The sequence below is a fragment of the Peromyscus maniculatus genome, chromosome 13 (genome assembly GCF_049852395.1).
Source record: "Peromyscus maniculatus bairdii isolate BWxNUB_F1_BW_parent chromosome 13, HU_Pman_BW_mat_3.1, whole genome shotgun sequence".
Lineage (NCBI taxonomy): Eukaryota > Metazoa > Chordata > Mammalia > Rodentia > Cricetidae > Peromyscus > Peromyscus maniculatus.
In genome coordinates, this window is record NC_134864.1 from 47,955,555 (window position 1) to 48,532,270 (window position 576,716).

At 38.7% G+C, this 576,716-nt stretch overlaps 2 protein-coding genes across 35 annotated transcripts; both read right to left on the minus strand.

Moving 5' to 3' along the window:
• Positions 1-24,514: 24,514 nt before the first annotated feature.
• On the minus strand, positions 24,515-305,364 carry Map2 (microtubule associated protein 2). 34 transcript variants are annotated; one of them, XM_076550209.1, is made up of 19 exons: positions 305,135-305,349; positions 230,349-230,399; positions 161,840-161,904; positions 145,243-145,303; positions 121,394-121,466; positions 94,750-95,034; positions 73,869-73,982; positions 71,782-71,859; positions 62,771-62,986; positions 57,436-61,143; positions 57,039-57,245; positions 56,726-56,860; positions 53,242-53,303; positions 47,848-47,992; positions 44,817-45,157; positions 35,775-35,867; positions 33,471-33,552; positions 28,831-28,943; positions 24,577-28,408 (listed from the first exon to the last, which is right to left on the minus strand). In XM_076550209.1, the coding sequence occupies exons 6-19, from the start codon at positions 95,009-95,011 to the stop codon at positions 28,193-28,195; spliced, it is 5,772 nt and encodes a 1,923-aa protein (XP_076406324.1). In that variant the 5' UTR covers positions 95,012-95,034; positions 121,394-121,466; positions 145,243-145,303; positions 161,840-161,904; positions 230,349-230,399; positions 305,135-305,349; the 3' UTR covers positions 24,577-28,192. The 34 variants fall into 34 exon arrangements, with proteins under 34 accessions (XP_076406334.1, XP_076406324.1, XP_076406319.1 ...); XM_076550204.1 differs by lacking the exon at positions 145,243-145,303 and having other exon boundaries at positions 305,135-305,358; XM_076550214.1 differs by lacking the exons at positions 62,771-62,986; positions 145,243-145,303 and having other exon boundaries at positions 305,135-305,358.
• Positions 305,365-524,344: 218,980 nt separating this feature from the next.
• LOC102903171 (gamma-crystallin E-like) lies at positions 524,345-526,209 on the minus strand. Its single transcript, XM_006974975.3, has 3 exons — positions 526,078-526,209; positions 525,743-525,985; positions 524,345-524,680 (listed from the first exon to the last, which is right to left on the minus strand). Exons 1-3 carry the CDS (start codon positions 526,084-526,086, stop codon positions 524,408-524,410), a joined length of 525 nt encoding a protein of 174 aa, XP_006975037.1. The 5' UTR covers positions 526,087-526,209; the 3' UTR covers positions 524,345-524,407.
• Positions 526,210-576,716: the final 50,507 nt, after the last annotated feature.

Here is a 576,716-nt window from a genome sequence, read left to right on the forward strand (position 1 = left end):
TTTAGATAGTGTCTTGCCAGGGAGCCCAAGCAGCCCTCAAATTCTCAGCTATCCCCCTGCCTCATCCTTTGAAGTGCTGGGATTATAGAAATGCATACCCAGGAAAACATAGATCTTAAAACAGACTAAGATAGAGACTAGATAAAATGTATTCAATGAATATTTATTAAGTATATTTATATACCAGGAACTGTTTTTATGTTGACTCCTGTTCACAAAAGGCTCCCAGTGTTGAAGAGAAGACAGCCACATGCAGAGAAGAGTTTTATAGCAAACATAAGCACAGGTTCAGTTATGAACAGAAGGACAAGGAAGAAAATACAGACAGGTATTTGTTGTTGAAAAGAAACTTCCTGACGGTGAAGTAAAAATGTCCTTTGTGTGTGGCTGATGTGAACAGAGAGAGTTAGGGAGGGGAGCGAGAAAAGTATTTTATGAAAGCCCAAGTCAATGTCATGATACTAAAGTCACAAGACAGACAGAATAGGACTCGATGGTCAGGTGGGCAGGAGGAAAGAAAAACAGCAGTGGCAGAGACTGAAGGCTTTAACTAGATGAGTTTGGCTCTCACCCACTATCTGCTAGGTATATACCCCACAAAAGCAGAAACTATGCCAAGGTCTCCAGGGATGACAAGATGTTAATAATGTCTTGTCTGTGCTCACAACAGAAAGTACCAGTCAAATATTGAAATTTTGGACAACTGAATATACGGTGACTTCATTTAAAAAAAATGGCAAGGAGGAGCATGTTTCTGTTTGCACGTGTGTGTAGGAGCATTCGTGAGTTATTCTCAATTCTTCATTGGAAATTCCAATGATGGCCACCATGAGAGAGCTAGACAAGCACATACAGACTTCAGAAGAGGTAACACGGTAGAAAGACCAATTTTGTGGTTAGTTTTATATAGCAATTCACTGAAACCATGACAGAAGATGAGATCGGGGTTAATATACAGGAAATGAAAGAGGGGCTTGACCTGAAACTACAGGAGACATCAACTTTAGTATATGGTTAGAAAGGGTGCTGACAAAATGAGACAACACACAGACTAAAATAGTGTCCATTAGCAGAATTTGAAAGTAACCCTAAGATTCCCACACTTTGCTGTCCATATACACTTTCTTCTAGAAATTCAATGAACTCTACTTTGAGCATGGCTATAAAGAGATTTATGTAAACCTTCTGGATTTATCAATATTAATAGGCTTTATATTTTAGAGACGTTTCAAGCTAATAAACAAAAATGAACAGATACTGCTGAGTTCCCTTATACTCCTTTGTCCCTCAACCACAGTTCTTTCTATTATTAACATTGTATATTATTGTGGTAAAGTCTTTATTATTTATTAACCAATATTGGTACATTATTATTAACTAAATCCATAGTTTATAGTAGTGCTGACTTTTTTTACAGCTCAGTTTATATATACATATATAAACTGTGTGTGTGTGTGTGTGTGTCCCAATAATGCCACACACCCATCATTAGAGTAGCATGTATTACAGTTTCATTTGCTCACATTCTCCTATGCTCAGCCTATTCATTTCTCTTTCCTCCCCTCTTCCCACCCCTGGCAACCATTGATCTTTTTACTGCCTGAAGAGTTTTTGCTGTGCCCAGAATATCACACAATATGGGGCATTTCCAGACAGGCTGTTTCACATTTGTGTGTGTGTTTAAATTTTCTCCCATTTTTTAGTGTCTTGATAGCTCATTATTGAACATGATTCCATTGTGTCCACTGAAGGACTTGAGGGTCTCTGCAATCACCAAAACCAGCAGAGCATTGACCCATGAGAAATAAGAAGGCAGTTTGGTTTAACACAACTCTGTAGCTGCAGTGGGTTCAAATGTTGAGAGTTTGACCTCAAGTAGTGTATCTTAGGCATATTTAAATGCAGCACAATTTGGAAAAAGTTTCCCTGAGATAACTAACTCAATCCCATGTGCATAAGAAGACACGGCTACATTGAAACTCTTGTAAAGTACAAGTGACATCCTCCATAAAGAAGGGTTCTATAGATTAACTGAGAAAGTGGAATGAAGATAAACAAGTTCATGATAAGGGTCCTGGGAAAGATATCAGTATAGATTGACAGAAAAGATCAAGATAAGGATTTGGGGGGGCAGGTGCAGCCTGTCCACATAGAGGTCACCAGGCTATTAATCACATCCGTTCCCGCCTTCTGGGTAAAAAACAGGTTATTCATGTCTCCCTTTGAAGAGATAACCCTGTGTGTTTAACATTCCTGGTTTCTCTAGTGCTTTTCTGTGAGCATAAGGACCAATGTGCCTCTTACAGAAGGGCATTTCAGTTGCTTTTACTTTCTGACAACTGTGAATTTAGTTGCTACAAATACTTCCATATAAGTTGTTTGCAGACATGGGGTTTTCAACATGTTTGGTTCTAAGTTCGAAGAGCCTAAGTTTCTGTATTCTATAATAAAACTGATCAATTTTATAGGGAACTTTGTAGGTTGTGGTGGCACATGCCCAGAATTCTGTCACTCGGGAGTAGAGGCAGGAGGATTGCCACAAGTTTAAGACCAGTTTGTTCTCCATATGAAGCTTACAGCCAGCCACAGAGGTGTGATACACTGGTAACACTGTGACACAAAATAAAGAGGAGGGGGAAGGAAGGAGGCAAAATGTCTTTTTTTTATTTAATATTTTGTTTTCATTTTACATACTGTGGAGGCCCACAAAGGCTTCCTAGTGAGATCTGAGCTTGCGTTTACCCAGAAGGGTTGCATTAGAGGATTGCTTGACCACATGCGTGTAGCATGAATCTTAAAAGTTCTTATTAATAAAATCAAACCCGAGGCCAGTTATTGGGGTGAATACTGGAAGGTCAGAGAGACAGAACAAGCCACAGCTATCTCACCTTGCCAATTCCTCAGCTGGTCCTGTTTCTTCAGGTTGGAAGCCTCTGAGTCCTCATCCAGAATGAATCTCAGCTGAACTGTATTGCTCCATAGCCTGAAAGCTTAACCAGTCAAATGCTGAACCAGCCAAAATGCTTCTAGTTTCTGGTCCTCATGCCTTATATACTTTTCTGCTTTCTACCATCACTCCCTAGGATTAAAGGCTTGCTTCCTGGGATTAAAGGCATGAGTCACCAATGTGGCCTTGAACTCACAGAGATCCCAGATGGATTTCTGCCTCTGGAATGCTAGGATTAAAGGCTTGTGCTATCACTGCCTAACTAGTGGCTTTTCTGTTTTCTGACCCCAGATAAGTTTATTATGGTACACAATATTTTGGGGAACACAATACCACCACACATGCGTGGTTACCAGGCAATTGGAAGGGTCTGCACTTGGCTGTGCTAGGGGGAGATCTTTTGCTCCACCCCTTGGCATTCCTATACAAGACCCTTTAAAAGATACAGAAGGGGCTGGTGGATATTGATCCAGGTCCTTCTGAGGCCATCCTGGTTTCTACCTGATTCTCTCCCCATCTGACTTTCTACCTAATATCTCTTATCCCTCTCTTCTCAAGAGTACCCTGGGGGAAAAGTGAGGGCGGGCCCCCCCACAACATACTAGGGAAAGGGCAAACTGTCTTTTAAACTTGCTGTACTGACAGTATTTTAGCACGACATACTTATGGGCAAGAAAGTTATAAAACAAGGCAATGTTGAGGTTATTTGAGGAAAGAATAATTAATAAACAAATCCTGAAGGAGCCAACACCTGGTATATTGTTCATCCTTGAAAGAGAAACAATTCTTGTAATTGGAAATGATAAAGTAAGACTAGCAGAGGTGGAATTTTCAGGAAAAGGCCCATGTCCGTTATGAACAGATTGATAGTCATTTTCTAGCCATGAGTTTGATGGTGAGGGTATAGAAGTTTTCAAACGTATGTTATATATCCAGGGTTATATTAGGTGCAACAATGCATTAAGATGAAAAAAAATTAAACATTCAAGGAAGGGAAAACTGAGCCACAGAAAGATGAGGTAACTCAGTTGATGTTACTAAGTAAGTGGTGAAATAAAAGCTGTGCAGTCCAGCTTCAAAGCTCCGATCTAACTTTCTAGCATAATATTGAGGGTTTTATAGTTGGGGTATTTGAAGAAATGCTGTGAGTCAAATTCATGAGACCATCTCAAAGACAGAAAGAAATTGCACTGTTGACGGTAGAAGTTGAAAAAGAGCTAATAAAACTTTCCATTCCTGAATACCCTTGAGGTAGTGAGTCAGGTGCAGGGTAGGAGAAATCTATAACAAGCACTGTCAAAGTCAGTTTCCAAACAGTATCTTACTGGGGAACTAATATTGCCAATAAAGTTTACTCTTCAGACACTCACTGAAACCATGCCCCAACTATTTTACCTTTTGGGAAGCAGCATGCTCTCTCCAAATGTATTATCTCTGCTGTATTCTTTCACACATTATTTTTCAATTTAGGTGAGCATTATTAACAGGAAGTCAAGAACCAGTCCATCTGATTGATGGAAATCACCTAGTAAATGACTGAGCTCTGCATCTATGAGTTTTTAATATCTCACTATGGGAGGTGTTGTATTTAATGTATCACTTTTCCAAAGGTGGTCTCAAGTGAGGGACAGCCTTCAGTCCAAAGAGTCAAGAGGTTACTGGATTTCAGAAACATGTGAGAGTAAATTGAAAGACCTATTTCAATATATATCAGCCCTGAAGCCTAGACTCTCTATTGGAAGAGAGTGTGTTTTGACAGTAGCCAGATGCTAAGTTGCTATTTGTGTACAAAAATAAACATTCTTGGCAGATAAGCTGAACAGAGGAGAACCCTTGGCTGAGTTTTCAGAAAAGATTGTTGCAGTAAACCCAGTTTGGAATACTTTAATGTAAGTGTATGAGAGCTGATAATAATAACTTAAAAGGTGTCCATAGTAATTCATTGGAACAGTTCAGGGAAAGAATCCCCATTAACTCAATGACAATATCTTCAAAGTTGGAGGTGAAACATGGTAGCTGTATCATGTGCCTAAGTGTCAGAAGTGTGTGAATAATTACACTGATATTGCATTCCTACAGAAGTAGGTTAAAATCTATTCCCAAGAGGTAGAAGTGGACATACCTTATGTGTCTTGAATCTAGGATCCATCCTTATGTTGGCTCCTTACTCTAGTCTGTAGGGTTCTCCATGATCTGGTTTCATTCTTTTCATCTTCTCCTGCCCGCTTTACTCTATATACACTGACCCTTCAGGATGGGTGTGCTGCTGATCTTTTTGTTCTCAGCATCCTCATGTGCCTGGGTACCAGCCCAAATACAACCTTCTTTTGTAAAATTGCTCATCAACATGCCTAAAATATTCCTTTCTATTCTGTGCTAAAAAAAATCCTTTATTACATTTATCTGTTTTGTATTTTATAAAGTTCATCACTATCTGAATATATAATATTTTAAGCTTTAAGTTGTTACCCATCTAGAACTATGAAAAAAGTCTATAAGGCATCAGGGAATATGTCTAATCAAAAGTATTATCTATCTATCTATCTATCTATCTATCTATCTATCTATCTATCTATCTATCATTTGTGAAAAATAAAATGAATTATCTATAGGTTTAAAATTTTTAAATTACCATGTTCCTGGGTAGAAAAACTCATTTTAATACAGATGCTTCTAACACATTTCCCAAATGAAATATTGATCATTTAAGTGAAAAAGACCAGATGACAATCATTTTGTCTCTGTAGAATACACACACACACACACACACACACACACACACACACACACACACACACACACATTCACATACATATGAACATATTTGTACTTATTTACAGACAGACCTATCTGTATGTATACTATGACATCAAAGTAGGAGGACTATGGGGGGGGCAAAAGTGAACAAAGAAGCTTAAGAAAGGGTGATGGGAGGCTGAATGGGCACAAAATATGGTGATATGTTTATCTGAAATCATAATGAAGCCTAGTTTTTGGCAAGCTAAAAAATTTAGTGCAAAGAATAAGAAGAGCATCCATTCTGTAAAAGCTGTCCTGAGGATGAAATGAATTAGTATGTTTTCTAATGTTGCATAAAAAATGACTAGGGCACATCTTAGCAGCAAAAATCAACCAGTTTTTACTGTGCTCAGGATCTGTGAGTCAGGAGTCCGGGAGGGCTCAACACGACAGGTCTCATTCAGAATCTCTCATTTAGTGAGATGTGGTTGGGACTGTCCTGTTTTGAAGATATGAAGATATGATTTGAAGATATGAATGGGATGTACAGACAAGACAGTTCACATGGGTGGCTGGCAGCTGGGGGCTTGCACTTTCCATCAGAAGGAGCATATGCACATGCCTTTCCTAAGTGTGATCTCAGGCAGTCAGACTTTTTACTGCGCACTTCACTCAGATTGAGTATCACAGGACAAGGCTGGTAGAAGCTCCGGATCTTTTTCCACCTAGCTTCAATGTCACAAAGCAACATTTCACCTTCAGCCTAATGGTTTTGAGCAACATGGCTCCAGAGTCAAGAGGAAACAAAATAGACCCCAATGTCCAACAAGGAGAAGTGTCAAAAAATTGTCATGTAGTTACATAACCACAAAAACTGTCTGTTCTATGAAATCATTATTGCTATGTTTCTGACCTGATGGCATAGCCTTGGGCCTTTCCAACAAACTCTCCTATACCTTAGTCTTCATTGTCATTTTGAACTAAATGTTATCATCTACAATATTTTGCTGAGTGACTCGGGAAAGCGAATAAGTACTGGGCCAGTGACTGTCAGAGACCATGTTATATAAATCACATAGTTAGTGGAGAAGAGGCCACAGCGCTCACATTACACTCTGTTTCCTGCTCACATCTCTTGGGGCTTATTAGTCAATACATCCTCCCCGAGGCACAGGCTTATGTGATTCAGCAGCACAAACTGGGACCTGCAGAGCACACAGTGGATGCTAGCTCTGGACACCACTTAGAAATCATTTATTTGAAACCATTAAACATGAGTAATCAGACCCAGACTAGGACAGATCTCTGTTCTGGCTTTAATTTTAATGATTTCACTAGAGGAATTACTACAGGCCTCTGATTTCTATCAGTTATCATACAGTTCTTTTTCAAGAGTAGAAAAATCTCTTTCCTCTACAGAGATTTAAGAATGCAAAAGAAATATGCATTTTGTAATCAAGATAAAATTATTTTTTAAGTCATACTTAAATTGTTGTGATTATAAGTAAATATAAAGAATAGTTTCAGAGCAATTTTACTTTACTTTTAGCATAATCCCTCTTTCTGATTAAAATCAAGGTAGTACTAACTTTCCCAAGCCCTCTGTGAATGTCCACTTCCCACTGTATCAAGATTCTTGCATCCTGGTCCTGAGTGTGGGGCACCTAGGTCAATATCCCTTTATCTGTCATGACATAAACCACACCCTTAGTGATGTGATTAACTGGGTCTCTATAACATAGTGGATAATTGTTTTAAAACTAGTGGTGCTCAATCCTGAACTCATACTTTGAGGAAGAACCTTAAAGGACATTAATAGAGAAGGATCATCCTTGAGCATCTGGACTCTTCAGTGGGAGGGGTAAGATTCTAGATGCTTCTATAAAACTTTGCAGGTGGTTTAATGTGCAAGTAGGATGCAAAGCCATTATTCAACTGACTCGAAAATAAATTCTCAGGACAAAGCTGAATGTATTAAACACATAAAACAATTATCCAACTTTCATTATTTTAGTATGAAAATACAGCTATGGATTATAACAAAATAGATAATACTGATTATTGCAAGAAGAAAGATAAGCCAAGAAAACAGAACTTTGTCAACCACAAGAGCATAAAAAAAGATGCCCCCAACAAAGACCCATAATTTATTCATTTTTTATCTTCAAGCTTTTGATCAACATTTGATCATGAAAGAATAGAAATTTCATGATCTTTTGGGCAAATATTAGATTCTATTACATGTTAGAAGGAATGTAGGAGGAATGTGAAAATAAGTTTAATATTATCAAATATATGAACTTCTTGAAGAATTAATAAAAATATTATTCCAAACAAAACAAAACCTAGTTCATCTGCCTTACTCATGTCTTTAAAATACTGCTCAATACTTACATACATACCTAGTTATGGAATGTAAGTGCTGTTTTTTAATTTCTCACTATCTTATATGTGAATATATTTATTTTCATTTCCCTAGCCCCAGATTCCATGGGCCTGCATAGGCCTTCATATATTGTACAGGGAAAATAATGCTTAAAGGGTCAATCAGGGTGTGTTATTTGGAGCTTATTTTATGGGAAGGAGGGGGTGCTCATTTAGATAAGCCTAAATTCACAGTAGTATTGAGAGAAGACAAAGTCTCTGGCTAGCAAAGCTGTGCCCTCATCCCACAGATAAAACTCCTGGTGAGAAACATGTACAACAAGGACCTCAAGATTAGTTCTAATCCTATTCTATAGGTCAGTTGCATTCTGCGGGTCTTCATTGTTGCCAGCTGGTCTTCGTGATGCCTGTTCTGCAGATGACTGCTGTTGGCCCACAGGGTCTTTAGCAACACTGGCTGTGAAGGAGTTGAGAGAACAAAAAGCCATGGTGTATGCCGCGATTATCAACAATAGAAAGAGCTATGCTGTGGGGGAAGATTCATTCTCAACCACCAGGAGATCCAGCACTCAATGGCAGCCCTAGGACAGGGGGCATCAGAGAAGGCAGCTGTTTAGTCTTTTCAAATATGATGCCATCCATCTGGCTATAGACAAAGGAAGCCCGGATTTGCAGGTAGAAATCTGTGTTCCACTTTAGGGCTTTTCTCTTCACATGCCATATTTTATATAATGTTGGGAAACCAGGTCCTACCACTCTTCTGAGTCAAATACAGCAAGACTATATACCTCATAGGATTTTATTAATGACTAAATAAATAAGATGTTGAAGATGTTTACTCACACTAAAAGCACTAGGCACACATAAAGGAATAATTACATCAAGGTACCAGTGTCAGATTAATTGCAAGGAAAGAGCCGAAATACCACTTACTAGGAAACATCTGCTCATCTGTGCATTTTCATCCATGTGTCCAGTATTTGATATGTGAATAAGCAAAGAATATTGACTGTTAGTTGCTTCGTGTGAATTAGAGGTACTGTCTGAATGATTCCAGCAGCTTCATTACAGACAAGCAAAAGCTGAAATCCAAAAAAGCTAATTAATTTAAATCTATTCAGTTATCAAGCTGAAGAGTAGGGGTTGAAGCCATTTTGGACTGCAAAAGGTGGAACTTATTCAGGCCGAGGGCCGAGAGTGGCTCATCTCTCACCTATGTTCCTCCTCTTCCTTTGCCCCTGAGAGATATGGGAGCAGGGACCAATAAAATACCTATCCAAATCAGAACCAGCCTACCAGAGCCAGGGGAAAATCAGATCCTTTGTTTCTTTAGGAAAAGTTTTCTTAAAAGAATAAAAATTTGAAGTGTAAATATTATATGAGCTTTAGACTTTAGTTCCCACGAGTAAGCTGACACTGGGACATAGCCGTACTCATTTATGTATGTGTTGTCTGTTTCTACTTTATATGTGTGAAATGAGTAGACAGAGAGGCGGTGTGTGGAAGAACATACAGCCTAGAGTACAGTACAGTTACAGTATATATACCCTTTGGCTTCTTAGAAAATAATCGTGTAGACCTGTAATTGAATCTTTGTGTCATAGATAGTTTCGGGGTAGAAAGAAGGCAATTGAGAAATTGCCTCCATAAGACTGGCCTGTGGGATTGGTTGTGGGCATTTTCTTAATTGCTAATGTATGAAAGGAACCCAATCTACTTATGGGCTGTGCCATTCTGGGCAGGTGGCCCTGGGTGGTATAGGAAAGCAAGCTGAGTAAGCCATGGGGAGCAAGCCAGTAAGCAGTGCTTTCCTGTGGTTTCTGCCTAGAACTCCTACCTTGGTTTCATGCTGAGCTATAGCTAGTAGGCCAATGAACCCTTTCCTCTCCTATTTGTTTTTGGGGTGGGGGGTGGGGGTCATGATATTTATCACAGAAACAGTAAAGTAATTAGGACACATTCTTTGCCTCAATTCTTTTTTTTAATCCCTTAAAATTTAATAAAAAATACTATTTCATCAATTGTTGCAAGATCTATGTAAATTGAAATGTAAAAGGTTGATAAAAACAAATATAAAAGTTGATTAGAAAATCCATGTGGGGCAGTATATTTTTTATTGTGGGTATACAATCTAGCACTTATTTTTCAGAAATGATATGGCTATAGGTTTAAGAGATCCTCATAAGTATGAATATCTTCAATAACTTCTAGGAATTCTTATTAGGTACTATGTTTAAGACAGGGTCTCATTTCGAGGCCCAGGTTATTCTGGAATTTACTATTTAGTCCAAGCTGGCTTGAACCTGCGGTGATCTTCATATTTCAGCTGCCCTAGTGCTGAGATTACAGGTGTGAGCTACTATTCTTGGTGCTTGATTTTTGTTTTAATATTAGTGGAACATTTCCTTCCGAAGTGAAAGTAAGTTGTCCGTCTCCAGCTGGACTTTTCCTGCTTTTCATAAACTGTGTGGTTGTATTTCTTAAATCCAGTGCTATTGCCGTAGCACCCAAGAAATGTTTAAGTAAGAATATCAAGTTCTATGCAAGAGATAAGAGCTAATCTTCAAGCTCAGCCCCTCCACCTTCATAACCGAACTGACAGAAGCATTTCACTAACCAATAAAATGAAAATTAACTTAATTTTAGAATGTGTGTACCATGAAAAGTAGATTATTTGTAGTATGTGGTCACACATCCATATGTAAACATAGGAGTCAAAATAGAAAATAATTTTAAGGCAATTAAATACAAATGATTCTATGATTGTATAATTCACTGAAGTCTATCTAGAGAAGATATCCCCATAAATTATAAAACCAAAATTAATTTACTGTAGTTTTCCAGACTGGCTCTGAGGCAGGGCATCTGAAATCTATCACCTCATCTTGTTCTACACTTACAATGTATAAATGAGAAAATTCAATAATTTTCATCTGAGAATCACAAATTATTCTGAAAATCTAATCTAGAACACGAGGAGATAAGCAAGAATTATTATAACCATTTCTGTGGCCAGAGAACTAACTCGAGCTGGGCATGCAAATCAATAGTGCAGCAGATATGACACTTTTCCTTTACCCCTCCTCCCCCAGAATTTCATTGAGCCGATGTGGCTTCATTATTTACTAAGGCCAGCTCAGACTTTTGGAAAATTGCATTTGCGCTTGTTATTATACAAGCAAATAAATCTACTTATATTCACTTAGAAGCTAGTGTCTGAGACGGCAGTCACATGTCAGTCAGCCAATAGTGGATGTGCTTACGAGGCCGTGCAGGGAGAAGCTGGCTTCCACCAATAGTGATTGGCAGGACAGGGTGAGAGGTGAAGGCATAGGGAAGCTCTAGCATTTTTTTACCATTGGTGGTGCTGACAAATGCCATATCCCCTGCATGAGAGGCTTTGCAAGAGGAAAGCATTTACATCAAGGTTCCCAGGTATGTGGGAAACATCTCAGTCTGCCCTTTCAGAGGTGCAGAAAACATTCTGTCGTAAAGGACTCTGCGATATGATTTGCCCCAGTTACAGATAAACGAAATGAAGAGTGCAGCCCAGTCACCTTGTTCTGTCTTCACCACTGACTCTTCTGCAAAGTCATTGTGTACTCTGTCCTACAGCTCACCCAGCATCTCATTTCTCACATCCTGCTCACTGCAGACTGGGCGGCATCTACCCTCTGTGCCTTCACTCTCAAGGTTTTTTTTCTTTCTTTTGTGAACACAGCTTACATAAACTCATCCTTTCCTTAGGACTGTCATCATTTATATGTTAGGAATTTTCCAAAGTTCTGTGAGAGATTATTAATCTTGTTAAATAAAAAAATGATAGATAAAAAATTAAGACCTATGATACTGCAAAATTAATAACCTTGTTCTGGATTATTACCGGATGTTTCACCTACATCCAAAAGGAAATGGGACCAAGACATCTTATTAATAATGAGTTAATATGAAGAGAAAATAGGGAAATTAGAAATAAAAAGACCCTCTCCCAACCTTAGATCTAACAGGCTCAGAAACAGGGCATTGTGACACATGCCTCTAATAACACCCTTTCATGAAAGGCAAAGGCAGGATGATTAGCTTAAGTTTGAACTTAGCCTGGGCTACTCTGTCTCAACTCACCCAACCAGAGTCAAATCAAAACAAAACAAAAAATGAATCCCAATCACAGTTGTCCAATGAAGATCAGCTGTGAGAGGCCTTAAAATTCAGTGTCTGTTTCTCCCAAGCCAAATCTACAGAGACCCAGAGCAGACAATTCATGGGGTCACCAACACATTTACTGTCAACTGGACCCATCAGGAAGAGATCGTGTCTAAACTTGGAGGAAACAATAGCTTAGGATGAACTGTGAGGGATGGTACTGTTGCTGTCATTTCTAACTTTGCATCATTCTCCATCCAAGAAGTTTCTTCCTACTTTAAAGGCTAGTTCTACCGGTGGCCATTATTAATAATATGCTCAGGTTAGAGATGACTGAGCCAAGCTGGCCCTTCCTTGAACATTGTCTCTCTGCATGGGACCACACAGATGGTGCTGGTATCATGGGCCCGCCTGTGGTTATCATTCCACCTCTGACAAAGATGAGAGTAACTGTTTTCTGGTGCATTCTCTGTGAATGCTTTGTCAACACAGTTCACTTGAGTTAACACTTGTTACCTGTTTGTTACGCAAGTTTAAGCCTCATTCGTTCTTCTTCCCTGTTAACCAGCCCATAGCCTAGGTTCTGTCATTTTTATTTCAGAAGCATCCTCATCTTGTTCTTTTCACCTGAACTTCACTGTCACTCATCTTCCTAGCCCAAGCTTTAGTCACCTCAGCACTTTTTAACTTGAATCTTGATCCATTGGTGTGAAAATTGCTATTCTAAAATTATGATCTAATGCTATTGCTAATCCTCAGAAACCGTTAATAACTGCTCTTTAGCTTGTACAGTAGGATATCAACTCTGGAACACGTCACAATACTGAATATGGTCTCCAGGCTCTGTTTTCCTGAACGTTGCTATAAGACGATACATGCACTGTCCAGGAGCCAAGCAAGAGGCTGTCATCTCTTACATTCTGTGTAATCCACATGCTGCATGGTCGCGTAATTTGTGTGCAGTGTGATCCTGTAATCTATGTGCTTGCATGACGTAGCTATGTAAGCTCATGTGTGCATGTGCGGGGGAATCCATAAAAAGTGGGTCACAGACCCTCTTCTTCTTCTTCTTCTTCTTCTTCTTCTTCTTCTTCTTCTTCTTCTTCTTCTTCTTCTTCTTCTTCTTCTTCTTCTTCTTCTTCTTCTTCGTCTTCTTCTCCTTCTCCTCCTCCTCCTTCTTCTCCTTCTCCTTCTCCTCCTCCCCCTCTTCCCCCTCCTCCTCCTCCCTCCTCCTCCTCCTCCTCCTTTCTTCTTCCTCTTCTTCCTCCCTTTTCTGCACATGTCTTCCAAGTAGGCCTAAGCACATTCTCTTCTGTCTCCTTCCCCTAGTAAACTATCATAGTGGGTTTTGTCTTACCTCCTGGCTTTTCTTGCACAGTAAATGGCACTGCTTAATGAATAACATTGTGCCACATAAAACTAACACTGAACTCACGTAAATTTCTGGAGACTTTATGTTCAGAGTGTGTCCTTTTATTCACAACTGTCTGCCTTTGCTTCAGATGTCCCCTTCTGTCCCACTGTCCATCCTTTCCTTTTCCTGCTGGGTCTTTGTGTGAATGTGAACTTCAGTTTATCCAGAGCTCTGATTAGTCCTGGAGAATGTTTCTTTCACTTGTCCCTGAATGCCTATAGGACTCTAGAAGACAGTGCAATGGCTTTCAGTGTTTATGACCTTCATCCACTTTCTATTCTATACTTCAAGAGACTAGCCAAAAGTACAAAAAAGGCAGAATGATAGGATGGTATTCTTTTGGCTTGAGAAACTAAAAAGTGGCTAAGTTGATTGATATCAGGTTACAAAAAGTAAATAGGTGTGGTGGTTTGAATAAGAATCCTCCCGCCCCCAGGCTCATGTATTTGAATCCTTAGTCATCAGGGAGTGGCATTATTTGAGAAGGATTAAGAAATGTTGCCTTAGCCAAACTAGTGGAAACTCATGAACTGTGGACCAGTAGCTGAGCAGCCCCCATGGGACTGGACTAGACCCTCTGGATAGGCGAGGCAGTTGTTTATTTTGAACTGTTTAGAGGGCCTCCAGGCAGTGGGATCAGGATCCATCCCTGATGCATGATCAGGCTTTTGGGAGCCCAGTGCCTATGGTGAGACACCTTGCGCAGCCTTGGTACAGGAGGGAGGGGCTTGGACCTGCCTCAGCTGAATGTACCAGGCTCTGCTGACTCCCCATGGCAGACCTTGCCTTGGAGGAGGTGGAAATGGGGGCTGTGTTGGTGGGGAAGGATGGGATGCAGGAGGAGGGAGGAGAAGGGGGATCTGTGGTTGGTATGTAAAATGAACAGAGCATTTCTTAATAATAAAACTTTAAAAAGGAAAGAAAACAAAAAACAAACAAAAAAAGAAATGTGGCCTTGTTGGAGGGAGTGTGTCACTGGGCTGGGCTTTGAGGTTTAAAAAGACCCTGCCAGGCCCAACTTGCACCCCACTACTCCTTTTCCTTTCTCTCTTGGCCGAAAGATCAGGATGTAGCTCTCAGTTACTTCTCCAGCACTGTGTCTGCATGCTGCCATGTTCCCTACCCTCATAATAATGGACTAAACCTCTGAAACTGTAAGCCAGTCACAGTTAAATGCTGTCTTTCATGAGAGTTGCCTTGGTCATGAGGTCTCTTCACAGCAATAGAGCAGCACTAAGACAATGTGAAAATTGTCCTCTCCTGTGGTACATAAATTAACAATGGAAGTAACATGAAGAATTTGTCTCATCAGTCAATGGGCACACATTGAAGGCCAGGAGTGTAGCTTGATGTGGGAAGATTGATAAGGGGTTTGGGGCCTGAGTCTCAGTGTTGTTTGTGGGCCACATTTTCTGTTTAGGTGGGCAGGTACTAGCTGCTTAGCCACAGGCTAATGAAGACATCCAAGGGGATGATTAAAGAGCCTTCAAATGAGATCTATTAGGTTTCAAGACAAAGACACTGGAAGACATTAGATTAGTACAGAAATCCAGTACTCAGGAGAAAGTTGGTGGCTTGAGATTTAGGGCTAAGGCATGCTGCTGAGAGAGGAGCTTCTCCAGGTTTAGAGTTGTTAGGATAAGAAGTCCATGAAGGCCAGGGGAGAACCACATGGAAGAGTTCCTTTGTAACTCAGCAGAATGCAGGTGAGGTAAGCTATTGGGTGCCCAGTGGGAAAGAGAAACAATCCATTTAAGCTGTAGTGGTCACAGAATGACAGTCTCTAAATGTATCCTGCCATTACTCTAAGTTGATTCATCACTTGTGAAAACAGCACCTGCCAGGGTAAACAAATTGAATCCACAGAGAAGAATACTCCAAAGTAAAGCAAACTGTCAAGTCCACCACGGTGTCTATTTTACACCAGCAGGCTCCAAGTTTTGACTACTTTACCACTGGATTTTAATATCCAGGACTCTTTGTAAGACTCTCTACAAGTAGCACAGTTTTATTGTCTGAACATGATTTGAAAGTCAGGAGTCCGCCCAAGTCTTCAGCTTGAGTTAGCAGAGAGATTCTTGATAGGATAATGTTTACAGATCTGGAACCAAAAGCAAGTTTGTGTTTTGATCTCAATTTGCATATCAGTCACAATTACTCACTGTAGTGGCTATACAGAGGAAGACAGTACACTGGTCTTGTACAAAGGTGTCTACATAATGAGTGCTTTTTGCTCTTTTTACCTTTCCGGCAGAAAAATTGCTGAGAAACCTTGTGGTATGTACTTGTGTCTTCATATCCTGATGTTAATATAATCAGCAAACTTTTGTTTAGGAACATTCAAAAATCAAAAAGACTCTCTGAAATATATTTCACACATTTTTATATTTCATGCTGTGAGCTGTGGATCCTTATTTTCTTAATAAGAATTAAACTGACATGATAGACTTGTAATAAATTCCAAGAAATTAAATGTAACGGTGTGATATCAGGAAAAAAAAAACTATAGCTTCTAAGAAAGCTATAAAATACTGAAGGTAAGTATGATGTTGAATACTTGGCCAGTAGTACATTGTTGTAGGTTAATTTTATGGAAATAGAAAAAATGAGGGAGAGGGAAAGATATAAATAAATCAATAAATAATGTGTAAATAAATAATAAAATATTAGGGAGAGGGAGGGATATAAATACAAAAGAAGGGAAGAAACAAAGTAACAGTAAGGAGGTCTGAAAAGTCTGAGATGGGCTCATGATACTATCCACCCCAGATACCTTTAACACACATAAACTTATGTAAAAATAAATATATACATATAGTAGCACATATACCTTGAGAGTAACCAACAGCTTTCTAATTTACTTAAGACCTGCTCAACAAAAAGAAAATCATGCCTGCTCCTGTAAACCTAGACAACTACCCAGGCTAGTAAAGTCATGGATCTTGGAGGAGAATCTACAATTGTCACTTTGCTGAACTAAGTAATCCCTAAGTACATTCTAAATACTTCTTCTTATGCCAACAGATAAGTGTAGCACTCCTCCGTTATTAAGGACACTTCTCTTTGCAACAGATAGAGACCTTTACAGAAAACCACAACCAATCAAAATGCAGAATTGTCGAGTCTAGTCTTAACTGATACAAATACAATACAACCCCTGTACCAAAGGCTCAGTGATCACTGAGGAAGTGGGGGCAGAAAAAATGTAAAAACCAGACGAGCAGTGAATTTTCTATGAGATTGTGTCTCCTAGAAATGCCAGAAGCTGCACACAGACCCCAACATGGCTGATCAAACATGACTGGAACAAGATGACACCAGGAGACATGCTAGCCTGGACGGGGCAAGCTCATGAGACCAGAACTACAGGTAAGTAAGAAATGCTGAGAGTGGGAGAAATACTCTTCCCCAGGGAAGAGTGTAGCAATTAGTTACACAACACCAAATTGTCAGCCCTGAAACAAACCTGCAAGTAACATTATTCTGACTGAGCAGGTTGTACTTATGTATTTAGGATCGCGTGTGCGCGCGCGCACACACACACGTATACATGTGGTATATTTATTTATATGTATGAATATATATCAAAGAGAAAAGAGGCTGCAAATTTGAAAGAGAGAAAGGAGGAGGTTTTGAAAGGAGAAATGATATAATTATATTATAATCTCAAAAAATACATATTTTTAAGAGTTAGAAATTTAAAAAAGGAAAACTCCCCACTACTTTCAAATCTATGAGTTAAAAATTTTATTTGTCAGATGATATAGGTTGCCATACAATACGTCACCCAGTTTTCCAAATAACTTGCAGATTAAGTTTTTAAGCTTTAGTAAGGACTGATCTTTGTTTGATAAAATGCTACTTACTAAATGATGTCTCTACTGAGCCAGACTTCCACAGAGAATCATCTAGACTTCTACAGCGTCTCAACTCACTGTCACTAGATGAATGGTATTTATTTCAGCAAAATGATTTTGTCTTTATGTAACTGACAGAGAGCTTTCATAATCCTATTTCATCATATGCTGAAGTAACAGCAGACATGGAGTTTCTTTAGCGATAGTAACGCCAAGGTCTTTGCAGAATGTCTGCTTGACATCTTTATAATTGATTGTTATAAAATGGTGGTTACAATATATGATTAGATCAAACCATTCATCAGTTTAGACTTCTATTTTAGACTGCTGGATTCAATCCTTAGCCATTCTACTAAATTTTAAATAGCCTCCCTTTTTCCTCAGTTTCCTCATCCATAAAATGAGGTTGCTGAGAATTACAGAACTCGTAGGTATTGAAATATGTTTAAAGGATGCCTGGCATCATCACTAAATAAGTATAAAATCAATATTGTTAATGGCTATGACAGTTGGAATTTGGTGGGGCTTAAAATGAGGACAATTTCAATGAGGACCATAAAAGCTTTTACATTATGCATTTATTAACCCAAAGTCACCCCAAGAGACACAGCTATTGTACAGCACTTCTGTCACTAGCCCTAGGAGCCCCACTATCCCTCGGTTCGTGTTTCCCATCACTCATACTGATGAACCCAAGACTTGTGGTTACTGTAGTTTCCGTAAGACCACGTGGGGGAAATTCTGGGGAAATGAATTCTGGTAACAGGTTGAGCAAGGCATAGTTTGATGAGTACCATCCATTTGCCTGTGAGGATGTCTTCTCTTGTGTGCTTCCAGTATTCTCACCAGGAGCTAGAACAGGGCAAGGCAGGCACAAGGATGGTTGGTAGGAGTTGTGCAGGCCAGCTGATCTTGTCATTGGTGTCATAGACCCCCTACAGTGTCCCTGTGATTGCTACAAGAACTGCTAAGAAAGAGGTTCACCACCTAGGTCCTCTTGGGGGGTAGCAGATGACACTGGGAAATGAGGACTGTCAGAGGCATGGAGCACGATTGTGGAGGCTCTGTGCTGTGACTGTTACTGACCTTAAAGGTGCTAGGATTGGAGAGTGACAGTGTAACACAGGGTAGTACTTCTAAGCAGCCAAAGGCAGTCACTAGTAAGGGAGAAGAGGGTTCTTGTTGCCTGAAGGCCATCCTGAGTTAAACACAGCTCTCCTCAACCTGTCTATGGCATTTTCCCAGAATGCTTTGCTTTTCTTCCTACAAGGACTTTTTTTTTTTGACAATTGCGCAAATGTGAAGCATCTGACAATAATTTCTGTCATGTCTTGCTTGACAATGAGCTTTCAGTTATTGTAGGATAGAAAAGTGGAGAATAGATTCCATTGTAGTTCCCTTTTTTTGAGACAGGGTTTCTCTGTGTGGTTTGTGTTCTGGATCTCGCTCTGTAGACCAGGCTGGCCTCAAACCCACAGAGATCCGCCTGGCTCTGCCTCCCCAGTGCTGGGATTAAACACGTGCTCCACCACCTGTAGTCTCCTTTTTATCATAATTTGGCAATAAATATTGGTGTCAGGAAGACTCTTAGGTATTTTATCATAGATATGAATATTATCAGTTGCTATAGTCAAATTAATATGCTATACTACTTTAAGTTTTGTTTTTTGCCCTTAAAACAGGGAATAAAATCTATTGAATATTGTTTTCTTAGGATATGTATTACTCTGATAATTCTAGTGTCAGTTAACCAACACGTCTCTAGGATTATGGTACGGTTCTTTTGGGTTTTGGTTTCTCTGAATGAGGGGAAATTTGTAGCAAAAGATAAGGGACCTATGCCGGGGTTACAAACTAGGTATTTGCAGCATAATACCTACAATAATATAAAAGTAAAAAAAAAAGCCCCCAGTCAATAATTATATGTGGCTTTTATTCTATATAAGTAAGATTCTGTATAAATTCATTAGTAAATAATAAGTAAATAAGGCAATGTTTGAAGTATATTAGGTGTAGCAGAATTTTGTGATAGCTTCCTTCAACCATTGTATAACGCTTAATGTGGAATGAAAGAAGTATTCATGAACTGGCATTTTACAGAAGTAGATGCCAGAGACAGAGAAAGAGAGAGAGAAGAGGGAAGAAGAGAAAAGAGTGAGAGAGAGGGGGGGAACTTTAAAAACGTACTATGGTAATACATTCAAATACAAATTTGTCACTTCTGCACTGAAATGAAAGGCACATTCTGTTCCAGAACAGCGTAATGGTGCTCGCTGAGCTGCTGCATGGCCTGTTAGCTGCACTTGAGATTTTCTAGCCATTGCATAACGAGAACTATTAAAAGTTGCTGTATCACTTTCTGAAAAACAAACGGCCAAATATTTACTGTGGAAATGCCTATACTAAACAATATATTTTGGATTCTCTCTCTTTATTTGTAGATTAAGTGGGTAATACTTAATTTTGACATTTGAATCCTAACACGTGTCCTAGCTACCTTGGGAGTTGTCTTAGAATGTTTTCCTAATAATTTTAACTTGTTCTATTTTTTTCTGACCCCTCCTTGGTAATAAAATGGCATTTATCAACCAAGAAGTTTTCTTCCTGGTTAATTCCTATCCTGTTTTAGTCTACAGCATCCTATTAAAAGTATATAAATGCCATTACATTTTAGTCTGTAAAGAATAACAAAGTGTGCCAAGAAGGATGATAGGAACAGCTGGGTACTAAATATCAGAAGATCACCACAGCAGCTAGTCCCCAAAGAAGCCCACACAAACTTCAACAAGATTCATTTTCTTCCTTCAATAAGGAAAACCCCAATGACATGATTGGGCATCATGGTGAGAAAAAAGAGGGTTTGCTAGAAACATTACAATATATAGAGAACCTAAACATAATGGGACCCTAAAACAAAGGAGGAGGAAATTCCCTTTAAAGCCTGGAGAGGAGAGAGAGAGAGGGGGGGAGAGAGAGAGAGAGAGAGAGAGAGAGAGAGAGAGAGAGAGAGAGAGAGAGAGAGAGAGAGAGAGAATCAGAGACAATGAGACAGCCACCTTGAGGAGGATGGCAGGCAGGGCAGTAGGAGACCAGCAGAGCCTCTCCAGACAGCGGCCTTCATCTCTAGATCAAATTCCCAGCATCCCTGAGGAGTCTTGGATCTGAATAGAAGTCTGACTTTTTAGAAAGTAGTGGAAGGTCTCGCATTACACGATTTAATTTAGCCTAGCATACATGACAGGGAGCATGGTGGAGGCAGTTACCATAAATTGTGAGTCTTTTAGTAATAATACAGACAGCTTCTTAATTCTCTAATCAATAGAAAGCTTCAGGGATATGTGGCCTGATTCAGGCTACACAATCGGACTAAAGGTGCAGGTTTGAGTTCTAAAACTTACAGGTGGTCAAATGGACAAGCCCCGTGTGTGCGTGCGTGTGTGTGTGTGTGTGTGTGTGTGTGTGTGTGTGTGTGTGTTCCTTGGGTTTGAAAACATTGTGGAGACAAAAAAATGAAAAAAATAAAACAAAACAACAACAAAATAAAAGCACACCAGCAAGCCATGAGTCGATTCTTCAGCTTGAGGGAGTGGGTAGCATGCTTTCAAAAAGTGTGTCTCTGATCCTTCAGCATGTTTAAGAGAAACTGGCAAAGTACTCAGCAGTTTGAAACAATTTTAGGTAATTCGATTGTGAAGTGTTGACAGTTATCTCCATATGAATGATTTGGGTCACTGTTCTCAAACTGCCAGTTGATAGATGAAAAGAGGTGCCTTTTGCTGTAAGCTGCACAGAATCTTATCCTGTCATCCTACATTACATTTTTGCTGTCTCTTCTCAAGATAAGTAAAATCATCTTTGCCTTGTCAATAAAAAGGGACTCAGAATTTCATTATGATTTATGCTACTGGACAAATGTCTTAATCTCCTTCATTTTAAAAGATTCTGAAGGACAGCATGGATGTAAGCTAAAGTAATATGTATATATATATATATATATATATATATGTATGTGTGTGTGTATGAAGTAAAAATATATAAAATAATATATATCAGTAATATATTATGTAATAATATATATGTAATTACTGGATGTGAGAGCACTCCAGAGGCAAGAGGATTAACAGTTCAAAGTGCAGTGAGATCTCTCTCAGAGATCCAAGGGGTGAAAATGTAACACAGTGGTAGAACACTTGCTTATCACATGTAAGCACTTGGGTTTTATTCCTAGAACTGAGAAAAAAAAAAAAAACATTAAAGAGCACCCTAATGATTTGGGCCAGACTGCACTAAATATCTACACTGAGTGGTTGGAAACTATGAAATGACTGTAAGTTGATTTAGACAAGGTAGAGCTCTAAATCTCTAATGCGAAGATATCTCTTTGACCAGCACCACCACCCTATCACATAGTTCTAAACTGACATCGGATGTAGCAGCGCTGTCTCTGCGTACATCAGGGTCTTCTTGATGCGAGAGAACTCAATAGATTCTTGTCTTTAAGCATGGTAGCAGGAATTGGACATATGTGACAGGGAGGAGTCAGGCACCATAAACTATGACCTGGTAAGTCATAGCATGAACTGCTTCTAAACTCTGTTCCAGAGAAAGCTTCAGGGATGTGTGGCCCTATCCTATGGCCTGAATCAGGCCTAAAGGTGTGTAGGTCTCTGTTTTAATAGTAAATAACTAGATACTAAATAGCAACTAAATACAGCAGCTTGGTGAAGTCGATGATGTGGGTATGTTTTGTGGCCTAAAGTGATTAGTTCCTCTTCTGATAGGATCCACTTGGATTAACTATGGTGGTGCATTGTACCTCAACAATAAACTCATGGAGCCTCAGATGAAGGTATTCTTGTACTCCCCATGCTCCTCGTATGCCAGGGGCCTGTGATGGGGTTGGTTTTGTGCCCAAAGTTTATGAGATATCTGGGCAGGAGATCCAAATATGTTCCATGGTTTCTTGAGTATGAATTGTGGGCAGTACTAGCAGGAATGAGGTTTTTCACTGACAGGTTATGGAGTCTGGATGTTCTGGTGTCTGTTATGAGAGGGTGTTCCTGATTGAAGTGAAAAGCAACACCAAGTAAGCTGAACTAAAAATTGAAATTGAAAATTTCCTAGTAATGTCTTTGAATGACTGGATTCAGAGCTGGGAAAAGAGAGGTTCTGGACCAGCCTTTTGGGTGTCTGGATCCAACCATGCCTGAAACAGTATTGTATGGTTCATTGTCCTCCCTTCATAACTAGATGCCTTTCCAGGACTTTGACCCTTAGCCATATCAATGAGAGCAGAATACTAATCAATGGTAGCCAGATCTATGGTAACGGACATGTTGACTCTTACCAAGGAGAGTCAGCAGAGCCTTTCTATTACTCCCTCCTCCAGATACAAGTGTTCTTAGAAGATGCTAGAGTATACTAAACATAAAAAGTTAAAAATGAGACTTTATGGTGTAGTTTCTATGAGGTCAGCATCCATGATGGGGTCGGTTTTTGTGCAATCACCCATGCTCCTGGATGTAACCCCTGACCTATGCTCAGTAAGAAAGCTCAATAAACTTCTTGGTCTCACCAAGTTGGACTTTGGTGAAATCATGCTTTGATCTGTCATTGGCGCAAACCTGGGGTGACTAGATGTTCTCTTGTGTCCCCCAGGAAACGGGAACACAGCAGGCAGATGACCTGTCTAAATATTTAATTGAGTCAAGAAATTGAACCTATGCTTAAGCTATTTTAAATTTCTAGTACCGGCAACAGACAGCATCCTGCTAATAATGTCGGCGGATATTGGAGTTTAGTGTTCCATCATGAGTTTCAGGTTCTTATATCCTGGAACAAAGAATTATAGTTAGTGACAAGCACAATGAGAGGATTTATTACAGATGTAGGAGACGGTTGATCAGCCCATGGGCACCACTGAACCAAGCTGGGGCACAAATTACCTTAGCATAGGGGTTTTGGCTCATTTACATAACATGGGTGTTGTGGGATAATCTTTTTGTACACTGTGAAGCTGTGTCTCTACTTTACCCTGCCTGGGGCACCTTCTAATTGGATTAATAAATAGCTGAATGGCCAATAGCTAGGCAGGAGAGAAAAGGCAGGCTTTCCAGAGAGAGAGAGGGGGCGGGTGAACTGGAGAAGAATATGAGGTGTGTGGATTCAGCCAGGGAGGCGTGGAGCCAGTTGGATGCACAGTGCTGAGAAGAGGTAAAGAGCCACATGGGAAAAACACAGATGAATGGAAACTGGTTAATTTATGTTATAAAAGCTAATGGGATAAGCCTACACTAAGGCCAAGCTTTCATAATTGATAATTAGTCTCTGTGTCATTATGTAGGGGCTGACAGTCTAAAGAAAGTCTGACAAGGAAGTCCAACTCTACATGAGCTTTTCTGTTCATGCTCTGTCTTGTCACATGTAGTTCTACATAGAAGCTAATAGACTGAGTGTTTCATTATCTTAACTCTCCATCCAGGGGTGTGCATTTTAGTATTATAATGAGCTGTATTTACTCAGGAACATCTTGCAGTACCACTGAAAGGGAGCCAATAGAGTGAGTTGGGTTTGGGGTGGGGAATCTGTTTTTTTCTTTGTCAACTTACTTTTTCAGATGCTAATTTTGAAAGACTTTTCACAAGACCTGGCTGTCACTCATACTATTTTCTTAGAATAGAAAACTGCATTTCCACTGGAGAGCTAGCTCAGTGCTAGAACGTTTCCCAGATATGAACACTGCCCTGGAATTGATGCCCAGCACTAAAAAACAATAAACCATTTGTTTATCCACTAGGTTAGGTAACATAAAATTGCCTTTTATAGGGACTGAACGCACAGTAGGAATCTGAAAGGTAATTGTGGCTTTAAAAAAAAATCTGTTTTTCTTTGATTGAATCAAATGATGTGTGTGTACATATACATATCACAACACACACACACACACACACACACACACACACACACACACACACACACTTACTTTCCCCCCCAGAGATGAAGAAACAATTTTTTAAAAATTTTCTGAAATTTGTAGTTAGGTGACAAGCAATTTTATTTTGCAAAACAATCACTATACAGCAACAAATACATTTGCAAATTGATTGAAAAACATGAACTAACTACAACCAGCCATTGAAGAAATGCCTTTCTATGGTAACAGGCTCTAGAATTATCAGAAGAAAGAACCCCCCAACAGATTTGTAGTGATGTGTTGGAACCTTGGGATCCCAGCATACAGAGTACACTTTTTGTTGAATTTTTTTTTTTCCTTTTTGCTAAAGTTGAAGTGGACTTTCATGATTGGCATTCTTTTGGGGTTTGAAAAAATCTTTTTCCTACACAGGGATTTGGCCTCAACCTACATGGCCAAGCTGAATATCTAGGTGTAAAAACACAACATCAGTGTTGATGTTAGCACATCAGTCTTTGAAGAAACGTCTGGACTTGCCTCCCCAACAAGTTAATCTATTTTTTCTTTTCTACTTCTACCACAAATCATTTCCTCTCCTTCCTGTGGCATGAAAAATAAGAGAAAAACTGTAAACACAGCTAGGTCAGAATATCCACATTGAGATTATTTCTTTACTACTACTGATAAGATGCTGCATATGACTGCTGCCGATCTCTCTTCTACACCACTTCTCTCTCTCTCTCTCTCTCTCTCTCTCTCTCTCTCTCTCTCTCTCTCTCTCTCTCTCTCTCTGTGTGTGTGTGTGTGTGTGTGCGTGTGCGTGTGTAGAAGGCCAACTATAGTCTACTCTTCAGTGTGCTGACCTCTTCCTTCAGCTACCTTCAGCCAAACTGAGCTGGAATTACACAGGCGTCTTTCCTATGGGTGAGATTTCAGCCCACCATCCTGCTGGAACCCAGCAGGCAGATCCAGAAAGAGTCTGTTCCTAAGTGAACACGGCCTTTGAAACTCATCATGAACTCGGATCCTTCCTGCATTGTTGAAAGGTACCCAATTTTCAGTTGCAGGAGACCCAGAGTGTGTGAGTTCATTGCAAAAGTTGGCCTTTGAACTCTTCAGAACTCTGGATACTTACGTATTCTTAAACAGGTTCTCCGAGGCTAAAGCCAGAGAGAAACTGGCATGAGTCGATCTGGAAATGGAACTGTGAAGCTTTCATTTCTAGATCAGCGTATGTGTATCCCCACAAAAGTGGTGTCCAAAAAGCTTAATTTGAGTCATTATCTTAAGAGAGTAGGTAAGGTGGGATCCATCCCAAATTCCCATAAGAAAATGTTTTTAGCCTGTGCATTTCTCTGCCTCTGTCTGGATTCAAAAAGTCAGTCCCTTTATGTTAACTTTTGTAGGATCAACATTTTCATATAAAAAAGGATTTGTATTTGTTATAATTGTATTAACATTAGAAATAAATGATTATTTTGGTGCCAAATCTATTCACATTGGGGCTTACATAATTTTATTTTGAACACACATTGCTAGAAACTGAATTTTAACACCTAGAACATGTTTGCTTAGCCTTAATTTTTATAATAAACAAAGTTGAAATTATTTTCCTTATAGTTTAAAATTACCCTAACCATCTGCTAATTTCTTTTTTTTCCTAGGTAACTTGAATCCCTGTCTAGCACTATCAAAACATGTAAGAAAAGAATGTACTTCTCCACATACCAATATCTCATCTTCCATTTCTTGTGCATTTCAAGAGAAGTTAATGAATGAATTGTCCAGAGTGAAAACAGACATTAAAGTTATTTCAAAAATAAGTTATTTACAAACAAATACATCCTTTTTGGGTGTGTCAACCTCCTAGCTGAGAAGACTGCCTTGGTTTGATGTTGAGCTTTCTGTTTGACTGTTACAATGGCAATCATACTCAATGGGTCACCAAAATGCCACCAGTGTCTCTCTGCTTTGCATCCTCTTGACTTCTCTCTTTAATACTCCTACACTTGTCCTGTTCTTGTTCATCTTCTCCCTTATATGTAGGGCTTGGCTTGCTTCATAGACATAAAAAACGTAGTCAACTTTTTGTATTTAATTTTTCAGATTCAGTCTACCAATCCCAAGCAAGAAAAAGAAGGAATAAAATATAAAAAAAAAGTCCATCCAATTTGATAATGCTTTGTCCTATTTGGGCCACTGACTATTGCTTATTCATCAAATATGATTTGTAAATGAATTAACTGAATCGTGATATCTACACTTATATAAAATAAAAAATAGTATTTACTGATAAATAAGTCATATCATATTCTTGTACAGACTGTGATGTTGAATCCTGGAAAGATGGATTTAGATATCTGTGTCTCAAAGGTTTTACATATGTAGCTTCTCCATATGTTGTATTTTCTTTTTTGATCAAGGGATCTTAGGGGTAAGGAAGCCAAATATCTTCTATCAGAGAATTTAATGAACAAATACTATTTGGAGGACAGGAAAACATATCCAAAATTCATAGTTTCAACTTTAGCAAATGGAAAAAAAAAGAAAGAGAAGAAAGAGAGGAAACAAATAATAAGGAATCAGTTTCATGAATGATTGTAAGATTAAAACCCAAACTGTTCGGTGATTGAACATGTGATAAATCCATAATCTTTGAAGCAACAATCTGTAAACCCTTTTATGTATAACTGGACCCATTCCACAAACTCCATGTTGGTGAAAGCAAAGAAAAATAAACTTTTCTAGCATCACAGGAGAGACTTGATTCTGGCACTGAAACAGGGTTACAGCTTTGAGTTGTTACAGAAAGCAACTTCATGCTAAAACGTTTTGTCTTTTTAAAATGTATTTTTAAATAGGGAGAGGACCCTGCTAACATCTACTTTCACATACCTAAAATTGCAACACCAAAGGGTGTAGGAGACACAGATACTGTGAATAAAGAAGTATCATATTCAAGTATATGAGGAAGTATCACAAATGGCCACAGAGAAATATATATATATTTATATCTATAATACTGTATCAAACAGATGGAATGGGGGTGTGAAACTGATTGTGTGGACACAAATCTAGCCAATCAACTGACATTCTAATCAGACACAAGCCCATCCTAATGAAAGTGCATCAACCCTAAGAAATGCACTCTGACACAACTTCTTCGACCACAGCTCAAATGCTTTATATCTAGTTTTTAGTTAAATAATTTATTGGAATGGCATACTCTGATATCATCATCCAGGTCCCAAATGTTAATAACTTAGTTCCATCTTTCTTCCCATTTATACAAAATAACACTTTAAAACATGTGTTTCTTACATGCTCTTTCTTTCCCCCAATCAGATAGATGCCTTCAGACTCCTTGATTTCACTCAACCTGTATTAAGGGACAATGGGCGGTTTTTTTAATCTTTTCAACCATAAACAGAATAGTGAAATGAGCAGCTTGGAATTTTTAACAAGGCCTTTCAGAATGAGTTGGATAGCCTTCAGGCACATGAAAGGTAAAAATGCAATTTTAAAAATAATAATAATACTCCATGCAAAACAGCAGAGCGAAAATAATTGTCCAATTGTATCCATATAAAGCCATGTGTTCCTGTTGCGGATGGAAATCAGGTCATTTTCTGCATATACTATTCATTTTTTATATAAAATTGTAACAATTACTACAGTTTGGGGGTGAGATTATTTATCTATGGTTTGTAAAGAATGAATATGACACCTGCTCAGAGCCCACTCCTGCCAAGAGCTCATGCCTAAATATTACTCCAGAGCTAAAGGAGAAGTATTCACAAGCCCTGCTTAGCAAGCGCGGCAGTGACATCCTCAGCCAAAGTGGCAAGCTGAGGGGACTCAAGCAGGTTGATGCTTCCAGAAGAGGAGACGTTGCTGAGTCGTCGGGGTGATGCCACACTCGACCTACTTGGGGACTGTGTGATGATCTCAGCCCCATGGTCTACACGGGCCTTTGCGTGCTCTCTGAAGTTCAACTTTTGGCTGTCAATCTGTGTAAGGGAAGCATTAGTTTTCATTAGTCCAAGCATCTTCTCCAGTCCCTGGGTCTTTCCCTGCATCCCAAAGCTGATAAGAATATGATGTCTATTCAGCTCAGCATCCCTCTTTCCTGTTGGACAAGTTCTTTAACCAGAGACCCATTTTGATCAAGCTATTTCAGAATACAGTTAGGGAATATGTTCTTCCACTTAGGGACATCTATGTAGATAAACATGCATATATGTATGTAACAACAATAAATTTAAAAACATTGACCATGAATTTGAAAGAGAATGAAGGATTCAGAGAGAGGAAAGGGAAAGGAAAAATGATGTAATTGTATTATAATTTCAAAAATAAAGGAAATATTTAAAAATTTCATAAGAAATAAGTTTGCACAAACACATGACTGGTTCATGGCCTCATCTCTTACCTTCACATTACCACCCCCAGGGACGTGGTGAGCATTGTCAAGGGAACCGACTTTAGCTTGGGCCTTTTCCTTGAAATCCAGTTTTACACTCTCAATTTTCACACGTCCACCACCTTTAAGAGGAGAAAGCCTTCTAAATTCCTTGCTGAAATAAAATCTCTTATTTATGAAAACCATCCTCACACAAGGATGAACCATATAGGACGCCAGAGGTGCTATATTCTACCATCCTAACCAGACATGAGAGGAATCTGCTCGAATCTTCAGTCCACATCATTTCCCCTTATGAGGCAACAGAATGACATTCTTTTTATACCATTGTATAGATTGCCTCACACATTATACATTACTTCTCTAGCCATGTCTGCTTTAGAAACCAGAGAGGTTTTCCTAATTGTTATAATACCTCTAAAAATAACACAGTCATGAAAATATCCTATTGCATTCTTCTAAAACTTCAGACATGTAATCTTTTATTTTTACCAGAACAAATTAAATGGAAATGAAACTATTGTTTATTGATCTTCATGATAAAAATCCATTTATCTAAAAAAGTTTTAGGCTATAATGGTGTATGTCTTAGACAGCTGTGAACTTGACTCATCTAGAGTTATCTGAGGGGATCTCAGTTGAGGGCTTGTCCAGATCAGAATGCCTGTGGCCCTGTCTGTTAGAGACTGTCTCTGTTGATTGATATGGCAAGGCCCAGCCTACTGTGGGTGGCACCATCCCTGAGCAGGTGGGCCTGGGCTGTGAGAAAGCTAGGTGAATAGGAGCCAATAAGCAAGTCAGAAAACAACCCAGCAAAGCAGGATTTCTTCATGGCGTCTGCTTCAGTTTCTGTTTACATTCCTGCCCTTGTTGTCCTCCACGATAGACTGTGACCAAGGAGTGTGAGCTGAAATGAACTCTTTTCTCCCCTAAATTGCTTTTAGTTATGGTACTCAACAGCAGCAGAAAGCAAACTGGGAGAGTGGGTATGTGGACAATATCCAGCTAGCTCTCTGTATCTGCAGAGTCTACCTCCTTGGACAAAAAAATACTTGAAAAAAAAATACATCTGTATTGAACATCTGTGGGACCTTTTCCTTATCATTATTTCCCAAATATTATATAATCAAGTTTATATAACATTTAGATTGTGTTAGATGCTATAAATAATAATGAAATGATTTAAAACATATAGAAAGGGAAATCCATGCCATTTTATGTCAGAGACCTGAGGATCTGGGTATCCACATGGAGTCTTGGAACCAATCCTCTACATATGAGAGAGAAGACTGCCCTCACTTGTACGTTTTCAATATCAACAACTTTGTTGATGAAATGAGTCAAGCATTGCATTTTTATAACTAGTTTTAAGGCCTCCATTTAATTAGCATACAGACTTTGAATAGATTCCTACACAGATGCTGACAAGGCCACTCTTCTGATAACACGGAGACAGGCTTTTGATCACGCTACTTCCTATATCGTTAACAGTCTGAGTGTGAGAATCTGCTGATGATTATGGTGCCATGACCACCCTTTAGAGTTGTTTTGTCCTTCCCTGCAGACTTCTTGCAGACTTTTGAATGTAGGGGTTCCTTCTACACTTAGTAGTTATTCAGTGTCTCTCAGACTGTTAACCATGGCTGAATGTCTGCTGGTATCTTTGACTTAGAAAGATAGACTACATGTTTCCCCATCATGATCTTGATGCCTTTGCTCATAGAATCCCTCTTCTCTCCCATTGACTGCACTCCTGGAGCTCGGTCTGGTGCTTGGCTGTGGATCTCTGCATCTGCTTCCATCAGTTACTGGAGAAAGGCTCTATGATGACAGTTAGGGTATTTTGGAGCCCACTACCTATGATGAGACACCTCGCACAGCCTTGAGGCAGGGGGAGGGGCTTGGACCTGCCTCTACTAATGTACCTCCCCATGGGTATACAAGAAGGCCTTACCTTCTTGTAGGAGGGAATGGGGGGTAGGTTGGGAGGGGATGTTGGAGGGGTGGGAGGAGGGAAAAGGGGGAATCTTTGATTGGTATGTAAAAATGAATAAAAAATTTTTAATAAAAAAGAAAGGTAGACTACAATCTTTTTAATATATCTGCACCTAAGAGATTTTCAAGGGATGCTTGGTTTCAGCTATATGCATTTGTCTGGAAGAAGCACATCCTAAAATCTGATACTTCCACTGGATTTTGATTTAGAAAAATGGTTGAAAGGATCTATAAAAAATATGGAAAACACTTTTCAATTTAGAATTCTTGATGTTTAGGGATCTCTGTAACTTTTTAGGGGTCAGTTAAGTTTCCACATTTGGGGGGAATTGCAAGTGTCCACACATCCCAAGGGCAATAGGGGAGGCTCGCCTTGAGAAAACCTTCCTGATCAAAGTATCCGACCAGATAAAGAAAGAGGTCTCATTAAGGTTCAATCACATGTTTCTTGAGCTTGTGACATCTTTCTTGTTCTAACTCTAGACACTGATGTTAATACCCAAGTGCCTGGCCAAAGACCTCTTGTAATTGTAAGGTACTGAAGTACATTTTCAAAAGCATTCATTTTCTCCCAGAATTTAGGGTGTATAAACTACTATATAATTCTCATTTATGGGAGATACCTCAGAATATGCATCATTTCATGGAGCATTGTTCTTCCTATGTTTTACCTAGCCTGTGGGTCTCACTTATTGATTGTGATGAGATTAGCTTTATTCATAATGATTCACACAAATGTAATCACCTTGAGTAGCTGGAGAATGTTGGACCTTTTAACTAAGGATATTAATTGCTTTGGAATCTTATTTTTGCATTTTTCTTTTTTGGTAGCTTCTGGTAGAAATTCCTCTCCAAAGATCCTTTTCTTTGACTGTATGCTGTGTTAACATAGTTCATTTAAAATGTTATTGAACTTTTTTTTAAAAGATAGAAAAATAATATATTGACACAAACTACATCCAACAAAGGCTAGCTCTGTTGGTTTCTCACTAGAGTCTTATGTAACATTTAGACAAGCCCATTTGAATTGAAAGATATATGCCTCTGGTTTTAAAATACTTTGGCAGTCACCCTGAGCAGTAATCATGAAAAACTATAATCTTCATCAGGCTTTAAAGTGAAGTGTAGATATTTTTATTTGTGCCCTTGGGCGTTGAACTTTTCTTTCAGTGTGGATGCTTACATTCCACAGCAACTTTGTGAAAAGATTGCTATTGTTAAGGATCACCAGGTTGACACTTCCTTTATGAATTTAGTCATCCAACTTAGTTATAATAGAAGACAGATTTAGAAACAAGTAGGAGTCTGTGACAATAGTCTTTTATGTCCAGTAAATTAGACACAGAATATTGCCTTTATTTCTATGATGGTTTTTGTGTATCCAAACTCCAGGTGAATTTGACTAATTCCATCTGCCTAGAATCAAAGAAGCCAGCATTTTTTTTTTTTTTGTATTCTGTAAGAAAATTGGCAATGTAGCAAAATACCCAAGTTATGTTATAAACTGAACTAATAGTAGTAGTCAGTTCCTCAGTGGTAGTGACCAGCTATGGACAGGGGTTTTGAAGATCTGAACTAAGATAAGGGCCCTGGCTGGTAAGGCAAGGAGAAAGGATGGGTCTATTGGTGCAGTTCTGTAACCAGCAATGCAGAGTCCATATACAAAGATTCAATCTCCTTGATTTGCCATGAACACCCTTTGGCACAGTGAAGACTCATTTCTAGCTATTTCTAATGTAGCTGTCCACTCTGAGACTTGTTCTACCCATCTTTGTATCCAACCAAAAGGGTCTTAATAATTTCCTGTCTAGAAGTCTCAGCTCAATTATTGTTATAACTTACTTTTGACAATATTTGAGATGATAGTCTACTAGTCTACATTTGGCTTGTATGTTAAGATGCCAAACAGATGGATAAAGCCAATGATTTTGCCATCCTGTAATCCAATGGTATGTTACAAATTGTACAGTGTCAAAATATCCTCAAGAACATTAGACATTTGACAGTTACCCATTATTATATATGTCTGGAGGTAAAATTTAGCACAAATAAACTGTTTGTAATACTCAGAGCAAAAACATGACTCGTGTCACATTCATACATTTGAAATGAAGATCTTCCACCACACCAAGTGGGAATTTAAGTTCTACTTTAAAGTACCAGCCTATGAGATAACCCTTAAAAGACAAAAGAGTCTAGGGCCAAGTAAGATGCCATATTGCCTTCTGCTGAGGATTCCCAGTGATTACTCACTCAAGAAAGAGTTGGAGAAGTGAATCAGATAAATGACTTTCTTAAGCTGTGAGACCCAATCCTTTTTCACATATTGTAGAAAAAAAATTTTCGGAAAAATATTTGGAGATACTATCTTCGGTCACTGTTCTTACATATAAGACTTGATGTATTTTGTAGTCTACATATTCTAAAAGAACTCCAGTGTTCTATATACATGGTCACCTCCAGGTAATTAGGTTCACTGATCTCAGAGGAAGTTGCTCTGACAGTTTGAACTTAAATTTCAATTAACAAATCATGAAGTATCAAGAGTTCGAAACAGTTTTTCACTCATGTTTTCTACAAAAGCATCAAGAATTCTGCTTGTCTATTTCTTCAATCCAATTAAGTATTCTTCAACTGTTACAAATATTTTTTACCTGGCCTGTGACGGATGTTCTTCAGAGAGCCGCATTTGGATGTCACATGGCTTAAGTCTATCTTCTTAGTAACGATTTGTACCTGTGTGAATCACAGAAAATGAACTTTAGATAGCTTAGACATGCAGGGCTCCCAAGCCGGGCACAAATCGGGACATGCACCCACACTTGTAACATGTAACATCACATTCAGAAACACACACACACACACACACACACACACACACACACAGAAACACACACAGAGACACACACAGTCATGCATAAACACACACACAGACACATACACACACACAAGACACAGACACACCCAGACACGCATAAACACACACACACACACACACACACACACACACACACACACACACACACACAAATTTCCCATCTGTTTCCCCTACTTCAAACTGGAAAGGAGAACCCAAGTAAGTGAATACCCTGGAAGAGAAGTTTTATTAGTAGAAAATAGGTAATGCTGTAAGAGCATGGAGAAATTTGTATTAATAAGGCAAGCATCCCCGGAGAAAAGTCCCACCATGTTAAACTCTTCCACAGCAAAGAACCAAGAGAAGGATGGGCTATTATGTACAAGGTGACTTGTATATAAAAGTGACTAATGCTGCCTACAGTAACAAGACCAGCATGGAGACAGAAGAGAGCTCTAAGTGGGCTTTCCTAAACTGTTCCCTTAGCTTGGCTAAATGGAATTTTTCTTGCACACTGAGTTATAAAATGATACTGTTTTTCTTGTTTTTTTTTTATGGTTCATTGAAATGTTTCATCTGTCAATATTTGAAGCATAGTTTTCTACCACCTGTTGGAATGAATGGTCCAGTGTCCATCAGCATCAGAAGAATCTAAGAATCCCTCAGACACAGAGAATATGCACAATAAAACAGGTAATTCCTCTCTTAAGGGAAGTTTAATACCACCGTTTTGCAGGTTGGAAGCGCCAGCCTAAGCTTAGTGTAAGATCTTACGTTATCTGAACTTATTCTTTACTGCTGTATTTGGACCAAAGGCATTTGCCATGTAGGGCAGCATGGTTCATCTTCTGCTACCCTCAAGGGAATAAACTGGACCAGAGCTTCTTTCGTGAAGTATCACATGATGTTATGCACACTTATACTCAGGAGAGCAACCAAGTCAGTGTGGATTCCTATCCTGAGGCATAGACCAGCATCCATGAAGGAGCCCAGCAAACACTACTGTGGCATTTCCATAGCAGAGGTTTCATGCTCAGTCTGCTTTGATCATCAGGTGACCGTTCTTTATAGAATGGACTAATATTTTCTTTTTAGTGCTTAAATCCATTTCTGCTTAGCCAATGAGTGAGAAGTTAGAGGAATCTTAGATTACTGAAGGTTCAGTGTCTGACGCCCTGTACATTACTTAAGTCACAGATTATCAGAGTTTCATGCTTAGATGGCAGAAAAAAAAGTAGACTCAGCATGATTTACCCTTTGAAATTACTCTTGTTTTCTGGGGGACCATGATTTCTTGAGCTTGAGCGTAACTGACTGCTTCCACTCTGCCTCCACCAACAGGTAAGAAGTGTGGATTCAGTATTCGTTTCTTTTCATAGGATATTATTTACACAAAATGAAAGAGACAGGAAAAAGCCCATCAGGATAGAATGTATGCTGGAACCACCGTCTTTTTACTTTGAATTATAGATGAGCCATGCTTTGCCAATGTTGTACTATTCCAGGAGATACCCTAACTTTCATGAATAATGAACCATGGAGGAATGACAAGACATACTCTGGGTGCTTTCATGTATACCAGTCTTTGCCTCAAGAGTAAATGAAATGGAGTTAGGAAAATGTGAGCCTGGCTCACTTTTTCAGAGGAAAAGATAAAGCAACAGAAGCACCCTGCTGCCTGAAAAGGCCAAGACACAGTTAGCAGGTGAGGAGGGTTGGCCATCCCCTGGGGAAACCACAGTACATCTAGCCAGCTCTTCTTTCTCAACCGATCTGACAGGAAGGGACGAGGAGCCCATCACCAAGAAAGCAAGCCAGCACACTAGATGACAAGTGTTGAAAAAAAGAAGTGTGTGATGAGGAATGTGAAGAAAGAGAAGAAGAAGAAGAAGAAGGAGAAGGAGGAGGAGGAGGAGGAGGAGGAGGAGGAGGAGGAGGAGGAGGAGGAGGAGGAGGAGAAGAAGAAGAAGAAGAAGAAGAAGAAGAAGAAGAAGAAGAAGAAGAAGAAGAAGAAGAAGAAGAGGAAGAGGAAGAGGGAACTGGCTGTGCAGGAGGCTCCACACACTTTCAAGACAGCTTTCTCAGAGGAGCGTCTACTTACATTTCCGCCCCCAGCAGAATGTTTGATGTTATCCTTGGAACCACATCTTGACTGAACTTTGCTAAAATCGATCTTCTTGTTTAAAATCCTAACCTAAAAGGAATTGGAGGCAACATTTTTCTTTCCAGGTCCTGAGAGGAAGGAACTAGCATGCTGCGGAGTACTACAGAGACCCTCTACTTCCTTCCACCCACGGTCATGAAGGAGAAGAAACTAAGCTGCCTCCAAACTGTAGCGATGTCCTGGAGTATGGGTCCTCATTCTCCTGGAACCCCAAAGGCCAAGTATCCTAGCTCTATAGATAGAATCTGGAAACAGGGAGAATGGAAAAATAGTACTCGGATCATCTGTGATGGGGAGGCTGGAACACTGGGGCTCTGGTTTACTCAGTAGCTCAGTAGTGTAGTACAGTGTAGGTTAGCCCAAGATCTTGGAGGATATGCCAGTGCTACTCTCAGCCTCCCCACCCCCCACCTGCAGTCATCAGTTATTAACCACCTCCTACACTTAACTGTTCTGTTACCCTACACTGAGTAAGCGCGGGGGTGGGGGTGGGGTGGTGGGGTGGGGGTGGGGCTCACGCTTGGTCTGGTTGACAGTCCCAAGTCAGGATTCCCATTCATGCAAGAATTCCTGGTTCCCTCGGAAGGTCAACAAAGAACCCCTGGGTCTGTGGTGAGGGTGGCTGCATCTTTTAAAGGCCCCCTGCTCGCAACAGCTCCGGAGCAACCTTGACCCATTAGTGGACATTCGGAAGCATTGCTTTCACATGCCAAGGTAAGAAAACCAAAGTCCATCGGTCAGCTGACTTAAGTTAGGCCACCTAGGATTTGGTCGCAGCCTCAAGACCTGAGGCAAAACGTTTTATTTAGTTATTCAGGAAGTCAAGCATTCTTCCTGAAAGCCACAGCAAATCAGGACCTGGAAAGACTTTACTGTGCTCTAACATACTGTAAGAGTCATCACTGCCATAATTTCTTTCATCTGTCTTTTGAAGCTGGCATGTTTTGAAGGACAAACAAAATAAATATAAAAAGAAGGATTTGCTTTTGTTATGCTCATTGGTATACTTTGTTTTCTTTCTTTTGGATACATCTCCCCGATGGCTTAAAAACAATCACATTGTTACATCTTTAAGGCACAGTTTATCTTCTGCACATAATCTTAACAACTTTAGTTTAAATGTAAGTTTTCTTGAGAGTATTAACAAGTCTATCGGTGTTTGCAGAAAAGAATCTAAGACTCAAAATGGCACAGAATCCTATTTTTAGATAGGCAAGGCTTAAATCACAGTGTCTGTCTAACATGAACAAGACAGCTTGTCCCTTGCAGAGAAATATCATTGGCAGCTCTCATCAGGAGCCCAAGGCAAGGACCTCTTGTCAACATTTAAATTCAGAAGACATGATGCTAGGCTGCTCTCTAGGGCATAACAAAACTTTCAATGTAAGAACTGTGGGGATAGCACAGAATCTACAGCTACCATTAAATGTACCACATTCTTCGAGTCTTACATAAGTGGCAGAAGTAGTTGTTTTTAAAACCGTGAAGACCATTACATTTAAAACCTCAATCATAAATTATCTTCTCAATTTATTATGCCTAGTGGTAATATTTTAAATAATTATGGAAATGAAATAGAATTTATATGAGCCATTTTACTAATCTATGAGGATGAAAGGTATTTCTAATTTTATTTCATAAATTTCAATTTTATCATTAAAGTCTCAAGTGACTCACCATTAAATCATCGGAACCCAGACATTGATTCTGATTCACTTATTGCAAGAACAGAAACACACGTTCAGCTTCATAGATCTGTTTGACCCTAACATTTATTTGACAGTTTTAATGATTTCCAAAATATGTGATTTAAAAAGACTCACTTTGCCAACATCACTTAGAATGTTCTAGAATCTAAAAATCCTATAATTTAAAAAGCTTGCTTTTGTTAATTTTTCCCAGAGTCATTCATTTCCCAGGGAAAAACTTAACTGGTCTTTTAAAATGTTACATCTCTACTCAATTTGTAATGTGAAACAGGCTTTGAGCATGAATAATGACATATTCTTTACAAATATATGTATTGCAATAGCTTTGTAACATTTTTATTTAAAATGAGGAAAAGCATGACAAATAAAAATACATAGTCCTCCATGTTGCATAATGGCTCAATTTAAATGCTTAAAGGTGATTCTAGTCTCCTGCATTTTACTCTGACATTGGTGATTCAGTAGCTTAGCTGAATTTTTGTTCAGATAACAGTAACATAATTTTGATGCAGTATATAATGTAGCACGAATCTTAAAAGGGTCTTATTAATAAAAACAAACCTGGAGCCAGGTACTAGGGTCAATGCTGGAAGATCAGAGAAGCAGAACAAGCCACAGCCACCTCACCTTGCCAGTTCCTCAGCTGATCCTGTTTCCTCAGACTGGAAGCCTCTGAGTCCTTATCCAGAATGAATCTCAGCTGAACTGCTGCTCAAAAGCCCAAAAGCTTAACCAAGCTTAGTTCCTCATTCTCACGTCTTAAATACCTTTCTGCTTCCTGCCATCACTTCCTGGGATTAAAGGCTCTTGTTACCACGCCTGGCTGTTTCCATTGTGGCTTTGAACTCACAGAGATCCAGATGGATCTCTGCCTCTGGAATGCTAGGATTAAAGGTATGTGTGCCACCATTTTCTGGCCTCTGTATCTAGTGGCTGTTCTGTTCTCTGACCCCAGATAAGTTTATTAGGGTGCACAATATTTTGGGTAACACAATATCATCACAACATAAGTATAGGTCAATATATCACTAGACATTTAATCAGAAGTTTGAAATTACTGTGAATTCTGTCTGTTCTTCTACTTTGATTGAGAAGTACATAGTTAATTTCTGGATATTATTTACATAACTCTAATGGGACTTCAGCATGGTGTTTTAACTGTGACAACTTATCACCATATCCTGTACATACAATAGACTGTTCCTTTAGAGAGATTAACATTTCTCCCACAAAAATGGGATTATTTTAGGAAAAGGCCAGTAAAGAGCCAATCTGAGTAGTTACTTGGACATTCTGGAACCTGTAAAATGAAAGAAGATAAATCTCTGGAGGTCTGTTTTTAGCAAACCAATATAAGTGAGAGACATTCATCGCGGGGGATCAACTTGAATTTCTTGCACAAGGAGATATTTACTTATTCATTTTATCACACACTGAGGAGGTCTGTCTTTATCTAAACAACTACACGTCAGCCCCATTGCTAAGATACAGGTAATGCCAGTGTGTGATATCATACAAACGCAGCACTCTGTAATCTTCCAACACCCTGGAGGGATGGACCTCAACTGCAATATTGTTGCTATCTTCTCCCTGGTGAATTTGTCTCCTAAGAATCTTGTGAAAAGGTGGTGGGCAGTGAGTTCCCTGCAACCTCTCGGAAAAACGACCATTTCCTTTGGTGTTACTCCTCAGCACATCTTAGAATTTTTTTAAAATCCTTTGATTACAAAATCACCTGCCTCTCTCAAATGGAACTCCCATTCCACTGGAATGGAAACTATTGATCTGGTTGCTGAAAACCATCAGATTAAAGCAAAAGCAAGAATATGTCAGATATCCTGAAGATGAAAAGTCACCACGCCAATGATGCACTCATCCGAAAAGTTTATGTTCTCATGAACACACGTTTGGGTTTAGGACTGCTACAGTTAATTCAGAAATTTAATTAACCCTGCCTATAATGTCCTCAAAATTGATGTAAATAATAGATAATCTTAAATAGACATGTAAGTTGAAATAAACTTATATTCCATGTAGAATTAACATGAAACTCTAGAGGGAGAGTATAAGTCGAAGAAGGGGCAGACTCTTTCCTAGAGACTGTTTATCCAGAGCAGTTTATCACATCGCACAGAAAGTGGGACCACACTGAAACCCCCACGCTGAGCAGGCAATGCTGAGACCTTGGAAAAGTTTTTCCACTTGATACACGTCAAGACTTCAAAGCAGCACCCCAACAGGGCATGGAAGGGGCAGGCACTATAAACTCAGCCGCCAGCGTGATTTTAGAAAATCAGCAAGCGACAAGCAAGGAGTCCCTTCAAAGTCATGCTGGGCGATTTCTTCATGTTGATGTTTTCCTGTCATTAAAAGGTTTAGAAAATTCTAAGGACTAGAAGACCAGGTCACTGAAGTAAATTAACTTCTAAACCCCCTTGCTCAGCTCCCCACTGCACCCTGAGGTCTAGGCTGCTCATGCCCTTGTTTGGCTGTACAAATAGCAAACCAAACAGGGCAGTACAGATCTCAGTTTTGTGAACTCCAAGTAATGATTTTCTCAGGGGTTTGAATAATTAATATTTACAAATATAGCTCTAGAAATTTTGTCACCTTACAAAAGACTTTTGAATTATCGTTTCACAATCTCTGTTGAATATAGACAGGCCCACTGATCTAAGGACCTTTTGTTTTGAGATAGCAATGAATTTAATAACAAAAAGAGATCAATACGATCAGCAAATAAGTCTTTTCAGCATAATGCATTGGACTTCAGTGAATAGTTCCTCCCTTCATACTAAGGTGACTGACACTATTTTCAACTTCGTTATTTTATTATTTGCCCATTTATCACTTACCATAGCCTTAATTAAGGCAGCAGAAGAAGGCAAGAGAAGTCAAAACAGAGCCTGTCCAGTCTCTCAGGATTTAGAGACCACGCTTTGCTCTCTCTTGCACATCTGTCATAGACCAGTCGGCAACCTCATTGACCTTTATATGGGAATGAGAAAACAGTCTTATCTACTCTCTATGCCCTAGTCTTTCGTGGAAATTCCACTATCTTTGGCCCAGCTAATCTGAGAAAGACAGACTGAGGCAATAAATGAGACTTCACAAGGCAAGCAATCAAATCCCCACGCATATCCCCACGCCCGAGCCTTCTCTAGCCATATGACAATGAACAATGTGAGAAAACAGGTTGTATTGACTGGTCCCATTCGTAACCTGCAACTATTATAGGGGCACAGATCTTGTGGGGCTTTTGTTGTCAGGGTCTCACTATGTAGCCCAGGCCGGCCTTGAACTCGCAATCTTCCAGTTGCTGTTTCCCTAGTGCTGGAATGACACTCTGAAAAACGTGTGTTTTTTAAAATGATCTCGATACAGTTGATGGGGGGAAAAAAAGTAAATGTCTCAATGCATATAGGATGATTCCCTATAAGCTTGATTCACAGAAAAGGTAATACACAAGTTGCCTAAATTTTCTTAAGCTACGTGTTTGTTTCATCTACTTCTTAAAAGGAAATATTAATTTAAAATTTATATTAAATTGAGATTGAGAACTTTGCTACAGATAGTTTTAATTTAAAATATTTCATAAGATAGTTGCTGCTATGGATACTGCTCTGTATAAATAAACACTGATTGGCCAGTAGCCAGACAGGAAATATAGGTGGGACTAACAGAGAGGAGAATTGAGGGAACAGGAAGGCAGAGGGGGAGACTGCTGGAGCCGCTGTCAGGACAAGGAAGATGTAAGGTACTGGTAAGCCACGAGCCATGTGGCAAAGTATAGATTAATACAAATGGGCTAAATGTAAGAGTTAGAGAATGATAGGCCTGAGCTAATGGCCAAGCAGTTTAAATAATATAAGTGTCTACATGTTTACTGTAAAAGTGGGCTAAGGGACTGCTGGGGATTGGCGGGACCCAGAGAGAAAACTCTCCAGCTACAACTTGCAGCTATACCTTGAGTGAACTGAGCCAACTTTGCTCTCTCCAGTGAATCCATCATGATTGTGTATTTGTTTTCCTCAGTAGAATGAGCCCGTGTTTGGGCTGAGAGGATTAACTACATTACTTTCTGCAAAGCTCATCACATTTTCTACTAACTCATCTGTTCCATCAGACACTGGCTTGCCTTGCCTTATCTGACTGTGTTGAGCTTCTCTGGTGACAGAAACTAGACCTTAAGGTAAGAGATAAGAAACAGGCGAAAAAGCTACAAATACAGAAATCAACAAATATTCCAATCAGTGATAAATAACAAAGTTGCCAGATTTCTGCACACCACAATTATAAAACCTAGTTTCTGCACAAACTTCAGGATTGCTCTGTCTTTGATAATTCTGAGCTGGCTGCTGCCTGCTCAAAAATTCTATTATAATGAACTTGTAATTGAAAGTAGCATGTCAGTGGTTTCAATTTTTTCAGTGCCACCAGATAATAAAGGTCTTTAACACATTGCCCTGATAATTTCTATGACACCCTAACGTAACATATTTCCCATTCATTCTATAAAGTAGGAATTGTAAAACACTGTAGTTAAGCCCTCCAGTAGACATCAACACACAAAAAGATTTCTTCACTCCCAGTATTTGAGAAGATACACTCACTGTTAGGGGGCTTTTAGGAGGAAAATGCTACAGTGTTCAGACATAAATATTTCCTCTACAGACAGCTCAATTGCAAGTATCAATTTTCCCTTTGTAAATTTAATTAATTTACAGCATTCACTAAAAGTTGCGGGAGCGGGGGGGGGGGGGGCGGCATATTTTCTCTCTGCCTCTCATCTTGGTGAAGCAGGACCTCCTGCTTCTGCAACAAGAGTCATGGCATCATTTCTCGGTTGTAGATTTCTTTCTGAGTTGTCTGGTGCTGGGACAGGGTGATTTTGAGTCAGTTTAACCCCCTTCCCAGTGAAAGAAGATTTTTAATAAATAATGCCATGATTTTCAAGCTATTTTTGTTCACGATATAAATTTGGGTTAATATGCCTTAACTAGTCCTTAAGCACACTCTCTGGGGATTTTTTTTTAAATTTCAGATCAAAATTATATACCAACTTTATGAATTGGCACCTTGGTGGAGGTCCATTTGAAGTGGGCCTGGCAACATCAACAAACAAAAAGAGAAGAAAATGGGCATCCTCCTGTGTTTGAATCAGTTTAAAGGGTCTTGCAAATCTATGGATAAAACTAAAGCAGAAAGGTTAGGGCAACCTACAAGAACCCTCAAAGAATATCACACATTATAAAATTTCTATGAAATGGTATCAATGCTTTTTTATATTTATTAAATTTACCTTTCAGGTTCTCTATGACATCCTAGAAATTACATTTTTTTTTTCTGAATCTAAGAGATGATGGCTTTAAAATCAACATTCTCCAGGAGACAAAAAAAGTCACTTTGAGTGAAGAAGAATTGGCAGACATGGGAGTTTTCATAACACCTGTCCAGTGTTGCTTGCCTGTAATCTCAGCACCTGGGGAGCTGAGGCAGGGGCATGGATTAAAAGCCACCCTGAGATTTGTAGCACAACCTTGTTTCAAAACAGGTTACTCCATTTTCAGACAGCTCCTATCAAAAGCTATGGTGAAGAACATTCCATTTAAGTTTTTTTTTTTTTTTTTGGTTTTTCGAGACAGGGTTTCTCTGTGTAGCTTTGCGCCTTTCCTGGAGCTCACTTGGTAGCCCAGGCTGGCCTCGAACTCACAGAGATCCGCCTGGCTCTGCCTCCCGAGTGCTGGGATTAAAGGCGTGCGCCACCACCGCCCGGCCCCATTTAAGTTTAATGGTATGCTAAATGGATTTTATTCAAGTTACTCTTCTGAATGATTTACATATGATAGTTAAAAATGCCAAAAGATGGCTATTTCTGAATGACTCAAAGATTTCCTTCTCTTATATGGGTAAAACTGATGAATTTAAGAAATATGAGATGATTCTTGTTCTTTTTATTTTTTATTGTAAATCAAATTGGTTAGAATTTGGGTTATATTTTTGGCTCTAAAAGTTTCTTACACCTCATATTTTCACAGCATCTTCTGTGAAATGTTATCTGTCTGTGACCACACTATTACAGCCGTTCTTAAAGGGGCCTGTCACCCTCCCCATCCCTGGCTCATCAGCTGATCTTTCTTAAGCCCTTGGGCCTTCCTAGAACAGAATCATAATGTTAAAACTAATGATGGATCAGCAAAGAATTGGGGTACCGATGGTAGGCAGGAGTGCTTGAAGACTTCATATTTCAGCAAGAACTTTCTCTGAAACCTCCTAAGATAGCATTTTCTTGGCAGACAGGAAGGATGTCAGAAGTCAGAGGCAGAAATTATAGGACACAAGTGGTGGAGTGACAGAAAAACAGTAGGATGCAGAGAGATCTGAGATCTAATGGAGCGTTGTGTTTTGTTCACAGACAGAGGTAGACATTGGCTTTTGCCTTGTATTTTGAGAATAATAAAAAAAAAAACCCTTTTGAAGTTGAACCATCCAATACTATAGTAATAGTCTGAGCTATATTAAACAGTATTTGTATCATTTTCTTCCATGATTTGTCCAAGCAAGAGCCAGGTCAGAAGAGAACTCAGAGCCCTCTGCTTAGAAAGCAAATAAGTGTTTGTTCTAGACCTGCTGCTGGGGGGAAAGAGAGCTTTTTTCATAACAGTACCATTCTTAAATAGAACTTTCATGGCTACAGTTCTGTTCACTAGAATTGTATAGAGTTGTCTGTTTAGTATCAACCGAAATCCCCACCCTTTTCAATATGTAGGCAATAACAGGCAGGCAGCCACCTGGTGAACCACATTGTGATTCTGGACTAAATATTAGGAAATGGTAAAACATATCACAAGTTATCATCAGTCATAAATGAAGGAGTTAAAATAGAAATCACTAATGTTTAGAGTCAGGTGAGCTCATGGTCTAAATCCAAAAGAGAAAGCTCAAATCTGTAATACCAGTTAATTTTATTATACCGAAACCTACAGAGACCTGTTCAGAAATCAACTACCGGATTCTTGCCTATGGTTAAGCCCACTGGTATCCATTAGTGATCAGAAGGGAATGCCATACTGACTGGTTTTCAATGTATTTCCTAAGCTTGGTTCTCCAGACGAGAGATGCAGACTGAGGAGTGAATGGTGGCCAGTGGCCTTGTAACATCCCCATCTCCTGTGCACAAAACTGTCAGATTATAACACACAAGAAGCCACTTAACGGTGAAGGGGACTGGATTTCTGATAGCAGGCATGTGATGCCACGGAGTGCTTACCTGACCCCCTTTAGGCTGGTATTTGATGTTGTCCGTTGATCCGATTTTGGATTTGACGTTCTTCAGGTCTGGCAGTGGTTGGTTAATGAGCCGTAGCTGCTTGGGAGTAGCTGGTGACTTGGGAGGGGTGCGGATGATGGCGACTTTCTTCTCACTGGGCACCAAGATGGCAGACTTGGGGGTTCCTGGAGTATGAGGGGTCCTGGGATAGCTGGGGGTGCCAGGAGTGCCTGGGGTACGTGAAGAGTAGCTTGGGGGAGTGCCAGGCGTGATCGCGGTGGATCCAGGGGTGGTAGGAGTTGAGGTGCCACTCTTCCCTGCTCTGCGAATTGGTTCTGACCCTATGTTAACAACCGGGTAACATACACACACACACACACACACACACACACACACACACACACACACACACGAGGAAGAGGAAAAACACAACACAGCGTTAGAAAACTCTTCAATTCATCCTTCTTCCCATGCATGGTAGTCATAAAGTCAAATGTGTTCAGGACTCTATGAAAGACCACAATAATGCTCAGAGGTGAGATCCTCCTTTTTTTATGTTCATAAGCTGGTGATATTTTTGGATATATGTTAATATACAAATTTAAAACTTGCACTTTTTCCGATTTAGTTTCATAGTTCTTACTGGGAATCCTTGGAAACTTTTCTTCTGTTATTGGGCCACATGGATGACCTGCAGCTAGAAACAGCATTCGTTTATTGAGGTATGTGGATCCCTGCTTGTGGGAAGACTCCTGAATGGTGCATGGATCATTCATTCTTCTCTTCAAGCACATCCATTCTGAGACTCAGATGTATACATCATACACAACTGTGTAATTGTTTCCCATAGTTTTAGCCTGTGTGGGTTTCAATGTTCATGTCTCAGTTTATATTGAGAGCACAGATAATTCCAAACTAACACATTTAGTAAGAGGCTTTCATTATACCTTGAGTTAAGTGAACTACTGAATGAATCCAGCATTACACATGTTCCCTTCTCCCAGAGTTCATGAGATTCCTGCATAGAATTGTTTCCTTCACACCTTTTCAGAGGTTGCATACATGCCAGGACATTCCTGTATGTAGTTAAGGAGATGGCAGACAGACAGAGGAGGGCGAAATGCTTGCCTTTCTAATTGCCTATGTATGCTTTTGCTATTGCTGTACAGAGCTAAAAGAGGCCCAATATTTGTAGATGTCAACACGTCAGTTTTAATCACTATCAAGTGACACAGTTCAGCAGACGTGTGAACAAAGAAGTCACAAAGCACTGGATCAGAACATTTTTTAAAAAGCAGTCTATATACAGACACCTCTTAAAGGGAAGAGCAGGGTGGCTCGAAGAAGTGGATTTATGTAGAAAGTGCCATTTTGTTTCCATAGCAACACACAGGCATAATTTAAGACGTTCCTTCAGGCAGCACTTGATGTTTTTGTCTTGGGGTTCTTGTTTGCATCCAATTCCAACCCTAGATATTTGGAGTTAAAGTTGCTCCCCTGGAGATTACGAACTTTTATATGTCCTTCCTGCTAGTTCTTTTCCCAACAGTTTATTTTTCTCTATTGTAAAAGAGTTTTAAGGTTTTCAAAGTGTTCTTAGCATAGACTTCAAAGGATGCTAATATTCCATGAAATTAAATAGTGTTGGGCACAAGTGTTCTAACGGCAATAACATTTTCACTGTGAAAAAAACAGCGAAGTATCATGTGTGAGAGTGAAGTTTGCATAGGGCGATTAATTAAAATTTTTGAAAGCAAATGTTGAGTTAAAATGAGCTACAATGTGACAGCAGTGACAGTTTCCATCCTTACATACTAGTTCCCAAATTACAGAGATCTGGGTCTCCATATAGTTTGATAGAACATCTCTCTAACAAGATTTCTTCCAAATCAATGTTAAGGTGTTATGGCAAATTGTGAAGTTATCAATGGACTGAAGACCAAATCCATCCAGGTAATCGCTGTGCAGCATGCAATACGTTATCCTCTCTGTTAGGTTGGTTTCTTTGTCAGTGAATTGGGGCTGCTAACAAATAACCATCAGAATTGTTAACGCAAGTGTTAACAGTTTTGTATCTGATATGTGCTTAAAAAAATGGTAGCTATTTTCATTGAGTGGGAAAGTGGGACACCATTCTAATACAGGATTTACGAGATAGCCTCAGCAGCAATGTAAACCACAGTGTAATGACCGGAACATTATACACACCACACAGGTTGCTATAATGGCTGATCAGTCCATTATGGGCCAGGAGTAAAAAAGAATTGAAGATACTGTACAGAACACATCATGTTTTAAAGGTCATTTGACATAAAAAATACTTAAGAAACTGAGCAGAATTCCCATTTTTCTCTTTGGTGTCTGCTTGGGAATGTGTGGTGCGTGCAGAAGTCCAAGGTTGACATCAGGTGCCTTTGTCGTTTACCAATTATGTTTTGAATCGGGGTCTCTTGCTGAACTCAGGGCTCAGAGATTTGTTAAGGTTCATGGCCACTGAGCTCAGGGACCCTCCTGCTCCACTCAGGGCGGGGGTTACAGATGCCCAACACTGTACGTAGTTTTACACCAGTGCTGGGGAGTTAGATTCAGGGCCTCGGGCTTTTGAAGAAGGACTCTGCCTAATAAATATCTCTCTAACCTGGGATGGTAGGTTGGTTTTGACTGCTTTTCCATTTCAAATTTAAGATGTGGAATTCTGGTAAGAGTTAAGCTTGTATAGATGTATAAAGCAACTCACCGTGTGATTTTATCTATTGATTTCTTTGTTTTTAACTTTGAAACAAGAGAGAAAATAGTCTTTTAAAAATGACCATCTCAAATTCAGTAGACACTGAGACAATCTGTTCCAATGTCTTCCATCATTTGTTTTGACTCAAAGTTATTTTGGAACAATCTACAATCTAGAATTTTTCTAATTCTTATCTATGAAAGATCATATCTTTTTAATACAGGCTCGTTTTCTTTAAGGAAACTCTTCTTTCAATGGATGGATTAGACAATGATTCAAGGGAAGCCAACAAGGACAGCTTACTGGTGGTCCGTCGTGCTGAAGAGATGGAGCTGTTCAGAGAGAATGAGTTCTCTTCCCTGTCTCCCGATACACCTCGGCGAGGAGGCAGGATGGAGGAAGGTCTAGGGAGGGAAGAACGCTTTTCTGGACTCTTGGTGACTCCATCCTGATGAGGGAAAACAAAGAAATTAGGTTCATTTTAATTATGCAGTGATTACACTGTTCTGCCCATTTTTCCTGGTAGAGAAATTCTTTTATTATAAACCACCAACTTTCATATACTAATAAAGCTTTCTCTTTCATTAGAATTCGCATTTTCCAGTTCTATCAGAGTCTATTATCCTGGAGTGACACAATGGGACATGAATAATGAATTTCAGTTTTTAAACCTAAATGTAGATGGAATGAACTTATGAATGTTAACTTTATAAATTGCTAATTGGGCCAAAAGCTCCATCAGCCTAACTTTTTTTTTTTTTTTTTAAGTCAGAATGGACTGGAAGGAGGTTTTTGCAGTATAACATTCCACCCATGAACATAACCACCTAGATATCTGACAGGAACTCTTAAGTGTACCATATCAAGTTAGAATTTCATTCTCACTGCAAAGTATTATGCACATTTAAAGCTGAGGAAATGAGCTTAATAACGTTTCTTTTTTTTTTCTTTTTTCTTTCTTTTTTTTTTTTTTTTTAAATTCCCAGAGTTTGCCTGTGGCAGAGATAGTAGTGGACCCTGATGTGTCTGATGGGGAGTCTATGTGTCATACTGAAGGCAGTTTACTGTTATTAGACTACATATTATCTATTGCGTATGTTGTATATAGATTATGTCACAGTGGAATGCATTTTATTTTGTTGGTTTTTAGTTGATATTTCATAAAATAATAAATAGGAAATAATGAATAGGCTCTAGAAAATGGAAACTTTCGTGTTTCTTTTCTAACATGGAAGTGGTCCATCGAAATTTTTCAGTTGTATTTGTTATTAATATGATCTACTGCTAAGACTGTCAAAGATTTCCTAATTTTACATCTTTTCCTTTCATAGGTTTTTCTGCATCACGGCATATAACGTTCTCCTTGATTTTATTCCTTTCTTCACCATTTATTGACCTTCTCCCTTACTTTGTTCCCTGATTCTGAGCAAGGCAAGTGGTGTGTGGAGCCTGCGGAGGCAGGCTGTATTAAAAAGCTGTCAGAACATGCAACGGGTTTAGTCATGCTAGGGTAGGCTGGGCTGTCTCGTGGGGAGTTTGTACTAGCCTGTCAAGTGGGAATCTTTGACATAGTAAAATTCTAGCCATAAAAGAAAACAAAAATAAGTACCCAATTAATGAAACTGGAAAGCAAATGGAAAATTATAAATACATAAACACCTAAGAACTTAAGCATTTGCTTTTAATAAAACACATGATAAATGACTGTAACTAATAACAGATGAATATGTGAGACAAAGTATGCTCACTGAATAGCATAATTTCAGATGGAATTCAGTCAAGAATACTCATTTAAGAAATGTCAGCTGTATGTCAATGCACGAAGAGTGCTAATAAGCATTAGATCCTGTGTGTATCTGATCTAGAACAGGCATCTATGTTATTTGCTCCTTTCCTTTCAAATGCTCACACTGTCTATGCTCCACACACAGGAGGCACATGAATGATAGTTGTTAAACAGTGAGTCAGCCGAAGGATGGATAGGCAGAAGAATGGGGGAACAAATAGTATTGTTTAGACACAGAGGGACTGGATTTGTGTAATTCTGAGACCAAAGCATTGTACGTGGTCACATGGTTACAAAATTACATGACAAAGGAGTAGAACTTGAACTAAAGAGGTGAATGATAGGACTCAAGGTGGAAACACCTTCATCAACTGTGCAAAACAGCAACATGTAAGATTATTATTATTATTATTATTATTATTATTATTATTAATTTATTTATTTTAGGATGATGCGGATTGGCGTCAAAATCTCTCATGGCTGAAGGCCAACCTAGACTTTGGTTCTGAAATGTGGATTATAAAAAGAGACATGACAATCCTCGAAAAGACATGACAGTCCATTCTCTTCTGAAGTGTATTGTTCAGAAAAAAGAGACGGGTTACTCCGAGGAGTCAGCTATACAGGGTTTGTTAAAGCAACTTTCACTATACATGCCGTGCATATGATATACATTCATAATTTACATTATTTTCAGTGAATTCACTTTGAAAAGAAGTTAGTTATTTCTTTATCTGTGGCTTCATGAAGACAGGAAAAAAATATGCTGTTTGAGTGGTTCCTTATGGGAAATGACAGAATCAGTGCACTAGCCAATACTGGGAAATTACAAACTGCTAGTATTTTTGTGAGTAAAATCACCCTACTCTTAAGATTACAATAAGTCTCTAATATCATGAAGTGTGAATCATCAGGGATGTGTTGCCAACTTAGAAAATTGAGCAGAGAATCAGTATTAAGATAGGAATAATATAATGGCGATAAGCAAAGCTTTCTATGAGCTGGATTAAAAGATGAGGGGAAACAGTAGATTCTGGATCACCTCAAGGTTATATGTATGTATTTAACAAGGACACAGATAAAATATTCTTTGTGGATTTTATGTTTGAGGTTCCCAAACAATCTGTAGGTTCTCCAGTTATGGTGTCATTAGAAAGTGTCATGGGCACCTTGCTCCTTTAGTAAGTGTAGCCTTTATGATGGTAATACCATCCATAACTTGAACATGTTTTAAGAATCTTGGAACAATGTTTATTGTTCCAAGTCATGGAAAAATATTACCTTGAAGATTAAGAAAATTTATTATTATTTTTGATTATCTGCATGACTTACTCAGCAAAATGTTAAGAATTATTGTATGAGGTCACCTTAGAAAACACAAACTGGCCAAGCTATTTTGTTGACTTAAATGACTTTTATGGATACAGAACAATCATATATAATATGTCATGCATGCTACAAGGCAATCAGTACTGAAGAGATTATCAATAAAAAATGCACAGGACCTAATTTACAGGTAAGGATAAATCCAGGGGAGACAACACACAAGGAAGAGTGTATAGATTGGTACCTCTGACAGAGGCCGTGCTGTGTGCCACGTGTCTCCTGGAAGACACTGCTAGAAATGTAGACAGGCATGACAAAGCCAAACCGATTACTTCAAATCATCTCTTTGACTTGGCTGTTATAAAAATAGAGGATGAAACCGAGATTTTCATCCCAAGCTTTGACTCCACAGACACTTCTGCGGAGGCATAAGCTTACACAGATGCACATTTTTTCTCCTTCCTCTGTGGTACCAGCACCTTGAGTGGGAAGTGTAATTGGGTTAGCACAAGCCATTATTTCTTGATTGATTTTTACTGGAGAAGCATGAATTTCAAAAATATAACCAGGAAAGAAGAATGAAGTGGCGACATTGTTTCTAAGACAAGAACAAGACAAGCAATGATATGAAGCAAACGGCCACCCAAACCTTAACCAAAATAAGGAAGGGGTTGGTGAGCTTGCTAGTGAAGAACAATGAAAATCTTAGAGTTGAACTACGTTATCAGCAGTAAATCAAGTATGAGGGAATTTGGGGATTTAGGAAATTATAAAGAAGTACATTAGGTGTTAGGAGGGGGAACAAATGATAAATCAAAAGCAGAAACAATAGAGTAAATCTTTCTTTAGACACATGAAATGTATGACATTTGGAAGGGCAAATGTTAGCTTCATGGCAATAATGTACATAGCATCTGTTCAAAGTATTAAATGCCAGTCCCATGAGTTTCTTGGACCTGAAGCAACTTGAAAATTTCCTGAAGTTTTTCCTGATAATGTCCACTTGAAACTTTTCCTAAATAGGAAATTCTCAGATTTATTTTTTGTATCTGTGACTGAAATTTTCTATATTTTTAAAAATAATATAATATCAACTAATAATTAATCCTATTTAATAAATACTAAATGACTATTGTATCTAGGTAGTATACTGTTTTATAAAACTACTATACTTAATTTTCCCAACTGAATTATTGCACAGGAAATTTAGAAAATTAAGATATAGGGATAAAAGATCATATAGCTAAAAATGTTCAGGATTCAGACATGATAACACACTAGTTTTTTAAAAAATCAGAAATAGACAATAGAGATCCAAATATCACTATCACATTGCACTCAAAATACAGCTCCATATTTACTGAGGCAATAAATGGATTCTATTACTTACCATTTATTAAGGCATATGTTTAATTTATATATGTGTTCATATAAAGAATGAATTTCTTCTGTTATCAAATAAAGACCGTAAGTTCTTTTGTTAGGCAAGCGCTCTACCACTGAGCTAAATCCTCAACCCAAGACCCTAAGTTTAAGCTAAGAACTGTGATTTAAATATCATGTATGATTGTGGGGCCCCCCAAATTATCTCATAATCTACATATTGAAATCCTTCAAATTGTTCATTATAAATTTAGGATTTCATTAGTATACCTTTAATTGTTTTTCTTCCAATCATAAAAAGAGCAAAATATTTCATGTTGGTTTCTGTCTTTTTAAAACACAGTTGATGTTATAAAAATTGAAAAAGAAAAAGGTAGGAAGGATTGACACACATATGAAATAGTTAATTATTAATAGATCCACATTTAAACAATACTTATTATCATAATTTAGCAAATAGAGAACAATATGACTGACAATATGAAGCACTGATTTTAAAATACAATACTGTCTTTAACCAATAATTTCAGTGAGAGAAAACTGTTTTAAGGAAACTGGCACAAAAGACCTCAATAGCAATATTATTATAATTCAGTGGAAAGTATAATTTGAAAGCCAGATAACAGGAAACTGATTATGTTGTGATGAATTAATAAAATGGAATGTCATGTTGCCATTAAAATGGTTGTAATAATGCTTCTACTTAATTAAAAATCAATACACAGTGTTTTGTTTTTGATTACTAAACCTATAAAACTGGAGAAAAAAATAGACTTTTTAAAAATTTAAATGGTAACTGTAGCCATCTTCAGAGAAACGAATTATACTTAATTTTACTTCCTGCTCCTCTCCATAGTTCCATTTAGACTTATTTTGTAACGAAAATGTAAAACATTATGTTAATTATAAAGGCTAACAGTGAACTGTTCTTCCCCATTGCAGGCACCCGACTCACTGTGCAATTTTCTGTATTTTACCTTGCTAACAGAGAGCAAGCCTGGCTGCAGCCTCACCAACCACCATGATTGGTCATTCTAGATGATGTCAGTTTTGGGTCTGGATGCTCCAGAGATAATGCTGGGTGGCAAGCAGTCTAAAATGGACCTTTAAAATAAATATACTTGTCTACTTGATACCTACATTGTGCAAGACATTGAATAAATACTAAAAGTAAAGGACAAGAGAAGACTTGGTTTACTCACAGTGGCTTTGTCCTTCGCCTGTTTAAAAGCACTGGGAGCCTGAGCTGATTCACCACTTGCTGCTGGGGAAAAGAAACAAGTAAGTTAGCGGCTAAAACTTACACGAACGTGTTTTCCAATACCTGGGTGTCCTGCTATGGTACGAGACTAGTGCAACGTACAACTTCTTGCTTTTGAGGCTCAAATTCAATAACCAAAGAAACTTGGGTAGCAGTAATGCATTATGTGGCTCCAGCTACAGTGTGCGTGAATGAACATAGACCAGCCTCTACCAAAGCACAAGGGAGGGCAGCACACATCTCGTTTTCTGTGGGACGTCAAGGTACTTTTGAGTATCTACTGTGTACACATAGAATCTTTAGATCAACCGTCACAGAACATCAAGGTAAAGGCTGCCTAGTATAAAGGAAAGGAAACTGACTCTCTCTCTCTTCTCCCTCCCTCCCTCCCTCCCTCCCTCCCTCTCTCTCTCTCTCTCTCTCCCTCTCTCTCCCTCTGTCTCTCCTCTGTCTCTGTCTCTGTCTCTCTCTCAGTTGTCACAATACAGACATGCCCATCCCTCCTGTCCTAGAAGTAAGCCACTGGCTTTCTTGCGGGTCCTTCTGCATTTTATCTCCCAGGCTGTCATGATCAGCAAACCCCTTTGCCTGTGCACCTCTTCACTTTGCAGTATGATCGACATACTTGCCTGGTGTGAAAATTACTACAAGGAGGGAAGGAAAACAGCTTCTCAGGGACAGAGCATGAGAGAAACTTCCAGTCCAGTAAATACAAAATGAGCTCTACACATGCACTTCCTATATGACACCGTTACCACATCTGTTACTGCTGTTTCTCTTGATGCTGCTGTTTGCTTCTGGTCTCACTTTTAAATTCCACCACCTCCGGCACATTCTGTGTGGATGACTTACCTGACTGGACTTTAATATCTTACAGTATAAGATCATCCTTTGTGTCTTGAAAAATAACAGTATTTGACAAGTATCATCAGACGTAAAATACTCTAGTTTGAATGTTTACTCTCTCCTTAATTTTCTTTGGTAAAGAAATTTTCAGGGGAAAAATATCCTCATAAGCCTTATATTAGTTCTGAAAAGGAGTCCTATGCTATGAGGGTTCTTATATCAAGACAATGGCTACCTACAGTGTGCTCTATTCATTGTGGGACTGCCTAGGAGGACTTTTCAGATCCTAGCACTGTTTATTTTTTTCTTTCAAGAAGCAGTGAAAATGATGTCATCCACTACAATGATATATTTAAAATTCCTCTAGCATATCTGTATAGTTTGCTTTAATTCAATAATCCCTACATTGTGTATAGGCTTCCTGCTGGGGTCTTTTGGTATTTGACTTCAACAAGGGGAGGCCCTAGTTAGTCTCCAAATTTAAATTTCCTTTAAAGAATAAATATAAGGAGGGAGGTGGAGGGAGGGCCACTGACATGCAGGCATGTCACACAAACTATTTACTAACTATTTTATAGTTCCTCTTAATTCCCGCAATTCTGACAGCAGTTTTAGCTGTCAGAATACAGGATTTCTTAAAGAGATTTTTAATTTGTCTGAGTAAATACAATTTCTAAAAATTTGATAGAATCAGCGAATCAAGATACAAGATATGGAGATGATATGCTAACTCCTAACTTCTAATTCGGAAGTGCTCCGTACCCTGATCCTTTCTCAATATTTGTGTACAAAAGAGCCTTCCAAATTCAAATCCTGGCGTGGGTATTGTTCTTACACAAATCACACCATATGGTTCCTATATGTAGAACAGAAACACACATTACTTGGAACTTTGGCCAGGTATGGTGTTACACGCTAGCAATCCAAACAGGGAGACTAACACATGAGGATCATGAATTTGAGGCTGATCTGGGCTACATGCAATTACCTTATCTCAAAACCCCAGAACCCCAAAACCCAAGCCCTAAATCTAACAAACAAAAATACTAGTGACTTTTGGTGGTCGTTCTAGAAGATCAATGACTCTCATCTTTTTTTCAGTTAGATGAACTCCTCATCATGAAAATGACCCATTACATTAATGCTGTCACTCTAATCTTTAAGTGACCTATTATATTAAACTACTTGTAATGTATAATGGAAAAGAGAACATTTCTTCCTGATATTTTGTAGACTGCAAGCATATCCACATAGATACTAAGAAAATAAATACAAAATTAAGATTATCAGAGCATAATTAGGCACACAAAATGAATACCCTGCTACTCTATAGTGAATTTTCAAAATAAAATTGCATTGTAGAGAGCTGTATAGATTTTTATTATGTTTTTTTTAATAAAAAGGGATTTTTATTTTATGTGCATGGGTGTATTGTCTACATGTAAGTGTAGAACATGTGTGCAGTGCCCACAGAGGCCAGAAGATGGGGTTGAATCCTCTGGAATTGGAGTTATAGACGGTTGTGAACTGCCATATGGGTGCTGGGAACAGTCTTCTGTAAGAGCAGTGAGTGTTTGTAACAATAAGCCATCTCGAAAGACCCCTTTATGATGATCTCTACCATGCTTCATTCTTTTGTTCTACTGGACTTTCAAGCTCATAGATGTGTATATTTGGGAGAGACAGGGATAAGTAGGTGACAAAACAGAGATCTCTCTCCCCTCTCTCTTATATTAAGGTGTCTCGATGTAGCGCAGGCTGGTCTCACATTGGAAGTCTAGAGCCATCTACCTCTGTCTCCCCAGTGCTGAGATTGTAGGAAACGTGTTTATTTCTAATTTAATTAACTTTCAAGGGACTGGAGTTTTAACTAAGAATTCTGCACATTGAATTATATTAGAACATTTGACAGTTTGGATCAATAACTTTAAGAAAATCCCAAAGATGAAGTACAGGAGGTTGAAAAGGTATTCATTTTGGACTTGAAGAATACAATCTGATGGGATAGACATAATTTCCCTTCTTCCTTCCTTCCTTTCTTTCTTTCTTTGTCTCTTTTTTTCATCTAAAGCAAAATAATCTTGAAAATTAGTATTACTCCAGGAGGTTTTTTCATTTCCAGTATCTTAAGTCATTATACATTGTCTTAGTAAAGTCAACACCAGTAACAGATTTGGCAGTAACAATAGAGAAAATAGGACAAATATACATGGATTTAAGCATGGAGGAGATAAATAAGCAAAATAATGAGAATGCATACCACGGTTAAATTCATCGCCATCGTCTAACCAAACACACAGAATGAAAATAGGGATCCCCAGAACGTGACACTAGAGTACAATGCCAAGATACAATCACGCACTGTTATGTCTGAGCATGACAAAGAAACAGATGGTCATGACCTCTTCTGCAGGGAGGGAAAAAAAAAAGAATAATGATACAAGACACTTAATAGCGAAATTGTTCATGATTGCTGAGATTTGGAAGTAAAACAAAATGAAGAAGCTTCTACAGTAATGAGATTAAAATAAAATACACATCTATGTTTGCCAGCCACATTGCAGAATCAAACAAGTCACCTGTGGTTTTCCGCTTAACACAGGAGAGATGAGTTGGTCTAGTGTATTTGATAGCAGGTTTTAAAATGAATTTCCTGGAAGGAGAGTGGGCCTGAACTTCTGTTTTTTTAGCAAGTTCAGCCTTCTTATAAACTGCTATGAATAAGAAAACACAAAACAGCATACCATCAGGAAAGAAAATACACTTGGAACAAAAAAATGAACAATTTTTTTTTAATAAGTAACCAGTAAGGCAGTTGCGTTTTCAGTAGAGTATTAAGAAATTAATTTAAAAAAAAAAACACATTTGAAAAGAAGCGATTGTGAAATGAACCTTTTTTCCTTCTCACTTCATCCCTGGAGACCGTGCTAGGTTCCTTTTTAGCTACTTTTCTTTCAGGGGTGGAAATTCTGCCTCTCCCGGTTTTAAAGGGTTTTTCTTTTCTATGTTTCTCGAGAGATGGTCTCCGAGCTTCCTTCTCAGCTTTCTCCTCTTTAGGAATAGTTTCTAACTGTTCTGTCATGATGCTTCTATCATCATCTGTGGATCAAAGCAAACCACAGCAACAAGAACAGTGAGAACATTAGTGACAGATGCACAAAAGCCTTCACATACTTAACACAATGTATTATAAATAGAGACCTGTTTTTAATGTTTAAGGAGAAAAAAACAAATTCCCCACTAGGCTACTGGGTTTTATTTTGGGAGAAGATTGAAAAAAGAAGCACACCTTGAGTGTCCACCCACAGGCTGTCAGCATCCATGATGGAGTCATCAATGGTGGTCTCGTCTTTGTAATCGTCGTAGGTTTCTGTTTTATATTCTGAGAATGCAACCTCTTCTCTCTCAGGGGTAGCTGGGGCATCTGGAGAGCCATCCCTGGGTTCTGCCTGGGCTTCTGCTGCCATCTCTACTTCAAGCTCTTCCTCGTGGGGGCACGGTCTCCTTTCCTCCTCAGGCTGAGCCAGAGCTGCAAAGCGTACACTGTGGGACCCCGACTCCCCTTCATCGGTTGTGGTTTGCACTACAGTGATGAAATCATCCTCGATGGTCACCACGGACTCAATTACACCTTTGTGCTCACCCGGGCAGGTTTCCACAAATTCCTCCCTACTTCCTGGGGCAACCAGGTCAGTAATCTGAAGGGTGTCTGAGCGGAAGAGCAGTTTGTCATATTCTCCTCCGGCTTCTATCTCTTCCTCACTTGGGACCTCTGCTGGTTCAGACACAATTGCCTCAGGCTGTGGCTGGGTGACATCAGAAGGTATGGCGGGTATGTCTGGAGTCTCTGTGCTTTCTTCCTTGGGCAGCTGAATAAATTCCATTTGGACCTCAGCTTTCTCATCAGTGGACAAGTCAGCCTCTGAAACAGGAGGTGGGCAAGGGATTTCCACAGACAGTTTGAGGGCAACTTCATCTTGAATCAGAGATGACTCTGGAGATGTTTCCTTCTTGCCCTCATCAGGCTTCAGGGACTCCATCGTGAGGCTCTCGTGCTCACCGCTCGACTCATAGGACTCTTCTTTGTCCACAGCCTCCTGATGCACCAGGTCGGGCTTTGCCACCTTCTCTTTCACTTCTATTTCATTGACCTTTACACCTTCTTTCATGTGGCCAGACTCAACACCCATGAAGGAATCCTCTTCTTGAGGTCCTTTGGATGAGAGGGTCAGCTCCTGAGAAACCTCAAACTTGAGCTCTGTGGCTTTCCCAGCATCTACATTCATCCCTGAAGCCATCTGTCCAAAGTCACTGACTTTGATTTCTAGCTGACTAGGCTCAGCTTTCTTCACAGCAAAATCTAGCCCTTGATCGGCCTTTGTGGTTGGTTCTACCTCAGCTACCTCGGGCACTGAACTGAGACCTTTTGCTGCTTTCTCAGGTGATGTATCTTCAGCTGTTGTCAGTTCTTTGGTGGAGACTGGCTCATAGGTTACACCTAATCCAAAGAGCTCCACTTTCTCACCAGCCTCTTCCGTCTCCTTGGCATGTTCTTTTGATTCAACATGCTCTTCACTCTTTTCTAGGACAGTATCCAGTTTGTCATTAGCTTTCCTGTCATGGTCGAGCTCCCTACTCAGTCCTGATTTGTCAGCAGAAGTGGGTGGAGATGCCTCTTTCTCAGCAGTGAACTCATCCTTCACTCTTCCAGCGGCAGCAAGCTTTACTTCAATCAGTGAAAGGTCTGTTGCCAGATCTCTGCGGACTTTGTCATCGGTTCCTTCATAAAACGAACCACTCTCTCCCGACAAATTCTCACTGTCTTGAACTGGAGATGGGAGAGGGACTGTGTATTTATTGAACACACAGTATCCCATGTCTTCCAGTTGACTGTCTGGTTTTGCAGTGACTTGGTTTTCATCAGTGACAGGTGGCAAACCGGTACTACTCTCTGCAACCACAGCCTCTGATGGGACCGATTTCCTCCTGGCAACCTCAGCATCTGCACTCACAGAAGCTAATCTGGACCTGGTTCCTGCCAGATCAAGCATCTCGGGCAGGTCAGGGGCCATGACGGTACCATTTTTGTAATACTCTTTGGCTGGGAAGGGTGTCTCAGAGGATGTCTCAATTGGAATAGTTTGCTCTCCAGTCACTTTTGCTTCCTCTGCTTTCTCTTCCTCCTCTTTGCTTTCTATCGGAAAGCAAGGGGCTTTCTCTACGGCAGGTGTGGTGGGGGGAAGATAATCATCTCCTTCATCCATGCTTCCACTAGTGTTAGTTAGAATATCGGAAGCCAGAGGGGAAAGATCATGGCCCCGGCCGAAGTTAAACCCAAGGGCAATGGAATCGAGGCAAGACATAGGCAAGTTGATGGACATGCTTCTTTGTTCTATTGCAGACCTACCACCAAGCCCTAAACTTCGGCTAAGTGTCAAATCATCTTTATTCTTACTGTGAAGGTCCCTTTTCTCCCCGTAAACTTTTGGGTCAATAGTGAACATTCTTTCTTGAGGAGAACTTGGTTCTTCAGGTAACTCAGATGGATAACGCTGGGCAAGTGTGCTATACCCTGCTTCTTGTGCTGGAGCACTGGGCTGGGATTCTTTTTCCTTTTCACCATGCTTGGGAGATACAGTATCAAGGGACTCCTGGGCACTGCCTCTTGAATCACTCAGTTCATAGTAATCACTGCCCAGCTGTTGGCTTTTTGTCACATCTTCTTTCAATGCAGATGTTTCAAAGTACTTGGACATTCCTGATTTATCTTCATAAAATGGCATGCCAACCTCAGCTACTGTTGCGGCCCCAACTCCTTCAAACTTATCTTTGCCAGCTACGGTCTCCTCAAAAAGCCCCCGGCTTTCTCTCATCTCACTTACTGCCTCTGGCTCAGATGTAATTTTCCCCAAGGTCTCAGAGGTCATGGCTGGATCTAAAAATGCTTGTTCGAGACTTATAGGGAAGGAGCCCTGTTTTAACTCATCGGTCACGTGCTCTTGGCCTTTCTGTTCTTCTTTGGAGAAAGAACGCTCGGCGGAGGGCTGAATGACAGCTGTTTCATCATCTCTCAGTTTGGAGGGTCCGTGATCTTTTGCCACAGCTTCTTCGATGGAGACCAATAATTTCTCCTCAAGCTTTGTCTGCGGTTCATTTTCAGTGATTGTAGGTTCTTGTCTGCTGGGTGTCCAAGTTTCTTTTTTCTCTTGATTTGTGGCACCCTTTTCTTCCCCTGAAACACTTTCTGTGACATAGCCTTCCACAACTGGACCATGAGCATCTTTGGGTATGGTGGCAGCTTCTGAGACTGGGACGTCTACCACACTGTCTGCTTTATCTTTCTGTGGCTTCTCATCTCCAGAACTATCTTTGGCAGTAGCTAGGCCACTGGTGTCCTGCAGAGATGTTTTGTCAGCTGCTTGGAAGAAGAAAGGAGCCAAGGGCTGTGGTTCTTCTGTGACTCTTTCATTCTTTATAGTATCTAAAGGAAGAGTGAAGCTTCCACCATGAAAGGGACTTGGCATGGGAGAATCAAACTGCTTCCCTTCCCATCTCGGGATATCCTCCAGCACATCTTTTTCCCTCATGGGTGTCAAGGGACCAGGAGATATTGGGGCAGCTAAACCCCATTCATCCTTCTTTGATTCCATTGGCATTTCAATGAACCAGTCTTTCTGCTCTTTTGGAGTCAGAGGCTCTGCAGAGAGGCCAATGCTAGGTACTGCTATGCTTGGTTCTGTGTTCTGTTTTATGTCTTCCAGGTTGGTACCAAAAGTGTGCGCAAAAGGCGACTTTTCTCCTTCCGTGCCTTGGAGATCCTTTTTATCTTGGGGAGTGACAGTTGGCTCTGGCTGAGGAACTAAGGCAGCATGTTCAAAGTCTTCACCAGGCTTACTTTGCATCTCCAACTCCTTTTCTCCCTTGTCTAAAGGCTCAGCGAAAGGGGAAGTCAATTTCTGCTGCTCTGGGAATTCCATCTTCGAGGCTGTAAGTAAATCTGAAGTAACCGGGTTGATTTTTAAACAAACAATAGGCAACAGCTTTCGAGCAGTAAGCTTAAAAATCATACTTACAAATAGGAAATGAATGGAAGGGGCAAAAGGGAAGCTATGGACCATGCAAGCATGCTGCCCACTGAAAAATGAGCATGGAATGTCAGGACTGGATTCTGTACATACTAGTACTGAGTAAAGTCCTGTTCCTAATGAATTTTGTACATATTATAAGAGGAGTTTGCCTCAGACTACGTATTCTTTTTGTTTATTTGGTCTCTTCCACACACTATATGGTGTGTATTAGAATGAAAAAGAAAAGTCGTCTTTTTTTCTATTGATAAAAGTTGAAATTAATCCACATCAAGGAACTAGTTAAGAGGGTACAAGAACATATATATGAAGGATGTTTACTGAGTATTTTGAGTTTTCTCACTTGAAAATAAGCTGGCAGGCCATGGGGGCAGATGCCAAGAAATACATAATGATTCTTCAAGTATTAGCAGTTCCAGGTAACTTGATAAAAAATTGTGAGGACCCATATGGGGATACTAAAAGTTACTGGCATAAAGTTTGAGAAGACAGCTGAGATTAAAGTCAACATCTGCTGCCAATTTTATATACATGACCTAAGAGTTGATGAGCCAGTTTGTACTTAATCTAAAATTTTAATTTGCAGTCACGGCTTCTGAATTATAACAATGGGAAGTCGCAAGAGCAAGGCATTTTCCAAATGAGTCAACTATTACAATATCTTTCGCCCCAGGGTCCTGATTTTATTCCCTGGACCTGGCCAGCTGGTAAAACGTTGTCCAGTATTGGCCTCAGACATACTTGACATCAGATAAATGACAGAGTCTTGGTTTTATTTGCATGCCAACCCAAGTGTCTCTTTTAAACGACTTCCTGTGGTCACTAGAGCTAAGCGTAGTCATCGGAAAAGGATTTGGCAGTGACTCATAAAAATTCAGCCATCTCTTGAAGATGGGTTACCATGACCTGATAGAATTGTGTGTCCTGTTGTAATGAGAGCAATGGAGTCGTTAAGCTCACAATGAAAGCTGGATGGATGAAAACTCAAGCGATACAGGCATGATGAAGGGGTTGGCTGCCCTGGAGAGACAACAAGAGAAGCACCCACAGGGTCTCTGAAGGAAACCAAACCAGCGTTTGTTGAAGCATTAAACAACACGTAGCGCTCTGCGGCTGCAGACAAAAGCGATCCTATCATTGAAGCCTGTATGTGCTAAAACCCAGCTCTCGGGTTTGAAAAGAAAAAAGCATATGGATTGCTGTCCCAAAACATAAAAACAAAAATATACATGTATCAGCAATGTGACTGGCAAACACTGGCGATGAGGAGGGAGGGGGTAAAACCAAGAGAGTTCACACAGCGTCATTAGCCTGCGGCAAAGCGTATTGTATCATGGCAAAGGACAACCAGCTGCAGCCAGGGACGACCAAGCTTCTCACAGCATCTGCACAAGCCACGGTCTCTGCTCGCGAAGCCTGAAATGGTGTCTTAGGACCACGAGGAGACCCAGCGTTGGACCAGCGTTGGAAAGGCATTCGCTTAGTGAAATCCATGGCAGCACATTTGCGGCACACATGCAAATCCTGACAGACACACACCTTCCTTGAGAGAGGAAGGGATTTTTACATCTGGAGCCACCTCCGGGACCTCTTTTACACTGTCTTCTGGAACTATCTGCGCCTCTGCACTAGATTCCACTTGGCCCTCACTGAGGCCCTGGAGGTGGTCTGAGGACTTAGCAGCCCCGTGCTCTTTTCCAGGAAGGACAGCAGGTTTCTTTCCCTCAGCCATCGCACCCTCTAGCGTTTCTTCTTCTTGGGGATGAAAAAGATGTTGACATCATGACCACAGAACAATACACCACGGAAGGACAGAAATATTATTCGTGGAACACTTTCAGCTCTGTTTGAATAACCTCTCCAGGGCATCAGGTATATTTTCCTTTTCCATCTGGATGAGCGAATTAATAACTGAATGACAGACACATTATGTACTCACTGGAAAATTATGATGTATAATATACTGATAGAAATGCCTTTGAAAACTCTAATTGAAAGACTTGCTATTCATTTTAAAAATTGAGAGCTGAAAGGGTTTTATGGATTGATCACTCTTAGTGGGAACGGCAGTAAAGATGAGCACGTGGGAAGGATTGTTGGAAATTAGAGATGGTGCTGCCCCAGCAGATGGTGAGAAGACAGATGTACTGGTGTGCTGAAAAAAAGCCTTCCAATTGGTTAGACATGTGTTTTCTCCAATGCAGGAAGTCCCTATACAAGAATGCCTGATTGCTTTATTTAAAATGTGCAATCTTTGCAAGACAATTTTAGGATTAAAATAGGCTTGGCCTCAAAGCATTACCTACTCAATTGCTTAAGAGTTTTATCAGAAAGTCCATCAGAGCACTCTAAATACAGTGTTTCTGAAAAAGGGCTAAAGGTCAATTTATGTTGCCTCCATTGAATTATGTAATACACAAGGAAAAGAAAGATTGAACGTAAAATACTTTTTAACGTTAAAACTTTATCATTTATAAAAGTGTTTTTCCCTTGAATACAATTGTTTTATTGCTACTTAATCAGCAACACTTCATGTATAGTTCTTTTTGACACCAAGAAAAAGAAAAAAAAAAGATTATATTAGCAATATAATCTTACTATGCAATTCAAAATAAAATCACTAAGGAAAGATGACTGAGTGGCATTCAGACTCCTCAAAATATCCCTCCCAAAGGTATAAATGGAAACAATGTCAGCCTTTAAATGCAATCATCAAGCTTCTGAAGGCCATGAATTATTTTGTTCATTTTTTCTTCTCCTTTACACTTCAAATGTCCACAAAATAAATGAATCCATTCTAACCTTTATTAAGTTAAGGGAAACTACATTAGCTGTTTTAGAAGTCTACAGTGGAAAGATTCTTTTGATATTTCCATGAAACAACTGGACATTGTGCAAAAGGCCCTGTGGGAAAGATTACAGGTGGAAAGGGAAGAAATTTTCTTTTTTAGGAAATACTAATACCCTGGAGGGTGGCAGAACTCCCTCATCTATCTTTCCATATTTACCATGCAGACGTTTTTGTGCCTGTAATTTAATTTTGGAAGGGATATTTTAAAAATTTCAATTCTTCCTTATCATTCAGAATTTTTTTTATAATGCATGCATTTTGATTCTAAAGTTAAAAAAACTTTAAATGTATCTAACTTCACCAAGGCCTGCTTATTAGATGAAGTCTAACCAAGTTAATTTACAAATTTTCAGATCCACGTAATATTTTGACCTTTAATTTTTAAATTTTGAATTAAGTATTCTTGTGTCCTCTGTACCTACCTCTTTTTTTTTTTTTTTCTTTTCAAGACAGGGCTTCTCTGTGTAGCTTTGGAGCCTTTCCTGGAACTCACTCTGTAGCCCAGGCTGGCCTCAAACTCACAGAGATCCACCTGGCTCTGCCTCCCGAGTGCTGGGATTAAAGGCGTGTGCCACCACCGCCCGGCCTGTACCTACATCTTAATTAAAAATCTCTCATATATTTTAATCGCTTGAAGTTCACACTGTTTTAAAAGTACTTCGTCTTTTTTAATGCTGAGCATAGTTCTCGGGGCTTCAGCTGTTGGAGGTCTTTGGTTTTCAAAATGACTTTGGGAGAACCTTACTGTCCTGGTTGTGGCTGGCAGTCTGTGGGCTGACTCCTGGCTGCCTTGGAAATGTCCGTCCTTGTGTCTTTCCCATGACATAGTGTCTTACAGGAAAAGGAGCTCTTCTGCACACAGCAAGTCACCATCCTCACCAGAAAATACTCCTGTCTAAGCAGAATAGTTTAGCTACACATTCTTCTTCACAAAAATCCCTAGTTAAAATCTGAGGTTAATAGCAGCCCATGAATTTCACTCTCATGATAGTCAACATGGCACATAGGTGACTCAGCTTTATGGGATGGAGGCTCCGACTCTCAGTCTTCATTTCCCCCCAGCTCTGCTGAGGTGAGCTGAGAACAGCCCCCTAAGAACTCCCCACCATTTCACATTTCTTGATGTGGAGTCATAAATTCATCCCATAACATCTATTCGCTTCTAAGTGGGTTCTTTTTTTTTTTTTTAAGAACACGCATATGAATACAGTTGTAAAAAGGTGACTTCCATTTAAGGCTGGCCCTAAGAATAGTCCACATCTAAGGAGGAAAACAATTATGAGGCTCATCTTCTTCAGTTTAGGTAAATAGTATGTTCTCACTGAATCATTTATTGACAAAGAACAAAAAGGTGCCATACTTCAATTGAATTATTTCTTGTCCCTTTTTCTTCTCCTTTCCCACCCCATAGGAAATAATATATATATAAAAAAGTATAAAAAGGAATGGTCATTTGTTTGCTGTAACAAATTTCATATAAATTTTGAGGCATTTCAGTGGGAAACTCCTTACGTAGGGACTTCGCTGTCATGTGGACAAAACAAGCTCGTGCCCATCCCCCGCCCACACGAAAGCACACGGAACGTGATGCATGGTGGACAGAGCTGCAGGTGGGGAGGAGGAGCAGAAGAAGGCACGATGCTCCTGTTCACCTTTCTGCTGGCCCACGTGGGCCTCTGCGCTCTGGGCTGGGACACTGGGGAGCACACCAGTCCACTCTGAGCGGAACAAAGGATGCTCATAGTACTCCTCATCCGAACTGTAAGGCTCATCATCAGGCACAGACACCGAGATGGAGGGGGCCAGAAGCCTGCGCCTCTCCCTGCCGGTGGCAGGTTCATGGCTGGGGAACCTGTGGAGGGGACCCACTTGGTCCTCAGCCCCTGCATCTACAGACAGACACACAGGAAGAAACTGCAGGGAGAACTGGACAAGACCGACGTGAGATCAGACAGACGAGACAGACGGCTGCAGGAGGACATGAAGGGTCACCAAAGCAGCACAGCAGGATGGGAGGGGCTGAGACGAACGGGGGCTGATGGAGGATGGAGGCAGAGGATGGTGCATGCTTTTCTGGGTACTTAATTTAAACTACTCTTTAGGAAATTTTGCTATTGATCTAAAAGAATAAAAAAAAATCGACACCCATGCTGCGAAATGGAAATTATCTGTGCATTCTTCTCCAGGAATTCAGAATAACCAAAGAAATATTGGAACAGAAACAAAACGTCACAAAACAAATGCATTCTTTCAAAGAAATTCCAATTAGAAATTAAGAAAGAGAAACGTTGTCAGGGTACCATGTCTGTTCAATGACTGGGAAAAAAAAGGCTCCTGTTTGAAACTGTGATTATCCAATCATGTACAAATACTTAACATTTTGGTTAATTTAAGTTTTAGATAATGATTTCAACCAGCAAGTAATACAGTTCCTTAGTTCCCATGGTAGATTAGTCTGCTTAGGACCGCCTGGACTCTCCTATGAGTCAATGAGCTTTAGGAACCTTTAGGATGTGCCCTATTTGAATTTTGATGTGGTCACTGTCTCTCAGAATTCTGTTCAGGTTACCCAAGTAATCACTAATCACAATTACTTATATCTAGACCTCAGTTAAAGTTTGTCACCCTCAACGACAGAAACAACACCTGTAATATCTCTCTGTGCAGTATTAACCTTTCAGCTTTCAGACGTTAAACAACCAGTATTCTAGCCTTATTTTTCAAACACACTGTAATGTAAAGACCGTAACTTTTTTTTTCAAGTACTGCCAACTGGAAATAAATTTGCAAACATGATTAAAAATAACACTCGGTGGAGAGAATGCTTTTAACCCTTCAGCATATTAGTTATTAGTCAGCACACTGGTTATTGATAGTCCCATGGAGGTTATTCCTGGTTGGGTACACAGAAATTTCTCATAATAATGGTAGTTATTATACTCTGGGAAATAATCCCCAAATGATGTCTGTTGTTCTTAGTAGTAGCTGAGGAGACAAGCTGTTCAGGATCTGTTCTGCAGCAGAGACTAGATGCAGGGGCTGAGGACCAAGTGGGTCCCCTCCACAGGTTTTTGGTTTGTCCTCGTCAGTCACATGTTCCCCAGTGACTCTCCGACTTCTCATGCATGCAAATGACGAATAAAATGTCTAACTTGCTCAGCCGATTTCACAGACTGTCAAGTAAGTAAAAATGCTTTTTGGTTACCACCCACTAGGGGTGGGTAAGTAATTAAAAATAAATATATAAACATAAATAAATAAGGAATGGAGTATGTATTTGGGAGAAGTTTTATAAAAATCCATATAAGAATAGTAGCTTGTAAAAGAACTCCTGTCTGAAGGTAATTGACTTTCACAGTCCTAGATTAAAAACCCTGAGGACATAGCTTTAGGGAAGTATGGAATTCTGTGTTAGAAGACTCATATTTAGATATAAATTCTACCTGACTCATTTATCCAATTGTAAACAATGATATCCCTGACAAAAACATGTAAATATCTTTGCGGGTTGCTGGATGAAGTTAATGATAAGACATTTATAAAACTGCCAAGCATAATGTGTGACCATACAAAATAGCCTGTTTAAGTGTGTGTGTGTGTGTGTGTGTGTGTGTGTGTGTGTGTGTGTGTGTGTGTGTGCGCTGCCTACAGGTGCGATGCACGCTATCATATGCATGTGATATGATATTCAGAGGACCACTTGGCTCTTTCCTTCTACAGTTTTGTTCCTGGGGATCAGACTCAGGTTGTCAGGCTTGGGGGCAAGTGCCCTTTACCAGATTAACCATTGTATTGACCCAGTGTATGACTACATGTATGTTTGCATGTGGTATTCCATATATATGCTCAGTTTCAAGTTTTCTTCTTTACCTTAATTTGACATTTGAATTTGGAGTTGAGAAACTTAGGGAAAATGTGAATTCATTTTATGAATTCATGGCTTAAGGTAACAATTGAATGCATTTATCCACTACTATAAGTAAACATGCTTTGGGAACTATTTTTGTCACAAAATAATCTGCTTCATTTAACAATGTGACATATAAAAGGATATGATGACTTTGTGAATCTTGGCCTTTTTACATAGCCCTTTTGCATAACTACAGACTTCAGGAATGAAATTTAGCTGGTTTTGACTGAGGAATATTTTTCTTTTAGTTTGCTTTTATTTAAACTTCCTATTAATATATTTAAAATTTCATATTGGGCAAAAGGAAGACTTGTCATTCCAAACTCAGCCTTGGTTGGTCAGACCTTTTTGGAACAAATTTGCAGTCACATTTATGAGAATCTAGCTCTCATGGGATATCAAGGACTAATTATTGTGAATCATGACACACAGCAGAAGGCAGCTGACCCCACTTCCAGTATTCCCCATTATCTTTCTTCACTATGCAAGCTTTGATCAAAGATTCCTCAGTTTCCAGGTGGTTACTGCCACCCCCAAATGACATGGAGATGAACTACTTTCAGAGAACAATAACTATGTGGCTGTCTCTCTGACACTGGAAAAATAACACCCGGAATTCTGGATGAATCTAACAAGACAGGAGAAACCCTGGTTCAGAGTATTCTACTGTTCTTGCACGGACTTCCATGTTCTAACTGCTCAGTCCAAATGACAAGTGTTATGGCTAGACCAAGGAAGAATCAGAGGTAGTGCGGAAACATTCTAATAGAGCCCTCGATAACAGTGCCGTGGTTTTCTTCCTAGGTGAGCTACTTATAATTTTTGTTAACTTTTTCCCAATAAAACCTCTTCTAGATATTTCCCCATTTAAGGACACATTCTGGGATATGCTAATATTAGTTTAATTAAAATAAATGGACTTTTTTTTTATTTTTCAAGACATGGTTTCTCCATATAGTTTTGGTGCCTGTCCTGGATCTTGCTCTGTAGACCAGGCTGGCCTCGAACTCAGAGATCTGCCTGGCTGTGCCTCCTGAGTGCTGGGACTAAAGGCATGCGCCACCACAGCCTGGCTATATATGGATGTTTTTAAAGTGATGACTGTCAAATTATTTTCAATGGAAACTTTCCCTTTAGGAAAGAACACTTTTAAAAAATGTCTCAAGAAGTAAGAGTCCGCAGAATCGCCCATTTACACAACTTGAAATCAAGCGTTCTCTTCTATTTGTATATTTGTATGTTGTGGTTGTCACTGTGCCCTCAAAGCTGCTGGGAGAGTTTGTGTCCTGGGGGAAAAAGAATCTCCCAGACAAAGCAATGGAGCCCACCTGTTCCCTCTCCCAGCTGACCTGCTGTCAGTAATACTCCAGGCTGGGTCTTTAGTAACTCATTGAAAATTTGATTAAGAAACTGAATACATCTTTTTTTTTTCTTGTAGCTCTCAGTGGCTTTTTTATTTTAAATATTTTTTTAAAAGTCTGTTATTTGTTGAACATTAATTTTATTGGGGTTTTAGATATAACTAATACAACTTTGATTTGATCACATCTTTCATGCATTAAAGATGAGATTATCATGTGCCATTTAAATGAATAATGTAGCATTTATAAAATATACACATATATCTTTTCATATAACTAAAATATGGTGGTCTATTGTTAGATCTTTATGTACCTTAATATCTCTTTTGAAAAAAAAAAGGAAAACACAAAGTAAGGTTTGAAAATAACTATGAATTGTTTGCAATGAGAAGTGAGCTAGTGTCTTCCCTGAATATACTGGACCAATGTGGGGAAGGTGATTCTTTACAGGATAGTGAATCCATGTCTTATTTATTCATATTTTCACTGTGTGCATTGTGTTTTCTGTAAGGAAGAGACCAGCTGGGTCTCCAGATAGATGAGAGGAATCTAATTCCTTTTCTGCTACAATTTCCATTGAGTAAGAGGAGTCAATAACCGGACGTCAAGCAGACTTTTGGAGTGGGCCAGCTCTGTCAACATCATAGCCCTTTCTGGGTTAATAGGGTTCTGGGGCACTCTAATGGTTTTAAGTGGGAGCTCAGAAACACTTTCAATGACCTGAGAGCAGTACAATTGTCGTACACAGCTTCCTACTGCATCCAGCAGGAAATGAATGACATCTAGGCCCTTGGCTCCTGCTAGTTCCTACACTCTATTTCCTTAATCTTTTCCCTCTTCCTCCCTACCTGGCAGCCATGGTTCCTTGCCTTAGAATACAGCATTTTTTCATCTATCTGTATGCGTTTATGCATCTTGTTTCCTCTGCCTCACATTTTCCATCTGTGATCTATCAATATTTCCCTTTTATTTTGGAACTAGCAATACAATGAAAGAAGGATCCCCTTGCTGTTCTGTCTGGAGGCTTTGGTCTTTATCCTTCCCGGAGGTAACACACTTAAATTATTTGTAAGCCTATTTATGCCATTCTTGTTCACTAAGCAGTTTGCCCTTTGAAAGCATGGATAATGTTTTGTTCTCAAGCATTTGCTCAGAATTTGAAGTTTGTGGGGCCCTGTAGGTGCTCAGTAAATATGGTACAGATGACTGGAAAAGCGTAAGGCAAAAAAGAGAATCTTTCAGATGTATAAATGATATTGTACACCACATTTAAGAAGATTAACCAACAGACAATCGCTGTTGCACATTAATTACAGTTGCAAATTTTTTTCATTGAATAATTTTGCTTGTTTAATGTTATTTCAGGTATCAGATTAGGAGGGGGATAGTTTAATTAACAAACAGCTTGTTGCGAAGAAAAGGCACTGCTTATAAATCTGTGACTAAAAAAATTGCCTCAGAGCTAACAGTATGCAGTTGAGTAGTTTAGCTTTCTATATTTAGGAAATATTGAAATGAATCAGATTATGAATTATCACATGATAAATATTTAATGATGATGTTATTTATCTTTGACATAGCAAATGAACTCTGAAGTGACAATAAAAGGAAATGGAGGAGAAAAGGAACACAATGGCCTTTGTGTGTTGAAACTGAAAACAAACTGCTGCTGTTCCTCTTACACAGATCAGCTAGCCTTTATGTATATGCTGAGTCCTGGGACTGAGTCTCTGCTGAAGCAGTGTAATCAAGTGTCTCTCATCTCACATTCTGAATGAATGTTCTTCAAAGCATCCCTCTGTTTTGTCAATGAGAACTGAAATGCTGATGTGGTGTTCTGTGTGGAGCTAGTGCATAAAAGTATTCATGGATACATAGCAGTAGGTCTCAGCGGGGAAGTAGCCATGGTCTTCCAGTTCACTGCTCTCAGTCTGTTCATTCATTAGCTTCCTGGTCTATTCATTAATATTTTTTTTGAGATTTTGCTTTGGGGCAGACTCTGGGGAAGTTCTTGGCAATATAACCATGAGTAAAATATATCATTTCTGGCACTTCCATGAGAAAGTTCTGACTACTACTGTCATGGGGATTATATTTGTTATTTCTTTTCAGTCATAAGAAGACCATATCATTTCTGTCCAACATCTCCACATTAAGTTAACTGTTTATAGTTATTCTAGCATCTTGAACACACAGTTTTCTTCACATAGTCATATTTTCCATTTTTGTAATACTTACCATATCCTTATACTTCTGATTGTACATAGAAACTGATTCTATTTTCATTCATGGGCTTATTTTCTTCTTGACTATCTGAAATAACACCATCCCTGATCTACATTACCTGGCACTGGTGTTCCTGGCTGTGGACTGGAGTTTATTATTTACCCTTTTGGATGGGCCCAACCCGATAAGGTCAAGACCTTACCTTCCTCCACAGCAACTGTTTGTTCTGAGCCTGGCGATGGTGGTGGGGAAGGTGGCAGATGAGCTGTTTCTTCAGCTGCTACAGGTCAAAAATGAAGACACGAGACAGAACAGTTAATTCTATCAGCCCAGTGGCTCTCCCATCGGCAAACAGACTCCTATCAAACTCTTATCTTTCACCTGATTTACCTGTTGACAACTTAGAAGATTAACATTTCATATTTTTCAAAATCATTTTCTCCATTAAAAACAAGTGAGAAACCAATGAAACAATTCTGTTGCGTTTGTTTAAAAAAAAAAAACAAAACCCAAGTTGAACTTGTAAAGTTAATAATGTGTTTAATTTAGCCCTGAGATACTACATTAAAACATAACTAGACCAGCATTTTGGTTGGGATTAGAACTGTTTAATTAAAAACAACAAAAATTTGAATGTTCTGCTGGGTCTAGAAACAAAAATTATCTGGATCATTCATAGTCATATTGTTTGGCAAACATCTGAAATGAAACTTCACCTCCAGTTTAAGGTTAAGTCTTCTGTATCTTTCCCTTTCAGGAAGGAAAAGTAAAGGCAGCACAGCCTATAGTGGCCACCAGGCAAGCTCTAGCCACCTAGTGGGAGCTGGGCCACCTTCTGGCTTTGGCATCACAGTGAGGGAGTATGTTGGGAAAGGCTCTGAGCCTTTTCTGAAGTCCTCCTGGACACTTACCTTCCTTATGACCTTCCCACACAGGGAAGGAACTTCAAAGGAAACAGTTCCCACTTGATGCCAGTGGCTAAACAGATTTCATAGATTCTATGAACTGAAGCTTCCTAACACAATGGCACCTTCGAGGTGGCTTTGTGACAACAGATGTTTAGTTCCCTGACTCTTTGGGATTTGTGGCACATATGATTTCAAATTTTATTTTTATTTCAGAGAAAATTAAGAATGGGAATGAATGATAGATTAAAGGTTAATGTCTTAAATTAGGGTTCCCCCCATTTCTGTTTATGAGAAAGATAGTCCTTGATAATCAAAACACTCAGAATGACACATATTGACTGTACTCTAAACTCTTAATCTGGGAAAGGAAAATATTCTTATTCTTTATTTTTAGGAGACATGTCAAGGACCCTTAATCAAGAAAACAAATCTTAAGGATACACTGAGCTATAAAATAGGGAAATGTTTTTAGGATTTAGAAGCCATGCCTTTTGGCAGGTTGTGCATATGTATGTATGAAATAGAAAAACTGAATCCTAGAAAGCCTCCTTCCATTTATACATATATATCTATCTATCTACTTATCCAACTCTCTATGATCTGCCCATTCTCCATTTATCTAGCTATAATTTGTATATATATATATATATATATATATATATATATATATATATATGTATCAGTCTATCCACTCATCTATGTACCTATCATTTAGCTATGTATATCACTTATCTATGTATCTGTAATTTATCTTTGTATCTATTACCTGTATCTATGTATTTGTATATCAAAATATATATCTATATTGAAGTGCTGGATCAACCTTTCTCTCTGTGCTGGGCAGCAAGCCTTTGGCTGAGTGCCTTCCTCAGTAATTATGTGTTGCAGTCTTCTGTGGCACCGAAGGGCGTTTATGACCATGGGAAAAGGCAAGGCTATTGAAGTGCTCTTAGATGGATGAGCTATGTGGTCAATTCTCAAATCACAAGGTCAGTCTTTTCTATGTGATTCAAGCCACTGATGATTCTAACAAAGCTCTGGTTACTGGTTTTGTGTACTTGAACCCATAAGGAGAGAGAGTCATCTATAACTGAAGTGTCAGTTCACTTTCTTCATGGGCATGGAGTCATAAATCCTGATTTAATAAACAAAATGGGTCACCATGTCTAACAAAAAGCATATTACCCTAAAGCCTATCAAAACAACCCAGTGAACTCACCGAGGGGTGCAAAATAGGTCCTCCTGCTTCTAACAGAGGTGATAAGTGAATGCCACATGCACAAAGTATGTACAAAGTAGAATGAATCTGTTGAACATGTAGACTTTATGCTGTGACAAGGGGCAGCAAATGCTTGCCCTGACCTAGGCTCTTCTTATTTACCTAAAGGCAGAGCTGCAGGCTGGTCTTTGTGCTGGGTTTCCTTCTCTTGTTCACCTTTCAGGACTGCTACAGCTTCAGCCGTGACTACTTGAACTATTCTTGCAGACACCTCCTCTGCAAATAAACAATAACAGAAGAACACATAATGACCAGAAGTCAACCAAATAGCTTCAAGAATTGTCAACAGCATTTAAAAAGAATAATTTCAGGATTTGGGATTTCTCAGATACATTAATTGTTCAGTGCAAGTCTAACATTTACAAGTCGTTCATTGAGAATGCTTCTTCTAGTATTCCAGTGTGGTACAAAAAAATTGGGAGTGGCCGGGCGGTGGTGGCGCACGCCTTTAATCCCAGCACTCGGGAGGCAGAGGCAGGCGGGTCTTTGTGAGTTCGAGGCCAGCCTGGGCTACCAAGTGAGCTCTAGGAAAGGCAAAAAGCTACACAGAGAAACCCTGTCTCGAAAAACCAAAAAAAAAAAAAATAAAAAAAAAAATTGGGAGTAAAAAAGAGGTAGACAGAGTAGACATTGGGACAGCATGAACCTTGTCTTATAGATCATTCCTGAATCTTCTTTTTAGCACTGATGTAATATTTAGTATCCTCCAGCAGCATTTAGAACACCCCACAGGGAACTGTACTGAGACACATGTGACTATCTACTTGGTAAACCATCACAGTCCTGGGTGTTTTTTTTTTGACACGCACACAATTCTTGAAGCCTTCCTCACCGACTTTTTTTCTAGACTGGATACTTAATACGATTTGATTTTTTTTGGCGAAAGGGTAGAAAATGAACATAAAAGTTTTTGTTCCTATTATTTGTATAAATTAGAAACAATCCATACTTCACACTATCATTGCCAACTTTAAAAATGCACAATTACTTCATATACTTTGTAAGAATTTGACATGTTTCAGAAGAGTATCATTTAAATTGGAGTCATAAGTACTTGAGCATTAATTAACTTTCTATAGTTTACAACTTTTTATATGAGGTAAAGCTCTTTTTATTTGGAAAACAATATTTAAAAAGCACAATTATCATTAGCTTATGGGACAAAATTATAACTGAGCTTTGCTATAATATTTCAGTCTTTTGTGTAGGACTGCATGTTGGTATCAACTGAGAATTAGTTTAACTGTTTATAACAAAATAGAACTTGATAATACAGAATGGATTCATACATAATAGCTAAAATAACATTGTAGGCATTTTATAAAGGGGTTTTAAAACAGTCTCAGTAGAGACAAGTGAGGAGAAAACTGAAGGCATGCCTCTGGTCCATGCAGTCACATTCATCCCACACAAAACGCACTGTATACACATTATCATGTTTCATTGGTGAGCAGTAATTTAGTTTCTGTTTATTTTGGAAGAGAAATCATAAGAAATTTGAATTTCTTTTGTTTTTGTTTGAGGCAAAACTCATTTAGAAATGTGCTTTTGGTTTCCATTTGAATGTAATCTATGAACGAGGTGACTTGTTTTATGTACATTTTAAGCATAATTGTCAGAAAATAATTTTAACATGATCTTGGAAGTCTCAGTAAACTTCTATTTTTTTTAAAGAATTTATCAGGAGCTGGAGAAGTAGTTCAGTGATACCGTGTTTGTTTCGCATGCATAAGACCTTGGGTTCAACTCCCAGCACCCATTTTTGATTTTAAAAATTCTATTTTAAAGATACTCTGATAGTATATTAGGAAGTTAAGTTCATATTGGTTTACCTAATGTCTTCTAGTTGTTTGGAATAATAACATTATTAAATCTTTTCAAATAGAAAATAATATACCTTCTATTCAAAATTTCAGTGTACTTGGAAATACATGGCCATGAACAGGAGCTCTGGGGGCTTCATTTGGCCCAGTGAACTTGCAGTCTTCCTTGAAAGCAGCAAAGGAATTTATCAACAGGATATCAACAGTAGTGTTCCCTACAGAGTAAGAGATGGCTTATTTCCCCAGGAGAAATGTAATCAGAGCTCTCCTGGGTGGATTCTGCATCTCCTCTGACTGACTCATGGGATAGGAGCAAATTCACTCAGGGTTTGGGTAAGTTCACAGATAATTAAGAATAAATGTACCAAAGAAACACAAATGACCAAGTATGAGTTATAAAAAAATCAAACTAATAAAAATAAAATTATAAAAACTATGACTCTTGTCATATATATACACCTATTATTTTCATATATTTAATCATGTATGATAGTTTTCATTCATTCTTAAATATATATCTATTGCTTCCATCCATCTATCCTGCCCATCTATCCACTTACCCACCCATCCACCCATCATATTTTTACCTATTTAGGGGGTAACTATCCTTTAGGGTAAGTTATTAAGGAATTATTAAGGTCTTTAGTTCAGAGAAATATGGGTTTGTACTGAAGAATTTTGACCTTCTAGTTATTTTATCCTAACAAATTCATTCAAACTCACTGTGCTTTTAAGTTTCACTCACAAAATGGAACAAGTAATAGCACTTGGGATCTCAGCTAGGTAATTACATTATTATATAAGAGCACACCAAGAATTTGAAGGGAAAGGAGGATGTCCAGACAGTTCTAACCACCTCCATATCTAACTAACGACCATGATAGTGGTTTCTGAGGGACCAGCCCCTCTAGGCTATCTCTTGATATCATAACTCATTGTTGTTAATATTTGTGAGTATAATGATGATCAGAAGAAGTATTTTTCAAAGACAAAATTCTGAAGGAAGAAAACACTGTCTTTTTTTTTCTTTTTAAATTTTCTGGTCTCAAACCTGACTGCATAAATATTGGGTCCTATCTACTCGGGATTCCTATCATCAAGTCCCAACTCTGGACTGCCATCTAGATGGAGCTCCAAAGAGCTTGGTAGCTTTAAAGCTCCCTAGGACAATTAACAGCAGGAAATCTCCTCCTATAGGTAAGAGAGTAAAAGATATTTAATTTTTTCTTTGCTTATTTTCTCCACTTTCTCTTTTTCTTTTTCAATACATATGCAAATTTACGACTAGAAATTGGCTGTTGAGATGATTAAAAATAATGTATTATACATAAATTGCATAGTTATCACACACAATTAAAAGGTAATATTGACATCTATAGTTGAAAGGATAATACTGCTTATTGCAAGTAGCTATTTGGAAATATTATTTATCTTGTGAACTTCAAAACTTGGAGAAGCAAAGGTTTTTTTAGCTTATGGCATAAGTTGCATTAGTCAGGGAGCATACATGGTATTTCTTTTTTCTCTTTTGTGAATGTTAGGACTTCAGCCGATTAACATCAGCTTAGCATTGGAGAAGTTGCTAGTAGTTGACTAGTGTCTGAATGTTAAACTTGTGATAGTCTTTATTTTATCACTAATGTCAATATAACAATGAATTTCTACAATTAATGAAAATAGCTTGGCTGTAAAGTCAGGTCACAGGTAAGAAAGGTTTATAAGGAAAACTTGCATAACAAAACGATAACTCAGAAATAACTCAAGTAGATCTGATTACAAACTATTTAGAAGGAAACATGAAAGGTAACTTCTCTGAATCTAATTTATCTCATTACTTCTTACAAAGATGTAAAGCTGTTGATTATTGGATAGTATAAGAGTACATGACATGGGGGCTGGAGAGATGGCTCAGTGGTTAAGAGTACCGACTGCTCTTCCAGAGGTCCTGAGTTCAATTCCCAGCAACCACATGGTGGCTCACAACCATCTGTAATGAGATCTGGCGCCCTCTTCTGTATACATAATAAATAAATAAATTAAAAAAAAAAAAGAATACGTGACATAAAGATACAGTACAAAGAACACAGAGATGGGTAATGTATCACCACTTAGGAAAACATTTGGAATACCTCCTAGCTTCAATGCTGGGCACTGTTTGCCAGACACTTTTTCAGGCTTTTGTCCCTTACAAAAGGTGTCTAAGTTAGCCTTGCACCGCTGTTCTACAGTACAGCTCAGAATTTATAGCTGCTCCAGCCCCTTGCTTTCCTCCAGCAGATCATTCACACTACACCTTCCCTAGGACCTTTTTGTTCTCAGTCTTCATCATGGCAGAATTTTAAAGGCAGGTCCAGGATCCATACACAGTACCTCTTCAGACTGTGGTTTCTGTGATATTAACTTACTAAATCCCAGTTGATTAGCAAAATTGATGGACTTGACAGTCTTTCAAGAGCTCTGAAAATTCTAAGCTGCTTCTTGAGCAAAGATGTAACATTGATGGTAGCCCCAATAATTGCTGAATGTGCAGCCTGTGGATTTGGATCAGGACCAGCTGTGCCTCCTTAAACCTGCAATGGTTCACCAGTTGGACGGTGAGCACAAAATGCAAGCAAATCGGCATATGCCAGGGCACATATTTTTGTTGATTTTTTGCAGCTTGTTAAAAGTGAACCAAGACGCAATGACAGTAAATTCAACCATATGGCTGTAAAAACCACTAAATGTTTCTGCTTTGAAGCATCGTGGGTACAATAATGGTGTGTTAAAAGAAATGACAAATCAGTCTACCGTACACTTGGTGAAAAAAGGAAAACAAAACAATTTAAGACAGAATGCTCCTGTCAAGAAGGTTCTTCTCAGTAGGGTACAAAATGGTTGCCTAGGAAACCAATGTTAATTGCTGCTGCTGCTGGAATCCAGTCAACAAGGAAAGCACTGTGTAGTTCGAAGTGCTCTGCTGAACAAACACCCTCCATAAATTCATGAAGAAGGGGTGGGGGGAAGGAAAATTCCTTGCTTCTTGCTTAATTTGGAGAGTAAATGGCTCCTATGAAAGTATTTCCTTGAATCAGCTGGTGATGAAAGCATTTAAAGAGCAGATTGTCGGAGGGTTTTGTTTGTTTGTCCCCCTGGCATCTTTGCATTAATTAAGGAGGCCAGCATTGGCATACCCCACCCTTCAGACTTCTACTGACACACAGCATCACAATAGGCAATGTTGCAATTACACATCTTTGCTCAGCAGCCCTTTCTCCTGAACATTTCTTCTGAAGATATACTGATTGAAACAAGGCTCCACCTTATTTAAGGGGGCAAATACATTGTAAGTAGAGTCAATTGATGAAGACAAAGACATTTAAGAGAAGAAATCACAGTTGTATAGAGCTCAGTTTTGTTTGTTGTTTGTTTGTTTTCTGGAAGGGAGTTTATTTTGTGTCTGTTTCAGACAATGTAGGAATGCTTAGCCATTACTGGGAAATACAAAGATAAGATGTGGCAACCCTGCACACATTGTTTTTGAAGTCCGAGTAATCTTATGGAAGGACACGTTTTGTTTTTCTTCTTTCTTCTTTTCCATTAGTGGCCACGGATTTTTGACTGATTCTTCTATAAACCTCCCTTTGAAACAATTTCATGTATGTGTGTATTTCTAAGTGTGGGTATGTGCAAGTGATGGCCGGTGTGGGTGGAGGCCAGAGGTTTGGATCTCGTGGAGCTGGAATTAGAGTCAGTTGTGAGCCATCTGATTAGATGCTGGGAACTGAGCTCAGGTCTTCTGTAAGAACAGGAACATCACACTCTTAATTACTACGCCATTGCTCTATCCCTCTCCACTCTCTTTTCTTTCTAACTCAAATGTGTTCAAATCCATAGTCTTACCCAGATTATACCTTGGCCTACTCAAACAAATTCTTTAGAGATTTAATTGGACTGCCCTTATTTTCAAATTTGGTTAAGGAGAAAGGTGTAGCAAGCTAAGGTAAGTATCAGTGAGATAAGACTACAATGTAAGGATGATCAAGTATTGAGACAAAAGTAATTAGACAAGCATAGATCAGAAACAAACTACTGGGAAATTCTATTTCTAAATTTAGTATCCCAGATGGACATAGAGGGGGAAAATATTTAAGCAAAAGACACATAGTTAAGTGAATATGTTCCCAATCTAGCTTTATACTTACAATTTCTGGTTTAAGGTTTGGGAGTGATTTCTGGTATTGCTATATGTATACACACACTTGCTGCTACTTGTAGCTCATATAACAGAAGGGTGATAAAACAGAAAAGTCAAGTATAATATTTCACTTATCTAAATTAATTGGGTAAACATAAATTTAATGAAAAACTTGCTTCCTGAAAATTTTAAACTGTTCCAATCTTAACACATTAAATATAATCATTTTGGCATAAGGGGATTGATAATGCCAAACGAGAGATTTAAACATTCTATGTTACATCTTATTAAAAGTGCACTATTTTTTGCAGACTTTTGAAAACTTGTAGTGTCTTCTCTGCTAGGACTTGAAACACATTACACTATCAAATGATTAGAATATAAAACAATGTGAATATAAATTATTGGTAAAACAATGAGAGCTCGAACAACTCTACTCTTAAAAAGAATAACTGTGGAATACACAAAACATACACACGTGTGCCTGTGCATGCCTGTCTGTGTGTGTCCGCACTGAAATATACATGAGTTTCTCCCTGCTTTTAAGGTTTAATCTCTGTTTGGATTTCATGAGAGACTTGGGCATCAGGAGTGAATGTAAGGTTTCACATGATGAAAGTATTGTTTCTGCCGCAACAAAAAGTAGAAATGCCTGAGGGCAATGACATGATAAGAAAATGGGAACATAATACAGATATTTCAAAAGGAGCCATTGGGATGAGATTTTTGAAATATAAATTCCTTTAACATCAGAAATAGTCTTCACTACTTACCTAAACATAGCTTTTTCTATTGTAACCAGTGTCATAATATGATTTAAACTATTAAACAAGTCAGTGAACACTTGTTTCCTTTTTCTTGCTTGTCTTCAGCATAACTTGATCAAGTTTCGGGAGATCTTACATAATTTAAGAATCCCTTCACAGTTAAATTACTTTGTTCACATATATCATAGAGTACACTCAGTCACCATACAGGAAAGACAACATGATTTCTGCATAAGGACAGTTTGATTAAATGTTCAGTCCTAACACATTTCTGAGAATGAATTTGCAATTCTCAGCAGCAATCAGCTTTGCCTCATAAACTACAAACTAAGTAATTGATTGTCCATATTCTAACCACATATTTTATTTTAGACCCAGTAATTGTATAAAATGCTGTTCACATGTATTTTCTTTGTACCAGCACTGAAAGGGACTTGATTATATGCTACTTATAGTAGTAATTCTTTATATTTTCCAAATTATAATGGCACGTATACATAGAATCGTTGTTCACAATCTTGGAAAGTACAGTGAAATTATGAGAATTGAAACACCTATAGTAAAAGAAACACGAGAAGAGAAGTATACATGTAAGCAAACCCCCTATTATTAATAATATAGTTAAATAAAAGTTCAGCCACAGCACAGCATAGGTGGATGTCTTCATTGGAAACTTCCAAACAAGCACAACTGTTGAACATTAAACAGATTCCGCTGGGACCAACCAATTAGTAGCAAAAATGGAACGACTTTCCAAGAGCATAATTTTAAGTAGAAAAAGAAATGCAAAGCGCAATATTGCCTTTGCAACTGATATAATCATGAAAATAAAAGAAAAGCATTTGATGATTTCTAAAAATTTTTATGTCCAAAAAATCTAAAGTAATGATTAATTTTGTTCTGGACTCATGCAAGCAAGTATTCCTTCACGTGTAAGATACAAAAGGTTCATTATGAAAGATATGTAAGACACAAGCAGTAGAAAATAAGAAAAAAATCTGTACAAACTTACAAATGACATTAAATATATCCAGGGCACCTATCCAAATTAAAATTTTACATAGATGACTTTGCTTCAATATTGTTTACTTTTCTCAATCTCTATTAATATTCAGGTATTTCCATCTCTAATACTACATTTATCTCTTAAATTGGAGTCCAGCAGAAAGAGAATGGTGCATGCCCTTTGATGGCGTGGTAGAGTGAAATATACAAGATAGGATGCCATGTGGGAGGGGGTGCTGTGGGGAAAGGTGAGCAGGCTTTGCAAGAGGGAAGTGGGTGAGTAGCCTATGTATGGGCTTGTGACCACAGACAACTTGAGGACACTAAGGAAACAGAATTGAGAATGCTATCAGAAGAGTGCTCAACGCATGCTTGATTTATTTCTGAACTTTGCTTTGGGCAGTGGGAAGATGAGGCTATAGCTTACATTACACTCTATAACCACAGATAGCGCTTGATTTAGTAAGGCAATCAGAAGTCTGAGAAGTCTGTGAAAGAGGTTTATGGAGCTTCCTGAGGATATGGAAACTCAGATTTCCTATGATATCCCACAACCTTCATAGGAAAATATCATTGAACCGATTTCTGTTTCTAAGAGCATATCTAAGATTGCCCGGCTTCTCTTACTTGTTTTCATCCCACTTGCACTGAAGAACCACTGATCCGCAGTATCTACAGCCACCTCTCACCCCTCAAGAGTGTTTGATGTGAATTGGTAGTGTGGGTTCCCTTTCCTAAGGAAGAAAAGGTAAAGCAAAACACTCCCAAGAACCCAAGAGCCTCAAGAATCCACTTCTGCTCCTTTATTTTTCTTCAGTTTTTTTCATATATAATTGGGAAACGTAACATGAAACGAGGCAGAATGACTTGGCTCAACAAAAGTCATGGAAAGAGAGGTTTTTAATATAGTACTATACTAACTAGTGTCTTATCTGAAAATCTGTAGACCATAATGGAAGGATTATCTTGATGTAATTAAGAATATCTCAGTGTTATAATAAAATAGAAATTCTAAGATATTTCATCATAATTGTTTTATCATAATTATTTTCCATCAGATCTGGTGAAGAGGGCGACCCTGTGCTTCTGTGGGGCTTCTACTTGCCCTTCTGTTACACCAGAGAGCAGAGGCCTCAGAACGTTTTCTCCCAGTGAAGAAATGGTCAACATTTTCTCATTGTAATATACAATGGAGCATACATTTTCACATCAAAATACCAAATTCATATTTGTGAACTGATCCTGGTTACAAAATGTGAATTCACAATTAACAACAAGACAGGAAATCTATGACACAACAGCTAAGATCTTGAGCATAATCCCAAATGTACTCGGATCAGATGTACAAGTTAAATGAGAATTGTAAGTACTGAATATTCTCTTACAATCCGCTGACATGTCATTGAATGAAGGCAACGGGTAACTGATATCTCAACTAAAAATGACCTCACCTTCCTAAACTATGCTTTCCATAGTGGCTACATTTGGGGTTGCAAACATAATCATTTATTTCCTATTGAAATAAGGACTTAGAAAAGTTAGGCAAGAAATGAAGAAATGGCCTGACGACAATATCTAACATGCTTTATAATCCTGAGTCAACATAGTGCTTTGCTTTTTTAGGAAAAGGTCAATTTTCACAACTCATTGGTGTGTATCTACAGTCCTCATGTCAAACAAACAAAAAAGGGATTGGGGAGAAAGAAAAGATAAGCCAGTTTTTACATATTACCATGTGTGCTGTCTTTTAGAAAAGCACCACAAACAGCAACTGCAGTCTAGTGGGATTATTTTTCAGCCCTGGGGATGAAACCCAGGGTCTCACACATCCAGGCAGTGAGACTACACTGAGCTACATTCCAACCCCTATTTCACTCTTTGCAATGTTTCAAATCTTTGCTTTTCAAGTTCGTAATAACCAATAACCTTTTGTTAAAGGGAGATGACAAGTTCAGGCATTCAAATGAAACATGATCCAAGGAGAAAACACATTCAATTATTTGACCTTCTGTGCTGCTTATAAAGGAAACAGGTATTATTTACAGCTCAACCTATTATCTAAAAAGAAAAGAATGCATCACAGGAAGCCCACCTTTAAACAACAAGACAAAATAAATACATCCAATTGAAAACACACACACACACACACACACACACACACACACACACACACGCATTTTCCTAGGACAAGGATGTAGCTCACAGTAGAGGGCTTGCTTATAAGAACAAGGCCCTAGGCTCAATGCTCATCTCTGTCTACAGCAAAATTTCTTTTTCCTATAGTCAGTGTATAATTTTCACATTTCAATATACAAGTACTGATTACTATCTAAACCCTTACCATTTGAAAAGTCATTTCATGGACTCAGAGATGAAACAGAGGAAATGAGACATCAATCATAGTCTACTCAGATGATTTTCAAAATTAGGGTATTATCTTTCCAAGCTAGTATTACTGTACTCCTCTAAATGAGTACAATTAAGCCTATGATGGAGAACATACAATATGCTTCAAGGCTCATGCTGTCCTTTAATCAAGATTGAGATTTGCAGTGTTCTTGACACAGAAGGGCAAATCAATCTTTACCTTACAACCGGAGGATCAAATAGAACATACATGTCTGTGTTCCCATCTCAAGCTATTTTGGGGACATTTTCCAATCGGCTAAGGTTACATTGGGCTCAGTTTTGTAAGAATGAAAAGAGAGAATTACTGGGCATCTGTATGATTCTTATCTGTTAGATTTTTTATGTCTCTCAGAAGTTTAGTGCTATGGATATCGCTCTATATAAATAAAGCACTGATTGGCCAGTGACCAGGCAGGAACTACAGGCAGGACAAGGGGAGAGGAGAATGGAGGAAGGAGGAAGGAAAGAGAAAACCGCCTGGAGCCGCTGCCGCCAGGACAAGGAAGATGTAAAGTATCAGTAAGCCACGAGCCACGTGTCAAAGTAAAGATTAATAGAAATGGGCTAAATATAAGAGTAAGAGCTAGACAATGATAGGCCTGAGCTAATGGCCAAGCAGTTTGAATAATGTAAGCGTCTGTGTGTTTATTTTATAAGTGGGCTCCAGGACTGGTGGTACTTGGCAGTGGGAGCTGGAGAGAAATTCTCCAGCAACAAATGGCACCCAACATGGGGCATAAACCCACGACCCTGAGATTAAGAGTCTCATGCTCTACCAAGATGCCCCAACTTTACGAGAGAACTTTGGATGACTGTCCAGGCTGTCAGCTGTCTCTGTCTACCCTGCAAGACTTCTGAAAGTTGCTTGCATCCTTCTCCCATTTCTCAGGTAGTATTATATCCTTCTGAGGTCTTTGATGTGGTTAAAGACTAGATACTTACAATTTTCCTTAGTTATGATAAAAGATAAGTTAGATATAAAACCTTAAACTCACAAATATAAGATAGATAAGATATCTTCTTTAATATTGTAACTGTAATTCTTACTCAATAATTGTTTTGTTATATGTAATTTTACTATGTTTAAGTTAAAACCTTCCTTTTTGAAAAAGAAAAAAAGGGGAAGTGCTGTGGATATCGCTCTATATAAATAAAGCACTGATTGGCCAGTGACCAGGCAGGAAGTATAGGCAGGACAAGGGGAGAGGAGAATTGAGGAAGGAGGAAGGAAAGAGAAAAACGCCTGGAGCCACCGCCACCAGGACAAGGAAGATGTAAAGTACCAGTAAGCCACAAGCCACATGACAAAGTACAGATTAATAGAAATGGGCTAAATATAAGAGTAAGAGCTAGACAATGATAGGCCTGAGCTAATGGCCAAGCAGTTTAAATAATGTAAGCATCTGCATGTTTATTTTATAATTGGGCTCCAGGACTGGCGGGACTTGGCTGCGGGAGCTGGAGAGAAATTCTCCAGCAACAGTTTGTTGATCTTAACTTTTCATATTATTTCCGATTCGGCAGTTATCAAGCAAATGTCTCTGATTAGATGTGCTATGTGCTTTTGTTATCCCCAACCATCCAACTCTCACCCCTACTTTTACAGAAAGTCACTTCTGGCAACATTTTCCCCACTGAAATGGGGAAATTACTTTCTATGGCAACCAGCTCTCTCACCTTGACAATGACTCCAGCTTCATCTCATTGATTCTCAATTTATTCTTTCATTCCCAATATATTGTTCTGATTCAGTCTTTCTCACAAATGCATTACTAACACTGCAGTATCCTTTTTGTAGCACAATTTTGTCTATGTGATTTCCATTCTTAACTCCATACATGGGTTCTCAATCTCTTTCTGTGTTAATTAAAATATTTACTAGAATCTACACCAGGAAATAAATAGAGTAATGTATGCCAAAGGAAGAAAGAAAAGCAGAGTACAAGTTCAAAGCATTTACAGTCTTGGTATAAAAACTAGTTTAATAAATAACCTCAGTAGATGGACACCTGAATGGATGCTCTTAGAAACATATAACCATAGTCCCTGCAGGTGTTTAGGAAAGCTAAACCAGAGATTGAGATCACAGCAGCTCTCTGCCTTTGCTGGTAGAATTCTGAGAACCCTTCCCAAATGATTTCCCAATTATGTCACACAATACTGCTCTTAAAGAAACCATCACAGATTGGCTTGGTACCATAAAACTGTGATACGAAAATAGGTTTTTATTTCATTCAGAGGACTGATCATTCGGACTGCAGAAGCCCATAAAGAAAGGCGTTACTCATTTGCCAGTACAGTCCTGATCCATGCTTCCAATTTAGACTCAAGTCTAGTGTTCAGGATGCTGTAGTATAGATGATTTGTCCTGGAATTGTTTCTTCCTCTTTATCTACCTAAGTATAATGCTTATTGAAATTCTGAATATTCTTGCAATAAATTTTGAACACAGACATTTTAGTTTCATATTCTGGTAGATACCTAGCATTTACATAGCTGTTAAAAGATGAAGGAGAGCCCAAGGCCTACCCCTTTTTCTCTCTGCTCAGCAGCTTGGCTAGGTTAGAACTGTATTTTTTATGAGTGTAGCTGAACGGTGTGACTCATTTTCTGAGAGCTGCTGCATGGTGAGCTGGTAGCATGTGGTTTGGCCTTTTCTCCCGGGATTCACAATGCCTGGTCAGAGAAGACTGAAAGTACCAGGGCTGCTCATCTGCTCTTGACGTGAATTTCCATACTCCTCTGCGAGCAGGTGCAGATGCTCTCTGTAACCTGCTAAGGAGCAGTGAAGCATGAAGGTACCGGGAGGAAGGGAGGAGGGCTCGACACACCAAAGCAGAAAATCAGTGTATCTGAGTAGCTTGTGGGAAAAAAGAGGCGTGTTGACTGCAAAGTATTCCCCATCTACTCAGTAACCTTCCGACGGCCACAGAAGCAAACTGAAAGCCCAGATACTTGTCATCCAGTGCCAAATACATCTGATAAAAGCCAGTAATATTGTCAAAGTATCTATATACTTATGGATGCATGGATATATAAATATATATTACTATACAACTCAAATAACACATTATTGCTCGATGATTCATAAATTCTCAGGATATCTGGAAAAATTGTTAAAAATTACCGCCACATTTCTTCCTCTCCCAATCCCTCCCTCCCTCTCTTTCTTTCTCCTTTTTTGTTTTGTGAGGAGAGAATAGAATACTTACAAACACAGGGGACATCAAAAGTTCCTTCATAATATTAATCAATTCAAAGGCTTACTACAGTCTAGGAATGAATCTCCAAAGAGTCACTTCCATTACTTATTATTTTCCCGTATTCATTTTAAATGAAAAAGATCTTATGAACTGCTGAGAATTTTTTTCTAAATCGAGATTTTTTTTTTTTAGCCCTCAGGTTGAAAAGCAATGAACGAAATCACAATGATTAAATACAACAGCAAGTTAGAAAGGAGAAACCATGGCAAGATTCTAGAAAATACAGACTAGGAGAAAGTTTGAAAAACAAAATATAATTAAGTTATACTTACATTTAATTCATTCAATGTGTGTGTGTGTGTGTGTGTGTGTGTGTGTGTGTGTGTGTGTGTGTGTATGTGTGTGTGAATGTGTGTGTATGTGTGTGGTGTTTGTGTGTATATAGAGATTTGCTCATCACAACTCAAAAGTCTGTAGGCATTTAAAATTCCAAGAAAGAAAATAACACTTCAATTTGCTGAGTCATTGGGTTTAATCGAAGCGGTCTTGAGAAATTGATTTTTCCTAATATTTTGACTCAGAATCACTGGCCTAAGACAATGTCATCTCACTCTCACTTTGACTGAGAAGCAACAATGATGTGACAACCACCATCCAACCGGATATTTAAATGACAAACTTTATCCAGCGCTCAGCCTTTCCTCTATTTTGTAAGGCATAGAAAGCTCTAGCTGGGATTACCTGGTACACAGAAGCCCATTCCTTCCCAAGAGCAAGAGTCACATTCTTTATGACACTGTCCATGTAAGCTGGACCTGATAGGTTCAGACCTAGTAGGCACCAACACCACAAGCCACATAGTATGACAGAAATGAACACCCACACCCACTTCATCTGCTAGAGACCACACAGGACAAAGCAAACAACAGATACAAACCTCGTGGAACTGCCTTAATTTAAAAAAATCCATCTCTCTCTCTCTCATTCTTTCTAGCCCAAATGCCTAACCTTCATGAGGAAAACACTGAAAAGATCCCCATTTTCTGGTTTTGTCCACCGGTGCCGCCAGGCCCGACGCTTTGCAGTGAGGCTGTGTGTTTTCCTGCAGATCCACCCTTGAATGCTAAGTAACTGCTCTGCACACGCCTCTCTCTGCGGAGCTCAGGGAAATGGCAGCCAGAGCAATGAGTGGTTGGCATGGCAACAAGAAGAAGAAGAAAATCTGCAACCTTTTGTATTGTTAGGCCTGCTTGTTTATTTGCCTCAGGGGCTGATGCGGAGAGCTTTAGTCATTTTGCTGGAGAAAGGGCCCTGCACTATTTTGCTCTGCATACATTAATAAAGTATGCGCAATAGATCGTATTTTAAGGAGGGTCTCAATTTAGAAATGGAGGCATGGAAGACAGAAGGATAACAAAAAGCAGTTTTCATTTTTCTAAGGTTGAAAAGGACGAACAGAGAGAAGGTTCAAGCTATCTGCTGTTTTCATATGAGTGATGACAACCTCGCCCTCATAGCCCCATCCTGTGCTTTCCAGCTCCACTATGTGATCTTTGCAACAATAAATGTATGTGTCTGGGTCCGGGTCTGTGTGTCACGGGGCTGCTTGAGCTATGGGGATGTTAAAGTGTAGAGAAGGCTCTACTGTCTCCTGGGTGGTGGTGGTGGGGGGGCAGATCTAGAAATATAGACATGCTAGGGAGAAAAAAGGCATTGTAGGGAATGGTTAGGAGTAAGGTAAAGAAATGCCCTTTAGTTTTTATATTTACCCCAAGTGATATCCAAAAAAGAACCACTTCATATCAGGACTTGTTTTGTCCAACCATCATGCCTGAGGCCTGTTGAAGTCACCAAAGGCTGCTTGTGAACACTTGCATATTCTGACATCTATAAATATCTTTTTTCCCCCCTCTGCCTCCCTTCTTTCTCCACCCAGGAGGAAACTGAGAATCACGCTATGATTTTATGCCATGCTCCAGGAGTGTGAATGTGAGTTCTGTAACAGAAATGTGCACTTTGCCTGCCATGGATGGGGCCTGATGCAGAGGGGCAGTAGAGGAGTTGTCTTCTACTAGACAAGAAGCCTGGACCAGGTAGCAAATACTTTCAGGGGTTGACTACACCCGAGGAGTGTTAGATAGGAAAGCTCATCTTCTAGATTCCTTCCAAATAACTGTTGTATTATTTGAAAGTATGGCAAGGGAATGGCCAAATTCCATTAATGTTTTCCAATAAAAGACAAATGGTGAAATTTACAAGATTAATTCTGAGACCCCCCCCCCCAAATTAACTCTATTCTAAAGAAATCTTAAAAGCTTTGACAGTCAGTAGCCTGCTTAGAAAGTAAATAAATGATAAAGCAGACACACAAAATTTACACAGTCTTTTCTTGGGGAATGGACAACTCAGAATGAAAGCAAGTTGCCCAAGGCTCCTGGTCATTGGGTTCTCAGTTCAACACCCTCATCTTCTAAATGAGCATCTCTGAATAACTCTTTTAATCAGACTGTGTCCTGATTTCCTCATTTGTAAATGGACACACTAATGATAGATATCTTTGTGGACATCCCAAAATGATAGAATGTGATCAAAGCCATGATGGTATGCAAACTGAAGAGTCATGTTGAAACCTGTGATGCAAGGCTGTGGAAATATACAATTTTCCAAGCTGTGGTTCTAAGTACACAGTTGTCCTTTGGTGTCTTTGAGTGGGGTGATGGCTGAAGGACCCCTCTAACATCAAGTTCTGTTCTTCAAGTCCTTACATAAAATGCCATGTTTGCATAAAGCCTCTGCAATCCTCCTATATGCCATCTCTAGACTGTGAATATTACTGGTTACCGTGTATAAATTCTACGTTAATAATTGATATTCCGCATTGTGTAAGGAACAATGACTTGCAGGAAAACACACTGTTATCCTGTCCTAACACCATTTCTTTCTGATTCATTTAATTCACAGTTGGCTCTGTCCATGGATGTCAATAAGGATAAGGAGAGCAGGCTCCAGTTTTTCAAACTACCCTTGGGGAATGAAAAGGAGCCAGAGTCTTTTCTATCCCTGGATAGATAATGGTATTCAGAGCAAGGTGAGGAATGCAGAATTAATACTTTGTGGATATGGCTGTTACAACCAGAAAACATTATATCAAAATGATTTCATAAATAGACTCAGTAAGGGTAAGATTCAATACCATAGATAACAAGACATCAAATGAAGTGACAATCAGTTATATTGCCAAATCATGAGCACACTAACTATGGAAACTGTCTCCACATCCTTAAAGCATCACTTGAAAGGTAGCTTTTAAAACTTCCACTTCCTACAATGATGTCCTGATGAAATTTTATAGACTTTTAGATACAAAGATTTATAGATTTTATAGATACAAATCAACTCTTTTCTGTATTTTTGCAAGTAACCTCATGCAGTTTTAATATAGATTCTAATGTAACTTTGAGCCTTGCTCCTGGATAAGAAATTTATAGGTGAGGTGTCTAGTTGTCACTCAGATTTGGAACTCTATGGGGACCAAGATGTATTTCTCTTGCTTTCTTCAACAAAGTGTTAAAGAAAGGAATGGATTATTATACACCATTTTTTCTTCTCAATTATACTTTGGAAAACAATTTAAAAAGAAAAAAATACTACCCTTTGGTTAGGTGGCTTGATTCTGAATAGCTTCACATGTTTTTATATGTGCCTATGTGTCCTTTAAAAAGAACAAAGAAATAAAGCATCAATTAGAGTTAAGAAAATAGTTCCACCCATCTTTCCATGGGCATGCATTTACATTGTATGGCAGGAGTCAACATCTAGACAAGGGTAAAGCAGTAAAATTAAAATATTATTCCCTTCTAACATATCCTGATTTCCAATACTGGTCTCAGTGCACAAGAACAAAGATAAGTTGGTGATGGATGCTCATCTTTAAAACGTCTCAAAGCCCATAAATGCAAATGAACATTCAAATGGTGCGTGAGAGAGAAGAAGGTAGGACAGGAGGAGGCCCAGTGTTAGGAAGACATGATGCTTCCATTCTGTAATCCTGTTTATAGAGATGATTACAAACAAGCTCAGGGGAAAAAACTTCTGGAAATGAAGAGGCAACCATAGCCAAGAAGAAAGCAGAAAAAAACAGTTTTGAGTCAACTTGAGGAATTTCCTGGCTACTACAAGCATAGCTGAGGACCTCCTTCCCCTGAGGAGTGCTTTATGTGAACAGTTTTGCTTTTGAAGATTATTTTTTATGGGGGAAATGCAATATACTTTTGCACTGCAGGTAAGTGAAAAGAAGAATGAACTCTTTGGTCCTTGAAATGTTCACCTCCAAATATAACACCAGTTCCCATAAGGTCACCATCCTCAAAGCATAGCATTTTAAAAATTCCATATTGAGATTTAAGAGGATTTGCTTATACAGGTGATGATTTACACCACATTTTTAAGGAAGGTACCTATAAAACATCCACAAGAACAGTTATTTTATTAAACTTGTTTGGAAAGAAGCTGACTGTGTACTAACTTATCATTGGAGTATTCTTTGTAAGCATGAGGGAACCAACTTTTACATTCCTGCTCTCCCTACAGCTTTCCACACTTGCACATCTTAGGGATTCAATAATTGGTCTGTTATTTTTAGAAGGAATTAGTTTAAAAATCACACCATAGTTTAGACTGAAAACATCACTATGGCAACCCACAGATGATGCTGTACCACCTCTGTCACTGTGAGCATACCTATGAACATTGAGAAATCAAATTCTGCAGGATAACATAAGACTCATTTAATACGTGTTGAGATGAGTCCACCATAAACACTGGATGTTCCTGACACCATCACTCAAAAGAAATACCAATGAGTTGAATTTAATTTATATTATTTTCTCAAGGACGCTGGCAAGTACACATTGACCTGACAAATAGATTTTTTCTGATGCTGTTAAATACTTCATTAAGACCACTGAATAAATAGAATATTAAATGATACTAGTTGTCCATGGCTTGAACACGCATACTATACACAGTGATTTTTTTTTCTATATTGCATTGTATTACTCCATGGTAGTCAATAAGGGTCATGTGTTGAGTATTGAAGAGACCAAGCTAGACTGGCATGGTGGTGCATATGTATCTGTAATCCAGCCACTTGGGAAGCTGAGATCAGGGGATAACCTTGACTTTAAGTTGAGTCTGGAGTTCAAGGCCAGCTTGGGTTACAGAGTGCTACCCTGCTCAAAAACAAAAAACAAACACCAAAAACAAACTAACAGCAATGCAAAGGTCTCTAAACTCAGAGGACAAAAGTATAGTCTTCAAATTAACTGTCTTTGCTTTTGCCTGATCATGCAATCACTGGCCCAACACACATTTATTGAATGCTGCAGCTGTAAAGCCAGGGGCTGCAGGATGGATGATAAGGAAACTCTTGGTCTGCACTACTATCTCTTTCCTTCCTTCTAACCATGATGCTGTAGCTGGTGTTCATCCCCTTTTGCCTCAAACCTATCAGGGTCCTTTCAGTGGGGAGTCCCACCCTCATCAAGTTCCACTGTACTCAGCCAGAGATCAAAAGTCCTTGTTCAAGGCTGTCACCACCACTGTCACCCACAATGATGGTAACTAATAGACACTATGTCTTGGAGCACTGGCTTTATACACTTTATACTATTTTATAATCTTCACTGCAACCATGAAAGGCAAGAATATCTTCATTCCATTTCAATCACAATGTCTTATTAAGATGTCTGTCTCCTTAGAGCACTACACAGCTTCTCAATTTCCTGGTTCAATCAAGAGATACTGCCATCCTCTTTTCCCATGCACATGGAATTCTGCAGAGCCTTTATGGAATTCTCAGAGGCCTTGTATCAGAGCAACTGGAGAAGATTGAACTTAGTGAAGAAGACACACAGTCTTTAAGAGGGAGACAGAGTGTGCTAATGGTGAAACAGAACCACCACAAGCTAATGGCTTCTGCAGTGTTTGGCAGACCAAGTTACCCTGTACTTCACTGAATAGATATACTATCTTGCTATATCCCTGGGAATTTATTTGGCACTTCAGGACACATTTGGGAAAAATTGTCCTAAGTAAAAACAATCCCTTTTAAATGTTGCCTTTCCATACTTCTCATTTGGCACTTAACACCCCATGATTTGTATGCAAATTAATTTACATAGAGGTCATAATGTCATGAGACCCTTGGATCTATGGAGTGTGGGCATAGGATTTTGTATGGAAGCTAATACAACACTTACTATATAGAAAACATCCCACTAAACTTGTGTTTAAAAATTTATACTGTGTATTATAAATTTTCTTCTGTCACTTACAATGTCTTCACTATTTCCTCATTAAAATCAGACATGCATATATATGTATATACATGTTTACACACGTGTATACACACATACACACACACACACACAATTTGTACCAAGAACCTTGTGCATGCTAAGTATGTAATCTAACACTGAGTATACCCCCACACCTTATATGTAAGGTTTTGACCACAGTGTATAGTGGATAAACATCACAGTTTAATTGATGTGGCACAGAAATCGATCTTCAAATAAGTAAGGGATTGAAGGAGACAGTGCAGCTGCCTCTTTATTCAACTACTTGCAGCTTGTTCAGGTTTTTGAAGGAGCGATCCGCTGTCTGTAAGTTCTAATAGATAAACTTCTGAATATCAGAAAAAGGGGAAATGGTTGATGAAGAATGCTATATTGTAAGGTAATGTTTCTTTTTATTTGTACTTTATACTTATGGGGCCATTTAGGATAGTATCAATGAGAGTACTTTAGAAAGAAGTACGCAAGAGTTAGTTATATTGGGGGCTGGAGAGATTGCTCAGTAGAGCACTGATTGCTCACCCAGAGGACCCAAGTTCTATTCCCAGAACCACATGGTGGTTCACAACCATCTGTAATTCCAGTACCAGGGCATCCAATGCACTCTTCTGGCCTCTGTGGGCACAGCCTGCATGTGGTACAGACATATATGCAGGTAGAATACTCATATACACAAAACAAAAAAAAGATTAAAAGTAAAAATTATCAGTGATATATTGTTCTTTAAGCCTCAGGGTATTGATTTTTAGAAAGCTGAGAAACAGTGAAAGGCCTCTATATTTGAACATGCATGCTCATCTCCCTTCTCCTCTCTCCTGCTTCTTTGGAAGGCTGATGAGATGGCTCCCAGTTCTTTCTACACTAAAAAGAAATATGCTACTAATCAATCCATTGGACTTAGGCCCAATGTGACTCAAGGTAATAAGAACAAAGCATTGTTATTTTTTTTTCTCCAATGGGTTAAAACACTGACAGTTCATGGCAAAATGTACATATGCTGAGAATTTGCCTAAAAAGATTAGGGTAGTAAAAATTAAAGTGAGAAACAAGATCAAGACCACAACCAAGTTGGGGGAAGTCAGGCTAACTGCCACGGGGTTTGATGCTTGACTTGCTAGGGCACCGACTTCTCCTGACCAGACTCCAGTCCTCGCAGAGTGAAAGGACCAGCTGCTGCAAATTAATTCACTTTCGGAGTCACCGGACTACAAAGCACAAAGAAATCCTGGCGGCCCTCAGTTACCTGCTGTTTCTCTGTCAGCCGAGGTCAGCTCTCCATTGATGCCGTTCTCTTTGGTATCTGAATAGGTGCCCTGTGACCCGTGCTCCCCAAAGGCGCCCTCCTCCTCCTCTCGGTATGGAAATCCATTGGCGCTGCGGCTCAGCCCTTCCCCTGCCCCGCCTTGGTCCTTCATCTCTGGAGGGTGAGGGTGTGCAGCTGCCTCGGTCAGTGAGGCTGACGTCCAGTGTGGCGCCTTTCCATCGTCTTTCCGCTCATCAGCCATCCTTCAGAGCTTTGTACTGTCTCCTGAAGACAGAATGTGTGTGTGTTAGTTATCACTTTGGGCAATCTCCTGATCTAAAAACGCATCAGTAGTAAAGTAGAGGAAAATTTGAGGTCAAATCAGTGGCTTACTTTATCGATAACCATTCTTTTTTTAAAAAATTAACATGTTACCAAAACAATTTTTACCTTTACATTGCTTTTGCAAAGAATTTTTGGAATGTTCCATGAAATCATATATATTTTTAATGCCCCCTCCCAAACAACAATAACAACAACAACCATACCTCAGGACCCATCTTAACCAATGTCTTTGACATACAGTCTAAATATTGATGCATTAGTCAAAGAATTTGTGCATTGGGGAAATTTGCAGCATGAGAAAAATTTAAAAAAAGGCAGGAAAGGGAATGTCTAGAGGATATTAGATTATCAGATAAACTCAACTACCCTTTAAAAATACAACTCCCAAAAGAACCTGAAGAGAAAATGGCCAGTACTTTCATTTCAAAAGTATTCATGTCAAACCACTTAGATATAAATTTCTGAGTACTCTGATGTAATGAATGAAGGTTATTCACTAAATTTTTCAATAAACATTTCTTAACTCTACCTATAATATAAGAGGGTCTGATATTTTTCTACAAGCCCAAATCTTACAGATTAAAAAAAATGAAAACAATAGTGTTAGAGTTACGTTGTGCTTAATGATCTCATTTCACTACTAAGTCAAGTAGGATCTGAAAATGCTACGGTGCTGTCGTGAGCGAGGAAGCTGTGAATTACAGCAGAGGATGGATTCACTGTGGAGGAGGCATTTTCTTAACCTTAAGTGAATGGAAGATACTGTATGACCTTCTCTTCCATGCGGATGCTACTAAGTTTAGAGATGTAACTGACAGGGTGATTCACCCCTCCATTTGGAAAGCTCTTGCCGGTGATGTAGTCTTATTGATGGCTTATCGTTCCCACACAATGGATGACAACATACGTAATAACTCTCTCTAATGGAAACCAAGAGCACTACTTTTTTTTTTTTTAAAGAGTAACCAAAGTGAAGACTTCCAAACAAACCAAGGCAGTGTTTGGGAGTACCTACTTCTTACTATTAGCTGTTTAGAGATCCCGCATATAAACTAAACTGTTGTGGATCAAGCTTTCCTACCAGATTTCCAAGAACCCCTTGTTTGTTTCTCAATTTATATTTACTTATTATTTGTGTGTGTGTGTGTGTGTGTGTGTACATGCATGCGTCAGCGTGTTCTTGTATATGTCAGAGCACAACTTTATGGAGTTGGCCGGCCCTCTCCTTTCACCTTTATCTGGGTTCTGGGGACTGAACACAAGTTGTCAGGCTGTCTCTGTTGGCTAACAAGCACTTTCACTTGCTGAGTTATCTTGCTGGACCTGCTTCTGAATCCAATGCTATTCTTTGCTTCCTATGCTTTTTACTCATATCGAAAAGAAGGAGACCAGTCCATTCATCTCAACTAATTATAACACCGGAGAGCCTCCCAAATTGTTTCCAAAAGTATTCTGTTTATCTTCCATAAAACCATATTTAAACAGCATATACAGAGCTTAGCTTTAAAAACATGGATTGAAGGACTCATGTACCAACTAGGAGTATCTACATCACCTACAACGTGCAAAGAACTTCATGGTCCAAAGAGTTTTTTCCAACTATTCCTAGTGTGACTGATTACAAAATTAAAGCAAATAATGCAAAGGAAAAGTTAATAGTTACATTTGTTATGGTTATAATTAGCCCACCCCTTACTGTACCACCAGTCATTACATGTAATCATTTTAAGTCGTTTTTCTACGATTTCTGCTGAAATAACAGGAACTTGGAAACTTGGTCAAGTACATGAATTAGAGTTACTTGTAAATCTGTCCTGAGTTATCAGCAAGGACTGAATAAGCATGCCCAGAGGTGGCAAACAGCCCAGAATGGAACCTGATGGGAAAATGTACCCTCAGGACTAACATCCCTCTGTGTACATATGAGAAACTAAATGTGCCCATTTTATAAAGGTGATCCAGCAACATTCTACCCCCCATTCCATTCTGCACCACGTACCAGTCAAATATCAAATTACCTGATAGAAGGATATAAACACTGTGCTTTTTAAATTGTTATGGTATCTTCACACATCTTAGAGATGAAGTAAATTATCCAGATTCAAATAGTCACCTTCTAGATAAAGAGCTGTTTTCCATAGCATCTGAATTTCTGTGTGCCTCAATGTCCTTTACTATTCCTGATCAAAATTTCCATACTCTTCTTTGGCCCAATCTCTTTGTGTGTGTGTGTGTGTGTGTGTGTGTGTGTGTGTGTGTGTGTGTGTGTGTGCAGAACAAATAGTAAATACAGGAAAAAAACTTACATAAAGAAGTCCAGGCTTTGCTAATGTATCTTTCTGAAAAATGAATAGGCTTTGTTTTTTTATAACACTTTGAGATGTGTAAAAAAATGGACAGGAAGCATAGAGTTTCCACAAACTCATCATTTACAATTTTTTCAATTCTGAATGTCTTTCACTAATATGACACATTATAGTTAATAAACAATATTTATACATTATTAGCTGGAATCTTTTTGCTTGTCTTTTTCAGGGTTCTAGTTGAGATACTATACTATATTTAATTTTCATCTCTAGATTTTTCGAAGATTTGACCTCCTGGGTTGAGGAGTCCTATTCAAATAAACCATACAATTGGATTCTACTGAAAATGTCTGATGTTTTTAAATGATTAATTTTGGTTTATATGTGTATGAAGGAAATAACAGGTTAAGCACTCACCGAAGTGGAAGAGGTGCTATTCCACACAAGTGTGCACACTTTGAATCTTCTCAGAGTTGCTTCCTATGCTACTTGGTATTTCCATTTCAGGTTGATATGATGATGCAAAGTTTCCCAAAATAACTGGCCAGTACCTGTTTCCTAATATCCTATATATTAGCATATCTAAGAGGATCTGGGAAATATTTAAGTCTGTAGTGTACTTTCAACTCTAAGAGTTAAACTTTTATTTTATTTATTTTTTTAGAAATGAAGTTTATCTAGAAACCAAAGGACACTGATGTGTGGTTATGCATTTGTTTCTGTATGAGTGTGCATATGTAAGTGCAGTGACTACAGAGTCAAGAAGAGGGCATCAGAACCCTTACAAATGGAATTACAGTGGTTGTGAGCTACACAGTGTGGGTGCTGACAACCAAACTTGGGTTGTCTGTAAAAGCACTATATACTTTTGCTCTTTAAAACAAAACAAAACAAAACAAACAAACAAAAACCACTCATCAATAGTTCTTACACATCTGGGAGTTCTTGATAGTCAAAACAACAGCATGATAATTACTTACAGCTCTCATCTAAATTTGACTATCTGTCATCTCTCATTCCCAGGACTATCTGGAACAAATTTCTCAGTGAACAAAAACTCTTCACATTTAACTAACAGACCAGTATCTAAGTAGACAGCATGCTTTTCAGTGGTCATCTACTTCAAAGACTCACATAATTTGTTTTTAAGAGACTAAACATTTTACAGTGTAAATTTCTGAGTGTTTAATCTTTTAAAATTTGGATCTTTTAGAAATTAATAAAAAACTAATTTTGGAAGAAGGACTACCTCAGCACACTAATTTCACTCAATACCATCATTGCAAATAAATCAAAGTCCTTGCCTACAAAGCATTACCCAACTATATGACAAATGGTGGGTTCCTCAGACATTTCCTAAGTTTGAAATGTGTGTAGTCTGTCTATTAAGTGTCAGTCCTCATATACTGACAAAGCTACTGTGAGTAGGATTGAAAAAGTGTGCTGCTGCTTTGGGAGATGGAGCTTCTTGCATCAAAGAAGACACTATTGGATCATGCTAATTTATGTTCACAACTGATTATTGAAATGGGATGATGCATTTGACTTAAATTCTAATGGAAGTTCTGGAGTCACACTTTTCTTGTGTTTCAAGTTGCCAAGAGGTGGACTTGTGCTGGCTAACCTTGACTGTTCACTTGACACAGTAGTAAAGATGGGACTTCAGTTGAGGAATTGCCTCCATAAAACTGACCTGTGGGCATGATTGTGGGGCATCTTCTTGATTGTTAATTGATGGGGGGTCAAGTTCACTGTGGGCAATGCTACCCTAAGGCAGAAGGACCTACACTGTGTGAGAAATGTAGCGGGGCAACAAAGGTGAAGCAAGCCAGTAAGAGGCATTCTACCATGGCTTCTGCTTCCGTTTGTCCCCACTTCCAGGTTCCTGCCTCTGCTTTTCTTGATGACGTTCTGTCAACTGTAAGGAGAAATAAACACTTTCCTCCCCAAGTTGTTTTTGCTCAGAATTTTATCACAGCAAGAAAAATCCAACTAGGGTAGCAAGGAAACAGTTGGATGAAAAACTCAAGAAAAACTCAATTCATGACTTTAAAGCAAATGTATTCCAATTTTCAATTACTTAGACTTTTTTGTTTGTTTTTCAGACAGGGTTTCTCTGTGTAGCTTTGAGCCTTTCCTGGATCTCACTCTGTAGACCATGTTGGCCTCGAACTTACAAAGATCCACCTGCCTCTGCCTCCTGAGTGCTGGGATTAAAGGCGTGTGCCACCACTGCCCGGCCTACTTAGACTCTTTTTAACATGTTAATTAATATATGCCCCTGCAGAGTAGTTTTGTGGCTTATGGGTAGGTCTTCCCATTATCAGTGCTGTTCGTTTAATTTTTTTTTTTTACAGTATTGAGATTATCTTATATTTAAATACCTATTTTAACATTTTTCTAGGCTTAAGATTACACTCTGTGCTTCCAAACTTGACCAGTTTGCTCAAGCATCTGTGTGGGTGTGGTAAAAGGATTCATGTTTTTGTGTTTGTGAGAAAAAAAATTAGACCTGACCACAGACAGCCCAAATATCTGTCTCTAAATATGATAAATTAATATTTAAATATTGTTTTATTGTATTATTGACTCTTGCAGTAAGGATCTATACAGTAAGAAAACTTTCATTGAAATTTAGAAATAAAATAATATATTTTACTTATTTCTGATAATTCTTAGTTTACCAGACTATCTATATCCCACATTCTCTTTGTCAAGAGTTTAATGTTTCCCTCCTGCATTCTCCCATTTTTAAGTTGTTGCTATTGGTTCTTTATGATGACTAATTGGTAACATTTATCAAATCTTTTCTGAAACCAAGTAGGAGCTATATAGTAAGAGAATAATAATTGTCACATTAACTTTCAACACTTTAAGTCATGATTTTTATGAGAAAGTCACGTGTTACTCACCCTACAATAAATTTCTATTCATGTACAAAAAGTGTATTAGACACAAAACAGAATCAATTAGTCTTTTCTATAGAAAAGCTTGTGTAAAACTTTAATAATTTAGATTGTTCAGATAGATTATAGGTGAGCATACTCTATCAGAAAAAGGTGATTTCTAGAAAAATTTTTAGTTTTAAAGTATAGTTTTGTTCATCTTTCTTGGAATATTCAACCATTTTCCACACAAATATTGCTGATGACTTTAGATGACAATTTTTGACAAATGACCATTGATTTATGTTGGTGATGGCAGATTAACAGGTTTTCATTATTTATGAAACTAGATGTGCACATTAAGACACACTGCACTTACCACCTGGTGTAAAATACAGAGTGTTTTTCTGTCCCTGCATCTATTATCAAAATGGCTGGATCCTGCGCATGAAAAAGTTTGTGTGTACGCTTTGACGATTCCTTCATTATCTGTTCCTTAGAAAAAGTAACATATATACATAAAATGTATGAAAAAGTGGTTCCTTAGTTTGTATGTCTTTTGACTGTGTAGAAATGAGAAAACAGAATACAGCTGTCACATTGCCTCCATTGTTTAAGGAGAAACAGGAAAGTAGAAACGACAGAAGACAATCCTCCAAACAGTTCTGACACCTTTCTGGGTTACCAAGGACTGTTTTCTCCAAGAAAAATCTAGGGGTAAGATTCAAATCATGACAATTTATGCAAAAAGAAGCCACTTTCTTGTTTTTCTACCTACTTGCTTAATGATTTGGTGTTTTCCCTTACCCTCCTTTCCAAGTGTCAAAGAGGTTAGTCAAAGACATACGTAACTGATAACTTACAGGAAAGTAAAAGCCAGCAGGTATCATAACGTGTGTTTCAAATAGTTGTTTACTGTTGCCTGAGTTAGTCTTCAACTACCAACCATGAGGCAAACACGAGGAGAAAGTTTCCATTAGAGATGGATGTTTTGCCACCATTAGCTGAAGAGAAAAGAACTTCATTTTGGAGCTGTGGACGATGGTGGAGGAGAAGCAACTGAAGTTCTAACTCCATCTAAAGCACGTGTAGTAGAACAAATGAAGAGACCCAAGCAAGACTGAGTGCATATAGCAGAGCATGAAGTAAGAGTTTAGAAATATCCCCACAATAAAGTACTATCACCCATCTCAGGAAAAAGTCTCAAAATTATGGAAATGAAATGCTCTTAGATTACCAACCATTTCAATGAATCCTCAAATATTTTCAACACCCCCCCCCCAAAAACAGATGTAGTACTTCAGTTCCCTGGGGGCGGGGCTTGCAAATTAGTCTTTTTTACTGGTGACTATGACAAAGCTTTGAGGACTAGTGTTTTCAGACAAGCCAGTCATGTCAGGAGAGAGCGGCAAAGTTTCAGAGAAGAAATATCGCTACAGAGTGACCAAAGTAAAGGGTGGAGTCAAGTATGTTGAGAGGACACATGACCATTCTTACAAATAGATGTGCTTTTCATGTCCATTGCCCAGAACTTTTATGATGAGTTGATAGAGTCTAATCATGAGATAGATTGTTTGTATTCTACCTTACAGGGAATAAGGTAATTTTTAACTTGTACATAGATATACTTGAAAGAGGTAGAAATACCTTGAAGGAATTTTCTTTTTAAATTTGTCCCTCTTCTATGGCAAGACAACTAGCCCATGTTGTAAAACAATGGACAGACTAGGGAACATATTCAAATTGCTATTAGAGTGTTTATTTTTGCCTAATACTTGGCATTTACTATTGGCTTATTAAAGTATACTTGCTTAATTTTCTTTACTGATTGATGGCTTTGTATATGAATGAGGTGATTCTCGATGCGAATGTGTGGTAGATGATTCTGAATGTGCTGAATAATTCAGATGTATGTGCTAAAAGGGATGAAGTGGACTAGAACTTTTCTCTTAGGATTCCTGTACAAACATGTACTTCATTGTTTGTCTTTGGATTAAATATTGGAAAGAGTACAAAATATTTAGTCATCAATTATAGTTATTAGCAGGCATCATTAAATACTGTCAGGAACTGGCAAAAGGGGAAACTGGGAAAGTCTAAAGGAAAACTGTATTATGTGTCAGATTGAGACAGACAAGTCTCAGTTTTTATAGTACCTTGGCACAGGGACTTTAGGACATTTTCTTTGAGACGTTCTGCCCTATCAGTCATGAAGCGTGCAGTTCAATCCAAACAGAGGGCATATAATTTTGTTCTGCTACTTTTCTAGAGAGGAACAAAACAATCAAACAAGCAGTTTCATAACAGAATCAAGCAAATGAATATTGCTTCTCTTTTCATGGAGGCTCAATAATGCTTTGTACAGTTACTACCCAATCCCAGTACCACACAAGAGAAACTTGGTTTGATCTCTAAAGGTATCACAATTTCATGTAGCACATATTCGAAGGGTGTTTCTAACTTTAAGCATTTGCTAATAAATGGCTTAAAACCCAAAATTGCTGCCCTTTGTCTTCCATGTAATATCAAAGTTAATGTTCATAATGACATGAAAAAAATGAAGCTGAAAACCTGGGTATTTGTTTTGGATCCTTTCTGCTTTTCTCGGGCTGAATATAGAATACCTACAATTTTATCAGATGACTCATTCTTCATCACACACCACGCTAATTAAAAATTAGTATAAAGAAAGTTAGTGGGCACAGAAGACATTAACTCTGATGATGATAGACATGGAATATAAAAACTCCCAGTGTTAGGTTATTGTTAAACCTGGATAATACAAATGAGTCATAATTCTAAGCAGGCTGGAAATGCTCACTAAATGCTGCCATACCATCCAATGTAACTCATCATCCCAAACTGAATAATGAGTTTTCTACTGTGACTTTGGCATGCAACATATATTTCACAAATGTGTAATATGTCTAGGCCCTTCTATATATTATGCATACAGAAGATCAAATACCTCTCAGAAATAAAGTCTAAATGCTATAGTCTAGAACTCTAGCTCTACTAATGGTTTTTAATTAAGGGTTTGCACTTAGATGCTAGTTCTCTGCACTGAGATAAGTAATAGGTCTCCAACAAGAAAACTAAGATGGAATCACGGCTCTACAAATTACTAAATAGGTCAACTTACACATGGCATCAAACTTGAAGGGTATAATGAACTACTGAAGCAATGAATAGATAAGATTTGATCTCCATATCACTACTGTTAATGTTGAAGTTCGATCATCATGACTTTAATAATGTTTTAAACTAGTATAAGTCAGGATATAAAGCTTAAGAAGGAAATTATAAACTGGACTTTTGAAAGTGGATGATTTCATTTCAAAGATACCCAGCATCAACTGTGATCCAAGGACTGTCAGACTCTGTTGAGTATCACATAAAAAAACACAGTAAAAATCAAATCTTCTTTGGGTACAAATGTGATGAAAATCATATAGAATTACAGATACTCCAAAGGAGATTTATAGGCCATGGGTGTTACATCACCATGAGATGAGGAGCTTTTAACTCCTCAAGAGGGGAAGTCATTGGCTGGTTCATAAGGTTGCTACTATCAAAAAGAATGGTCAGTCCCTAAGGATAAAATACCCTGGGCATTTCTTTCCTGGAGGTTATGGCATCTGTAATCTTAGAGGCCATGTTATTTATGACAAAATGAGGCACTCAGCTTAAAAACAAGATTCTAAAAGGTGAAGAAGGAAATGACAGTTCTTAAAAACACAGGAAAAAATAATAAGGGGATGTAAACTTCTAATAAAAATGTTTTAGAACATAAATTCCAAATCTGGAAACTCTGATTTTCATGAATTGGATCTGCTTTTGGAAGACAAAGTCTTGGTCAATGATGAGAAAGAGCACTTTCTCTCAGCCTCGCTATTATCATTCCATCTTAGCTTGTCTCTTTAAAAAGTTGCTTCTTTGACAATTTCATACACACATATAATGGATTTTTTTATTACTCTCTCTCCCACCTAATCTTACTTTTCTCCTATGCCTTCATGCCTTGCTCCTGCCTACCAGTCCCTTTCTTAGATTCGTGACTTTTGGGTTGTGTTTGAGCCCCGTTTAGTTTAATCAGGGTGATCTCTAGGACCCTTGGATTAGAACTACATTTTGGAGCCTGGGGGGGGGGGGCGGGGATCATTGATGACTAAACAACAAGGCAGTGACTCCACCTGTCCCTGTAAAATAGTTAAAATACTCTACCTCTATCAGATAAGTTCAGCAGTGATGTTCCCTGGGCCCTTCCTCTACCCATGCCTAGTTGTGGACAGGCTTGCCCACTCACGTGCAGAGCCAGGTATCTGCAGCTGCTGTGAGCTCCTGACTGTAATTATTGTGTTTTGCCCAGAAAATGGCATTTTTGCACTTCTTCTTCCTGTCTCTCTCCTCCTACATTCTTTCAGTTCCATCTTCTGCAATGTCCACTGAGCCTGAGAGGGGACAGCATAAATGTTTTGTTTAGGGCTGAGGACCCAGCCATTGTTTATGTTTAGCATCTTGTGAAACTATGAGTTACTTCATTTATTGACAATCACAGGAAAGCAAGGCTTCTTTGATTAAGGTTGAGTAGAATTTTTCTAAACATAAACATAAATATTTCAAAAGCAGTTTGAAGCTGTTCTAATTTAGCTAGCCACCATATTAAGTTCCCTACTAAGGCCTATGGCTCCACCTACCATTGGTTTCTGATCAGGCTCACAGTACTAGGCATGCATTCCTGTCTGTAGAGTGGGCTTCAAATCCCAAACAGAGAATGATTGGTTACCCCTATAACATTATTGACACTAGTTGACACGTGGGCACATCTTGACTGGAAGGTTGGTATTGTAGTTCACAGGTAGGTAAGACTGTCGACACCTTTTCCTTCTTTCCCAGTAACCTTTATAGAACCTTCTAGATCCATGAACTCTAGCCATCAGGAAGGAAGTTTCCACCTCAGTTCTAGTTTGATTTATTTATATCATGTAACTAAGGTGTATAGTATCTTCAGCAATGGGGTCTTATCATCTAGTTCTGGTGGGCAGCCGAAAGGACTGGCAAGAGCCTCTCTTGTTTGGGAAACCTCTGGGGCTCCTATAATCAATTCAAAAGGTGATATCCCACATCTGGTATTTTGTTTAATAATCCATTAGGAACAGATTTTCCCAGTCATTCTGAGTCTCTCCCTTCAAACTCTTTTTAAAATATAAATTGTATTTTTAATTTTAAATTTAATATGGCAGTCTTTTGATGAATAATTCTCCCTCTAAGATAGAGCCAGGTGAATGAAGTGTTGCTTCTAACATGTTAAGATTAAAATCTTACGTCACATCTAGTGGGTATAACCAGATGCAGACCACCATTAGTCAGAGCATTTGTTGTTTGTGTGTTTTGAAATTCATTTACTCTTTGTCGGTGCTTGTGATTAAGCAAAAGTCAAATGGCCATTCTGTCATGAACATGGCAAAAATCAATTATTGTTTAGTATGATGGAAGGCTGAACTGATGATGTTAAGATATCCACTCTAAGATTACAACTCTAATTCATCAAACAATTAATTAGTTTACTCTCTAAAACATTAAAAGAAAAGGCTTAGTGCATCTGGGAGTTGAAAAGATGTTTGAAACAATGCTGTTGTAGGAGGTTGCAGAAAACAACAACAACAACATACATCTTGATATGTGCTGTAAGGGAGATGGGGAGAGTTTTAGGCATGCATAGAAAACTTTTATTACAGCACCTCCCATGACAGGCAGCATCTGAGTATAAAGCATGAATAGGACTTAGCAGAAGATAGGTCAGGAAACTTAAAGGGAGAATGTTGATACCCAAATACGTTTTCCTCCACGTTTCTTTGTCTTTTAAAACTTAGGCTGGGGAATAATTTTTGGAAAGACACTTTAATGGGCACTTTCCCAGTATTCTCATTACATGATTCTTCACTCCAGGTTAGAAGTTCTTCACTGTCCCATCTGTCCCCCTCACTAGGCTGTGAGCTCCTGGTGGCAGGCTGCATTTAATTCATCTCTGTACTTACAGCACCTTGTCCACTGGCACAAAGGAGGCTAAAGAACACATGTCTACTAATGAATGAAGACAGGACAGATGTAAAGCATCAATTGTTCTCTGTAGCCCAGAAGTAAAGGAAGACATAGGAAAAATGAGGCAAAGACAGAATCATAAGAGATGCACTAAGTCACACCCAGCCTCTGTCCTGGAGGGCTTCAGCATCCGTGAAAGATGAGGAAGAAGGGTGTGGCTTATTCAGGTTTATTATTTAGAATGATTGTTGCAATAATGGACCAATGAAATGTGAACTGGAGGAAGACATGACTAAGCATGGAGATGCTCTTAGAGACAGTTGCTTTAGAAAAAGGGCACATGGACCTGAACTATGACTGTGTTTGGGATGCAACTGGGCTGGATTCTATGTGAGGAGCTAAACTGATAATGATTAATTAACAAAGCCTAACCTCACATTGCTATAATGTTAAATAGATTTGTTTTTACAAAACTGCCTTGTCAACTAATGTCTTCATGTTGAATTGTCTATTATCTATCTAACTATATAACTTATTGATCTACTTTCACGAGAATAAAACATTATCTTTCATATTATATTGAAAGGTGTTTTCATTATTAATATTTTAAGTCCTATGCCAATGTTCTGAAGAGTTCTGCTTCACTGAAATTTATTATTGACTGTCTTAGTTTTCAACGAGCTATAGAGTTTTTTTAAAAATTGTTGTTCAGTCTAAGTCTGATGAGGTTATTTCGAATGTCATTTGTTTTCAGATGTGAGACCAGGCTAAACTTGTGCGTGTGGACAGACATGGTCAGAACTACATTCAAATGGTAAGGTGCTAGAGCAAGGAAATAAAGGTTGTGAGAAAAGTAGGAGACAGCTCAGTGGCTGTGGAACTGGATCTTTCTCTGAAAGGCACCAATTTTCAAATTGCTTTAATGAGATTCTCTTGAAGTGTTCATTTAATTTTAAGATTGTTATTAATGTGGTTATTGTGCTTTTTCGAATTCATTCAATAAACATTTATTGCTTAGCAGTTTTATACCAGAAATTCTGTTATGCCTCATGAATAAAATGCTGATTAACATATGGACTCTCTCTATAGACAGCTCACACTCAATTGTGGAAGACAGAGGAGTCTGAAGTCTTCAATCATAGTAAACACAGTAATGGAGAATGAACAAAGAAATATCAATCTTCCAAGTCATTATTATAAAAAAAACTATAGGCATAAACTAGTGAGTTTATATAAATTTATATAAGTTATACACACATATATTAGAAAGTATACATTTTAATAGATGCTACCCTATGACATGGATAGAGGGTTAAACCCAGCTAGTGATAGCAGACACTGACTTCTAGAAATTTCTTTTATATGACTCTATAAGCCATATAAAAGTGAAGTTTGAATGATACGAAACAGCAAATTCTTTTATTTCTTATTTGTTATGGATTTGGGGCAGACTATGTGCTGTGGTGTGCTTGCTGCTGGCTGTAATTGTGACTCATAGGAATTCTGAGGTAAGTTGAAAGTTGCCTTACTTACTACATCAGTGAGTCTAGCCTGAAAGGATGTCCATAAAACCCTTATCATTTGGAATTCCCTCACAACTCAGGTTGGATCCAAATGGGTCAGCCTTCACATACAGTTTGACTTCTCTCTTTGAACAGACGTCTTTGTACCCTGGAGTGAATTCTAGAAACAAGGTCAATTTTTATGGCTGGCTACTTGCATTCGGTCAAACTTGTGCAGCGACAGAATGTGACATAAAATATTGAAAACCCCCAGGCCTGAAATGTATATAATTAGTCCAAGGTTATGAGATGGTAAAATATTTTCAAGTAAATGAAAAAAAACCAGTGCAATGAATTTCTCTACAAACAACTGTTTAACTGTTTCTATCTTATATGTAATGGTTAATTTAATAGTAGGCACCTATGTAGCAAAATTAAAAAAAAACATATCTGACCAAGTTTAGGGTGTTATTCAGTGGTATAGTGAGTGCCTACTCATGCTCAATGCCCTGGGTTCAGCACCCAACACCACAAAACACCCCCCCAAAAAACAGAACAAAGAAATATAAAATTAAAATAATACACACTTCTAGACAGTAACAAATACTACAGAGACATATATTATTCTTTTAAAAGACAACATGCTTCATTTACTTTTTATAAAGCACAGCAATGTTAACATTTCATCTGGGACCTAACTATGAGAAAGAAAAGGAGCTGGGTGGTGGTGGCGTGCATCTTTAATCCTAGCACTCGGGAGGTAGAGGCAGGAGGATCTCTGTGGGTTTGAGGCCAGCCTGGTCTACAGACTGAGACCCAGGAAAGGCACAAAGCTACGCAGAGAAACCCTGTCTTGGAAAAAGAAAGAAAGAAAGAAAGAAAGAAAGAAAGAAAGAAAGAAAGAAAGAAAGAAAGGAAGGAAGGAAGGAAGGAAGGAAGGAAGGAAGGAAGGAAGGAAGGAAGGAAGGAAGAAAGAAAGAAAGAAGAGGAGATTTAGGCTTTTGATGGCAAGAGAACATGGCAGCTGAAGATGGTGAGACTCCTTCGGCAGGTTAAAGATATGATTGGTGACAGAATTGTTGGACAGGAAAGTCAGAAAAGGCCTAGTTTTTTCATGGATGTTGAGTGTCTGAATTTAGGTCCTCATGTTTGTGTGACAACCGTTCTCTCCAGTTGCCTAAATAATCTTCAGTTTCAAGGATGGATTGAGGTGGTGACCTCAGAGGAGAAACGGACGTGATGTTACTATCTATGCAAAGTATGAAAGGATGCCCCATTAAGGAGGAGAGTGTTGTGTGGGGCAAGGATGCTCCTGAAGGACCAGAGTCTGTTGTGGGCACAGAAGCCACGGGGCAAGAATGAGCTTCCTGGTGTGAGGCTGGCTTTAGACAAAGGCAGAGTGCCATGAGAACTGTTTCATAGACAATTTGGTCAAGCGTTTAGATTTATCTCAAAATATAATAGTTTCTTACAGGGTAGTGTTGACCTTTAAAAGAATCACGTGGCTACTATGTGGAAAAGAGAGGGGGTCGTAGTGGAGCAATAACAGACACCTAGAGTTCAGTTTGGAGCCTCTCACAGTTATCCCAGGAGACAGGATGGTGACTGATGACAGGATGCTGAGGAAACCTGGGAGAAGGTGGTGGATTCTCGATGCCAGGCTCACTAGCTAGAGAACAGACTTCTTGAAATCAAAAAAATTACAGTGGAGCGCATAAGGCTGAATATGTTTTTATCCAAGCACAAATATTTCAGTTTATGTTTTTGTTTGCAGGACTGGGGATTGAACATAGGGCCTCGTGCATGTGAGGCAAGTACTTTATCACCGACTGTAGCCCCAGCCATTAGCAGATATTTTATATTATATAATAAAGTTACTCCACTCTACCATAAGAACATTATATTTATAAATACCTATGAGTTTGCTACTTTCCTGCAGAGCTTCACTGAAAAACGTGCCTGCCTCTGTGCTCTGTTCCAATAGTATTTTCTCAGTGTATACAAAAGTCCATTATGTAGGCATGTGTGACAATTTAGATATCCACGGTTTGTATAGGGCACTGTAATTTGAAAATTCCTCTTGGTTTGTCAACAACGTTTCCTTGAACATTCTTATTTCCCCCAAACAAGGCTCACTATAATTTTAAATATATGCCCCCAGTCAAAACTCATAGTGACTTAACTAAACATTGCTCTCTGGTAACAAGAACTCACAGAGCCACAATGCTGTGCTGCTGAAAAGGTCTTTTGTGTTTTTCTGCCCTTGGCTCTCCATTCAGGATGGATGACTACTGGATCTTGCCTCATGCTTTGCTCACAGTGAGTTTAAATGACTCAGGCTCTGGCACCCTCTCACTGAAGTATTTGCTTTAGCGAATTCTCAATTTCTCTTCCAGAGATTACAGCTGCCTCTGAATCAAACTGCCGCCTGTAGTAATTACTGAGCACAACTGGAATCCTTGACATTCATTAAAAAAATCAGTGCAGGTGGGAGCGAAATGAGTAGGAAAAAAAATTACAAGACATTATCACGGTTAGACACATCATCACACTTCTTAGGAGGAAAGATTTGACAGACACACCCAGAAAACATCAGCCTCCAACTTCAACCATGTGGTTTTTACTCACTGCTTCTCAAACTTCTCACAGTTGGAAGCACCAATCTGTCTTTCCTCATCTACTTTAGCAAATAGCCGGTTCTCTTGGGATTTCTCCATTTTAAATGTTCTCCAGTTCCATGGGTATGTGATTAAAGTGTCACCAACTCTCAAAGGGAGAAGAAATTTTAACCGTTCCGGAATAAATAGTGATCACACACTGACTGTGAAGGACTTACTCACAAACCCCCTAGAATTCCATAGTCAGAGGAAAGCAACACTCTGTGGCAGAATTCATTAGCAAATAAGCTTATTTGATGGAATGCCGAGGCGACAGAATTACTTTTGTACAACACTGAAACAATACTGTGCTGGATAGCATTACGCCAACTTGACACTAGCTAGACTTCTCTGAAAGGAGGGAACCTCAATTGATAAAAAATGCCTCCATAAGATCTGGATATAGGGCATTTTTTAAACTAGTGATAGATAAGGGAGGGCCCTGCCCATTGTGGGTAGCACCATCCCTGGGCTGGTGGTCCTGGGTTCTATAAAAAGCAGGCTGGGTAAGCCATTGGGAACAAGCCAGTGAGCAACAGCCATCCAGGGCCTCTGCATCAGCTCCTGCCTCCAGGGTCCTGCTCTCACTGCTTCTGATAATGAATTGTTATATGGAACTGTGAGTGAAATAGACCCTTTCCTCCCTAAGTTGCTTTTGGTCATGGCGTTTCATCATAGAAAAAGTAACCCTAAGACAAATATTAATTTCTTAAAAATAATTGGATACAATGGTACTTGCCACGTGTTCATTACCATCCAAATACATAATACTGATGAAACAATTGTAAAATATGACAGGGGACTTTGTGATTACTTGGGAGGTCATCAAAATGTAAAAAAAAAACTTCACATTTTTAAAAAAGTGCTAAATAGTGTGGGTATTTTCCTCATTAGTTTACCTTTACTCTACTTTTCCTTAAAAGCACACATTCCTCTTAAATTCAGAGTGCTTTTATTTGATACTCCAATTCATGGTTCTAATAATGAATTTAACTATCGAAGTATAAATATTTATTCATCCTACAATGAAGCTTTGAAAATTATTAATAAGTTAATTCTCTTAACAAAAAGTTATTGTAGTAAGTGAACAGCAATACCAGACATCAGAGTTTGTTAGCTGTTATCTTTGGAAACACTATTTCTATAAAGAATGTCTTTAAAGAAACATATCTGTGTACTGTTGTAGGAATTAACTTTGATAGACTGATTTGCCTATTACATTTACTATTTTAACATGATATAGGAATTATGATTTACGATTGCGTCTGCATAGTGTGACTGACGTCTGGCTTTGCCAGCACTTAAGCTATGTGACCCATGTATATAAAGGTCCTGCTTCATAGACTGCTACTAAAACTCAGACGTTTTACTAGCAGTTTACGGAACTGCTTTCTTCTTATTCTGAGCATTTAGGTAAAGTGCCCCCTTCTCTACCCAGATGAATGAGAAAAAAAGCATGTGAGTGGAAATGCAGCCCTGGTCTGTATGTACCTGCCATGTACTTCTTGGTTTCTTCTCTTCCATCAGTTGACTATAGATGATGACGAAGCAAAATCACAAACGTCAGGAGCCTGGGTCCTTGGTTGTCTACAAAGATTACCTCCCACCCCAAGCAGTACTGTTGAATGAGGCCAAAACAAAGCTATGACAAAAAGTTCCAGAACTCCTTCTTAAAGCATTTAGATAACCTGAATAGCATACTTGGTCTGAAAAAAAAAACTATAATGCAATTTTTCTGTTCACTTTAAAAATAATGTGTGTGTGTGTGTGTGTGTGTGTGTGCGCGCGTGTGTGTGTGTGTGTGTGTGTGTGTGTGTGTGTGTGTGTGTGTGCGTTCAAATACACACTCTTGCATGCATGTACATACATGCTGGTACCCTCAGAGACCAGAAGAGAGCGTTAGATCCCCCAAATGACATAGACCTTGCTATGTAGGCAAAGATGACCTTGACCGTTTGATCTTCCTGCCTCTACCTCCTAACTGCTGGGATTTCAGGAGTGTACCACCATGTCTGGAAAATGCAACCTTTAAAGAAGTTGTTTCTTCTATTTTTCGAGATTATAATAAAATGCAACATTTACAGAGGAGAAGACCAAGAGCAGTGACAGTATTAAACAAAACACTTCAAGTCACCCTCCCCAGGTTGCTGCCTGCACAGCCAATCCTCACAGGCACGAGAAGAGCGGTGGGTGTTGGTGTGGGAGAAGTGAGAGCAAACTGGGAGAAAGGGTATTTCTCTGATTTGTGCTCCTCTGCTCTCGGGTGTAGCTGGAGTGCAGATGGTCCATGCTTTAGGTGGGTTCTTCTGGAATATGGGCCACAGGGAGGACAGAATTTGCAGTCACTTTCCTAGGAGCACAGGTTTTTTTATTTTTATTTTTATTTTATTTTTTTACATTTTCCCAAGGACATGGTGAAAGCATCCAGTTTTCTAAAGTGAAGCAAAGACAGAACCTTTACACATGCCTGTCACTGTGACCCTTCTATCTGCCCTCCTTATTGCTTTAGGAGGCTCTCTGCTTTGTTAATCTGCCCGAATGTAACAATGTAACATTTTCCTGCATTTTACAATACCCTGTTCCAATAATAACAATAATAATGTTGATGATGATAACAACAATAATAATAATAGTATCCTGCAATCTCAAATGCCAAAATGTCATCCTATTTTTTCTCTTTCTTACAGAGGACTATAAATATACCCTTTCTCCTATCTAAAACAACAACAACAACAACAACAACAACACACACACACACACACACACACACACACACACACACACACACACACGGGAGCATGGGCACCCACACATGCACCCACTTAACAAACACAGACCCCGAGAAGAATGTCAATAAACCAACATCCATAAAATCTGTAGTCACTTCTCTATCACTTCTTTATTGATTACTTGGACTCTTTTCAATCTTTGGTTACTCAGTAACAAATATCAACAATGTTTTAAATATTATCTGCTACTATTGTTGGGAAGGCACAATTATAGGAAAGGTGAAATCTTTGTCTTTGAGAACATAACCAAGCCATGGAGACAGAGATGGAAATGGTAAGGTATCATATGTGATTTTTCTTTAGTCTAAGACTGTTAAAAGACTATGCATGTGTCTTATTAACCAGAGACACAATACAAATTATTATTAATACAAGTTATTTTTAGGACTATTCACAGTTTGTATAAACTTTGAAGTGATAGATAATATACAGAGGGGAAATGGGGGCCTTCAAATAGAAGGAGCATAATGAATAAAGACAATGATAACAATGGAAGGTGTACATTTAACTAGGAATCAACAAGTATTCTACTGTGGTTGGAAGGGGAAGAAACAATGGTATTAGTGAGGGTGTGTGTGTGTAGAAATTGTTCAGAGATATCTGCCATGAGCTCTGTTTGGGTTTGTTTAGGAAATTTTTATATGGGAAAAAGAAACAAGGTGATGTACCCTCAGCATTCCATGGTCATAGCACAGAGAGTGCCATCTATTTATAAGGATCAGGAAAGTGGCAAGAATCAAAGTCATTTGATTCAGACAAACATATTGGAAGCCTGGCCTGAAGGGATAAAATCTGGGAGATTTCTGAGATCACAGAGCCCAGTTAAATGAGAGAACTGAAGGAGAGGACGGTTGATATCAAATTACAACTCATCACTTGAATATAGGCTAATTTAAAAATAAATTCTTTGACTTCTATCATGGTGTCTCAGTAGGTAACAATGGAGATGTTTAAGGTGCTGATAGGCAGAAAAAGTTCAGGAAAGTACAGCTAGAGTGGGAGCTGGGCAGTTACTGATGTTTTCATGCCCCTTGATGCTCACTAATAATTCATTGTATTTAATGCTGTAAATTCTCCATTCTCCTCGACTCAATGCAGGCCTCTGTAAGAGCACTCTTGGTTCACCTTAGGCATGAGACCTCCTTTTACACTATGCTAAACTCTTCTGTTTCTCTTCTTCCCTCACCCACAATGTGAATGGTCCTCAGTGTTCTTTGCTTTTTTCCTATGGCACCATCTTCTCCATACCTCTGTAGTCCCAGCATTTCATATATTCGCTAAGTATATACATCCTCAGTCCACAAATCCATTCTTACCTCACCACTATCTACAGATTGCATTTCCTACAAAGTTTTTGTCACCATTACATGAGGTGCATGTCAATGGTGGAAATCTCAAATTTTCTTCTTCAGAGTTGACCCCTTAATCCATTCTGCATCTTTGCCATCCAGTGAAGCTTCACAGGGCAAATTATCCTGCTCAGAAACCTTTGCGTTCTAAGATAAAATGTCACCCTGTAGTCATAGCCTAGGCTAGCCACAAATTCACCACAATCCTCCTGCCTCAGCCTCCGAATGATGACAAAATTGCTCCAGTGAGCAATGAGGCATAAATGTTTTGTTTTGATTTTGTTTTTTGGTTTTTTTTTGTTTTGTTTTTCGAGACAGGGTTTCTCTGCATAGCTTTGCGCCTTTCCTGGGACTCACTTGGTAGCCCAGGCTGGCCTCGAACTCACAGAGATCCGCCTGCCTCTGCCTCCCGAGTGCTGGGATTAAAGGCGTGCGCCACCACCGCCCGGCTTTGTTTTGATTTTGAAATAAGGCAGCCAGGATGGCCTTGAATTCCTGAACATCCTCCTACCTCAGCCTCCCAAGCACTGGGACTCTAGGCAGGACACTCCACAGCTTTCTCCAGGTTTTTTATTTGGTTTGTTGCAGGCAATAGAAGCCTGAGGTGCAAAAGGGACACAAGCCAATCACACAACTCCAGAAAATGGCAGTACACTTTGTAAGGACATAGCCAGATCTCTGGGATAGTGGCTGAAGGCTGGCTTGAAAAGTTCCTCATAACATAAACTGTCCCTGATTAGAATTAGTTTGAATTATCACAGGACTTTGAGTTTAACATGCCTTAATCTCAGTCACATGCGTGCAAAGTGTTTTGTAGAAATATGGGTTTTTGCAACTATGTGTATTGAATTAGGTGTGCATGTGAACACACATACACACATAAATATGTGCATACCTCTTGCTAAGTATATCTAGTTCATCCTTCATCAGGAGGGCCAAGTGAATGCATCTTATTTTTGCAGTTATGTGTAGAGCTAAAGATGGAATGCTAATTGCATCTGGAGCACTCCCTCCAGCCACTTGCCTATTTCCCACTATCTCTGGGGATTTCATTTCTTTCTTCACCTGGCTTCTTGATGCTTTAGTCTCAAAAAGTTCTAACTTCCCTTCCAGGTGGCAAACAGAGGGCAGACAAAACCCTTAATTTTATAATACAGGAGCCTGCATGTCCTTACACAGCTTCAGAAAAACTGTCAAGTTATGGATCCCTCTGAATACAGTAATGGGACATGCCAGTTATCAATGAATAGTGCAGAGTAAGAGAAAGGTAGCAAATAGACTTAGATATTTTAGTTGCTTTGGAGGTGTTAGTTCATCACCATGCATTTCTTGCAGTTAGCTCTCTTCTTTTCCCCACCTAAGGATGTAGAAGCCTGACAACCATGCATGTACTTTCTAATCTATTTTAGTGGTCACAGCTTATTGGGTTAAAGTTGAGGTGATTAAAAATTGATAAGCAAATACTACATAAACCTGGCACTGATGGAGAAGCAAGGTGATGAGCCATGGCTGGGTGAGAAGCAATAAGAAAATCTTGTCTTTATGTAAAAGAAGTTATTATCATGTGGAATCAAAGTGAGCAAAGAGAGATGAAGCTGAGGGGTCCCAGAGAAAACTGTATGCTACCGGTTAGATACAGATTTCGTCTCTCAGGAGTTCATATACTGAAATTTTATCCCATTGTGAGGTTTAAAGAGAAGGAACTCAAATCTCTCAGAAGTTTTAGCAGTGGGGTTAGTTAAACTAGACAAGGCCATGTGGGTAGAGACCCCTTAACTGAATTACTAGTTGTTTTGTGTGAAATGGAGTTAAATTAGATAAGGTCATATGGGTAGAGACCCCTTAACTGAATTACTAGTTGTTTTATGTGAAATGGAAGAGAGACCAGATGATACATACATGTATCTTCTCTCCCATGTAATGACAACATTGTCTTGTGACCCTGCCAGATGATGGCCTAGACCTTAGACCAGAAGGATGAACCAAAATAAACTCTTTTCTTTACAAGGTACTTTGCTTCTGTAACAACAATGTTCTACTAAAAGGCTGCTCAGTAACACATAACAATCTTTCTGCTTAAGTAAAACTATATTCCTATTCAATACAACCTACTATCTATATTGGCTGAGACAAGGTTATCACTATCAGACAGCAAATGTCTTCTGAGTACAGCAGGACTGAACTGTGAAACCTACAACCAGCTTCCCTTTTTAAATGACTTATTCTCAAAGCCTATAAAATAATTAATTGGATAATAAGCATGACTACACCACTATTGCATTTATTTATTTATTTATTTATTTATTTATTTATTTATTTATTTATTTATTTATTTATTTATTACTTGTTTATTCATTTATTTGTGTGTGTGTGTGTGTGTGTGTGTGTGTGTGCACATGAGTGTGTGCACACTCACGCAGTGCTCCATTTCATGTGTAGAAGTCAGTAGACAACTTGTAAGAGTTGGTTTTCTGCCTCCACCCTGTTGGTTCTGGGAATGGAACTCAAGTTTTCAGGTATGGTGGTGAGAACATATACTCAACTGAACCTTCTCAGCTCTCCCTGACCACTATTCACTTATTCAAACATTAGGCTATGTGCTTATCAGTACCAAATGTTTTCTTTTTCTATTTCTATTTGGCCAAACTGTTAAAAGACAATCCTTAATCGCAGCAGTCTTTTTTACAGCAGGTGGTGGCCACCTCTGCCTCCAAAACTCCAGCCCAAACAATCTGCTTAGGACTGCTGAGGAAGCAACAGAATGTGCTTGTGACTCAGCCTGCTAAGTAGGAGGACTGTCATTGTTATTTTAACTCCTGCCAGAGGATGTGGGCAACTCTCCTTTTCCCTGTCCCCAGATAACTAAGTAGAGATCCCTCTTTCAAACCTCACCCAGGCTTAGTCAATAAGAACCGGGAGACCTGGGTGGCAGGTGTGGTTTAGCAGCTCACAGCAGAGTACAAAAGGTTTCTGTAAAAGCATGATCAGACATCCCAAAATCATCAATCAAATTTATTTTTAGAATGCATAATCTACTTCGAAAACAGTCGCCATAGAATCCATGAACAATCTTTGTGAGGTAGTGATCAGTGTAAGCCAAGGTCCTTATTTTTAGAGAAGATGGCAAAAATACCAGGTTTTCATTCTCTTTTTGTTAGTTGTTGGCGCATGGTGGCCCTACTGTTTGTCTTTCTGTTGCCAAGTGTTCCCAACAATATAAATAGTCATCAAGTGCAGCTCCTAGTTATAAAACTAAAGACATCTTCTTACACAAAACAATTCTCAAAAGATAAGCTCCTTTCAGCTATGAATGAAGAAAAAATATAAATATTCCGAAGGAACATACAACCTAAGTTATGTTGAATTGTAGTAGATTACAATATTTAGGTGAAAGACTTAGAGAACAATACATATTTTTTAATTCTTCAAATATCTTCCTCATGCCCATCTACCTAGCTTATTCCTAACTTATATGTAGTTTGGGACTTTTGTATTATAAATGAAGATTAGAGACGATAAAATCAGCAACCAAGTTTTTCACAATACTATAAAACCATAAAAATTATGACTTGAGTCCAGGAAAAAGTGTTTGAGCATTGAAAAAGCAATGGGTTCTGCTAAGACACATAAAGGAATGCTTTAAGAGCTACCAATCATCGTTGATGTGCATTGTGGGTAATCTATGGGCAAAGCATCTACCTGTTATGTTTCCCAGGAACCATGTATATCCACTCATCCCTTCATCAAGTGAGAACTCACCAGGGAGGTGCTGGCCTTGGTAATAGTGACACAGCTCAAAACATGATATAATTTCTGCCATCGGAGGGAGGAGACAATATTGAGGTGATGTGGGCTGCAGAGGATGGTAATCCTGTACCATCTTGTTGGCTACGATAAGAGTGTGGGATTCATTCTATACAAGTGACCATTCATGTATTTGGAACATGGGAGTCATATCAATTAAGGACTTTTGTAGTGACTTCTTCTATGTAGACAACAGATTATGGGAGTGTGAGACTGATGACTTTTAAATGTATAGGTAGAGATGATGAGACTTGGTAAGTCTCATCAAGTACTGTGATGCTCTCCCATGGGGCTTAAAGAGGTCAAGTCATATGATTCTAACAGGTGGTGGAAGCGAGAGGCAAACTGATTTTCATAGCGATTAACAGTGCACTGTAATACCCAGTGAGCTTTGTGTGAAAAGAGATGTTGATTTCACAGGCATCAATAAGATAAACTTCAGGGACAAAGACTTAGATTTGGCATTGCATGTGTTAGGTTGGAAATATTCAACTTCAAATTTTATACAATATAGTAATTAGCAACATTAGTAAATAATTTAAAGGATGCTCTTTACCAAACATTTTCACTGTGATTATCCCTTCTGTATAATCCACTTGGTGAAGTCAGTGGTATCAGAGGTGATCACATGGTATTAAAGAACATATCTAAATAGAAATACTTGCATAAAATTGTGCAGAAACACTGCATGAATCTTCATGTTTTCATAGATACTATTTTCTCAGGATGGATAAATATCGTCTCTTTTTTTGTTTGTTCGTTTTGTTTGTTTGTTTGTTTGTTTGTTTGTTTTTCGAGCCAGGGTTTCTCTGTGTAGTTTTGATACCTGTCTTGGAGCTTACTCTGTAGACCAGGCTGGCCTCGAACTCACAGAAATCCTCCCGGCTCTGCCTCCCGAGTGCTGGGATTAAAGATATGTGCCACTGCCACCCGGCTCTTCTTGGTATTTTAGCATTAGCCCCCAATATACACAAAAGATCCTAATAAATGATGGTGGGATAAATTAAACTTTCATGTACATGTTTGCAAGTTCTAGAATTAACTGTATTGTTAGACAATAATTTGAAAAGGGTCTTTATTAAAACCCCTCCCTTGATTTTTAAGGGATGTAAGCAATTAACATGGACCTCCCAAAATGTATTTTTCTTTTTAAGTATCTTAAATTTCATATGTAGTATTTATACTAGGTTTGGGACTAGTTAGAATTTCATCTATGGTGAAATAAAACCTATGGGGATTATTATATTATGGCAGAACAGTGAAAACCGTGGGTCCCAGTAGATTAGCAAAATCCTTACATGCCAATTAAAGATGTGTTTCCAGCTGGGAAAAAAAATGAAACATAAAAAGACTTGGCATGGTATCATATTCAGAGAATGTCAGCTCTCTTGGACACAAATTCCAAATAAGTTTTATAAGACATGAGGAAGCCATGGTAGCACTGAATCTTTAAAGTGCTGTGAGAGATTTAGATGCAATAATAAGCACCTTAATATGTAAGGCAGTAACCATGGTAACAGCTGGGATGAGCCAAACCAATCTTGTCTGCCAACGTGGATGCATCTAAATACAACAGTGAGTGAAAGTGACCTATGAAGGAACACCTGCAGGGTGACACCAGCTCTGTACACTTGGAAGATGTAACTGTGCTGCATCTGTTTGTCTCATAGCAGAACACACAAAGGACACTATGTACCTTTAGAATTCTGATACTCCCTGGCACGAAAGCAGGAGCATGAGAAGAAAGCGAAGTGTCTTTTCCTCCTGTGGTGGTCTATTCAGAAAAGAGCTTAAGATAGCCATAAGTGAGGCTGTTTGATCTGTATGGTAGATGCTTAGGTATTTACAATCATGTTGAGTCTTTTTGCAATGAAAACATGATTACAGTTTTTTTTTCACTCAAAAATAAAGAATTTATGAGAGCCATAAAATAAACACTCCGTGGCCAATTATCAATAATATATTCAACACCTTTAATAAAAAACAAGTTAAAATTAAAATGCATTTTCTGGAATGAGAGGTCACTCCTTGGCAATCTCTGAATAGTTTTATTCTGCTTTTATTATGAAGTTTCTAGTTACAAGGTGCCAAGTAAAAGAAAACATAGTTTCTATTTGCAAACTGAGCTAAAGTGCTCATTTATTCATTCATGCGATTGTTGGATATGGGACAGGTGCACATATACAGTAAGAGTGTGCCTGCTGTGCATTGACTGCGTTTTCAGTAAATGTTACTTGTTTTCTTATATAAATCCAGATGGAATTTATGCAAACATAGGAGAATCTAATTCTTGGGTATTTCTTTCTCAAGCAGCTATCCCCAGGTTACTACTGTGGCTGGGGTTATCTTTCTCCCATGTGCACAGCTTTGGGGTTCCTTTTCCCATGTGCATGGTTTGGGTGAGCTTTGTCTCAGGCCCCTAATCTGTAAAGTGGACATCATCTGTTAGCTACCTCACAGAGCCGACGGAAGGGAATAAGTGCATTACTTTACATAAAGGCACACGCAAAACAGCAGGAAAGAGGGGCTTGGTTCAACACTCATTTCAAAGCAAGATCTTTTCATTTAGTCAGTCTAAAACCTATGAAGTGATCTTCTAACAATATTTTTATTGATTATTTGGAAAGTTCATATAATGCACCCCGATCCCTCTCAGTCCTCCCAGGTCCATTCTCCACCCTTGTGTCTTCACTGGAGCATGGTCAGACTCCCGGTGGCCAGCCCTGAAAGAAGACTACTTCCCAACCTCCACCCTGCCAAAAGCCATCAACTGTGAAGAGCTTCATGTGAGGTGATAATTTATAGTTCCAAGCCTATTAGCTGTAAAATTCAAAATGCTTTTTCCTTAAAAAATAAACTGGCATTCAATTAAAACTTAAAAAAACAAAACTATGGTTAGCAAAGAAGTGAAGCGTTTTTCATGAGAGTGGGTCACTCTTTCGTGGTAGAGAGGACGCGATCTTACCTCTTCAAGGAAGTTGTGAAGTAGTGATATTTGTTGTGTTCTCAAAGGACTGATAGTATGTTCTGGCTTCTTTCTGTCAGAAAAAAAGAAAAAGAAGAATGCAGAGAAAAATGTATGAATTAATTTCTGACCCACACATGGCAACCATGTCAACGTGAAACAACTCAAAGCTTTCTCTTTTGAATTTGGGTAACAGTGAGACTGCAGGATGGATTTCCTAAGGTCTGCTCCTCATTTGCTTAGCATTGGTGACCTGCTGAATGCTTTCCCTACCTTTTTACATCTTAATGCTTCTTAAGAGTAACATCCAAGGACGAGTAGAATTTTTAAATTGTTCTCAGCTAATAAATAGCAGATTATATAATCTCCCCCAAATAATATAGTCATAATTGTTAATTATATCCAGCAAGCTTTAAAAAAGACTGGGCCTCTAGCCCAGTCTGCATTGATTTTATGAAGCACAGGATGGAGAGAGATTTTTTTTTAACAATTAATTAAATATTCTCCATAGAGTACTAAATTTGCTTTGACATTCCAAAACCTGAAAGTCACTCTGGATTAGCAATTCTGCTGAAAAATGCCACTGAGCATCATATGGAATACTTCCCATTGAAGTGGTTCCTGGAAATAAACAGTTACTGGAAGGCACCAGGCTTGTTTTCTGTCTTACAAGCTGTCCAGGTGCAGCCACCCTCATCTGTGGCAAGACTACAAAAACCCACAGTGTGTAAATCCCTGGTCAAATCCAGCTTTTCCAGACTGGGTTTCTAAAGCCACATGTTTATGCATTTCCACCAGGACTGATGTATGTTCATCCCAATAGATACACCCCATCCAATTGTCAAGAACGATGATATGTTATTGTTAAAAAATTCGGGACCTTAATGGATAGCCTCTACATGTCTTTAGAATCCAGAAGGAAATTCAAACAGAAAATATGGATGGACTGGTTCTTCTTTTGTCTAGTCGGGAATTTTTTGTTTAAAATATGATGCTAGAGATCAGAGATAGGGACTTAGGCATGTTAGATGAATGTTCTACCTTTGACATATGAACCCAGCCATTTTCTGGATCTTTAAACAATAAATTCACATAAATAGCGGAGGAGATAAGACTTTGACTCAAAGCAACAAATACTGATTGCATTTGTTGTTTCTTTTATATTTGCTCATTTGATCTGTGAACACTCACAGTGAGTAACTTCAAGTATGATGGATACTTAACATCTAAATAACCATAACGAAAGTTTCACAGCCAAAAAGACATATGGCAGAATTTCCCATTCCTTGTAATAATTTAGTAATTATTTTAGCAAGAATGATTGCTGAAATTTTGCACGTAGTTTTTTATTCCTTTCAAGAAATATCCTGATTGATGAAAGCTGTGTGCAAAGATTTTAGCAAACATTCTTGCACATCTATCTATCTATCTATCTATCTATCTATCTATCTATCTATCTATCTATCTATCCATCTTTCATCTACCATTCCATCTATGACAGACTCTCTGGAAGGAGAAATTCATGCAGAGAAGTATGTATAATAACTTAAGATCACTTAAAAATTGAATTATAAGCAAATGAAAATTTCTAATTGGTTTAAGTTCTGTTTGTTTTAGTTTGTTTTTCTTTTTTAAATAGGCTCCCTCTATATAGCCCTGGCTGCCTGGCTTTCCTAGAATTCACTATGTAGGGGCTGGTCTCAAATCAGATGTGCCTACTTCTGCCTCCAGAGTGCTGGGATTAAAGGAGTACAGCACCATTCCCAGCCTCTTGATTGGTTTTAGAACAACAAAAACATCATCATCATCATCATCAACAACAACAACAACAACAACAAAAAGGTAGCACAAAGCTCAGGACACTGTTCAGATAAGAGGGCCTTCTAGTCTTTACCATATGAGTGTTAAACAAAATATCATACTTTTTATCTTTAAATTCAAGATTTTTTAATGTCTGAAAGTGCTATTTTTGTATGTTGCCCTTACTTTCTAATAAGAACACATACATGTGTGTAAATGTTAAAGTACATAATATGAGTGAGTGTGTGTGTGTGCACGCGCATGCCTGTCTTTTACTCTTGTAACAAGGAGACAAAAAGAAATCTCCAGAGCAAAGTTCAGCACATTGCAGTTCAGGGGACAGCTGCATCCTCCTGCTATCTCTTGTCCCAAGCGCAGTGTTGCTGGTACCTAGCCATTCCCATTCATTTCCAGGTGGACAAGGGCTGCTTTCATGCTGCAATGCCAGAGCTAAGCAGGTCCGAGGGACACAAGCTCACATTGTTTACCATTTGGGCCCCTGCGTTGTTGCAACAGCAAACAGAAAACGGCACATTCACAATATCAGCAACATTAGCCTCGGCAAAGGCTATCCTCCTAGTCCTTCCAAAACTGAACTCAGCAGTTACACATGAAAATAAAATTTCAGTTCTAAACATATAAAGGGACAACTTTATCCCAAAAGAAATGGGTAATTATTGGTCAAAGGGTGAAGAAGGGATGATTGGGAAACTCAGTGCCCCCAGTCATGAAAATAATACTCTGTATTTATAATTTTCACTTGTGTTGGCGTTTTATTACACAAAAGAAAATGACTGCCCCCTCTTTTTTTATAGACTTCATTTCCTGTGAGGTATGTAAATGCCACTGGGATTTATTTTTAAAAAGCAACTTATGAACTATTCCATAAGGGACATCAAATTGAATGGCCAATTTTCAGTTAGTCTCCTACAGATACAACTGTCAGCTTTTATACCACAGTCAAAGGATAAAATTAACACAACTTTTGTCATGGATATTTGTCAGTTTTAACATCAGATACATCCATAGGGTGGAATGTACACCAATACTAGCAGGCACTTGTCGACTCTCATTTGCCAGTGTTTGGAGGGCTTCATACATATGAATTAATTCATTCTTCACCATCTCCCTTTGGTTATTATATCCCCAGTTTATAGATGGGAAAACAGGCCAAGATAGCTGAAGTGTCCATTCCAGGAATGCACTTAGAAAGTGGCTAAGCCTTCACGGCAAACCAGGTCTTAACAGGCACAGGAGAGTGACTTTAGGACTTCATCTCCAGCTTGTGGTTCTTCCAAGACGTGCAATTCCACCGACGGCAGCTTTCGGACTAGAAATACTGAGAGCATCGACTGTTCGGGATATTCAGCTTCTCGGACAGACTGAAATCGACTCTGCCGCAGCTCTGCCTCTTTTGTGCACCGTTGTTTCTGCTGTATTTGCTTCTGTTACTTTGCATGTCACAGACACGAGAGCATGCATGTCTGGAGGGTTCATATACATACACATGAGTCTGTCCATGTGTACACAAGAGCATGGTGGCTAGTGGTCCACATGCCTTTCTGCATTGCTCTGGAGTACATTTTTTTTTTTTTTTTTTTTTTTTTTTTTTTTTTTTTTTGGTTTGGTTTTTCGAGACAGGGTTTCTCTGTGTAGCTTTGCGCCTTTCCTGGAACTCACTTGGTAGCCCAGGCTGGCCTTGAACTCACAGAGATCCGCCTGGCTCTGCCTCCCGAGTGCTGGGATTAAAGGCGTGCGCCACCACCGCCCAGCACATTTTTGTTTTTAAAACAGGGTCTTTCACTAAATCTGGTGCTCACTGATTGAGCAAGACTTGCTGACAGAAAGCCCTAAGGATCCTCTTGTATTGACACACCTAGTGGTGTAGTTTGGATGATAAATGCCCCTATACAAATTTGAACACTTAGATCCCAGCTGATAGTACTGTTTGTGGAGATTATGGAAACTTTAGGAAGCCTTGCTGGAGGAAGGGCCCTGGGGTAGGCAATGAGCGTTTATAGACTAATCCCGCTTCTCTTTCTTCTTCTTCTTTTCTTCTTCTTGTTCTTCTTCTCCTCCTCCTCCTTCTCTCTTCATATATATGGAGACTATAATATGTATTTGTATATATATTTGCTTCCTGTGAGTAGATGAAAATGTTGGGATCATTCAGCTTCAGGCCGCTGATACTATGCCTTCTTTACTTGTTGCTAAACCTTCCTTGCCATAATGGATTTAATTTTTCCATCAGAAAAAAAAATAAACCCCTTTCTTCATTACGTTGCCTATTTTATCCCATCAAAAGAAGAGTGACTCATATGCCTGTCTTCTTACATGGTGCTTGGGATTGAACTCAGCTCCACAAGCTTTTGGGATAAACACTGACCCAGTTCAGCCACGTCTTCAGGCTTATTAATGTTTGAATGTATGTCATGTATAACATTGAAATCAGAATGAGAAATTAGATTATTGTGAAACAGTAATGCCAAGGTGAGATTTTCCTCAAAGATGTGTCTCATAATAAAATCTTCCCTGTTGAACTAGGTTGTTCTCCTCATTTACCTTCAAAACACATTCTGCTGTAAGTGTCATTTAGTTATTTAATTTTCTGTTTTGATGAACTTTCTCAAAAAAGCAAAACAGAGGTGGTTGAAGTTGCTGGAGAATGAAGTGTGGGTGCTGAAAACTTGTTGTAATTACAATCGCTGGCATTAGACTATTCTGTCAGCTCCAAATGAACAACAGCACTGTTTCCCACCCATTTATCAATCTTCTTTCTTATGTGGTTTTCAACAGTTCATGAAACTCAATGTACCTGTCAAAAATCTAAAGATTTTAGCTACTGAGGACTGGACTGCTGATCTACTAGGGGAAAACTCTAGTATATCGAGTAGTTTTTAAATAGACAAGCAGCTGTCAACGTTGTCATGCAGTTTAACAAGCTAGTAAACCATTATACTCCCTAATATGCTTAAAATCACTTATTATCTATATATTTGTAAATACAAGAAAGTATGCTGAACCAAAGTCATCGACGGTTGAGAATATCTCTCTTGGGGTTACTGTGAAAGTTGTTTTTCAAAGATTATGTTTATTTCAAACAGAATATATATCAAATATATACTTGGAAGAAATAAGAACTGTTAACAAAATCCTATTCACAAAGCATCCGGTCCTCATCTGAGCAGAGAATCAGGACACAGTGGCTAATAAGCACTGTGTCATTTTATCCTCAAACCTGACTCTGGAGGCTACATCTAAAGCTGTGTTAAGCTGCCTTAGGAGAGGTGCTTTACATTTGTTCAAAGTATCTCGACATAATATTGTACAAGGTAAAGTATCAAGGATTGGATTAGTGGGGAAAGCTCATCTTGACTCTCTGAGGGTTTATAGAATTAAGGTTTATATTCAGTTCACACAAACTCTGATGGATAGAGAAATCTTCCAGTTACTCCTTTTTCATGCACTGACCAAGATATCTGGCTACACTTTTTTTTCTTGTGACCCACAGGCTTTTGAAAGTACGCAAGAAGGTCAAGAAGGTATCTGGGGAGTGGAGCACAGGTTCCAGTATTTCAGTGAGGAAAAGAATATACACGTCACCACCTTCTCACAATTGAGTGGGCAGAACATGGCTCTCCTTATAAGCGAGCAGTTGAGGATACTTTGAGCAGTAGACATCTCATTTCCCAGAGCTAATGAAGCATCATGATGGTCCAGTAGTTACTGTCAGTGCCCTCTATTCCTGTAAAGGGTTGGTATGCAATGATAACACTCCATAAAGTAAACTTAAAAACCTATAAATTCCCTAAATGGCTAACAGAATCAGAGTTGGACTGTGTGTGTGTGTGTGTGTGTGTGTGTGTGTGTGTGTGTGTGTGTGTACAATATAATGCGAATTGATATTGTGATATAAAGTACCTTGAGCAGAAATGAGGCACACATGTAAGTAATTTGCTTATTTCTATACTTCATTGCAATTTTCTGCCTAGCATTAGGAATATATCTGAAGAAATATAACACTTCTTTACTTGAAAGAAAGCCATCTGTTCATTTGTTTCTAATTTTCATATGGGTATCAGATATTTTATTTTATTTATTGTTTTTAAAGATAAATTATGATATATAAATATATATATATATATATATATATATATATATAACAAATAACTGAAATATATATTGTTAAGCGGCTAAATGAAGCATCTACTCAGGGTTTTTTCTTTTTTGGCATATAATACATTATTGTTAACTAAACTTAGCATGTTGCTCAATAAATCCTTGAACTCTTCTCTCCTATCTAACTAAAATTTTGTGGTCATTTTTTCAAGGTCTCAGTACCTTCCCTGCTATCACCCTAGTCCCTTGTAATCACATCTTGTAACATGAATGTTAAAAGGTCTTATTAATTAAAAAAAAAAAAAACTGGAGCAAGATACTGGGGTGAAAGCTGAAAAATTAGAGAAACAGAACAAGCCAGCCACATTCTTACCTCTATGAAATCCTGAGCCTCAAGAGAGCGAGTTCCTGTTTCCTCACACTTATATACCTTTCTGTGTCCTGCCATATTACTTCCTGGGATTAAGAGCATGTGTCACTACTACCTGGATCTGTTTCTCTCGTGTAGCCTGGTGTGGCCTTGAACTCACAGAGATCCAGATGGACCTCTCCCTACTGGGTGATAAGATTAAAGGTGTGTGCCACCACTGCCTGACCTCTATGTCTAATTTAGTAGTTGGCTCTGTCCTCTGATCCCCAGAGAAGCTTTATTGGAGTACACAATATATCACCACAACAGCTCTCTACAATGCTTCCATGAGATCTACAGTTTTAGATTCTGAGTAAGATCATTTTTTTTTCAATCTGGCTTCATTTTCTTTAACATAACATTCCTCAGGTTTATCCATGTTGTCAAAAAGAATGGAATCTCATTTTTATGCGTAGAGAGAATTCCATTGTGTATGTATATTTTAGTTCCTTTATTCATCCTCTGATGGACATAGGTGGATTTTATATCTTGACTGTTGCATACAGTCCTGCAATAGACACATCAGTGAGACTCTTCAGTGGACTGCTTTCATCTCCTTTTGTTATATATTTGGTAGTGCTAGAGTTGGGCCATAGGACAGTTTCTATTTTTTTTTTTTTAAGAATCCTCTACATTGTTTTCCATAATGGCTGCACTAGTTTATATCCCTACCAACAGTGCTAAAGAATCCCCCCCCCCTTTTTTTTCACATCCTCAATAATACTTGACACCTTTATCCTTTTGGTAATAGACAATACCCCTAACCTTTTAAAAAACATAAAATTAAGGAAAATAGACAGCATTCTGTGTTATAAGGAGAAATTGGGAAGAGGCTTAAAGAAGTGAAGCAGATCACATGTAACCATAAGACTTACCAGGTCAGGTTCCTATCTGAAGATTTTGCTCTCATCATGACAGCTCCTCTTTCAAAGGATACAACCTAGGTGAGCTTCAGAGGCTTCTGTACATAATCACATCTGCCTTCTTCAACTTTATTGCAAGTATCTACTGTCAAATTCATCACATCTCAGGCTAGCTCTTTTGTAGATCTACTAATTGCCCCCTTCCTTCCATCTTTATACATCTGTCATCTTCAGTAAAGTCCCTCTTCTTCCTTATTTTCAGTTAAGTGTTTTTCCTGTCTCTGCTACTCATTTTCTCACTCCCCTTTCTCTCTCCCTTCTCTTTTCCCCCCTTCCTTTTCTAGGTTTTCCAACTGAAGCTGATTTCTCTAAGAATATTCTCCAATAATCTCCAGGATAAATAGAATGTATCTATTCATTATGGTTTGGTTATAGAAACTCCTATTACACTTATTTTTTATTTCATTAGTACCAGCTGTTGTATATGAATATCCTCCAAATCAAAACATCCCATCCTTCATTGAAATGCCCTCATATAAATAGACTAGATACTGTTACTGTAATTCTTGTTTGATAACTGTTCCATTATATCTAATTTTACTATGTTAAAGTTAAAACCTTCCTTTTTGATTAGACAGAAAAGGAGGAGTGCTATGGTATATCTTTCTGTATGCTGTGAATATGTGTTGCTCTGATTGGTTGATGAATAAAGCTGCATTAGCCTATGGCAAGGCAGCTTAGAGGCAGGTGGAAATTCAAGCAGATAGACAGGAAAAGAAAGAAGAAGGCAGAGTGATGCTATCCTACCATCAAGGGGGCAACATGTAATGGCACACAGGTAAAGCCACAGAACACATTGCAACATATAGATTAATAGAAATGGGCTGAGTTTAGTTATAAGGGCTAGTTAGCAAAATGCTTGAGCCATAGGCCATATGTTTGTAAATAATATAAGCCTCTGTGTGTTTATTTGGGGCCAAGTGGCTGCAGGATGCGAGTGGGAGAGATTTGTTCTGACCCCAGGCTGGGCAGGACACAGGAAAACTTCTGACTACACACTAAGAGTCATGATGTTCTAAAATGAGGGCCATTAAGACTCACAAAGTAGAGCTGAACAGCTCTTGAATGGGACTTAAGTTCATTGTCTAGCACCCAAGTTGAGTGACTAACAACCATCTACAACTGTTGCTTGTGGTATTGTATTCCCTCAAATATTATGCATGCTGATAAACTTATCTGGGGTCAGAGACAGAGCAGCCACAATATTAAACATAAAGGATAGGCAGTGGTAGCACACGCCTTTAATCCTAGCATTTCAGAGGCAGAAATCCATGTGTTCAAGTATACAGACAGGCATGGTGACTCATCACGCCTTTAATCCCAGGGAGTGGTGGTAGAAAGCAGAAAGGTATATAAGGCATGAGGACCAGAAACTAGAAGCATTTGGCCTGGTTAGGTATTTGGCTGGTTAGGCATTTGGCTGGTTAAGCAATTGGCTGGTTAAGCTTTCAGGGTTCTAGCAGCACAGTTCAGCTGAGAGCCATTCGGATATGAGGACACAGAAGCTTCCAGTCTGAGGAAACAAGACCAGCTGAGAAGTTGGCCAGGGGAGGTTAGCTGTGGCTTGTTCTGTCTCTCTGACCATCCAGCATTTCACCCCAATACCTGGCTCAGATTTGATTTTATTAATCAGAACTTTTAAGATTCATGCTACAGTAGCTTCATGATATTGAACACCATCTTCTGGTCTTCATAAGCCCTTCACTCACATATGATACCCCCTCCCCAACACACATATGCACATAAACAAACAAACAACTGAGGAAATAACTCACAGGTTTCAGGAAGTCCATGAAATTTAAAAGATTTACAAAGCCCCCCTCTCTCTCCAGGGCGATATAAGCAGTAAAGACAGCTAAGGAGAAGATACCTCTTGCCCTGTTGAGTTTTTTGCAAGTCATTCAGTTAAGTTCAGGGTTCCACTTCTTCATGGGTCATCACCCTTTACCCATAGTGGGATGGACTGTTGGTGATGAAGTTCCCTTAGGGTGTCCATGTTCCTGTAAGTCACCCACACTTCTCTAAGTAATCCTAATAAACTTTTTGGTTTAACAAGTTAACTTTGGCAAGTCTTTGGTTCTCTATTTGAAGTGAGTAGATGTTTGTCCATGCTTTTTCAGGAATAGTGTTGTACAATAAGATACATTGTTAATTAAAGCTCCTTGAACCCAAAAGAAGCCTCTGCCCCATATGTTTTCCCCATTTGATTTCATTCTTAGAGACCACTAGTATCTGAAGTATATGCATTAGTTTTCATAGAAATTGAATTAAAAAGAAATACATATGAAGGTTCAAAATATTAAGCCGTATGCACACACAGTGCACTTCAAATAATGCAGACATATCATCATTTTGTCTCTCATGATGTATTACTTTGTATCTTGGACTGAATCACATCCAGGTCAGTATTTTTACATTGAAATCCTCACCTCCAATGTGAACTGGAGATGCAGCCTTTCAGGGAGGTAATTAAAGCTACCTGAGATGGTAGGGTGGAGTTTCATCTAGACAAGAACACCAGGACACCATAGTTCATTCTTTTCATCCACAAGAACATGGAAACATATACTGTCATATTGACTAAACTTTAGGGTTTTCTCTGAGCCCCTTCTGAGCCAGTCCTTGATGTTAACTCTGTCCTTATAAACTGAGCATCAGTCACTTTAGAGAGAATTCCCCAATCTTGCATATCTGACTGTCACCCATGCTGCATCCACTCCTCCTGTCCCACATCTGATGTTTACTCAACTCAATTAAGAAAACTTAATAAGAATCTCTTGCTCTTGGTGTATCCTCGAGATTCACTTCTTCATTTTTGCCTGTAAAGCTCCAACTGCCTTTGTCCATTTGGTAGTTGAGCCTATCTTTCTTTTTCTAGTATTTCTTTCATTTTTTGAGATTATTATATAATTACACCATTTTTCCTCTTCCCTTTACTCCCTCCAAACCTTCTCATAAACCCTCCTTGCTCTCTTTTAAATTTATGGCCTCTTTTTACATTAATTGCTGAATGCATATATGTACATGTATGTACATGCATAGTCCCAAATACCACCCTGATTAGTTTGTGTAATGTTACCTGTATGGATGTTTTCAGGGATGACCATTTGGTATTGGATAACCAATTGTTGTGATCTTCCCTGGGAAAGACTATTTGAGACCACTTCTATCTGTGAAATATATATATTAGTTTTCATGGTAATTAAATTGAAAATGAATACATATATAGGATTAAAATATTAAGCCATACAAGCATATGATGCATTTTAGTTTTTCATATATATATATGTATGTATGTAAAATAGTTTTGTTTTCATTTTACATACCAATCCAATTTCCCCCTCCCTCCTCCTTTCCTGCCTAACATGATGCATTTTAAATAATGCTGACATTTTATCAATTTGTTTCTGATGATGCATTACTTTTGCTCTCAGATTTCCTGAGTTGCCTGTTGTTCTTTGTGTAGGTTTGAGGCCTCAGTCTTTTCTTCATCCACTTTAGCATGATTATTGGTGTTGTCTTTGTTTAGGTCATGTTTAGGCAGCCATGTTGCACAGGCTTTATGGGTGAACCATTTAACATCACTAGAAGACATAATCTCACAGCAAAGTCCCTGGTCCTCTGGATCTTACAATCTTTCTGCCCACTCTTCCACAATGTTCCCTGAGCCTTAAGTGCTGGAGTTGTTATGTAGACATATCCATTGTCACTAGGCACCACACCTCTGCATTTTGATTGGCTGTGGTTTTCTTAACTAACTCTGTTCTTTGTAAAGGGGGGAGGTCCTAATTGGGGAGAGAAAGGGTGATAAATAAATAAGAAGGAAAGAGGAGGGTAAAATAATAGTAAGAACGTCTGAAAAAGTCATAAGGAATCATATTATTAACTATGCCTAAAAAACCCTATAAAACATGTAAGTCTGTATATAATTATACATATTTAGTTTAAAAGAAAAATTCTCATTTGGGCTGACAGCACTCTCTTCAAGAGCTAAAGACCATTTAACAAAAACCTCCAACACCAGGCATCAGAAGTCTTCTTTTGAGTTGTTGGTCAGGATTATTCCAGAGACTTCCAAAACACTAAAGGCTATTGCTAAATGCCCTGGTTGACTCCAGAGGTAGAAGATAAGTACCTATTGACATGCACTTCAGATGTAGGGTCCAAAGGACCCTGAGTTGGAACCGACCTGAATACCTTCCCCTGAGTATTAGATTTCATGATGCTAGTAGTGCCGTGCACTCTTCCAAGGGAGCAAAGTAAGCAACAGTACTAACCAGCTATGATACCTACAAACAACAGTAATGAACAACATGGCATAATAACCCAAGGATGCAATAATGGCATGCAATACCTTGGTAGTAACCAAAAGCTCTCTAATTGGACTTAAGACCCACCCAAAAAGAAGAAAATCATACCTGGCTCCAGACACTAGCCAACTACACAAGGTAGTAAAGTCAAGGATCTTGGAGGAGAACTTGTAACTACCACCTTTGTCTTCATACTAACCTTCTTTTGATGAGAATAGGAGATAATAATTATCTCTGTAGTTTATGACAGAGGACCCCAAGAGTGAACAGTTTCTCTTTTCCTTGACTGAAAGTTGCCTATGTCATTGGTTCCTTTCTGCAGCTTTACCTTGCCATTGTCAAAAAAAAAAAAATACCAAAAGTATTTAAGCTAAAATGTCTCTGATTGTATGTGGGCCAGAGGCCAGGGATGCCAGAAACAGGTGCCCTTCACACAATCTCTTTACCCCTAAATGATCATCACTTACCTGGGAGCCATACATGAGGACATGACTGAAATTAAGAGGCACCTGGACACCTTGTGAATGGGTACTGGACTGAACAGTTCACTGTACCCTGCCTCCAATCCAGTAAAGCCTTATTAAGTTCAAGGCAGTGACCCTTCCATGATATACCATTCCCAGGGAACCCATATCTGCTATATGAGAACTCTGCCTTTTGTCTTGTTTGAAAACTCTATCATAAAATATTTATGTCTAAAACTCATCCTTTGTAGCACACGATTTTCATTCTTTGAATTAACAAGACAAATATCTGAAAAATACTAGCTCTGTGGAAGTTTTGTGTGATCATTTTGCATCTAAACTCTCGAGTTAATCTCACTAACACCAAAGGACCTACTATTCTCAATAATACACCAGACCAAGCTCTGGTCCAATGGGACCTGTGCCCAAAGAGCATGGTATATTCAGCAATAGGAAATTACTCTCTACCTCCAGGGAGCAACCAAAGGTAATAACAATAGCCTATAATATTTGGGGATTTTCTTAGACAACCCTACAAATAACACACAAGAGGCCTTTTTGTAACTGGTGTTGGGGAATTTGTCAGATAGTCTACTGCCCTTGAGGGGAGAATTGTTAGCTCAGATGGGAAACTTCTATTAAACTATGTATGTGTATTTCATAAACCAACTTATGTATGTTATAGGTATTTTAGGTAGATAGTTAATAGTATGATTTATGACTTTTTCCACACATCTTTATAGTTACTTTACCAACCTCCTTCTTTCCATATTTATCTTCTTCTGAGTTAACCCTAGATAAAGAACTATAGACAACTAAGAAATACTGAGATTGGAAAAAAAAGTCTTCCCCAGGGAAAAGCACACCAATTGGATACTACTAGTAAATGGACAGCTCTGAAAGCATACATATAAGTAACATTATACACACTGAACAAGTTGAATTTATATGCTTATGAATATATTATATATACATACACACATATATGTAACAACAATTAAAGAAAAAGGAATTTGAAGGAAAACAAAATGGAGTGTCCATGGGAGAGTCTGGAGGAAGGAAAGGGAAGGGGAAAATAATTATATTATAATCTCAAAAGAATAATATATAAAAAGACCCCCTGAAAATTTCCAGTATTAGCTCCTCTATAGCAAACCTAAATATCAGGAGAGTCTCCACAACAAATGAATCCCTGATTCTAAACTTTAGAGCAATGGTAAAATACTTTTCTACAGATTCAGTTGCCTATTCTGTGATAGTCATTCATGAGAGCCAGGGAAGAGGAATCCACATAGTAGATCATCACCATGAATGTATATGATTTATTTGTTCAATGTCTACCCCACTTTATTCCAGCTAATCTTTACACTGTAGGAAGGCAGATGCCAATATCTTTTGTATTTACTTTACTACACCCTATGTGGTAGAAAATGCTTGTTCAGTAACTGTTCAACAAATGAACAGTTAAAGTCTGTACCAAAAGATGTGCTTGGTGCAGGTTATCTTTGAATAAATGTATTCCTGTGTTATAAGCAATAGAATCTTTTTATGTGTGGCTTAATTCCCTGATTAATAAAGATCTAAGAATGGTAGTTTAATTTTCTTAATGGTTCTGAGTAGAAATTAAATTCAGTCTTTGAAATAAAAAGGCTTCAAACTGTGTTGAAACTTCAGCTTATCATGTGTACTAATTCAGGGTAGGTCTTCTAAATGTATAGATCCCCAGTGGTGTTGTAGTGACTAATGAGACTTCCCATTGAGCTATTGCAATGATGAAGCAAACACATGTAGTCAGAGGACTATTTTGAGAATTGTTGAACATTGTGAAGTATCAGCATCAGTCTTCAAGTGTTACATCATCACGGTTCAGCACTACTCTGCTCTCTGATAAAAAAACTGGCATTACTTTGAACAGAATCTAGGATACCTAGTATCCTCTGTTCAGGTGTGTCAGTGTTCTCTAAGTTTCAATGAAGCTTCTAGTTTTGCTTAGCACCCCAATGCCTTCTTAGATCTTTAAGACACAGAATGTCTTTTAGAAGGGTTTTTTTTTTTGCCAAAGAAAGGAGTCATTTCATTTACTGATAGCTCAGAGTTCACCTGCTGGGAGCCATCTGTCAATCTGTAGCAGCATAAGGGGATTTGATAGAGCAGACATTTGGCTAGACCAGAGCATCAGACAATTTTGAGGTCAATGTGAACAATCGAATTCCAGCTGTAGTATAAAGAAACTAGAATACAGTTGGCCAGCTGCTTCATGCTCTTCCTTTACAGAGTACTACATCTTTGACTGCATATCCTTTAGAAAGGCATGCTTAAAAATGGGAGGGGGAAGGGAGAGACTGTGCCTCACACCAAAGAGAAGATGGTACTGTAGTCATCCAACCAGAAAATTGAAATTCTGATAAATCAATTTTCATCCTGAAGAGCTTAAACCTCTAAGAGTGAATGGTACCATCAAGTCACTGAAGTCTGGAGGAAGAGTTTACAGTTTAGGCTTAGGTCAGGCTGTTTCAGGTACTTATATTACATGTTATTCAAGAGGCAGTGTGTGATAACTTAATTAAAACAGTGGAAAGGAAGTTGGCATTCCCCTTCCTTCTGTAACTCTAATCTGAAATATCTTCTTGCTTTCCCATGTTATTTTCTTAACAGTGGCAGCCAATATTTTTATTACTACAGAAATGGCCTGTGATACTCATTAGAAAAAAGGAGGACCTCTAGAGTGAAAATATTACTTACTGACTAAGACACTAAATCAACATAAAACCTAGTCATGAAACACATCTGACTCCCAAGTGTTCTGGAAATACTACAACAATATTCCCATATGCATTATATAATAATGCTCACAGCAGTAACCTTAGAAATATTAAAATGCACAAGGATGTATCAAGGTTCCTCCTTGAAGAAGGTGGGGATATGGATGAGGGGTGGAGACTTGGCATAGAGATGTTAGAAACAAACAAACAAAGACTGTGCCTCCCCATAAATAGAAGGCGGAGTAGGAGGTAGATTGTCTGCTGGGGAGCTCTTTTAGAATGTTTTTCACTCTCATTATTCTGTTCCGAGCGCTACAGTTCCCCTCCTTTGTGCTCTTTTCACAAGGGTGTTCTATTATTATGCTTTGTTTAATTGGCTTAGATTTAAGTAAATAGATGTCACTGAGATGAAGGGCAATGGGAGTACAGCAAGGGGGAGTATAGGCATTAACACAAGAGGCACAGAGGCAAAGGAGAGATAGGGACCACAGGGGGTATGGGCAGCCCTGGCTACCCAGGCAGCTTGTGTTCACAAAAGGCTTTAATCTAAAGCTCCTAGTAGCCACTTAATGTCTATAATCAAGCCACATGTGTCTCCAAAAATGTATGAAAATAAGATTAAAGTCTCAACTAAAAAGCAACAGCCAGTGAGCCAATGAGACTATAAAGATGCCAGCTGCTCTAATGACTGTTGTTCCCAAGGAGTACTGCTAGCACTGATGACTCCTTGCTTGGGTGCCCCTGGGACCACACCAACCACCTTTGGTTATTTGTAGGCCTAGGAGTCTAATTCAGTAATAGGTTTTTAACCTCACACTCTTTGAATGGTTTTTAGAGCCTCCTCTAAACCAGTGGTTAGGCAAAAACTTTGAAATGTATTGTCTTTTTAAAACTGTAGGCCTGAAGAGCTTACATTACAGTTTTGTAAAGCTCCATTTTGAGTGTGAGTGGCTTATCTGGTCTCCACCACCCACGCTTGACATCTCCCATCTTATCTAGAGGCCTTGAAGGTCAGAAGCCTTCTTCACTCAGTGGGTGTCCCATGTAATTCATGGCTTGCACCATTTCATCTTTAGCAGAGGAGTCTGCCTCAAGGGAAAATGTAGTGCTGTTTCTGAAGCGTATTGTTTAGGTTTAATGATGATTTTGCTTTTGTCATTTCATGTACATTTTATATTTTGGATATATGTCTTAGTAGAAAGTCATCCAGTTTAAAGAAAACTCATGAAGCTAAAGATAAGGAAAAGAGAAATGGGAAGTCATTTGTGACACCCCTCTTGATTCAGGCATTGGTCTCCCATATGGCAGCTGTATCTAGTTAGCCTGAACTGAGTGCTTGCTCTATCCTCTTAAAGTGCTCTTACAGTACTCTCCTTGGTTCTTTGGAGACCTATGGTAACCACAGGTGATGTGAAACACTCATGGAAGAGAAGGACCCTAACCAAAGGAACACTGTCACCCTCATTTAGGAAGGTGGTTCCCACTTCAACTAATCTAGATAATCCATCATCACAGGGATACCCAGAGGCTTGTTTCTTCAGTGTTCTTGTCATATTGAAAATCAATATAAACTATCACACACACACACACACACACACACACACACACACACACACACACACACCGTGGCATAAGTTAAGATCTGTGCTTCACTCAAGTTTGCAATCCCAAATGATAGAATTCCTCAGCTTTAGTTGGTAACATGGGACTCAGAGTTCACTAAAAAGAGATATGAAGGGCCCAAGAATCACTAGCTCCTAATGTAACTTAAAAGTAAAAAAACACAACCTGGATTACAGCTTTCTATTAACATTTTTGTAGCAAAACATACACAATGTGACAGCTCCCCCAAAGGATGCCAATCCTTATCTGTCACATTTGTTACAAAATATAATTCTTTTGAAACTTGTTCTGACATTTTTATTCCTCAAAGAACCCAGGTTTAAGAAAATAGATATTTATCATTCATGGCTCATCATGTACTGGCCATTATATCACCATATAGAATTTTCTAAAAATTTAATGTCAATATAAATGAGTGTTTCATTTGATTTAACAAATTACTTTCAACAGCTACCTGGTGAATGGCAGAGTACTTATCAATTGGAAATACAGGGAATAGTTTTTATGCAATTATATGACAATTGGTAAACTCAGGTTCAGTAGATCCAGGGAAATATTTTGGTTCTCAATTTCATAGAGAAATGTGCAAATGGAAAGTTATTTCTTATTGTAGAATATTATTTTAAGGTGTGTTACTTTTGTTTATGTTGCATTTGTTTAGCTCTGTGAAGCTGTGTTACTTTGCCTATGACCCTAAAACACCCATGACCCTAAAATTGGTGCCAAAATGTTGTTGCTTTTTACTCTTTTGGGGGGTCTACCACTCAGCTCCCAAATAAATCACACACGGAGGCTTATTCTTACTTATAAATGCTTGGCCTTAGCTTGGCTTGTTTCTGTCAGCTTTTGTTAACTTAAATTATTCCATCTACCTTTTGCCTCTGGGCTTTTCCCTTTTTATTCCTGTATACCTTTCTTTGTTTCTTACTCCATAACTTGCTGTGCAACTGGGTGACTGGCCCATGGAGTCCTCCTCCTACCCTAGCTTCTTCTTTTTTCCTCCTATTTATTCTCTCTGCCTGCCAGCCCCACCCATTCTTTCTTCTGCTTTGGTATTGGCCATTCATCTGTTGATTAGACTATCAGTGTTTTGGACAGACAAAGTAACACAGATTTACAGAGTTAAACAAATGCAGCATAAACAAAGGTAACATACCTTAAAATAATATTCTACAACAATTTCTCTCAAGAAATTTGAGTTAAAATTATTTTCCTCTCCAAAGAAATATTCAGTAAGCTATTTTAAGGTGTTTTTGTAATAAGCTACATTAAAAATCATTAAAGACTTTGATCTTCATGACTGAAATGAAAACCTATATTGAAATAAAAGCTAGAGCAATAACTAGAAAATGTTCAGTTTTGTCTCTCTCAAAATAGTTGACTTGATCATGTGATCATGGTACAAGAGAGAGTAAGGAAAGATAAATAACATCAAAAGACACTGCACATATGTATGAAAATGTTATAGTGAAATACATTGTGTAATAAGTAACATAGGGTAATAAAAATGAATCTTTTCCTCATTAGCATCCAATAGAGTCTTTCACGAAATGAAACTCAATCTATGAACATATGTCCACCACAAAGCCACCTCTATTTGGCAACCATCACATAAGAGCTCATATTTTCAAATAACTCAACTGTCTTCATTCCTCAGTCAAGTCCCACAGAATGTTTCTTCTTCCTGTGATGTGAGCTGGTAGGCTCTGAGGCTACCTTACATACTGTAATCTTTGTTTTTCCTTCATATTTTCTCCTTCTTAAAGTGGAGCATCTTGGAGCAATTTTCTCACATTCACACCATTCTTGCCAATGATGTGTTACCTCTGGAAGCTTCTTTTAGAAGTGACAGACAGTTATACTCACAAGAGACTCATGTTATACTTTGCCCATCTTAGGACTATAACTTTGCTGATGACCATGAGTTTCAGTGGTGCTTAATGTAGCAGTTACAGGCTCAGAAACAATTCCATCACCTTTCTGGATACTCACTGGGTGGGGAACTAGCATAGTCATTACAAGAGGTTGTAAAGCAGAGTGTAGACAAATCTTTGCCTCCACCTAGACCCTTATATAGCAAGCAAGATCATGTCTCATTATTTTTGTACCAATAAAGAGTGAATCACAATAATTATCTTCTTGTAAAGTGACTTAAAAGGTCAAGGAGAGGTTAAGTAATGTATTTTGCACATGGTTTGATTACCTTTCTATCTATCAGTTGTGGTGATATTGTGTTCCCCAAAATATTGTATACCCAAATAAACTTATCTGGGGTCAGAGAACAGAACAGCCACTAGATATAGAGGCCAGAAAATGGTGCACACACACCTTTAATCCTAGCATTCCAGAGGCGGAGATCTGTCCGGATCTCTGTGAGTTCAAAGCCACACTGGAAACAGCCAGGCATGGTGTCACACGCCTTTAATCCCAGGAAGTGATGGCAGGAAGCAGAAAGGTATATAAGGCATGAGGACCTGGAACTAGAGCCTGGCTGAGCTTTTAGGCTTTTGAGCAGCAGTTCAGCTGAGATGCATTTGGATGAGGACTCAGAAGCTTCCAGTCTGAGGAAACAGGTCCAGCTGAGGAATTGGTGAGGCTGGCTGGCTTGTTCTGTTTCTCTGATCATTCAGCATTCACCCTAATACCTGACTCAGGTTTGATTTTATTTTAAGATCTTTTAAGATTCCTGTTACAATCAGTTCCCTCTCATCTACCTATCCATGCATTCAATGATGTTATCACAATGGACTAGTACTATCACACCACCCAGTGAATTGTATGAAATTGGTTTGTTCAAATACTGAACAAAGAGTTCTGCATTTACTATTGCTGCACAACCCTTTCCAATCCTGGGGAGGCACCCTAAGCACTTAGAATCGTGGTTAAAATAATCAATATTTTGAGTTCTAGTCAAGAGATGAATGAGTACAGAAATCTAGACCTCTCATAAGTACTCAGTATGGCACTAAAAATATGATCCATGGAACACACTTTGAAAAATTACAGCTATATAGCTTTTGATTAATTATTTTGGCATAATCTTGATCGTCTTGACTACCACTGCATCTGTTTACAAAAGAAGATACTGTCGCCAAGATGATAGTGAAGTGACAGTTGTTAGTTTCAAGGTTTACTTTTTGTTTTTAAATCTCTAGGTCTAAAATCAATAACTGTTTTTTAAAGCCCAAATACTTTTTCTTCCTAGTGACGTATGAAGTTTTCTTTTCTTTTCTAAAAATATTGTTTTTAATTTTTATGTTGTGATGGCTTTTTTGGCATAATTTAATGAAACCTTTGAATTCATGTCCACCCAGGCATAGCCTTTATTTGTATAAAAGCTTCCTGGGTCCCATTCATACACTGCCTAAGAGCAATGAACCTCAAGTTAAACGCACTTGTGCTAAAGAATTAGGTATGAACCACTTGCAATTTAGAAAACAAATGTGCCTGCACTCATTAGATTTCACAGGTCTAAAATACAGCCATTGTACAATGGGAAATATGACCTTTATAGCTATTTTTTTTCTTCTCGAGCAGCTTTGATTGCTTATTCTGTAGGAGGGCTGAAAAGAGTAGTTCTCAAAATTGAGTTGGAAAATTATACTAAGTAGGGTTTTTATTGTGTCAAAATAACAAAAGGCTCTTGCTTGGAAAAAATGGCTCTAGTAAACACATAAAATAAAACTTTATTTTACTTATGTGTGTGTGTGTGTGTGTGTGTGCGTGTGTGTGCGTGTGTGTGTGTGTGTGAGCCTGAACACACGCGAACACGCACACACACATGCCTGCATGTATGCATGTGTGTGTGTGTGTGTGTGTGTGTGTGTGTGTGTGTTAGAGTGCGCATGCCACAGTATGTGTGTGTGAAGATCAGAGGACAATCTGTTAGAACTGAGTTCTTGTCTTTCACCCTGTAAGTTCTAAGGATCAAATTCAGGTTGTCAAAATTGGGAGCAAACACCTTGTTATACTAAGCCTTCTCTCCAGTCCCCAAACAAGAAGTTCAGATGCTGCAGATTCTACTACAAGGTTGGGTTTAACAGTTATGAACTATCCAGCAAGTTCTGTCTTTCATAATTAATTCATCTAAGCCCTGATAGAAATGTGTAAGGGACTATACATTTTCATTTTGCTTTTAGGGTCCATTGTTCTTAGGAAAAAGACTAAAGCTCTTTCTCCTTTAGAGCTTGCCTCATCTAGCTTTGTTAGCTCTCCGACCTCATCATACTCTATGCCCCTCAGACCCCTTGTTCTCCCTTTAGCCTTCTGACATTCATCCTGATGGGCTTTGTTCTTTTAGCCAAAGGGCTTTTGAGTGCCCTCCTTCTTGGTCTGGTTTATTCTTTTTTACTGTCTCTGGCTATTTATTACTTATCCATCAACTGTCCATGCTGACAAGGTTAGTTTCTGAATCTCCTCTTTATCACCCTTGTCAGGGTTCTAACTTTGTAGTTGTTTGTGTGATTTTTCATTGAAGACAATGACCATAATTATCTATGTTTAACTAGATCCTCAGGACTTGGTTCTCTGTTTAGTATTTTGAACATATAGAAGAATAAATAGAAGAGTACATGGATGAATGCATCACGTGACATTAGCCTAGTATCTAAAATAAAAATCTCAACAACTGAATAAATGAAAGTTTAAATATAACTCTGAGCATAAAAACAAGCTTGTTAGACTAAATAATCATGGGGAATTTTTTTAGCAGTTTAAAAATTTGTGTTTTTTTTTTTGTTTTGTTTTGTTTTGTTGTTGTTTTATTTTTTGAGATAGGGTTTCTCTGTGTAGCTTTGGAGCCTTTCCTGGAACTCACTCTGTAGCCCAGGCTGGCCTTGAACTCACAGAGATCTGCCTGCCTCTGCCTCCTGAGTGCTGGGATTAAAGGTATGTGCCACCACTGCCCAGCTTGCAGTTTTTTTTTTTAAATCAATAAATGACTCACAAGCACAAATATCCAACTGATGAATGGATTAACAGGATGTTCTATGTCCACTCAATGAGCTATTATTTAGTCTTTATGAAAAAAAAATCAAAGTACTACTAGCCACGATGTGAATGAACCCTGAAAGCATTGGTCATTTGTTTAGTGTTTGTGAAATGTCTGAAAGAATAAAACAGTTCATAGAGACAGCCCCTTGGGCATTTTCTAAGATAGCAGTGAGGCAGAAATTGAATGGCTGTTATGGTTATGAGTTTCTCTGGGGGTTCATAAAAATGTTCCAAAATTAGACAGGGAACATAGCTGTGTAACTGTGAATATAGTGAAAAGCCAATGTAGTGAATATTTAAAAGAAATGAATTTTTATATGTGAATTAAATTTCAGTACAGTTGAGGTTGGAGAGGTAAAGGGCACTGTCACTTTTTCCAGAGGACCCTGGTCTAACTCCCAGGACCCACATGGCACATTTCATAACCACATGTGACTCCAATTCTAGGGGATGTGATGCCTTTTTCTGAGCCCCTGGAAACTGTATTTATGTGGTGTGCAGATATTTGTTCAGGTAAAATACCAGTAGCAAAAATAAACATGAAATTAAAAAGTTAAACATTTTAAATAGTTGTTTCTAAAGAACAAAACAACATTCCAGTGGACAGTACTAATTTATGCTGTTAGTATCCAACTCTAAACCTAATTGAATAGATAATTATTTACTCTTGGACATTTAAGCTATTTAAAGGACATACAAGCCTGAGCAATGGGAAAATATTCTTATAATGAAACAATAATCAGAACACTCATTTAGAATTTCTTCATTGGTTACCATGTGTCAGACACTGAATTATACCCTGTCCAGCTGGATCCTGCTACAAATGCTACCACAGCCTCCCTGATTTCAAGAAGCTTATATAACCATGTCTGGAGTAGTAATTAACTATAACACAAAGCACAGGCTGAGAGTACATAAGGAAAATATAGTTCAGCGCTTTGATGAATCTAAGGGCAGATTATGCTCTATATCAATTATTATGGAGAGTACAATATTTAAGGTAAGCTTTGTAAAACTACATGTAATTTGGACAAGGGGGCATGGGCAATAGAAAAAAAGAAACTAGGCAACAGCAGAAGGAAAATCATAAATGGAGAGTGTGAGGTAGAGAAATCTTCAAAAACGAAGTCTGAATTGAAATGGATGACCACATTAAATATATGTGGGACAAGACTAAAATCACCATAGAATTTAATCAACAAGTGATTTCAGGTAAAAACAAGGGGCCACTAATATCCTTTAATATATGTGGTTGGTAATTGACCTTTTTAAAAGACGTTTGATGCTTCCTTATTTTCTCAGGATCTCAAAGGGCCATAGAATTAGGAATGAATCTTTGCTGTGTTGAAGACAGGTGAAGAATAGTGGCTAGCCATTCTAGTTTTAGCAAGATTATGTAAGTGAACCCTCAAGAAAACATTGTAAGCCACTAGTAGAGTGGAGATATGGTTTCAATTTTAATCCCCACCCTCAGAATAGCATGTTATAGGATTGGTGATGACAAGCCAGTGAGTGGCTCCTCCCAGAGGTGAAGAAACCTCCGTGGGGTGGAGTCTAGGAGAAGGAATGCATGACATTGTAGAAATGCCTTTGAGATGCTACCGAGTCCTTGGCTCCTGGGCAACCTTTCTCCATGAGACCAATGTACTGTGTCTCAGCACATGTACTCCCAAACTGAGACGACTGACATGGGCAGAAACAGTTTATACCATAAGCCCAAATACACCTCTTTTTTTAAAAGTTGTATGTCTCAGGTATGTGTCATAGGGCTGGAGAAATGACTACCACAATTGGGAAAAAGAAGCATCTACTGAAGTGCTAAGAAGAGAGAGAGTTTGACAGGTGAAAAGCTGAAGCCACGTATGCTAGGAGAGGGTGAATAAGAAAAGGAATAAGAAGATGGTAGCTAGAAATATGAATTCATAGTTTAAGCAATCAGCTTCTCATGTTGAAAAGGGAGATTCAGGGATAACTGAGTACCAGAAAGTTCAGAGTCTAGCAAACAGCAGAGACATTGTGTGCTGCTAAGTCAAAGACTCTGAGTAAAGACTCTGGGAGGGACATTTTAGCTTAAAAATTTTCAAAATGTGTTCTAGGTTTATCCTTAAATTTATTTCTTCTCTCTGTCTGTTTCTCTATCTCTGTCTGTCTGTCTGTCTCTGTCTTTGTCTCTCTCTCTCTCTCTGTGCGTTTTAAAAGAAATCAAGCCCAGGGCTTTGAGCATGCTAGGCAAGCACTTTACTGGTGAGATATATCTCTAGCCCTTGACATTTTTTGAGACATGGTCTCACTACGCATCTCAGGCTGTCCTTGAATTCACGATGTAGCCTAATTTTGCATCAAACACATAATTACCCCATCTCTTCTTCCCAAGTGCTGGATTTATAAGTTTCATTGTTCCCAGTGGAACAGTTCTTTTTTTTTTCAAAAATTATCTCTTTAATCACCTTGGTCTGCACTTGATGGAACAGCTAGTTCTCTTTGTGTTTAATTATGTATCTCAAGGCACTGTAAGAAAAAATTAAATATTCAGAACATTAAAACTTTTGAAAATGTTTTAAATGATAAATAATTATACAGTTTCCCAACATATTTGAAAGTAGAATGTCATTTATATAGGAATATACTTTTGACATGTATATTGTGCAATGAAGATGCATTGTTGAGTAGGCATGCTTTGTGCTTATTATCTTGTACAAACTGGTAGATGCTATACTGATCATTAAAATACAACAACTTCAAAGTATATTTAAATTTAATAAATACTCCTTGTAGAGATTAGTAGGAATGCATCATCAAATGATAAATTTCATATCATGCATGCTATCAATTTATTGCAGAGGATCCTTAAAATACAAATATCAGAAATTTGCCATATGACACTGGGGTTAGCATTTGACATTTTGCTGTTATTGTTGCTTTAAACGACAACTTAATTATGCAGTTACTCACCTCCACAAAGGGAAGACATTCACAGATGCAGACACCAATGACTCATAGACATGATCTCAACCATGAAATGTCATTATTATTATTTTTACATTCAAAATGATGTCACCAAGCAAAGGAAGGGATTTGCACAATTATTTTCTAGTTCTTCCATGTGCCCACGTTAAAAAGGATAGATGCTAACTGATTTCTTATGATATTTTCATTCACAGTGACAAGACTACAGTTTTAACTTCAACTTCTTTCTTTTGTTATATCTTTCCTTCCTTCCTCTCTCCCGCCTTCCTCTCTCTACAACCATATAACGGCTGCACAAACTAAACACAGTGGGAATTTCTCAACAGGGCTTAACAGTCTTCATCCTCCAATTATACCATAACCACCAAGCCTTTTCAACAGCTCCTGGAATTTGTAGCATTTGTTTGGAAAGGCCATTAGCCATGGGAGTTTATTCCAGTCTGCAGAAGCATTTTGTTCTGGAGTTTGCTAACACGAGTACTTTGTCTTTCCTGTCTATTTCTACAACATGCTTGGCAAACTATAATTATCAGTATTTTCTTTTATAGCGAGATAATTATTTGTTATTTTAGCTTAAGTAATAAAAGAACCTCACAGTTTTCTCTCCACAGACAAAAGGCATGTGCAGAGTGTTAGGCTTGTCTGTGTGCAGAGGATGGGAAGTTGGACCCACTCTCCACCAGACAGACCACCATTATAGGTTACTCCATTGAAGCTTGTGAAATCCTTTATACCTTCCATAATGACACAAGTTCATCACAAGCAAAAGGACCTCTCGTCTATGAGTTATTATTATGTCATACCTGCTGGAATTCGTACCAGATAACAAATGTATCACCAGAATAGATGCCAATGGTTTTCTGAAGACCAGAAACAAATTTTCCTGCAATCTATGATTGTATACACAGTACACTGAACTCCTATAACAGTCTCATTAGTTAACTCAAGAGCCAAAAGCCTAAATCAGCTTAGCTGGATTAACAGGGATTAAGATTAAGATTTATACAGTATTTTTGTTTCAAGGGTACTTGGCACAGAACGTGTGAATACTGTAGTCTCACCTTGGGACAATAAGTATGATTTTTTAAAACAAAAATTTAATTAAATCTGGGGGTGTGGAGCCTGTTGCTACATACATGTGGAAGTCAGAAGACAACCCATGGGAGTCAATTCTCTTCTATCATGCTGGTCCTGGGGCTCAAACTCGGGTAGTCAGGATTGACAACAAACATCTTTACACGATGAGTCATCTCACCAGCATGAGTATTATTTTTAAAAGTGCAAATGTCTGCTTCTCTTTTGGTCCTTTCTGTGATCTCTTGTTCTCTCATTGATACCTCTCCTCCCAGGTGGGCAGACTTAAGTGTTTCTCTAGCTGCTTGCTACCAAAGGTACCAAAGGAGGCAAAACAAAACACCCAGGGGACCACATGATCTGCAATTCCACAAGACAGAACCCTTGTCTAACAGGAATTTATCAGGACCTCTCACCAAAACTACACAGTCCTCTCTTCACCCAGAGCACAACATCTGTGCCTTTATCTTGGCATTATGTGAACTTTTCCTAATCTCTTTCTTTCTGCTTGCACATATGGCCTTTAGATCTCAGATGAACTCTGAGACTACTATGAACAGTCGTGCATTTTCTTACAAACACTGAGAGAGTTTTAAGACTCTCATTACATCATACCTAAACACGGAGACTCTGGCAAACACATCCAAAGCCATTTACTCTGTCACGTGGTTGAAAAAAGAAGATACAGGTATGAAATGATGTTTTCTGTGGAAATAAGAGATTGGGAAGAAGCTCCTGCTGGTTGTTAATAGTTGCTGTGTGGATCAATGGTTTGGAGTATTTGTTGCTCTTACAAAGCACGTGGGTTTGGTTCCAAGCATCCACATGGCCACTCATGACTATTCTAATTCCAGTTTCAGGGAGCTGATGCCCTCTTCTGACCTCCACAGGGAGCAGGCACACACATAGTGAACATACTCACATGCAGGTGAAACACTCATAAAAAAGTAAAGAAATGAAAAGAGCTGCCTTAACCATGCAGTCAACTTCGAAAGGGCTGATCTCTGTGTTTACTTGTTACTTGCTTCCCCTCTCTCCATAAAAAAAAGATAAAGAGAACACCATTCTGTGTGCATGTATATTCTGCTGACTCTTTGTAATAAGTTCTGTTATCACCATCAGATGACACAGTGACTATATGAAGGAGCGATGTATGTAGGCATGCTGTGTTTGATAATGATAGTGCCCCTGATTCTTAGGCACTGTGGGTAAAATGCAAGGTCAGAAAAGAATAATGTTGATATCTACTTATTTTAGAATCTACATTATGCTTTTGTTTTCAATAAAACAAGACCTGGCTCCAGGTCTGTCTTACTTAACCAGCTATTACTTTCTCCATGTGTGCAGTTTGGCCCTAAATTGGAGTCTCATGAAAGATGGGCTATGCACAGCGAGCTCCTTTCTTCATAAGGTCTAATAATCTTTGATATTTACGGGTCATGGTTTTTACCCCCAATGGCTTCATACCAAGTAGTATTTGACGAACTACAGACAGCTGTCCACGAGTCATCAGCCCCCTTTCCAGGATTGCCAGAGACCTGCCATCACCAGGAATCACTTATGAGTCTAGCACCTATTTCTAGAGAGCAGAGCAAGCTGGGGATTCATTTCAAGATTCATTAAAGTAGCAGCATTGAGCCAAGAAGCAGCAGTTCACATGTATGCAAACCACATTGGAAGTCAGTCCAGTTCTGCCATAGTTAGATTCCACTAAGGATCTTAGGAGATCCTGGGTCTTTAAAGAGGTGAGTTTGAGCTAGGGATTGTTTGTGTGTTTCACACACAAAATGTGTGTGAAAAGAGAGATTTATTACAACAAGTCCTTATGCTGTGAAGAGCTCATACACACCACAAACAACCTCATTTCCGAAAAGGTTGTCAGTCAGAGAGTCTGTTTTACATTTTAATGTATTTGTAGGTACATTTTAAAATTAGAACTTTTAAGAAAAATGTAAGTGGTCATCCTTATGATTTAAAAGGATATGATGAAGATGCTAAGCAAGTTTTATTGCATGTCTCACACAGCAGAGAAAAACACACTGCCAATCAAGTGGTTTGCCTTCCTCAGAACTAATCTACAATTGATTTAAGTCATTATCCACAGAACTCAGAACAAATCAACTGTTATTTCATTAGCACACTGCCCACATCACTACTAGCACAAGCGAAACCATTAAAGATACAATGCCCCCAGGAGCACAGCTTACTAGAGTATGCATTATGCTTCAGTCATCCAAGTTTTCATTATAAACCATATGCAATTATTTTTAAAAGCATTTCTTTAGATGTTAAATGTTATTAAATGTCTTTTAGAAAGAAATAGCATTTCTACTTTGATGCAAAAGTCACAGGCTCACAGTATGAAACGTGACTGAAGAATTCTTTTCCCCGAAAGAAGTAGAAAAAATAAAATACTCCATGAAACTGTTCAAAGAGGTAAAACCCTGAATTTTTATGATAAAAGAGAGCAGTGGAAAACTAATTGGCTACCTATAACTACAGCTAGTGGTTGCTTGAAAATAAAAAAATAGGCTATTTGCTACATTTATTGCTCATGTTTGAGAGTCTGGCAACTTTCTTATGCAGTTATTTCTCGTGAATCCTCGAGGAAACTATTATTGAAATTTACTGGGGAGAAATACGACTCCACAGACTAACCCACCTAAGAGCACACAACTGTCATTAGCAGGAGAAATCCTAAACCAAGCTGAGCTATTGCCTTCTCAACAAGTCATGCTTAGTTATACATTTGCATATATAGGTGCACGTGGCACATAGACACATATGCAACTTAATAAACACATATACCAAACACCAAGTAAGAGTCTTTCCATGTGAAGGAAGGGAAACTTTAACCAGCACTCAAAGCTACATTAGCACAAGCCTGACTCAAATGATGCCAACCACACTTAAACTGCGGAGGGAACCAGCATGTCTGAAGTGAGGTAGTCTGGCTGCTCCATGGTTACTCACAGAGTCCTGGCTGCTACCTCTGTGTTCACCCGAGGTGTCCTGACCTCAAAAGGAACTATGTCACTTTTTAGAGACAAAGGTCAGCAAAAGACTTCCTTGGTCATTTACCTTCCTTGGAGGCAATTGATTAGGTTGGGTATTGGGGATGCCTCTAACACTGACTAGTCAGGAGGGAAAGCTACCTGCAATGCATTCTAGCAGCCGACCATTGGAAACAGACTAAAGTGAAGACAGATCCTGTCAAGCCAGTTGGGAGGGTTGAGAGCAGCTGGTCATCTGGAGGCTGAAAGAGCCAGAGGCGGCTCAGCAGAATCTACACTGCAGATAAGCCTCACAGGGACAGCTGAACTCTTAACACCCTGTTCAGACTCCCTCCCGACACTCAGATGGCCTCAGGTGGTGTAATTTAGCATGCATGTAATTTCCAGGCCCTTCTGCTGACCTTGGATCATATGTAACCCATCTTTCCTCTTGTGGCTTTCCATTCGTCAGTTTTATTTTTAATCCAGAAGAAGAGTGGGCAGAAAAGAGGAGCGCACCCAGTTAAACTGCTCAGGGCCTCAAAGCTCCTGTTACAGATCTTACCTTTGGTTCAGGGAAGCTTTGAAACTTTACCATTCAGCTTACAAACAGCATAGATAACAATAACAACAAATTATAATAAGTCAAATAAGCTATGCATCTGCCCTATTTGCTAAAGAGAGGATGGCAAAATATAAACTCAGAACACAATAATCATGACTAATGTGATTATTATCTTTATGCACTCTCTCAATATTTTAATCCGGTTGACAACATTATTCTTGTTTTACACAATGGAGGCTTGATAAGGTCCCAGCATTTCCCAGATGATAACAGGAAGACCCTGGATCTGAACCCAAGGGGATCTAACTCTACAGTACTACATACCAGCATTTGTTAAAGTCTTTTTAAGGCCTGGTATTATGCTTATGAAAAAAGTATAGTTTACCAACCACAGATTGTAGAGATACCTATTCTGGCAAGATGAAGGTGATTATATGAAATAACTTTAAATGTATGAAGTTATTACAATAAAACTCTTTTCTAAGATTTTTGCACTTTCTAGCATGTATCCTTAATGGTGATTTAGAATACTGTCAACACATAACTGAAGTCTCTCAGAAGATTACAAGTGTCTAATTAGAAGGTAAGAACACATGCATGGATCCCACAGAATGGAAGGTAGCTGGGGTTTTGAGAAGTAGAACTTTGGTTGAGATGTTAAAGGTGCCTTTGAGGGGAAGAAAAAAGATATTGGATCAGTTAGTAAGTCTTGTACCTCAGCAGTGTTTTCTGAAAAACCGACTCTGGACAAGTCCCTATTGGTAGTGTTGGGGATCTAGGTAGGAGTAAGATTAACCACCATGGAGATCCCATTCTTGTGGAGAAGATATGTGTTAATCTGATAATGGGACAAGTTCAGCTATGAGAGTGCCCCAAGGTGCTAACATAACTTAGACCAGAAGATGTCAAAGGCTCATTCATGAACTCTGAGATATGGCCAGAGAGCAGGGTTTGAGTTAAGTTAAGAAGGAGAGTAGGGAAGGTAAGGAAGTGATGCAGAAAGAACACAGAGGAATAAAAGGAAAGAAATGTGTATCAGCTCCAGGATTACCAATATTGGATGGACCTGTCATCTGGCAGAGGCTGATCACAGATGGTCTGCAACAGTGTACAGACTCGGGACCTTAGGGTGAATGTCATGGGCTGGGAGGAACTATAAAAATGTTTATAGCCTTAAAATATCAAGAATTAGACTGTGTTTTGAAAAGACTGGTCCATCTACTATTCAGATAATGGTTTGTATTGGGGGAGATTGATGGGGAAATGTTGTCAGGACTTGGATCAAACATGATGGAAGTCAAAACCATCAACATCCTTGTGGGAAGAGAGAAGCAGGTGAATTTGAAGCGAGCTTGAGATGTAGAAGCGATAGGACACAGTAAGTGTTTACATTTGTATAGCTTACAAATCGGACTTGACTTTTGTTTTGTTTGGTGTATTTGGTTTTAAAATAGTGTCTCTTGATACAGTCGGTCTGACCTGGTACTTAAGAGCCTCCTGCATCTGCCTTGCAAAAGGTGGGATTTTAGGCAAATGCTTATGACATCCAGCATAGAAACAATTTTAGTATGGAAGTTATTTAGGTAGGTAACGATAATACTTGAAAGTCTTAGAAAGTAAAAAGAAGGTTCAAAGCATTTAAATAAAAATGAAAATTTAGGTGGTAAGTAATGAGAAAACTCAAAATTTGTTTGCAAGATTATCTCTCATTGAAATTGGCTGTTGGGGTTCCAGCCATTAAGTCTGTGTTTGCACTAGCAGAAGGACGAAATAATGATGAATGTTGTACTCTTTCTTTTTACGCACCTGGTGTAAATTCCACATCTAACTTCAGTTTATAACTTGCTGGCCAGAAACTAGTCTTATGGCTACACATCCTTTTCAAGAAGGTTGGAACTCTATTTTGAATGGTCATATATTCTGGAAACCTACCAAAGAGAGGGTCTGTTGTTATGGAAGAGGAAAGAGAAGGTATTCTGAGTGAAAGTAATGGGAACTATGCTTATTACAGGCTAGGACTAAATCAAGTGTACCAGCCCCTTGCAACAACAGCAAATTAAGACACTAGATGAGCAGGAATGCTTAAATTTACTCCAGTGTTTTGAGTACAGTTGTTTATGATCTCATTCCCTTTTCTTTTCATAGTGTTACAAGCCAAACCAGGGGCTGAAAAGATAGATGGCTTAATGGTTAAGAGTCCTTGCTCCTCTTCTAGAGGACTCAAGTTTGGTTCCCAGGTTATTTCTATCTTTCTTTTTTCTTTTTGAAATCCAGATACATTACTCCAAAAATGTATAAGCTGGGGTTTCATGGGCATAGCATAGAGAGAAGAATGGAAAACATGTATGCATTGACCCTGATGTTACATTTCCTGGTTATCTCTTATCTTTTCAGCTATCCACTGTCCTGGAAATGAAAAGTACAACACTCTGAGCAGTTATATGACTAACATGGAGTCATGAATTCTTCCTGAATCTCTTCTCCCCCCGCTACATTTTTGATTGTTACTTCCCATATTTCCAAAGTACCACCAACATAATCATGTCAATTACATGAGATTTCTGCAGCCACGCTTTGAGACTAGGCAGCCTACTTAGGCTTTTACTTTTAAGAGTCTGGAATATCTCAAATTCACCTTTAAGTACACTAAAATTTATGCTAACCCAAAGCAGTGTGGGAAGAACCATTAACGTCTACATGTCATATTTTTTTCCTTGTATTGAGTCACAAATGCTTACCACTAGCAAGAAATTTCTAAAACTGACAATAAATAGGAAAAAATATATCTATTGTTCATCTTGGATACAGAACAGGATCTTTCCAAAAAGAACCACTATTTCTCCAACTCCTACATATTATGAAAACTGTATTTTGGTTATGAGGTGTTAAATGGACTAGTTTTGTTTTAACTAATGCCAGATGGAGATTAATATACATCCGGCTTCTTTAATGGTCATAATCCAGAGTCATTAACACGGGAAGGGAATTTTAAGAAAGGTTAATGAAAACCATATGAATCAGACTTAAACAGAATCCATGGAAAAAGATGATTGCTTCATACTTTATTTAGAGGGAAAGAGGGATGAAGAGAGGGAAGGGAGAAAGACCTGTGTGTGTGCACACATGTGCATCTGTGTGTGTGTTCGGGGAGTTAGAAAGAGAAGGGGGGATGGAGGAAGAGAGGGAGAGAGGGAGAGATGGAGGAAGGGAGAGAGGGAGGGGCCAGAGATGATACTCTGTCACTTTGAAATGCTCAACCATTCAACCCTTGAAGGAATGTGAAGGAATGCCAAAATGATGAAGGCATGGCATTCAGATTCTGAAAAAAAAATTTCCAGTTTCAGCTTCATTATACAAAAACCACCAGCATTGTCCATATTGAAAGATGAACACACACACACACACACACACACACACACACACACACACACACACTTCACACACTTTTCTCATTTCCTTTGCTTCTCCTTGGTGTATTTTGTGTAGACAGAATAGGTCCAAGGTGCCTGAGACTGCACTTTTCAAGGATCTTTCTTAAACATTCTTGGGAAAAAAGTGATCGGCTTGTTCACTTTTCTTTATTTGAATTTAACTTGATATTTCTCTGTAATTTTTTAAATTCAAGTTTCTAGGATATTCTTTGTTTCCATTAGGCTGCTGAAGTATTTATCAAATTGCAAAATGAAAGTGCTTAGTCTAGAGACCTTGTCATGGCATGCTTAGAAATAAATTTAGTTATGTGGAAACAAATGTTAAATGATAATAAAAAGTACCACTGATGTTCAAAACACACTTAAGATATTTTTCCTTTATAGGCAAGTAAGCCTTATTTGTCCAATGGCTTATTTTTCCAGATATTTTAAAATTATCATACATGGTGTGAAAAGACTCAAATAAGTCAATTTTCCTGGATTTCTGATGCTAAAGGGGAAATCTCAATTATAACCCAGCAATGGCAGTGGAAAGCCAATATTCCTTCTGAGTGTACCAAGATTTCTTTAAAAAGAGTTCCATAGTTTGTGTGTTACCCATTTTGCCAGCATCAATTTACATGCATTGTGTGTGCAGGAGCCCAGAGGGGCCAGAGGAGGGAGCCCTTCACCTGGAACTGGAGTTACAGGTGATTGTGAGTTGCCATGTGGGTGCTGGGGCAAAAGTGGGTCATCACCAAGAAAGAGCACTAGGTGCTTTTAACTGCTGAGCCATCTCTCCAGCCCCATGCACCAAGGTTTCCTGAGAATACTAGCCACTCAAGACACTCAGCTGTTTACACATGTGTCTCCCTGCAACAGTCTGAAGAACTCTTCAAAGCAATACAATTCAACCAACAAAATGGTCCACTAGAGAGAAATTATTTTGACAGAGTGTGAGTTGGAGGCTCTTTCCTTAAATTGGAGACTAATCTTAACAGTTCGATGTGGTCCTAGAAGACTCACCCAAAGCTTGCATTAAGATGTGGGTAGAAAAGGATATGATGCAAACTCTGGGAGTTTTGCATAAAGAGGATGATATATGGCAAGGACTAAGTAGATACTGGGTTGATCCTATAAATCAGTGGTTCTCAACCTTCTTAATGCTGTGATCCTTTAATATAGTTTTTCGTGTTGAGGCGACCCAAAATCATAAAATTATTCCATTGCTACTTCATAACTCTAATTTTGCTACTGTTACAAATCATAATGTAAATATCTGATATGCAGGATACTGCTATGTGACCCCATGAAAGGGTCGTTCGACACCTTTCCCTCCACAGTGGAGTCATGATCCACAGGCTGGGAACCTCTGCTCTAGTCAGAGAAGAGGTTCGAGTAAATTAGGGTTCAAGAATAGAGAACTGGAGCTCAGACACTGGCCCAGGGTTATATAGATTCACATTCCCAAACTTGAACCACAAGAATTCATTATGTTGTAATAAGCAGAGACCATGGACAGAGGGAATGAAATGCCAACAGCTCATTATGGCTGGTTTAATGGATCGTTTGCAAAAATAACTGGCTGTAATGACAGAATCTCAGGAGTAAAGAGAGGCAATTCTCCCTTACCTCAGAGAGGCTGGGGAGGGTGCAGTCTTACTGCACAAAAACAAGGGCTCACACTGGATTTGCTCTTAACAGTGGCTCTAATCATTTCTGTGGTTGGGGGCCATTTGCCTTCTAGCTTCTCCCTAATGAAAGTGTAGTTCCAGCAATGCTGTTACGTGGTGCTTGTCCAAATACAGAACCTCGGACCTCCTTCTAGCCTTAACGTTCAGAATCTGAATTTCAACAGACTCCCTTCTCTTCATCTCTGCTTTAAGGTTGCAGAGGTAAATCTCCTAGCATCTCCTCTATCCTGCTTAGGACCTATTCTCTGCACAGTGGCCATGGCAACAATGTACGGATTTTACTTTTAACCCACTGGTTATTTCCTCCTCTAGAAGGAAATTGCCAAAGGCCAGGAAAAGAACCTGGAGTCTAGAGTGCACAAAGTATTCATTGGCTGAATGGGTGAATTTGCCTCCAGGTTAGGATAAAGTCTAGACATCATTTTCTTACCACAAGAACGCCCCACTTTTTTTTTTCTTTTGCTCTAGTCTGTAGAATCTTGCTACTCAGCCCTAAACCCTTGTCTCTATTCATTTCCATACTTTATTAGGACCTTGTTCTATAAATGCATTCTTTTTCTGCTTATATATGTAGCCATCCCCCATCCCTCTCTGTCTGCCTAACCCTTTTCTTGAGGCTTCTTATGTTAACAAGTGTCAAAAGCCCACTGAGTTCCATCATTGGTTTCTTGCCTTCCTCCGACTTTAACTCGCTTTCCTCTGAGTCTTTAGCTTGTTAAGCATATTTTTACATTACTTACTTCATAAGATTTTGTGGCTGTGCCATAATTTGACTGGCGTGTAGACTGTCTTAGATTAAAAACTAAGAAGCACAACCATTGGGGTCTCTGTCCCTTCATTCATAAAGTGAGTGATGTACACCACAGTTACAATGAAAGTATCCGCCACAAGCTAGCACATTCCTGACATTGACAGATTCTCAGATACTGACACTGTGTTCCAGAGCAAACCACAGACACATTTTGAACCCAGTATATTTTATCTGGCCAAGGATTTAACAATATAGAATGTGATTTTGGTTTTGGGTAACATCCATTGGAAGACATCTGTGCTGTAGGGGTGAGGTATGAATGATTCCATTGCAACCTTATGATGATTCCACTACAACCTTATGATGACCATGGCAAACTGGAAAGCACGGTGAAAAAGAAAATCAATGTCTGTGTGTCAGAAAATTATGCAAGTGAGAAAAATGTAAGATTCTTAAGATCATGATGAGTGGGAAAAGGACAAAACCCAATTATGTATTCCCTGGTCCTGATTATATAAATTTAAACACAACAGAATGAGATAAAAGGAGATAAAGTGTTCGTAAAGTATTAGCCACTACCTATACATTATAAAATTCTCGGTGAGCATCACTTCTTTTCTTATATAAAATGTAGACTTATAAAGTTTCATAAAACGTAGATTGATTGAATTATTTTTATTCTTTAATTTTCTGAAGAGTCCAAATATTAGTTTTGTTTTCTAACACATTCACTACACACTTCTATTGTTTGTCTTCTTATTCCTCCTTCTATGTTGCTAATTTCTGCCTCATCCCATGTCTATAATGAGGGTGCTGTGACACATCTTCTTTTAGGTTCTCCTCTCACCCTTTTGCTTGGTAGCATCACCCACATCCTTCAGACCTTTCTCTACCTTGTGTCTACGTGCTCCTCAATTTCTCACCCCAATCTCTTCACATGTCCGTATCACCCAGAGTCTAACCTTCATGCTCTACACACATATCATTGTCTTTTAACACACCCTCTACCACTCACATAGCAATAATTGGCTTTGTGTCTTCTATACATTCAAGGATCAATAAAAAAAAGGACTCCTTCCTTCAGGTAGCTCTTAGACACCTTTCTCTAAGTCACTTTTCTATCAGTTTCAAACTTTGAAGTCACCTGTGAATTATTCTTCCGCCTTTTATTTCTCCCATCAGTCAATCAGCTGCTGTATCTGAGTGTAATTTTGGGCTCAGAAGCATCTTTCACTTTCATGACCTTTTATTGTTCATATTAACAAGCAATGCTCATTGGTCCTTTCATTCCTCTATGACAGCATCTAAAATGATGCTTAGTGCAACATGCTTACTTTAACAGTCTTACACAGAGCTGTAAGATAAATAATCTGAAAATGGCTTCGGTCATAGTTATCTTCTGCTTAAAAATATATTCCTATTGAATAGGAAAAAAAAACCCACACAAATACGAAGCAAAAAAATTTAAAACTCAATGTACTCTTTAAAAACTTCTTCAACTGTATGACATTTTTATTTTGCTATTCAAAGAGGGGAACAGTCATTTCATATGGTATAGCCTTGTAGTATTCATGTACTCATCCACCCTTTGTTTCCAAGAGTCCCCTTGATCTGACCTATGTTCTGGGACATCTGAGATCCATCTGTGCTTCCCAGGCTTGGCCAGTTCCTTCACTGCTTATGTTAATCTTTGCTTTTCTTGAAGCTCCTCCAATGCAGTATACTCCTTGACACTTCTGGCCATCCCTGAATCTCACCACAAATGCCTCATGCATAAACGCCATACAATGAAGTCCCTGAGGAAATTATATGGCTGGTATGGTACAATCAATGCTCTTTGGACCTTTTTTTCTCTATGAGAGCATCTAAAATGATGCTTTATGCTTCCCTGTCCTGCTCCTACTGCACCACCTAACCTCAGGAACTATTCTGTTGAAGTCACTCTTTCACAAGAAGAGGGTCTTAATACATACTCTATATCTCTTATTTCCCTGGTGATTTTTATGGGTAGCTTGTCCTTGAGTTTGAATATTTTTTAACAGTTTTCATGGCATAACTTTCCCCTTTATTTATTTCAGACACTCAAAGCTCTTGTGACTATTTCAATTGTAAAAGACCTTACAAACATAATATGAGTTGTGGTATTTTGCTCTTGAATTCTCCAACTAATGTTCACATACAGACTATACAATTAATGATAAAACCCCATGAAAATGACAAGGAAATGTATCATTAATTTATTTAAAAACTTATGAGTTTATCTGACAGCCTTATTTGAAAAAAGTGCTTGTAATTAAATATATTATATAAGATGTATGAAAATATGAGTATTACATATATGTTTAACATATAAGAACTTGAAGGGTGTAACTATTTGAAGACATACTTTTATTACATGTGAGAATCTGCAACGTATACTCTTGATCACACTGCAGCCTTGTATTACCCACATAAACATAGTATTAAGAAAATAACTATGTATAAAAAAATCTGCTGGAAAAATTTAATATTTATGAATCTCTATGAGGGCTTTGGACCAGACATGGAAATTGCACAATTGGAGCCTCAGTTCACGCATATATAAAATGGAGACTGAACCTAATTCTGAGGATTACAGAGAGAGTTAAATGGGGCATCACATGCTACGAGCTTAGGATAATGCCAGGCACATAGCTAGCAATAACAAATTATAGTTCTAATTAACAAAAGCACATGATAGGAACAAATGGCATTCTCCAAAATTATTATGATTCTAGAAGTTTCCTTACAGAGTCTTTATGTATATAAAATGAAAATCTATGTACTTTTTGTTTTTCTTTTAGAGACAGCTTCTAACGATGTAGCTCACTGTAACCTAGAACTGGTGATCTTCCTGCCTCAGTCTCCTGAATGCTGAGATTTCAGGGGTGCCACCATTCCTGCTTACATCATCTACTCCCCACTGTTCTCTTGCTCATCTCTTATCATTTCTAGCATGGTGTGTGTAGAGAAATCAAGCGATGAGGTCCTCTGCTCCTCTGCTACTGCAGAAGCTTGGCAGGAGACCTGGAGTGGAGCCTGGGAGGACTGTGTAGGAGGTGCCAATAGCAAAGCCCAGGCTGCAGTTCACCTTTTTTTTTCTTCTTCTAATGAAATTGAATTTTTTTCCACTTTAACCCAAATCCAGAAAAATCATTTCCCACATAATCTGAAAAAACTTTGACACATAGCTTTCCTTTTCTACCAAAACAACTGATCTAATAATTAATAGCTATGAACTGGGGTTGTAACTCAATGGTAGAGCCAATGCCTGGAATTTATGGAGTTTTGGGTTCAAACCTCAGCACCACAAAACATTAATAATTAATAACAGGACACACACACACACAAATTTTAGGTAACTAAACACCGAAAATATCAAATTTTTATTCTTCATGCATCATCATATGAAAAGCAAAATAAAAAAATAATGAGAAATAACAAATTCATTTGCAAATTAAGTAATTAAATAAATAAATATTAACTGAACTGTTGTGGTCTGGCCACTATTTTGTGTATTAAAAATAATATTATGGAGAGAAAATTCAGTGAAGAAGTTAACAACTGTGCAGACAATATTGATTAGTCACCATGGCACTGAGATCTGCCTTAGAACCCCAGAGCTGGGTCTGCTTGGATTTGACTCACTGACAGCTATTTTAACAAGCTTGTTCTTATTACCGAGTCCATCATCATCCCCACTAGATGATTTCAAAGTGGCCCTGGAAAGGGAGGCAATAGGAGGCTCCTGGTGGTCATGTGCTGCCTTTCCAAAGCCTAGGCAAATTGGAATGGAGTGGAGCAGTTCGTATTGACAATGTATTGCAGACTTCTTGTCGAATAGGACAATGATAATTCCATCTTTTCCAATTAGCACAGACACCCCAAAGCTTAAAATAAATACAAGTTTCTGATACATCTGAAAGCTAAGAATCAGACCACATGGGAGGGGTGTGTGTGTGTGTGTGTGTGTGTGTGTGTGTGTGTGTGTGTGTGTGTATTCTACATAGATTGGTCAGGTAAGAAAATAACAGATAATTTTCACCAAACATGAAATATTTTCATTTACTCTAAGTAAAACATCAAAAAAGCAATGATATTAAGAGTTTTACAACATCCAGGGGGGATGATGAGTTTTGTTTCAGGCTTACATACACAATCCTGGATGAATAATTTCTGAGACCAAAAAACGCATAATCATTTCATCTGTCTTTAAGACCAGTCCACTGGAATGTATGCAATACCTGAAATAACATAGCATCGTTTTGGAGAGCACATTAATTTATTAAAAAAAAAACAAAAAACATTCTCCTGTTCAAAAATCCTGTGTGGCTGAGCCTACGCTCTGGGAGCCTGCGGACCATGTCATCTGTTTCTCCCCTCTCTTGCACTGGAACTACCCACAGAAGCCAGGCTCTTCAGCAATGTTTAAGGAATGAATAAATTAAGTCATTCGTGATTGCACATTGCAGAGAAAATTGACCGAGGACAATGCACAAGTCTCCCTCAGCTGCTGCAAAGACTCACATTCATGGTGTACACTTACGATATTTCACTCCTAGGCTAGCTATCTCAACCATTTTTAAGTTACCGTTTTTAAAATGCTAAACCTTCTGTGTGAAATATTTCAAACTGGCAGTCTTGAAGAAGAAATGCTATAAAGATGCCAAGAGAAGGTTTAGGGGGGTGGTATTGGTCTCTTCTCAGGAAGGCAGAAAATGTCTTCCATTTTTTTTAAAAGGCAAGTGACTACTATATAGGATTTATGGGCAAGAACGTATGTTTAAAGTCAAAGACAATATTAAAAAAATTAAAGGGTGGACAGTATCCATAATTGCCCTTTCAAATCAATATACATCCCTGATGCTAAATTTAAAAACTGATATTTTTCATGTAAGGCATAAGGCCTAGATCAATGGGCTCAGCTGCTTTCCTAGTAAGAGAGAGGAATTCCTTTTTATGCTATTAATTCTGAATAAAGCATATGATACTAAATTCTTTTAAGGATTAACCATTTTTTTTTTACTTTAAAAATATCCCCTGTTGTAAACTAAGCTATTAGTAAAGAAATTACAATATTTTATTCACAAAACCTAACAACACTGAGTCATGCCTGGGCTTCGATCTCCAGTGCTGGTCCCATCTACAAAAAGTGAACCATTTTATTTAGAATGTTTTTTTAAAAAAAATCCATGGATCCATAGGAAACCTTCAGTTAAAGTCATTTTTAACATATTTCTTTTAAATTCAAAAGAATGTATTTTCTTTGTGATACAGAATTTCAGACATTTTGTTAACTGTCACAATTACAAAATTCAAACATTACAAACCAGCTAGGCATGCTGATATTCCTTACAACATAGACAAAAGACATATTTTTTTAAGATACTTTCTATTCAAAATAGCCTCGGTTGGTGGTACAATCTGCATAAGAAACCCTACATCTTATAGACAATGATCAGCATGGTCTCCGGGATAAAGACCAACTACAAAGAGACAAACCTAAATAAAAAACATTCCAGTTCTTTCTAAATATCCCCTCATTTAAACATCCAAGTAAAACATGCAGTACCTTTTAATTTTCTGATTGAGTGGCTCCTAATCAGTACGTCCTCTGCCAGAGTCAAGCTGAAGAATCTAGAGAAACAACAAAAGAAAACGCGTACATACATATAGGTTTGTCAACTAAATATCAAAAATCGTAACTCACCACTAAGTCCATTTATCCCTTATAGCCAGATAATACATTTACCACTTGCAGCCTGTAGTACAGCAAATGCAGCGCTTGAATTTTAAGCTCCAATAACGTATTTAAAACACGGTAATCCGAGACCACATAAAGCAGATCCTTCGAAATGGTGGATTAAAAATAAAGTGAAATAGAATGCAAAAGCCCTAAAGCATTACCAGTGCATAGGCAGCAATGGCCCCTGAATCCAGTCCGTTGGAACTGCTGCTGCAGAACCCTTCTCCAAGAACACTCCCTCTGCTGTGTCTCTCTAGCTCCAGACAGACGCAGTCTGAAAGCCACCAGCTCCTGTCTGTGTGTGCCGGGGAAAGGGAAGCTGCAAATTAAAAAAAGTCCCCGCAGTGGCGGAAAGGAAAATAAGGCGAATAGGAGAGGGAGAGAGAGCTCACTCGCCCCGGAATTTTCGAGAATGATGACAAGCCACTCAGCTCCGCCATCATTCACTGACAATAGGATGGTGCCCTGGCTTAGGATTTAGCGGTTTGCCACGGGGACTTCTGGTACCAAATGCCTGACAGGCATTTTAATTGCCTCCATCCAAGTGTGTCCCCAGGAGTCCAGTCTATAAGCCTATGCATGTCATCATCTGGTCTCCTTTGTGTTTTACACACACACACACACACACACACACACACACACACACACACACAGAGAGAGAGAGAGAGAGAGACAGAGACAGAGACAGAGACAGAGACAGAGACAGAGACAGAGACAGAGAATGTTTAGAGACCTTTTTTCAGGCATATAGGATTACAAGAAAGTTAAGCTATACAAGATGGACATAAGTAAATGATCATTTATGGGAATTTTTATTATCTATATGAGGGATACTAAAGATTGTTTGAGGCTTTGTCATTGTAAGATGAATCCAATATTTTTAAGTTATTGCACATTGTTTATTTATATTCCAAAATAAAAGATTCATTAAGGGAATGTATATACTGGCATATATTTTTCTACAGAAAATTCAATGGCTTTGTAGCTGTGATAATTACTCACTTGGCAATGTTTCTCTTACAAGGATTGCCATGTGATATCTCTATGCAATCATTTATTCTGGTTCCATACAAAAGGAGGTGGCAACCAGTTTGAGTGGGGACCTTTGCAGTCCCTGAGGTGAGGGCCATTACAGGGAAATCAGTGTTTGGCATAATCAGCCTCCCCTCCAATGTTGGCTACTGAAATTAACAATTGAATATCCCTGTTATACAGTGCCCCTTATGTAGGGGTCTTCACTGTAGAATAATTCTCCCCATGTGTTATCCTGGAGAACATGTTAATAAATGAATTGTTAAAGCATTGTTAGAACCCTGCACCAGTAAATGGAGTAAATTTGCTATGTACCAAAAGGGCCAGCTGCAAGGAAGGTTGCTGAGAGGAAGCATCACCATGGTTACCGGAAACAAAAAGTAGGGAGGGAGAGAGAGAGAGAGAGGAAAAAAAAAGGTGATGCTGGGGAAGAGAGAACAAGACCACAGTGGAGAAAATCTGGAGACAAAGGACACAGTCCCTTCTCCTCCTTCTGAAAAGCTTGGTTTCTGACAGTTCTGTGTTGTATTTTGAATTCAGTAAGATGGATTTTCATTTCCTTCTGCCACGCTCTTCCCCGGTTTTTTGATCACTCGCTAATTTTGCTTTCATAAATATTCAAATTTTTGTTCTTTTCTATGAGATCGATCCAATCCATATCTGCATCCGCAGAAACCATCCAGCCCCACCCCAATACCCTTTGTTTTATAGATGCGAAAGTGGAGGCCTGAGGCCTGCCACCAAACCAAATTCCCATGCAGAAGCAGCAGGCTGGCTTCCTGACTAGCCCACTGTCCCCTCTCATCAAGGGGCTTTCTTTCGCTTCTTTTCTCTTATGCTGTTTGCAGGAAAAATAGAATCCGCTAAAAATCCATTGTATTTGATTTTCTAAACCTTTGATTTGCCAAAGCAACAATCTTCTCTTTTCAGACACACTGCAATCATCCTGAGAACCGGCCTCACCTAATGTCTGTGCTGGACTATGTGAGGCCACAAAATCTTGGGTGATTATCTTAACAGCATTTCTTTCTTTTCTAGTCTGGTAATCAGATGGATCAACTACTCTTCGCAGATCTGTCTTGTTGAACCAGCTTAATCATTCAGTCCTGGGACTTCTGATATTACCGGTATCACTCTTTTTGCAAAGATGAAAATGAATAATCAAAATGAGCCAGAATCCCCCTAGATATGACAATATAAATCTTCCTGGGGTCATCTAAAACAAAGAAGCTGGGAAACTGAGTGTTCTGATGGTGTGTGTGTGTGTGTGTGTGTGTGTGTGTGTGTGTGTGTGTGTGAATAAGTGGAAGTGTCACTCATAATTAGCCACTGGAGGATGTAATGTTTACTAAAATCTAATTTTTAAACTACTTAGTAAAAAATGTAGCTTGGCGTTGTTTCTGTTTATATACTACACATTCTTTCATTCTTTTTTCCTTTCAGGACTGGAGGTTTAGCTTAGTTATAGAACATGTGTTTAGCATGCAAAAGGCCATGAGCAATACAAACACACACACACACACACACACACACACATTATAGAGAGATAGTCATGCTGATTTTCTAAGTATCTACAATAAGCAGATCACCACCACCACCATCCTCTTTTCACTGTACCTCAGTTCAACTACAAAATGAATAAATCACATTAAATATATATGATTGTCATAGATACTATAAAAGAGTTCATGTTTTAGAGAATCCTATCCACTAGCTAGTATTCTCCCCACTACCATCTCCTGTGCCTTTTTAAATATGATCTCTTCAAAATGTCTATTTTTCTTTTTCACCAGAGGTTTCGGAAGTGATTTTCGGGTGATTATCCACAGCCTATGAATCACAAAAATGACTGGTCTGGCAAGTCATCCTCAATGGTGTGTTAACAGTTTTATTTTGGGGGTAACCAAGAGCTGTCTATTTGGACTTGAGGACTGCTCCATAGGAAGGAATCCATACCTGGTACTGTATGCAACCCAAGCCAGCTACCCATGGCAGGAGAGTCACAGACCCTAGAGCAGGATCTACTATTGCCGTTTTCCTAAACTAACCTAATTTCTATCTGCAGTTCTCACCACTTATCAAAGGCCCCTTCACCCCAGCAGACAGCAGCATTATAGAGATCTAGAGCTGATGAAAACACAGAGAATAAATGACTATGGGGATGCCCAGTCATAGTTGGTAATCTACATTGCAACCTTCTACCCCAGGCTCAGGGAGCACTGTAGAAGAGGGGCTGGGAGGACCGTCAGTGCTGGTGGGGCTGCTGAGTGATGGTGTCCCCACTTCCCTCCTCCTAGACACCACAAAGGGGCGGGACTCATGTGGTCATAACAGTATGGCTTCCTAAACAAGATGTGCATAATGATGGCACCAGCTCACACGCCAATGTGGCTGGGGATAAATTTCACTGGGCCCTAGATGAAGAGCTACAGTCAGTTAATGATGGCCGAGAGAGTGAGAACGATGTTTCTCCAACAACAGCCCTTGGTTGGATATTCAGTCTAAAAAGGTTATCCCTAAATACATGAGCAACACTGGATGGACTAGGTCAATTCTCTCTCTCTCTCTCTGAATATGTGTGTGTGCCTGTGTGGTGTGTGTGTGCGTGTGTGTGTGTGTGTGTGTGTGTGTGTGTGTGTGTGTGTGTGTGCCTGTGTGCATGTGTGTGTGCGTGTGTGTACTGATACAATAGTAAAGAAGAGATCCTGAATTTGAGTGGAAGTGGTGGGGACTCATGGAGGTAGTCAGGGTTGGAGTGGGGAGGCAATGGCCAGAATGGTGTATACACAACTCTTATGCATGAAAAGTATCTTTTAAAACGCAAATGTGAAAATTACACTAGTGGATAAATTAGACTCTTCAAACACGCGGAAAGCCATCCTTTGGGCCCATACTGCTTTCCCTCCTCTTTATATTAAGCATTCTATGTGAATATCATATTTTACTTACATTTCCATAAGATCAGTATTATGATTTCTATTGTAAGCTTTAAATCTATTGAAAATAGAGATTTCTCTCCTACTTTCTTTGAATTCTGTGAAGTACCTAAAAGAGGCTACATGCTCTTAAATGACCAGAAAGAGCTTGTTTGTCTACTGTTAGTGTTAAAATACACTATATTTTAATATTTTGATTAAAAATATTATAATAGTTAATGAAGGTGATCTCAGGGACAAAAATATAGTGACATTTTTTAACTTGACTATAGCTGAGCACAGTGTTACATGCCTATGTTCCCTAGAATTCAGAAATAAAAGAAAGGCAGAGATGAAAGTTCAAGGCCGGACTGGATTACACTGTGAGACCTTGTTTCAACACAAATAAGGCCATAAATAATGTTATTTTTAATTTTAAAATGAATGGAAATAATACACTCTCACCTAACCCTCTTGAGTTTGTTATTCTAGCTAATAAGCAGATGTGTATGTATTTTGCAAAGCATCATAAAACCAAAGTCTGCTAAATATTGTCTTACCCTATTTGTCACAAACTTTTTTCCTTCAGCCAAGTTGGTCCGCATAAAATTATACTGTGGTTAAACAGGCAAGAAAAAGAAGATGGATAGAAGGAAAGGAGGGAGGGAGGGAGGGAGGGAGGGAGGGAGGGAGGGAGGGAGGAAAGAAGGAAGGAAGGAAGGGAGGGAGGGAGGGAGGGAGGGAGGGGAGGACAAGAAGGAGACAAATTGTCAGAATCATCACAGCCTGAACTATACAGAGAAATGAAATTCAATTACTTTTACTCATAAGATGGAAATGTCAGATGGGTCAGTCTAATACCAGGAGATACTATGAAAGTATACAGAACTGAGTAGAAATGGTTCTCATCTTTATTAAAACACTATTCAGAAAATCCAAGATACAGGACCAACCCAAGTGTCAGATGCCAAGTGAACAGACAAAAAAAAATGTGTATGCTGCAAATGCTTCTGAACAAAAATATGTGTAGACATTATTAATCCTAAAATAAAACAAACACAAGATATTATTATTTGCCACAATGAGCCTGAGGCTGGAGCTGAAATGAAATGAGCCAGACACAGAATGAAAAATATTGTTGTAATCTCATCGATATGTGGATTTCAAAATATCAGACATACAAAAATGAAGAGGTACCAAGATAGGACATCAAACAATATGTGGGACAGAGGTAAAAAATGACAAATGGCAGCAATGTAAGCTTGACAGGTATGAGGACCCCATGAGCAGTTTGAAGATAATAGGAAATAAAATGGTGTTGTGGTATAAACAAACAATGGATATTACTTGGCAACCATATATTTAAATTCTGATATATTCTACATAACACAAGCCTCACACACATTATAAGTGGAGGAAATCTGTCTAAAAGGCCATTTATTGTACTATAATACTTATTGAACCAACTCTTACACATATAATTCACTAGGAACTGTTGGGAGGCAGAATATTCAGTGTCTCTACTGAATTCTCAGGAAGCATGAACGAGAAACACAGTTTGTTTACAAAGAAGCTAACGGCCCAGTGATGCTTGGGTTGCCTGGGACCATCTTACATTTTCACTGAAGTTTGGTGTAGAGTTGGCCTGCAGTGGGAATGCTAAGGGGTTATTCTAAGCAAAAAGGGTTAAGAAGGGTACAAGATACATTGTTCATTCTCTACATGCCCACATTCATCGTTTCTTTATCAAGGAAGACAATATTAATATATATAATATATATTCATACATATATGAAATTATATATGTATGTATATATATATATATGTATATATAGTGTGTTGCTCTAAAACTGAATTACACTCTTATCTAATATCAGCATAAAATATATTTCAAGTTATTTTGGAACATGTACTATCGTGAACCTCAGAAAAGTTCACACTTCACTGGAAAACTTTGTAGATAATTTAAAAACAGTTATTTTTCTTTACTGCAAGAGGGTTTTTTATCTTAGTTATCAAGGTGAAACCAACAAGATGATTTAAATGGAGGGAGAGGAAAGGGGGAGAGGGAGAGAGAAACAGAACAGAAAGATAAACAGGGAGAGAAACAGAGAGAGAAATAGAATTCTTGATCTTTCAACATAAAGGTTGAGTGCAATTGAGTGCAATAGCTAGATGAACAACTCTTTTCTTTTTTTTTTTTTTTTTTTTTTTTTTTTTTTTTTTTTTTTTTTTTTTTGGTTTTTCGAGACAGGGTTTCTCTGTGTAGCTTTGCGCCTTTCCCGGAGCTCACTTGGTAGCCCGGGCTGGCCTCGAACTCACAGAGATCCGCCTGGCTCTGCCTCCCGAGTGCTGGGATTAAAGGCGTGCGCCACCACCGCCCGGCTGAGCTCAGCCGTTAAAGGCTAGGCTCACAACCAAAAATATAAGAACAACTCTTTTCTTTTTCATTAAAATTACATTTACTGAAAAACTTCCATACAGCAAAATCCTTTTGGTATATAATTCTCTGAGTTTTAGCAAATGCATATACAAACAAGCATGACAAACAAGATGCAGAAAATTTTGATTATTAAAAAAAAAATTCCAGGGGTGCGATGGAGAGATGTCACAGCGGGTAAGAGTGCTGGCTCCTCTTCCAAAGGACCCAGGTTCAATTCCCAGCACCCACATGGCAGCTCACGACTGTAATTCCGATTCCAGGGGATCTGACACCCTCACACAGACATGTTTGCAGGCAAAACATCAATTGTAAATAAGGTAAAATAATGAATAAAAAGAAGGTCCATGAACCAGCGTGCTGGCTCCTGCTACCTGTTGGTGTTTTGACCTTACTATCTCTATGCATAGGCCATCCCTGTCTAGACTGATGGAATGTCTGTAATGTAATTCTGTTCTGTTCTTTTCACATATTTTCACTCAAGCAAGCTGGATCATACTTACTTTGAAACTCCTTTAAAAGACAAGCTCACATGAACCACACAAAAAAAAAAAACGAATAATAATTTTTAATTCAACTTATCAATTAGTAATCATATATTGCTGTAAAGGCCGAGTTAGGATTAAAATGTTCCCCAGCGAGTGAAAAGAAAACTATAACAGAATAACTGAAATCCACATACACAGCAGCTGAGGGTGCAAATTAGCAAAGCCACTTTGAAGAACTGTTTGGCAATATCTACTAATGCAATTCTGCTTCTGGATTGATACCCGAAACAAACAAGTCCATATGTCAGCTAAACACACTTAACACATGCCCTCAGTAACATTCATAACAACACAACACTGAGAACTACTCAAATTGTCATCAAGAATAGAGTGGATGACACATTCAAACAACAGTTTACTATTTACACAAAAAGGAAAGAAAAATACCATTGTTGTTTACCTAGTTAAACCTCAAAGACACAATTACAAATGAAAGAAGCCAACACAATGGTCACATGCTACATCATTCCACTTAACTGAAATTAAAGAACAGCCAAAATTAATACTCAAAAGTTTTGGCAGTGTTTCCTTCTGGGGCGGGGTGTGTGACATTGACTGTGAGGAAAGCTAATGTCTTCTAGATCTAGTAGTAGTGATGTGGGAGGTGGACGAAAGACGCTGTGTTTACTCTATTACATGCATTACACCTTACTTAATAATGACAATAATGAGCAACATGCTGTCATTGGTTGAGAAAGCCCATTTGTGACAGATTTCAAATCTGTGAGTATTGTGCAAAAGGGCTTGATATGGGAAGATATTTGCAAACATGCCCTGTAACCATGACTGCATAAAGAGGGCTATATAAGGATGCCTATGTTGAATAAACAATTTGTAGAGGAACATTTTTTTCCTGGTAGAAAGAGAATATTATCCATTGACTTTTCATAAATAAAAAGCGACTCAAATGTAAAAAAAAAGAAGAAAAATATCTACTTTAAGAGCATCATATCAACAAGTGAAAGTTTTTTTCTTATAGAAACCCTTACTGAAGTACATTATCACTACAATAGAGTAGTCAGACATCTTCAATATGGTTTCTTCCATAGGTATCCTCTGCCCACTAAACTCACTGATCATCATAGTTTATTTCTGGCATCGTCTTTTTCTCTTCCTATCCAAGCTTACACCTCCTCTCTGGTCCATATTTTACAGTTGGGGAAATAAGTCCAGTTAAGTTTAAATGTCCAAGGCCACATAGCTGGCAAATGGTGAAGCAAAAATTCAATACTGGACGTTTCAGCTAATTAGTCAGTAATTCAGAATAACATTCAAAAGATATCAAAAGAGAAGAGATAAATTAAACGATAGACTAAGAATTTTCCATTTACACTTAACAAGGCACCAGAAAGGGAAGAGAGAAATTAAACATAGAATTAAGAAATTTCCATTTTAAGACAGACTACACATTATATAAGTAGGCTGTGCACAAAAGAGAAGACTGCAAATCAGTATTTTTACTCAGAATGTCAGATATGACCACTTTGTATTTATAAATAATGTATATTGAATACAATCATCCCTACAGTTGAGGAAAACCTCATTCTTATTTTCTGTCTTTCTGGTTTATTGTTTTACATTTATTTATTTGTTTGTTTATTTCTCTCTCTCCTTCTCCCTCCCTCTCCCTCTCTCCTCTCTCTCCCCCACCCCATTTTTGTTTTTTTGAGACAGGGTTTCTCTGTGTAGTTTTGGTGTCTGATCTGGATCTCGCTCTGTAGACCAGGCTGGCCTCAAACTCACAGAGATCCTCCTGGTTTTGCCTCCTGAGTGTTGGGATTAAAGGTATGCACCACCACCACTGCCCAGCTCTCTCTCTCTTTTATGTGCACATGAAAATGTGTGTGTGGATATATGTTCAACCGAAGACATGAGGTAGTCAGAGGATAACTTGTGGTAGTCAGGGACTGAACTCAGGTTTTCAGAGTTGGTGGAAAGCACCTCTGCACACCAAGCCACTTTGTCAACCTTTAAAAATTTTTTTACATTGTCCTTTCTTTTCTTTTTGAATGTTGTAGTGAGGCCTTGCTACATATCCCAGGTATGCCTTGAACTTCCCATCCTCCTGCATCAGCTGCTTGAGGGCTCTGATTACATGCAACACTACATCTACATTATGGCCCATTTTTTTTTTTTAAACTTTTCTTTGCATTTATTTGCTGCAGAATTTATTCTCCTGCCACAAGCTTTATTTCTACAGTATTTCTTCTCTGATCTGTTTCTTCTATGAACCCTCCTCTTCTCAGTGCCACTCACACTGTGGCAGGGGAGCTCAGTGGGTTGATCTAATCATGACCTCTGTAAGTTCGTTTGTTCTCCTGGTTGCTCAAAGACTAGTGAATCTACATCTAAACCTCTGACCAGCACTGCTCTCTGCATTTGAAAACATGATCACCAAAGACTCAGCATTCCTTTTGGACCACAAATCCTATGCTTAGTCCCTACTGTTTGTCCTGGGCACACCTACCAACATTCCACTCTGGGGACTCATTCGCTATTCCAAAGTGACATGTTTCAGATACTTGGTGGCTTTTCTGCCAAGCATACCTTTGATGGTGTGAGGCAGTTCATGGATGGATGTCCTTAAAGTGAACCTAGAAATTTGAACCTCCTGATTTGCATGATTTTGTAGGGCATTCTGGGTCAACAGAGTAGGAAACCATTTTCACAGGTTACCACAGGCTGCTTACAGGAAGAATATGGTTTATTCTTGACAGGCAATGTACAATACTATGAAATAAATGCAATTCTGTTCCAAAAATGCTTTGCTATCTGATAATTTGTGGCTTATTTGTTTTAAATATCTTGCCCCAAATAATTGCATACTTAATAAGTATAGATGATAATAATAAAACTAACGTCTGAACAGAGATGTTCTCCTCATTATAGTGTATCCATAGACACCATCCAATACCATGAGCAGTATCAAGTGCAGCACCAGAAAGCATCCTATCAATGTCACTTTAGGAAATATATATCCCATACAAGTTAAAAGCATTTGCATTTAAGTTTTGGGTAACAGGCTACTTTCTTGCAAATACCTCCATCCCCTCTTATCAAATATTTCCATAGATATCTCTTTCTCTACAAGGCTTCACCTGACCATGTTATTAAAATATAGAATTTCTACTTCTAATGTCCTTTGTCCTACTTTGAATAATATCTATGAAATTCTCCTATAACATATTGTTTACAATAAATAGTAACTGTATAAATGCAACTGAAGTTGTATTGATGGTTGAATATAAAGTATTAAAATTCGTAAAAGATGAGTTTCCTCTCCAGAAATCTTCACTCTGAGCTCAGGTGCAGAAATCATGTGGTGTATTTTTGTTGTTGTTGTTTGGTTTTAGATAACTTTAAAATACATGTCTCAAGCTTTCATCCTTAGCACATTTATGGCCACTCTAAATACACTTCGTTTGCTTCAGGATTTTTTTTAAAGCTTACAGATTTTTCTTTTGCTCCTTTTCCTTATCTGCTTGCGAATCTTCAGTTACAGCTTCTAAATTTACCTCCATTGTTCTAAACTTAAAAGATGGGGTAGCCTAGTTTCTTTACCCCTAGACTTACAACCACACTATAGGCAAATCATCTTTGCAAGAGAAATGGACAAGACATGGAGAAAAAATAATATGGAAAATTTAACTAAATAAAAATTTTATTTAGTAGTCTTTCAAGTACAATCTCCTGCACACCTCATTAATTTCTTGGATGATCTTGCAGGATGCAGGAAATGAACTTTCCTTTTTATCAAATGTCTACGCAAATAGGGTCATAACAGTTTAACAGACAAGCAGATGATGGTACACACACATTTGCTACAAAGTTATATGGTACAAAAAATCAAATGCTGTGTGACATTAGACCTAAATTCTGGACTTCTTTTTGAAAACCACTAGAGGACTTATTTGTTTACCAAGAGAATTCATCTTGGTCTTCTGAATTCTTGCCATGCCTTTTGTATTTAATACACACAAAACTGAAGAGGGAACCTTCCTGGGAGGTCACCTAGCACCATTCCATCTGAATGAGACTATCTTTAACCTCAAAGTGACCAGGCTCTTCTGAAAACGTTTCCATTCTGCCCAACTCATGGTGCCTTTTTTTAAATAGAGAGTCTTTTTCAGATCAAATGGTAAGGTGTCTGGATTCCAAGAGTAGTCTATTGATAGCAAGCTTGTCTCTTATTAGTGTGACCCAAGCCCTAGCATGAAATAAAAAAAAAAAGAAAATTCCACACAAATCATAATTTATCTGCTGTGAAGTTAATAAGTATCATACCACATTAGCATGGTTTCTAAAAATGTGCATATTTATTCAGTGAATAATTTTTAAAATGTATGAAAATAAGATACAAACTTTCTTAGTTAATGTTTCTATCACTGTGATAAAACATCATGACCAAAATCAACTTGGGGAGAAGAGGGTTCATTTTTTATTACAGTTTGTAGTTCATTATCATCAAAGACACTCAGGGTAGAGGCCAGAGAGCAGTGGTTCTCAACCTTCCTAAAGCTCTGACCCTTTAATACAGTTCCTCATCTTGTGATGACCCCCAATCAAAAAATTATATTCATTGCTAATTCATAACTATAATTTCTCTACTGATATGAATCATAATGTAAATATTTTTGGAGACAGAGGTTTGCCAAAGGGGCTGTAAACCACAGGTTGAGAACCAAAGCCATAGAGGAATGCTGCTGCTGTTGTTTACTGGCTTGTTCCTTGTGGCTTGTTCATCCTCTTTTCTTACAACACCCAGGACCATCAGCTTAGTGGTGGCACCATCCACAATGGGTTTGACTCTTCCCGACCAATCATCAATCAAGAAAATGTACCACAGGCCTTCCCATGGGCCAATCAGGTGGAGGCATTTTCTAAACTGATGTTTCCAGGTGACTTTAGCTTTTGTAAAGTTGACTAAAAACTAGCCAGCACATGGGTGTATAGTTTCATGCTAGCTGAAAGAACAAATTTAGTATCATTTTATCTTTGTATAGTATCTGATAGATGCTTTTAAAAAATTGTACCCAATAATGAAATGGCTTTGGGGATGTTGATATAGGTAAAAATAATGAGAAGTGTGCAAAAATATATTATTGCAGCCATTTTTCTTTAGCATTGCATTATTATTTTTAAGATAGAAATGAAAGAAATCAAGAAAAACAGAAAAAGGAAACACATGTCCAGGCTAAGCGTACTTCCTACCATAGTACCAAAGCCCTGTGAGTACAGAGAGATGAATACCTAAAGAAAGCTCAACATTCTTCCATGATCAGGCTTTCTAGAGTGCAAGAGCCACTCATAATCTCCTTACCTTGGGGCTATTCAATAATCTGCATGATTTGTTGATTAGCCCATGGAGAAGGGTGTGTGAAGTCTGAATCCAGATATGCACAAACCGGTCTGGAAATACTGCCCAGAGGTTAACAGCACTGGCTACTCTTCTAGAGGACATGAGTTTGATTCCCAAGATCCACACAATGGCTCATAACCATCTATCTATAACTCCAGTCCTAGGATGTTCAATTCCCTCTCCTGTCCTCCACTCACACCAGGCATGCACACAGAGCACAAATCCACACACAGGGAAAGCACAAACACACGTCAAAAAGTTTTAAAAGAGAGAGAAATGCTTGTCAAATATTGTCCACCAATACAGTTTGCGTTAAGTTTAGAACCTTCTTATTTAGACAAAAAGGGGAAATGTAGTGGTATTTGCTCCACCCATGACCTAGGGCTATAGGGCCTGAAGGAGGCGGTGCTTCTTGCCATTGTATGTGTCCTCTTGAAAGGGAGAAGGGTCACTAGCTGGGCCCCTTCTCCCTGCTGCCCGCTTCCTGGTCTGATCGAACTGCCATTTGCTCCTGGTTAGATCAAAGGACGACTTCAGCTGTTTACTAGGTTCCATATTCATGAGTTTATTTCTTCAATTTATATCTCAATAAATCCCTATTACCCATTTTAAAAAAGAGAGAGAGAGAGAGAGAGAGAGAGAGAGAGAGAGAGAGAGAGAGAGAGAGAGAGAGAGAGAAATGCATGGATGGGCTATGGAGAGAGCTTGGTGGATACAATACTTGCTGCTCAAGAGTAAGGACAGGAGTTCGATTCTCAGAACACAAGTAACAGCTTGACAAGCCTGGTGGCCATATGTAATCCCAGCTCTCAAGAGGCAGAGATAGGGATCACTGGAACAAGCTGGCTAGCTAGACAAGCTGGAACCAGCAGGCTGTGGGTTCAGTGAGAGGCTCTGTCTCAGTAAATAAAGTGGAGAGCAAGGAAGACACCAGACATCATACTTAGGCCTGTACAGCCATGTGCACAGGCATGCACACACGTTCGTGCACAACTGCATACACACATGTGAATATGTATATACATATGTGTGCACAGAACACATGCATACACGGGAAAGAAAGAAATAAACAGAGATAAATTACGTATATGTATGAAATTAGTCAAAGAATAACAGTTTTAAAAAGAAAAAAAAACAGAAATGCACAAAGAAAGCACAAAGAAAATGTTGAGAAATTGGCACAACATTCACTTAAAGAGGGATAAAAGGGGAAATAACAAAAAAAGTTAAAAAGTATGTGTGTGTGTGTGTGTGTGTGTGTGTGTGTGTGTGTAAGATCACCAAACAGCCCAGAAATACTACATCCTACTCCAAGGATCACTTGACAAAGTAAATGGACATGGATGGTGTACGTGAGGAGAGCCAAAGTACTCAGTTCCAAGGATAAAACAAGAGGAATGAGGTCTGTATGACAGGATTGGAGGGTCTGGAGCTTTGCAAGCACACAGAACTTCATTTATAAACCAGCTCAGCACACTGCCAGGTGAAGCAGGCTGAGCCACTTGAAGGGTCTTATCCAGTGGCTGGCATTTCTGGATGCCCAGCTGGGTCTGATTGATAGCGCTTTTAAACAGACACTCTTCCAAGGAAAGCTTGAGCTCCATGCCCCCTTCAACAGAGCCTTATAAATCGTGTACAACATCAATATTGGCCAAACACCTGCAGTCATCATTAGTCCAGAATTTGCTAGATTCAGCAAGTCTTGACGGAGGACATTCTCTGTGGATGGTTGGTTCTCTACTTTGGACTCACATGTATCAATGATATGCAAGTGGGTTTGGTTCTGTCCCATCAATGGCATAAATTAACTTAGTCCTACCATGATGATTATCTTGGAAAGAGAGAATATCACTCTCAATAGGCTCATGGGCTTGGAGATGCAAGTGAACAGGGACTTACAGAGGGAGAATGAAAAACACAAGGAGTGAATGTCATCACCACGGCCCTAGTGGCTGCATTCTCTTTGTGTTAAATACATACACACAGAGGCACACATGTTTGCTTAAAGTGATTTTCTTTTCAGATGTCTGGGTACCAGATAAAAGGTGCAAGCACAGTATTTTAATCTTGAGCCCCTGAAACTAATACTGCAGAATCCATCACAGTGAGCTTTGAATTGAGTGCATGTAGTTCTAGCAAAAGACACATGTTTTGTATTAGTAAATATATAGATTTGTGGCTGTCCATCATACTTTCTTAGTAACATAGGTTAGTTAACAAAATTCTAATGGCTCCAGGAGCTAGGCAATATAATAGCATGCCAATTGTGAATAAAAGAAAACCAACTTTTGGCTCAAAGTATCTATGGATATTCTTTTTAAGAATGTGTAAATCATGGCTAGAAAGACATAATTAAGGGAAACCTAGACACAATTCACTCCATAATGCAATTTAAGGGTGTTTTCCACTGATTTGTAGTTTTCCTGAACACTTGCTACCTAGGTAGCTTGAAACATCATCAGTGAGAACATTTTTTAAGCCCAGATTTAAAAAGAGATTACAAGATGAGAAGATACACAAGGCTTTCACAAGGGAACCAGTGAGAGGGGAGTCTGCCTGAAGCAGATTAAGATGTCTATAATGGCAGGAACTAAAGACAACTGAGGGTCCCAGAGCAAGCAGTCTTGACAACTCAAACGTGACAGAAGAATCCTGTAAACAGGAACTGTTGGAAGCTTTGAAGCAGGGATCAAGCAACCATTCTGAATTAGGAAGGTAAACACAATGATAACAATATCAAGGAGAGATACACATAAACATGTGCAATAAGGCCCTGTGGGGGAAGAGGAAGGACGCTATGATCAGAGATTAAAAAGAAACTAGAAGAAAAAAAAAAAAGGCAAACAAAAACTTTCATGGGTCTATGTCCAAGGACCAAAGAGTGAGGAATGTAAGGTACTCAGTTCTTTGCACCTGTAGTTCAAAGCAGCCGGCTATATGCCAGTAAGGCCCCAGCATGCATCCCTAGCACCACCTAAAGGGCAGAGTGTGAAACTGGAGACCATGGCTCACATCATCTTTTTATTTGAGTCCACAGAGCTGTACTAAACTGCAGAGTCTGGGCCTCACCTCTATGTGATTTCATTTAGGAGTCCAAAAGTGGTTCACCAATATGATGTGGCTTTCACAATCAGCTGATTCTGGTGCTAATAATTCATGGACTACAGCTGAAAAATAAAGTCACCAGGATAAGTTCTTTCTTCAACAAATATCAAGGTATCTGTCTCCCATGAGACACTATCAGTTGATTCCAAACATGGGCCTTTGTATCCGTATTCCATGTGGATATGAATTTGTATAAAGAGGTAGCAAGTTCTACCAATATACTCTTCAGTTGAAAATTGTTTTAAAATCATAGATTCATTTTAAAGGTCACAACATTTTAGAGTTTCTACTTATTTTTCTACCTTTTGTTCCTTCCTTATTATCTTTCCATTATTAACTACAATATGTAATAATAGATAAAATCTGTGAAAGACAGATACTCCAAACAAAGACATTTAAAGATAAACCTGACCTTTATTTCATGCTGACAGTGGAGACAGATTGGAGTACCAAGAGGACTCCAAAACTCTATTTATGACATATACTTTTAAAAGAACCTATGAATATAGTTCATAAAATTACAACTTTGTCCATCCATTCTGTCAACATTTTTTTATTATTTAGTGGTGTTTCAACCTAATACTTACAAACAAGTAGCCACATATGAACAACAAAGCATGTATTAATTCAACTGCAAAATTATAAAGGTGAATGTTCTAAATTCCTTGATCCTTCAGAGTTTTAGCAGAGTGGAAGAACACAACCTTCCATAGGGGATTTGGGAGCAGCAGAGCCAGCATGCACACTGGGAGATATCCAGATGAACGTTAATATAGATTGGGTTTAATAAAGTTAGGGGGTAACTCCCATGAGGAAGAATTCCAGCAATGTGTTTTATTTCCTTTGAGGGAGGCCAGAGGACTTCACTATGAGCTTGAGAACTATTTTGGGGGTAAGATGGAGAGATTATGGCAATTCCCATCTGGATTTTGATGACTTCCAAAAAAGAGTGATTTGCATGGGTCTCAATGAAGAATAACGAGAAGCTCATAAAGTGCTTAATAAGAAGTAGCCACTAGGCAATTTAGAGCCATTAAAAATAATTCACTTAATCCTTGAACAACTCTGTGAGCTACTATTAGATTTATGTTATAGATGAGAAAATTAGGAGACAGGTAGATGAAAAAAGTCAGGTCATGTGCCTTTACAACTATATTCCACTACTATATGCCCTCACATGATCTACATGTAATCTACACTATTCACATAGTAAAAAATGGTTACCTTGAAGAGGTTATTGACTGGCATATTAGTCCTTGTGATGAAAATTCTGAGGATATGTAAGCTCTTATCAGTAATATGCATAATATGATTAATCTGGCAGCTAGGGACCAATTTCATATTTAAAACAACACAGCCTTAATTTTCTAGGGTGTGTAAACAATTAACATTAATGATTCACTATTTCATTAAGAGATGAAAATTCTCAAAAACTTTAATCTGTTATATGGCTAGGGATGTGTAGAAATCAAGTAATAAAATCTCCTGTATTCTGGGACCTGCCATGATCTAGAATCACTCTGGATTTTGTTCTCCCAAGGTAGAAGTAGATACATCCAATTGTAGGTACTTTTATGACTCCCATGCTTTAGATGAAAAGATAAATGATATTCCATTATTTTAAATTACAAATGCCCATTTTAAAATACAAATAAATAAATGTTGATTAGAGCCATGGACCTTATGACTGATTCCAAGTTACAATATTTAGAATCATGTGCATGCTCATGCTTGCTTTAGAGTTAAAGCATTATCTTAGAAGACATTTTCAGTTACTAAGTCAAGTTATTTGATGGTTCTTAGAATAATTTCCACTTTGAAAAATCCATTTCAGCTTTCTTAATTTGGAGAACATCTGCTCATCCTTCATGACTCTAAAGTACAAGGAATTCCTTGATTCCCTCAGGTTCATATTTCCACTGTGTCTTGTAATATGGCATTTCTTTGTCCAAATAATGGTCCATCCCACCAGAGTGAACCACTTGAAGACAAGCACTACTGTTAACTGAAATTCTCAGAAGGAAATGAAGGGAGACAACAGAAAGGGTAGGAAAAGTCACACTCATGGTAAAGAAGATTCTACACAGCCAAATGACTGAACCTCGAGATTAGGAAGAGTTAAAATGTTGCAGACCAATACAAATTTGTCTAGGATCATTTTTAATTCCTTTGAAGCTACCCATTGCTCACATCTGTGGCTAACCTAACACCCTTGTGACTATCAAAACCTTACATTCTGTTCTTAACAAACCACTAGCTTCCACCAATCCAAAAGCTAAGAATGTCATCAGACAACATCTGAAAACTCTAGCAGAGTTTTCTCCACTTGCTTAACCACCTGCCTGTCACTCTGTAAAAATATTTTAGAAAGACTTTGTTCTGTAACTAACAAAACTCTCATGCAACCACTCCCACTATATAATATAGTATTTTGGAATCCTGAGTTGGTCTCCATGGACATGGTCACACATTTTTGGCTCCAGAATAAACTGCCTTTGAAGAGAGAATTGCATTTTGCATCAGTACTGCATTATATTTGCATTGTATTTCTGTACCTCCAACCCTAAAAGCAGGCCTAGCCACAGCTACTTCCTCAGTGTTTCTTACATTGAGTTGTTGAAGTGAGGTAACATAGGGTAACATAGGTGAAGTGAGGTAACACGAATGTCTTTTAATATATAATGCCAATAAAAGAAGGCATTTAAAGAACCCAACAAAATAAAGTTGGAAAACACAGTTTGGAGATGGGGTCTTTGATACATTCATTTGTTAGTTGGAATGTTCTTAGCTTTTCAAATATTGATAATAAGGAAAATTTTTAAGCATTACTACTTAGCATAAATAAATAATGAAAAGGAGAGCTTGTTGAATGCTTAGTAATATTTTAAATCCTATTAAGGAAATTGTTGATATGATCTTATATGGAAGGTTGAATTACAGTCCTATTTTGAGGTGGGCAAATGGATATTCAAGGATGCTGCATAAGTTTTCCAAGGGCAACCAACCCATGAGTACATTAACAGCTATATTACCGGGACCATCTGATCCAAGTTTTTCCATGAGCCTGAACATTTTATGTGCTTACTGAACTACTCTGGAGTCACCTTTTCTGCACTGTATTAGAAAATGAGAAATTCCTGAAATGGCACTTTACCACTCTACCAAACTCAACCAATCACCTTCCTTTCCTACCCCAGCAAGCCAGAGCACACAAGAGGCATCTGGTATCCTCTCTCTGGTCTGAATGTAACACCAAAAGAAAACAGAGAAAAAAAGGACAAACCAACACAAAGATCACACAATCACAAGACCTTTGCTCTTTTTTTTTTTATTTCTAGCCTAGCTTCATGTGGAAACAGGTGCTCTAAACCCATTGCTTCTATGCGTGTTCCCCTTGCTCTGTTCTCATCCAACTTTTGCCCCCTCATCCTTAGAAAAGAGAAAAATTCCTGGCATAGTTAAAAGGAATGATCTTTTGATTCCTAGACATCTGGACCATTTTGCTTTGCTTCCCTGAAATTAATGAAATGCTAAGCAGCACTCGTTTGCTCTTCTCTTTCTTGCCCAATTTGTCATTACCTGTGGTTACAGGGGGAATATTAAAAGGGAGTTTTAATTAGAGAGTAGAAAATTATGCAGCACATTCAGCAGAGCCTGGAAGTTAAAACAAGTGATATTTATAGTATGAATTAAAGATGAAATTGTAGACAGGAGGCTGGATTTTATTTGCTGTTAAATTATAGGAAGCATAATAGAAAAAAATATTTGCCTGCACACTCAAAAAAAATAATCTAAGAATATCAAGACATGAGCACCTTTACTGTGACACAGGTCCTTCACCCATCAGGAAAATATCAAAGAGTTAAAACAATATCAAATTCTCAGAACCACCATATTTAAAGGACTTACAAAATCACTTATAAGGGTAAATCTAGAAGTTGAACATTTGAGATTCATCATTCATAAGACAAATGTTTTGGCTTCAAAAGAGATTACAGTCTGTCCACAACATAAAAGGTGTTATTTCTTTCAGCTAACACCTAGGGAAAGATTAGAATATAGTCCACAGTCTTTTGGTCAGCTCTATTAACTTTCCAACTAACACTTAGGGAAAGATTAGAATATAGTCCACAGTCTTTTGGTCAGTTCTATTAACCTTTGTGGAACTCTGAGACAAGGGTCTACACTGTGAGAAAGCCAGCTTATTTCTTCCCTCCTTCCCCCTCCCCTTTCATATCTGTCCTGTGTCTGCTACTTACTTTCAAAACATGGAGGCTCATGTGGGTGCCAGTATTTCTTCAAATAAGTGGAAGGCTTGCTTCTCTGATGACCCAATAAACAGCCAAGGATTTCACCGTCTTTTAAAAGCCATGATGCTCCAGCCTTGGTTTCAAAAATATCATTTATGAAAGGGACTTGAGGTCCTTAAGGAAAAGTTGCTGAACCCAAGACTGGACTAGGGTAAGTTCAGAGATTCTGGCTGTATTGTTGCACCAGAAAAAGGCAGGTACTGAAGGCAGGTACTTATAGGGCTCATCAATGATATCTTAGAATGGATTCTAGTCCCATTTAACTTGACAATCATGTTAAATTTTGTGAGTCATTGAACAAAGAAAATCCATGAGTTTCCAGTTTTACAGAATAGGAGGTGGATGAGAGTAAAGTAGAACTAAAGAAATTTAAATGCCCATTGCAATCCACAGTATAATAGTGAATCCACATGATTATAAATACATGCGGAAACTATTGGGTTATTGAAAAACAGGATGGTTCCATGGGCTCACAATGTTACTCACAGATTCCATCCGCATTAAAGGTGAAAGGACACTTTAAACAACCAGCTGCTAGGAAGTCCTCAATAACAGAATTTCCCACTGTCAAATATAAACTGAGCAAAACCCTTAGGAATCAATAAGAAGTTAAATAGTGTATGACATTATCTAAGACACTTGGGAGTTCTGGAATTATCAGTGTATTGCTTAAAAAAATTAGAGACTGTCTGATAGATCAAAGGACACTGAAGAAACATGGTAAGTTTGATTTAGTCTTTGGATTACTTTTTAAAAATAGCAATAATTATATTTCTAAGAAACTGAAGAAAATTAAATAGAGTTTTTTACAGGGTGATAATATTGAATAAATATTAACTTCATTTGTAGTGGTTCTGCAAATGATGTGGTAAGGGGATGGTCAAGGCCTTTAAAGATGGAAGATTCTTTGAAGCTGAAGATGTCATGATGTCAATGACTCTCTTCTTGCAAATGGTTCCAAAGAAAATGAGAGAGAGAGAGAGAGAGAGAGAGAGAGAGAGAGAGAGAGAGAAAGAGAGAGAGAGAGAGAGAGAGAGAGAGAGAGAGAGAGAGAGAGAGAGAGAGAGAGAATGTGTTCTTGAATGTAGAGATAAGAGAAGGATGACATTAACATGTTGCCAGATTAAAAAGAGGTGAATCTGGGAGTCACATGAACATCATGATATTATTTTATCAACTATTCTGTAGCATAAACTATAAACAAAAGATATTCAGATTCCAAAGAGCTAACATTAAGAGTATGTAAAAAAATGTTTAGAATTCAAGACTAGAATTTGGAGAGATCAGTAGAGAATATGGTTGGTATCATGAGGTCGTGGGTTCAATCACTAGCACCCCAAAGTACATTATTTCAAGCTCAACGCTGTAAGCTCCCCAGTGAGTTTCTCACACGATCCATGCGAACACAGGAGAGACTGAGCCAAGTGTGAGCTCCTTCTTGCATCCATTTTCTGTGCCCTTCTTGGCATTCCCATCCTGTCTGGCCTTGTGTCACCATATTTTCAGCTTTCATCTCTCCAATATTCAACATTTGGTTACTTAATAAAAGGTACCAATCCCAAGAGAGCATAGCTCACTCTGTCCCTAGTACCTCTTGGGGATCCAAGCTCATTTCAAAATGGCAAATAAACATTTGGCACTTGTGACCTACTAGGAGAGCCTAGGTAAGCTTCTCATCAGGTGGGTGGGACAGTAGGCAAACTGGGAATTGTTTTCCTGCCATTTCTTACTACCCATGAAAATAATTCAGCAATCCACTCCTCTTACCAGACAGGCAAGACAAGCATCATTTGTCATCAGACTCTCATGCAGCTCTGAAGTTTTAAGTCCTTATCACGCAGCCAGAATGTTCTCATTATGAGTCAACCAGATGATGCCAACAATCTATTGTCTGATCTCATAGAGAAAATCAGAAGCACAGAATTCAAAAATACATATGTATCTAAGTGGGTTCTGTAAAAATAAATTCTTTTCAATTACCAGTAAATGGGAGACCACAGACTTCCCAATGATTACTTCATGTTAATTCTTAATGATGTCAAATTGTTTTTAGTAGTTCAAAGGAACTACATATTAAACTAGAAGAGTTAAAAGATGTCTATTTCTTGACCTGTGGGACCTCAATAAAAGTATCTGACCACTCCTTTATTGGTCCACATGTTATGTTATTCTGACCCTGAAACACTTCTAAATAAACCAGGTCATGATGTCTTTGTGTTTGCATGTGTGTGTTCACAAAGATGGGTGGAGGTACATGAAATGGAACTTGGCACCAATTTTGATCTCTGTGTTCTTTCTCAGCTGTAGAGGGCAGAGTAGGAGAACCACTGTATACCAGGCATTGTGCTAAGCACTTCACAAGGTTTACCTAATACTTAAGAAAGTGTTATTCACAGATGATGAAGTTCAAGCCCATAAAAGAAATTAATTTGCCTAGCAGCAAAAAACAAACAAAAACAAAAACAAACAAAAACAAAAAACCAAACCAAAACAAAAACAAACAAAAAAACCCTAAGAAGTAGAAGAACCATAAATCTTCAAATGAAAGAATACCTGAAGGTGTTTTCTAGTTTTCTTAAGCAGAAAGTCTCCCTTGCCTAGAACTAGCACTCTGAACAGGACAACTGGAATATAGTCATTAGCATGCTGACTAGTGCCATACCAGCTACACACTGCAGAAGCAGAGATTGAGGCCATGTTTTGAAGTTCATCCTTCAGGGAAGGGCAGGAGTGGAAGACTAAGATTTCCCAACTTGAGAAGTAGATCATTATTATTACTTGGGCTTCTTGGCTAGTCCACAGATATCTACTTAATTCATACAGTGAGTTCAAATCATACCACAAACTAATTACAAGAAGGCCATTTGGTAACTCTGGGCCTTGAATTCCCTCTAAGCTCAACAGCTGCTGAGTGGACAAGTCAAAGAAACTCAGTTTATTAAGAAGGAAAACTTCTTTTTTTTTTTTTTTTTTTTTTTTTTTTTTTTTTTCCTGAGTCAGGGTTTCTCTGTGTAGATTTGCGCCTTTCCTGGAACTCGCTCTATAGACCAGGCTGGCCTCAAACTCACAGAGATTCACCTGGCTCTGCCTCCTGAGTGCTGGGATTAAAGGTGTGCACTGCCACCACCCGGCAAGAAGGAAAACTTTCAATTTTAATTTCACTTTATCTAAGTTGTAGGAAGGCTTCTTCATTACTTAATGACTAGAACTTTCTTTGTGGTTCTACATGTTCTCAGCATTAATGTGCCTTACCTCCAGCCCCATCACAAATATCAGTGAAGAATCCCATTCTAGTATTTCCATCCTCTCAGAATTTTCTAAAAATCAAAATGAGTAGCTCTCTGCCCCCATAAAAAACAAAAAAAAAGTCCCTGTTCCCTACCTAGCAGATTTCACCCAAGCTTGTTTGTTTGCTTAGAAACCAGTCCTTTCTCAATTGTGCAGTCTGTCTGTCTCCCACCCTCTGGGCTCAAACAACACCCTCACGTTAGCCTCCTAAGAAGCTGAGACCATGAAGGGCGCAACCTCAAGTTCACTTTTGTACATGTTGAAAAAGTGAACAGATGATTAACAAATGAATAAACTCTTTAAATACTTGCTAGCACCTCGGCTTTCTAAGACTATAGATGGCACTGAAAGTTATTTTCTCCATTGTTATCATATGTGTGCTGTCGGAACACGTGGGTAGTCAGAAGACAGCTGTGGAGAGCTGGTTCTCTCCTGCCACCATTAGGTGGGTTCTGGAGAGCAAACTCTGGTGTCTGGTTTGCAATATTGAGTGTCAAGGGCCTTGATCCCTGGAGTTGTCTCACTGGCTCACACTCATGCATGCTTTCAAAAGTGAACTAAATCCACGTCCAGCAAATTAGTTTTACAAATTGAAACTTCATGGTTGAATTCTAGGTAGTGACACAGAAACAACCTATAAAATAGACAAGCAAGAAAAAATGATATAAGATCACAAAAGGAAGATAATTAGGGTTCTGACAGCTGTTTAGAATTCTTTCTCTATTTTTTTTTGCCTCTTTCTAGTTATTCCTTAAAATTCCTGAATGTATTTTGATTTTTTTTCTGTAATGGTCTACTTCTGTTGCAAAGAAAATTTTCTTTGATATGGGAGAAGATCAAGGAGTTTGCTATGAGGTTGTGTCTACCTATGAATGTCAGAAAACATACCCATAAACTCTTACCAAGACAACTGCCTAAACATGAGCTGAACAAGGACAGCAACAACAGACTTGCTAAAGTGGACAGAGCATGGGGTGCGGGGAGGCAAAATGTGTCAACCCAATGTATAGGCAACTAAAGAATACTGAGAGCAAGAGAAATAGTATTCTCCATCGAAGAGCACGCAATTGTTTATCCAGTACCAAATGGCCAGCCCTGAAAAGACACATACAAGTAGCATTATATAGATTGGTTAGGATATATTTATGTATTTAGGAAAATAACAAATATATTTCTAAATACATATAATAACATATATGTATATATACATATATGTAACAATAAATAATGAAAATAGGCCATGAATTAGGAAGAGAGCAAGTGGGGTATATGCAAAGGTATGGAGTGAGTAAAGGGATTGGGAAATGATGTAATAACTAGGAAAAAATACCTTTTTAAAAACACTGAAAGCAAGGGCTATATGATAACACTTGTTCAGCCACTCATATATATACACACACATATATATATATACACACACACATATCTATGGGTGTGTGTGTGTAATTGTACACACACACATATTTCTAGCAATATCTTTGGTCTTTGCAGTTTCTATTGGGAAAGAAGAGCTATGAAGCTCTGATTTTGGGCCATTCTCCTGAACCCTGCTCCATGATCTCTATACTAGGGATGTTTCCTACCCTCTTCCAAGACCAAATGCATGCATGGTTTCCCAATCACATGATCAATGAACAGCTAGCAATTGGCCACACAAGAGTTTTTATGCACCAAGACTAGCTAACTCTACAAATTAGGGCTGTTTTCCTTATTTTCCCCATATTTCCTTTGTGAGGCAGATTACTCACATGCTATGCATACTCAGAAGATTTGAGACCCTTCTGCTTTTCATGTTATCTTCATCCTTAGGTCATGGTAATGTCCTCAATTACCTCATCTAGGGGTAAGGTCGATTAAGCAATGTGACAGAGACAACCATAAACTAAGAGCAACAGAGGAAAATTGATATGAAATCCCCAATGAACTCCAGCACAGTTCAATAACGTTGCTATTTATTAAGCCCTACCTTAGATATTAAATGGTGACTTTAGCCACAGCAGCAATATTCAAGGCAGTCATTGATACTTTGACATGAATGCATTGCCTACTAATAGCATTTGCTGTGAAAATTCAAATACTAGAGGCTCTCAGAGAATGTTTGCTAGGTTCTTAAACGCTCCCCAAGCTAAATGAATTCTTTAAATATGCATTTGTTGTCACACACGTAACAGAACTTAAAAGAAGTAGTTTTTATAGGAAATGATGACGGAGGCATGCAAGTTCAAGATGAGTGAGGGACATCACGTTGCTTTCTTGACTCTAGACTTTAGCATTAAAATTAAATCCCAGGGGTTGTCAAATATGCTTTGCTCCTGGCACTGTGCTGTCAGCCTCTAAACCTTAATGTTTAAAATTAGAAGTCTGTGCATGATTGCAGGAAGTCATTTTCAGCCAAAGCCCAAATAGCTCGGGACTCATTTTTTGTACATAACAAGTGAGAGCTTAACAACTTCGTGGTAAACAAGGCTAAGTCTTTCCATGATTGAATCGTATTTCATTATAGATATTTTTACTCATAAAAGTCCCTGCCCAGAATTTACAGTAGATAAAATATTGGATTATTTATTTGCTCTAGAAAAAAAATTTCACACAAAATTTTTTCTTGGGCACAAACTTTTTGCCTTGGGGTTCCATCGCCGATGTACCTCATTGTATCAACAAGTTGATTTACTCACTTTGAACCATTTAATTTTACTAGCAGCATGGCTTCCTGAGTGATGCTTGGCTGTGAGTCTTAACGTCAAAATGGGGCTGTGATGTTTGCTACTGGTAGTGCTTTAGGGAGGGTAAGCATGCCTCCCCAACTCGCCATTTCATAAATATCTCCTGCACAAGATCATCATGGAGAAAACATAGGTTGATGTATACAGAGTAACAGCACATCCATGAACTCCCAGCAGCCACTGCTCTTGCCTACTTTACAGCACCATTGTCTGGATTCTCTAAGAAAGAGATGGTTTGTGTCTTCTTTAAACAAAAAAAAAAGCCTTTCTGTACAAACTTGTTAAAATCATAGATGCTTTCTTAGTAGACTAAAAATCTCTAAGATGAAATGATGATTTACGTAAAATCCAGAACACTAAAAACCCCCACAGAAGTGATAATAAATAGAATTATACTTATTATTACATTATTTCTACATATCATGAAATTATCAAACTAATTCCTATATGTCAGCCATCTATAATCTATCAACCTAGGCAATAGCTCATATATTTCTCAGGCTGGTCTTGAACTCAAAATGTTCTTGCTTTAGTCTCCTAAATTCTGTGATTATAGGTATGTTCCAGGGCTTTGGGGGTTTGGGACAAAAATACAGGGACATAATACTTTTAAAACAAAAATCACCATTAAGCAGTTATGAATCCTACATGGCCAAGGAAATTGAATGAACTTTTTGGGGGAACTAATGCATTATAAAGAAATGGCATGAAAAGATAACACTTTTAGAAGCCATGAAATCGAAATTGATAGCAGAAGCTGATAAAATTAATTGACGAGAATTAAGACTGAGGAAGGAGAATGCCATCAAACTGGCATTCTTTGAATTGGGGTGGCATTTTAGACGGATGCCACGTGAAATCCATTTTATCTATATGTAAGCCTTCACTTTTGCAGGCTTCAGAATCCCGCCCAGTAAAAAGGCTGCACTGTCAGGTTTTCCTCCCAGCTCTGCAACTTTGTATCCATTCCCATCCTTTATTCTGGTGCTAATACAAGTTAATGATATGACACGGAATCCCTGGACTTTGGGTCTGACAGCACTAATGGAATTTATCTTCTCATTAGATTTTATTAGACTCTTTATGCAATGTATCCATATATCAAAATATTATATGGTACTCTATAAATATGTACAACCCTTATGTTTTTATATCTCAGTTAAAAGTAAAAGTTAATATTTTCAAGACGAAAAGAAAAGTTAAATGACTATGAAAGGAAGAACAATATAAGAAGAAATAAGGTACTTTCAATGTGACTGGGAACCAGAGAAGGTTAGATACACAATTTAGCATCTGGTTTAGAAGAACTAAACCCAACTAAACTTTAAGATTTTTAATTTCTGAATTATACTAAATGGAGGGAGGATACATTATAAGAACTAAGATGAGCAGTAAGTATTTTCAGGAAGATTTAATCCACGATAAGGCCAGTGCTATTCCTGGGTCTTCTGAATATCACAAATGCAGCCGCCCGCAGTTAAATTCAATAACTAATCTCAATTATTTATAAATTATGGAGAAGTGGACTCTTGCAGTATTTCCTGAGGATTCAGCTATATCTGGTTAATTCTGGCTGAGAGATGAATAACTGTGTCCCAGGAAGCTGGTTCACATGTGGAACAAGTACTTCACAAGTATTATTTTAAGTTCAGAGAAAATAACAAGCTTAAGAATTACAGAAGCCAATTAGTTCTGTGAAGGAATAAATAAACTTTTGATTTCTTTAAGGATTTTAATTAAGTTTTCTAAGGTGACCAAATAACACACTTGTAACATAGCACTCAGAATCTTGTGGAACTAAATTTTACAGTAAATATTATTTTATAAAGCTATGTATATTTCTTTTCCCCAATCATGAGTGTATAGACTACCTGAACATGTATTTTTCATAAAACACATATTGTGAACAGTTTGAGCAATTTTTGTGGTATGACTATGGTATGTCCATGTGTTTGTGTTTATGTATGAGTGTACAGTTCAACTATCAGAGGGCAACATCAGGTGTCTTCCTCAATCATTTTTTGAGATAAGGTCTCTCACTGAACTTTGAAATCACCAAATGGTTGGACCAGCCAGCCAAAAACTTCAGGGATCTCACTGTCTATATACCCTCCCAAGACTGAGGTTAAAAGGTGCCTCCCACCAGCCCCAGCCTTTCCGGGGGTGTTGGGGATGAACTCTGGTCCTGCATGGGCAACAGATAATTTATCAACTGGGAAATCTCCCTGGCTTCAGGTTCAACATTTTGAATACGGTTGGATGGACTGAAAGGATAAACCAAGACACTATTCAAGTTCTAAATTTTTATAAAGTATCTTATTTAGACAGTGACCACACTATGTTTCTAATGAAATCAGTTGAAGAACTAATTCACCACCAATTTATTTAGTTGCCACCAGAATTTGCAAAAATGGGATGAACAAGATGTTTGCTTCCTTTCTCTAGACAATTGAAAATAACCCCTTGAAAGACTCTAGAATGTTCTACAAACTGAATCAATTGAGGCTTTTTGTTACAATGAATCAGTAATTACTCATCTTTGAAACAACATAAAGTCAAACTTTGTTATTAAAATGTGTCCAGGTACCTTTAGTTGTGCAAAGCCAAAGTCAACATGTACAATTAAGATCAGCTGAGCCTGATCAACCCCATTTGAAAGGATGCCCAAACCTACACTTCCCAGAGGGTCAGAAAGTAAAGCTAAGCAAACTGGATCTGCTTTTAAAGTGTTTCACAAGGCAGAAACCGGAATGGATGTGCCAGACACCAATATCCATTACCATAAAGTGATTGCTGAATCTTGTAAAATGGCTTTCAGCTGGCCTATTCCTCATAGTCTCATCATAACTAAAAAGAGCATTCAATTTGTGATTGGAACCATGAAGATAACAGTCAGTAAAATATATAGGAGTGGCCGAGGAAAAAAGCCACACAAACAATATGCTACAAGAAGTTTTCTGACAGATTTAAATCTGCATTGCTGTATCTAAAGGTTGAAGGAACAGAAGGTATCAATATGTCTAACCATCTCTTAGATGAAGTTAAGATTTGTTTTCAGGAATAACGATGGAGTTCTAGAGAATATTTAAATGAGCAGTTGATTGACTAATGGAGGGGTTTGATTTGGCAGGGTGCAAGTTATCAGAGTCTAATACTATAACTATTTTTTTTAAATCAACAGCTAAGTGTGAATCTTTGTGTAGAACTAATCTAGTGCACTTGGCTTCTTTGTAGTGCTGTTCAAATAGAAACAAGAGAAAACACAGGAAGGGGAGAGTGCATATTCTGAGCTCTAAGAGCACATTGTTCACCATCTCAATTAGCAGTGATTGGTTGAAGGGTGGGTAAATAATGCACCCCAGATTAGCCAAAATACTGGAAAAGAAAAGAAAGCATGTTCCATTCTTGTATTTTTTTTTCTGTCTTGAAATACAGTTTAATACAAAAAGGCATAGCAGCCATTTTACCACTATGAAGCAAAGAGCAAAATTTATACAGAGAAGCCATGATTCTGTTAAAAAAAAAAAACCCAAACAATTATGGAAATAAAGGAAAAAGAGGTATGTATGCAAGTCATTATTGGGCATCGTTGAACAACTGATTGCTTTATTAACTAAAGACTGCAGATAACTTGCACTTCTGTTCCATCTATGGCATCTGAAAAAGCTGCTTCATGTTTGCAAAAATTGATTCATAAAGTATTCAAGAAAAAAAAATACAGATGAAGAAAGAACCCCTTCTGAACTAGGACAGCGAAGCCACGGCACACTCACCTAGGAGGGCCACCTGGCATCTTTGTCACACCAGAATATGAGTTTATTATACTCAAATAATAAACAAGGTTTTGGGGACTCTCTGCTTCCATACCAAAGCTGAATGATTTGTTTCCTAATAGAGCTGCTTTAGGAAGTCTTACTATGGAGCACTTTGGGGAGTCGGTTCATTTCATGTAGATTTTGGGGATCAAAGAAGCTATATTGAGAGTACCTTTATATACTGAGTCATCTCACCAGCCCAACAAATATTCTTTTTGATATGCATTCACCTAGAGGTGAGGAGGACAAAGTCATATTGGGCAGTAAGGGCTAGTCAGTGAGAATCCATTTTAATTGACTCCACAAAGTAAAATTGTATCACTGTCTGTGAAAACATAGACAGCATGTAACTACATAATTTAATTTTTGTATGTAGAATTAAAAAAATTCGCATACCTAAACCTGCAATGGTACTGGCATCAATAGAAATATTGATCAATAGAATTGAATTGAAGATCCAGACATTAATCCACACACATATGGACACCTTACTTTTGATAAAGAAGCCAGAAATACACAATGGAAACAAAATAAAGCTTCTTCAACAAATGGTGCTGGTCAAACTGGATGGCTGGATGTAGAAGAATGCAAATAGATCAATACCTATCATCCTGCACAAAACTCAAGTACAAGTGGATCAAAGACATCAACAAAACCAGACACACTGAACCTCATACCAGAGAAAGTGGAGCATAGCCTTGAACACAGTGGCAAAGGAGATGACTTTTTTTTTTAACCAGAACATTGACAGTGAAGGCACTTTATAAAATCAGCAATTAATAAATGAGACCTCGTGCAACTGAAAAGCTTCTGTAAGGCAAAGAATGCTGTCAATCAGACAAAGCGGCAGCCTACAGAATGATAACACATTTTTGCCAACTCCATGTCCAACAGAGGACTAATATACAAATTATATATCAAACTTGATCCCTCCTTGTTTCCTAGCCTCTCTGGGTCTGTGGATTGTAGTATTCTTTTTTTTTTTTTTGGTTTTTCGAGACAGGGTTTCTTTGTGTAGCTTTGCACCTTTCCTGGAACTCACTTGGTAGACCAGGCTGGCCTCGAACTCACAGAGATCCGCCTGCCTCTGCCTCCCGAGTGCTGGGATTAAAGGCGTGCGCCACCACCGCCCGGCTTGTAGTATTCTTATTCCTTAACTTATAGTTAATATCCAATTATGAGTGAAAAAGGGGAGGGAGGGAGGGAGAGGAGGGGAGGCTGCAGTCATGATTTAAATAAATTAATTAATTGATAAATAAATTAAAACATAAATAAGTGTGAAATGCAACCAAAAGGGGAAAAGAGGGGTGCAGACCTAAACAGAGAATTCTCAATAGATGAAAATCAAATGGCTGAGAAATACTTAAAGAAATGTTTAACATCCTTAGATATCAGGGAAATGCAAATCAAAATTACTTTGAGATTCTATCTTATACCTGTCAGAATGGTGGCTAAGAAGAATAACACAAGAGAGAGCTCATGCTGGCTTGGATGTGGAACAAAGGGAATACTTCCATTGCTGCTGGGAATGCAAATTTGTATAGCCATGATATAAATCAGTATGGCAGTTTCTCAGGAAATTGAGAATCAATCTACCTCAAGATCCAGCTATACCACTCTTGGGCATCCTACCCAAGAACACTTACTCAACCATGTTCATTGAGGCTTTATTCATAATAGCCAGAAACTGGAATCAACCTAGATGTTCCTCAATGGAAGAATATATAAAGAAAATGTGCAACATTTGCACAACAGAGTTTTACTCAGCTGTTAAAAAAAAAGATATCATGAAATTCACAGGTAAATGGATGGAATGAGAAAAAAATCACCCTGAGTGAGGTACATTCCAATAATAGCAAAATGTTGCAGGAGTTTTCTATAATCAAACAATAATGTAAGTCTGAACTTGACTTACTAGTCATCTGTTACATCTGGTACTCATGATTAATTCATACAGCAAGTAATACACTCAAGCTAATCTAATACAAGCTATATAAATTTCCAGGACCTCCAAGTGAATTCCTTCCAGAATTTTTTTAATCACTGGTCAGTTGATTAGTGTGTATTCAAAGCTCTGCACTATGATAATAAAACAAGGAATCATTTTAAAATAGCAATTACCACTCTCTTGAATTTTCCTATGACTTGTGTCTAACTTAGAGACCATACGGTGTGGATTGGCTGTGTTTCACAAAGTGGATGTCTTCCCAAAGATGCATTGCATTTACATGAGGATACTATGAAGCAAAATCTCTTAAAACCTTAAGACACAGACAGATGGTAAAGTGTAAATTAAGATTCTGCACATTATAGGAAACTCACAACTACCTTCAGTAATTGGTAGAACATAAATAACTTAATTTAAATGTGTAAAATAACCTAAGGAGTGCCAGTTTCCCACCCACCCAACTAAAAAAGAAAACTTTTACCATTAGCCCATTGCTAAAATTCCCTGAAATTTATCCATAGTGTTTTTCTTTTAAGTGTGACAAAAAATAATGTGGATTCCATTTTATCTGCTTCCCTTCCCCCTGTTCATGTTCTGACAGCTGAATGGGCAGTGAAATGCTCAGAATATGTGAGTTTTACAAAGCCTAGGCAATCTAGACACTGACTGTCATGATTTACATCTTGAATGTCCCTAGAGGCCATGTGTTAAAGACTTGGTCCTGGGTCTGTTGCAGATATTGCTAGAGGAAAGACCATAAAGAAAGAGATGAAAAGAAGGCACAGAAAGGAAGGAAAGTTTTCACTCTGTTTTGCTTTGTTAAGGATATATTACAGTACTTAAATGTTCTCAGGGAGAGAGGCCTCATGTTTACGACATCATTTGTAAAGCAATCACGGTTTTTATTAGCATGTGCAGTCATATACGTGTGGTGGTGAGTTGTGTGCGTATGTGTACACAAGGGTGTGTGTGTGTCACAGCACATATGTGGGGGCGGTTCTTTTGGACCTTATTGAGGCAGGGTCTGTGTTGTTGTGTTTGTACTGCATGCTCCAGGCTCTCAAGGAAGGCTCTCTGGAGTGTCTTCACTCATACCTCAGTGCGGCAGTGCTGGGATGGCAGAGCATGCCACATGCAGCTTTTCACACGAGTTCTGGAGAATCTCACTCAGGTCATTATGCTTTGTGTGGTAAGTGATTTTACCCACTGAGTTATTTTATCAACCTCAAAATAAAATTAGATCTCATATGATCTTGTAATTCTAAATCAAAATTTCAATGACCTGCTTTCTTCAGAGAGAGAAAGAGAACAGTTAGGTGCCCTTCAAATCTTCATCATGCATATGTGGCATCTAAAGAAAATCGGAACAACTGTAAAATACAAAAAGAGTTGTCAAATACTGTTGAATATTTTAACAACCATGCTAGTTTAACATTAGCTTTAACTGAGTTCAGGGAACAGTTGCAAATACTATAACCCATTATGAAGTCAATACATACAATACATTTATATCTATTACCAAATGGGATATGTGATGTTCCTATTTTATTAAATGAGGTTAAATATGTTACAATCTCCACTGTTATTGAATTTTGTTGTATCCATAGTTGACAGATGTTATAATTTTATTTTAATATATATGACTAAGGCAGTGGTTCTCAACCTGCCTAATGCTGTGACTCTTTAATACATTTCCTCATGTTGTAGGGACCCTCAAACCATAAAATTATTTTTGTTCCTACTTTATTACTGTAATTTTGCTACTGTTTTAAATCATCATGTAAATATCTGTGTTTTCCTATAGCACCTCCTGTGAAAGGGTCTTCTGACCCCAGAGGGGTCACAACCCACAGGCTGAGAACCTTCGGGCTAAAGTATCAAGTGGTTTGTTTGCAAAATTGGTCAAAAGCACTCTATCCTGTGTTATGATTTCCAAATTCATTTTTAAGTAACAGAGGGGAAAATAAACTGAGTCATATTAAGGAAGTGTGAAAATACTCCAAGCTCTGGATTTCTGCAAGCTTGAATAGGAATTCTGGCTTTAGGACTAATCCACTGGATTTTGATGGAAAGTTACGTCTCTTTAGATCTATGAGGCACAAAAGGCACTAAAATACCTTCCTTACAGAACTGCAGCTTAGAAATGAATACATCAATACATACACGGATACCCTTCCCACAGATTATTATCAATTAATTGTAATGATGAATAAGTAATACTTTGTAAAATTGTTAAGTACAGATTTCACCCCCTCTATGTTTCCTACTTTAATTGTTTGTTAAGTTGTAGTAAGTCTGTATTCAAATAAATCTGTTTAAAAATTCTGAATTAAAATGGAGATGGCAAAGCTTTACCACCTTTACCTGATATAATCTCACATCTCCTATACAAATTTTAAGTCTGAAAACCCACATTCAATTTTTACTAATAATGATTCACTGAAAGAAATAAACACAAATTTATAAATATAACTGGGGTGAATTTGTAGCTGGTGAGGCACAGGACAAGTTAATTAGGCAAGAAAAAAAGCCTGGTGTTTCTATTGGGGGACAATATTTGATGAAATGTAAATGAATAAAATTTCTTACTCAGTCCTCATAAAACAATTTGTATGGTCTTCTGGATTATGTACCACAGAAACTAACTGCAGATGTATGCAAGCATTGTGTACTCTTTCTGTGTGTACCCGAGTTCAGTTTCCATATCCAAGGGTTCTAAGGGTAAAGACATTACTGATGTAATTGTATTACAGCATACATCATTGTCTAATGTTATACTGAAAAATTGTTAGGAGTAATAATAATGACTATCTCATTAGTATCTCTGGACTGATTTACCATTAGGTCAAGTCCTTTTAATGGTCTGAATGAAGCCATAGGGTAATTATAATGAACCCAATTCATGGTGAAGATGCCATCACTGATAATCTTGTGTAAGTTACTTGCTATTTCCTCCACCTGCCTGAGATCCAGCCTTCGGTATATCTTCTTAAGCAGCTCTTCCTGATCAATATGAGCCTAATTTCCTTTATCTTCAGCTACTCACAGATATATGGCTAAGTATTAAATAATAATAGCATCCACACTGTTTGACATTCAGTACCTTTACCAAACACACTGTGCAAGACTGTCCTGTAGATGATAGTAGGGTCATTTGACCAAGGTAGAAAGCAGGTCATCAGGGTCACAATCAGGATGAGGTAACCTTGACTAACTTACTGCGCATCAACCGAGAACACATTAATCCCAAATGCATATCACTCTGGTATTGCCTCACCTATGAATCTATTTTTTTTAACTGAAGAAGAGTACTTGGATTTTTTTGATTTTTCCCCTGTATATTGGCTTTATCTAACACTTTGCAAGTGATTCATATTAATTTATTGTACAATTTGGTAAATGAATGAAACATTGAAAATAATATCTAGAGGATAGATGGGAAAAGTTATGGGCTATGCCAATATTCATGACATTTGTGGAGACCCACATGAATGTTCAAGAAGTTGTGAGTAAATTCCCTATCGTAACTTAACAGCTTTGCTGTTTTGTATCATCCACCCTCCAGCAAGTTCTTCAGATCCTATTCAAGACTGATGAGTTTAATGTCTGCTGTGTAGAAATAAAACACAGTTCAATCTAAGGAATCGGAGGGTGAGAGCAGAAGGACAGAAGAGTGCCTGTCATCTGTTTCCCTCCGTGACTCTGGATAAATGTGAAACAGTGAGGAAGTGACTTGGAGGCACTGTGCTAACTTATTGGAAAAGATGAATGCACATGCCTGGTAAACTCGGATTAAGATATTACAAGCTCCTATGTTAACCTCTTTGGATATAACTTAATGGTGGGCTTCATTACACTTCTGATAAGTAAAGCAGAAAGCAGTAATTGACGGCATTTTGAATTACAACTTATTTTTTTCATTTAAATTTTGTGTTCATTTGACCTGAGGATTTTGCAGTCGTTTTAGGCTTATGCTAAACTCATCATAATTGATTCTGTTCTTAAAGAATGGCAAATCAAAAGTCCAAAGTGAACAGGTAACTGAATATTATTTCTGCCATAGATGTGAGGATACTCTATATGTAACAAATTGCTGGAGTTCATTAATTCTATAGTCATATCCACTCTGTAATTCCTTTCACTGAATTTGTAATACATGAATCAGAATGCCTGGACTAGTCATATAATATAGCTAGCATTTTCTGAAGACTATAATAAATAACCTTTATGTTCCTCCAGATCTACCTAAAGTTCACGTCATTGATAAAACTGATATTTAGAGCTGCTGCATGATAGTTCTAAACAAAATGAAGTATTTAATGCACTTCATAGATATGTGAAGGCTTTAAAAACCTATTTGCCGTTGATATCAGCTACTTAATTATCTGATCAGGAAAGCATAACGGAGACTATAGGAAAGGAAGAGAGTAATTGGAGAGAGAAATGAGGAATGGGAACTAAAGGGAGGAAGAGGTTGAATACGGTCAAAAGTACACGATATCTTTGAAAGAACTTGTCTATATGAAACTTAACACGTATAGTAAACACATGCCGCTTCAAAAACCAAATGGAATTTAAAAGGTTACCACGAAAACTTCCATACCTGATAGGCACACACTCACCTTTCATACCTGATAGGCACACACTCACCTTCCATACCTGATAGGCACACACTCACCTTCTATGCCTGATAGGCACACACTCACCTTCCATACCTGATAGGCACACACTCACCTTCCATACCTGATAGGCACACACTCACCTTCCATACCTGATAGGCACACACTCACCTTCCATACCTGATAGGCACACACTCACCTTCCATACCTGATAGGCACACACTCACCTTTCATACCTGATAGGCACACACTCACCTTCCATACCTGATAGGCACACACTCACCTTCCATTCCTGATAGGCACACACTCACCTTCTATACCTGATAGGCACACACTCACCTTCCATACCTGATAGGCACACACTCATGTTCCTTCTGCCAAATCGGTGCTTCCACTTCTCATGAAGTCATGCTTTGTTGTTGTGACAACATCACACTTTAGCAAAACAACTTTCAAGGGAGAAATAATTATTTTGGTTCATGGTTTTCAGCATATGTAATAGCAGGGCAGTGAGCGGGGGGAGCATTGGTGCAAAGAATCTCAATTCATATCAGCCATGAAATAAGAAGAGAAGGTCTATATTAGCAGGCTCTCTTCTTTGCCCCTGTTTATTCTAGCTATTTTATACCCACAGAATGGTGCTGCCTACACAGGGCAGGTTTCCTCCTCCCCTTTAGTTAACCTGTGGTAACATCCTCAGGGTCACATTAAGAGGCACACATTACAAAACTCTGATGAGTAGCTCAGCCTAGTCAAAATGGCCATCAAAGTTATAGAAAAGTTACTATAGTATTTTAAATTTTACTTACATTAAAAAGAAGCTAAATTAGAATCAAAAGTGATAGTCTAAAATATCTTTATATTTCAATATGTAAACATTTTGCTTGTAAAAATATACATAAGAAGGCAATTACTTGGATAGATACAAGATATAATTTCAGAGCCATTAAAGAATAGACCAACAAATTTAAAAGCATTGAATGCGGTGGTATTGTGTTCCCCCAAATATTGTGTACCCTAATAAACTTATCTGGGGTCAGAAAACAGAACAGCCACTAGACGGACATAGAGGCTAGAAAATGGTGGCACACATGCCTTCAATCCTATCACTTGGGATGTTGAGATCCATCCAGATCTCTGTGAGTTTAAAGCCACACTGGAAACAGCCAGGCATGGTGACTCACTCCTTTAATCCCAAGAAGTGAGCCTTTAATCCCAGGAAGCGAGGGCAGAAAACAGAAAGGTATAAAAGGCGTGAAAACCAGGAACTAGCCTGGTTAAGCTTTTAGGCTTTGAGCAGCACAGTTCAGCTGAGATCCATTTGGATGAAGACACAGAAGCTTCCAGTTTGAGGAAACAGGATCAGCTGAGGAAATGGCAAGGTGAGGTGGCTGTGGCTTGTTCTGCTTCTCTGATCGTCCAGCATTCCCCCCAGTAACTGGCCTCAGGTTTGATTTTATTAATAAGAACTTTTAAGATTCCTGCTACAACTGAGCGCCAAAATCAAACAAGCAAGCCAACAACAACAAAAATAGAAAGCTTCAAAAAAAATCACAGACTTGTTTATATAATTCTATAGTTACTATCTCAACATAAATACATCAGAATCAAATACCTTATGGCTCTGCTAAAGGTAGCCACTATAAGGTTATAAATGAGAAACCCTGAATCTATGTTAAGTAATAAATCTGCAAGAGACTCATTTATAACTACAAAAAGACAGTTTAATGAGTTGTTATTGACTAACTTTGATGAAGCACTGGTGAAGTAAAATACATAACAGTTAAAATGCTAATTTATTCTATTTTGTTTTATTTTTATCCATTTCTCTCTCATTCCAAAAGGGTTTTGAAGAAGCTGATTCTTTGAGCTTTTTAATACAAAATTCATTCTGGGTTTATCAGTCTATTACCAAATATTGCTATAATTAGTCAAAAAGTTGCAATGAATGAAGTAATAACTTAACAATTTTTAATCTCATTAGTTGGTAATAAATAGGAAAGGAGAATAAAAACAAAGAATAATAAGTAACTTTTAAAATTATATTACTATCATATCACCCTAATCAAATAATTATGCTTGATTTGGCATACCCACAAAATCCTCAAAAGTAGTATATAAAATTAATGCTACTTATCATTAGTTTTACTAAAATGTATTAATGGAATTCTATAACAATAAATCTTCTAAAAATATATTGACCACATTTGCTTCATTGTTTTCCTTTTACTCTAATTCAAAGCTGTCAATCACTTTTCTCTTCAATAAAAATGCTTTGTAAGGTTCCAAGGACGCGATTTACTAGAGGAAGAACACGAAATGGAAAAAGTAATTTTCAAAGGATGAAAAGGTGCTAAGGACAACAAGGACATGTAGCTACACAACTTGTTCTTGGAGCTTTGAAAGAAACTGAGACCTGTCTATAACACTGTGCAAAGCTTTGAACTTAAAGTGGTCTTTGAAATGCCAGTGTCATCCAGTGAAGTTTTCAAGGATTAATGGAGTGGCCAAACTGTGGACGTTAAGACCAAGTTCTCTCATAAAAAAAATAAATCTATGAAAAGACAATTGAATACCTGATATGACTTGGATGAGCCTTGAACACTATGTTAAGTGAAAGAAGGTACAGCATATGTCAAGTCCACATATATGAATTTACAGAATATAGGAAAATCTATAGCAAGGGAAAGTATCTTGGTGGTTAATCAATATTTTGTTGGGGGAGGATTGAGGGATATTAGTGTGTTGGGCAGCTAAAGGCCCTATGGAGGGTTCTATTTATTGTTGTTAACTGATGAAAATTTCCCACAATCAGCTGTGATAATGGTTGCACATATCTGAGACTATATTAAAATCCTCAAAATTGTATCCTTTAGATGAGAGGAATGGCCACTGTACTGAGGGCCAATAAAACAGTGTAGGAAGTCAAGTGCAAGCATTCCAATTCTGAAATCATAGTAGTGCCCAGGCCCTGGGGATAGGATGCAAAACTAAGTCTCCAATGGGAATTAGCTTTAAACCTCGTGCTGCTCAAAGTAACAGCTCACTTCATGTTGAACTGTAATTCTTGCCAAATTAGTGACAACTGAGACGTTGTAGCTAAGCAATTCACTGTTCTATTTGAATAAAACTGAAATCCAGCTCTAGTGCAAACAAAACAGAATAACAACAAAAATTAAAAAAAAAACATAATTCTTCAAAGTTAGAAGTTAGTTACATTTGATTTACAGAGAGCAGCCTTGAAGGGCAGAGCAATGCTATTATATATCATCTGAGCACCTTTAGAACCCCCCTCCCACCCACCCCACCCCCACCCCGGACACACACCTCCAGCAACACTGCCCTTTCTTAAGGGGTTAGAATCCTACCATAAGCTACCAGCAAAGTGCTCAACTACAGCGCCAATGGAAATTGGAATCAGATATTCTCTAGGCTGGAAATCCTATTTGTCTCTTTATCCAAGTGGCCTTGTGAAAGCCACTGACTTCTCATGGCCTCCAACCCCTTATCTGTAAAACAGAGATCCTTACAATGACTGATTGTGTAAGGGCTATAAATGAGATAATACCAGGAAACTGATCAGCAGCTCCTGGACACATATTCAAGAAACTGTGTTGCCTATTAGTAACCAGAAACAAACCAAAGGTCTCAAGTCGAAGGGTCAGGGTCAGAAATAATAGTATCAGCCCAGTTTTAAGGTGGGCAGCTAATCTTGGATCTTTTATAGCTCCTTGGGGAAGCGAGACTACTGAGTAGCTTTCTGGAGCCCAGGTCTCTAGGGACTGCCCAGTTCCTTCTGCCAATGCTCAGCTCTCAGTATCTCCAGCTGGGTCAGCTCTTTGCTTCCACCCTCCTAGAAAGTCCTGACCCTGTCTTATCAACTATCTTACCTGGGCAAGCTGCCCTTCTCCATTGCCCTAGGGAAGTCCCTCCATCATGTAAGCAATATTCCTGCGTTTTCTTGGAGAATGACATAATATGGATTTTCTCAATTCGAATCTACTCCCTGATCCTTCTTCCTCTGGAACCAGAAGTAAAGCCTGACTTCCTTTTGTTTTAAAGCACTGTATCCTGTTAAAAAAATTAGTGCCTTGGAAACTTCCACCAACAAAAGAAGACTGGAATTTGCAAGAATGTGTGCTGAAGCTACATCTTGCTGCTAGAGTCATGGACTCCACTGCTGTTTCTGTGTTTTATACAGATCTGCTATATCTTTCCAGAGCAAAACCAGAACAATTAGAAAACAATTATCTAAAAGCATAGATTGGATGGGTAAATAGAGGCATTAGGGAAAAATAATGTTTAAGTAAAGCTATATTTTTTTCCTCAAGATTTGGTTTTGAAATGGTACAGACGATTATGAGGATAGAGTGACGTCAAAACTGGATGATAAACAAAGAGATTGAAACTGACAGTGATGTGGATGAGTTAGGGGGCCATGGGAGTGGTCAAAACTCAGCTCTCTTGTGAGTTAACTAAAGATCAGGCTAACCCTACCTTTATAAGATGCACTAAATTAATCACTTAGTTCACTAGTGAGAAATTTATCAAATTTGTTGATTACAGTAATTAACCAATGAAATCCAGTGACCAAGGCAAATAGACTTCTGTAGAGACATATTGTATGTATGTATGTATGTATGTATGTATGTATGTATGTATGTGTATACTTTGAGGCAGAGTCTCTCTATGTATATCTGGGTTATCCTTTAACTCTCCTTAGGCTGGCCTCAAACTCACTGAGTTTTCTGTTTCCTGAGTATGAGTTTCCTGGGATTAATGTCTTGAGCCACTATGCACAAAGAACAATGTTAAAAAGCAGAGCCAGTTTAAAATTTTAAATCTGAATCAAGGCACATGTGGACATTTAGAGGGCAGAATCCAAGAGTACTGTCAACCTGAACCCGTGTCCATTCAGCCATGCACTGTGAAGTTTGTTTGATATTAATAAATCTCATATCAGCCTCAAACTTACCATGCTCCCAAAGCTACAATAAGAATTTAGAGAACCAATACCTAGCAAGGATCTTCTTTTCAGTAAATACCAACTGAAACTGATGGTAATGAAGAGCTCACAGAAAATGAATAGACTCCAGAGCATATGAATGTTCAGATCACACCACAGGATCCTGGTTTATAATTAGCTCAATTATGCAAGCAGCCAACATTGTTATTTTAAACATTATCCAGTGATGTCTTTTCTCAATTAAGACCCCTTTGATAGGACACGGGGGTTGGCTTCATAAGAACATCCTAAATTGTTCAATGTTCAACATTTCTTATACTGAACAACGAAACCATTTTAAATGCAGCATTCAAAACAGGTGGATTTGCTGAAAATAATAGGTTAAGGTAATCACCTATATATTGTAAATTTCATTATTCAAATTTCAGATTTCAGCTTGTACCATTTAAAAACATTTTAAATTATTATAAACAGTAACCCATTTTAGCCAACCAAAAGGGAAATTTTCTTTGGCTTTTGACTAATTAGTTTCAAGCCTTGTGAATGTCAGTGTGGCAAATTCACACTTAATTATTTCAAATTATTTCATAGCTTATTTGGTAAAAGTCTGTTTCAGGCTCATAAAAGGTACATTTGCATTTTATTTACTGTAGCACTTAAATGTAATGACCACTACATGGAGTAAGACATGCTGTCTTCAATTGGTGGCTTCAAAAGCCATGCTCTTAAATAATGTAGGAACATTTTGAGAATGGAGGAACAGATGTTTGGGGACACAGAAGGCAAACAACAAAAGCCCACAGCATAAGAACATTCAGGGGCAAGCTTGGAAGTCAAAAACAAAACAAAACAACATTATCTCTTTTTTCCCCTTTAGTTTCTTTATCCCTTTTGTTTTTCTTAAGAAGAACAGTAAGATTTAGAATTAACTCATCACATCACTTAATTTTGTCTATAAAACACTAGGCAGTTTTCTGGATTCTATCATGAATCAAATGGCAACAATGTGGTTTTGAATAGTCCATAAATTCTGCAAAATAATTCTCAGCATCAATAAAAGTGGAAGGCTCAATCAGCAGCTACATGTCCTTTGTGCAATGTGGAGGATCAGAGGAAATTAAATGCAGCGCTCCGGAAATGGAGGCGCTACAAGGAGACTGAACGATACAGGAAAGGAAAGGAGTCCTACAGACAGCTTGGAATTCAGCTGCATTTTTCTATTATCTATGTGTCTTGGAGAAAATCAGTTCTTCTGAACATTAGATTTTTCAGTGATGAAATGGTGACTATAAGGAAAAAGGGTAGTATATTATAAGCATGCTGCCTGGAACTTCATAAATGTTTATCATATTATAAACACAAATTACTAGGATTTATGATTTAATTCATGCTGAGAAAAATACTCAGTCTCATAAGTAGTGGATAAGATTAAGCTCTCCAATTACACAATTTTCAAGAGATATTTAATTTACTGTCTATATTTGTCCCATAATCATATAACTGAATATTGAGCATTCACTGCTACCCTAATAATTTACACTTTCTCCTCTGATTATCAAAAACAGTAGGGCTAATTCTTGTATGGCAGAGGCTTAAATTGCCCTCTATTATCCTTTCCTGCCTTTCTATTAAACAAAGTAATCCTCTGGGGGTTAATTGGATACATTTATTCTTAATGACAACATATTCATCTCTATAGCAGTAGTATATGTAAAGAGAGATGCTTGATTGCTAGGAAATAATACTGAATGCTTTAAATGAGGAAGTTGTACACTTCTCCTCTAATGCCTGCCTCCTGCTCTCTAGAATGTACAAAAAAGATAGAGCTGAGCAGTCATATTAGAAAAAAAAAGTTACATTTTGAAAATGATGGGGTGGAAATACAGACCGATCTGGGCTCTTGATTAAGATAGAACACTATGCCAAACTTGTTGTTTACTTCAGTTAACTTTTGTTTTAGAGTCTTTTTTTCTGTGGGGAGTTGCCATTCTCCTTAAGTGGAATGAAAAATTTAAAACACTTATAAAAACCACTGCTCTTGTTACTGCAGAATATCTGAGTTTCTGTCCTCTTTCATCACTAACAAATAGTTATTATTATAGTAATAATATAGTTATAGTAAAAATAACAGTAGCTATTTTCACCTGAAGAACCATAGATCACCTGTTATTGTTTCTGGTTACATATAGACCATGTGGGACTTTGAGAGAATAGAGGAGATAGTCATTCAAAAAAAAATGAGGAGTGCATCTTAGTCTTTTGGAAATAGCATCTCCTGGAATTGGTGAGAGATGGGTTTATAGTATCTATGCTGCAAAGTTTTATGAAGATACGCAATTTAATATATTCTGTCAACCTTGTCCTCAATTCAGTAGTACATTAACTGGGCTAGAGAATTTCAAATTATGATGTTTTGGGGGGGGGTTGCTTGAAGAAACAAACTCAAAGAAATTAGAGGGATTTAAAAGTTAAACATGAAAGCCAGGCGGTGATGGCACACTCCTTTAATCCCAGCACTCGGGAGGCAGAGCCAGGTGGATCTCTGAGTTCAAGGCCATCCTGGTCTACAGAGTGAGTTCCAGGACAGGCACCAAAACTACACAGAGATCCCTGTCTCAAAAAACCAAGAAAAAAAAAGTTAAACATGAAATGTAGGGGTTACTCTTGTCCTATCACTGGCTTTCCAACTTCAGCATCAGGATCCCCTGAAGCACTTTAAACAACCTGTGTTGCAGGGTTGTAGTCACACTCGTGTGAGTCAGAAGACCTGAGGTAAGCCACAGGAACATACTCTTCTAATCTTTGAGATGATGCTGATGCTGTTGATGGAGGGGACACTGGTTAAAAACCACTGTCCCACATCAAGGAGTAACAAAGGGAAGCTGAAAGCAGAACCCAGTCTTCACTTCTGTGACAACCTAGCCACACACGGCGTACTATCGGGCACCAAGAAAGATCTAGAAGCATTAGTTTCTTCATCAGCTCTGTTTCTAATTGTCAGGAAGGAAACTAACACAGGAAGGAGAAATCGTGGGACATAGAAAGAAAAAAGAGGCCAAGTGCATGTGTGCGGTCGGAGGGCCATCACAAAGGGGCACACCTGTCGGTGAATAGGCTTAGTAACTGGATTTATTCACTGAATGAACAATATTCGTTAGCACCGTACTGGATAGTTTAATGTCAACTTAACACAAGATTAAGTCATCTGAGTGTGTGTGTGGGGGGGGGGGGGACTTAATTAAGAAAATACCTCCATAGGATCAAGCTGTAGGCAAGCCTCGAAGGGCATTTTCATAATTATTGATTTGTATGGGAGAGCCCAGTCCATTGTGGGTGGTGCCATCCCTGGACTGGTGGTCCTTGGTTCTACAAGAAAGCAGGCTGAGCAAGCCATGATAAGCAACTCATTAAGCAGCATCCCTCTCCATGGCCTCTGCATCAACCTCTGCCTCTACGTCCCTGCCCTGTTGGGAGTTCTTATTTTGACTTCCCTCGGTGATGTACTGTTACCCGGAAGTATAACTTCCTGCCCAAGTTGGCCTTGGTCTCGGTTTTTCATCACAGCAATAGAAACCCTAACTAAGACAAACACTTACCATGTGCCCTGAGCTGAGCTACGTGTTAGGAACTCACCAGGGATCAAACAAAATCATGTCTGACAATGAGTATATGCTAGGTAAATGAAACAAACAAATAATTACACACAAAAAACAAAGCAAGCACATCAATAATGCAAAATTGCTGTGAGGGAAAACATTGTCTCTGACAGATAGAGGATGAAGGTTTCTTTGTTTATACAAAAGGGAGGGTGGCTACCAGGTGTTAGATATAAGAGACACCATGGCAAAACAGAGACCATTCCATGTATTGTTAGTGATTTCTTATCTCCTATATACCTGTATCAGTAAAAAGAACTACAGATAAACAGAGTGGAATTCATGCAAGACACATGCTATAGTCATGTATTCAAAGGTCTCCTTGTTGAGGTATACTGGAAGAGAAAGGGAGGCATGTGTTGGCTTTGTAGCTCATTGGCTTTACGGTCAAACCACAACTCTTCCATATGCGCAGTTCAGACCAGGCTGAGGAAAGAGATCTGAGGAAAGAGATCTCACGTCTGAAGAGAAGCTCTTCTACCACACCACCCACCACCAGTGCAAGGGGGGGAGGGGGGCTGTTTGATTTTCGTGAACATTACAATTCTTATTGCAGCAACCCTTTCGTCTTTTACTTCAGGATAACAATATAGGATTTAGGGCCACTGGCATTTCTGTAAGGAAAATGCAAATCCAATGAATTTCAACACACAATATAGAAAAGATAAGAAACAATGATTTGTTCTGAGACAAACTTTATTTTATTTTTTAAACTCTTATATCCTGTAAGAGAAACGTGAATGTATCTAAACACATAGCAAAACGTATACCTAAAAGAAAACAAGAAAAAGAAACCAACCAATCAGCAATCCAAAGCCTCAGGAAATCCTTAGCCTTGCTCCCATACCTGCCTGTGGGTTCAGATGAGGATCCTGTGAGTGAGAATTCCCTCCACTCTCTGAATTCACATGTGCTTGCCTAGGGAAATCTCCTGTCTATGTTCCCATTTTGTCTTTCAGTTTCTGAATTTCATGAGATCACTTCCCAGATTCCCAGTTTCCTCTTTTAAACCACAGCTGCACAAGACTAACTGTTCTATCCAAAAGCACAGAGCTTAGGAAAAAATTCTTTGGGCATTCCTAATCGACTGCTAGTTGAAAACATTTTCTGAATTATCAGACTGTTTTTGTAAAGCCTTAGATATGGTGGTTGATGTAAACCTGTATCTCCTCAGTGTACCATTTAAGCTTTGAAAACATCAGACTCATGACATGCCATAAGAATTCCATTTTGACAAAATGAAAAACACAAATCCCTCTACCCAGAAAAAAAAATAACTGAATGCAATGGGGGAAAGTAGAATCACAAAAATAGAATTGGCTGGAGTCCAGTAGCCACAAGAAAAGAAATATTACAGGAAATGGAACTAATTGGTTTCTCTACTGAGGTTTTTCTTCTCTCTACTGACTTTTGTAATGGAGGAAAACAAGAAAGAAACTGTAAAATCATGCAAAAACTGAAAGTTTGAACAAAGCCGTCTATGCAGTCTTGAGGCATACAGAATTTCCTGTGAATGCATTTTTGAGAAAAACAATGTGATTTTATTTAATGGAATTTCTCTTTTTAAATTGTTTTGTCATTTCTTTGAGAATTTGTCTATGTGTTTTGATCATATTTACTTCTTTCCCCCCCTAGTCTTTAAAGATCCACCCCCATTCTCAACTCACCCAACTTTGTGTCCTTTTATTTCTAACACTGAGGTCAGTTTGTGCTCCTCAAATATTCTAGGATTTGTGGCCTTGCACAGACAAGCATGGCTGACTACCAGAGACTACCAGAGGCTTCAACACTCTTGAAGAAACTGAACCTCCTCTCAGCATCTGACAACTGCCAATAGCTCCTTGACCAACAGAGTCTTCTTGTAATTCAAATGATATGCTGGTACAGTTTTAGCTAGCAAGCATGGAATTCTTGAGAATTCAGTCTATATTATTATGCCATGATATCTTTACCACAGACATCACTATCCTTGCTCCAACATATCTCAACTTTTGAGACTACTAATATAGTAATTTTCATAAAACTGATAAGCAGTATTTGAACACAGGTCAGCAGGTTCCTATTGTTTATATGTGTGAATTATATTACTTAGTTTTGCAAAATTTTCTGGATACCTACTACCTCCTTACCATTTTCATATAAAATATATTATCTTATTTACAAAAAAAAAGGATAATAGCTGCTTATGCCTGCAGGAAATTCATGCTCCCAAAATTTTATATAAATTACATTAAAATTAAATCTTAATAAAGATAAATTAGGACTTTAGAAGCAAAAGCCTTTATGTATCACTGAGCATCCGAAATGCCTCCTCAGGGTTTCCATGCCAACCTTTCTAGAATACAAAAATAAGCTGTGAAATAACATTTACACACACCACAATGCGTGGCTTTGATGCCTAAATGGTTTCCTCATTTTTAAAAGATCAGTCTATGTAAATTTGGAATGCTCAGCCGAGGGAGAATCAGACCACACCCGTCACGGGTGAGGCAAGCAGTGTGCCCTGCATTTGTAAATAAAGACAGAGTTGGACACTCCGTCTGGAGGGAGCCTTTTCATTTCTGTTAATATCCTTTTTATGTACATCCATAGTTAGCCATAGCTTTTCCAAACAGAGTTTTTATAAGTGATGCTGGAGATATAAACAACAGTAAGCATTTTGCACCAAATCTACAGAAGACAAATCTGGAATCTAGGGCATTCAGACCACCTGGCAAGGGAAAAATAAAGTATAAATGCCCAAAGACGACGTGAAGGTCTGCATAGTCCTCTCATGCAGTATCAAGAGATTTCTTCTCATGTATCATGTCCCTTAAAGGTACATATTACAGTTGGATTGATTGCTGAACTTGACAGGAGTATCCAATGGGTATGAAGCCCTCCATGTTGGTCAGAGGGACTGGTGAGTATACCCGGCATTAATTGAGTCCAGCCCCTAGCATTAGGAAGACCAGAAGAAGTTTCTCAGAGGGTGGTGAGAAAGGAGTCAAGAGTGTGACCGAGAGGTACAAAAGGCACCAGAGTGGCCCAGCAAAGCAGCAACAACACCGAGAGTATTAACGATGTAGGCGATACTTTGCTAGCACCAGACCTAAGCGAGGAAACAGGCTAGGCTCCAGTAAGACCACAACAAAGGGATCCAAGATGTTTGCTTGCAAGGAACTTATGATTGAGTTAGTAGTCATTGTTAAAGTGAATACTGGTTGGAGACTGAGCATAAAGTGGAACACTATAATAGTTCACATTTGGGGAATTGTGCAAAAATACAGTAAGAACATCTAGTCTAGTATAAACAGATATTTTTTGAGTAAACGATGCCTACGTATTAATGCACAACAGAAAATTTTAAAGGAGGAATATAGGAATAAGATACACCAAGAAACTAAAAATCTATTTAGTGATGCTGCCTAAGTTAAAGTTACAAGTACCATAATTTAACTTATTCCTTACCCAGCTTTTAAACATGAAATATACTCCATTGCACAAACTAGACTTAGGCATCCCTAGACAAGCAAGGCAAGTGTGAAGTTCCTAAGAGTCAAAACCACACTTATTTTACCCCCAGCAATTGTGGGTGGTAGTGAGATTATCTTTTATTTATTGGTCTAGGTTTCTTATCTACAAGTTGTAATGTGTTTGAAAGCAACACCTGTATTAGAATTACTAATACTTGCCCTGAAAGAAGAATATTTAAGATTTTATCAAAGAAAAATAGCCAAAAATAACTTCTACATGGAGCTTTTTAAAAAGATCCCAATTGATACGGGGATGGTGGTTATAGTTCCAGTATTTGGAAAGCCAGAGATAGTTGTAAGTTCAATAATATATTGTGTTACAGGAGATCAAGTCTCAAGGAAAAACAAATCCTAACTAGTGACTCTACTACTAAATTATTGGCTTAAATCCTAGGTAATTCCCATTATTGCCATACACATCAAATAGATTCAAGCCTCTGTGCTGTGGGATGTTCTGTATGTCCTGTGGGAGCCTGTTCTTGGGTTCCTCGTGGCTTTACCCAGCAGGTGTGTATAGAGGATGATTAGGACCACGGGCCTGAGTGCAGGTGTCTGAGATGGTCTGCACTTGACTGTGCTGGGGAATGGTCTGTATGTCAAGTTGCTCTGATTGGTCAATAAATAATACCTGATTGGCCATGGCTAGGCACAAAGTGTAGGTGGGACTAACAGAGGAGAAATAAAAGAACAAGAAGGCAGAAGGGGTCACTGCCTGCAGCAGCCGCCAGAACAAGAAAGATGTAAAGTACCGGTAAGCCACGAGCCACGTGGCAAGGTATAGATTTATGGAAATGGATTAATTTAAGATATAAGAACAGTTAGCAAGAAGCCTGCCATGGCCATGCAGTTTGTAAGCAAAATAAGTCTCTGTGTTTATTTGGTTGGGTCTGAGCAGCTGTGGGACTGGCGGGTGACAAAGATTTGCCCTGACTGTGGGCAAGGCAGGAAAACTCTAGCTACACCTCTGGCAAAAAATCAGTATGTCAAACTTATTTTACATATTTATTATAGAGTTCTCTATGAGTGACCTCAAATCACACAGTACCAATAATATGTACAGAACATCTAAGCATTTTTAAAAGTATGTATCACAATTTTTTCTTAAAACAAGGCCTCTTACAGACCCCACCTCCACAACACAGGTCTCAGATGCTCAGTTTCTGAGCTGTTTTGTAGCCAATTGCATGGCTTTGGCTCTGGCCATGCTGACACCGCTCTGGCATGACTAGGAATTGCATTGCCAGACATAATCTTGCTACTTCCTGGCTCTCACCTCACCCTCATGTCAGAAGTGAGACCCATTCGGTGAGACAGAGGCAGTCTTTCATAATGGGGCCACAGCCGGAACGGTTGTCGAAATGAACCAACCACCTGGTTGAACTGGACATACTGCATGGGAAGTATCTCCTCATGGGTCCTGAAACCTCTCTAAATGTGAATTAAGAAGCTCTGCTTGGATTCTATCCACAAAGACATTTTGTGAACACAAACTTAAATGAATGGCCTTGAAAGTTTTGTTTGTCTTTAGTTTGGAGTTGTATATGCTTCTGTACATGTGTTCTTGTGTATATGCACATGTGTGTGAAGGAACACCTCCATAGAGAAACTCGAGGCTGCTATCAGATCTCTCTTGGTCACGCTCTACCTTATTTTTTAGTTAAAATAGAATTATATCATTTCCCTTTCCCATCCTCCCTCCAACCTCTCCCATGTGCCTCTGCCTCTTGCTCACTCTCGAAATGGTGGTTTCTTTTCTTTGTTATTGTAATGCATACTTGTGTGCATGTGCATGTGTATATACATAAATATATCAATATAACCTGCTCACTCCATTTGGCGTTACTTGGCTGTGTGTGATTTAAGTGCTGAGCATTTGATATTGGATAATCAAACAGGGGCTCATCCCTGGGGAAGACCATTTCTCCTGTTGTCAGCATGTACATGTCTGCAGTTCTTTGACATTCAGTGAGACCCCTTATATCTCTCCCTTCCACATTAGCATGTCTACTGGCGTTATTCTTCCTCAGTTCTTGTTTAGGCATCCATATGGTTGAGATATCATAGGGGAAGATTTCCTGTCATTTCTAGGGAACACAATCTCACAGCAACTTTCCTGGCCCTCTGACTCCCACAATCTTTCCACACCCTCTTTTAAATTGTCTTTTGAGCTTCAGGGGCAGGACGTGTTTTGCAGATGTATCAATTGGAGCTGGGCACCCTGTCACTTATTCTCTGCCCTTTAATTTGTTGTAGTATAGCCTGCAAGGGAAGGAAACATCGATCGATCGTTCCATCCAGCTGCAATGCCTATGAGCCACAGCGATAACCTGTAGATGTAACCAACTGTCTTATTAAATAAGAAACACAGAACCAATGTAAAAGAGAAAGCCAAGAGGTCAGAGCTCAGAGCTAAAGTCTTACCCTTCCTCCTGCAGTGCTCCTACCTCTCCGAAAGAGAGCTACTTCCTGTGTGTTTAGCTTTAATATAGTCTTTCTGTTCTGCCTTCTCATTGGTTGTAAACCCAAACACATGACTGCCTCATCACTGCTTGTAAGTACAGCCCTCCAGGTCTTAAAGGCGTGTGTCTCCAATGCTGGTTGTATCCCTGAACACACAGAGATCTACCTAGCTCTGTCTACCAACCGCTGGGATTAAAGGCATGTGCCACCACTGCCACGCTCTTGCTATGGCTCTAATAGCTCTGACCCCGGTTTTTTTTTTTTTTTTTTTTTTTTTTTTTTTTTTTTTTTTTTTTTTTTTTTTAATAACCAGCAGGACACCGTTAACCCTAAGGGCACAACAGTGGTGCTAGTATGTTGATGGTAACCAATGGCTCTCTAATTGTATTTCAAGCCTGCTCAACAGGGGGAAACCTGTGTTGCTACTGGAAACCAAGCAAACCTCCTGGAGCTAGTGATGTTATGGATCTTAGCAGAGAACCTACTACCGCCAGTATACTAAGGCAGCATAGTTCCTAAATGTATTCTAAATATCTGTCCTGTACCCACAGGAATGTATAGTTCTCATTCCTTATCAAAGACACACCTCTTGGCAATAGAAAGGGTCCACCTTATTTTCTTTTTAAGGCAAGACCATTCACTGAACCTGGAGCTCACTGGTTGGCTGTATTGGCTCACCAGCATTTGCAGGAATCCTCCAGTCCTCCTGTCTCTGCCTTTCCCACCACACCTACAGGATTGAAGTTACACACATGCTACCACACATGACTTTTTAAATGGGTTCATGGGTAGATAAACTTGTGTTTTCATGCTTGGAAAGCAAGCACTTTGTCACTGAGACATGTCTTCTACTTATGAAAAAGGTTTTGAATATGACATATGACTTGATGCAAATGCTTATAAAGCATAACTGAACTGTATTGCTACATGTTGACATTACATTATCATTTGTTGAGAATGACAGTATGGGGCTCTGGTAATTATGGAGACAATTATCATATGGTTTGGCATGCACACGTTTTTCTTTAACACATGGTAAAGTGTGACCTGTGAAGCATGAATCCCAGTTTCCTGGAGTTCTGCTCAGCTGGGTCGTGGATATGTTGCTCATGTTACCTTTGAAAGGCTCAAGGCCTTTGCTGACAGAGGTCCAAAACTCAAATGCTTTTGCATTTTTTCTTTGAGAACTAGGCAAGGAGAGATACCAGTCCTTACAGTGGAAATGCTCCCACTGACTCCTTTAAAAATGAAATTAAAGGGTTTGCAAAGAGGAAGCATAAAGACAGACAGAAGAAAGAAAGAGAAAAATGTGACAGTCTAATTCATCATCCTTTTCTTGAATAATGAAACTTGGCATTTCCTCATGATGACAAAGTGGGCCCAGGACAAGTGCTGCTGTAGCCAAGCTTTAAAAAATCTTCAGCATTTGAGCATTAAATGTGACTTCGAGGCTAGGCTGGTCTACAAATTGAGTTCCAGGACAGCCAGAGCTAAAATATCCTGGTTTTTAAAAAATGATTTATTTTTATGTTATAGATATGAGCATCTGCCTAAATACAAGTATGTATTCCACACATGTGCCTGGTATATCGGGCAGCAAGAGTGCAATTATAGATAGCTGTGAACTACCACAGAGGTACTGAGAACCAAAGTTAGGTCCTCCACAAGAGCAGAGAATATCTTTAACCACTAAACTATCTCTCCAGTTGATGAGGGTTTTTTGTTTTTTGTTTGTTTGTTTGTTTGTTTTTCTTTCTTTTTTCCGAGTCAGGGTTTCTCTGTGTAGTTTTGGAGCCTGTCCTGGATCTCACTCTGTAGACCAGGCTGGCCTTGAACTCACAGAGATCCACCTGCCTCTGCCTCCTAAGTGCTGGGATTAAAGGCATGTGCCACCACTGTCAGGCACATTGATGAGGTTTTATGTCTCTTAAAAATAAAGATTAGGGTTAGATGGTGGTGGAATAGGCCTCTCTCAGAAATGAGAGAAGCCATACATATCTTTTAATGTCAACATCTTTAACTTTACATGGGCAAAACAACCAACTCACTAAAAGATAACTGCCACATATCTCGGCATGCAATTTAGTATAGACAAAATTTTGCTTAAGGTCATTATAGGAGAAAGTTAAATATAAATCCGATAGCGTGCAAAGACATTTAAAACTACAGCCCCTCACAGCGTGAAAGTTAGCAGAGTAGGGCACAGCGTATATAATCTTGTTTAAAAGGTCTTAAGAAGCAACATTGTGATGGGCAATTGACCTACGGAAGAGAAAAATAATTACATTTTTCCTTGCTCAAGAATGATTTCCAAAAAGTGACTAGAAGAGTTCTTCTTTAAACATCCATTCTCATAATTCAAAATTATGTCTTCACTCCCAATTTAAAACCAAGCAGGATAAAGTCACTCACACACACACACACACACACACACACACACACACACACACACACACACACACACAATGATACCTCCAAAAGACTGAGCTCTGGTGACATTCTTTTCTCCTTGCACAGAGAAGCACATTTTGTGTAGGTGAAGGCTCCCGTTTCAGGCTTAATCATTATTAGCATGCTTTCTCTGCACCCTCCTTTAGGATTCTAATTATATTTACAGGCAAATAGGCACTTTAAATAATTCCAAGTAAGTTTTAAGGAAATTCAAATCAAAGAGGCAAGTATGGGGAGAGAATGCTATTATTAGAGCCTATGGATTTGGGCTCTGCATCTGTAGATCTGTTAGGCAATGAATCACTGGCTGTCTATAGGGAAGCCTGTCCTTAGCAGTCTTCCCTCTTCCGATCTTTGCATCATCAGCAGATGCTCACCCTGGGTGCAACCTGAGTGATTACTCCCAGAAAGCTCATAATGGCAGTGATTAGGGTCCCATGACCTGCAGCATGCTCCTGCTGGTTTTTTATACGTTTTTTTTTTTTTTTTTTTTTTAAAGAAAGGGCAGATGGCCAGGCATTAGCATTTGAATGAGAGCCACAGATCTTAAAGTTGAGCAGTTTAAGTGAAATGTGGCAAAGAGCTGGAAATGTCCATTCACAGACACATGTCAAAGAGTCATTTAAGTTCTTTCATGCTGTCCCTTCTGCTCTTTATGGAGAGGCCTCCATCCCTCTCAAAGCTCAGCCTGCCATGGTCCCATCCCCGGCAACACCCCCAGCACTCAGGTCACTGGGTAGTAATAGTTTTACTCATCACTTTCTACTTAATATAATTTTGTCTTTGTTTTTAGGATGCACTAGAAATATTCAAAGAATCAAAACTGCTCATGGGCTACTTTTCTTAGGAACCAATTACTTTAATCATTTTACATTGTGAGGGTACACACCAGTTAAAAGAGTAGTGGAGTTGGTTCTGGAAATTGAAAAGAAAAGGCAATAGAGACCTCTGTACACTCTTACTTTTCTGTGATGGCTTCTGCTTTTTACTTTTCCAATGTATACAAATTGGATAATGGTCGAATAAGATTCAACTTAATCTCACAAAGAGGGCCCTGAGCCATTGTTTGGAACACATGTGGGAAGGAAAGGCCTTCTCTGTTTCTCAGCTCCCTCTGGAGTTGGAGCTTACCTGCAGTGGGCTCCTTGCTTCAAGCTACAGAACTGTTCTCTGTCACAAAAGTATAAGATATGGGTTAGAGAGATGGCTCAGTGCTTAAGGGTTTATACCACTCTTCCAGAGGACCTCAGTTCAGTTCCAAGAACCCATGTCAGGCAGCTCAAAACCATACAGCCACCTATACCCACACACAGACATACACACATAGACATAATTTAAAAATAAACATAAACCTTTTGAAAGTACAAGATACGTATTTCTCCCCCATAAAGCAAGTTGGCTAACAGATGTTTATCACTGTTACCAGATTTTAGGATAGTGCTATAAGCTTTCTGCTTGTTACTGTACTGAGTGGGTGGTATTTGCTTGGATGTATTAAAGGTTAGGGTTTTTATTCTCTGCAGTCTCTTAGCAAGTTGTCTGGAATATGCAGTGTATTCTGGCTTAGTGCTTATTCAAGCAAAACAAAACAATTAAAAAACAAAGTATTTTCTCTTTCCTACAACAGTCTTGTTGTGAGGAGGTTTGCTTGGTTTAAAGAACTTACTTTTAATCACATATTTCCCCTACAGTTTATATTCCAATTAATCCGTTCCCCTGGGAAGAAACCCTTCTAAGTCTTTTTAAAAGATTGTAAATGCACGTTTTTCTATCTGGAATTTTAAAAAGACACAGTAGTTAATTTTATTATCATATCTTCCTTTGATTATAAGCAATTTTGATAATACTCATGCCAAGACAAAATAAATATGGCTATGTCTTATATTAGCTGGAATTTTTAGTGCTCTAAGATACTGATATTTTTTTTTCTTTTCACAAAACCTAAGATATATATATATGTATATATATATATATATATATATATATATATATATATATATATATATATGCTGTTGAAACTGACATCAGCAAGAACATTTTTGTATATAACAATTATATACACAGAACATGAAAATTCTTCATATGGGCTCATGCTTACATTGGTATAGAAAACAGACATTCGTAAGAGCAGTTCAGCAAATATTCATGAAAGATAAAGGGAAGAGGGAAGAGGCAGAAACAAAGTTCAAGGTATATCTGTTTGGTACTCCGTCAGGTGTGCCCGCTTCCTGCCTCATTCCTTTCTCTATGCCAGGCACATGTAGATCCTGGTCAAGTATCTTTTGCAAACTTCTCTTCTCTTTTGTGCCTATTTACATCGTGTTTGTCTTTAAGGACCCCACTGAGACAATTTTCTAAAACGTGGTCCTTTTACATCACACAGCTCCGCATCTCCTCACAAACTTAAGTCTGCACTTAGCATTTCACTGAATTGTCATGCATTTGCTACCACTCTTATGCAAATGTTCCCTTTCCTTCTAGTCTGTAAAGTATTAGAGAACAAAGTAGTAATTCTTAATGCTTCGGAAACATTCATAGAGGCTAGAATCACTGGTTCTTTGGAATTTGCTGAGAGAGATGCTCTGTAATACATTGTCTCATCCTTTTCTTCCCATCTCAATGTGGACATGGCCTCCATGTCCTTCCTTCTAAACTGCATCCTCAGGAGGGAGTCATCAGCTTCCTTTCTGGACCTATCAACGTGGTTTTTATTACTACCTTAGCATTATTGTATTTAACGAGATGGGCTATTTTTCACTAAATATTAAAATAAAATTCTGTCAGGCTTTGACCTTGTGGCTAGGATCTTTGTGTATAAAGCAATTCATTTGACAGACTGACAGACTATAATTAGCCTGTTTTATACACTGCTGTCCAACATAAAGAATTCTTACTGTGTCATGGTAGTAAGTACTTGTTATCTTGAAACATCTCGTGTTAGTTGATTGATCATCTTTTTCCCCCCCTCTCAGCTTTGTTCAGTGCTCTATTTCCATGTGGGGTCACGTTACCTAGTGACTCCTACATTCAGCTACATTGGTTGACAGTCTGGGTGAGATACTACTTATGGCCATGATGAAATGGCAGACACATGGCAAAAGCCATGAGGACTTTATGGATCAGTAGTAAGCTTATAAAAGTATCTCTGAGCAAACCATGACATACAGCTAGAGGAGAAAATGCTATTCAATCAAATAGAAAATATTTGCCTGAGAATTCTCTTGAAAGAAAAAAAAACACAACAAATCAAACCAATCACATTCTAAAATCATTTTATGTTTCCCATTGGCATTTCCTCTTATATTGTGATAGCAAGTCATAGAATGCTTCTAATTTTTTTCTTATAGTTTGTTGTTAAATGTTGTATTTGACTTCTGCAATTTTGGGTACTAGGTATCTTTGATAACAAATAAGGATGCTTACCAAAAGTGCCCAAATGTGAGAACATAAGAAATAGCTAATATTTACTCAGTCCCCACAAAGTCAAATGAACACAGTAGTAATTACAAGTCAGCAGGAAGAGGGAGGAAGATATTTTATAGAGGACAATTAAATTGTTTAACTCCTTTGGGATGGATAATTCCAGTAAATATATGACCAGTCAACCAGCATGAAGTGTTTTAAGGTAACTGAAGTCATTATTAATATGGAATAATGGAAATTTCTTATGTTGTTCAACACTCATGTGAAACTCCCCACTTAATGTCTGTACAATAGCCAATGCTGAATATGTACATGTAATTTCTGGTCATTAACTTTATAGGTTAATTGGACACTTGTACATGCTTCATTCATATCACTAATAAGAAAAATTTTACACCTTAATTTCTAAATATGTAAAACTGGTAGAAACCCCCCAGAGGTAAATTAAGTCTCAAGGTCCTTTCCTATAATATTACAGCCAGATGGTCTCAAAAAACCCTGAATCCCTAAGAGATCGTAGAAAGTTAAAGTCAAATTGGAAAAACTGTATATGTAGAAAGCTGCTCATCCAGGTAAACATTCTGCTTGCAGCCTCATTAATCAAATCTCTCTAACACCACTGAACAATGAGAAGAAGAAACTTATGAAAATAAAAACGGCAATGGGGAGATGGTGGGTTTTTTTTTTAACTACTTTTAGTAATGATCAAAACTGAGCCCTCCACTTTCCCCATAAAAACACATTTTCTCCTTTGATATTTATTTTTATAGTTTATTCTCTACTTTGGGGATGGTATTTGTAGTAGCTGATTTAAGATTCCTTAAAGATGAAACCATAGATTTTTATAAATGCTAATGAGCTTGTAGGATGTGGTGATTAGCTGTGGTGGAAAAGCTGGAAGGGGTTTCCATCCTAGAGTCAAAGCAGTCTTTAAGCAGAAATATGAAGAGCCTGCTTGGATTGATCATTCCAAAGATCTCTGTCTTCCAATTTAAGCCATCCCAGGATGATTCATACATGCATATTATAAGCAAGCAATTACAGTTGGGTAAATATGTCCTCTTCTATTTATTTTTACTCCATAAAGATCTTTTCTAAATTTTTATAAGCTGTTTCACGCCACAGAATAATGTGTTATAAAATTATACTGGTTGTGTGACTAAATTCTTCTATTCATAAAATGAAGACAATCAAACTAAAGTTCCAAACCCCTATCTCCATTTTCAAAGTCATATTCGAAGGACCACTTGCTCCATCTTTGGAAGATAAATCTTATTTGAAAGGCACACAAATCTTATGAAAGGAGAGCTGGCAGGGTAGGGGTACACAGACACAGACAGATGGATAATGCATTGAGTGCTTCATACAATACAGCTCTTCATTAAGTAAATCTGACATGATGGAAAGGAAAGTAAACTGAGCAAAAGCTCCAGAGTGTTATGTGATGCACTCGGTGACATGGAATGAAATCCAGGGCACACTGGTTTGTATATATAACGAGTGATTTTTAAAAGAAAGCTTTTATGTTTTTAAATTACTGGTAGGGTTTTCATTCAGAAAAGGAAAATAATTACATTCTCTGTGGGAATGAGGCAAAAAAAAAAACAGAAGTAAAGACTTTGTATTATTCATTGTTCCTATCTCTCTACTAAAACATCTATTTATTCACCATCTGTCTATCTAATCATCTATCATCCATCTGTGTATCATCTAGTATATCATATCTATCTACCTAACTACATATGACATATACGTACTCTATATTTATCTTCTGATAAACAATTCCTCATTTTCTCTTCTAAAATAAATAACAAAGTTACACAAACCTTATGCTGATTTACAGAAGCAGAGCAGCAATAATGAATATACCCTTTCCAAAATATAAGCTCTTACTTTTCAATGTGTGGGACATAAGGTAAGAAATTTCTAAATGGATGGGCCCCTTACATAAGTAGAAATCTGCTTGCTTTGCTATCCAAAGTGCCTGAAGGTGATTTAAGGCTCAAATTTAAGTTAAAAAAGCTTAGCTGTGTTATTCTATGATATGGCATTCTTCCTTTCTGATAAATGTAAGAGAAGAATAAGGATAGCTGGTCTGTAAATCAAACCTTTAGCGTCAGTTTCACAAGCTGAGATTCAGTATGAAAATGTGTCCACAGGGTTATCTTTTATAGTCGTTTGATACTACATTTACTTAAGGAAAAGGGGATCAGCTCGACTATTATTTTCTCATATGGAGAAAAGCCAAGATACAACACTTGTTCTTTAAAATATTTCCAGTGTTTTTATATCCTGCAACATCCACAGCCCGCTTCCTCACTGTGTCAAACTGCCAAAAAGGGAGCAATTTCCAGGACATAGATTTCCGAAGTTCTTGAGTAGGTCATGTAAGGAGAAGAGAAGCAACCGTGAGGCTGACTGCTGCCCGCTCCTCATCACCAGACCATCTTCTGCTTCAGTCCTATCATTAGGTCATTCCCCGCTGTTCCATTGTTTTTGCTTTGCACCGGAGCTCATGTGTGGATGTTAGAGGACATGTGGGAGTCAGTTCTCTCCTTCTATCATGTGAGTCCCTGGGGATAAAACCCATGTTGTCAGGCTTGGTGACAAGTTTCTTTTATGGCTGGGCCATCTTGCAGGACCAGTTGAAATGTTGTCAGCAGGAAACAAAACAAAACAAAACAAAACAAAACAAAACACCCTACCTTTTTTAAAAGTAAAAAAAAGGGGGGGAATCTGGGGGTTCACAGCAGTGATTCTGCACTTGAGAAGCTTAGGCAGAAAAACCACAAGTCCACAAGTTCCAAACCAGCCTGAGCTATATCCAGAGATGTATGTCACCAATAAATAAGTAAATAAAAGTCGAAAGCAAATGACTATGAGAGCTCAGAAAGCTGCAAAGGAAAGCAGAAGGACCCTCCTAGGACTAACTCGTGTTTCCAGTCAGCAATGTGACCCCATGGCTTTGCATGGCTCATGAAAATGCTAAACTAACAACTAAGCATTTAAATAATCCCTAAAGATGTATTCTATCATAAATCAACCCAATAATCATAATATGTGTAGGAATAAAACAGAATACATGAGTCACCTTTTCCATATCATTTCTTTTCTAAAATCTCCAAGGTAAAAATAATTTGATTCTTCTTCAAATATCTTTTGGGTGATTATGCCTTCAAGTCTTTTTTTTTTTATTTTCAAAACTTTCCCACCACTAAGGAACAGAATAATTAAGAAAAAATTTACTGTGACATATGCAAATAAACACTAGACAGTCTCTACTTCATAGATATGTAATAAAGTTGTTTATTGCTTAACATATTTATATGCAATGAAATTGTTTATTGCTTAACATCTTTATAATTTATTGCACAGATGTTCCTTAAATATCTACTTCTGGAAGGCTCTACCAGGGCAGAGAACATAGGGTTAAGATACCAGCATTCCCCAAATAGCCTAGGGGTTGTTTCAGGGGTAGGGCATAACTGGAAATAGTCACAACAGAAGGAAGTAAGGTAGGAGTACATGCTGGGAGAGATGTGTGAAGCCATGAGGATAAACACAGCTCCATCTCAAGACAGTGTTGGGAGGCTGACTGAGAAGCTTGTGGCATTTCATCCTGAATCGAGATGGCTCAAAGCAACACAGCTCACCAATAGAACACTAAGAGAACCTCTGCTCCTCATCCCTGAGGTCATTAGAATATTCTTTCTCTTCCTCTCTCTAAATACACACACACACACACACACACACACACACACACACACACACTATTTGGGTGATATACTATTTAGCTTTTTAATGGTATCTTTATTGCAGAATATCATATCAGAGCTGGGGTGATGGTGTGGCTTTCAGTAAAGCACTTGCTGTGTAAAAATGAGGAACTAAGAGCAAGTCCATAGCACCCTTATAAAATAGTTAGGCATGGTACTCATTCTATTATCCCAGTGATGATGATGCAAAGAGACAACCAGAGCCCAAAACTTGCTGGCCAGCCAGCCTAGTCAAATTGGTGAGCTTAAGACCTGTTTCAAAAGAGAATATATATGAGCAGATAGGGAGATGTGTAGCAAAAAGATGCTTTCTGGATATGACATAGATACAATGCTTATGAAGTCATTGTAGTTGAGGTTATTGTCCCCCAATACATGCACCACTGGGCCCAGATCATGTTATCATGGGTAGGAGATGATTCTATGAGGTCCCAATCCTCTCCAAGGCACTACTGGCAGTTAAATATTGTTGGGAGAGGAAGTACCATTTTTTTCCCAGTGGTTTAGTCATTAATAAGTTGCCTTAATTTGGTAAATAATCTCTCACGACGCTCTGGCAAGAATCCATAGGTTTGAGCCGGGCGGTGGTGGCGCACGCCTTTAATCCCAGCACTTGAGAGGCAGAGCCAGGCGGATCTCTGTGAGTTCAAGGCCAGCCTGGGCTACCAAGTGAGTTCCAGGAAAGGCGCAAAGCTACACAGAGAAACCCTGTCTCAAAAAACCAAAAAAAAAAAAAAAAAGAATCCATAGGTTTAGTGGGCCATGCACAGAAAGAAGACAAGAAAGTGGAAGAGGGCTGAGTGGGAAGAAGGCTTTCATCATGAGATTAGGAGAAGAAGAAAGGGGAGGGGGCAGCATTTATTGTATAAGTAGCTGAACAATTCAAAACTCATTCCCAAAGGGCTGCTGGGATAACAACTAAAACCTCGTGGGCTCTGGTGATTATTGATAGGGAAGCAGCAGTTCAAACATGAAACTTTCGACAACTCACCATCTAGAACCTTCTAAATTAACCTTGAGTTATCATTTAAAACACAGTGATAAGGTAGAGAGCAGTACAAGTCGGTATCAGTTGTCAGTTTCTGGACTTGCATGGGCACATAGACCCATTACATATGCACACAACACACATAAACATTTGGGGAGGGATGGGTGAAAGAAGAGATGGGGAAGAGAAGAGAGAAAGGGAATGTATCGCTTAGCACAGCATAGAGAAATTACTTTTTGGCCATACACAGTATCATTTCATTTCCACATTCGGAAATTTCCATAACAGTCATTTTAAGATCCTCATTAATTTTACTTCCTCTCTTAGGAGAAGCATCAGCATTTATTATATAAAATTCCAGAAAGGAAAATGCTTTTGATAGAGATGTTTAAAAAGCCATTGAAAACTTTGGTGTTAGGATCCACAGTCATATGAAGCCTTGTTTTGTCGGGAAGTGAAGTTTAAGATGAGGCAGCTCCCATTTTCCAGGTGATAAATTTAACCAGGGAACACTCAGCAGTCTTCACGCAGAGGGCATCAGAGGTCAGGCAGCAAAATGGCCGACTCGGGCAAAAGGAACAGAGCCCAGACTGTTTCTAGAACATGGGCTGCAATCAAGCCTTTTGTCAGTAATTTTATGCAATTGTTATTGGTTCACCCATAGGAAAGCATCTAGGATCCAGAGCACCAAGAAATCACAGCATCTTCTAACCTCAAACACAAGTGCTTTCGCCAACATGACTAGAAGTACTGTGCAGCCAGCCAGAGAGGGGAGGCTGCACTCAGTGCTGAGATGCTCATGGTAAGCAATACACGCCACATTATAAGCTGTTCATTCTAAGGACGCTATCTATCTTTAAGGGTGGAAGGTGGGTGTCAATGGAAACCACACACACACACACACACACACACACACACACACACACACATACACACACACACACACATACACACACACACACATACACACACACACACACACTGTTCTGACATGCATTAGGAGACATTTTTTAATGCCCGTTCATATATACAATGAAGAAAAAATGTGACCAAAAGATAGCAAGCATAATTTCTGAAACCACATGGGGTATTAATGTTGGAACTGCAAAAGTTTGGCAAAAAGAAAAGGTATCCGAGCACACAATGATCAGAGCTTAATTAGAAATAAAATAGGTCTTGAATCCAGGTTGTTTCTGGCAGTGTCTGCCTGCGTTGAATCATGAATTCGCTGAAGTCTTGGGTCTGAACACACCACATGTACACTACCCACTGCATGTACCTTCACACTCTTGCAAGATGCTTCCTGGAACACTGGCTCCGAGCCAAGCCCCCTGTGTGCCATCCGTTAAAGCACTACCACTGTTGACCAAGTCTTCTTTCCTACAGAAACCAGAGGTCCTTAACATTTCCCTACCATCGTGCCTCAGCCTGCATCAGAGTACTGCAACTTTGGATCATACACTGTTAGAATGCTGGATTGTAAACATTGCCGTTTGAGTTGTTCATTTGAATTAAATGTATAAAAAGGAATTAAGCGAATTTTGGCTTGGGATGAGGTAATAATTTCCAGCATTTTCTGATATGTCCCTGACTGTGTGTACTAGGTAATTATGTGATGTGACATTCTTTTTTTTTTTTTTTTTTTGGTTTTTCGAGACAGGGTTTCTCTGTGTAGCTTTGCGCCTTTCCTGGGACTCAGAGATCCACCTGGCTCTGCCTCCCGAGTGCTGGGATTAAAGGCGTGCGCCGCCGCCGCCGCCGCCGCCGCCGCCGCCGCCGCCGCCGCCGCCGCCGCCACCACCACTCGGCTGTGATGTGGCATTCTTAATAATGATCAACTCTGAAAAATGTTGAAGAAAACCTACGTCCTAGAGTATCGAATATTCAGCCAAGGTTTAATTCTTTCTGTAAAACTACACAGGACATCCTCATTAATATGCAAAATTGTTTTAAACTTTAGTAAAAGGTCAAAATTATATATATATATATATATATATATATATATATATATATATATATATATATCAAACCTACAAAATAGATCTCATAATTTAATTCTTACCCATTGCTAGATAGCATCTCTAATATCTTACTCTATAAAGATTACTGCCATGAATATCCTTCCACTCAGCGGATTATTTTAACATTGCATTTAGTATCAATTTAAAAAATGTACAATCTAAGGAAATTAATGTCTTTGAAGTGGCAAACAAGTTGTGAGACTGACTTGGGCTACTCGGGACTATTGTCCCAGTGAGCACTTTATTGGTGGCATATTCTATATGAATGTCACCATTTCAATATTGGTGTTAAAATTAGGATTTCATTTTTTCCCTCTCAAAGTGGCAAGGAATAATGATTTCTAACGTGTGTGTGTGCACGCGCGCGCGCATGTGCGCGCGCGCACGCGCATTTTTCCTATGTGTACAAGTGTTTGTGTGTATGGATGCATATATGTACATATGCATGAGGAAGGCAGAGGACAACCCTGGGTGTTACTCCTCAGGTACCATCCACCTTACGTTGAGGTCTCTCACTGGTCTGGAGATGATTAGATTAAGATGACGGGCCAGAAAGTTGCAGTGATTCCCCAGACTCCACCTCCCTGGCAGTGGGACAAAAGTGACCATGCTCAGCTCTTATGCATGTCTCCTGGAGATCAAACTCAGGTCCTCTTGCCTACATTGCAAGCTCTTCAACATCTCCCCATCCATCCCCATAGCCCCAATGGTTTCTGGATCTTTAAATAATTGAGTATAAGATAGGAAATATATGCTCATTAAGGAATGGTCCTGAGATATTAAATATTAATCCGAGCAGCATAACTTTCATGTTCTATAGAATTACTAAACATTGTTAATTTTACCGGCTTTTTTGTTTTCTACTTCAGAAGACTGTTCAACTTCCACTGTTGAAGTAACAATCATGTACAATGATGTTTATTTCATCATGGCTGCTCAGAGAAGGAAGTTAAGAACCCTGACAAATGGAAGGGTGACAGCCTGAACATTCCTACAATTGAAGTGTTTCTCAACATGTGATGTAGAAGATAGTACACTAACTTTTTCTGGAGATGTTTGGAATATTGCAAGAATTAATATTGTTTTAAAAACTTAGAAAAAAGGATCATAAGTTTTTAACTGGTATTTTGATTTTTCTTAAATTCTATCCTTAGTGTTTTAAAAATATTCATCTTTCTAAATTGATACTGTCATATAGTTTATAAAATGTAAAGATAAAAGGAAACGATGACTGTCCATCAAGGCATCTTAAACTTTTTCAGCTCTTATCCCTTTATCCCCAAGAAATTTTTATGTTGTTCCTTTATATGAAAAGGTATACTAATCAAACATTTACTGATACTAAATCAAAAGAAATTTAATCGAGACACTTTAACCACATTAAAAATCCTGTTTTCAACCAACTGGAAATTACAAAAGGCAAAGTTGAATTTTAAGTTTGTAAAAACAATACACTAACCTGGCGGTGCTATTAATGATAAGAATAGAGAACCATGGTTTTGAGGTGCTCAACACTTTAAAGTGTTGTAAAGAAGCATCGTCGAGATTACTGTTCTCCTTCCTGGACCTTACACCAATATTCCCTCATCCAATCATTTTAGATGATTTGAAATGTCTTCCCAGTGTGCATTCACTGACACTGTGTTTCAAGGACTCACCTGTAAGAGCATCACTTCTGAGGTACAGATAGGAGGATAGGGGTTACAAGACCACTCTCAGTTCCATAGTGAGTAGAAGATCAACCTGGGCTACATAAAACTTTGTCTCAAATAAATAAACAAACCCATCAACTCTATTGTTTCTGATGAGCTAACGTATTTTTTAAAGTCTTCCTGTGTCTAGCTGCTTTTATAAAATATTATATAGATAACTGTCCATCAAACTTGTTTTAAAAATTTCTTCATTTTCAATTAGAAAGACCTGATAATGGAGATTTAAATAGGCTTCCAGTTTTTGTATATCTCAATTAGCATATTTATTTGAACATATCTATTCTTCTGATTTTTCACATCTTGGTAAAGCACAATGTTCATGTTCACACAAAGGAAACTCTCAGCATTGGCAGTGGGTAAGATATCAGATTAAGGCAAAACATTGTGCATTACTGTTTTCTGGACAAAAATTTATTTACTTTTAATCATTTCTTTTTCGGAAAAGTAGTCAAAGCATGATGGGAATTCAAATTTCTATTTAGACAATACAATGAGACAAGAAGACTGAAACCGGGAAAAGTTTGAGCATGGAAACTATTCCTGATGCAAGTACAGATACCTGGCAAATCTCTCCCTAGACTTTTACTTTCTGTTTGCCAGGTCTAATAGGATGGGGGTGGGGAGGTATAGCAAGGAAAAAAATGTAGTAAGGAGCAAGAGGAGGGGGAAGAGCTAACAAATCTGAAGTTTTTTTTTTTTTTTTTAAAGCTATATGGAAGCTTATTATCTTGTAACTAAATTTAAAAACACAACTAGAGATTAAATGGAGACACCCTGCATGACTAGATAATGCTGCTCCCGGATACGGTAGGCTACTAAATGAAATTACAGGTCCAGGTACGTTATCTTAACATGGGAATTGTTTACTTGGAAGATGCCAGAGCCCCTCTTGCAAACCCCAACTGTACAACACAGGCTTCTGTGAATCCACTCACTTGTCCACAGAACTAGAGGATAAGACCCTGTGTCTGAGGACACCACACCCCTTAGTTGTAAAGCAGGACAGAACTAAGCTGGCAGTTTCTTCCTTGGTAGCTAATTTTCAAAGTGCTGGAGGTTCAGTGCAAGCAGCTGGGAGAGAAAAGGCCTTGATGGACTGACTTACCAAGCTGGGAACCCTGTGAACTACAGAACCAAACTGACAAGCAAGTTGTGCCCACCTGCTCAAGAAGAGCACAATTGCTGTGGGGAAAACCAAGAGGCCCCTGACCGAATTTGAGGCCTACTCCTCAGGAGACCATCTATGACTACTACTAAAAATCCAGTCAACAATAGTCCCTTGGAAGGCCCTAGGTGCCCAGAAAGGAACTTAACTGCTCTTGAACTGACTTGTCATAGCATCAAACTGTCTTCTAAATATCTGTCATCCACATAGAGAAATGCTACTCTCAGTCTCAATCACAGAAGCCTCTCTTTGCAGTGAATGATGGTGAATACAGAGTCATGGCTGTCCAAGATCCTGACAATAAGGATCCAAGGGGACAGGAAGACTGGAAGAGCCAAGAGGCCAGGAGAAGGGCTCTGGAATGCCATCCTCTAGTTAAAATGTAGCCGTTGCAGTCATGAACTCCACAGCCGTAGGTATTTGCACTGGGCCTGAACAAGGCTGGCTCTTTTCACAGCCAGTCCTGGATGGGGGAATGGCTTAGTGGACCCTGCCTTTTACTCAAGAACTATTAATTATTGATTGATTCTGGGAGAAGGGGAGTCACTGTTTTCGCCTGTGCATCTACCACAAAGCCTACTGGGCTCCAATAGACAGCTCTGAATCTATGGTCGGTCACACAGGTAGGTTAGTCAAACTCAGTGGGACACACACACACACACACACACACACACACACACACACACAAACACGCACACACGCACACAAAATACACAGGAATGCTAGGAAGACAAGGTAGGCAAGGGGGTTGTTGTAGACAGAGGTGGAAAGGAGAATGGGAAATAAGAGTGATTGGTATGTGTTATATACATTGTATACGTGAAATTGTCAGAGGTAATTCAATTAGTAATACTAATACAGATATAGCATATTTAAACAGATATAAATTTATTTGGCATATAGAAAAGAGTGAACTAAAAGGAAGCCAGACTAAGCTAAGTGTTTCCAGCACATTCAACTCAAAACTTTATCAAAAATAACATAACATAATTTATAAACAGACTTTAAATCATCCCCATCAAATATTTTACCTGACTTTTTTTTCTTTATTAAATACCCAAATACCAATACATGTAAGTCCAACATGTTTCATTTAATTTCATACAGATTAAAAAATGGGAAAGCACCATTTGTACTTGAAAGAGATTTTTTAAAAAGTGATACTGTTACCCTTTCATCTGAGGGAGGGTGTGTGTGTGTGTGTGTGTTGTTCCTGGCAATGGAGAGTGATATCAGAATTGTGGCCAGAAAAGTACGTATTTACTGTGTGCCTGATATATTAGGCACTTCAGCTTAAAGAGCTAAATACGGAGTTTAAAATGGAAGTTCCTGATTAATGTAAGCATGAATGAAAACCCAGTGTTTTCCTTCAAGTTACTCATTAACAAAAAGACCATGCACAAAGCTTAGCCGCGCCTGGTATTCTGCTCTTTATGAGCAACAAAAATCCTCATTGCTTTCAGGGCTTGGTTTATCATTTTATTTTGACTCTGAATTCAAGTTTTAGAGAAGACAATAGAGGAGATAAGTGGATCCCCAGTCCTGTTGGTGTGAGGGTCCCCTAAGGCTCTGTTATTACTGCAAACTCATGGGAGCTGATTTAGAGTGGCCTACAAAAGCCAGCTAAAGAGAAAACAGAACAGAAGAAGTGGCATCTTAACATTCTGCTGGTTAACGAAAATGTGTGATTCACAAATGCACTTTCAACTCTCTTCTTCTTAGGTAATGCATTCTGTGAGGACCAAATTGTAGAACCAAATGTGTTTTCCTGTAAATTCAGAAAGCAAACGATTCTTTAAAAATATAAGCCAGTTTTTGTTTAATTCTTCGAAGGAATTAAAATGCAGATGCTTTTATTTCACCAAAATTTAGTTAGTAAAGTGAAAGAAGTAAAACATTCAACAACTGAACAACTTCTATAAAATCAAACAATGCTGAGAATCGTATTTATTAGTGAGCCAAGGGTTTGATATATGCAGTTTATGCCCTAGCCTGCTCTTTGCCACAGTTGACTAGAATATCCTGAACTATCAAGTAAAAGACTCAAAAATCCCCTGTAAAAGCTTGCTTGTTCATGATCAATATAAGCACAGCACTGACCTTAATTCCAGCCAGCAGTCACAATATAGATTGGATCAGATCAATAGAAATCTGAAAGGAAAAGATAGCTCCATTAGACTAAATCAGTTGAGTAAGTTGGCTTTTCTTTGTCTAAGGAAGAAACCCAAGTCAGACATTAAACAACTTGTTTCGCATACTGTAAAATATGCTGGCCGACACAGATCGCTTTACAACATGCCCTGCTTAGGTAGAAATAACTTTTTAAATTCATAGTCATTTTTAAGCTTCATTTTAAAATGTGTAATAAATGTCAAAATTAGGTCCTATTTTTGCTTTCAGCATTTTGTGCATTCAAAGAATCCTTAAGCATATAATCTAAAACACCCACAGTCTACTTGTAATATGCTACTATTTACCATGAAGATTTGCTTAATAACAAAATCAATTCATTTGCACCCTGCCTTATATTCTCTACCTACACTATCTACACTATCTAAACCACATGCTGAGATCCTAATTTTCTTCTTTTAAACTTTTATTTCATAATTTAATTTAATTTTACATATCAGCCACAGAGTCCCTTGTTCTCTACCCCCATTTCCATCTCCTAATTTTCAATGTGATGGATACTGGAGACAACTGCATGCTTATAAAAGAGAAATTCAGAAATAAAGAAATTGAGACTACTGTACATCAGAAATAACAACACAGGAAGCTCCTTTGTTCTTTCTGCCATGTAAGGAGAGCAAAGTAGCAGCCAGCCATCTCTCTACACAGAACCAAGCCTCATCAGTCACTGAACTGATGGCCTTGGTCTTTTCAGCATCCTGAGCCTGGGAAATAAATTTCTATTGTTTATAAGTCAGCCCATCTATGGTATGTTTGTTATAACAGTCTTGACTGTCTAAGACAGATCTTTAATCTGATTTAATACCCACAGAGAGTCTGTAGATCTTTAGTCCAGGATCATCAATCAGTCCAAAGGTAGTCAAGGTCAAAGAAGACAATTTCATTGGCAATTTATCAGTCTTCTCATTGGTCCCCTGTGCATAAGCCTGGCCATTAAAATATGCTGAGAAGTAAATATGTGGGAAAGCACACTGTCAGAGGGAAGGAACAGAGAAGGGGAATTAAGGAGAAAACAATTTTTCAAAGTCTGTGGTGAAAATCAGCCCATCATTTAGACCAGCAAAGAAAAGTCTGAGGAATGACAAAGAGTGAAATTCTCAACTTGCTTCAAAAAGTATTCATAACAGCATCTCCAGTTAAGAAAACCAGGTAGCTTAACTGTTGGAAGGTAGCTTATGCCTAAGTCAGAAACGTTTCATCATTAGATGTTTAGGCAAAGCCCATCCAATAGTTTAACATCCAACAAACTTGATTTAGTGAAAAGAATCACATAAAGTAATATAATAGAAATACTAGTCAGCACCAACAAAACATACCACTCAACATGGAATTGTTGGTGTTTATTTCAGAGCCTGTGAATAGGAAAAATAATTTATTTATCTAAGAATGAAAGGAGGGGTTGATAAACCAGTTGACATTCTTTTCTATTGTTTGAGAACTTTATTCACATATATAATGTGTGTTGAACAAATCCAGTACCCATTCTTTTCCTTTTTGTGTCCCCCACCCCATTGTCCCTGTTGAAATTTTTTAATTGGACATTATCAGGGGCTTTAAAAAATTATACTTCAGTATGTCTACCTCCATGCCAGACATCTGACATTATTTTACTTTGATACAAAATTCTTTATCTGAATATAGTCAACATTCCTCCAAATAGATCATATTTTCTATGGTACCAAATAAACTCACAAAGGAATAAGGAAGTATTTTCAACATTAAAAAAATACAATATCCATGAGGCACCATCAATGACATCATGGCTTCCCAAAATGGTCTTTTTAAGACATTTGGAAATAAATGGCAATACATGAAAATCAATTGGAAATAAGAAATAAGGTTGAAAGAATCTAATGTGACTTCACAGTCTGAGAATGAAACAGTAACTAGTGCGGACACATCCCAGCAGTAAGTTATTGTGAACTTTCCAGCACAAAATAAAAAATAATTTTCTTTTGATCCACACATATTATTATTTCAAAGTACTATTTAAGCTCCCAGTATATAAATACCTATCATATTAATTAAATTGAATGGTACCACATATTGAGATAATCTAAAATATTCTCTACTAGCTAATAGCTTTCAAAGTTTTAACAGTACACATTCAAAGAAAAGGAGAAATTAACAATTTGATGAAAGCAGAAATTTAAGTAGAGAAAATGCACCCCAAATATATGAGGAAATAATGCTAGAAGAGTGGGAAGGAGAGTGTGTTCACACTAAATGGCTGGCTCTATTTGTGGCTGGGCATGTGTGTGACTGCTAGACATGTGCACAATCCTGTGTGCAAGAGATGGCTACTATAATGTGCATGAGCACTAGGTCACAGAAGAACAGGAAGTGCACACTGCGTATACGTGCACGTTAATCATGGTGATTAGAAGTCATCATTCCTTAGGAAATTTGTCTCAATGTGGGGAATCATGTTATTGTGTAGGTAGGACTCTAAACTTACATGCATATCTCAAGACATTATTGTATACCCCTTAACTGTATAATAGTTTTATTAAAAGTATTTAATGGAAACAGGAGTGAGAATTGCTGGCTTTGTGTTAGTGAGCCCTGTGTATCCTGTGGTGTTCATTGGTTCATTGGTTCCCTGTTTGTGTTTAAGGGAAACACTTCTGTCTGAGGTGCTTCCTCAGCAGCAACCTGGAACTTTGGGGGAAAAAATGCAACCCAGTTATTGAGCAAAGAGGCACAAAATAGTGAAGATTTATGTTGCCCTACGGCACAGTCTTCACAGGGAACATCTGCCACTTCAAACACACAGGTCAAGACTTCTGTGTAGTATTTTGCTAAACAAAGCCCTGAACATAATTCAAAGAGAGTTATTTTCAACAGGAGTTGGCATCTGCCTTCAGGCAGCTTACTGTATCAGCATATTAAAATCACCATTTCTCTGGCCTCTCTTTTTCCTCTCCCAAGGGGCAAGAGAAATGCCAGAAATTAATCTTCAAGAGTCAGTTTTTAGAGCTTGTTCTCTTTTTCAGTCAATGAGAAATGTTTTCATGTCCACACTAAATCATATGGTGATGGCCCGATTGTACATAAACCACATAACAAACAGATGTGAGCCTGTGTACACCTCACAATGAGTAAAAGCTGGAAACATCAGGGATAGTTACCAACTAATTAGCAAAATAGCTTGGCAAGCCAGGAAGCAGAAAGCTCAGCCTGGAGCCAAGCCGTTATACCCTTTACATCCCACACTAGTGACTACTTAGTTCACAACCATAAAGGTTCTGCCACTTCCCAAATTAGCACCACTAGCTGGGGACAGTGTTGAAACAGAGGAGTCACAGCCGAGACTGGAGACCAAGGCATAGCTTGTTCCCTTTTCTCCAGGTGCTTCCCAGCCAGCACTTCTTATACTTAATCACCTTAATCAAAGTCATAATAACAGGTATGAGATGATACCTCGTTTTGGTTTTTACTTACATTTCCCTGGTCAGCTGTGTTGAGCACGGTATTCTCAATTTATTGGTCATTTTTACCTTTTCTTTGGAAAAACTTCTATTTTGTCCTTAGTTCATTTTTAATAAAGTAATTTTTGTTTGTTGCTATTGAGCTGTATGAATTCCTTGTACCTTTTGGATGTAAACCAGTTATCAGTCACATGGCTTACAATGTCCTTACACCTTGAGACTGCCTTCTCATTCTGCTGTTATCTTTGTATTTCTCGAAAATACATGGGGGGCTTAAAGAGCAGAATTTTTCATTGGGGACTGGAGTGAAAAAAATCAGGGTACCAGCATGGTTGGGCTCTGACTAAGATTCTCTTCCTAAACTGTGAACAGCCATCTATTTATCTTCTTAGATTTAGAAGAAAGAAAGCTTTTTCTTCCCTTCTTTGTACAAGGCCATGGATCCCTCTGGACTTGGCCCTCACTTTGTGAATTCACTTCATTGACCATCTCCTAAGGGCTCATGTTCTAAATACAGTCACATTGGTGGGTTAGGACTTTGGTAACAAATGAACTGTGGAGGATTACAATCCGTCTCCAACAATATGCATGAGGATATAAGGAATGGCAAGACAAGTGTGTGACAGTGAAAAGAGGTTCTGAGAGTCTGAAACCAGCACTCAATAAGGTGGTGGCATATTTAGACTAGAAGTCTGAAGTATTATTGGGTTCTAAGCAAGCCTTTATTATACTCATGAAGGCTGAGTTTCTGGCAGAACCATAAAGGAAAGATGTCCATCAGACAGATGACTGACTTATTCATGAAGGGCATGATGTTGTGTGATACGAAGGGGAGTGAAATTTTACTTAATACTGAAACAAAGACAGCAAGGGTTTAATGTAGGCTAGACTACATCAACATGGAATAAGAATTGCATGTTTATTAGGCAATCTAGCTGCCTATCTAGCCAGCCCCCATAACTGTGTACTTAATCATGCTTTGCCTTGACAAGTAAGTATAACATTTATAGAGCCTTGGCTGTTTGTAAGCCAGATAGTAGCTAATCAATGCCATATCCGGCCTCCCCAGACTCTGGGGTGCTCTAGGTTAGTGACCCAGCAAATCTATGTTTGCGTCCCAGGCACTTAGTGTGAAACATGCCACAAAGACAGGGATCTATTAATGTGAAATGAGTCACTCCCTAGAGAAAGAGGCTGAGTCATGGCCACTCCAACTAGCTTCACCTCTAGACACTATTTGTCATATAAAACAAAATCGTAGGAAGCTAGGCTCCAGGCTTTGCTCTTGATGGAATGTTCTGTACCCTGACATGCTTGCTGTAGCTGCCACAACAAAGTCTGGAAATGGAAGTTAAAATTTGAGAAGACTCATTGCATGCTGGGAAACTGGACACAATTCACCTATTTACTGTCAAAACACAGAAAGAAAATTTAAAAAAAAGACTTTGAATGCTTAAATCATGGTAGTTCTAAATGAAAATGAGAGTGCTGTTTCAAATACAACAAAAATAATAACGAGAAGGGAGGGAAATGTGTTTCATATAACCCGAGTACTGCACAGAGCAAGACAAATACGATTGACTTAATCCTCACACAAGAAGATGCAGCATATACTACCATTATCTCCAGAAGCAAACCATAAGAATTTAAAAATGTATGAAATTAAATTTATGATATCTGCTAAAAAAGATGCAGATTCTCAACTAATACTATCTCTTTATCCTCTCTCTCTCTCTCTCTCTCTCTCTCTCTCTCTCTCTCTCTCTCTCTCTCTCTCTCTCTCCCTCTTCGTTCCTCCTTTCCTCTCTCTGTCTGTCTGTCTGTCTCTCTGTTCCCCCTCCTGTGTGTGTGTGTGTGTGTGTGTGTGTGTGTGTGTGTGTGTGTGTGTGTGTGTGTGTGTGTTTGTGTGTGTGTGCATACATGCTTGTTTGGGTACATGAGGGTGTAAGTGTGGGAGTGAATGTATGTATGTGGGCATGTGGAGGCGAAAGGTCCATCTCTAGTGTTCCTCTATAGCACTGTCTACTTTTTTTGAGACTTGGTCTGAAGCTTGTTGAATAGCCAAGGCTGATTGACCAGCAGGCAACATTAGAGTTACAAGCATGTTTGCCACCGTACCCAGCTTTTGTATGTGAGTCTTGGGGATTGAACTCAGGTCTTCACGCTTGCATGGAAAAGAATTGGTTGATTTTTCTACTCCCAGCCCACAAATGTCTTCTACTAAGCAAAAGAAATAATAAAAAACAGAGATAAGATTAAAATCATGCATAAATTTTAGGAGCTGGTCAGTGTGTGTATATTATGGGAGCCCGTTTTTCGGTTTCCTTGTGGCTTTACCCAGCATGTGTGCATAGAGGATGATTAGGACCACAGGCCTGAGTGTAGGTGTCTGAAATGGTCTGCACTTGGTTGTGCTGGGGGAGGAGGTCTTTTGCTCCATTCCCTTGGCATCTTTATAAAAACCCTGGGGCAGAGACAGTCAGGGCCCGTTGGAAAAGGTTCCAGGCCCTCTTGGGGCTATCCTTTATTTTCTATCTGTTTATCTCTGCAAGATTCTCCACAATAAATCCTTCTATCTAATATTCCCTGCTCCTCACACTCAAGAAAACTCTGGGGAACTGCGGGGTTGGTGGGTAAACGCCCCACAGCATATATACATGTAAATTAGACTATATATGTATATATATGCGTGTGATACAAATATAAATACACACATATCGATGTTATATATTTACACTTAAGACATGGATAAATTTTCCTTACTAAATTTTGCCAGGTTGAAATTCAAACAGAAGCCATAAGGACAAACAAACTTTGGAAAACTAATCATGAAAAATAACATCTTAACATTTTGAAATGTTAAGATTCTAATTTCCCATAGCACTTGCTCTAAGAATTTTCATGATTCAAAGTTTTAGGAGACGACAGTCACTATTTTATTATTTTTGATTTTAAACTTTTTAAAGATAAGGGCTCATGGAGTCTACATTCACCTAGATGTGCTACGTAGCTGAGGGTGGCTTTGATCTGCTGATCCTCCAGCCTCTGCCTCAGAGCAATGGCATTACAAGCTTGTATCGCTACATCTGGCTTACATGGCATTAAGGATTGAACATAGGCTCTAAGTATGCTAGGCAAGTCCTCACGAAATTAAGCTGCATCTGCATCTAACCACTATTTACTAAAGAAATGTTTTATTGACATTTAAGAATCCATGTTCAAAAATGCCCTAGATAGCCTCATAATGCGTTTGCTTTTCTTCACATTTACTTTTAATTCTAATGATGCTCAATGTTGAGACACATATGTGTAAGGAACAATTAATGGAAAAATGAGGTCATGAATCTGAAAGAGAAAGGAAGGACACATGGAATGGTTTGGAGGGAAGAAAGGAAAGGGAAAAGTGATATAAATATAATCTAAAAATCAAAAGAAATAATTTTAAAAACAAAAAATGGAAAAGGAGTTAAGTTGAGGTTGGAGGGCTGGGGAGATGTTACAGGAGGCATGGGCAGATCAGTATAATGAAAATACATGTATAAAATACTCAAAAGAATTACTGAAAATATTGTTTTTTTTAAAAAAACCCACACAACTGTGAAAGCCAGCAGTACATCTGAGTTATGCTGTATCCTATAGACAAGGAAACAGAGTTGAGTAATGAATCTATAAAAGCCGACAAGCTGATTTTTAACAGCATGAAAACCTACTCATTTACTCAAGTAATTAGCCTTTAAAGATGGCGGGTTTTTGAAATAGTTTTATAGTAAAGCGAATAAAGTGAATGCATCACTATTTGCCGAAAGTGTTTAATGGAACTACTTTTCTTCAATTCCTGAGTTTACAGCTGCACTATGTAAAAATGAAGGGCCTACACAATGCAGACATCAGGAGGAACTGTGCCTTTGTATCTGAAATCATGATGCTTTTCAGGGTTAAAGCTACCTAGATTTCCTTCATTTCAGAAATTATAAGTTCTCCTAGACCTGCTAAAACAATATCTCATCATATGACTAAAGCTTGAATTTCGAAGGAATATACAATTATATCCAATTTTAGTAGTGAAGCAAATCTTTTCCCCAAATCTCCAATTTCCTGAAAACCCCAGTAAGGTTCTAGCGAGTCAAATTCACACATTCCACACATTGTGAGGCTCAGGTGTCTCCATCAGAAACATTCTTTTGGGTTAGTCTAGGTATATTTAAGTCTACCAATGCTTCTGTTAAATTTGATTCTTCAAAGAGCCAAAATTAAAAATTACAAAGTCTTCTGAAGGGCATAAAAAGATTGTTTTTCAGTACTACTTATGTAAAAGAACATTTATATCCATTTTAATATTCTCAGTACATTTCATTACATGTATAGGACCCAGAAAAAAAGCTGCAGCAAAAGTTAAACATTAGATTTCCTTCAAAAAGGCTATAGGAAAAATGTTTTTAAAGGCTAAAGAAAAAAATATAACTTTATAAAATGACTTTAAAATATATTACCTACATGAAGGGAAGAAGGGAGAGAGGGAGAGAGAGAGAGAGAGAGAGAGAGAGAGAGAGAGAGAGAGAGAGAGAGAGAGAGAGAGAGAGAAGAACAATTTAAATGCCATGCAGAGTGATAATGGTTCCCCAAAGTGCCAGAAGCTATTTAACAAAAACCACAGTGTCAGGCATGGGGAATCTCCTTCCAGTAGTTGTTCAGGGGAGTCCAAGAGACTCCTAAAACAATAGAAGCTATTGCCACTGCCCTTGCTGGTCTCCCAGAACGTGAAGGTCAGACCTTATTGCTGAAAACACCAGACACCAGACACGGGACTGGGAGAAATTGAATTGGAACTGACCTGGAAGCCTCCTCCCTAAGGACTGGCTCACAGAGATCAAAGGAGAGAAGTACAGTCAATAGTCATGCCCAGCTTTAAAGCCTACAAAGCACAACAGTGACTGGATATACAAGCTGTCCCTAATAGTGGAATAGGGACCTTTTTTATTGTGGAGAAACTGAATAATTGGAATTAAGACCCACTCAATAGAAGCGAATTCATGCCTGGTACTGTAAGTCTAGTCAACTAACCACAGCTATAGAGGTCACAGACCCTAGAGGAGAAATTACTACTGCCTCTTTCCTAAACTGGTATTATTTCTAAATGCATTTTAGATTCTTGTTTTTATGACCACAGAGGAATGTGCTTCTTACCCCTCATATAAGAAGCATCTATGTACAATAGGTAGTAGATATTACAGAGATGCACAACCGGTCAAAATGCGGAGAGTAAGTAACCATGAGGTATTCTCTCCAAGTGATACATCTGCAGTATGACCCATGCACCCAAGGCTCAGGAAAGCTTGCCAAAGAGGGTGCAGAAAGACTGTAAGAACCAGAGAACCAGGAGGTCTGCTGTGAGTGTTTTCTAGACAGGTCAGGGAAGCTGCATCCATGAAATCTCAAAAAAAAAATATGATTGTCTAAACAACACCAGCATAATGACAACTTCAGCCAGCATGCCAAGGTTGATGGGGGGAATTCCACAAGGCCCCACCCCTAGATGAAGAGCTATGGGCAATCAGTGGCTACTGAGAGGGGGAGAATCAGTCTTTTCATGGTCTGGGCTCCCTGAAAGGGTCATTCAATCCCAAGTGGTCAGTCCTAAAGCAACCTATATATGAGTAACATTAAATGGACTGGACAGGTGTTGTTTGTATATACATATGCATATATGAAGTTATCAAAAGTATATACAGTATTTATATATGAAGTTATAAAAAATATAAAATGTTTAGATTGAAAAAGGATTTCTTCTGAGTTGAAAGCAACAATGTAGGATTCATGTTACACTTTATTTCCTTGGAATCCATTATCTCTCACCTGTACAAACCAACGGCTAATCCTTTTTTTTTCCCCCACAAAGAGCACTGAACAACTAACCTGGGCTCATAGCTCACAGACTCTGGACTTGATAGCTAGGGAGCCTGCATGGGACCAACCTAGGCCCTCTACATACGTGTGACAGTAATGTAGCTAGGTCTATTTGTGGGATTCCTGGAGGTGGGGACAGGGCCTGTCCCTAACACTTGAGCTAGGTTTTGGGAACCTTGTCCCCATACTAGGTTGCCTTGTCCAGCCTTACAAAGGGAGGAGCTTAGTCCTATCTCACCTTGATATGCCATGCTTTACTGGCACCCATAGAAGGCCTGCCCCTTCCTGAACAGAAACAGAGGAGGAGTGGATGGGGGGCACAGAGGGGAGGCAGGAGGAGGGAACGGGAGGAGAGGAGGGAGGGGAAACTGCTGCTGGGATGTAAAATAAATGAAAAAATTAATTAAAAAAGTTATTAAAAAGAGTATGTGTAATTAAAAGAAATATAGTCAGTGATATATTTACAGTTTTAAAAATCATGAATCTAAAGTTACAAGTAAAATGCTATAAATGATTAAATATGCAACTTATTCTCAGTTGTCTACCTTACAGAGATTCAAATGCCATCCAAGAAAGAAATCACGCAGCTAATCAAGGAAAGCAAATGGCCCAACGTTTGCTATTTCATCCAGTAAAATGTTCCCCAAAAGTATGAGTTTTCATTTCCAAACTTTTGATTACAAAACACGCCATAGAAAGTAAATCTTATAATGTGTCCATAATGAATTGATTATCTCTTCTTGTTTGGGCCAAGCACAAAATTATTTACCATACACCACTGATTAAGCTCCTGCTGGTAAGTCTATCAATCATCAAGCAGTTCACAGAGACGAAATAAGTTTTGACAGCAGGCAGGCAAGGCCCAAACCCTGTTTGTTCCACAGGGCTCGCAAGAGCACAGCTCATTGAGCGTAGACAACAGGTTTCCCTGTCACTTCTGGGAAGAGACAGCAATTGATGGACCTAGTGTCACAACAGACTAACTCCAGGTCTGGGCAGCGGTGGGAGAAAGTGAACAGGGGTCATCCTTCTGCAACAAGCAGCCAGGTCACCTGATTCCCTTGTGTGCCTGTCACAACTGCAGCCACGCCGCCCAACTGCCATGGCAGTCCCAGCTGCAGGAATCTCGCTGGCCTTTAGTAACAGGAACAGCAGGTTCCAATTTCTCATTCACTATTCGCTGACGACGACGACCACGAGATGTTCAAACTTTTTGAAGAGGCTTACTTCTTATTCGAACCCAATCAAGAAGGCCAAATCATTTGAAATAAAACAAACAAAAAGCAGATTCGGGTCAGACAGTGAGTGTTTGCTTACATCGGTAATTTACTCCCCAAAAAAAATTCTTGGAGGAAGGCGCAGTGGAATGGTGCATCAAAGGAAGAGAGAGCCTTTGGGCCTGGGGGCGGGGGGCGGTAGCTCAATCCGCAAAGTGCTTGCCTTACAAACAGAAGAGGACTTTAGTTAAAGCCTCAAGTCCACATTCTATGAAAGATGGACACTGAGACACTCATTCTTAATTCCAGGGCTGAGGAGTCAGAGACAGGCAGACCCCTGCGGCTTGCTGTCCAAGCAACCTAAACTTACTGTGAGCTCAAGCCTGTGAGAGAGAATGTCTTCAAACCAAAGGGAATATGATTCATAAGGAATAAGATTCAGAGCTGTCCTATGACCTCCACATGCATGTGTAAATATTTGCATGCATATCTCCATGCATGTACACACACATATACATACATACACATACACACACACACACACACAGGGGAGGGGGTGGGGGAGAGAGAGAGAGAGAGAGAGAGAGAGAGAGAGAGAGAGAGAGAGAGAGAGAGAGAGAGAGAGAGAGAGGTCTTTGACTTGCTGGCACGAAGCTATGAAACTAGTGACCACAGAACTAGCAGTGACCATCAATTGTATTAGTAAGCATTTGCTGCTTAACAAGGAAGCCTGTTATTCCCCTGCACTAAAGCGAGCAGCAGTTTTTCTACCTCAGCCAACATAAATGGCGACCACAAAAATCCTTTTTCCCAGCATGCTTTTCCTTTCTACTTTTCCCCTCCTTGGGAAACTCAAAAGAGGTCAGCACCGTTACCCTTATTACCCAGAAATATGAACCCAGGTTTCAGGAGAGAACAGGAATGTTGCACAGTGGCCTTAACTTGTCAGGAATACAATGCGGTCTGATTCCTGCTCTCTCAAGGGATGATGACTTGGGTAAAACAAACAGAATTGGGCAGAAACGGGAGCATAATCAATCTTCTGGAATAATCAATCTTCCGAGGCCTCGAAGAAAATCTCTCCCAGCTGTCAGCCACCTTCCCGCCTCCATTTCCATTTGGTCTTTCCTACCACGAAAGGATGGATGAAAGCAAATGGCTTTTCCTTCAGACAAAACATGCCACAACAACTTTGAAAGATTACCATCACTCCAGCATTGTTACAAGACAAATGGAAGAGGCAATTATGACACTATGGCCTCCAATTCTAAAATGTATTTTTCTTATATATGACATAAACATAATAGGTAGATTGTACCAGCAAAATGCAACAGGTAATTTTAAGGATACCACTTTTTCATCAAAAGGCAAATGCATGACTGAGTATGGATAGCAGTGGCCATGATAAAATAAACATTAAAATAAGTCAAACTTTTAAATAACTGCAAATTTTCTTCTTTTAGATTAATGTTTTCCTTAATATAATACATATACATTATATACAGTTAGGAAAATATTAACAAAACTAATTTGGTATGACATCTCCTCTCTGTAATGTTAGTAAGCAATTCTTATATTAAGTTAAATACTCAAAACCAGAGTTAAAAATTAGGTTCACAGTTATTAAAGTTGTATCAATAATTTACTCTTAACAGAGCCATAAGTACACTTTCATGTTCCTTTTTTCTAATCCATTGCTTCACTACCATGTTTTCACTTCAAAAGTCCATAATAAGGACACTGAGGTCCACCCCTACCTATTTGATAATGTGCTAAAGTTTAGCAAAACGTAGACAACTCAATAAGTCAGACCACAATCATGGGGTATATCAGTATTCCAATGTTTTACTGCATTTTATTTATTTACTTTTTATATGTGTTAGCATTTTACTTGCATATGTATACATATACACATATATGCATGTCTAGTGCACATGGAGGCGAAAGGAAGGTGTTTGATCCTCTGGAACAGGAATTATAGACAACTGTGAACTGCCATGAAAGTAGTGAGGACCCAAATGAAGCCCTGTGTAAGAGCAGCAAGCATCTTAACCACCGAGCCATATTTTCACACTTATACTATAAATATTTTTAATAGTACACAGACAAAAATTCAAGGTAGCTGTTATAAATGAAAACATCCCAGGCCATGTATTTTAATCTTGAGATTGTTTGACTATGTCTGGGTCTTGGCATTTTTAATCTCTAGAATGGAGATAACAATGCCTGTTTCCCAGTGTTATTTGAAGATTGAGATAATGTAGCTCAAAAGCATAGCAGGCAGCTTAATACATAAGGAAGGCTCAGTTCTTCATCCTACCACACGCTTGTAAACATCTGCTAGCTTAGGGGCTGGAGAAATGGCTCAGCAGTTAAGAGCACATACTTGTCTTTTGGAGAATGTGACTTCAGTTCCTAACATCCATGTTGGGTACCTCACAACCACCTACAACTCCAGTTCCGGGGATCTGATGTTTCTCAGTCTCCACAGGCACCTGCATTCATTTGCACATACCCACACACAGGCATACACATATACGCATATTTTTCAAATAATAAAAACAAATCTTTAAAAACAAAAATCACTGACTTCTGTGGTTGACAATGTATTAACCCAAACACATACTGCTATGTGGGGAAGAATTTTCATAGTTGGTTTTTTTTTTTTTTTTTTTTTTGCTTGTTTGTTTTTTTTTAACAGTGTTTCTCTGTGTAGCCCTGGGTGTTCTGGAACTTGCTCTGCAGATCGTGCTGACCTTAAATTCAAAGATCTGCCTGCCTCTACCTCCTGAGTGCTGGGATAAAAGGGATGTGCCACCACTGCCCGGCTGCCATAGTTCTTATGAGTCTGATAAGTTTAAAGGCACTATTGGCTCTGTATCCAACAATGCTGACACTGAATTTTCTGATAAATGAAATTTACTGTTTCACATAATATTTATTTTCCCTACTTGCAATTTTTATAAATACTTTTTAAGGGACCACATTAATTTATTGAGACATCCCCACACATTTATTATTACATGTATACAGTGTACACTGTTGTATGTATATGCTTTCTGAGATATAAAACACATTGAGAGCATGCCAACCCAAGGAGTGGTGATTCAGTAAAAGAGCTAAGATACCTGAATTATATCCACAATGGCAATACTCATAGGTTTCCAAATATGAATGAATATGACAATGCTTCTGCTGTCTTTCAGACTTATTTAAATCAATTAGTGTGTCACTGGATGTCACAGTAGTTCATCTTTTCCCTTCCTCCTTCTTCTGTTCATTCCCTTCTTCCCCCTTCCTCTCCATAAGCACTGACAACAACAAATACTCTGTAAGCTAAACTATTTTTCTCACAAAAATCTATTATGTGACACAGACATACTGCTATGACTCTACATGACAGACAGAGTCTTTTCCTCTGTGCTAAGTACATTGTCATAACCACCATATAAGCCTGAAACCATATGTACCATCCTTTTGCCATTGAGAGAAGTCCTGTGTTATGGCTTGAATTAGAATGACCCTCATAGGCTTGCGTATCTGAATACTTTGTTCCCAGTTGGAGGTTATCTTTCAAGAGGTTGTAGAGCCTTTAGGAGGTGGAGCCTTGCTAGAGGAAGTAGGTCACTAGGGGATGGGCTTTAAGAATTCACAGCTTCATCCTACTTTTTGTTCTGTCTACCTGGTTCCTGTGTGTAGATGAAAATGTGATCAGCAGATTTTTAAATTTCTGTGGTGGTATGAATGAAAATGGTCCTCCATAGGCTCACAGGGAGTGGTGCTATTAGGAGGTGTGGCCTTGTTGGAGGAAGTGTCATGGGGTAGGGTTTTGAGGTGTCAGATGCTCAAGGTAGGCCTGGTGTCTCTCCCTCTTCCTGCTGCCTGCCAATTCAGATGTAGAACTCTCAGCTCCTTCTCCAGCACCATGTCTGTCTGTGTGCCACCATACTTCCCACCATAACAACAATGGACTAAACCTCTGAACTGTAAGCCAGCCCCAATTAAATGTTTTCTTTTATAAGAGTTGTCATGGTCATAGCATCTATTCACATCACTAGAAACCCTAACTAGGACAATTTTTCTGACTGTTGCCATGCATCCCCTGCCAAAATCAACTCTATTTTCTGGAACTATGCTAAAATAGTTCTCCGGGTTGATTTTGGTGGGAACAATTTATCACAGTAATAGAAAAGTCAATATATACCTTGTGGTTCAGTCAAAGCTTCAAGATGAAGCAGAGCAGAGAGGGATGAAGAGGGAATAGACCTGAATAAAGAAGGAGAGAAGGAAGGATAGAGACCTGGAGTAAAGGTGTGGTGTGGGATGGTCTGTATGTCAAATGTGTGGCTCTGACTGGTCAATAAATAAAACACTGATTGGCCAGTGGCCAGGCAGGAAGTATAGGCGGGACTAACAGAGAGGAGAATTGAGAGAACAGGAAGGCAGAGGAAGACACTGCCAACTGTTACTTGCCATGACAAGCAGCATGTGAAGATGCCGGTAAGCCATAAGCCATGTGGCAAAGTATAGATTTATATAAATGGAATTATTTAAGATGTAAGAACTAGATAGCTAGAAGCCTGAGCTATTAGGCCAAACAGTTTAAATAATATAAGCGTCTGTGTGTTTATTTTATAAGTGGGCTGTTGGACTGCCGGGACTTGGCGGGACCCAGAGAGAAAACTCTCCAGCTACAAAGGTGAAAGGAGAGGAGGGAGAGGAAGACACAGAGAAGGAAGTGAGAGCAGTATCAAGAACAAGGCCAGCTAATGACCACAGGGCTAACCTGAGCCCCACAACCTCTAACCAGCGACTTCCGGACTTTTTAGATATCTCTTCTAGTTTTAGTTAAAGTCATTCATTACAAATATTTTTTTAATTACAGGTGAAGTTTCCCAATAATGTAAATACTGATAGGAAGTCTAATTCTAACATTAAGTAAGACATTTTCATGATTTACAAGGCAGAGTCAGGCTTGGTCAGTGGCAGATTACAAGCTATAATAAAATATGTAATGAAGAAAAAGAAAAGCTTTATATTGCCTCCATTGCAAGTTACTTATAAAGCAAAAGTAGGTGATCCCCCCCCAAACACATAAAGCAATACTAGCTTGTCATCATATTTAAATTTTCCCCAGGGATCCAAAAATTCCACAATAAAATGAACTAATTCAGAATAAAAAAAAAAGATGCAATAGTTTTACAATTTCTCATGTAAATTGGGATCTAGTAGTTTTCCTCCAGATGGAATAAAAGATTCAAGTTTATAAAGCCAGCACACCTGAGTACTACCTGTGGTCCACAGCGTTATATCTAACGTTGACTTATCATTCGCCTGTGCTAGAAGCTCATCTGTCTCAGAACATCACCAAGCTTTCCCTCTATTGCATAGTGATTACCAACTGAGTTTATATAAGTCTAATACACTACTCATAGTCTAACCAGCTAATCAATGGAGCCCACACTTAGTCACTGTTTACAATTCACTCAAATATTTTGGTTATTTTACAATGCCCATTTTAAATGTTAAGGGATGGTGAGGAAAACATCAAATGCACATAAATAGCTATGTCTTAATTAAACAAAAGGATCTGACATATTCAAGATAAATACAGGAAACAGAAGTAACAACAAATATATTTATAGGTTCAGTGATACAAAAACCATTTGTCATTTGGGCTTTCTACTTTTTATTTTGATGCCTAATTTGAAAACAGTTGGAACATTCAATTACTATACCTATTAAGGCTGAAAGAAGTCAAAATGTATCAAGTCCTTTTGAGATTCCCATTAAGAAAACTAAATTTTATGGCTTTAATTTTTAAAAAATATTTGCTTCATGTGTACGTGTGTGTAGTAGTAGTAAAAATATTGTTTTTTTCAGTAGTTTAATGTTGCACAATTTTCTATCTCAAGCTAGGAGTGATACTATATCTAGTTATACAATCTCCGAAATTTTCTACAGTGTGTGGGCTTCACTCATTCTTCTTCATGCATCCTACCCTTGATTCTTAAGACTATGAAAGCAGCATTTCTCCACTGGTAGGTATAAAGTAAAAAAAAAAAAAAAAAAAAAAAAAAAAAACAAATATTAAGCTTTTAAGTATTGAGTGTCTGGCTTTACACAACTGACCTCAAAATGACCATTATCAACATAGTTCTCCATTAAGTAAACAGCTACATGACTTAAAATATTATTACTCTCCTGAATAGCATAAATACCATGCGATTTCTTCAACAAAGTTTCATATAAATTATTTCATATAAATTATTTTTAATACTTTAAGTAGATTTCTCTGCCAATTCAGTCAACCTCCAGAATTTCTTTCATTAATTTAAATTAAATATGGTGGCTTATACATATGGGAAATATGTCTTTTGAACAAATATTTCAAAGAAAAATATAGCAACCATAAGTTGGAACCCAGTGCACTTTCTCATGTTAAAAATATTTCATGCTTATTAGAAATCTACAGAAAGCAAATCACTTGCTTTCATCACTTAAAACTGAATCAGCATATGCTAGGAGGGTTAGAAATTTATACTCATCAAAATCAGTGCCCAAAAGGATTTTACTAATTGCTTCTCAACAAATGAAAGTGCTTAAGTGAAGTCAAGCCACTGAAGTTGTGTGACTGGCTAAGTTAGATACTTATGCAAAAGTCATCTCAGAAAAACCCACAAAGCCAACTGAATTTCATTCCACTTACAGTTAAAATGTCCAGTCCAAAATATAGGCACGTCCTTCAAACTAAAGATAAATCTCCCAGGATATCAACTAATCCATTTGCATAACCAAGTTTAGTGAGGAATCAGACCATAGACCAACAAAGCATAAACTGTAGAACTGTGTACCAAGTGGGTGATCACAGTCGCCGCAAGTAGGTTCATTAATGATGTAAGGAGCAGCAGTACCAAGTCAATTATTTACACGTGCCTGCCCTACTTAAGCTGAGAAAGTGGACACCACAATGAAAGCTCAGTGGCTGCAACATGATGGGTGTAGATGACACAACCACACCATCTCTTTCTTCGAGTGTTTCTTGTTCTTATATGGTATTATGAATTGTATATCAGCATCCAGATGCATTTGGAGAACTTGAAAGTCGCACACACTTGGCTTTAAGATGAATAAGCAAACCATTATTGGTTACTTTAAGTGGAGGACTCTTTAGATGTGTTAACCAGTATAGCTTTTGAATGTATGTGAGATCAACAATCTTGTCTTCACTCCACATGAAAGCACAGAGAGCCACTTCTTTGAGATCACCTACATGGGTCATGATGAAGATTTTCATTTGAACTCTTTTGTTTCTCTTAAAATTGCTGTCCTTTTGAAACAGGTAATGGGATCAGTCCTGACATGACTCCCATGATGTATATTGATTTCTTCTTCTCTTTTCCCTATATTTAACTGATCTGACACAGGCACTATGAAACTTTAGACTCATCAGCACTTTCTTATGGTGTACAGTAGGTAATTTATAAAAATAGCTTTCTGTTAGTGTCAGTGCAGTCCGGCAGAAAAAAAGAATACGCTGAAGAAAGAGAAGAGAGGCCAAAAAAGGAAAGCAAAGAACAGAAAATTTGGAGAAATCTCTTAATATCCAATAGAAATTGTCATTGCATTGGTTAAATTAAAAACTTGAGGTTTGTTCTGTCCACACATGCCCCCATTAAGGACAATTGTGAGGGGTCTGGGGCATGAAATAAGCTTCAAGCGCTTGTCATTAAAGCAATGGAGAGAAAACCAAATGCAAACAACAACACGCCACATTTTTCTTTCTTTTATAGAGCTGCACATCTGTGATGTCTTGGTGTCTTTCATGTACTATTCCTCATTGTCTTTAAGGGAAACAAAACCCTGACTTCTTGTTTCAGAATATCTGGACTCACTGTAAAACAGCACTATTCAGGGCACACTTATCACCCAGCATCCCCAGTTGCACCATTAAATATGAAGAAGTGAATGGATTACTTTCATGGGCTCATGCTCCTCTGAAAAACCCCCACAGTAACACTTGTATAGTGCCAGCCTGGCCTGCAAGCTATCTTACCAGCAGACTCCAGCAAAAGCACTGGGAAGCCACCGTCAGACTCTGGACTTGCAGCTGAGACCTGCTGGCAAACTGCCCTCTAACAGTATGGCCTTCTTCATGGGTGCCAGCAAGACTTGGCCTCATTTAAAAAGAAAAATAGCTCAGGCAGTTTTGTGGTGAAGTTTTGAATGCTTAGCTGAATTCAATTAAGACGACAAAGTGTGTGTGTGTGTGTGTGTGTGTGTGTGTGTGTGTGTGTGTGTGTGTGTGTGTGTGTGTGGTGAGGGGCTGCCTTCACATGGTCCAGAACAAAAATTCTACGTTTTTTTCCCTCTGAAGAGCTAGCTCACTTTACTCTAATGAAGAAAAGACATTTCGTTTAGAATAAAAAAGATGAATTGTCATAAAGAGAACTTAAAAGGTGTCGTGTCAAGCCAGCTGACATGAGAGAGCAATATTTAGGTGATGAGTTAAGAAAACAGCTGGCATAATTAAGGCCTGGAGGTGCACTCTGTGGTCGAGGAAAAAAAACAAAACAAAACAGAGAGCATTTCATCATACGGACATTGTATATTTTTCAAGAAATGAAACCTCCAATGTTGCTTTTCCCAGCCTGAAGTTGGTGACAGGGCCCGGAGACTGTTTTTATTACAGTGGACTCTCTGCCCAGTTTTAATCACCATGAGGGAAATGGCTCTCTGACCAGCATGATGTATTTTACTGTTAGGATCTGCAAGTGGTGAGCAGCCATGCATTTCTCAGGTGACAGCCTGAATCATAAGCATGGCTGAATGAAAACCAAAATGAAAACGGGCAGGACGGTGGCAGGACTGACACCTTTTCTGTCAATGGTTTTCTTTCCACTGCCTCTGTGCAAGGAGATATTTACTTCCAATGAAGGGAATTCAATGTGTTGTTTTTGTTTTTTTTCCTCCATGATTTTTTTGTTTCCTTACGTATTGCTATTTGATTTGATTTAGAGTGCTGAGATGGAACCCAGTGCTCTGTGTTTGTTAGGCAAGTACTCTACCACTGTGCTACAGCCCCAGCAATGGGAAATCACCTAAATGGGACCTCAGTGACTCTGACTTCTGACCATCTACATCTCCAGTATGAAATGAGGACCCAGAACCACATTCTATTTTTTCCCCTATTTTTCTTTTATTGAAAATAGATTTTTTTTCCCCACACGATATGTTCTGATTATGGTGTCCCCTCCCCGTAGCTCCTCTGAGATCATAACCACGTTTCTTAGGAGAAAGTCTCAATTTAAAATTCCTGACAATTTCAGAGCATTTTCTAAAAGTTTGATTTTTTTCCTGGGGGTGCTGTTTTCTGCCATGGGTGATGAGAATCTTGCTTCCTGTTTTTGGCCTAATTTTTTAATTTAGCAAGTGAAACACTGGATTTCATGGCAATGTTTCACCAGGGTCCTTTGCTCACATTCTCCACCATTTATCATGCCCTCCTACTAATCCTGCTTCCGCCTCTGCATGTGTGTAATTACACATATATGTGAAAATAGGAAACGTGTGTCTGGGGAACTCATTTTAGTTTTGTTTATTTGAGTCAGAATCTTACCCTCTAACCCTGACTAGCCTTGAACTTGGCATTGCTTGTCGTAGTTTTCTGAGTGTTGGGATTATAGGTTTGCACCCCACTGCCAGGCCAAACCTGTATTTGGACATACGAAGTTGTTATTATAATAAAAGATATTAAGCCTGAAGGATAGGGGCATTGAGCCCAGTGGAAATACCTCCTGCTCTGACAAAGAGAAAGGAAAGCTTCCCCCAACAAAGTCACAGGGTATGCTGACTTCTCATCCAGTAATTTTTCCAAGAGAAAAACAATTACAATTTTCCTAGGGACTGTCCAAAGAAGCTTCTGGACTGACATTGTGACCTGCCTGCCTTGCTCATGTTTCTTGACCTTATACATTAGAAGACATATGACAAGACTGAGATAACACCTTAATACTAAAGTGAAATATATAGTACAACAAGTGAACGTATAGATACAAAACTGATAGTTTTTCAGAACAGATGGATTAATGAAATCTAAAACTGCACACTAAATTACTTTTTATTAGAGTCTCACATGGAGGTCCACTTTCCTTTAGGCAGTACAGGAAAACAAGCTCTGGGCCTGGTTCATGCTAAGTAGGCACTCTACCACTTGAACTACTTTCCCTGTTGGAAACTTATAAAGCATATAAGCAAGAGAAGCAACAAACAGAGACCAGTGTTTAAACTTTCATAGAGCTTATATTGATCTGACCCTTATGTCGCTCTTCACACTTTAACACAGCCTCCGCTTACACATTCAACAAAGCTTCTCCTGTATCATGGACACTAAAATGTGGTATGCATCACTCCATCAAACACTGTTAAGTAGGCAGGATGTTTTGTCCCAGTGTCATCAAATATTGTGGTCTCATGGTTATTCTCAAGCCTTTCAATTGGCCTTTCAATTCAGAATTGTCTCCCATTGTTTCTATCAAAAGAGAAAACAAAGTTTCAACTATCATTTATAGATTTATCATAAAGTCACACTTTTTTTTTCAAACATGCTTTTTAAAGAACTGTTTAGAAGGCAGTTTTCCCTTGCGGCTTGTAGTTCGCCTGTGTGTATAAACACATAGTAGGATGTCGCTTCCTTTAAGTAAACGTTCCGACCATATAACAGACTGTGCTCAATGGTATATAAATATAAATCAATTTTCCAGTCTGTGGGACCAAGATAAACAGAGCTAAATGCATTCTTCTCCATACACTTGGAGAACTGAGGAAGGAAAAGAATGCTTTCCACTTAATCAGTGGTCATGTGATAGGAAGTGAGGAGCTGTCACTTGGGAAAGTCTGTAAAAATTATCTCCTTGACAGGAAGGGGGGATGAGGTTAAATAGGAGCACATATGTATATACATATACACATATTCAAACAGTGACAAAGAGGTCATGAGCCTGAAGGAGAGGGGAGGGGGATGTATAGAAAGGTCTGAGGAAGAAAAGGTAAGGGAGAAATGTCATAATTATATTATAATTTCAAAAAATTAAAAAGCACAAAAATTCTCAAGAGGTATTCAGAAGTGTTCTTGTTTGAAAACTGGGAATATTATCTATGTGTCCCTTATTCCTATTTATAGATTTAAAGTTCATATATAAACACTTCTATAAACACATAAACACACATCTATAAACACATATACAGTATGTCTAAAATAATAACTTTAGTGTATTTCTTCACTGTGTAGCACAATATCACTTTGTAAATAACTTTCTCAAATTTCAACAGCACACCCTTTTCCTACAATGTCATGTATTAAAAGAGTTGCTGTGTTTATTTACATACACATTTAATTGTAATAATGTAACCCTCCTTCTTTCTCATAGAAATATATACCTCCAAATGAAAGCATATTAAAAGTATTGAATATACTAAGAAACCACTTATCAGCTCTAAAATTGAGACTACTTAACACTATTTTGAGGCTGATGGAATAATCAATAAATAATTACTAGAAAAGATACATCTTTACCTTCTTCCTACATATCCATGGCGCGCGCGCGCGCACGCACACACACACACACACACACACACACACACACACAAATTATACAAAAACAATTGTAACTTTCACTTTCTGGCTAAGAAAACTATATCACTGATGGATGGATATGCACAGCACTTCCTGTCTTCAGTTCCCTTAACTCAACCAGCTACAGCTGAACCAAAGCTCACATCAAAGCAAAAAACATGTGCAAGACAAAACTACAACCAATTGTTACCTAAATTGCTTTGTTCGCCCCTTGGCAGCTCTCCTGTATCTAGGACTCCCCTGGGGTAGCCATGAGCTGCTACAGAGAGCATCTGAGGTAATGAACCCTATTTCTAAGGCTTGCCTCCTCCTCTAAGGGATTCAATGTCAGGAAGCACCCTGAATCAGGATTGTGGAATGTGAGCAAAGCTCTGGGCAGAGACTCACCTGGTTGAGACAAACAGAAGCGGATCTCGGTGGCAAATTAAATGCAGCTTCTTAGAAATATTTTTTCATGATGAAATCATAGGAGAAAATATGAGGCTGCTGTTTTTTAAATTCATGCTGTACCATGTAGTGGAAACATGCGTCCACTCACAGCTTAACAAGGGGCGTTTAAGAGACAGATCTGTAATTGTAGTTTTATTCCCTGGCATGCTCCAATTGATAATTACATTTTTCATATCTAAAATCTTGATTAAACACTCATGAAGCGGTCTCAAGACTACTTTGGATGACTCAATTAGAATTCTTATACTTCTTAATGTTATAGACCAAAAGTAGCTGACAAGAACAGGCAGGCTGGAGGGGTGGCTCAGTGGGTAAGAGCACTGGTTACTCCTCCAGAGGACCCGGGTTCAATTACCAGCATTCACTTCACAGCTCACATCTGACTACTTTTCCAGTCCCAGGGACTCCGATGCCCTCTGCTGGCCTTCCTCGACACCATGTACTCATATAGTGCACAGATATACAGGCAGATAAAACACCCACAAGCATAAAATAAATAACAATGATGAATTTTTTTTTTCAAAAGAATAGACAACTATCCATCTATCGATTATCTTAGATTTTTCTCATTTTCTCCAAATACCAAATTTAGAATTAAAATCCAGACATCTCAGGGTCCTAAGTCACTACAAAACTATGCAACTTTCTTGGAAATTTTGGTAAAAACAGTGTGTTACAGAACTATATCTCAGCCTTAACATTTCTACATATACTTCCAAACTCAGAAATCTGTAGGCTAGGTGATGATCATGTTCTGGGCAGGAAGCAATTATTAGGCACTAACCTGAATATCACTGGAAAAACAAAGGCTGTGAGATGCTCCAACAATGTCATTTGGCAGTGCAGAAAGACTGGATGGGAATGTCATAGCAGTGACTGGGTAATATAAGGACAGAAAAACCAGTATTCTGTGGTAACTTCAGAAGATTCTGACATGACGTATACCAGAGGGCAATGGCCTGTGCCTAGAACTCAGATAGCAAACAAGACATGAGAGGAACTAATAAATATCAGCATGAAATAACTGAAAATCCCTAGCATAGTCCAGAAAATCTCTAAACAACTTTATAACCCAATGCCAGGATTCTATAAAATCGTGTAACTTTAAAAAAAAAAAACCAAAAACTGACATTTTCTGTTCTTGAATATTAAACAAACAGCAATTTAGAGAGAGGATTTTTTTTAAGTGATTACAGCCACTCATGTCTGTATTACACAACCCTTTGCATTTCTCCTTCCCCTTCATGGTTTAAGGGGACAAACAACTTTTTGTAACCAGTATCAGATTTCTCCTCTTATCACAAAACGGCATTCCAATGTGGATACGCTTGCCAATGCAGCATTTGCCCGTTACATTCAACACTTTGAAAACAAGACACCTGTGTAAGTTTTCATTTTTTCCTTAGATTTATGTCCCTGGGCTTCTGGACAGCTATTTTATACAATTCTCTTGTCACACAGCTACACTGGAGCTCCATGGAAATGAAGGAGAGGGCAGGTGCCACAGGCCTCAAGAGCTTCCAGGTCTACTTATTAGCTTAATATGTCATACCTGCCACAATCCTAATAGTGTGACCTTAAAATGCCTAATTGCCTAAGTTCATGGCTATCAACACATATACATACTTGTCCTGATATGATGTGATATGTATTATTCGTGTGTGTGTGTGTGTGTGTGTGTGTGTGTGTGTGTGTGTGTGAAAGGGAATGCAGCGAAACAGCAAATAATTGGCATGAAGGAAGCATATAGCAGAACAGACAACTTTGAAATCCTATTGCATCATGAAATTACTGTATTTCTTTCCTTTTTCTACCTTGGTAGAAAAAAATGAAGTAACTCATTTGTATCAGCTTCTGTTGGGACATTTTAAAGTCAGAAGATACTAATAAGAGAGGCCAGGTTTATTTTATCATTAAAATATCTCCTTATATTGACATTTTAAAAGTAAATTAAACCTTCATTCGCAAAAGATGAATAACAGTCTTTGACAGCAACATCAAATAAAGGGGATGGTTGCTTTGTTGAATACCACTCCCTTCTTCTTTTGTTAAATATGGAGGCAAGGACATTGCTCTTAAAAAATATCTAGTAAATCACCATGAGATAATAACCTTTGCAAGAAAATTCATTGTGAATTTACAAGTAGCAGTAAAAAATTTGCATTTATTATCTGACCAACAACATACATAGGCCCACCTCCTGTCCAGGTATTTCTTGGTAATTTCATTCTTTTGGAGAATAAAGAACTGCCTGAATGGACTAAGAAGAAAGTCCTGGTGACCCTAACAGTATTCACTTGTAGAACTCAGCTGTCTTAGTATGGGGAAAGATAGAGCAGAGAGTTTTTATAACCCCATTCTAAGGCCTGGTTAACCTCAGGGTCGGGCAGAGTACATGGAGCCATAGAGAGATGGACCGCCCTAGAACAGTGAGAATACTGTACAGGTGGAGTTCAAAAATATGTGCTGGGAACAACAGGTCTCTTCCTGCAATAGGTTTTGCCACCTCTTATTGCGGTTCAGAGTATTATTTGTTTTAAAGAGGAAATTTTCAGGGGAAAAAATGTGGAGTTATTGAAGAGCAGGATTGTCTATTGTGAACTTCTTAATAGGAGAAAAGTCTGCAAGGGAAAAAATGTATACAGGATAGCACAAGAAAACTGTTAAGAAGAAAAAAAAGACACATTAATAACATGCCTGACTGGATTAGCACACACGAGAACTTGCTGTATGTGAGGCTGCTCATCCCTCATTTTCAAAGCAGTGCCAAGGGCCATTGCTCATCTCCATGACAAGCTGTTTCCAGAGATTGTCTCCTGCACAGCGTTTGTCCAGCCCAGAGCATTGTTTAGATGGCCACTTCTCTCAATCACAAGTATTTAAATTCTGGCACGACACACTAAGTCCGAACATTGAAGATTTGCTATATTGAAAAAAAAATAGGGATGACTAAGGTCTGTGTTTGGTGTAGAATGAAGTTAGCAGGTGGCTGTTGAGGTAACCCACAAAAGAATGGAAAGCTGTGACTTCCTTGTTATCAGAAGACTGGCACGTCCATATTTGTCGTTTCACTTACCAGTCACTATTTTCCTGTGAGAAAAATAATAACTGTCATTTTAATTTTTCAGGCAAAGAAACAGAGGTACAATGACTTGGAGTGATTTGGTTGGGGCAAGCAGAACTTTTAAGTGGTAATCTGAGACTCAAGTTTTAGTGTGTGAGAGAAAGGCCCATCAATTTTACCATACTAGAATGCAAGTAGGAGCAGTACTTTGCTTAGGAAAACATTAGGCTGATGGGTTGGGAACTGAGGCCCTAAAAATCAGTGTGTGTGTGTGTGTGTGTGTGTGTGTGTGTGTGTGTGTGTGTGTGTGTATGATTGTGTGCTGTGTGTATGAATGTGTGTGCTGTGTGAGTCTGTGTGTGTTGAGTGTGCACACGTGTGTGTGTGTGTGTGTGTGTGTGTATGAGTGTGTGCTGTGTGTATGGGTGTGTGTGCTGTGTGAGTCTGTGTGTGTTGAGTTGTGCACACGTGTGTGTGTGTGTGTGTGTGTGTGTGTGTATGATTGTGTGCTGTGTGTATGAGTGTGTGTGCTGTGAGTCTGTGTGTGTTGAGTGTGCACACATATGTGTGTGTGTGTGTGTGTGTGTGTGTGTTGTGTGTAAGAGACAGAGATAGGGGCAGAGAGGCAGAGAGAGACAGAGGCACAGAGATAAAGAACAAAGGTCTTACTTAATTGGCTGCAAAGAGAGCTTGCAGCAGATGCAGCGGGAACTAACAAAGGAAAGAGTGTATGAAGATATCATGCTTCTTCTCTTCCTGAGAGGGTAGAGAAGAAATGAAGGTAGGATTACTTAGTTAATCAGCAGCTAGAAAAAGAAGAAAAAGGAGGAGGAGCAAGGAGGAAGATCAGAAAAAGAGAAGAAACAAAAGAAAATGCCCAGATTTCCTTCACAGTGGTGATAAATAAAAATTCTAAAGAGTGAATGTTGGGGAGAATTAAAGACATTGAGGTCAACAGAATACAATGAAAAGGATGGTATCTGCCTTCTCACCGCAGAATCATTATCTGATAGGAAAAAATAAAATAGCGTGTGGCCTAAGGAAAGAACTTAGGCAAATAAGTGAAAACTTCAGAAAGAGAAAAGCCTTATGCTAAGCAGATCTATCCATCGGTGGGGCAAATGTGGAGATCTAAATCAAATTATAAGTATCCTAGTGCAAGAATCAAAACACAGACCAAAGGAGCTCAGGTCATAAATTTATTTAAATTACATGTAAAGAATGGAATGATTTCCAACCTCTCTTTTAACTCTGATTCTTATTATGAGGATTCCATGACCCAGTTCAGCCCAGAACTCTTGGTGTGGTCCTGATAGTATCACTTTGGATGGTATCCTTAAACCTGGCAAGACAGAGCAATTGGTAACCACTCCCACATGCTGGCCGCCCCAGGCAGTGGACTGGAACTTGGCTGCCCCATGTCTCTGTCTCCGGTTTCCTCACCTACTAAGTGAGGGTAAGATGATCAAAGACATCCACACATTTTAATTAGAAGCAATCTGTAAAACTCTTTGCCAATGGTAACATATTATTATCTGTTGGAACAGTTGTCAAAACACAAGAACCATTAGACCTATGAGATTAAAGAGCTGAAGAGGCAAACTCCAGATCAACTGAATCTAAGCTAAGACTTTGTGCACTTAGAAAGCACTAGATAGAACAAAAAAATGCTCCATGGGACTTTTCAGTTTTATTAAAATCTTAAAATTAAATAGACTAATAAGGCCAACTCCAATCTTTAAAAAAATTCTCTATCCAACCCCAAAATAAATGTTCACCCTTCACAATGTGCAAAGAAAATGATCACACACACACACACACACACACACACACACACACACACACACACACACACGTTCCATTCTCTAATACAATTAACATTGATTAGCTATGCATGTAAACAACATGGCAGGAATTTGGCCAACTTCATGAAGGACAGAAAAATCAATTGCTAAAACCAACTCTTGATTATTTTACTTAACAAACTAGAACTTTGTATGAGCCAGCCATTATTTCAATTTTCATGAAAACCCAGGATGAAGACACTATCATTGTCCCTGTTTTGCAAAAATGTGGGAAATGAGGGTCAAGGATGTTTTGAATTTGCACACGGTCTTGTGTCTAGTAAGTATAGAGAACTGAGTTCAGGTTCTCACAATCTATTCCCAGGGTCTCTGCACACATATGCCTCTAAGGTCAGGTTCTAACAATCTATTCCTAGGGTCTGTGCACATATATGCCTCTTCTGTCTAAATGGGTGTAAGTGAATGATTCATGCTCCAAGGAAGTTGCAGGGAGATTAGGAACTTTGGTAAGATGCATAATTTTTTTTCCTGGCAGAACAAAAAACAGCATGGCTATCAGGAGATTTACAGTAACATAATGAGATGATGGGAAGCATGGAGAAGAAAGGGAGCATGCTTAAAATTGTAGGTTAGTCTAAGTTGACCAAGTATTAGAAGGTAACATGAAAGAAATCTATAAAACATATCTTTTAAGTAGTCCTAATGAAGAATGGAAACTGAAGTTTCATTTTTAAAAATCTGGCAGATGTGAGAGGTGATGATGATTAATCAAGAGAATAATAGAATTGATAGAGTTTGAGAAGTGTCTGACAGGAATAGTATATATATATATATATATATATATATATATATATCTGTAGGCCCAATTGCTATTGCAGGAAAGGAGTTGTCTTATTTAGGGCTACTATTGCTATAATGAAACACCATGACCAAAGCCAACTAGAGGAGGAAAAGGTTTAATTCACTTAGAGTTACATGTAACAGTTCATCATAAAAAGCAGTGAGAGCAGGAACCTGGAGGCAGGAGCAGATACAGAGGTCACAGAGGGATGCTGCTTACTGGCTTGCTCCTCCTGGCTTGCTCAGCTGCTTTCTTCTAGAACCCAGGACCACTGGACCAGGGATGGCCCTGCCAACAACAGGATGGGCCCTTCCCCTATAAATCGCTAATTAAGAAAATGCCCTACAGGTTTGCCTACAGCTTAATCTGAGGAAGACATTTTAATCAAGGCTCCCTCCTCTCAAATGACTCTAGCTTATATCAAGTTGATATAAAACTAGTCAGTACATAAGTCATTATCATTGTTTTGATATGGAAATCAGAAAAATCTAAAGTCAAGAGAGCTGAAATAAGTGGTAAGAAGAGAGTGAAGGTGGATGTGATACAACTTGAGAGACATAATGCGGGAGTGAGAGGCTTTGCCTAGGTGGAGTAGAATTTGGTTGGCTAGGTGGATACTATGTGTACTCACTGAAAATAAAGGAAACTGCAGTTTGCCTATGTCCCATGGATCTATTTGTTTAAACCAGAATTCTACAGAAAAGTCCCATTTTATAGAGGGCAACTGAGTCATAGTAACACAAAGTAACTTGCCTGGGATCTATTTGTCACTGTGCTATGGGAGATGGTCGGTATAGAAAACGTGTTCTGTGTGGCTTAGAGCAGGAATGTACAGGATAGAGACAGTTATTGGTGAAAGACCCTTTCTTCTATAAGAAGCCAACACCAGAGATTCCATTCCCTCAGGTGGCAAAATAGACAATAAACATAATACAACGTTACTTAAGAAACGGAGACAAAACCTATAATTTTCTATTTTTTTTACAATAAAGAACAATTTTTTTTTCTGAGGCATAACAAGGCCTTTTGCTGGTTAGAACATGTTCAGTCTGATGATATTTGGAGTCGTCCACACAATGTTACCTTTGGGTAATTTGGCAAGGAAATAATCTTTGCCTAAACTAAGTGCCAGCATTTGTTTCTTCAGAATGTTAGTCCAAGAGTCTCCACTGGCCTCAGCTATCATGAAGACTGAGCTTAGATCTTGGAGGAAGCTTGGCTTCACCCAGCATCCCCTGTTCTTGGAAATCAAAGCTAGACCACCAAGATACCCACATTTTATAAATCACACTTCTGGGTATCATCACCACACATTATTCTGAAGAACTGACATGTGCCTTGGACCCCGAGACAAACTACCATTTAGACTGATGTGGAAACCATAAATTATGGCTATTGTGAACAAACATGAGATATGAAAAATAAACGCCAAGTGGTTACATCCTGAGCGGAAATAAGACAATTATAAGTGGAAAGAATTTCAAATTCCAGATTTACTTTTCAACATGTGTTCATTCCCCGTAGTCATGCGATCAACTCTCTCTGAAGAGAGAGACCATAAGCTTACCGTGCATTGTGAGTTCTTCTTTTAGTGAGGTGGGGATAACAGAAGCTGTATTATATGAAGTCATTTTGACTTTTAATATGAGAGGAAACTCCTAATAGCAAATGATGGATTATTCATACCAATGATAGGTAACTCATCTGAATTTTTAACTCTATTGTAAATATACTTTGACTGGTTTGGGTTTTCTTTCATTTTCTGTTTCTGACAGAAATAAATTCTGGAATTACATAATTTTTTTCTTACAGAAAACAAAACCGGGTGGGTCAGTTCTAGAAAGAAGAGTTGTTTCTAAGTCAATGCCCTCTCCAAACCTAAATCCTAACTACACTTAAAATTTTTAAAAAAGTTACAAAATAATTTCAGATTTTAAAAGAATACAATTTACATTTATACCATTATTATTTTTAAATGCTATAAGTTGTCCATAATTATAAACCCATGCTTTCTATCCTTTATACAAACCAATATTACTAGCTTTGACATTTTTTTATTTAAATATTTATTTCTTAAAATTTTTACCTATGTATATGTGTGTGAGTGAATATGACACATTTTGGGGTGCTTCTGAGGGCAGAGGAGGCTTCAGATCTCCTGGGCCTGGAGTTAAGGTGGTCGTGAGCCCCTTGACATGGGTGCTGGGAACCAAACTCAGGTCCTCTGAAGAGCAGTGCAAGCTTAAACACGGAGCCACCTCTGCAGCCTTAGCCTTGACATTCTTATGGTGAATGTGTTAACAAATTTAGTACCACTAGCCGAATGTAAAAGAGCTGATGTGGATTGGAATGAATCAACTGGTCTTAGAATGAACCCACCAAGCACAAGGTAGAAACCATAAGGGATAGCTGTTTGCCAATCAGTTCTTCAGGAAAACTGAAACATTGCCTCCTTTATGCCTTTTCCAATTCTCCCTACCCAAATCGCAAACAAGGCCTATTCACAAAGAACATTTTCCTTACGAAGTAGCATAATTTGAAGCAACCTAAAGTATTTTAATGTTAAATGAATTTATAATTGCACGAAGAGATGCTTGAACACTAACACACACAAGGGTAGAGAATACACAGGAATTCCTAGTAAAGTACCTTTTATATTCAACCCAAAGCACCCGTGAGTGCATTTCTTTCTCACAAAGAGTGAAACTTAAGCATGTGAACGCGGAGCAATCTAGTCCTATCATAACATTGTGCTGAAAGAATTAATCAATGTCACTGGATAATCTCAACAATTCATATAACTAGGAATGACATGGACCAGAGTCCTAAAATTCTGGCTTTTACCATAGACAGATCTTTTAACAGTTATACGTGTGTGTGTGTGTGTGTGTGTGTGTGTGTGTGTGTGTGTGTGTGTGTGTGTTTGTGTGTGTGTAATATACTGTATATTATATATTATATACTATATATGTTATATATTAATACATAACAAATATCTATATGTTATATATATGTGTGTGTGTGTATATATATATATATATATACATACATACATACATATAAACACAGTTTATCTGCTCCCAATGCCCATTAGTCACTCCTAGATTTGGGTTTGAGGATCTGCCACACTCTTCATGTTGAAACATCCCAGAATGAGGAAGACATCTGTTTGTCAGAACCCACATAAATCATCCAAAACCTGGGGGCAGAGCAACAGTTCAAAAGCAAGCAATCTCAACACTGGCAATTTCATTCACTAGGCTGACTCCATAGTCTCTAATTTGATTCCATCAAACAAAGGTATTTTAGAAACACTGACACCTTCAATAAAGAGACTCTAACAAAGGTAAGGAAATTGGAGAGACAGCATCACAGATGACTGCAATTATATCCTTAGAACATGAAATGCTAGTCTCTGATTCTGCTGATCCTGGGCAATTCAACTTGTCAAAATTCCAGTTTCTTCGTGGTGAAAATGGCCATAAGTTTTTTTAGTGCATACATTATCATGATTTTTTTTCACTTAAAATGTATTATAGCTATAGGTCATAGAAATGTATTGGAATTAAGAATTAGGTAGTATATTTTGCTCTAATTTTTAAAAAAAATCCACAAAAAAAGGAATAGGTTAAAAATGGCTTGCTCCCCAGGGAGGGACAAGAAAAACATTCTCACGCATCCAGAAGCCACTGAAGTCAGAGTTTATGTAGTCAGGGACCAGAAAGTACTGAGTGCACTTCTTTAAAAAAGACAGTTTTTGCTATACATTAAAAAATTAGGAAATATTTCCATACTTTCTTGTGAAATCGAGTATGTCAGAATTAATGTGACCAGGCGAATGTCATAAGTAAAGGCATTTTCTGTGTAAACCTGGAAACTGGGATCAATCTCCAAAATTCACGAGAAGGTGGAAGCAGAGGACTGACTCTACCGAATTATCCTCTGACCTCCACATGGGTGCATGCTGTGGCATGTGTCCCCACCCCCGACTTGCAATAATAATAACAACAACACAAGAAAAGACATGGCTTAGGAGAGAATGAGTCAATGAGAGCTCTCAGCTGCGGTATGACTTTTAAGAATAAAACCATTTTCTCTACCTCTTCCTGCATTTTACCCTTTCAAATTTCTTTACATGTTTTTACAATGATTTACGTGTGTGTGCGTGTGTGCGTGCGTGCGTGCGTGCGTGTGTGTGTGTGTGTGTGTGTGTGTGTGTGAACATATGTGTCATGACATGCAGATGGAGGTCAATGGACAACTTTCAGTTTGTACTCCTTCCGCCATGCGGTTCCCAGGGATTGAATGCCAGTCATCAGGCTTGTTGACAAGCATTTTTACCTGCTGAGCTAGATGGCTAGCATATACCTTTTCAGATCTCATGAAACAGTCATGTGAAATACATCCTAAGGTTACAGAAAGAGAAGACACCTCCTTGCTTCACGTTGCTTATGGGCCTATGTGTGCAAACAGGAGTGTTCTGGGAACCTGAAGAACAGGCCTGCAAGTTGTTAATTATGCATCTCTATGCATCTCTTCTTTTTAAGAGGTTGACGCCTCACATTATAGCAATATGTTAGTATTAAATGTTTTTGCTTAATTTAAATTGCTTAAATGGCTTTCAGGTCACAATAATAAATTTGTTTATAAGCAAGTTTTCTGGCTATTCATTGAGTTGTTGCTGTTTGTTTTTGTTTCCCTGAAGACAGTTCTTCAAAGTTTCCATTCTTTAATTACTCATCAAAACAAACCTACTTAGCAGAAACATGGGTGAAAGGACATTGGTTATGACTATTTGAAAGGGAAGGTAAAAAGAGAGTGAACAGAAGAAAACCAGAGCTAGCAATGGCTTTCCTTCCCCCATGAGACCGGAGGCCCCTGAGTCATTAAGTTTACTGCACTGCAGTGATTTTGTAGGTTAAGTCAAAGCTTCATTATGAAACCAGTGTCCACACCCAAAGGAACCAGTTTGTGTTTCAGTTCACTTATGTTGTCTTCCCCTTGGTAGTCATTTGCTGACACATTTTCATCAAAACACACTCAGTCAGCTATTAATAATCTTTTTATACATTATGAAGGCCAATTTGTTCATCTATTTTATGGACCTCTGACTTTATATGAAAGCTATAACTCCAGATATTGTGGAGGAAACAGCACACATAGACACTGAAATAGCAAACCCGTAAATAACATAGATTGACATCACTGAATTGTACCTGAGTTGAAAGTTTTTGTTCTACCTTTCTATCTAGAAGTATTTATTTTGTGAATGAGACTGGAATCACAGAAAAATCAATTAATCTAGATAGATGTCTTACTCACTCATTGGAAGTTACTATCATTGAATAATGAAGGTAGTTATAGGGGTTAAGACTTGGGAAGTCTCATCAGGAACCCACAGAGTTTTGAACATGTAGAGCCTCCCACTGGCTGACTACCATTCAACTAAAATGGGTAGAAGACCTACCAGACATTTACCACAGCCTTGAAGGTATAAGCACTAGGATGACCATACAAGTCCAGAGTTTTCTATCATTGAAAACATGCATGATGGTTTAGCCTTGGGAGACCATCAGAGAAATTTGCCAATGGACTCCAGCTGGTGGCCTATAAGGCAGCAGGAAAGAATCCAAAATGGAAGAAACTCTAGGCATTTCTAGCAGAAAACTAGAGTAGAATCCATAACATGGGAATGACACAAGAGCTGCTCAACAAGATCTTACATGTCTGCAGAACAAGCTACAGGATATGCTGACATAAAGATGATTCCTGCCTCTTTAACATGTTGGGTTTCACCATGAACATGTGGGCAAGGGTAGATATTAGAAGTTAACCTCATGGTCCCAGGCCTCAAGAAAGAAAGTTGGGGAAGAAAACAATGGTTTTAATAGTTGTCATTGGTTGAGCATTTAGCACATGGAAAGCCCTGTATCAGGGCTTCTTTCTCATACTCCATACACTCATTACTCCATTCTGTGATTCCCCCTCACCTTACAGATCAGAAACAGTTTTGTAGCTTGCTGAGAATCCAGGAATATTTAGCACAGCCACAATTAAATAACAGGCAAACTTCACTATATAACTCATGCTCTTAACCAGTCTACTACACAGACTAAGCCTGGAAGCTCCCAGTGTACAGACAAAATACTAAAATGTGTGACGGAGGTAAAGTGGATCTCACAGACAGAAACAGCTTAATTTAAACAGGCTAGTCACACAACTATGTTCAACAATTATTTCTCTACTAGTATTTCTTTGATTATTCTGAGTATTTTACATGAACTGTGTAACATTTGCAGTAGTTCTCTGAGACATGTGTTTGTTTGACATGAGAGGAAACTCCAAATGTGAGTTTCATGAATTTACCAGAAGATAATACACAGCTCCTGCACTTGGCCATATCTCCCACTGTTCCCCAGTAAGTGAGAAGAGTCTTAACTGTGTCATATACTTCTATGGAAGTTCAGATATACAGCTGATATGACTCAGATCTGGGAACACTGTGATGTTCCCATGTGAGTTATTATTATTATAAGAAGCAAACATGACAAGGACTGGGGGAAATCTGTGATATCAAAATATCTGCTTCTCTAAACTGCCACTTACTCTATTATTCAAACACAGTGACCCATCTCCTCCGCCATTCCAAACCACTTCTCAATGGGAATTCTGGCCTCTAACTATGAATGAGTTCCAGCTATGGAATTATTTTGTATGTTACTTATTCCAGCTGGTAGTAGTCTAAGACTCTGCTATTTCCTTTAACACCAATAATACTGTTGCTAATTCTTTCATAGGGTTTCAGTCAATAGAGTTTGTAGTTTGAATGTATCCTATCACACAACTGAGGTATAACTTTGCAGACTTTCAATTGTTTGGGGAAGTAATTTCCCTCCAGGCTCTCGGCACTGCTTTCTGGGGATGATTTATATTTTTCTCTGATACCGAACAGTAAGATGACTTTGCTAACAGGTGGTTTCTCACTGGGGAACCTCTTGTTCTGGGAGTACAGCCAAGGCTTTTGTAATGATCCTACTTTATAAAATGGGATTCCTGGCATTTTAACAGTGGGGATTTCTGTCAGAAAGAAATGCATACCTATTTATTTATGTTATTATCCCAAACCCTAAGACACTTTAATAACTAATACTGTATGTAACCTTTTTAGTTATTTAACAAAGACAAATTTTATGGTCCCAACAAAATGAAGAAAAAAGAAAAACAAGAAGATATTGTCATTTCAGCAGCAACTGATTTAAATGGCTGAAATGGGTATAGGTATATAGAAGCATAGTATATAGCATATATTAACATATATGTGCCTTGTGACTTACTCTGAACCATCCTAACTCTGGAAAGGATGGAAAATGTTACAACAAATTCACATCTTTATATAACTGGAACACAGCTTACTGGCAGCCCACCACACTCCTCAGCCATCATGAAGTCTTCAAAAACTTTTACATAGGCATTTTTGGCTGTCTCCACAATTCTGTTAACTATACAAAGAGCATATCATTGTTGCCTTATACTGGATGAGATATTGATGCTTAGAAGACCATGTGCTGCATGGTCAAGTTAGAAAACTCATAAGAATTAGAATTGAAATCTTAATATTACTGACCATAAGTTGAACACATTCTCTAATAGCCCAGGATACACATTTGCTGAAAAAAAAGCTGAAAAAATATCTTTAGCCCATTTCTTGCTTCAAAATTGAGGGATTCCACAGAATCCTCCAGCACATGTTCCTACCATTTTCTACTGGCTGTCTCACACTCTCTAGTTGATATATATGCTAGCTAGTTCTATGTCAACTTGACAAAAACTGTACAAGGAAATATACCCTTTCATCCCCAACTCAATTTTGGTCATGGTGTTTTATAGCAGCAATAAAAACCCTAACTGAGGCAATATATGTATGTCAATTATATCTTTCTAGATCAGATTGTGAGTTATTTAGGAAGCTTTTATAAGACCAAATCATGATGCAGAAATTTATGTTTTATACAGGAAAATATTCACTAATTATAGTGATGGTAATAAATTGTTGGTGGGATGGGATTCTTATTTCGTGAGCTGTTTGATTTATCTGATTCTTGTTTATGTACATATTGGAGTTTAGAGAAGGTATGTGTGTATACACACATGCACATATGCATGTACACACATGTAGAGTAGATTTTTGGTTGCTTTTGATAAAAGATATAGAAGTTTTTGATCTTGAGGCAAAACAGTTGTCAGTAAAGTGTAAGTAAATTAACCTAACAAGATCCTTATGACCATTATACGAGAAATTATATTTGTAAGTATAGTGCTTGACCATATGCTTGGCCTTATAATTGTAAATAAGCTTTGTCATGGTGATGGCAATGGTAATAGTCAAGTGTGAGTCCTCACAAGTATAGAGAAAAATGAATGTTTAGCAAGAACGAATGAGAATAGGTTACCCTGAATTATTGATACTAGAATATAAAAAAATCAATCAGGATCACACAGGTAACCTGAACTCAAACCCACATGAAAGAATCTAGAAAGGTATGATTAAGTCTACTCACTACAGTTTTGAAAGAAACATTCTAATTTTACTACTCTCCGAGTGAATGTGGACACATCAGCTATAGTTTTCTTCACCTCGGATTCTACATCTGAAAAATTACGGTTAATGGTAATCCCTACTTAGGATTCTTATAAGAAATGTGTTCTGGAATAAATCAAGTCTACCCTTCTAAGTTATATGTTCATGTGCTGTCTCTCAAAGTAAAGCTACATGAAGATGGCACTTGTGGGAGGTCATTTGGTTTAGATGAGTTCCCAAGGGTAGAGTGTACTTGTAAGAAGTGATAACACAGCTTGTTCACCACCTTGTCTACCATATAAGGACACAAGAAGATGAGAGCCATCTCCAAGCAAGCACCTTGATGATGGATTCCCAAGTACTGTCACCATGGAAACAAATTGCTTCAAGTTTAAGCCATTCAGCATACCTACGGTATTATGTTACAGCAGACTAAACTAACTGTAACAGGATTGCAGGCTCACAGTCAGGAGAATTCAAGACATGTGACTAGTATGTGAATATTTGTTTTCACATATTTGTAAACCACATGCTGCTACATACTATTTTAAATCCTACATTTTAAAATAAAGTCATTTTGCTATGTAAATTATTAAGCTACCTAGTATTCAGAAAATATGCTTATGATTTTTCTAATATCATAGCTTTGGAAGGTATCTTAGTTAGGATTTCTATTGCTGTGATAAATCACCATGTTTTAGGAGCCATGTCAGGAAAGTGCACAGCAATTTGCTGCTCAATATCAAATTCTTAGCCCTGGAAGCATGTACACAAGTAACATGCAAGCTGAACAAATTATATTTATGTATTAGGAATATATTTTTATTAATTATAGATCATATATATTAATTATTACAAAATTATCATAAATTTATACATCATATAATCATATGTTATTAATTATAAAATTATTAATATTAGAAATATAATTTTAATTATATCATATATTTTCATAATATATATGAAAAAGGAGACCATGAATTTGAAATAGAACAAGGAGAGGCATATGGGAGGGTTTGGAGGAAAGAAAGGGAAGGGGGGAAGGATAAAATTATGTTATAATCTCAAGAAATAAAAGAAGTAATAAAAAAAACATGAACAAAATCAACTTGAGGAGGAAAGGTCATATTTATGCTTACAACTCTTAGGGAAGTCAGGGCAGGAACTTACGGCAGAAATCTGGAGACAGGAATGGAGGCAGAAACCATAGAGGAATATGCTTACTGGCTTGCTCTCCATGGTTTTCTCTGCCTGCTTTTTCATATAATTGCAGACCACCTTGCCAGGGCTGGCACTACCCGCAATGAACTAGGCCCTCCCACATCAATCATCAATCAAGAAAATGCTCCACAGGCTTACCCATAGGCCAGTCTGGTGTGGGCATTTTCCTATTCCATTAGAGTAAAGGCAGAATAGAGGCCCTTAACTGGAGAAATAATTGATATAGACAAAAATTATAAAGAAGAATATTGGATATTTGCAATAGCAAGTGTATTGGTCACCGCCTTTGTCCATTGCGTGTGCAGACAAGTGGATCCTCAGTGAGCTCTAAGAGGAAGGATGCACAATGCAAATTTCCAAATTGTCTGTGGGCATGTGAAAGGCTTTGCATGATTTAGCCTCTACTAAAAACAAAAACACGTAAATAGTAATTGTCGCATGCATTTTATGTAAACATCTCTGGAAGCCCATATTAGAACATTATGCTGTACTACTATATGTTAAATGTAAATATTCCAAAACTCTAGAGACAGAGTCAGGAAGGTTTGGAGTTCAAGGTCATCCCCCCGTACATAGACAGTTTGAGTACAGCATTAGACTATGGAGACCTTGTCTCCAAAATTTAAAAGAAGGAGTATATGTCCAAATATTAAAGTATTTAAAGATGTAAGTGATAAAAATTTTATATTTTGTTTCTTGAAGGGGAACCTGCTTTTTAAAACATGAATTCTGGCTAATGTCGGAATTAATTTGCAAGGAAAGTGCCAAACTATTACTCTCAGGGCCAGTCTGTCATTAATTTCCTAACAGAAGCATAAATACAAGATGGATAATGGATGATTATGCATCATTAAGCAGACGAATATCCGGGGTTCAAGCAATTCTGCAAAGGAACAACAACATCCCTACAATTATGTTGTCATTCTGAGACATAATAACAGAGCCCTGAGCACAAAGACCACAAGGCACACTTCCACTCTGCCTGAATCGCGTTTTATAGAAGACAGAATTCACTTTCTGCCTATCCTACATTCAAAATATCAATGAACAGGACAAAACAAAGGACAAAGAAAGCATATGCAGGATTGCAATGCAAGAATTAGGAGCAACAATATTCAAGGCCGCCATCTCAATTTCTTTCCGAATAAAGAAAAAAACGTATAGATTTGTTATTATCTATAAACAAGAAATATCAGTAGTGTTTCTAGAGAGGATGGTGGCCCATTGCATCTCATTTTGTTATCACATGGAAAATTGCTGTCAGGTTGTAGCAATAGTCCTCAGGGAGATACTACAAAATTTCTGCCTGCATGCCTCCATATTTCATATCTCATAGAAGCTACTGTTTGAGTGTACATTAAGGAAGAATGGCGACATGAGAGATGGGGCTGTCTCCCACAGGTACCCAACACATTGTTCCTAAATATGCTGAAATACGCATCCACCCTTTAATGAGGCATTATTCAAATCCTACCAACAGTTGCATTCCGCAAATACCTTTGTCAGAAATGTCATTATCAGAGGCAGAAAAAAAAAATAGAGCAGTTTGAGATATGTCTGAGGATCTCATAAGGATGTAATGAATATCATGACTTTTTCCTAGGTATATGAGAAGATACCAAATGTACCAGCATGTTTTTAGATTAAAAGAAAGAAACTGACCCTGTGCTCAAAAGGAAGAGGCAGGTTCCGGATTAAATTCCTTTCTAGAGAGAAGAACCTGCCAGGGGACAGATGAAAGCAGGTTTCATCTCCTTAAAGAAGCTAGGGAAACCCAATAGCTCCAAGAAATAGGTCTCTTGTATTTGCATATAGGTCAACCCTCCCCCTTACTGGGTACTTCTAGAGATCACCGGTCCATTCCTAGAGGAAATCTGTCACTTCAAACTACTTCTCACTCTTCACCTCAAAGAAGTGATAGGGTTGACTCTAAAAGCTTTATTTGGGGGGAAAATTGATTTCAAGGTGTTCCTTTGTCTCCTCAAAACTTTTGCATCTATTTCAAGCTGGCTAAAATCCCATTAACAACCAACACAATCTTTGTGTATAGAATTACAGAAGGTAGAATAGGCTACAGCTATGCTGAGGTATGCATTTAGAAAATGCATAGATTCAAGTACTGTGTGAACAGTAACTAGGAGAGCTGCTCATTAATATCAGGTTCTCTCTGCATGCAGAGATTAAACTGCAGGAGAAACCTGGCATCTGAAGCCCTTGCCGAACCCACACAAATGAGGTTCAGAACTGCAGAAGAAAAACAAGATTCTGGGAACAGAGCTATGTTTAGCCTCCTACAGTGGTACCGATACATACCGGGTAGCAAATGTGCTGAGAACCCTTAAGTAGCACTACAGCTCTCCTAGTATGTGAATCAATCAGGTGGTTTTGACGAAAGCATCTTTGCCATGGATAAGAAGGGATGCTCTACAGCAGTGAGAGACCAAATGGCCCAGAGGTTGTTAACCACACCCAACAGGTACCTCAGGGTTACACGTGTTTCTCCTCACTAAAATAGAGGAAATTGATACTGCTGGGGACCCCAATTTAATTTTAGAGAACCTTAGTACCCAAGGGTGTGTCATGGCAGGATTTATGGATAAGCAATTCCATTGTTCTGATTCAAAATGTGTGGCTTTAGATTATATCCTTCAGGTTTCCCATTCAGTGGATATTGTCTTATATGCTCAGCTGAGTACATAAAGATCAAATTTCAAACTTGATAGCTCTCAAAAAAAAAACTATCACAAGGATTCAGAATTTCTAAATTTTAGCTACACAATAGCAGCTTGGAGTTTAAAATATAGTTTTAATATTTTATTATGATGGACAAGGGAGCCCATTTTAATAAGGTATTGTGAGGTAATTCTTATTAAAATCTGTTGTCTTAAATCATTATAATATGTTTAAAATAATAGAGCAATACATTTTTCCAATGAGCTATCATAGTCCTTAACCACAAAGTTAAGTATTTATGAGCATTAAATATTTACAAGGTATTTTATACTATGTGTGTGTGTGTGTGTGTGTGTGTGTGTGTGTGTGTGTGTGTATGAATGACATGAAGAAATACATAGCCCCTGTTCATTGTGACTCATGCAGGAGTATATGAACAGAAGCTAATAATAGAAAAATTTAGATATTCATATACTAAGTGATACATTAAAATATATGGTATCTCTCATAGTATAAGTATATAAATGACAAACTATTTATACATTTTTACTAAAGAGAAAAACTGAAGTGAATATCTCTGACATCTGTAGGTTGATACTGAAGCATTACACAGTCTCTGTGTCAAAAATCACTCCTTATTACACCTGGATGGTTCCCAGTCAACTTTGTCAGAGGCATTTCCACATTCTTGATGATCACAGTGCATAGTACTTTGTGCTCCCAGGTGAGTGTTTGTGTGGCTCCCTTTAAGAAATCTAACAAAATAGGCCAGGAGGTGGTGGCTCACGCCTTTAATCCCAGCACTCAGGAGGCAGAGCCAGGAGGATCTCTGTGAGTTCGAGGCCAGACTGGACTACAGAGTGAGACCCAGGACAGGCTCCAAAGCTACACAGAGAAACCCTATCTCAAAAAAATAAAAAAAATAAAAAAAGAAAAAAAGAAATCTAACAAAACAGATGAACTACTTAAATGTTCCTCATCATAAATGAGACTAGGAAATGACAACAGCAGCCCAAGTTCACAAGCACACACACAACAACAACAGGTTTCTGGTTTTTAATCCTAACTATATCATTCTGGAATGCAAAATAACAGAATGGGAAATAAAAGGCCGTGGGCTATATGTCCAAGGCAGCTACTGTTAACTCGGGGACAACGTTTGGGAACTACTATTTTCAATAAAAGACATTGGAATTCTAGACCAATGTAATAAGAAGTCAGCCGAAGAAATAGGAAACAAGACTATTTATAGTCATACTTGCATTTGATGCCATTAATTCTAAGATACTCAAAATGTACTTTGGGGGGGGGGATACTTTCTAATGCTGCTAAAGCAATTTTAAGATATTTTCCATTATTCCTGGCAATGTGTTCCCCATATTTAATATTGAGTTTATATTTATAATAAAAATGACATAATTGTGAGTTATAGAACTTTTAAAACGTAAAACTTAACACAATTTAAGGCAACATGTTCAATACTATCTTAATCCTATGATGTATTAACAAAAGGTCTTTAAGATCATGGGTATAAATTAACTGAAAGTGGGGAGAAGGCACTCCTCAGTAGCTTATTTTCTTATGTCATCCTTATGAAGTAGTTCTGCAGTTCTAGAGTAAGAAGGTTACTTTTTCTTCGCTAAATGTTCCTGTTGTTCTTTAAGAAGTTTTATGACTCTATTATTTCTTTGTTTAAAAAAAAAAACAGAAAAGAAAAGAAAAATAACTCCAGGAACTTGGCCAAGTGCTTGGCTGTGGTCTCTGCACCTGCTTCCATCAGTCACTGGATGTAGGTTCTATGATGACAGTTGGGGTAGACACCAATCTGTGTGCAATGGAAGGCTAGTTCAAGCACCCTGTCCACCATTGCTATGAATCTTAGCTGGGGACATCCTTGTGAGTTCCTGGGGATTTTCCTCATTCCAGATTTCTCCCTAACTCCTCAATGGTTCACTCTGTCAAGATATCTCTCTTCTTGCTCCTCTTCTCCGTCCCTCCCCCAACTCGGCCATCTTGAACCCTCATGTTCCCACATCCCATGCCCTCTCCTCTACTCCCCACTCCCAGTTTACCAAGGAGATCTTAAGCCTTTTTCCTTCCTGAGGCAATTCATGCGTGTCCCTCTTAGTGTTTTCCTCTTTACCTAGCTTCTCTGGGATTGTGGATTGTAGCCTGGTTATCCTTTGCTTTGCATCTAATATTCACTTATGAGTGAGTACATACCGTGTTTGTCTTTCTGTGTCGGGCTTACCTCACTCAGGATGGTTTTTCTAGTTACATCCATTTGCCTACAAATTTCATGATGATATTGTTTTTTACTGCTGTGTAAAACTACATTGTGTAAATGTACCACATTTTCTTTATCCATTCTTCGTTTGAGGGGCATCTAAGTTGTTTCCAGGTTCTGGCTATTACGAATAATGCTGCTATGAATATCATTCAGCCTATGTCCTTGTGGTGGGGTGAGCATCTTTTGGGTATATACCCAAGAGTAGTATGGCTGGGCCTCAAGGCAGATTGATTCCCAATTTTCTGACATACTGTGGTACTGATTCCCAGAGTGGCTGTACACGATTGCATTCCTATCAGCAGTGGAGGAGTGTTCCCCTTTCTCCACATTCTCTCCAGCATCAGTTATTGGTGTTTTTTATCTTAGCCATTCTGACAGGTGTAAGATTGAAGATAGGGAGGAGGGATTATAGGAGCAAGGTGGGTCAGAACTATGATTCGAAAAAAACACAGAGATAGATGATCCAAGCTATTGGGAGCTCATGGACTCTGGACTGACAGCTGGGGAACCTACATGGGACCACACTAGTCTCTCTGAATGTGGGTGGCAGTTGAGTGTCTTGATGTGTTTGTGGGTTTCCTGGCAATGAGGGGAAGTGGGAGGAGTGGGAGAAGGGGAGGGAGTGGAAGCAGGGATTGGCATGTAATATTTAAAAAAAAATCAATAAATAAAAAAGAGCTACAAAAAAAGAAATAAACTAAAACAACAACAAAAAATCTCATTGTAGAAGTAATTGAAAAAAATATTCAATTTATATTTCAATAAAGCGTGGTAAACTTGAAAAAAAGAACATGTTCATCACCTCCTGTGTCAATGAGTGAGGTGACACACTACAGGAGAGTTAAGGCATTTGCACCTGATGGGTGAGTCTCTGTTTGCCTCTTGATGCCAAGGTGTTGGTTTTGGAACTCCATATTCTAACATCCAGAAAGAAGTAGACATTTAAGGATGATTAGAATGGAAGCAGGTGTGTACAAGACTTATCCCCACTACTCTCTTTGGATGTTAATGATGATACTATAGACCTAATTTCAGTTTCAGCATTTCCTTATCTCTCTAGTCCCAAAACTCTGTCCCAATACCAGCAGGATGCATATGGTTACTATATCCTTCAAAGAGACAAGTGTCCTGGTAAAAACAGCAACACCCTCTAGAAGATTTTTCTAGACCCTAGAATTCCAAGAGCATGTGGCTATTACACTATCTGGAGGAAATGCCTTTGCAGATTAATTATGCAAAATGCCTTGAAGCGAAGAGTTCATCCTGAATTACCTGGAGAGGGTCAAAATCTCAAGAATAAATATCCTCATAAGAGACATGGAGGAGGTACAAGAGATGACAATGTTAGTATGAAAATGGAAAGATTGACTCTATGTACTATAAACAAAATAATCCCCACAACAGCTAATAAGGAGCCAGAAGTATCAGGGACTACGATTTCTCATAGAGCTTCATGAAGAACTACAGCCATGTCTACACTTTGAATCCAAACAACTATGAGATGATTTCACTCTTTTAAGGTGCCTAGTTTGTTGCAATTTGTTACAGCAACCACACAGAATTAATATAGCCAATGAAGGCTCTATAGCCCTGTAGGAGGTCTAAGGATTTGATTCTATTAATGACCAGGATGTAGTAAAAATAGTTACTATTAAGGATTCTGGATTGGAAGACATGTAAAGAGGAGGGTCACCAGCTCAAACTACTGAAATAGTCTTTTTATGGTTTTATTGCTTATGTTCTTCCCAAGCTTGAGTGATTATGTGGGAAACATTTGATGTTTTCCATCTGTGAAGCCTTAGTCCTTAGGTTATTTAGGTAGATAAGACTTACAGAATTATAGTCATCCAGGTTTGTCATATCTATAGTTATATTAGTTAGACTTTCCAGATTTACAGAAACATGTACGATGAATAGGTAATCTTCAAACTCTTCATAGACCTATAGAATATGGCATTTAAATGTTTTTGATGACTTAGAATTCTGTTGATGTGAGACACAATTGCTCCTGGCAGCACTGATCTACTCCTGAAAGAGTGTTTGGCTTCAAAGACACTCCGTATGGAAGCTTGTCTTTTTCTTGGCACCAAATGGCCTGCTTGACAAAGAACTGCCCTTGCCTCAACTGCTGGAAGTATGCACACTGTCCTTTATGGACCAGCAGGACACAAGGAAAAGCAATTGCTGAACCTTTCCAAGACAGGGTAAGACGGTCTTTCAAAATTCCTGCTTCTGAAAATGGTTTGTCAGACATTCTAGGCCTATAGCCAATATGGATGCCCCAATGGTGCTGAGAAACACTAGATAACTGTCCAGGCTGCCAGCTGTCGGTCAATTCTTGCATTTTTTTTTTTTTTTTTTTTGAAATTGCATGCCTGCACTTCTTGTTTTCTCAGATAACATTATTTTCCTTCAGGTCTTTGATGGGGCTGAAGGCTAGATAGTTACAGTTGTAATTCTCTAGTATCTTAGCTAAGAACATTTTAGGTACTAAAGTTAGATTCTTCAAGATAGAACAGCTATCGGAGTAATCTCTGTAACTTGCCATTTACCTATGGTCTAGACATTTCTGGATATGTATATGTCTCTTGTTTGGTGTTGTTATTGTTGGTTATATTTGTATTTTGTTTATGTTATTACCTTTCCCATCTCCTGGACAATCCTTAATGATCGTTCCTATTGTATATAGTTTTGTATTAGGTTAGAACTTTCTTATTTAGACAAAAGGGGGAGATGTAGTGGATAGCTGCTCTACCTACCTACGACCTTCAAGTACCAGCCCCTGGGGCGTGGCCTTAGGGCTATCCTTAAGACCTGAAATGCATGTAGGCCACACTCGTCTCTCCCTTGTGGGCTTGGATGGTGGGACTGATTCAGGCGGCAGGAGCAGCGTGGAACGAGACCTCAGCCTTCTAGAACCCTGTGATGTTTCACAAATTCTGCTTAGTGAGTTGCCTTTTCTGATTTATCTCCTCATCAGCTCCTTATAACTCTTAAGCAGAGTCCCTTGGATTTCTCGCTATACATCCTTGTGGATGTTGCCCTTGCATCAACACTGGATAGCTTTTTCTGTGCTATTGTTGACCAAATGCTCCTTGACACACACTGTATGGTGGAGATGTTTCTTTTTCTGGTACTGTGTTGTGTGGGAAGGGAAAGGAAGGCATCTGGTCATCTGGTGCTGTGCTTCACGTCTGTGCTTCCTGAACTTCAGAGTGCAGCTGGCTCCCCAGAAGAACTTGTTAAAGATAGGAGATGTGGAGGCAAACTTTGAGATTTACAGCTTTTATTTATCTATTGATTTATCTGTATGTGGCTGGGTGTACCGTGTGTGTGTGTGTGTGTGTGTGTGTGTATGTTTATGTGTATGTATGTACATATGTGTTTTATGTATGTGTATTTGTGTGTGAGTATGTATGTAGTGTGTGCATGTGTGTATCTGTATGTATGTATGTATGTGTGCATGTGTTTGTGTGTGTGAGTATGTGTGTATGGATGTGTGTTTGTGTATGGGAGTATGTATGTGTGTATATGAGTATGTATGTGTGTCTATATGTGTGCAGGTATATGCGTTTCTGTGTATTTGTTCCTCTCTCTCTCTCTCTCTCTCTCTCTCTCTCTCTCTCTCTCTCTCTCTCTGTGTGTGTGTGTGTGTGTGTGTGTGTGTGTGTGTGTGTGTGTGTGTGTGAAGAGACTGGGTCTCCTGGAACTGGAGTTACAGGTGGTTGTGAACTGCCCTATGTGGATGGTGGGAAGCAAACACAGGTCCTTTGGAAGAGTAGATAATGCTCTTAACCACTGAACAATCTCTCCAGCCCTGAGAACTTAAAACTGCTAACATTTCCCAGGAGGTAATGACACTTAGTTCATAGAACACACTTTGGGAACCATTGTCCTTAAAGTGTAATTGTAAGTTATGAGCCGCCCACTTCAAGCAGGGCTTTCCCACTCTCTACTGAAGTTGCCAGCCCTTAACGTATCTCTCTTAGCCTGGCTGTGCTCTTCTCTATCTTCTGGGTCAGGACATAAACTGGTTCTCATTTGAAAGAACTAACAGTGCTAATATATCAAACTCAGAGGATCAGTTCTTACCTGACTCTAGCTGGAATACTCATTTTGACCCCTAGGGGTTTGAAAAATCACCAAGAATGTTTGTGAGAAACCTAAGACTGCTCTTTTGAATAGCAAGAAACAGTGTCCTTTGAAACACTCTAGGCTGAGTCGTTGTTCTGTCTTGCTTTGATGGTCTAAATTTTTAGTAAGAACTTCTCATGTGAGTGAGAAAATTGTTTTGAAGATGCTATATTTCAAAGAAGCTTTCTGTATCTTTAAGCTGTGAAAAATGCCATATCATGGCTTTAACAAAGTCTGAAAGGCAAGATTCTGAATCTGAAAAAATAAAAGATGATCATAATAGGTTAAGAAGGCAAGGCTACAAAACTTCAGATGGCATTGGTATTTTCTATGAAAATGGCTTTGTTCTTATAATCAAATGTGAAGGTCTGTGAGTCACTAAAATACAGATTTTTATGAGTAAGAAAATTCATGAGCAGTTGGATGGAGCTGACTATAAAGGGTCTCACTCCAGGGCAGTCTCAGGCCTATCTGAAGTTCAACTCTGGTGGGGAAAATTGCCTGCTTTGAGTCATTTACCTAAACATTATCTCCAGAGAGAGCAAGCTGTGGGCTATGGCAATCTGAAGCTTTGTTGGAAGGAAAGAACTATTGGCTTATGGGCCCTTGATGGTCTGAAGGTACCTACAGCAGTACACGCTATCTATAGGAACTTATCATTGAAATGCTACTGTCTAACCTTTGTAGTCTTGGAAAACTGATATCTCAAATAGCTCCTTGTTGCTGGACAGAAATGAGCCAATTGAATCTCATTAGAGGGCCAGTAGCTTCAGAATCTGGAGAATTTACTCTATTTAAAACAAAGAGGGCTGGAGAGATGACTCAGTGGTTATGAATGTTGATTGCTCTTGTAGGGAACCTAAGTTTGGTTCCAGCATCCTCTTCAGGTAGCTCACAGCTGCCTGTAGATCCAGCTCTGGACAGATAGGATGACTTTGGCCTCTGTGATGAACACTGCACTACTGTGCATATGCATACACACATACGCACACACAATTAAAAATAACAAAAAATAAAATCTTTAAAAAAAACAGTAGGAGAAAATGTCATACGACCTGAGAAAACTAAAATATTAAACTTTGGGTGGGGAGATAAGACAGTTGGAGACCCCTCTCCCCTTACTTAGCCTACTTTAATATTGTGATTCTAGATGCTTATGTCATTACCATAAATTTTCTCCTTGGCTCATTCATCTCTAAGTTATTCAAATAAACGATTTACACAAAAAAACAAAAACAAAAACAAAAAAACCCCCAACTTTACACTATTTAAAATTTGAAGTCTTTCATTTTTGTCATTAAATAATCAACACTTCCAACATAATTTAATATAATAGCTCCTTTTTTAAAGAAGGAAGATTGTTGGATATAGATAAATATATCCAAACTATAGCTTTTATGGTGAACAGGACAAAATGCACAATACAATATTAAACACAGGTCAAAAGAGGGAAATATCCGAGGCACTTGTCTAAAAACAACTATAGTCAAAGTGCTGGTAAAAAAAAAAAAAAAAAAAAAATGGTCCATCCAGAGCACATTTAGGAATGCACTGGTGTTTACTTTTACGTTTGATATTTATTAGTCAATATATAGAACTATGGATAAAAGATCGTAGGTACTATACTGAAAGTAATACTTTTTCTTAAGTATTTTTCACCTTTTCTGAAGACACTCTAGACCTAGAAATGTGTGACAGATATATATCCTGTTTAACATCATGAACTGAAACAGTGATTTTTTTTTTAATGATATTCCCTAATGAGCAGAAAACAGGACCTTGGCTCTCATTGTCTCTGTCTCTATTCCTTTGTTCATTTAGGTTATAGTAAGTTTTATGGTCTGTAGAAAAAAAAGAAAGGAACTGCCATGTATGCCTGTTGTGTTTAAGCCCACATATCATTAAAACATGCTGCTTAATACACTGATGCAAATTGCTATTATGAGTAATTTTCCGGGGAGATGTGGGCGGTTAAATGGTTTGCCAATGCCTCTGATTGTTTTTCTCCAGCGTAGTCCTGTTGGTGGAACATGATTTTCTTGATTCTACTTAATAAGCCTCGGCAGATAAGATGTTACATAAAACTGATATCTTACTCTCTTAATAGATCATTGATGTGCCCGGGGTCTTGAGTTCTGAGTGATTTCAGTCTTTTCCTGCTCTATAAGAAACAAGAACATCAAAACTCCTGTCTTGTCCTCCACTCACAGATTTGTCTGTATGTTTTAAATACGTTGCAACCTCTGTGCTCAAAAACTCACACCTAACCTTAGGGTTTTACAAAAACCCTGACACTGAAAGCTCTCCACTAACCTGTTCTGAACAACCAAACAGACGTGCAGTGACTTTCTTGTGATGATTACCTCTAACGTCATCTAACCCGAGGAGAATTCCACCAGGCATCTCATGGAGTCAACTTTGAAACACCTTTTTTTTTTTTTTAAGTGCATGGAGACAGTAATTTTAGTTTCCCTAATTCCCATCTGAAACATTATGCGGGGCAATTTTTTAATTGCTGAAGTCTGAGAGTATTTTAAAGGGTCACCAGGCCCTTCTGTGTGATGAGGTATTGGGAGTTTGATGTTCCCACAGGTTCTAACGCAGGATGCACATTACCAGGAAATGCTTTTTTCCAGAAGCCTTTGACTAAACAATTTGGGAAATATTTATTGCTTAGAGAATCAGTAGAGAACAACGTAGCATTCAGACAAAAAGGGAGAACTTGGTTCTCTTCAGCATATCTGGTTATGCATGTATCACACTGGCACCTGGCCATACACTTTTTAAAAGTGACCGGCATTTCTATAAGTATATTACTTTTAAATTTTCTAGATGCTTAAATAATACATTTTTAAAATGTCTCATGATCAAAAAATTTTAATCCAGAAACCAGGAGTCTTTCATGCTTTTTCAAATAATATTTTGTCAAAAAGCACACTAAATCTCAATGGTGACTCAATTCCAAAATAATTCATTATAATTGAATTCTAGCAAAATGACTCACATACCCCAACAGTGATTACTACATTGAGATTTGAATTGCATTTTCATTTTCATCTTTCCTCTACCAAACTAGCTAAAAATAATTTTCAGGTCTTGATTCAAGGATCAACCTGGATTAAGTTAAAATTTTATTCCAGTATCTCAGCCTCTGCATAAGTGCTAATAAACTGGTGGGTTCAATTAGAGTGTGTTTATAATTGACCTAAGAGTCATATGTAATTGTCACACAAGATCTTTAATTACAAGGTACTAATTAGCATTATAAAAATGTTCACCTGTGTAAGATTTAGTCATAAATAATTAATTTTCATTCACAGATTCTAGTATAATTAATCCTTGGGCATATATCAGAAATACTGAATGAGAGAGGCATATAAATTCCAAATTCTCATTTCCAACAGAGACTTAAAGGTCAAGGACCCACACTTCTGATATAGTTTGAGGAAAACTTTTAATAATTTTCCAGGTATTAGTGGTTAATTTGTTTGGCCATTTATTGTCATTATGTTAAGCAAGGAAACAGACTTTAACCACACCCCTTTGGGTTTTATGAAATGCTAGCATCACTTTTCCATATGCAAAATACTTACCCACTATACAAAAGAATGCTTTATGAAGCCGGGCAGTGTTGGCGCACGCCTTTAATCCCAGCACTCGGGAGGCAGAGCCAGGCGGATCTTTGTGAGTTCGAGGCCAGCCTGGTCTACAGAGTGAGTTCCAGGAAAGGCTCAAAGCTACACAGAGAAACCCTGTCTCGAAAAACCACAACACACACACACACACACACACACACACACACACACACACACACACGAATGCTTTGTGATAAATAATACTTGGAACTGAACATGAAAGCAGGAAGGACGATTCTCCCAGCAAAGAAGGGGCATCTGGGACAGAAGGACGGGGGCATAAGGAAGGACAGAGAGGAAGGGAACACAGGGGAGGGCAGAAGAAGAGAGGCATCAAGCAAGGTGAGAATAAAACATAGGGAGGACAGAAAAGACCGGAACAAATGAGAGTGTAGCATGATGAGACATAGGTACGAAGCGTCATAAGGAACCCCACCCTTTTGTATATTATACTAAGATAATAATAACATCACAGAACTAAAAAAAGATATTCAAAGTAGACAATCACATAACATCATCTTTTCCTAGGTGAGAATTTTATCTCAGGTCCCTCCTATTAGTAATTTATTTTTATTGTTCTGTAACAGTGTGGAAACATTTTAAAAAGCACGGTGTTTTTTGACAGCCTAAGGAATGGGAAAAGATCTTCACCAATCCCAAATCTGACAGAGAGCTGATCTCCAAAATATATGAAGAACTTAAGAAACTAGACATCAAAATACCTAACGATCTAATTAGAAAATGGACTAAAGAGCTAAACAGAGAATTCTCAACAGAAGAATCTCAGATGGCAGAGAGACATTTTAGGAATTGCTCAACATCCTTAGTCATCAGGGAAATGCAACTCAAAACAACTCTGAGATACCATCTTACACCTGTCAGAATGGCTAAGATCAAAAACACTGATGACAGCTTATGTTGCAGAGGATATGGAACAAGGGGAAAACTTCTCCACTGTTGGTGGGAGTGCAAACTTGTACAGCCACTTTGGAAATCAGTATGGCGGTTTCTTAGAAAATTGGGAATCAATCTCCCTCAAGACCCAGCTATACCACTCTTGGGCATATACCCAAAGAATACTCAACCATACCATAAAGACACATGCTCAGCTATGTTCATAGCAGCATTATTTGTAATAGCAAGAACCTGGAAACAACCTAGATGTCCCTCAACTGAAGAATAGATTAAGAAAATGTGGTACATATACACAATGGAGCACTATTCAGCAGAGAAAAACAATGACATCATGAAATTTGCAGGCAAATTGATGGAACTAGAAAATATCACCCTGAGTGAGGTAACCCAGACTTAGAAGGACAAACATGGTATGTACTCACTCATAAGTAGATACTAGATGTAAATAAAGCAAAGGATAACCAGACTGCAACCCACAGCTCCATGAAGGCTAGCTAGCAGGGAGGACCCTAGGAAGGATGCATGGATCACCCAGCGAATAAGAAATAGATGAGATCTACATGAGCACACTAGGGGTGAGGGGGGTAATGGAGGACAAGGGATGGGGCATGGGAAAATAGGGAAATGGATTGTTCAAGGGACAGAGTGGAAGAGCAAGGAAAGAGATACCATAATAAATAAAGAAATCATGGGAATAGGGAGAAACAGAGTGCTAGGGAAGTTCCCAGGTATCCACAAGGATGACCCCACCTTAGAATACTGGCAATACTCGAGAAGGTGCCTGAACAGGCCTACTCTGGCGATCAGATGGCTGAATACCCTAACTGTCATCACAGAGCCCTCATCCAGTAACTGATGGAACCATAAGCAGAGATCCATGGCTGGGTGCCAGGCTGAGCTCCAGGAGTCCAATCAATGAGAGAGAGGAGGGATTCTACGAGCAAAGGACATCGAGATCACGATGGGAAAATGTACAGAGACGGCCAGCCAAGCCAGTGGAAATGCATGAACTGTGGACCAATAGCTGAGGAGCCCCCTCCACTCCCCCTCTGGACTAGGCCCTCTGGGTAGGCAAGACAGTTGTTTAGCTTGAACTGTTTAGGGGGGCCCAAGGCAGGCAGTGAGATTGGGAACTGTCCCTGGTGCATGAGCCAGCTTTTTGGAGCCTAGTGCCTATGGTGGGACACTTGGTATAGCCTTAGTGCAAGGAGGAGGGGCCTGGACCTGCCTCAGCTGAGTGTACCAGGCTCTGCTGACTCCCCACAGGAGACCTTGCCTTGGAGGAGGTGGGAATGGGGTGGGGGAGTGAGTTGGGGGGAAAGGCTGGGAGAAGGGAGGAGGAGGAGAGGGGAATCTGTGGTTGGTATGCAAAATGAATAGAAAATCTCTTAATAATAATAATAATAAAGAAAAAGTACAGAGTTTTCATGTTTCATGAAAAGTCACTAAGTATTTATTGAATCCCAATGCACATTGAGTCTCACCTTGAAACACCACTTAAATATAAGCTCTCCATCACAACCTCACAATAATCCAGGGTCAAGGTAAAGAAACAGGGTGAGAGAGAGTTTACCAAGGTTTGGGTGCAATGATGGGGCAAGTATGTTAATACTGACTGGTGAAGAGATTGGCATCATGAAAAACATACTTGATACACTAGACCATCTGAATGAAGCTAGCTCCCTGTGATATACCATACAACGGGCAAGTACCAACTTAAGTGAAGACCCCACTAGCAAAAGATACATTGAACCATGAACCAGCATTGCCGTTCTGCTCAAAAAAAAAAAAATTATTTTAGTGCACAGAATACGCCAGACACTCTGCTAGAAACTGGATTCGTAAAAATGAATACAAGAGTTCCTTCCTGCAAGAAGTATAAATATGCAGGGAGATGCAAATATAAAAGCTGGTTTTGAGAGATGGAAGCAGTTAGTCAGACGATGGAGGAGGGGAAAGAAGAGAGCAAGCGGTGTCTGGAGACTCCAGTTGTTTGGGGCTTCTGAAGCCAAAAATAAAGACAGGGAGTGGCTGAAAATAAGATTGAGAGGCTGGGACGCTTTCAGATTTGTGCGGCTAAGTTTAATACGCTATATCAATAAGGCATTGAAGGAAGGATTTCAAGAGGAGAGATGTGGTTAGAAATAATGCAGTTTCTGAAGAACACTGGTTCATACAAGGATCGAACTTAATGGGAAAAGACTGGAGGCCTGGGAATCAAATATTTCATTTTTAGATGAAAGGTCCAGAAAAAAAAAAAAAAGCAACTAGAGAAAAGATGAAAAGGGGAGAATGGAAAGATATATATTTAGGAAATGTATATTTAGAAGCCTGTGATAACTTTTGGTTTCTAACTTGGAACAGTTCCATGACATAAGATGGGGCCTGGAAGAGGGGTGGAGCGAGGTGGCTGCTGAAACGAGTGTCATGTGAACACGGTGACTTCCTGATGTCTAGGGATAGACGTAAAGGCACCTGGCAGGTTCCTGAGTATATGAGCCTGATTCTCGGGGAAGAAGCCCCAGCTGAATGTGCAGACTAGGACACGGGCAACATACAGACACTTGCTAATGCTCTGACAATGGAAATCTTCCAGCAGCGTGAGAAAATACATTGCCAAACCTTCTCTTATTTAAGTGAAGGAACTGAGTTCCAATCCTTAACTACTTAAAAAACGATAGCCTCGGTGATGTTACAGTCATACAAAAGACAAAACCATTTATCAATATTTCATAGCAACCTGTATAAGTTTCCCCATACCCTCCAAAATTTGAGGTTAAGATTTTATTCTTCAATTTAATAGTTTGTGTTTTCTTTTTTTTTTTTTTTAAAAAAAGCTATAAATCAATGTTTTACAGTTCCTTTCCACTGACATTCCATTTTATCACTTCAGAGCCACTATGTCTGGCTGACATTGAATATGAAGACTTAATGTGTATAGCCAAAGGAACATATTTCATTTTGGCTTATATGCAGCATTGATTAGGACAGTGAAAGCTTTATAAAGCACTTAAATTTGAGCACACACGTAACAGAAACTAACTGATTCATGAAAAACCTTACGTTTGAAAGATTTCATGGGTTTTCCTTTTGGGGATAGTATAAAGTCCCTGAGTATGTTTATAATCTTACTATTCTGTCCTCATATGGCATTCTATTAAAAGTCCTCTGTTTCAATTCATAAAACCACATGGATTGAAAGGCAACTCATGCTACCAGCACTGTAGTTCTATTCACAGCCCCACCACTGTGCCCATGCAGTGATGTGGTGCCTGAGTTCCATGCACAGTTATCGTGTGATTTGGATTCGGGCCCAGCAGAATCGAAAGTCTGTCTGATTAATTCAGCTTCCCAGCATCCTAGACAATCCATGGGTTGTGTCCCCTTGGTTCCTTACAAATGACTTCCCTCTCAGCTTTTCCATAGGAGGAAATCTCCCTGAACTCTTTTCTCACTCTGATTACACTGGATATTGTTTGGAAGAAACAGCTCTCATTATTCGCCTTTGATAATTTACATTTTAATTATAGCTCCAAACAGCTGCCCTCCACTGTGAAAAGCGGTACAGTAATTCCTTTAGCTGTGCCTCCTTTCGCAAAGCATCATGTCCTTCCAGGACACAGCAAGTTAAGGGCATTCTCAGAGGATTTAAAAGGACTTTTGTATATCATCTACAGGCAACGAGAAACCCAAAGGGTCTCTGAGAAACATTTTCTTTGTAGTAAATCTGATGGATTGTTTTAAGACTTACTACACAATTAAATAAAACAGACGATCATGCAGCTTAGTGAGGAAAAACATTTTATTTATTATCTCATGATATGATGGTCTTAACAACACACCAGCTCTCAGAAGTGCAATTATAGTTGATAAAGGGTTAGGTTTCTTCCCAAAGCTTAGCTTCATCCTTGTTTATTCCAACAGCTTTGATTACTTATATCCTTGTGTGCAGTTATGTGTGAAAAATCATTCACACAGAGTGACCATGAATGGTCATTTTAACTAATAACCAAATCACGGTGTGGCTTTTAATTAAAGCTTATCATAGGTACATTACTTTCTCCAGTGGTTTTTATTTACTCTATTTTGTTTCTTTTTTATTAGGCTGGCCTTGAACTTGCTATGCACCTGGGGATGACCCAACCTTCTGACTTTCCAGCATCTACCTCCAGGATGTTGTCTCAAGGGCTTTTAATCAGGTAAGCTAGTGATGAGCTATTTACTTACAGCCTGTTAGTTACAAAATGGTGTGAGGTGACTGCTTCCCTACACTGGACAAGCTCTGGATGGGAAGGAAGCAATCTATTTTTTTTTAATTGCTAACACGGCATATCACAGTAGGGGGGCCACTAATTGGTTTTTAATAAACATTTGCTACATGTAAAGTAAATGGTCTCGGTGAACAAATTTGTTTCCTTTTAAAAGCTCAGCCTCAGCCTCAACATCCTCTATGACTTTTGGTCTTCCCTAATGAAACCCTTGTTTGTCCGGCATTCTAACCACTACAGGCTTTGCAGAGCTGACAGTTAGTAACAGGATGAACTGGTTTGCACAAATGTTGAGTTACTGCATTGTTTTTCCAGCTGACCATAGAATATGAAGCTATCATGGAGGTAATTAAACCTATTCCCTCACATTGTAGATTAGGAACTAGAAGGCCAGAAAGTCAGATGACTTTCTTAAGGTCTCAGAGAGAAGGTAGAGATATTTACAATCTTCCTATGTCTTTAAAAGGCAAGGCTGGGTTGACGTTTAAAAAAAAAAAAAGAGAATTAGACTTGATCCCTCCAAACTTTACCAATCGAAGGGATGACACTATATCTGTTTTTCATACATGGTACAAAATGTTTTGCTAAGTAATTTTTCTCTCCTAAACAAATTGTTCAAAAACTACTTATAAATTTATTTAAAATGTTTACTGAGAACTTCCTTTATCCACAGTTTTCTTGGCAGAAGGCAGGAATCATGACAAGAAAGTGAGAACAAAATGTTACTGTAGATATCATACAAACAATTGTAGATATTATAGAAACAAAGAAAAACTTTACCTTCACATGTGACATGTCATCTACTTAGAAAGTTAAATTATTTTATTATTCAAAAATAAGTATCAAAAACTTAACCATTTTATAAAATGTGCATGGCCCACATATGATGATTTCAAGTGCTAATCATAATGTAATAGAATGGTTTCAAATTTATCATTATTAAAAACTGTGTAGAGTGTAACAACCTCCCCCCAAAAAAAGAGTCAGAAATTGATATTTGTTGTATGACAAGACTTTTCCTGGGGAGACTCAACACACACATCTACTCACCCCAGAGAGGGATCCCATGACAGACCAAAATACAGATAACCACCAAAGTAAAACTTGGTGAACTAATTTGTCTTATTGGATTATTCACAGGAGTATGTAAAGGTGAGGGATTACTTACAGGAGAAGTGACTCCAAGACAGCTGTATCACCAAGGCCCAACAAAGCATGAGTGACAGCTCACAGAAGCTGGGAAACCCAGTGCACACTGCACAGCCTGCAGGCCATTCAGCAGGTTGAAAAATGTCCTTTCAACTCTGGTCTAAACCTGTCCCAAGCAGCAGAGCTGGTTTCTGCTTCTTCTAGGCAGCTGATCTGGTCTCAAAGAATCTTCTTTGCAGCTTGACTTGCCTGAGTCTTCCATGAACACCTTACCTGTTAATCTGAGAGGGGCTCTCAGTTTTTCTTGCTTAATCAGGCATAGAAGTGTCTAATGAATCTGTTCAGTTTCAGGGACTTCCTGAAGCTACTTTTGAGTTGTTTACCTTCCTGTTTAGAGAACTTCCCTGTAAGATGGAATGTTTCAAGGTCAGAGGAAATTGTTACACAATATTCTATACCAAAGTTGACACATGGCCTCTGTATTCATGTTATACATGGCAGTCCCAGTACAGGGATAAGTTAACATTAATATAAAGTTTTGTGAATCACTTAATAAGATGGATGGTTATGTTATTTTCTATGTGCTCAGGATTGTCTGATAGTATCTAAAACTCTAAAAATGCCAAGCCTGTTATTTTCTGGGGGGCAGAGAGAGTATTTTGTTCATGTTCCCTCTCAGTCCCTAAGAATATATAAATCTTTTCTCTAAAAGATATCTCAAATTCAGTTTCCAGATACTTCATTTATAAATCTATGTGGACAAGTTTCCTTTTTGTGAAAACATGCACGCACGCACGCACGCATACACACACACACACACACACACACACACACACACACACACACACCAGTCAAGTTATTCAAAGTAGTATTAACATGAATAAATATAGATCTTAACCATATGTGGCTGTATGAACATATATGAACTTAACGGATCAAGAATGTAGTCTTATAAGTGACGAATAAAACAGAGCAGCAGTGTCACAGAAATAACAGTAGAAAGTGAAATTGTAGTGAAGAAAACCCCAGGCGATTCCCCTCTCTAAGCTGCGGTTCCTCCTCTGCAATCTTGGAGATAGGTCGGGACCAGCCTACCTGTCAATCAGTACCTGGATAGAGGAGTGAGGATTAAGAACGAAAGAGACAAGAGACAGAAGATAGAATCGGGAGGACTCTTAGTGACTACTGCAGTAGCCCCGAATTTATTTCTCTTAGCCTTTTTGTACCCAAAGCAAGGGGGTCAAAAGACTTCCTTACCATGGTTCAAGGAAGAAACAAGTGTAAACACCTCCTTAATTCTCAAAACATTTAGTAACCACTCCTTTGGCCAAACACCCTGTTATTCAGCCTTGAGGAGCAAACACAAGCTTGAACTCTCTGACCTTAAGTCAAGACGGAATCAAGCCACAAGCTGGAGTCACTGTGGGCTGCCACTGAAATACAGACACTTGATAGATACTCAGTGATGAATCTTCAAGCTATTTGTGCATAATTTTAAATGTCTTAACTTTTAAATTTTATTGACCTAATTAGTAACAGAATAAAAAAAATTATTCAGTTTTTTTCAATACATTGCTTTGACTTAACATAAAATTACCATGCAGCTGTTCCTGTAGTTAGCATTTCTGTGGTAAAAGTACTTAGCGCTCTCCTAGCATCCCTCAAAAATACAACATCATCATCAGCTGTAACTACCATGTTGTAGACTAGATCAATCAAATTTTATTACATCTACATAACTTGAATTTTATATCCTCTGGCAACATTTCCTCACCTGCACTCCAACCACTACATTTTCTGGTACTTGCCATTCATTCCACTACATGCCTGCCTGCCTTCCCTCCCATCCTCTCTCCCTCCTTTCCTTTTTTCTTTCTTTTCTCATGATCTTACATGGAACTGGACTGTCTGCAAAGTTGTGGGATGACCTTGAATGTTGGAACCTCCTGGATCTGCCTCCTGAGTGCTGAGATTGCAGGTATATGCCAAGATGCCCAGTTTTATGAGGTGCTGGGGGCTGAAGCCAGAGCTTCATACATGGTAGGTAAGGACTCCACCAACTGAGCTACATCCCCAGCACTCTATTTCAATTATTTTGCTTTTTTTTTAATATTCTATGTCTGAATGAAATTGCATAATACCCATCATTTTGAGACTGGCATTTTCTTAAACTCTAAAATGAAATCCCTATAACATCCATAATATTCATTATAGACTTTTCCAAAAGAATTTTTTTCAATTCTATTATTGGATTATATTACGAACAGTTATATAATATAGGTATCACTAATTTGAAATGTGGTTTCTGTGTTAAATATACCGCACTTTGACATATGTACACTTAGATTTTGTGGGGGGTGACATATCATGAGAAATTCAACTGCCAGGAGTCATGACATAGGTTAAATCTTCACTCCATCCTGAGGACTCTGACACAAGTCCAGAAGCAGCATAAGTAACTGCTACTCTGTCGAAGCTAGCAGCTCTGTGCTGAGCAGAAGTACTTTCCAGATGTGTCTGAAGGGACCCAAAGCTCTGAGCTTAGTTATGAGTGTGTACCCCGCCCCATAGTCATACCAGCTTCTCTTCAAGTCTGAGAACCTCAGAGACAGATAAACACGTTACTGCAGGGTTTTTCCAGTTATGTTTTCAGAAAAATATTAAATAAAATCATTAGAGTTAACTACATGATGAACTACATTTTTATCACAGAAGGTAAAGTCCTAGTTATTTAATTTGTTGCAAAATCTCTAACAGCAGTCTTTATGTTTTTGAGACGTCTTGTGATATGGAAAAGAGTTCCATAGCATATAACCTAGTTTTTAAACCTTGAAATGATTAATCAATAGAAAAATGGTTAAATATGTAGGTGTTGGTCATGTATTTATTTACAGATTCAATTCACAGATCTCCTCTGTCTGTCTCTGCCTCCCTCCATCCCTCCCTCCTTCCCTCCATCCCTCTCCCCCTCTCTCTTCCCTCCTCTCTCTCTAACAATGCTTTAAAAACTTTCCTTCTAATATCTTATTTGCTTTGTACATTTTGCTATAATACCATGGACACAAGTCTGTAGTTGCCCATGGACAGTGATGCTTTTGATTCAAATGGACCTATGGCCGTCACTCAACAAATTGTCTAAGTTTCACTGTATTAAAATCCAGCTTGTTGTACTTTCTTCTTCTCTTTGACTCTAGACCATAAGAATAATGGTGGAAAAACAACCAAGCTCATATGTAGATCCTGACAAGGTAGAATAAGCGGCTGACAGCCTGATTACCAGGAACTCTACAATTTACCTTTTCCTTTCATGACAATATAGTTTTTCCTATGTTTCCTAACCTTTAAAGGATTTCGCCATTTACCTCATCACACTCCTTGATCCCTTGATTACTTGTGTCTAAGAATCATTACCAAGTCAGGTATAATTGATACCAGGATCTTTCAGGTAATTGTCATGGGAAGCTCTCTCTTGTCTCACAGTTGACTCATTTCTAGAAGTGTCAAATGGCCTCACTATTAATTTAATGGGACAATTAAAAAGAAAGTTACTCTTTAAAAGTACGAGGTAAAAATCCAGTGCATCCCACTGGAACCAAACTAGATGATTTCGTTATATATCCCTTGTATCATCTACAGACCTGAAACCACACACCCTTGGGTCCCTGCCCCAAATAGACAGGTCATGCTCATTGTCACCTAAGCACCCTTGCTGTCAATATTGTCCTACCTGGGTTCTTTTCCAAGTCCAGCCTCTCTGGGTCCCATACTATGTGCTATTTCCTTCCTGAAGCCTTTCACTCCTGCACGTGGTGATGGATTTCACTTCTGAATTCGCATACTGCATAACTGATGTCATAATTTACAGTATTCTTAATACTCATTTTGTTTTACAATATTAGCGTCAACTATAAAAGAACAGTTTGTATATTTAATATTCTGTGACACAAACACAATTGTATACATCAATGGAAGTTCATTATTTTCTTGTCTCCTTTTAAGTCCCTGCCATCAGTTTTTTTTTAATATAACATTTTACTTTTTATTTGATGTTTAGCAATAGCTCAATATCGAACAGCCCATAGTTGAATGTTATTCTAAGACTGCTATTCAGAATTTAATACACATTTGAATTATTTGTCCATTGGTTATTACTATGCGAACATTTGAATAACCGCAGCTGGGAGATATAGATGAATGTAGCTAATGGTTTCGTACTGAAGTAATTTATTTCATAAAGCAAGCCTTAAAATAATGGAAGTCCAGGAAAGAAGCTGAAAGAAACATTAAGAGTAGTTCCATATTTCATTGTAAAATAAAAATGCTGATTTAACCAAAATTGAATTTACTTTGATGAAATACAGTGACATCCTCTTTTCGTCATGACTAATAATACTTTTAAGCCTTTCCTTCTAATATCTGACTTACTTTGTGCCTTTTGCTACAATATTATGGTCACAGTCTCTTGTGCTACACCTCTCCAGCTGTCCCTAGAAAATGACGCCTTTGGTTCAAATCAGATCTGCCTATGCCTATGGCCATCACTCAACATTTGATCTGTGTTTTGAAAATACCTGGTGGAAATAATTACACACAGGGGGAAAATGAGTAAATACTTTATTTCCTAATAAGGACAAGCTGAGAGAATGAAACGGCTTCAAATGATGCCAAAAGTATTAAAGTGATAAAGTGTCAAGCACGTTGTTTCTTGTTAAATTCAAAAGAGCATTACGTCACATGTGCAGACAACTGAAAAGTGCATCACATACTTTACTGTAAAGAATATACGCTCAGAAAACATACTGATTAAGAATTGCACCGGTGATCCAAGATCATCATGGATGAGACCAGCTCACTTGAGTTCTCAGGAGATTTTCACCACTGCCTCTAAGAAGCAGAGCATACTTCCCAGTTAGTTGCACAGCACTTTCATGCCCTGTAGCTTGTTCCTGGGCACAGGACAGTTTACAATTGAAGCTGCTATGGAAAGATACCCAACAAATACCGTTATGTTGAGAATGGATGGGTGGTTTTTTTTTTTTTTCTATTTCTCTCAAATATGGATTTGTAATGTTTTGTTTAAGGTTCTTTGAGAAATTTGGTGTGGGTATCAAAAAAAGGGCTCTTAAGCAGTTTAAATTAAGTATGCATGTCATTCTCTAACAGAAAAAGAACAGGATTTTCATTGTATTCATTTCTGTTAGATTAGATCAAATCACTACTGCCATTTCCACCCCTGGTTTCTGATTTTCAAAATTATTTCTCTCTTGTGATTTAACACGTGCAGATAAGATGCAGACCTTTCTACAGGGATTTAGAAGGTATAATTAATCTCTGAAAACTGTGAAGGATTTTCAAAAATACTCTGCTTTTACAACCTCAAAAACTTGATTGCTGCAAGTCAAATACAAGTCAAACTGCGATCCAGGCTAGTTACGAGGTCCGGCATCTGCCTCCTGCTTCACTCTCCTGTTTTATTAGATACCCAGGCTCTCCCGACTCTGATGAGATTGCTCTTCTTTTGGCTTCTCAGCTATGCGAGGCTTCTGCCTGTGTTGAGGTGACTCCCTCTGCTTCAGTGCTCCCACCCTTCTATAGCTTTGTGTTTACTTCTCTTTCCTACAAAGACAGTGCATCCCACTGAAACCAAACTAGATCATCTATGTGTGTCTGAAGTATCCATTCATTTGTTTTATTTGTTAATTTCTGTGTCCCGCTGATAAACATTGACTCTTTAAAAGCAAGAATTTGCATGGCTTCTCCTGAAATTCTTCATACTCAGAAAAGTACCTACTTTACCTTCAGGACCTGAAACCCTCAATTATTAAACAAATACACTGATGAATAATTATACGTAATTTAGCAAACATTTGGGCCATACCAGCAAGAGAAAAGCAAGTCCTCCTCATGTAAGAGTGTCATGTAGAGAAATGCAACACAATCAATCTTAACTCTTTACAGATAATTTTAAATTTCAGACTATCAAAATAAGTCTGATCCAAGAGGAAGAGCCCCAGAATAATTTATCTCACAAGAGCTGTGTCCTCAGGCTTTGTTTGCTGGTGTGCAGTTAAGATTGTTTGCCCATGTAAATGGCTTTAAATGAAGACACTTCTGAGAAAACCACGTACAGAATTTGTTATCCAAGTGTAGGTAAGATTTTGTAAGGAATACATTCCCATCCCATCTTCTCCATAATAAAATAGTCACTCCAACTCTGACGGTCCATTAAATATGTTCATCTAGAGACTCGGGGCACACAGCATGGCACTCTCCAACAGAAAGTGACACTCCCCTGAGAGTGCTAGAGTTTCGGTTTTGAGCAGCAGAGAATATGTTTCTCTTTAAATATTTAAGCATGGTTTCTGCTTAATTTCTCTCCTCCAAGATGCTCTTCATGCCTGTCAAATGTTTGTCTACCGAAGACGCTACAATGCCTATGCCGCGTGGGTGCAGGTGTAGCGCTACTGAACACAGTAACCATGGCAACACCTAATTCTCATTTAATTTGCTATTTCCTTAGAAGAAGCAGAAACACAAGAAGGATGGAGCACTGTAGGCAGGGAAACAGGAAGGCACACAGGAGTGGGGAGGTGAGTGGGAACCAGGCACAGACAGCAGCCTACAGGCTTTCTAGTTCACTTCCTTTAACTAAAAATGCCACGGCTGAGGGAAACACAGAAACTATTTTTGAGAAAATTTTTTATGGTGCTGTATATCAGAAGAAAAAAAAAATTCAACCTGGCTATTTTTGTTGGACTCTCTTTCTGCAGAGGACCAAGTTTAAACACAAACCCAGTCAAACTGAAGGCTTCAATGAAGGCGGTTCAAGGTCAGAGCAAAACTCCGAGGCTATCCAAGTCCCCTGAGTCTGGGCATTCTTCTCCAGAGTTGACACTTCTCTCCTGCAGGATCCAAACCACAGGAATGGCCCTGGAGCAGGAGGCTATAAGTGTTTCCTGGATCAGATTTAGTCTCTGGGCTTTCAGAGAGAAACTGGCACACAGCTTAGTTGGAATGGCCCTAAATTCCGAGTCCCTCCCACTTTTATTATCCATGTGAAAGCCAACTGAGTCACAAGATTGGGCAGGTACTACTGCCACCTTACCCCACCCTTAGTTCAGAAAACAGAACTATAATGAGGCCTGGGAACACAGAGCCAGGGTGACATGTGTCTTCCATGGCACCCCTAAAAAAGGGCTGAGTATGGACTTGAATGACAGAATCCCAAACCTGCTTCCAAATTAGCTACCTTAGGAAAGTCTCTCATTGGCTGCCTGCCTCAGCTGGCTTACAGATACATCTTTTCTCCATTGAATACCTTTAAATTCATATGTAATTAGTAACATCTTAATAGCTGAAGCTCCTTTAGGAGTAGAACATGGAACACAGAAGAAATGCCTTAATGATGTACATTTTTTTTATTTGTCAACTTAAATAATTTATTTTTTAACAGGATCTCATGTAGCTCAGGCTGGCCTCAACAAGTTAGGCCACAAAAGTTGACTTGAACCTCTGATCCCTGTGCTTTGGCTTTCAGAGTACTGGTTTTATAGATATTCACCACCCCACTCTGTATATGCTATGCTGGAAATCTAATGCAGGGCTTCATGCATGGTAGGCAAGCGCTTGACCAACTGAACTACATCCCTAGCCTAGTTTCAACAATCTAAAATATTATATTTAATGACACGATCTATTTCCGGGCACATAAGCACATACTCGTTTAAAGGCAGTACGTTTCTCAGGGTTACAAAGCACTGTACTGTTATTAAATACAAATATATTAGGAGGAAAAAGGTGAAGATTGTATTTCAAATGCAAGTAATTCATTTCCAGTGATGCTTTCTCTTAAAATAAAGCACTTCAGAGTCCATAAGTCCCCATGATATTCTCCATAAAGTCCACATGAGCCTCTGAAATCAGGAAGTACAGAGCTGGACAAAGCTGTCACAGCCTCCAATCTGGGTACCAACCACAGTCATTCAATGTCTTCCCACTCAGAGGGAAAAATGAATTAGTGGCAAAATGAACAACAAACACCCAAGTTTCACCAAAGGCTACTCTATCCCATGCTGCAACATCCAGCACACACTTTACGAACAAAGCCAACTTCAGTCTGAGGTGCAATGTCCCAGCTGGTTTCAATAGTCACAGCCAGGTTAGAGTGGCGTTTCTGCTTCCCTACCGATTGGGTTGTCTTCTAGTAGCTTTAGTACTTATGTTTTCCAGGCAGCAAAATTCCTAAAGACCCTTCCATCTTCACTCCTGCTATTTAAAGAATGTCAACTGCATTGTCCAGGCAAAAGAGTGTCACCTCGATCTTTCAAAAAGGAAGTTCAAGTGGCAGGTTGTTTCAACTTAGACAATCTCCATCAACAGAGAAGACCCTTTGCCTCTGAGTATAAACGTTAGCTTTATCCATGGAACCTGCCCCTACCAGATATGGGGAACAACTGTATTTCACAGCTTTCTGCTTGGAGCAATATAACCCAGATACCATTGTTGTAAAGTTCATCAGACACTTATGTCCCTTACAGAAAACCATGTCACACTTGCACATGATACATCCTCCTACACTTTAACTCATTTCTATATTACTTCCAATACTTCACAAGATGCAAATGTTAGGTACATAGCTGTTGCACTGTATTTTTCAGGGAATAATGACAGGGTGGGGGAATTATATTATGTTAGGTAATTTTTTTTAACATTTTAAAGATCAAATCACAGTGATTATAGGGCTGTAGATATGATGAGCCAACTGTACTTTTAACTTTATATGTTTTGCTTTCATAAAAATACTACTTTTCATATAAATTGTATTGAATACTACATTTCTCATATGGAACTTTGTAGTATGCTTTTAAATTAAATAAAAAAATCCAGTGGACTGAAAAACAATTGATCTCAACTATGGAAAACTGTTGCATGCATGTATGAATGCATGAGAGGGGCTTGTGCACGTATGTGTGTTGCTGGAGAATTTCTCTCCAGCTCCCGCCGCCAAGTCCTACCAGTGCCGGAGCCCACTTATAAAATAAACACACAGATGCTTACATTATTTAAACTGCTTGGCCATTAGCTCAGGCCTATCATTGTCTAGCTCTTACTTTTATATTTAGCCCATTTCTATTAATCTGTACTTTGCCACGTGGCTCGTGGCTTACCGGTACTTTACATCTTCCTTGTCCTGGTGGAGGCTCCAAGAGGTCTCTCCTTTCCTTCCTCCTTCCTCAATTCTCCTCTCTCCTTGTCCCGCCTATACTTCCTGTCTGGTCACTGGCCAATCAGTGCTTTATTTATATAGAGCGATATCCACAGCACATGTGTGCATGTGCATCTGTAACTGTCTTAGAGGATAATCACATTCATATACTCTCACCCTCATTTTATTCCTCTGTGCAACATAAAGCAGACAGAGTTAGTGGGCTAATGAGTTGTTATAGGTACTATAATAAAGAAACTATCTGTTGAAGATTGAAATTTTTGTTCAAATAGTATGAAGTACACAGAGTAAATGAAAGTATTAGATCTGTTCCTTGCTACACCAAAGGGCAGTTTTAAACACAGGGAATTTCTAACTGAATCCTAAAAACACTTTCTGCCCATTTTACACAGTGAGTGGCAAGGATACAGTGACTCCCATCCGCCCACAAAAGTAGGTTTCATATTAATATTTTCATACTACCAGTAAGAATATATGGAAAACAACTATATTACCATTTTGGGGGGATAAGATATACAAATGCAGCAGTAAAACTTCAAAGTTGGTGTCTTAGTTAAGTTTTGTATTGCTATGAAGAGACCCATGACCATGGCAACTCTTATAAATGAAAACATTTAGTTGAAGGGGCTCTCTTACAGTTCAGAAGTTCAGTCCATTATCACCATGGCGAGGAGCATGGTGGGGAGGGGAGCATGGAGGCATGCAGATGTGGTACTGAAATGGAGAGTGCTGCATCTTGACTCAGAGGCAACAGAAAGTCAACTGGCTGTCACACTGAGTGAAGCTTGAGAAAAGAGACCTCAAAGCCCACCCCCACAGTGACACACTTCCTCCAACAATACCACATCTCCTAATAGTGTCACGCCCTTTGAGGGACATTTTCTTCCAAACCACCACAGTTGGGCATTATTTAATTGCCTTTTTGCTCCTGGAAATGATGCTGTATCACTCTTTCCAGTGCAGAGTGTTAGCTCCTTTCTCCTACCAATTCATTATATCAAATCAGTGTTACAGCATTCACAGTATATTTACAATGGGTCCGTTGACAGTAGGAAAATGAATGGTTACAGGTGTTGTGGCAGTACAGTTGCCCTAACCATCTTCAATAACGATAAGCATGAAACGCAAAGACTTCATGCTGACACAAGTATTCTGTCTCAAACAGTTCATATGTATGCTTGCTTATAAATCTTGTTTTAAAAAAATCTACACAGTTAAGGGATGAAATTGTGGATATTCAAGCATTGTGTTTCATGGTCATTTTTGGGCAGATTTTAGATTAGCTTCTAATAATGTTATATGGAGAACTGAAATTGGGAATGTTTTACTTAATCTTAAACTTAGTTTGACATTTATTGATTGATCCACTGTTTTTGGTCTATATCAGTGGGTTCATCTAAACCATCTAACATGAAAATAATAGACTGTTAGCAGTCATTGTTCAACTTAAAAAAGAAAACAACAAGAAGAACAGCCAAACTGATTTGGTTTCAGGTGAATCAAATAACTTTAAAAAAAAATCATTTCATTAGCCAAAATTCTCATTTTGAAGCAATTAATCAGGTAAATGTACCATTGTTCCCTGAAAATGTTTAAATAATTTAAAGAAAGGTGATGAGAAAATAATTGCCATGAGTAACTCTCCATGAAATAAAGAGCCCGGGGGCTAGGAGGACGCTCAGTTTGTAAAATGTTTGCTAAGCATAAGGACCTGAGTTTGGATGCCCAGGATCCAAGTAAAAGAATCCAAGTGCAGAGACCAAGGGATAAGGAGCTGAGAGGGGTGGATCCCTGGAGCTCATTAGGCAGCCAGTCTAGCCAACCAGTGAGCTCATAGCTCAACTAGCAAGCCTCCCCCCTTCCCAACAAGGTAAAGAGCAGCTGAGGAAGATACCTAGTGTCATCTGCATGCACTGGACTAGTATGAGTACAAATCCATGGGGAGATACAGAGCAGCAACTTCCAGATTTGGAATGTCATATTGATTAGGATGATTCATGATGAAAGAACTGCAGATAAGGAAAAGACTATGCCTAGGATATACAAAAAGTAAGTTCAAACATAGGACCAAAATAGGAACAAGTCTTAAGGAGGAGAAGTGGGATTAAAGCTACATGCTAAAACAGAGATATAAGCATAATGGAGGATAAACTAAAGACAAAACAGCAGCCTCTGTGTTCACTTTCTGAGGATCAGTGATGTTTTTGTTGTCTGTTCATTACAAATTGAAAGTACTGAGCAAAGGAAGAATGGGAGGTAGGAAAGTAGGAAAACAGAAAAGAAAAAAAGAAGATAAGAAAAAGTCCAGTTATGCAAACGAATTTATAAATGGCTAAGAAACTCTTAAGAAATGTTCAGTAACCTTAGCCATCAGAGAAAGGCAAATCAAAACTACTTTGAGATTCCATCTTACACCTGTCATAATGGTTAAGTTCAATAACACAAGTGACAACTCATTCTGGTGAGGATGTGGAATAAGGGGAAAACTCCTCCATTGATGGTGGGAGTGCAAGCTTGTATAGCCACTATGGAAATCAATATGATGGTTCCTCAGAAAGTTGGGAATTGATCTACCTCAAGATACAGCTATATCACGCTTAGGCATATACTCAAAGGACACTCCATCCTACCACAAGACACTTGTTCAGCCATGTTCATTGCAGCCTTATTTATAATAGCCAGACACTGGAAGCAACCTTGATGTCCCTCAACATAAGAATGGAAAATGTGGTACATTTACACAATGGTGTATTACTCAGGTATTTTTAAGAAATGACATGAAATTTGCAGACAAATGAGTGGACTACAAAAAGAAATCGTCCTGAGTGATGTAACCCAGACCCAGAAAGAAAATATGGTACGCATTCATTTCTAAGTAGATATTATCTACTAAGTAAATGATAACTAAACTACAAATCCATAGACACAGGATGTCAGGTAAAGACAGGGGAGTTCATTGCTGAGGACAACACCCACACAATTCACTGAATATGGAGAATTGAAGCTGGTACCTACATGGAGACTTCACCCCTATATTCTAGTCTCTTTGGTGTGGGAAGGTACTCTGCAGGCTACCAAAAAAGAAACATGGACACCAACCCAGTCACAAAAGCTTTGACCTACAATCTGTCCTGCCTACAAAATATGCTAGGGCAATGGTGGCACAGAACTTGTAGGAGTAGCTAACCAATGTCTGATTTGACTTAAGGCTTACTCCATGAGAGGGAACCCATACCTGAAGCTGTTTGAGTAACCAAGAAACAGAGACTAGATAGCCTAGAGACCTTGAGTAAAAACAAACACTACTAGTCTTAAAAAAAAAAAAAAGTATCAATAAAATGACTCCTAATGATATTCTGCTATACTCATAGATCAGTGCCTTATCCAGTCATCATCGGAGGGGCTTCCTCCAACAGCTGATGGGAACAGATGCAGAGACCCACAGCCAGATATTATGCAGAGAGAGTCTAAATGGGAGGTCTCCATCAAATCCCTCCCCTCAGAGCTCAGAGAATCTGTGAAAGAGGAAGCAGAAAGACTGTAAGAGCCAGTGGGGATGGAGAACACTAGGATTACAAGGCCTTCTGAATCAACTAAACAAGGTGCATAAGAGCTCACAGAGACTGAAGCACCAAGCACAGGGCCGACGTGGGTCTGCATCAGGTCCTCTGTGTGTATATTATAACTATGAGCTTAGTGCTTTCATGGGATTCCCTATCGTGAGAATGAGTGGGTCTCTGACTCTTGTGCCTGCTCTTGGGACTCTTCTGCTCCCCTTGGGTTTCCATGTCCAACTTTGACATGATAGTTTTTGCTTTTACTTATTGATTTTGTCATCTTTGGTTGCCATGTTCTTTTCTACTGAGAGACAGAAAGGAAGGAGGTGGATCCGGTGCAGAAGGGAGGTGGGGAGGAGCTGGGAGCAGTAGAGGGAAGAGAAACTATAATCGGGATATATTGTATGAGAAAATAATCTATTTTCAATATAAGAAAAAATGGAAAATAAAATTAAATGGGTTTAGCTAGATGTCATAGCACATTTCCTGTTGTCCAGAACTAGAAGAGCCTGAGGAAAGAGAGTGAAACTCAAAGTAGGTTTGAGCTTGCACTGGGAATTCCAGGCCTATGTATGCTCCCTTGAGTTTCACTGTCTCTAAATAATGAATGAATAAATAAATAATAAATAATATAAAAAGTTGCCCTAATAATCTCATTAGCATCTCATAAATCAGGTAGATGATAGATAGAGAGACAGACAGATAGTTAATGAATTTGTCCCTTCTGTTATGTGTTGTAACCGAAAACAATGTTTAAAACATTTCCCCTTGTGTACAATATAAACTTAACAACAGAGTGAGAGAGGATTCTGTTTTTCTTCTGTTTGACTTGCCAAACAATTCCCCTGAAATGTATAAGAAAATAGATCACAGCTGAATACGGGACCACGCAAAGGAAAAGCTCATCTCTTGGAGAGGAACGGTCAAAGTTCAAAGTTCAAAGGTTAGGTTCGAAATGTTTCCCATGAAGTCAACTAATTGCGCTCACATTGTTTTAAACTTTTTAATTCACTACAGACCTGCCTTCAGTATGTGTCCCATATAATTTTAACAAGGAAGTGCCCACAGCCATAAGCTCAAAGCAATGTCGTAGGAGGAGAAGGAACACCACACTGCACTGAGGTAGAAAGGCGAAACAGATTTCTTCCACCTCCACCCACGTCCACAAGCTCTCATCTGCACCCTACATGGACAAACACTGGCAGCTGAGAATCTTCTTTGATTCCTCCTCTCCCTCTACCCCACCACACACCCAGACTTCCCCATTGGCCCTTTCCCTGGGCCTCAGGCACATCCCTTCTCACTTGGCAATTCCATATTTGCCTTTGATGCTTGGGAGCCATCCCTGGTGCTAATCATTCCCTGAGAATACCAGAAATCGATAAGAACTAATAAACCTCAGATAATGACATGAGTGGAAGAGCTTATTAACATCTGTAACTCGTCGGGATCAGACACAAAAGAGGCAATAAACGCTCCAAAACCGTCTGCCTTCAATTAGTGTTTTACCTAAGAGAGCAATCCTCCCATTGAGGGGTAATACTGATCAGTGTTTTCTTTATCCCTGGTTTTTTATTTTCATCTGCTAAGAGGAAGTCAAGCACTGAAAAGAATTTGACAGTCAGAGCCACCCTGAGGTCCCTAGTCAACTTCCTATGCTCTGCCTCACAGGGACAGCAATGAATTACAGAGGCGTACACTGTACACTTGCTGTCATGTCTACACCTAGGCAAATGTGATGTCTGCTTGATTTTAGATGCCGATGTACAGAAGTGTACACTTCTCTGTCATCTAACTGCCAGTGAAATTCAATGAATATATGTGTGTCTCAAGGAAATATTAAAAATCTACAAAAAATAAAATCTACCAAACAAGCCCCCCCTCCTTTTTTTCTTTCTTTCTTAATTCTGACATTTAGAAAATGTGTAAAATGGTTTAAACCGGGGGGGGGGGGGGGGGGGGGGGGGGGGCATGGAATGAAATTGTTCCTTCAGGCCTAGAACATTCTGTGCCAAGTTTCATTTCTGACTATGTATTTCTGGCCAAATTCGAGATCCCTGAAAAGAAATACATAAAAGAGAAAAATATGCCTTTAACCTTAGCAGAGCAATGTTGGCCAAGGCCACTGTGGGAAGAGCAGGGCCTCTGGTCTGGGATGGGCGTGTTGCTGGAGTTTGGTCTCCACTGAGAGGATGTGGGCTCCCTCACTGGGACTGAAGCACCTATTAGCATGAGGTCACTGCTGTGCGGGTTTCACTGGATCGGGCTCTTTCAGCACATTCCAGCTCCCTCCTCCCTGAGAAGGTGCAGTAAACAAGAGAGAGAGAGAGAGAGAGAGAGAGAGAGAGAGAGAGAGAGAGAGAGAGAGAGAGAGAGAGAGAGAGAGAGAGAGAAGAGAGAGAGAGAAGAGAGAGAGAGAGAGAGAGAACTGCTGTGGAGTAAGCACATCCTAAATTCAAAACGCCTGGAAATGCTGGTTCCACCTGTGGTAGTCTAGACAAAAGTAAGAGCATGGAACAGGACAAGAACAGTCAGCAAGAAAGAGCTTGCCTGATTATTGGGGAAGGGAAGGGAGTTTAAGAAAGGTGAGAAACAAAGAAAATAAAAATGAATGCCATTAAAATATTCTTTTACTTAAAGGGAAGCCAAATTGCTAAATTGTCTAGATGTCTTGATACATGCAATTTCCCACGTATGAGGTTAAAAAACCTTTGGAAATTAAATAATGTTACAGCCAACCATGAAACAGGATAGAATAAAATAAAGTAAACCACAGACACATGGCATGTACTGAATAAGAAATAACCAGTCTGAGAATAACAAAATCACGAATGCAGATGTTAAGCTATGGGGAATCAGATAAAAGTCACAGGGAAATTAACGTTATGACATGTGTACATGGACATGAGCACAAACACAATATTTTCCTATTGAAAGAACAAGCAGGACCTTTACCTGGTCTAGAAGGGAGGAGGGTCCTTGAGTGCAAGGGGGAAATGACTGGAAATGATTTGCAAATTGTTAAGGTTTTTCTACTAAAAACAATAGACACTAGGTTCACTCAAAGGAGTGCCTTTGTCACTCAGGCTGGAATCTTCCTCATGGGCATAAAATCAAAAGGATTTTAAAGGGCCTATGTTTATTCAATCTATTTTGGTTGCCAAAAATATCATAATGGACCACAGTAAAATGAAAGGGTGACAGTGCTCTGCTTTTAGCCTGGGCTGGTACCTGCAGCTCGCACACAGGGACCTTTTGCATAATGTGGCTCACATAAAAGGCTTTGTTCTCCATCGCCCCACTGTGGCTGCAAGCCTCCATTTCAGTTTGCAATTATCTCCTCTCACTGATCATTTGAAAGCTGGTTCCTTACTGATATCCATTTATTTCCCTGTATCACACCCGAAACTCTGTACCACCCAAAGACAGTTTTTTTTGGGGGGGGGGGGGTGTTGTTGTTTAAAAACATAAATTTCATTCAGAGCATAATCCTCAAACCCTAGGAAATAAATCTTTAAAGATTTGTCTTTTGGCTACCCACTCCATTTTGTAGCATGTGTGCAGGGGCGTGGGCGTGGGCGTCTGTGTGTGTGTGTGTGTGTGTGTGTGTGTGTGTGTGTGTGTGTGCATCTTTGACAAAAGCTTCACACCCAGTTTCAAAAGGTCTGTGTCCTGGATGCCTTACACTCAGAGCTTACAACAGAGGGCAAACAGTAATTATCACAAGCCAGCTTGTTGCTAACTAACCTTTTTTATCTGCTTACAAAATCCAGAATCCCAGATGCCAGGAGGGAAAACACCAGTTTCCAGTTTTCGAGGACGGTGCTTTCAGACTCTAGCAGCTCACTCTCCCCTCCCCCTCCTCACACACCCAAACACACACCTCCCCACTCCTGGTTCCTAGGCTCTCTCTGCCTTTACATTTCCATCCCGAAACAAAGGCGAGGCTGGAGAAGGCAGTCATTACTCGAGTCCCCCACTCGGGAAAGAAAAGCTTCAGAATTAAGAAATGAATAGAACAGATGCCGCTGGGTACCCACCCCTCTCCTTTAGGAAGAAAGGACTACGCTGAAATCCAAGCTCAGCCAGGCTTGTACCTTTGGGCCCCGCCCTCTACAACCAAGGAACAGCTTTCCATTTTCCTAAAAATTACCACAGTATACCAATTTTCTTCTTCCTGTGGTCTCTGGAGAAATGATTTGAAATTTGAAATTGGCTGGGTTCCCCTCACTCACCTCTTTCCTCAGTGTGCAGAGCTCTGAGGCTGTGAGCACACAGAGGCAGACACATATAAAATAGTAATAATAAAATAAACCCTTTACTTTAAATTCCTTTCCTCGGGGTCTTTGTATCATGTCCTCCCCTTCTTTCTACAGCTCGGGCAATATTAACTCTCAAAACACGTAAGTTAACCTGAACTTAAGTTTCCTGTGGTTTTGAAGTGGTACCTAACAAGGTCACAGGCTCATCTACAAATCCAGAGCTTAGGGACCTAGCCGGGTCCTTGCCCCGGAGTGACACCTGGAGAGGTCAGGCCTGGACAGCGCCAACCTGCGCCGGCTGTCTCCCTTAGCACAGGGGACGAGACTAGCAGGTCCGGTCCGGTTCCTACTTTCCGGGCTGCGGCTCCTCTCCGCGGAGCCGGAGGAGGAGGAGGAGGAGGGAGGACGGGCGCTGAGCGAGGCGGGACGATGTCTTCTTACCTGGGCGCGGAAAGCGGACGCACCCGCGATCGCGGCTGACTCGGAGAGCTAGAGCTCCTGGGTGGGAGGAGCCGGCGAGGCCGGACGACTGCAGGAGCGAGGGAAGGAAGGAGAGGAAAGAGAAGGAGGCCGCAGGGAGAGAGAGGATGCTGCTGCTGCTGCCACCGCCGCCGCCGCAGCCGAGAGCCCGCGCAGCCGAGCGCCGCCCCGTGCTCGCCCCAGCCGGGCTCCGCGGCCGCCCCGCCTCGCCTGTCCCCGCCCCTCTCAGGCTCCGCCACCGTCCGCGCGGCGCTGGGGCAGACGCTGCCACCGCCGCAGTGTCGGGGAGGGGGAGCGCCGGGCCCCGCCTCCTACCGCAGCCAGCCGACCGCCCCACCGAGGACAGCCAGGCTCGCAGTCCCCGAGAGCCCCGCCCAGCCAAGGCCAAAGGCAGGGAGGGACCCAAGCTCCTTTCCCAGCCGGGCCTGCGTTGCAGAACTGTCCCTTCTAGGCTTGCAAAGTGAGCAGCAGAGACAAGCAGGCCCTCCTTAAGGACGACCTTGGGAAGTCAGGGACGTTCTTTGCAGTCTTTAGTCGCCCTTCTTACACGCTTCTCTTTCTCTTCTTTGCACCGTGGCTGAAGCAGGTTGGGTGGACCTGTTGGTGGGAAAAGCTCACTGACCTCGATTGCGCACACCCAGCAACAGGTGCACCTGGAAAGCCACCCAAAAGAAGGACTGGGGATAGAGAACAGCCTCTGTTGGGACTGAAGGTTGGAGGGCTAAGGGTGTGGAACATTCTAGATCCAGCTCTGTCACTAATCGGGAGCACTTATTGATTCAACTAATGTTTATGGAGACCTACTATGGGTCGGCCATTGTTCAAGGCTTTGTAGAAACATGAAACTCAAATGTTCTCCCCATCTAGTTCAATCTGGAGCGGTAATTACACCAAGCGAGGGTGAAAACTGTCAGTACCCCCTCTCTCAAATACATAAAAGACGGAGTGGATCCTCAGGGAAACTGTTGGCCTTGGGATGACGGGGTTTTAAAAAATCATCTCTAGGGACAGGAGAGATGACGCAGTGGTTAAGAGCACACACTGCGTGGTCTTCCAGAGAACCTGGGCTGGGTTCCCAGCGCCCACATCAGACAGCTCACAACTGATTGTCACTGGAGTTGCTGGGGGAATCTGACATCCCTGGCCTCCTTGGGCATCTGAACACACACACAAACTTAAAAAATAACTTAAAAATTAAAAGAAAAAAATCTCTCAAATACATTTGAAAAGGAAATGTCCAAGAAAGCAGCAGGAAGGGTGCAGGTTAGAATAACTTCACCGGTCTCTCTCAGGAACCAAGAGAGCATATTTTAAAGGTCAACCTAACCAGCAAGGAGGGGGCTTACACAGTTTCAACAGTTCTCAAGAAACTGTAGTTGTTAACATGGTTTTTGCCTCTTAAAGCACGCAACGTTAAAGTTGATTTCTTGGGTATTTGGTCCAATTCCCTCAGTCTTCAGATGGAAAAGCGACCCATCTGCAGGACACTGCAAACATTGGAACTCATTCCACAGCAAGGTGTGAAAACATAATCTCCATAGTCACACCCCAGACTCTGGGCAGTGCCTCCCTCCACCCAGAGTCATCTGGCGTCTCGGCGACGCTTGTAAGGAGGTTGAAAAATATCAGGGTACACCCAGTAGTAGGAAGCTTGGTAGAGCCGGGGCTCCTCAGACAGTGTCCTGATAGAGAAGGTTTCAGCCACTAGGGAACGATTAGAGACGGTATGAGGATAGAAGGAAGGAGCAGGGGGCCTGTTGGATCCTGACAGGACACATATGTGCGGAAGCTCACTGAGAGACTTCATCTCTGCTCAGCCCAATCAATGAATGCTTCCTGCTCTCTAGGAGAGCTGTGTGGTTTGACACAAGAGCCGCACTCCCATAGGAAAAGGTTCCTGGTTCTTCTTTCACTCCACATAGACACCCAGTGGGTTTGCATTAACTGTGAACTTAAAGTAAACTGCAGGCTTGGGAAAAAACAAACAAACAAAAACAAACAAAAAACTGTCCACATTTTGAAAACCAGTGGCTTTCCATCTTAGCGGTTTGCTGGGTCCACCAAACATAAGTATTCTTGTTTTAGGAAATCCTCAGTCTTATATGGGAGCATGCCTCCTCTTACCAATCTCAGCCAGAGTTATCATCCGCTGGAGTTCCCTAGAGGAGATTTAAAATCAGGAATCAATTATAAAGGACAAGGATAGGGAACAACAATTTTGGAGTGGGTGACAATATTGGAATTGCCAGTTAGTGTGTGTGTGTGTGTGTGTGTGTGTGTGTGTGTGTGTGTGTGTGTGTGTGAAATTTTCCCAGGACATATTGACATTCCAGCTGGTGTTGTGATTATGCAGGTCTTGCTTAGGTAACCTTATTATCAATATTTCATAAGTGCAGCTTCTCTACCATGTCTAGAAGACAGTCTCTAGCAGCAGGTGTCCTGTTCCTCCAGCTCACAATCTCTCTGTTCCCTCTTCAGTGATGTTTTCTGAGCTGTAGGTGCAGGGGTTGAGTTGTAGATGTACCGACTGGGTCTGTGCACCCTGCCATCACTTACTCTCTTCATTTGGACAAGTCCCACAGTCTTCATCTGCTTCGAGAAGCTTCTTTGATGAAGCATTTATGGGTGTAAGGATAAGGACTCAGAATATAGTCAGCCATTATATTAGTTGAGGAAAAAGTGGCCATTAGTAGGGGCTCCTCTAGATTAGAGTCGGTGGCCTCCTCTCCAGCCATGGATAATTGACTAGGTATTGTGTACCAGGCATGAGTTCCCTCCTATTAATTTGGCCTTAATTCTAATTAGACAGCTGTTGGTTATCCCCATTGTTGTGGCACTGGGGATATATTGCCAGGCCAATCAGTGTTGTGGCTTGTCGTCTTTGCAGCTGAGGATGACTTGCTGATTTGCTTTTCTCCCTTGACAGCTCACATAGTGACTTCTGGTACTATGAAAGCGAGTCCTCAGAGAGAGGCTTCCAGGACAATTCCAGCTGGATTCCTTCTAGTCTTGGTGTCTGCAGCAATAATGCCTTACCCTTAAGTTCTAGGAGGCAAACCAGGGAAGTGGCAAATGTCTATATTGCTTTAGGAGACTCCTGGACTCGCCTAGCCAACAGTGGAAGGGAGGCTTTGCACACCTGTCACTGAGGTTTTATGAGCTAGCTTATAAATTTTAGGGGAAGTATCATCATCTTATTTGGTATAACATGTATATCTATAACATCTCTCTCTATATATACATACATACATACATACATACATATATATATATAATGACATAACAGTAACATAACAATGGAATTCTTAACATAAGGGAATAGTTTACAACCTATACTCCATTAAGTGAAAAAAATCTAAAAGAAATGGACAAATCTCTCAATTGAACAGAATCACCAAAGTTAAGCCAAGAAGAGATCAATAACAGACATGTAACAAATATGGAGATTGAAACAATAATTTTTTTAAAAAAACCTTCAAACTTAAAAAAGAACCCAGGAATCACAGTAGAATTCTACCAGACTTTCAAAGACAACTACAACCAGTTTCTTTAATTACTAAAAAAAAAATAAAGAAGAGATAAAGACAGAAACAGAAGGAACATTTCCCAACTTTTTCCATGAGGCTAGTATTACTTTAATATCAAAACCAGATAAGGACCCAGCTCGCCCCAAAAAGGAAAACTTCAGGCCAATATACCTCATGAAAAAAAAAAACACCTCAATAATAATTGCAATGACAAGTATATGTTAAAAACATTACCCATTACAAACAATTTGACTTTATTACAGAGATGAAAAATGGTTCAACATATATGTCTACAAACGTAATAAATAATAGAAATTCACTTAAAGATAAAAATCACTTGATCATCTCAATAGATGTGTCAGTGGCTTTTGACAATAAAACTCAGAGGCTTTGTAACTTAACACTTGTAAAATATGTAACACATTGTATAATAATTCAGCTTATAACTCACCAAGAAATGTGCCCCCTTTCAAGGAAAAAAAATCAACAGAAACTAATTCATAAGTGAATAAGTTGTTGAAATTAGTAGAAAGGACTTAAAATAAGTATAATGATTATACCCAATGAACTTAAGACAATATAAATGCAAAAATTACAGAATTCCAACAAACTAAAGTTCTTGAGGATCACGTTTCATTGATAACTAATAATTTCAACATTTCCCTGTACTTATTGACTTTTTTTTTGGTTTTTTTTTTGTTTTGTTTTGTTGTTTTGTTTTTTTGTTTTGTTTTTTTGTTTTCCAAGACAGGCTTTCTCTGTGTAACTGCTCTGGCTGTCCTGGAACTGGATTTATAGACCAGGCTGGCCTTGAACTCACAGAGATCCAACTGCCTCTGCTTTTCAAGTGCTGGGATTAAAGGTGTGCACTACCACACCCCGCTTATTGGCCACTCTTATTTTGCATGTTTTGTTGTATCTATTCAGCTGTTTTTCAATTTTTAATTGAGTCAATTTTAATTGACTAATTTTTAATTATCTTATCTGTCACATATAGTGTTCTTTATATATTCTGGGTAGAAAACATTTACAGCAAAACCCTTTGAAAATATATGCCCTCAGTATTTTGTGTGTATTTAATTTTCTTTAAGATCACATTCATAGACACATTGAGAATCCAATTAGATCAGAAAGCAGAGTGGGGCATGATGACTATCTTCAGCAGGGACTTCATATTTTTCTCCTCTAGACCTACATGTTCTAGGATGCACTTCAGGGGCCTCCTTGTGATTCTGAGATTGGTTTCAGGCCAGGGACAGAGTTGTCTCACAGGCTTTCTTGGTTCTCTTTCTTTTTTCCTTTTCTTTTCTTTTTCTAAATAAAATCTTTTTTTTTTGTACATTAGTGCTTTGTCTGCATGTATGCCTGTATGAGGGTGTCTGATCCCCTGGAACTGGAGTTACAAACAGTTGTGAGCTGTCACGTGAGTGCTGGGAATTGACCCTAGGTCCTCTAGAAGAGCAGCCAGTGCTCTAAACCTCTGATCCATCTCTCCAGCCTGGTTTCCTAACTTTCAAATGGATGATGATAGAGTTTTTCAACCTCCATAATAAATCTGAGGCATTTCCATTATTCATCTACTTTTATGCATAGATACATATCTTACTATTTCTCTAGAAAGTCCTAAGTAATATACTGTTTATTTCAAATTCTATCCAGTTGTTGTAGAAAACATAATTTACATGATTTTAACTCTTTCATATTTCAGTGCAAGGATTGAACCCAAGACCTCACACATTAGGGCTATTTTGGATATGAAGATGAAGTTATGTGACTATGAATATGAAAGTATATGAACAGGAATATGAAGGTATGAATATCCTCATACCTTCAATCATTTAAATATGCTGAAGCTTATTTTAAGTGTGGAGTTTAACATGATTGATAGTCTCCATGGTCTTATCAAAAGTTCACTGAGAATGGATCAGAGACTCACATATCACAGAATACTATATAAAAGACTATGTAAAAACATAGATGAGATTAGGTAAAGAATTCTTAGTTATGACACCAAAGCTATTAATTCTCACCACAAAATGAACAAATCAATATTTACAGAATTAAAAGCTTTTGTTTTCCAAATGACTTCATTATTAACTACCTTAACTAATGTAATCTTGGAAAAATTATGTTCAAAGCATGTTTCCGGTCTATAAAGGGCATATCCAGAAATTATAAAGAATTATCATTACATAGTACTTAAAGAGAAAAACATTCACATTACCTATTAAAAACACAAAAATATTATAGGAGACACTCTATCACAAAGGCTATAATAGTAGCAGTTAAGAGCATAAAAAGAGGCTTCATATCATTAATTATTATAAAATGTTAATTCAAATTACAATAAGTTGTTACTGATTCACATTAAAAGGGATGCAGTCCAAAAGACAGACAAAATGCCAAATGCTAGTGTGGATCTGAGAGAGAAAAAAAGCTAGTAATCATACAATATTATAGGATTACAGAACTGAACACCCGCTTTCCACAGCTCTTAGTCCATTTTAGAAAATTAAGAATATACCTACCATATGACCTAAGTATTCCAGTCCTAAGCACTTAGCCTAGAAAAATGAAAATATCTTCCTGTTCATGTGAACATAATTTCTAACAATTGAAAAGAGGAATTCATCCAAATATCTATCACTTAGTAAGTTGGTTGGACAAATTATGACAGATTTCTGTGCTAGCACGCAATGCTGTCTCAGGTTCCAGACACTGATACATGAAATAACCAGGATAAACATCAAGACATTTTGCTAAATTGAAGGAGCCAGATGCAAAGGACTTCCTGTGTGACTTTATTCACATGGCATTTTAGAAAAGGCTAAGCTGCCAAGACCACAAGTAGATCACTGGTTGCCAAGGCCAGGAGTGGAAACAGTGGTTGATTAAAACTAACATGTGAGAATTCAATGTGGTGTCTCTTGAGTGCTATAAATGGAACAGCAGGTATGGGCACAGAGCTCTACAGTGCTCATCAGACAGCAATTATAATTGGTTAATTTTTAAGATGCAAGATATATCCCTATAAATTTGTTAAACTGCATATTTGGCTGCTAAGTGGGTTGTTTTTTATAAATGTTCATTAATCAATATTATTTATATTGATATCTTTTTTGGTTTTCTTTAATTTGTAGGTGGAGACACAAGTATCAAAATCTATGACTATAATTATAGAGTTGTCTCCCTCTCCTTTCACTTCCATTAAATTTTACAACAGGTATTTTCTATAGCTAAAGTAAAATGCATTCTTTTAGTGCACACGTATGATAATAATTATTCATACACAGGTAGGACTTCTTATATCTTATTGATGAATTGCTGCCTGTCATAATTCATTTCCCTCCTTTTCTGGTAATATTATTTTGATAAAGGTTACATTGAGTGATACTAGCATAATAACACCACACATTTTTTTTTTATTGAGAATTACATAACGTGTGTTCCATGCCATACTTTTAACATGAGGACTCAGATGTAACCCCAGAACCCATATGAAAAAGCTGGGCATGATGGCCACCTGCAATCTCAAGACTAAGGGCCAGTCAGTCTTTCAGAATCAGTGAGCTCTAAGTTCATTGGAAACCTGTCTTGGAAATTAAGGAGAAAAACAGAAAAAAAACAAAAAAACAAAAAGAAAAAAACCAAAAAACAAAAAACAAAAACAAACAAAAAAAAACTTGTGTGTAATGAAGTGAGCCTCTGGCTTCCATATGAACACAAGTGCATACTTACTCGTACATACAAAGAGACCGCAGAGCAAGTATTCCTCTTTGTTCTCCACACTCATCCTCTGATATAGTAATCTGCTTTCTGTCTATGTACTTGCTTATTTTAGACTCATCATATCTACAGAATCATATACAATGTGGCCTTTATGCCAGGGTAATTTCAGGTAGTATAATAGTTTTTTTTTTTTTTTTTTTTTGGTTTTTCGAGACAGGGTTTCTCTGTGTAGCTTTGCGCCTTTCCTGGAGCTCACTTGGTAGCCCAGGCTGGCCTTGAACTCACAGAGATCCGCCTGGCTCTGCCTCCCGAGTGCTGGGATTAAAGGCGTGCGCCACCAACGCCCGGCAAGTAGTATAATAGTTTTAAGGTTGCCTGGTCTTTCTGCATTTTTTTCTTCTGTATCTATGATCATCCACAGGCAATAATCAGGTCTCTCCTAGGGCCTATGACCTCACCTGTCATGGGTTGCTGATGAGCCTTCCAGAACCAGGAATGGATTTCTTCTGGTAGAGAGGACCTCATACTCAGTCTGTGCGGCTGGTTACCTATATAACAGTACCTCCTCTGTTGCAGGAGTGGGCATAATCTGCGTGGAAGGTTGAGCTCATAATTTTGTTGAAAGTCTTTTGCATTTAGAAATTATTTAAATAATGTGTAATTTGCACGTTCCTGTCAGTGTCTTGTATATACTTAGTAGTTCAATCCTTTTCTATTTTTAACACTCCTTTTACTTAATTCTGTTTGCTTGGTTTCTTAGTTTCTGATGGGCTGTGTGTTGAAATCTCTTGCTTTATATCATTCTTCTTTTAGTTTTATCCATCTTGCCTTACTTATTGGAGGATATGCCAAACACATTTAGTGTGCTCACCTTTCCCTGATGCATCGGCTATTTCATAATTCTAAGACAGTTCTCTTTTTTGTGTGGTTTTTGACTCAGATCTTACTTTGTTTCCTCTCAGAGCAGCTTTATCAACTCTCTGCTGCAGTTCACAAGCCATACACCCTTTTTTATGTTCATTTTCTCATGTTTCCTCAAGTAACATACAATTTGCATATGACATGGAGTTATGTTTTTATCTGATTTGATGGTTTTGCCCTGTTTTGTCCATTCCTGTTTATAATTAAATCAAATAATAATTAAAGTTATTTTTAAGATTTAAGTTTTCCAGTTTAGTACTTTGTATTTCTCAAAACTGTGTCTTCACCCACCTTCTTCCTTCCTTCCTTCCTTCCTTCCTTCCTTCCTTCCTTCCTTCCTTCCTTCCTTCCTTCCTTCCTTCCTTCGTTCCTTCCTTCCTTCCTTCCTTCCTTCGTTCCTTCCTTCATTCCTTTTCCCTTAGTTTCACCAATAACACAAAATCATATACAATGTAAAAATGCTTTTAAATTTATTGTGACTTATGACTCTGAAGTCCAAGGTGAAGGGGCCACATCTAGTGATGGTTTTTTTGGTGACAAAGTCCCAGAGCTACACCTAGCAGGAGTGAGGGAGTGCATTTGTCTGTGTCCTCTGGCCAACAGTACTCAATGATGGGGCTTTATCCTGATGACCTTATCTAATCTTAATTATTTTCCCAAAGCACCACCTCCAAGCAACATAGTTGGATTGCTTCCACCCTCTTAATAGAATTATGTTTCAGCATATAAGCCTTTGGAGGGCACATTCAAGCCACAGCATTTGACTTTACTTGAATTAGTCAAGCATTTCAACATTTCTTATTAACGCTATTAGACTATTGCCTAGACATTCGTGTGTGTGTGTGTGTGTGTGTGTGTGTGTGTGTGTGTGTTTCATTTTGTAGAAATTAAGAAATATAAAATATTTTAATTCCACATGCACCTCCCCTTGTTTCATGTGTAATTTTCGTAAGTTTTAGTCCTCTAGCCATTTTAAACTTCAAAAACTTTAGTATGATGGTTGTTTCAAATCAACAGTATTTGGTTGGAGTTACCTTTACACAGGTATGGCATTTACCCCAGTTCTGATTCTTCTTGGAAGGAGAATCCGTTTCCAATAGGAATCTACAATTACCAGGAATCCCAGTCTCTAAGAGCAAAATCATATTGAAAACAAAGTTGCAACAAGCTAAAACCACCAAAATACTTCAGGCAAAAGGGAATTTAATACAGCGAATCAGGTGCTACTTCATCTTGTAGGACAGATGACTAACAGGGTTTAAGCCTAACTTTCAGATGAAAGAGAAAAACCACTTCCCGTTAGGCAGGTGAATGGGCCTGCTATCTCTTTCTCCAAGAACTATATAAATGAAGACGCTGCTATTATGATGGAGTTTAACAGCAGCATCTAAGTGGGATCCAATCACTAGAAAATTGCTTCTGCCTCCTCACAATGGCTTTTTGATGTCCATGCAGCTAGTAACAAATGCAAAAATTCAGACATATTCTCAGATGCCTCACCAGCAACAATAGCCTGCCTTACTTCTTTTTAAATAATAGGAGATAGTGAATATAGTTTCTAAAATATTATCTGCAAGAAATATATATATATCTTCTAGCCTCTGCAGTGTGCTGTGGTAGAATAAAATCAGAATGAGCATTGTGTGCCAATTTCCCATATCCAAATTAATTAAATTACAATGTGTAAGCACGTTGCTCTCCAAAGATGAGTCATTGTGGCTTTGTGTTTCATGTCATGTACAGCTCAGGACATCAAAAGGACTCCTTTAAAAATGAGGCATAGACAATTAATAAACTTTCTCTTCTGCGAAATAGCGCTTTTACCTTTTCTGACTGAGTGACACCATCTCGCTGAGCAAGGAATCTTGGCTGCAGCTCCCGCTCTGCAGAGCAGTGCTCTGGCCAACAGAAACTGAGAGGAGCTGTTCCAGAGAAGTGACAGTGCTTGAACAGCATGAATTCTAAAGCAAGGAAGACCTAACATCCTAGAAGCCCAGCCAGGGAGGGGAGAGGCCCCTCCAGGTCTTGTCAGTTTCTTAGAAGCCAAGCATTCTGAGGCTGACCCCAGCTCCAAGTGTATCTGCTGGAAAGATGAAGAGACTGTTAAAAGTTGAAAAGAGAACCAACAATTAAAGTACAAGTGTGCTAGAAAAGATGCAGGGTTGAATTGCTCTTAACACAGAAGCCAGTTTGCTTCAAGGACAATGGGAATAATTTGTAGGTTTTGTACTTTTCCACCAACAAATGACTATATTTTTGTGCAGCTTGTAACAAGCCCTATGTTATGGTGATTAAAACTGAGCATGCTCAGACTTTACACACCTCTTATGAAGTTTTAACCACCTCTTGTCTTATAGGGAAAGATTAAAGTGATCAAGCTCAACCGTCAAACTTGCTACTCCTTTTCTTGTACAAAAACCACATTGGTAATACCCGGAAGCAAATAAAGAAATGAGTACAAACACAATTTTCCCAACACACTGGAGAACATTTTTTAAAAATTCTTCCTAACTTCTCAGACTCATACCCTTGTAAACTTACCTAAACACACACACACACACACACACACACACACACACACACACACACACACACAGAGAGAGAGAGAGAGAGAGAGAGAGAGAGAGAGAGAGAGATTCCCTACCTTTAAGCAGCAAGATGCATTTAACTTATTACCTCACACTAAAAATAATCAATGTAATTAAGATAACCATTTCCAGCTTGAATGCCATTCTTCAAAAATCATACTACTCACTAAGGTCAAAGATAAAAATCTTCTACTATCTGGAGGTCAAATAATTTTGCAGTGATTTTGGTAGCATTCTGAATGAGTCTTTGTTTTGTAAGTCATGAGACTGAGAAATAGAGTTAAGTGTAGTCTGCCGAAAAGAGGGATGCTAAAAGCAGCCTAGCCACATGTGTGGCTCCCACTACCCCATTCCCACTGTGTTTTGAATTCACTGATGCAAAATGTAAGAACAACCAAGGGACTGTGCATCGTCCTAGAAGGTATCGCACATTCCTGTGTCATATTATAACCCAGAGGTATGCCACAGCACTGGAACCTTTAATGATAGTTGAAATATTTGCTTGTCATTTTTATTTAGCCCTTTTCTAAAGAACTCACGACATTTTCCAGTTTAAAAAATATCGATTTCATTTTAGATATAACTAGATAATATTAGATATTACCATAGAATGAGTTTTATCACATGGAGAAAACTAAAGCTAACTCTAGTCAACATTTAACATTGTGTACAAGATGCATGGAATTTTTGTATTATAAGCCCTATAATGTTTTTATCACACAGTCTGTAGATTTTATTCTTTCAGAGGAATTTTTTAGCTAAAATTATATTATTAATTTTTTTAGGTTAAAATAGTGGCGTTGCTTCCATAATAATGGTGCCTTCCAGCTGTCAGTTCCAGTGAAATATGCTTATTTTTTTTTCATTTTACATACCAACCACAATTCCCCCTCTCTTCCCTCCTCCAGATCCCCTTCACCTCTTCCCCACCCCACCCCCTATCTACTCCAAGAGATGATAAGGCCTCCCTTGGGGAGTCAACAAAGTCTGGCATATCAAGTTGAGGCAGGACCAAGGCCCTCCCCACTGCATCAAGGCTGAGCAAGGTATCCCACCACAGGGAACGGGCTCCAAAAAGCCAGTTCATGCACCAGGGATAAATCCTAGTTCCACTGCCAAGGGCCCCACGAAAAGATCAAACCACTCAACTGTCATCCACATTCAGAGGGCCTAGTTTGGTCCCATGCCAGCTCCCTTGCTGTCTGTCCAGAGTCCATAAGCTCCTACAAGCTCAGGTAAGCTGTCTTTGTGGGTTTTCCCATCATGATATTGATGCCCCCTTGCTCATATAATCCCTCCACCCTCTCTTCAACTGGACCCCTAGAGCTCAGCCTAGTGCTTGGTTGTGGATGTCTGCACCTGCTTCCATCAGGTACTAGATGAAGGCTCTATAATGACAATTAGGGTTGTCACCAATTTGATGACAGGGGAAGGCCAGCTCAGGCACCCTCTCCACGAATGACTAAGGGTCATCCTTGTGGTTTCCTGGAAATTTCCTTAGCACCATGTTTCTCCTTAACCCTATAATGGCTTCCTCCATCAAGATATCGCTTTCATTGCTCTTGCTCTCTCTCTCCATCCCTCTCCCAACTGGACAACCCTGATCCCTCATGTTCCCATGCCCCATACCGTCTCCTTTACCCCCTCTCTTCTAGTTTACCCTGGAGATCTTATCTATTTCTCCTTCCTAGGGCGATCCTTACATGTCCCTCCTAGGGTCCTCCTTGTTACCTAGCTTCTCTGGGGCTGTGGATTATAGTAGCCTGGTTATTCCTAAGATAAAGCTGGTCTCTAGTGTGAATAAGGAAGAGTTTGAAATGAATACCTCAAACAAGGCCACAAATGAATAGAAATCACTATATATGAGAAGCTTCAACTACTCAGTTGAACTGATTTTTTTTTAAAAGCAATTATTAAAGTTTTTCTTGATTGACATCACTTAATTCTGGTTTACTATTAAGAATCAAATTGATGTTTAAACCATAACTTCAGGACCAGAGCAAAGGATTTACGTAGTTACTGGATTTGTTTGTCCCATTTTGCTATGTGTCCACATTGAATCAATTTCCCTTTTCTGTCTTTTTCTACCAAAAAAAAAAAAAAAGAAAGAAAGAAAGAAAAGAAAAGAATAAAGAATCCAACTGAGTGTTGTGACTACTGTTGAAGAGAATGATCAGGGGACAAAAGGGCATTGTCATCCTTGCTATTGATGAAGATGTTTGAGATGGAAGGACCTGAACTTAAAAATAAATGAATGATTTATTTTACGTGCATTGGTGTTTGGGCTGTGTCTGTGTCTGTGCACAGGGTGTCGGATCCCTTGGAACTGGACTTACAGACAGTTGTGAGCTGCCTTGTGGGTGCTGGGAACTGAACTTGGGTCCTCTAGAAGAGCAGCCAGTGTTCTTTACCTCTGAGCCATCTCCCCAGCCCAGGATATGGACTTTTAACACTGCACTTGAATGCCAAGTTTAAAAATGAACACATTTGTTCCTATAGATAGAAACAACCAGCTGTAGCATTACGTTCTTCATGAAAATATGAGTAGCCATAACATTAGGACACCAAGAGCAACGTTTACAAGATCAAATCATGGATTAAATATCATTCCCTATCAACTCATTTTTCTTTAAACATACTCAATTTAAGTGTCTCCTTGAATCAGTTTCATCTCTACTTATCCCTTTAATGTTCTGTGTTTCAGTTTCCTCAGAAATGAAGCATTCCATTCTGGAAGGAAGCTCATTAAGACTTGAGAACTTCTAAAGGGAGAATTCTTCAGAAAATAAACAAGTCTCAGGAAGGCCCTGAAGCTTACCAAAAGCACAAGGCTTCTCTGTGCCCTCCTAAGGTTATGTGATCGGCAAGGACTGCTAAGGGGATGATGTTCTCCAACTTTTCTAGCTGCCTGCAAGTTATACAGTGAGATTCAAATTCCAGTTACGCTGGAGTTGGTTTTTGGTGAGCAATGCCATTAAGTCATCTGTACTTCTGTAAGTAATATCCCACCCATACTTCTGTAAGTAACCCCCAACAAGCTTATGGGTATTGTAAGCTGGACTTTGGGAGCATCATTACATTAGTCTGTCATCAGTTTCCTATCTGTGATGAGTAGGTGTTTATTCATGTCTCCCCAGGAATGGTGTGATACAACAAATATTTAAATTCTTGCTGATAATCGCGAGTGTTCACTTAGAGCCCAATCTCTTCTACATAAGTTCATACAAAATCATCCAACCTCCACCAAGAAATACATCAAGATTGACCAAAAAACAATTCTTGTTGACCTGAGTTGATGTTCATTTTCTGTAGTAGGTGATATTTCAAGAAACAGTCACAAGTATAGATTTGGGAGGTTGCTCAATGGTTAAGAACAATTGCTGCCCTTCCAGAAGCCCCAGGTCCAACTCCCAGAACCCACATGGCACCTCACACCTGCCATATAGCTCTAGTTTCAGAGTATCCACTGACATCTTCTGGATTCAATGGGTACTAGGTGTGTACATTTGACACAGACATATATACAAGCAAAACACTCATACACATAAGAATAATCTAGTAGGAAATATTTATAATTAATTTATAACATTTTTCAAAAAGTCATTGAGCTATATATAAGCCAAACACTTGCTATTAGTTGACAAATGATATTAATATTTACTTCATTAAAAATGGAAACAATTATAAATAAGTTCTGCATAAAAATTAACATAAACTATTCTTAACTATTATTATTATTATTATTAGAATAATGTTTAAATTAATACTTTGTTCAACAAAATATAAAAGTTAATTAGGGCATTCAAGGCTCTGGGTGCTATGTAATATTCAAAAATAAACCAAATTTCCAGACAAACATCAGAAGAAAATGGATTTCTCTGAACAGTGTACTTTGCTCAGGTCTTCTCTTAACTAGAGTGATAGTCACCATCCCCATATAAATACGGCATCAGCAGTTAGTGGGCAGTTGACATACAAAATGTACAGAATGCTTCAAATGACAAATAGAATATATGGATTCTGTAGGTCTTGTCTTTCATAGCAATGAGTCAATTAATCAGGATTTTAAATTATTTTTATTATGAGTAAGTTAGCATAAGAGTTGTTTATCTGGCTGCTGATTTAGTGACCCCAGCAAAGTCCCTGTGTGGTTTTCCCTAGATAATTATCCCCAGTGCAATGCAGCAAAAACACACTGTTCTCTAGCATCTCTTCCTTTACACAGTTATTTCTTTCAACCTTGGCATTCCTAAGTCTACTGGTATTTTTTCCAGCATTATCAGACTTGGGAAAACTAAATGTTCTAGCATGGCTTCTCTTCCCATATGTGGTATGAGAGTGTGGTTGTCCTTATATCTCTCCTCAAACCTTTCCTCTCATGAATATTACTCCTAGCTAGGTCATAATCCACAGAAGGGTTTGAGGTCTCCTTGACAACCCAACCATCTTAGCATTTCTCAGTATTTTTTTTTTCTCCCACTTGACATATTTCACAGTTTTGCACTTACAATTAATCTTTCAAGCAGCTTCACTTCATCTTTATTTTCATGCTTCCCAAATTAATTGCCCACATTTTCATATATATTATTCATCCAATCCCTTTGATGCCATTAATTCATTTCACTTTCATGGCACGAAGTGGGTTGATTTGAACTACAACTACTTAAGTCCCTCTTTTATCTGAATTCTTAAACCTTCCAATTTCTACTCAAACTGGAAATTCAGTAAATGAGGTTCTCACCAATGTTCCTATGTTAAAGTTTATATTATTTGTTTTGTTCTTAGATATAAATATGAAATTTCAATATCAGGTGACAAATTAGGATCATCTGAGTAGGGAGTCATACCTGAAGAACTGTCCTGATTTCCTTCATGGATGTTGAAAGACCCTCCCCACTTGTGGGCCACACCTTCTGCTAGCAGCCAAGATTTAAAAATGGTATTTGAGAAAGATTATCATGCTCTTCCCTAGCTAGGCCTACCTTCTTGCCATTTGGGTTGAGTCATCCTGTTGTTCTGCTGCTAGCAATTGGTTCATTGACCACAGAATTGGTGTTCCCAAGCTTTCATTGTGAACTGAGCATCATTGGCTCTCCAAGAACCTTCCAGGCTTCAGGCTTCCTGGTCCAGATTAGGACCAGCCCCTGTTTTGTTAATTAACTACTGGTTGTCACTACCCAATGAGAGACAGCACTCAGATGCAAGGACCAAGGAACCACATTGTTCTTGGATTCTGTGGTCTGTTTTAGCTGTTGCTGCTATTTGAAAGCTGACTTAAAAAATTTCCTTGGTTCTGTTCCTCTAGATAACCTTCACAGAAACAAAGTATTTTATTATATTATATTTTACTATTATGTGCATGGTTGTGTTCATGTGTCAGTTTGTGTACATAAGTGCAGATGCCTTGAGGCCAAAGGACCTCCTGGAACTAAAGTTAGGTGGTTGCCACCTAAATTTTGGTCTTCTGCAAAAGCAGCAAATACTCTTAAATGGTTTAGCCATTTCTCCAGCCTCTTGTGTGTACATCTTGTCACTGAACTGCTGTTTCTATCAGAATTGGACACTGGAGCATTCAAAATAATGGAGTTCAGAGTTGTGAAAGATTCATAAATTTGAAACCTATGTCTTTTCCTAGTCATTGATGATTTTAGAAGATACATAATTTCACTTTTGTATGAATGTAACATCCTTCTTGAAGTTCTTAGGAGAACTGGTTGAGATCATGCACTAGATCATGCATATAGATAATATGTTTCAAATGAAAAAATTCTTCTAGCCATGTGAGAAAAGCTGAAGTTTCCTCTATTTTGAATATGTTTATTTAACATCCATACTGTTGCTAGAGGGCTTCTCTCCAGGTTCCACCAAGCCCCACAGTCAGTCCCACAATCCATGTATAAAATAATCACTCAGACGCTTATATTACTTATAAACTGTATGGCTGTGGCAGGCTTCTTGCTAACTGTTATTTTATCTTAAATTAACCCATTTTTATAAATCTATACCTTGCCACGTGGCTGGTGGCTTACCGGCATCTTTACATGCTGCTTGTCCTGGCGGTGGCTGCAGTGTCTCTCTCTCCTTCTTCCTGTTTCCCCAATTCTCCTCTCTCCTTGTCCCACCTATACTTCCTGTCTGGTCACTGGCCATCAGTGCTTTATTTATATAGAGCGATATCCACAGCACCATACATTTGATTTCTCAACTCCATTTTATAGTATTTTATAGGAAAAATAGGTGAGTATCCTATACTCCCCCTGCCATTGTTTTTTTTTTTTTTTTTTCATTTCCCTTTACACACTTTTAGGAACTTAATGTACTGAGGACATTCTAAAATGTTTCAGCTACATAAAGGCAAAGTAGAAGCTATGTACAAACCCTGAAATGGGCGCAGAAATGAATCTTTCATATAGAGATTTTTTATTAGTTGACCCTCATTTTTTGCTTGTTTTTCTTACACTTAAAATTTTGCGGATTTCACCCAAGTGTAGATGCAAAGGAACCATGCGTTATATCCGAAGCTAGGCACAGAACATTTCACTCTATGATATGCTTATTGGGAAGGAGGGGGGAGGGGAAGGGGGAGGGAGGGGAAGAGCGAGAAGGGCTCTAGACTTGTCATTTCCTGTATAGGCCAGGACATGACATTTTTCCGTGGCAACAAGACTTTACGGTTGTGGCGTAGAGAAATCCTAACAAGAAGAAATGTGTGTCATTCAAAAGAACATACGCAGCCTCAATCTCTATGCTTTCCTGGCTAACATTCCTCAGGCAGCTTCCATCAAACACAGTCATACCCTGATCTCATTCTTTGGTTGTGAGCCTAGCCTTTAAGAGTGGAGCCATCTCTCCAGCCCCTGATTTCATTTTTCTACCGATAGTTTTCTTCAGAGATAAATTTATTCATTGTATTTGAAGTCTTAGTTCTCTAAAAAATATAACATAATTTGTGCTATTTTCTTCTTTGTAATTATATATCAATGTGTACCATTGTGCTGTATGTGTGGACTGAATTCAGGATTAAGCACAGCAGCTCCCTTGGAACTGACATCTTTCCTGTTTATATTCCTTCCGTCTTCCTTGGATAATGCCTGTCAGTGTTCTCTTAAAAGAACTGGTTCCAAGGTTAATTATTTCAGACTTCTCTCCCAAGCATGGAATGTTCTGAAATGCTTAACCTTGGACCTGCGATAGCCAGCCTTTCCCACTCCAGCCACATACACACATTGTACATTATTCATTTTAATTAACATTGCATCAGTGAAGGGCATGATTTTATAACTCTGATTTTTTTCTAACACCTCTAGGAAGTGTGAAATTACAGTCTCATCATATGTCACTGAGACCCTTTTATTTTATCCTACATTTTCCTTTCCTGGACTAAATGTGAATGGCTATAAACACCAATGTAGATACTCTTTTTGACTGGCACTTCTGCGGACTCCTAAGAATATATAAGAAAAAGACAGAAGTAAGAAAGATTTTGTGGAAAGAATGTACATTATAGACCTATTAATAAAGAAATGAATTGGAACACAGAGGTAGTGTGTGTGAATTGATGAAATAAAAGTAAGCATAACTTTATAGTGAGATAATAGATACCATTAAGGTAAGTAATTTAATGACTAGTTGGTGTATAGATAGAACTCTGCTAGGTGCTTTAGTACAAAATACCATTTACTTTTCATCTTAGTTCTGTTATCTCTAGTGTGTGTGTGTGTGTGTGTGTGTGTGTGTGTGTGTATACATATATACAAGTCTGATGCATGCATGTTTTCACTGTTTATCTTTAGGTTTTGGGCAGTGCTTGGCATTAAACCCAGAACTCCTCTGCCGGTGCTACACCACCAAACTACACTGCTCTCCCAACCCCAATCTCATTGTATCTATCAGGAAATAAAATATTTGAAAACTGAATAACTTAAGGAAAATGATACACTCAGTAGATTGCAAGATTTAAACTCCAAATTTTCTTATTTCAAAGCCCAGTATCATGACTTTTAGGTGATCCTTGAGTTTTTAACAGAATTTATAATTTATAAAGTATATGATAAGGACCAAGAGGAGATAATGCAGTCACAAAAGCAAAAAATGTATATTAATTTATTTTACATTTTGTTCATATTCTCAAGCTCTACATAGCACAATGCCTACTTTGCAATAAGAGAATCCACAGTGAAATGAAAGTGTCAAAAGAAATATTCAAAAAAAGGGAAATCCAAACTTATATGTGTACCTTCCCTAACTATGTTCTTTATAGTCACAATGATTCAAAACACCGTTAAAGATAAGCATTGTAATATGGTCATAGGGCTCCATGCCATGAATGTATTTTTCCACTTCATTTCTGGTTCAATACTATAAATATTTATCATTCTTATTGGCTGTGTCCCCATTTTATGCCAGCCAATTAGACACCTCTTTGGATGTACATCAAGTACAGTTTCTACTTAGGAACAAACAAAGTAAAATCCCCCCTCCAGCATTGTTTTCTGTCAGCTATTGCTGAATTTAAAAGTAGTCTTTCCCTAGCAAATCCACTGTATTTTTCAGAGACATTATGGAAGTTTAATCTCACTATTTTTAAGGGATGGTGATATTTTTACTGAATATTCTTACATGCATTTATTTCACTGAGCTCTTTTCAGCAGAAGTGAATACAAATTACCATGGAATTTATAATCTGTAATGTATGGGACATGAGTAAGAAGAGGTAATATACAAAGACGTAATAAATGGGAAGTTTCATTCTTTTTATTTTAATTATTTATGGTTTATGTTCCATACAACATAACGATGACTTCATAATAAAATAACTCATGTGGAAGCAACAGTGTGAAAAATATACAAATATGTAATTTAATCTCCAACACCAATTTATCTTGCTTTTCATTTAACCTCTCATCCTCTCCTCATACATACTAGCAAATAGATGGTTCTACATCTTAAAGCTTAATTTCTTCCAAAGAAGGGCATAAATTAACTCAAAGCTTTCTATTTTCAGTGTGAAATGTAAGAATATTAGAAAAATCAGAAAGCCCTTACTTCTTCTGCCACTTGACTATTCCCACAAAGAACACTATGTTTTCCATGCAATCAATAATCACATTCCTACTATTGACTATTTCAGTAAAGACAGTGAAAAAAATAAACTGAACAAGAAATAAAAGATTTGGATTTCATTTCTCTTATTGTTTCTTTGCCTTTGAACTACTTATTTAACTTGAGTGGAAAATGCTATCTACCTTACTTTAAAAGTGTTATCGTGATTTCCTAATAGATAGCGCATATAAACACGAGTGGAGGAAAACTGTATAGAAAACTCACACACACACACACACACACACACACACACACACACACACACACACACTGCATGCTTGTGTCTGAGCTCCAAATATATCTGCCCAGCTGCCTACATGAATCTCAGCTTGAGTTAGAAGCATTTAGCTCAATGTGTTCCAAATAAAACTTAGCTGTTTTTGAGGCAGCTTTGTGTCATGTTATTTCTACAACATGCCAATCTGTCCCAAGTCAGGAACTCAGTTCATCTTAGATTCCTTCCTTTGCTCCATCTTTCAAATTAAAGCTTCTGTACTTTGCCCCTTCCCTGTGACTAGAGCATATACTCTCTTGCTTTATTTATTTATTTTTGAATAGTGTGCTATACATACTTCCCCCATAAGGCTGTATGTTATATTTTTTCTCTTGACCTGAAAATTCTTGTAGATGAGAAATATGTTATGATTATTATTCATACTGTAATTTGCAGCCTTTCCTTCTGTTCTTTCAGCAATAGTTCATTTAACATCTGCTGTTCTCTAGTCACTAATCACAGATGGATGAGTAAGACAAAGACCCCCATCCTTACAAACACATAGGTGTTCCTTAGAACTTACAATCTTCAGTGGAAGAAAGATCCCAGATACTGCCCAGTGCCCCAAGGCATAGAAAACAGAGCAGTGACAAGAGTAAGTCAGTGACCACTTTAGATGGACAACCAGAGAGAACGCATACCATGAGAAGGAGCCCATGCCTGAAACTCCATGGACCAGGAACCAGAGCCTGAATGACGTAGAAACCTGGGATAGAACTAAAGATGACTGACAAAAAAAAAAAGTCAATGAAATGATTCCTAATGATATTCTTCTATACTCATAGATTGCAGCCTAGTTCAATCATCATCATAGAGGCTTCATCCAGCAACTGGTGGGAGAAGATACAGAGATCCACAGCCAAATATTCGTGGAGGTTGGGAGCCCAGCAGAAGAGGGGGAGGAAGGATTATAGGAGCCAGAGGGGTCAAGGACAACAGGAGAACATGGCCCACAGGATCAACAGGGCTCCTAGGGTCTCACAGAGACTGAAGTGACAATCATGGAACTTTTATATGGGTCTAAGCTAGGTCTTCTGCATTTTTGTTATGGTTATGTAGCTTGGTATCCTTGTGGGACTTGTAACAGTGAGAGTGGGCAGTGTGTCTGACCCTTTTGCCTGCTCTTGAGACCCCTTTGTCCTACTAGGTTGCTTTGTCCAGCCTTGATATGAAGGCTTGTGCCTATTCTCATTGTAACTTGTTATGGAGTGTTTGGTTGATATCCCTGGGAGGCCTGCTCTTTTCTTAAGGAAAACAGAGGAGGAGTGGATCTGGGGGAGAGTGAACATTGAGGGAAGGGTAGAGTGCTGGGATGAGTGGGGTAGGAAAAACTACAGAGCTGGATATAATATATGAGAGAAGAATACATTTTTTAAAAAGAGAGAGAATGACCTTTAAATAATTATTTGAATGATAAAGAAGCAGGAAGGATGAAGGAGGAAATGTGAAAAGGCCGAGATCAGCTGCAGGTGAGAGTTTGTTATATGAAGTTTAAAAAGAACATAAGACCATATCATGCAATCATGAATGGATTTATAAGCCAGAATTTTTATTTTAAAGAATGTAAGGGCATTGGAATCTTATATAATTAAAGAAACCACTTTGGCTTTGTGGAGACTCTTAAAAAATAAGAACAAAATAGAAAATAGGAAGCATGTTGGGAAAATCTTTTAGGAGTCTAGAAGAGAGGCTGGTAGTGAGAAACACCACAGTAATGGTGACAATGGAGATAGATACAAGAGGGGTTAGCTCATAATATTTTAAATAAATAATTAATTCTTGAATATATTAATGAGCAAATACAAATTTTTCTAAAATCAAATCCATGCCTTTTGGTAGCACATAATCAAGTTATAAAAGTTAATATACCCCCATAATTATTATGAAACACATTTGTTGTTTAGTTTTACCATTAGTCCTATACCATGTAGACAAAAGGTTTCTCCCAATCCAGTAATCCTTGCATTCCTGTGAAAAGATTAGGCTCAAACTTTTACAGGCCTGTAAGTTTCATCCCTACGAGTAGCTTTTATAGTGCTGGGAAATGCTATGAGTGTTACTGGAGGAGAGAGGGAATCATCATTGTCACCCAGCTGTGAACCTGTGAGCTACAATAATGACTACCCTGGCAATATGGCCACTGGTACAATAGCAAGACTGTCATGGAGTAACCAAATGTTTTCTTATTGTATTTAAGATTGGCTTCTATATCTATACCATTATAAAGTACAAAAACCTGAGGCTAGGTATGTCATAGGCCCCAGTACAGAATCTACTGCTCTTGTGCTAAATGGACATAGTATTAAAATGACTTCTAGTGACTTATTGCTATACTCACAGATTAGTGTCTTGTTCAACTGTTCAACAGACAAGAATTAGAGACTTTGAAGTGCTTAGTCTTAAATTGGACATCTACATCACACCTCTCCTCTCAAGGCTCAAACACCATGTAGATGAGGGATGGATTAGTACAATAAAGCAGTTGTCCAGATACTACTAGACAATTGCACGTATGAACTCAGTGGTTGTGATAGCATGCACAAGACCTATGCAAGCTTAAGCCAGACAAAGTCCCAGCATGGAATGTTAGGCATGAAGTCCCACCCACAGCTGAGGGGCTATTGGCAAGGGATAGTTGCTGGAAGACAGAGAGTTAGTGTTCTTAAAGGGTGTGACCCTGGTAGGTCAACTCTGCTCCAGTGCAGGACCTAAATCAGATTGTTTGGGCAGCACAAGCTGACCTTGGCAGGTTTTGTTATTGTTGTGTATGCCATTATTATTTATTTTGTCTGCAGGTTTGTATATATGAGGGTGTTGAATCACCTGGAGCTGGGGTTAACAGTTGTGAGCTGTCATGTGGGTGCTGGCAATTAAACCTGGGTCTTCTAGAAGATCAACCAGTGCTCTTAACCTCTGAGCCATCTTAACTAGGACATGATGGGGGATAATCCAAAAGGCCTTAACCCTACACAAAGGACTACAGGCAACTATGGAGTTATGGGAACAGGAAAGATAGCCATCTCCAAGCAAGAGCACACCAATTGGTTGTCTAATAGAAAATGGTCAGTCCTGAAAACATACATGCAAATAACATTACACAGACTGAACAGGTGGTATTTATGAATATATATATATATATATATATATATATATATATAGAGAGAGAGAGAGAGAGAGAGAGAGAGAGAAAGAGAAAGAGAGAGAGAGGTATATGTACATGTAGCAACAGTTGATGAAAATAGAAAGCATGAATTGGAAAGAGAAAAAAGAGGGATGGATGGGGGAGGCTAGAGGATGAGGGATAAATGATGTAATTATATTATAATCTCAAAGGAAAAAAAGAACAGAAAGTGAAAAAAGAAGACATGAAGTGGAGTGGGTAGGGTGGTGGAGATGGATCTGGTAGGAGTTGGGGTGTGGATGTGATCCAAACAAATTGTATGAAATTCTCAAACAGAAAAAAGTTTCAAAGGAAAAAAAAAATAGATGACTGTGCAGATCTACAAAGGAGTAGCAAAAGATGATGGTAAGGTCTGAGAGTGAAGTCAATGGATAGCTAGCGTGTCCCTGTGTCCCATGACATAACGAGATCTAACTGCTAGTTGCTGTTATTTTGTTAGTCAGTGCTTTTGTGGAAAATCCCCACGTCAACCATCTAACAAAGAGCAGGACGTGTGTTGGTGTACAGTTTGGGAGACCAGTTTATGGCCAGTCAGTCCCCTGGCTGGGCGTTTGGAAAGGCAGGACACCATGGTGGGCATAGACCAAAGCTGGTTACTGCTTAGCTGGAGTATGAGATCAAAGAGGAAGGGGAACATGTCAGGCTCCCAGTGTACTTTCGCTGTACTCTCATGTGTGGAAAAGCCTCCTTCTAGCCTTGCCTCCTAAAATTATTACCATCTTTTAATAGCTGTCTGGTGGGGATTAAGCTTTAGTGCAAAGGCCTTTAGAGGGACACGTAAGATTCAAAGTATAGGAGTTGCCAAGTTAAAGTTAATAATAAAGCAAATTATCATAAGAACAGCAAAGAAAAAGAGAAGTAATTATAAGAAAGAAGGAATCATAGAGTAGAATAATGGTCTTTTTTTTAAAAAATTGAAAACAGATCTTTTTCTCAAACAATATATCTCATACAATACAATTGCCCTCCCTCTACTCCTCCTAGTTCCTCTTCCCACCCCCACTTCCAGATCCACTCCCTTTCTGTCTCCTACTGGAAAAGAACAGGCTTCTGAGAGATAACAACCAAACATGACAAAATAAAACATAATAAAAAGAAGCAAAACCTATCCTATCGAAGTTGGACATGGCAACCCAACAGGAGAAGAAGAGTCCCAAAAGCAGGCACAAGTGTCAGAGACCCACTGGTTCTCCAAGTCAGGAGTCCCATAAAAGTACTAAGCTAAGAGCTATAACATATAGTCAGAGGACCTGGTGCAGGTCCATGTAGGCCCTGTGCTTACCGCTTCAGTCTCTGTGAGCTCGTATGTGCCTTGCTTAGCTGATTCAGAGGGCCTTCTAATCCTGGTGTCCTCCACACCCTCTGATTCTTACAGTATTTCCACCTCCTCTTCTATAGGTAGAATCATGGTCTTTAGATACATAAAAACAAAAACTTAATAACTTTTGGCATACCTACTATGTTAAATTCTTTGTAAGGTACTTACAATTGTATCATTCACTAGTTATAATAAATAAAAAATCACCTAATATGTATTGACTCATCATTGTAATTATTTTTAAAAATGTACTTAGAATTATAAGCAAATGTATATACTTTGAAAAACATCCATTTCTTAATATTAATGAATTCGCCCAATTGATACATAAGGTTGAAGAGTTTATATCCTTGAATAATCAAATTTTGAGCCATTGGGCAAAAAATGCATATAACTGAACAACTGATAACACTTTATTCCACTAACTTAGTCTTATTACATTAGTTTAAAGTATTTATGTCCTTTATGAATGCTGACAAAAATCACTGAGTGTCTTGAAAGTAACCATTACATGTTAGAAGAGCATCATCTCTCTTCCTTTTCTGATGGCTCTTAATAGCTGTGGAGTAATGAGTATTAACACTTGAGGGATTATCTACTTCTGTCATGCATGAAATGGCTGGCAATGTCAATTACTGAGGTGCACATAGCTTCTGTTTTTCCATAAGAATCTAATTATCATGCACCCAAATTTTCTCCAAGGAACATATTCATTAATTTGGTGAAACCAGAAATCTTGGACTCAGACATGATCAGGGGATGAATGTGGCTACTTACTATAATTTAAAGACTCCTGGAAACATCTTTCCCATTTTCCACTGGTTTCAATGTGGCACCGAGATGTCCCAGTTAGCTATTTTTGTGGCTTTTCTTTTTAGAGGTTAACAGATAATATTTTCAAAATTAACTTTGGTGGAAAGAGCAATATATTTGGAGTCACTGCTTCTCCCTACCCCTCTTGTTGCAAAATAAGGAAAGGATGGCCTTCTGAAAAAGTTCTGTAGCTGGGTATGGTGGCACACAACATACTTGGGGTCCCAGCACACAGAGAGCTAAGGCAAGATAGTAATGAGTTATTGGCTAACCTGGGCTGCAAAGTGAGACCCTGCCTCAAAACAACATAAAAAGAAGCAAAAAGTTATTTTGTATGAATCCAACATAATTGCATTTTTGTGCATAAGAAGTTAACTTTTACTGATTTGGAAAAGGTAAGTGAGACACATTTTGGTGACATCACTTTCTGTAGGCCAGGTCCTCAATGAAGGAATTGAAAGATTGATAAGCATGTGATGAGATGGGACTGTAGTAAGTGATCTGGCAATTCCAGTCTGTCCTTGTGTTTCAGGATGGCATTATTCCCAGACAAGTTATTCATCCTGTTCCTAAAACCTTCAGAGAAAAAGCTTTCTGCCTGATGAGTAAGGGTTCACCAGCCACAGCAATGTAGAAAGCCTTCCAAATATATCACTGCATTCCTGCTGCAGTTGGCTGGATTGCCCTTAATGAAGATGGAAAAATACAACTGAGATTTGCTTAAAAGAAATGCATTATCTATGCAGAAAATTGGATGATGCTAATGATTGACCTTTCCAAAGGTTTTTTTTGCTTAAATCTACATAGAAAATATATTAAGTAAAATAATGTTTTATATCTATTTGCAAAATAATGCATTTAAAAATCAAGAATAACTAAGTGTCTCATAAATATACTTGCATTGTAGTTAGTGATCTACCTCAGACAGTTCTTTGGTAACTAAAACTCCTAAGTTACCAAAAGCTTAGATTGTTGAAGTCACTCTTGAACAATTTTGATTACAACCAATAACTGAAGGATTTAGATAAAGGGAAAGTACGTGGAGAGAATGAAGGCTTGGGGAGGGGGAAAAATGAAAAATCTTATCAATCTGAATTCACAGAAAAATCTAAAAAATAAAAAATAAAAATTTATACCTCTGATTTGTAATGATAAAATATACAGAAGCTGTCCAAACAGGCTAAAAACATGTTTCTAAAGGCAACATAAGAAAATCCTATTCTTACTCCTTTTATACTTAGTAACATATATAAAAACAATAATTTTCAAACACTTTCTAAAGACATAAACTTCCTGCATTCAATGTATTCTTTGTTTATTGTATTGGTCCTAAAATAACAACAATAGTACATTGAAGTAAGTTTTTACTCTTGTGAAAGTAGATTAAAATATGTTTGGGTGTATTATACATTTAAGCAAACAAAGAACTGTTTAATCTGGAAGCAAATAAACTTTGGACAACTAGGCTATTATTGAGTAAATGAGTACTTTAGTGCATTGAATGGTACCCCGAGGAATGCAAGGGAAATGATAAAGTAATAATTGTTACTATTTATTGAGCCCTGACAATATGCTAAGCACTATTAATTCTTTGAAAGTATTGCATCTTTATTCTTTACTAGTCTAGTAAGTACATTTTTATTACTATCTTTTAAGTGTAGAAATTGGAGTTGAAGAACATAAGGTAGTTATTCAAAGACAAAGAGCACTGAGTGGTTAGAATGGACATTGGGTCATGGGGTTCCAGGCAGGGGCCTGTCCTCTTACATACTGGACATGGTCATCTCACAAAGGGAGGCAGGTCTGAGCCTGTAGTATGATAAAGAGCACAGGAATAGACATGTTCAGATTTAACAACCCTGTCCTAGTATACAAACAAGAGAGTTTGCTAATTCTTCCTAACTTTCTTACATTCATTGAAGATGAGCATGAACACACAGTGGACTGAGCTGTGAAGGATGAGGCTTGTTATGAAGAATTACCAAGGCTAGTCTTCTCCATCCCCAGAGAGCCATCTTGCTTCAAAATGAAAACTGTATGGAAGGCAAACCCAACAACAACTCCCTGGATGCAGCTCAGACTCAGTTCTGAGACCTTCAACTTTGCCTTTGCCCTTAACCATCTCCTGGATGAGAAAGTCAGTTTAGATGGTACTCACTGACATTCACAACATCATATCAGATTTTTCAGTTGACAATTTAAAGATTCTGTAAATTAATCTAATCTAATTCTGTCATTTTAAAGAGCAAGAACCAGCAGCTAAAGCACAATCAGCAGTTTCCAGGAGTCACTAAACAATGGGCTATATGAAGCATAGTGTGTATTATTTCCATACAGCTCAAACAAGTAGCCACTGGAGGCAGAATGAATACAGCCTATAGCTCCTACTTCCTCCCAGTTGGTATTATGAATAAATACCTTATTAAGTCCAAGACAGACAAATGAAGAAAAAGGCTTTGCAAGAATTTTGTTCCTCTCAAGCCCTATCAGAAACTCACAAAATCCAAGGAAAGGTTATTTTCTTCTGAGGAGCAAAGGATAATCTCTGCCACTGTGAATATGGCAGCCTGAGATGACTAGTGACTTCCTGTGGCAATTTGATATTTATTAAAAACAAAAAAAGTCTTCAGAATACCTTGCCCAGGATGAGTTGCTATGGAAACAGTGGAGTCAGCGGTGGCAGTCGGTTAGTAAAAGATTTCATCTATTTGTGTTCCTTCTAAAACATGGTTGGTGCAGATTCTCAACACAGCAGCTCTGCCTCTAAAGCACTTGACACTGACCCCCAACTGTTGCAGGAGGTCACCTTTTAAATGCTCTGTGCAATCAATGATGTCAAGGCAATCTGGAGAAAAATGCTATTAAGGGTTACCAAGTCAACGGTAGCCTCACCGCAGAGTTTGAAGTAAGGATGCTTGTGCTAAGCAGCTAGAAAAGCTTTTCTAGCCTCACCAGTTCCCCTCCCCCTAACCCTAGAAAACATAGCCATAGGCATTTCTCAGTTTCTCTGTCAGCGGTTGTTGTTGGCAGAGAAGAAAGTGTAAAAGAAGGAAGGGAGAAAGGGAGGGAAGGAAGGAAGAAGAGACCGAGAGACAAGGGCAAAATGACTTGCAAAATTCAAATGTGCAACACAAATGCAAGCAAAGAAGGCAGCCTGAACTCTTACACACTATTGAGGCGACCTGTCCTAGGCTAGTAGTCCTAATACTTGAGAATGTATATAATCTATCACTCATCCTCTGCATCTCTTGAAGCAGAGTCTCAAGACACCCTTACATATATGCACCAGAATTCACATACAAGAGCATTCTGTACACCCTGGGGAGTTCCAGCACAAATATTGAATATCTTATGGAACACTCTATATTCATGGACACGGTAGACGCTATGTAATGGTGAGTGAGAAGGTGAATTAGAGAAACATGAATGCAGTAAGAGTACCAAATATTCAAAACTAAACAGGACATAGCCTAAGGAGGATGCACAAAAAATACAGTTGGAAAGAAGAATAAGGGATCAACAGTATAGAGCTTGCCCTTTGTTTATGCTGATGATGAGAAAGAAATACTTGTTAAGGGAGGATGAAATGAATCCTAGTAACATTCTTGATGCAGTTACATTTTTTAAAGTATCCACGTCCCTATAAGCACTTTCCAAATTGTTGCTATGCCATACAAACTCAGTAGTTGGAAAGGTAGAAATTCACAGTCTTAAATCACTTTACGTTTTTATATAATTTATATTTTTATATTTCTCAACAAAGGATGTTGAAGAGAACTGCACATTATTGTCAACAGATATAACATTTGTATAGAAATCTATAATTTATAAAGAATATCTGTCTTAGCAATTTTTAAATTGCTATGATAAAACACCATTACCAAGCTAAGATATAAAAGAAAGCACTTAATTTGGAGAGTTAGAATCTATCATTGTGGTGAGTGTGGCACCAGGTAGGCAGACATGGTACTGTAGCAGTAGCTGATGTTTATGTTGTGATCCACAAGAATGGGGAGAGAGAGCTAACTGGGAACAGTGTGAGCTTCTGAAACCTCAAAGCTATACCCAGTGACACATCTTGTCCAACAAGGCTTCACCTTGTAATCCAGTGGCTCCCAATCTTCCTAATGCTGCACCCTTTTTATACAGTTCCTCATGTTGTGGTGACTCCCAACCATAAAATTATTTCATTGCTACTTCATAAAATAATTTTGCTACTGTTATGAATCCTATTGTAAATATCTGATATGCAGGCTATCTGACCCCTTGGGGTTTTGAGACCCATGGGTTGAGAACGACCAGATCAGAATCTAATCCTCTCCAAAAAATTTGACAGACTGGAGAACAAGTATTCAAATACATGAGCCTCCAAGGTCATCTTCATTCAAACCACTACAATATTCTTAATACTTAAAGGTAGATTGGATTATGTCTGGATGGTCATCAAGCTCAGATGAGACATACAGAAGGAAATATGTAGAAAATAATTAAACTGAATCTCTGCTTTGCTGAGTCATGAGTTCCATTGATTCCCTTAAAATCTTGTGTGGTATCATGTGGATCTATACCTCCTGGTAGGAGTGAAAATATTTTAGAGACAGCTGTGGCCCTTCCATTTCTGACTACTGAAACAGGAGACCCCAACAAATTTGATTCTCATACTGGAAGAAGAAAACGGCTGAGGATCTGACAGCAACCAATGAGCACCTTGTCTCCTAAAAAAAAAGATTTATAACTTGCCAGAACCCCCTTACAGGAAAGCCAGGACAGTGATGGAAGGAACACACCTTGGCCAGGACTGTTGAGTTATGCAAATCTTGCTGTCTATTGAAATCTTAACTTTAAGTTAGCATAACCTTACCCAGCAGGTGAACTTGAGCATGAGTGGGAACAGGGGAGTAGCTGATGGATCAATTTGCTCCTCCTCCCAGTTTGGCCATTTTCCCTACTTTTCACTATTAATTTGGCTCGCTTGTTGAGGAAAGGTGACTGAGCCTGGCTTGTTAGGGTAGTCAGAGCTCAGGCTCTTGTCCTAACTGGGTAACATTCGTACACCTCATTTCTGCCACCAGTGGTACTTTATCGAGTTAAATTGTGTCTCCAATTTTGTGAGTTCTGACTAATGGGCTATAATTCTGTTTCAATTTGTCATTTGTAGGCTACCATTTCTAATAAATTAGTTGACTCATATTCATTACTAAACATTTGAAAATGAAAATTTTTAAAGACTATGACTCTATCACCATTTCTCCTATTATTGAGAACTCAATCTCTACTTTTCTGGCCTTTACCTCTATATTTATTTTTAATCTAGAGAAATTTGAATAAACCAGTTATGCCACATCCTTTTATTTCTACTCTTGTTTGTTTGTTGATGGTATTAAGTTCAAATCCAGGGCCTTGCATATCCTAAGCAAGTAGTGAGCTAATGAGCTCATCCCTAGCCATGTGACTTTCATGTTAAACCGTTGGAGTTTTAAGTTTCTAGTTCTTAACTAATTAGACTCAGAGTTGTGTTTGACCCTTGAGACCATAACAACAAGATCTGGAAGCAAAACCAAGGGCTCTTTAGTAACTGGAGATATCTGCCTTTCAGCACACCACTCAATGGCTGTGAAGCAGCAAGTACTCCTGGCAAATCCAGCCTTGAAACATCAACTACAATTTCCTGGAAGCTGTTGTCAAATCTATTTACAAAACCTGGCAGAAAAGGTTTTCTCAGGAACTCTATTGTACACCTGCTTTGCGTATCCCTGGAAACAGCTATCTCTGCAGCAAGGCCCCAGAAATCACATGGCAGCCAGATGGAAAAGTGAAGTGTTGGTTAGTGGCAATCCACAGAGTGACGGGGTAATAAACACATTGTATTCGTTCTCATTTATCACTGCTCCTCTGGCAGCACTTGGGCACATACATGAAATCCTGCATGTACACACACAAGCACACACACTCTCACATAAACACACCTCATACTCATGCTCACACACATTTATAAGGAGTGGAGGAAAAAAAAAAAGGAGATTGGCATTTCAGTGGAAACCTGGCTAGGTGTCATATTAAAGCCTTTGGGAAAGAGATTATAAGAACTAGAAAAACTGGTTTTGCTCTCCGCTCTGCTGAGGTACAGTAAAATGGTATGAGTGAGAGAAGAGTCAGAGAGATTTCGAGAGAGGTGTGTATAAGGTACATTATAACTCTCCTGTCCACCCTCCTCATTACCAAAGTAGGTGGGACTGACTCATCCTCCTATGTCAATAGTTGTTCCCAGGAGACCTGCCCAGAGGTTCTCAGGGTGACTTTAATCAGGAAATGTACGATTATTTTTCTGACAAAAGTTTGTCGTACAGTTTAGTGTATCACCAATCTTAAAGGGTCTTATTAATAAAACAAACCAGAGCCAGGTATTGGGGTGAACTCTGAAAGATCAGAGAAACAGAACAAGCCGCAGCCACCTCGCCTCACCAATTCCTCAGCTGATCTCGTTTCCTCAAACTGGAAGCCTCTGTGTCCTCATCCGAATGGATTTCAGCTGAACTGCTGCTAAAAGCCTAAAAGCTTAACCAGACTTCCTAGTTCCTGTTCCTCACACCTTATATACCTTTTGCTCCCTGCCATCACTTCCTGGGATTAAAGGCATGTGTCACCATTCCTGGCTGTTTCCAGTGTGGCTTTGAACTTTTGATCCAGACAGATTTCTGCCTCTGGAATGCTAGGATTAAAGGCATGTGCTACTACTGCCTAACTTCTATGTTTAATATTATGGCTGTTTGGTTCTCTAAACCCCCAGATAAGTTTATTGGGGTGCACAATATAACAACCACAGTTTAGTTTAGGGACATGGAATAAAATCATTTGTAATAGCATTTTTAAGTGAGAATGGACATAGTCCACTTCTTATATTCCATTTAATGGTGGCAAGATTTTAAAATTTTCTTATGTGGATAAAGGACAGGCCAGAGAAATTAACTTGAATCAAAATCTAGTCACTAGCTTTTTCAGAACAGTTCTCAGTAACAAAGAGGATGCTTTCTATAGTTCAGATGGATTGTGCCAGAATTTTCAAGTTTGATTGTCAGTCTAATTGGATTAAAAAATGCTACAAACTTAGGGAGGCATGAGCGTGTCTGTGAAGGCATTTGCAGAGACAATTGGAAAATAAGGGTTCTGGCTTTATCAATTGATTAATTCCTTGTTAGATCAATAATACTATAGTGTCATTAGGAGACTGAGGAGATGAGGCCTAGATGGAGGAAAGTAATGACAAAAGGTGTGTTCTGGGGGCTAAACCTTGGCTCTCCCCTTTTCTGAAGTCTCCTTTTCTCTGCCTCCACTAAGGATTGAAGAACAGCCACTGTCCCATAAACCTGCTACCGTGAGAGCAGGGGAATGTGGCCATGACTGACCACTCAAAAACCACAAGACAAAACAAGTCTTCCCCCTTTTAAGTAGATTCTGTCAGTTATTTCTCCAGGCAAACATAACCTAGGTGCTCAGGTAGAACTCAAAGGCTACCAAGTGGTCCAGAGTTGGTATGTTGGAATCCCATGGGTTTTTAACTGTGGTTCTCAATAGCTAGTCATCGTGACTGCTTTCCTGGCCAAGAATATGGATGCCATGCACCCCTCAATTCCCTTCCAACTTTCCTGTCTCTGTCACTTCACCCTTATCAGGTGCTTCTCAGAGAGCCAGGCATTTCTCTGTCCAATAAAGTGAAAATAAGAAGACGGCAAAGGCAAAGATGAAGTAAATGAGAAAGGTGAAAGTTCAGAAATACTAACTCAGTAACCTAATGTTCAGCCAAATTACATTATTCCTAAAGTTAAGCTTTGAATAATCAAATAGGGATGTAGGCTCCTAAGTTGTTTTCTTTGTGTTGGAGCTAAGTTTTCTACAGTCATTTGAACAAAATTTGTCAGACTGTTAACTCTATTTATAACATGTTTCTTCTACTGATGAGACACCTACTCCTATTGTTTAGTTAAGTTTGTTCTTATTAATGACATAAGCTCACACAATTTACTCATCACAGGAAATGTTTTATGTAGCCACACTCAATATCTTCAATCTTATGAGAGAGGCAAAATCTCTTAGCTGGCCTTGAATTTGTAATTAATTAGATAATTATAGGATAGGCTGCAGTAAAAGCAAACTTTAAAATCTTTGTGGCTTAATGACATGGAAGATTTTTATCTTACTGAGGAAGTTTCAAGAACATGGGACAACCCTGTTTAATACTGAAGCAAGACTTTCTAGAACTTTGCTACTCGGTAGAGTAGCCTGTGACTGCACATGGCAATGGAGAACTTACAAAGAACTTGGGAAGAGTCTAGTCTGAATTCTGTTGCACTAAAATTTCAAATGGAGTCTGGACTTGGTAAACCTAATAAGGCACAATATTAGAAACTATATTAAAATTATTTTTAACATTTATAATGTATTGAATGGATGCAGAAGATGAAAATATATTACAAAGTTAATCTTACCTATTTAATGAGAAGGCAAAGAAATTTGACAAGTACATATGCATCTTACACCATATTCTAGAGCTACAATGATCCAGGAACATGTGGACATTAAGTAATGGAGGAAACAACATTTCGTAATTGCCTCAGCTTACAAATGACACTGTATTTCCATTCTTACTTGTCTGCCCAAGCCTAGTCAAATGGTCCAAATCTAAGTTCAAGGGAGTCTAGAAAATGGGTAGTTGAGTCCTGAATGTCTCTGCCTCATGATGGTATTTATCCTTCTGCACAACTGATCAATACTCTCCTGCATCTCTTATCTCTAGTCTCATTTGCTATTCTTTTGCCACCATTGACTGCTTCATATGCCCATTGACTGCTCTTTGTCTTTTATCTTATTCTATATTTCCAGATTATTAACTTGGTTGTTTTAGAAATGGTAATGTAACACGTTAAATCTTCAGAGGAAATGTTAGCAAATTAAGTAAAACTAATCATTTGTGGTGGTTCTGAAAGATTAAAAAAAAATGCTTCTTATATTTGCCATTTGCCACAGGGTATGAAGATCTCATTAAGTCCAGGTGTAAACAGAAGTCAGTAACGTGAGAAGATACTGGTTTTTTTTTTGTTTGTTTGTTTGTTTAGTTTGTTTTTGGTCTCTACCCTTTTCCTCCCATTTCTGTCCATTTTGTGTATTTTTCTTCTTTGCTGCACACACAGCTGCAAACGTAAACCAGGGTGGAAAAGTGCCTAGTTTCCAACAATATGAGCCAATTCCAGCACCGTCTTCTATTATGCATTTTCTCCCATGGCTCTCATCTTTGTTGAGGTCCTTGCCCCCCAAAGAGTTAACTGAACTGAACCACACTTCCCTTCCCCTGGGTTGGAGCTTTCCAAAGGCTTCCCCTGTAGTTTTGAAAGTTTCTATTCGCCGGGGCTGGAGCAATGGCTTAGCAGTGGAGAGCTCATGTTTTACCAGCAAACAAACTGACCCTGGTTTGGTTCCCGAGACCCACATGGCAGCACTGTGACTCTAGTGACTCCTGTCAACCTTCTGTAACTCCAGTCTCAAAGGATTCCCATGCCTCTTCTGGCCTTGACATACAGTGCATCCACAGGGCTCACATATGCTCATGTTGGCAAAACACTAGTGCACACAAAATAAAAGTAAAGAAATCTTTTAAAATCCCTTTTATACTTTTGTGGGATCGATTTATTCTGGAGTAGAGTCAAAGCCTGTGTGAGGGTGCTTCATGTTTTCCACTAATTATGTTGTTAGTCTCTGGCTCTTCTTTCTGTGTCCAGTCTTCTGAGAAGTTGATAAAGTCATCATTCTCCTGCTACGGGCCCATTTAACTCATCATAGGGCACCATCTTATGTTGGATATATTGGTCTCCTTTTAGTAGCAAGACCCGTTACGGCTTGAGAGGTACAATCTGAATTGGAATATTCAGCATTTACTGTTTAACCGGTGTGAGTGAGAACATGGAACAACTGTGCAAAGCATCTATCTTCAAGATCTCTCCTAGGGCTAATAGATTGAAAATAAGATGAAGACCACTGGAAACTAAAGAATTAAAAAAAAAACAGAAATGGATACCTGAAGGTGGATGGCAGCACTCTGAGTACTGAGCTGCCAGCTGCAGAGTCTAGAAATCATAGAAGTAGAGTTTGCAAAGGTCCCATGGTAAGCCTTATTTTTCAGCCACTCTACCTCAACCTTTTAAAAAGTCAAAGTTGTAAAACGTGCATGATTCATTTAATAAGAAGGACATAATTACTTTATACCTTAAAAAAAAAAAAAACATGAAACGTGAGTAGGAGAGGTGAGTAAGAAAGGATAGCACATAGATCAGGGGACAGATGGACACAGTCTATAAAAACCTGAGCTGTGGCCCCTGCTTTGGTACAACTCCCAGGTTTCCTTTTACAACACTCTGAACCAGTGCCCTACTGTGTAAGCACCGTGACAGGGAGATGGACTGTATTGGCTCATTACGGGGGTCAGTCAGGTGTGGCCTGGATTAGGGGTTACTATCACATCTCATTAGCTTGCTGTTCTACTCCATTATCCAATGGCCCAAGGCACTGTGCTGTGTATAATGTGATTCTGCAGTGCAGGAAGACAGCTTCATTCCAGAGGCCTTTAAAAACCCATTAGGAGAATATTCTAGAAACTGAAGAATATACACACAAGGAAGGCTCAGCTGCTATTAAGGAGTAGTTATAGTTTTCCTGCAAAAATGCTGAGATCACTTTAGGTCAGGAGACTCATGGTTGCAGAAAGGATTTTCAAGTTGTCATTGAAATTAACCTGCAGATTTTATTCTACCTCTATGCTCAAAGGCAGGCCCTTTGTTCTCAGTTAGACCTGGCACTCGACTTAGTACAAGTAGGTATGGAAACAGGGAAATATTTCAACGTCCATGGATCTCATGACATCCTCACACCTTGTTTCTCTAGCATTACTTTTACTATTCATTCCTAGCAATTGTAACTCCCAATTGACTTGACTTCAATGCTGTCTTCAAATATACTGGAAGACCCTGGAACTGTGGAAATACAGGGGCAAATGATATCCACAATTATACTTGGAAAGAGTCAGAAAACAAAAACAAAAACAAAAGGAACAAAAAAGAACAAATTAAAAAGTCTCTTTTTGGGAAAACAGCAGCTTGGTTTATACATAGTAGATATTACGGTAATCAAACTTTTTAATTCATTCAGTACATCTGCATTCATAAATGATTAATCATTGGGGAACTTGTTTCACAACTATCTCTTGGGGAGATGGTTGCATCCTTGAGTTTATCATGTTATCTCCAGACTAGTAGGGACACGATGTAGCCAAGTCTCTGTAAATGTTAGTTTTCCAGTATACAAGCTCAGTGGTATGGTAATTTCCACTAAATATTTTACCTTAATTTCTCATCTTATTGCTACTTTCTCTTAATGCTATTTCATTCTCTTACTGCTTTTGATTCTCCTGATTTAGGACTTGGGTGTGTCTCCATGACTCATAATCTGGGGTGGGGTTCCTGTGGAAATCCTATACTCATCTTCCATAATACCTCCTCAGACATTTAAATAATTATGCTATCAGAGGAAGCCAGCGAAACCGGATGAAAGATGACTAGACTGTCAGCCAAAGACATCTTAATTCGGCACGCAAAATATTCTAGGATGCTACTTAACTTACCTAAAACTCAATTTTGTCATTGAAAAGGATGAGAGAGGGCCGGTGAAGACGGCTCGGCAGGTGAAAGAACTCACTGCCAAGCCTGATGACCCATGTTTCACCTGCAACACCAACCGGGCATAATGAGAAAATATCTCCTGCAGGAAAATATTGCCTGACCTCCACATTTGCAACATCGCATGTGTGTGTCCATACCATCCCCTCTACAAAACAAATTAATGAGTAATTAAAAGTTATAGGAAGAAAAACAGATAAACATCCTTGGGGGATTTATTTTTTCTTTCCTGTGTGTTTGCTTGCTTGCTTTTGCTAAAGGGGAATATAATAGCTATGACTATGCCTGAGATGTAGTCGGAATTCAATTCATGTTGAATCTGATCTCTAATTATAAAAAAATAAGTGAAGATACAATCCAGATAGAAAAGACAACAGGGTTCTCCAGTCCTGGAAAGGCAAGAAGTCTCACCAGGTAAAAGTGATAGATATGCAAGTGTAATGAACTAATTTTAATCCCCAAATCCTGTGGTGGAAAGAGAGAGTAGACTCCTTAAAGTTGCCCTCTGACCTCTACACATGTGCCTTGGCACATTTATGCTAGCATTCACAAACACGTACATAACAATAAAAAGTCCTCCAGTCTTTACCTGAGCAGCAAGCAGTGGAGCCTTGTTGTTTGGCCTCTTATTCCTACTGCTCAAATGTACTTGAATAATAGTTATGATCAGATCACTGTCCATTTGTCAACTGAAAACACTGAAGTCATCCTGTAGGAGTCTTAAGAGAAAGCACAAAACAGGAAGTCAATTATGAGTCACATTGAGAATCCTGAAATCTTCTAATAGAAAGAGTCTGCTGACCCTTATGTTTCTGCCTAAATGACCTCGACCAAGAAATCAAAGGGCAATCACCTTACATGGTTGACTAGGTCCTATTATGTGGATTTGTCAGGGAGATGAAGCCCTGCCCTCCTCATATTGTTCTCTAGGTAGGTCAAAATATGATATGAAGCAGAAGCCAGGAGGGAATGAATACAATAGTAGAAATTGTGAGAAAATTACTAATATTTTAATCAGTATCATGCTCAACTACAAAGCGACAGATGAGAGAGATTACATAATCCTATAAGTTGGGCATTTTCTTACAACCCCTGATGATTTATTAGCTATTGTACCTTAAGTTCCTTCAGTGTCTAAAACTAATGATAGGACAATGTCAGATAAGATCTAATTGTGTAGAGTAGCATCCTCTCGGGATATGCTTGTATCACTAGGATCCCAACAGGTATAAAGGCATTGACCTGCTCATGAAACATGGCTGTAGACCATGGGATTCTCTGATGATTTTCAGCCTTGTGACATGCACCATCCCATCATTCTCTGTTGACACCTGTTGACACAGTAATGCTGATGTCAGGCCTTTATTAGCATAAGCCCTTGTTGAACTGCCTTTTTTTCACTCCGCCATCCTCACTAATTGCCATTTGGACTTCAGAAAGGAGGTTGAAAACCTGCCCACCACCTTCTGCTACAAATGGCCTCACGGCTATGATTTGAATAATAGTAATTAACATCCACGCAAGATGAGTTTTATTTGAGGAGTTTTGAGACGTTAATTAGTATTATAACATCCCTGAGAGGTAAGTAATTATAATTCTCACACTCTTTCCAGAGGAGGAGCCTGAGATACAGCTGGGTGAAGTTTCTTGTCCAAGCTTATGCACAAAGAGGCAAGGCATAAACGTGTAGACGGGAGCAGCTGGAGAGGACAGGATCATCCATCTTGTCTGACAAAAACAAGCAGTCCATCCACTAACATACTTGCAGCATCACACTGCAGAGCACCCTCACTAGTAAAAAGTCTTTGCCTTGGTTCCTTCATTGATGACATTGGCTAGAATCTGGTCAAAAGGGGCCATTTTCTGTAAAGTCAATCAAATAAGAAGATTAACATTATTTCTTCCTTGAATAACTGCAAACAAAATTGGTCCTCTTTAAAAAACATGTCCAGTGATTTGAGGATATATGTGATGGTGTTTGGGGGCCAGCCTCCTCTCGTCATTGTTGGAAAACACTAACCCATGATTTCTATCTCATACCTGAGTATATAGCTATGTTAGGGAAACTGAGTGGCCACACATTTCTACATCAGGCCTCACACCAAAATGGACTGTGCTACAATTAATGTTTTTTTTTTTTTTTTTTTTTTTTTTTTTTTTTTTTTTTTTTTTTGGGTTTTTCGAGACAGGGTTTCTCTGTGTAGCTTTGTGCCTTTCCTGGAACTCACTTTGGAGACCAGGCTGGCCTCGAACTCACAGAGATCCGCCTGCCTCTGCCTCCCGAGTGCTGGGATTAAAGGTGTGCGCCACCACCACCCGGCTACAATTAATGTTTAAAGCATGATGTTTAAATAAATAGTATCTGACATTAGTTTATAATTTAAGAGCTTTCTTATGATTCAAAAATTTTGGTGACAATGAAGGGAAGTTGGCAGGCTGATCAATCCAGCTACCACACAGGCCCAGAACCAGAACCAGGCCCAACATTCATCTCATCTATGAACTGTTGGAGTATGTGAAGGGGCCAGACCTGCAGATCCAAAGCTGCGGGATCTCCATGACAAGGGAATAATAGGATAGCCCAGACGAGTCCCAGTGATGGCTGAGTATCAATAGTGTAGCAAAAGGCAGAGGCCTCGAACCAGACCAATGACTCATTGCAATGAACACTTAACAAGTAAAGATGTATGGAGTGAAGTGTATACCATGTGACTCACTGGACCACACTAAAGCTTCCACACTAAGATTTTTATTTGTTTTGTTTTGTTTTGTTTGTTTGTTTGTTTTTTGGTTTGGGGGTGTAGATGTAACCAACTGTCTTATTAAATAAGAAACACAGAACCAATGTAAAAGAGAAAGCTGAGAGGTCAGAGCTCAGAGCTAAAATCTTACCCTTCCTCCTTCGTGCTCCTAGCTTCCCAAAAGAGACCTATTTCCTGTGTGTATGTCTTTTCATAGTCTTTTGTTCTGCCTTCTCATTGGTTGTAAACCCAAACACGTGACTGCCTCGTCACTGTCTGTACATACAGCCCCCCCTCCCCCAGGTCTTAAAGGCATATGTCTCCAATGCTGGCTGTATCCCTGAACACACAGAGATCTACCTAGCTCTTCTACCAAGTGCTGGGATTAAAGGTGTGTGCTACCACTGCCACACTCTTGCTATGGCTCTAATAGCTCTGACCCCCGGGCAACTTTATTTATTAACATACAATCAAAATCACATTTCAGTACAATTAGAATACCACCACATGGGGGATTTACTTTTACATTTTGTTTTGGAGGGAGCTTGTAAGAGCAGAGGGTGGAAGCAAGGGGATGGGGAACTGAGTAAAATTGGGGATGTGTGATGTGAAATCCACAATCAATAAGAAGTTTTAAAAAAACAAAAATTTGGGCAATATATCTTAACAATGGATATTATATTAATAAAACCTTATTTAACTTAATTTTGTTATTTTAAGATTTTTTTTTTTTGTGTGTGTGTGTGTGTGTGTGTGTGTGTGTGTGTGTGTGTGTGTGTGTGTCTATGTATGCACACAGGACTGTGAGTTACTGCAGAGGCCATAAGAGGATGTCAGGTTCCCTGTGGCTGGAATAGCAGATGGCTGTGAGCTTCCTGATGTGGGTGCTGGGAGCTGAACTCAGTGCTTTGCAAGAACTGGAAGAGTACTTATCCCATGAACCATCTCTCCAACACATCAACACTTACTCTAAACTTAGCATTTATTGAGAAGATCTAGGTTCTTGCAAAGGTTACAGCCTAAAGCCTATGAGATAACTTGTAGATATGGCCCAACACAGAACTGTCAACTTACTTAAAACTTTAGTAGATATATAATCTGAGGCAGAGATGAAGATGCTGCAACTGACCAGTTCTCTTCACAGAGACATTATTTAGTCTTAGTCTGTATTTCAATTTGGAGAGAGGAAGATATCAATTCTGTATCCTTTATTTAACTCAAGAGTCCAGATTAAGAGTTAGGTCTGTACTGTCACTTTCAGTGAAACTATCTCCAGGTAAAAATACTGATTTTTGAATTTTCAAAGTCTTTGCTTAATCCATTTGGTCACAGAAGTATTGTGTTGAAGTTATTGAAGTGAAAAAGTACTTACACAGAAAGCCTGGAATGCAGATGGAGTCTCATCACCAACTCCCCTATAGTAACTCCTTCAATGGTCCCTAGTGGTCTGAAGAAGATGGAAGAGTTCAGAATAGAGAACAGAAGATATTCACTAAGGGGTGAGTATGTCCTACAGTTTCTTAGGGAAGTGTGGAATGGGGAGTTGCTGAGGCTTACAGAACTAGTGTGATTTTATTTAGCTGGAAAAAAATACATTTTTTGTACCTGATTGTTCCAGTGTTCCCTTGTCAACATCTTGGAGCAGAATAGAACATGGTTTTCCAAGGATCGTCCTCACAATTGTTTTGGTGAAGTGTTTCTCCCCTTCACCCTGCCCCAGAGCTCCCTGAAAACATATCTCTTCACATTGTGTTATCTTGTAATAGCATGAAAAGCAGAATGACTTCTCTTTATTTGCACTGCATTTAATCAGCACCCCAAAATTCTATCACACAATCATTCTATCTTCCCTGTGTCATCTTCCCTCCCCACATCATAGCATTGAACTAAAGTTCATTAATGTCTTGAGTTATCAGATACTTTAACCAAGGCTCGGCTCTCTCTGAAAAAATTAAAAAAGGTGTGAATATTATAATTATTCATTTCGCAAGAATGTTGTGCAGATTAATTAGTAGATTCCTCACGTTCTGAAAATGTAGGGCATGTTAACATTCAGGTGCTATGACCTGTGATTATCTGCGAGGTATTCAAAAGGACAGGAGGAAAGATTGAGAATCTCTCACGGTGAAATATGTGTGAGGAGGTGCAGACGCAGCTTGAAAACTCCTGAAGCAATTTTGTTCCTGAGCTTCACATAATGGTTTGGTAATTTGGATTTACAGGCACAAGGCTTGTGAGAGAATGGCATGTTCAATGTTCTGCAGACACATGATTGTGTATATGGAGGATTTCACAAGTATATTTGGTATGCGCAGGCATAATTATATGCACAAACCTCTAAAAGTCTTACACACCCGTGTGCGCACACATACATATCTGAATGTATTCCCACACCAGCTAAGTGCTAGGGAAAGAGAAAAAGAAGGAAGCTACTTACTCCTGGTAGAGGTTGAGGGTCAAGTAGAGTGGGGTGTACTTCTCACTCATGAGTTTGGGAGTTCTGCATCTCCTTTCAAGAAAAGGTATTTGTTTAGCTTCAGAATCAAGTGCTGAAATTAGTGGTTCTCGGGGAGTCATTTAGTTATCAACCGTGAAATATTGGCAGCCCAGATATAGGTCTGTGTTTTAAATTTCCACAAGGCTTTATAATTTTAAATGGTTAAAAATATATTTACATTAAAGTCCTATCCTCTTTCTGAATTGTTTAGTTAATTAAAAATATACAATGAAAAACTATTAGTTAGAAAGTATAGGGGCCTAATATATTTTTATTAGATGGTTAGATAGTAACCATTAAATAAGTATTAAATAGGTGGTATTTGGGAAATGTGCCAGGGTCTTTTCCTGTATTCCAGGTTTCTTTCTTTGGATCTCATATTCATGCTAATGCATATCTCAAAATTATCACTTCTTCTTCAGTTTTAGTTTAGGGAAGCAAGCATTTAAGAAGTCTGTGATGCTGATAAAGTACATGTACACATTTATTACATATATTTTATGGTTTTTCTGCCAACATTTCAGTTTATTTGATTTACTTAATTTGATAAATTAGTTGAAAAGTCACATTGATACCATCTTTCCAAATAATTCTGATGACTTTACGTAGAAACAAACATCTTAGTAGTAGGGTTTTTATTTTATTTATTTATTTATTTATTTATTTATTTATTTATTTATTTATTTATTTATTTATTTTTTACTTTTTGCTCTTTGGGGACCCTCCACCTAGCTCCCAAGCAAATACACAGAGATTTAATCCTACTTATGAATGTCTGGCCTTAGCTTGGCTTGTTTCTTGCCAGCTTTTCTAACTTAAATTATCCTGTTTCTCTTTAACTATGTTTCACCTCTGGACTTTTTACTCTTCTTTATTCTATATATCTTTCTTTCCTGCTTACTCCATGACTGGCTGTGGCTAGGTGTCTGGCCCCTGGCGTCCTTTTCTCCTCATTTTCTCACGCCTCCTCTTCTCTCAAGCCTAGATTTCTCTTCCTTTTTATTCTCTCTGCCTGGCAGCTCCTCTTATCCCTCTCCTGCCTAGCTATTGACTGTTCAGCTCTTCATTAGACCAATCAGGTATTTTAGGCAAGCAAAGTAATCCAGCAACATAAAAGACTGCAGCACATTTTTACATCATTAAACAAATATTCCACAGAATAAACAAATGTAACACATCTTAAACCAATATTCCACCACACATCTCTTTGTAAACACATGCCCTTCAATCTATATGATGATTAATTTTAAAATGCAGTTCCATGGTAGGACAAAGCCCATAAAGGTAGCAGTATACAGTCACCTGATAAATAAACAGTTCAACAATAGGAGAAGGAGTGCACAATCCTCCTAGAAAGGAGCCTCCCACCTACAGGCCTCAAGTGGGAAGTTTTTCAGAAATATGTGTATATCCTGGTACAGGCAGAATTCTTTTAAACCATTCCATACAATTTGGAGGACTGCTGTGGCCCTCACAATGTCAGTGATCACTGTTCATGCTGCTATGGAAGGGGATTGTACACTGTAAGCTCCTGTTCTCTCATTCTTAATCAGTGACTTTTACTCACTAGATGCTTTACTTAACTGCTCCCAACTATATGTGTTGCATTTCATTTATGTTTCCAAGGCAATAAGCTCCTTTGATTTTGGTGGTGAATATACAATGTGAACAAGCACTATGTTGCAAGCATGGATAAAGACATTTGTATCTTTCCACGGTGTTAGAAGTTACTGACGGCCGGGCGGTGGTGGCGCACGCCTTTAATCCCAGCACTCGGGAGGCAGAGGCAGGCGGATCTCTGTGAGTTCGAGGCCAGCCTGGTCTACAAAGCAAGTTCCAGGAAAGGCGCAAAGCTACACAGAGAAACCCTGTCTCGAAAAACCAAAAAAAAAAAAAAAAAAAAAAAGAAGTTACTGACATTCATAAGCCATGGTGGTTTCATTGTCAGCGATTTGCCAAGTGGTCCTGGTTTCACTGACAGTCAGATGCGACAAACACAGGCCTCTCCACTCCAGTCTTAATTTCTTTTTTATTCTTTCTTTCATTTTTTGAGATTGTAACCATAATTACATCATTACCCCCTTCTCTTTCCTCACTCCAAGTCCTACCATATATCCATCATTTCAAATCCATGGCCTTATTTATCATTTGTTTTTTATATATTCATATGCATATACATACATATTCCTAAATATATAAATAACACCTGCTTGTCTGTACAATGTTAATTATGCATATGTGTTCAGGGCTGACCATTTTGTGTGCTCTTCCCTGGAAGACTATTACCCCTGCTCACAGCATTCTTTAATTATCTGTGGTTCTTTGTATAGGGTTGAAGTCTCATGGGCTTTCTCCTCACCCCCATCTACTTCAGCATGTCTATTGTTGCTGCCCTTGTTCAGCTCATTTAGGTAGTCATGTTGGTGAGATTTTATGAGTGTAGCTTCTGACATTCCTAGGAGACATGCCACACAAAAAACTCCCCGATCCTCTGCTCTTACAATCTCTCCACCCACTCCTCTTCAGTGTTTCCCCTGCGTTAGGTATAATTTTTCAAAAACTTATTATATGTTTAATTACTTGTGTATGTGTATGTCTCTATGTGGGTATGAGTACATGCATGCAGGTACCCAAAGAGGCCAGAGGCATTGGATCCTCCTGGAGCTGGATTTATTAACAACTTTGTGTTGGTGCTGGGAACTGTGTGTAGGTCCTCAGCAAGAGCAGTGTGTGCTCTTGATTACCTAGCCATCTTATCAGTCCATCAGTCCAATCTTAATTCCTTATATCAGTTCAGAGATAGCATATTTTACTATTTACATTACACTGTGGTGTGTGTGTGTGTGTGTGTGTGTGTGTGTGTGTGTGTGTTACAGATTCACTGTAAACTGTAGTTAGAAAGCTACAACAGAGTTCAAGGAGTTCCAAAAGTCTGAAAAGATATACATGGAAGCTGATAGAGATGCAAAGACATTGTGTGTGTGGTTAATTATTTTTTAGAGGCTTCACATATCTAACCCCATGGGAGGGCTACTGGAGGTGCCGGTAGGGTCAGAGTCGAGCTTCAGAAGCAAGATGAGGTGGAGAGGTGAAAGTCAAGGCCTGATACAGGCTAATGAACTGGCAGGTGAATGAACAGCAGTTCTAGATAGACAAATGGGAGGTGACAATCCAAACAGGCTGCTTAAATAGTGTAAATCCAGCAGAGCTGAAGCCCCTGAGAAAGCTGGGAGTTCTCTGACTGCTGGTCCCTTGGCATACCTACCAGTTGGTTGGGTGACAGGTCAGCCGGCTGATGAGGTCACACTGGTGAGTGCACCCCTCTTTATGTGGTCTGGGTGAAGAGGTTGAACTCTTCCCTCTGGCTGGAACGTCTGATAAGATCTCAGGCCTGATTTTTTTTTCTGATAAGATTTTAATATAACCATGTACTTGTAAAGTCCCAATTTACTTTGGTAAATTTATCGGGTGACACAGTTTCTTTTCGCAGGAATAAATTATTTATCAGTCTGTAGTAGGTGGGTGGTGCTGGACAGATGGAGCTGTTCCTGTGTCCACCCAGCAGCAGACTCATTCTCTCCTTAAAATGAAGTCAAGTGCTACTTGAAAAATCGAGTCCTTCAAGGCAAGGCATAGCCTGAAAAACTACTTTTTGGGGCACTATGTCATAACTTAGGGCGAGGTATAGCTTTCGCTCAATACTTGCTATGCAAAGTAGTTCAATATCAGTATCATCCTCAGCACTGGGGTCCAAGCCAACCCCAAGACTTTCTCTCTAGCTATGATTTATAGTCTTAAAAGTCCATGAAGGCATGTCAGAGTAGGGGTAGTGGATAAAAGGATACACAATGCCAGATGAGTGGAATGGAGTAAGGAGATACCACAAGCAAGGACGCTAGCACATGTGCGCATGAGCGTGGAGGAGAGGTTTATAGCAGCAGGCAACTGAAAAGCTCTTGAAGACCTTTATAGCACTTCTGGACTCAGTGTGCTTTCACTTTTTGTTTCACTGGAACTCATCTCCGTCCTTTCAATTTGTGGCACCTCCAGCTTGATGAGCAATACTACGCCAACGTTAAAGACTACAAACCAGGGGGCTAACATGGATGGGTGACAGATTTTTTGTCCACCATTCATGTTACACTTGTTCTTTGGCATTATTTCTCACCAGTTATAGCATTTGAAAACAAGGAGTAAGAAGTAAAAGTTCATCATCTTCGTGGTGTACAAAAGGAAGGGCATTTGAGGATGATTGTCAACATCAAACGTGAGTCTCCACGTGCATGGACATGCACATACATACCTGTACACACAGATATGTACACATAGACACACACACATGTGGAAATGGAAAAAGGAAGATAGAAATGATTTGTCTTATCTTAATTTCCAAACAAATAAGAATGCTTTAATAGTCATTTGTGACCACTGTGAATCCATGTCTTTACTGGAGTTGTTAGGGTCATCTTGAACCCTAGCAACCTTAACAAGTGTAGTTTGGCCACAATCCCCAATAGGCCAATTAAATAGTGAATCAATAGTGAAAAGAAAAAAAAAGAAGGAAAATTCATTGAATATGACCACTTTTGGAGAAGAAGCAAAGAGGCTCAGTGACATCACTCCTCAGGTCTATCTTGGAGTCAGGATGTTAAAGGGTAAGAGGAATGTATAACTAAGCTGTCCTGATCAAAGGGTGGTCCTTCCTGTCATCAAGCCTGAATTGTATTGCCTCCACTATCTCCCACAAAGTGGCCTGAGAAGTTATCAGAAATCTGTGAAACATCTCTCAGCATGAGATTACTGGAGAAATGTCAAATTGTTTTATTAGTTTGATGGTCAAAGTGAGAGACTCAAGTGTCCCTCTAGAATATCTTCATTCCTGCCAGGGTGGTTACAATTGCTATGGATCGTGAGTCTATGATGATGCCATTACCAGTACTTTCGGTCTCATCCCAATTTGGTTTCACGCCAGTTCTGTGACTCAGTGAGCTGAGCTGAGTCACCTAAGATGTGCTTAGAAGAGGTAAGACTTCCTGAAAGCTGTCAATCAGATGAAAAGCATTCCAGCCAGCAGCCCATGATTCCAGGTCACCTTTAAATGGAGCAAGAATGCCAGGATGTCACTTTATAATATTAGCATGTACAAATATCCTTGAATCTCTGAAATTTATTCTAGACACCAAGAAGAACAAATCAGTGCATTAGTAGATGCTTGTAATGCAATTTAAAAAGACATAGCTGGTCTCAGCTTGACAAACGAGGCTCTGTGACAGATTGAGATCTTCTTTCATCCTTGATATTTAAGATACAGAGTTTGCATGAAGCTCTATCAGATATCCAAAAGCATAGAACGCTGAGGTATGGGGATACTCACTCTGCCAAAGAATGATGTTTATGTTTGGATTCTGCAGTCTTTTTTTTTCCCCTTCAGTTTTCATTTCTCTTATGTTGCCAAATGAATTATCAGCCAAGTGGGGGAGAATATTGGATTTAATGTTATAATAATCAAGTTCAAAGCTTGTCCTTCAAAATAGTCACTGATTCTACCCTCACAGAACACACGTGACAAGAATAACAAACAATTACAAAGCCACAGAGCCAGACACTCAATTTGAAGTAACTTCATGTCTTAATTCACTTAGTCCTTAAAGCCTCTGCAATGTAGATGCTGATATCATCTCCTTGGGAGTTTTGAGGTTCAGCAAAGTAACACAACTTGTCCAAGTTCATGCAGCAAGTGCTGGGATATGGATTTAGGCTGTAGCTTGGGTCTGCCAGCTCAATTTTCTTTAGAATAAATGAAAAAAAAAAAAGAATTAATGAAAGAAAGCCATTATTAAAGTAATTACTGGTGATGTAGGTCAGTGGTAGACTTTACATGGTAAGACCCTAGATTCAAGTTCTGTCACTGCATGTGCATGTACAAGCAACCACACATATGATAAACACACACACACACACACACACACACACACACACACACACACACACATACACACAAATATTGCTGAGTATCATAAACTCTTGACCCTAAGATCAAATCCTTAACTTCTAGACATTCAAATTGTCTTCCTTATTGTAACTTCTTAGGCTTCACAGTTAAAAGGCCACATTTTATAGCCACTCTAGATGGTAGAAGTAAATCTTAGCAGATGTTTGGGGGAAAGTGTGGAAAAGTTACTGTGTGGGTTGCAGCAGACAGTTGGCTAGTATGGTTTGTGACCACTGTTCCTTCCCCGCTGCCTTTTCCCTTGAGGTTATAGTCACCTCTCTAAAACATTTGGCACCACTATGCTTGTGGGCATCTGTGGAAGGCCAGTTCCCACATTTTCAAGGGTTCCCATAGGAGGAGGAGAGAGGGATAAGAAAATATTAGATAGAAAGATAGTGAAGAGGAGAAAGACAGAAACACAGGATAGCTTCCGGAGGACCGGGGTCAATACTGAATGGTGGCCTTTTCCATTTATTCAAAAGGACTTTTTGTAACAATGCCAAAGGGCAGAGCAAAAGACCTCCCCTTTGTTAGATCAAAGCACACCACATAGCCAAGTGTAGACCCTTCCAAACACCTGGTAACCATGCCGGTGGTCGAATCACCCCCTTATGCAGCCCTGCTGGGTAAAGCAAGCTCAGAGTCTTGGTCCCTGAGTAAGTTCTCACTGGGAAACCTCTGCGGCTCTCTACGGGCATCTCTTTTCTGGCTAGGTGGTTGTGTAGCACATGGCGTCAGCAACTGAGTAAGACTGATGACGATTCTTATCTGGCTTTGTGCATAGCACCCTCCAGCGCTCTGAAGGTTAGCCAATGGAGAGAAAAGTTCTCATTCAGTCCAAGCCCATCTTCTATCTTCAGGTCACAGCATATCATGTCTTCAGGGACAGGGTCTTATCGTCTAGCACTGGTGGGCAACAAGCGCCAGTGGCCATGTCTGTACTGTTCTGAGAATCTGAAGAGCTTCCCTGACCAAAAACTTATAGAGGGCAGCCTGCTCACCCACTCACTCACTTAGTCACCCCTAACACTGATCTTTCTATTTACTAGCCTATGCTTTCTGAGGTTGCTTGAATAAATACAATAGGATAAACATAAAGCAATAGGAGGCATCATTCCAAGTATACAAAGAAACTAGAATAAAAACAATGAAGGCAGGTGAAAATATGTAAAGTATCTCAATTTAAAAATGCAACACAAAAGTGGTGGTGGTGCTTGCCTTTAATCCCAGCACTTGGGAGGCAGAGGCAGGCGGATCTCTGTGAGTTCGAGGCCAGCCTGGGCTACAGAGTGAGTTCCAGGAAAGGCTCCAAAGCTACACAGAGAAAACCTTGTCTCAAAAAAAAATGCAACACAGTGAATGGAAATACCACTTAAGTTTCTTTTGGCTAAACAAAAAGCTTGGGATTCAGAAAACCATGAGATACATCTTTAAAAACTCAAGTGCTTTTGAACAATTTTTCACTATTCTGAAAAGCATTACTGAGTCTTTTCATGCATATTATATACCAATTTCAATCAAACTCAAGATCCTCATTCAGTATATATTAGTATGGTCCCTTGGTTAGTAAAAACATTTAAATGCTTCTTCACTAAAGGATAACTAGCTACTAAATACCTTCTCTTCTGCCCTTTCTGCTGTGACCTCATCAGCTCTACAGGAATCCTAAATATCTAGCACCCAGGGCAAGCCCTGCCTGTGGCCAGGTCCCAGAGAGAGGTAAGGAGTCAGTGAGGAAAGGCTGATCCAGGCATGATGATGGAGGGAAGTCCACAGCCTGACTGACTTGCAGCTAGAGTGCTTCTTTATTTATATAGAATTCAGCAAGCAGGGATAGATTCATGTTGTTCCAAAACATAGATCATATCATTTTTGTTTTCGGACATGTGTTTTAATTTTTTTCTCTTGCACATCTGGAGTCATAAGCAACTTTAGTCATCATTGATGGACCATGACAGAACAGAGTTATAATTTACAATCATTTCTCCTCAAGTTTAGTCATTGTTAATAAATAGTTATCTCTTATAACCATTTTTACTCACAGCCCCATAATCCAATTTTTAAGAATCAAGATGCATATGATAGCTCATTCTCAGGCTGCCTGCTTTTGCAGCTTCAAGGACAGTAGACAAAAAGAAAATCTCCACTCTAGCTCAGGCAGACTGCCATGCTCCGAGCAGTGTATTATTAACTTTTAATGGCCTGAGTGCTCAAGAAAAGTCCTCAGATCAAAGCTGCTGCAGTTTTTATTCAAATAGTGGTATAATGCAGTGTTTATATCTTATATCTTTATAGAATTTGTTTATGTGTCTAATCCTGGCATTCTTTTGTTCCTTGGTCATAAGACACCACAGTGGTTCTGCATGTGCTAACTTTTCTAAGAAAAGAAGGTCCTAATACCTCATTCTTTCATCATCTTTCCACACCATGCCTTGCTCATCAATATAAGCCCTTGTGCAGGGCAGAGGTAACTTCAGCTAATCTAACTTTGTTGCTATATGTGCAACATAATTGCCTGAGCTATATAGTAGGAAGAAGCTTATAATTTGATCTGTTGCCAACTCCTCTAGCCTACTAAATTGTATTGACCTTTTAAAGTTTACTTTGTTTTGATTGTCTTGTTCCTGAGCAAGTACAGGGGCAGATGTTTTAAAAATATCTCATAGCCTCATAAAGAGACCTCTGGCTTCTTTATGTGTGTCACAATGTCCAAGACTTAAGAAAGGCCTTCAAGCAGATAAAGATATCTCCTTAAAAGTGGGAGGGGTAGATGCCCAGGACTTTCCTGGGGAAGCTGAGAAGCAGTGGTCTTGGGGGAAGGCACAAATGATTCATAAGAAACATTCCATCAATCCAATATCCCCAAATTGTACAGAAGTTAGAAGTCCCCCAAGTATGCAACATGTGGAGATCAAAACCAAAAGTGGCATGGTGGCCATCATGCAGCTCAGCTTTGCTGGATCATTGTCAAGCAGCTGTACTGGCTTTATGATGTTTTCCATTCCCACCAGATATGGCTGCGTCAACCTAGCACTAAGAATTGAGCATAGCACTTCATAGACTGGAAGGGTATCAGGACCATGTCGGAATTTGCAGGCTGCTCTCATGGTTGGCCCATTCTGTGCCTAGCTAGTTGTCAGATCTCTTGTCTACCAACCTCAGCTTAAAATCGGGGCTTAGCTATTCCTTCTCTACTTTGCATTTCAACCTGGACGGCAAGTTTGAAGCCAACCTGGCTATATGAGTCTCTGACTAAACAAAGTTGAATGAGCAGTCAGATACTGAGTTTCATGTGTTTTCCCTCATATTTTCCTAAACCTACTCAGTGTTCTATTACTAAAGCACAATTTACTAAAAGCAAATGTATGGCTGGCAATGTGGTTCAGCAGGTACAACTGCCTTCTGAGGAGCCTGAACAACCGAACCACATTCAATCCTCTGGACCCACGTGGTAGAAGAAGAAGAAGAAGAAGAAGGAGAAGGAGAAGGAGAAGGAGAAGGAGAAGGAGAAGGAGAAGGAGAAGGAGAAGGAGGAGGAGGAGAAGGAGAAGGAGAAGGAGAAGGAGAAGGAGAAGGAGAAGGAGAAGGAGAAGGAGAAGGAGAAGGAGAAGGAGAAGGAGAAGGAGAAGGAGAAGGAGAAGGAGAAGGAGAAGGAGAAGGAGAAGGAGAAGGAGAAGGAGAAGGAGAAGGAGAAGGAGAAGAAGGAAGAAGAAGACTACTTTGACCTCCTTTGACCTCCACTCATGCCAGGGCAAGTGTGCAATGCATACACCCATGTGTAAGCACACACACACACACACACACACACACACACACACACACACACACACAACATATAAATTCATAACATGTAACAGAATTTAAGAACAAATTTAGGAGGATCAAAAACGTTTTACTTGTAGATGAAGAGAGTTCTGACTCATTACCTTGGCAATCCTCCAAATAAAATTGTTTACCGCAGTAAAAAGCTTAAGTATGAATTGGCATTAAGATGTTTAAGGTTTTTAACTAAGAAGAGAAGAGCAGCTGTTTTGTGGTGCTAACCGATGAAGACCTCCCTACTGGTGTTGATAATATCCCAGGTTGAAGAGAGGCACAGGCATTTTCAGTGAAACTGGGGAAGGCAGTCAGAACAGTTGTCTGGACAGATGGCCATGCCCCCTCAGCACTGAGGTGGCAGAAGGCTTTAACTTGGAAAACAGTTCTGGGTCCACGCCAAATGGAGACATGGACACCAAAGCCCATGTGTATATCATAACCATGGCCACGGTCTATCACCTCACAAAATGAGCAAAGTGTGTGTTGAGTTTCCTGATGATCATTTGTGTCTTCCATCTTAAATAGATTTTATTGGAGTTGAGCTGGGAAGGAAGGAGCTGATATGTTCATTTTTAGTATACATTGTAGGGTACATTTTAAATGTAGCATTTGGGGGGAGGGTTGACACATGTAGCTACTTGGGGAACTCATTCTCATCCAGTGTATAAAATATTCAACACTTCCCCGAGCTAACCTTTTCTCAATATCCTTCTTGCAGCCACTACAGCCCAAGGTTAGTTGCAGGTGAGTTCTGCTTATCCTAATTTCCCTATCGATAGGATCGACGATAATTTCATTTTGGTGATTGTCTCATTCTCTAAACATAACTTTTGTGATATTGACCAATACTATACTTCACTTCTTATTGATATATAGGATTCAATTTATTCTCACTTGATCTTGGCCGGAGGCTAGAAAACAACAGACTATTTATTATATGAATGCTATTTATGTATTCATGCAATTGTTAATGAAGGCTAGAATTTGTTCTGTTTGTAAAATCATACCATTGAGAGCAATGCTGCTGCAGACGTTTGTTTATGAGCCCTTGTGTAAACATATTTTATAGCTTTGGTTTTCAGTGTGACATGTTTGCTTGGAAATAATGGGAAAGTGGCAGTAGTACAGAGATCTCATTTTCCCTTCAGCCCAAGTCTCATTAAGTTCACATCTTACATAATGCAGGTACAGTGACCAAGACTAAGACATCAGTTCTACTAACCAAATTACAGGAGAATTATAGATGAAATGGTGGTTGCCAGCATGTGCACTTTATTCAGTGTTCTCCTGTTCTCACATCAATGCTCCCCGCTCCTCACTTTGATTTTGCTCCAGCCCTCAGCCTAGAGTACCATGTGGTGTTTAGCTGTCTGCCTTTTCTCCTTTGCCTCCTCCAGTCCATGGTAGCCTCTGTCTTTCCTCGTCTTTGTTACCTTGATGCGTGGAAGAGGAAAGTAAAGGTGTGTTGCTGACGATTCCCCAGGCGTCCTTATCAGATGCTTTCAACCTGTTAGACTGAGAGAACAGATTTTCATCTGGAACAGTCACAATTTTAGTGCATTATGATGTGTGTGTGTGTGTGTGTGTGTGTGTGTGTGTGTGTGTGTGTAGGAATAAGCCTTAAGCCTGATAAAATTAATCATGGCCCCCCAGCTGGGTGGTGCCTTCTAGGTTTCACCACAAATAAAGCCACTGATTTTTGCCTTTCTAAATTTCAGTCATTGGCAATGTACTGCTAAGTCCAGCCCACTTTCAAAGAACTGAAATTTTAAGTTCTACTTTCTAGATTGAAGAGTAGCAAAATCTTGTGGTCATCTGTTAAAACCATCTAGTAATTAAGACATATTTTGAGGGTATGCAAATATTTTGTTGCCTTGAAGTTTCTTCCATAAATTTTTTTTTTTTGGTTTTTCGAGACAGGGTTTCTCTGCGTAGCTTTGCGCCTTTCCTGGAGCTCACTTGGTAGCCCAGGCTGGCCTTGAACTCACAGAGATCCGCCTGCCTCTGCCTCCCGAGTGCTGGGATTAAAGGCGTGCGCCACCACTGCCCGGCTCTTCCATAAATTTTAACATTCATTAAATAATTCTCTGTGGTCTTTCCTATTTCCCTGGTCCCTTTTACAGATATTAGCTATGACTCTATGTATCTATTTATTCATCCAACCATTTATTTATAGAAGTGTGGATATAAGGGTATTCAGTTTATTCGTTGGATATAACTAATTTTACTCCACTCACTAGATTATTTAGCACTGTTTTGTTTGCTCTCACACCATTGTGACAGCTCCCACTGTGTGTGTGTGTGTGTGTGTGTGTGTGTGTGTGTGTGTGTGTGAGAGAGAGAGAGAGAGAGAGAGAGAGAGAGAGAGAGAGAGAGAGAGAGAGAGAGAGAGTTGTATGTGCATTTACATGTTCACGTGGAGTTCAGACATTGATGTCAGGGATTTTCTCTAATTGCTCTCCTTCTGAGTTTGAACGTGGACTTCTCTGATTAGGCCAGGCCTAGGCCAGAGAACTTCCAGGCCCTGCCTCTTGTCTCTGCCTCTCCAACACTGGGATTTCAGCCATATGCTATGCACCAGCTTGTCCTACAGGTGCTAGAGATCGAATTCAGGTCCTTCTCTTAACAGGATGAGCACTTGACTGTCTAAGGCATCTGCACTCACATCTTCCAATTTTTTAAGCATAAAAATTTTGGATAGTCCATGTTCATCTATTATTTTCTAAGTTCCCACTCCAGAACTTCTTCCAAGGCTTGGCTCCTTTTTATGGGAGAACAATACTAAGAAATCAGGATCTAAGCTATAGACATTTTCTTTATGCTGCTCTGGCCCTTGCAGTAGACAGAGTTGAGGAGTGTGCACATCTTTACTCACCTCTATACAAACATGGGTCTACTGACATTTGTGTGTTAATATATAAATACAGGCAAAAGACATGAAAGTAGCGTATTTACTGTTACATACAAAATTAACTGAAGTTACACAGTTATTTGCAACTGTGATTTCACCCTGACAATTCCCTTCTGCACATTTGAAACCGTGAGGAACCTTGCACTTGGAATTTACAAGGCATTTATTTGTACTTGCTGCATATACATATAAAATTGTTTCAGAATTGATTGCTATCATATGCCCCTGTAAGAAACAAATTTACCAAGTATAATATTGCTCTTTTCACTCGTGTGTGTGTGTGTGTGTGTGTGTGTGCGCGCGCATGTGTGTATTTAGCCTTTGAGCATCAACTCAAAACTCTGTACTTGAGGTTATTTGGTAAGCTTCTCTCTTCCCTAACAAGAGCAATAATAAGATTCTACTGTTTAATTCCACCATGGTGATGAAAAAGTAGTACAATTATATTTGAACTACTTAGAACAAAGATGGTATTTAGCAAAAATTAAAGGTAAACATTACATTGTGGATATTTTTGGAGGAATTCAGCATTTCTCATAATGACAAATTTTCTTTTTTTTGACAGTAATATGATCTATTATTGTATCCTTTAAATTCCCACAAGTATTTAACACAGGAAGGCATTACAGAGCTACTAAACACACAAAATTATTTGATAATATGACACTGATTTTTCCCCTTAGTTTTGGAAAAATATCATAAGGACAAATCCATACTCATGAGCAAAAGTTTTAGAGTCTCAAATGCATGCCATATCATATACACATATGCAATATTATGTATCTGCATCAAAAAACTTATTGCCTTTCTAGAAAAGAAATAACGTGCTTGCTTTCGTGTTATATTACAGTAGTCAAAAGCTTAGGCTTCGGGAAAGTTAAAAGGGGCCATGTTGTGGGACAAAAGAAGCTCTAGAGATGGAAATAGCCAGATGCAGGTGATATGAGGGGGGAAATGGGAAAATAAAGACAGGCATTAATTGGGGAGGGAGAAGGAGAACATTGCAGAAGAAGAGAAGATGGATAAGTAACACACTAAGGATGTTTGAAAAAACCTTAGGAAGTAATATTATTTTGTATTTACTTAGAACTACATATAATACACACACACACACACACACGCACGCACGCACGCACGCACGTACGCGCGCGCGCGCGCGCGCACGCACACACACACACATGAAGATACACCACTTGAGTGATAATGCCACCCCCAAGAGCCACAGGCTAACTACCAAAAACCCTAGTACCAAATGAGAGACCTCCTTTTAAACTGTTGGTCAGGAGACTCCACAAGCCTCTCCCCAAACCATATAGGCTATTACCGTTACCACTGATTGCCTCCCAGAAGTTGAAGTAAGTCCCTATTGCCAAAGCATCTCATACCTTGGACACACGACTCAGAGGATCTGAGCTGTATCAGACCCAAAAGCCTCCTCCCTGAAGAATAGTTCTTGTAGTACCCAGAAGCTGCCATGCAAACTGCCAAGGGAGAGAAGCAATCAATAGTCCTACCCAGCTGTAATGCTTGTGAACCACAACAACGAACAGCATGACAAGATATCCCTGAAGATGTAATAGTGGCGCTCATATCTTCCTGGTAACCAATATCTTTCTAACTGGATGTAAGCCACTTAATAGAATGGATTTCGTACCTGGTACTATAAAATTACATTACACTAGTGGCTGGTGAGGCTGCAGAACCTACAGGAGAGCCTGCTAGTGTCACTTCCTAAACCAGTGTAATCCCAACTGCATTCTAAATACTTATCTTTATGACTACAAGTAAGTGTAGCTCTTGTACATCTCAAAGAAGCTTCTTGCAGCAGACAGAATCCATCACAGAGAGCCCCCAACTGGTCAAAATGCAGAAAACAACTGACTGTGGGATGCCCTATCACCACTGATGTATCTACAACTTAACCCCTATGCCTAAAGCCCAGGGAACATTGTGGAATAGGGGGCAGACAGAAAGATTGCAAGAGCCATGGAACCAGAAAAAAAATCTACTGCAAGATTATGTTTTTGAGATGTGACATGGATGGTACACCTATGAATCTTAACAACATGGCTACCTAAATAATAACTGAACAGTGACAACCTAGCTGGCATGGAGATGTGGATGGGTACCTGTTACAGTAATACTTAAAGAAAAGGAGGCCATGCATTTGCAGAGAGGGAAGGAGGACATGAGAGGAGCTAGAGGGAGAAGAAGGAGGAGGAAAATGATCTAATTATATTTTATTTAAAAATAAAGCAAAAATTTAAAAAACAGTTTTCCATGAATTCAGGAGCATTCATTTGCTAGACAGTGGTTAATAACCCTTCACTGCTGTGTTGTATTCAAGATGATAAAATATTTAAACTGAAAGTAAACACTGATTGCCAATTCATTTTTCATAAATCATTTATTGAATGAACATCCTGGCCAATGCGCTAAGATAGTCACTAGAGAACTATTTATATTAAAAAACACAATAAACATCCTATTTATGCAAACAGAGAATTCTAATACTAGTTTGAACTTGGATAAGGCCAGTTTTACATTTTTTGAAAATGGGCAAATGGGTTTTTTGAGAGAAGATCTCACAATACAGCCTGTAACTCATGAGCCTCCAGCCTCAGCTTCCTAAATTCTGGGAGTCACTCCTGTGTTAATACAGAAACTGTTAAATTGTGTGAAATTAGCAAAAAACAAACAAACAAACAAACAATCCAACAAACAAACCCCACTAGCTTAATGGTCTAACATGAAGGGACTTACTATTGATTTAAGATGCCATTGTTGGATTCCTATCAAATACTTTATTTAGTATCTTATATATTGCTTTTCACAATATAACTTGAACCACTTTAGCACAGTTACCAATATATTCTGTTATTTTGCATCCTTACATACTTGATAATATTCATAGAAATTTAAGGTATATCAAAGAATAATAGCAAGGGGTTTTAACACTTTGTATATGATTAAACATATACATTTGTTTCTTCAAGTAATTAAGTTTATCATTTTTAGGAGTTAAATCAATTTTTTTCTTCTTTGAGGATAAGCCAAATGTTTTTGATAGCTATTAAATTTCTTGAAACTAAATGGTCAAATCAATCTTGCTGCTTCAATGTTTCTTTTATTTGTTCTGACATAATTGTCAAAGTTTTTCATTATTAAAGCACAATTTGGCTACTAACAGGTTTGCACTTCTATGCTGGCTCCATAATGTTGCCAGCTACAGCTTTAACAGAAGATACCTAATTGTGACAATCCCTCTAACAATGATTGCATTTGTAACTAACCCATATTTCATAGACATAGGCTCTTCTACCTATGGAAACCGTTTTGTCTTTCCATATGCTCAAGTGTTTGAACGTTTGGTTCCAGGTTGAAGTCTCTGTTTTGGAAGGCTGTAGAAACTTTGAGAGGTGAGCCTTGCTGTTGGCAGTGAATTACTGAGGATGAGCCTTGAGGTTTGATAGACCAGCTCTCAATGCCTTGTTCACTTCCTGCTTCCAAGCTGCAGATGCAATGTGAAGAGCCAGCCTCCTGCTCCTGCCCCCATGCCTTCCCCACCACAAAGGAAAGTATGCCCTCCAACTGTGAGCCAGAGTAAGCCCTTCTGTCTTTATACTGCCTCTTGTTAGGCATTTGGCCAAAGCAACAAGAAAGGTAACTAATAAAGGTATGCTTTGTTGTACAAATATAACTCATATACTTGTCTCCTAGCAACAGTGTCAGCTAGAAATATCACATTTAATTAAATCTAAAATGTTATCAATTATAGATGCACAATTATGTTAGGCACTGAAAATAAAATACTGTTCATTAAATTCTGAAATTATGCTTTCAGTTAGATTATTTCAGAGGAGATGTTTTGGATTTACTTAGACAAAATTTTATTATGCAATCTTATAAATTCCATAAAACGTAAATTATGGGTAAAATTATTGGGCTATGCTGACTTAAAAACTTCTTCATTACTTGGGAGGGGTTAGGAGGAGAAAAGGGAAGGGGGAAGTGATGTAATTATTTTTTAATTAAAAATGTATTAAAAAGAAATGTATTAGAAGAAAAAAATAATTCTCTGAGCAATTCTCTGAAAATAGGAGTTACAACAATCTTTTTCAATCATGCTTGAAAATAAAATTCTACCAGTAGGAGAGTGGAAAAATCCCAACTCACTTCATCCATTTTCTCAATAATTATATTCAAAATAGCTTATGTTTGGCAATACTCCATTTAAGTTGCATATTCATAACATGGGATATGGAAATAAGTCCAACCACTGTGGCCAACTTTGGAATCCAGTTTAGGCTCTCCAGTCGCAGAGGATGATCACTGACCCTCAGTGGTGACCCTCTTGGTGAGAAGATGGTACCAGATTAAAAAAAATAATATCATCTTTCATAGATATTAAAACGTAATATATGAGAAGGGAGAGAAGCTGTTTCCAGAAGGGCAATGAGCTGTATGTAGTGTAGACTTCTGGGGATGAAATGATAGAGTGGGTTTGGTAAGGAATTTTCATTCTTCACTTATCTTTGGATTTAGTTTTCATAGAAAATGAATAATAAATGAATTTATCCCTTGTATAGATAAAGATTACAAGACTGTTGGGTAGTATTATTAAGATAACCAGCTAGGGAATCTTGCACAACAAAATGTAGGATGCCTTGCTATGCCAGCATCTCATATTCCTATAGTATGTGGACCTGCCCATCTTCGGACTTTAGAAGCCCTCTCCAGGTTCTGGGTGCTGCTTTTAACAGCGTTATGTGTGATTTGTGTATGATGGGGTGGACTGAGCATGGTTACTCCTAGATTCCTTCTGCAGATTCATTTGTATGACAGCCACGTGGGCAGGCCAGACTTTTCTTATGAAGAGTTTCTGTGGAAAGTGAGAGAAGAATTGGCACCTCACTGCCCAAGACTGCTCAGTTACAATTCTGTTTTCACTCCTCTTCTACTCAGGGATTCTCTCTCTCTCTCTCTCTCTCTCTCTCTCTCTCTCTCTCTCTCTCTCTCTCTCTCTCTCTCTCTCTCTCTCTCTCGTTCCCTTCCACACAGCTCACAGCTCCTTGATATCAGCCTTGCTTTTCAATTCTCATTCTCACTTGTCTGCTTTCCTCCATTGCCAGTGTCCATTCATAGACATTCCAAGGTTTCCACAGAACAAAGGGATGACTTTACAGTGACGTCATTGTTGTAGGTGCCAATTATTATCTGTAATGTCAGACTTTGCACCACTGGAAAGAAAATGTAGTTATAAAACTTTATTGCCTTTCCTTGCACTTGGAATTTTCTTGCCTGTTGCTTTCCACCTTCACCTCCAAGTTTCATTAACCCTACCAGCCTCTCCAGCCAGCCAGTTCAGAAAAAGGCTTTTCTTCTTAAGCTATGTGTATGAAAGCTGAGTCATGCTTGTATGAACCCAAGCTCCTCAGTTGCATAGTTTCCTGTCCCTAATCCTAAACTCTTTCCATTTACTATGTTAATTTACAGAGACACATGGGGCTCTTAGATACTGTGTGTGTCTGGAGATTATACTGCACCAAATTCTTTCTGCAGTGATTTACTGCAACCAAACCTAAAACTTCAAGCTTATGTCAGCAGAACCTAGGAACTCTGAAATGTTTTAATTAAATATAATCACATCATCTCTTCCTTCCACTTCCCCCCTTACCTCTCCTATGTCTGTCAACCCTCCCACCTGAACTCACAGCCTCCTCATCTTTAACCATTGTTATATGTAGCTGGAGAGTTTCTCTCCAGCTCCCACCAAACCCTGGCAGTCCCGCAGCCCACTTATAAAATAAACACACAGATGCTTATATTATTTAAACTGTTTGGCCTAACAGCTCAGGCTTCTTGCTATCTAGTTTATATATTTCAAATGAACCCATATCTATTAGTCTATAAGTTGTCACGTGGCTCGTGGCTTACATCTCCCTTTCCATGGTGGCAGCTGGCAGTGTCTGTCTCACTCTGCCTTCCTGTTCCCTCTCTGCTAGTCCTGCCTATACTTCCTGCCTGGCTACTGGCCAATCAGCATTTTTTTTTTGTTTTTTTGTTTTTTTGTTTTTTTGTTTTTCGAGACAGGGTTTCTTTGTGTAGCTTTGCGCCTTTCCTGGAACTCGCTCTGTAGACCAGGCTGGCCTCGAACTCACAGAGATCTGCCTGCCTCTGCCTCCCGAGTGCTGGGATTAAAGGCGTGTGCCACCACCGCCCGGCAGCATTTTATTTATCAATCAATCATAGCAACATATATTTACATCATACAGGACATGCCACAGCAGTTGTACACACACACACACACACACACACACACACATACACACACACACACACACACACACACATATATAAATACATACATGTATTATATGTGTATGTATTAATTAATGCATACATACAACCTGCTGAGTCTGTTACGTGTTGCCTATATAGATATGTTTATATGGATGACTACTCAATATTAGATAAACAATCAGGGAGCTCAGCCCTGGGGAAGACTAATTCTACCTCTTTCAGCAGTTGTTAAATTTCTGTAGCTGTTCATGATCCATGAGATTTCCCTCATCAACATTTGGGTGTAAACTGTTGTTGGAATTGGTCAGGCCTTGTCTAGGCAGCCAAATTGTTGACATTTCATGCGTAGCTTCCCTGTCATTTCGAGGAAACAATCCCACAGCAGACTTCTAGTTCCTCTGGCTCTTATAATCTTTCTATCCTCTGTTCCACAATATTTCACGAGCCTTGGGTGTAGGAAGTGTGCTGTGCTCTGCATTTTGACCAGTTGTGGCTTTCTGCAGTGGTCACTGCTGCAACATGAAGCCTCTTTGTTTGAGGAGTGAGGGATATGCATATCTCTCTCTGTAAAGACAAGTCTTTAGAATACAGTTAGGAGTCATTCTGGTTTAGGTAAGTGTGGTAAGTTCTATCCTAAGACCCTTGTCCTCACTGGCCACAAGTAGTTGGTTAGGTTTACAGTACCAGGCATATACATCCAAAGAACTATTAAGACAGACCTCATGTACAACATTTGAAAATAGCTGGAAAAAACACTGAATGAAATTTAATGGCAGTTCTGGAATGGACCAGGGGGTGTACTGGGGAGTAATAAGCAGTGGCATTTCTGTAAAAATGTAGTGGGGAAGGATGGATGGAAACAATTAGATGTTGAAAGTAAAAAAATAACATACTTTTAAGTTGAATAATTGGACATGAAACCAGGGCAAATCTGTATAAGGACTTGAATGAACCTTATGACTGTAATATTCTATGGGAAAACAAGTAAAGTGAATACTCATAGCATAGTTTTATTTACAGAAAATTAAAAAATATACACAAAATATTTAAAAACATATAAAGGTACAGATACAAATGATAAAACTAGAAAGTAAAGGGGTGATAATCCCCAACCCAAGGTTTATTTTTTAAAAGGTGGTAGTTGGTGAGGGGACTCAAGAAACCTCAGAGTAGTTCAGAATGACTCACTTCTTAAATGTGTGGATAACCATGTATTGATTTGTTCTTTATGTTAAGTGAATCATAGCTTCACATATCTGTCTACTCTACAGTAAAATCAGAAGGAAAACCACTCAGCCTATGCCAACGTGAGTGTAATTTTGAGATTGGTTTCAGTTTTTTCAAGCAAGTAGTGAAAGATAAGAAGGGACTTTCACAAGTTGTCCTCTGACTTCCACATGCAGTTCATGGCACACACACACATGTACACACACACACACACGTACACGTACACACGTGTACACACACACATGTACACACGTGTACACACACACACACACACACTCCCCCTACACTAAATAAATGTAAAGAACAAACAAGTACTCTGATTCCAATTCTATCGTCAACACCAACAAGTCAGTGCCGACCTCTGTCGCTCACCTGCTGTTCACTAAAGCAAGTCAAATTCTAACTTCAGGAATGAGGGGTTGTACAGGTCTCTAGAAACTGAGAAGTACTTGAACATAGAAACCAGAAGTAATTACTTCTCTATAGATCAAGCACCAAAAATCATTTCAGTTTATCAAGAATGTTTCTATAAGACAAAAAAAAAAAAAAAAAGGATAAAATACTCTATGAGGATTCTGGCTCAGTGATTAAGAGGGTGGACAGTAGTACCCAAATATGATCCCTTGCACCCACATCAGGCAAGCTCAAATTGTCCCCTACCTTCAGCTCCAAGGAAAGCTAATACCACTTCCCTCCACAGACACTGGCATCATGTATGTACACACACACACACACACACACACACACACACACATGATCTTAAAGAATATTATACACATTAATCAGTTACACATACAATTATCAATTCTGTGACCAGATAATATGAAGAAAGCCCCTGCCTATCATGTCTGCTTTCATCCAGCTCACTATGAGAAATAAGGTGACAGACATTGGACTGGAAAAGGAAATGCTACAGGAACTTTTGTCACCCAGCTTGCAGAGAGATGAGGCCTCACACAGCGCAGCCGCAACCCTTTCCAGGGTTTTCCTGGGTGGAAAAAGGCAAATCTCGTGAGTATTATTCCAACAGGCTCTACACACTTCACAGTCTGATGGGCTAAAACAAGCAAACAAAACAGCAAAAACCAGCTAAGGAAAAACACTGAGAAAGAAAGATGTGTGGGAAATGGCAGAATATTATTTCAAAAATATATCAAGAGATTAATTTGAACATTTTGCCTAAACTATTTCTCTTTCTTTCCTGTAATTAGACATGTTGCATTCAAGATATATATTTTTTAATTAAACAGTTGTCAATCTTATAAATTGAAATTATGGCTCTCATACAAATGGGAAAACATTAAAAGAAACTTGGATAGGATTAGAGTCTTAGTAACTGTTCTGTTGCTGTGAAGAGACACCATGATAAAGACAACTCTTACAAAAGAAAGCATCTAAACTAGGGGCTTGCTTACAGTTTCAGAGGATTAGTCCATGATCATCATGGCAGGAAACAGAGAGGCATGGTGCTGGAGTAGCAGCTGAGAGTTTTACATCCTGAGCCACAGACATCAAGCAGAAAGGCAGAGAGACTGTATTTGGTGTAGGCTTTTGAAACCTCAAAGTCTACCCCCAGTGACACAACTCCTTCAACAAGGCCACACCTTTTAACCCTTCCTAAACAGTTTACCAACTGGGAACCAAACATTCATGTATATGAGCCTACATGGGAAATTACCATCCAAACCACCATAGATTCCATCTTATACTTTCCTCTGTTAGGAAGTCCACCTTAGACCATGTTAAGGTGAGGTATGTTTTAAAACCATTCTTATAAGTTAGGTGAAAAATAAGCTCATTATTCTAAATTAGCAGCTCTCGGATTTGTACATTTAAGGGTGGCTCCCTGAAAAATTCATGCTTCTGGATATCAATCCTAAAGATGCTAAGAAGACCTCAGATGGTCTAATATGAGACCTCTAGTAGCCCTCGCATTGCAACAGAGACCCTGGTAGTTCTGGTACCTGGTATATACAAATGCTACCCTTTAGGGGTATAAACTGCAGCCTGGATCATTCAATTCAAGTATTTATTCTACAAGTCATTGTCTGAAATTCATCTATACTGTATGTAAAAAGCAAAAACCAGTGATGATGAATGAAAGGGAAGTTCGAAATGGCAGCCCTGTTAACAACACCATAGGCCACTTCCAGATTTTTTTTAACTGGGCTTAAAATTGTCAGTAATCAAAGCATTTGTTTAAAAATATACAAAGGATAGAAATAAATGCAGATAAAATAATTTTCAGACACTTGGAACGGGAAGGAATCTTAAAAACATTATTTCTTAGTTTTCCAGATGAGAAAATTAAATATTAAGAAGCTAGGTGGTTTGCTCACAGTAGCTGTTGATCAAGAGGGATGGGGGATTAGAATCTATGGTTTTAGCTCTTTGTGCTTTTGTTCTGCACTGTAGAGTGTTCAGCTAGCAAGATCCCATTTCAGATTGACAGGCTATCATTAAAGGGAAGTATTTGGTGAATAGTCTGCCCTCTGTAAGCTTTCCTCAAGTTTCTAGTATGCCCAGAGTTAGACATCTGTACTATGTTAAGGAAAGCCACATGGAACTGACATTCTTTTAATTACTTTTTTAAAATGTATTTTTCATCTCTTTCCCATCAAATTTGTTGCCATTCAGGAAGCAATAGAAAGTCTTATTTGGCTTGACTTGGAGGCATTTATAGTCATCATAAATGGAGCAGGTATGTTCTTCTAGTATTGTCTAGGCACCAGGAATACTATGGTCAACAAAAGAAGAAGAAAGATAAAGATCTATGTGTCAGGGGAAGGAACTTAAGGAAAATATTGTAAAACTTGCAGTGTACGTGTTGCCAAAAGGACTTCTTATTTCTTTTGGCTTTAAGACTGCCAGGTAAATTAGGAACATATGACATGTTCTGGGCACTGTGGCACACAAATCCCAGCACATGTCATGAGAGGCAGGAGGATAGGAGTTCAAGGCCATCCTTGGACATATATGTTCAGTGTCAGCTTGGAATACATGAGACCTTGTCTCAAAACAAAAGAATAAATATTTGAAAAGAAAGAAGTATGTACAGACTAAAGTGTAAAGGGAGAACTATGCTACAATGTGATCAGAGTCATAAATCAAAACTTTCTTTAAATTATCTATACATAAACCTGGAATTTAGTTTGTTTTCTTACATCAAATTGGCTGGTCAAGCATAAAATTGGGGTCTCTTACTTCCTGAGGTTCTGGCTTATGGGTAACTAGTTTTTGAATGTGGATTTACCTTAAGAATGTTCTGTAGTCTGAAAATACAGTAATTTTCAACATGTTTCTTTTTTAAAAAAGAGATAATTAGATATGTGTATATGTATATACATGTGTATGTGTGTGTTCCTTTGTGTGTTAATAACATGGTTCAGTTATAAATTCATTTAGAATTCTTATTTTCAGGTTTTTTATGAATTTGTATATTTCATTAAATTATTATGTCACACATATGAGCATATAACAATTGTTAAATAATGAGCATCATAACTGCTTGACCTTCAGAAAAATTCCTTACAAAATTTCATCATCAGTGGTGTCAGGATACATTATTTTAGTCCCTGGTCCTTATCACCCAATGGCATTGGTTTCCTCCTTCTGCTTTCTCAGATTCTTAGACTCACCGACTACATGTTGTCACTTCTATATTGAAACAGATTGTGGCGATCAACTTTGTCTTAATATGTTTAGGGAATTTCCAATACACTCCTGGAATGAAGACTGAGTAATAAAGTGTAAGTTCATGAAACTGGTTGGTTAGTATTCCTGGTGACCTTCCAAAGAGGTTGTTCCAGCTGCTGTGAGTTTTTACAGTGTTTCTTCTTCATGAAACCATGAAGGCACCTGCTGTCCTCAGACCTCTACCTAACTAGCAATGGGTTACATGAACAAGAGATAACATAGCCCTGTGCAGAGACAAGATGAGCAAGATGTTGGCATTGAGTTGAAGATACATGAAGTCCAAGAGTAAGGATGGGGACTCTACTAAGGAAGACTACTTACAAAGCATAAATAGATTCGACCCTTGAAGGAGGCATAGCGTTTGAATAATCACCAACTTACATGAAATATATCCTTACGAGAGGAGACAATGGCTGACAGAGATGTGATAATGGGTCAAGAAATACCTATAAATTCTGGTTAATTAGAATTCTTAACATGATAATTTTTGAAATTATTTGTTTGCTTCCTAATTTTTTTTAATGACTAGCTGGTGTTTAGGGTGGGGAAAGATGGACAGAGTCTAGGGCTAAGTGTGAAAAGGCTGAAATTAATATTTTCCTGGTACTAACCATAACAAACTCTGTGAAAGTTAATCTTATTTTATTCTTAGGTTGGTCTTCTAATGAACAGACAAGAGAATAAACACATATAAAGAACCAGACCGCAGGCAGGAGGGAGGGTGGAGCAGAATGGAATGAGAGCATTAAACGGCTGCAGTGTGTTGGGAAAGAACACTACCCCACCACAGGTCTTTCTGTGATCCTATTGCTTAAGCTGGGCATAAAATAAACCTACTTAGAAATTGGTAGACATATAAAGAAAGGCAAAAGAGGAGGTGAATCTGATTTTAAAACACCATTGGTTCAAAAATTATTTAAGATATTAAAGCAAATGTAAGATGTGATTTGCCTAGGAATGCTTCCAGAACCATTTTTCTCTTTGTATGTGATGAGTATGATGAAGAACAATGCTTGACTTCTCATTAGACTGATTGGTGAGCACAGTGAAGCCCAGTTTTCCTAAAGAATTGATTCCATTCTCATTTGTGTATGCCATTGATGCCTAATTCTAATAAGCACTTTAGTTTTTATGCATCACATCCTTTGTATCTTCATCTTATTCTTGATACAATTTTTAAAAGAGTTTCTGAGACCAAGAAATGAATTACTTTTGGTTTTTGCCAGGAACAGGCTGCATTGCGGTAGATTCTAAAAAAAAAAAATGTCTAAAATGCTTTAGTCAGAAGAAATGTTTCTCAGGGGTGAGATAGTGAGTTTTAAGAAATATAAACTAATAAATTTGAACATGGTACAGTGGCTCACATTCATAATAATAATCACAAGAGTCTAGAGGCCATATAACAAGAGACAATGTCTTTTAAAAAGAAATGAAGGAAAGATGGAAGGAAGGAAGATAAATAAATTGAACTAATTGTTTCTTTCTTTCTTAAATATTTATTTATGCATGTGTGTATATGTCTGCATGAGTATATGGTACATGTGTGCAGATACCAGTGGAAGCCAGAAGGGGGTGTCAGGTCACTTGGAGTTGGATTGACAGATGAGTGTGAGGTGCTCAACATGGATGCTGAGAAACAAACTTAGGACTTCCGAAAATGCTGTATTTGCATTCTGTGCAATCTCTCTAATCAATCTTATAATTTCTTACACGCTAGTAAATCTCCAAGTAGAGATGAAATAAGTTATACATTAAAAATTGCAATTAAAAATTTATGTCATGTCATCAAAGTAGTGCTTGAGATAAATTGGTTTTTGTCCATAAGCTCCATTAATTATCCAGTGATTCTTAAGTTTAAAATTATAGTGAACAAAAATCACAACTATAAGGCTTTTTACAGAATATTTGTACATCTGATGAACAAACACATTACCTTCTATATCTTCACTCTGCCAGCAAAACAAACAACAATTTTTAGAGCATTTAAATGATAATTTAAATTAACCTATTTCGGCATACTTTTTCATGAATATTTCCATCCATCTTGAGCATAGTTAGAAATGTTAAGTGGGAAGATGTTTCTATATACCATCTACTGTAGAAGGAAAAGGCTGTATGAATGAAGCACAGAATTCACCCAGAATAGACATGCAAGCCAAGTGATATGTTCTAGCCAAGAAGAAGAACAATTTGTAGAATAAACTGGGATGTGAACCTGAGTGATTTCGATAAGTAATTTTGAACACTGGATGGAGTTGAGCCTGATTCCTAACCTCTTTGCAACTTACTTTACTCATCTGTCTGTAGCTAGAGTTTCCCTGCCTTGCCCACAGTCAGGACAAATCTTTGTCACCCACCAGTCCCACAGCCGCTCAGACCCAACCAAGTAAACACAGAGACTTATATTGCTTACAAACTGTATGGCCGTGGCAGGCTTTTTACTAACTGTTCTTATAGCTTAAATTAATCCATTTCCATAAATCTATAACTTGCCACATGGCTAGTGGCTTACTGGCATCTTCACATGCTGCTTGTCCTGGCAGCAGCTGGCAGTGACTCCTTCTGCCTTCCTGTTTTTTCCTTTCTCCTCTCTGTTAGTCCTGCCTATATTTTCTGCCCAGCCACTGGCCAATCAGTGTTTTATTTATTGACCAATAAGAGCAACATATTTGCCATCCGGAACATCTCACAGCATCTGTCAATAATGAGTGCTGTGGGATGTTCTGTAGGTCCTGTGGGAGCCCATTCTCAGGTTCTTTGTGGCGTTACCCAGCAGGTCCGTATAGAGGATGATTAGGACCATGGGCCTGAGTGCAGGTGTTTGAGATGGTCTGCACTTGGCTGTGCTGGGGGATGATCTGTATGTCAAGTTGCTCTGATTGGTTAATAAATAAAACCTGATCGGCCGTGGCTAGGCAGGAAAGATAGGTGGGACTAACAGAGAGGAGATATAAAAGGACAGAAAGGCAGAAGGAGACGCTGCAGCCGCCGCAATGACCAGAGAGGCTGTAGCCGCCGCCATGACCAGAGACACTGCAGCCGCCTCCATGACCAGCAGCATGTGAAGACACCAGTAAGCCACCAGCCACATGGCAAGGTATAGATGTATGGAAATGGATCAATTTAAGATAAAAGCACAGTTAGCAAGATAAGGACAGTTAGCAGGAAGCCTGCCACGGCCATGCGGTTTGAAAGCAATATAAGTGTCTGTGTTTATTTGGTTGGGTCTGAGCGGCTGTGGGACTGGCGGGTGTCAGAGATTTGTCCTGACTGTGGGTGAGGCGGAAAAAATCAAGCTACATTTGGCGCCCGAACTTGGGGCTAAAGAAAAAAAGGGCTAAAAGAAAAAAAGGGTTAAAGAAAAAAAGGGAAGAAAAAAAAAGGGACTAAAGAAAAAGGATGACAAAGTCCCTTAACCAAGAGGCGCTCCAATAAAGTGTGATCTGAGAAGAATCCTCGCGTGGTGGTAAAGAGGATTCAGAACTCAACACATGGAGCGGTGACGTCGGTAAGTTCTCCAGGAACGGTGACGTCGGTAAACGCCCCACAGTTCCTAATTCTCTCTCTCAAATGAGCGGCAGCCGCCGGTTTGAGTTACTGGCGGGTTCCTGGTGTGTGCGCTTAACCTGCAGTAAGGCGGAAATGAGGCCTCTGCAAATGAAACATTAAGCTGCGTGGCGGATTTAGCCTTTGCTAGTAAAAATAAATAAATAAATAAATAAAAGAGGTTTCTGGGCTACACGCTGCTTGGATAAAAGTGTAGACCCACTATTTCTGAGACTTGATAAGCCATGTAAAAATGGATATCACACAGAGAGTTTGGATTATATTGTCTTTGGGATTTTTAACTGCAGAAAAACATTTGATCGTAAAAGATGTTGAGTTAAACCAATATGTATATATTAAAGATATCTTGACTTTAAAATTTGGATATAAGGATGTGTTACTTTGGAAAGGAGACTCTGCTTTTGTCTCTACAGAAATCCAGAGCCTATGGATTTGTTCCAGATTGAGATATATCAGGTTTGACCAGCCAAGACCACCTGAAAGGTCTCCGATGACACCATGGCCCAGATGATTCAATATCCAGAATCGTTTCAAGGCAACTGGCTCAGACGATACGGTCTCACGGACTACTCCATGATCCTAAAATTTTCTTTGCATCCCCATAAGATACAGCGCCCCCCTCCAGCAGGAAGTAGTTAAGAGAAGCTACGCCCAAATTCCCAAATATACCAAGCTGACTTTGGAGATGTGTAAAAGTTAAAACCTTCCTTTTTAAAAAAAAAAAAGAAAGGGGAAGTGCTGTGGGATGTTCTGTAGGTCCTGTGGGAGCCCATTCTCAGGTTCTTTGTGGCGTTACCCAGCAGGTCCGTATAGAGGATGATTAGGACCATGGGCCTGAGTGCAGGTGTTTGAGATGGTCTGCACTTGGCTGTGCTGGGGGATGATCTGTATGTCAAGTTGCTCTGATTGGTTAATAAATAAAACCTGATCGGCCGTGGCTAGGCAGGAAAGATAGGTGGGACTAACAGAGAGGAGATATAAAAGGACAGAAAGGCAGAAGGAGACGCTGCAGCCGCCGCAATGACCAGAGAGGCTGTAGCCGCCGCCATGACCAGAGACACTGCAGCCGCCTCCATGACCAGCAACATGTGAAGACACCAGTAAGCCACCAGCCACATGGCAAGGTATAGATGTATGGAAATGGATCAATTTAAGATAAAAGCACAGTTAGCAAGATAAGGACAGTTAGCAGGAAGCCTGCCACGGCCATGCGGTTTGAAAGCAATATAAGTGTCTGTGTTTATTTGGTTGGGTCTGAGCGGCTGTGGGACTGGCGGGTGTCAGAGATTTGTCCTGACTGTGGGCGAGGCGGAAAAAATCAAGCTACAAATGAGGTTGGACAACATTTGCCATGGACAACTTAAAATGCACAATATTCAGTCTCATAAAGCACTAGAAAAGCATAACTGATATTCAACAAGCCTCTGAGTGATTTCTACATATAGATTCAAGTTGGAAAATTGCTTGCCTGGCTGGTCTTTACCTAAAGATTTAGTTTTCCTTAAGGACCATTTTCTACTATGTAAATTTCTCTTCTGCAAGAGGCAGTGGGATTTTAATTTTATGTCAAGCTTGGGCTCAAATTCTGGTTCCCAAAAGTAGTTTGTGTCTGGATAGCTGATTTCACATTAGTTAAGCAGTTTTCTTACTCATAAATATTGCATATTAACATGTTCCTCACACATTTGCTAATTATATACCCAGCCTCTGGCATACAGTTGAACTTAATAACTAGTATTTATAATTATTGGAACTACTTCTATCATTTTTTACAGCCCTGAATTTCCCACCTTAATTCATATTTGTTAATGTGTTAGTATAGCTAATAATGGGTTAAAGATGGATTTTTTTAAAAATCTCCTTTTCCTTTCAAAAGAAGATACTTTTATTGTTCATGAGAGAATGTAAGGAAAATTACCTTCTTCACAGCGTTATGTAGCAATTTTTATGGGTTTCAACACTCCACTATGGAGGAAAGCTCCTTAAGGCTCAGAAGTTATACGGTGAAACATTTCCTCTAGGAAAGAGGCAGGAGGCACTTGTGACCCAGGAAGAAAGCAATCTAGAAGTCTCAGGAAGTTCCTGAAACTGACAAGACACATGGGAACCCTCCATGAAGTTACTAAAGTTGTAAACAAATACTTCAGGGAAGAAATTCTCAGATCAGCCCAGCCACCTGGATGAGATTCTCTGACCTGAAGAACTGTCTGTACATTTTGCAGAGAGTGCTGGGGCTCCAAGTTTTGTGAGGAGCCGTCCATATTGAGGTGGGCTTTTCAGTGACAGAATTGCCTTTGAGTTGTCCCTGTTCCTATAAGTAACCTTGCACCTCCACCGTGTTCTTGTATAAACTTACTGGCTCACCCATCTGAACTTGGGTGCAATCCTTCCATATTCTATCATTGGTTCCCTATCGAGAATAAGTAGGCATTTGTTGGCATTGCTCTAGAAAGTGTCTCACACAACAATGACTCTTTCTGGGCTCTGGTGACTCTGGCTGGTCACCCACACTGGAGATCAGGGAAGAGTAACATGATGGTTAGTTTTCTGTGACTATAACTTCTAAAAAGAAATTTTCGTCTCCAAGTATGTATGCCCTAGACAAATTTTCTCCATATTGACTGAGGAAGTGAGAACAGTCCTGCTCGGGCATATTAATCTCTGATTGAAGGTTGAGAAATACTGTCCATTAGATACTACTGCCTTTGGTGTGACCTACAAAAGGTGTCCAAGAATTGGTTCTTGCCATTCACAGTCATTTTTGGAATGAACTGATCCAGTCTGATTTCTCTTCCTACCTTGATAATCATTACTAGTCTTACCTGAACTTTAAGGGAGAAGCACCTAGTTACTAGTGAAGCTATAGAAAACTTTACCTGGACTTCCTGACCCAAAATGTATCACATCAAGATAAAACACAGTGGCTTTACTGGCTTACCTTTGTTGTCAACTTGACACAGCTAGAGTCATTTTAGAAGAAGGAATCTCAATTTAGAAAATTCCCTCACCAATTGGCCAGCTAGCCTGTAGAGCATCTTCTTGATTGATGATTGATATGAAGGACCCATTCCACTGTGGGTGGTGCCACCCCTGGGCTGGTGGTCCTTGGTGCTATAAGAAAGCAGGTTGAGCAAGCCATGAGGAGCAAACCAATAAGCAGCTTTCTTCCATGCCCTCTGCATCTGTTCCTACCTCCAGAGTCCTGCCTTGAGTTCCTGGCTTGATTTTCCTGGATGATAGACTACAAACTGTAGGATGAAAGAAACTCTTGCCTCCCTAAATTGCTTTTGGTCATGATGTTTAATCATAACAATAGAAATCCTAAGTAAGACAGTAAACATATATTATTTGTCTAAATTATTAGAAGTTTAAATTACAACAATCTAGAATTTTAAAAAATTGTGTGTATGTATGGTGTGTGTGTATATGTTGGTGCAGGAGTAGATATATACATTGTGGTGAGTATGTAGATGTCCTGATGGATGTTAGGGAACAACTTATAAAAGTCAGTTCTCTCTTTCCATCATGTGGGTCCTGAAGACTAATTTTAGGCTATCAGGCAACAAATGCCTTAATCTGGTGACCCATCTTGCCAGACAACAAAATCTGGAGTTGTTATCTATCTATCTATCTATCTATCTATCTATCTATCTATCTATCTATCTACTTATCTATAATCTATCTATCCATCTATCATCTGTCTGTCTGTCTATCTGCCTGCCTGCCTGTCTGCTTGCCTGCGTGTCTGTCTGTCTATCTACCTACTATCTATCATCTTTCTACCTATCTATTTATCTCCAGACAACAAATCTAGAATTTCTATCATCTATCTATCTATCTGTCTGTCTGTCTATCTATCGCTGTATATCTATCTTTCTATGTATCTATCTATGTATCTATGTATGTATGTATGTATGTATGTATGTATCTATCTATCTATCTATCTATCTATCTATCTATCTATAATCTATCTCCAAACAACAAATATGGAATATCTATCTATCATCTATCATCTATTATCTATCTATCTATCTATCTATCTATCTATCTATCTATCTATCTATAATGTTTGTCTATGTATTATGTATTTATGTATATGTATGTCTGATTGTTCATTTGTGTTTAATGCATATGAAAGTCAGAGGACAATATCAAGCATTATTTTTTGGTGGCTGCTCACCTTTTGTTTGTGAAAGAAGGTTTCTCATTGGCCTGGAACTTACAAAATAGACTATACTAACTGGCTGTGAACCCTAGAGATTGATCTTTCTCCTGAGCAGGGTTGAGATTACAAATGTCTGCCACTATGCCTCCCTTTTCTTTTTCGTATGAGTTCTGGGTTCCTCAGGGATTCCTGCAAAGCAAGATTTCTATTGAGTGAACTGTCTCCCCAGCACTGTAATTTTTTAGGTTAAAACAATAAAATTTGAAAACTACTTTAACAAATATATAAGTTTCTATAATTCTAATGCCAGTGTCTTCCCAGGTACTGATGAAAGGCCTTACTATTCAATTTAACAAAATATTTTCCATTTCTTATTTTCACCTGTTAAAAGTACTTGAATTTCTACTAATTGAGATACAAACAAACAGCACAACAGCTCATGACTATTCCTGGGAAAATACGTAGTACAAAAATTAATATTTAAGAAGAATATTTCTATAGCATTATTTACTTGCCTATAACTTCAGGCTTTGTTCGATCATATTCTTGCACATTCTAAAGTGATGTCTTTAACAGCACAATGAGACTCACAAACATTCATGACATTTTCCTCTATGTAGCATGGATCTTAAAGAGTCTTATTAATAAAACAAACCCAGAGCCAAGTATTGGGGTGAACACTGGAAGAGCAGAGAGACAGAACAGGCCACAGCTAACCACACCTGGCCAGCTTCTCAGCTGATCCTGCTTCCTCAGACTGGAAGCCTCTGAGTCCTCGTCCAGAATGAATCTCAGCTGAACTGGTGCTCCAAAGCCTAAAAGCTTAACCAGGCTAGTTCTGGTTTTCACGCCTTTTATAACTTTCTGCTTCCTGCCATCACTTCCTGGGATTAAAGGCTCTTGTTACCATGCCTGGCTGTTTCCAGTATGGCCTTGAACTCACAGAGATCCGGATGGATCTCTGTCTCCCAAGTGATAGGATTAAAGTGTGAGTGCCACCATTTTCTAGCCTCTATGTTTGTCTAGTGGCTGTTCTGTTCTCTGACCTCCAGATAAGTTTGTTATGGTGCATGATATATTGGGGAACACAATATCACCACACCTCTACTTGTTTTTCTTCTGAGAATACAAAGCCAAAGTGCTGTGGATATCGCTCTATATAAATAAAACACTGATGGCCAGTGACCAGACAGGAAGTATAGGTGGGACAAGGAGAGAGGAGAATTGGGGAAACAGGAAGAAGGAGGGAGACACACTGCAGCCATGGTGAGGACAAGCAACATGTAAAGACGCCGGTAAGCCACCAGCCATGTGGCAAGGTATAGATTTATGGAAATGGATTAATTTAAGATATAAGAACAGTTAGCAAGAAGCCTGCCATGGCCATACAGTTTATAAGTAATATAAGTCAAGTCTCACACTTTTTTTGTGGATTTATGATATGTGGTGGTCTCAAATGAGTGGCTCAGTGTGCAGACCTTGGTGCGTGGTTTACATGCATTACAACAACAGAGCCTTCTCTGGCTGCATTGCAGATACTTGTCTAGTGCAGCTTGTTAAGTCGTATTCAAACCACCCTAAGTAAAGTCTTCCTTTCAGAAAACTGACAGATTATGTCACTAGGGTTTCTTTCTTTGGCACTGTCAAGGTTTGCTCTTCAGTCATGAGGGCTTCCCTATCCACATTACAGAATTTGGAGAATTGAACCTGAGTGGATGGATAATTGATGCTTTGATTTCTTCATTCACTGAAACAACTATAGATCATTGTAGAAAATATATTTCTTTTTTCTTTTTATTTTTCTTTATTAAGAAATTTTCTGCTTCTCCCTTCTCCCTCCTCCTACCCTCCAGCCCTCCCTCCTAAGCTACCCCACATCCCCACATCACCCAAATCAAGATCTCCAATGGGGAGTCAGCAGAGCCCAGCACACTGAGCCTAGGCAGGTCCAAGCCCCTCCCCACTGCACCAAGGCTGCACAAGGTGTCACACCACAGGCACCGGGCTCCCAAAAGCCTGACCATGAACCAGGGATGGATCCTGATCCCCCTGCTTGGGTGCTTTCCAAACAGTTCGAGCCAAACAACCAACTTCCATATCCAGAGGGTCTAGTCCAGTTCCATGGGGGTTCCATGGCCACTAGTCTACAGTTCATGGGCTTCCACTAGTATGGCAGGTCATCATTCTTTCTTTCTAGAGATTACAGAGGTTTCTAAACTAAACAACAGGTCTATATACATATTTCTTCTCTTCACAAATAGCCCCATTTTAAAAGCCTAGAATTTTAAATATCCTTTTAATGCAGTGGCTCTCAGCCCTGTTAATGCTGTGACCCTTTAGTACAGTTCCTCATGCTATGGTGACCCCAATCATAAAATTATTTCCTTGCTAGTTCATTACTGTAATTTCGCTACTGTTCTGAATTGTAATATAAATATATGTTATGCAGGATGTCCAATATGAGACTCCCAAAGGGATCACAATCCACAGGTAGAGAACCACTGTTTAAATGTAAAATTAGAGAAATTGCATGTCAATATGGTTGCTTCTATGATTAAATATATGAGAATTCAGCTAGTTAAATATGCATGTAAATCCAAAAAAGTCAAGCCCCAAATTCCTAAGTGTAACACATTTACAATTAACTCATAGTAAGACCCAGAAATGCTATTTTTGTCTTTACCATCGTTGCTTTTTGTCTTGTCATAGGCGTCTAAGAAGCACAGTAACATGAGAGCAGCGGGCTCCCTGTACTGGTAAAGGTTTCAGATGAACCAACAGGAGCTTAAACTGTTTGCTGAGTCAGCATTCTGCAGGCGACTCTGCGACTCTGCTGAATTAGGTTAAGCCTGCAGATCCTCCATGGTTCAGAGGAAATCAGCTCTCAGTAAGAACTATCCCTAGGGCCCACATAAAATATCACTTGCTACATTCTGCGATGTAGTCTGTAGAAAAGACTGAAAACCTTTATTGTCTCCAGCTGGGCCTTATTCTTGTTCTTACCGTACAGGGCCCAGTCACTGGTGAATTCTATGGCCCCCACTAAAACATCCCCTTTGAGACTTTCTTACAGCTACTCTTTTATTATGACCTTGTGGGGCTTCTTATAAATATTTTTAAATGTATACATGGTTCAGAATTGATATCCAGTACCAGAAATGGAAAATAAGAATGAAAAAATACTTCCAAAAATGCAGCTAAATATTTTGTCTTATTTATTTAAACATTTTCTGTTTTCGTCTATTTCCTAAATGGAGTCAGGTAACTAAATGATATTGATAGCATGAATCTTGAAAGAAAATTGAAATTAGACTAAAACTCTTGTGTAAAGAAAGAAATCCCCCCCACCAAAAAATAATTTGGATTATCTACTACTACTAAATTTAAAGTTGGCTATATTTCCCAGTCCCAAAGGGAAAAGTGTTCATATTGAATATGTCAGATATCACAGATGTCATGTGAGAAAATAAGGTACACAAAGTCACCTGAAGACATAAAACTACATCTATCTATCTATCTATCTATCTATCTATCTATCTATCTATAGATATGAAATTAAAAAGTGTATGCATATATGGAGATATAAAACTACTGTGTGTATAAAGACAAAACTATAGTATATTTCTATATATGAAGACATAAACCCATTATATATATATATATGTGTGTGTGTGTGTGTGTCTATACTATATATCATCAATCTATCAATCCATTTATCCATGTATCTCCTGTCCTTCATTATATAGTATTCTGTGAAAAATTTTTCCTAGAGAGATATAACACATGTGTATACTCACCCTACATAGGGAACCCATGACAAACAAGTACAGATGCCACCAAAGTGCAACTTGGTGAGCTAATGAGTTTTATTGAGGTTACTTACAAGAATATAGAAAAAGGGTTACTTCAGGAGAGAAATGACCCTGCATCACCAAGACCCATCCCTGTATGGGTGGAAGCTAAGAAAAACTTGGAAACCTGAAACACACTGCACAGCCTATAGGCAGATAAACTGGTTGGAGATTGTCCTTTCCAACTGACTCTGCTCCAAACCTCCTCCAGGTAGCTCAACTGGTTTCGCTTCTTCCAGGCAGCTAATCTGCTCTTGGTGTCTCCTCTGGAGTCTGGCTTCCTTCCATCTAAAAGAGACTCTCAACTTTTATTGCTTTTTCTGGCAGGGAGGGGGTCGAGTGAAACTGGTCAGTTGTAGGGACTTCCTGAAGCCATTTTGGATTGTATACTGACCTATGTAAGGAGCTTCCTGAAGGATGGAATGTTTCAATCTCAGAAGAAACTACTATATAACATACAGGTTGCCCCTTTTGCCATGTATCTATCGACGCTTAACACTTGACACATGGCCCAATTTATAGTAAACACATAAAATTGATTAATTTACAGTGTAGGTATTATGTTAAATATGAGACATATAAGAAAAACACAATGAAAGTGTCTCAGGAAGAAGCTTGTTCTAACAAGTGGTACCGTTCTCTGGGATGTATCTTTCTGAGAAAAAGGCTAGATAATACGAGTGAGGCGTTATCTGGCCATCATAAAACTACCAGATTGCTCTTCTGCCTCTGGGGCAAATGGCTTCCATTTCTCTACACATACTTTGTGTTCTGATTTTAAACTTAATTCTGATTTAATGGGTTTCATGTATCACCTTGCTTTGTGTGTCTTTGATTATCATTGAAGCTGTGAATCAATTAAAATTCTTGTTAGAAATCTAATTTTCTCCATTGGACATTGTTTTCTAATCTCTTTTAAATATTTTTTTTTCATTTTGATGTATTTTTTAGCTTGCTAAAAAGAAAATTATTCGTATTCTATGTCTTAACCATCAATTATTTTTGCTGTCAAAAGCATATCTTATTTTCCATGCTTTTATTAGTTGACTTTGTCTATGAATAAGTTGACTGATCAGATTTTCTTAATATTGGTATCTTAAAGTTAGTAAATTTTGCTTCACATCTTTGTGCTCCCTAATTTGTAGAAGTCTATTTTTATTTCAAAATTCCAAAGATAACAATGTTCATTTTTTTTATAGTATATTTATAGTTATTATATTCATTTGTGATTTTTAAGCCAAACCAGTTTCTACTGTTAGTAGCCAAGTAAGGCAGGTAGCATCGGGGAGTCTTAGTTACTGGTTGGTGCTCCTTCATTCTTTCTTTTCCCTTGGCTTCATCCAAAACCTTCTTTAATAAAAAGAAGCAGAAGATACCTGCTGCCATCAATCCTAGGTATCATTTTGTTATGACTCAAATGATGAATGTCTATCATAATTCCTGTCTTCATTTTAGCCTTTTGAATATACACTTATGACTTTGATCTTAGAGCACCCAATGGTATGCCTGCCATCTTTCCTTCTTGACCTATGACCTTAAACTAAGCATATTTTTTAAAAAAGAACATTTAAACTGAGCATGTTTAGAAATATGCCCACTCCTCAAATGCTTCCTTATAGGAATGTGTAAAATGTTCCGTAAATAAGATCTCCAGCTTCCTTGGCTGAAGCAAGCTCTGTTTTTTTAGAGTAATTCTAAGGTTCTCCTAGCATGTGACAGGTAATAAATTTTGCTATTAATTTGTTATTTCTTTCTGCATTCTTTTATCTTCTGGTTGCTCTTATGGGGCTTCACACAACAGAGAAACCACTCTTCTCTGTTGTATTAATGCACTCACCACAAAATCTGTCCAATTCTCCACCTGATTTTCTGGCTGTGTTGAATATGGCAGAAATGAGAACACCATAGCCTCGGGTCTCCACACAGATTGTTTCTAAATGTGCTCTGGCCCTGCAGTTAAGATCTGAGGAGGAGTTATTGTATCTTGCAAGGTCAGAGCTTCACCCTAGCCTCTATCCCTCTGGGCCTTCCTTTCCTCCTCAGGCCTTCCCCTCTCCCAAACACTTTCAACTCCTTGGTTTCGTCTTTCCAGTAGGCAGGCCCAAGCTTTATCCTCAGCACACTGTTCTCTGGGCCTCATTGCTGTGGCCACCACCCTCATGTGGGAATGTTGGCCTCAGTTCCCTCCTCACAGGTGCAGACAATTCTGTGGTGTACCTCACACCACAGAGTTCCCCTGTGGGATCAGGCTGGAGCTACCCATAAGAATCTTTTCCAGAGAGCAAGTGTTACTTTGGTGACTCACACATCTCGAAGACTTCCTTTAAAGATCACCTGCATGCAGATTTTCTTCTCTGAATCTGCTTCATAAGAACTAACCTTGCCTATTCAAACAAGACTCTGAAACCTTGCCTCATCTAGTGAAACAGAACTAGGAAGTTGTTGTGTTGAAATTTTACTTGTTTTTCTGTCTTAAAAAAATGCTGACCCTCTTTTTTTTTTTTTTAAATTACAATCAGTTTAGGATTATATGTGAAGAAGGCAATCTAAAATGTAATTAAAAAAAAACAAAAAACTAAGGGGAGATCAGTTTCTTTCAAATCCAGTCCAGGAAAATCATGTCCACAGTTAAGAAGAATGTGTATGACAACAATTCTGGAGTGGGAGAGACTTTCTCTAAAACATTTTTTGAAATGCTGTGTTCTGGACATGCCATGACTGTTACACACATGAACTAAACAGCAGTTACAGTTACCTGCACTATTCTTGTGCAAGACAAAACAAATTAAGATTCCAGCGCAGATTGGGGGGGGGGCAGGAATGCCAGGCTCCACTCCTATCTGAAGAGCTATTGGCAGTTGATGGTTACTGGGGGAGGGATAATCACCTTACTCCGAGGGCAGAGTCAAGGGTAAGTTGCCCATGCTCCAATAGATGACCCCACACCCATGAGCATACAAGCAACAGCCCTAACTGTACTCAATGAGTTATGGAGTTGGGAGGGCGATGTGATTGGAAGGTGTAAAGAGATGATGGGGGGAGCAAGCTGAGGGCCGATATTATCAAAATATTTTGTATATATGTATAAAATTCTCAAACGATAAATTTTAAATATTTAAAAAATATTTTTAAGCCGGGCGGTGGTGGCGCACGCCTTTAATCCCAGCACTCGGGAGGCAGAGCCAGGCGGATCGCTGTGAGTTCGAGGCCAGCCTGGGCTACCAAGTGAGCTCCAGGAAAGGCGCAAAACTACACAGAGAAACCCTGTCTCGAAAAAACCAAAAAAGAAAAAAAAATATTTTTAAAGGATGCTGAGTCCTTGAGTATATACTAGAGTGATTAGATCATATGATAGATTTGCTTTTAGCTTTTTGAGGATTCCCCCTACTAATTTCCAGAACAGCTGCACAAGTTTGCTTTCCCACCAACAGTCAACAAGGGTCCCCTTTCTCTGCATCCTCAGCAGCATTTGTTGTCAGCTGTTTTGATAAGTTTAGCCATTCTGACTGGGATGGGATGAAATCTTGAGACTGTTTTAATTTGCATTTCCTTAATTGCTAAAGATGCTGAACACTTTTTTGATGTATTTCTCAGTTATTTTTATTTATGCTTTTGAGAATTCTCTGCTCAGAACCACAGCCCATTTTAATTGGGTCATTTGTTTTATTGACTCTGCTTTTTGAGTTATTTATATATTCTGTATATTAGTCCCCTGTTGAATATATGGCTGGCAAAGGTTCTTTCCCATCCTGTGGTTTTCTTATTCACTTGACTGATTGTCCCCTTGCCTATATGGAAGCTTTTATAGTTTTATGAGGTCCCACTCATAAAGTATTGGCATTAATGCTATTCCGGAAATCCTTTCCTGTACCTGTATCTTATAGGGTACTGCCTATGTTTTCTTCTAATTTGACACCCTACTCCACAGACACTTGCTCAGCAATGCTCATTACCACCCTTCTCCACAACAGGAGGAAATGGAGACAACCTAGTTGTCTTTCCACAGTTGAATGGACACTGAACAAACAGTAGGGAGCTCCAACTAGGGAGGACTGAGAGAGGCCAATGCGGTAGGAGGAAAAGGAACTGGGGACAAGTAATACTGAGGTTGTTTGATATAGCTTTATGAAAGGCAGAGAAGCATAAGGGAAAGCATGGGCATTTTGCTCTTAATAGTAGTGTGATTGTAGCCTGTGTAAAATACAGACATAAACATGAATCATTATAGAAGGCAAAAGTACTTCACAAAAATTATGTATAAATGAATGCTATTGGAAGATTGTTAGCATGGAAGTGTTATGGGTGAGCTTTAGCTGTGCTAAGGAGGTTCTTGCTACCTGTGTGTGTACAAAAGTGACCTGGGGTAGACTAGGAGGAAGGAAATCCTTAAGACACAGTTGTGGACTGCCCCGGGCTCCAAGAAGGAATCGTGATCCTGACCAGTGTCATGATGGATTGAACAGGACAAGGAGACCGACATGCAGGCCTGGGGTTGTGTGTCACAGGCCTGCTTGGCACCTCAAGGCACCGAGCAGACAGGCAATACTATGGTGAGCAAATGTATGGTGTGGCATAAGGGAGAGAGAAAGAGACAGAAGGGTTCATATTCTGTGGACAGAGGCATATCTGAAGAGGTGAAAGAGATGAGGAACTGGCTGAAGCGGGTAGCTTGATTGCCACCCCAGGGCCATGGTGATGTCTGGGCCTGGGCTACTGTCAGGGCTTATGTCTGGGTTCGTCGCGCTGGTGCAGCTACGGTCTGTGTTGATTGATATCCTCGGCTCCTGATATCGCCAAAGGCTGAGAATATATCCATTGGGAGTAGTCATGTAGAAAAGCATGCCAATGAGCTTCCTTTTTCAGTTCTGGGATGACCTTGTCCATAGTGTTGGCAGTGCCAATGGATTCAGGGATGCTGTATCAAGAAGTCCCACAAACATTTTTCCCACTCCACTTTCCCAGAGGGGCTGTCCACCCTCTTCTGGGTGTGGTGACAACATGGCTGTGGTCACAAATTCTTCCACAATAACAAGGTTATGCGGGTGCTCTTAGCCAGGGAGTAGGCTAAGCAGCTGGTGGTACAAGAGGCATTGACTGCACTCTTGAGTGAATTGTCATAGATCTTGTGGTTTATGTCCATCAAAAATCAGGTGAGTCTGCAGAATGAGGAGAGAGAATGGCTCTTTCAGCTTCAGCCATTAAGTGAGTGCTGGGATTCTCTGTGGTAGTGTAGACAATGGCGGACTCCACACCAGGCTCTTTACTGGTATCAAACTATTTTATATCAGTGGGATCTGGCACCTAGAAGAAGGAGATGGCCTTTCACCTTAATAACAAGGTTCCCATTCTCAACCTTGGCTGTGCCCCAGAGCTTGATGTGGTCAGAATCACACCGGGACATGAGTTGTATGCTAGGTAGTTCAGACTAATAAAGGAGTCAGTGGAATTGCACACATCTTTGTTAACAGGGTGTCCAATATAGTCAAACCCATTCATTCCCAACTTCTCCTTCATGTGACCTACTCTGCATGAGAGGATGGCTGTATGGGGAGTAGTGACTAGCAGAGAGCCTATCTATATTTCTGTGCCTGATCTTGTCTCTAGTTCCATTCAGATTTCTTAGTTTTCTATTATTTTTATCATCTGAAACTTTATTTGCTTTGATATATTAATATTATTGATAATTAGTATATTTATTTATGAAATAAAATATTTTCTTTTTCTTATTTTGTGATTACTGCTTTGAATGCAGAATTATATCTTCTACTATTTAACAGATTTTTCAACTTAGTCAAAGTCTGATAATTAATTTTATTTTATAACTTAGATAAAATTAAGCTTACTTCAAGTAATGGATCACTTATTCAGGGATCATAATATTTATCAAATTATAGTGATTAAGCTTCCAAAGTTTTAAGGGGGAAAATTTCTTTCTAAGGTTGTATTTTTTTTGTTTGTTTGCAAACAGATATTTTAGTAGCTATGTTCTTACACGACTTACAAATATCTCTTCATTCATTGCATGGAATCCTTAAGACAAAAAAATATATAAATAAATATAGCCAAGGGTATTTGTGTAAATTACATAAAATAATTCAAATATCAGAGTATTAACATGTCACAGACATTCTTGTCCCAGCAAGAAACGTCACAAAAACTGTTAATATGCTAACTATAAATCAGTAGTGTCTGCTCTGAAATATAAACTGTGGTAATTTGAATGAGATGCCCCTCACAAATCTTGGGAATCTGAATACTTGGTTCCCAGTTGACAGGCCTGTTGGGGGATGCTTACAAGACACGTGGCCTTGCTGGAGGAAGTGTGTCGCTGAAGGTGAGCTTGAGGTTTCAAAAGGCATGTGCTGTGTCCAGTTCTTCTCTCTCTCTCTCTCTCTCTCTCTCTCTCTCTCTCTCTCTCTCTCTCTCTCTCTCTCTCTCTCTCTCTCTCTCTCTCCTATTTGTGGCTCACGTTGTGAACTCTCAGCATCCAGCTCTGGTGGCTATGTCTGCCACCTGGCTTCTGTGCCACTCCAATCATTAAGGACCCTAACCCTCTGCAACTGTAGCTCAAAACAAACTCTTGCTTCTATAAGTTGCTTTGGCCATGGTGTCTTAACACAGCAACATAAAAGTTAACTAACCACATTTGGTTTTATGAACTCTTATTCTCTGCACTTACACTGAGCTAAGCATTTTTATACATTTTCTAATTGGATTCTCAAATGACTACATGAAACATCCACGTTCATTCTACAGATCAGGCAACTAAAGCTGTGAGGTCACTGTATTAATGAGCGACACAGGCAGGATTTAAACCAGGTCAATTTGATGCAAAAAAACCCATACATTTTTATCAGCTACTCGATTTCTAGAAAGCAAGCAAGTTAAATGATTTATGTGTATTAGTTTAATTAGGAAGAAATAGCCTATAGAACACAGGATATAACTTAAATGTTTTGGTATCTTGGGTAAGATAGGTCTTCTGGATATAGCTAATAAGGATTTCCTACTGCGAATATTACATATAATTACTTGTGATTTAATAATTTTTAGAATTTGGATTGCACCCTGATTTTTCTAATAATGTTTATTTTTTAATGCTTTCTGCAAGAATTTCATTGGATCTAAGTTGAGTCAGTATATATATATATATATATATATATATATATATATATATATATATATATATATATATATATATATATATATATATGCCTGGACTGAATCTTCGCCAATCAAGAGTTAGACAATGGATCTAACTTCCTTCCTCAGGGGAGGAAGTGGGTAGTGTTGGTTTTCCCTGGCCCCATGGTCACATCTTTCCTTTCCAAGGCAGTACCTGATTAAAAACAGGATTCTGCTGGTCCACTGTTGCCCTCTACTGGTCTTATGGTTGCTCTACTGTTTTGAGCTTCTGTTATTAAAATGCCCTTTACTCACCAAATGACTTAGGTCTTTTGCAAATTAGCCTCTTCACAAGGCATTGTAGACTTTGTTGAATGACAGTGGAACTATGGGTTAGGATCTTGTAATAGCCATCTTTTCCTGTCTGCACTTGGATAGGTGTGGGTGGGATAATGAGATCTCTCAGGCTTCAGTTGGCTAGTCCCATGTTTTCCTTATTTTCTGTAACTGTCACTTTGCTTTTGTTTTTGTTGTTGCTGTTGTTAGAGGAAATTTCATTATATGGGCATATCATATGTAAGTACAATACATCAATGCATCAGTTCATTCAGAATGATTTCATCCTTTGGAAAGAGGTTGGAGAAACAAAGGTTGACATGTCAGAAGCATGACATTCCTTGCAGCCCCTTGGCAAGGCCATGAAGCTTACTGCAGAGCATTCTATTAAGTGGCAGAACAGGAATCCAGCCCCACCTTCCTCACTCAGGAGCTCATGACTTTGAACGTGGGACTGGATATCTCTGGGCATCAAAGCTGGTAACTCAACAAAGCATGCAATATTGTCCTTGTTGGCTTATGCAAAGCACATGAAATATAAGTCCCCTGAAATCAATATTAGAACTTGATAAATTCAGATTTAAAGTTTTACATGATAATGAAGAAAGGTAGGATTGGTGTGTGAATGTGTGGGTAATATGAAGGAAGGCTGTCTTCTCTTAAAATTAATCTCACTGAATGTGTCATGTATAAAAAACAGAAAATGACCGCCAAATATAAACATGTTTAACGGATGATACAATAAAGTCTACCTACAGTCGGGTGTTTTTCTAAGTTAGAAAGCTGAGTTTGCAGGACAAGGACATGGTTCAGCAGGTAAGGGTATTCTACCAAGTCAGAGGGTCTGAATTTGATTCCTGCAACCCACAACGCAGAAAGAAAAAACTGACTCCTGCAAGTTGTCCTGTGACCTCCACACACAGGCCTAGGCACACAAATGGGCACACACACCACACACACACACAGACACTATTTTAAAAGTGACTATTACTTCACCTGTTATTTTCCAAAAGAAAACCAAGTTATAGAAAATTTGATAAATTGCAAAAGACCAAACATTCTACAACTATTACAGCCAAATCCATCTTGGTAATCAGGTTCTTGTGTCTACATTACTAACTGTTGATTCAACTTGGAAAATTGGTGGGAAAATGTTTTATAAAATACCATTATGAAAGTGGATATAAAATCATTATTCCTCGCCTTCAGAACAAAATGTTTTTTAGATTACTGTTTTGAAAATGTTTCAGGAGATTCCATTGTTTCTAATCCCCATGTTTGTAGGCCACTGATAACTGCTTCCCCTCCAATTCTGGATGTTTTGATTTGGACAGTTTTAACTAAGGCTATATAGGAAATTTCCCTGTACATACATACATTTGGATCTTTGGATCTTTGGTTGCTTGTGGGTTTTTGTTTGTTTGTTTGTTTGTTTTTTAGCTCCATGACATTGGAACACCATATAATGGTAGGGATCCCTGACTTATAAGATTTAGGTGAGAAAAGAGATTCAAATAAGGTGACATTTTGAAGCTGAATTCCAGCTAAATCTCTAAGATAGTTTTTAAGATTGGTGAACACCCTAACTGTCATCATAGAGCCTTCATCCAGTAACTGATGGAAGCAGATGCAGAGATCCATAGCCAAGCACCAGGCCGAGCTCTAGGGGTCCAATCAAAGGGAGAGAAGAGAATTTCTATGAGCAAGGGGCATCAAGATCATGATGGGGAAACCTACAGAGACAACCAAACCAAGCTAGTGGGAACCCATGAACTTTAGACTGACAGCTGTGGAACCTTTGTGGGACTGGACTAGGCCCTCTGCATACGGGAGACAGTTGTGTAGCTTGGTCTGTTTAAAAAGCTCCGTGGCAGTAGGATCAGGGTCTATCCCTGGTTCATGAGCTGGCTTTTCAGAGCTCATTACCTATGGTGGGACACCTTGCATGGGGAAGGGAATTGGACTTGCCTCAACTGAATGTACCAGGCTTTGCTGACTCCCCATGGGAGACCTTACCTTTTCAGAGAAGGGAATGGGAGCTGGGTTGGGACAGAGGTGTGGGAAGCCTGGGGGGAGGAGTGGGAGAAAGGAAGAGAGGGAAATCTGTGGTTGGTAGGTAAAATGAATACAAAATTTCTTAATAAAAATAAAATCAAATAAAAAAAGCAAAAAGGGCTTGGGTGGCTCAAAGGTAGAACTGGGTATTTAATACATATAAATCTCTGGCTTTAATCTCCAACCCAGGAACCGTTTAACAAATGTGACCCATATATGTATTTGAAAGAATTAAATACTTTAGCTACATGAAACCATGCCTTGCCTGAACTTTTTCCATACTGGAATCATTTTTTTTTTTGGTTTTTTGTTGTTTTTTTCTTTTTTTTTCTCTCTCTCTCATGTGTTACATCCTGACTGAAGTTTTCCATTATTTCACTCTTTGCAGTCCCTTCCCACCAGCACCTCCCCTTATCCCCAGATTCACCCCTCCTCTGTTTCCCTTCAGAAAAGAGCAGGCTTCCCAGAGATATCGACTGAACCCAGCATAACAAGTTACAATAAGACTAGGCACAAACGCTTATATCAAGGCTGGGTGAGGCAACCCAGTAGGAGGAAAAGAGTCCTAAGGACAGGCAAAAGAGTCAGAGACCTCCTCCACTTCCACTGTTAGGAGTCCCATAAGAACACCACTACACAATCATATATGCAGAGGACCTAGATCAGACCCATACAGACTCCTTGATGGTCACTTCAGTCTCTGTGAGCCCTTATGAGTCTTGGTTAGTGGATTCTGTGGGCCGTGTTCTCCTGGTGTCCTCAATCCCTCTGGCTTCTACAATCCCTCCTTCCCCTCTTCTATGGGTTCCCTGAGCTCTGCCTAATGTTTGGCTGTGGGTCTCTGCATCCGCTTCCATCAATTGATGGATGAAATCTCTCTGATAACGATTGAGCCAGGCACTATTCTATGAGTATAGCTGAATATCATTAGGAATCATTTCATTGACTCTCCCCCCTTCCCCTGCCCATCATGTTTAGTTCTATCCTAGATCTCTGGGGTATCTAGCCTCTTGTTCTTGGCCCTCAAGGCAGTGTTGGGGTGGGCTCCCTCTCATGGCATGGGTCTCAAGTTGGACCAGTCATTGGTTGGCCATTCCACAAGTTCTGTGCCATCATTACCCCAGCACATCTCGCAGGCAGGACAAACTGTAGGTTGAAGGTTTTGTGGCTGGGTTGATGTCCCAGTCCCATCACTGGAAGCCTTGCTGGTTTCAGATGATGGCCAGTTCAGGCTCCTTATCCTCCATTACTAGGAGTCTTCACTAGGGTCACCCCTGTAGATTTGAGGGAGTTTTCACTGCTATAGGTTTCCATATCACCCCCAAATACTCTCCAATTCCAGCTGTAGCTCCTCTCTCTCTCTCTCTCTCTCTCTCTCTCTCTCTCTCTCTCTCTCTCTCCATCCTCTCAACTGATCTTTTCTATTCCCAACCCTACACATCCCCAGTCCACCCGTAAAATCTATTCTATTTCCCCTTCCCAGGGAGATCCATGCATCCCACCCTGGGCCCTCTTTGTTACTTACCCTCTCTGGGTCTGTGGACTGAGCATGACTATCCTTTACCTTATAGCTAATATCTACTTATAAGTGAGTACATACCACGTTTTTATTTCTGGGTCTGGGTTATGTCATTCAGGATTCTTTTTTCCCAGCTTCATCCATTCATGATGCTATTTTGTTTTTCTTTTTCTTTTTCTTTTTTTTTTTTGGTTTTTCGAGACAGGGTTTCTCTGTGTAGCTTTGCGCCTCTCCTGGAACTCACTTGGTAGTCCAGGCTGGCCTCGAACTCAGAGAGATCCGCCTGGCTCTGCCTCCCAAGTGCTGGGATTAAAGGCGTGCACCACCACCGCCCGGCTCTTTTTTTTTTTTTTTTTTTTTTAAGCCAAAACAGATTGCAGGTTTCCTGCAGTTGTTGATCTGACAGCCCTCAAGGATATACATACTGTTTTGATATATTACCCCTAAATTTTTATTTCAGCTTGCTGGGCTTTTGCTACTCAAATTTTGAACTGATCACCTCTAACTTGAAACACCAAACCTTATAATTATTACGTTGTAGTTTCATTTTCATCTGTTCCAAATACTTAAATATTTCTCTTGAAGCATTCTTTCTGAAGCCTGGTTAGTAGGAGTGTTTCAGCATTTCTCAATTTTGTAGGAATCATTTTTTTTTTTTTTTGGTCACCAATTTGTGATTTATGTTATCTGTAGGAAGAGAATAGATTCTTAATGACTCAATTCCTTATCAGTATTTTTTGAGACTTTGTAGCACAGAATACAGACTGTATTGGTAGAATCTCTCTCTTGCTCTGTCTCCATCTCTCCATCTCTGTCTATGTCTGTCTGTCTGTCTCCCTCTCTCCTGTGTGTGTGTGTGTGTGTGTGTGTGTGTGTGTGTGTGTGTGTGTGTGTGTGTAAAGAGCATTTTTGTACTTTCTGGAAGTCATCCATGAAGGAGCTATTGAGCTTGCTGCCAGGCCACCTGCAGAAATTTCTGGGAAGCTGTCTACGCTGTGTTGTGGAACTTTCCTGGGGTGAGCTCACCTGGATGTCAGCACTTGCCAGGTAAACGCTGTAGGAGCCAGAAGGGGAAAAGCACACCTGGAGGAGGAGGTCTTTCTTCAGGAGCAGGCTCCCTCTGCTGGTGAAGCTTGGGCTTCTGCTGGAAAGGGATTACTGGATGAAGTTCCACCAGGGCACATAACTCAGTGAAGGGTGGATTTGGAGCTGATAGGTTAGCAGGTGACTCCTGTGCCCAAAGTAGCATCATTTGTAGAACTATTGCCAACATTTACTACAATGTGACTTATTTTTTTTTTATCAAACTGTAAGCTGGTAGAGGGATCATATCAATAACAAGACTAGGAATTCTAACTTCTTGAGAGATATCTACAGACTAAGTGGAACTATGGCATTTTCTATGACTCTCACTTACTATTTGTCTCTGAAAAAAACTTTTACAAATAAATTAATTTATCATTAGATGGTGCTATGGGCCCATGTCATCTGACATTCTCCCCAAGAGCTAATATTTTAATTTCTTTCTATAATTTTGCCTCTAAAAGTTTATGTAAATGCAACTTAAAATTAAGACATTTACAAAATACTTAAAACTTAAGGCAGATTTCACAAACTAGGTGCATTTTAGCAGAGGGTAACAAGACAAAGCAAAACCCCCAGAAGAAGGCAGAGTTTGTGTATATTAACATTAATCTGTAAAACATGTGTCTCTGCAACATTACACTACCAGGTAAATCTGTCACTTGCTCTGAGCACTGGGCACCATGTTCAATATTTAGATCTGTTCATCTTGATATGACTTGAACCATCATGAGGCTAGAGCATGAGAATCTGACCCATAGTGAGGGTTCCCTGAGCTGTTACTATATTCTATATAATTTTTTCCATTTCTGTTTCTGAACTTAGAAAAACCTTGAATTTTTCTGTATTGTCCATATCATACCAAAAAGGGACAAAATAAACTACTAGGACATAATCACATTCACGCCTTCATGCAAAATCAAACTGTGTATTCATGTATTCTACCAAAACAGTCTGTAGTGGATAGAAACTGACAAACATTTACAAGAGGAACAGACGGTGTTTAGATGCATTGGAACCAACAACAACTACTTACCTATTTAGGGTCCTAAGCATTTACATGCATCTTCCATTGCTCCAGTATTCATTTACTGCCATCTGATAGTGACCAACAAGTGATATCATCATATAGTTCTTATAATCATATTTATCTCTGTGAGTTACTTTCTAAGTATTATACGAGCCTATAAAACAAAACCCTTGATGGTCCTGAAGAGGATTACTTACCCTGTCTCTGGACTAATTTGCACCTTCTTTAGTCTTTGTTAGGCGCTAACTCTCTTTCTGTGTGTATGTGTGTGTGGTTACCAGTACTGGACAGTGTTAAAACCTGCCTCCATTTCTACCATTTCTCCATGTCAATTCACATTAAATTCCCAAAGAGGTAGAAGAGCAGAATAGATTCCCCTTCCAAAAATGCAGGAATGTACTTCTGAAACTATTGTATTTCAGTGTACTATTTGAGGGGTGTAGTGACCATGGCATGCCAGCTTACATTTGCATATTAGTCACTGATAAATTCACACTTCATTTTTTTTCAATTTTTTAAAGTCAAGGTCAGGTGCAACAGATTTTAAAATATGTCCTAAGAATGACCACCCATTTTAATATTTTCTATCCAGACTGTTCTCTTTTAGAAAATGTAACCAACCAATTCCAATTCCTGCTTCCTCTTTCTCTTCCCTTCCCTGCCCTTCCTTTGACTTCTGAAGACCATTCCAGAACAATTCATCGCAGAGCCACACAAAGAATACAGCAGCACTATTGAAGAGGGGTCTAAGAGAAGATAGGAAAGATAAGACCTGAGAACCCAGAGGACATCCATCTTGGACAGAGATTTGAACCCAAACATTGAACCCAGTGAGGACAAGGGATGTGCTGAGCCATTGAGGACAGATGATGGGAAGGGGGCATCATAACGTGGAACAAAAATGTTGGGAGTGTCCAAGCAATGAGCAGTGAGGACAGGGTGTGGTGGATGGGTGTCCTGAAGCTTTATAACATATTGCATCCATGGCTTTTTCTGTACAAAGTGTAAAACTTCAATGGTGAATGTCTTGCCCCTACTTGGGTAACCAGAGTTTTAGAGTCCAAGTAGTGGACAGGGGCATGGATGGGGTGCTGTTGGAGTTTGGGTGATGGCCTTGTGTTTGAAGTCAGAGCTTGAGAAGCATACTTTATGTGGCTGAGGCAACCAATTGACATTACTATTCAGTGGTGATTATCAAAGTTGATTTCAGTTCCTTTGGATTTAAAAATATAGATTGTCATAAAACTCAAATTTGTATCCTAAGAGGAAACACTGCTTCTCCATAGTAATGATATGAATTTGTGCCATTCGATATGTTAAGAACTGTTCCTAATAAAGTTCTGTGTTTATAAGCTGTTGAAACAGGATATGTCTATAGGAAAGCAAGGACAGAATGCTCCTGGTCTAACCACCCTAGCCTCTTTAATGTCTAAAGAAACATGGGCAAGAATTTTCCACCATTGTAGCATGGAGCGGTCTCATCAGGTATAAAAACTCTGGAGTCACAGGGATTTCTTCTTATCAGTCTTTCCTGGTAAAGGAAAGTACCATTACCCCTTTCACATACAAGACTTGGCAGGACCTATTAGATTACTCTTAACCTACCCTTGAATGGGCTGTTAATGAGTTTGAGAGCCTCTACATTTCATGCATTTCTACACCTCAAATAAAAAAATTCAAATGCAAAATAGAGGTTCCAGGATTGAATTTCAACTCATACCACATTATTGACAATATTCACCGCTGTATTAAATTTCTAAAGAGAGTCAAGTTTATGATCAGAAACCTATGGCTCACTAGAATTCTAGCTTCATTTAGAGTGATGGTGATGATGATGATGACAATGATGATTGTGCCAGTTAGTTTTTTGTCATCCACACAAACTAGGGTCATCTGAGAAGAGGGAATCTCAATTAAGAAAAATGTCTACATCAGTTTGACTTGTAGGCAAGTTTGTAAGAGCATTTTTGTGATTGATGATGGATGTGGGACAATCAAGTCCACAGTGGATGTTGCTAATCATGCTCAGGTAGTGTTCTGTTGTATAAAAATCAGGAGGCAAGCAATGAGGAATAACCCCATAAGCAGTATTTCTTGGTTCTGCTTTGGTTTCCACCTCAGTTTCCTGCCCTGACTTCCCTTCATGATGGACGGTGAGATGTAAGATGAAATAAACTCTTTCCTTTGTGAGTTGCTTTTTGTTGTCTTTATGACTGCAAGGATATAATACAAGGATGATGATAATAGTGATGGAGAGAGAGAGAGAGAGAGAGAGAGAGAGAGAGAGAGAGAGAGAGAGAGAGAGAGAGAGAGAGAATATCATGGAACAAAACTGTCCCCCTGTATCTTTGTTTCATCAGAAGTCATCCCATGTCTAGGATCACAAGAAATGAAGTGCAAGCCATCTTTCCCATGATAACCCTTTGCACTCTGGTCTACTTTTCTTGATGATATCTATTCTTCCATCATAACTTCTTCCTGCTCCGTCTGAAGCTAAATAAATGAAATGGTATTCCTCATTATGATTTCTCAGCCACTCTGATTGTGACTCTCCTCTTGTACTTGGGAGTCAAGAACTGAACACGATGTTCAAAATTCTTTCACCTTCACAACTTTGGTATTAAACTTAGTATTTCCACGCATAAAAATTACTTTTGCATTTTATTGACTGTCTAAATATGTCCTCAAGGAAAGGTTACACAGTGTGTTTGAGGTATGTATGTAAGTGTGCGTGTATGTACTAGAGTGTAGATAGTGTCTCAGCCTGTAGTCCAGGTGGGCATGAAAATTCAACTCTTGTTGTATCCTCTTGAGTTATGGGACTGTAGATGTGTGTTACTTCACTAGGCTCAGAAATGTAGTCTTAGCCTGGCGGTGGTGGTGCATGCCTTTAATCCCAGCACTTGGGAGGCAGAGGCAGGTGAATCTTTGTGAGTTCAAGGCCAACCTGGTCTACAGAGCAAGATTCAGGAAAGGTGCAAGCTACACAGAGAAACCCTGTCTCAGGAAGAAAAAAAAGAAGAAAAAAAGAAATGGAGTCTTAAGACCAAAAATCTTAGTGCTGAAATACCTGTTTTAACATTATAAACGTTCATAACTTTTCACTGAAATCTGAAGTTCTGGTATATATTGAAGGAAACCCCTTGGTTTCAGAAGGCCTGTTTCCTTGGCAGATAAGGATATGTTTTAATTAGGTGGTCTCTTCAAATTTGTTTTTGTTTGAATTTAAAAAGTAGCATGTTTTGAACATTTTAAAAGTAGAATTCAGATATTATACCCAAACTTTTCAGATGTTTAGTACCGGTAGCGCAATGACATGCCTTCTTGATAGTTTCTCTGATATTCCATGAGATGGTGCTATGTCCCTATATAATAAGTTAGTATTTACCATTTCTCAAAGCCTGTCTATGAAGGAATCCTAGGTTGCAATCATTATTTCAAAAGCTATTGGAGTAAATAGTAATAACAATAGTAAAAAAAATCTAATTTATAAATAATAAATACTAACATTCACTATGTAAATTAAGTTGAAATTTTTCATTAAATGCCCAATAGTAAGCATACTAAGATTTGTGGAACATATGTTAGTCTATACTGGGAACTGCCAGTCCAATTTAACACAAGCTTTCAAGTGTGCCTGAGGTAAGATTTAGTTATTTAACATATTTATGGGGGGGGGAGAAACTCATCTTTCTAACTCCATGCAGTAGTCTTATTATCTCATAAATGCTCCATGTCATCGGTATGTGCCTAAATAATACTTATCAACAGCTATGTCTGCTAGAAGCCTTAGGGCCAATCAGGATAGACATATAGGATTAGACAAGATTCAATCATACAAAAGTCATAAAAATAGAAATTATCTGTCTTAAGCAGATAGTTATTTGATATAGAACTATGTTTCTACAGTGCCTGGAAATGTTAACTGAAAATGGTGATGGGGAAAGCCAGGTGTATTTGGGGAGTCTAGGGGGTGTCTCGTGTTTGCTGTCCTGTGTTTTGGATCAGAACGTGACTACATTCAGAAGCAAGAAACAGCTGCCAGCGTCACAGCTGCTCTGCAGAATTTGAGGCTGTGGCTTGCCTGGGGATGGGATGTCATTGTGACAGTAATGCTGAGTGAGAATTCAAGGTGTTTGTTGCAAAGCTCATACCTGCTGAGTCCATTATTCCCAATCCCAGCATCCTCTAGTGCTATCTTATTTGCACAGGCGTTCCAGAGTGTAGATGGTAAGGAAATCAGGAAAGTGGTTCCCAGGGTTTCAGCCATTAGAATAAACAGTGCAGTGTATAAAACAGTCAAACAGTGATGAGTTTTGCAAACAATGTCTATATACATAGCATGGGACATTTGGAAACATGCACTGCATGCAGGCCCTTGACGGCAGAATAGTGTTGTCTTTTTACAAGATAATCTTCATGAAACATTTATTTTCATCTAACCATGTGAGAAATTCTTTTGGTTTGAACTTGTCATTGCATTCTTGTAGAGAAATTCTAAGACAAGCAATCAAAAGCAAAACAAGTAAATTAATTTATTAATGTATTTATATTTGGGGTGAAATCTAAGGCTTTGCACATGCTGAGCAAGTGCTTTGTGACTGAATCACATTCCTAACCCAGCATTTCTCTTTACTGGATCCTAGTTTTGTAAGCACATAGTCTTATGGGGACAGAAATACAGAAGGTCTTTGTTGACCGCCCAGATCTGGCTCTTGGTGTTTTCTTTAGGTGAAAATGCTTTCAAGTAATTCAAATGCATATTTATACCAACATTGTGTGCTTGAAAGCCTTTACATTTGCAACTTATGGTGCAACCAAAAAGGAAATGAGATAAAGGAAGGGAGTCAGTAAGGCTCAGACCACATGTGACTACGGACTCTGACAACCTGAATTTGGAGCTTGGAAGCCACATGGTGGGAAGAAAGAACCAACTGATTCTCATAATTTGTCCTCTGACCTCCATACACATGCTGGAGCATGCATCTTATCCCTGCCTCACCATTAATAATTGTAAAAATACTTTAATAAGTGAAGGAAGGAGGGAGGGAGGGAGGGAGGGAGGGAGGGGGAAAGGAGTGGGAAGGAGCTAATGCCCCCAAATATTTATTTAATATCTATCTCAGAATGAGAAAGAGGAGAGGCCTTGGTCGAAGGTGCCTGAGCATTAATCTTGACTTTTTGGCAGTCCTAGAAATAACATCCACTACTTTGCACAAGCCAGGCAAGGCCTTTACCATGGAATCCTAGAAACTCAAGGCATCATACACCAAGGACACAGACTGAACATAGGAAAAGCAAAACGCAAAGCACAGTGTGAATGCTGAAGCAGAAGGTTTGCTTCTCAGACATGAGTGGCCCCTTGGTCACATGACTCATGACCACACCAGTATTAGGGATGTCACCCTCTGGGCTCTGCAACCTGAGGTGGGGAGTCTTATCATCTTTGCTATGTTGTTGTTATGTGGATTGTGGTGGTGCCTGTTCTCAAAGCACTTGTCAGATCATGTGCTATGATTTCCATCTGAAATGTCCCACAGGCTTTCTGCCTTGCATGCGTATTCTTCAGCATTGGGAAGTGTTAGAAGCTTTAGGTTGTGAGCTTGGCTGGAGGAGGTGGATCACTGGAGCGGGCTTTTGAAAAGTGTTGCTCACATACTCAAGAGCTTTACTCAAGCTCTCACCTTCTGGGTCTGTGCCATGTGAGGAGTCTCTGCGACATTCTCCGGCTGCCATGATCTTTGCCTTGCCTTTCCTGTTCTGATGGCTGTGCCTTCGACACTGTGAGCTTTAAATAAACCCTCCTCCCTCCTGTAACTTTTTTCTACCAGGTATTTTACAGCTGTAAGAATGCAGTATGTGTCATGGCTGCTGGGTGGCGCCATTGTGCCACCCAAGTTTGGTTGTCATTGTCAATGGAGAGGACTGCGTTAGCTGAGCAAACTGGAAAGTGTTAACTACTTTTTGGAAGTGATACTATAATGAAATGGTAGCAGAAAGATCTGGAATTCTGTACTGTGAGAAAATGAGCAACTGAGAGGAATTCTCAAAGGAGAAAATGGCCAAGGAGGAGTGAGGAGTGAATGGTTCTGTGAAGACCAGCCAAGTGGTAAGGTTATCACTAAGTTAGAGGAAGGGCTATTCATCAACAGTGATTCACTTCCCATTTTATGAACTGCTGTTATCCTCCTTTTTATTTATGCCTATACAACCACATATATACATAAAGTGTCCATTGAGATGGTTTTCATAGTGCTTTGAGCTGGCAGGTAACACCATTGCCATGGTTACTAATTGTACACATAGAAAAAAAATATAGACATCCTCTGTTCTTGCTGGGTCTGACTCAGTCACCAGCTACTTGCTCTATTTTGCCTTTGTGCTTCGTTATTTCTTTCCCTCCAACTCTTTCCCTCCCTCTTCACACACACAGCTTTGGAAAAAGTAACTGTTACTAACTAAATTGTTCCCATAAACAATTTAAGAAGTTATAAAAGAAAAAATAGTAATACAAATCCTAACTACTTGACTTTGAATTTTATTACTGAACAAATGGGAGTTAGATGACCAAAAAGGGCTAACATGGATCCTATTTAGAAATTTTCTATTTTCAGAAGATAACACTGGAGGAAAAGAGAATATTAACGTAAATGATAAAATGTTGGACAATTGTAATAATGTTTCTTACATCTTAGATATGACAATGAAAAGGTTTCTCCTAATTTGTACTGGAAGTTTTTGTCTTTAAAAGTAATCAGAGCTCTTTGAAATTTCTGAAGTCCCATCATGCATCCATAATAGTATTTGAGAAGCCACAAATCTAAAATAAAACATTGCATGTGCCATCATAGCCTATTATTATCAGAGTCTCTCCCACAGCTTTGGCTCTATTCATATGTTATTTTTCTCCGTAAATTGTTATTACTCACGGAATCCATGAGAGATATGTTTCCTTTATATGTTTTGCAGAGATAGTAATAGATGGGTGCTGGGTATTAAGCTGTAAAGCCATCATTTATACACAACATTGTCATAATTTAAAAATAATGAATTCATTAGCTCTGTTGGAGCTAGACATCGTCAGCGCCATAAAAAGTGCTCAGCAAATATATTTGAGAGTTTATTTTTCTCTGTGGATTTTTGTGTTTGTTGGTTTTTCACATTTTGTCCCCTGGTAAACTTGAGGCAAATACTGTAGAGCATAAGGCAGACATTTCGGAAAGCGACATTCGTGCGGAGTCCATAGAGTTGTAAGGTTCTTCATAGGTCTGTGGGACAGAAGGGAAGACCACCAACTGATCAATACGGACAAAACGCTGCTGTCACGTTGCAGTGTGCAAGCCCAGGCGTTCTGTGTTGATGAATTTCCCTTTCTTCAGAAAACAATGTTAGAACAACTTCTTACCTGAAGTAAATGATGGTTAGAATGGCACACTGTTCCGTCATCACATTGTAGGTAACTATAGCATTTGCCATTTGTTTCTCATTGAGTAGATTAGCTAGTAAAAATGGGTGTGTATGCATATATACGTACATATTTTACTCCGAGTATCATTTCTTCTGTTTGTAGACAGAATGAAAGTATAGAAGTCACTAAGATTATTTATGTTAGGTACTGTGAGTTGAAATGTCACGACCTTTTGAAGAATGGCTACATAAAGGCATAGTTGGAAGGTTAAGCTATTTTTTTTTAAATAGCTTATTTTTATATTGAGTCTATAGGTTTGTTGGAAAATATACACAATCTTCCCCTTTTAGAGATAAAATAATGCTAAGTTAATGACAGCTATAAATATCAGTCTTCATTTACTCTTCAACAGATTTTGCATGTCTTGCTGTAGCCTCCTGGTGGGAGTTTTTCCCCATCCATCGTTGTAGAGTTGGGTCACGTCACTTGGTTTTGGTGTATGGTATGGTTGCAGCTATGATTCATACAGATTCAAACAGAATACTGAAGAGTGTTTGTGTGGCATGTTTGTTCTTTTACCTCTCTATCACTGCCAAGAGAGAACAACTCTACATAGGTCAGCGATCTCAGAAGACTGAGATAGCCCACCTCAGCAGAGCCCTGGAAGAGCTTGAGTTAGGTGGAGGAGAAAGATTTTGTTTATATACCTCTGAGCTGCAGGGCTGTTTGATACATACCATTGTGAGAAAAGTTGACAGATACACAAATCTGTAAACAATGTGTTGGCATATACTAGGTTTAAATTAACATATAATGAAATGATTCTTTCTTCATTCATTGTTACTCATAATAACTGTTAGACCAAAATTTGCAGTAGTTTGAATTATAAGTAATTTTAATTTTTTTAAATTTATTAGCTCATCTATTACATCTTCACCACAACTTTCCCTCCTTCCTGTCCTCCATCCCCTCCCCCCACCAATCCACTCCTCCTTTCCCTACAGAAAAGGGCGAGCCTCCCAAGGATACCAACCAAACATGGCATATCAACTTGTAATAAGATGAGGCACTTCCTCATGTAAAAAGGCTGGACGAGGCAACCCAGGAGAGGGGAAAAGATCTCAAGAGCAGGCCAGAGAGTCAGAGACACCTCTCACTCTCACTGTTACAAGTCCCACAAGAACACCAAGCTACACAATCATAACATATATGCAGAGGACCTAGGTCGGAGCCATGCAGGCTCCATGATTGTCAGTTCAGTCTCTGTGAGGCCCCATGAGCCCAGGTTTGTTGATTCTGTGGGTTTTCTTGTGGTGTCCTGTAAACTCATATGGGTTTGAATTGGTACATACATTTTTATTTCTTGGAGTTTTTTTTCCCTTGCGATTTATAGACTCCTTACCCAACTATATTTCTTCTAAGAAACAATCTAAAGCTAATTCTCAGTGTACAGTCTTTGAATTTGACAAATAATACAATTCGTAGAACTCAAAAGAAGGGTATTCCACTGTCTGAATGACTCATTTGGCAATTTCTTATTCTGTTGTTGATTATTTTCCAAAGTTAGTTTTTGAATAATCATGTCTAGTTAGTTTTTAAATGTTTAAGCTAATTTTCTCGGAATTTATTTTAATTGTACTATAATAATGTAAATCTGTAATGAACACCATTGAGCTTTGAACTCTTTAGTCCTCAAAGTGAACCATTTAATGGATCCTCTCCTAATCAAAGTGGAAAAGAACACCAACCGGCTATCACTGCTAAATGGTCAGCCCGAGAACATTACATACAAGTAACATTATATAGGCCAATCAGGTTGCACTTATGCATTTAGGGGTATATCTATATCTGTATAACATGTGTGTATTAAATAGGTATGCTTGTATAATATATATTATGTATGTATATACATACATACACATATACATTTAACAACAATCAATGAAAAACTGCCATGGATTTGAAATAAAGCAGTGAAGGCTCTGTGGGAAGATTTGGAGGTGGAAAGGGGAAATGATGTAATCATATTATTGATGCAGAGGGGTCCAGCCCCCAGCAGGTTAGGGAAACTAGAGAGGAAATGTAGAGTAGGCAAACTACTGGGCAGACACACAGATATGCACAGGAACTTTATCTGAGGGCCAAAGCTTAATTCTTCATTTTATGTTTCTCTCTGCTGGTTGTTCTTACTCTGTTGGGGTCTTCTATGCCAAAGTTTTCTTTTTTCTTTTTCCCTGTTGTTCTCCTTCTAGATGTCTCCTATTGTTCTCCTTCTACTTCTTCCCTGATGTTTCCTCTTCTACATCTTTCCTTCTCTCTTTCTCTTATTTTTCCCTTATTCTTTTATAGCTCCTCATACAAAGATTCCTGCACAAGAAAAGATTACCTCCTAACCATAAGTTACATATTTTCTAAAAACAAATGAAAATCTTTACAAAAGAAGAAACCAGATTAAGATCACAAGTTACATGTTTTCCTTAGACACCCACAAGTAGTTAAACATTTTTCTTTATATTAATTTTTCCACCATAACATCTTCACCTGAAAGCAATGATTCTTTTATAATTGATTAACAAAATTTTAAGCAAGCCAAGTCTATTTCAGCCAGTTCCTTTCGTCCTGGCAGGCAGCTGTTATGGTTTCAGTGTAGCAGATTTCTACTGTTAATTCTACTCTAGAGAAACATAAAACAAGTAGTCAGTTCACTGTCTATTTTCCTTTATGCAAATAGGCTCATTTAATTTCATTTCACAACTTTGTTTTTCCAAGGTGCATACCGGACGGAGCCTGTGATAAATGCTGTAAGCTACATGACCAAGGAACTCAGGCCTAACCTTGGAGGTAGAGATACAACTGTTTTCTTTAATCATCCACCTGCTTTTCCACAGGCAGAATTCCTGGGTCTATAATGTGTGAAACTTCCTTGTTCTTATTTTTTTATCTTCTGCAAATCTCACATCCAACAAAGGGGAAGGTAACTTTTAGCCTATATTTGCCCTTTTTTGGGGGGGGGTATCTCTTATTGGAGCAATTGGCAGAATAACCTAAACCATTTCCCTAATCATCTTCACTAACTGTCCTAACCACTTGTATCTTTTAGGCTTACTCAGTCCAGTTCAATCATAGATCTAACTAATCATTATTGCTCTTATAAAAATCATCTTCATTATGATCTGCAAGTAAACTGCCCCGGTGAGGAGTGGGATTTTCCCAAGAAACAAGCACGTTATACTGGATACAGTGGGATCCTTTCACACAGCAATCACGTCATGTGTCACGCCAAATACAGCAAGAAGACAACAGCAGCAAGCAGGAGGAAGTACAGCAAGAGCAAGGGGCATTCTGGGAACAATCCTCCCATGGCTTTGCCTTTCCAGGATGCACCCAGAGTAGCCTTGTTATCCTCTGGCCTGTATGCCATAAGCTCCATTGCTGACTGCAGCTTCTCTGACATGGCCACTGACATATTATAATTAAAAAAAAAAAGAAATAATTATAAAATTAAATAAAAAAAAAACTAACACTAGAGACCAAAAATGTATCCTAATGACTTCAGGAATTATTATCACATATGTAGCTTACTACAATAATTGGTTTCTAAATGCACAAGCACATGCAAACACACACACACACACACACACACACACACACACACACACACACACACACCAAATTATGAATAGTCATGTTAGCAGTATCACAGTGTTGAAGTACTGTTCCTATGATGGTGATCGGGGATTACACACTCTAAAGCCTAACCCCTCTTCAAAGACTTGCACAACTTTTTATGTTTAAGTGTATAACCTTATCTTTAAGGTCCTTTCACTTCTCTGGGTCACTATAAACCCTCCTAATTTGCACAGTTCACTCATTGTATGAGAACAACTCACAGAAGATAACAAAGCCACTGATACTAACATGGAATGGATGACAGAGAACACCAAAGCAGCTTTAATTGAGTTGTCCTAGAGAAACCGATGCTGCTTTTAGATGCTGAGTATGACTGCGTCACCCTCTCTGCCTTCCTCACTCAGCTACCTTCCTGCCTCTGTGGCAGCATGCACTCTGAGCTACACCTCAGGGTGTTGATCATGTAAGCCTTCTCTTCTTGCAAGAAATCCGGTTACCATTTTATGACACCTGCTCTGAGATTCACATGAGTGCTTTGCTGTTCCTCTTCCCTCACTGTTGACTACACTGTTGTTTGTTTGCTGTTCCCCTTCCCTCACTGTTGGCTACACTGTCTTTGGCAGCTGTTTGTAGCACTGTTGGCTACACTGTCTTTGGCAGCTGTTTGTAATTTTGCCTTTCCATTAGACGGTGAATGTTTTCAGAGCAGAAGTCAGTACAATGCTTAGAACGTCACGGATCTCCTGAGTGTGTATCTACAGAGCAAGAGCCGGGATCCACTTTCTTTTGTAATGAGGAGACAAAAATCTGGTTAAAAGTCCTTGGTCAGCCATGACTACCCATTGTAACAGTTAAGAATTACTAATAGTTTTCCCCAAACTAAGTTGATCTTAAAATTTTTTTAAATTGATTTTTTTATTCTAGCATGTGAATTTCTCTTTTATATTGAACAACTTTCAGATTTTCCTGAAACATCTATAGGCATGTGATTTCATCCATTTACTGAAGTATGGAGTTGCATCAATGTCCTATCTTTGAATGTACTAAAATTTTGTTGTCTTAAGTAATTTCTAAAACCACAATAATGTGTATCATTTTTCTGCATATCCAGATCTTCATAAACTTATAACAAATCCCATTTCTTGAGAATTCCTTCTTGAAACTTGGTTATTTATAGTCCCCACACTCTATCAAAATTATATTAATTTCTGTTTCTCTCAGTAATTTGATATAATTTAATTGGCAAATTATTTCTTGTTCGTTCTAAGGTAAATTTAAGTATAAGATATTAAATTGTGGTTAACTGCAGGTTACAAAGAACAATATCAATGTTTCTGCAATGATCCTTTTAATAACAGATATAATTTGACATTAATAATTACAGGTTATAGTTAGGAATATATATGTCTGTGTAGGTACACATTTGAAAAAAGAGACCATGAATTTGAAGGACAGGGAGGGGTGTTTAGGAGAGTTTGGAGGGAGGAGAGAGGAAGGAAAAGTGTCATGATTCCCATTCTTAAAAAATGAACAAAAATGCCAGGTGGTGGTGGCGCACACCTTTAGTCGCAGCTCTTGGGAGACAGAGGCAGGCAGATCTCAGTGAGTTTGAGGCCAGCCTGGTCTACAAAGTGAGTTCCAGGACAATCAGGACTGTTACACAGAGAAACCCTGTCTTGAAAAATAAAAACAAAACAAAACAAAATGCAAGCAAACAACAAACAAACAAATTAAGTACAGTATGCAATTAGAAGAACTAACCTGGGTAAAAAATATTGACTAACCCTGTGCCTCCATGCTGGAGATGGGCTACTGAGGCTATTCACTGACTGACAGGAGATGAATTGGTACGTGCAAATACCTCCAGAAACACAAAATTAAATTTATCTGAATTGAATTACTGGCAATTAGGAAAGCTGAAGATACCTAGTACCTCTCTAGAATGATTGTTTTTAAGGAAAACTAACTCAGGAGGAAAAAAAATATTGTTCAGCTTCTTATAATCACAAAGCTACTAGTGGATCCTCATAGGGCAAGAGGTTCCTAGAATTTTCCACTTGAGACTCTTTCCACAAAAATAGGATTGTTAACCTAGAATGTAGGTTTTATTGATAGATACAACAGATAATACAAATGTTGTATAACAGTTTCATCCAAGATTGGAATGTTCCATCCTGCAGGGAGGCACCTTAAGCTGGAAAGTAAACAACTCAAAATAACTTCTGGAAATCCCAGAAACTGACCAGAGTCACTAAGTCCCTCCCTACCAAAGTATCAATCTTCAAAGAAGATTCTGAGACCAGGCCCGCTGCCTGGGAGAAGCAGAAGCCAGTTGAACTGTGGGAAAAGGTTTAGACTACAGTTGTTTGAAAAAGGACACTCTCCAACCTGATGAGCTACGTGGAGAATGTTCAGTGTGCTCCAGGTTTCCCAGCTTTTATGAGCTGTCACCCATGCTGGGGTGGGCCAGCTATCATTGAGTCATTTATGTTCCTCTAAGTAATCCCAATAAAACTCATTGGTTCACCAAATTTAACTTTTATGGTATCCATACTTTGGTTTGTTGTGGGATCCCTAACTGTGGTGAGTAAAAGTGTGTGTTGCATCTCCCCAGGAAATTTTTTTGTCACACAGCAGCACACCAAACATTTACTGATAATAAATTTTGAAAATGCATTTTAAAACAATTCTTCAGAGTACACATAATTTTACAATTTATTACAAATGAAAAAAATTGCATACTAATTAGATGTATATGCTTATTCATTTTTATATGAAGAGATGAATTGTGGCCAGAAACTTGATACTGCAGGATATGGAACACATTTCTCAGAGTCCAATGTTGGTGTTTAGAATTGTCAAATGCTGAGAACACTGTATCATGTAAATACACAGCACAGAATGGCAACAATATGTTTAGGGCCATTTCAGAAATTGCTGGACTAATGTCCTAATCACAAGCAGGAATTAATCTAATATTTCTTTTGGAACTCAAGTTATCAATTTCAACAGCAATTTTGAAAACCAAGTACGCAGCCAAAAAGATAAACTAATTTGATATACACAGAATATGATTAAAAGTTCTAATTTTCCATGCTAAACTGTGATACTTCTATAAGAGCAGAAAACTTAGCTGCATTTATTCATGTGTGTTTGTATATGTGTATGCGTAAGGGTTTTTCTGACACAAAGGCATCTTGGCAACTGGGAGTCAAGTAATACCACAGTCACACCACACAACAATCCTTACACAAGAGGTTTATTGGAAAAGATACAAGAAGGTGCCTGTCTCTGCTCAGGAGAGAAGCAGCAGAGAACTGAGCAGAAGGTAGACTTTATAACGGGTTTCTTAGGGTGCAGAATTTTCCAGGGTGCCCTGGGATTGGAGGGATTCTGTGGTTTGATCTTGGGGCAAGCCCAGGGATTTTAGGCTTTTGGTAAGTTTTTTCACCCAGAAGTGGACTTGGACCTTATACCTTACAGTTAGGATTTCCAAGTCTTGGAGCTCCGGGGCAGGCCAGGAGCACGTGATTTTCCACTTGCCTGTTACCCTACAGTGCTCTTACCTACCTTCTATGTGTGGAAGTCAGAGGACAACTTGGAGGAGTTGGTTCTCTCCTCCTACCATGTGGGTCCAGAGAATCAAACTCAGGTTGAATTCAGACCATCAGGCTTAAGGGGAAGTGTATTTGCCTACTGAGCGATTTCTTGGGCAGGGACAGTAAATTAATAACATTCAACAGTTTCAAATTTGAGCCCAAGTATTTCAGAAAGTTTTATTGGCGGCGTCATCATGACAACATGCAAAGGACAAAGTGCATGTTGTTGTTCGGTTGGAACCCCTGCTTATCCCTGCTGGGATACCCACCTGCCATACTTCCTCCAATCACACTGGCACTTAGAAAACTGAACAACGGAACGGCACCAAAAGCTCAGTTCAGCGTTTCTGGCAGCCCACACAACCTGCCTTCCTGATGTGGCCAGCACACCCAAGTGCCCACCCAGGGGCTTAGCTTTTGACCATACTTGGGCACAGTCCCAGCTCCTGACTGACATGTCATCATCCTTCATCCAAAGTCTATAAAACCTCCCTGCCTTAGCCCAGGCACAGAACTCCCCTGGCCATGGTACAGGTGAACCCGCAATGGAGCAATGCCAAATAAATCTGCATTTATTTTGTTTTTAATCTGGTCTGATCTAGCCTCTTTCATCAGCAGAAACCTATCATTTGTGTGTTCAGAGCCGAGGTGTCTGTGAAGGTGCATGATTAAATTAAATCAGTTCAGCCAGAAACAATCTAGATTCGTCATGCATTTGATTTTTCAATTGTGGCTTTGTTGTTGCACATTAAAAATCCTGAGCTAGCAGCTAGATTGAGAGCGTATACCATTCTTGCACAGGGGCTGAGCTTTTCCTATGATCCATGTCGTCAGCTTACAGCCATCTGTAACTCCAGCTCCAAGAGATTTGTCACCCTCTTTAGGCTTCCCCAAGCACCTGCACTAATGTGCACTAACCCACACAAAGACACATTGTTGTATGAAAGATTTTTTTTCCTGGGGAGAAGCCCCGCCCCCGCCCCCCCGACACACACAAACACATTTATTAACCCCAGAAAGAGAGCCCATGAGAAACCTAAGTAACATTTGTACCAATGCCCAATTTACTAAACCAATGGGTATTTGTTGTTGTTGTTTTTTGTTTTTCAAGACAAAGTTTCTCTGTGTAGTTTTGGTGCCTGTCCTGGACCTCACTCTGTAGACCAGACTGGCCAGAGATATGCCTGGCTCTGCCTCCTGAGTGCTTGGATTAAAGGCGTGTGCCACCACTACCTGGCCCCTAATGGATATTTTTTTAATTAGAGTTACTAACAGGAGCATGGGTGAGGGGTAACATTGTTTACAAAGAGCAGGGATAACTCAGAAGCAGCTGCATCATCCATCCCAACATGGGTGAAAACTTTCCCAAACCTGTAATTTGGAGCTGTCTACCCAGTCTGCAGGTAGCTCTGTAGTCAGAATACCTGAGAGCATCAGTTTCTGCTTTTTGGCTGCTCAGAGTCTCTACCCGAAGCAACTGTTTACTTCTTCTTACACTGTGGATAGGGGCCCTTAAGAATCTTCCATGTTTTTGTTTTTCCTCTGCTCTTCTTGAGAAAATGCTTCAATTTGAATATAATGATGCAAGTCAGAAGAACATGCCATAAACATACATACACATATACCTAATTCAAAATTAAAAAAAATATATTTGTGAAGAAGCTAGATTAAAGGACACAGATTGTTGGGCCAGAAAATGAGTCCTTATTAGAAATGAAGTCACTTCTTCTAAAAAACCAGTTTATCCTTGTTTAAAACTTGGTCATATCTTCATAACTTACTGAAAGTCTTTAGAATTTGTAGAACGTCGGAAACCCAGTCAATTCTGTGTACAGTGCACTTCCAAACTCATTTGTTCTGAAGCATTGCTTATGATTCCACCTATGATTACCTCTGTGTAGGATGAAAAAAAGGAAATTGATGGTACCAATATCAAAGTGTGAGGAGCTCTCAGCAGAATGCCTTGATGGTCACACACTGTTGTAAAATGAGAAGGCAAAACCCAGTATTGGGTATGCCTAAAGTCAGAATTGAATTTGTTTGTTTGTTTGTTGAGCCAGGGTTTCTCTGTGTAACAGCTGTGGCTGTCCTGGAACTCACTCTGTAGGCCAGGCTGGCCTGATACTCAGAAAACAACCATCTGCCTCTGCTCCTTAAGTGCTGGGATTAAAGGTGTGTGCTACTGTTGCCCTGCTGAACATTTTGTTTTAAACACAGAGGTCAGGCGTATGATTTTTCCAGATTACAATAAGTGGTTGAGTCATTAGTCCCCACCTTGATTTCTCTTAAAATAATAGAAGATTTGTAAGGAAAATACCCAACTTATGTTGCAACAGCCTGGAAGAATCTCAGCCTTCAGGTCTGGACATCAGACCAGTGTGGAAGGGCAGAGTGAAGTCTAATGCAGAACACAAAGTGCTGTGTGCAAGTTCTCTCAGTGCAGGGTGTAATCAGACCTGAAAATGGTCCTCTAAAGTATGTGAGAATCATACAGGCATCTGCCATAGTGTCCATTTTGAGAAGTGTGCCTGGGCCAGACAAGTGTCCTATGGGTGTTGATTGTAGGGAGTCATGGAACTAATGCTGCTTCCTCAACTTTCTGGTCCACAGAACCCCAAGACAGTTCCTCGTTGTTCTTTCTTTTTAAAAGCACTGGATGCTGTGTTTAACATACACCGAGGGCAGGAAATATTTGGCAGAGCCTTCCAGAGATCACTCTGTGTAACTGTTTTGTTATTCACTATCAGTGAATATGAATCAGGAGCTTTGAGCCCTGTGGTCAAAGCATGGAGCTCAGTAAATAAATTCCTGTCTTTAGTTAGGAGTACTAGATATTTTATGCAGCAAAGGACCATTCATATGCTGCAGACTTCCTGAGCTTCCAGGGAGATGACAAGTCCGAAGGACACTAAACAATAAAAATGGGACATAAATACAAAGTTGTGAAGCACCAGTGCTGGCATTTATTGAGCAGAAAGCTGACTCTGCCACAGCTGTCATTATCTTTTCTCTTTTAAGTTTATCCTCAACGCAATTCAAATTTGACAATCCTGAAGTGTTTCTGCTGAGATCAATTCCCTGTCTTTCTGAGATAACCGAGTAGAAACTAAATTAAAAGTTCAAACTCGTTGAAATCTCTCCTAACTAAATCTTTCTCAGCAGTAGAAAAAGTGAATTTCTGTTTGCTTATTCTTTTGCAATGAACATATGATTACATTTTTAATGAAGAAGTAATCACAGAATATTAAAGCAAATAGAATTCTGCCTGCATGACACAAACACTTTAGGCATTCTAGCAGTGGAGACACTGAAAGTTGATGCCAAATAGAAAAGATGTTGTGGGAATCCCACTGTGATGCACCAACCAATGTTAAACTGTTATTAAGAACTGTGCTTTGATTTGTGGATTTCTATTCATTGCATCCCTGTCCTGGGTGTCATGACTTGTGACAAATTATCTCTACTATCCCAGAGAGTTAAAGAGTTCTTGCAGTTTGTATAAGGCAACTAAAGAAATCAACTCTTTTATGTGTCCTCTCATATAAGTATATGTATAAACTCATGGTCAACTTGTAATAGAATTATCCCACAAGACTGGAGAGACTTCGTTACAGCAGTTTGGAGGCTGGTCCTCAATTACAATGGAGGACCTGGTAAAAAGATGAGGCTAAGACCATTGAACAATGGAGTAGGGCTAGAGGTATGGAAATCTCCCAAAACCAACTTCTAGGAGAGGTGAGATTATGCTAATGTAGAAAGACAATCTTTATATTATGACCACACCCTGGCTTTATGCAAAGCAGCAGCCTTAGGTACTTAGGACAGAATTGAAGAAGTAGGAAAGAAAATTGAGTCATTTACTAAAGTCATATAGGGCCCCAAAGAAACCTTCACTGATTTCTTACAAAGATTGACTTTAGCAGTAAATAGAATGATACCAAATTCAGAAGCTAGACAAATAATAATTGAATCTCTGGCTTTTGAAAATGCTAATGCACAATGCAAAAAGGGCAATATTGAATCCCATAACCATGATGATGCTTGGATAGGAAAGGTGATTTCCAGAGGTTTGAAAAAAAATGTCAAAATGTCAAATGTTTCAATTGCATCAAACAAGGTCATCTAAAAAGGGATTGTAAACAGGGTGTTCCTAGAAACAACGGTTTTGCTAAGAATAATCCCAACAGAATGCCCCTCCCCTCTGAATTATGGAGTAGGTGTGGCAAAGGCAGGCACTGGACTAATAAATGGCTTATGTAGATTTCAGGTTAAAGATCAAGACATTTTCTTTCTTTACAGTGACTCCCCCCATTTTTAAAAGACTTCTAAACAAACAAAACACAGAACAACCCACTTAAAGCCCTTCTTGTCTTCTAAATCTGCTGAAATTCATAATTTTAATCTTAAGCTTAATTAATCACTAAAAATAGATTTTTCTCTCTACTCCTATTGCTTGAATGTAATCCTTTTGTGATACCTTCCAATTTTGGCTTCCTTTTTGTTATTTGAAAGAAACCTCTGATTCTGTTTTTATCAGTTTGAAAGCCTGAAGTATAATTGGGGAAGTAAAAATGTTCTTTCATAGTAATCCTAAATATATAAGTATGTAGTTGGACTTTCCTTTGGGCCATCAGCTGATAGATAACACCATGGGGATTTATTATTAATGATGAAAGCTCAGTCTTAGCTTATGCTTGTCCCACTAGCTCTCATAACTTAAAGTAATCTGCTTTCACCATTTTTGTACCATGTGGCTTTTTACCTTTCATTCATTCTGTATGTCAGACTCCCTCCATGTCTCTTTGGCATCTTCTCCTAATTCATCTCTCTGCCCAGAAGTCCCACCTATACCTCCTGCCTAGCTATTTGCTGTTCAGCTCTTTATTAAACCAATCATAGCAATATATCTTCACACCATGCACAAATATTCTGCAATATAAGTGTACACTAGCAGAATCTCCCAATATATGAAGCATGAAGCACATGGTATTGACTTAATTCAAGGAAATTCAGAAAACTAGAAAAGAGTGGATAGCTTAGTGCAATTTACCTGAAACCAACTTATACACATTATGTGTTCTGATTATAACATGAATTCTAATATTATAATTTTCATGTATTTGGGAATGATGGCCACAGATCTATGGAAACCTATTGAAACCACAAATTTATTTGAATTATTTATTAACTAAAATACTGTCTTTCAGCACCAGTCTTATTCAACTCCCCCGAAATCTTCACAGAATCATTGTAGGGTATTTAGTATGATCATTCCATTACAGAGAAAGAATCCGAGAAAACATTAATTACTTGGTTAAAATATTTGTTGAACTAGAGTTCTAACCAAAGCTTTTTGAGCTTTTAACCACTGCACTGTAAGACCTTTGAGTAGGAAAGCACCTTATTTTCAGTGAAGGGACTAGATGTCCATTGGTGGAGCAATACTGACTGTATCATTTGTAACTAAATTCCATTGTACATCTTATTGTACATATTAAAACAGAAAATTACATGACAAAATTCAACATGTTTTTCCCAATGGAGGTTGGTAAGGAGACAGTAAATATATAAAGGACATGGGTAACCACAGGTACTTATTTTAGAACTTGAAATCAAATGACTTATATTAGAGAAAATAAAAACCTTCTTATTACTTTATTAACATTGAACAAAACACTAAAAAACACATTAAAAGCAAACTCTTAGACTGAGAAATCTATTCATGAGGAAAATTTGAATATTATTTAAAAGTAAAATATAATGTATTTGTTATACTTAAGTAGTTTTCACAAAAGTGTGCTTCAGGTAAAGAGGAAAAATTAACAATAATATTGATAATTATAAGACCTCCACCTCTAAGAATTAACAAATATAATTATAAGACTACAAGACTGAGATTAATGCACAAATTGCTAGCTCTTGGAAAAACCTGATAGAAATAAGGAAAAGAATGTTCTAAATTAAGGAGAATAAAGAAATCCACTGGATTTTAATTAAAACTTATATAAAACCTTAAGAACCTTTAACAGCATAATGTATAATGAAAATAAAATAAGAAGTAATTATATGCTTATTTAGTGTGATGACAATTTTACAAAATTTACTTATTTTGGTCTGCACAAAATTAAGCCAGTTAAAATTTTTAGTGTGGATTGGGCAGGGGCTTCTGAGGCCCCACACCCAGCCGAGGAGCTATTGTCAGGGAAAGAGTCACTTTTAATTAGGAGTGTGGTCTCAAGTAGGTTTCCCACATCCACCCTCACATGCTTATGGGCAGTACTAATTGGACTCTGTGGGTTAAAATGTAAATTAGTAAATAAAATTATAAAAGAAAAACATGAAGTTGGGAGGGAAATGTAATGGGAACATGAATCATGGATGTAATCAAGATACATTGTGCACATTTATGAAATTTTCAAAGAATAAATAACAATTAAAAAACAAAATCAGAGTGAATGGTACCCAAGAAACTACAGCAAAGTTGTTGTTGGACCTCTATATATACAAACAAACGCATGTACATACACATAAACACACACAAACATACACAAACACAAATATAGAGATAAAATAAATGAGGAAAATTTAGCAGGCTTCAAAAATGACATCCTCTAGCCACTAGTCTTAGCTTAAATGATACTCAAATAAAAGCTTTCAAATAGCCATAATTTATTCCCTCAGGATGATAGCAACTTTTCTCATCAATCTCTCAGTCTAATGGATTTAAATAAGTTTTAACATAACCAGCATCGGAAAACAAACATTTTATTATAAATGAGAATGAGCATTTATTATATTTTTCCTGTTTTATAAGTTCACTTACACTGTTTCTGACCTCATGCTTTTAGGAGAACACAAATTAAAACCATTTTCTTCTTGCCGTTATTTCTTCTACATGAAAAGATGGTTTGCCTGGATGTGTCTCCAGTAGTTAATAAGTGAAAAGCCTGTTTGAGGGACTAGGAACTAGGTTTGACATTTATTTGGTCTGCACAAAATATTTCTATTATTTGTAGTTGGATAGCTGAGTTCACATATGTTGATGGCTCCATCAATAATTTCTCCAGGGTACTCTGTATGTTACTTTATTTCCAATGGAAATGAAATGAGATTGCTTTCAGACGGTCACTCAGGTCTAAGCAGGGTGGTCAGTCTCTCCTTGGCTACTTGGAATATAATTGTATTGGTGAGAGAGTGGAAAGACGTCTGAATGAAACCTAAGGCTTTCCTGAGAAGGAAAACATAGAAAATTTATGTTAGATAGGCAGCTGTCAATTGAATATGAAATGAGAATGTTTGGAGATAACACACACAAACCTGGACTTTTAGAAAACTCTGAATGTAGTAAAACTAAATAGTTCCTGTGAAGCAGCAACCAGCCAGAGTTGAGAAAAAATCCTATGACCTTCTATGACAAGCATTTCATTTTGAGTTTGCCGGTGTCTGTCTCTTTCATTGGATTTTATTTTTTTCCCTTTGGTTATTGCCTGCTAAAAGACTGAATTTATAACCCATTCTACATGTTAGGAATATTCAAGAACATACACATTTCTAATTTCCTTGACAAAATCCACACTGTACCATAATTCATGAGAGAGTCTAAAGTATCAATATATATCATGTAACACAATTCAAGAACTAGTCTAAAATATAAATATGTATTATGAATAGGGGTTTATATTTATATATAATGTAATGCTTTATTATTAACAATGTAGTAACATGATATATGCACCAATGTTATTAATGTATTTTTATTATATTCCCTCTGTTATATCATCTTTGCAATTGTTATTTCCTCATTACTGTTTTAAGTTCATTCTTGTCAAACTTTTGAGAGAAAGCTGAAAATAAATTCCCCTTTGAAAGTTAAAAGTGCTCACCAACAGGAACATAATTTTCAATACCCTTTAGTATTTGAAACAAGTTGATTTCACAAAATGTGAACATTTCCCCATGTTTTTCAGTACTGAGCTTTTTCCTCTTTTACAATCAAATACAATTTGCTTAGAAAGAACAGCTTGTGATTTAAAGAAAATGCCATACTTTATAATGATAAGGTTCTGGTTAAAAAAAAAATATTTAGCAAGTAATGACTACCCAGTGAAAACATTTAAGTAAGACCTGGCTCAACCTAGTGTGAAGTGGCATGCGATGACGCTTGTCCTTACTGGTGCTCCTCATCGCCTCCCCAGGAGGGTGAACAATTTTTGTTTGAATAGGTGAACATAAGATTTCTGCAGGGAAAAAAAAAATAAGACTCAGTTGCGTAAAAGCTCTTGAATCTCCTGTCAAAAGTGGTGTATTTTGTTAAAGTGGACAACATAAATCAGAGAACTTGTGGATTTAAATACCCCAAATACTTGGATAAAACTATTTCCCTTTTGCTGCTGTACAGCCGCTCCTTTCTATAAATCCTGTCAACAAGGAGACCGTTTTTACTGACTCAAATTGCTAAAGATCTACAGCCAACACTTCATAAACTATGAAAAATATGGAAACAGAAGGGTCACCCTCAAACTCCTTCTATGAATCCAGGGTAACTCTACCATCAAAACTAGGGAAAGACAAGAAAACACATAGGGAAAGAGGGAAACTAGAAATTGGCTGCTGCAGGAATGGACACCTGGTGGGAGGAAAGAAGGTGAAGTACAAGTACAACAAAATAGAGGGAAGATTGGGGTGGTAAGGTTCAAACACAGAGGTAGGTGGGGAATGGAGAATTGAGGCTTAACCAACATGAAGGACGTAAGAAAAACCCGTGTGGAGACATACGCTCTTCCAAATCAAGAAAAAACTTGATTTAGAAGGACTAGTACAACAAAAGTGGCCAACAACTTGCTTGAGAAGTGTTTAAAATGAAAAATTCAAATGATGGTTTCTAGTGAATATCCATTGCTTTTAAATCATCATAAAGCATAAAAAACCACTACGTTGAACAATTTTAAGAACCATCTATATTCATCTCCACCTATTTAGTCTGATGTATATACCATAATAGGTGTATATTATACAGGTCTACACATGTAGACATATTCCATACATATTAGTCATCTGGATCTATATCTAACTATTTAGGTATATATATATATATAATTTTAGTTATATACATAATTTAGGTATATATGCATTATTACATATATTTATACACATAGGCATGTGTCTGTATATATAACTCATTCTTTTATCTACTACAATCACTCAAATGTTTTTGAGATAAACAGTTTCAGACAAAATGTTTATAATTTCATATCCCAAGTACAATGTGTATTGTTAGGTAAAATTACACATTGCTAAGCCTAACCTACTTTATGGCACCATCTTTCCATCTCCATGGTAAGTGATGTCTGTAGCTAGAGTTTTCCTGCCTTGCCCACAGTCAGGACAAATCTCTATCACCCACCAGTCCCACAGCTGCTCAGACCCAACCAAGTAAACACAGAGACTTACATTGCTTACAAACTGTATGGCCATGGCAGGCTTCTTGCTAATTGTTCTTATAGCTTAAATTAATCCATTTCCATAAATCTATACCTTGCCACGTGGCTTGTGGCTTACCGATGTCTTCACATGCTTCTTGTCATGGTGGCTGCTGGCAGTGTCTCCCCTGTCTTCCTGTTTTTTCCTTTCTCCTCTCTGTTAGTCCCGCCTATACTTCCTACCTAGCCACTGGCCAATCAGTGTTTTATTTATTGACCAATCAGAGCATTTGACATACAAACCATCCCACAGCAGATGTCTCTACCACATCATCTCTTTACCACAGGGCCATAGCAATGAGAAGATCTCTAGACAGGGAACAAGTTGATAAGGAACTTTATACCACATCATGACCTTGACACAAAAATGGAAAAGAATGTGAAATTCTTAAGCTCTGTATTGTCAAATCTCTCTTATAGCAATGGAGAAAAAAACCATTTGGGAATTTTTCTTAAGACTTTTAGCAAGAATAAAAATTGTAAGAGTTATTGCTTCACAAAATGAACTTGTCATGGATAATGACACTTAGCATCATTTACCTTGCATTCAATGCCCCATTTTATTTAAGATGCCCTTTGCTCTTTATAACACAATTGCTTCTTTCTAAGATAGTTCACTTGCATTACTTAATTTCTTCTTGTTGGATTCCTGAAAGTGAGGATCATATACTATTTCTGTAGAAATTGGTCAATGCCATAGGAAATTAATGAGCTGTAGGTGGACCATAGCATAAATCCAATGCAAATTATGCCAGTGGTGGATGGATAGTCTAGTGATTGCCATTACAGCATGGGAATTGCTTCATATTCCTTTAGGAAATATGAATTAGTTAGAAATCATTGATGTTTCTTGAAAAAGAAGTAAATGTATTGTATTTCTCACATACATGTACTATTTTTCAATCAATTCTCATCAATGTTACTAGAAATTATCTTTATTTTAGCATTTTTAATGATGTATTTATTTTATTTTGAGTAATGAGATATCAAAGCCACTTGAAACTGAATGCTTGGTTATGGAGTTAATATTACTAAACCTTTTCTATTTCTGACAAATGGTTGAAGTATGCTTTCTAGTGGTGGTATTCACTCTACCTCTTCTCTATGTCATTTGGACATCATTTATTGAATTTACTTTTTAGGGCTTGTATATTAACGTTTTATGCGAATATCATATTAATTCCTATTTTTTACCAACATCACAAGGTATCCTGCCATTCGTTTAAGATTATCAGCACATCAGCATCACAAATGAAAAGGACCATAATACTACCAGGAAACAGGACTTTTCAATTTAACCTCAGCGCACACCTTCTCTAGCAAATGATATCCTTATTATTGAATATCAGCCAGTAAACAAACTTCTGGGAAAAATAAAGGATACTAAATAATAAATACTAAGTAATACTCTCCCTAGTATTATTATAAAACAATAAACCTGTAATTGATGTACAAATGTGTTAGTTTATTCAGAAAAAAAAGTAGAAATCTAAACCAGCAATATTACCTCATCAGTTGTATTGAGTTTTTAATAAAGCCTGTTATGGTGATTTTTTTAAAGAAAAATCTCCACATAGAAGTAAAGAGTAATCTTTTCAATTAATAATTTTAATGATTTTGAAAAATACAGCAACGTCCTTCCTAAAATTGATGTGATATTAATACCATAATATCAGAATAGATAAAATGATTAGGAATTGGCCAGTCATATTAGTTCAGTGTACAAGATCCATGCATTAGGGCAATCACCCCTTAGCAGCACACAGTCTCAGATGCAATGCCATCCTTATAACAGAGTGTTATTTCTTTTCTTTTTTACTGAAGTTTGGGACTTTATTTTTTCCCTTTATTTTACATACCGACCAGTTTCCCCTCCCTCCTCTCCTCCTGTTCCTTCCTCTGACTCCCATATAACCCCCTCCCCATCAACCCACTCCTCTGTCTCTATTCAGAAAGGAGCAGACCTCCCGCAGACTTGATAGCATATCAAGTTGAGGTAGGACTGAGGTCCTCCCTCTGTCAAAAGGCTAGGCAAGGTAATCCAGCATGAGAACAGGTTCCCAAAAGCCGGCTAAGTGCCAGGGTAGATCCTGATCTCACTGCTAGGAGCCTTACAAACATATCAAGCTACCCAACTGTCACACACGTGTAGAGAACCTAGGTCGGTCCCATGCAGACTCCCTAACTGTTGGTCCAGAGTCCATGTGCTTGGCTCTAGAGTGTATTTCTAGGAGCAACCTTGAACCAACCACATTGCAATTGGCATTATCCTCAGTTTACCAGGCTATCTGTCAATACATGCCCGTAATACAGGGTTGGTCAAGAGGGACCAATTGGTTGCCTGCTTCTCACTAAGAGTGCTCAGTTATTAATCTTTTTGATTCTGTTTTTTTTTCTTTCCTTTTTTTGCCTAATTGTTTTTGAGAGAGGGAGGGGCCTAGAGCTGAGTGAGTGGGGAGGAGTTGGGGGAGTCGAAACCGTGATCAGAATATGTTGTATGAAAAAAATTATGTTTCAATAAAAGAAATCTTTTCTTCTCTTTCTCGGAACAATTTGTTTCCCAGAAAGACAAGCAGAAATGTGAATTTTAAGTACAGCCTGAAAGAATTTATTGAGAAACTGACAAGGTACTCTTTGTAAGTCAGATGCAATCACCAGCGTGGGAAGTGAGAACCCTTGTCTCCAACACTACTTTTGTTTCATCTAATTTGTTAGTAACCAGTAATTCTGAGTACGCTTCCATTTGGTTGAGAGTCAGAAAGCTTCCTCAGTGTCTTTGATTTCAGGCATGCAAGTAATAAATTCTTATCAACTGACTTCAGTATGACCTGTTCCTTATAATTAGAAAGATTCACATACAATGCTTTACAATAGTAAAAACAAAGCAAAGAAGTGAATGTTCCATGGTAATAGCCCACATCATAAAGGCAGGCAGACGTCACAGTGCCACTAATGGCTTTATGCCAGTCAGCAGTGATTGCACACTGCACACTTTCATATATATATATATATATATATATATATATATATATATATATATATATATACATATATATATATACAATATATAATGCTGTTGGTTGAATTATCATGCTTGTTTGTATAGTTGATAGTTTAAAAAAGTGTTTTTTTTAAATACTAGAAAACCTATAAATGAATTTCATTGTTTTATTGTATTTATTTCCTTAATGTTTTTTTTAAAACATTTTAAAATGCAATCACATCATTTTTCCCATTCCTTTCCTCCTTCTAACCTCTCCTATGTCCTCTCCAATCTCTTCCATGTCCCCCTACTCTCTAATTCATGGCATCTTTTTTTATGATTATCATTGTTAAATATATAAAAATACAACCTGCTGTGTTTAGTGTTGCCTGTATGTATATGATTTCAGGAATGACAACTTGGCATTGGATAACCAATTAAGGGCTCATCATTTAAATTTTAAAAAGCCTATATTTGTATTATATTTTAAATTTCTGTTTGAAATGAGACATGCCTTCGTATGATTCAAAGTAAACAAATATGATATTTTCTCCAGGGTCTCTATCCAAGTGAGGGTTAATTCATTTGCAAGTCTCCAGCACACTTCCAGTTAAAATTTCATGACACCATATGAATTGATGGGCACAAACATATACAGAATATGAAAACTGGTTTTGAAGGCCTATGAAGCTCTAGTCACTGTTTGGCTTGGATGCTCAAATTGGGAAACTGTAGTGATAAATAAAACTCCCATCACAGTCATACCAAAGCATTATGGGTCCCTATCGGTGACAGTGTGCAGTCACCGGGGCTCATGCCATTTTACATAATGTCTTAACCGTATTCAAATCAAGGCTCATAGTCTGGGTGGCTTCCCCAGCTTCCCTGTCCCGTAAGCTATCACTCTCATTGCCATTTGTAGAAAATGGCCTCTTTTAACACTGAATGTAGACTAGGAGAACCTGCTGGTTCCAGTGCTCCAATGACACTCCAGGGATTTGAGACCAATGTCTTTGAGCACAAAGGAGCAAAATCCAGAATATAAAAAAGGGCACACTCCAATGTTTATATGAACTTGTTTGCTCTCTTAGACAAAAGTACCTAAAAAGTCATGAGTTCTAATGGAACTTATATTGCATAAGAAACAGTAGTCCACCGTTTTCATTTAATTTGCTTGAAAGTCCAGCTTATAGACAAGTGCTTTATTTTCTGTCTTAAGGTAAAACTGGTTAATGCAGAATAGCATGAGAACATGTGTATTTTTCCTACTTCTTGTCACTCTCTATTTCAAAACATGTGGCAACTGTGACTAACTCATAAACCTGATTTGCACATGTTGTATTAAGTAAAAACACACATCCTCAAAGGACAGAAATATAAGGTTAGACAAGAAAATTTTAAAGTGTGAGAAAATAGGTAGTCATTTTTGTGGCTATGTCTGTGTATATTTGTGTGTGTTTGTGTGTGTGTGTGTGTGTGTGTGTGTGTGTGTGTGTGTGTGTGTGCACATGCACATGCTTATTCATGTGGAGGCAATGGGTCAACCTCAGGTACCATTTCTCAGATGTTATCCACCCTGTTTCTTGAGATAGTGCGTTTCATTGGCCTAGAACTTGCCACATAGACTAGGATAGCTGGCCAATGAGTCCTTGGGATCTGCCTGGCTTTAGAATTAGAAGTATGTTTTATCATGCTCAGATATTCTTTTGTGTGTCTTCTAGAGACTAAAACTGGGTTCTTGTGTTTATAAGGTAAATACTTAACAAACTGATGTATCTCCCCAGCTCTAATAGCCAACTATTAACATTACTAATATATCCATCAAATAATATATCCACCATTTTTTTTGTTTCTAAACTATTTCAGAGTTAACATAAAATCAGTACATACCTGAGTACTGTAATAGTATTTATTTTTAAAAGTCATTTGTATTAGACTTTTCACTGATGGGGGTCACATCCATTTAGACAGATCTATATTGATCCAAGTAGTTATCAAATATTTACTGAGTGAAGAATTATGTTTCATATTATAAACATTATAATAAATATAAAAAATATAAATATAAATAAACATTATAAAATATAAAAAATAATATTTGCAAGAGGAAAATTACATTTGTCCCAGTAATACTTTTTAATGTCACTATTTCCTTTAAAACACTTTTGAGGCCTACATTATGTTGAGACCCATGGTTTCTGATTATACTTTTCAGTTATTAGGTAAGCTTTTAAAATTATTTAATTTTTTTTTCTTTTCTCCCCACTGAGCCTCTCCTTTCTTTGACATAGACTCTCTCTCCCCTCATCTTCCTCTCTCCCACCCTTTCTCTCTGATGTAGAGCTACAGTAAGATAGCCTTCTACACTCCAGGAAAAGAGCTCATATCAAAACTCCATAGCACAGGAACATGTTTTGAAGATTATGGTTTAAAACCCGTAAACGCACAAGAAACCGGTACCTATTTCTTCCTTATTTATTTATGGGGTCAACTATGCATGTAAAATTGATAAAAAGATTTAGTTAAGCCAATGTATGACAGCCATTATTTTAGCAGTTTGTGAAGTTAATGAGGACATATCTCCTTTAGCAATTTTGAAATACATCTCATTAACTATGATTTCCACCTTAGTTCTGTAGTCTAGCTAAAATCGTGTATCATTTGCTCATTGCCTCATTCTGTATCCTTCTCCCTCGATCTTCAGCCTCCACAGACTACCATTTTACTTTGTGTTTCTGAGTTCAACTCTTCTAGGCTCCTCATGTAAGTGTGATCATGAAGTATTAGTCTTTATGTTCCTCGCTTACTTCAGTATGTATAATGTCTTCCAGTTCCATCTATCCATCTATATTACGTGTATGACAGAATTGTTTTCAAAGCCGCATGTACTCTCCTTTGTATATATGCCACATTTTTATCCATTTATTTATTGTCAACACATGGGTTGATTTTTTTATGTTGTTATTGTTAATATTTCTGCAGTGAATATGGGAGGCAAATATATCTTCAGCATACTGACTTCTGTTTTAAACATGCGAATCTTTCATGTAGACATGCTTACAGGCTTCTTATTCTTACTGTACTACTGAATTGCACTTTAACTGGCACAAACTGACTAGGATTCCAAGTAAAAAGTGTGAGAAGCCTGCATTATATGTCAACTTCTCTTTATATAAATGGGCATTATATGGCTTGATTTACAACAATGGAAAAATTGAATTAGATTGCTGTCTGTTTTTAAACATATTTGGAAAATAGCTGCCTTGTGTGGATAGTGATGCTGATTATTTATTTTAGTTTATTCTTTGAAATTAGAATAATTATTTCATGTTCCTCCTCCCTTTCCTTCCCTCCAAGCCTTTCTATGTACTGCAACCATTGTTCTCTCAAATCCATAGCCTCTATTTCTTTAATTGTTGTCATGCACATATGGATATGTAGTCCTAAATATATAAATGCAACTTGCTCATTCTGCATAATGTTACATGTGTGTACATGATTTCAAGGCTTGGTATTGGAGAACTGAAAGGATCCATCTATCCAAGTAGATTGTATGGTAAGTTTCTACTACAGTCACGGTTACTTAAGCCTCGCTCCTTTTCTTTTCAAACTTATCTTAGAAGAAAGAACAATACCAAAACAGATCAAAGCTCGTAAAGGACATTGGAGTTGAGCACCCTCTAGCCAAACTTGAATACTAATGACGCAGTTGAGACTTCAGCAGTTTGTGGCAGACACTTTTGACTTGGTGGGAAAACCATAGCAACACTGACAAGATGGCCCCCTGCTCCTGTGTTGCCTCTAGTGAACTAATTTTAATGATGATTCTTGTATAGTGGCATTCTTGTGCATTTCTACTCCCCTGAATGCTTGCTGTAGAACACAATTGTATCGACCTCTATATATTCTCTTAATTATATAATCTATAATTCTCTTCACTAGCTGAGACAAGTGTATACAAGATAATTCCATCATTTATTACACAAGTTCTGGGAAGTGTTTGCTTCTCCATGAATATCTAAAGTTTGCATAATGATTAGTCACTCAGAAATATCTAAGAAATAAATCCTGAGCAGTGAATGAATCCCTTCATCAAACAGACAATTAATTCAGGATATCTTAACAATCTTTATGAGTCCTAGAGTCATCGTAAACACTGGTAAATGTGTGAAAAGCCATGTGGCAAACAGTCACTGCTAGAAGCTGAGTTCCTGCCACTGTGCCTTCGATGCCAAGATGGACTCAAGTCCAGTAAAACCAAGAGATCAAGTAAAACTCCTCAGAACTGGCTGGTTTGGGGTCAATGTGACACAAGCTAGAGTCATCAGAGAAGCCTCAGTTGAGGAAATGCCTCCATGAGATCCAGCTGTAAGTCATTTTCTCAATAAGTGATCAATGGGGGAGAGCCCAGCCCATTGAGAGTGGTACCATCCCTGGGCTGGTGGTCCTGGGTTCTATAAGAAAGAAGGCTGAACAAGCCAGGGGAACAAACAAGTAAGCAGCTCCCCTCCATGGCCTCTGCATCAGCTCCTGCCTCCAGGTTCCTGCCCTGTTTGAGGTCCTGTCCTGACTTCCTTTGGTGATGAAAGTGCTGTGGAAGTGTAAGCCTACGAAAGCCTTTCCTCTTCAACTTGCTGTTTGATCTTGGTGTTTCATCAAAGCATTGGAAACCCTAACTAAGACACCCTCCTACTTTACTTCTGACAGATATCCTACCATAGTGAGGAGAAAAATAACTAGTTTTATTAACCAATCCAAAGCTCAGAAGAATTTCCTTGGCTTTTGATGGAAAACCCATCCCCCCAATATTACCTGTCTCTTCAATTATGGCCCGGATTCTGATAACTTCCAATAATCCAAAAAACATCATAAAGGAAAAGGATAACTCTTTTCTTTTCCTCACTCTTCTCTGTAACTCCTACCAAGTCTTAAGCTTCAAAACATATCAAGCTTTCCCAAGCAAGTGCAGCCTCCTCAGGAACCCACAGCTCACTCTGTGTCTACCCTACAAGTGTCAGAATTGCTCACAGGTCACAAATGGCTCAGATTGCACTGATACATTGCTCCAATTAGAAAGTTTTCTGATTCAACGCAAGTTTATGTTCAGAAGAAGAGAAGCGTTGAGGAGCCACACTGCTGACCCTTTCAAAAGAAGATCCTCTTCCCTGAGTTGGACAACCTGTGCTTATCATTTATACCCTTGAACATATCAGTTATTGGCAGAAGAGTGCAATGGGAGAAATCTAGAAACATGGAATCCTGCCCTGACTAGGAATGAAGAGTAGGACACACTCTGTGCTTTACCTCAATAACACATCTAAGCTGAGGAACAACTTGTAAACTTTGGGCTACTCTTCATTGTTATAAGTGGTGATTGGGTGTTGGGTGTTGACTTAGGACCTGTGAGACACGCCCTTCATATTTATTAGTAGTGAATAATTAATGTAATTAGTTGGCCCAGACATTTTTCTCTCTTAGAGGATTCTTTATAGAATTAAAAAAACATACAGATGCCAAAACTAGTCCTACAGAATCAGTTATACCAAAAATAGTAACTAGAGAATGTGGAACCATGAACAAAAAATTATATTAGAGATAGATTCCAACCATGGTTCCACTTTTAATCAGTTGTGTGGTTTTGTGTAAATGTGAATTGCAATGATATTGCCATCAAGTTATTTTTCAGAATATTAAGTGATATAAAGTATATAAAAATGTTTCAATGTGTTAATTATCTTCTCTTTCTATGCTTAAGCAACCTAAGCCTTTTAAATGTATTTCAAATACTGACAAAGTTTTGAATTTTCAATTTAATTTACTTTAATAATCATATGCTCTTTATTAGCAAAGGAAATTTTAATCTATGAATTTCTACTTTCTCAATGCTTGTCCCTGAAATCATCATATCACCTTAGTGCAGTTCTTGATACCAAGCTTTCTATTAACTCTATGTTGAAGGGTAGTTTCCTCTGAGTGTTTGTTAACTTCTGAGTTCTCTATATAAAGTCTTCTGGTCAGGTAACTGATTCATTTACTTTAACACAAGCCAGAATTATCCGTGCTATATAGAGATGAAGATGTACAGGAAACGTCATTCAGTTATGACTCCAACTCTTCCACAATGTGCAGCAAGCAAAAAAGGAGACTATTTTTAAGTGCCTTTACGCAGATTCTCTCAGGCTCATAAATGAGCACAGGAAATGATCTTGAGGGGGAAAAGTGCAGTGAAGCCATGCTTGAGGAACACATCGATTGAGAATAGTTCAACACCAACGTAATGTGAGTTTGGAGGCTCTGAAGGCACACAGTGAAAACGAAAATGACTTTCCTTCCCTACTCAGAAGAGAAGCCAGCTATTGATACTGCACTTGGTTTCAAGTGGCAATCTTCTGCCTAAGCAAAGACATTCTCCACGCCAACTGTGGATTAAGGACAGTGATGGTGTTCATTCAATATGCACTTAGACTCAGGCCTACAACAATGAGTCACTTGGTAAAATGTTCAAAGTTGTTTTTTTTTTTTAACCCTCCCAGATCTTCTCCATTGGTGTTCGTTACAGAAAACAAATTATCATGGTAGTATCTTCTTTCAGTCCACCATTCCCTGAGAAGTCAGCATGGAGCAGGGATAACTTTTGAAAACTTTGTTATGGGTATGTTTTCTTTTTGATGATTTTCACTCATCCTTCTCTTTCATACTCCATAGCCTTGCCAGGAAAATACATTCAGTACATGACCTTCTTCATGTACCCCAGATTTATGGAAAAGAAGTCTCAAGCCTCTCATCTAGTTGCTACAGAAACTTCCTGTTAAGATGTTAACTTTAAATTATCTTCAGGAGACGTTTTTAAAAGGAAATTTGAATCATTATTCTTCCTAACACCATAAAGCGAAAAAAGTTTTGGAAATTGTTAGTGTGCTTTTTATAGAACATCTAAAATTATCCAGTTACAGCACAGAGGTGACCAATGCCCAACCAGCAGCCAGAGGTGAGCGATGTTGCTTTAATTGCCTGGTTTTTAAGGTAGAAAGCTCCTGCTTTTTCTGGCGTCAGGTACAACAGTTGGGTTGCAAAGAATGGAGCAGGGTTTTTGTGTGAGGATGGGGATGGTGATAAACATTCTACCCCTAACCTGTCTTCGATTCAAACAACTTCCATAGAGTCATTTCTGAGGATCACGTGAGTCCTTGAACTATAACAGTATAAGCATATGATTTATATATGCTTATAAGCACATATATAAGCACAGTATAGCACGTAGCTTAATGTGATTAACATAATGAGCTATGTACCCACCATATTTTGTTTTCATGTCTATTGGTTGCACATTCTAAGGCTATTTATTCAACCAGGGAATATGCATTCTATAATAAAATTGTATTTGCTGTTCTGTAAGTTTTCAAGAATGTTCAATTCAGTTAACAGATTTTTTACAATACTAATTACATTAAGGGCATTGTGCAAAGTTCATGGCCATAAAAATGAGGAACGTATGGTCTTGCCATTCAAAGCAATGTATTATTTTCATTATTGAAACTTATGCTATAAGCATACATGTAAGTACAGAATGTATACTACTACACACAAAATACACCAGTATTTTTGAAATACTTATTAGGAATGCATTTATATGACCACATAGAGTAGAGATGGATAGATAGATAATAACAGAGTTTAAATTATATGATAGAAATGACATATACCAAATTAAAAATAAATACATTTAATAAAATGTGCAAAAATATTTTTCTGGGAGAATATTATGAGTAAGAAAACAATCCAGACCCAAGGAACTCAGAACATTTGTATGCTAAGGTTGAGATAAGGGAGATAGAATAAGACAGAGACATGAAACTGTGGATTGAATCAAACTGTGAAGAATCATGAAAACTGTAAAATTAGGAAAACATTCTATGTTAGGTATATATTATATCATAGAGGTACTATGATATAATCAGATTTCCAATTAAAATCTTTTGTGGAAATATTTAAAATAGACAAGCTGTAAGCTGTTAGAGTCATAAAAAAACAATTTATTCTACTATTACATTGAATTCCAGTACCCAACAGTGAAATTGGTGAATATTTTTTATTTAAACTATTCTATATGTGAAAGACTAACAAATATCCTTTACATGCATCTTAATCATTTTTAATTAATACTATTTTTAGCTGACATGACCATGATTGCCCACAATCTTAGGATAGTGGTTAGATGTACTTACAATGTAGAAAGGTTAAATCAAATGAACATTGCCGTTACCTTGCTTACCCATCATTTTCATGAGAAAATCTAAGTTTACTTACTGTTATTTTGCTCTTAGTTATTTAAAATATACACAATTGCTGATGGAACTCACCTGCCACGCAATCATTCTCTAAGTGTATTTGTCCTATACGTGACATATTACCCTTTGTCCAACAGCTTCAGTTCTCTTCTCCCCATCCCCCAGGAAGGTAAATAGAATCAGTATATCAGAGACATTACCATGCCTCAATCTTCATTGTACTTTTATTTACAATAATGAAGACATGGAATCAACCTGTCCAGCAGATGAATGGATAAAGAAAATGTGGTGCATAGGTAAGATAAAGTATCATTCAGCTTTTCTTGCTGAAGATTGGTGGTTCTCAGGATTCTGCCAGGCTTTTGGTGCCACATTATCACTGTTGAAGCACACACCTTCATTGACTGGGTCTCAACATCTTCAGAGAGCAAACAGCCATTGCTGGACTACCCAAATGGCATCCTATAAACCAATCCAATAAATCTCCTTTGCAATACATATTGGTTCTATAGTTCTGTTCCTCTGGAAGACCCTGGCTAACACAAACATGAATGAGCTTGAGGAGCGTCATATTGAAGGAAAGAAGACAGATGCAGGAAGAGAAAGCTCACAGGGTCCCACTTAAATGTGGATCCTATAGGATAAACTTATAGAGGTAGAAAGTGCCATGCCAGTCTTCAAATTTTTATTTTTTGAAGAAGAATCTATATTCTTACTCCAGGAAAGATCAACCCTACTGAAATCATTCTTCCTAAATACAGTTTATCATAGAAGACATGACCCAGGAAAGTAATAATTTGACCAAGCAAACAGAATGAGGAGCACAGTTATAGTTTGGTCTGAATGGAGCACAGTGGAAGGCTGGAAACATTTAAGGGTAGTTCATGTTGAAAGTGGGAACCAAGCTGGGTCTTAAAGAAGTAGGATTCTTGAGATGGATGGATAGTTGTTTTTCACAGGAATAGAGGTGTTGATAGGCATTGAAACTTTACATCAGAAAAACTAAATGGCTAAGTCAAGAATACAGCAGACCATAATAATCAGCTTGAACAGGCTTTATAAGATACCACAGAAATTTCTTATCTGGAATTTAAATGATGAAATCTATCAGAAGTTTAGTCTGTTTCTCTTTTGGTAGAACAGTTACATAAACTTAAGCTGTTGCATTTATCTATTGTCTTCTCCAGAAATAATGATTCCAATCACAATAAGTTTACATGACAAACATATGATTGGCTTGTGGCTACTTTTTGTGCATTACATTCTTTAAAATAAAGTTTTGAGCCAGGCGGTGGTGGCGCACGCCTTTAATCCCAGCACTCAGGAGGCAGAGCCAGGTGGATCTCTGTAAGTTTGAGGCCAGCCTGGGCTACCAAGTGAGTTCCAAAAGGCACAAAGCTACACAGAGAAACCCTGTCTCAAAAAACCAAAACCAAACCAACAACAAAATAAAGTTTTGAGAAATATTCAATTAACAAAATGTGGAAAACAAATGAATTATATTCTTCCTTTAAATAATGAAAGCTTAAAAATAGTAGGCCAACCACTAGAGCTGTTGTTCTTATAATGAGTAACAAATTGGTTTTGTCTAAATACTGAAGAGTAAGCTTTGGAGAGGGTAACAGAAATAGAATGGCCATTTAAAAAATATTGATCTCCTGTCTGCCACCACCATTCTAAGGACAGAAATAAAATCTTTATAGCCTGGAGAATTTGGGAGTAAATGACCTGAGCCCGTTATTTTCCAAGTAATATCTGCAACTGTCAGTGTTTTTAATGGTAACATAATTTATTTGGACATGAAACTAACCTGCTCCTCACAACCCCTAAGAAACTTATTTTGTTTTGAAAAATGAAAGGAAAGTATTTATTTAAAGTGCTTCATTAAATTTAAACTAAAATGCAACAATATACCCTTTAAATTGTTTTATTAAGCAAAGGTGCATGAAGAGGTCAGGAAGGAAATAAATAAATATGGTTGATTGACACATAGAAAAAGTTGTACCCCCTCATCATCATATCCTGGCCCACAACTCTGGCAGAAGCCCCTGCTCTACCAGAGACCACAGTGGTACCCAGAACCCCAGGTAAGACGCTGACTGTGGACCACCAACACTTTCTCAGAGTCTGCCCAGCTTTCCCCAACAGAGCCCCCCTGCCTTGTTCGCCATATTATGGCCCACAAAATTCCTTAGGAAAAAGTTAGAATTCTACATTTTATTCTAAACTTACAAGATTTTGTTTAAAATGGCAATTTAATACAGTTGTAAGCACACAAACTGATCTTTTTTCTTTCATTTTTCTTTATTAAGAAATTTTCTACTCACTCCACATACTATCCAAAGATCCCCTCTCCTCTCTCCTCCCACTCCTGAGCCCTTTTTCCCAAGCCACCCCTCATCCCCACATCCCCCAAATCGAGGTCTCCCATGAGGAGTCAGCAGAGCCCAGCACACTGAGCCTAAGCAGGTTCAAGCCCCTTCCCACTGCACCAAGGCTGTGCAAGGTGTCACACCATAGGCACCGGGTTCCAGAAGCCTGCTCATAGAGCAGGGACAGTTCCCGATCCCCCTGCCTGGGTGCCCCCCGAAAAGTTCGAGCCAAACAACCATCTTCCATATCCAGAGGGCCCAGTCCAGTCCCATGGGGGCTCCACAGACACCAGTCCACAGTTCATGGGCTTCTACTAATGTGGCCGGTCATTTCTGCGTGTCCTCCAATCATGATCTCGACATCCCTTGCCTGCAGTATCTCTCCTCCCTCTCGTCAATTGGATTTCCGGAGCTTAGCCTGGTGCCTGGCCGTGGATCTCTGTATCTGCCTCCATCAGTCACTGGACAAAGGCTCTATGATGACAGCTAGGTTATTTGCTAGGCTGGTCACCAGAGTAGACTGGTCCAGGCACCCTCTGGACCACTGCCAGCAGACCAAGGTGGGGTCAACCTTGTGGATTCCTGAGAGCCTCCCGAGCACCCTGCCTCTTCTTATTCCCATGATGTCCTCATCTATCATGGTATCTTCCTCCCTGCCCTCCCACTGTTCCAGCTTGACCCTCCCGTTTCCCTATGTTCTCATCCCCCACTCCTCACCCTCTGCCACCCCCCCCCCACACACACCCAGTCCACTCATGTGGATCTCATCCACTTCTCCTTCACAGGGTCATCCATGTGTCCCTCCTAGGGTCTTTCCCTGTTAGCTAGCCTCTTTGGAGTTGTGGGTTGCAGTCTGACTATCCCTTCCCTCACATGTAGTATCCACTTATGAGTGGTAACATACTATATTTGTCCTTCTGAGTCTGGGTTACCTCACTCAAGTTGATACTCTGAGGTACCATCTTACACCTGTCAGAATGGCTAAGATCAAAAACACTGAAGACAGCTTATGTTGGAGAGGATGTGGAACAAGGGGAATACTCCTCCACTGTTGATGAGAATGCAAACTCATACAACCACTCTGGAAATCAGTATGGCAGTTTCTCAGAAAATTGAGAATTAGTCTTCCTCAAGACCCAATTATACCACTCTTGGGCATATACCCAAGGAATGCTCAATCTTACTGCAAGGACACATGCTCACTATGTTCATATCAGCATTATTTGTAATAGCAAGAACCTGGAAACAACCTAGATGCCCCTCAACTGAAGAATGGATAAAGAAAATATGGCACATATACACAATGGAGTACTACTCAGCAGTAAAAAACAACAACAACAATGATATCATGAAATGTGCAGGCAAATGGATAGAACAAACTGATTTTTTGGAGGACTGGGCACTCCTACACTTTGATGAGAAAACACCATTCGGTGGCATGTATTTGAAAGGCAATAGGCTAAAACATACCACACATTTCAAAATATTTACTCACTTTGTATAAGTCACTCCTCTCTTTGGAATTTGTCTTTGGAAATAATGTTGGATTTTGACAAATATTTATAAAAGGAAATATCTTTCAGTATAAGCTTATAACAGTGAAAAACTAAAAATGGCATAAATACCCAAAATTCAGAGATAGTTTAATGGATCATGATTTATCTACACACTAGATTTATAAGTGCTATCAAATATGAAAGAGGTTATGAAAAATGTGCTTAACAGTTATAACTTTTTACTCTTTCTTTCATAATATGATCATTCATATGTCATCAGAAAACCATAAAGCAGCCTAAACTCTTGATATATGAATTTGGCATGAGATAGATCCACAATCTTTTTAGATTAGAAACTGAGGCTTATGTTGGTGTGTTTGTTTCTTGTGGGTGCCATACCAAATTACCACTGATTTGGTGACTTAAAACATGAATTTGCCTCACAGCTCTGGAGGGCAGAATTTGAATGCAGTACACTGGGATGTGTTGATGGATATTTGATCATACTGTGAACCCCAAGATTCTGTTATTTAAATAAAATCAAACCATAGGTTGAAAGGCAGAGCAAGCAGCCAGTTGACTAGAAGTAACCACAGAGAGGGAGGGGAAGTCTTGAGGTCAGAGGGGGGGGGCACAGGAAGTAGAAGGGAGGAACATCTGGTTGGAGGAGTTTTGTTTCAGACCAAGTAGTAGAGAACACTCTTTCGGAGATGGCAGAGGAGGAAGGTCAGCCAGCTGCTTTCTCTGCCTCTCTGAGCTAGCAGGTTTCTCCCCAGTGTCTAGCTCCTGAGTCTTTATTGGTAAAAATAAAAATACCTAGTCAAAACATATTTGTCTTGTGGTGGTATTGTGTTCCCCAAAATATTGTGTACCCTAATAAACTTATCTGGGGTCAGAGACAGAACAGCCACTAGATACAGAGGCTAGAAAATGGTGGCACTCACACCTTTAATTCTAGCACTCTAGAGGTAGAAATCCCTCTGGATCTCTGTGAGTTCAAGGCCACATTGGAAACAGCCAGGCATGATGACTCATGCCTTTAATCCCAGAAAGCGAGCCTTTAATCCCAGGGAGTGGTGGTAGAAAGCAGAAAGGTATATAAGGCATGAGGACCAGAAACTAGCAGCATTTGGCTGGTTAAGTTTTCAGGCATTGGAGCACAGTTCAGCTGAGAGCCATTTGGATATGAGGACACAGAGGCCTCCAGTCTGAGGAAGCAAGACCAGCTGAGGTGAGGTAGCTGTGGCTTGTTCTGTCTCTCTGATCTTCCAGTGTTCACCCCAGTAACTGGCCTCAGGTTTGATTTTATTAATAGGAACTTTTAAGATTCATGCTGCATTGCCTCCCTATGTGGAGGCGGCTGAGGCAGTGGCAGAGACAGCGCCAACAGGACATGAAGGCTCCCCTAGGGCCGTAGCCTCAGCAGGGGTGGTGGCAGATGTGGAGGTGCAGTCAGCAGCTGAGGCAGGGGTAGGTTCGGGTGCAGCCACTGTGCCACAGAAAAAACAACAGGGCTGAATCTGGGGTGTCTGCACAACAGCACTCCATGAAAATCTAGGCAAGAAAGAACTCTTATCTTTTCCTCATTCAGCTTCCAGTAGCTGCCATCATGGCTAGTGGCAGTCACAGTGTAATCTCTGTCTCTGTTGTCACATTACTTCAACCTCTTCTATGTCAAGTCTCTTCTGCTTCCCTCTAAAACACCCAAGGATGTATTAATTCACTTTAGGATGAGCCAGATAATGTCTCAGGAATACTATGCACACAGTCCATTTTTAATATATAATGTATTAAATTCACAGATTCCAGACATTAGGATATGGGCAGCTTTTGGTGATGGTAGTGGCTATTCTTATTTTATTAAAAAAAATCACCGTTGCCCATTGTATTTTACTATCTGAATACTTTCAACTGTGATCCACAAGGACCATGATTTCTATCGAAAATGATATCCTAGTGTTGGTAGAATTATTTCTGATCAATCTATCTTTCTGTGTGGCTACTCCAAATGTGGCTGCTTCTCCAACAGTATAGGAGAGATATGATACTCAAAAGTTATTGTTGCCAAATTAAAAAGGGAAACATCACATAAGATGACTATGCACCATAATTTTTAAAAATGCAGCATGTATACACTATCATCAACAGAATATGGAAGAGAAGAACAAAGACGCTGTATTTAAGTCACTCCTCACAGTATCTGGTGTTGCCCTTTTTAAAAACCATGGCTGCCTTTTATGCCATGGCTGTCCTAATCCACAACTGCACCTAATCAGTTGACAGCAAGGCCCGCAGCACAAGGGGATTCTGTGCTCTCAGGCACCAACTCTTTCAAAGCTACCAAGGGAACTTATCTAAACCTCTGTCCCTCTAAAGAACTCAAGGTTCAAAGGTTGAAGTAGAATTCTGCTCCTCGGAGAGGCTGAATAGCAGGTCACTCACCCCCTCTCCTTGCTTGAGTCTCCCAAAAAGCCCTCCTCCTCCTTCTCTTGGCCCTCCTTAAAAGCCCTACCCCACCTGGCTCCTCCCTATCACTCCCTGTCAGCCAGTTGCTGATGCAGCCTCCTGGCCACAGGTGAATGTTATATAATTTAATCAAACACAGGTAACACATCTTTGAATCATTAAACAAATGTCCCAGAGCATAAACAAAAGTAACACACCTTAATGTTCTACGACAAAGTGGCAGCACAGTCAAGCTAGAAGCAGAGACTGCATGGTAAGAAGGAGAGCTTTGTTGGTAGATGCCATGCACCAGAAGAATGCCTGTTACTCTCACAGACTTTGTTATTGGCGCTCTTACTCACAGAAGAATGCTGTTTGATTAAGGGGCTGTTATCACCCTCAAACAAATCCATGGAACTGCTAAACCACTAGTTTTGCCACTTTTATCACCACAGGTTTGATGGTTTACCTTTGCCCAGCACACCTGTTATTTATTTTTTTATTTTAATTTTTTTGAATAGTTCTCACATAGCTCAGGCTAGCTTTGAACTCCTGATCCTCTTGCCTCTCCCTCCCTAATTCTGAGATTGGACCAGTGTTGATCCAATGCCTGGTGCTGGATGGGCTGGCACTCTTCCAACTGAGCTGTATCTCTGGCTCAAGAAGAGGTGGTGGTGGTGGTTGTTGTTTTGAGAGAAGGTCTCACTGTGTAGCTTTAGGTGGCCTAGAACTCACAGACATTCATCTGCCTTTGCCTCCCAAGTGCTGGGATTCACAGCATGGGCTACTATAGCACAAATCCTAATTGGTCTTTTTTGCTTGTTTGTTTTTTCTCTTTCTTAATCTAAAAATTTTTATTCATTTTACATACCTACCACATCCCTCTTCCTGCTTCCCCCCACCCAGTAGCCCCCCCCCCCCCATACTCCATCCCTTCCGGAAACATGCCGGGTAGATGCAGCAGCAGACAGTCACTCATACCCCAGGCACTGCATCCACATGGAAATAAGTTTATTATAGTAGAGAGATGAAGAGAAAGATAGGGAAAGAGGGAAACAGAGGGAGAGAGGGAGAGAAGAGGGGGAGGAGAGGGGTTGAGGGTGCACACCTTGTGGGAATGGAGGGGGGCAGTTCTCTTTTTTAAAGGAGACTTTAAATCAGGACACTGGGCAGGTCTTCAAGGGGAGGGTCAGAATACTAACATTCCTCCATTTTGGTTATTATAATAAGTGAGTTATGGATAGCAAGTGGGGGAACAAGGGCGCTGAATTCTCAAGACTGCTTCCTGCTGACAAGGGGCGAAGTGGGGAGGGGGAAGCCGGGAGTCACACATGGCCATGGGAGATCTCAGACGTCTGTTCTTTGAGGGAGCTGAGAAGGTGGGTTGCAGCAGGAGCTTGTGGGGAATGGCACGCCACCATCTACTATTTCTCTGGAGGTCAGGCGGGAGCAGTGAATCTGCCCATAGGCAACTGAAAGCTCCCAGAGTTCTTTTCAGCCTCATCACCAGGAGTGATGACGCCCGAGAGCCAAGGATAGGTCTCTGGGCCCCGCCCACAGGAGCATGCTAGTGGCCACAGAGGAACAGGCACAGAGACCACGCTGTGGCCAGAGGCTCCAGTGAGTCCTCTCCCCCATGCTTGAGCCACTGACAGGAAGTGGCTTTTTGCTGCCCTTAATAAAGATGGTGGTCAGGTCATATGACCTGTTCCCTTTTGACTTCAGCAAAGATGGTGTCTGCCTGACCACATGATTGCCCTTATCAAATATGGCGGCTGACCACATAGTCATGTGAGCTTAAACTGAGCAGATAAGGAACATATACACTGAAGCACTTAAAAGTCAATCAGAAAGAAATATAGGTGGCCACATCAGTCATACATTTCCATTCACACACAGGAAATAGACTTTTTGAAAGAAAGATGAAGAAAAGTTTTTCTGGGAAATGTTTATGGTTAATGCCTTGGAGCTTGGAGCCAGTGCTGTGGAGGGGACTGGGAAACAGAGTAGCAGTGCAGCCAGGTGGGAGAGAGGGACCCCTGGGCTACTGCTTGGTGGGAGCAGCCTCAGAGGAATGAACCCAGGCCATGGGTCAGTAGCATCAGAAATACAGTCAAGTGACCAGATATTTCTGTGGCTACTCAGCCACTGCTTTTGCTCAGCAGCCTCTGTGGTGGGGCTTAGGGCTGCTCACCAAGGTCCTGTGGGTGGAACAGGTGGATGAGGTCCTGGCAACAGAGGTAAGTGACAGAGAAAAAAGATTTAAGAGATAAAATTACAGACAAGGAGAGGAATTGGAGGCAAGGGACAGGCAAAGAAAGTGAGCTTCTCCTGTTGGGCAATTTTTCATGTCTCGGAAAGGAACCTGGTGACAGGTGATGATGTAATTGTTTAGCAGAGACTGGGGAGCATGGTGAGCAGGTGATGAGGAAGGAGCTGGGATAGGAGAGGGTAGCACATTTTCCACCGAGGTACAAGGTCCAGCTGACTGACCTCCAGAGTCCCAGAGGGTCAGCAAGGACCGATGAACAGTGCAAGATAGCCAGAGGACTGTCGTACCAAAGGCTATGGGCCATAGAATTGAGTGGGATCAGGCTGTCTCCGTATTTCATTGCATAGGGACAGGGCCTGGAGGATCTAGCATGAAACTTAGATAGTCCTATTAATAAAAACAAACCTGGAGTCAAGTATTGGAGTAAATGCTGGATGATCAGAGAAGCAGAACAAGCCACAGCTACCTCACCTTGCCAATTCCTCAGCTGATTCTGTTTCCTCAGACTGGATGCTTCTCTGCTGAACTGTGCTGCTCAAAAGCCTAAAAACTTAACCAGTCTAGTTCCTGGTCCTCATGCTTTATATACCTTTCTGCTTTCTGCCATTACTTCCTGGGATTAAAGGCTCACTTCCTGAGATTAACGGCATGAGTGACCATGCCTGGCTGTTTCCAGTGTGGCTTTAAACTCACAGAGATCTGGATGGATCTCTGCCTCCCAAGTGATAGGATTAAAGGCGTGTGTGCCACCATTTTCTGGCTTCTATATCTAGTGGCTGTTCTGTTCTCTGAACCCCAGATAAGTTTATTAGGGTGCACAAAATTTTGGGGAACATAATATCACCACAGTTATGATATTGCATGTGAGGGACCCCAGCTGGCCAGGCTAGGGTATCCTCACACATTCAGGGAAATATGCTGGGTAGATAGATGCAGCAGCAGCGAGTTATACATACCCCAGGCACTGCATCTATGTGGAAAGAAGTTTATAACAGAGAGATGAAGAGAAAGATAGGGAAAGAGGGAGATGGAAAGAGAGAGAGGGAGAGAGAGAAGAGAGAAGAGAGAAGAGAGAAGAGAGAGAGAGAGAGAGAGAGAGAGAGAGAGAGAGAGAGAGAGAGAGAGAGAGAAGAAGAAGAAGGGGGCAGGAGAGGGATTGGGGGTGCACAACTTGGAGGAATGGAAGGGGAGAGGCGGTTCTCTTTTTTTTTTATTTGAAAGAAAATCATTTGTTTAATAATAATAATACATAACTTCTGAATTAGAAATAGATGAATTCATCAGGAGTTGTTTATTACCTGAACAAATTTGACCTCTTGTCCTGAAATAATGAGCTAATTGAGTTCCACTACATTTGCGGTTCTCTTTTTTAAAGGGGACATTACATCAGGATGCTGGATGGATCTTCAAGGGGTGGGTTTACAAGGGGCAGGTCAGAATACTAATAGTAAGGCCTCCCATGGGGATTCAGCAAAGCCTGGTACATTCAGATAAGGTAGGACCAACACCCCCCCCCCCCCCCCGCATCAGGGCTGAACAAGGCATCCCACCATAGGTAATGGGCTCCAGAAAGCCAGCTCATGCACCAGGGATAGATCATGATCCCACTGTCAGGGGCCCCTCAAACAGACCAAGCTACACAACTGTCAACCATATGCAGAGGGTCTAGTCTGGTCCCAGGCAGGTTCCACAGCTGTTGTTCTAAAGTTCACGAGTTCCTTTGAGCTTGGTTCAGTTTTCTCTTTAGATGTCCCCATCATTATCTTGACACGCCTCCAGCTCATATAATCCCTCTTCCCTCTCTTCAACTGGACTCCCAGATCTCAGCCTAGTGCTTCGCTGTGGATCTCTGCATCTCCTTCCATCAGTTACTGGATGAAAGCTCTATGATGACCAATCTGATTACTGGAGTAAGCCAGTTCAGGCACCCTCTCCACTATTGCTATTAGTCTGATATAAAAACCTGGAGCCAGATAATGGGATAAATGCTGGATGATCAGAAAGACAGAGGAAGAAACCACAGCCACCTCACCAACTCCTCAGCTGAAAGGACTGAGCTCCTTTCTACTCCTATCTTAAATTCCTTTTACCACTCAGTCATATCATCTCAACCACACAAGTTCTGGGATTAAAGGTGTGTGTGCCTCCCAAGTACTGGGAGCAAAGGTATGAGATCCCAAGTGCTGAGATTAAAGGTGTATGCCACCACTGCCTGGCTGTAGTGATATTTTGTGTACCATAATAAACTACTCTGGGGATCAGAGGACAGAGCCAGCCACTAGATTAGACATAGAGGCCAGAGAGTGGTGGCACACATGCCTTTAATCCTATTACTTGGGAGGCAGAGATCCATCTGGATATCTGTGAGTTCAAGTCCACACTGCAAACAGAGTCAAGCAGTGGTGGCATATGCCTTTAATCCCAGCACTTGAGATCTCATGCCTTTGCTTGGAAAGCATACATGCCTTTAATCCCAGGAAATGATATAGCTGGGTGGAGAACAGTATATAAGGTGTGAGGAGACAGGAACTAACAGCAGTTCAACTGAGGTGTGAGGACTCAGGGGTGAGGACTGAGAGGCATTTTGGTCTGAGGATTTATGGAAACAGGATCAGCTGAGGAGTTGGTGAGGTGAGGGTGGCTGTGGCTTGTTCTGCTTCTCTGATCTTTCAGCGTTCACACCAATATCTGGCTCCAGGTTTTTTTTTTTTAATTAATAAAACCATTTAGCAATTCATGTCACACCTGGCCTCTATGGTTAACTAGCATCTGGCTTTGCCCTCTGATCTTCAGGCAAGCTTTTATTTGTTAGATTGGGCTACCACACTCAATTCAAGCCTAATTTAAATTTGTTTTGAGATTATATTATAATTACATCATTTCTCCCCTCCTTTCCTTCCATGCAAATTCTGCCCTGCTCTCTTCCAAACTCACTGCTTTCTTTTTCATTTATTGCTACATGTATATATGTCTATGAAGATACACATCTATTCCTGAATATAACCTGTTCCGTCTGTATAACATCACTTGCATGTATGTTTTCAAGGCTGACCATTGGGTAGTGAATGACCAATCGGTGTTCTCTTCTGCTCTCGGCATTCCTTCATTGACTGCACTTTTTTGGTACAGTTTTACCACATCTTTGATAAAATTAGCCTGGAGGACATTATATTAATTCAAATAAGAGCCATAAAAAAGCAAGTGCTTCATGCTTTCAGTTATATAAAGAATCTGGAAAATTTCTAACCTACAGAAGTAAATCAAAGAATAGGGGGTATGAGAGACTGCGGAGAGGCCTGGGGAATGGAGAAAAGGGAGAACCTGGTCAAAGAATAAAAAGTTTCAGTCAGATACGATGAATATAATAAGGTGCACAGCATGATGATTAGAGGTAATAATACATATTCCCAAACCACTAAACAAAAGATTTTTTAAAATGTTCGCAGTAAGCAGAGGGATATGATAGATGTCTTAGCTGATTTAGTTATTTCACAATGTACATAGAATAAAATATTGGGTGATTAAAACTGAAGTACAATTCTTTAGCGAACATTTCAAGCTGGAATGTGAAGGCGATAAGTAAAATAAACAGATTTCATCAGTTGCTGGTAACACTTGCAGAACAATTAATTTCTTCTTGAAGTCCCTTCTTCCTATTATCTGTTATCTTTTCTCCCTTCTCTATGCATTCCTTAATCACCAGGCTAAAAGCAAGGATCAAACTCTTGGCATGTGCTGCATGATTTCAGTGGCTGGGAATTAGTTACTTTTCTCATTATTGCGATGAAGTGCCAACAAAAGCCGCTAATAAGAAGAAGGATTTACTTTGTCTCACAGTTTGAGGATGCTGGGTCATGGCCAGGAAGGCAAGGCTGTAGAAGCATGAAGAGTTACACTGGGTCCACACTTGGGAAGCAGAGAGTGACAAACATCTGTTTACCCTGCTTTGTCCTTGTAGGTCAGGCCAGAGCTCTAGCCCATGGAATGGTGCTGCTTACATTCAGGGTGACTTTTTCCACCTCAAAGAACCCTGTTGAGAAACTCTCACAGACATTAATCTCCTAGATGATGTAGACATTGTCAAGTGGAAACCAACATTAACTATCAAAGCAGATACCTCCAAATTTTGGGAGTCATTGGGTATTTGAAAGCCTAAGGATATTCTGTAATGTGTTCAGATGAAAAGGAAATCTTGCTAACTCCACACTTCCACATTACCTTTCTGTTCTCCATTGGCAGGTACAATCAGGGTAGGAGAAACAAGTCATCTATACTGTTTAAAGGACCTTGAATTCACTTAGCAACTCTGAGTTGGAGAAATGTTACACTTCCATTCCAGGCTTTGTACCTTTTCAATAGTTAGACCAGGTTACATACTCCATTCATTTTTGCCCTTAACACAGTATACTTCACACACACACACACACACACACACACACACACACACACACACACGTAGTGGGGAGGGAGTGATTGCATGTCCATTTAAAGGTCGGAGGACAACTTTTAGGAGCTGGTTATCTCCTTTCACCATGTGGGCTCTGGAAATCAAACTCAAGTCATCAGGCATGGTGGCAAACACCATTATCCTGCCATTCCCCCCCCCCCCCAATTTTTCTCTTGAAAATTTAATCTTGAGATAATTGTATTCATAGGTAATTGTAAGAGATAACACAAAGATTTTGTGTAACTTCTATCCAAGTAACTATTAATCCAGAAGGTAATATTTTGTGTAAATGAGGTACAATGGCACACCAAGAAGCAGACATGGATGCAGTGTGCAGTCTCATGAAGGGTTCTCCAGTTTTTTCATGCTCTGATCCATCAGCATGTTCACTGAATTTTGTCACCTGAATGGATTTGTATAATCACCATCAAGGAAACAAAGAGATCCATCATTACAAGTGAATTAGTTACTTTTCTCTTGCTCTGATATAACACCATGACCAAGAACAATTTACAGAGGGAAGAGGCTATTTTGGCTTCCAGTTCCAGAGGAAGAGTCCATAATGGCAGGTGGGGGGAAGGGAGGGAGGGATGGCAGCAGGTGGTTGGAGAAAGAAACTGGCCGATTGCATTTCCATCCACAGGCAAGGAGTAGAGAGGCAGCAGTTTTGGGGACTCTGAATACAAACTCCTGGGGAAGAAATGGAGTCAGGCAAAAGTAGTATGAGGAAAGCAGGCAGAAAAAGATTCCAGTGGAAGCTCTTGGCCTGTGGACAGCTTAAATCTGAGTTTTGAGCAGCAGTGGAAAAAATTTTCCATGAAGCAGAGGCAGATGAGACAACACCCTTTGCTCCAGTGCCGCTGGATAAAAACACTTGCTGAAAACACTGCTCAATCAGGGTCAGTTCCTTCTTGGCCATGAAGCTGAATTTAAGGAACAGAAGTCTTGGGATAAGACAGGCTAGGAACTGAAGGGCTTAAAATATCTAATAATTTCTCTTACTCAAAAAAACTGGAAGCTCTTTACATCTCATCTTCTTTCTGTAAGGGCAAAATTAGACTTACCTGGCAGAAACATCAATCAGAATGGGAAAATCACCTATAATGACCCTAGCACAAAAATCCCCTAGAGCATTGCAAACCCTCGCTGTTAGATCCTCCCTGCAATGAAAAGGGCAAGATCTAATCCCCTAGCAATAGCTCCAATGGCAGCAAGGGAAAAGTTGAGGCAGAACTTGGTCGTACAAATGAGAAAGAAATGGGACGCGAGCCCCTACCCTCAGAACTGAAAGCGGTTAGCAGAGGGCTGAATGGTGGCTGGTGCCAGTTGAGCGCACATGTGTGGGCGTGACCTGCTCTGAGAACAGTGCCAGGTGAAAAGTCTGATTAGGGAGGCACACCAGTATGAAAACTTCCTGTGGCAAAAGGGCAAAAACTCAAATACAGACTGTGTGAACAGAACTATGAATATCATGGCCACAATTGGCTACAACTGAAATTTTCTCCCAGACCCAGAAAGGCAGCTTGGGAAATGTAGTTTGTAACAGCATGGAGGGATAGGCAGGCCTGGAGGAAAACAGACAGACTGGGACAAAAAATGTCCCTCATAGCAGAACAGCAGGACCCCAAAGGGAAATATCATGTGAATGCATGTTCCAATTCCTTTTAAACAGCTTAGGGAGTTAAAAATGGCTTCCTGCCAGAAAAGCCCCCAAACCCCAAAATGCCACTTTGTCCACAAGCTTTTAGTTAGCTTAACCTCTTGAAAACAGGAAACAGGTAAAAGCTTGCCTGTCAGGAGACAATTAAAATGCTAATGCCATTTGTCAACAAGCCACCTCGAATCCCTTCAGAAAGCAAGGAAAAGTAGTCTGAACACTGGGAAATTGCTTTGGATGTAGAAAAACTTAGGGGCAAATAAGAAACTTGGGTTGTGCTTGAGATGCGAGAGAAAAACATTGGCATCATTAAAACAGCTCCTAGCAATCTTAAGATGCAGCCTCAAAGAATTAAGAAGAAGGAATTTTTACCCTCAACCTGCTGGCTGCCTGAGTCTGGTACAATGTGTGGAACAGAGAAATGCCAGCTCTAACAATACCGTAGCTGCTAATAGAACCTGGAGCCAAAACCACTTCTCGTGGCAAATTAATGTGTGGCCCCGTTAAGAAACAGTTTGAGGGGGAATCTTTGTGGATTTCTGTGGGCCTCTTTAGCTCTTTGTTTCTTCCTTTTCTCATGTGGTCTTCATTTACCATGGTCTCCTATTCCTTGTTCTCCCTCTCTTTTCTTGATCCAGCTAGGATCTCCTGCTCTCTTTTCCTCAACCCTCGCCCTTCATTGCTCCCACTCATGTCCAGGCTGTTAATGTAGATCTCATCCATTTCTCCATGCCTTTGTTAAGGTCCCGTTTTCCAGGTAGCCTCACTGGTGATGTGAGTAGCAGTCCAATCATCCTTGTTCCACATCTAGCATCCTCCTATGAGTGAGTACATACCATATTTGTCTTTCTGAGTCTGGGTTACCTCACTCAGGATGATTTTTTTCTAGATCCATCCATTTGCCTGCAAACCTCATGATGTCATTGTTTTTCTCTGCTGAGTAGTATTCCATTGTGTATATGTGCCACAATTTATTTAACCATTCTTCAGTTGAAGGGCATCTAGGTTGTTTCCAGGTTTTGGCTATTACAAACAATGCTGATATGAACATAGCTGAGCAAGTGCTCTTGTGGTATGATTGAGCATTTCTTGGGTATATGCCTGGGAGTGGTATAGCTGGATCTTGGGGGAGATTGATTCCCAATTTTCTAAGAAATCGCCATATTGATTTCCAAAGTGGTTGTACAAGTTTGCATTCCCACCAGCAGTGGAGGAGAGTTCCCTGAGTTCCACATCCTCTCCAGCATAAAGTGTCTTCAGTGTTTTTGATCTTAGCCATTCTGACAGGCATAAGGTGGTATCTCAGAGTTGTTTTGATTTGCATTTCCCTGATGATTAGGGATGTTGAGCAATTCCTTAAATGTCTTTCAGCTATTTGAGTTTCCTCTGTTGAGAATTCTCTGTTTAGTTCTATGGCCCATTTCTTAATTGGACTGTTGGTCATTTTGATGTCTAATTTCTTGAGTTCCTTATATATTCTGGATATCAGTCCTCTGTCACATGTGGGGTTGGTGAAGATCTTTTCCCATTCTGTAGGCTGTTGCTTTGCCTTATTGACTGTATCCTTTGCTCTACAAAAGCTTCTCAGTTTCAAAAGGTCCCATTGATTGATTGTTTCTCTCAGTGTCTGTGCTACTGGTGTTATATTTAGGAAGTGATCTCCTATGCCAATATGTTCAAGACTCCTTCCTACTTTCTCTTCTAGCAGGTTCAGAGTAGCTGGATTTATGTTGAGGTCCTTGATCCACTTGGACTTAAGTTTTGTGCACGGTGACAGATATGGATCTATTTGCAGCCTTCTACATGTCGATATCCAGTTATGCCAGCACCATTTGTTGAAGATGCTTTCTTTTTTCCATTGTACACTTTTGGCTTCTTTGTCAAAAATTATATGTTCATAGGTGTGTGGGTTAATGTCAGGGTCTTCAATTCGATTCCATTGGTCCACATGTCAGTTTTTAAGCCAATACCAAGCTGTTTTTATTACTGTAGCTCTATAGTAGAGCTTGAAGTCAGGGATTGTGATGCCTCCAGAGGTTGTTTTATTGTACAGGATTCTTTTGGCTATCCTGGGTTTTTGGCAATGGTCGAGAGACAGCCGGGACTGACCTACTCTGGTGATGGGATGGCCAAACACCCTAATAGTTGTGCCATAAACCCCAACCAAGGACTGAGGAATCTGGATGCAGATATCCATGGCTAGGCCCCGGGTGGAGCGCTGGGAGTCTAATTAGTGAGAAAGAGGAGGGTTTATATGAGCGAGAATTGTTGAAACCAAGATTGGATAAAGCACAGGGACAAATAACCAAATGAATGGAAACACATGAACTATGAACCAAAGGCCGAGGGGCCCCCAACTGGATCAGGCCCTCTGAATAGGTGAGACAGTTGATTGGCTTGATCTGTTTGGGAGGCATCTAGGCAGTGGTACCAGGTCCTGGGCTCGTTGCATGAGTTAGCTGTTTGAAATCTGGGACTTATGCAGGGACACTTGGCTCAATCTGGGAGGAGGGGACTGGACCTGCCTGGACTGAGTCTATCAGGTCGATCCCAGTTCTTGGGGAGACCTTGATTTGGAGGAGGTGGGAATGGGGAGTGGGCTGGGGGGGAAGGGGAGGGAGGCAGGAAGGGAGAGAACAAGGGAATCTGTGGCTATTATGTGGAACTGAATAGTATTGTAAAAAAAAAAATAAATAAAATATTAAAAAAAAAAAAAAGAAAAAACAGTTTGAGTCTCAGATACTTTGGCAACCATTCTTGCCTGAGGCAAGGCTTCTCAGGAAAGCTAACCAAAAGGGCTGCTGTAACTGAGTGCCCAGGAAAGCTGGTTTCAGCAAATTATGGCACCCAGGGGAGCTGCAATAAGTAAAGGCACAGCCCCCTGGCTGGCAACCATCCACTACTGGGTGCACTTCTGCCGGTTCCAGCGTGCCTGAGAGGGCCCTGCAGGAAAGGTGGCTTTGGGGGAGCAGTGTCATCAGGAGTGTTACACCCCCCCACCCTCCCCCACCCCCCCGCCAGCAATGGCACTCACTGAATTCTGGAATCTTGGGAGCTGGATACCAAGACTCCAGAGCCACTAATAAATTAGGCTCTGATTTTAAACTGTCAGGAAAGCTTTCATGATGATATCTGATTGTGAACTCGAACTTCAGGAATGAGGCAGTTTTGAACTCACCTATAATTTTAACTGTGGTGACTCACAACTTGCATACTCTCTGTCATGTTGGAAGATAATGTAAATAGTTCAGTTAAGAGATCTCTTCTAGAAGTTTGCTAAGTATTCAATGTAAGTTTGTAAAACGTATAAATATGTATAGTGATAATGTAAATAATTCTGTTAAGAGACCTTTTCTAGATGTTTGCTAAGGTTTGTAAAGTAGTCCTATAGAGTTTGCCTTTAAAATCAGTTTGTAAAAAATGTAAATATGTGCAGTGATATTCATGCTAGTTGTAAATATGTATAGTAATATTCATACTAGAGTTATGCTAAATTATTAATGAACCATGGTTTGGTGAAGCTAAGGGAATCTTTAAGTTTGATGCAGTTTATTTGATGCTGCATCAAGAGTTTTGATTTAGAAAAGAGCTTGGCACAGCTAAGGCTGTTATATACATCTTAGACCCATTCGAAAAGAACATTGCATCTTTATCTTCCTTTGCTCATTTACTGGGAGGTGTGGCAGCCCAGGGATCACTGTGAATGTTCCAACCACTTGCAAGCTCTTTGTAGGGATTTGAGTCAGAACTGAGTTAGACTCTGTACCCGCTCTTGTCAGAGGCTAGTAGTCGAAGATGGGCAAATTTCTTCTTGCTAGCTTCCAACCTAAGTCAGAGTAGGCTTGATGGAAAGTGTATCTCCATGATAGGTAAGGAAGATTAGTAAAGAAGGAAAAGCTACGACAAGCACAGTCTAGCTAGAGGATTTGTTGGGGGGGGGAGTCCTTTATTATATAAAGAGATGGGAGTTGTGGGGGCCCACAAAGGTTTTCTAGTGAAATCTGAGCTTACTTTACCCAGCAGGTTTGCATAAGGGGATTGCTTGACCATGTACATAGTTACCAGGTGACTGGAAGGATCTGCACTTGGCTGTGCTAGGGGGAATCTCCACCCCTTGGCATTCCTATAAAAAGCCCTTTTGAAGAGACAGAAGGGGCCAGTGGATATTGATCTAGGCCCTCCCGAAACTATCCTGTGTTTCTGTCTGTCTCTTCTCCACACTATTTTTTAAATCTAAATATTTCTTATCCCTGTCTCCTCATGAGTACCCTGGGAAAGAGTGGGAGCTTCCCTCCCACAAGAAAGGGCTTGCTTCTAGATGCAACAACAGCTGCCTGAGATTTGTAGCTAAAAGGAGGGTAAAAGGGTTGTTGGAAAGGGCTCAGAAATGGTAAAAGTTGTCTCCCCATTTTAGCCAAGTAGGAATCTTGTTGGAGTATCCCAAAGTAAGCAGACATTAAGAACAGAAGCAAAATTTAGTGTGATTCAGGAAAACAGTTATGAAAATTGAACATGACAAGGAGAAGCACAAAATCCTAAGGTCAAAGCTCAACTGAGAATATGGCACAAAGGAGCTTAACTGACATCAGGTCTAGGAGAGAGTCCTTGTTAAGTTTTTTCTCATTATCATTTCACTGTACTCCTAATTCCCAGACACCAAAGTATGGGCACTATTTTTAGTCTGCCCTGTGGGTAATCATTTTAAGCACTGAGGCCACTATCTGGAGCTCACCACTATTCTACTTTTCTTTAAAGACTTACATTTTCTGAAAATGTCAGAGCAGCAATTAGACCACAAGAACACATTGTAGTTGGATGGTAATAGTCAGTGAGGAGGGTGTGATGAGCAGTGTCAGCTGGGCTTATGAGGCCCGGAGACTCTGCACCCTGTGGGTTTTAGAAAACCGAAGAAATTGCAATGAGGCTAGATGTTTCAAAAATCCCTTAGTATACAGTACCCACTTGAGGACTGCTCAGGCTTCATATTGAGAATTAGACTTGCAATTATTATTAAAGACACAGGGATTTGCATCCAAAAGAATGTCAGATTCCTCCCTGCTGGCCAACAGACATTACCCTCTGCTTAGAAATTAATAAAGAAAAATTATAATAACCACAATAAACCCAAGCACTCACATGGGAAAGAAAAAGCTTAATAAGAGAAAGGCAAGCCATACTTCAAAGCTTGTTACAGAAATCTGAAGAAAAAAAGAAAATCTGGCTTATTCAATGAGATGTACTGACTTAAGTTCTAAAGAAATAAATTCAAAGGTATAAATCACAGAGAAAACAGGAAGAGGTGGTAAGAGAGAGGAAAGGACTAAAACAAAGGAAGAAGGGAGGATATTGGTAATTTGAAAACCAGTATAAGTGACTGAAATCCCAGTGGGAGAGATGAAATCCACATTGAACACCATAAAAAGCAGGAGGTGGATGAGGCAGACACATGAGAAGCAGAGAAAGCACAAAGAGCAGAGACTCACATCCATTCTCTTGTAGCTGCGACACACCTTCTGCTCCTCTCTGAATAAGAAAGTTTTAAAGATTACTTATGACACATCAATTTGGTGGACCGTCATGAACGTACTGAAAGTCAGGTGTTCAAAGACATACTACTATGAAAGTGTTATCTGAAAAAAATATACAATTATAATGTGTATTTTAAAACGATATCGAAAAAGAAAGCAGAAAATATGTCCAAATAGTAATGTCAATTATCTCTGGATAATGAGAATGCTCTTCTCAATACACATTTCCCAACATACGTAGTAGGAAGTTTATGCTTTACAGAATTCCATTTTGCATACTTCTGCAGCCACATATAATCACACTGCCTTTCCCAGGCCTTTGAGGACTGTGTACTTGTCCAGTACTGCTTGACTTTCAAACATATGTAAATTTAGGAGAATAATTAACCTAGAAAAACACAAGGTCGGTAAATGGATCATCTTTTTCTTTCAGTAGCTTCCTAAAGTAGGGATGGTTCATACCATTTGTATACTAAGGGTATTTCTCACAGCTTACTTCATAAAAAAAAATGAAGCAGAAATCTTTTGAATACAGATCACTCTGTGAGGGCAGCAACAATAGAAGCACCAGTTTATTCAAATATTATTAACTCACTGGGGCACCATGTTCTATTATAAAACTCTTCTTTACAGGTACTTAAAAGTCTTTGACAGCTCTGAGAGATTTGCCATGGGGAAGCTCGAGTTGGATCCATAAGTGGGGCCCATCAGAGCACTCTGGAAGGCAGCAGACCGTCCTGCCAACAGTCATGGGTGAGGTCTTCAGAACAATAATAGCGATGTAAAGCACGGTGGTTACTCAGTGTTCATTGTAAGCAACAGTACTGATGATAGTAAAAACACCAGTGTAGACAGTAGGGTGTGTGTGTGTGTGTGTGTGTGTGTGTGTGTGTGTGTGTGTGTGTGTGTGTGTCCACAAGGAATCCTCTCCAATTAGAAAGCATTGTTCATCTGCAGATACAATGAACCTGGTAAGACATAAGATTATATATAATATATATAAGCCCGGCATACGTATATGTATGTATGCCGGACTTTTGTAGTGAGAAAAACAATGTGGGCAATATCTTATGCCTATAGAATGCGTAAGTAAGCTCTATTTCATTTTAGCTACTTCTAACTTTAACTTTATTACCATAGGGGGCACAAGAAGACCGTGTGAGGAAAATCTTGGGCCCATTATTAAATCACAAATCCAATATGATGTGATAAATCTACAACTTAATACAGTTGGCATTTAGATGACCAGATAAGAGTTTGTTATTCCAACAACATGATCTCTCTTTAAATCTCCTGTCAGGCATAACTCGAAATATTTTTACTTAAGAAAAATGCCTGTTTTTAACTATTTTGGTCAAAAATAAGTTTTTTTTTCTTGCTTGCTTTTAAATCCACAGCCTTGGGCCTGCAAATAAATACTTTACTTTGTTAGTGAATATGCCACTAGGAATCCTCCAAATGTTTTTGATTTTTAATTTTTTTAAAAAAACTTAGCATTTCTAATGCCAGAATACCAGATTGAATGCACTGACTAAGTAAGCAATGAAATTATGAAGGTAAACTAATCTCATGACTAATTTAGTCTAAATTCCACATTAGCAGGAATGCAGTAGAATCTATATAATAATCAAGGACTTACTTCTAAATTTACATGACTCAAGTAGAAAACAGTCTAAAGATTGTGAACATCTTCCATAATAAAACAGTGTCTTTAAACTATTGTATTTAAACAAGTTTATCTATATTAGCTTTAAATACATAGAGTATTGGACTACTTGTATATGGTATAAAAGAATTGTCCCAGGTCCACTACTCACCTAAAGTGTCGAATGTAAAAAGTTGTTTTGTTAAACCAAGATTTTGAGATTATACACATAGCATATTATTTTATATTTGCAATTTCAACATGCTTCTAGCTTTAAATAAAATGTCTATAGTGCAAAATGAATGTTTTTCTCAAAATAACTTCAAGCTGATGAGCATTTGTGTTCATAACTTGTGAATCATAAATCATTTGTTCAGCTGTGTGAATGACTGTTCGGAATTTCAAAACTTCTAAAAGCTGAATTAAATTGTCTATATGTTAATGCATTTTCTAACTTTCGGAATGCTCGTTTAGAAATGCCAATTCTGTGCATACTTTCCCTACCTTTGTAATTCATTTGCTACAATTCTAAGGCCCATCCTGAAATTAATCCATGTGCAAGTAACATACTGTTTGGTTAAAACAGGTAGCCTACATATTCAATTCTTTTATACGATATACAAGTAGCCCAATACTCTATGTATTTAAAGCTAATATAGGTAAACTTTGTTTAAGTAGAGCAGTTTAAAGACACTTTTATTTTATTTATTTATTTATTTATTTTTGGTTTTTCGAGACAGGGTTTCTCTGTGTAGCTTTGCGCCTTTCCTGGGACTCACTTGGTAGCCCAGGCTGGCCTCGAACTCACAGAGATCCGCCTGGCTCTACCTCCCGAGTGCTGGGATTAAAGGCGTGCGCCACCACCGCCCAGCTTAAAGATATTTTTATTATGAAAGGTGTTCACAAACTTTAGACTGTTTTCTACTTGAGCCATGTAAATTTAGTTTCTATTTTTAAGTCTCTTAAAATTTTCATTATATGTTTTTTAACATCTAGATTTAAGATTAGCATTATATATTATCATATGTATATGAAAATATTATATATCATCATATATATAATAATATTACATATATATGATTAAGAATGTTTTGTATGTCTGTGTACCATGTACATGTGCCTGGTATCCTTGAAGGACAGAAGCAGTCAGATCCCCTAGAGCTGGAGTTACAGATGCTTGTGAGCTGCCATGTGCATGCTGGGAACCAAACCTGGGTATGCTGCAGGAGCAACCAGTGCTTTGAACTGCCGACTCATCTCTCTAGCGCCAAGACTTAGTTTCTAATTTTAACTGACTATCTGGTATATGTCTTTTTTATATATAAAAATAAACCCAACTATCTCCAATTTAATGCTTCTAGTGTAAATAACTTAGTGTTGTAGCACAGATCGTTTAATTTCCTATAGGAAGTTGTCCAAGAATGCATTGAATCAGAATAAAAACTTAATGCACAAAAAATACTGAACACCATTTACAAGAGACAATGATTTTGGAAAGAGTGAGGAGAGGATGATGGAAAAGAAAGATGTGCAGAATTATGGGTAGGACTTTGAGCCAATTAGTTGCAGAAATCCACATTTTAATCAATAGTTAAATATGTTGATATAGTAGTTTAGCAAAAGTGAAGAATGTGAACAAGGGATTTAAGGGTTAAAGCAGCTGAAATCATATGAGATTATGGCACCATAAGGAGTTCAGCAGGGAAAGAAGTCAGTTTCCTAACTGGGCACTGCTGGAGAACAGGAGCCTTAATTCTGTAGAATTCACTGCTAGTTTGAAAGCAGCTCTCTGTCCCCTGCAGCAATTAACTGTCTACATTTGGGGTGACAGCTGTTCAGTCACGTTTTCACAGACACAGCTTCTGCTTTGTCTATTTAGAGAACATTCATCTTCTTCATCCCCATCTGAAATTTAGGTCTAGCTGTGGTCACTTTTCACTTAACGCAGGGAATTGTTTTGCAAGGAGAAGGGCGGTAAAGCCAAGTGAGATGGTGTTCTACAATAGAAAGACCAACAAAGAACAAAGTTGAGGATTTTTTTTATTTGTTGTTGTTTGTTTGTTTTTCTGATGAAACACTTTTGTAAAATTTTTTAAACACTCTTTTTTATTTGACACGGAGAAATAATGTTGAACTTTGCAGCTATAATTCTGGCTGGTGAAACTTTGCAAGTCCAATGAATAAAATGAAAGCTTTTGAAAGAAGAAACAGCAATAGCGAGTTTATAGGCTCTGAAGCCAGGCAGTTGTTGTATCTTAAATGTGGTGATGGCACTTGCTAATTTCCATCTACTTTTCAAAATGTCTCCCAAACTCAGTTCTGTTGTCTGTAAAGTGAAAAAAGCCAAAGAAACCTGTATGGGAATACTGTCTTACATGAAACAGGCTATGAAACCCAGCTCACCTAGGGGGAGTCTGACTCATGGTATTCCTAGAGAAAATAATCTTCATCCTTAATCACCTGTTATCATCTCTTACATATTCATTGCTTATTGCCATTATGGGAAAATTCTCTTTGTTCTTGTATCGATATTGCTATGCCTAATACCTGTCTATAAAGAGAAAAAATTAAAAAATGTATTGCTGTGGGATGTTCTGTTTGGCAAATGTGTTGCTCTGATTGGTCAATAAATAAAACACTGATTGGCCAGTGGCTAGACAGGAAGTATAGGCGGGACTAACAGAGAGGAGAAAAAAAAGAACAGGAAGGCAGAAGGAGTCACTGCCAGCCGATGCCAGGACAAGCCACATGTGAAGATGCCGGTAAGCCACGAGCCATGTGGCAAGGTATAGATTTATGGAAATAGATTAATTTAAGCTATAAGAACAGTTAGCAAGAAGCCTGCCACGGCCATACAGTTTGTAAGCAATATAAGTCTCTGTGTTCACTTGGTTGGGTCTGAGCAGCTGTGGGACTGGCGGGTGACAGAGATTTGTCCTGACCTTGGGCCAGGCAGGAAAACTCTAGCTACAATGTATTGTCCGAATGTGTGTAATTCTACACCACTTATTACTATTTTCCTCAGTCTTACTATACTGGAAGCCCTACAGTATTGCCGCAGAGGAGTGGTAAAAGCGTTTCAGAAAGTTTGCACAAGTTTTTGAAAGCCACCGTATCATTTCTAAATTTAATTTGACAAAACATGTAAGATAAGCCTTTAATAAAATAAACATCATAAGTATAATTTTGAATTAAAAATACATAACATTTAGTTTAGAGGTATTATTTTAAACTAGTTATTTTTATCACTTATGCAAATAAGACACATGGGGCTCTTATTTAAGGATAAGGGAAAGAAGAGATTTGTAATGATTTGAGGCTGATAAGATGGCTCAGTAGGAAAGGCTCTTGTTCTAAGTCTGAGGACTTGACTCTGATCTTTGACACAGGAATTCAAATGAAAGGGGAGAATGTACTTTCCAAAGTGGTCCTCTGTCCTCCATGCATGTACCATTGCACATGTGTGCTATTTCAGACCTGTACCAGAAAACACATCACACACACACACACACACACACACACACACACACACACACACACACTACATAAAAATTTAAAACCTTTTAAAGCTGATAATTTGCTAAATGTAATTGGCATCTTGTAGATGCTCATGATATATTAGCTGATGCCTATATGAACACAGTAATGAAGTCCTTGTGGATGCTGTATTGAAGTTGTTTGTTTACTCTGTTTCTGCGGTCAGGTTCCTACAGCGAAATGTGTATACTGTGTGGCTTGCACAAAAGAAATTTATTTACTTAGAATCTGAGATGTGGGGAATCTAAGGTGTCAGCCAATATGTTTGTTTGTAAAGAAATGAAGGTGTCTGTCTTTTGAATGTCCACCCAAGTCAGAGAATTGGAGAGCTGGCTCTGGTGTTTCAGCATGTGAATTTGGAGGGAAGCAATTTCCTTGTAACATTAGCAAATGGGCATGTAATTCTTGATAAGGATCAATAAAAACATAAAACATTCAGAAAACAACCAAACTTCTTTCTGGCTCAATATTTAGCTGGATGAGTTTTATGTGTAAAAAGTCCCTTGAGATAGCCTGTTGCTGATAGTTGATTTACAACAAATTACAAACTGATGATAGCTTCCCTTTAAGAGTAATTGTCACTTGTGCTACTTATCACCATGGTCACCTGCAATATTTATATAATTAGACTGCTTCTTTTATAAGTCAGAATTTCTCAGTTACTTTTTTTATAATGTATTTGTACTGGACACATATGAGATGAAGGAAGCTTCTACACTTTCCTGCCTACACTGCAAGAGAGTGCAGTTTCTACAGGTTCAGAAAGATGCTCAAAAACATAACAAGTTTCATCACATGCTCTGGCAGTTCATTTCCTGCATGAGTAATATCTGCAAGACAAAAGCATCCTTAACAGGCTGAGATTGTCATGTACGTAAAACTTGAGAGCATATTTTATTGACTAACACTGGCCGGGGTATCTGAAAGCCCAAAGAAATCATAAATGAAAAGGACGCCCACAAAGTTCTCTAGTTCCTTTTTTTTCTGCAGAATACAAAAACGTTTATCATATCAATTTTGGGTTGACTGCATAGCAGCATCAGTCAGCAGATTGGTAATATTAGTGTAGGCATTGTGTTTGTGGGCCTGTTGTCTTTGGTACCACAAATGGAAGTTGTCATGTAATTATTCATGTGGTCACAAATCCTTGAGAATGTATCCTGTCTACTACCCGAAGGTCTGCCCTGGTTCTAGACAGTGTTTTCCCTTGTGTCATGGAATGGATGGACTTGGTCGTCTTTTCTGATACAACAGTATAATAGGCCTACGATGTAGATATACATCTAGCTAAAGACTTCCTCTCACTTAAAGTGTTTTCAAGACATTCCATCTTCCTGAGATGTTGAGCACCATACTGAGGTATTGTGAATGTCCAGGTGTTAAGGCAAGGCCCTTACTCCTGTTTGAGAGGATAGTCACGGATTAACTATATACCAAGATGGGCCCTTAGCCTTAGCTACCACTCTCGGATTCAGTGTTTAAGTCCATGTTTGTGCACTGTGAATGTGATATTCCAAACCAGAACTAGGAAAGGCCTACCTGTGATCTACAAATAGACCTGACATTCTCAACATTTGGAGTAGTGTTTCTAAAATAGAACACCTTAGAAACTGGTAGGAATGTCACTTAGGGCTATTTCTTTTTGTGGGGAGGGTAATGACTTGCAGCCATGTTAAACTCTCCTTGTGGCTTTTTCTAGCCTGTCCAAAGGTTGTCCAAATTACAAACACAATCTTTTTGACCTGCCTTAACTAATTTTATTTTCCTTTAAACCCCCAAAACTCATTTCTCAAAATGCTTTTGCTTTCATAAGATGATAAAATAATATTTTGGTGCTCACCATGTGTTTGGCTTGTCGGATTCTCTCTGATATTATTCCTAATGGTACACTCCTTCTGATTGAACTCTAGATGTGGTGTCTGACTATAGCCACATATTGAAAACTATGAAAAATAAAGTTTTGGTTCTATTTTTCACTTTATTGTCCAGCAGCCATGCAAGCTGTTGAAGGGGCAGAACTTGGTAAATGCTTTCTTATTCATGGTTCTTAAAATGTTTGTGTGATATTTACAATACATGGGCAACTGGTGTTCTATTGTGGATATATTACACTGCTCTGCTTTTATCATTATGCTTGTTTTTATTGAGAGTAATTTTGCCCCGTTGCTGACTGGAATAAATGAGGTTTTTCCTCTAAGCAGTGGCTTGTTTTCCAGCTACACATAGCTGTGCTGAACAACATGAGATGGAAATGAGCATCAGCACATGGAGACTGGGACAATCAGACTTCTTGCTGCTAATGGCACTAATGGGGGATCCCGCAGATATCCTGTGTGTGCTAATGGGGGACCAGGCAGAAAGGGGCTTGATTCTTTGTTAGTCTCTATTCTAAATGCCAGTGGTCTGAAATGTATGGCTTTTCCTGTATTATTCTTTGCATCTCTGTGCAAACTTCACAACAACTGGCATTGCTTTGGTTCTATCTCAAGTTCTCAAAAATAGCAAACAATTACAAAATAAAAATCTAGGAAAATTACATCATTGATTTTAAGTCCGCTGAAATTATTAAATAACATCTCGTATAGCCACTCTATCTGATCATAATTTAGGATAATTTGAGAATTATAAGTCATGAAAAATTAAAAAGGTGGTATTTATTTTTCTAAAATCGTGGCCATGCTCCTTCTGTATGTGTTTTGGAACAATACTGAGTTTTTTGAGGCAGTGACAGGTTACTTCTCATTTATTTCATGAAGATTTATTGGAGGAAAATTAAATCGAAGAAATAGAAGTGTAGCAGACACAGGGCAGTAAAAGTAGAAACTTTAAAATATAAATATGCGTTCAATTACAGGATGGTGGATGCTGAAGTGTGACATCTGTTTTCTGGTATTTCTTCACTAAAACTCCTCTCATTTAAATACATGGTATCATTGTATTCTTCCTGCTTTAATAACTTCTGTAAGATCATTGAAGAAACTATTTCTATTAGTAGGGGTCACAAGCCAGCCAAATTATAATAATGGTTGGATTAAGATATACTATCTACATGCTAAGTAATTCAACTTTCAAAAGTTCTATCATTTGAAACTATACAGTGGGACCAAAAGAAAAATGAGGAGAGAGGGCAGTGGGGATGTTTGATTGCTTCTGGGAAGTCCAGAGCACCTTCAGGTCTTTTGGAATGAGCTTCCTATAACCCTGAGAAAATTGTGACATTATAGTTAGTTCTCTCTTACTCTGTCAAATGGGAAGCACCCGGATCATTGCTTTACTTTTACATCTTTATTAATTCATCCTAAAATCTCTAGCATTGTGACTAGACTCTGGATTTGCCAGCTGTCACTACTCTACATTTTATTTGCCACAGTTTAGTAGGAAGTTGAGGGGGAAAAAAAGCTTCTATTGCTGGAAGAATACTCAAAAATGTAAGTGCAACTACATGGCTGGATAGCTGATAACGGGCTGATGCCCACCACAAGAAGAGACAGTTCTTCTGGGGTTATGATTTTTTTTTTTGCTTTCCTGTGCTTCACAAGTCTGTTCTTGGGATGTGCTCCACAGCAGAACCTACATCACAAACTGAAATATGTAATGATCTTGCTTTGCTCTGCCTCTGTAACTCAGCCACTTTTTAACCATTTGGCAGAATTTCCAGAATCAATATTTTAAGTGATTATCTTGTTTTTCTCTTTCCTTTGGTTCCCCAAACAAGTAGCCCTGACATATAGTTTCATTTAATTCTTCTATTAGGGACCGGGTAATATTTTGCTCTGTAGTCTAAATGTTACAGTTAGTTGGATTTCTCTTTCAGGAAGTCCCTTAAGAAGCAACATTGAGCAAGAGTGTTAGAGAAGTTTTGTGGCAATCCTTTAGGTAATTCATCCTGACTCTAGTTTCAAACTTGCTTCCAACAGTGTGATTTATTGCTTCCATTAGAAAAAAATAAAAAGAACATCTGTGTAGTGGTTATAATCGTAAGAAACCACTGTCAATAGAAATTTTGAGGTCAGCACTGAAACAATATACACACAAGCAACAAAACCAGACTCAGCAGGTTGTGTTTTTATATCTATGCATATGCATAATGTATATGCATATGTGTCTGTAGCAGTAATCAAGAAAAAGAAGCCATCAGGTTGAGAGTGGAGGGTGAATGGGAGAGATTGAAAGGAGGGTACTTCAGAGGGGTGGTGGGTAGAGAGGGAGGGATATTTAAAAATAATTGTAAAGTAAAATTAGAATACTAAATAAATATATATTTTAAAAACTATATGCTTAACTATAAGCCACAGATGTTTCTGTACTTGATAGTGTTTTTTCCTTATTGGAATCCAGTGTTCTACCAATGTGGATAATAGGGTCTTCCAGGTACTGCTTAAGGAAATGGAGCTATAGTGTTGTATCTAGATAGAGACCCAGCCCTGACAATTAGAAAGACTTGAGTTAAATCTGGTTCACTAGAAGTGAACATTGGGGACCACAGTCAAGATAGGTAAATCTCTGTACATTGGCTTTCTCATTTCTGTCTTTTTAAAGTTTGTACATTTTTAGTGTTCATGTATTTTTGTTTGTGTGTCTGTGTGTGATGGTGTATATGTACCTTCAGAGTCTAGAAGTGGGCATTGGAGCTCTTGGAGCTAGAGTTAAAAGTGGTTGTGAGCCTCCTGACCCAGGTACTAGGAACCAAACTCCAGTACTTCGCAAGAGACACAAGTACTCTTTTTTTATTTAAGAAAATTTTAAAATTCATTTTATGTATCAACCACAGATTTCCCTCTCATCCCTCCTCCTGTCCCCCCCCCCAGCCATCAGCATTCTCCCATCACCCCCATGGGGAGTCAACAAAGCCTGATATATTCAGCTGAGGCAGGTCCAAGCCCCTCATCTTTGCATCAAGGCTGAACAAGGTGTCTCACCACAGGTAACAGGCTCTAAAAAGCCAGCTTATGCACCGGGGATATGCTGTGGGATGGTCTGTATGGCAAATGTGTTGCTCTGATTGGTCAATAAATAAAACACTGATTGGCCAGTGGCCAGGCAGGAAGTATAGGCAGGACTAACAGAGAGGAGAATTAAGAGAACAGGAAGGCGGAAGGAGTCACTGCCAGCTGCCTCCATGACAAACAGCATGTGAAGATGCCAGTAAGCCATGAGCCATGTGGCAAGATATAGATTTATAGAAATGGATTAATTTAAGCTATTAGAACAGTTAGTAAGAAGCCTGCCACGGCCATACAGTTTGTAAGCAATATAAGTCTCTGTGTTTACTTGGTTGGGTCTGAGCAGCTGTGGGACTGGCAGGTCCTGACTGTGGGCAAGGCAGGAAAACTCTAGCTACAGGGATAGATCCTGATCCTAGGGGCCCCTCAAACAGATCAAGCTACACAACTGTCTCCCATAAGCAGAGGGCCTAGTCTAGTCCCATGCATGCTCCACAGCCTAAAGTTCATGAGTTCCTTTCAGCTTGGTTCAGTTGTCTCTGGGTTTCCGCATCATGATCTTGAGCCCGTTTGCTCATAAAAATCCCTCTTCCCTATCTTTGACTCAACTCCCTTCCTAGAGACTTTGACTAACTTGCAGCTTGTTTTACATCTTCCAATTTTTCTTGCAAAGTTTTCAAATTATGATGAATATGATCACAGTTAATTATTTGGACTTCGGCCTGGTGCTTGGCTGTGGATCTCGCCACAAGTACTCTTAAATGCTGAGCCATCTCTTTAACTCCTTCTGATTTCTTTAAATGGATGGATGAATCAATGAGTTTTTTCATGTATGAATTACATAGTATGTCCACTATTTATGGGTGCATACATAAACGAGTACATATCTGTGGTATCTGGAGGTTACAATTTAACATCAAGTGTCTTGTTCAACCATTCTCCATTTTGTTTTCTGAGACAAGGTGTTTCATTCAGACCTGGAGCACATGGATTCGGCTAGACTTGTTGGCCAACAAACCCTAGGGATGAGCCCATCTCTACCTCCCCAGTGCTGGGGCTATAAGCAAGTGCCACCACCATGCCTGTGTCTGGCTTTTTATGTGGGTGCTGGAGATTACACTCAGATCCTCATGCTCTCATGGTGAACACTTTACCAACTGATCTATCTCCCAGTACATGTTCCTTATTATTAATTTTTACATGTATTTTTGTTCTTTTTGTGTGTGATCATCATTGTTGTAGGTGTGTGTTCATACTCATGTGTAGCAGGAATCTTAGAAGGGATTATTAATAAAATCAAACCTGAGGCCAGTTATTAGGGTCAATGCTGGAAGGTCAGAGAAGCAGAACAAGCCACAGCTAACCTCACCTGGCCAACTTCTCAGCTGGTCTTGTTTCCTCAGACTGGAAGCCTCTGAGTCCTCATCCAGAATGGGTCTCAGCTGAACTGCTGCTCAAAAGCCTGAATACTTAACCAGGCCAAATGCTTAGCCAGGCCAAATGCTTAACCAGGCCAAATGCTTCTAGTTCCTGGCCTTCACGCCTTATATACCTTTCTGCAATCTGCCATCATTCCCTGGGATTAAAGGCATGAGTCACCATGCTTGGCTGTATCCTTGAACGCATGGATTTCTGCCTCTGGAATGCCAGGATTAAAGGCGTGTGCTACCACTGCCTATCCTTTATGTTTAATATTGTGGCTGTTCTGTCTCTGACCCCAGATAAGTTTATTAGGGTGCACAATATTTCAGGGAACACAATACCACCATACTCATGTGCACATGTATACATCTTTTTCAATTGCTCACTGCATTAATTTTGAGACAGCGTCTCGCAGCAAACCTAGAGCTCACCAATTCTGTTAGACTGACTGATGTGCAAGCTATAGAGATCTATCTCTAACCCCTCAGTCGTGGGTTTACATGGGTATATCACATGCCTGGCTTCTCACATGAGTGCTCGGGAATGGAGCACTTTATCAGTGGAGTGGTCTTCCCAGCCCCACCGTCCTCCATTTCTTGCATAATTTTGTGTTTAGCTTATATTTTTATAGTACCATGTTTTAATTCCCCTCTCATGTCCTTTGTTATATATTAGGTTACATTTTCTTTGTAGTTATAATGGAGATAATTTAACATTCTCAAACTATAGCACTCTAATTTAAACTCTACCAGTATTACTTCAATGGCACATAAGACTCTTTTACCTTATAGTGTATGTGTGTGTGTGTGTGTGTGTGTGTGTGTGTGTGTGTGTGTGTGTGTGAAGCATTGTGCTTAATAGTAGGATTGAAATGTGTATTGATTTACTCTTAGTTATCTTTTGGCCATTATTTAGGTTAGTAGTCTTTTTGGATCTTTAAAAACTGAATTAATGAGAAGAAGACTAATCAAGAAATTCAAGAAATAGCTTCTCTTCTGTTTAGCTGTAGTGATTTGTAAGGTTCTGTCTTCCACCCAGTAAGTGAGCATAATTTTTTTTTTTTTTGACCAAGACTGAGTTTTTAAGTGTGCAGTGTTAGGCAACTAATCTGTAAGCATCTTGTAAATTAGAGCCCCAGATAAACATTTTGGCTAACTAATGAGTGATTGGTAAGATCGTAGAATAAGCATGAGGGAGTAAGTCAGGATGGCACATCTCACCATTTATTGTGACTGTCTGGCAAGTCGCCCTTTGGTACTCCGTACAGCTCTTCAGCTGTCTGCGCGCTGCCTGAAGAAAGTTTTAATTGGTTTCACATAGACTCTGGGCTGAGTCCCCCAATTGTTTGTTTGTCCTTAGGGGGATAGATGATAAATGGACACTGAACTCTTCATACTTTGTATTGTTCTTGTTCTTCGTAAAAATGAAAAAAAAAATCAAAGGAAAAAACTGGAAAAGCAGAAAGGTTTGAACTCTTTGCTGCTGCATTCAAACACAGTTTGAATGAAAAGGCAGTTTCCTTCCCTAAAGCCTTTGACTAACTTGCAGCTTGTCTTACATTTGCCAATTTCTCTTCCAAAGTTTTTGAATTATGACGAATATGATCCCACTTAATTGTTCGAAATGTAGGCATTGTGTGTTTTAAGGTTCATTACCTTTGTTGACTTTAGGAAGTTTCATGACTCATACTCCACAGCATTCATAGGTCTTTGTGGCTAGCAATGGAGACATTCACCTGCGGCTTTTTTCAGTGGGAGAGAGAATACCCAGGAGAAAAGCCAGGTTGCTAATAGATTTACCTGGCTTCATAGCCTTTCTCTTAATTGTGGTGCTTAAGTAAAACACTAAGCTGTCTAAACATTCTTTTCCTAAAGTAAAGAGGGGAATAAAATTTTTGCTAAATGAATTTGCATGCTTTCTTCTTGTTGCTCCTTTTACAATTAATTTTCTATTTAAATAGACATTGTAGCAATACTGAAAAATAGTTGAAAATTATAACTACCTCTGTGGTTCCATCACACTAACATCATTCCCCTTCTGAGCATTGAACATGCCCATCTAACCCTCAGAAGTTGCTGAGAATGCCCAAACTGAATCTTTATGTGATTTGTAACTAAATGTCTCTAAGATTGAGCCTATATTATTCATACTTCCAGTACTGTACCCATTCAATATGAGAGCATGCAGTTATTTGAGGTTAGAAAATTGTTGTGGGAGTGAATTGAGTCTACCTGTGTTGTTAAAAAAAAAAAAGTATGATGTCCAAAAAAATTGCTGAAGAGCAAGATTGACAGTACTTCTCTAATAATCTCGGAAACTTCGGGAGCATCTCTTTTGCCAGATCCTCCTATGTAAATCCAACTGGGTAAACTTCTTATGTTTAACAAAGAGCTGAGTTTGGTCTACTTCAAAGTGCAGCAACCTTGCAATGGGACAATTGCACAGCACAGTGGAATCCCGAGAGTTTAACAGGTGCCATCAGGACGATTTATCATTAGGGTGATGGTACCCTCAAAAGTGAGGTGCAGAATTCCCCTCAAGGAAGAAGATTGCTAAAATAATCTCCACATGTCAAAAGTGAGAAGGGAAGATGAATGTCACAGCTCTGCAGCCTGTGGATCACTGATCCATTTATATTCATACAATCCCTGTCACCTTCCTTACAGCCAAGAGTGCTCCCATCAGGAATAAAACACCTGCCAAGATCATGGGTTGTTGTTGTTTTTTTCTTTCTTTTTTATCTATCATCTCTGTGTCTGTCTGTCTATCTATCATCTATCTATTTATTTAACATTCCAGCTGCAGTTTCCCCTCCCTCCTCTCCTCACAGTTTCCTCCCCTCCAGCTCCCCATGCCTCCCCCATTATCTTTTTTAAGCTTTTTTCTAGTCTTGTGAAATGTGAAAAATGAGAATCCATATGTGACTCTAAGAAATGCTAAACAACGAGAACTTTCACATCTCTGAATTTCAAGTTTATGGCAGTGAGAGTCAGACACACACAAAAATGTGGGTTTGGGTTTATCAACATGAAATGTTTTATAGTATACAGGAATCTTGAAGCTGGAATCCATCCGTTTAGTACGACTCGGGGTAGCTGAGTTCTCTATCATTGGATAGTATAGCAAAAAGAAAAAGGAATAGTCAAATTAGAAAAGTGCCTTGCAGAGAAGATCCTATCTTTTCTGAGGTAGCAGGGATAACACTGAGGCTATAAAGCTGTATGTGCATGTATAAGATTAGAGGAACACTGGTGTGTTCTAGAAGCTTAAATGACCTCGAAGATGCACATGCTAAAAAAAAAAAAAAAAAAAAAAAAAAAAAAAAAAAAAAAAGATGAGATTGACAGTCTGTGGTGCTTGTGAGAGGATTGTTATGAGGTAGAGACCAATGGAAGCAAGTTAGGACCTGGCGAGCACTCCCTTTTAGAGGATTTTGGGGACTGCTTTAGAAACAGACTTCCTTTCCTCTCTGTTGGCTTACTGGCCAACCTAAGGTATTTAGCTTCATTGTATTGCACACTCCCTACCATGATTCCCAGACATATCACAGCTCTAAAAGGAACGAACCGACTGACTATGGACTGAAACCCTGTAAATTGTTAACCAAATACAATTCTCCTTTTATTATCTCAGATATTTTGTTGCAGCTACAGAAAGACACCTTTTTGAAAATCTAATAAAATAGATAAGCAACTTAAGACTGAGTTGAAAATTTATAAAAGAATGCAGGTGGGCAAAGAATTGTAATTATACATATATAATTGTATTTCTTTATTCAGATTTTTAAAACACTATTTATTATAAATTTTACTTTTCTCTCTCTCTCTCTCTGTGTATGTGTGCATATTCTTATGTGGACATGTGCTTGCATTTGGGAATGGGTGCCCCTGTGTGTGTGGATGCATGTATGGAGAGGCCAGACATCAACCTCACACATTGTTCCTCAGGTGTCATCCATCATGTTTTGGGAGAGGGTCTCTCACTGTCTTGGGTATCACTGAGCAGGGAGGGTGGGTTAGTCATTTAGCCCCAGTAATCCACCCATCTCTACATCCCTGTGCTGAGCTTACAGATATGCCTCTGCTTTTTTCTACGTGTGTCCTCATTCTTTTATGACAAGAACTTTATTGACTCTGTTACCTCCCTAGCCCCAATAATTTAATTTTATTAAACACAATTGATTATCTAATACATTTTAAAATATGTACTGCCATGGCAAAACAAGGAAATGCATTTCATTATTTCTTAAGTGGTCCATTAACACTAAGTGACTTCTTGCTTTTAAAAGTTTCATAAATATTAAACAAAATTCTACTGTAATTTATCTGTGACAGTCTCTTATAAATAAACCTCCTAACTTTTATCACTGCCAATACTGAGGTGATTCATTTAGATAAAATATAAACTTTTATTTGACACACAATTTGTGTCTATTAACTTAAAACCAAAGACCAGATCAGGTGCGAGGGACTCAAACTTATTTTTTATTTATTTCTACTTAATCTCAACAAATATTTTTGCAGTATTTAGTAAGTTCTCATGAGGTCAGTCATGCTCATTATATTCTAATGAAATCTTTGCTTTCATGTGTCTTATATTTTATTTATGTGTAATGGTGAGGTATAGAGAAAAATAAGTAAATTATATAATGTCTTTTAAATTTCAGAAAATAATTAAAGAAAAGTACCAGAATTCAAATAAAATTATCCAGAATGTCTGTATACTGGTAAGCATATGAGGCTGGATTAGAATTTTAAATGTAATTATCAGGGTATGCCTTATTGAAGAGAAAATGTTTGAGCAAAATTCAAAGAGGATGAGAGAAATAGCTGAAATTGTATCTGAGAAAGAATATCACAGGAAAATTCCCATGAGTTATCTATTGTTTCAAATCATATGCACCTATCAAATCCTAAATTAGGAAACCATTTAACATAGGGAGAAAAAGACCAGTATAGGGCAGTGTAATTAGTGAAGGGGAACAAGGAGTTGAAGTTAGTGAGCTAAAAGAATGAATGTTCTCTTCCCTCTATTTATTGTCCTCTAAGTCTCCTTTTCATCACCAATTCATCAAAAGAATCTCTCAATCCATAATGTATGTTTGTGTATGTGTACATGTATACATTTGTGATGTGTACAAACTATGGTCTATTTTAGACTCTAATATACTCAGCTGAGTGAAACAAAGTCTTTGATTTCAAGCTTGTTTCTAGGGAGTGAGATAGAAAGGGTTAACTCAGGAATGTGTATTTTATAGAGTAACTAGTGGTATAAAGAACAGTAAATAAGAGGCTGGAGAGATGGTTCAGTGAGTGATGAAGGCATTTGCTGCCAAGCCTAATGACCTGTGTTTGATCCTGGGACCCACATAGTGCAAGGAGAAATCCACCTTATTCAAGTTGTAACTTCCACATGCATATCATAATACACATATGCACACACACATACACACACACACACACACACACACACACACACACACACACACCAATGTAATTAAAAATTTTAAAGAAAAACCGGATCAGGATAAAATTAGAGAATATGAATAAGAGTAATTATACAGAGAAGAAATTAGAGAATGTTCTTTGTTAATATAGGATTTGAATTGGACAAATGATATAATCTCACTACCTCCACACACTTATAAACAAAACTCTTAATAAATTACTTATAGTAAATAATATACATAGAATGAATAGGCTTTTTAATCCAAAGAGAACTAAAAGATTCTTTATAGCCTAAATCTTCATTTTTCAGGGAAGATACATATTCAAGAAAAATAAGCAAGTTTTCAGAGTCATTTACTCAGGGGAGTCCCAAAAATCTTATTTGGTACTCTGGATACCTTCATAGTGTTCCCTCAATAGAAATATCTTATGATCCATATTCTTTAATGAATCAAATTAAATACATTCTTCAAATCATCCAAGTAGACATGTGTATTTTGAGATTGTTGTTTTCAAACTGGAAAAATTGGTGCTCTCTTCTCAAGGAGAAAAGTATAATGAACTGCTTGGGAGGGGGGAATTTGTGTTTAATCCATTAAGGGTGTTTATCTCTACATCATAGTAAGAAGATTCATTTGATTATTGTTGAGTGAATCAATTGTTCGCTCTCTTGCACAATCTATGACCAGTTATAGGCACCCATCACCTCTGCCCCTTTATTTGAGTCTGGTTGAGATAAATGAAGTTCTAAACACAGCTGTGCTCAGAAATAGAATCCAAAGTCTACTGTTGTTCCTCTAACAATAATAACATTGAATTACAATGAATTATAATTAAACCTGTCTATGATTATGTACTTTATAATAGTTCACTCTCTGCTGTTAGATAATAACACAAAACAAAATGACATAGATGTAGGAGAGGGACTCTTAAAGGGAAGCAGAGATAATATAAGTAAAAGGGAGATGACAGCTGATAGGGTTTTACAGTAAACAGAATATACCATATTCGTATATAAAATCATCAAAGAATGAATTTAATGAAAGTTATTTTTAAAGTCATTTAATTGGATTAAATAACACCTAGTACTGTTTTTAAAGTATACTTTTAAATTGTAATCGTTAAATGAAATTTAAGGTTTGTTTCGAGTAACAAGACCTGAGACGGTAGGCAGACATAGTTCTGACTGGCAGAGAGAAAATCAGCCTTAAAGCTGTTGTGATGTTCCTAAATGCAAGAGTTGTACATAGAGCATTTTATTTTATTATTTTGTGTCTGCATGGGTAAGTGTATGCATACCCATGGAGGCCATAAGCCAACCTTAGATATCTTTGCTCAGGAGCTGTTCAACTTTTTTTTTTGAGAGAGCATCTTACTGGATGTGGAGCTTGATTGCCATCTACCTCCCCAATGCTGGGACTACATAAGTTTGTGTCCCTCAGATCAGGCTTTTACCATGGGTGCTAGGATCAAATTCTGGTCCTCTTGCTTGCAAAGTGGGCATATAACTGAATGAGCTATCTTTGCAGCCCAAAGCACTGAATATGTTAGCACTGATGTATTCAAGTGTGTACAACGAAAGATTCACAGTATTGGGAAAGCATCCAGTTTCATTACAACAGTGCCTGCCATTCATTCATACTTTTCCCATAAATATACTCGATAATTAAGGGTCTTTGATATCAGTGTAAGGACAATGATTAAATTTAAATTTGATATCCCAATACAAGAAAACTATTGAAAATAAGATCAAGTTCTGGAGAAGGCAGCTTTCTACTTCACCTCATTTTTTCCCCCATGAGTGTCATTGGCCTTCCCACCTTTTAACTGAGGTTTGAGTTGGAGTCCACCGTATTGCCTGCTGTGGACTGAGAAATAGAGATAGAGATCTTTCCTATTCTCATCCTTAAACCCCCTCTATAGCCGGGGTGTGGCTGAAAGTTGATCACAGCACAAGAGTTCTACTGATTGTGCTGTGGATCTCCCCCCCCCCCCCCCCCCCCCGGGTGCTACATGTTGCAGGTCAGATAACTTAAGAACAAAGCCAAAGATGGAAATTTGCTTGTAGGAAGTTTACTAGGGAGAGAATACTCTGCAATTTTTTTTTTAATTTTATTTATTATTCTCTCATACAATAAATTCTGACCCCAGCTTTTCCTACCTCCACTCTGCCCAGTCCTGCTGCCAGTACACTGCCGCTTTCCCCCAGATCTACTCCTCCTCTGGTTTCCTTTTAGAAAAGGGTACCCCCCCCCCCCGCCCCGACGTCAACCAAACACTGAACAAGACACAATAAAATCAGGCATAAACCCTCACATCAAGGCTGAGCAAGACAACCAAGTAGGAGGAAAAGGGTCCCATGAGCAGGCCAAAGAGTCAGGGACACCCCTACTCTCACTGTAAGAAGTCTCCCCCCAAATACCAATGCTGGTAGCCATGTTGGGGGGTAGCAGATGATGACTGAGGTTCAGGGTGTTGGCCCACCAAGAGGCAATCCCCTGGTGAATAATTCTCAGGTAGGCAAGGTCCCCGAGACCCCAGACCCCAGAATGTCTTTTGCTCCTGCTGGGTCTCTGCATGCTTGCTGTTGCTGTCTCTGATATCTGACATGGTTGAATTGGGTGCGGGGAAATCCCCCACTGTCTGTAAGGTAATGTGTTTAATCTCATAAAAACTTCCCATTCTGCTGGGCAGTTTTACCTGCAAATTTATATGAAGATGATTTCTGCCCTAAGCTGTACTATCTAACTGATAATAATATCATTAGCTTATACCGAGTCTTGATGAATAAAAGTATATATAAGGATATGTTTCATAGCTAGGCCTATGAGTTCCACCTCAAGGAGAACAACTGAAATCCTCAGGAGCCAAACTGGCTCTAACTCTCTTAATGCTGAAAAGATGCAATCATGAGGTTTTGGTGTGCATCATTTGGCTGAAACAAAGCCTTGTAATAATTTCAGGTTAGATCAGATGTTTTGACAATAATTTTAAAACGGAAAAAGAAAACACACAAAACAACCTAATGTCCATAAGGACATGTAGCTGAGGTTAAGAAATACAAAGCAGCCCAACTGTTAAGGGTGGTTCTTGGTCAAAAGTGATGATTAACTCCTTGTACTCATTCATGCCATCAATATCCTAATATAAGAGCCTATTGATAAATGGATGTAAACCCTGAGGATCCAAAGTAAAGCTGACTGATTATCTTTAATGTACAAAAATCTAGGTTTGTGATTCCTTTAGGATCCCTTGTAAGATTAACTTTCAAAGAATGATTGATTCTTTCTTGGTAGCTCACTATATACCCTGCAAGTTAGGATGAATGGGATGAATGCTAAAAGATCACAGAAGTAAAGGAGCCAGCTAGTAGAGAGACTTCTTACCTTTGCTGAATCCTCAGTCTGAAAGGGTTCCTGTATAACTTTAGTAAATGGCTCAGTTTTCTTTCCTACTTCTGTTTTCACTCCACCTTATCATTTCATCTCTCCACCCAGCCATATCACTTCCTGTTTCCTCCTTCCAAGTGCTGGAATTAAAGGCATGTGCCTCCCAAGTACTGGGATCCAAGACATGAGATCCCAAGTGCTGGAATTAAAGATATGTGCCACCACTGCCTGGCCTCTAGTGGCTAGCTCTCTCTTGTTCAAATCTAATCTTTATCAATTTTGATTTATGGTTTCTCCTGAAATTTTTGTTTTATTTTTGAAAGCTCTTCTATCATCCAGAGCAGTAGGGGTTTTTTATGTTGTTGTTGTTGTTTTTTACAATAGGCATTAGGTTCTTTAATTGCTCTGGGAAAGAGTTTCCTCCATGATGACAGGAAATGACTAAATTGAATTTGACATGGGAGCCTATGAGAGGCTCCTCAAGGTGTTTCCTGATGGCAAAGGGTTACCTTGTCTGTCCTTTGTTGATCTACATTCATTAGTCCAATGCCTGCCTTTGCCACACCTTCTGTATAATCCAAAATGGAGGGATGTTCTGTTGGGATTATTCTTAGAACAAAACATTGTTTCTAGGAATGCCCTGTTTACAATCCCTTTTTAGGTGACTTTGTTTACCACATTGAAACCTTTGACATTTTGATTTTTCTTCAAACTTCTGGAAATCACCTCACCTATCCAACAATCATCATGATTATGAGATTCAATATTGATTATATCTTGAATCCATTCCTTTAAGGGTGTCAGTCTTGCCTTTAAGTGCCTAATTATCCTTTTGCATTGTGCATTAGCATTTTCAAAAGCCAGCAATTCAATTATTATTTGTTTAGTTTCTGAATTTGGTATCTTACTATTTACTGCTGAAGTCAACCTTTGTAAGAAATCAGTGTTTTCTTTGAGTCCCTGTATAACTTTAGTAAATGGCTCAGTTTTCCTTCCTACTTCTTCAATTTTGTCCCAAACATCCAAGGCTGCTTTGAGGCATAAAGCCAGGGTGTGGCCATCATATAAAGATTGTTGTTCTACATTAGTATAATCTCCCTCTCCAAGAAGTTAGTCTTGAGAGATTTCATACCTCTAGACCTACTTCCTTGTTCAATGGTCTTAACCTCATCTTTCTACTAGGTCTGCCACTGTAACTGAGCACCAGGCTCCAAGATTGTTGTAACCAAGTCTCTCCAGTCTTGAGGGATAATTCCATAAAGCTAACCATAAGTTTAACATCTCCTCCACAAATGGTGAATGCATGCCATATGAGACTATAGCTTCCTTGAATCTCCTCAAATCTAACATTTGTACAGGAGTCCATTCAGCTCTTACACAGCCTTGGGGATATTTATCACTTGGCAGTTTCTGTAGGGCTATTGGATAAATTAAGGTTGGCTGTTTGTAAACTTTAGGCTGTTCCTCTCTAACCTTAAAATGCAATGGTGAGATTGGTTCTCCTTTTAATTTCTCTGTCTGGGTCTGAATATCTCTATTATCTGTTTTAATAAGTTTTTCTAAAAATTTTGTCTTGGCACTCATATTAACAACTTTTTAAATGATAATACAAAAAACTATCAAACATAATATTTATAATTGACATTTTGTAAATCCCATCTAAGTTAATTATCCTTTTCTTTAATTGCTCCATTTTCAGACTGTCCAGCGTATTATGATACAGAGGCCTAACTCCCCCTGTTATAATAGTGTTTTCCATTTTTTAATGTGTGAAAACCTCTCTCTTTTAACTACTTCCTCTCTTTAAGAATTCTCAATTGTCTCACCAAATCTGCTGACAATGATGATGAAGATGTGAGGCTGACTGCTTCTGTGTAGAACAGTAGAAGTCTAAGTGGATTTTCAAGGCAGCTACCTAGTGTTGCAGCAGCCTGAGGAGGGGGGCCAGGGAAAGCCCACAACCCACCTGGAGAAAAGAAGCCAAAGAGCCAGTCATCTGCACAGAACAAGCAGATGTTTTTTAGAAGTACCTTGACCTTAAAGGATCCTTGTGGAAAACAATGATTATTTTACTGAGGGGGCCTTGCAGCCACCCCACGACCCTGGTCACAAGAAACCTCAGGCATGCCTGGGCTCTTGTATTATTGTGTATTTCACACAATGCTTAATGAAGAACTAGAGTCAAAGAGGCATATGATGCTCTCCTTCAGTAAGACATGTAAATTAAGGTTAAGGTCCTTGGTATGAGGAAATACTTTATGTAACAATCTATAAATATTCCCTTGTATGGCTGTTCAGGCAAGTGGAAGCCAGCCACACTCAAGCCAGCTGAGTCCAGCCCAGTGAGTCCATCAGAAGAGTCTGATGAATAAAAAATAAATAAAAAATGATCAAGAGAATGTGTGAGTTTTTCTTCCCTAACACCCTCAGATAGAAAAATCCATTATGTGCCAATGCTGTGGATGTTCCCTTCGAGCTCTGAGTGCTGCCTAACAGGCTGGACCTCTGAGACAGTCATATACCAAGTCAAAAAACATAACATATTCACAGAGGACCCAGTGCAGACCTATGTAGGCTCTGTGATTGCTGCTTCAGTCTCTGGGAGCTCCCATGAGTCCCTGCTTAGTTGATTCCTTGGGCTGGGCTTTCCCAGTGTCTTCCACCCCTCTGACTACCACATTTCCTCCTCTACCTGTCCTACCATGGGATTCCCCAAGCTCCAAGGGGAGGTAACTGATAGATACCTCCAACCTGGTCTCTCTCTCTCTCTCTCTCTCTCTCTCTCTCTCTCTCTCTCTCTCTCTCTCTCTCTCTCTCTCTCTCTCTCTCCTCTGCTTAATATTTGTCTGTGGCTCTTTACATCTCTTCCCCTTAGCTTCCAGAGGCAGCATATGATGACTAGATTAGGCACCAAAGTATGAGTATAGCAGAACACCATTAGGAACATTTTAATTGATTTTTTTTTCTTCCACTAGTATTTAGTTCTAAACTAGCTAGGTCTCTGGGCTATCCAGCCCTCAGTTCTTGGTCATCCTGGCAGTGTCAGGCATGGGGCCCCTCTGTTGGCAAGGGTCTCAAATTAGAGGCCCAGTCATTGGTTGGCCACTCCAATAAGTCTTGTGCTACCATTGCCCCAGCACATCTTGCAGGCAAGACAGATTGTAGGCTGAAGGTTTTGTGGTTGGGTTGATGTCCAACCCAACACAGCCTTGTCTGATTATAAAAAATGGGTGGTTCATGCTCCATATCCTCCATTATTAGGAGTCCTCGCTAGAGTCACCCTCACGGATTACAAGAAGTTTCCATTGCTTTAGGTTTCCACACCATCCCCTAAATACTCTCCAATTCCAGTTGTCTCTCCCCACACTCTCTCCTTCCATCCCCTCACCTGATCTTCCCTATTCCCATCCCTACACATCCCTAGCCCACCCACAAAATCTATTCTATTAGCCCTCCTTGTTACTTAGTCTCTCTGGGTCTATGGTTTGTAGCATGCTTATCATTTGCATCTAGCATCCACTTACAAGTGAGTATATACCATGTTTGTCTTTCTGGGTCTGGGTTATCTCACTCAGGATGAATTTTTCTAGTTCCATCCATTTGCCTACAAATTTCATAATATCATTTTTTAACTGCTGAGTAATACTATATTGTGTAAATGTACCACATTTTCTTTATCCATTCTTGGATTAAGGGACATCTAGGTTGTTTCCAGTTTCCAACTATTGTGAATAACGCTGCTATGAACAGAGTTGAGCAGGAGTCCTTGTGGTAGGATGGAGTCTTTTGGGAGTATGCCCAAGAGTTGGATTCCTAGGTCTTGAAGTAGATCAAGGCCCAATTTTCTAAGAAACTGCCATACTGATTTCCATAGTGGATGTACAAGTTTGCACTCCTACCAGCAATGGAGAAGTGTTACTCTTGCTTCACATCATTGCCAGCATGAGTTGTCACTTGTGTTATTAATCTTAGCCATTCTGACAGGTGTAAGGTAGGATCTCAAAGTCACTTTGATTTGCATTTCCCTGATGGCTAAAGATGTTGAGCATTTTTTAAAGTGTTTCTCAGCCATTTGAGATTCCACTCTTGAGATTTCTCTGTTTAGATCTGTAGCCCATTCTTTTAATTAGGTTATTTGGTTTGTTGATGTCAGGTTTCTTGAGCTATTAGGATATTTTGGATATTAGTTCTCTATTGGATGTGGGGTTGTTGAAAATCTTTTCCCATTCTGTAGGCTGGTGTTTTGTCCTAGTGATGGTGTGCTTTGCTTTACAGAAGCCTTTCAGTTTCATGGGCTCCATTTATTAATTTTTGATCTTAGTGCCTGTGCAATAAGTGTTCTGTTCAGGATGTTGTCTGTTTACTGTGCCAATGCTATTCCCCACACTCTCTTCTATCAGGTTCAGTCTGTGTAGTTTTATGTTGAGGTCATTGATCTTCTTGGACTTGATTTATGTGCATGGTGATAAATATGGATCTGTTTGCATTCTACTGCATGCAAACATCCAGTTAGACCAGCACTATTTATTGAAGATTCTTTCTTTTCCCAACTGTCTTTCTGGCCTTTTTTTTTAAATAAAAAATAAGATATTCATAGATTTATAGATTTATTTCTGAGTCTTTGATTTGATTCCATTGATCAATGTGTCTGTTTTTATGCCAATATCATTCAGCTTTTATTACTATAGCTCTGTAGTACAGCTTGAAATCAGGAATGGTGATACCATCAGAAGTTCTTTTGTGTTCAGGATTGTTTTAGATATACTGGGTTTTTGTCTTTCCATATGAAGTTGAATATTTTCCTTTCAAGGTCTATAAAGAATTGTGTTGGAATTTTGATGGAGATTGCTTTGAATCTGTATATTGTTTTTGGTAGGATGGTCATTTTTAGTATGTTAATCCTATGGATTCATGATCATGGGAGATCTTTCCATCTTCTAGTATCTTCTTCAATTTTATTAATCAAATCCTTGAAATTTTTAATCATACAAGTCTTTCACTTTCTTGGTTATGGTTATCCTAAGATATTTTGTATTATTTGTGGCTATTATGGAGGGTGTTATTTACCTGATTTCTTTCTCAAACCATTTGTCATTTGTATATAGAAGACTACTGATTTTTTTTAGTTAATCTTATATCCAACTACTTCACTAAAGGTGTTTATCAGCTGTAGGAGTCCCCTGGTAGAATTTTGGAGTTTCTTATGTATACTATCATATCATTTACAAATAGTGATACTATGATTTCTTCCTTTCCAATTTTTGTCCTCTTGATCTCCATCAATTGTCTTATTATTATAGCTAGAACTTCAAGTACTATGTGGAATTGATATGGAAAGAGTGGACAGGTTTGTCTTGTTCCTAATTTTAGTGGAATTTCTTTGAGTTTCTATCCCTTGAATTTGATGTTGGCTATTGGCTTACTGTATAATGCCTTTATTATGTTTTCATAATAGAAATGTTTAGGGAAATTCCTCATTTCCCTATCTCTCCAAGAAGGGGTGTTGATTTTTTTCAAAGGCATTTTTTTTAATCTAATGAAATGATCATGTGGTTTTTTTTTCTTTTCCATTAATATGGTGGATTATATTGACTGATTTCTGTATGTTGAGCAATCCCTGGATCTCTAGAACAAAGCCTACCTGGTCATAGTGTATGATCTTTTTTATATGGTTTGGATTCAGTTTGCCAGTATTTTATTGAGTATTTTTGCATCAATATTCATGAAGGAAATTAGTTTGTAATTATTTTCTTTGTGAGTGTTTATGCAGTTTGGCTACCAGGGTAACTGTGGCCTCATAAAATGAATTTAGCAATGCTCTTTCTGTTTCTATTTTGTGGAAAAATTTGAGGAGTATTGACATCAACTCTTCTTTGAATGTCTGGTAGAATTCTGTGCTATAATCATCGGGTCCTGGGCTTTTTTTTTTTTTTTTAAACTGTTGTTATTGAGAAAGAATTTTAATGACTGCTTCTATTTTCTTAGGGTTACAGGTCTATCTAAATGGTTTATCTGATCTTGATTTAACTTTGATAGCTGGTATGTTTTGAGAAAATTATACATTTGGCTTAGATTTTACAGTTGTGTGGAATACAGGATTTTAAAGTATGTCGTTATGATTGTTTAGATTTCCTTATGTCTGTTGTTATGTCTCACTTTTCATTTCTGATTTTGTTAGTTTGGAAGTTAGTTAATTCTCTCTGCATCTTTTAGCTATTTTGGAAAAGGCTTTGTCTATCTTTGTTTCATTGATTCTTTGTATTATTCCCTTTGTTTATATTTTATTTCAGCCCTCAGTTTGATTAGTTCCTGCCATCTACTCTTGGGTGTGCTTACTTATTTTTGTTCTAGAGCTTTCAGGTGTTTTGTTAAGTTTCTAGTATGAGATCTCTCCAATTTTTTTTATGTAGGCACTTTAGTGCTATGAACTTTTACTTAGCACCACTTTCACTGTGTCCCATAAGTTTGAGTATGTTGTACATTCATTTTCATTGAGTTCTAGGAAGTCTTTTATTTCTTTATTTATGTCTTGACCAAGTTTTCATTCAGTAGAGAGTTGTTCAGTTTTCATGAGTTTGTAGGCTTTCTGTTGTTTCTGTAGTTTTTGAAATACAGCTTTAATCCATGGTGGTATGGATTAAATAACCAGGAGGTTATTTTAGTTTTCTTGTACCTGTTGAGACTTGCTTTGTGACAAAGTATGTGGTCTATTTTGGTGAAACTCCTGTGAGGTATTGAGAATTAGGTGTATTCTTTTTTGTTTGGATGAAATGTTTTATAGACATGTTAGGTCAGTTTGGTTTATAATGTCTGTTAGCTCCCATATTTCTCTGTTTAGTTTTCGTGTGGATAACTTGTTCTTTGATGACAGATGACAGTTGGATATTGAAGTCTCCCACTATCAATATGCAAGGGTTAATGTGTGATTTAAGCTTTGGTTGTGTTTCCTTTACAAATGTGGGTGCTTTTGAGTTTGAGGCATAGATGTTCTATAGAGGCAACATTATGGGGTAAGGGAGAAACCTGATGCTAGGGAAATTCCCAGAAATCCACAAGGATGACCCCAGATTACACTATAGCTGTAGTGGTGAGGGTGCCTGAACTGGCCTACTCTGGTAATCAGATTGGTGAATACCCTAATTGCCATCATAGAGCCCTCATCCAATAACTGATGGAGGCAGATGCAGAGATCCACAACCAAGCACTAGGCTGAGCTCTGGGAGTTCAGTTGAAGAGAGGAAAGAGGGATTATGTGAAGCAAGGCAGGTCAAGATCATGATGGGGAAATTTACAGAGACAACTGAAGCAAGCTCAAAGGAACTTTAGACCAACAGCTGTGGAACCTGCATGCGACTGGACTAGACCTTCTGTATATGGGAGACAATTGTGTAGCTGGGTCTGTTTGAGGGGCCCCTGGCAGTATGATCAAGATCTACCCCTGGTGCACGAGCTGGCTTTCTGGATCCCATTACCTATGGTGGGACTCCTTGCTCACCCTTGATGCAGCACTAAGGAGCTTGGTCCTGCCTCAACTGAATGTACCAGGCTTAGCTGTCCCCCATGAGAAAAGTTACCCTGTTGGAGGAGGGGATGAGGGGTGGTGTGTTGATATAACCAACAGTCTTATTAAATAAGAAACACAGAACCAATGTAAAAGAGAAAGCCGAGAGGTCAGAGCTCAGAGCTAAAATCTTACCCTTCCTCCTGCGAGCTCCTAGCTTCCTGAAAGAGAGCTATTTCCTTGTGTGTCAGTCATTTCATAGTCTTTTGTTCTGCCTTCTCATTGGTTGTAAACCCAAACACGTGACTGCCTCGTCACTGTCTGTATGTACAGCCCCCCAGGTCTTAAAGGCATATGTCTCCAATGCTGGCTGTATCCCTGAACACACAGAGAGCTATGGGATTAAAGGCGTGCGCCACCACCACCACCACCACCACCACCACCACCACCACCACGCTCTTTCTATGGCTCTAATAGCTCTGACCTCCAGGCAACTTTATTTATTAACATACAATCAAAATCACATTTCAGTACAATTAGAATACCACCACAGTGGTGGGTCAGGGAGGATAGGCAGAAGTAGAAGTAGTGGGAGGAGGGATGACAGGGAGATCTGTGGTTGGTATGTAAAATGAATGAAAAAAATTAAAGTAAAAGAATTGAAACACCATCTTGTTGGATTTTTCCTTTGATCAGTATGAAGTGTCCTTTTCCAACTGTTATGATTAATTTTGGTTTGAAGTCTATTTTCTTAGTTATTGGAATGACTGCATCAGCTGGCTTCTTAGATCCATTTGCTTGAAAATCTTTTTCCAACCCTTTTTTCTGACATACCTATCTTTTATATTGAAGTGTGTTTCTTAAATGCAGAAGAAGAATGTTTTTCCAATCTATTTCATTAGTCTGTCTTTTTTTTTTTGAGGGGATAGGATTGAGTTCATTGATATTGAGAAATATCAGTGACCAATAATTTCAATAATTTTAATTCCTGGGTTCTGTTGGTGGTGGTGGTGGTGATGGTGGTGGTGGTGGTGGTGGTGGTGGTGTGTGTGTGTGTGTGTGTATGAGAGAGAGAGAGAGGGAGGGAGGGAGGGGAGGAGGAAGAGAGGGAGAGAGAGAGAGAGAGAGGTGCTTCCCTTCTTTTGATTTTGCTACTATGAGCTTATACATTTCCTGTGTTTTCATGGGTGTAGTTAACCTCCTTGGATTGATGTTTTCCTTCTAGTACCTTCTGTAGGGCTGGAATTGTAGATAGTTTTGTTTACAATTGACTCTATCATTGACATATCTTGTTTTCTCCATCTATGATGATTAAAGTTTTTCTGGGTATAGTAGTCAGGGCTGTCATTTGTGGTCTCTTAGAGTCTGTAGGATATCTGTCTAGGCCCTTCCGAGTTTTAGAGTCTCTATTGAAAAGTCAGATGTAATTCTAATAGGTCTGCCTTTATATGTTACTTGATCTTTTCCCCTTGCATCTTTCAATATTCTTTCTTTGTTCTGTGTGTTTAGTGTTTTGATTATTATGTGATGTGCAGACTTTCTTCTCTGGTCCAATCTGTCTGGTGTTCTGTATGCTTCTTATACATTTATAAGCATCTCCTTCTTTAAGTTAGGTAAATTTTCTTGTGTGACTTTATTGATAATATTTACTGTGCCTTTGACCTGTATGTCTTTTTCTTCTATTTCTATTTTTCTTAGGTTTAGTCTTTTCATATTGGCTCAGAATTCCTGGGTGTTTATGTTGGGAATTTTTAATATTTAACACTTTCTTTGACCAATATGTATCTTTTCTTGATTGTATCTTCAGTGCCTGGGATTCTGTCTTTCGTTTCTTGTATTGTGTTAGTGAAACTTGCTTCTGCAGTTCCTGTTTGCTTACCTAGATTTTTCATTTCCAGAATTCCCTGTTTGTGTTTTCTTTATGATTTCTATTTATATTTTCAGACTTTGAACAGTTTTATTGATTTCCTTAACTGTTTGTTTGTGTTTTCCTGGAATTAAAGGATTTATTCATTTCATCTTTATGGACCTCCATCATCTCCATAAACTTAGATTTAAAGTCCTTTTCTTGTGCTTCGGCTGTGTTGGAATATTCAGGGCTTGCTGTGGTTGGGTAGCTGGGCTCTCTGGTGGTGAGCTATTGCTTTGGCTATTGTTGATTGTGTTCTTATTCTGGCAGCTAGGCATCTGGTTTTGGGGGTGATTATCGATCTAGGTGCTGATTTCTGAGTTTTTCTTTGTTGCATGAGTGTTTTGTTTCTTGGTTTCTGTTTCCTCTCTGTTCTTCTCACTCATGTAGCCTGTGGTAGAGCAGGGGGTCTTCACCCAAGTTGGGGGCTAGGACACAAAGACAAGGAGGGGTAAGTGGACTAGGGATAGAGTGGGATGGCACTGAGAGAATGGGGCAGTCACAGGTGGGTGGCCTACCTGGATTTCTGGCATCTTGTGTTGCCTCTGGTCAAGCAGGGTGTCTCAGCTCAGTTGGGGCTGGGACACAGAGTCCAGGAGGAGAAAGGTGGTTGAAGATAGAGTGGGGTGCACTAGGAGTGTAGGGAGGTCTGCAGGTAGGTCCAGCCTGCCTGGAGTTCCTGAGGTTGGAGTGGCTTCTGGTTAATTGCATCTGTGTGATGCAATTTGTAATCACACAGGGGAAAAAAAGGAACTACTTGGAATGAATTTGTACTATGATGTAGTTAGCTAAAACGACCTCCATTGCTCACTCATGGAACTCTGGAGATTGTCCTAAGCTGGGTGAGGACATCTATCTCTGTATCCTCTTTCAACTCGTCATTGAACACTGACTCCTCTCTGGAATGGCCATGTGAGTCTTTGCAACACAGAGAAGTGCCCAGGAGTAGGGATTCACTTGTCAGCTCTTAGCCATTAGCACTTCCAAAAGTTAGGGACTTGAATCTTCTGTTTTTAAGGGATAGTCCATAAATTCCCAGCAGTGCTATGGTTGTGGTTTCAGGCTAAAGTCATGAATAATTCCTTAACAAATTATACCCCTTGCTTTTGCACAATTGAGGACGTATATTTCCTTTCATAGAGATAATTTCCTTAGTGTGAGATGGGATTTCTCTAGCAATAACATTTACTTACTGGTCTTCATTTTGGTAACATTAAAATAATATTTTTCTTTTCATCCTATTCATAAAAGTCTTATAAATTTGGCTTTTAGTTTGGAATAATTTAAAAATGTAAAATATATTTAACAAAATAACTAGACCTACCTTCTTGTCTCCATAGTTTATGTCCTCCTCAAATTTTTCCTTGATTAGTAACCTAAAATTAACTGCATGGAATACTCTTGGGGGAATGCAAATATTACTTAATTCCTGTTATCTCTAGCTTTGACAATTTGTTCATTAAAATTCATATTAGAGATGCTGAGAGTGTGACATAAATCCACCTGCAGATTAATGGGCGGATTTATCAAATCCCAATCCTAGCAGTTATAGTCAAAAGTCTAATACCTTAAACACACAGGTACAGGGAAATATAAGAAAGGCTCACCCAACCCTAGAAAAGCGGTACACCTAATTTATTCTACACACGTTTGGGGAACACTCATGCATAAGAACAGTTGTTAGAGAGTAACCTTGGTCAAGGATTAGACACTCTGCAGTAAGTGGCTCTCACAGAAACCGTCCAGTTCACATTGAAACAAGTGAAGAGTGGGCATCCTCTCAAGTCTCACATATTACTCAAAAGGAACCACTTCTAAAGCTCTGAAATATGGATATTCATGATTTTACTTGGTATCTTTGTGTAAATAAAATATGGAATTCTAAAATTCTCCTACTTTCCTCCTTCACCTTTCTTTTTTATCCCTCGCCACCGCCGATCCCCAACTTCTCATACTCTTTCTCTAAATTCCAGAGACCTGGATATTCTTGTCAGTTTTCTTCTAGTCATGCTTGCATTACAGTGGCTCTGCAGGATACCTTGATGAAAAATCCATTTTGCTCTCCAGTGAGATTGTGCCCACAGAGCAGGAGTTTATACTGAATCTGACCATCAGTCTTGATGCTGCTTAACTCTCTATCCTCTACATATTTTACGTCTCACCCCCTCCCCATCTGCTTTCAAGTCTTTCTTCTTCTTGATCCCACCCCTCTTCTCTCTCACTTTTTGAGTTTCACAAGGTAAGAACACTATTTAAACTCTTGCCTTGCTGACTAAAGACATTACACTGAACAGATCAAATTTCTAGAAAATATTGACTTACACTACAACTTTATACTCATTGAACAACAAGCCTCTGCTTCTCCCCAACTTTATCCCATGGTACTCATTATTCTGTTTTTGACTGCTACAAATCTGACTATTTGATGCATCATGGAAGTGAATTTATGAACTATTTATCCTTTATCTCTCATTTCATTTAGTAAAATAGCCTCCATGTCTATACATATTTTTGCATATGGCAAAATTTTTTCAAGCACTAAATTATAGTCTGCTGTATCCACACACTTAAACATACATAAAAGAACATTTAGGCTATTTCCACATCTTAACTGAATTGAATAATTCTGTAATGAACAGAGACTGCAAATTTTAGATTCAATTCTTCTGGATATATGCCAAAAATAGAGTTTCAATATAAAATAATCTATAAATATAATACATCTCATGGGTCCTTAGACCAGATCCTAATCATCCTTTCTTCTCTCTGAAACCTCATGAGCAAGGTCTCTGGTGTGTTTCTCTAAGGGTAATTGCCTTTTGTATTCACACCAAAGTGGCCCATTAACTTCTGCTTTCAGCAGGTTAGGGCTCTTCTAAACCAAGGTAAGAGATTCTTTTATATTCTACTTGCAGAGCAATTCTGAAAACCTAAGAGCCACATAGCCATGGTTCTCACAGCAATGGCCCTACTTTTTAGGAGCTTGAAGCAGCTGGTCATGTTTTGTCTTTAGTTAAAAAAGAGAAAAGGGTGAGTGCTTATACTTGACTAGTTTTTAATTTTTTTATTTGTATTCAATCGAAGACCCAAACTCAGGGAATGATGCTGCCCACTTTTATGATGGGTTATCTCATATCAACTAATCCAGTCAAGATAATCCCTCACAGGTGTGCCTGGAGGCTTGTCTTCCAGGCGAATCCAGATCCTGTCAAATTGACAATCAACACAAATAGTTACAATTTTATTATCTTGCCTTCTGGCGTTTGGAGTTGCTGGACATAAATGTGAGATCAGCCCAATATTTGCTCGTTAATTACCTGTTTTGTCTGTCTAAATACTTGCCTCATGTGGTACATTTCAAATACAGCAAGAAGAAACTAATGCCTAGACATATCCTGGTGGCATCTTTAAATTTCCATGATAAAAAGGTTTCCATCTTTTTTCTGTGAGACAAAGCAATGTTACCTTGTAGGAGTGAGTAAATAAGCAAAAGACAATTTCATATATAGTAGGGACACAAACTTGCTGACTCAGTTTCTTTCAATGTCCAATAGGTGATACATAAACATAATTATGGTTTGCTGTCTATATATTTTGATACATACCTATTGATTCTTTATTGTCTAAGGTGATAACAACGAACAAATTTAAGGATGGATCCATTGCATTTCTGTACTTCAGAGAAGCACTTTCAATTCCTGAGCCTCTTTTATCACCTGAAATAGAAAATTCGCAAGCTTTGTATCCAGATGAAATGAACACTGACTGCAAACACTAAAAACTACATGGAAGCCCATGTGCAGCAGGTAGCAGCTTTGTTGTTGAGTACCTTCCTGTGGCAAAACTGCACAGATGTTTAACAGAAAAGCAAGCAGGTAAATAAGATATGCCCTTTCCCTTGACATCCAGAGTAAGAAACAGAAGACTCTTCAAAATGTTGGAGCAAATGAAGCAACTGCCAGTAACATTGTGCGCACAAACTGCCATGGAGACAGAGGCTGGACTATAATTTGTGTCTTAAGAAGTTAAAGAAAAACCTCAAAGGAATGATGATTTTTGAAGAAAATTGAGGATTGTAATTTGCTAACCAGAAACATTTCATCAGAACATCCCATGATGAAATCTTTGCTATTACTGGTAACAAGTTTGAACATACAATGATGTGAGCTCAGAGCAGCATCTTATCTCACGAAATGGGACGGATTGAAGTATCCTCTTTGTGAGCAAGACCACAAGACCGGAAGAGAAAAACATTTAAATCTGTTGCTTTCATGACTTTTCCCACGGACACAGCTCTTCTTCGTCTGTTTACAGCTAAATCAAAAAAGGCAATTTGGGCCTGAGTCATGTCGTTAGACATCTGTGCCTTTTCAGAGGGCCAAGCTTCTAATATGAGGGTGAATGTACAAAGAGAGTGCATGAGTTACCAGACCTATTTGATCCAAATCAGTGCCCTTGAGGGCAGGCAGATGATGTAAGTGGAAAAACCTGACTCACAGAGTGAGCAAGCAGACAATGATCAAGGCATGTATTAAGAACATGATCCAGCAAATTACTATATTCAGTATTCACATTGAATGAAATGGTATTTAACTCATACTTTGGGGAAACTTTTATGTGATATGTCTCTATTTCCAGTTTCAGCCTAATTTTCAGATGACTGGAGTATTCAAAGTCAGGTTTTATTTGGGATAAAATCTCCAGGAAAGAAGATAAGTTTCTGTTAGGAATATCAAGAAGTGCTTGAAGGTTTCTTGTTTTGTTGTTTTAGGGCTTGGAAGTACAATTAACGTGGTTTTCTTTGACTGGATTGAACTGAGTTATAATGTGAGTCCATTCATGGTGCACTAGCCAACTTAGGCAGTGACCCAGGAAGCATTCACAGTTTATGGCTTAGTAATAGAATAAATAATGGCATCTAAACTGGGAAAGTTTTACAGTTAAAGCTCAGAACATGTTAATTGGGAACATCCAATGCTTTCAACTTCAGCTTTATAGATCTGTCATCGACAAAATGAATGAACAATGTTGACCTTCCCCTCAGCTTGACTGCACTTAAAATAATCTTCTAAAATTTAATGTAAAATCATGCACAGGTTGTAAGTGAAAGGATGGGCAAAGAAATTCTGTGTAAACAGTAACTAAAAAGAGAAATAGTCTCTGTAATCATATCAGACATAAATAAACTATAATCAAATACCAGAGATTTTCAGTAACTATGAGAAAAAGGAGATTATGATAGTATAAACCATAGTAATGTATAATGCCAAAAAGATCATCTCACCATGAAGACCTAGTAATGATTTATATATATATACATGTATATATATGTATATGTATATAAACAGAGGAGACCATCTACCCTGTGAAACAATACACAAGTGTCACTAATCACCAGGGAAATGCAAATTAAAAGCAGCAAAGAAGTATCACTTCAGGCCCATTTACAGGGATACTACCAAAAATACTAAACAGAAAGGGGGGGAAAAAAGGAAGAGTATTAGCAAGGATGTGGAGAAATGGAACCCCTGCACATTTTGACACAACCATTGAAAACAGTATGGAAGTTCCTTGCAAATGAAATGCAGAACTGCATAAAGACCCAGACATTCCCATTTGGGATATGATCCAAAAGTTGAAAACTGCTTCTCCAAGAAAGACTTTCAAAGACATGCTAGGTGCAATGGTATTTATGATTGACAGGAGTAGAAGCAATATAAAATTCTACTAGTGGATAAAGAAATTGCTGAGGATGCATACCGTGATTTCCTGTAGTATGTTTTTCTGATCTATGCTAGAAAACGAGATTTGTCTCAAAACCACAGGCACACAGGGCTCCACTCCCATGAGTTGTCACAGTGATTAACTACAAGGGAACAGAGAGGGTGATGCATATGAGACAGAGGTGCTTTATGATGCTTATTCAGTCTCAGTTGATCAAAAAGGGAACGTTTCAGAGACCCATTGTAAAATAACGTGCTTTCCTGGCAGGAAACAAACAACAACAAAACAGAAAAACAGATCCTATGGATAAGTTTATGCTTTGCACTATCTTAGCAGAAAAGTATCAGTTAGTTAGTACACTCCAAAATTTCTAAGAACAGCACAATGAATTTCCTATTCAAGCTGTTAGTTTAATCCAGTTTAAAATGTTAACCCAACGTCTGTTTTTCAGGAGCTAAAATCTTCTGAAACATGTCATTATCTTCTTAAACTTCAACTTGGTGATGTGCCAAGTTGTTATTTTATTTTATCTTACTTTATTTTTGATGTGTTAAGTTTTAATAGCTGAAGAAGTTGTTCCTTATAACGTAAACCTTTTTCCTTTTGTTCTTATTGTTGGATGTGTTTCACACTTAACTTCTTTTAGTTTGTAAGGTATTCTATAAGCCCTGCAAAAATAATGAGAACTGTTCCAGTAGAGCCTGGACTATTTCTGGCCTGATTTAAGCTTAAAAGTGTATGCTGTCCTCCACCCCCAATCCTATATGAAGAGATTAGATAAATTTAATACTTTCTCATTCTCCTCTCTCTCTGTATCTCTCCCTCCCTCCCTCCCTCCCTCCCTCCCTCCCTCCCTCCCTCCCTCCCTCCCTCCCTCCCTCTCTTTTGCTCTCTCCCTCTCTCTTTGAGGTGGTTAGTATAAGAACAACATATAGAAATTGCTTTGGAGGTCATAGTAACTGAATGATTTGCCACTGCTTCCCATGACTTCCAAACTGGAAGGTCCTTTAATCCCCACCCTGGGAAAGCTTCAGCAGAGACAGTGAAATACCAACAGGGATTCATAGCTGGGTGTTTCACTCCCAGATGCATCCCTAGAGCTCCCTCTTGACTTCTGCTTCTTTGTGCATCTCTCAACCCTACTCCAAACCCAGGCCTGTAGGATGGTCTAGTGTTATTCTCAGGCACTGCTCAGGATGTTCTTCTGCCCCAGGCAGGATTGACTTGATTTCTTTTTTTTTTTCTAAACCAACAGTCCCCTTGTTATCTGCCTTCAAGTGGGTCAGCAATTTAGGAATGAAAACAAAGCAACTTCTGCTCCAATTAGTTTGATTAAGAATCAGCTCAAAAAAGAAGTTTATCATTTTTTCCTCTGTGCCCTCTGTCTGCCTCCAAAAACAGGCCTTGCTCTGTATTTATTAAACAGTAAAAAATTCACAGTATGGAAAAGAGGCGAGTAATTCTTTACAGAAATCTTTAACAGATTTTTACAAGGAAAGGAGTTAATTCATTGACCCAGAGTTCAAAACCACAAGTGGATGTTAACAAGTTATATCCACATGTTGCTTCCAACATTTACATATTATCTTTGCTTTATACATGTTAAAAATGTTGTTGTACAAGTTGTACAGACCCCATTCTAAGATGGCTGCAGGGCTCCTCTGGTGGTCTCTGATGCTCACCCGATTCTTGCTGCCTATGTTTAGTTGAGATAGTGGGGAGTTGGTGGACTCGGTACACAGGATGAGAAAGGGCACCTCCTCATGGGAGCCACCATGCCTTAGCCCGGCAACCAGCCTCAGGCAGTGGCCAGCACAATTGCAGCTCACAGCCAGCAAAGCCACCAGACTGCCAGCACACAGGCTTTAAACATGTCCACGTGCACTGATGCATTAAATCGCTTAGCCATTTCACTGGAACAGGAAAATGATCCTGCCAAGTATAGTCAGATTTCTGCTGGCAGAGAAAATTCGCATCTTGGCAATAACGCTGGGACAGGAGCAATGTTCACAATTCTGAAGCTCAGTAGTTGAGCTAAGTGAACCAAAAGAAGATTATAGTAAAGGGAAATAAAAACTCACTTCTAGTACACCAAGACTTGCTGGGCAACACAAACTGAGCTTGAGAGGGAAAGAAGGAAACAAAGGAGACAATCTCAAAGTTGGGTGAAAAGGAATGGGGAGGTGACTGTGTTCAAAACACATTGTATAAAATTCTCAAAAACCAATAGAAATATGTCAAAAGTCTACCTCAATTGCAACAAAAGCAACAACCAAAAATCTCATGCTTACTCAGTAAAGTCAAGGAGAGAGGAAGCTCCGGAGGTAGAAGAGGTTTGATCTTGACTCTGAACTCAAGCAGGCTTCATATGGAGGAAACACAACTTTCTGTTTCTAGTGCTGAGTCCTGGATTGAGAACACTGAGTACCTGAGGAGTGGATAGCTCACAGAGCGGAAGGAAAGGAGTGTTTCAGAACACAAGCTCTCGGTTTTCAGAGGCAGGCTATGGCAATAATGAAAAGCATATTAATTAAAAGGGTTTATGATAAAACATCTATATATACAAATAGACACACACACACATGTAGAACACAAGATAGTGGTGACTGCTGAGGAGACTCAGATCTGGTAGAAGTGCAAAGTTCTCAGCCCACTTTCAGCAGCAGAGCATATGAAGGTTATCAAGCTCTTAGAATGACTATATTATTCCCAGGTATTTATGGTGTTGAGTTGGATAAGGTGGAAAGAAAATGGAAATAAAAATGAGCAAACAAGTCAAGAAAGGGAACTTGGCACAGACAAATGACATTACTAGGCTGTGAACTGAGGTGGGGGACTGAATTTGAAAGCAACGTAAAACACAATTCCATTTGTACAATGTAAAAACTTTCTAGGCAAACAAAGCATGTCCACTCCGAACAACTCACACATGCATGTCTCTTTTCCACTGCAGGGCTTCGATTGCTCTACTTCTAACTAACCAAATTCTAATAGGCTTGTTCAACCTGAGGTCACTGGCCCTGTGTGCATCGTAGGCTAGATATGCCTATTGCCAGAACACATTTGTAAATGACAGAATCATGTCACAGTGTCAAAAGACTGGTAAACACTGCTAAGACTTCTTCACACACACAGATGAGAGCAACGTGGAGCTGATTTTTGCTCATGTTCCCACGTGGTATCTACCTGTCTCTATGGTAGGACTCTAAGTAGATTAATCTTTAAAAATTCAACATAAAATTGATGAATTGCTGATGATTTTTGGCAACATTTAATGAAAGAGATCAGTAAGTAGGCTTTCATTATTATGTGGGAGAGCAATAAAGGCAATACAAATGCAATTTGCACACAAGAAAAATGATCTTCATTGTATACCTATCAGCAAAACTATAGATAAAGCATAAACATAAAATATGGTTTAATTTAATAAAAGTAAATGAGAGAAGGACCATGAATTTTTTGTTTAAGTAGTTGGTGTTTGCCGGGAGCCTTCCCTGGTGGTAGAAAGGTCCCAGCAGAGGATTTAAGGAGTCGGTAGGGGAAGGAAGTAAGCCACGCCAAGGTGGTCGGGAGAATCTTGCAGCCTGACTGACTAGCAGCCAGAGTGCTTCTTTACTTATACAGAATTTAGTAAGCAGGGATAGATTCATGATGTTCCAAAACACAGATCATATCATTTTTTGTTTTTGGACATGTGTTTCGCTTCCTCTTGCTCATCTTTTAGTCATCGTTAATAAACTATGACAGAACAGAGTTATAATTTCCAATCATTTTCCCTCAAGTTTTGACATTATTAATAAACAGAGTTATCATTCTTACTCATTAACCCTATAATCAAAATTTTAACAATCTAGAGGAATATGACAGTTTGTTCTCAGGCTGGTAGCTCTGGTTGCTTCAAGGATGCTAGACCAAAACAAAACTCTTCAAGCCACCCCGGGCATTTTGCCATGTCCCAAGCAGTGTATTCTTAACTCTTAATGATCAGAGTGCCCAGAAAAAAATCCCCAGGCTAAAGCTGTTGCAGTCATTATCCAAATTCTGGTATAATATGATGTTCATATTTATATCTTAATAGAATATGTCTAATCCTAACATTCTGTTGTTCTTTGGTGATATGACATTATCATGACTCTGCATGTGCTAACTTTTTTTAAGAAAAGGAGATCCTGACATCTTATTCTTTTATCATCTCTCCACTCTATACTTTGCTCATTAATATATCTCTGTGTAGGGCAGAGGTATATGCCACATAATTGTCTGAGTGTACAGTGGAAAGAGGCTTGTAATCTGAACTGTGGACAGCTCTTCTAGCCCACTGAATCTTGTTCACCTTTTTAAGTTTATTTTGTTTTGAATATCTTGTTCCTGTGCAAGGGACAGATGTTTCAAGAGTGTCTCATAGCCTCATGAAGACACTTGTGACTTCTTTATGTGTCACAACCTCTAAGACATAAGGAAGAGCTTCAAGTAGATAAGGATGTCTCCCTAACAGCAGGGGGAAATAGTATGTTCAGGACTATCCTGGAGAAGCTTAAAAGCAGCATTCCTGGGAAAAGGAGTAAATAATTCATAAGAAATTTTCCATCAATCCAATATCCATCCCCAAATTGTACAAATATTAAAAGTCCCTCAAGTATGCAACAGGTGGAGATGAAAACCAAAGGTGGCATGGCAGCCATCATGTGACTCAGCTTGGCTGGATCTTTGTGAAGCAGCTGTGCTGGCTTTATGACTTCTGCCATTCCATTCAGATATGACTGTGCCAGATGTTTCTAGAATTATTATTTTTTACAGGTTGTTTAACTAATAGGTGTGCTGTTCTAACTCAAGTCTTTGACACTTAACTTTTAGGTATCTTGTGTAAAATAGGTAAATTCTATTTCCTATGTTTGTGAGTTAAAGGCTTACTTTTTTATGGTGAATAATAGTTAAAATTATTCAAATACACCTTTTATATAGTTCTAGATCAATGTAACAAATGAAGCATAATGTGCTTGGGAGAATGCTGCCCGTGTGCTATTTAAAAACTAAAGTCCTGTTGGGCATTGTAGCATATGCCTGTAATCCAGAACTTTGCATGTTGAGGTGGAAGAATCTTGATTGCCAGAGAGACTGGAATACACTGAAAGATTTTGCCTCAACAAATTCTTAAACACTGTTTATTATTGTCTTATTTTTATATAAAAATGTATCTATGGGTGATTTTGATATTTAGAAGTGTAGAAATATACAAAAATGATAAATTGATATATATGGATATTTCAACTTTTTTAATTACTGTTTTCTTTCCGTGTGTGTGTGTGTGTGTGTGTGTGTGTGTGTGTGTGTGTGTGTGTGCAGAATGCATGTTTCATTGTGTATAGGCACATGTGTGTGTGTGTGTGCATGGGTATGCCTACACATGCATGAGTAAATATGTGGAGACTCAAGGTTATTGTCACGAGTCTTCCACAGTCATTTTCCATTTACTCACTGAGGCAAGATCTCTCAAGCAACCCCAAAGCTCTAGAATTACAGGCAAGCCACCATGTCCATATGGCATTTGGGTAGGTGCTGGGGATCCAAACTCCGGTCCTTACCCTGGCACAACAAATGCTTTACCCATCAAGCCATCCTTCCATCATCCACTGTAGGGGCTTTTAAAGTTTCCTATAATTTGTAATGAATTATACAGCAAAACATGGGTTATTTGCATAAATTACATTTTTTTCTAGAAAAATAAAAGGCAGAACCTGAATTACTCCAACACATTCACATGCATAGGGGTGACATTGACAAGAAGTTTTCTGATATGAACTCTAAGAGGAGGAAGTTTAATATGATATCTTATAAGGATTGAAAACAGTAAGAGTGAACTGTGGTAGCTTTAAATACAATATATTATACAGTATATGCAAAGTGGGGGAAGATCTACCTTAAAGAATCACTTTCATAGTTTGAGTAGATAGACAGTGATAAATTACCACCTGCAAGGACATTATACCATGGATACAACTGCATTCCTAGACCTACGGATATTTTAATATATCCGTATATATTAGGATAGGAATAATTTATCTCGTTTAACAGGAATCCCGATCCAATGTTGCTGAGGAAGCAAACATGTCCAGAGATAGGACAAAGTTAGGGATCCATTGACAATTAATGGATTAATTAGAGCATCAAGAACGCAGCTTCTTTCTGTCTTGATTCTATGCCACTTCTAATCCAAACTTCTTCTCCCAGAGAGTTGCAGGATGGACTGCAGCGCATCCAGACACAATGGCCCGATGTGACATGGTCAAAAGATACCATGCTGTCCAGCCCTTGTGCTTCTGTCTTGTGTATGAAACAAAAGTTTTCCAAGAAATGGCCAGAACTTTTTACCTCTCCCTTTTTTTTTTTGACCATTGCAAGAGTGGGCTGAATACTGTGTAGTATCTCTGAACTATACTAGTTACATATGGGAGCTGATTAAAAATGAGCTGGGAGGGAGAGGCTGGGTGGCAGGAGAAGAGAAGAAGGGGATCTTTGATTGGTTTGTAAAATGAATGAAAAAAATTTCTTAGTAAAAGAAATGGAAAAAAGAAACTGAAAAAACAAACAAACAAACAAACAAAAAAGGAAATTCCTGTGGCTTTTAAGCAGAAAAAAATTGTCATTAAATAATAATAGCAAATAACTATCTTAGACCAAATGTCCTATGCTCATGCATTTTCTTTATGCAATTTATTTTTTTGCTGTTAATCTCTACTGCAGTGTCATTACTAATGAGAAATTATGTAAAGTGATAAGTACATTGGTTTATTCATTTTTTTTCTTTTGGTGAATTAAAGTTATTTTCTCACTAAAAAAAATTAAAGTCATCTTGTCACTAGATGAATTCTTCATGATATGGGATTGCTTTGGGTTGAAGGTATGACACATTTCTACCCGTGCATCCTTCGGCACTTTTTAAAAAATTGGAACTGATGAACTGATCGATTTTCAATGTGATCACTGCTGAACTGTTAAACAGATGACTAACATTCACACTCTCCTTCACAGTGTGCTGGGGCTCTGTCACTTCCCATCCTCACAAGCCTTTGTGAGACAAGGCTTTTTAACATGTTTACCATTTGTGGTGAAAGTGATAAAACCTTATGATTATTTTTCTGATTACTAGTGAATAGAAGCATTTCATTATTTCTTGACCTTTTGTTTGCTTTGTTTTAACTCTGTGTCACCATTTCAAATATTTCGCCCTTTTCTAAGCTGGAAAACTTTTGTCTCATTTATTACCAATTTCCTCTATATTTTATGGATTCTATGTATGCCACATGTGTTCATATGTACACACAGAGACACACACATACAAAGAGAAAGAGAGATTTTATAATATATGTGTATGTATACCTAAATGTATGTGTGTAATATGTGGTGCTTTTTTATAGCAATTCCATAATTTCTAAAGTTGCTATTAGCAGACACACTACAGAAAATTTCTAATATCTCCAGGAATTCAGTTATCTATCTTTTGGTATTCAAAACTTCTCACAACAAGGTTTTCCATTACTTTATTTTTGTCCCTACCAGACAATCACATAAATATAACCCTGTATGTAATTTTTACTCTAATTTCTTTCATTCATCACAATGCATTTTAGATTCATCTACATTGTGTGTTTTATTACTTACTTCTTTTTTATTGCTTAGTAACAATGTACTCTATATTACTGGTGTTCATAAATCATATGCCTTTAAACATTCAAGTGCAGTTCTTGTGTGGATATACCTTCAATTCCCTACTGTAAACAGATAAGAGGAATTTTCAGATTATTTAGTAAACATATGTGCATGGGGTCCATTTATTGACTGGTTGGTTATTTATTGTGGTACTGGAGGGACTCACACATAATACTAAAAATACATTTACTAGTTTGTTAGAACTGGTTGCATGAACAAGACCAGAAGAATTGCAATATCAATGGAAATGGGGGGGATTTTTCAGGTCCCATCCAAGTAGCTAATGACAGCTGGGAGAAGGATTATTAGCTTCTTCCAAGGATGAGTCACCTTATTGATTATCTGATGCAGAGTGATCAATCCTAAAATCATATACACACAAACAACAAAAATGGAAGCATTCAGGTGTATTTTTATGCTTGTGCATACACACATATACACATATGTAACAATAATAATCAAAGGAAAGAGATTATTAAAATTGAGGGTGGGGTTATAGAAAGGGTTGCAAGAAAGATTCCTGGGGACGGTGGAGAGAGGAAGGGAAGGGAAGTGATCTACTTCAACTAAAGATACAGTGAAAGTGTTTTCTTTGTAAACTCTTGTGATGCCTTTTGATGAAAAGACGTGTGTTAAAAAAGGTGGTCACTGTGTCTTTCTTAGGAATTTTTCCCTTCCCATGAGAAAGGACATGTATCATGAAACCATTCTCCTTTACTACCTATCGTCTTTCCAAATGCTGCCTTTTTATGTAGATATTTAAACAACCAGAATTTGAGAGCTTTAGTCTTTGAGTTATCATCTTTTTGTGTGCTCTGATAATATGCTGAGCTAATGTTTCAGTTTAATTTGAGAAGTTATTTTTCCTACCCTAATAATATTTCTGTCAAATGCTAAAACTGACTTAAAGAGAAAACTGTCAAAACAAATATGAGTGAATTTCATATTGTTGTCAAGTTGAGTTGAACTCACTGCCAGATTCTTTTTGTTTATTATTTTGCTGTTAGTGTGAATGTAATGGCAATCAATACAGAAATTTATATTTCAAAATAAATACCAAAAGGCTAAAAATCTTCCATTTGTTTATTTCTCCAAAAGAAATATAATTAATTAAACAATAGACAGTCAGCAGAATTTTTTTTAAACTTCTGACTTTGATTGAGATTTAAAAAATCATGTATAAGGAAGTCATTATTGTTCTCCAAAGAATTTTCCTGTATGTGATTGGCTCATTGGAAAGGAATCTTTTCCTAGTATTTGTCATAGACGTAAAAAGAAAACAAAGAAAAAAAAATAGAATCTCACTTCATACTCTGGGCTACCCTGGAGCTTGCTAAGTAGACCAGTAGGCCTTGAACTCACGAGATCTTCCTCCTTTTGCCTTTGCCTTTACATTCCAAGTACTAGGACTAAAGGTACACAGTACTATGCCTGACTTAGAATTTTTTTTAATGAAGTCTTTTGCTACCTTTATAACAAAGTACCAAAACTTGGACACTTGGAAAGATTGGTTTGCAGTTTGTCCTGTGTAACATATTGAGGGCCGTGTTGACAACTTCCTGCTTGAGACAAATAAAATTGATCTTGGGCTTGTTTGGAAAATTTCTTCCATTTCCTGAATATTTAATTCATAGATCTAGGATTATAACCCACATATTGACTTTGTTCTGTGTCAGTAGAAAAAAGCCAACAAACAACCTTCAACAGAAAGACCCGATGTCTTTGTGTGATGGGCTAACAATCTGGGTAGGAGCACACTCCTCACCAGGGAATGCTGGTTAGGTTTAAATTGGCTTAAAAAATGTGAAGATGCAAGCTAGTGAAAACGAGTTAATGCCCAGGGTTAACTGGAAGTGTATGTCTTTCCTTGGGTCACAGAAAGGTTCACCTTCTGCCTGTCTTTTCTGTTCTACTCCCCTCTTTTCTCCTTGCAAACAAATAAAGCTAACAATATTTTGCTCTGTCTCTGCAAATGAGTTAATTCCTAGTTTTTGTAAAGTTTAATTTATCAATATTCTCTTTTGACATATAAATCAAGTTTTTTTCTTTTTTTGGTATTTTCTTTTGTGATTTTTAGATTTAAAATATTTTTTTAAACTTAATTTTTTCTTTTATTTTACAATAGTATTCAGTTCTACATGACAGCCACAGATTCTCTTATTCTCCCCCTTCCTGCCCCCCTCCCCTTCCCCCCAGCGCACCCCCCATTCCCACCACCTCCAGATCAAGGCCACCCTCGAGGACTGAGATCAACCTGATAGACTCAGTCCAGGCAGGTCCAGTCCCCTCCTCCCAGATTGAGCCAAGCGTCCCTGTATAAGTCCCAGGTTTCAAACAGCTATCTCATGCAGCGAGCCCAGGACCTGGTACCACTGCCTAGATGCCTCCCAAACAGATCAAGCCAATCAACTGTCTCACCTATTCAGAGGGCCTGATCCAGTTGGGGGCCCCTCAGCCTTTGGTTCATAGTTCATGTGTTTCCATTCGTTTGGCTATTTGTCCCTGTGCTTTATCCAACCTTGGTTTCAACAATTCTCGCTCATATAAACCCTCCTCTTTCTCGCTAATTAGACTGCCAGTGTTCCACTTAGGGCCTAGCCGTGGATGTCTGCATCTAGATTCCTCAGTCCTTGGATGGGGTTTCTGGCACAACTATTAGGGTGTTTGGCCATCCCATCACCAGAGTAGGTCAGTCCCGGCTGTCTCTCGACCATTGCCAGCAGTCTTTTGTGGGGGTATCTTTGTGGATTTCTGTGGGCCTCTTTAGCACTTTGTTTCTTCCTTTTCTCATGTGGTCTTCATTTACCATGGTCTCCTATTCCTTGTTCTCCCTCTCTGTTCTTGATCCAGGTGGGATCTCCCGCTCTCTTTCCCTTGACCCTCGCTGTTCATTGCTCCCACTCATGTCCAGGCTGTTCATGTAGATCTCATCCATTTCTCTGTCATTGGGTGATCCCCGTGTCTTTCTTGGGGTCCTGTTTTCCAGGTAGCCTCACTGGTGATGTGAGTAGCAGTCCAGTCATCCTTGTTCTACATCTAGTAAGCTTTTGTAGAGCAAAGGATACAGTCAACAAGGCAAAGCGACAGCCTACAGAATGGGAAAAGATCTTCACCAACCCCACATCTGACAGAGGACTGATACCCAGAATATATAAGGAACTCAAGAAATTAGACATCAAAATGACCAAGAGTCCAATTAAGAAATGGGCTATAGAACTAAACAGAGAATTCTCAACAGAGGAAACTCAAATGGCTGAAAGACATTTAAGGAATTGCTCAACATCCCTAATCATCAGGGAAATGCAAATCAAAGTAACTCTGAGATACCACCTTACGCCTGTCAGAATGGCTAAGATCAAAAACACTGAGGACACTTTATGCTGGAGAGGATGTGGAACTCGGGGAACTCTCCTCCACTGCTGGTGGGAATGCAAGCTTGTACAACCACTTTGGAAATCAATATGGTGCTTTCTTAGAAAATTGGGAATCAATCTCCCCCAAGATCCACCTATACCACTCTTGGGCATATACCCAAGAAATGCTCAATCATACCACAAGAGCACTTGCTCAGCTATATTTATATCAGCATTGTTTGTAATAGCCAAAACCTGGAAACAACCTAGATGCCCTTCAACTGAAGAATGAATAAATAAATTGTGGCACATATACACAATGGAATACTACTCAGCAGAGAAAAACAATGACATCATGAGGTTTGCAGGCAAATGGATGGATCTAGAAAAAATCATCCTGAGTGAGATAACCCAGACTCAGAAAGACAAATATGGTATGTAATCACTCATAGATTTAAAATATTTTTAGTTTTTAATCTAAGTTTATGATCCATTTAGAGCACATACACACACACACACACACACACACACATACATACACACACACACACACACACACACACACCCTTTGCTATCAGAGCGTACTTTCCTCCAAACTTACTCTGTCTTCAGGTACATAACAACGTAATAGTATGGAAACTTGAAGGACATTAAAATTATTATCACACTGTAGGTGTTGTGTATGTGTGTGGGGGGCAGGTGAAGACATACACACAGAGAAAAAGAGAGTGAGTTAAGCTTTCCTTCCCTCTCCATTATTATTCTCTTTTCTTTCTGAGGCATATGAACCTCATTGCTATTTATCAAAAAGACCTTGGTGCCCAGCCTTCACCAAGGTGCTGGCAACCCTGTACAAAAGAGAGTTGAAGAACTGGAAGACTGAGAGGAGGTATGAAATGCTATTTGTAGGTCAAACAGGACAACTACTGTGTCCTCGCAGGACAAATGAGCCATTCTGTGTGGACCCTAATTCTATCCAGGAGCCTTAATCACCAAATCATCTCTGAATGGCCTTGTGTCTTTGTTCTATCTGACTGAAAATTAAATTTCATCACATGAATTTCAGAACACTCAGGTTAACTACAACCCATGTCTCCCCTCCCCTTTTATGTATGTTTAAGATTGTGTACATTAACATGCCTACAGCCTAGGAGTAGCTTAAAGTCTGACAAGAAATGTGAAAAGTATGACAAAATATTTTCTTACTCTCTGGATTAGGGGCATTCTAAAATGTAATGGAAAATGAGTAGATAGCATCTTTAATTGCCTGTATAAAGAAATCTAATCATGTTTGAGGATAATTGTGATTAGAAAGAAACTAGAGTAAAAATCAGAAGCAGGTGACAGATTTCTAAACAAGGCATTAAAAATTCCCCGATACATTTTCTTCTCTTCCCCTCTTTGCCTCCTTCCTTTTCTTTTCAATATCACCTCTTTCTTTTTAATTTTTAAAAAAGATTTATTTATTTTTATTGTACGTGTATAAGTATTTTGCTGCCATGAATATCTATACACAACCTCCATGCAGTGCCTGTGGAGGCCAGTGGAGGAGCTGGAGAACCTGGACCTAAAGTAACAGGCAGTTGTGGGTCACCATGTGATGCAAGGAGCTGAAGTCTGGGCCTCTGAAGAGCAGCCAACACTCTTAACTGCTGACCCATCTCTCCGGGCCCCTTGTCTGCCTTTTTTTTTACTCTTATTTTCCCAGAATGACTGAAGCAGTTTGATCTCTTCTTCATAACAAAGTGTTTTCCCACTTCTTCCACTGTTTCAAAGTCTTTAGTAATTCTTATAAATGCCTTTAAACTTGAAACAGAAGGATACAGTATTAACTTTATTTGTTCAACTGATGCCCTTAAGTCTAAAATTCTGTGTGGGAAGAACTCACTGTCAAAAGGGTAGACGATGAATCACTATGGGAAGGTTGACAATCTATCAAAATGTCACAATCAAATTAAGGTTTAATTAAAAGCTTGCAAAAATCATCCAAAGTTGAATACCAGGAAGTTATTTTTGAAAATGGCAGTTTGCCACATCAATATTCAGTATTTTAATTTATTTCTAATGTGTGTGTGTGTTATAAATTTGAGTTTCAGTTATTATGGATACTGGATCTTTATGAGAATAGGATACTAGAGGTATTTGAAATTCCATCTGTAAATATTTACTACGCTATGCATCTCGGACAGATTTCTATGGATACAATTGTCTGATGAACGTCAATAAGGATCAGGGCAGTTGCAGCATTACAAACTGGCCATAGACACTTTCTCTCCTCCAATCTCACTCTGGTTTTTAAGTCCACACCGAAAGAATAGGATGGAAACTTGAATGACATGAAAACCATCGCGGCAGATACCATGCATCATCCTTTGTGTGTTCCCAGCTTGTACCAGTAAAAAGATAAAGTGCTAAAAAAGAAAAAGCCCAAGAAGTGCCAAAAAAGCAAAGAAATGAAATATTCTTCACTTACACAAAAAGAATAAAGTGTCCACAAGGTCCTAGTGCTCTTGTGTGGGTTTGGGGCCTGTCTAACATAACATGGCATATTTAAGAAAAATATTTTTACATTTTTTTTAATCCTTTTAACCACAGGGCCATCTTTTTGGCCTGACACTTTGTACCAGGTTTCTTTTGGGCCACCAACCAGCTCCCAAATCATGACATGGAGACCTAATATTAGTTATGAACGCTTGGCCTCAGCTAGGCTCATTTCTTGCTAGCTCTTATAACTTAACCTGTTTCTCTTCATACGCGTTTTGCCTCAGGGCTTTTTACCTTTCTTTCCTTCTGTATGTCTTAGTTTCACTGCTTCTTCTGTCTGTCTGTCTGGCAGCTGCCTGGCTTCTGGCCCCAGCTGTGTCCCGCTGTTTCTTCCTCCTTCTCTTCTCTTTCTTCTCTCTTCAAGCCTAGATTTCTCAGCCTACTTATTCTCTCTGCCCACCAGCCCCACCTGTTCTTTCTCTGCTTAGCTTTTGGCTGTTCAGCTCTTTATTCGACCAATCAGGTGCCTTAGGCAGGCAAGGTGAAACAGCAACACATCCTTACATAGTTAAACAAATGCAGCAGAAACAAACCAATACACCTTTACACAGTTAAAGTAATATTCCACAGCATAAACAAATGTAACATGTCTTTACATAGTTAAAGTAATAGTCCATAACAACACTTCATTAACAATTTTTAATTAAGCATTTTTCATACAATATAAAAACAAAATGCAAAAGAACCAAAACAGACAAGTAAACTAGAGAGAAATAGGGAATCAAAAAAAAAAATACCCAAACAAAACAAAGCAAGAAATGCACACACACACACACAAAAAACAAACCCTACGAAGTCCATTTTGCATTGGCTATGTACTCCTGGCCATGAAACTTGCCCTGGCATGTGGTTGATAGACCCAGTGACACTCCATTAAGGAAAACTGATTTTTCCCTTTCCTAGCAGTCATCAATTGTAAATAGCTTCTCGGTTGGGGATGGAACTTTGTGTCCACTTTCACTTTTCAGGGCTAGAATTTTATCCAGCTTGAATCTGTGTTGGTCTTCCGTATGCTATCACAGTCTCTGTGAGTTAGTGTCTATCAGTCTGGCTGTGTCTGGAGGACATTGTTTCCTTGGAGTCATCCACCACCTCTGGCTCTTACAAATTTTCTACCTCCTCTTCGGGTAGGTTCCCTTCATCTTAAGGGGATGTGTTTGATAAAGACATCCCATTTAGGGTTGAGTTATCCAAAGTCTTGCACTCTCTGTACATTGTACAGTTGTGGGTTTCTTTGTTAATTACCATCTCTTCCAAGAAGAATCTTCTCTGATAAGGTTTGAGTGATTTTCTGCTCTATGGGCATAGCAGTATGTCAGAAGGGTCATTTTATTGCTATGTATGCTCCTTTAGCAGAATAGTAGTATTAGATTTTCCCCTGGGCCCAAGACTTACCTAGTATCAGGTTCTTGCCACTTTATCGGCATTCTTGCCACTTTATCAGTGTTGTGTCTGGGTTTCATCTCATGCAATCAGCCTGAAATCATCCTATTTTAAAAAGTGGTTGGCTACTCTGATAATGCTTGTGCCACTATTGTACCAGTGTGTCTTTCAGGCAGGCCTCTGATGTAGGTCTCAGGGTATTTATCTGGGTGATATTAATGATTACTTTCCTCTCCCAGTAACCTGCAAAGTACCTTCCACCACCATGAACACTGCACTAGTCCTGACATGCTTTGCAGTGTCTCCTTCACTTGGCTTCCAGGAAAACACTTTATCCTTCCTCTCCTGCTTCCACTGCCCGTATCTTCCCTGGCTCCTTTTCTGTCTTCTTCTTGCCTTCTTGTCTTAACATATGCGAGAAGCCGAACAGGTACTCCAGGATTAATTCTCTTTCAAATATTATTACCTCTGCTGGGACCAAAAGATTATACAGACTTAGTTAAAATTATGTTTTTTTCTTGAAAATTTAGTAAATAATTAAATGTTTTCAATAACTAAGATAAAAGGCAATAGTAGTATTTGTTTCTCAGTAATTAGACCATGGAACGTTACCCTGCTTTCTATACTTAAGTGGATTTTGACAACTTTTCATAGTGAAATGTGATTATTTAAATTCAAATGTATATATTGAGAAGAAATAAGTTATCTTCAGAAACATACATTTTACTATATAACACACACACACACACACACATATATATATAGATATATATAGATAGATATAGATATAGATATATAATATATACCAAGAAAAAAAGAACTGGGTAGAAGTTACTGTCTCATATAATACTCAAGTCACAACACCAAATGACTTTGTATTTGATTTTTAAAAACTATTTCCATTGTATTTGAATAGTTTTGTTGACATTTGGATGAAAGAGGAGGAAAGCGAAGAAGCAGGCAATCTATAAAAAGCACAATGATTCACGGAACAGAGAGAGTTCAAAGAGTAAAAGGCACACTCTCTCCAGATAAGGAAAACACAGATGAATCATTTGGCTTAATAATCTGTTTCTCTTGTTTTTGCATCAGGATTTCATAAAGCAGATGAGAAACAGTTGTCATGAGCTAGACATTTATGTAAAATGCCTTGAGTTCCTCAATGACTCTATTAGATCATCTATTTAGGCTGAGAAACAGGGTGACACATACGGTGAACAATTAGGCACATCCTGCTATGCAAAGGCTTCCGTGAAACACACATTTCGTTATCTAACTGACATTAATGAACTGACAATTGACGTATCGATTTCAGTGACATGGTGTCTTAACAAATACATTGATCTCTAAAATTACTATACACTTGACACTACTAAATGGATGAGAGATTCGTGAATGACCAAAACCAATCCTCTGTCCTTATGGAGATTAATTTTAGTGGATAAGAAACAACAGATACAACAAGTAGATAACTTAGAATATGTTAGAAGCTAGAGACTGTCACCGGTTCTAAAATGAAAGGGTAGAATGAACTACTAACTGGGAAGTGGCTTGGGAGTAGGTAACAATGGAGTGTGGTGATCTTAAGGTGATTCTGGACATTATTGAAAATTATGATATTGCTATTTAGAATAGGATGTAGAGTATATCAGACAGAGCTTATAGATACAGGAAAGGCTTTGAAATGAAGATGGGAAAGTTATATCAGCAAGACTAGGGCATCCTAGCTCTCACTTCCAAACATGAACAATGATGAAGTCAACTCTCTATGGACAAGAATATATCTGGGAGAAACCTGGAGAGCAGTTAAGGGGTACAGCAAATCATAGATACAGATACAGTGATGAGGACTCCTGCATAGAAAAGGTAAAAATTACACCCCCTCTTCTACCCTATTCTCCAAACTAACACAATGCCATGGGAAATCCTTTTTGGCCCCAGCTTCTTCCCAGGTGAGAAGAGTGGGGATAAGATGACATTAGAAACCATTAACTCTAAGGATTTCAGCATCCCTAGCCATCACTTCAGGGAACTTTTGTTGGTCTGAACAACAAACTCTGCTTCAGATGCTGTATAATGTGGGGCTGGAGATGCAAAAATCAATTCTCATTCTCCTAGAGTCAGAGCTTTTGGTGTTGGAGACTCAAGGTGCTTGCACACTCCAATATCTGAGACCAGGCATCCCTTGAGAAGGTCTAGATGACATCAAACTCATGGCATGTGTTCCTTGGTAAGCAGTGGTCTACCACTGAGCAATACTCAAAAAGATTTATTATACCAGGTGTGGAGGTGCACACTATAATCTCAGCCTTAGGAAGCAGAGGTAGGGAGGTTGAAGACTGAAGAGTTAGAGGCCAACCTGGGCTACATACTGAGAATTTTACTAAAAAAGTGTGTGAGTGTGGGGGGGGGGGCGGGCGGAGAATAAAGGAAAAGAAAGGAAAAATGTTGTTGGTTACTTTTGGTCTTTGGGCTCTTTTTGGCTCTTTTGGGGGTCCTGCCACCCAGCTTCCAAATAAATCATACACGGAGGCTTATTTTTAATTATGAATGTCTGGCCTTTGCTTGACTTATTTATTGCCTGCTTTTCTTAACTTAAAATTATCCTGTCTACATTTTGCCTCTGGGCTTTTCCTGTTCTCTTACTTCTGTAAATCTTACTCAAGAAGAGTAAACAAATGCAATATAAACAAAGTAACACACCTTAAAATAATATTTTACAACAGAAAAGAAGAAAAAGTAACAACAGCACCTGCTTCTTCTTCATGTGCCATTAATATACTTTTGTTCCCCTCCAACTCACTTATTGGCCATCCTTTTGCTTTCTGCTTGCTACAAACATTTGTCTGTGTCCCACTTTTAACTTTTTACTACAAAGTAGACTTACAGTTGGGAACAAATAGAACACATCTTTTTCATTACAATCACCAGAGGCTACCATTATTTACTTAGACATTGCTGATAAGCTAAATTGTGACATAAGGATACAATCAAGACATAGCCAATTGAAACAATGTGTGAAAAGACTTGATTTGAAGTTTGGCATTTTCTTCTGCAACTGACTTTTTTCCCCTATGGGCTCCTACATGATTGCTTTGCTCTCTAAACCATCTGTCAAGGCTTGTGAGTGAGTTCAACATCTACAAAGCAGTAGTCACACTTTTCTTTAGTTGATTTAATAAAAAAGCAGATCAATGATCCAGAAAGCAGAGGTGAGTGCTCATTAGCAGAAACATAATTTTGTTAGAGGAAGAAGTGAAAGTTATTAGTTGGGGAAAGATGACACTTCTAAGTGCTGATATTACCTGGGCAATAAAAATGTGCTACACATTAGGAAGGATAAATACCTTGAACTTACCCATATACTGTATTTGCTTTGACCCAAGTTTAAGAGTCAGGCCTTCGAGACATTTTAAGGTCTCCACTATGTATAGGAACTGCTCTCTGTGTGTGTTTCTTTGTCTGTCTGACTGTCTGTCTCCATCTCTGTCTCTCTCTGTCTTTGTCTCTGTCCCTGTCTCTCCTGTCTCTGTCTTTCTCTCTCTCTCACACACACACACATGCACACATACACACTTTTGACAAAAGAAGAGGAAAAGGAGGATGCGAAGAGGACCAAGGAGAAAAACTTCTGGAAGAGTATTTGGAATTCTCTGTCCCTTTGACAACCAGAGTATAATTCATTTCCTCTACAGAGTTCATTTGAACGGCACTATGAGCAGAAATGGGCCCCCAAAAGATTTCTCCAACTTTCAGATCGCCTTTGTCTGTTTTAGAGTAACAACCATTCTGCTTGTTATTTTCTCTCATTTCTCACCATTATTTCTTTATCCCAATAGTGGATCGAGCCTCAAAATACAATTTTGAAACCAATGAGTATGAGATTAGGGGAAAAAAATGATTCAGCCAACAGATTGTGTCTTCTTCCCAGGAAACTGCTCTTGCAAGGAAAAACAAGAAAGAGGCCCTTTTAAAAAACAACAGTTTGGGGTAAAAACAGATTCCAAGCAACTTTGACTTGAATGTGCTCTCACCCATTTGTACTACATTTTCCAGAATCTCAGGATCAAAATATATATATATTTTTTTAGCTTAGCAGTGCATTCCTGTAGCTATATTTCCTTGCATTGTGATACCATTTCAGATGCTAGGCTTTAGTATTCAGAACTGGCAACTGAATTGCTGAGTTGCTAAGAGACCAAGTCCTGGGTTAAAAATCTGGTAACAGGGCTGCTGTTTGCACATCTATTACTGACTGTGTGGGAAATGATTTACACATTGTGCATATCCATTAGTTAAGAAAAACAATGCTTTCATCAACTTCTCAGTTAAAAGGCTACCAGTAAGAACCCATTATAAAGCAGAGGATTACAGAAAGTTATTAATAATAGGGCAAAATTGTTTTTTTAAATTGTACCATTGTTTTATCTGTAGTGCTGTGAGCTGTATATCCTTTGTCTCCCCTGCGCCCTGCGCCCCCGTGTGTGTGTGTGTGTGTGTGTGTGTGTGTGTGTGTGTGTGTGTGTGTTTGCCATAGCATGCAAGTATGTGTATGGAGATCAGAGGACAATTTGTGGGATTTGGTTCTTTCCTTCCCTCATGTAGGCACAGGCTGAACTCCCAGGCTTGGGAGCAAGCCCTCTACACAATTTGTCTTCATTTTATTACTTTTTATTATTTAAAACAATTTTTTAATTAAAAATGTTTTTTTTTCAGATTCTTCCCCTTCCATAAGTTTTTCCAGATCTTGTTTTCCCCCTTATCCACTCAACTTTAAGTTCTTTCTTAATTTAAAAAAAAAACAATACAACGTCAACAAAAAACCCAAAACCTAGAAAACAAAATAAAACATCACCCTTGCCCAAAATACCCATGAAATCATAACCAAATAAAAGCACACACACACACACACACACACACAGAGAGAGAGAGAGAGAGAGAGAGAGAGAGAGAGAGAGAGAGAGAGAGAGAGAGAGAGAGAGAGAGAGTCCATTATTTGTTATTCTACTACTCCTGAACACAAGATCTGTCATTCCAATGGAGAAAACTGACTTTTCCTCTCCCGGAGGTATAAAGGACAGTTCTGTTGTCAACTTTTACCCTAGTGGCTAGGTTTAAATTCATTCATTCATTCATTTTTTAAAAAAAATAACAAAATAAAATATAGTATAAAACAAAAACTGTCTCATCGAAGTTGGACAAGACAGATCAACAAAAGGAAAAGAGCCCAAGAGAGTGCACAAGAGTCAGAGACTCAGTCATTCACATTCAGGAATCCCATAAAAACACTAAACTGGAAAAAATAATATAAGTACAGAGGACCTGGTGCAGACCTGTGCAGACTCTGTGCATGCCGCTTCAGTCTCTGTGAGTTCATATGAGCTTTGCTCATGTTGATTTAGAGGGTCTTGTTTTCTTAGTGTCCTCCATCCATCTGCTATGATTCTTAAATGCTTTCTGCCTCCTCTTCTGTGGGATTCCCTGAGCTATGAGAGGAGGGATTTCATGGAGATATCCCATTCACAGCTGAGTGTTCCAAGGTCTCATACTCTCTGTGCAATGAGTGGCTGTGGGTCTCTGTATTTATTTCCATCTGCTCCAGGAGGAAGCTTCTCTGATGATGATTGAGCAAGGCACTGATCTATGAGTATAGCAGAATATCACTAGGAGTCAGCTTATCACTACATTTTTTTCTTTTCTTTTCTTTCTTTCTTTCTTTCTTTCTTTCTTTCTTTCTTTCTTTCTTTCTTTTTTTTTTTTTTTGACGAGTATTATTTGGTTTTGCCCTAAGTCCCTGGGCTATCTAGTCTCAGATTCCTGGTAACTCAAGTAGTGTTAGATAGGGGTTCCATATCATGGAGTGGACCTTAAATCAGATCAATTATTGGTTAGTTACTCCCACAATCTTTGTGCCACCATTACCCTAGCATATTTTGCAGTAATACACCACTGTAGATAAAAAAAAAAGTGTTTGTGGCTGGTATGGTGTTTATGTTTCTCTTGTGATAACATGTAGAGTACCTTCCTATAACAAAATGCTGGGACACAGGGGTGAAGGCTCCGTGTAGGCACCAGCTTGACAACTCCATGTTTAATGAGTTGTATAAGTATTGTCTTCAGCAATGAAACTTGCTGTCAGTTTGTAGAGAGCAGCCCATAGTCTTGGCAATAGCCTGGATTGTTTGGATATTCTTGTGGGGCCCCTTTGCCCAACCACCAATTAAATGTAGCTCCATTTTGGTACTGGAAGCTACATCTGGTGACAAGAGATAGCTAGTTGGGTCTCTGTATCCCCCCATTACTTGGTGGTTTCATTTAGATCACCTTCAGACATGTATATATTTTAGGAAGCTTCTACTGTATTAGGTTTTCATACTGTGCCTTATGCTCTTACTAAAATGTCTCTCAAGTTTCGTTGTCTCTCCGCATATTCCCTCCCTTTTTTGCTCCTTTTCTTCCCCCTCCTTGTGATCCTCTACTTCTACCATGCACAATCCATCCATAAATATGTCTTCAATTTTCCTTTTTTAATGGGATCTATCTATTCCCTCTAGCAGCTTATTCTATACCCGCCTTCTGTGGTTTTATGGATTGTTGTTTGGTTATCATTGACTTAACAGCTAATGCCCCCATATAAGAGAATACATGTCATGTTTGTCTTTCTGAGTCTGTTATACCTCACTCAGGATGGTTTTTTTTTTCTAGTTACATTCATTTGCCTGCAAACTTCATGATGTCACTTTTTAACAGCTGAGTAATAGTCCATTGTATAAATGTACCACATATAATTATAATAGGTATACCTTTATATGTTACTTGTTATTTTTTTTCCCTTGAAGCTTTTAATATTCTTTCTTTCTTCTGTGTATTTAATGTTTTGATTGTTATATGCCAAAGGGACTTGACTTTCTGGTCCAGTCTATTTGGTGTCCTGAATGCTTCTTGTACTTTGATAGGCATCTCCTTCTTTAGGTTAGGAAAGTTTCTATGATTTTATTGATAATATTTTTTTTTACCTCTGACTTGTGTTTATTCTCCTTCCTCTATTCCTATTATTCTTAGGTTTTCTCTTTTCAGATTTCTTGGATGCTTTGTGTCAGGAGTTTTTTAGAGTTAACATTTTCTTTGACCTATGTATTTAATTTTTTATTTTCTTTAATGCCTAAGATTTTCTGTCCCATCTCTTGTATTCTGTTGGTGAAGCTTGCCTCTGTGGTTCCTGTTCAAGTTCCTAAATTTTTCATTTCCAAATTCCTCTCAGTTTTGGGTGTTGTTTTTTTTTTTAATTGCTTCTATTTATACTTTCATGTCGGGAATTGTTTTATCCATTTTCTTCTACTATTTGTGTTTGTTTTCAGAGATTTCTTTATAAGATTTATTTTAAAGACTTCTATCATATTCATAAAGACTGTTTTAAGGCCTTTGTTTGTACTGCAAATATGTTGGAATACTCAGGGTGTGCTGTGGTAGGGTTGCAAGGCTCTACTTGAAACACTGTCCTGGCTGTTATGTTTGTGTTTTTACCCTGGTGTCTAGGCATCTGGGATTGGCAAGATCGTAATTCTGGCCTTATCTTTTTTGGGTGGGTGTTTTGTTCCTTGGCTTCTGTTTCCTCTCTGTTTCTTAGGAAAGTGTGGTAGCTGTGAGTTGAGTGTGGTAGCTGTAAGTTGCCTGTAGAAAAAAATCTTCTGGTGTCTTGGTAGGTGTGGCCACTGGGGTTTCCAGGTAAAGTGTGTTTCCGGGTGTTGGGAACTGAGACTTAGAAACGGAGAAGGTCTGGAGGTTGGGTTTCCGCAAGATGGAGGAGACCTGGATATTCCACCAGGATCTGCTTAGATAGTCCCCTGTAAGTGTGTACAGGCAGTGGTGAGAAGGTCTGCTAGAGAACTGGTCATGAGGCTGGGGTATTGGAGGAATAGAGGGAGATGTGAGGATCTGCAGCTAGCCTACCTGCTTTCCTGGCAGGCGTAGCTTGTGTACTCATAGGGAGTGCCTGCTGGAGGTGGGGGATGGGATAAAGCAAAAACTGCTGGATCTGCTGGAGATGGTGGGAGGAGGCTGCAGCAGGTGTTCTGTCGCATAGCTAGGGATAAGGCTGGAGGGTTTGATTTGTAGGAGCAGAGGGAGAAATGTGTGGAGGCCCACAAAGGTTTCCTAGGAAGATCTGAGCTTGCTTCACCCACCAGGGCTGCATTAGAGGATAGATTGACCACGTGTGTGGTTACCAGGTGATCGAAAAGGGTCTGCACTTGGCTGTGCTAGGGGGAGGTCTTTTGCTCCTCCCCTTGGCATTTCTATAAAAAGCGCTTTAGAAGAGCCAGAACGGGCCAGTGGATAATGATCCAGGCCCTTCCAAGGCTACCCTGTGTTTTTATCTGTTTCTCTCCCTTCTATCCTTCTATCTAATATCTCGTATCCCTCACTCCTTAAGAGTATCCTGTTGAAAAATGTGGGAGCCAGTCTCTCAGTTGGGTTCCCACAAATGGCACCAGGAACAGGGACCAGGGACTTGGCAAAAGAAGAGAGGGGGTATCTTGGGTGTAAGGGGGCATGCCTGATAAGAATTAAGAATAAAGGTGACAGTATTTTATTCTCAGGAGTGAAAGTAAGAAAGTAATTTCTACCTATGAAAATTAAGGGGAAAATATAAGGTAGAATTTAGGAATGTAGTGTAGAAAAACTTAAGGTAAAAAAAGAAAAAAATGTAATGTAGAAGATAGGGATATAGTGTAAGAAAAGACTTAGGATAAGTTAAACAACAAGACAGAGGAGCTATGTCCTTGGTTTTTCCAACTATGGGACTATGAATGCAAATTCCTGGGGAAGAATTGCAGTCGTGAAAAAATACTATGGAAGAAAATGGACCAGAAAAAAATTCCTGCGAATACTTTTGGCCTGTGAACAGCTTAAATTTAAGTCCTGAACAACAGAGAAAAGCATTTTCCCTGAGATATAGATGAGGATGGAATAAAACTCTTCACTCCACTGACATTGTTACTGGGTGATAACATTGTACCATCGGATTTAGTTTCCTTGGCCATGAAGCCAAGAATAGGGAACAGAAGTCTTGGGAAAAACCTAGTAATCTCTCTCTAAAAAACTGGAAGTTCTTTAGGTCTTTCCTCCTCAGATTTTTTTCTATTTCTGTAAGGGCAAAAATTTAACTCACCTGGAAATAACATCTATCAGTATGGGAAAATCATCTGTAATTGCTCTAGAAAGAACAAAAAGCCTCTTGGAACAGGGCAAATCGTCTCTGCTAGTCCTATCTCTCCTTTAAGCTGATATTAGAAAAAAAATTAAAAACTTGGGTTATGCTTGAAAAATGAGAGAGAAACATTGGCATCATTGAAAGAGCTCTTAGAATCTAAAAATGCATCTTCAAAAAATTAAGAAGGGGAAAAATTGTACCATTAGTTACCAAATTAAGCTTGCTGGCTACCCACAGAAGTTTCATATCAAAGCTGATAATGAACTCTTAACTTTAGAAATGAAGCAGTTTTGAGTACATTTATCATTGTTACTATGGTAACTCATGATTTGTGTACTTTCTGTCTTGTTGAAAGAAAATATAATAGTTCTGTTAAGAAATCTCTTTTAGATGTTTGCTAAAGTTTGTAAAAATAGTCCTATAGAGTTTCCATTTGAATATGTTTGTAAAAAGTATAAATACGTATAGTGATATTCATGTTAGTTGTAAATATGTATAGTGATGTTAAGAGATTCTAGATGTTTGCTAAGCTTGTAAAACAGAGTTTCCTTTTGAATTAAGCATCTAAAAAGTGTAAAAATATTGAATGTAAAAAGTGTAAATATTGAATGTAAAAAGTGTAAATATTGAACGTAAAAAGTGTAAAATTGAATGTAAAAAGTGTAAATATGTATAGCTGAGTTTCATTTTGAATATAAGTTTATAAAAAGTATTAATATGTATAATGTAATTTTGTAAAAAGTATAAATATGTATAGTGATAAAAAGTGTAAATATGTATAGCAGAGTTTTATTCATGCTAGTTGTAAATATGTAAATATGTATAGTAACACTTATACCAGATATATTTTAACATTTTTTGTAATAGCCCCAAATATAATTTTAACTTAAGTGAAGGTGTCATAATTAGGGGAGTCTTTCTGTCTTCTTCCTAAAAGTTTCTACTCCTTCTGTTTCTGTTTAGAAAGGGGTAGGCCTCCCACAATCGAGTCAGTTTGTAAAAGTGTTTTTATAATTAGCATTGGTTTTTGTTTACTTGAGTGGATACTTTGAAGTGATTTAAAATGGCTGTTTTCTCCTGGGAATCAAAATAGTCTCTTGAAAATTTTATTGAACATTCGTTAAGAAAGAGTTTTGATTTAGAAAAGGCGTTGGTGCAGCGAAGACTGCTGTAATCACCTTAGGCATATTCCAAAAAGGATATTCTATATTTATTATCCTCTACTCCTTTACTGGGAGGTGTGGCAGCTATAGAAATCACCGTGTGGATGTTTGCAAGCTCTTAGTAGGGACCTGGATCAGAGCTGAGTTAAGCTCTGTACCCCATCTTGCCAGATGCTGGTAGCCAAAGACAGGTAACTTTCTTCTTGATAACTTCCTGAATGTATGTATGCAAAAATTAATCAAGAAGGACAACCTAAGATAGGCACAGGCTATCTGGGGGACCTAAGGGGCCTTTATTATATCAAGAAGGGGGAGTTGTGGAGGCCTACAAAGATTTTCTAGTGAGATCTAAGCGTGTTTCACCCAGCAAAGCTGCATGAGAGGATTGCTTGACCATGTGTGTGGTTACCAGGTGATTAGAAAGTGCACTTGGTTGTGCTAGGGAGAGGTCTTTTGCTCCTCCCTTTGGCATTCCTATAAAAAAAAAAAGTCCTTTAAAAAAGACAGAAGAGGCCAGTGGATAATGATCCAGGCTCTCCCTAGGCTATCCTGTGTTCCCGTCTGTTTCTCTCCCCTCTGTCCTTCTATCTAATATCTTTCTTTTTTTGTTGTTGTTGTTTTGTTTTGTTTGGCTTGGTTTTTCAAGACAGGGTTTCTCTGTGTAGCTTTGCACCTTTCCTGGAACTCACTTGGTAGCCCAGACTGGCCTTGAACTCACAGAGATCTGCCTGGCTCTGCCTCCCAAGTGATGGGATTAAAGGCGTGCGCCACTGCCGTTCAGTTGTCTAATATCTCTTATTCCTCTCTCCTCAAGAGCACCCTATTGTAAAATGTGAGAGCCAGTCTCCCAGCTGAGCTCCACAAAGGCGAAAATCTGTGGATAGCCTATTTGTTTCCCTGGCAAGAATGGCCTATGTGTTTGCAGGGAGTGCCCGCTGAAGATGGGGGATGGGATAAAGCATAGAGTGGTGGGGAGGTTAGGAGGGAAAGTTCTGTGGCATTCACTAGAGTTGAGGTTGTGGGGGCTGCTGCAGGAGCTCTACTACAGAGGTGGGGAGGAGACTGGGGAATTGGACTTGGAGGAATGGAGACAGAGGTGAAGATCTGCAGTTAGCCTACCTGCTTCCTTGGCAGGAGTCACAATCTATTTTTTTTATAGGTTTATCTATTCTGGCCAAAATCCATAGTGAAAGAATCAAATTATGTGGTCTCATGTAACTGAATTCTTTTATAAATCATCGTATTTTAAAGCTCGATCACATTGTAGCATCTATTTTATTCTTTTGTGGTTAAAGAGTATTCTGTTCTAACCACATACCATGTTTGGCTTGTCCATTCGTCATTTGGTGGATGTTTGAAACTTTCTAGCTTTTGATGATTATGAATAATGCTGCTCTGGGAATTTGTTGGTAAATTTCTGTGTAGATAAAAGTTTTAATTTAATTTGTACAAATACTTAGTGGTGGGATTGCCAGATAAAGTAATACATCAATATTTAATGATTTGAGTAACTAACACTGTTCCCAAAGTGGTTGCACCATTTCTGCATTCTATAGCACAGAATTTATGAGGGTTTTCATTTCTCTATATTCTCCTCCATGGTTTTTATTATCTGACTTTTAAAAATTATTACAGACATTCTTGTGGGTGTGAAGTGGTGTCTCATGACAACTTGGTAATGTTTAGTATCATTTCTACGGCATATTGGCCATTTATATGTGTTTGTAGAAATACCAATTAAGATATCTTTCCCATTTTAAATTCCATTATTTGTCTCATACTTTTGAGTTACAATTGATACTCTGAATTCCCCAATTTTTCAAGTCCTGTAACTCCCGGCATGGAGATTATTTTACCTGACTAATCAAGGAGCATCATTTTCTTGCCAGAAATCTTTTCTTAACTATACATCATTTAACCCAATATCATCATTTGTGAACAAAAGTCTCTGTGGCAAATTTAAGTTGGAATTTTAGTCTAAGTGAAAGTTAAGTACTAAACATTAATGAATATAATTTATATTGTCAGAAATCACAAATGATGTAACTTCTTGGCTTTCACTTATACTCAGTATATGTCAGAGATCTTAGAGACAATTATTTCATTGTACGAAATTCTTTAAGTCTTATAAACTAAAGTGATTTTTTTTTAGATTCAAGTGGTATTTGGCTTTAGACTTAATTATTTCATTCTTCATATATTTGAATATCTTTATCATTCCTATTGCTTTTGGAAACAGACATGACAATTTGTTGGGGGTGGGTCCTAAAACACATGTCTGAAGAATTCTTTACAGGTTTATATATATATACTAAAGAAAAATTACTTTTTGTTCTATTTATGCCATATTCACATCTGAGAATGAAGCCTATGACTACCTGAGGTGTATTCAATTGTAGAGGTGTAACTGTCTTCAGAAAAATGAAACCATAAAATCTGTCTAAAGCCAAGATAGTAAATAATGGAAGGAGTTTTTGTCTAATGAAAGTGAAATACAACAAATTTCATCATTTATAGTTACCTCTCATCGCCTGACAGAGCCTTTTGTTGTGTGCAGAGAGCAAGCAGTATTCATTCTCTTCCTGCCCAACAGGGAAGGCCCAGACAAGGCGTCCTATTGAATTCAGATTTCTCCTCTTGTTAGAATCGTCAACTCTCCTTCTAACACTTACTTCTTACATAATGCATGTTCCCATTTTTACTTTTCTCATCAACTTATTTTTGTTCAGGAATCCATTTAGTAGATTATTCCTCTGACAGCCTTCCCCATTCACATTCACATTCCATAGAATATTCTTGAAGAAGACAAAGTTTTCTTAACTAATGAAATGTGTTTAATACAGAGGCTAGCATTCTTCTAGGAAACCTTTTGGCTTATTGAAAGTTCTTTTTCTTTTATTGTTTTAAACATAAAGGCAGATATTCTTCATAGCTTCATTTAAATAGGAGAAAATATTCAACATACAAAGGTTTGTCTTAGCCTCACTTTATTTACTTATTTTTGTTTATTTATTTAAGTAAGCATTGTATTGACTAATTTAATTATCCATCTAACTTATCTATTTCTATCATTTAATTTGTTGCATAAACTAGTCCCACAATCAATACGAAAGTCAAATCTCCTGGATAGTTATCACAGGAGTATGTCAAATGCTAAAGGGAGTTTTTTAAAAAAAAAGAATTAGTTGAAAACTAGTCTTAGTAATTTACTCATCATATACATACATTTCCTAGCAGAACTGCTTTGAAAAAGCTAGCACTGAATTTAATATCGGTTTGTTTAAGATGAGTCATATTGTTATATAAACAAAAGTTTTCCAGGCACTATCTTTTCATTTTTCTGATGAAGAGCATAGGGTGTGCAGGGCTGGCACAGAGACAGAAGACAGAACATCACACTGTCCTCTGGCTTCTTGGAAAACTCAGTGGGCAGTTGGCCAGTCTCTTTCCTTTCATTTGTGAATTGTGTAAGGGAAAGAAGGGACAGGTTCTTCACATGCTGCAAAGAGCAAAAGAGAAGAAATGCTCTCCATTTCTTTGGTTGTTTTAATTTTCTTTTTGGAGAATCAATTTTCTTTTTCTAATGAGTAGGTGGTGTGCTTTTTAAAAGCCTACAAATCATTTTGCAAAGAACGGTAGTCTTAACAGATATTGATCACAGACACAAAAATGAGAACCCAGCCAGAAATATAACAGACTAGTATTATTTTTAAGACAAGTTCCATGTAAAGTGCTTTTAGAAAAAAAATAGTATTTGTTTGGTTTTTAATCCCAAAACTATGTGCTGTCTTTCACATCAAATGGGAACCCAAAGGAAAACTCAGTGCCTCAGTTTCCCTTTGCAGATTTGGAGCTCTGCAACATGACAGTTCCAACCTGCTCATGCTTCTAATCCTAATTACCTAGTTCCTGGAGTATAGAAAACTGAAATTAGGCTCAGTTTATGGGGTACTCTCAGTCACCAGATGTAGAACAAGTCCTAACCTGAGTGTTATGTTGTCTGAATTTAAAGCAAACTCCACATTAAAGAAGCTGCAAACTTAAGAATATTTATATCATGGGTAATAGGACATTCAAAGAGTGGGTAAGTGCTGTGCTTAGTTCAACAGGGACTATGGCTTCTCTGCAGTTTCTGTAATTTTTTCTTTCTTCCATGTATTGGCTTTATTAAATGAATAACTCAGCTTCTCAAATACTCAACTTTGCCTTATAGATCCCTGTATAAGCAGCACAGTGACTCGGGTGACCCGCCAGAACAAAGGGAAAGTTTTATTAGTGCCATAAAATAACATGATTTTTTTTAATCTGATTGGGACATTTAGACCACATGTCAGTCTTTTCTTTTTTTAGATTTACTTATTTTATGGATATGAGTGTTTTGCCTGCATGTAAATCTCTGTACTGCATATGTATGTGGTACCCATAAAGGTCAAAAGAAGCAATAAGGTCCCCTGGAACTAAAGTTATGGGTGGTTCATGAGCTACCAGTGGGTTCTGGCAACCAAACTCCAATCCTCTGAAAGAACAAATGCTTTTAATCGTTGAGCCAATAACTGAGCCCTGAAGTATCAACTTTTGTCTGATACCAGTCATGAAAGAGTACCATAACTTGTGTGGCTTAAAACTGAGTTCATTTATTGGATAGTCAGGCAGAATTAACATACCAGATGTAGAACTAGTGACTAGTTTTTAGCTTGAATGAGACTAGCTTGCCTAAGTGTCACAGAACACAAGACCCAGGCGGTGTACTGTAGTACGGTGACTTAAGAACAAGGAAGCAGGTGATGCGTGTTGAAGTCGACAGATGTAAAAAGGGATAGGCATAGGAGGTGATGGGTATTGCAAATGGCAAGAGCTGGAGGTAACAGGTGTTGGGCATTCAGCCAACATTGCTTGAGGAATATCCATACCATACTATTGGAAATTAAAAGGAGAGAGTTATCTTTCTAATAATCTCGGTTTCTTCCTTTAATACTTGATCAATAGCACTCAAAAGAAAAAGCCTGTTTGAATTCATGTGGTACCTTGGGAACAGTATGTTAGAGATGATCACAATTTATTTAAAAGAGCAATAAGTTACCATTTTAAAATTTGGGTATGGATCCTGGAGGGCTTAAACTGTGCCACACTGTCCATGTGTGGTGGGTTGAATGAGAACGACCCCCATAGGCTCACATATTTGAATACTTGCTTCTCGGTTGCTGGAACTGTTTGGGAAAGATTACAAAGTATGGTCTTGTTGAAGGGGCTGTGTCACTAGGGATGGGCTGTGAGGGTTCAAAAGACTCACGTGATTCCCGCTACTCTCTTTCTGCCTTGTGGTTTATAGATCAAAATGTGAGTTCTCAGCTGTTCCTTCTTTTGCTGTCAGACCCTAACCCTCTAAAACCACAAACCAAATTCAAGTGCCTTGGTCATGGCGTTTTGTTACAGCAATTAAAATGTAACCAAGACAATGACAAATGAGAGTAGTGAAAGCATAGGTAGAAGTTGAATAAACTACACTAATGATATGCGCATCATGGCCCTCAAAATTAGCAATACTATCACCATCATTTTATTAGCATTTTTGTGCTTGCTATAATCCTAATCATCAATACTTTTTTATGATTCTGTGAGCTCAGAATTGAAGAATCCTAGGGACATTCAATTGTGTGTGTGTGTGTGTGTGTGTGTGTGTGTGTGTGTGTGTGTGTGTGTGTAAATTTGACGAAATCTCAAACTCCTCTGCTCTTGGTTAACACTGATGCCCAGGATGGGATCATTTCAATTTAGTTGTTCACCATCTTCTTTGTGTGTCATTTGGCACAACTTAGTTGTCTGTTAATACATGCCAAAGTTTTTACCTGATAGTTGAAAGAATGTTAGTTAGAACACAGAGGTAAGCAATGAATGGCTATTGAAGAAACAAAATAGTCAAAGACAATTTCACTCTGGGCCTGTAACATCCAACTCTGCACAATCACAAAGTGCTAATCACTTCATCAGCCTTGTATGTAGAACCTTTAACATACTTGCAGTGGCTTTTTTTCTGGGAATTCAGTTCACAGTCCGATAGAAACTTATAAGGGACCAGTCCCAGTACATATGAATCGCACATGAGATTGTAAGATTCTATGAGAAATGCACATCATTACTAAGGTTAAACTGTTATCAGTACATATTAATGTGAATCAAATATTTCAGCCTTCGTAACCATTGAATTACTGAGTGTAACCCGCAGTCCTTCCACTGGCCAGTTTTCATACAATTAATCACAACTGTAACTTTTATTAGAGTAGTCCTTTGTCTCTCAAGTACTGTAAACATTTATCAGCCTAACATTTGTTTTGTTTTATCAATATTTTGGTTTCAGTGACTTAGAAGATTCTTTCCATCATTCTCCGTCAGCTCTTATCTCTGTGTCTACAAATGTGGCAGAATAAAAATAATTGCATGTTCAGTGCAAGCATCCTGGAAACTTTTCTGGAGACTTATCTTGTTTTTTAAAAAAAATGACTTCAACTGAATTTTGAAAACCAGCATTTGATTTGAAAAAAAAAAAAGTTTCTTTGTGATGTTTTCTTTGTTTTTCATCTATTAACAATCCTATTCACAATGACAGCATAGAGTATTCATGTTTTCTTCTAGGCATGCTAATAAATAGTTCATGAATGAACCATGCCCCATTTCTCTAAATTTTAGTTTTCAATTTCTATAAGAAGTTTCTCTTAGCTAGCTACCTGACAAACACTGTCAAATGCTGTTCTGCATCATGAAGGGAAAAACCTCTCCCTTTGAGTCCTGCACTTAGTGCAGGATTTCATTATTACTTCTCGTCCAGATGACAATTTATTCTCTAGAGCTCACAAAATGCTGTGTCAGTGGCTGCACCACTGACCTCGAAAAACACCTCTGGGGTCCTTCTTTAATTGTCCATTGGGGTTGGACACTACCTTGTCTTCTTTTCTCTCAATAGTTTTAAAGTAAAGTGAATACATTGAAAGAATCAGGGAGAAGATGGGGTGGGAGCGAGATAAGAAGTGCACAAAGGAAAGATGCTCCAAGTGTCTTCTACTCAGGTCATGTAAGGCCAGGGAGCATTTGAGGTGGAATCCTTACCCAGTTTCTGATAGATGTGTGGCCACTTTTATTTCTGCTGTGGCTCTTATTACTTCCAACCCAGAGAATGTGGATACATTTAGTCTTAATTAGGGTCACGGTTGCTATGATAAAACACCATGACCGACAGCAAATTGAGAAGAAAAGGGTTTATTTGGCTTACACTTCCACATCACTGCTCACCCTTGGAGGAAGTCAGGGCAGGAACTCAAACAAGGCGGGAACCTGGAGACAGCAGCTCATGCAGAGGCCATAGAGGAGTACTGCTGACTGGCTTGCTCCTCATGGCTTGCTTAGCTTGCTTTCTTACAAAACCCAGGGATAGCACCACCCACAATGAGCTAGGCCCTCCCCAATTAATCACTAATTAAGAAAATACCCTATAGGTCTGCCTAGAGTCCATTTTCTTAATTGAATTTCCTTCTTCTCTGATGACATTGGCTGTGTAAGTTGACATAAATCTCTCCAGTACAGTCTCTATGGAGAATCAATGAAACATGAAAAAAATAGGCATAATAAGAAGTATTGCATAACACAGACTGTGGTGGAATACTGTGATATATGGGGACTTTAGAAAAATGTCTCTTTTGGCCTGAAGTATTCATTTTTAGGACAAACTCCATGTGTTCAGAGATAAAAAACGAAACACCCTTAGGATTGGCTGAATGGCGTTTTCCATGTACTTTAAGAGTCTTGTGTGCATATGCCTTTAGGTAAGGCATGTACTTTCTGGTTGGTACAGGTTTTGTCATTCCCTGCTACTGTCCACCAGTAACTTTGACATTGCTCTTACTGTCCTGGTCCAAATAATGTTTGGTAGGTGACTATCTTATCCTAACTCCTCAGAAATTACTACATAATAAGGCTTTTCTCCCTATACCTAAATGCAGGATTTCATTTTTACCTCTCATCTAGAGTAAGAATTTATGATTTGGATCTAACAACAACAATAACAACAACAAAATTTAAAAAAAAAATCAATGCTGTGCTAGGCCCATTGTTATGCAAAATGCCTCCGGGATTCTCCTTCTTCAATTATCCTTCAATAGTTGAAAAATAAAGTGAATACAGAAAGAAGCACCATGAAGATGGTGGGTTAGAGATTAAAAACAAAACAATGTACCAAGGAAAGATGCTAGAAGCACCTCCTACTGCCTTTATGTGACTGTAAATAGTAGGCCAGGTAAGGCCAGAGATTGTCTAAGGCACATATTTTTTGTTCATCCTTGAATCTGCCTCATACCCAATGCACTACACTAGCTCTTTCAGGGGATACAGATATGCTAGGATAGTATCTGTGACATTTTTAGAATTTAGTATGCAAGCCAACTAAACAAGACTCCAGACTGAAAGCACTGTAACTGAGGAGCTATCACTGCACAAGCGGCAGATTGAGCAGATTGGAGGGGTTGACTGTAACCTGTTTCAGTGGAGTCCATGTTTGCTGTTGACGTTTCAGTTCACTGGACCATTTCAGTGGGGCACTCACAACACAAGAGCACAACTCACTCTGCTCTCATTCTCTTTCACCGATGACAAGTGAAAATTATTGTTTAACTGAGCATCTCCTCACAGGGGAATTACTCATTATAATGCTTAAACATTTTCCCTGCTATCTATTATACTCTCAGAATAGCCCAGTTTCATGCCAGAACATCGTGAACCCAAATGCAAAGGTTAGAGTGCTTTCTGAGCACAAATTCCCATTCATCTTCTGTCCTGTCTGGATGTCTCCATCCTCACTGCTCAGGAGAAATTTAGTAAGGAATATAATCTTAGATTTAAGACTTATATTTTAAAAGTTTTAAAAGATTGCTACATTAAAAAAGTTAAAAGCTATGGGTGAAGTTTTAGTTTTCATTTACTGTATGTTTTATTCAGTCTAATATATAAAATACTATTATTTAAATATTAACTTATATGCAAACATATTAAGGGAATATTTGTGCTTTCCAAACCGAGTCTTTAGATTGTGGTGGCTATTTTATGCTTAGGATATATCTTCCCTCAGACTAACCTCACCTCAAGTGTTTATATCCACGTGGGCACTAGACACAACTACTTTAATATGTCTTCAGAGATTCTCCAGCTATCTTGGAGCTTGATAGTATATTGGATGAGTAAAATAATCTAACTATTGTATTCTAATGTTTGAGATTTTGGAGGCAATGCATTTGCTAGCTGACTGGTATTTTTATTCAAGCAAAAAATATTTTTGCTTCAAGGGAGGACAGAGAAAGGGGAAATTATAACCTCCAAAAATAAATGAAAGGATACTGATTTTTAAAAAATAAAATAATTTGCATTCCTTATTTCATAATCAGTTATTTAGTTCACCGTGAATTTACTTCTAAGAGTTGTCGTTTTCATTATTAAAGCAAAAATCCATGAGCTGTATAGAAATTCACTTTTTCCCCTTTTTATGCAAATATATAAAATACAGTATTTGTGCATACAGGGAACCCTTTGGTATGACAGAATGCTTGCTTGATTTCATTTCCTGACTCCTTGCAGAAAAATCATCTTGAGTTTCCCCAAACAAGACCCCACCCCAAGTTCTTCTTTTCCTTTTTTACTGAAGGAATTGTTACCAAAATCTATTGGTGAACTCAGTGTCAGAAAGATGGCTCCAAGTGTGAGGATAATATCTGCCAGTTCCACGATGTGCTTATGAGCTTTGCATTGCTGATGTGTGTTTCCCTAATCACGCACTCTCAGCCTTTACACAGTGTTTACCTGTTTCCACCAGCTCACATCACCAAGTGCTGTGCAGCTCCATTAGAAATGTGTAACATGAATCATAAAGGGTCTTATTAATAAAAACAAACCCAGTGCCAGTTGTTGGGATGAATGCTGGAAGGTCAGAGAAGCAGAACAAGCCACAGCCACCTCACCTTGCCAGTTTCTCAGCTGATCCTTTTTCCTCAGACTGGAAGCTTCTGAGTCCTCAATCAAATGGATCTCAGCTGAACTGCTTCTCGAAAGCCTGAAGCTTAACCAGCCAAATGCTGCTAGTTCCTGGTCTTCATGCCTAATATACCTTTCTGCTATCTGCTATCACTCCCTGGGATTAAAGGCTCACTTCTTGGGATTAAAGGTGTGGCTCACCATGCCTGGCTGTTTCCAATGTGGCCTTGAACTCACAGAGATCCATGCCTCCAGAAGGCTAGGATTAAAGGTGTGAGTGTCACTATTTTTTAGCCTCTGTATCTAGTGGCTGTTCCGTTCTCTAACCCCAGATAAGTTTATTAGGGTGCACAATATTTTGGGGAACACAATACCACCACAAAAATGACATTGGAAAGAGTCTTCTGGCTTCTTTTAAAAGAGGGTTCTGGGAGCTCAGGGACTCTGAACTTAGGGAGCCTGCATGGGACCAACCTAGGCCCTCTACATGTGTGTGACCATTGTGTAGCTTGGTCTGTTTGTGAGGCTCCTTAACAGTGGCAGTGAGATCATGACCTGTCTCTTAGCTGACTTTTGGAAAGCTGTTCCCCATGCTGGATTTCTTCCTTTAGCCGGATAAAGGGGAAAGAGCTTGGTCTGACCTCAACATGATATGCCATCAAGCTCATTGGAGGCCTGCCTCTCTTTGAATGGAGAGGATAGAGATGGAGTGGATGGGGAGAAGGGTAGATGGGAAGTGAGGGGGTGGGTGGTGGGAGGAGAGGAGGGAAAGGAAACTGTGGTTGGTATGTAAAATAGATTAAAAAATAATACAAAAGAGAGCCCTTGGTTCTTAAATCTGTGTTCTTAGCATGTAAAATATTTAAACATCTCTTCATTCAGCCCCATAGTTTTGGACTTTTTAGATGTGTCAGGCATGACTATGCTAACAGATAACTCTCTAACTCTGCCTCACACTGATGCAGTTCTATTCAGCCATTCTCTTTCATTCAATCACCCCAAAAGAGTCTCAAGTGAGAGCACTAAGGATGAAAGCTAACGCTCTACATGTAAGCTTATAGAACAGCTTCCGGATATGGTTAGAGCCAAGCCACTGTCCACGATAGAAAAAAGCAAACACATGCAATCCACAACAGAGACTCCAGAGAAGAGTATTGCTGCTATTATTATTATTATTATTGTTTTTGTTTTTGTTTTTTGTTTTGAGACAGGGTTTCTCGGTGTAGCTTTGGGCCTTTCCTGGAACTCGCTTTGGAGACCAGGCTGGCCTCGAACTCACAGAGATCTGCCTGGCTCTGCCTCCCAAATGCTGGGATTAAAGGTGTGCGCCACCACTGCCTGGCCGGGAGAGAAGAGTATTATTACATCTCCCATCTTCACAAACTAGGAAACTGAGGCACAGAAATGCCAAGTGGCTTGCCCTACCACATACAGCTAGTAAGTGGTTAGAGTCCAGGTTCCTGAGGCTGAGTTCCTGGTTTCTCATAGCACAACACCAACTGAATATAAGAATAGCCATATTTTTCCTGTCTGCAGTTTAGCTGTGCCCTCCTAAGAAGGCTGAAAAAAAAATACAGAGGACCCCTTTACTGCATGGAACACACAGGAAATATTTTATTAACTTCCAAATGATGAAAGGGCAGAGTAAGAAATTTCAATAGAAATCCATGATTCTTCTTAGAGAGCCCACCCTGGGGTTCATGGCGCCCCAGTCGTGGTAGCGCCGGTACTCCTGAGGCCTCAGCAGGTACTGCCGGCCTTGGTAGTTGGGCATCTCATAGAGGACCCAGTAGCCTTCCAGCACGTGGAAGGAGTGGAAGTCACTGAAGTGGAAGCGGTCCTGGAGGTGGGAGCAGTCGTCGGTGATCTCCACCATCTGGCCTCTGTAGTCCTCTCGCTCGTAGATCCTGATCCTGTGAGAGCTGGACTGTGGGGCACGCAGAGTAGACAAGGGAGTGTGAGAAAACCTGACCTGAGCCTGGTAATCCAGCACGTGCTGCCTGGAGGATGGGCGTCCCTTATCTTTTCTATACCAAAGGGGACGAAATTCAAAAAGTCAAATAACGGCTGTCAACGCCATGTAAGTCACAGACTGATGGCTCCTCCAGGGAAGCTTGACCCACAACCTCTCCTCCATCTATCCCTTTTTTATGTTTCAGGCCCTGTTTTCAAACCTAGAGATCAAGGGCACCTTAAAAATTAGGTTGAGAGGGGCTGTGGTGGTGCACATCTACAGTCTCAGCCTTTCAGCGGCAGAGGCAGGAGGATCCCAAGTTTGAGAGTTGGAGGTCAGACTGTAATACACCGGAGGTTTGGGGCTAGCCTTGGATGCGTTCCGAAAATCCAGGTAAACACAGCAATGAAATGGAAATAAATGAACAAAAGATTGGAGTTCAACTCTCAGTTCCAATGTGTTCTGGCAAATCACATTTACAAAGTCCCAAACAAAAGGCCTGTGCAGATCAAGAGTGTAAACTGTGGACAGCAATGGAAGTTCAGACTGCCTGTCCTGACTACCCTGTTATCTTGACCCCCTCTGTCCCTGCCCCTCCTCAGCAGGTACTACTGTCCCGAATCTTTTTCCACCGCCAGAGCCCTCTGTGGGAAGGATTCTCCTAAGCAACACAGTTTGAGGAAAGAACAGCTGCTGATAAACTCCCACCATTCCATGCATTCAATGTATTATAGCTTCCAAGAGGACTTTGTGTGTACGGCCAAATTTGACCTTTACAAAGCCTGGCACATAACAGGACTCACCAAAGGAAACCCCAGACATTTCTGCTAAATGGGAAAACTGAGGAGCAGTTCTCGCGGCCTATTGTGGGTCTGTCTTAAGAGCTTTCAAGTGTCAAAGGTTTGCTGCATTTCCCTGAATCCTAGAGAATCCCCACAAGGAAGGTGGCGGCCACCCCATCCCTCAGCTCAAAGTATAACTAGATGAGGGAGAAGATGAGATTGAAGGCCACAGGGATGTAGGAATGGGACTCACGTGGGGGATGAGGCGGCAGGAGCGGATGGAGTCGCTGAAACCCATCCACTGCTGGTAGTCAGGGTAGTCCCCACGCCTCAGGAAGTACTGGCAGCCTCCGAAGTTGGGCTGCTCATAGAGCATCCAGCAGCCACTGTCCACGCGCACAGAGTTGCAGCGGCTGAAGTAAGGCTGCAGGTTGGAGTGGTCGCTGCTGCACTCATAGTGGCGGCCCCGGAAGCCACGGTCCTCATAGAAGGTGATCTGTGAAGGAAGGCAAGGCTCAGGGAGAGGCCTGATGGGGCCTGGACCCGAGGGCAGCTCCCTCCCCCAGGCCCTGGGTGCCCGAGGCTCACCTTCCCCATGGCTGGTGTTGGCGGTTCGGATGGGATGGTGCTGTTGGGTGTGTAGGGCTGGGCGCGCGGGTCTATATAGCAGGAGGTCTGCTGCGTTTGCAGGAACAGCACAAAAGGGCCACGCGGTGGGACCGGGCACTTTCTCTCTTTTCTATATAATGACTGTGGGGGAGGTGTGGGTTATTGTATGTTTTCTCTTGGTCTCTCCAGAGCTTTCGAATGGTTGACGAATCATTGACCTCGTTAAAAGGGTCACTTGATGCAGCTTGGGTCTTTAAATGATGCTTATCTGGGAAACCGACATTGAGTAAAGATGATTAACTAGCTAACCATTGTAATGAAATGGTTTATTAACCTTTTTTAAAATCCCCAGTCAAGGAGAATTTGAATAACAGTGCATGATGGTGATGGGATCTGCTGTCCCTAGGAGCTTGAGGCTTTTAGGCTGGAGAAGGGCTGAAAGTGTGGCAGGTGAGAATGGATGTGCCTTCTCCACATGGCACTCCAAGTGGGGGTGGAGATCACATAACTAATGGGAGACAGGTGACAGAAGGCCAGATTCCAGGAAGGTCTGATTGAACATGATGATATCAGCTCTGTTCCCTGTAACCTGGACCTAACCAGGAATTTCTGGATGCAAGTGAACATACAAATACATTTGAAACCTCTGTTTTTGCAGAATCTCTGTCTTTTCCAATGTTTCAAGCCTGGGAAAGCCCTGCTAGTTCTGTGGTTTAGGCTCTGACTCCCAGACTAGTCTCTTCTGCCTCCCTCAGTCCTTACCATCATCCTTAGGACCCCAAGGTGCTTCAACCACACTGCTATTGTGGCATTCCAGGCTGAAAACACTGTGGTACTGCTGTGCTCACTGTGGGAAGTTTAGCGAAGTTTAGCAGGCTCTGGCCTCTACCCATGCACACCTATAGTACATTGCCTCCCTCGCTTCCCAAGTCATGACAGCCCTCAATGTCTCGAGTTGCTACTGAGTGTATACATGGAGAGGGATATAAAATTCGCCTTTGACATAAACCACTGTTCTAGAAGTACTAGCTGTGGTTTGTTGTGGGAATTCATTCTATTCAACCAATGGGATGGCCATGATCTTGTCTGCGTACATGCCCAACCACTTAAGAGGAGAGAGAGGGGGGTCACTGTCTCTCTTGAGTAGCAAGGACTGGGTCAGATACCCCCAAAGCCATTGGTTGAGTGGAATGAACTCCCACAACAGTGGTTAGTCCATATTTAGTGCTAGTTTAGCATTCCTGTCCTCAAATGAGTGAGTAATTTGAGGAATTGAAGAAATACCTCAAAAGTAACCAAATCCTTAAGAGAGTTTGCCCCTCAATTAAACAGAGCATCTCATGTGTTTTCCAGACAGTCTAACTCGAAAACAATATTTTAGTTACTAAATATTCCATTTAAAAAAGAATTGTTCCACTCACAATACCTTTCATAATACAAATACATTATCTACTAACTACAGTATGTAATGAAATTGTCCCCTTATGTATATGATGAGTTTCCTGGGACAGATAGCAATTTCCTTATAAAAGAAAAATCTATAGAGAATGCAGAGGAGGTCTCATGACCTTTGATAAGACAAAAGTCTGAAAAATTTAGGTCATTATGGTGCAACGAAGACAATACAATAAGAGAGATACAGCCAGGCAGGGTCTGGACAGCTAGGGATCAGTGAAGAGCCCCAGACATAGCTCCAGACTGCTGGCAAAGAGCTATGCCCAGGGAAGTGCTGTCAGATGTACGGTGTGTTCTATATCCTGATTTCAGACAGAGACCTTTGTTAAAGGTTTCTAAACAGTTCTTTTTAGTCATTATTTGGATATGAATTAAGGATTTACTGGCTTGTTTATTTTAGAAATCTGTGTGAGTACTGGTAGTCATGGTGCTTTTGAAATGTCAGCTGTACTATCAATCTTCTAACTATAGAGTTTTGTGCTAAGCAGAATTCTTTTGATATAATTTTTTCCAAGAGACGGAAAGCAAATAGTGTCATTCTAAGCACTAGTTATTGATTTACCCATATACTGAAGGTTGAATGCTAGGACCTCTTAGTTAAACAATTGCTCCTCACTAAGCTACAGCTCTTTACAGTTAGAAAGTATGGGGAAAGACCCTTCTTTTCCTATATGACTAAAAAAAGATGAATAATGTATGTGACATTCAGCAGACAATCCTAGCAAAAATACAATATATTTTTATCCTTTCTTTCCCCTAAGATTCCTAAAGAACTTAAGCCCTTAAGCATTTCATTCTTCATAGTGTTGTTTGTTTGTTTGTTTGTTTGTTTGTTTGTTTGTTTGTTTGTTTTCTGAAGGGAGAGAGGCAGTGGCAGTGGGGTCAGCCCTTAGATAACAATACAGGATAAAATGATCAGTTGAGTCACTACCAGATAAAGAATGTCATTCTAAGTATGTTCTTGGAAAGTGAATATGAAAAATGTGAGGAATAAGGATTTCCAAATACTTTTTCTCCTAGGCTTGAATATGCTTTCCTAAAGTGACTTGATAAAACATACTGCTTCCAATTAATTGTTTTGTTATTTGAACCTTTGGATATCTTTGTGGAAAAAAAATCTATCCTTGCTGTGGGATGGTCTTTCTGTACACTGTGAATATGTGTTGCTATTATTGGTTAATAAAAATGTTTTGGCCTATGGCAACACAGGATATAGCCAGGCAGGAAATCCAAGAGAGATACAGGGACCAGAAAGGAGGATTCTGGGAGAAGTCATCCAGCAACCCAAGGAGCAAGATGCCAGCAGACTGGTAATGCCATGGCCACGTGGCAATACATAGATGAATAGAAATGGGTTAATTTAAGATACAAGAGCTTAGCAATAAGCCCAAGCCATAGACCAAACAGTCTGTAATTAATATTAAGCCTCTGAGTGATTATTTTTATAGAAACAGCTACTGCCTAGGCAGGACCTGGCAGGACCTAGAAACTATAGTCTACAATTGGTGCCCAGACATTTGGCAAGAATTTCCACATAAAACCTGACAGCCAAAAAAAAAGTTCTAAAATGCAGCCAAGAACAGCTTCCTAGTTCGGGTCTCATTACAGCCTCCATACAGAAATATGTCCCCTGGCTGTAGCAAGCTTCAGCAGCAACATGGCAGACTCTCATGGTCTCTCACAGGTCTCAATACAAAGAGTTTTCTCCCAGGCACTGCCTGCAGGCTTGGGAGCACAGCCATGGGCTTAAACACACATGCATGCTACTTAATACTGCTTCCCAGAATTGGGGAGGTAAGTGTGACTCCTTGGTACCTGCCCCGTGTTGAAAAGCTGAACGGGGTAGGGCCAGCAGCCAGGGCTACTATTTCAGTCCTAGCCACACAGCTTAGCAGTTTAAAAACTCTCCTTGTCAGGAAAGTGTTACAGATATGCAATAAAACATATTCAGATGGGAAAAACCTCTAAACGGGTTATAGTGTGTTTAAAAATATACATAAGCTTGGGACAGAAAAAGCCTTTAAAAAAGAAATAAAATTTTAAAAAAAACACGTAAAGATGGAAAATGCACAGAGAGTCTGGATACTGTGCTTTGAGATAATGCTTTTGTTCACTGGTTTAATAAAACACTGATTGACCAGTAGCCAGGCAGGAAGTATAGGTGGGGCAAGCAGATGAGCAGAATTCTGGGAATAGGAAGGCTGAGTCAGGAGTCACCAGCCAGACAGAGAGGAAGCAAGATGTGAAGGCAGAACTGAGAAAAGGTACCAAGCCACGTGGCTAAACATAGATAAGAATCATGGGTTAATTTAAGTGTAAGAGCTAGTCAGCAATAAGCCTGAGCTAATGGCCAGGCAGTTATAAATAATATTAAGCCTCTGGGTGATTATTTTATAAAAGGCTACAGGACTGTGGGTGAGAGATTTGTTCTGACCAAGGGCCAGGTGGGACACAGGAAATCTTCTGATTATAGTACTGTATATTATTGTGTTGTCTTTGGAATTTTTAACTGCAGAGAGACATTTGATTGTAGGGGCTGCTAAGTTAAATCAACATATACATCCTAAAAGGTATCTTGATTTTAAAATTTGGGTCTAAGGATATGTTGCTTTGGAAAAGAAGTTCTGCGAGTTTCCTTTCAGGAAGCTGTGGATTCCTTCCAGGTTAATATGGTTCCATCAAGGAAGATCACCTGAGAGGTCTCCAATGGGAGCTATGGCCCAAATGATCCAACATTCAGAACAGCTTCAAGGCAGCTGGCTGATATGATCCAGGCTCACAGACTACTCCAGTTAGAACTTGACCATAATCCTAAATTTTCTCAGGATCCCCATAAGATTGCCAGCATCAGCAGGGAGTATATAGAAAGCTACACTCAGATTCTCAAAATATTGTCTATGAATGTTTGTTTTAACTTAAAGGGGGATATGATATAGAAATGATGAGAAAAGATAGATTATTAAATCTACCTTAATCCAAAAAAAACTGTTAATCTCAAATAATTTACATTGGTATGAATTTTGGTTTATTAATACACATTTAAGGTCAATTTTGTTATACTATATGCATGTTTCTACTCTTGTTTAAGTTTTATGTTTATATAACTCATTGAAAAATGTAATATATATTGTTAAAAATACAGATTAATAGTCATCTATAATAGTCAAACCTATAATTATGTTAGTTAGATTTCTAGATATACAGAGATATATTTCAGATAGATAGGTAATCTTTAAATACTTCAAAGACTGACATAATATGGCATTTAAAATGTTTTAAGAACTTAGACTTTTCTGGACAGTGAGACATGTCTGCTCCTGGCAGCACCAATTACTTCAAAGAAGATGATGAGCATCAAAGAAACTCATTTTGAAGTTTGCTTACAATGTGGAAAAGGCTAGTCATTTGGGCAAGAAACTGCTTTTGTCTTGAATGCTTGACAATATGTTGTATAAACTGGACATGCAGGACCCATAGGAAAGTGATCACTGAAACTTTGCAAAAAGAAGGCAAGATGGTTCTTCAGGATCCTGCCAGACATTCTGCAGGACTCTGGGGAAAGTGACTGATGAACTTTGCCAATAGGCAAGACAATCCTTCAAATTTCCTGCTTCACTAAAAAGTTTACCAGAGACTCTAGGCCTGTAGGCTGAAGATAGATGCACCAATGTTACAGAGGAACTTTAGGTGACTGTCCAGGTAGCCAGATGTTTCTGTCATTTCTAGAATTTTGGAAGTTGCTTGCATTGCACTTCCTGTTTACTCAAATAACATGTCCTTCTGGGGTCTTTGATGGAGTTGAAGACTAGATAGTTACAATTATAGTTTCCAGGGTTATGATGAAAGGTAAATTAGATATGAAACTTTAGACTCACAATTGCAGGATAGATGATAGAGTATTTTCTTTAATTTTTCCAAATACAAATAGACTAGATAACTGTTTTGTCATATGTAATTTTACTATGTTAAAGTTACAAAAAGGAAGTGCTATGGGATGGGCTTTCTGTATGTTGTGAATATGTGTTGCTACCATTTGTTAACAAAGAAGCTGCTTTGGCTTATGGCAACACAGGATATAGCCAGGCAGGAAATCCAAGAGAGGTACAGGGATAAGAAAGGTGGAGTAAGATGCCAGCAGACTGGTAAAGCCATGGCCACATAGCGATACATAGATCAATAGATATGGATTAATTTAAGATAAAAGAGCTAATTAACAATAAGCTTGAACCATAGACCAGTTTGTAATTAATATTAAGCCTCTGACTGGTTATTTGGGAACAGATGGGCAGGAGAGATTTGTCTGTCTATGTATTCTCCTCCAAATATGCAGATAATGAATCTCCCAAAGTAGTTCAAGGTATTCTGAGAATAAAATACTTAAGGCAGCAAGTTATATTTCTATTATAAATTATATGTGTGGGATGTAAAGATGGCTCAGCATTTATGAGCACTGGCTGCTCTTTCAGAGGTCTTGAGTTCAATTCCCAGCACCCACATGGTGGCTCAAGACCACCCAAAACTGTAGTATTATGGGATAAGATGACCTCTTCTGGTGTACAGACAGATGTATATGCAGATAAAAGATACATACATACACACGTATATAATAAGTAAACATTTAAAAAATACATTGTACAATGAAATTCTGCGATTAGTTTTGTCTCAGTAGGTAGCAACAATTTCTTAATACTGATCACAGTAAAGTACCAATGCTTTTAAGGGAAACCTTGAAATAAATACAAAGTATTATTAGCAGGAATATTAATTATCTGAGGAAGTAAAAGTAACTCTATTGTTCACAGATGTCTTTTGATAAAGTTGCATGATCTAATTTTGTATTTAGTACATGAATTTTTCTTCTTTCAATTAATTTGTAGTATTTATATGTATGGTAGAAAATAGTGTAAAGCAATTCCTTTCAAAATTAGTTTGACACAGCAGCTGTGAAGTGCAGACTATGAAAAGATGCACAGAACATTTCTCCACCAGCCACATGGTAAAAATATTCTTAAAGTAAAAGACTTTCCAACCTTGAAGCAATGAGAAAAAAGAAAGAGAATAAACATTATATATTATGAATTCAAGTATATCTAGCTCTAGATTTCATCTGGAATAATACAAACATACATTTTCTGACAAATGAGCTCTAAGTATAAAATGTGAGAATAAAATAAATTTTATTTAAGTCTAAGATTATTATTTCCTATTTAAAAATTGTTGAACCTTTTATTTTTATTTATTTATTTATTTGGTTTTTTTGAGAAGGGTTTCTCTGTGTAGCTTTGGAGTCTATCCTGGACTCACTTTGTAGACCAGGCTGGCCTCAAACTCACAGAGATCTGCCTGCCTCTGCCTCCTGGGTGCTGGGACTAAAGCCATGTGCCACCACTGCCCAACCTGTGAAACCTTTTAATCAAAAAAGTATAAAGCATCTTAAATATCTACTAATAAAATAATTCAATGCCACCAAAATAAAAGAAAAAAATTTCAGCAAATGTTTGGTTATTTTTATTTGTTATGGAAAATGTATTAGTCATTATATCTTTCTTTACCAAGTAGTTTACTATTGTATTGACTAAAACAAATCAATCAGGGCCTAAAGAAATAAAAGATAAGCAAACAAATTGCTGCACAGAAATCATGACTCATGTCCTGCTCTCCATTTCTCCTCGCTGTTCTCATTCATGTGCTAAGAGTCATCATCATCCTTTTGGCAGACTGTACTAAGAAAATCTATGACTATTATTGGCCTGCAGGGATTGTTTGTGAAAGCCTTTAAAAAGAAACTCCAGGTTAAGTCAAACTTCTCAAAACAAACAAACAACAGCAGCAAACAAAACTCTGGGTTTTTTTTTCTTAGAAAGAAAACGAAAACAAAAACTGAATAGAGTTGGTCTTCATATCTTAAAAACAGCAGATTTTCATTTCCTATGGGAATATCAGTATAAAATATCTGGCAAAATGAAATACATCCCATAATAAAATTTAAAAATTTATTGTGGCATAAATCTTGTGCTATAGTAGCATTTTAAATTTATTTTGAAACATTTGGACTGTCGTGTATTTTAATAAAATGTATGGTTGATTGGCAATCTTCTTTGTCAACTTGAGGAGATTTGGAATCAACCTGGGAGACACACCTCAGGGTGTGTCTTTAAGACTGTTTCTACAGAAGTCTAACTAAAGTGGGAAGGCCCACTTCAGAATATAAGTAGTTCCCTTCCATAGGCTGGGATCCCTGACTGAATGGAGAGCTCCAGAAATTCTTGATCTCTGCTTCCTGTTGGTGGAGATGGGAGCTCATGCTACCAGCTGTGGCTGTTATATCTCCTGGCTCAGGCTGGGCTTAGGGTGAGCTGCTAAATCATCCAGGTTTACCGGAACTGGACTCCTGAGTCAACACTCAGAAACAGAAAGTGTTAGTCATACTTCTGGGAGGACTCTGATAGACCAAGACGAGTAATTTCAGCAAAAGATCTGGAAGAATCTTTGCTAAAATAAAATTAACAGGAATAGGCCCAAAGCTCAGATGCAATCATTTTGGGCCTGCCAGCATATTCCATTCACTGAGAATTGACAAAAGCAAGTTATTGAATCAATTCCTAAAATGCAAGCTGGCCTTCAGGGATCACATTGTTTCCATGGCATTCACAACGCAGGTTTCTATTATCAGTAGCCAGATTCAAAGCAAAACAAAACTAAAAGGCAAGTACATAAGTAAAATGCTTGCCAAGTGTCAAAAAGATGTACCATTAGCCCAATTAAAAACACAAATATAGTTTACGCTGTTGATAAATCCTTATTCACATAAGTAAAGTGCTTAAGAAGCTCAATCATGCATTCCAAACAAACAAGAACAACTGTGTGATGAAAGGAGGGAGGATTAAAATCCTATCCCAGAATTATATGAATTTACAGTGGGTCCTCATGCTTTACCTCGGGATCATTTTTCCCCCCAAGAATACAGCCTGTACACATAATGGTTTTCTAATGTCTGGAGGAGAAGATACATGCTGTTTAGTACTTTTGTCAGAGAGTTCATCAAATTTTATACAGTATGAACATTCTGAGACTTGAGGATTGGGTTGAACCATTTGAGCTACTCTGACTGATACATTCCCTTTCTCTACCTCTTGTGATAATCAACATCTTACCCCATCAGCCCCTTGTCCACATAGATCATTTCCTTTCCTTCATGCATAATAGCCTCATGGATTATATTCAGTTGCCTTGCTCCTTCCGCTTGCTCTAGGAGATACAGCATGTTTTTTTGTAAACGATCTGTTGTTACAAAGCTGTAGTAAGTGAGCTCCTCTATCCAGTTCACTAGCAGCTGTGAACAGAAGAAAAATCACCTAGCTGCGTTTCAATCTGATTCCAATCAAGTCAATTCAGTTGGTATGTTTAAGTGCTCATTATGTTTTCATCATACCGTTAATGTGGTACAGCTATGCATCACAGATACCTGTTGTGCACGGTGCTTTGTGTGCATTATCTCATTGATTTTCCCAGGGCTCCACTATTTTTCACTTCATTTTATCAATGAAAAAAAATGTCTTTTTGCTTCAGATGCTTGTTATGAATGCCAGATAATAAAATAGTTTAACATGCTGCCATCTTTCTTACAGTCCAGTAGATTTATTCTATTGTGTTTAAAAATTAACTAAATGATCACATAATAAATTCAGAGAGCTAGCATCCATCATCTTAGTGGATATTGGAGTATATATGATTGCCTAAAGAGCATCAGAAAAGAGGAGAGAGAGAGAGAGAGAGAGAGAGAGAGAGAGAGAGAGAGAGAGAGAGAGAGAGAGAGAGAGAGAACCCTTGTCTATAGAGCTGGCTACATTAAGCATGTTGATGCACTGAATAGCCTGAGACGGTTACTTTCACTTGCTACTATGGACAATTTCAACTGGAGATTGGTATACTGTGGTTAGGGGACTTGAAAGTTTCTCTACTGTTGCCACCCAGTGCTCCTTGGGAAGACTATACATACTCAGATCTAGGGAACTCACTCTCCCTTTTTAAATACTTAAGGAGAATTCTCTCAACTTTCTTGGAAAAACTTTTGTGTTTCATAGAAAAGGAAACACATCCTTGAGATGCAAATGCATTAATGCATTTTCTCTATGTTCAGCTGTGAAGAAACATGATAACATATGTAATTTCATAATAAGAAACCCCTAGGAAGGTAAGGCAGCTCAAGGCAGCCTAAGTTTGAGGGTGCTTGCTAACTTCTGGGAAGATTGTTAAGCAAGCATTGATAATTTTGGGTGATCTTCAGGCTTAGACATGATTTCCTGACCTAGCTAGATATGAGCAAGAAGCATCATAGTCCTCTGCCACACCTTCCTTACCATGATAGACTATCCTCTAACTGTAAGTCAAATTAAATTCTTTGGTTGGGTATTTCCCCCCTTTCCCTTTTATGGTGGTTTGAATGAGAATGGCCCCCATAAGTTCATGTATTTGAATAATTAGTCACCAGGGACTGTTACTACTTGAGGGGATTAAGAGTTGTGGCCTTGTTGGAGGACTGTGTCACTGGGGGTGAACTTTGAGGTTTCAAAAGCCCAAGCCAGGCCCAGTGGCAGAAGAATCTGCCACTGCTGCCTGTGGATCCTCACATAGATCTCTTATATCCTTCTCCAGCACCATATCTGCCATGCTGATAATAGACTCAACCTCTGAAACTATATGCAAGTCCCAATTAAATGCTTTCCTTTATAAGAGTTGCCATGATCATGGTGCATCTTTGCAGTAATAGAACAGTGACTGAGACAGTTTTTTATTCAGTCTGGGCCCTTAGCCCATGCATGGTACAACCTGCATTTAGCTAGGTCTGCTCTCAGGAGTCTGGCCTTCATTGTCTACATATTTATTGGCATTCCGGTCTTCAAAACTCTCATCAACACGATACAGTAATCTCTGCCTATGGCATTCTAGGGCTTCTCCAACCCAGGGCCTCAGATTCCAATTTCACTGACAAACCAGTTCTAAAGGACTATAAAAACACATGGTCCAGTTTTTCAGAGAAAATAATGACTGACTCCTGGTACTGACATTTTGGTTTTTTTTTTTTATTGCTATGTGCAACAGGAATATAATACTTCTTTTTCACATCTAGGTGTGTTAGAAAACAGAGTAGAAAGCCAACTGTGGATGCTTGTCAGACTTTTCCCTTTTCCTCCATTCAGTCAGTCATAGCCCCTAGACCATGGGATGGTGTTACCTATGTTCAGGGTCAATCTTCCCTTCTCAGTTAAACATCTCAGAAAATCTTCACAGGGCCTCTCACAGGTGTGTTTCCTAGGTGAACCTGAATCCAGTCAAGTCGGAAATAAAAATTAGCCATTACACCACTCCATGACGTTACTATTATAAAAACAAATCTCAGAAAATGAAAACTAAGTATTAACCCCCAACTCTTATTTATTTTTTTTTAATGAGGCAGGATTTCACTGTGCAGTCAAATTTGGCCTAGATTTTGTTGTTTAGCCATGGCTGGCCCTTGAACTCCCAATCCTCTTGCCTTAGTCTCTCTAGGGCTGAAATTAAAGGTGTATATAACTACATCACTTACAATTTTTCTTCAAGGAAACAGTAACAATTCATGGCATCAACTGAGTTAGTCCATTAATTTCATATCAAGTGTTCAATTTCACAAAAGAGGCCATGTGAAAGTTTGACAATTATCACAGGAATCTGGAGTTCTGGGAGAATTTATGCTGTTATCAATATTTCTGATCTAAATAACAATGATTTATCTCCTGAGGGAGCCTTGGCATAAGAAGAAATAGCTTATATCAGCCTTATCTTCTGTTTTGCCTAAGACACAGAAGCCTTCAGCAGGAATGGAATGAAGATAACATGAGATTAATCAGGACTAGCCATGCCCAACACACACACACACACACACACACACACACACACAGAGAGAGAGAGAGAGAGAGAGAGAGAGAGAGAGAGAGAGAGAGAGACATAGACACGATATGAAATATTCTAAGAAAGAAGAGGAATTAGAGTGAAAAGAAACTAAAATTAAACATTAAAAATTAAATTAAATCAGAAAACACCACATGTGCTAGCTATAGGTCTGGATATACTGTCTTCTATATGCATTTTACATGTTTTCCCAGGGAAACCACATTTATTTTTATATCTGCCTGCTGCATTTTTTTAAAAAAGTATATTATTTATTTAACTTTATTTTATGTGCATTAGCATCGTAGTCCCTGGAACTGGAGTTACAGACAGTTATGAGCTGCCATGTAGGTGATGGGAATTAAACCTGGGTCCTCTGGAAGAGCAGCCAGTGCTCTTAACTGCTAAGCCATCTCTCCAGGCCCATGGCTGTTGCATTTTAAAATATGTTTCTATGATCAGTGGACATGACACTTTGTGGCTGGTGGCTGAAGGAAACATTGTCCTCAGATTGACCCATTCCTCATAGATGGAGGGTTCCCCTGCTGACTGGATTTGGCTCCAAGGATTCTGTGTGATCCTGCACAATTGTCTGAAACTATGTGGTAGAATAAGGGGCTGTGTGCTGATGTGGGGTATTTCCATCCATCCTTCTTTTATGATGCTCTTAACTGGGTCAGACTTTCTCTTACCAGTCTTTATATTTTGGTTCTACACACACACACACACACACACACACACACACACACACACACACACACATACACTCACACACACACACACACGTATTTGCATGCATATATATGTATGTGCATATATATAATATGTACAATGTCTCATCTTCTCTTCAATAAAATATTCCATGCTCAGTTCTCCAGTCTTTTAAGACTCCTAAGACTGCAAGCAAAGCTCTATTCCATTCCTTCACTATTATCCAATGCGCTATCTTTTCTGTTCTTCCTCTGCTTATTTTCTTTCAACCTCTTCCTGTTTTTCTCCATCCTCCTTTTCCTCCTTTACTTCCTTCTCTTTGTGTTCATTTCCCCTCTACCTCTTTTCCCTTTTCCACACCCCCTTCTCTTCTTTGTCTTCCTAATTCTCTCCTCTTTTAACCAAACAGTAAATTCCACTCCACCGAGCATCCCAGTGGCTTTCTTCCCACATCTAATACATACCTGAGACATATAACTGGATCTCGAGTTTGCTACCTGTGCACTTTCCTCATGGGGTTCCTTTGTTCATCTTTAAACTATGTCCTTAGAGAAACTGGGGAAATGTGTCGGTCCTATCCCAAACTAGCAGCTATCATTTAGAAATAGCAATCACATTTGTTGAATAGATATGTTAAAAGAAAACTATCTTCATGGGCATTTGGGGCTTGGAATTAAGGAACTAGAAAATTAAAAACATGACTATAAAGCTCTGCTATTTACTGTTATGGGAACAGGAATGAATTTCTGAGAAAAGGGAGAAAATGTGTTACAATTACTGCCAGCTTGGGGACTACCTGGAGTGGACAAGTGGAGTGGTCCTCAGAGAAATAAAACCACTGGAGCTCATCAAGTAATAGAAATAAGGGGAAACATGTAGGTTGGACAACATCTGAACAACCATAGTGGGGAAAAAAAGGTACTCATAACTAATATCCTGTCATTACTTAGAAAGAGAAAAAAAATCAAAGGTTTGCCTCTGAGACTGAGGGAGGGGCAAAATGTTTACAGCCTGCACCAAAACATGAGCAAGATGAAACAAAAAGCCCCTCCCCCCAAAATACACACAAACATGGATTTTGTCTTGGGTTGGCCAACTACTCCTGGGCAGAAGGCCTGCCCTGGAGTTTGGTTGTTAGATCCAGTTATACTGCATTGGAGAAAACTGATTTTCCTTTTGCTAGCAGCTATCAACGGCAAATAGCTTCTTGGCTAGCAGAAGACCTTGTTTTCACTTCCACATGTCAGTGCTTAGAGACCATCCGATTCGTCTTAAACCTGTGCAGGCCCCGTGTGCCACCACAGTCTCTGTGTTCAGATGTGCACCACTCCCGCTCTGTCTGGAAGATGCTGCTTCCTTGAAGTCACCCACTACCTCTGGCTCTTAAAGTCTTTTTGCCTCCTATTATGCATAGATTCACAAGCTCTGTTGGGGGTGGGAGAAATTATCAAAACAGATTGCACAAAAATTTTTTTACAAAAGGGCACACAAGAAAAACGGCACTCTGTAATCCAAGTTCTTACCCAACTGACATCATGTCCTATTATATTCCTTTTGACTGAGATGCTCTATACATTAGGAACCACACTTCCAGAAGAGTGAGTAAATCTGAATTAAAGGAAGAAAAATAGACCCCAACTGTAAGGCATACATTTATTTGGTCTTCAATCCCCAAACTTCAATTAGGTGTCAATAGTGAAAAGAAAGGCTGCCTTATAGAGACTTGAGTTCTCCCTCTTTGTTAATACATTTTTTTTTATTATTTTGGATTATGTGTCTGTGAGTTTCTGTGTGTCTATATGTGGGTGTGTGCATCTGTGTTCAGGTGCCCATGGAGACCAAGTGTGTGTGATTCTCTGGAGCTGGAGTATCGGCAATTGTAAGCCTCTCATCATGGGTGATGGGAACTGAACTCAGATCTCCCACAAGAGCAGTATGTGCACTTAAACAATGAACCATCTTCCCGGCTCCTTCCTCCCTTTTGGTGGCTTTCATCTTATCTCCTCGAATCTTCACATTTAAATGGCTTCCTCTGTCTGTAATCACCTGAGGTGCTGCCAGTTTACGCAGGTGACAGGCGTATCACATGATGTCAAAAGCAGAATTTAAACTCCTAAGGTCATCTGTAACCGGGAGCACCCAACAAATTCAGTCCCGGGGGTTGTGAGATAAAAATTACATCAAAGACACTTAATTTATCAAATCAGGAGTAACACATGGCCCAGAGCTTTTTACAGAAACAGTGAAAATAAGGTATTTGGGCAAGATCCAACTACCAAGCTATTTGAAGTGCAAAGCACCACTGCCTCCTTCAAACCTATTCCTAGAAGGGCTGTACTTAAAAGAAGTGATAATTCTGATTCAAATTGAGTTTAAACTAGTAGTATTGTAATTATTCTAACATTTATTTCTTTCAAAGGAAGGAAATTTTAAACATATATTTCAAGATGGAATTAAAATAATATTCAAAATATTCTAAAGCAAAATAGATAAAGAGGGGAAAAAGAATCTGTAATGCCATGTGAATTTTAACAGAAAATCCAAAGGCAGAATAAATTCAGATGTGAGAATTTTAATTTACACCATGTTGATTTGCACATTCTCTAAAGCATAGACAAAAACTGAAATACTGCATAGGTTTCTTACTGACAGACGGGAAGAAAAGCTGATACCAACAAACAGTATGTACCAGTAAGTTCCTTCCATACAAGGAATGTCCACTCAAAAAATGAAAGATTAGGGAAATATTTTTATGATATAGCAAAATGACAAAAATCACATGATTAATAAATTAAGCCATTTCCCCAGTACAGTGTCTCAGCTACACCCAGAATCAGCAAAACCGGTCCTGTAAAAGCCACATCACAGTTTCCTCCAGTGGAACCTCTCAGTGGTGATAATGATAAAAATCAAGTTTTCATAGACTGTCGAAGGCTCAAGCAGCTGTCATCAGTTTTTATAGTCTTAATCCAGGAAGCCTTATATGTAGGTGGGGTAACATGCTGAGGCTGGATACAAAGAAAAAAATTAAATCTCCTTTCCCTTGAGTATATCTTGTAAAGAATCCTTGTTGGATGTTCTTTAAAATTCATTGCTAATAAAAGCATTCACCAATGAATATTTTTGCTTTTTTTAATCAAATCCTCCCTGTGTCATCACTGATGGGCAAGAAACACAACGGGCATGAGGACTTGAAAGCATCTGTTGCTAAGGCCTAGAAACCTGATGCATGAGGCCAGAGGTACCACAGGGTGTCTAATGCCGGCACATTCTTCTCAAACCCCATGATTAGCAACCCTTGCCCCGATAACACACTTGAAAGAGACTTTAAAACAAATGGCTGGAAGAAATACTTTTTCTGAAGTCTATAGATTGCCTAAAAAGACACACTTATTGATTCTACTTTTCTCCTAAATGTAACAAACAAAAAATACAATGATGTAGAAGTAACTACTGGTTTCTCTTTGTTCCCAGGGTTGTTCCATGGACAAAGACTCCAGGAGATCTGACCTTGAAATCATGCGGTCTAAGCCGCATTCCTGGCTTTTTGTCCATCCTGCCCTCTCTCCTAGACACTGACCTCACAGGTCAGTAACAGCTGCTCTTGGTTGTGTTCATTGATTTTTGAGACGTGAGTTCTCTCTTGCCCTTTCAGCCTCTTTGTTATTCTTTCCTGGTTCTTCCCGAGCCATAGATACCTTTAAGAGCGAGCTGGCTTCCGTTTTCAACTGAAATGCTGCCCTTCCTGATTTATGGAAAAAATCTTGGAAGTGAAAAAAATTTGATGTAGTAATTTTTGTTGTTGTTGTTGTTGTTTGTTTGTTTGTTTTTTGAGACAGGGGTTCTCTATATTGTTTTGGTGCCTGTCCTGGATCTCGCTCTGTAGACCAGGCTGGCCTGGAACTCACAGAGATCTGCCTGACTCTGCCTCCCAAGTGCTGGGATTAAAGGTGTGTGCCACTGCTAGGCTATGATGTATCTTGCTTATTTTAAGAAAACATAGGTTATCAATAATGTAAAGACCTCTCTATCATATTTCTAATTCAAAATTATTATGCCAACCCCTGCCTAATGCAGTTGCTACTGTCTTCTGTGCCACAGATAGGCAGGCACCAATATTCTCTTAATAGATTCACAGCCGATAGCTCACGAAGGTAACTCCAATTAATAACACCAGGAACATAAAAATATTGTCAGTATAAAATATGTACTTGGTAAACCAGAGATCTGCTTTCCAGTACTATCCATTATGAAAGAAAAAAGTATTGCTAACTTTTAAAAAGTTATCTATATGACATCCAACCTCTGAAAAAAGTAAATAAAATCACACACCACACTGACACAGCCATTCCCCTGATGCACACTCTTGATAGGCAATTCTAAAAATACCCCCCGAAGTTCTGAGTCTTGCTGCTTTAATCTCACAAAGGACCATGAATTAGGAACCATGTTGCTTTTTCCACATAATAGAACTTCAAAGCTCATCAATTTAATTAAAATGTCATTGCTGCATTAAGTGGTCCTTTTCTCAGCATGGGGAGGGCAGGTCAGGAGAATTGAGTATACCTCTTGATTCTCTTTCAATTTCAAAGAGCCAAATATCTCTGCTATCACAGCAAAAGAAATACTTACAGGGATTTCATGATTTTGGTTACTCTAAAATTGAGTATATTGGAGCTGGAGAAATGACTCAGTGATTGAAAACACACCCTGCTCTTATTAGAAGACCCAAGTTACATTTCCAATTCCCACATGGCAGCTAACAACTAGCTGTAACTCCAGTTGCAGAGGATCTGACACCCTCTTCTGGCATCTGCAGGTACTGCATGCATGTAGTGCACAGATACACAGGCAAAACACTCAGAGATAATAAAAAAATAGAAAACAAAATTTCAGTAGATAGCAATGATTACAACTGCAAGTGTACTGCAGCTACGCACACCAGAGGCCACATTCTGCTATACACAACCTTCATTTCTTCACACATAGATCTCTTTTGAGATAGGAAAGCTGAGACGATGCTGTTCAAGTCAGCTGGGTCTGAGAAACTGAAACAATCCGGCCAACTGATAACAGACACCATGAAACAGTGTGGCTCTGTGGAGTCTTCCTTTTTGTGTTTGTTGTTTGTTTTTTGCTTTTTGAGACAGGCTCATGTGTACCCCGGGCTAGCCTTTAACTTGCTTATGTGACTAAAGATGGCTTTGAATTCCTGATCTTCTTGCCTTCACTCCCCACATGTTGGAATTACTGGTGTGTGACAACAGGTACAGCCCAGCCTTCATAATTTCTTGCCTAGTCTGCTAACGGTTCTTTGTCACCCCTTCAGGCTCCATGTCACACCTATTCTCAACATGATTTAGGAGAAGTAAGTCATACTGAAAAGTCTCTCTTATCCTGATACATTTTCCAATAGCTTCTCATTTCCTTTTGAACAAAGACCATGTTCATTCACAGAACTGCTTTATTTGAGCAGGTTCAACCCTCCTATTACTCTGTTGCCCTTCCCTACTTCTTATTTTTCCCTCCTTCCATTCCTCTCTTATTTCCTTCTTTCCTTACTATTTTTACTTATCCGTATCTGTTTTTTTCTTTTTTGATGAAAATAAAGTTAATTTCACACAATATATATCTCCTCATCTCCTCCCAGATCATCCTCACTTCACCACCCTTTCAACTCCACAATTTTTTCTCTCTTAAGAAAGCAATCAGGAAAAAAAAGAGACAAAGATAATACAATATGAACAAATAAATAAAAAGAAACTAAGAATTTGAGAAACACATACACACACACACATAAACACAAACAAAACCCTTAAAAAGTCAAAATCAACAACCATAATATACAATCAAAAGAGCAGTAAGATTAAAAAAGAAAGAAAGAAAAAAAAGAAGAAAACAACCCAAACAGAGCAATATGAGACAAAAGAAAATCTACAAAAGTACCACAGAGTTTGTTTTGTGTTGGCCATCTACTGCTGAGCATAGTTTGTGTTTAGTATACTCATGAAATTCCCTTGGAGAAATGTGAGCAGTTGTTAATTGAAGACATCTTCTTGGATAGGGATGTGAGCTTATGTCTACTTCCCCATCTCAGTGCTGAGACTCCATTTGGTTTTGGATCTGCACAGGCCCTAAACACGCTGCCATTGTCTCTATGAGTTTGTAAGTCCTGTTGTATTTGGAGGGCATTGTTTCCTTGGTATCATCCATCCCCTCTGGCTCTTACAATCTTTCTGATGCTTCTACTGCATAATTTCCTGAGCCCAGAGGAGAGAGTTCAATGAAGACATCTCATTTGGAATTGGGTGTTCCAAGGTGTCTCATTCTCGGCACATTGTCTACTTGTGGGTCTCTCTATTCCCATTTACTACAGGAGAAAGCATCTCTGATGGTGTCTGAGTGATACTCTGAACTATAGGTATTGCAGAATGTCATTAGGAGTTGCTTTATTTCTGTTCCTTTATTAGAACAATAGCATTTGCTTTTCCCCTAGATCCAAGGCTTATCTAGTCTCAGATTCTTGGCTACTGGAGAAGTGTCAGGCATGGGTTCTGTCTCATGGAGTGGGCTTGAAATCCAATCAGATGGTAATTGATTTTGCCCACAACATTTGTAACACTATTGCACTAATGTATCATGCAGGCAGGTCATCATTGTAGAGCCAAGTGTTCTTAACCCTTTGATTTCTGAGCTCTAGTTTTATGTTTTCCTATAGCATTTCAATCATGTGGCCCTCCCGTTACAGATCTGTTGCTCATACATAGGCTTTGACATTCCTTTCTCTGGCATTCCTCAGCCACTGCTATTCTCCAACCTTACTATGTCTAGTCGTTAGCTTTAACTCAGACATTGTTTCTTGAGGAATGACTCTGCAACACCCTAGACCAGTCAGTCCTATAATATTCTGCCAGAAAAAAATGGTTTTATTATAGCAATAACTTCAAGTATTATGTACTCATTTTTTGTATGACTTAATAAATTATCCTCTATAAAACAGATAAATTTCATGAGTTCCTACTATATAAGAGACTAATTTACATATCAGTGGAACTAAATGAATATTTATTGAAATAATAAGAAATTAAAAATATGATGTGATATCATGTGATAGACAGACTTTCCCTGGATCCAGTCTACCCTGAATTAACCAGTACTAGCATTTTGTCTTGGTTTAATTTCCTCTGAAAGTTCCTAGAAAGACCTCAGAAGGATATCAGCATTAACAAGTTGATACTGTACAGTTCTTTAAATTATCAGAGCAGTCACACAGTCGTCAGTCTTGGAGAAATTAGAAAAAGATGAATCCTTTCATAATTTGTTCTGACTCATATATCACATAGGTATAATACAATTAAAAAATATTTACTGATTCATTCATTTGTTTATATAAGTGAAGCCGACCTGTGGAGGTCAGAGGACACCTTGGAGGTGTTGATTCTCTCTTGCCACAACTAGAATAGGGGAATCAAATTGAATTCATCATGTCTACTTACGAGAACCTCCATCTAAAAGCCCATCTTGCCAGCCCCCCCAAAAAGTTTATTTTCTCTTGCCATCAGACTTGCTTAGTCTAAATAATTTTAGTTTATTTAGACTTACATAACAGAACACTATAAACTGAGTGGATTATAAACAATATAAATTTATTTTTTCACAGATCCTGATGGTGGGGGTTCAAGATAAAGAGATTAGAAGACTTGATGTCTGGTAGGGACATGTTTCCTGATTGGAGATGGGAATCTCTTTGTTGGAATCTCACACAGCAAAGGAAAGGAGGGAGTTCTCTGAGGTCTCTTTTTATAAGGGCATTGTATTTGTAAATCTATACTCTTTAAATATATATATATATATATATTATATATATACATTATATGTAAATTAACTTAATTTCACTTATCAGCCATGGATTCCACTGTCCTCTCTCCTCCCCCCCCCAGCCCTCCCCCAATCCACCTTCCACTCCCTCTTCCTCAAAGGCAAGGTCTCCCCTGGCAAGTCAGCCCAGCCTGGTAGACTCAGCTGAGGCAGGTCCAGTCCCCTCCTCCTTACACCAAGGCTGAGCAAAGTGTCCCAGCATAGGCCCCAGGCTAAAAAAGCCAGCCCATGCACCAAGGACAGGTCCTGGCTCCACTGCCTGGGGGCCTCCCAAACAGTTCAAGCTAATCAACTGTCCTACTTATCCAGAGGGCCCGGTCCAGTTCCACGGGGCCCCTCAGCTATTGGTTCATAGTTCATGTGTTTCCACTAGTTTGGCTATAGTGGAAAAAAGAAAGCATCTTCAACAAATGGTGCTGGCATAACTGGATGTCAACATGTAGAAGACTGCAAATAGATCCATATCTGTCACCGTGCACAAAACTTAAGTCCAAGTCAATTAAAGACTTCAACATAGATCCAGTTACTTTGAACCTGATAGAAGAGAAAGTAGGAAGTAGTCTTGAATGCATTGGCACTGGAGATCACTTTCTAAATATAACACCAATAGCACAGACACTGAGAGCAACAATTCATAATTGGGACCTCTTGAAACTGAGAAGCTTTTGTAAAGCAAAAGACATGGTCAGTAAGGCAAAACAACAGCCTACAGAATGGAAAAAGATCTTCACCAACTCCACATCTTACAGAGGGCTGATATCCAGAATATATAAAGAACTCAAGAAATTAAACATCAAAATACTCAATAGTCCAATTAAAAAATGGGCTACAGGGTTAAACAGAGAATTCTCAACAGAAGAAGCTCATATGGCTGAAAGACATTTAAGGAAGTGCTCAACATCCTTAGTCATCAGGGAAATGCATATCAAAATGACTCTGAGATACCACCTTACACCTGTCAGAATGTCTAAGATCAAAATCACTGAAGACAGCTTATGTTGGAGAGGATGTGGAGTAAGGGGAACACTCCTCCACTGTTGGTGGGAAGCTATTCTCTTGTTGTTAGCATTCAAACCCACCCCTTAGGGACCTGCCCAGAGTCCTGACAACTTCATCCTACATAAAGTTCTCTTTAAGATAAAACCCCTCCCCCTTCTCTCCCTCTCTCTTGCCACAAGGATGTACGCACCTCCCTCTGCTCTCTGTTTTTCTTTCTTTCTATCTTCCCCACTCCTCTCTCTCTCCCTCTCTTCCCTTCTCCTTTCCCCCTTTAATACTAAAACTTCCCATGTGGGTGCCACCTGCATGGTGTGAGTGACTTTCTGCCATGCCCCTCGGTCCATACCCTCCAGGGTCGCCAGGTGCCGTTTTTAAAATACAACATTTAGTGCAGGTGCCATCCTTGGCAGAGGCACTTCTGGTGCTTTCTCCTGCCTGCCAGCAGTCTGAGACACACTAGGATCCCCGGAACCTTCAACACTCACTTCATTCAACACCAGCATAATCGGTAAGCTCTCCCTGCTGGCCATTTCCCACAGGTGAAGATTCATCTTGTCTCAACCATGGTTTCTTGCCCTTCAGCCTTGCCTGTAAACTCCAGTACTGGACAACCACCACGTGTCTCCCTCTGGCTCAGAGCCCCAGGCCCCTGTCCTGCATGATGGCATATAGGGACAGCTTGTGCCTACTCAGCACCACATGGCCCCCGGGACCTCTAGGTGACAACTAGCCTGTGCTGTCTCTACCTCACTCACGGAAAATGAGCCTACCGCCATATCTAACACCCAACTTAAGATCTTCACTCATCCACTTTTACAGTCAGACTTGGTCCCATGCCCTTTATCTTTGCAACTTTGCCAGCGATCCAGTAGATCCAAGGATTCTTGGGTTACACACTCCCATCCCTTTCCCTTTTCTATTCTTCCTGTCTGTCCTGTGTGCTCCCCTCCCAGCTGGATGCCTCCTTATCACTTGCTCCCTGTTTCTGTGCCTGCTGGCACCTCACACTTTTGCTCAAAATGTCTCATTCATATGTTTCGGTCCTGATTCTGTTTATTCCTTTCCTCACTCCTTCCTGCCTGTGGCTGTTGATACTGCCTCATCAGTCTCCCACCACCTCCCACCGTGGGTAGGGCTTAGCTTGTCTTGCTTTCACTCAAAATGCCTTGTTGTTCTATTATGTCTCTGTCTGCTCCCTCCCTCCTGTGTCCAGCAGAAACATAAGACCTGGGCTTGATGGCTCCACTTCCAGTCTGTGGAGCCAGCTGCTATTCTGTTTCCCAATTCCTCCTCCCTCCTCCATGTTAGAATGCCTGGCCACTCCCCCAGCTGCATGGCCACACATGCACTGTTCAGATGTTTAGTAATTCCAGGGCTTTATGTCCTGTGTAATCCGTGTGCTGCTTGGTCGCGTAATTTGTGTGCAGCGTGATCACGCAATCTGTGTGCATTCGTGGAGTAGCTCCATAAGCCCATATGCACATATGCAGGGGAATGCATAAAAAAGTGGGTCACAGACTCCTCCCCCTTCTTCTCCTCTCCCTCCCCCACTCCTGCACATGTCTTCCAGAGGCCTGATCTCATCCTTTTCTGTCCCTCCCTTCTAATAAAACTCTGATAGTGGAGTTTTTTGGATGGTAACAGTGCTGCTTAATGAATAACATTGCGCCTCTGCATAAAAACCAACATTAACCAACACTGTGGCCACTGATTTGCTTTCTTTCTCCTGTGGTCACTTTCTCAATCTGATGTATGAAGCTTAAAAGGTTCCAGGGAAAGCTTTGTTCATCTTTCTGTTTAAAAAGTCTATTTTGTATGTGTGGATGGAATTGTGTGACTGAGAAGGCCACACAACTCTTTCTGACTAATTTTTGAATGTTTGAGATTATATGTTCCGTCTGTCTTGGGAGAAAAAGAAAACATGACCATGTGAGCAGGCACCATCTTGACTAAGAGTAAAGACAGATAGGTCATATATCTTCGTTACCATCTTTGATGAGCCTCTCCCAAGTCCCCGCTCTGAGGTGGTCTTTCACTCATTTGCTCTCAAACCTCTTACACTAACTCTGCTGCATGTGGCATGTTTGTTTAGTGGCTTACCCTGACAGGGCTGGTCAGAGGTAACCACTTCAGGCCAGGACCTCATTTGCTTGTTCCACCCCATGGCTGATCTGTTCTCTTCCTCCTGCAACAAAGCTACTTTCTCGTTCACCTGTGGCTTTGCCTTCCATTCAATACCAGCAGTCTGGTCTCTGGCAGGGCTATCCATCTCTGAATATTCCCCTTGATGTGAGACTGGCCTCAGTATTTCTTTGGGTCAGACAGTGGGGGAACCGAGAAGAATTCTCCACTTTCTTTTTCTTTCCTCAAAAGACCTGCTTATGTCTGTCTACTCTCTCTTTAAATGTGGTGGGACAGCTACAGTAACTTGCCCACCCATCTGGTTCTGGTTCTGGTCAGAAGCTTTTGTTTATCTTGTTGAAAAATATTGTCTATTTATCAAGGAATGTGTGTATGCTTTTTTGTTGAAAAGTTTTGTCTGTGTTTTCTGTTATGTTTGCAAGTTTTGTTGAAAGCATGGAGCTGAAACAGAAGGTTTGGATATAGATAATGTTCAAATTGTTATATGCTGTACTTCCTTATTTGTAAAGCTGGTTCTAGAGTTGGATTATGGCTTTTCCTTCACTAGACCAGGCATGCTTATTTAAAGGTTTCCTCAATGTCAGTCTGTGCCCATGATGGTGACAGGGAGAAAAAACAAAAAAACAGAACATACAAAAAATGGACTTGGTTTATACGAACATTTTGTACTTTGAGATTTATAAATTCATTTTGTTAACTGTGGTTAAAAATCTGTTAAAATTAAAGCTAGATAAGAATTTAAAACTAGCAACACTGAGAATTGATAATTTAAAATCTATACATGGATAAATTAAAAAAAATATGGTATGATTCTATTTTGGTTTGCCACCATTTTTAGTCAGCCACATAGCTGGTCACCATTTTGCTGGGGTTATAAAAGATGGATGTCTATGATTTCACTGCCATCTTGATTAATAATGACCATATGGAATGGACCTACTAAGGAGGCAACAATAGGTATCCAAGATATTTTAGATTGGGATGGATTTTTCATGTCATGTCCTAAAAACAAGGTTTGTAGAAGATAAATTTTAAAAGCAATGCTTGTTTAATAAGATATTAAAGCTGCACCTCAATGCTTTTATACACAAAAAAAATGCACCTTGCTTTGGCAGCTAAACTTTGTAATTTAAGAGTCACCCAGGTGATAATGGTTTTAAAGACATGAAGAAATCATAGGGAACAGCTAAGGGTTGCAAATGTATGGCAAGGCTAGAGTTCTAAAGAGAGTCTAGTTACAATGGTGGACCTTGACAGTTTTTGAAATGCCAGCACCAGGTGATAGTCACCAGAAGCACCAGCCACAGTGAAATGGAGCAGGCTGAGATCTAGAAGGCAGGCTATGTATATGCTGCCAAGGATGGAGGCCAAAGAAGTAATCCAAGCAAGCCTCTAAATAAAAAAAAAAAGTGAATGAATCTCAGATATTAAACCAGATTGTTTGCATTATTGGAGCTTGGTTTTGCCTTATACAGATTGTGGTTATGCCACGTTTTCTCCCTCTCAAAATAATAGAGGTTACCTTCTTTTTTATATTACAGGAAGACATTTGAGAGATTTTAAACCTTTTTTAAGAACAGTTTTTAAGATATTTAAATTTGTAAGGCTATGGCCAACTTATCAGCTCATTTTATATATAAAAATCAAGCCTTGCTTTTCTAAAGCTACTAGGTCTCTTGATAAAAAAATGTTCTAAGACATGAATGTCTACACAAATCTTGAGCATCTAAAAATGTTTAAGATATATAAAGATTTGAGGATTTAAAAGTCTATGGAAACTTTGAGGGTCTCAGAAAATGATTTAAGATATAAATACCAGTTACCAAGATATAAATAGATGATTTTAATGCTTCAGACTACTTTCCCTATCTATGATATTGTTATATTAAGATTTCAAAAGTTCAGAGTTTAACATTAATAAAATTCTGATATTGTTTGGGTCATAAGCTCAAGATTTTAGATTTTCTTTGGTTGTCTTCTAAATATAAACTTAAAAGGTGCTTCTCATCAGGCCAAAGACATATCTGTCCAATGTATCCATACCTGGCTCTCTGGACAGAAGAAAATTGTGCATGTTTTTAACCCCAAATCTATAGTTTTTGCTAGGAATCAACAGTATGAACCTACTCCTGCTATTTTACAGATATCCATTACCTGCTTTTTGAATGATTTAGATTTCAATACTAATTGATAATACTAATATATCTAAAACTTTTATGTCCTTTTGTAAAATAAGAATTGAGATAAGCTCCAGAGGATCAAAAGAAGTCATAAAACTGGGATTTACTTCAGAGAGGTCAAAAGGACTCCAGATAAGTACAGCAGTACAGCTTGAGTTTTCCCCATCTGTCTATTCCTGAGGATGGTATTTCTCTCTTATGGGGATATTGTGTTCCCCATTATAATGTGCACTCTAATAAACTTATCTGAGGTCAGAGAACAGAACAGGCACTAGATAGACATAGAGGCAAGGAAATGGTGGCACACACACCTTTAATCCTAGTATTCCCAAGGCAAAGATCCATCCAGATCTCTGTGAGTTCAAAGCCACACTGGAAACAGCCAGGCATGGTGACACACACCTTTAATCCCAGGAAATGATGGCAGGAAGCAGAAAGGTATATAAGGCATGAAAACCAGAAATAGAACCTGGTTAAGCTTTTAGGCTTTTGAGCAGGAGTTCAGCTAAGATCCATTTGGATGAGGACTCAGAGGCTTCCAGTCAAAGGAAACAGGATCAGCTGAGGAATTGGTGAGGTGAGGTGGCTGTGGCTTGTTCTGCTTCTCTGATCTTCCAGCGTTCACCCCAATACTTGGCTCAGGGTTTGTTTTTATTACTAATACCTTTTAAGATTTGTGCTATACACACTCTCTCTTTTTCCTGGTCTTGGAACACCTTCCCTTCCCTTCCCAATTACTAAGACTATATCCTGAAAGTTCCAAATAAGTTCATAAATTTTAATTCCTGTTCCTAGTTTGAACTTGTCTTAACAGATTTCTACTTGGCTGGCAGACACATCCAAGCATTGGTTCCTGACTGTAACCTGCTCCAAATGACCAAAGCTCTGGACTTGCTGAGGCTGATGTAGACCAGTCCAGCCAACATGATTATCCCCTGCCTCTACAGCCAGGTCAGATAACCACACACTTCTGACAAATGCCCCATTGCCCAGCCTTTGACTAGCCTTTCAGCCTTTTTGGATCCTGACAACAATGCCCTAGTATTAGTTTGAAGCAGTTACAGAAGAGAATATGTTGTCCTGTGCTCCCTGCCCATAATAGGTTGAGGTGTTGAGTTAAGGGGAAACATCCTGGCATAGGGGACAAAAATGGTTACCTATAATGCCCATTGACACACTAAGAAACTGGGCCCAGAGTTGTCAATTGATATATTTATTAACTAATATGGCTCTGCAATAAGATAAGACACTTGACCTTCTTTATGCAGGACCAAAGAGGTATTATATGGCCTCAAGAAATTATTATTTCTATATAAATCATTCAGTATTATAGTCTGGTTGTACTCAAGGATCAGAACCACAAGGCCTTAAAAATGGCAGTAGATGCAGATATCACTGCATTAGAAAAATCTCTTACACACTTAGAGGTATCACCCTCTTCTCTAGCTGAAATACTTCTCCAGGATAGAGGGGGCCTTTGACCTAAAGTTTGTTCAATTGGTCCCTCTGGTTATCATTACTTAAACAAGGAGGAGGGGCTACGTAAGACCCTATGTAAGGGGCTATGTAAGAGCAATGCTGTTTTTATATTAACCACTTAGGGTCATTAGAAAAACCATGACCCTGCTGAAAAAGTAGATCCATGACAGAGAAAGGTAGCAGCAACAAGAAAACCACCCTGGTGTCTGCCTTAGCTATCCCCTTACTTTATTGAATGGTCAAAGCATTTGGAAAGTTGAGAACCAATGGCTTAGAGAATGTCTCTCCTCATCTAAAGTCTATTCAGGCTAATAAAAACCAATTTATGCCTAACCTTATTGCTTTTACTTACATATTGGTAAGTTATAAAGGAGCTGAGGAAAGTCCCCAAACCCCATACAGGAATTGGTGGAAATGTTCTTTTTTTTAACACCCTAAAATAGGCAGCTGAGTCTTCCTGATGGCCACAGCTGCAAGAGAAGGCTATGCTCCAAGCCCATGCCTTGGCAAGGGAAGTTGACCATGAGGCTCCATCCCAAGTCAACTCCACCAGGAGCCTGCGTTAAACGCAGCCTGGGGCCACTGGTCATGGTGTTGCCCTGAACCTCAGTTGCCCATGAGGCCATGCCCTGTCTGTGGACAACCTGGTCACTGGAGATCAGAGTGCCCCATGTGTGCTTACCCTCTATGCCACACCACAGAGGTCCAGCCTCACCAACACTGACATCTGACTCTCACAGCCTTTGAACTCCTAAGCCTGGTGGAGGACTGATGGTGCCTAGACTTGGTGACTCCCAATCCCCTCTACAAGTCTGGGGCGATGCTGTAGATAGTGGGTAAATCCATTGACTTTCTATTGAACTTGGGAGATGCCCACTCTGTTTTAACCTCTTCCTTGGGTACCACAGCTCCATCACCAATTACTGTCATGGGGGTAGATGGGACCTCCTCCTTCCCATTTAAGAGAAACCTGGGACTGTCTACTGAGGTAGATCATTGAATCTATTCTGAGAAAAAAGATAAAGGAATAATAGGATAAATGGTTAGATAATTGAATTTACTCTAAAAAGAAAAAGGAGAAGATATAAAAATGACAAAAGGTAGATTATTGAATCTATTATGAAAAAAAATTGAGAATATGGATATGATAAGATAAAAAGGGAGATTATGGAATCCACTTTTAAAAAGGAACTACTTGTTTTAAATAGGATAAGTAATGAAATTTTTTTTGTCTGAGTTTATCAAATGTTACTGGACTGGACATTGTTATATATTAATGGAGTTATTCGTCTGAATCTTTCAAATGTTAATGGGCTAGACATCGTTAATGTAACTCTTGACTGTATATATTGTATATAGTTATTGGATAGTTTTTCTTGTATTAATTATAAGCTTTTTTAAATTTTAGACAGAAAAAGGGGAAATGTGGTGGTATTGTGTTCCGTAAAATATTGTGCACCCTAATAAACTTATCTGGGGTCAGAGACAGAACAGCCACTAGATACAGAGGCTAGAAAATGGTGGCACTCACACCTTTAATCCTAGCATTCCAGAGGCAGATATCCCTCTGGATCTCTGTGAGTTCAAGGCCACATTGGAAACAGCCAGACATGGTGACACATGCCTTTAATCCCAGGGAGTGATGGCAGAAAGCAGAAAGATATATAAGGTATGAAAACCAGAAACTAGAAGCTTTTAGCTGGTTAAGCATTTAGGATTTTGAGCAACAATTCAGCTGAGATTCATTCTGGATGAGGACTCAGAGGCTTCCAGTCTGAGGAAACAGGATCAGCTGAAGAACTGGTGAGATGAGGAAGCTGTGGCTTGTTCTGCTTCTCTGATCTTCCAGCATTCATCCCAATAACTGGCCTCAGGTTTGATTTTATTAATAAGACCTTCTAAGATTCCTGCTACAGTCTACATAGCTGGAAATCTGTCTCACTTCTGTTCACTTACTAATTCTTCTCTGATCTGATATTATTTGCCAGTTTAACAGCACCCCCAACCCCAAAGCTACAAGCACCTTGGCAGCTCACTAATAAGTTTCCTGTTAAAAGTACAAACAGGTTTGCCTCATTCACAGATTCCATGGTACAGGATAAACTGGTTTCAGATGTAATTTTGGAGGTTTAAAATTGTAATATTCATAAATGCAGTTTTGATAAACTGATCGAGCACTGACTATAAACAGTCTTAGTAGTCCTTAAATTTCTGTGGACTTTACTGGTCTCAACTTTTAGAGACAGGTTAGCATTAGAGAGGGTATGGAAGCCTCCCTCCTCCTCCTCCACTCACTCAACCACTTCCATTCAGTAAATTTCCTCTGGTTATAGATTTAAAGATGTGTTTCATTGAGCTAAAACCAGACCCTAGAAAATGTTCATGCCTTTTAATCCAAAGCCATAGCTTTTGCTATGACACCAAAATATAAATCTGTTCCAGTTTTTTTACAGACAGTTGCATGTTCCTGCACAGGTCCAACCCTCCCACCAGACTTGTGCCAAGGCCAAACCCTCTGGGGTCCTGCAGATTCACGACCAGCCACTGCACCAACTGAGGACACCAACTGGGCAAATACTGGCAGGTTAACTTCACCCACATGCCTACTCAAAAGAACTGCATTATCTCCTAATTCATCGACTCCTTTACAGGATAGATAGAGGCATTTCCCATCTCCAGAGAAACAACAGATGTGATGGCTCCTATGATCCTGGAACACATCATCCCTTAATTTGGCATGCCATCTCCCCAAGCTCCTGGGACTTCACTGCTGGTACCACCTCTCCAGGCTCAAGCAGGCACTTACCCAGCAACTGGAACCTGGCTTTCCAAGATGTCCCAATGAAGGACATATGCTCTCATATCTCGCTCATTCGCCCTTGCCTGTTCTGTACAACAAGGGTAATTCTCTGTTCTATTCTTTCTTGTAGTTATCAGTCCTTCCATGGCTAGCACCACTCATAAGGCCAATGATAACATTTTTTTCCCAAGAAACCTACTTTCTCAGCTCCCTCAAGGAATAGATGCCTGAGGTCTCCACAATAACAGCTAACTGAATGTTTCTTCACTCATACCTCCCACTGTGCATGACCCAGACTCCCAACTTCCCCTTCCCCACTTTGTCCTAAAATCAGCAGGAAGCAGTCTCAAGAATTTGGCACCCTCATTCCGCACCCCCACCCCCGGGCACTTGCTATCCATAACTCACCTTTTTATAATAACCAACATCCTGACAACATCATCTTATGTAAAGTCCTCCTTAAGAGAGTCCTCCTTTCTCTCTTTCTTCCCTCCTTCCTCTTTCTTGCCACCAGGGTGTGCACATCTCCACTCTCTCTCTTTTACCTCTCTTTCTCTTTTTTCCCTCTCTTCCCTTCTTCCTTCCCCTTTAATAATAAAACTTTCCACATGATGCTGCCTGCATGGTGTGAGTGACTTTCTGCTGTGTCCCTTGGCTCCACACGCCAAGTCTACCACCCATTTTTAAAATACAACACTTGTTACTTGAACACCTGCTAAACACTCCAGCTGTATCAAGAGACTAGGAAATTCTCCTTTGAGAGCTCTGAGGAGAGATGGAAATCTCCATTACAAAGAAGTCACAATAGAGAACTTCCTTGGGAAGTTGAGAACACTTTTGTGACACCTACATGATGAAAGAAGCATGTTTTCCCAAGCCTTCTGTTAACTCCTCCCAGAGACTGTAGGATAGTTCTACTCTTTATCCAAAAGGTCACCCCATCTCTGCTGTCTTTTTTGGTCCTGCAAAACTTCAGATCCTGATAACTTTGTTGATGCCTTCTATGAAATATTGCAAGCCCAAAATAACTGTAAAGTACAACTTTCAGAGGAAGTAGAAAAGGAAGACGTCTTTTCTTCATTTTATAAGCCTATAAACTCAGCTCTGAGTTCATGAGGAGCTCAGGGAATGCCACAAACTTGCAAGCCATCCAGAGTTTTGCTTTTGTTTTTGTGAGGAACAGGAACAATATTTTCTCATGCTTCCTTCATTCTCAGGTAGAAACTGAGAATCAACAATCAATGTTTTATTGTGAGGCAAAGCATTAATTCTAACAAAACCATGCATGGACATACTACATTATCCTTTTAACATATTCCATACAAGATTTGCTATTTTGTTGAAAATTTCAGTCCCTATTCAGGAGACATATTTGTTTTCACTTTGATTTTTTGATTTATGTTCTTTAAGGGTGGGTTACAAACTTGTGCTAGGCTTATAAAATGAAGAAAAGATGTCTTTCCTCTTCTACTTCCTCTAAGAGTTATAATTTGGGGTTATTTTGGGCTTGCAATGTTTCATAGAAGGCATCAACAAAGTCATTGGTATCTGAAGTTTTATTTGTGAAATTTCTGATCACCAACTCAATTTCTTTAGATAAAAGATTCACTGTACCCATTTTGGTAAATTATGTCTCAGCACTTTGGCCTTCCCATGTTGTAGACTCTTTGGTTCTCAGGTCTTACCTTGAATTCAAATGGATTTTTATTTGTTTTTGATTTTTAAGATGTTTTTCTCACTCAAGTTTATTAATTGTTCTTTTGGGGAAATTTTTCCTTAAAGCAGTTCACCATTTCTGTAATGTTCAAAGCAAAAGTTCTTGGTGTACTAGCCAATGGCCTGGCTGAGTCATCTTGTAATATTTTTTTGTTGTTATTGTTGCCATATTATCTAATAATATGTGTATTTGTGGTTGAGTATATGCACAACTGATTTATAGTCTTCCATTTGTGTCTTGTTGAACAAGGGAGAGGCTTATTTGCAACAGAGTGAAGGTTAGAATGGATGTGAAGAATTCAGAACTTTCCATCCTCAATCAAAATTATATCTAAAGTCAAAAGAAACAGATACAGGATTTCTTATGATTATCACAAACTGCAAGAAGAAATGTGACAGCTGTGGAATATCTCTGGTGTCTATCACAGTTAGCATTCTGACTTACATGACATTCCTCAGAAGCCATTTTTACAGGTTCTGAAATTATTTCAATAAGTTATCATTTCAATACCTGTTGGTTCTAAAATATTCTTCCAAGGTAGTTCTGTCTTTGTAAGTGACAGTTATTTCAGATATAGGTATTCTGTTTTTTATGCTTCAGCTATTCCATTTTCTTCCTTACTCTACTGTAAAAAAACTTTTTGGGAACAGAACACATCTTTTGGCTAAATTTTATGCTAACTGTGGTGTTGACATTTAGTTAATACAGAAGACTGCCTTTGGAGTGAAAGGATGAACTTCAACTGATACATTTAAACCTTGAAAATCTTTAGCTAACAAATAGATTTCATCTCGATTTAAATGATTTTCTCTTTTTTTATGGCATTAATTTAGCCAGTTACATATCTTGATGCTGTTTGTTAGACATTAAATTGACATTATGAGGTAAATATTTGAATATGTGACTGGAGTGCTCAGATTTCTAATTCTGCTTTCAAAAGGACCTGAAGAACTGAAAACCTATTTTCCCCATCCCCTCATATCTGAACCTATAAAACTGACTTAAAAGTGCTATCATTGAGTACATAGAGTTACACAATCATTTTAAAACCTTACTAGCTCCTAGCTTTTACATACTCTTCAGTATTTCATGTTTCCCTTGACTTGAACTGTCTCACATCTGATTATGCATAGTATCCTCACATCATATCATTCCCCTTCTCCAAAAACCATATGCTTATTTCTTATTAGAGAAAATTATTTCCATTTAAAAATATATGTAAAATTTTATGACATAGGATGAAAGAGGGTAGCAGAGGGAATCAAATTTTCCCATTATTTTATTGTCCGGAATATTTTGAATTGTTTTATACTAAGCAGGCAAAAGAATGGCTTCCAAAAGAAAGGGTAAATGAGTTCTAGGGAATCCATGACCAAAACAGAGTTATTGAAGTAGATTACTATGGATTATAGTCCATTAGAAGTGACTGATTAGCCGGGCGGTGGTGGCGCACGCCTTTAATCCCAGCACTCGGGAGGCAGAGCCAGGTGGATCTCTGTGAGTTCGAGGCCAGCCTGGGCTACCAAGTGAGCTCCAGGAAAGGCGCAAAGCTACGCAGAGAAACCCTGTCTCGAAAAACCAAAAAAAAAAAAAAAAAAAAAAAAAAAAGAAGTGACTGATTGGCAAAGTAGCCCATTTTGCTTGACATTTATTATTGATGAACATCAAAGAGAAAGACTAGTGGATTTATGACTCAAGAGTTTTCAATAAAAAAGTGTTTATTCATAATCAAGCATCCTCATAAAAATGGATTACAAATTCTAACTGCAGAATGATAGTCTTGTGAAAATCAATTCATTTCTTCTTTGACAGAAACAGACATCTCTGGAGTAAGAAAGAGTTTTGCTCTTGCAGCAGCATCTCTTTCAGGGTCAACGCTGGCCACAGGGAAAGTTCAATGGACTGATTCTAGTTTATAGAAGGTTAATGAGTCAAGTGATGAGAGGCTGTCTGCAGTAATAAATGTCTTCATGTATTTTTAGATGGTGATGCTCTCCAGAAAATCAAGAACAAATTAACCATTAAGACAAGGTGTGTAAAGTGTTCAATACACAGGTTCTAACGTTTTCCTGGCAGTTTGGATTATGGATTACTTTTAACTCTACATATATTTTATTTACTTAATACTGAATTGGCACCTGTTTTAAAAAGGTGGGTTTTTAAAATGAGGCACGGTAAGAACACCTGAAAAACATGACTGAAAAAAATGCTAATGCATTATTTGTAGAGAGCTAGAGTTTTAAATGTGCGAGCAAAAGATAAGCAAATGATGAATCTCTTCAGAGGGGGAAAAAGGATAAACTATTACCTCAGAAATCTATTTAAGAGAAAACATTCTGGTTTAAGAAAGAGAATTACATTGTTTTTAAAATGCATTCATAATTGACAAGTTGTAACTCTATTTATGAGATGCAATGAAATGCTTTTATATGCCAACAATACAGAATGATTAAGCCAGGCTAAATAATGAATCCATCACTCCGTGTACTTACCATTTTAGAATTACTTCTTTATCATTTATCCTGTGTTTCAGTAATCATTTTGCATCTTCCTAATTTCTTTAGCAGCCAAAAGCAAATGCAAAACTGTTCTGGTTTTCAAATGTTGGGATTGCTTTTCTTAGAAACAGTACCTGATTATTTTAGTCTAAATTTATACATTAGAGAATGGTATATCAAGAAGAAATTGAAACCATAAAATTTAAGCAAAAATAAATGAACATTTCATTTCTGAAAAAAATATTTGAAGTTTGTCTAACTAGTCAAAAATTCATGTGTATATACCTGTAGAACATGGATGCTTTTACATCACAGACACTATTTGATGAACAAAGTCGTCTTTCTTTGGGGACATTTATACTTTAATTTCATTACATCCATAGGTGTTTAGTTCCAATTTAAATGAAAATAAAGGAGGGCATTTTTATTGTCTTTGTTTTATTTTATTTTTAATTAAAATATAATTATACTGTTTCCACACTCTTCTCCCTTCTAACCTTTCCCATGCCTGCCCTTCCCAAATTCATGGTTTCTTTCTCTTTAACCATTGTTATAACATACACTTATAAATGAATAAACAGCTGGGCAGTGGTGGCGCATGCCTTTAATCCCAGCACTTGGGAGGCAGAGCCAGGTGGATCTCTGTGAGTTTGAGGCCAGCCTGGTCTCCAAAGTGAGTTCCAGGAAAAGCGCAAAGCTACACAGAGAAACCCTGTCTCGAAAAACATAAATAAATAAATAAATAAATAAATAAATAAATAAATAAATAAATAAATAAATAAACATAAATATAACCTGCTGAGTCTGTTCATTGTTTCTTGTATATATATTTTCCTAGGGCTGATCACTTGTCATTGACTAATCAGGGAACTCATCCCTGAGGAAGTCTAGTTCTCCTTCTCCCAGCAGTTACTTTTAGCTCTTCATCTGGGAGGGACGCCATGAGGTTTCCTATCTACTTTGAAATTGTTATTGGAGTAGTTCAAGTCTTGTTTCAGCAGTCATGTTGTTGAGATGTCATTATAACATGAATCTGAAAAGGTCTTATTAGTAAAAATAAACCCAGAGCCAGGTATTGGGGTGAACGCTGAAAGATCAGAGAAACAGAACAAGCCACATCCAATCTCACCTTGCCAACTTCTCAGCCGATCCTGTTTCCTCAAACTGAAAGCCTCTGAGTCCTCATCCAAATGAATCTTAGCTGAACTGCTGCTAAGAGCCTAAAAGCTTAACCAGGCTCTACTTCTTCGTTTTCACGCCTTATATACCTTTCTGCTTTCTGCCATCACTTCCTGGGATTAAAGGTGTGTGCCACCATGCCTGGCTGTTTCCAGTGTGGCTTTGAACTCACAGAGATCTAGATGGATCTCTGTCTCCAGAATGCTAGGATTAAAGGTGTGTGTGCCACCATTTTCTGGCTTCTATGTCTATCTAGTGGCTGTTCTGTTCTCTGACCCCAGATAAGTTTATTAGGGTACACAATATAGTGGGGAACACAATATCACCACATATCATGGGAGCAGCACCTTGTCATACACAGAGGACACAGTCTCACATCCAACATCCTGATCTTCTAGCAGTCTTCCTGCTCCCTCTTCTGTGATGGTTTCTGAGCCTTAGGTACAGGGGTTATGTTGCATGTTTTAACTGGGACTCAGCACTCCATAATCAGTTATATTCTACATTTTGACAGTTGTGGCTTTTTCTATTGATCTCTGTCTACTGCAAAGAGAAGCTTCTTTGATGAGGGGTAAGATACACACTTATCAATGGGTATAAGGATAAGTATTTGGAATGCAGTTAGGAACTGTATTAGTTTACAAAGGTTGCAGTTGTAGGTTCTCCTCATACTAACAGCTATGACCTCAGTAGCCAGGTGTAGTTGGATACGTTTCCAGAACCAGGCATGATTTCACCCCATTAAGCTGACCTTGAATCCAAATAGACAGCTGGATACAGCAGCACATACAAAAAAATTGAAATGCTTGGCTTAAAAATGTTTTGCTACATGCCAGTAAGTTTGGAAATAAAATTTTCTCTTAAATTTTCATTTATTTGAATCTATCACAGTATATAATGTGCCCCCTGCCAAGATTGACAATTATTTGGTTATATTTTTACTGCTCTTATTAATAGTTGCTTATTTGTCCTGTTTTATTAAATTAAATAACCAAAGCCAATTCATTTTCATGTCTATTTAAGATATAAAAATGAAGACAAGTTAATTTCCTATTAAGAGTTAAAAATTATGTTTTCAAGCTGAATTTCCATAAACTACAAGTTCTTAAAAATCTTTTACTTCAAAGTGGGACAAAAGAATCCCTGACAATTAAACTACTTCATATTAACACATATCTTCCTTTAACTTTGGTTTTTTTTCCAAATACAAATCTAATAATTTCTTTATCTTTTTAAACTTTTAACATTTCTGCACTTTATCTCTCTCGTTATTTATTTATTTATTTATTTATTTATTTATTTATTTATTTATTTATTTATTTTTGAGGCAGGGTCTCACTATTTAGCTGCTCTGGCTGGCCTGAAATTTGCTATATAGAACAGACTGACCTAAAACTCACAGAGATCCCTATGCCTCCTCTAATCTTGGATTTATGGGGTGTCCCATCACAACCAACCTATGTTTTATTTTGATTCATTTAGCATGTAACCTAAAAATCAGGAAGTTTTAATGTTATTTTTATTAATTAATTCATTAATTAGTTTGTTTGCTTTGAGACAGAGTGTGGATGGCTCATGCTGGCCTTGAACTCCTGATCTTTCTTCCTTCACCTCGTAAGTGCAGGGACCATAAGTGCATACCATCACACTTGTTTTAGTTGTTCAAACACTCTTACAGACCTGGAAAATATTCCAGATTTTCATCATCCTGAAATTTTCATAAGTTAAGGCACACACACACAAGCATGTGTATATTATTTGTATATCCCACACCTAAATTTAGGGTGCTATAAACCCCAACTCGGAACTGAGAGCTACACTACACAGTTTACTAAAAAATTTGCTCTATTAATTTAATATTTGGGGAACAATTTGGAAAGGTAATTTTAAAATGTCACACATATTTTTATTAAATTTTGTTAAGTTTCTAATTAGTAAAAAATCTGTGGTATGTAGATGTACCAAGAACTCATTATTTCATTCAAATTTGTCCAACTTGTTCTAATAATAATATATATTTTCTTTTCATTTCTATGCTTTGTTAGTCAATTTCTCTCACTTAATTGCCTGTCAACTCAAGTACCAGCATTTCTCAGAAATACTTAAGGGCCACCTGGAAGATAAACACTTTTCTTTAATTACACTGACATATTATGAAAATTCTCTATGCTTATTAATAATTTTAAATTCACAATTTTCCCTGACTTGGTGATGATTTGGAACTTCCATTTTTGTAGTTAAACAGTTACAATAACCAGTTTTGGAGAAACTCACTGGATATTTCAATGCTGTGCTCATTATAATCATTTATCTCACTTTTACTTATATTAAACTGAATCAACTTTTCTCACTGTCTTTAGTCTGTTAGCAAATTTATTGTTATTATTAATTTTCATCTGTAGACATCTGATGTGTGGTGCCTAATAAATCATTATGTATAATGTGTGAGTTTATGCATTTATTTCTACAGTATTACCAACGAAAAAAGGGCACACTAGATATTCAGTCAAGTATGTGCCTGCAGGTCCACATGTGTACATTTCTATGTGAGTACATACTTGATCTCAGTTCACTATTTCATAAAACAAATACAAACATTGTTGCAAAGTATTTGAACACTGTGTCAAGATGTGTTGCTGTGGTTGGTCTAATAAGGAGCTGAATGGCAAATAGCTAAGCAGGAGGTATAGGAGGGACTTCTGGGAACAGGGAGGACTCTGAAAAGAAGAAAGGCAGAGACGCCAGGAGACGCAGAGCAAGTATGGCATGCAGGTGGAGAGGTAACAGCTACAAGCCATGTGGCAAAAAGTAGATTAATAGAAAAGGGTTAATTTAAGTTATAAGAACTAGTTAGAAATAAGCCTAAGCTACAGACCAAGCTTTCATAATTAATAAGAAGTCTCCCTGTCATTTTGTGGGAGCTGGTGGGACAGAGAAAGACTCATTACAAAACACTGAAAATCTTTGTTCTTTTAAATTTTGTTCTTTGAGCATTTTGTACACATATATAGAGTATTGGGGGCTTGTCCACTCCATCTCCATTCCTCTCCCCTACTTCTCTTGGAACCCTCTCTCATACACCCTCCTTCCAACTTCATGTCTTCTTCTTTTTTTTTCCATTTTTTATAACCTACTGAATTAAATTAATTCTTCCTCTATGTGTATGGGTTTAAGGCCATCGACTAGACTACAGGAAGCTTACCAAAGGCCACATCCATGAAGCAAATTAATTCCATGATTTTCTAGTAGCCATCAACTGCCAGGAGCTCCTCGGTTAGGGTAGGGCCTTCAGAGACCCTTCACTATCCATTATGCATAATTTCTCCCCCAGAGCCTGCACTGCATAGCATCTTCCCATACTTGAAAGTTGGGCACTAGTAAGACAGCTTGCAATCACTACCACCTTGATTTCCCTATGCCCTATGAAACAAGTGTGTAGTGTTTTCAGCAATAGGGTTTTGTCATCAAGTTCTGATGGGTAACCAAGAACAATAGTGATAAGCTATATCTGGAAGTCTCTTCAGTCTCCTCATGATCAGCAGCTCAGAAGGACTTACAGGAGTTTGAAGACTATTTTAGGGATATAAGAATTCATGTAGATTTTTACCTGAAAGTTAGCCAAGCATAGAAGCTAAAAGAATATTACTCCTTGGTCCAAATGTAGAAGACAGGCCTGTATCTTGTGTGAGCCTCAGTTTCTTTGTCTAATATATGGAGATGTTCCTAAGCCATAGAGTTCTTAGGAAATGAGTTATGTTCTGTATATAAATTCTTCCCACTATGCTTGTGATTCAATAGACATGGAACAAATTTCACTCCCCTACTGCCCTGCAAGCTGGATGGCCTAAGAGTACTGGCACAGGGGGTGCTTGAATATCTTCTTTCAGTATTACACAAAAGAAGGCCATTAGTGGATGCAGTCTGTGCTTTTGTATAGAGTACCAGAATGCAAAGACATGGAAACACAGAAAAAGGAATAATCAGGGAAGAAGACCCAGGAGATTTCAGGTTGAGGGCAGTGGTCAAGATGCTCAAGCAGGCATGAAGGACAGTAAGTAAGAGAAGGAAAGGGCGAGGACAGCATGATTACTGGGGACAACTAATTTTTTTTTTTTTTTTTTTTTGGTTTTTCGAGACAGGGTTTCTCTGTGTAGCTTTGCGCCTTTCCTGGAACTCACTTGGTAGTCCAGGCTGGCCTCGAACTCACAGAGATCCGCCTGCCTCTGCCTCCCAAGTGCTGGGATTAAAGGCGTGCGCCACCAACGCCCGGCCTAATTTTTAATATATGTGTGTGTGTGTGTGTGTGTGTGTGTGTGTGTGTGTGTGTGTAACATTTTATATATAAATATATAATCTTTTAGAAAATTTTTATCAAGTTAGTTACTGCTACATTTGACCATTATATATCAACTGCTGGGCTTGCTTGCTACTAACAAATTTCAAACTTCTATTCTTGAACCTATTTTGCTTAAGTGAGCCAGGTATCGTGCTCAAAATATTGTTCACCTTGATATCTGTGTTGATGATGTAATGGCAGACAAGGAACCTAGTAAGAGCAAAGAGCAGAAACTCCTAGAAGCAAGAATTCAGAAAGGTGAAGCCAGCACCGCATTAATGTTCTTCTTCTTGAGAATTAACTTGTCATCAAAAGTTAATTCATGCTTCAATAGTCAAGTCAGCACACTAACATGGGGAAATTTAATAGTACAGTATAACCATGGGCCCTTTATTTTGCCTAATGATTTTAAAAATGTATTTAAGGCAATAGAAAACTAGGCTTTATTATTTCCTCAAAATTGAACAAAAGTCAGAACTAAACAGACAAGTGTTCAAAATTAATGTGAAGAGGATTACAGATTTTAATAAGGAGTCATTTAAATGAGATCCTAATGTGGCAGACCATGAAAGAAATAATTAAAGTGATATTTTGTGAATTTATATTTAATTAAAAATTCAACATCATGCAGCTATAGGTAAAGCTAAACATAATGGTGATCAGTCAGAAATGATTCCAACTTATTGATTTAGGAGGGAAATTATAGAGTTACAGATCATGGTGGGAAGTTTTGGTAGAAGACACTAATTCTAAATTCAATCAGACTGCATTTATTACAATGAAGATAATGACTTTTAAATGGTTTTCTCATTAGGGAAAACACAGAGCATGAACCAAGCAACACGTTAGAGTTCCTTATAGTGAATTTGATTTTGTTGGCATAGGAGCTGTGACATATTTGTGACTGATGAGGTCAGAGAGAACAGGGATAGCAGTGAATAGAGGAAAGTGATGGAAAGGGGGGCAGGTATTAACATATATGCTGATGTGCATGAAGGAAAGCCAAGAGGTCCCATCCCTATATAACCGAGGAATGCTGAGAATGGGAGAAATTGTCTTCTCCAGGGAAGAGCACACAATTGGTTATAAAGTACAAATTTGTCCGACATGAAAGTATGTACAAACAAGCAATGTTATAAGGACTGAGTGGGTTTATATTTATGCATGTATGTATGTACACATGTATGTATATATACAACAATTAATAGAAAAAAAAAAAAAGGCCGTGAACTTGAAAGAGAGCCAGGAAGTATATACGGGAAGATTTGGAGAGAGATAAATGAAAGGGCAAATGATGAAATTATATTATAATCCCCCAAAAAGATTAAAAAAGAAATTCTAACAAGACTAGAATAATACAGACACAGAAGGACAAATACAAATCTCACTTATATGAGGACTCTAAAAAGGTTGAGCTGATAGAAGTCGAGAATAGAATAGTGTTTACCAGAGGCTGGAGAGGGGAGTTAGCAGTTATAAGTTATAGGTACATAAGAAGAGTGTTATGATATTTTCATGCAGCATCGGGTGGCTAAAGTTAACAAAAATGTATATTTAAAAATAGCTAGAGAGGCGAATTTTGATAATTTCATCACAAAGAAATAATAATTGAAGTGATAGATGTGAAAATTATGTTGATTTAATGACTATAAATATATACATCTATCAAATACAATGGAGTGCACCTTATTTCCCTTTAACTTGCAATTAAAAGTAAAACAATGTCATGCCAATGAAAACACCAAATATTATGTGTCTGTAATGTGCATGGAAATACTATATAAAAAGTAAGATCTGCATATGGATGATGCAACCAACTACCCAAGTGTCATGCCAATGAAAAGTAAAACAAAATATTTTAAACTGTAATAAATCACAAAATATAGCCGGGTGGTGGTGGCGCACGCCTTTAACCCTAGCACTCAGGAGGCAGAGGCAGGCGGATCTCTGAGTTCGAGGCCAGCCTGGTCTCCAAAGCAAGTTCCAGGAAAAGGCGCAAAGCTACACAGAGAAACCCTGTCTCAAAAAAACAAAACAAAACAAAACAAAACAAAAATCACAAAATATACAGGTAAATTATACTGAGTAAAGTCAACCAGGACTGTAAGGCCAAATGCTATGTGTTCACACTCATACGTGTGTTCTAGGTTGGAACCTTGTTTTGTATGTTTACCCTGGAGTACATTTAGAAGCTGAGGAATCAGAAAGGGACAACTGGAGTGATAATATCGGGGAGAGGAGATAGGATAATACAGGTGAAATGAAAGTAGAGAAGGGTGCTAAGGTGGTCAGAAGGATGTAAGAAGGTGGTGGGTGGTGGGGACGGGAAATAAAAGAGGAGGGGGAGATGTGCTCGTCAAAATGAAGTCTGCACGAAGAAGCCATGAAAGAACCTATAATCCTGCAACCAAAATAAAAAAATATAACGAGAGGGAAGTGGAACATGATTGTTGAGAAAGAATGAAGGGCCCTCCTTTAAAGTACCTCTAACTTATATCTGCTAACTCTCTTCCACAGCCTCTTGTAAACACTATTATATTCTCCACTCCTATCAGCTCAACCCTTTTAGAGTCCTCATATAAGTGATATTTTAAAGAATGTAATGGTGCCACTACAAGAGTAGATAAAGCTCTTCCCAAAAAAACATAGACTATCTAACACAATTCCAGTACCAGTAATGGAAATTTCCCTTTGAGTCATTGGTCAGGGGATCTAAGAGGCTCCCACAACAATACGGACTATTGTTATTGCCCTTGGCTGCCTCCCAGAACTACAAGATTCTGTTGCTGCAAACACCACATAATTTGGACACAGGACACGGAGACATTGCACTAGAATATACCTGGAAGCCTCCAACTTGAGGACTAGCTCTCATAGCATATGAAGGAGCTAGGAAAGCTACCAGAGGAGAAAAACAATCAATAATCCAATAATCAATAGCTCAGCTATAAAGCCTGCAGACCACAATAGCCAGTCCAACAAGATATCATTAACTATGCAGTGATGCCAAGCGCCTTGAAGGTATTGCTTGACAAAGCTCCAGTGCTTGGATGACCTGGACTGACCCTGCATTGCCCTTGGTAGAACTTGCCACTTCTGCTCGAGTTTTTGACATGTTTAATATTTGAATTTGTTGCTGTTAAGGGCCCCTCACTGAAGGCTAGAGCTGGGTTAATGTAATGATTCTTATAGAAGCTGATGATAATAAGAATAAAAGTTATGGTAGTTCTCTAGGAGAATCAGTTAGACACTGAGTCTCCTATAGAACCTATTACTTAAGTGGTATCAGTAAGCATGAAACACAGGATCTAGAAAAAAATCATTAAGGAAGAAAAACTTGAAATTTTGGAAGCTGACAAACAATAGTTGAATTATTAGGTGTTCGTGTTTTGCCACAGAAACATGGAACCAGCGTGGACAGGAAAAGATTTTGATTATAAAATGACAAGCCTTGCTACCCTCCTGAAGGCAAAGTAAGCAGTTTTAGGAATCCTGATGTTCTTTTAACCTTTGCAGGATTGTAATAAAGATAGGAACCATATTGAAACAAAGGTTTATGACAGAGACACAACGAGAAATATTCTGGCTCAGTGAACTGCCTGCCTTCCGGAGCAGACTTATCAGATCAGGACTTTTCTGATACTATAGAGAGAATAAAGAACAGGGCACAGCCCTTCAAAAGGCAAAGGAAAGGATGGTGGTCTTATGTCAGAAATAAAAGACTAAAGTTAAACCAGGGACTGAGCAATTAGATTTCCATAGAAAGATCAGATATTCATTATAGTAGATTAACAGATAATACAGGAAAAGCTTGATATAACAGGTAGTAGGAAATAACTTCTAATCTATTAACTTAGTCAAACTTAAATAGAGATATCCTGTCTAGTATTTCTGTAACCATAAGGCTTTATGACACCAATTTTAAGGAAAAAAGATGTTGGGTTAAAAGAATTGATTTTATCATAATGCTAGATTTTAGTTCTCATGAAATTTGCTGTTTGCTCACTTTGCTTCTTTTACTTCAATATGCTTATGTAACCAAGGAAGACTTTAGGAAAATTATGTAGTGTGAAAAGGATTTGTAATCAATGATTAAAGTCTACGCGGAAATGATTTTGTGTATAAATAAAGCCTGGGAGAGATGCAGGTTGTCAGAGTAGGTCAAGCCATACTGAGATGTGCTTCCTCTCTGTCTGTTTCCAGTAAAATGAAACTAAGAAGTGTCCCATGTCTGATTTCCCCATCACTGCTCCTGCACCCACTTCAGACCCTGCCCTCATCTGGAGCTGGACTCTGGCAATTGTGTAATACAGGCACTGTTATTATTGGAGTACCCAAGAGCTGTCTAGTTGAGTTGAAGACTTGCTCAATAGGAGAGAATACATATCTGGTACAGTAAACCTAGTCAACTACAGACCCCAGAAGAGAACTTAGTACTGAAAATTTTCTGAAAAAAAAAATGTAATTTCTGATTGTAGTCTAAATACTTATTTTTATGCCCAAAGTTAAGTGTTTCTCTCACCTCTCATCAAAGATGTCTCTTTCTTTCTTTTCTTTTCTTTTTTTTTTTGCAACAGTAGCAGATGGCAGCTATTAAAGAGATGCTCAATTGGTCAAAATACAAAGAATAAGTGACCACAGGGAGCCTGAACCCAAGTGGTCCATCTACACTACAACCCCTACATCTAAAGACCAGGGAACATCACAGAAGAGAAGCTGGAAAGATTGTAAGTGCCAGAGGACTAGGATGCCTGCTGAGCGATAGTATCTTCTAGACACGACAGGAAAGGGGCACCCATGATCTCCACAATATGGTAGCCCAAACATTACCCGTATAATGACAGCACCAGACAACATAGTAACATGGGTGTAGGTAATTTCACAAGGTCTCACCGGTATATGAAGAGCTATAGACAATCGATTGCTGTTGAGAAAGGGAGAATCATTTTTTTTCAGAGATGAGCCACCTATTAGGGTATCTAATGCCCAAACACGTGTAAATATGAACCATCACTATGATATGAAATCAGTAGATTAAGATGTGTGTAATAATTACCATAATAATTAATAATAATATAAGAATAAGTCATGAATGTGGGAGGGAGTGGAAGGAGATGCTAGAGAAGTTGAAGGCGAGAGAGGGAGGGCGGTAAGCAATTTCAATCTAGTAATCATTCATGAAAAATACCAAAAGAATTAAGTTAAAATATATTACAGCATGGAGGGAGAGGGGATCATGAGGCCCGACACCTAGCTGATGAAATTAGCACTTGACGGTTGCTATAAGAGGAAGAGATACTTTTCTTTGAGGGACAGCCACCAACAGGCTCCCTGCATGCCAGGGGTAGCTTTACAGCCATGCGCAGATGGACAGTGCTAATTGAAGCAAGAATTACATGTATTGATAAGAGGGCAAGGGGTAGGTGAAGGGAAGGAGTGGGGACAGGTAAGATTAAGATATGCAGTACACATCTATGAAATTTTCAAAGAATAGAGAAAAAAAAGAGGCTAGAGTGTAGTGGGTAGACATTCCAGCTTGGATCTGGAAGTTCCAACCCCCATTGAGACTCTGGCAACTGTCACGCCTATGAGGTGGGGCCAGGAGAGGCGCCTGGGGACCGAGAGCTGGATGGGCCAGCGCTCTCTCTGTGCCGGGACCCTGAGCCGTGGAGGTGGACCGAGCAGAGCTCCAAAGAACACCGCTGGATTGTGATACACCTTTCCCAGAACCTGCGACCTACCTATCCCTTAATTTGTGAGTTACGCCATTAAATAAATATCCTTTTAACTACGTGGAGTGGTCATAATAATTTCCACCAATACTAGAGACTTCAGTAAAGTTTCAGAATACCCCTGAAAAGCAATCAATCATCGACAGTCATTTCCGATAATTTAATTTCTGGATGTAAAAGATCTACAAGCAAAGAAAGTCTATAAGGCAAAGCAACAGTCTTTAAATAAAAGATGAACACAGTGTCATGAATAAACACACATCTCATGTTTATGCATAGAAATTAAACTGTATTTTAAAACTATATTTTAATCTATATTTGACATGTAATTTGTATAGTCATGATAATTTTGCCCAGTTTCTTTATACAGACTCCATACTTATTTTAACTTAACTTTTTCTGCAACATTTAAAACTGCTTTAAAATCTACATTAAGGTCTGTAGAGATAGCTCAGTGGGTAAGAATACTTACTCGTCTTAAAGAAGACCCGAGTTCAATTCTCAGTACCCACACAGCAGTTGACAACTCTTTGTAACTCCAGTTCCGGAAGGTTCAATGCCTTCAGGCCTCTGTGAGAAGCAAGCACTCACGTGGTATACTTCCATACATGCAGACAAACACTGACACATAAAATAAAAATAAATAGACCTTTAAAAAATAAAATAAAATTCACATTGTATTTTCAAGAATTATTAAAAAATTCATCATTAATGCTTCAAAAAATTCAGCATTGGGACTTTCAGAAGAACAGAATTCAGGACCCAAACATGGGATTGATTAGTAATCTTTTAAATCCTTAGTATGCTGTCTACTTTCCAAAAAAGTTTAGTAGACTTTCCAAAAACCAGCAAAGTGAAAACTATTGAGTTTTAAAATTGACCCCATCCATTTTGTAAAGCCATAATACAACAAAAAATTCAGGAGAAAATAGAGAGAAGGTTAAAGAACTGAAAGAAATGAGCACCAGGGTAGGGGTTCTCAGGGGCTTTGGAAAGGAGTAATCATGGAATAGTATCTTTAAAAAATGTTGTCTTCAAAAATGTACCCTAAAACCACAAAATACTTAGTTGTCAATAACTTGTTGTATAGGTGGGTGTAAAAAAAAATACTGTTTCCTCCAAGTGATACAATTGATCTTTTCTGTGGTTGCCACATAAAAGACACAAGACATATTTTTTGTTGTTTATATTGGAATAGATGGGGAATTGTCTGGATACATTCTGTATTTGAAATACTTTTTTTTCTGTAAAGGAAGTTCATGTAAAAAAATGACTTAAAATCTTTTCTGTAATAGATCCCCAGGGCCATCCAGAATCTAGATACAATTATCAGGCAAGAATGCTGTGAGCTGTATGGATCTCGTTGTGCAACTTGCTTAATCTTTCTGTGGGTTGTTGTTCTGTTTCTTTTTAACATCATCACCCTATGGCATAATATATAAATATATTTATATAGCTAAATAAATATATTTATATAGCTAAAACCAAAGGAACACACGGGAAATGATGGCAGATGTTTCTCCTGTGTGGCTACACTTTTCCAGCTTCTCTTTTTTAACTAAAGGAAATTCGCAAACTTATTTCTGATAGAGACTAACAGCATACATAAAACTGTTAGATTTTTGACATGCAGTCATAACATGTTTACTTTTATAATTTCAAATCCACTTTAATGAGGGACCGTAGAGTCTGTGATTTCAAATTTGATCTTCAAAGTAAAAGCCAGAGGAACAGGAAGTTTGCTGTGAGATCATGATAACAACAAATGTCAGCAAAGCTGTACCTGTGAAATCTCCTCAACATGGCTGTCTCAACAAGACCTGAACAACTACAATCCACTGTACATGCTAATACAGCAGGTGGAAAGCACTCAGGGCCTCACTCTAGGCAAAGAACTATAAGCAGCTGAGAAAGGAAAACGGTCTTTCCCGAGTGCGGTGATTTGAATGGGCATAGACTCCATGGGCTCATATATTTGAATGTTTATTCACCTATGAGTGGAATTGTTTAGAACGGTTTAGGTGTGACCTTGTTGGAGTAAGTGTGTCACTGGGGGTGGGCTTTGAAGTTTCAAAAGCTCATGCCGGTGTCCCAGTTGCTCTCTTTCTATGTGATGCCTATGGATTAGGATGGTAAGCTCCCAGCTACTGCACTTTCACTCTGCCTGTGTGCTTCCTGCCATGATGATCATGGACCAACCCTCTAAAACTGCAAGACAATGCCCAATTAAATGATACCTTGTATAATAATTGCCTCTGTCATAGTGTCTTTTCACAGCATTAGAACTGTAACTAAGACACCTAGCAAAACACTCCCAACTGGCTATTCAATGCCAAAACTACCAATATACTACTTTAATCTTCATGACTTACCGTGTCATTGTGTGGCATATTTGTCTGTTTGCTCCCTGTACTCTAACATCTCCAGGGAAGACTGAATTTTGTCCTTGGTGTCTAGCAACATGTCTGATATATCTTAAATAGAAGGTATTTTTGTTACATATTAACTGTAGAAATCATGGGAAATAACTCAGTATTTCTGATCTTTATGTAATAATATCTATTTTATTGCCATTATGAAATAACGTAAGGTTAACATGCTTACTTTAGTGGTTGTCACAGAAAGCACTTAGTAACTGTGAGTTTAATCCCATTAGGAAGAATGGTGAAGACTCCCTTGGTGTGAAGGACAGTAATATCTTGTTAACTACAAACTTCAGTGCTGACATATAGAAGTCAAAGTTCTCACTTTGAAGCAAGACCGTCTTGAGACTCCATAATATGATGGAGGACTCAGGCAGGGAGACTTCACTCAGGTGACATCAGAGGCACACTAATCTCCCGCTGCACCCATCTCTGGTTTCTCTTCTGTGACAGCTTTCCCATAGTTAAACCTAAGAGTCCAAGCATTGCTACACCCTGATAATTCCCATCCTGTTAGATGTTAATGAGCCCTCAGCAGAAAATACTAAAACTTTAGAATTATATCTTAGCAATTAAAAATATCATTGTTTAATTGTCACATTTTTTTCACAGGTCTGTGTCTTGGCCAGATTCTATCTTCAAAAATCTGTTTGGCAAAAGGCTTGGCAAGGAATTTGACACAGTGCTAATGAATTAACACAAATAAAAAAAAGCCTAACTCTTTTAAACTTTAGCTCTTTATGTAGCCAGCTTAATATATGAAAGCTATATTTTAGGTATTTTCTTATTGCATTGTCTTAATGTTGTCCAATAAGGCAAATAATTACAGTTGCCTCCAAAAAAACCAATGGTGAATGTAATGGTGAATTGACTTAGTCACTTTTATATTATAAGTACTTTTACCTCTTTATACTAAATACTTTAATTTTTCTATGTTCACTTGTACATATTATTTAATTTTCTATTATATTTAGTATAAGGTAGAAATTTATTTTCATATAAAAACAAAGTATTATATGAGAAAAAGAATTACACACACACACACGGACTAGAATAGAAGTCTCAGTTTCTGGACATACCTTGGAGAAGAGTAGACATATATTTCTTCTTCTTCCTTCCAAATATACTTATAAACCCTGGATAAAGAAATAGACTCTAAGAAGTAATAAGAAAATAAACTTAGCAGGAACCTGGGGATTCAAGGAAGGTCACAAAGGTCAATTGTTTGGGCTTTCTCTTCACTTTGTGTATCTTATTCTATATATACTGGCAGCACGAAATTGCCAGTGGATTCCAACAAAAACAAACCTCAGAAAGGGCTGATATCACTAGCCAAAGAATCCAAGAAAGAAGGCCCAGAAAGACATGAAACTTTACAGAACAACCACCACAGTCTACTTTCTTAATTTAATCAAGATAATTGCCCCCAGGCATGCCCAGGGATGATTCTTGATCTCAGGGGGTTGACAAGTAGATTAATCATCACATCTACCAAACACTACATTGTAAGCTACAGAACACTTCTACCTCTATCTCACCTTCATGAGCAAATGAGGTGAGAGATTGGATTTCTTCTCTGGACAGACTCAAGTGAATTGCCAGAGGATGACAAATGCAAAGACTGGGACTTGAAACCTCATGATCTCAGTGAACTTTAACCCCTGTTATATTTGCTGTCAATGAAGGCCTGATGGATAGTCAAGATTTCCTCAGACATTCAGGTAGGTGGTGAAGCCACTCCACTACAGTACCTAGGAAGCTAAGTACAGAGACCAGGGTGCCTTCCTCTCAACCAGAAGATTGTCATCATTAACACGCAGTTGAAAGCCAGATCTCCCAATATTAGCCAGCAGCAAGACAGGCTATTCTACCTTCAATAAAAGCCAAAGGAAGTGTATCTATCTGTCTGTAATTAGAAGATGTCCTTCCTTCCCTTTACTGGGAGGATCATGGGAGGCCTGAGGAATTAAATAGAAAGCAAAGAGATATTGATAATTATTACATAATGTTCTAAATGTGTTTCATTCAAAAAAAACATTCATCATACAAAGAGTAATGGCAAAAGAAAGGTTTCCATCAAAATTAAAGTCTGAACAAGACCATTAAGTGTAGGAAGAAAAGTCACAAACAACAAATATTCATAACCACATATGTAATCATATATTAAATGTATAAAAGACATCCAAAACACAATATTAGAAATATAATCTAATTACCAACTTGGAAAAAATATGAAGAGAAATTTTACTGAAGAAAATAGACAGCAAATTATCATAGGCAAAGAACATTGCCACTACCATGTAGGGAACTTCAAAAGCAGATCTCAACTGCACACCTATGAGAAGGGCTGAAATTAAAAATAATAACAGCATTGGTGGAGTCTGATTTAAACTTTGTCTATGGAAGCTAAGAGGAAGAAGGCTAGTTCACAACATTTCTAAGTAGAAACAGTGTGATACTGTTTTCTTTGGAAACACATCTTACTCTGTCTTGATGTTTGAGTTAATATTGAGATGTCCGTTGCATCCTGTCATGTGACAAAGAGGCAGCCTGAATCTAAAATGGAACAATAATTTACAATATCTAAAATATAAACGAAGTTGATTCCAGTCCTAAAATCCATTCCAAAAGTTATTTGAGCAACATAGTCAATTTAAAAAAAAGTAGTTAAATACATCATCTTTTAAAAATGGGTCATTTGGTCTTCTTTTTTTACAGAAGCAAAAGACCAACTGGTTTAATATCTTCTCTTTCATACAAGATATGATTGTTCTTGTGAATGGAGGGATGGATAAGGTTATACACATTTTTCAGTATCCTTCCTTGTTTAAATGAGAGTGATGAGGCTGCTTTGGTAAAAGAGACACACAGAAGGATGATCTTTAATGTCCCTGTAGCACGTCTGTGTGGGACCATGTCTTATTCCTTTTATCCCTGGTGAATTGAGAAGCCAAAACTGTGTTCCTCCTGAAAAATTCCACAGTCCCACTCTGGAAGAATGCATCACCTTTCTCCATCTCCTGGATACCTCCATCTTTTAGTGATACTTCTATATGTATATTTGCTACCAAAGTTTAAATCTTTATTGATAATCACATTTGCATTTAGTGTTGGGTTCAACTGTCTTTCATAAAAACTTGAATGAGGATGCATTCTAGAAGG

Excerpts from the sequence above, each read along its gene's own strand:
- Map2 (XM_076550204.1), bottom strand. The coding sequence starts at position 95,011 with ATGGCTGATGAGCGGAAAGACGATGGAAAGGCGCCACACTGGACGTCA. Across the intron at positions 57,246-57,435 it reads CCTGTGGGTGGACACTCAAG|ATGATGATAGAAGCATCATG; the intron begins GTGTGCTTCTTT and ends TTTGATCCACAG. Across the intron at positions 33,553-35,774 it reads ATTCTGCTGGGGGCGGAAAT|GTACAAATCGTTACTAAGAA; the intron begins GTAAGTAGACGC and ends TGATTCACACAG.
- LOC102903171 (XM_006974975.3), bottom strand. Across the intron at positions 524,681-525,742 it reads CCTGCCGCCTCATCCCCCAC|TCCAGCTCTCACAGGATCAG; the intron begins GTGAGTCCCATT and ends CGTGCCCCACAG.